Below are 576716 nucleotides of genomic sequence, written 5' to 3'. Positions count from 1 at the left end.
AATGGGAGAAGATATTTGCAAATGACAGTACAGATAAAAGGTTGATATCCAGGATCTATAAAGAACTCCTCAAACTCAACACACACAAAACAGATAATCATATTAAAAAATGGGCAGAAGATATGAACAGACACTTCTCCAAGGAAGACATACAAATGGCTACCAGACACATGAAAAAATGTTCATCATCACTAGCCATCAGGGAGATTCAAATCAAAACCACATTGAGATACCACCTTACACCAGTTAGAATGGCCAAAATTAGCAAGACAGGAAACAACGTGTGTTGGAGAGGATGTGGAGAAAGGGGAACCCTCTTACACTGTTGGTGGGAATGCAAACTGGTGCAGCCACTTTGGAGAACAGTGTGGAGATTCCTCAGGAAATTAAAAATAGAGCTTCCCTATGACCCTGCAATTGCACTGCTGGGTATTTACCCCAAAGATACAGATGTAGTGAAAAGAAGGGCCATCTGTACCCCAATGTTTATAGCAGCAATGGCCACGGTCGCCAAACTGTGGAAAGAACCAAGATGCCCTTCAACAGATGAATGGATAAGGAAGATGTGGTCCATATACACTATGGAGTATTATGCCTCCATCAGAAAGGACGAATACCCAACTTTTGTAGCAACATGGACAGGACTGGAAGAGATTATGCTGAGTGAAATAAGTCAAACAGAGAAAGTCAAGTATCATATGGTTTCACTTATTGGTGGAGCATAACAAATAATATAGAGGACAAGGGTAGATGGAGAGGAGAAGGGAGTTGAGGGAAATTGGAAGGGGAGGTGAACCATGAGAGACTATGGACTCTGAAAAACAACCTGAGGGTTTTGAAGGGGCGGGGTGGGAGGGTGGGGGAACCAGGTGGTGGGTATTAGGGAGGGCACAGATTGCATGGAGCACTGGGTGTGGTGAAAAAACAATGAATACTGTTACGCTGAAAATAAATAAAAAATTTAAAAAAAAAAAAAAAGAGTGTTTCAGCATTGAACCTTAAGTTGTCTCAACATATAAGAGGGAAGAGATGTCGATGGCACAGAAGTGAAGAATGAATGTTAAATTGGGAATGGTCATGGTTTATATTAGTTGACCATGCTATAACATGTTTTTCTTTTCTTTTTTTTTCCCCCGATAGCATGCTTTTCTTTCATCCAATACCTTGGCAAAACACTGGGAAAAAAATACCCTTGTCAGGCACAAAGTCATCTTTGCCATAATTTGTCAGTGTTCTAATATGTAGGAAATGCCTGATTAAACCATCTGCCAGTTGATCTTTTCTGGCTTCAATTTTATACAATTTTTCAAACTTTTCTTGATAGTCTTAGAGAAAATTTCCAGATTATGAGTATAGATATTTCACTGGGACGGTGGTTTGAATATTTATAACAGCATTTGTAAAGTAGAAATACATTAATATCAATAAGTCAATTCTTTTTAATAAGAATTAATTGGCCAAAGAAGTTAACCTATTCCAAGAGTGCCCTGGGGTTTTTAGGTCCAAATCAAAAACTTAATCTGACTTGATTGCATGTTACTTTTATAGATTTCATTCTTATACTAACAACAACAAAAATTCAGTAATCATGTATTCATTCACTTTTGAAAGCATTTGTTTATCCAACAAAATAGTGGCTGGTGGTCAACTCTGTTCTAATCTCAGTGCTAGACATTACAAGTAAAACTTTGACTAACACATCATTCTTTCCACTCATGATGTTTACATTCTAATGGGTTAGACAGAAGATAAGATTATATTATTACCTTAGATTGGGGCATCAGAGAATATATCTAAAAGCAATTCAAGTAGTCTTTAGGAAAAAATTAAAAACTTGAAATATCGATATAATGATTATAAGGTAAAAAATTAAGAGTTGAAGAGATAGGAATGCAAATCCTTTATTGGTGTGGCAAGAGCACAGAGACTAGTAGTTTTGGGCAGTATTATAACATGCTAGAAACAACAGATGTTTTATTTTGTTCTTTATGTTACCATTAAATACCTGAACTATATATGGGAAAAGTCTAACAACATTTTGGTAGATAAAATTAGAACCAGATAGAGAGCTAATTTAATAGTCAAGGTAGAAGTTAATTGAAGAATGGAAAAAAAACCTGAGAAACTAAAATGACTCTTAGTCTGGCTCCTGTCACCAAAATGAAATCCTCTCTTTGCTGAATGAAAAAAATCTTAGCACATCTATTTTTCTCGCTTATTTGCTCCCTGGGACACCTGACATCTACAATAATTACTACTTTCTACAAACCCTTAGATTTGGAACGGTAGGATATCAATCAAAAAACCTACTGTTACAAGAATTCTGGTTGATATTTTTGGTGTTCCCCCCTTTTCAGAAATCAGGGGACCCAACTGTGCAAATCAACTATGAAAAAGAAGAAATGAGAGACAGTGTATCTACTTGGCTAACACAGGAGCTGAATTACAATTTTACTACTCATTCTGCTCTGTTTCAGTTAGCTTTAAAATTTTCAGTAGCATTTCACAAGATTGTTAAGGATTTGCCTTGATTTCAGAAAGAGCCATTGGTGTGGAACATTGACTGTACATTGAGATTGTCTAGTTCAACAAAGGTTAATGTGCTCAAGTAATAATATTATTACTTCAGGGACTTTATTTTAAATCTGAGTCATTTATTTAAGTTGGCAAATCAGAATTACCTCTGAAATTCTGAATTGGTTTATGTTCGATACATTCAACCTAAGAGCAGAGCTCTGACCATGATATGATTTCCTTTTGCTTTTGACTATTGAGTGCCTATATGTGTCAGGTGTTGAGGATATAGCAGTTAAATTACAGACATGGTAAATGCACCCTTATAGAACTTTCAGTTTAGTAGTAAAGTTAGTAGTTAAAAACACATCCAATGATAACTGACTTCAATTGTGCTATTGTAAAGAAACTTAAGATGCTCCAAGAGCATGTGTTTATTCAAATTAGTCTATGTGTCCAAGAAGGGTTTTCCTATGGAAGCGATATTTAAAGGAAAAGATGGACAGCTAGGGACTGTCTAGGAGAACGTGGGAGGGAGAGAAACTCAGGTGGACAAAATAACACCTGTCTTAAGGGCCTGAGGTGAAAGGGTGAGGAATGTTCAAATAGGATAAAGGCAAATGTGAATTAGCAAGAGCGAGAGTAACAGAAGCAGAAGTTAAGGCTAAAGATGTAGGTAGGCCTATGATTGTTCAGGGTGTTATTTAAACTACTTTTATTTAAAGTGTAGAAAAAAACCCATCCAGTGTTGGGGGGAAAAGATGAAAAAATTAAGTAAGAGTCCAGGTGCGGTGTTAACTTTACATATGAGTGATCCAGTGACTCAACTAACAGTATTAAAATTCTGGGTTTCTCTCACAAGAGTTCTCTTTTCTGGAATGCCTGAGTGGGTCAGTTGGTTGAGCATCTGCTTTTGGCTCAGGTCATGATCTTGGGGTCCTGGGATCGAGCCCCACATTGGGCTCCCTGCTGAGCAGGGAACCTGCTTCTCCCCTTCCCTCTGCACCTCCCCCACTCATGCACGCACTCTCTCTCTCTCTAATAAGATCTTTAAAAAAAGATTTCTCTTTTCCTAGAAGGCATAATACCCTTTTGATAAAACATGCTACATAATGTCCCCCCATAAACTGCCACCCCCTACCTTTCTGTCTGTGGAAACATTACCTTATATCATAAAGCAGACTTTGATATTTTAAAATTTATTAAAAATATTTTTATTTGAGAGAGAGAGAGAGGAGAGCAGACATGAAGGGGATCAGGCAGAAGGAGAAGATGACTCCCTGTTGAACAGGGAGCCTGATGTGGGACTAGATCCTGGGACCCTGGAATCATGACCTGAGCTGAATGCAGTCACTTAACTGACTGAGCCCCTCAGGTAAACCACACTTTGTAGATGTAATTGAGTTAAGGATCCTGAGATGGAGAGGTTATTGAGGTTTATCTGGATAAGCCAGATATAATCGCAAGGGTACTACTAAGAGAGAGACTGGAGGATCAGAGTCAGAGAAGGAAATGTGATAACAGAAACAAAAGTGTGGAGGGACAGGAGGCAAGAAATACAGGTGACCTTTAGCAGCTGCAAAAAGCAAGGAAAATGTCTCCCCTGAAACCTCCATAAGGAACACAACCTCATTGATTTTAGATTTCTAAACTCAAAACCGTGGGATGACAAATTCATGCTGTTTTAAGCCCCTGAATTGATGAGGGAATTTGTTTCAACAGCTGTAGGAACCTAATACATGTCATTTCCCATTTAATCACCCTAGTTAAAGGGTCAATCTTTTTCTATAGGTTTGGCAGAAATTTTTAGAACAAACTCAAGTCCTACTTGAAGCGTGTGGATATCCTCGAAACAAACCATATGGTCAGGAGGATGAAGTATTCTTATTGGCCTACTTGTGTCATGTTCTTCCACAAAGGAAAAATTGTGAGAGAAGATAATCTTTCTGATTCACATGGTTAGGAATATTGATTTGTTATTTTAAAAATGTGAACAAAGAATATTGTGTGAATAACATCAGATGGAGAGGGAGAGAAAAGGAATAGAAAAAAGAAAAAGAGAAAAAAAATGAATGAATATAAGGATAAAGACACTCTGGCAACCAAAAGCAAAATCACACTTAAGAACAACACCAAACAGATACCTGGGGGGCTCAGTTCGTTAAGCATCTGACTCTTAAATTCTGCTCAGGTCATGATCTCAGGGTTATGAGATTGAACCCTGCATTGTGCTCTGTACTTGAGGGGAGTCTGCTTGAAATTCTCTCTCTCCCTTTCCCTCTGTCCCCTACCCCCACTAAAATAAATAAATAAATCTTAAAAAAAAAAAAAAAAAAAAGGATAGCTCCAGACATTGTTTTCACACTCAGGAATTGTATTAGTATACTCATATGAAAAGTGAACTGATTTATTGGTAAATATGTGTATGTTTTATGAACTGACCTAAAACAGAAATAAAGTAAATATAAAGCATTATTATTACTTTTTCATTATTCAATCTGAAACTTCAATATCAATTTCTCTAATATTTAGCTAAAACCAATAACAAGAATTTTCAAGTTTGTAGATAATTCTCTAGTACACATATGTTTCTGTGTTTTCATTTGTCAAATACAAAAAATTCAAAAGTAATATGAACTGAAGAGTATATGAAGTACATGCTATGTATGCTTATTATGTATACATGCATACATATATAGATAAATAAATCAACAGTAACTTGAAGTTTTGCTCACTTTTATTATATTTTATTTGGTCTTATAAGATTTATTTTTAAAGATTTTATTTGACAGAGAGAGAGAAAGCATAAGCTGGGGGAGCAGCAGAGGGAGAGGGAGAAGCAGGCTCCCTGCTGAGGAGGGAGTCCAATGTGGGGCTCCATCATAAGACCCTGTGTCATGACCTGAGCCAAAGGCAGATGTTTAACAGACTGAACCACCCAGGCGCCCCACAGTGGGTCTATATGTAAAATAACCAGTTCTGTAAATTGAGTCATTGTTTTATCAAATGTTTTATCAAGTGTCCTATCAAGTGTTTGCTTTAATCATAAATAAGAGGCAATAAGCAAGACTGTGGATGAGGATACTAGCCCTTTATCTGTAAGAGACTTGTAAATATCTTCTCCCATTCTGTAGGTAGTCTTTTGGTTTTGTAACTGTTTTCCTTTGCTGTGCAAAAACATTTTATCTTAGAGTCCCCAAAATTCATTTTTGCTTTTGTTTCCCTTGCCTTTAGAGATGTGGGTGATGGACATTAAGGAGGGCATGTGTTGTAATGCACTGGCTGTCATAGGCAATTGATGAATCACTGAACTCTACCTTTGAAACTAATAATATGCTATATTTTAATTAATTGAATTTAAATAAAATTAAATTTAAAAAAAGAAAAAAAAAGATTGTGGATGAGGAAAGTTCAAAGAATCCAAGCCAAAATCTATGAAAGAATAGGAACATAAAATATGACATAGAATATTTCAACATGTTTACATGTGTTCGGAAGGTCACTTCATAATCAGTTTATCAGCAGTGATGTAGTAAAGAAGTGAGGTATATAACTATCGACATTAATTTTTTTAAAGATTTATTTCTTTATTTGACAGAGAGATCACAAGTAGGCAGAGAGGCAGGCAAAGAGAGAAGGGGAAGCAGGCTCCCTGCTGAGCAGAGAGCCCCATGCGGGGCTCGATCCCAGGACCCTGAGATCATGGCCTGAGCTGAAGGCAGAGGCTTAACCCACAGAACCACCCAGGCGCCCCTATCCACATTAATTAATTTAAGTTTCTTCAGCCTTCTCATTCAGGATCCCTTACAACCTAATAGCCATGATGACAAATAGAATTTTATTAGATCAAGAGATCGTGATCAGTCAATATTGTCTTTTCTATAAGTAATTGTATATTTTATTCCCTAAAAAAAAACTATTGAGCAATCATCAGATATCTATTATCAGCCCATCTTGCATACCTTCTTCTGACCAATTCTTCTCTTTGAATGTAACAGTAATTGTCATTGCCTCAAGAGAGAATGAAGAATACAGTAGGGTAATTGCTTCAATAGTGGGAGAGGGAAAGATTGTTTTATCCCATCCCTTCAGACAGAAATGATAGTGTTCAAGTCCAAAGCATAAATAGTCAGTTATTTTTTATCTCTATTTTCTTTTTTTTTAAAGACTTTATTTATTTAATTGAGAGGGAGAGAGAGAGAGAGAGAGAGCATTAGCATGAGCATGGATGGGGGAGGGGCAGAGGGAAGAAGCAGACTCTCCGCAGAGCAGGGAACACGATGCGGGAAGGACTTGATCCCAGGAAAATCATGACCTGAGTTGAAGGCAGACGCTTAATCAACTGAGCCACCCAGGTGCCCCTATCTACATTTTCAAAATAAAAGCATTAGTAAGGCATATATTTCCTTTATAGACAATACTTTCCTGTTTTTCTCTACTATACTGTTGTCGATTCCCCCTCAACTTTCTTTTCCCATCTTACCAATAAATGTCTAAATGTTTATAAAGAAGATATTTTCTCCTTTCTATCCATACTCATTCACTTGGTAATATAATCAAATAACATCTTTATTAGTTTTCTAGGGCTGTCATAACAATTCTACAGTTTGGGTGGCTTAAATAACAGTTAAAGTAGTCCCTTCCCTTATCTGTGTGTAATCCATTCCAAGATCCCCAGTGGGTGCCTGAAGCTATGGATAGTACTGAATCCTATAAATACTTTTTTTCTATACATACATAACTGTGATTAAGTTTAATTTATAAATTGGACATAATAGGAGATTAACAACAATAATAAAATTGAATAATTTTGAAAATATGCTGTAATAAAAGTTATATGAATGTGGTCTTTCTCTCAAAATATCTTATTGTACTGTACTCACCATTCTTGTGATGGTGTGAGATGATAAAGTGCCTATGCAATGACATGAGTCAGATGAATAAGTAGGTGAGGTGAAATAGTGTTAGACTATTACTGACCTTCTGATATGTCAGAATAAGGATCCTCTGCTTCTGGACCATAGTTGAGTACGAGTAACTGAAACCATGGAAGGCAAAACCATAGATAAGGGGGACTGTTGTATTTTTTCACAGTTTTGGAAGCTAGAAGCCCAAGATCAAGGGGTTGACAAAGTCTTTTTTTCTCCTAAAGTCTCTATCAGTCATTGGCTTGCAGAAGGCTGCCAACTTGCTGTGTCTCAAAATGACCTTTTTTCCCCCCTGTGATTGAGCATCTTGGTATCTCTACCTCTCTTCCTAAAAGAACACAAGTCATATTGGATTAAGACCGACTGATAGGACCTCACTTTTGACAAATAAACACACATGTATATAGATATATATATTAAATTATAGAAAATGTAGATGGTTTTGCTTTGTTTTATAATTGTTTTGTTATGTCGTTGGTTAATCCTGTTAAATGTCCTGCATCAGCATTTTTCACATATCTTCTTTTGTTAGCAATTTTTTCTCAATTCCTCTTATGTGTTAGAAATATGCCCAAGACTCTTCAACCTTAACTTTGTAAACATGATCCCAGTTTTAAATCTCAGTTTGGCTTAACAAAAATCTTTTTAGCTTTACTATGTGCCAGGCTCTGCAATAATAACTCAATCATTATAACAATCATTAATAATAATCAATCATTATAACAGCATGTAAGTACTTCTTTTTATCTCTGTATATAGGTAAGAAAACTGAGACCTAAAACTGAGACCTAAAAAGATAAAGATAAAGATAAAGTACTTTTCCCCAAGTACCCACAGCTAGAAAGTGGTAGAAATAGGGTTTGGAGTGAGATTCTGGAGTCTCTGCTCTTAACTTCTGTATGCTTCCTCAGTTCCAGCTAGAATATTTTATTGACTGGCACTTCAACCCCAATTTTTAACATTTAATTATCCCTTTAATTGTACCAGAGTATAAAGTAAACATATATTCTTAAACTAAGATTCAGTATTGTTTTACAAATCAATTTATGTGTATTTATATTATGGTATAAAGACTTGAAGGCCATAAACTGCATAGTTAACTCTGTTGATGAGGTGAGTTAATTCTATTGATAGGCAGCAATTGGTATCAGCATTTGTAATTCAACACTGAACATTCAGGGAGTCTTGGTATTCACTAAGTTCAAGTGATACCTGATTTCAGAGTCAATATGGAAAAAGTAGCCAAATGGCATTATTTATATCATATGACAGTGTTCCTTATAAGAAAGCATCTCAGCTAGGTAACAGGGAGATGCAAGTGTTGTATTATACATAGGTTTATGGTGTTTAAGGCAAATTCTGTATACATTTATGACCTGTGAGTAGAATATGAACCAAAGCTAATATATAAGTTTATTAATAATTCAATATTAAAATAATATTTGATATAAAGTGTGATCAAAGGAAGTCCGGGAGCAATTAACCTCAGAAATTATAGATTTCTAATGATTTGCTGCAAAAAAAGTCTTAGTAATCATCTAAGAACACCTGCATAATTAAGAACAGACCTAATTATTAGATTGGTTGACACTTTCATGATATTCCTTCATAAGATCACTGCACTGTTAAAGCATGTGACATTTATTTCTAATTATGAAACTCAATTGTATTTATTGTTTTTATTTTAAAACATCTGTGCAGCTCGTAAAGTCTGTTGAAGATGCTTAAATAAAACTTCTAACAGTTATGATATGCACTATTCTACTGGCTTGTTATGAAATGCAATTTTTTGTGACATTTTAGCTTGAGTTAGTACACAGAAATTGCTGTTTCCATCCCTTGGAAACAAAGACAACTGAAACTATTACATTGTGCAATATCCCAAGACTTGGCTTATTTTCTTTCTTTTATTTATTTATAAACAAATTCACACACCCATGAAGTAAAATAGTTATTTTGTTATGCCCCTTTCCAGCCAAATATATTGCCTATTAATTCTAATTTCAACAGTGTATAAGTGGCAATTGTGAAAGAATGTTTTAAGTAAGGACAATTCTCTTTCAAAAAAATAGGTTTCGATTGTTCTTCAACCCTACATATTGAGGATTTATCAAAATCTCCAGACTAATTAAACAATGTACCTACCATAGGAATTCTGATTTTCTGTCTCATGCACTCATACACACGGTTTTAAGTTGAAAGCTGACTTGCTTCGGCAGGAGATTCAATTTACATTGCAGAAAACACTCGACTGCAAATGAACAGTGGTTTTGCAAAAGATACATGATTAAAATGGGAAATAGCTTTGGTCGAAAATAAATACAGCCTGCACCATATATCATTATTTATTCACAAGAAGTTAAAAGGTCCACTATAATAAACTAAAGTTTTTATTCCCTCTTGTGTTTATTTCAACTGAAATGAGTTGGAAAAAATAGGTAAACTAATGTATTCGAATTGATCAATATTTATCACTACTTTTCAATAGTAAATTGAAATTGTCTGTTAATAAAACATCTGATTGTTTTCCTAACAATTTTTAGGAGAAATCAACATTATCCTCACATGAACAGTGAAACACAGAATAAATGAATAACTGAAATGTCAATATTGTTCTTGTAGAAATGGAGAAAAGGTTGAAACTATCCTTTTTGATTTTTGATAAGTATTATTCTTTTAGTTTCTACATTTACTTAGTTACCCAAAATGTATTTTTTAAAATCTTTTTAAATTATATTTTTATTTGTGGTTGGAAGTGATAGCATAGGTGAGTGCTTTGGGGGGGACATAAACAGGAAAGGAGGACTTAGAGAAATTTTTGTGAATTTTAGATTAGCTTATGCTTAGAACAGTATTCTCTTAGGAATATTAGCAATGTGGATAACATCCTTCATTAATGCTACCAATAAATTTTTCATAAATATTATACTTTTAAAAGTTGTCTTATCTCTCAGGCAGAGTCCAAATAGATAATTATTAGGTTTTATAGAAAGATAGGTAGATTGATTGGTAAGTAGATAAAGTAAATAGATGGATAGGTTGATTTTAAATTAAAACATTAATTGGATATAAAATGATTTTAGAGAACATATGAATGTTTTATGTCCATAATATGTTGTTTTATAGATTATATTTATAAAGAAATGGATGTATACAGCACAGAAGTTAAATTCTGAAATTAATATTATAGGCAATTATATATTAATATAGCTCCTTTGGAAAGTGAAATTTCAAAATGTAATTCATTTCTTGACTAAAGCCATAAAAAATAATGAAACTAATTACTTCGATAATGGAATCTTTTTGCCCTTCCTATTCTGTTTATTTTTGATGAAAAATATGAAAATGTAGCACATTAGATATCAGAATAATCCCAGAATATTATGTATTTGTTACTAAGGTCTTAAAATTTTTCCTAACTATTTATTAGTTTACTTTTAGGCTAGTACTATGTACTCAAAATAAATAATCAATGCTATTATATGTATTTTTTTAAGAACTGATTTCAAAGAAAACCATATTACGTCACAATTTTACTTTTAATTTTTCATAAATCACCCATGGTAACTTTGTTCATAATCTTTATATTATTATGAACCTTATTTAATTACTTAAGGATAATTCAGATATAAATTTAATGCCATTTCATTGAATTCATAAAATTATATGTAGAATGCCCCTGATAACATCCAGAACCTGCATCTGTAAAATTTGTTTTCATGCAGGTATAAATGCATTTCTGGAGACTTCATACAATTATAGATCTTGAATCTATCGGTAACAATTTCATCAACCTTTAAAAGAAGTCTCATAAAATAAGCATTTCAGTAGATTCCCTTGGTTGTAGCTGAGTAGAATAAACTTCAAGTAAACAATCTCCGTATCTTAAGTAAAATCAAACCAGGAAAATACAATTGACCTCTGGAATAAAATTGTTACTTTTGACTCTTGTAGTTGCTGAGTAAATTACTGTTGATTTAATTTGGTAAATATAATTTTAAAACAAACCCCTAATAAAATACCTTTGATCTCTTCTGCTCTCACATGGAAATCATGGTTTCTATAAAGTGAAAGCAAGAAAGAAAAAGTTCTTGACTCTTGCAGTGTGGCACAGAATTTGGCAACTCTTGCAAATTTATCCCTCAGTTTAAAGACAGAAAAATTAAAATTATAAAATTCATTTACATTTACATTTAAATAATTTTCATTTATATAGGCTGACATAGTAAGTAGAGATAGAATGTTTGAGTTAGAAATACAAGAGTAGTAATTGTATTCTGGATAAGGATTCTTTCCTTTTTTTCCTGGTCATTTGAGCACACAGTGACACTCCCCTGCCTGTTCACTGAATTGCCAAAATCCCTGATTTATACTTAAGAGCATAAAGAATTTTAATTTTTTTTTTTTTACATTCCTATTTTTGGTTAAATGTACAGGTGGCTTAGGGAAGAATTGGCCAAGCTACTATAAAATTCCAGTTTTTAAAACATAACTATGCTCTACAATATGTAAGATTGAGATAAAAACTAATGTGGTCTTTTAAATGTGAAATATAATTGTTATTTTGTAGTCACATAAACTATTATTTTTGTTATATTCACAAAGTATGATCATTTTGGTGTATATATATGTAAATGACACTCAAAACCAGGAGCTGCATACTCCACAAATAGATATCTGGAGATCAGAGAAGTTTTTTGTTTTTGTTTTCTTTTTTTCCCTTAAAATTCATCTTAGCTATTTATAAAAATTAGTAATGGGTTAAATGGATAATAATTAGGTCCCCAAATGAAATCAGCCTATTGGAACTTTCCGCACAAAATGACAATTCCTTTAAAGTAGAAGAAGTGAGAAATTCCAAAGATGAATCTTTTGAAAATGGGAATTCTGATAGTGCCTACATCATAAATTTGTCCACAGGTAAAGCACCTAGAATTATGTCTGGCACATATTAACAATATATAATTACTCAACATATTTTTTATGTTAAATACTTTGGAAATTAAATAAATGATAGCAGATAGACCAGGGAGTTATATATAATTTTTGTCAAATTAAACTGCAACTCTAGAATGTTACTGTTGTCAAGTCTGGAATATTTCCCATCTCATTCAGAGCTGGCTTAGGTCCTATATCATGTCCGACATCATTGATTACTCATTAACTTGTTCAATAATTCTTGTGCCATTGATTTCTTAGTAACCCACATCAATCTATATAGGAACTGACCTTATCAAATCTAGTCATTTTACATTTGAGCTAAGACACAGCTCAAGTGACTTGATTATTCCTATATTACATAATCAAAGAGTATCTTTATTCACTGCCCTTTTTTTTTTAAGACTCAATAAGGTCTAGCAATTTGGTTTAGTAGTGCAGTGAAGATCTGTCATTATCTGTGTGGTAGCACATTAAATGAACATCACTAAAACAGCTATTTGGAAATCATTCACCTAATAAGCTTTGTTCCTCACATTAGTGAACACAGTTCTCATCCTTTACTGGCCAGGGACCTCACTGAAAAAATATGATGAAAACTGAGAAAGTGCTCAACCCCCAAAATGCACAAATATTCATAGTATAAGTTTTGTGTAAAATAAACTACAAATCTTAAAAATCCTGAGATGGATATTTGATTTTGCATTAATTCTCCTTACAGTTTGAACACACCTGTTAAATGAAATAAGGGATTTTAGTGAACGCTTTTTCACGTTAACTAAAATACAATACGTGTCATATGTATAATTGAGAAGGATAACGGAAAAAACAAATTTGCAAATTCTGTTTTAATACTTTCTGAGTACTTAGCACCATTTCATTATATACCCTGGCATTTTCTCCTGTATCTATATAGATATAGGTATGAATTTATATTTTATATCCATTTTTTCTCTCCTAAAAGAATAAAGAATTGTGTTGGGCAAATTTTTTAAAGTAAAATCTAAAATGCCATTAAACAGTTGTTTTTCTATGTTAAATTTACTTACATAGTGGAAAATTTTTCTGATCTCTGTATTCTGTAGTGAAATGGGCAGTGTGGTGACTAAACATAGGTTCTCAGGAGGCAGAGCCCTACATTAACCACATTCCATACTAATTGTCTAAACTTGGTAACAATTTTTTCCAAAATTCACTTTTCATTTATAACTTATTAAGTAACTTAAATTTTCCACATAAACTTGAAATAATAGTAGGGAGAAGAAGAACAAGAAGGAGAGGAAGAGGAATGGGAGGAAGAGGAAGTATACCATTGGGTTGTTTTAAGAAATAACTAAAACATGTAAAACTCTTAAAATAATACTGATATGGGGAAATAAATCATTCAATGTGAGCTACAATTTTTTTTCCACTGTGGAAATTAAAGTTATTATCATGATTAAGCAACAACAAAAAATGCCTGTACTCCTAGATTACCAGTGTCATACTAGACTAATTTTCAGTGTTTGTTTTGTTTTGTTTTGTTTTATTATTGTTAGTCACCATACAGTATATCATTAGTTTTTGATGTAGGTTTTAACAATCTATCCAAGACTGATTTTGTTTTTAATATTTGAGTTAAGATGATGAGTTTGATCAAAGTGTTGCCATCACAAAATAAAACCTCTGAGATAGGTTCTGTAAACATCGCATTTTATAACTAGGGAAATAAAAAAAAAACTACAGAGAAGATATTAAATAATTTGTATTCTTTTAAAGTATCTGCATTTTACTTTGCAACTCATTAGGGAAAAATTTGTCTCAACTAAATTCAATTTTGTATTTCTTCTCTAAGGAAAATTCATAATTAATGATTAAGCAATTTTTGCTCCCTAATTGGTATACCTTGTCAGTTTAAAATATGTCACCCCCATATAATGGTATCAGTGATTTTTAGGTTTTGAACATCTTAAATATTCCTTAACTGGTATTTCAAAAAGCTACAATATAACTATCTAACTCTGCCATATATGAAAATTAAGTTATAGAGACATTAACATTTGAAAATTACAGGAATAAACTTGTTCTGGGAATTAAAGTAACTAAGTTTCTTCCTATCTACTAAGGTAATTGGTTTGGTTCATTTCAGATCTTCTGAAAAATGTTCCAAAAAGATCTATGAACTTACTTTTAGGATTGCTAATCATCATTGTACTTACAGCTATTTTATTTAATATGACAATGTGAAATAATTTTAGTATTTTTATGTGCAGAGGATTGAGGTAGCCATATTTCTCAGTTCTCAGTTCTTTTTAGCCCCTTCTCTTGAGTTATGAGTGCATACATACATATGTTCTTTTTTATTCTCATTTAGTATTCACATTCAATTATTAATGTATGTAACATATATTTTATTTAAATATAGTTCTTTTTTGTTGCATTTTTTAATTTTTTCAGATGCTAGTTTTATTCAAGAGTATAAAACATATTGTTACAATCCATAGTGGAAAGGATAGTACACTGATGACATTTGCATTCATATTCTTTACTTTCACATTTTAAGTCTCATTAAATGCTATCTATATTAATGTGGCAACACATAAACCAAGAGAGTACAGTGTTTCCGAGAGGAGTGGTTGGCCAATTGCACTCAAGTCTTCTAAAAATGAACTAATGGAAGGCCAAATTTTATTCACTGGACTTAGAAACATATAAGACTTTTATGATTGGATACAAATCAGAGTTTTAAAGCTATATTGTCATATGATTAACAGTAGGAGATGAAGAAGAGAAAAAGTGAACACCTATTTCTGGATATGTGGAGGACAGGATGCTTTTGTAGAGCTTTTATTGGTTGGTTGGTTTGATCTGAATGGAAAACTGCACTGATATGAATACTAATGGCCAAAAACTCCTTTGAGAGAGAGAAAAGGAAAGGGAAACAAAGGAGGAAAGATGATTATAAGAAGATCATTCATATTATACTCTCTCTGAGAAACCTGCTGGGAATGATTTTCAGAAAACAGGTGGAGTATTTAGCTAATCTAATATGATTTAAGTTGGAGATGGTAGGTCCAAAGCAGATAGTTTAAAGTTGATGGAAATTTGAGAGTCTGTGTCATATGACTACTTCCCCTCCCCCCCCACCCCAAGGGCCTTGCGTTGATTAGAGATGAGGGAAGAGGAAAGGTTTAAATGCTCTTTGGCAACAATGAGAAGCTGGTCTCATTCAGTAAATATGGGATACTTCCTGTGAGTTTTGAGAACTCACTTGCAGATAATAAATTTATAATGGCTATACCACTTATAGCTTGTATTATTTTGACTAGTATAATGGCTTATTTGTGTGTTCATATATGGATGATAATACATGTATCCATTAGTGCTAGGCTTTTGTTATTAGGTGGAACTTAAGGGACCAGTGTTGAGGAATCTTAGTATATCTTAAACAAGAGTAAATAACATAATGTGTCGTGGATCTAAAGAATTCATAAAGTGAAAGGAAGGAAAAAGAGGATTGATGAATAGAGAGAAAATCAAGAAAAAAAAAATGTATGATTAGAGTATCGGAATACACATGTTGACATAAATGCTTAGGGTGCCTGGGTGACTCAGTTAGTTAGGCATCTGCCTTCAGCTTAGGTCATGATCCCAGGGTCCTGGGATAAAGTCCTACATTGGGCTCTCTGCTCAGCGGGGAGTCTGTTTCTCCTTCTGCCCCTCCCCACCACTCATGGGAGTGGTCTGCGTGTGTGCGCTGGCTCTCTCTCTCTTTCTCTCCCTCTTGTGAAGATAAATAAATTGAAAAAAATCTTTAAAAGAAATAAGTCCTTAAAAAGTAATTTAGGAGGGGAAACCATTTCTTGTGATAGCAAGTTAAAAATGTGTGACTGTAGAAACTGTTGGTGAGATCAAATAAAGAATGAAATTTATGAGAAAGTCAAGAAACAGCATGAAAAGAGGGCTGGATATACTGTCCATAGAATAATAAAGTCACTCAGAATTTTGGCAGCATTTGATTTGGGTAGGAAAACCCTATGCAAGAGAGAAAATATTCGGTGAATAAGTGAATTCAGAGTTTCTTAGAGGGCAGTGGTTTTATATACTAAATCATAAGAAGTGAATGGGGAGCTGTGTGGAATGAGGCTTAAAGAAGCAGATAACAAGAATGTAGAAGAATAATAAAGAACTAGCATTGGAATTTAAGTAAAACACATAACCCTCTTTCCTGACACTGAAGTAGATGCCACATAGCTGCAGGGAAAGCGATAGTCTTAGTTGTTACACAAATTTTGGTTAGGGACAGGAATAATATAAGGTATAAGAAATACTCAAAGAAGCATTCTGGGTTGGTGGATGTGGGGAGAGGGATTATTATTTTTTTGAAGATTTTATTTATTTATTTGAGAGAGGGAGAGTGTGAGAGGGGAGGGGTCAGAGGGAAAAGCAGACTCCCTGCCCAGCAGGGAGCCTGACGTGGGACTCCATCTCAGGACTCCAGGATCAGGCCCCCAGCCGAAGGCAGCATTTCCCCAATTAACACTCAACTAACTGAGCCACCCAGGTGCCCCGAGAGGGATTATTTTTTAAAAAGAATATTGGTCAAGCCTCAGATGTTAGTGGAAAAGTTTCTGACATAGGAGAAGAGTGATAATTTAGATCAGGGAATAGAAGGCAGAACTCTGGGAGGCAGAGAGATCATCCAAGTGGTTTGTATTTTATTGACTGTCAAGAAAAGCTTGAACATAAAAGAAGACTAATTTAGATTTGAAGGACTGTTGAAGGAGGCTGGGCAAATGTGCTAACAGACAAGAAACTGACCCAGACATTTTATTTTCTGTTGGTAGAGTTTTTTATACTATTTGAAGAGACATAATTCTTATTGCTCATAGAATGGAGAAAAAGGATGAAAATTGAGATAATTTATCTTATGAAGCTTCACTAAACTTGTTAACAGAAACTGACAAATATAATGAAAACTGAAAGTTTCAGTCATAAGTACATTAGACACCCAAATCCAAAATAGAACACTAACAAATACAATTTAACATTTTGAATGTATAAGGTGTTATTATGAAGCAGATATTTCACAGGACTCTGAGAATTGATAAATATTAGGAAATGTACTTATATAGTATATTGTATCAGCAGTTAAATAAAAGAAAGATCCTGATAGTCCCAGTAGATATGAAAAATATCTTTGATGATATCCAGTGTGCATTAATCCTAAACTCTGAGTCAACTAGAAATAAAATAATAGTCTTCTTTTCTTTTCTTTTCTTTTTAAATATTTTATTTATTTACTTGTCAGAGAGAGAGAAAGAGCGAGCAAGCACAAATAGGGGGAGCAGCAGGCAGAGGGAAAAGCAGGCTCCCTGCAGAGCTGAGAGTCTGATGTGGGATTCGATCCCAGGACCTTGGGATCATGACCTGAGTTGAAGGCAGCCGTTTAACCTATTGAGCCACCCAGGCATCCCAAAAGAATAGTTTCTTAAAATGATAAAAAATATTATAGGGGCGCCTGGGTGGATCAGTGGGTTAAAGCCTCTCTCTGCCTTCGGCTCAGGTCATGATCTCAGGGTCCTGGGATCAAGCCCCGAATCGGGCTCTCTGCTCAGCAGGGATCTTGCTTCCCTTCCTCTCTCTCTGCCTGCCTCTCTGCCTACTTGTGATCTCTGTCTGTCAAATAAATAAATAAAATCTTAAAAATAATTATAAAATGAGTCAACATAAAGTATTATGTTTTCATGTAACCTTTCTCTTTAAACATTTCAGTTGCTTTCCATTATACCATTGTATAAATGATAAAATCCATATTGCAGCCTTCAGGGTCTTTGATTGGGTTTTACAGTATCCTCAGTGTCATTCCAGACACCCTTTCCATTGCATTCTTTACTCAGCCCCAGGGGACCACTTGTGTTTTGATCTCTCTCCCTGTAATGCTGGGCTTTCCTGTTGATAAAATCTAACACTTTCAGCTCCCAGAGAAATTGGCTATGGCCACATACATTAGTAGGATCCTCTAATTATTTGTATGTCACCAATCCATCTCCTTCTAACATGATTACTTACTTCTACTTATAACTTCTCTATTCCTTTTTAACTAATATGTCTATAGGAAGATAGAAGTTGTCAGGTCTGTTCCATGATGTAGGTTTTAGAGCTTAATATTTATACATATTAATTGGGAATTCTCCACAGTACAATTATTCAACCTTCCACCACAGAACATACGAATGGATTTGAATCTATAATACAAGCTATAGAAACTATAATATAGATAGGCATGTGATTTAGGCATGAGCATTTAGGCATTCCTAAGGAGATTCTGAATCAAGAGAATGACAAAGAATGGGTAGTGGCAGTAAGGCAAACCTTGACTCCTTTTTCTAGCAGTTGTGGTTGTGACTGTGACAATGCCAAAGGCAGTTGCAGTGAGGGCATTGTCATTAATTGACTTTCTGTGACAAGATATTGGCTAAGGTTTTTAGCCACCCCGATTTCAATGATTCATCCCAGGGAGTCATTGGCTTTACTATAGATTATATGAGCTATAAACTTTACTTCCTTGAATTCTATTGGTCAAAAGCCCTTTTTTAATGTAAAATATAACACAGACAAAGCTTCACATACAGTGACCTTCATGAATATTTACAAGTTGAATAAGTAACCAGCACTTATATCAATAAATAGACTTTCTAGTCATTAGAGAGTCCTCCAGATAGCGTATCTCAAAGCTCCCAAACCCTGATACGACCACTATCTTCATGTAATGGTAATTATGTCCTTGCTTCACTTTATAGTTTTATAAATTCAATGGGCATTTTAAAATACTGTAATTTGTTTTTATCTTTTTTTAGAGGGTGCTTATATTTTTTAGATCTTCTTTATTAAATGTTCCCTCCGCAAGTATTTTTTTTTTTTTTTTTTTTTTTTTTTTACAATTTCATTTTGCAAGAAAATAGCTAGGGCTTTTTTCTTTTTTCACTTGACAATTGAAAATGGAACTACAGCATACCAAAAGTTATGATACAGCAATAGCAATTCTAGGAGAGAACTTTATAGCAATAAACACCTACAAGGGTGGAACACTTCCAAATTCACTTCAAGAGACCAGCATTTCTCCAATTAACAACAACAAAAACAGACAAAAGCACTACAACAAAAGAAAATTACAGGGCAATATCTCTGATGAACATAAATGCCAAAATCCTCAACAAAATATTAACAAACCAAATTCAACAGTAGATTGAAAGAATCAATTTTCCATGATCTAGCAGGTTTTATTTCGTAGATCCAAGGATGTGTCCATGTCTGTAAACTGGCAAATGTGATATACCACATTAACAAAAAGAAAGATAAAAATCTTATTAACTAGTGGAGATAAAGCATTTGAACAATTCATAATTGTTCCGTTCATAATAAAAACTCTCAACATACTGGGTATAGAGGGAACACCTTCCTCTGCCCTTTTAGCTTCCTGTGAATTGATTACTTAATCTAGGAATGTTATCAGTTTCAACAGACATATACATAGATGATATTTGTAAATATTTCTTTTTATTATTCTAAATAAATAAAAATATATTTATATAGAAGTAGAAAGATATATACATGTAAAAGATAAATCTATATTTGTATATACATAGCCAAATACACATACGTAGGTGGTGTGTGTGTGTGTGTGTGTGTGTGTTTATTTTTAATTTCCTTTTGGTAAGACTTCTTTGTACTTGACATTACATTCTCCCAGTAAGAAAAAGAGCATGTCTGTTTTTCTTTTCTTTTCGGGCTATGTTATCAACCAATTGTCCTTATATCTTAGAGATATAATTCATTAATGATATTTAATTATATGCCTTCTTCATTTATTGGCTGGAAAATGTATATGAATAAAAATATTTACTTATCTAATATTTTATATCTCAGAACATCTTTTACTGAAAACATAGGCTAAATGATTGAATGTTAACCTTAATTTATGTATTTAAAAAACTCTGAATTACTTCTTTATGACCCTCTAAATTTGACAGCCTTGTTAAAGCTTTTTGGTTTACCTTTATTCTAGTATATGAATTCAAAATATACACCTTTAAGTTCTAGTGTATGAACTCAGAATTACACATCTTAATACACCTTAAGATTTAGGTCTTACAAATAGGTCTGTTAGGCATTTTGAATTAATTTTGATTATTTATTTTATATGTTATAAAAGGTAAGGATCAAAGTTCAATTTTTCTTTGTATCCAAGTATCCAGATGTCTAGCATCATTGGTCCAATATCAAGGCTGTCATTTCTCCCCTGAATTTCTTTGAACTTTAAAATTTGTGAGTCTATTTCTATAGTTTTTATTATGTTCTATAAATCTACTTTTCTATCTTTATAGGTATACCACATTATATTGATAAATGTATCTTTACATTAGTTCTTCAAATCCATTAGAATGAGTCCTTGAACATGATTCCATTTATGTAAAGTTGTTTTGCTGTTCTACTTAAAAAGGAGAGCATTGTCTAATCTCAATATATTTTATTTTTATAATTCATATTTTGAAAAAAGAACTTTAGACTTACAGAAATGTGGAAAAAAGATTACTGTCCTCATACATTCTCATATTTTCTTCCTGCTAACATCTTAAATAATATCATAGGTTAAAATATTTTTTAAGTAACATTGGTTAAATACTACGAATTGTCAACTTTATTCATACTTCATGAGTTTTTCCACTAATAAAATTTTCACTCTATTATTTATGAATACTGATAGTAAATTTTATTGATTGATTCATCAACTTCAAGCACAGTGATAGGTTCTAGGTAAATGGATATAATTAAGACATTCCCATCTTTAAGATCACAGTTTATTCAACATAGAGTTTATAATACAATAAGCAAATGCCACTTCAATTTAGTGTCTAGGAAGACCTTAAAAGACATTAACATTCAAAATTCTGTTTATCATTAAATGAGGCAAATAAAGGCCTAATAAAAGGTTGTCTTTAAAAAGAATTTTCTAGTTGAAAAATATAAACTTCAGCTTTTCCTGAGAATTTATTTTCTTAAAATTCATCTTTACTTTTCATTTCTAAAGCAACAGGAGGCCATTGCAATGTGGCAAGGATCTTTTTGAGTCCTATTATTTCTTTAACAACCAGATGTCATTTTAATAATAATTCCAAAGGTATTTTTTTTTCTAATGTTGACTTATCATTTGAAAAAGTTATTTTAATAAGCAATTTCTAAACAATTTATTTTAGATAAAGGGATACATACAGAGATTAAATATTTTGTATATAGCTAAGAATGCATCTATACATATTTCAGAGGTACCAAAAAGAGATTTTTTGGGAGAGATAATGCTTTAAAATGGCATCTTAATAGTAATTACAATAAAGAAAACTTGTTTCTAGTTTTTATTGCTTAAATTTTTAACTGTATTTGGTGAAATTCATAACATCAACTCACTTCGGAATTTAACCAGTAAACTTTTATATACAATTTAACAAATATTATAATGTAAGTAATTCAGCTTTTATTCACCATTTGAGAAATTCCATAAGTAATTTAGTTTGTTACCAATTTGGAAACTTAGCAAAATATTTTCAAAGAAATAATATTCTGTGACAGGGATATAAAGTTCTTTTCTAGGTATCTGTATTTATTTGGATGATGGGGAATTATAAAAGAAAAATTCACTTCTCAAAATGATATAAAGCAAAATTCGGTCAACGAAATGTGTGAATTGTTGGTTATTTCTAAGGTCTGTCTTCACTTTCCCATGGTCTATCCTGCCCATTTCCTGCTAGCACATACTCTTCTCATGCAAATTACCTAGAAAGAGTATGAAATAATTCAAATTCTGGAGGCACCAATCAATAACTTCAGCAGTCTTTGGTAAAAGGAGGTATGGAGAAGTTTATATTTTCAAAATTATTCTGTATTTGTTTAAAGATTTTATTTATTTGACAGAGAGAGAGAGAGAGAGCACAAGCAGGGAGAGCTGGAGAGGAAGAAGCAGCCTCCTTGCCGAGCAGGGAGCCAGATGCAGGACTCGATCCCAGGACCCTGAGATCCTGACCAGAGCCAAACGCAGATGCTTAACTGACTGAGCCACTCAGGCATCCCAAGCTTATTCTGTAATTTATTTCACTTTATTAATTTAGTATAAGCTAAGTCTTCCATTGGACAGATACAGTAATAAAAAATATTAAGAGGTTATGTAACCCATCAAGCCTTTTCAACTTTATTAAACCTATAATTAAAAAGCATATGAATTTGAGATTTTCTCCAAAAATAGAATATACAGAATAATTTACATGCCAGACTTTTTGTGACATTCCCCAATAAATTCAAACAATATCAGTGCCTCAGTAATATGGTCAACAAAGGCACAGAATGAATCAGTGAGACAAAATGGCCACTAAAAATGTGAAAGAAACTGTAAAATTATGTTAGATCATATAAGCAAATAAGCAAAATTATCTGTATTCCATTTTCAGCCATTATCTTACTATAAGTTTCTATCGTGAATTAAATCCACTTTCTATTATTCTAATTATGCTGTTTTAAAAGTTATTTTGGCTAAGTTCTTATATGCAAAAGCAAGATTGAGAAAATAGTGGCTTAAAAAAAATGGTCCTGTTTTAAACATGTAAAAGAATTTTACAGGTTGTCAGTGCATGACTAATGTTTTTGAGAACAGAAACGTCGTCTGGATTGTTCTGGATTGTTATGCTATTATCTGTTGCTTTCATTTTCAAGGTTATTTCAAAGAAAATTATGGTTTTTGCAGTTCCGGCCATTGCATTTGCATTCCAGGCAGGAAGCATGAAAGAAGGCAGAAAGAGCATGTGCCCTCAATTTAAGGAATCTTCCTGAAATCACCCACTAATCTTCTGTTCATAGTTCATTAGTTAGAAATTGCTACATGGCCAGAACTAGCTACAAAGAGCATTTAAAATATGTCTTTAAACCACAGTGGCAAGTTGCTACAATAAAATTAGGGGTTATGTGCTTTAAGAAGAAGAGGGAAAAAACAATTAAGGAAATTAGAAGTTTCCGCAAAATTGGTATTTTAAAAAATATTAATTTTTTCTTGATCTTGCATCTAACCAGGTTTCACAAAATTCTCATTAATTCAAATAGCTTGGATTTTTTTTTTTTTTGAGATTGCCAGGTAGGCAATAACTATGTTTGTAAATAATAAATGATTTATCCCTTCCTTGTGATCTTTTTACATTTATAATTTTTCCTTATCTTAATGAATTGAGTGCTGCTGCCAGTAAAATGTTAAACAATAACTTTCATCTTTGAATCTAGTCTTTAATGGTAATGTTTAGAATAGTTTACTATTTGGCATCTGACTTAAAGGTAATTTATTCAGATCTTTTTCATATGGTCTCAGGTAGTATATATAAAATGGAAATACTCTTTGAAGCTTCCCTAAAACTAAAAACTGTGTAAATCATACGAGATTTTAGAAAAAGCTCTTCCACAGCAGAATGCTTGTGAAACTTTGTTAGTAGGGTCGATAGAGAATAGGATGAAAATAATAAAAAAAAACAACAGGCTCAGACAACACACTTCAGATACATCTCTGTAAAAACTATCAGAGAAATGGGGCAGAAGTTGCAGCAGGATTTTGGATATTGTCTAATAAATACCAAGAATAACACGACCCAAGACAGGTTATCTGACGAATTTATCTCTGAGGGAACCCTCCGTCCCAAGATCAAATTTCTGCAAATACTGACTTTTTAATTGTTTGCCTTGTTAAATACAATTAGACAGTCAAAACTCACCAGGTGTTTTTGGTAAAGTCTATGTCTATAAGGTATCAGAGACCAAATTAACAAATGAATGAAAAGATCTTTTCATAAGTTTTATAATACATTAAGGAAAATATTTTTAAAAGATACATTATTTTAGATGTAATATATTAAATTCGTGCAATAGGATATCAATATTGTCCAGATTACCTGAGTTCCTGTGTAAGCACATGGTGAAGTAGTGCTTGGTGGAGAGGTCAAAGGAAGGCTTATGGTTAAAACACAAATCTTAAAGAAAAAAAAATAGTCATGAAATCTGAGAAGATAATCCTTTTATAGGATCAGTCCACCTAGAATAATCAACATCATAAGAAAATAGTACATCCAGAATGATAAAGAGAAGAAATTGAGATGAGGAAACTAACAAATAATACAAATTCATTTCATGTGAGTGAAAGATGGCTCTTCAGTAGAAGACTCTTTGAGTAATAAACACAATGACTAAAGAAAGAACCAATGAAAGTTATGTGACTGAGTAGTTAAGGAACACTAAGAATAAAGGTTGCTTGTTTGTTGGCATTCAAAGATGGAAATGGGAAAAATACATTAAAGATGACATTTTAAAAATTTGGAGTAACAAAGATGCCAGATTCAAGAATAAGAGTAACACTCAAAAGCAAATAGAGTAAAGCATCTTTAGAGTCTCAACTTGGAATTCTAAATGAAGGTAAATACCATTAAATTGCAATTGATTAAAGATATTTTAAGCCTCTAAAGTCTCAAAAATATAGTCTATACACTAAGTTATAGGATGCAATTGAAGAATGTGACATTCTTAAAGAAGTGAAAGTACAAATAAAGAGGAAGATACAGCATCCAGGAAAAGTTCAACACAGCAAAAAGACAAAATAGTGAGCATAACAGTGAAGGAAATTCCCCAAACAGTTGTGCAGCAGATGTATGGGGAAATCTATCCAGCAGCATTGTAGAGCACACCTGCAGAGATGCCTCCAAAGGAAAACATGCTATCTAAAGGGGCAATGAAACTGAGACAGAAAGATAAATTCCAAATTTATGGGTGAAGTAATATGGGTGAGGATATCTGTATAATCACCTCACTGGTCAAGATGTAAGGAATAACCAGAAACCCCAAATGCCCCATTGTATGCCAATACAGTGACTATCACAACCATCCATCTTTTCTTTTTCCCCCCTTCTTCTTCTTTTTGGTCCTCTGACTGGCTAATTTCAAATGACTTGTCTCCAAATTTGCTGATTCTTTACTTTGCATGATTGTGTCAGCTGCTCAAGCTCTCTATTGAATTTGTCAGTTCTGTCATTGTGTTACTCAGCTTCTGGATTTCTGTTTGTTTGTTTGTTTTTAATGTTTTTTATTTCTGTATTAATATTTTTCGTTTTGTTCATGTATTGTTTTCCTGATTTTGTTAGTTATCTATGTTCTCTTGCATTTTATTGAGTTTCTTTAAGATGACTATTTTGAAATCTTTGTCAAACAGTTCATAGATCTCCATTTCTTTGGTCAGTTACTGGGACATTATTAGTTTCATTTGATGGTGTCTTACTTGCCTGATTCTTCCTGATCTATGTGGCTTACATTGGTGTCTGTGCATTTGAATGAGCACATCCTTTTCCCAGTTTTTACAGACTGGTTTAAATAAGCAAAGAAAGTCCTTCTCCTGCCAAATGGGACTACCTCCAGAATTATAGTTATATTGAATTAGAGTTGGGTCACTGGAGCCAGGTCACAGTAACACTGAAGGCTGTTGCTGAGTCCACAGTGGGGTCTGTGGATGGCAGGCTTGTTTTCAGGGACTTTTGTAGGTGTAGATCCTTTCTGGTCTCTGCGTGGAAAGGACTGCCTCCAGGACCTTATTCAGTTGAGGCTCTGAGACATTTTAGAGTCTGCAGTTGTGGGTGCACAGAAATGTATGGCTTCTGTCAGGTCCTTGAAGAGCTTATGCCAGTTCACCGGATATGTGCCTGGGAGGGGCAGACCATGGCTAAGAGGAGCTGGAACCAAGTTCCAGGGCTGCTTCAGAGTCTATAGCCAGGATGTAGTTCTGCACATCTGGTTCTAGAGGCACCAATGGGTGTGTCTTATGCCACATTGCTGGGCATGCAAGAGTGATCCTTGACTTAGCTGGGAAGAGCTGGAAATAAATTTTAGGACCATTTGAGGATCTTTAATGGGAATGAGGTTGGTGGGCTTACCTCTGGAGACCCAGACAGACATGTTTTCTGGGGTCTGTGAGCAGGCAGAACAGCTCTCATACTGTGGCCAAGAGTAGTCAGAGCCAAGTCAGGATCTATTATGAGAATTGGGTTGCCTGGCTTCTCTCTGGGTGCATTAACAGTTGTATTTCCTGATGGGACCCTAGGCCAGCAGGACTGCTTATGGAAGATAGCTATATTGGCTGAAATACAGATACAGGGCCATTTCAGAATCTCTAGTCAGACCAAGTTCTGTAGACTTGCCTCTGGAGACTCTAAGACTGCATCTCAGAGGGATGGAAGCCAGGTCATGGACCACTTCAGCCCATAGCCAAGACTATGGGCCTATTACCTGAAGCATGGCATTATAAATTCTACCAACTCCCTTGGCAAGTGCTTCTGGTGGTAGGACCAAGGCTGGAGGGATGTAGACAAATCGACAGATATGTGGAGCTATTTTCAGGTCTATAACTGGGACCGTGGTTGGTGAGTCAGCTATGTTAGTGCAGCTTCTCAAAGTAGCCCTCCTTGATCTTAAACTCCACCATCATTTCACTATCTACTTCCTGGGTCCCAAAGTTCCCACAAAGGTCCTTGTTTGTCAAGAATGGTTGTCAAAGTATTGCTGCTAAGGGGAAACATAAACAAGAGATCTCTTATTCCACTGTATTGATGACATTCTCACATTTATTTTTTAAGTCCATATCTGTGTCCTAAGTCTGTTAAGTGGATCCTTCTGTATCCACTTACAGTATCTGTTTAAATTTTGTTTTGCTTTTTTCTCTTTTTGGTTATTTCATGCCTAGTTATTTTTTATGGACTACCAAATATTATGTATGAAAAGGTAAAAAGATAACTTGAAATTCTAGATGACATTTTTAAATCAAGAAGATTTACTTTTCTTCTAGAAAGCAATTATGATAAGAAGCCATTCCTGTTACAATTAGGGCTTAGTGATTTAAAAGTGAGTTTTGGTCTTTATGTTTGTTGATCTATTTTATTCTATTTTGATATACCTCTAAGATAGAGCCCTTTGAGGACCTCACTGAAAGCCTTAGCTATTTAATAGGGTCCCTCCTACTTGGCAGGCCTAAGCTTGAGTATTTAACCAAGGGTGTAGTTGAGGAAAGCTCCAGCCAGCTTTTTATCTTCCTATCTGCCACTCTCTCCTGCTTCTTTCCTTCTTTTTTCTTAAAGATTTATTTATTTATTTGAGAACGAGAGTGCATGTGTGAGCAGGGGGAAGAGTAGAGGGGGGGGGAAAGGAAAGAATCTCAAGCAGACTCCCTGCAGAATGCATGGAGCCCAATGCAGGGCTTGATCTCATGACCCTGTGACCATGACCTGAGCCAAAATAAAGAGTCGGAACCTTAACCAACTGAGCCACCCCAGATGCCCCACTTTCCTGCTCTTTCAAATCACAAAATTTGTAAATGAGAGAAGGGATCTTATATGTCACACTTGATTCTCCAGGCTCCCCTTCACTTTAGTAATTTAAACTGACAAATATTTCTGTTGTGGTAGTTCTGTGATGTTTTCAAATGTATTATTCTTTCTTGTTATTTTCTGCTGAGTGTTAATTTTAAAGAAGCTATTTCAGCATTGTTGGAAACAGAATCCCTTATAATGATGTTATATGTCCTTTTAAGATAACCTGGTCTTCACATTTTACTTCAATCATCTAGAATATATCACTTTATTTTGATATTTCAATGAATATACATATCTAAACAATTAAGTTGGACTTAACTGTTTAGCATAGATTCAACAAATGTTCAGACTTCTCAACAATTTAGAGAATTTAACACGTTTTAAAAGTTATTTTAAAAACAATGTCAATATATATACATAAAATAAATTTCTACTTATTATTTTATATTGTGATGGGGTAATTAAATAGTTGAAATGGTCTTGCTATGTAGAAGATAGGAGCATCTAACTTCTTCTGCCTCTCACTTTGCCACCACGGATCCCCTCTCTTCTGCTTAAGAAAAGCTAAAGGAGGGGCACTTGGGTGGCTCAGTGGGTTAAAGCCTCTGCCTTCGGCTCAGGTCATGATCCCAGGGTTCTGGGATCGAGCCCCACATTGGGCTTTCTGCTCCGCAGGGAGCCTGCTTCCTCCTCTCTCTCTGCCTGCCTCTCTGCCTACTTGTGATCTCTGTCTGTCAAATAAATAAATAAAGTCTTAAAAAAAAAGAAATAAAAGCTAAAGGAAAGCAATTAAAGAAGATTTTGAGGTTGTGCAAGAGTGTATTTCCCAAGGCATCACAGAACTACCATGATAGAAATATTTGTAAGACTAAATTACTGAAGTGGCGGAAGTCTACAGAATTGAGCGTGACATATAACATCTCTCTTTTTTTTTTACATTACTTTTTTTAAATTTAATAAACATATAATGTATTTTTATCCCCAGGGGTACAGGTCTGTGAATCGCCAGGTTTACACATTTCACAGCACTCATCATAGCACATACCCTCCCCAATGTCCATATCCCCATCACCATCTCCCGTCCCCCCTCCCCCCAGCAACCCTCAGTCTGTTTTTTGAGATTGAGTCTTTTATGGTTTGTCTCCCTCCCGATCCCATCTTCTTTCATTTTTTTCTTTTCCTAGATCCCCCCAAACCCCCCACATTGCATCTCCACTTCCTCATATCAAAGAGATCATATGATAGTTGTCTTTCTCTGATTGACTTATTTCGCTAAGCATAATACCCTCTAGTTCCATCCACGTCGTCGCAAATGGCAAGATTTCATTTCTTTTGATGGCTGCATAGTATTCCATTGTGTATATATACCACTTCTTCTTTATCCATTCATCTGTTGATGGACATCTAGGTTCTTTCCACAGTTTGGCTATTGTGGACATTGCTGCTATAAACATTCGGGTGCACGTGCCCCTTCGGAGCACCACGTTTGTATCTTTAGGATATATACCAAGTAGTGCAATCACTGGGTCATAGGGTAGCTCTATTTTCAGTTTTTTGAGGAACCTCCACACTGTTTTCCAGAGTGGTTGCACCTGCTTGCATTCCCACCAACAGTGTAGGAGGGTTCCCCTCCCTCCGCATCCTCGCCAGCATCTGTCATTTCTTGACTTGTTAATTTTAGCCATTCTGACTGGTGTGAGGTGGTATCTCATTGTGGTTTTGATTTGTATTTCCCTGATGCCGAGTGATGTGGAGCATTTTTTCATGTGTCTGTTGGCCATCTGGATGTCTTCTTTGCAGAAATGTCTGTTCATGTCCTCTGCCCATTTCTTGATTGGATTATTTGTTCTCTGGGTGTTGAGTTTGATAAGCTCTTTATAGAATTTGGATACTAGCCCTTTATCTGATATGTCGCTTACAAATATCTTCTCCCATTCTGTCAGTTGTCTTTTGGTTTTGTTAACTGTTTCCTTTGCTGTGAAAAAGCTTTTGATCTTGATGAAATCCCAAGAGTTCATTTTTGCCCTTGCTTCTGTTGCCTTTGGCGATGTTCCTAGGAAGAAGTTGCTGCGGTTGAGGTCAAGGAGGTTGCTGCCTGCATTCTCCTCAAGGATTTTGATGGATTCATTTCTCACATTGAGGTCCTTCATCCATTTTGAGTCTATTTTCGTGAGTGGTGTAAGGAAATAGTCCAATTTCATTTTTCTGCATGTGGCTGTCCAATTTTCCCAGCACCATTTGTTGAAGAGGCTGTCTTTTTTCCATTGGACATTCCTTCCTTCCTTTGTCGAAAATTAGTTGACCATAGAGTTGAGGGTCTATTTTTGGGCTCTCTGTTCTGTTCCATTGATCTATATGTCTGTTTTTATGCCAGTACCATACTGTCTTGATGCTGACAGCTTTGTAATAGAGCTTGAAGTCTGGAATTGTGATGCCACTGACTTTGGCTTTTCTTTTTCAATAGCCAAAGGATTCAATAGCCAAAGGATTGGCTATTCGAGGTCTTTTCTGGTTCCATATAAATTTTAGGATATTTGTTCTATTTCTTTGAAAAAAAATGGATGGGATTTTGATAGGGATTGCATTAAATGCATAGATTGCTTTAGGTAGAATAGACATTTTCACAATATTTTTTCTTCCAATCCATGAGCATGGAACATTTTTCCATTTCTTTGTGTCTTCCTCAATTTCTTTCATGAGTACTTTATAATTTTCTGAGTATAGATTCTTTGCCTCTTTGGTTAGATTTATTCCTAAGTATCTTATGATTTTGGGTGCAATTGTAAATGGGACTGACTCCTCAATTTCTCTTTCTTCTGTCTTGTTGTTAGTGTAAACAAAAGCAACTGATTTCTGTGCATTGATTTTATATCCTGACACTTTACTGAATTCCTGTACAAGTTCTAGCAGTTTTGGAGTGGAGCCTTTTGGGTTTTCCACATATAGTATCATATCGGCTGCAAAGAGTGATAGTTTGACATCTTCTTTGCCGATTTGGATGCCTTTAATTTCTTTTTGTTGTCTGATTGCTGAGGCTAGGACTTCTAGTACTATGTTGAATAGCAGTGGTGATAACAGACATCCTTGCCATGTTCCTGACCTTAGCGGAAAAGCTTTCAGTTTTTCTCCATTGAGAATGATATTTGCAGTGGGTTTTTCATAGATGGCTTTGATAATATTGAGGTATGTGCCCTCTGTCCCTACACTTTGAAGAGTTTTAATCAGGAAGGGATGCTGCACTTTGTCAAATGCTTTTTCAGCATCTATTGAGAGTATCATATGGTTCTTACTCTTTCTTTTATTAATGTATTGTATCACATTGATGGATTTGCAGATGTTGAACCAACCTTGCAGCCCTGGAATAAATCCCACTTGGTTGTGGTGAATAATCCTTTTAATGTACTGTTGGATCCTATTGGCCAGTATTTTGGTGAGAATTTTCGCATCTGTGTTCATCAAGGATATTGGTCTGTAATTCTCTTTTTTGGTGGGATCCTTGTCTGGTTTTGGGATCAAGGTGATGCTGGCCTCATAGAATGAGTTTGGAAGTTTTCCTTCCATTTATATTTTTGGGAACAGTTTCAGAGAATAGGAATTAATTCTTCTTTAAATGTTTGGTAGAATTCCCCTGGGAAGCTGTCTGGTCCTGGACTTTTGTTTGTTTGGAGATTTTTGATGACTCTTTCAATCTCCTTACTGGTTATGGGTCTGTTCAGGTTTTCTATTTCTTCCTGGTTCAGTTGTGGTAGTTTATATGTCTCTAGAAATGTATCCATTTCTTCCAGATTGTCAAATTTGTTGGCATAGAGTTGCTCGTAGTATGTTCTTGTAGTTGTTTGTATTTCTTTGGTGTTGGTTGTGATCTCTCCTCTTTCATTCATGATTTTATTTATTTGCATCCTTTCTCTTTTCTTTTGGATAAGTCTGGCCAGGGGTTTGTCAATCTTATTAATTCTTTCAAAGAACCAGCTCCTAGTTTCGTTGATTTGTTCTATTGTTTTTTTTAGTTTCTGTTTCATTGATTTCTGCTCTGATCTTTATGATTTCTCTTCTCCTGCTGGGTTTAGGCTTTCTTTGTTGATCTTTCTCCAGCTCCTTTAGGTGTAGAGTTAGGTTGTGTATTTGAGACCTTTCTTGTTTCTTGAGAAAGGCTTGTACCGCTATATATTTTCCTGTCAGGACTGCCTTTGTTGTTTCCCACAGATTTTGAACTGTTGTGTTTTCATTATCATTTGTTTCCATGAATTTTTTCAATTCTTCTGTAATTTCCTGGTTGACCCATTCATGTTTTAGAAGGATGCTGTTTAGTCTCCATGTATTTGCGTTCTTTCCTATTTCCTCTTGTGATTGAGTTCTAGCTTCAGACCATTGTGGTCTGAAAATATGCAGGGAATTATCTCAATCTTTTGATACCCGTTGAGACCTGATTTATGACCCAGGATGTGGTCTATTCTGGAGAATGTTCCATGTGCACTAGAGAAGAATGTATATTCTGTTGCTTTGGGATGGAATGTTCTGAATATATCTGCGATGTCCATCTGGTCCAGTGTGTCATTTAAAACCTTTATTTCCTTGTTGATCTTTTGCTTAGATGATCTGTCCATTTCAGTGAGGGGAGTGTTAATATCCCCTGATATTCTTGTATTACTGTCGATGTATTTCTTTGATTTTGTTATTAATTGGTTTATATAGTTGGCTGCTCCCATGTTAGGGGCATAGATATTTAAGATTGTTACGTCTTCTTGTTGGACAGACCCTTTGAGTATGACATAGTGTCCTTCCTCATCTCTTATTATAGTCTTTGGCTTAAAATCTAATTGATCTGATATAAGGATTGCTACCCCAGCTTTCTTTTGATGTCCATTAGCATGGTACATTGTTTTCCACCCCTCACTTTAAATATGGCGGTGTCTTTGGGTCTAAAATGAGTTTCTTATAGGCAGCATATTGATGGGTTTTGTTTTTTTATCCATTCTGATACCCTGTGTCTTTTGATTAGGGCATTTAGCCCATTAACATTCAGGGTAACTATTGAGAGATATGAATTTATTGTCATTGTATTGCCTGTAAGGTGACTGTTAGTGTATGTTGTCTCCGTTTCTTTCTGATCTACTCCTTTTAGGGTCTCTCTTTGCTTAGAGGACCCCTTTCAATATTTCCTGTAGAGCTGGTTTGGTGTTTGCAAATCCTTTCAGCTTTTGTTTGTCCTGGAAGCTCTTTATCTCTCCTTCTATTTTCAATGATAGCCTAGCTGGATATAGTATTCTTGGCTGCATGTTTTTCTCATTTAGTGCTCTGAATATATCATGCCAGTTCTTTCTGGCCTGCCAGGTCTCTGTGGATAGGTCTGCTGCCAGTCTAATGTTTTTGCCCTTGTATGTTACAGACTTCTTTTCCCGGGCTGCCTTCAGGATTTTCTCTTTGTCGCTCAGACCTGTAAATTTTACTATCAGGTGACGAAGTGTGGACCTATTTTTATTGATTTTGAGGGGTGTTCTTAGCATCTCCTGGATTTTGATGTTTGTTCCCTTTGCCATATTAGGGAAATTCTCTCCAATAATTGTCTCCAATATACCTTCTGACTCCCTCTCTCTTTCTTCTTCTTCTGGAATCCCAATTATTCTAATGTTGTGTCGTCTTATGGTGTCGCTTATCTCTCGAATTCTCTCCTCGTGGTCCAGTATTTGTTTGTCTCTCTTTTGCTCAGCTTCTTTATTCTCTGTCATTTGGTCTTCTATGTCACTAATTCTTTCTTCTGCCTCATTTATCCTAGCAGTAAGAGCTTCCATTTTTGATTGCACCTCATTAATAGCTTTTTTGATTTCAACTTGGTTAGATTTTAGTTCTTTTATTTCTCCAGAAAGGGCTTTTATCTCTCCGGAGAGGGTTTCTCTAATATCTTCTATGCCTTTTTTGAGCCCGGATAGAACCTTGTGAATCGTCATTCTGAACTCTACATCTGTCATATTAACAATGTCCGTATTGATTAGGTCCCCAGCCTTCAGTACTGCCTCTTGTTCTTTTTTCTGTGGTGAGTTTTTCCACCTTGTCATTTTGTCCAGATAAGATTTGCTTTCTCCTCCTATAGAATTCTGCTGTTCTTGGTGAGTGAAATTGGTCTTGGCTGGGTTTCTTGTTGCTCTTCTGGGGGAGGGGCCTGTTGTAGTGATTCTCAAGTGTCTTTGCCCCAGGTGGAATTGCACCACCCTTACCTGGGGCCGGACTAAATAATCTGCTCGGGTTTGCTTTCGGGAGCTTTTGTTCCCTGAGCACTTTCCGTAGAGTTTTGGAGGACAGGAATGAAGATGGCGGCCTCCCAATCTCCGGCCCAGAGGAGCTAAGTGCTTGGGGTCCCACTCCTCAGTGCACCCTCAGAGAAAAGCACCCAACCGCCCTGCCTCCCTGGCCTGCAGTCGCCCCTGGAGGATAGCAGTCAATTGCTGGCACTTGGAGAAAAGCACCCGGTCGCTTCCGTCTCCATGGCCTCTGGCAGCGCTCCGAGCCCACCCAGCCTGCGACCGGCACAAGGTAACCCCAGGCTGAGAACTCACTCCTCAGCTTTGTCACTGTAGCTGGTTTACCCGCTCTAATACCTGCGAGTTCTGCGGCACTCAGACACCCCCGGTCCTTCTGTGACCCCGCGGGACCTGGGGTTACACTGACCCCGCCTGGGCTTCCTCCTGGTTTAGCCTCTGGAGCAATGTCCCTCCGTGGAGCAGACTTTTAAAAGTCCTGATTTTGTGCTCCATTGCTCCACCGCTTGTGGGCAGCCAGCCCCTCCCCCCTTGGTCTGTCTTCCCGTGTCTTTGGATTCAATTCTCCGCAGGTCCTACCTTTCTGAAGGTGATCGATTTTCTGTTTCTAGAATTGTTGCTCTTCTTTTCTTCGATTTCCTGTTAGATTTGTAGGTGTTCACAATGGTTAGATAAGCTATCTAGCTGATCTCCTGCTACCCGATGTCATCTCAGCCTGCTACTTCTCCACCATCTTGACTCCTCTCCAACATCTCTTGTTAAAAATTGGGTGATTAGTAAGAAGTTTGAGAGAATAGGGGCAGGATATGTGTCACCTGTCTGGTTTCTATGTCATTATAGGGGGAAGAAATGCAATATATTTTTTCTACTTTCATTTCTTCATTTTCAAGAAATATAATCAGTAATAGGGTATAGGGAATGCAATTAAATGTTATAATATCAACAAGAATAAATGAAAACATGACCTAGAGGAAAGGCAGCAGACATCAAGATGCTGAGGCCTAATTTTAGCAACTCTTAAAAACAGTTATGTAGTGGTGACTCCAAATGTTGTGTAGCTAAAAGGACATCGCCAAGATGTAGAGAATAACTGCTTATTGATGGAAGTATTTCCCTTAAGAAAATAAACATTGCTGTATAATATCACTATTATCAAAGAGCAAAACACAATAAAATTGCATCAATGTAAAATTTATGTAGGTAACATTGATCATATTTATTACAACTATTGTTGAAATCATTACAACAAATATATAGATATATTATCATTTCTGTGCTGAGGTAAATTGTGATAAAGAATTTTATAACTGAAGGGATATGCAGAAGTGATCTTTTAACCACACTGACTTCTAAGTTTACCAACTTAGGATCACAATTTATGTCAAATTTGGGGAATACAGGTGAGCTGATTAGTTAAAAAACTGGTTTTTAGGGGTGCCTGGGTGGCTCAGTGGGTTAAGCCTCTGCCTTCAGCTCAGGTCATGATCTCAGGGTCCTGGGATGAGCCCCGCATATCACTCTCTGCTTAGCAGGGAGCCTGCTTCCCACTGTCTCTCTGCCTGCTTGTGATCTCTCTCTCTCTGTCAAATAAATAAACTCTTTTAAAAAATTGATTTTTAAATGAAATTTGAATATAATAAGTTTCTAATAATTGTTTCCCTGGAGAGTTTTGGAGAGCAAACTTCTTGCCCATTAGAAAGTAGTTCTATATTAATTAATTTGATGCTATTTAAGTACACCTAAACATTTAAAAAATAAATTTAGTTCCTAATATGTAATCTGTAGTCAATGTGTAATTCAATATCTATGAATTACTTCTTATGTTAGAATTGAAAAGCATTTCTTGAAAGGCCTAAATATAAATGTCAAAGATCTATTTTTAGATACAGTAAGTTTTGCTTTGACCTGGAAAAATAAGGATATTTATGAGTAAGATCTGCATTGATCAAGGGAAATAATCCTGCTACTTGTCAAATTGTTTTAATAAATTATCAAGCCTTATGTTAAACACAGCTTTAAGTTAAGAGAATTTGGCCCAAGCAGTTGTGAATAGTTGTCGTGATATAATCATTGTCTGTATGTTCTTTAAATATTTGCAGACTACATAAGGATAAGTCAATCTTTATTAAAAGTTTATAAAATTGAATTTCTTTCCACTTATCTCAGATAACTTTTTGAGAGTCAAAACTTTGTCAAAATAGTACTTTGACCACAAAAAGGAAAATAATTTTCAACGTGTTTCAGTTATCTCCTCCTTTTAGACATGACTCATTTTTCATTTAATTTATTGTACAGAGTATACTTTCTTTTATTTCCTTCTCATATATGGTGATGGTTACTCGTCATATTTTTAAAGACTTTGTTGTTCTAGGTTTATAACAAGATTGAGAGGAAAGTATATAGATGGCCCATGTACCGCCTGCTCCCAAGCATGCATAGCTTTCCCCATTATTATCAGAATGGTACATATTTTTACCAAGAATGAACCTACATTGACACATCAGAATCACCAAAGCCCATAGATTATATTATAGTTCACTCTTGGTTTTGTACACTCTGTGGGTTTAGACCAATTTATAATGGCATGTATTCATCATTATGGTACCTTCTAGAATATTTTCACTGCTCTCAAAATCCTCTGTGCTCTGCCTACTCATCTTCTTCTCCCTTCCACACTGATAACTACTGAAACTTTGTCACTATAATTTTGTGTTTTCCAGAATGTCACATAATTGGAAACCTACGTATGTCTGTGGCCTTCTAAGGGTTCTGTACCCAAATTCAAATGTGCGGCAAGCAACTTGCCAATACCAGCTGAGTGTCTTACAATTCAACTCAATTATGTCACTGTCTACCCAGAGATAGTATCAGATTCCACAAGTTAAGGGCTAAGTCCCACAAGATTACCCTCCATTTCATATGTCAGTCAAAAGTCCAGGTTGTCATGTGTGCTTCTAACTGACCCAGATACAAATCAGAAGTTCCAATCACCCAGTCCTTAAGTTTGATTATTTTGCTAGAGTGGTTCATAGAATTCAGGAAACTTAATTTACTCACTAGATTACCGATTTATTAAAAAAGGCATTAAAGGGTATGAATCAATAACCAGATGAAAAGATACATAGGATGAGGTCCCAAACAAAGGAGCTTCTGTCACCATGGAACTTGGACCTGGCATGGTGGCACTGGAAGCATGTTTCACCAACCTGGAAGCTCCCTGAACCACCTTCCTTCCTTGGGGTTCTTACGGAGGCTTTATTACATAGGCACGATGGATTAAATTATTATCCATCGGTGGTTGATTCAACCTCCAGCCCCTATTCCCTCCTTGGAAATCAGGGGATAGAACTGAAAATTCCAACATTCTATTCCCACTCCAGTTCCCCTGGCAACTGGTCCCCTCCTAAGGTACAATCCAACTGTCAACTCATTAACATAACAAAAGGTAACTTTTATTGCTCCTGTCACTTAGGAAATTCCAAGAGTTTTAGGATCTCTGGGCCAGAAATGGGGACTAAGACCAAATATATATTTCTTATTATAAGTCACAATAGCGTACTTTTCAGATTGGCTTCTTTGACTTAATAATATGCATTTAAGGATTCTCCATGTCTTTTCATGGCTTGATAGTTCACTTCTTTTTAGTGCTGAATAATATTCCATTGTCTAGATGTACCACAGTTTATTCTTCTGCTAAAGGACATCTTGGTTGCTTCCAAGTTTGGGCAATTAAGAATAAAGTTGTTATAGATATCCATGGATTGTTGTGTAAATAAAAGTTTACAGTTCCTTTTGGTAAATACCTTGAGTTTGATTGCTGGATTATGTGTGTCATGAGCACACCATGAGGGCACCTGCACAAGTTGTGTCTTTCCACAACGTCAGCTTTATTCAATCATAAAGTAAAGTTAAATCACAATTATAAAGCAGGTTCAGGATCCAAACTCAATGACGGTTCACCATGTGATTAAACTTGGTTTGTTACACAGCACACAGAGCAGGATAGAAGACAAGCCACACAACAAACAAGATAACAGAATAGTATAGGAAGTTAACAAACCAAATGTGAAGTCCATCTATGGTCCTGCAGTTGAGACAAGGCCTTGGTTGGTCTGGTCCAGGTCAGTTCTTGGCACTTATTGCTTCTGATGTTCAAGTAGTGAAGGATCTCCATTCAGTTGGGAGATGAATTGGGCAGAGCCTTCAGTAGCCATTGTCTGTTTTAAGTGGCTAGACATGAGGGGTCAGGTCTGAAGAATCTGACAGCTTGCTGTCAAAATCCTTCCCTTTTTAAAGGGATTTAATCAGTTTTGAGTCTCTGCAGACCTCCTCTGGTTCTGCTCATTTTCAGTTCTGCAGTGTCAGCTGACATTTTGTCTGGGCGGTATCTCCTAGCTACAGTACCTTACTTGCTTGCATCATTGCTTGATGCAGGCTCCTGCTTGACATGAGAGACTCCATTTTGCTCTACGATGTTTTAAGAGTATGTTTAGTTTTTTAATAAGCCAGAAAACTGTCTTCCAAAGTGTCTGTAACATTTTGCATTCTCACTAGCAATGTGTGAGAGTTTCTGTTGTTCCACATCCTTGCCTGTATTTGATGTGAGTATTTCAGATTTTGACTAGTCCAACAAAGTCTGGTGTGGTATCTCATAGTTACTTTAATTTGCATTTCCATGAAGCATGTTGTCATGTGCTTATTTGCCACCTGCATATCTTCTTTGGTGAAATGACTATTAAGATCTTTAGCCCATTTTTAAGTTGGGTTGTTTTCTTATTGTTGAGTTTTAAGTGTTCTTTGTCATTTTGGATGACAATCCTTTATCAGATGTGTCTTCTGCAAACTTTTCTTCTCTTTTGTGTCTTGTCTTCTTCCTTTCTTGCAGACAGAAATTTTTAATTTTAATGAAGTCTATCTTATCAATTATTTCTTCTATGGTGCTGTATCTAAGAAGGCATACCCAAGGTAATATATGGAAAATCATGTTATCTTCTAGGAGTTTTATAGTTTTACATTTTATAAATCCACGATCCATTTTGAGTTAAATTTTACAAAGTGTATAAGGTCTGTGTCTGGATTCTTTTTGTTGTTTCTTTTTAACATGTCTGTGTCTAATTTTTCTAGCACCACTTGGAGATCATCTTTGCTCCATTCTATTGCCTTTGTTCCTTTATCAAAGATAAGTTAACTATATTTATATTTGGTTTGTACTGAATCAATAGGTAAAGTTGGGAAGAACTGACACCTTGACATTATTGAGTCTTCCTATCCATGCACATGTAATATCTCTCTATTTATTTAGTTCTTCCTGATTTAATTTATCAGTTTTATAGTTCTCCTTATACAGATATTACACATATTTTGTGAGACTTTTATCTAAGTCTTCCATTTTTGGAGGTTTTTATGTTAATGGTATTGTGAATTTAATTTGAAGTGTTACTTGTTCATTGTTGATATATAGGAAAACAATTGACCTTTTATTTATTTTTATATAATTTTCCCATTTCCAATATTATGTGAAAAAGTCAACATGTTAACCTAACTTGAAAGACCATCTATAACTATCTTTTACATTTTGTTATTTGCCACGAGATAAATTATTTATTGCTTTATCACTAACCCTTCAAAACTTAGTGGTTTAAATCAGTAAAGAATTATAATCTGTGTGTTTGCAATTGGGATTGGACGATGTTAGGGGGATCTTCTACTGATCTTGGCTAAATTCACTTACATAAACATTTGTATACAATATGCTGACAGAAAATGACAGACAATTTAAGTGTGTGGCAGTTAGCTGGCCCTTGGTTGGTGAATTTGGATTACTGGACCATTATTTTTAAGCAGAATGGACCTAGCTTATCACATGTTAGTAGCTGTAGGATCCCTAGGAAATGAGAAGAAACAACTGCTGGCCTCACAATGGTTACTGTATTAGCCAAAGCGAATCACATAACTGATCTATCCCCCCAAAAGTTTGAGGTTATTCAAAGGTATAAAGCAAGTATTTTAGGAGAATTTCTAACCATATTTGCTATCTACCACCACCATATTCTATTTCTTTGTATCTATGTTTCCTTATATGCAAAATGAAAATATTAATAATAACTTCTGTATAAGGTTCTTATGAGATTCAATTAATCAGTATGTTAAAGTACTAAGAATAAAGCCTAGCAAATATTAAGTCCTGTGTATTTGATGTTATAATTGTTGACATTGTTGCTAAATAAATAATGTCAAAGGGGGAATTTATATCTTATGATAATAAATACTGTTGGACTTACACAAATTTGAATAAAATTAGGGTCTGCTAGCACCTACATGGAACATAATGAGTAATCTATTACTTCTATGACTAAATTAATTTCTTAAAGTGACATCACTTCATTCTGCTATCACTTCAAATACTTCTTGAAGAGTCTGGCTTCTGTTTAAAAACACATGTGTGGGGTGCCTGGGTGGCTCAGTGGGTTAAGCTTCTGCCTTTGGCTCAGGTCATGGTCTCAGGGTCCTGGGATCGAGTCCCGCATTGGGGTCTCTGCTCAGCAGGGAGTCTGCTCCCTGCCTCCCCGACTCTGCTTGCCTCTCTGCCTACTTGTGGTCTCACTCTCTCTGTCAAATAAATAAATAAAATTAAAAAAAACAAAAACAAAAAACACGTGTGTGATTTTTCAGGCCTGACCACAGGCAATTATGAAAGCTTTCTCTGACAGTCCTCATAGAGGAAGCTGATTTCTCCATACCAGACTTTGTGCATAGCCACTGCCTTGTAGTCTCCAAAGGGAGTGGCAGTCAAGGACTCTGCCCCTTTTGGTCAGTCATACTTTTATACTTTATTTACATTCCTAGTCCCAGTGCATTTGGAGGTCTCTTGATTGAGGCCTAAAGGAGAAGATAGGTGCCTTTGCTGACATCACCTTATTGGAAGGAAGGGGCAAACCTAAAAATGCTCTACTCTGATTCAGTACTCAGCATTTTTCCTACTCTTTCCTCCCCTTACTTCTCCTCTGCTAAGGCCTGTAAAACTGCAGCTGTAGGAGTCTTTTACACAGGGCTCCTTGATAGTGGAACAACCTGTACATCTGTGCTCAACCACCTGACCCAGTGTCTGGGGGTAGGGGTGGAGGTGGGTAGGGTTATTGTATTCAGTCTAGCCTCTTGTTTATATTTTCACTATAAGTGATTAAGAACTTTATTGTTACTGTCATTTTCGGCCTGTTGTTTTTGCAACTCGTGAGAGAGACCTGAGCTGCCAGGTATCAGATTAACCAATTAAAACAATAAATTGGTATATTATGTATAACTAGACACTGTTATAAGTAAAAAGCAATGTAAGGTCATTGTGAATTACAACTCTTTCTTGAGTTTGATCTGTAAAAAGGTCCTTTATGGAGGTAGTATTAGAAATTTATAATATATGTATTTTTTAAAGATTTTATTTATTTATTTGACAGAGAGAGAGAGAGATCACAAGTAGGCAGAGAGGTAGGCAGAGAGAGAGGAGGAAGCAGGCTCCCCGCTGAACAGAGAGCCCGATGCAGGGCTCGATCCTAGGACCCTGGAATCGTGACCTGAGCCGAAGGCAGAGGCTTTAACCCACTGAGCCACCCAGGCGCCCCAGAAATTTATTATATATTATAAACAAATTTGTTTGTTTACTTTCTGTGTCGCCATTTTAATATAAGCAGCATGTAGACGGATAATTTATCTTATTCTTTGTTGTGTCCCCAGCATCTATGACTGTCAGGCATCACATATGTCCTCTATGAATGTTTACCCACTATATTAATGAATGATATTTTGTATAGTCAGTAATGGAATTATGTTTATATCAGAATTACTATGAAGAAGGAGAATGTATGCAGTTCAATGTGATGGTTTGGTTATTGTGCCATAATGTCTTATTGTATTTGTGCCATGTGTATCTCTTCTTTGGAAAAAAATGTCTGTTCAGATTCTCTCATTTTTTAACTGGATTTATTATTATTATTATTATTATTATTATTATTATTATTTTTGCTATTGGGTTGTATGAATTCTTTATATATTTTGGATATTAGCCCCTTAAGAGGTATATGATTTGCAAATATCTTCTCCCACTTAGTAAGCTGTCTTTTTATTTTGTTGATCATTTTCTTTGCTATGCACAAGCTTTTTAGTATTATAAAGTCCCATTTGTTTGTTTTTGCTTTTGTTACTTTTAGTGTCAGACTCAAAAAATCATTAAGATCTATCCATGCTAAGGAGCTTATTGCCTAGGTTTTTCTTCTAGGAGTTTTATGGTTTCAAGTCTTGTTCAAGTCCTTTAGGCAAATTTTAAATAAATTAAAAAAAACACAAACTTTACTAATGGTGCTATTTATCATTGGAATAATGGACAAAAAATCCATCTGTCTTAAACAAACAAATGTAAACAGTTGATTTCTAGCAGCGTGTGTATCTGTGTGTGTGCATGCACACACGTGTGTGTCTATGTATGCTTTGAAAAATATTGGAGGGAGGGTCAGAGGATTTGGGACAGAAAAGACCAAAAGAAGTATTTCAATGTTAGCATTCTAAGACCTTTGTGAAAGTCTCTCTGTTTTAATACAATCCAATGTTTACTTGAAGTGTGTTGACCTCAAGGGTTTAAAAGGATCGTAAAGATTCATTTCTTTCTGCTTTTTCTTATTTAATTATAAACTCTGAGGTAATACTTGTCATATATATATATATATATATATGATATCCACATACACACATATAATATATTAATAAACATATTTGTATTATACATATATACTATATTCTCTATTCACACACATTCCACATTGTTTGTTCATACATTTTTTCCTATCCATTTAATCTCTATCTTCTGGTACATCAACAGCAGGGAGCTTTCATTTGTTATTTGTTTAAATCTCAAATCTTCTGAAACATCATGTTTAATGGCATTAATTTCAGCTTCAGTTAGCAAGTTTCCTTTCATGATGGCTTGTCTCCAACCTGTTATATTTTTTTCATTTATTTAATCTAGTTGTCAAGTCAGGATATTTGTTGATAAATTGCTAGAATATTTTCTGTCTCTGCATGATTGTAATATTTTCTGATTGAATACCTCCTCTAAAACAGCACTTACTATAATCTTATGCTTAAAAATTCCAATTACTAGGACATTTTAGGTATAAAATTCTGATGATTGGGCTTCTTGCATCTGCCAAAATAATTTAACCACTTGTATTAGAATGTCCTCAGTGTTTAAAATGTTTGCAATACATTTATTTTTGAAACTTTGAGTAATTGGGTAAATAATGACTCCCATTCTTAGATTTATTTGACTCTTCTGAAAGCTACATCAACCTAGCCTATGGCTTTCTCTATTTTTTATTGTTATTTGAATTACTCTTGTATAGAATTCTCAGATCACCTGCCTACATAGGCAAGATAGGATGTAATAATGTATAGTTTTGGAAAGTTTATTAACATGTAGTACCTGAGAACTATATATACTTAAAATGCACTAATCAATTTTATTTAGTCACAGGCTTCTAGGTAATTTCAATATGCATGTTACTTTAAAACACATTTACCGGGGCACCTGGGTGGCTCAGTGGGTTAAGCCTCTGTCTTCAGCTCAGGTCCTGATCTCAGGGTCATGGGATCTATCCCCACATCCCCACATTGGACTCTGCTCAGCAGGGAGCCTGCTTCCTCCTTTCTCTCTCTCTCCCTGCCTACTTGTAATATCTCTCTCTGTCAAATAAATAAATAAAATCTTTAAAAAAATAAAACATATACACTACCAAAAATTAGACTCATATTCCTAATACATATATTAAATAAGATGCATGTATGCATATATCTGTAAATATACAAATATATAAATCAGCATACATTTATGCCAAATGCAAGATGATAGACACAGAATTGTGCATTCTACTTATATCTCTATAAAACACAAACTAAACTACACTGACAACATTAGATCTATTTATCTGAGATCAGAGATTGAAGGAGGAAAGGATTGCCAACAAGTGCAAAGAAGTTTTAAAAGGGATGAACATGATCTGTAACATCATTGCAGTAAAATTCATGAATGTGGATAACCATTTAAATTCAAGTTATACATTTTAAATTATTATTGTGCTTTATTCTCATTGTAGGTATACTATTCCTCAATATATTTCATAATGATACAGCTTGATGAATACAACTTGATTTATTTTAGAAAAAATGTACATTCTAAATAAACCTTAAATTTCTATTTTATCAATTCCACTAACTTCTAGTATAAGCAGCAATCATATCTTTGGATAATAGTCTCCTTACTGTTCTCACTCCTTCCCCTTATTAAATATTTTTCAGACAAAGCCAGAATAATCTTATGAATTGATGATACCTATTTTATTTTTAAAATATGGAAAGTCTCTTCTGTGCATTCAGGTTAAGTTCCAAAGTCCTTACTGTGGCCTGAAGGACCATGAATTTTCTGGCAAGCACAGACCTTACCAGCTACAATTGTGTAATCCATTCCAAGCCACATAGTCATCATTTAATGTTATTCAAACATACCAAATTCTTCTCCATGCAGTAACTATGTGTAAATGTCATAGTTTGAATTGTGATTCTGTCTCTACTCAGAAATTATTTTAATGGTTCATTAGATATCACCCTGGATTGGTTTGAACCACATTCTCTAGTTATACAATCTCATGAATCTGTGGACTTTTTGACTATTTAGTATTTACCATACTGGATAATTATTGAACCTTTGAAGTATCATCTGTTTTCTTTAATTGCATATATCTTTATTTTTTATTTATTGAGATATAATTGACATATAATACTGTATAAGTTTAAGATGTATAATGTGATTTGACACACGCATATATATTACAGAATTATTACCACAATGTTAGTTGACATTTCTATCCCCTCATGTAATTGCCATTTGTGTGTGTGTGTGTGTGTGTGTGTGGTGAGAATATTTAAGATAAACTCTCTTAGAAACTTTCAGTATTGTTAACTGGAGTACCATGCTGTATATTTAAATTCCCAGAACATACTCATTTTTATAACTAGTAGTATGTACCCTTTGACTAACATTTCCCATTTCTCCCACCCTTAGTCTCTGACAACCCCCATTCTACTCTCTGTTTCCGTGAGTTAAGCTTTTTCAGGTTTCACATGTAAGTGAGACCATACAATATTTTTCTTTGACTTATTTCACTTGTCATAATGCCCTCATGGTCCATCCATGTTGGTGCAAATGGCAAGATTTTCTTCTTTCTATGGCTAAATAATATTTATGTGTGTGTGTGTGTGTGTGAGAGAGAGAGAGAGAGAGAGAGAGGGAGTTTTGTTATCTATTATCCATAAGGGACACTGAGGTTGTTTCCATGTCTTTGTTATTGTGACTAATGGAACAATAAACAAGGAAGTGAAGACATCGATTTGAGATGATGATTTTGTTTCTTTCAGATGTATACTCAGAAGTGGGATTGCTGAGTAATATGGTATTCTATTTTTAATTTTTTCAGGAACCTTAATACTTGTTCCCATAGTGGTTGTATCAATTTACACACCTGTCAAAAATATGTAAGTGTTGCCTTTGTCACATTCTTACCAACATTTGTTATATCTTGTCTTTTTTATAATAGCCATTCTAATAGATGTGAGGTAGTGTCTCATGGTTTTGGTTTGCATTTTCCTGTCATTTATAAAGTTATTTATGCAATTAAAATGTACAATGACTTGGACAACCAAACATATATTTGGACATCATTGGGAGGTCTTGCTCAACCTTATTCTAAGTGGCTCTTTAAGTAATAAGAAAAGTAATAGTTGAAACAGACTATAGAGGGAATATTTATGGACTTTTTTCTTCCCTTAGTAAGCGAGAATAAAATAAGGACTGGGAGTGGAAAGAAGAAGCTAATACAGAACACAATTATTCTTAATCACAGTTTTACTCTACCTATTGCATGTTTTCATTCTTGGGGAAAGAAATCTGACTGTCAGAAGCCCTGTTCACTAGGGAGGTACAAGATCACATTAATAGATCAGTATTCTGTTTCAGTATACTAAATCAAAAAATACGATTCTGAAATCAAGACTACCTGATAGGTGATTACTTCTTCATAAAAGTTTATTTTACATGAGTCGATAATTTGGGTTATAAAGAAGTTCTGCCGGTCTGAATATTCACATATTAAATCATAGCTCAGTATAAAATTTTATTACAAATGTTTTTCTCAGTAACAAGTTTGGTGGGTTTTTTAACTTCCACCTTTATAAAATATTCACTGGTTAAGGGAAACTTGACTAATCACCCTCAAAACCAATGGTGCATATTTAATATGTCATCTTACCATGTAATATTTTAGACTTTTAAAGTGAAGTCAATGTTATTCAATGTACATGTGTGTTTGTGAGAAGCAGGAAAAATTTCATGTTTCTTTAATAATTATTTAAATTATTGTATTATGTGGAAACATTATTTAATGTTATAATTAAACATATTTTACATTGGATGATATATATTTTTCAGGTATAATGATGTTATTCACCAAAAAAATTCACCAATGTTAATTACCAAATACATACTTTTGGAAGGAAAGAACTCATTTACACTTTTCTTAATTAAGTCGTGATGTAGAATGCATCTGACTTAATATTCTCTTTGTTTCAGTATATCAGACTTTATTAGGAGCATCTTACTAATAAAGCTTCACAGTAAGTATTTTAGGGATGAAGCAATAACCCAAACAAATATAATTAGAAGACGTTAATGGAGAATACAGTGAACAAAAAGAACATATTAGGAAATAGGTAAGATTTTCAAAAGAAAGTGACAGTTGAGCTGAGTTTTTAAATATTTAAGATTTGGCAGGCAGAAATGAGTAGAGAACATTGTAAGTGATATGATATGAAAAAAGTAAATTGGAAAAATTTGGAGTACAGAAAAAAATATCAAGATGATTTAATTTGTAATATGCCTTAACTGCAAAACTACGTGGTATAAGATATATAAATATATCTATATATTACCATGTTAGATATGCCAAATATTTATGTATAAAGTACTACAGTGATATAAATAAGATATAATTATGCCAAAAATTTATATACGCCAAAAAATTTTGGCATAATTATATCTTATTTATATCACTGTAGTATACTTTATACATAAATATTCGACATATCTAACATGGTAATATATAGATATACTTTATAGTTAAATCCATTTTTAACTATTTTATATTAATTTATTTGTAAACTAAAATTTATAAATATGGTAGTAGATGTGACTATAGGTTGTGGGCAGATCTAAGTATAAATGATATGGCCAACACTTACCCTGCCCTCATTAGGTTGAATGCAATGTACTCTAGACTCAGGAGCACTAATACTCTGCGCCTTTGCTTCTCCCAATTTTATTGCAAAATGTTGAATATTTACTTTTACTTAAGCTAATAGATGTAAGCCCTCATGTTCTCGCATTTTCCTTATCCCCAATTAAAAAAAAATCTGAAATACAGTTATTTTTTTTAAACATGGCAAGTACATGATTATAAAGCTCCTAGTAAGAGAAATTATTGTCAGGATAACAAGAGAAGTTTGAATGATATTCAGTAAGTCCTTCACTTCCACTTAACAAAAGTGGGGGGACAGTCATTACCAGATAAACTGACAGGTTACTATGTAAAAGATAGTAACATTCTACCTTACCAGTCAGTAGGTATGCTGAAATTCATGCAAAAGTATACTTAGGAAAAAGAACAATTCCTATTCATGATTACTTTTCTAGTTACCTGCTGAGTATAAAATGAGGGTTAATTTTCTGTACATTAGAGCATGAGAATATGTATGTCTTTGGTCAATTCCTAAAAGTCCTCTGATCATAATGTAACTCAAATTTAAAACATTGGTCCATGTTATATTTAATATAAAAATATATGTGCAATAAAAGTAATTTACTACATTAAATAATTTATGTAGGCAGAGAAGTGGACTTCTTCATTAGTTTCTTAAACTTGAATAGGAGTGTATGAGTCTAGATTTAATTCCCAATTAAAATAAAATTGAACTTTCAATTTTGGTAATTTCAGAAATAAGGAAAGGATCTAATAACATCACCCAATGAGTTGTTAATATGACACTGAAAAAAAATATTTTACCTTATGGGTTTGTTGTTGTTGTTGTTCATGGTACTTATTTCGAATAGTTTTTATAGAAAAACATGGAATGTGTTTTTATGAAGTTTTTATTTTAAAACTTCAAGAAAGAGTCAAAGTTTAAGTGAATAAAATTGTGTAGCATGTCCTTTCCTTGAACGTCTTAAAAAATGAAAACCTGAAGTAGCCTCGTAACATGTGATCTAAACATGGCTCTGTGGGGGAGCAGTTTATTAGCATCCTATTGCTGCTGCAAAGAAATTTGGAGCTTTCAAACAATGCAAATTGTTTGGAAAAAAAAAAAAAAAGACCTGAGATCAGAAATCTGAAACTGGGTCTGATGGACTAATAAGTTACTGGCAGGGCTATATTCATTCTGGAGACTCTAAGGGAGAATCTATTTTCTTATTTTTTCCAGCTTCTAGAAGTTGCTTACACCCTTTGATTCATGGCCCTTCTTGATTCCACACCAACTATGGGCAGTCTAGTCTTAAGATGCATCACTCTAACACTAAATCTCCTTTCTCCCTGTCTCACTTAGGAGAGACCTTGTGATTACACTAGGCCCATCCAGACAACCCAGGATATTCTCCCATTTCCGATCAATTTAATCATAGCTGCAGAGTGGCTTTTCCCAGGTCTTGTAACTTATTCACAGGTTCCATAAAGACTAAGGTGTGGACATTTGATGGTGGCGAGGGGGATGTAATTTATCTATTGTAGTAGCCCTGAACACCTAGTATATAGTATAAGAAAGAGAACAGTAAACATCCTTAGAGTATTCCCAGTTAAACATCTGATATTCCTAGACCATATTCTCAATATTTACTTTTTTTAATCAGTTCCATGACTTTTCTTTATAATTTGCCACATATGTATATATCTATGAATACCATTTAATTTTGAATATTGTTAAAAAATAACATCAATATGCATATTTTAGTTTATTAAAGCTTATTATTTTCATTTACTCAACATCTAAAACAGACCCCTAATATTTAATGCTTTTCCTTTTTCTTAATGAAAATAATGCAGTATTCTGAAACCATTTTAATGTACATACAAATGTATTTCTGTTTTGAAATGTCATAGGAACAGATTGTCCTTAGTTGAGAAAAAAAATCTTTAGCTGTTCCTCTAAGATTTCAATTCAAATTTTTTCCTACATGTCTATATCATAGGAGTCTAGATCACTCATCCATACAGAAATTTATTCCCAATTCTGTGTATTTATATGGTCAAAATGGTAAAGTGAAACAACAGTTATGGTGAATAGGTTAAATTTTATGACTAAATATTTTATGTATTATATAGTTATTAAATAGTGTATAAAATGGAAGAATATCATCAAAGTGGTATTTTTGAGCAGTTCATATTGCTCATATGGGGTATACACATATACACACTTCTTTGTCCTTTAAAGAAATGAAGAATGCAGAGTATCCGGGCTGACTTTGTTGGGGTTTTATCAAAATTAGTTTGTAAGAACTGGTCATAATGGAAGGGTAATTTTTCATATGGACTCTTCTCTTCAGAATATGAATCACTTTGAAATAGTATATTGATAACTTGCTATTTTTAACACAAAATTTTTCAGAAATATTTTTATTTTCATTTTACTTTAATTCCAGCATAGTTAATATACAGTGTTATATTAGGATTTGGTGCTCTCAGGATTATTTTTATTAAGATCAATTATTAAATTATTATTAAGACCAATTATTAAACAGAGCCAGATTTCTACAGAAATTTATTCATAAAAGATAAACTCAGAAAGGGCGTTATTTCTTCTGTTGTCTGCATTTCAGATTTTTCAATGTTGAACATTTTACAGAATTTTCTAAATGCGTGGCTAATTTGAAAACACTTTCAGAAATTAGACAGCAGTGTTTGAAATGTAGTCTTATTATTTTTTACAATACTTGAATATGTTGCATATTTAAATTAAAGTGACACTGCATAGATTAATTGTTGGGGAATTATCTCCTAACAGGGATCTTGTACAGATTGCTTTTATTTTTTCATAGCTTATCTTTATTCAGAGAGTGGAAGTTACTGCTCTGATGCAGCAGGGTGAGCAGCTCCCTTTGGTCAATTATCAGACATCTGCTTTTTAATTATGGACCCCATAAATTGTTAACAGTGAAATCTAAGAAACTTATTCATGGTTTGGTTTAATCATGTGTGCTGAGAAGTTCCCAGTGATTTTTAAATACATGTAAAGGATCATATACCTTAAAAATGGATCATCTGAAATAGGATTGCCATACATATGCAAACAATAGATACTTCACTGACAAACACTGAACAAAATTAATAATCAGTTCAAACATGTCATCTTACTTCTCATTGTAAGTAAAATTTTAAGAAGTCTTTTAATTATCTAATAAAATATATGCATATATTTATGTATGTCATTCTATGTAAGTAGGGTAAATCATTATTACACACATTGCTTCATTTTGACACCATGACACCAGAGATCCATAGTAAAATAAAATAAAATCCATCGTATTTTTCCAAAAAGTATGTACAGTTGAATAACTAAATGGAAATGCTCCAAAGAAGAAACTTTGGTTTCTTAAGCAGTGTTTAAGGATTATTGCTATCATTATTATTATTATTATACCTCTTGTTTCCCTTTATGCCTTCTCTTAAATCATTGCTACATATCACTTACACCACCTAATAAAGAGACAGAAAATTTGTAACTAGGCATATTGAACACTGGTAATACATGTCTCTGGCCACTGTTTGGATTCTGTAGGTCTACTGTATAAACTTTACCTTTTAATGTGGGAACAAGATGATTTCCATATAAATCTCTGATCTCTCCCAAGATTTGAAATGTCTTTCTATACTGACTAAAATTTATATATTCAGATAACAGCATTTCTGTTTCACAGACATTCATAAAAATATCATAATGTGAATTGATCACCTTCCTCCCACTTCCCTACAGAAGAAAACTTAAATGGCTTTGACTGGCTAGGATATTCTTTCTGATTCCATCATCTGTTTTCAAACTTCATACTTTTATTCATTTTAGTCCACTGTTGTTCTTCATCATTCCCTCATAAACTAGAAACTTGAACCCATCCTGTGGTTTAGCTTCACCATTGTAGTTTCATTTTCAATATACAGCATAGACTCTCATTCCATCGTCATCTTGTAGATAGTGTTCCAAAAATATATATATTCTTCCCTTCTTACCATCCCATCTCTACAACTTATTCTTTAAATTCCATCTTATTCCGTCTGTTATTGAAAATGTCCCTTCAAGTAAATTAAGATTTAATAGCTTCCTCCTTTATTCTTCAGGACTTATGTTTGTGAGTTTATATAACTTAATACAATGTATATCTAATAATTTACAATTATTATTTCTAGTTATTACTGGCCAGAAATAGTGACAACATGATCTTGCCTAGTTGTAGGGGGATAAGAAACGCATTCTTCCACTTTTCCGAGAAGTAGAGAATAACCAGATATTGGTGAAGTCTCTGCTGTAACTGTAGTACCATATACTGGTTTGAAACAAATGAGAACATTCAATGGGTTGGGATTTTATACCAAATAAAAATGACTGTGTGAAAATTCTTTATAACTTGAGACAATGAGCTTCTTTATATGAAGATTTCAAGCCTTGGCAGAATGTCTGTCAATGATATATACTATAGAAATCTAAGTAAAAGACCTTACATATTTCTTTCAAACTAGTGATAATTACTAATTAATTCTAAGACAAAGTAGAATATAAAGGGCAATTCCACATATTAACCTAACCAATTATATTCAGCAATCACTATTAAGAGAGGAAATTTTACTTTCTCATCAAAAATTTTGCAATTGGTTTTCCTGTAGGAGTCTCCCTTTGGATCCCTGTTTTGTCAGAGAAAAACTATGCCCAAGTTCAGTGTTTTCCTGGGCCACTATTTTATTTATCTTATTTAACCAATACTTTTAAATTGATTTGTATTTTATTATGTGAAAAAATATAATCCTTTGGATATAGTATAGAATCTAAGTCATGTTTTTATCCTGATTAGAATTTTAAACTCACTAATACATACAGGATATGAGGAAAAGTTTTGTTCCAGTAGAGTTGAATGAAGTAGTGAAGTGGAGTGAACACTTACCGATGAACATGTTTTATATTGAACAATATTCGTTTTAAAATTCTTTGGTGATGATATTATTGATGCTGCTGGAATTTGAGAGGGCAGGGGATTAGGTCACATGGATGGACCATATTTAACTCTTGGATATGGTGAAAGGACTTCCTGGAACCAGTTTCAGGAGAGGTGAGTTATAGGAAGGACGACTCATAGATTTGTACCAGGAGTCCCATCCTAACTTCAAACCAGAGAAAAAGAAGGCATGTTTGATATATGTGGTTCAGGAGTGGAGGATTTGAAAACCTATGAGATAAAAGATAAGAACTCTGTAGCCATATTTGCTCAATTGCCAGTACAATCCAGCAAACATGGAAGTGCAATTTTCAATAACTGACCCTGAATGTAGTGGTTTATACATTCGTGTTACAATTTTTATAAGTGTATTTTCTTCCAAGGGCACATTCCATTTTAATAGAAATAGACCCATTTTTACTTGTTAAGTGTGCATTTCTATAGAGAAACTGCAGAAGTAGAAATTGTTTTCTTGTTCTCTGGCAGAATTAACAAAGAAAACAATTTCTAATTAGTGTATTTATTACCAGGCTTTTTTTTTTTCCAAAAGAGGAATTCATAGATGAATTAAACTTACCTTAAATTAGACATTACCAGCTAAAAATGTACCCTAAAAATATGTAAACTGTTTTAAAATCCATATGTTTTTTTAGATAATGTATAATCGAAGTACTCTCCTATATTATCAAGTTTTCTTAACCTGTAACATAACAATATACTCTAGATATTAATATATCTGTGTCAACATAGAAAATAAGTACACAGTGATCTTACTTCTCTTTTCCATCCCATCTCCATGCTAAATCTCTCACACTATGCACTATCTACCTACATGTTCATTGATCTGCACCTCTTGTTTGCTGTCAACAAACTGTCCAAGAATAACATTAAAATAGTCCATCTTTTTTACCTACAAACCCCACACCAGCAGAAAACCAAAGGATTAAAAATATTAAAATAAGTATGTATTAAAAAGTTAAGGTTAAAGAAAAAGTATAATTTATTAAAATGTACATAGTTATGTTGCTTCTCCATTTATATTTTTTAAAAAAATGAACTATATATTTTATGTGAAGATAGTTCTTATGCTTAGGTATAAATCATTCCCAAATATTGATTATCTTTGATTGTACTGCTTGATTGATTATCTTTGACTGTACTGCTAGATTGCAATAGGGGAATTTTAATACAGAATACATTAATGAATTTAATGTATTTATACTTTTCAGAATATTTTGGTTTCCATGATATTTTGCTTTTCAACATTACCATTAAACAAAATAATCATCATGTGTAGGTTGCATTGCATGTAAGAAAATTGGCATACATAAAATAAAAAATTACTCAAATTTAATCTGCTCCTTATAACTTATGACTGCTGATGCCCCATCACCATTTATTCCACTAGACAATACTGGCTTATCTATAGTTGTATGGCTATTTTAAATAAAGACATGGTTTCAATGCCAGAAGAAAAAATTGCTGACTATGTTGAAAGGGTTTTAATTCTTTCCTATATGCTCAGAAGTGTACAATGGATTTTTTTTTAAAGATTTTATTTATTTATTTGACAGACAGAGATCACAAGTAGGCAGAGAGGCAGGAAGAGACAGAGAGAGGAGGAAGCAGGTGCCCCGCTGAACGGAGAGCCCGATGTGGGACTCGATCCCAGGACCCTGGGATCATGACCTGAGCTGAAGGCAGAGGCTTTAACCCACTGAGCAACCCAGTCACCCCTGTATAATGGATTATTAAATACATGGTTTAGATCTGAGAAATTACCTGATATATTATGTTGGTTTACACATTTTATAAATTAGTAAACCGATTCTTAAGAAAACTAACAGTTCCGTAGTACACAGAAAATTAGGAATCTGCAATTTCAATCCAGAGACCTCTAAGAAATCCCTAGTGCTATTTTTTTTTTTTTTAGTACTGTACTAATTGCAGATCAGGAATAACCAGATTTCATTTTATAAGGGTAAAAGTATATACCTCAAAACACAAATATACTGGATGTTTAGGAGTCCATGTTTATGTAATTATAGTTAGTAATTTTCAGTGAGAAAAAACTGCCCCAACCTGATGGAAGTTGTCTCCTTCCAAATACTGTTGTTCTAATCCCATCACCTTAGTTTGAGTGTATTTCTTATTCATAAAAGGACTTTTTTCTGGCTTTATTGAGATCTAATTGACACTTTACTGATATATGATGTAACACTGTATAAGTTAAAGATATCCAGTGTTTTAACTTTATATAGATATAAGTTGCAAAGTGTTTCCCACAATGAGGTTAGTTAACAGTCCTCCTCTTCACATAATTACTATTTAATTACTGTTGTTAAGTCAAGAACATTTAAGATCTATTCTCATAGCAACTTCTAAGTGTGAAATACGGTTTTGTTAATTATGGTGTACCTGCTATACATTTGACCCCCCAGAACTTAACTCATAATTGGAAGTTTATATACTTTGACCATTTCTCCATCTTCTCCACTCCCAGACCCTGACCACCAATCTACTCTCTTATTTTTAGTTTGCTGTTTATGAAAAGGACTTTAGATATGATACCATAAAATGGGCTCAGAATATAGTGACAAGTCCCTTATATTGAAAAACTCATTCAATATAAGCCATTTTTTTTTAATGAATGGGGAACTGTGGGCTTAGATTTTTCTGTTTTCGGAATGTATTCAGTATATAACTTCTACCAGATGAAAACGGACTATACTGTGTAGCTGGTTATTCTTTCACTGCTTTACACATCAGAATTCTTTGTTGACTATTTTCTTTGCTGTGCAGAAGTTTTTTATCTTGATGCAGTCCCAATAGTTCATTTTTGCTTTTTCTTTCTGGAGACGTGTCTAGCAAGCAATTTTTGCAGACAAGGTCAAAGAGGTTGCTGTCTGTATTCTCCTCTAGGATTTTGATGGATTCCCATCTCACATCTAGGTCTTTCATCCATTTTGAGTTTTTCTTTGTGTATGTTGTTAAAAATTGTCTAGTTTAATTCTCCTACATGTGGCTGTCCAATTTTTCCAGCAACATTTTTGAAGGAACCGTCCTTTTTTCCATTGGATAGTCTTTCCTGCTTTGTCCAAGATTAGTTGACCATAGAGTTGAGGGTCCATTTCTGAGTTCTCTATTATGTTCCATTGATCTATGTTTCTGTTTTTGTGCCAGTACCATATTGTCTTGATGATTACAGCTTTGTAATAGAACTTGAAGTCTGGAATTGTGATGCCACTAGCTTTGGTTTCTTTTCCAACATTTCTCTGGTGATTTGGGGCTTTTTCTGGTTTCATACAAATTTTAGGATTGTTTGTTCGTGGATGGAACTGGAGGGTATTATGCTGAGTGAAATAAGTCGATCAACGAAAGATAATTATCATATGGTTATCATATGGTTTCACTATCTTTGGAATCGAAGAAACAAGACAGAGGATCATAGGGGAAGAGCGGGAAAACTGAATGGGAAGTCACCAGAGAGGGAGAAAAACCATGAGAGACTCTTAACTATAGGAAACAAACTGAAGGTTGCTGAAGAGGGCAGGTGGGGAGGGGAATAGTCTAATTGGGTGATGGGCATTGAGGATGGTGCATGTTGTAATTAGCACTGTGTATTATACACAAATGATGAATGATTGAACACTACATCTGAAACTAATGATGTGTACTCTATGTTGGCTAATTGAATTTAAATTAAAAAAAAAATTCTTTGTAAAAGGATTCTCAAGAAGTATCCAGTACACTTTATTGTAACTTCAACCCATGATCATCAATTTTCTTTTCTTTTTATTATGTTATGTTAGTCACCATACAGTGCATCATTAGTTTTTGATGTAGTGTTCCATGACTCATTGTTTGTGTGTAACACCCTGTGCTCGATGCAATCTGTGCCCTCCTTAATACCTATCACCAGGCTCACCCATCTCCTCACCCCCACCCCTCCTTTGTTTCCTGGAGTCCATAATCTCTCATGGTTCATCTCCCACTCCGATTTCTCCCTCTTCATTTTTGCCTTCTCCTAATGTCCTCCGTGCTATCCTTTATGTTCCACAAATAAGTGAAACCATATGATAATTGACTTTCTCTATTTGACTGCTTTCACTTAGCATAATCTCCTCCATATTGATGCAAAAGTTGGGTATTCATCCTTTCTGATGGCTGAGTAATGCTCCATTGTGTATATGGCCCACATCTTCTTTATCCATTCATCTGTTGAAGGTCATCTTGGCTCTTTCTACCTTTTGGCTATTGTGGACATTGCTGCTATGAACATTTGGGTGCATATGGCCCTTCTTTTCACTGTCTCTATATCTTTGGGGTAAATACCCAGTAGTGTAGTTGTTGGGTCATGGGTTTCTTTCCCAAAGTTAGATGGACTCCAACAATGTAGTGACAGAAGCTAAATGTCTTTCTGTATTAGTTTGTTAGTGGAAATTCAGCCATATTTTCAGAGAGCATGTGGAAAATCATAGGAGACAACATGTAGATGTTACATTAGATAATTTGCAGTCAGTGTTTAGTTTACCTTTCATTTACCTTCTTCCATTGATGGATTTCCAAACATTTATCTTCTACAAACAATACTGTAACAACCCACCTCATATATGTCTTGCGTCCATGTGCAAAGTTTTATAATGTACATAGGTAAAAGAAGTATCACAGTGTATATGACTATATATGGAATTTTGTTTTATATTCTGTAATATTCTAGAGACTTGAAATAAAGTAATACAAGGAGAAGTGACACATAGGAGCTCTGGAGTGATGGAGCCCAGTCAATTCTTCCTGAGATGTTACTCATGCTTTCAAGTAGCACAGTGTTTGTCATATTTCCTCTTCATTACATAGGACCCGTTTATAGTTGACAGCATCTCATTCATTGCTGTTCACCGTTTGGTGACAGATATTAGTTGTCAATTGTGAAAGAAACTTGGGTTTCTTATAAAACCTTCAGCATCATACAGATAGGGGAATGGTAAGATAGGTCAATAAATAAATGGTGCAAGATAACAAATGATAGTACAGGACTTTGGCTTTATTATGTGTAAAAATAATTTGATTATAGAATTCTGTGTTAGATTAAATGTGGCCACAGAATGTTTAGTACTCTTGCCTTTAAGAGTGAAGCCCATTTCTCTGTACTCTCACCTGACCCTGCAGCTTGGGGTGCATCGGCAATGATAATGTAGTGAGACTTCTGAGACTCATTCTTAGGAGACCTTGCAGCTTTGCTTTCACATTCTTGGAACCTGTGACTGCCAGGTGATGGAGAAGACTGTGTTGAAAGACCGTGTGGAGGAAGCCCACCCCAGCCTAGCCCAGCCTGGCCACTAGATAGTCTCAAGTACATCAGAAAGCTCAGGCAAGACTAGCTGTAGAATTGTTCAGGCACCCCACAGAATTAGAAGAAATAATAAATCATCATTTGAAGCCACTAAATTGTGGGGTGCTTTGCTACGTAGCCAGGAATAATAAAATTTTTTCCCTTAGTATTATAGAAATCAAAAGCAATGTTTATCTGGTAATTTCAGATAAACAAAAGAGACTTTACCAGTCTCTTTACTAACAATTAACTCTGTTTTTTTTTTTTTTTTCTCTGTAACCCAGCCTCCTTTCCATAGCCTCCTTCCCACAATTAATGGCCAGTTTTCTTTCTTCTCCCCCCCTTTTTTTTAATGGCCAGTTTTCAAAGAATTTTATTACTTGTATTGCTAGTAAGCATTGATGGCTATTATTGTATAAATGATATTTATGAATAATAGCAATTTCCTTCATTTTACCTTTTAAACCATAAATCATAAATATTATTTTGAAAATTATTAATTTGTATTACTTAACATATATTCAGATAATCCAAATGTCTTAATGCATTTGCTTTTTAAAATCAGAATTTAGTTCCACTTTGGAGCAATTAAACCACATGCAGCTGTCACGTTGAAACGTTGTCACTACAAACAATCCCTGCCTTTGTCCTGCTGGCCTTCGATATGATTTACCCTATGTGATGCTTTTCTAACAGACATCAAAATACCAGTGGAACTACTACATATTTAAGTCTTTTTGATGCAGCCACTCTGTTAAACTTGGTATATTCAGCAAATGGCATCCACAGCAGCTGACATTTAAGCACACTGTAATATGCATAAATGAACAGGGCCCTCCTGGGTTGATGATAGCAGACATTCCACTTGTGGCTCAGTTTTGGAAATCAGAATTATAAAGTAATTGTAGCCCAGCTCAGGCATTTTTACATAGTCTCTTCAGACCAGAGGTTGGTCTATTCAAGAGGCACTATACAAAAGGTCTATCACTTCTCTGCTAATGAAATGGGAAGACTGTTCTCTTTTTTTTTTTTTTTTTTTTTTTTTTTGATCCAATGAGTAAAAATCCATTGCTCCCTGGGAAAATTGTTTGGTTATTAAAAGTTTCTTGTTTTTGTAATTCATCCAAGTGGTTTAAGTCTTGCAGCAGTAGAATAGTTCTGTGGCTTGAAACAAGAGCTATCCCCACCTGGGATTCTCAGGCTAAATGAAAGTCCAGATTTGGCACAGTGATTTGTAGCCGTAAGATTAGAAATGTTACCTAAGCCTGTCATTGGCCACTGCTTAAGTGAGGTATCAAACACTGGAGTTAATCATGATTATAATAATTAGAAGAACAACTGCATTTGAATTACTCTTTCCTATTTCATAGGGATAGTAAGATTTACATATTTTATCAAATGTTACATGGCTTAAAAACACAGAATTTAAGTACATTTTGATACTCAGGTAGGATTTAAGTTAATGACATTGACCCTGACATTTAATGTAGGAGAGATTGTTGTGTGTTGCATTTATGGTTTATTTATAGTTGAAAAACATTAACTTTTGGAATAATTTTCTTCTTACAGATCAGGTTAGCTTGCCACACTACCTCCTCAGTTTCTTGGCCAAAATGGAAATGATGTTTACTCCTAGAGGTAAAGTCTCAAAATCTTTACCTAAGAGTTCATTCCCTCATTCCTTCTGCCAATATGATTCTTATCATTAGAAGGGTATTTAAGGAATTCACTTTCTTGTTTTGCTGACCTAAACTTAAACTTATAGCCTTCTGTTTTAACCCCAAACTAAGTATACACTAAGTATACCCTAATAGTGGAACTCGAGGTCAGTTCCCAATAGGATATTTTTTCCCAATTTTATTCTATTCTAAAGTTCATGACCTGGAAACCTCTCTGGTAATCCATTCTCTTCGACTATGCCTTGGCTTGGCTTGCCTATTTCCAACCAGGAATTGGAGTTCTATCCTTGGAGCTCATTCTCATAGAAATTTCAGCAAACTGATGGATATTCTTAAGCTCAATCACTGAAACTATTCTGTTCATTGTTTTCTGGTCCTATATTATTCTACTGTACTCTGGTAATTTCTATAAACATAGATTTTTCCTAGTAGGTTATAATAAACTTTCTTACACTCTCATCAACTGTTTATCTCATTTATTTACCCAGTATTATCCTGTATGTGTGTGTATATATTTATACACAATGATAGTACATATACATACACACATGTATATGTATATTACTATATGTAATGCAGTACATGTGTTTATAGCAGTAAGTAACAATAATATAAAGAGTTTTTACTATAAGTCATGCAACATACTGAACAATTTCATGTTGTTTCATAATGTAATTATTTCACACATTTCATATATGAAGAAACTAAAGCACAAAAGCATGTGGCATTTAAATCACCTTATTAATTTCATGCAGCTAGTAAATGACAAAATAGGAACCCAACTCATAAAAAGTGAACTTCCCAAAGGAAAGATTTTATTATATATACATACATTCTAAGAAAAATTTAGAATCCTTAAAACCATGCATTGGAAGATGGTGCTCTCTGGGCTTGTCCTAGGAGATAAGATTTTGCCTTTGTTAACAAGTTTCCCTGACAGTGCCTCAAGGGAATGCAGTTGCTCTCTCTCATCACACTACATTTTTCCTTCAGTCAGGCCTTAGCCAGCAAGTTGGAAGAGAAGATTGCTATCGGCAGCACTGAGGATTGCCTCTAGCCTAACTACCAGACTTCTCGGAAATGGGAATACATTAAAACACTTCACATATCCTCTACCTTTCAGGGAAGTTTTCAGAGTAGGTGCTAATTCAGGAAAGTTTGAGGCTAAACTCCCAGTGTCCACTGACATTGATCAGTCTCCATGGTCTACAACACTACGATATTAAGAACATGCAGAGTAATTGTGGCTTCTGAAATAATTTTTCTCTAATACAATTCTATTTTGAAAATGACCTAAGCAAATTTTATCTTAAAATTTATAGTTCCATAAGTTTGTATAATTATTCTACTTTTAACTATCTTTATATATTACCATAATTTTTCTAATATCAGCCCCAAACTCCTTTCAATATCTTATTCTCAAATTCTACTCTATCTTCCACTTTGAGTAATAATTATTTTTCTTTTTTTTCTCATGCAAGACAAAAGAATATACTTTTAATTCTGAGACAATTGTGCTATTTCATATTTCCTTTTTGTTTTTCCCATGTTTTCCTTTGGTGAGGTGCTGATGAGTCATTAACTAATATGAACACTGATAACCATTCAGTGTTACTCCACCAAAAGTAAAACTCCTATATACCATGTTGATGTCCGTCTACTGGGTATTCTTATAAAATTTGATTTTATGGTTCTTATTTTCATGCAAATTAATTTTATAAAGGTGGCTAAACTTCAGATGCAGTTGTAACAAACCTTAGTTTATATGTCCCTATAAATACTATATATTTAGAATATTATAGTCAAATTATCACTTAAATCTGAATTTCTCAAAAGCCTTTTATTTGTTGAAATAATATATAGCATTTTGGGCAGAAAATTCTATGAACTAATACCCAAAATGTTTCAATTTGATTTTTTTTCTCCAAATAACTCCAAGATCATTTACTTTTTTGATGTAATATGATGCAAAATCTGATCTCTTAGTGTTATACAATAATACTAGAAGAAACACAAGGGATAATAGTTTGATTAGTTTGATTAGTCAGATTCCATCCTTTGAAATGAATACCTATACAAACACACACACACACACACACATTTTAAGGGGCAGGATAGCCCACAAGGAGAGGTATAAATGCCACTGGACTAACAGATGATAATATAACATAGAAGTGTACCTGAGGGGCAATAAAAAATGTTACAAAGTATGTATAAGACTTCATTTTATAATCAATATTAAGCTAAGGAAAGGAGATTTCTTACTAAGAAGTTGAACACAGAAAGGCAGTTTTGTTTGTGGAAATATAAAGAATATGTGTTGGTAAATGTGGAAAGAGAGTAAATTCTCAGGAGATGATCTAAGGGAGGTATCAAGGGCCAATGATTATACTTTATCTTGACGCAAACTAGATACCTGGTCAGAAAGTTCTGTTCAAGGAACCAACATAACTCATCTGTCAGATTTATATCTTAAAAGAACACAGTGACACATATATGAAGGGTTGAGTAAGGTTAAGTAGGGGAGTGGGAAAAAGAAATTATAGTAGGAAATCCCATTAAAATTACTGTCGTAATTTTTATAAGTAATGGAAAATGATGCAAGTATTTAGTAGTTGATATCAATAGATACTAAAGTCTTATTTAATATGTGTGTGTGCATATCTGTGCATGAGATAGGGGGGACAGACGCCAGGGAAGATTTGAATCCTGGCACCCTTTAAAGGTGAGAGGACTGTAAGCCTGAAATATGTAATTTGGTTACAGAAAACCTAGACAAAACCTATGTCCAATATTGTTCTTATCTCAGCACATCTTTTGAAGCTGCTGGGAAGAAGGCATGATCAGTAATTGCAGTAAGACTCTTAGTGCAATTTTCTAAGTCTGTTTTGTATTCTCTTGAGTTATTGATTTTAATTGACATTGTAAAAGAAACACTTAAACCAGCTTTAGTATTTCCTTGGCCTAAGTTTCTAGTTTCAGACTGATAAACTGTTATTTCTTATGGATTCTTAGGTAATTAATACAAATAATTTAGCTTTATAACATATATGTATATTTAAACATATATGTTTTATAACATATATGCTTAACATGAAGGAAATTACTATTGCTTAATAAGGGTGATCTTTTTCCCTGCATTTAATCAATAAACATATGATATAATTTTTAAAATTTTTCTGTTACATTTACCACAAAAATATATTTAATTATTTTGGAAATTTTACCTACAATTTCAGAAATTCAATGTGGAATTCTGGGAGTGATGAAGGTCAGTTTCAGTCTTTGATTTGATAAAGTAATTTCACATATAAAAAGAGATTGTCAGGACCACATACCATTTATTACTTAATTTTAGTTATCATTCTTTAATACTCCAGTGAGATTTTTTTATTATCCACATATGTTCATTCAATCTATGTTGAATTATCAAATGACTCTACATCATTACATTCTGGGACAATGTACTGTACTTTGAAGAATTTATTCTTTGTTGGAAAAAAAAAATCATCTCTTTGATAGGTACAAGTCTTGTTCCCAATTCAGTCTCTTAGAATGTACCTTTAAAATTGCACTTTCTAAAAATCTTTCAAGCACTACGTGATCTATTATATGTCCTCTTGATATTTTCTGTAACTGTTCCTTTTATTCATAACATATATCTCAAATATAGTAATTTAATTTTTTTTTCAAATTGGTTGTCTATCTGCCTCTGATAAGCTCAGTTGAGGTCAAGACCATATATTGTTTTCTTCCATATTATATTCTCAGCACCTAACACAAAACATAGTAGGCAAACAAAACAAAACAAAACAAAAACACCCACAAAAACTTGTTGAATAAGTGCTAAGCAAGGCCCCTTCCAAGTAACTTCTTCACATACCTGGAAACTATTTTATTTCATGATATATATATTTTTTCCCTTCTCCAAGCTAGTCATCCCCGAACTTCCTTATATGACAGTTTTGTCACCCATCTCCATCCTAATTGCTTCCTGAACATGTTCCGGGGTGTCTAAATGCTTTTTAAGTTGTGATCCCCATAAGTGAATGCAGTCAATTTCATCAGTCTGTGTTTTTGTTATGTGTTTTATGTTTAAAATAGTATTAATTTGACATTATTAAACAAACACCTCAAGCTCATTTCAAATATTTTGAGCCTGTTAAGTCACACCTCCCTGTGTTTCTCTCTCTCTTACCTGGTTTCTGTACAAACCAATAGTCAAATAGTATTCTGGGACATTCATTCAAGTTTTCTGCTAATTTTTAAAAAAGGGATAGTTTTGGGCGCCTGGGTGGCTCAGTTGGTTAACCAACTGCCTTCAGCCCAGGTCACGATCCTTGAGTCCCGGGATCAAGTCCCACGTCAGGCTCCCAGCTCCATGGGGAGTCTGCTTCTCCCTCTGACCTTCTCCCCTCTCATGCTCTCTCTCACTCTCTCTCTCTCAAATAAATAAAGAAAATCTTAAAAAAAAAAAAAGAGGGATAGTTTTAATTATTTTCTAAAGAACTCTAAGAGAACACATCATAGAGTGATGGTTAAGGTACATGATGGATACTTTAGAAACTACATCTACAAATCAACTAGAACCTAACTTAAAACACACACACACACACACACACACCCTAAAAAACTCCATATAAGTTTTTATCTGGAGAAATAAAAATCATACCACTGTTAACAAAGGGAATTAGTAAATTGACAAATTCTTCCTCTTCTGTTTGACTTTATTTTGCTTTGATGTAAGTGGTAATAAGAGGGTGGTGGGGGAGGGTTTGGACTCAATGAGCTCTCTATAGAGCTTCATGCGTAATTTGGTATTTGAACTGTGTAAGATATCTTCCTTTTACTTTCTTTGTAATCAATTGGCAGTTGCCATCATGCAATGGAAACATTTGCAATGAGCTGTTTATTTCCATTGTTGAGAAAGTACCTAAGACAGAATACCTGAAGGTTCTGGTTGCTATTGTTTATTCCAGTTTCAATGTTTCCCCTCTGCCATTTACTGATATTTTCCCAAAGTTCTTTAACAATAAGATAATGTGGGCAGTGTTAGCACTAGTGATACATTTTAAAACTGACAGTGTATTCAAACTGCATTTAGATCAATTCTTCCTAAAGCAGAGCTCTTACTTCACAATGCTCAAGAGCCACTTCAACCCATAGCCACTAAATTCTTTCTTACTTTCAATATTGTCCTGTAAAACCACTCAAGGATAAGAAATGAAAGGCTATGGAGCAATTAAGCATATTAGACAATGTAAGTGTTTTGAAGACTCATTTTGTAATGTGTTTTCATTATAATGCGCCTCTTGTAGTTTTCCTTCTTTTTTGGTTTAAACTGAAAAATAATAACAAAATAATAACAAAATGTCAGGTACGGACAAAACCACCAGAAAACACTAGATTCATATATTGGTGTTCAATGACTCCTAACAATATCACTGAGTGAACTTTAGTTCACTTTTTAAACTCCATATTCTAGTTGCTGTAAGGCCTTAGTGATAGAATAAATGCGTTCTCTGTTGATTATAATATCAGAAATTGTTAGAACAGTTTCAAGAAGAGACCAGAATGTTATGTAATTGTTTCATAGGGAAATGTAAGTAAAGATAAAAACCCACAGGTCAATTTAAATAACTACTTCTTCTTCTTCTTCTTCTTTTTTTTTTTTTTAGATTTTATTTATTTATTTGACAGAGATCACAAATAGGCAGAGAGGCAGGCAGAGAGAGAGGGGAAAGCAGGCTCCCTGCTGAGCAGAGAGCCTGATGCGGGGCTCGATCCCAGGACCCTGAGATTATGACCTGAGCCGAAGGCAGAGGCTTAACCCACTGAGCCACCCAGGCGCCCCTAAATAACTACTTCTTATTACTCCTTCATCCATAAAAACTCATATTTGTTTATGGGTCATTTTGGCTTCTTATACAAATATTCCAGTTCACAAAATTTTGCTTATTTTTGTTACTTTCAGGATAAGAAAATTTAAACCAAACAATATTCATCTGTGAAAAAACAGATTTACAATTGTATTAATCATTCATACCAGTAAAAGTCTAGCTCCACCATGAATCAGTATACAGAAATTTGATGCTCTTCTAATTTCTTCCAGTGATGTTAACAGTGTCCTCAGAATTTGTTTCATTGTGTTTCATGAATGGTGTTTTAAGTTCAATTTGACATCTGCCATTTTATTTTTCTCCTGCTTTGTACATATATATTTCTATGCTGATATCCTGCGCTCTGCTTAATATGCTTCTATTGCTGCAAAGTCATCAAGGCACTAAGCAAATGCCAAGGAAGTCTATATTTTAGTTTTTTACAGTCTTCTAGAGGGTGTTTTTCTGGTTGACTGCCCATTACTTTGTGAGCTCGATGAATTTGTGTATTCTACAAGTCATCCCCAGTGAAGAAATTGTCATTTACTCTTTCCTACACTCAAGCAAATAGGAAACAAGGTATTGTTTCTTAATCTTCCATATAGTTTTCTGAGAGATCATTGAAACAGTTTTAACTTTTACTCGTTCTTTGTAATAGCTCCTTCTTCATTGGATTCTGAAATGAGGACAGTCTGAATAACTATTTCCCATTTTTAGGTAATTTCTCTGCTCTGATCCTTCTAAGCTACTTTTGCTCAAACTTGGGCATTTCAACTTCCTCTATGCTTGGGATGATTTGTTTTTCACGAAGTTCCTAATATAAGATACTTCCATATACTGTCCAAATATAATCAGACATATCTGTATATTAAAGGTGATTATTTCTTAGTTGCCTACTTTGGTTCTTCAGGCCAATGGTATTATAGCATCGTGTCTATATTACTTTATATCTAGATAGTTACTAGCACATAATAAAAAGTTAAACTTCTAAAAAATTATTTTCGAAATTAATTTTGGATTTGGAGGAATTTTTCAAAGGTGGTACCAGAGGTTCCTATGTGCCCTCAAATTAGGTTTTCTGTAATGCTAGCCTCTTACATAGTAATGTTACATTTATCAAAATTTTTAAAAAGTAGCATCAGTACAATTAAATAATTAAAAAAATAGCATCGGTACAATTAAATAATTAAAAAAATCAGTACCATTAAATAAACTATAGACTTCATTCAAATTTCATCAGTTTTACTTCTAATTTCCTTTTATTTTCTTCCAAAATCCAATTCAGGATATCATATAACATTTAGGAGCCATCCAATCTGTGACAGGTTCACAAAATTTTCTGATCTTTAAGGACCTTGAAATTTGAAGAGTAGAGGCGAGGTAGACTGGCTGGTCAAAAATTTTTCTTGATAGTTGATATTCTTGAATTTAAGTGTGACATGCTTTAGTGGTAGTTTCTTCATGTTTCTTGTACTTGACGTTAGTTGAGATTCTTGACTCTGTTACGTTAGTATTTTAATTGAGATAATAATATTTGCATTTGTAGTATTTTCAGCCATTACTTATTCAAATATTTTTGTGCCCTCCCTTTCCCTTTTGGGATATTAATGATATCTATCTATCTATATCTATCTATATATATATTTATTAGGGTACTTGAATTTGTTCCACAGTTCATTAGGTTTTCTGTTGATTTTTGTTAGTTCTCATTACTCTCAGTGTTTCATTTGTTGTTCATTTTATTTCTAGGATTTCAGTTAATTATTTCTTCAGCATTGCTAATGTGACTAATGCCCCCATTTGGGGTATGCTCACCTCATAGTTTTATTACAATAAGTTTTATTTGGATCTTCTTCATATCTTTTATGTCTCTACTTAATTTTTGAACATACAAAATATAATTATTATATCTATGTCAATTCTCTGTCAATTTCCATTGATTGATTCTCCCCCCCCCCCCGCCTCCTGCCACCCAGCCCACACACACTTTGGGAACCTTATTTTATTGCTTTTATGTATGCCCAGTAAATTTTTATTGGAAGACAGACATTGTAATTTAAACTTATTGAGTATATATTTTTTGTTTTTCCATAAAAATTATTGAATTTTGTCTGTGATATTGTTAATTTACTTAGGATGAGTTTGATATGTTACAGTCTTGCTTTTCAGATTTATTAGGCAAGATCGGAGAACTATTTATGGTAGGAAAAACTGTTTACTATGTCTGAAATATGACTTTTTTGTACTCAGCCCAGTGCTTCATGAATGTTGTTTTCCATTCTGACTAATGACAACATGTGTTAATCCCATTCTGTCAGGCATTAACTAATCCTTTGTTCTTCTCAGCACTGTAGTTTCCTATATCCTTCTGTTGATCAATACTTATTTGAGTACTTAGGAATCTTCTACAAATGCCTAGTGTGATCTCTGTGTCCAACAACCTCCTCTCAGGTCCTCTGTTCTGTGAGCTCAATTTGCCTTTAATTCTCCTGACTCTGTTCACTGTTATCTCTTCAACTCAGGTAGTAATCCAGTCCAAATGGGTCTCTGCTCCCTATACCAGAGCTTGGATACTTCTTCAAAACAGTTTATGGAAATAAAGAAACAAACAGTTCATGGGTACAAAGATAAGACTCACCTTTATTGTCTTCCATCTCTCAGAATTATTGCCATTATTTGCCTGACGTTCATTGTTTTGCAAACCATTTTCTCATTTATTATGTCTGTTTTTGTTGTGTCTGGCAGGAGATTAAATTTGGTCCATGCTACTTCAACCTGACTGGAGTATAAGCCTAAAACTACTTTTGAGTTAACAAGTCCTGAACTCTAAATTATTCATATGTAGAATAATATTACTTTATAAAATTATATATTAAGGGCTACCTGGGTGTCTTAGTCATTAAGGGTCTGCCTCTGGCTCAGGTCATGATCCCAGGGTTCTGGGATCCAGCCCCACATTGGGCTCCCTGCTCAGCGAGAGGCCTGCTTTTCCCTCTCCCACTGCCCCTGCTTGTGCTCCCTCTCTCACTTCATTTCTCTGTCTAATAAATAAATAAAATCTTTAAAAAATAAAATAAAAAATTTATATGTTAATATGTGGAATAAGTAATGAAATATCATATATGTATATTTTCTAGTAGTATATGATAAATAATATATTATATTTTAATAAAAACTTCCAATATATGGCCATATTCAATTTAACAAAATGTCTGTGTTTTTCTTTTTTTTCTGTCTGTGTTTTCTAATTAATAGGTTTTGTATACCATTTATAACATATATTATAGCATAAGACCAGAAATATATTTACTTGCATTTTCTACTACAATTTTAGTTTTATTTTTGACATTTCATCCTATAATGATACAATAATTTTGATAATTTTATTGAAACTTTTCAATGTCATTTAAAATATAATTCCCATTTTTCTTGAGTATAATTTAAGATCTGTCATTTATTTAAAGTAAAAATAATTGAAATTGAAAATCGAATGTATTTATTGTTGCATGAATGTTCTAGTTCATAAATTTATATAATCTTCAAACTGAAATTTTCTCCAAGAGAGTAGAAAAGGCATAGAATGGAGATGGAAATGAAAAATCATATATTCCAATTTCTTTTTCTTGTGAGGGACCTGAGACCTGTTGATTATAAATGACTTGGCAAAATTCATGCTCAGGGCCATTGGTAGAACTCAAAAGTACATCTCTTTCTTCAAGTTACTACTTCTTCTAATGCATATCATCTACTCAAGTTCTGAAAATTGTTCTTGGATTTTTATTCCCTAATATCAGGGTAAGAGTTCTATCAAAATAGAGCCTGGTAGTAATCCTTCTATGACTTTATATTAGCAGCAAAATGGCAAAGCAGAAAAGAATTAAATGTTATTTCATTCTTACTTAGACAAGATGTAGGCCTTTGGTTAAGTTTATTTCTTAATTTTCTTTTACAAACACAAAACATGACTGCATGCAAAGGCAGACATTTTCTTTATTGAGAGGAGAAAGACTGTTTTTTTTTAAAGATTTTATTTACTTATTTGACAGAGATCACAAGTAGGCAGAGAGGCAGACAGAAAGAGAGGAAGGGAAGCAGGCTCTCTGCTGAGCGGAGAGCCAATTGTGGGGCTGGATCCCAGCACCCTGGGATCCAGACCTGAGCCAAAGGCAGAGGCTTTAACCCACTGAGCCACTCAGGCACCCCAGAAAGACAATTCTTATCAGGGTAGCTAAATGGATGATAGATATTGCAAACACTAATATTAAAATTGTATGACCCTTGAATATATTTGATTCTTCTACATTATACCAGTTTTAAGAAACCCTGGAAAATGATACATTTTAACTTTACATAAGAGATTAATTCAGAGATACCATCTTAGAAATCTCAGAGGATTTATAAAGTAATAAATGTAAATGTTGATGAAAATTACTAGTTTGCTGAACTTAATAGGAGCTAATTTTAGTGGTAAAAGAATCACAATGCTCTATAAAATGTTGTAAGTCAAGGGCTAATTGAAAACAGCACAAAACCAAACCCAGTGATTAAATTCAATTATCAAATCCACACCTTTATACATATATATAATGGCAGCTGATATAATAATTGTAATAATTACTACTTTGAATACTGTCTCCAAAGTGCCATGATACATCTTAATAACCTTTGCTCTATAACTGTATAGAGGAAGTAATTTAAAATCAATAAAGTTGGCTACACATCTACATAAAAAGATAGGAAACTAAAATTGCAATAGCCAGTGACCATTCATCTATCACTAATTTATTCATATATATATATATATGTGTTTATGTAGTTTCATGTGATATATATGTATAGGCTTCATGTGAGACATGTTTCTTCAAACAGAGTTAATAATAATTGCTAAAGTTAACAATGTCTTTAAATGTAAGAAATATTAATAAAGATAAAAAATTTAGGGGCACAAGGGTGGCTCAGTTGTTTAGGGTTAAGGGTCTGCCTTTAGCTCAAGTCAGCCTGCATGGGGGGGGGGTCCCTGCTCAGCGGGGAGTCTGCTTCTCCTTTTGCCTTTGGCACTCCCCCTGCTCCAGCATGTGCTTTCTCTTTCTTTCAAGTAAATAAATCTTTAAAATAATTATAGAAGTGATTGCAATTAAAAGATGCAGAAATAAAGAAATAATATAGTCAAATATGATATTATTACAGAAATAAGACTACATTAAAAAGTATAGAATGCGTTTAAAAGACAAAATTTTAAAATTCCTTTTAAAATAGTTTAATATTAAATTAATTGTTTATTTAACACTAAATTAAAAAGTTAAAGGGAAAAACTTAATATGGATAATATATCAGTATTCAACCCTTCTTAGAGATAATATATCAAGTTTTATTATGATAAGAAGTTTTCAGAACACTACTGTTCCTATATCCTGGGGAAAATCTTTCCCCTTTTTTTTTTTTTTAAACAATATGAGTTTTATAGTAGTATAAACAGACTTGAACTATAACCCTCACTTTAAAATTGTGGGTATAACTCTCTGAGCTGGTTTCTTAATATAAAAAGGTGATGAGACTAGAGAGATACCATACACATGCTAGTTGTTTTGTGCCCCAAACACAATAGGTTCTCAATAGATGACATCTATGCACTTTTCAGTAAGTACTTATTGAATACCTATGTCAAAAACTATTTTAGATGCATGAAATGTACACACACACGAACTTGAATAAAATGCATGAACTAGTGCTTGATATAATTATGGTCTGTTGTCCGAGACAGACTAAAGCAAAACCTATGTTAGGTCATGAACATTGTTTATAGAAAATACACTGATTGATTATTTCACCTAGTGTCTGTTATAGTATCTTGGTATCTGCTTTTGAGCCTGGTCATATAGTGCAATTTTGTCTCTGTGACCACAAGTATATGAAAGATGCCTCATGGAATAAGACTGATTGTCTCCTAAGACTTAGGAATCTTGCCCATGTATTTGCTGCTCACAAATCATAGATTAATCCCAGTCTATGCTGAGAAAGGACTCAGAGTGATTCTCTTTAGGCTTGGTCCTCTCTGACGTTTGCCTGGGCACTCTTTTCCTGCTGTATCATACCTCTTATTCTTATTAAAGCCTTATGTGAGTATACATTTTAGAGCTTCATTAATCCTTTAAATTTTCTGACCCTGTGTATCTGCTGTATTTTTTTATTTGAATGTGACTTCCTGTATGCTAATACATACTCTTAATTACCAATTAATTATTTAAAATTTTATTAGGATAGGGCATAGTACCCACTTTACTCTTAGCTATTTGCTGATGCATATAAAGCTTAAAATAGGTCCATTAAATTGCCCATGCCCCCCCAAATTTACTGAGACTTTGATTGTGTTTACTTTGAATCTGTAGATCAATTTGGAGAGATTTAATAATTTTATGATATTTTTTCTGGTCCATAAATATTCTATATCTTTCTATTTATGCATTTTAAAGTATCATTAAATGTTATTTATTTTCTCCATAAATGTCTTGGACATGTTTCCTTTTATTTATTTTTACTAATTTTTTTGCCTTTAGAAGTGTTATCATTTAAATTTTATTTCCTGATTATTTTTCTTTTGGAATATAGAAATGTAATAGATTTCCACTTATTGATTTTTTTAAATCTAACACATTTGATATATTCAATTAAATTTCAATTAATTTCAATTCTGTATTACTATATTATAACATAGATGGAATATTTTATGTATGCTTTAATATTGGCTATAAATAATTGATTTCAACTTTTTTCATAAACTATTTTTTTATTTGTTTCTTTTTTTCTTCCCTCACTGCATTGAACAGAATCTCTAATGTAATGTTGTAAAGATGAACTTTAACAATGGCAATCATACTCAATTTTTTTATACCGAAGGGTAGTTTTTTCATTGCCTTGATAACTATGTTTATATATTTATTAAGGTTATCCCTTTTCAACTTAGCAAAATTTCTTACTCTTTCTAGCAGTGCTGAAAATTACATCATGATTATCTTAATTTTTTAAATCTAGTACACTCTGCAATTGTGTAATTTAAGATAATTCTTCAAAGAAATATTTTTATATTTATAACTTACATGTTCTTATTATATCACTTATTTGTAAGAGTTGTATGGTTTTTCACATTTTAGTTTTTATTTTTCTATTTTAATTTGTTCTTATGTTAACTTTATTTAGTTAAATATAATACATTAATCATTTTCCATTTGCATCTTTTAATTCTCTTACTAATATTACTAATGATACAATTCTGTTAATTTCTTTTTTTTTAAGATTTTATTTACTTATCTGACAGAAAGAGAGGTCACCAGTAGGCAGATAGGCAGGCAGAGAGAGAGGGGGAAGCAGGCTCCCCGCTGAGCAGAAAGCCCAATGCGGGACTTGATTCCAGGACCCTGAGATCATGACCTGAGCCGAAGGCAGAGGCTTAACCTACTGAGCCACCCAGACACCCCTGTTAATTTCTTTTTTTTTTAAATAGTACCTTATTTCTTTGCACATAATTTTGTATTTGTTTTTTGTACCATGGGTTTATATTCACCATCTGCTTGTGTCATTACCAGTCCAGAATCACTCTACTTTAACATCTTGATTGAGGTGTCTTTGTGTGACCAATGTAGTATGAGCTTGTTGCACAAATTTACATGACTGCTGTCTTGACCTTCCAAAATCTCAAGGATGATTCCAACCCACAAGTTAAAATCTAGGGAACTATTTCTTGGTACTATCATACACTAAATTTGTAGCCCTTCATGAACCCAACTATATGGGAGAAAGCTCCAATTAGATTGTCTTGTGTGTTTCTTGGTTTTGTTCTTTTATTATTTCTGGCACCTGCTGCTGAGGAATGAAAACTGAAGTTTATATCCAAACTCAATATCAGCACATGAATTTCGTTTTAAATCTAGATATACCTTACATCGAACTAAACTGTACTTGAATACCCTTTATTTAGTCTTTTCGTTCTGAGAAATCCTTATTTCCAGCTAGTTTATTGTTTCATTTAAGACTTCCAGAAAAACATACTGAATTTGTCACTTTTTTCAAATTATAAAGTCAATCAAGATATCAAATCAAATATATGGCACAGTTCTAGAGAGCACCTGCTACATTGTGCAATAAATGAATAGAGATCCCTGAGAATACAAATGATACAGCCTGTGCAATCAGGTTTGACTGTCTAACTAGGCTTTCAGTATTACCAAACAATGAAGTCTTGTAAGATTTTTTTTTTAAACTGATGCTTTTAAAATAATTTGAATCTATAAGCCTAAGGGATATTAACAAAATCAATACCTTTTAGAAAGTTCTTCTCCCACACCGTGTATCCTAAGGATGCCACTGAATGTGTATTAAGGGAGCTTGAAAAAAATAGCATGTATTTTCTTCTTTCAGTTAAATACTTCCAGTTATATGATGGTAAGTGCTGCATTTTATTAAGTGCTGTGGGTAAATAAGCCAATATGTATCTTACATAGACTATAGAAATAAAACAATAGAGGCTAGTCAAGTTAAAAATGAGAAATAATGGGGTGCCTGGGTAAAACAATTATTTGAAAAATAATTCAAAATTATTAAACTGAGAAAATTAAGTAAAACATATAAGAAAGTAGTAAAATTCTCATCATGATTGAAGACAGAAAAGCAATGGCTAATTGCAATAGGAAAAATTAAGCATTCAAAGAGGTTGCAGAAATAGCAAGCACAAAAAAATGGGGAAAATGCAATATTGAAGATGTTCAGATTGAGATTTTAACATCAGAAACTTGTTCATTTAAGAACTTATTCTGGGAAATGAGTGCATAATTACAGGGTCAATCACAAGTCAAAATAGATGTGTCATTCTCTAAATCCATTGCATCAAATGAAACCAAACCAAAACAACAACCAAAAAAAAAGATGTTGAATTGCTAAATGAGAAGGATATGAATATAAAAGGGAAAAGTAAATGATCCAATGTTATGAAAACCACTCAAAGGACTTGTACAGTTTTAACATCCAGAAAACAAGCTACCTTTTACAAAGTGAGATAACAAACATTTTATGTCCTTCAAAATGTTAAAGTAGGCAGCTCTCTGTGAAATTATTCATAATAATACTAGATTAAAATGTTCTCTGGCTTGCAATTACGAGTGTAGGTATATCTAACATACTTCAAAATGTCTATGAAAATAAATGAAAAGATAAAAGGAACTGTTGCCAATAAAAATTAGGACTGACTACTCACATGTTCTCCCAGAATGTAGGAAGGAACTTATCTAAAGGTAGGGTAATAAAGTGCATTGAAAAATCCTGTTAGTAAAATATGGTCATGGAAATAAAATTAATGTGCTACCTCAAGGTAGTTAGAAATTCCATGTAACCTTACTTTACAATATGCCTCCAAAATATTCATTTACCATTAGTCTTCTTCTTTAAGAATATTAGCCAAATGATTACCTTCTAGTATCAGTATTATCTATTTTCACACATTCATTTTAAAACCGAAAACCCAGGAAAGAACCTATATGACACATTGGTAATATAAGTTGTAAATTCTGTCATCAGCATTAACACAGAAAAGAAAAACCACTCTATATAGTTTAGGAGAAAAAAAAATAATAACCCAGCATATCAAATACATAGAAAATTGGTGGAATGGTTAGAGGATCTAACTTGTAACTGGCCTCTAGAAATATCACCTAGAACATTACTCAAAACTAGTGAACCAGGAGACCTGTTAAACTTCCAAGAAAAATGGAGTCAGAAAATTCATAAACTGCCATTCAAATAATTCAGTTCAAGAACTTATTTCCTTAGATGATATTCAGGGATAAGAAAACTGAGATCAGAAAGGTAGATGTAATGTAATGTAATAAAACTTTGTGTTTTGGTTTTTTTCCTCCCTATTGTTAAAAAAAAAAAAAAGTAAGGCACAGACACTACTACTGTCCTCACTTTCAGTTAATCTTAAAGTGATAAATCACTACACTTCTATTGCAAAAGATATTTCCAAATATCAACACTCTTTTTGACAGCATAAAATAAGTAAATGCCGTCATAATAGGACCTACCATCCCATCGGACTTTGTATCTACTTTTGTGTGCTATTTATTCTTTAACTTAATCTTAATCAAATATTCGAGTCTTAAGTCTAAAAAATACATTAAAAGTTATCTACAATCACCTTCTAATTTTGACCAAAGTTTCAGAATAGTAAGGACAGTATTTACTTTTCTTCTTGAAATAATAAAAACAAAATAAAACTAAAAACAGTATAAGAAACAATTTTCAAACTAGGTAGCAGGCAAAAAGAGACAGTAATTCCTTGCGGGGGGGGGGAGAAAGGAAGAAAAAAGATTGTAAATGAAAAAGTTGAAGCCTAGTTCTAGGTTACTGTCTTGAAAGAGTTTTTAGGCTATTGGGAATGAGATGAACTTCCTGAATTGAGGAGTCTGAACTAAGAATCCTGGAAGAGTGAAGAAACAAAAGTCCATTTAGAATAGCTTATCAGAGAGGAGGTAGCTAGACAGGACCCCAAACATATGCACAGGATCCTGGTCAAGTATTGAATTAATTCTAACATGTATGTGAAGAAGCTATTTTCTATCTAAGTGTGTTGTAAGTGGGGGAGTAACTCCTCTTTAAGTGGTCTTTAAGGATCAATCTTACGTGATCAGGGAAATTACACTCAGAGAAATATGAAATTAAAGGATTTATTGTACTCACTGGTCCTAAAGAAGGAGGCATGACATGCCCAGAGAGCCACACAAAGTTACCCAGAAGCATGGATAAAGTTTGGCTATGGCAAGTAGGGAAAGCACAGAACAAGGACCTGGGCAAGTGCCTTTAATAAGGACCATGAATGGGGTAGGTTGGTTTCATAGGAAGCATAATTTCTCATCCATATGAGTTACAAGTAACAATTTTTGGCACTTGACCAGTCTGGACACATTGCCCATTCCCATGAGCTGGAACAACAACAAAAAACACTAATTTAGGGAGACAAGATGGCGGGGAAGTAGGAGGAGGCGCCTTTTCAACCTGCACCCTAAAGTGAGCTGATTACCTACCAAAGAACTCCGATCACCCATGAAATCAGCCTGAGATCAGAATTATACACGTCTGGATCTCTACGGGGGCCAGAAGACGCCAGTGGGCAGGTAAAATGGAGTGGGAACGTCGGACTGATATCGGAAGATAAACAAAAGGGGGAGGGAGCCACCAGAGGCGACCGATTGGAATATAATACCCCAATACGAGAGTGCCCTGCATCTGGGGACCAGCATTAACTTGGAGTCTTGTTGAAAGCACTCAAAAGAGCAAACGATCGCGCGGGGAAATTGTGGGAATCGGGGAGGCTAGGGATAGGGGCTTAAGTCCCCAGACCCAGGGCAGCCTCCCCTGGCGCTGAGCCAGAGAGTGCGGCGGAGAAACCTGGTCTTTGTCCCGGAGCCGCCAGTGCGCCTGAGAACGGGTGGAGTCCGGCTCCCGTGAGGGGCTGGGAGCCACACCAGACGGCAGAACGCGCACCTTACTGAAGATGGGCGCGTGCCTCACCCTCCCCTGAGAGAGGTGCACGAACGCCCAGCCTGGTGTTCTCGGACCCACGCGGTGATAGACCCACGCGGCGATAGAGCCGATAGAGCTGGAGGCGCCGCGCCCCAAACCCTCCCCTGGGAGAGGTGCGCGCAAGCCCGGCGCTCTTAGCCCCAGCCAGCGGGAAAATCTCAGTGTGCGATCACTGCTTGGAACCTCTCTGGCACTCTGGAGCTGCCCAGACAGCCACAGCTGCCTTGGTTTTGCGTACAAGCAGGAGATCCTGCATCCCCAGGGACCGCGACTCAGAACCTGCTCTGCCAGCGGCCCAGCGGCTGCAGCACCTGCAGGGGAGCAGACTGAGGCTTCTCTCTGAGAGGGAGGTTGGGGTACAGTTTTCTTTCCTCTAAACCTCCAAAAACCATCAAAAGCTGTCAAGGCGAGAGAAAAGAAGTGAACAAACATAAAAACCTCCAGAGAACAAAAACCTGAAAAAACTGTTTTTCTCAGAGCCCACCCCCTTGAGGGGGTCGGGAGGACTTAACTCAGGGAACATCATTGACTGAAAACCCACGTGGCAGCCCCCTCCCCCAGAAAACAAATCAGGAAAGAAAAAAAAAAAAAAGACTACAAGAGAACAACCACCACTACTTCATAGATACAACTTTTATTTTTAATTCTTTCCCACTATTCTGGTTCATTTTTTTTCTTTTTTTATATAGATAATTTTTTAACCTATTTACCATCACAGTGAGATGTCCAGTACATCAAATTCCATGATAAACTTCTAACCTGAATTTTTTGATACATACACATGTGTTTTTCTTTTGCTTTTCCATTTTCTTAATTTTTAAAAAAAATTTTAATTTAGTTTAGTCCAGTTTATTCCTTTTTTATTTTTATTTTCTAATATTCATATAGAGTTAAACTTCAAGGTAACCCCCTTTCTCCAAGCAATGCTACCCCTATAGGTGAACCAATTTTTAATCCCCCTTTTTCTTAGGAAAGTTGAGTCCTTTAACAAAGATATCAAGATACATCCAGGAAGAATCAAAATATCCTTCCTCGCCCACACCGAGAATCTATAACCATGCTCCCATCTTTTTCTTCTGCCAGTGTCTCTGTGTATTTATGTTTGTCCTGATAGTATATAAATCTTATACTTGGGGTTCTTCTTGACGAGGCTCCTCCTTTTTTTTGCTTATATATATATATATTTTCTCTCGTCATATACTTTTATCAGTCTTTTTGTTTGTCTGTTTTTGTTTGTATACGTCATAAATCTTACCCTGGGGCCCATTTGGGCTGAACCTTCTCTTTTATCTTCCCTTTTTTCCTGTCTCTCTCTCTCCCTCTCTTTTCTTTTTCTTTTCTTTTTTCTCTGATTTGGGTGGGGAATCCTGAGTGCTCAGAAGTGTTCCAGGGTGCACCTTGACTGCACCACGGTCAATACATCCAGCTACATCTGTCCAGTCATCTCTCACCAAAATGACTAGGAGGAGGAATCCCCAACAGAAGAAAAATACAGAGGATGGGCCTTCTGCAACAGAGCTAACGGCTATCAACATAGACAATATGTCAGAAAGAGAATTCAGGCTAACAATTATCCAGGCAATAGCTAGGTTGGAGAAAGCCATGGATGACCAAACGGAATTGATTAGGGCAGAATTGAAAGCGACCAGAGAGGAGGTTCATAATGTTAGGGCAGAGCTGAAGGCCACCAGGGATGAGGTTCACAACGCTCTCAATGAGTTCCAATCTAATCTAAATTCTCTAAAAGCTAGGGTAACTGAGACAGAAGATAGAATTAGTGATCTGGAGGACAAACAAATAGAGAGAAAGGATCAGGAGGAAGCCTGGAACAAACAGCTTAGAAGCCACGAAAACAGAATCAGGGAAATAAATGATGCCATGAAACGTTCCAACGTCAGAATTATTGGAATCCCTGAAGGGGAGGAGAAAGAAAGAAGTCTAGAAGATATAGTGGAACAAGATTTTCATGAAAATTTTCCCAATCTTGCGAATGGAACAAGTGTTCATGTACTAGAAGTAGAAAGGTCCCCCCCCAAGATTATAAATTCAAAAAAAAAACATCCAGGCACCTCATAGTAAAATTGAGGAATCATAATTGTAGACACAATCTCTTGAAAGCCGCTAGGACAAAGAAGCTCCTTACATACAGAGGAAAGCCCATCAGAATAACGTCAGACCTGTCCACAGAGACCTGGCAAGCCAGAAAGGGCTGGCAAGATATATTCAGGGCACTAAATGAGAAGAACATGCAGCCAAGAATACTTTATCCAGCAAGACTGACATTCAAAATGGATGGAGAGATAAAGAGTTTCCAAGACCGGCAAGGCTTGAAAGACTATGCAACCACCAAGCCGACACTGCAGGAAATATTAAGGGGGGTTCTATAAAAGAGGAAAAATCCTAAGAATAGCATTGAACAGAAATATAGAGAAAATCGACAGAAAGAAAGACTTCAAAGATAACACAATGTCAATAACAACGTATCTCTCAATAATCACTCTCAATGTGAATGGCCTAAATGCACCCATAAAACGACACAGGGTTGCAGATTGGATAAAACGACAGGACCCATCCATATGTTGTCTACAAGAGACCCATTTTGAACCTAAAGATACACCCAGACTGAAAGTGAAGGGATGGAGAAGCATCTTCCACGCCAATGGGCCTCAAAAGAAGGCCGGGGTAGCGATTCTCATATCAGATAAATTAGATTTTAAACTAAAGACGGTAGTCAGAGATACAGAAGGACACTACATCATTCTTAAAGGGACTATCCACCAAGATGATCTAACAATTGTAAATATCTATGCCCCCAATATGGGAGCAGCCAATTACATAAGAAAACTATTAATCAAGATAAAGAGTCATATTGATATGAATACATTAATAGTAGGAGATCTTAACACGCCTCTCTCAGAAATAGACAGATCATCGAAGCAGAAAATCAATAAAGAAATAAGAGCATTGAATGACACATTGGACCAGATGGACCTCATAGATATATACAGAACATTCCACCCTAAAACAACAGAATACTCATTCTTCTCAAGTGCACATGGAACCTTCTCCAGAATAGACCACATACTGGGTCACAAATCAGGGCTCAACCGATACCAAAAGACTGAGATTATTCCCTGCATATTCTCAGATCACAATGCTTTGAAACTGGAGCTCAATCACAAGGAAAAGTTCAGAAGGAACTCAAATACCTGGAAGCTAAAGACCACCTTGCTTAAGAATGCTTGGATCAACCAGGAGATCAAAGAAGAACTTAAACAATTTATGGAAACCAATGAGAATGAAGACACTTCACTCCAAAACCTATGGGATACAGCAAAGGCGGTCCTAAGGGGGAAATTCATAGCCATCCAAGCCTCCCTCAAAAAAATTGAAAAATCCAGAATACACCAGCTGTCTCTACACCTTAAAGAACTGGAGAACCAACAACAAATCAAACCAACTCCACACGTAAGAAGGGAAGTAATCAAGATTAGAGCAGAGATCAACGAGGTAGAAACCAGAGATACAGTAGAACGTATCAACGAAACTAGAAGCTGGTTTTTTGAAAGAATCAATAAGATCGATAAACCATTGGCCACACTAATCCAAAAGAAAAGAGAGAAATCCCAAATTAATAAAATTATGAATGAAAAGGGAGAGATCACAACTAACACCAAGGAAGTAGAAACAATCATCAGAAGCTATTATCAACAGTTATATGCCAATAAGCTAAGCAACCTAGATGAAATGGATGCATTCCTGGAAAACTATAAACTCCCAAAATTGAACCAGGAAGAAATTGACAACCTGAATAGACCAATATCCAGTAACGAGATTGAAGCAGTGATCAAAAACCTCCCAAAAAACAAGAGCCCAGGACCTGACGGATTCCCTGGGGAATTCTATCAAACTTTCAAAGAAGAAATAATACCTATTCTCCTGAAGCTGTTTCAAAAAATTGAAGCAGAAGGAAAACTTCCAGACTCTTTTTATGAAGCCAGCATTACCCTGATCCCCAAACCAGGCAAAGACCCTACCAAAAAGGAGAATTTCAGACCGATATCACTGATGAATATGGATGCTAAGATTCTCAACAAGATCCTAGCAAACAGGATCCAACAGCACATTAAAAAGATTATCCACCATGACCAGGTGGGATTCATCCCTGGGTTACAAGGATGGTTCAACATTCGCAAATCAATCAATGTGATAGAACAAATCAATAAGAGAAGAGAGAAGAACCACATGATCCTCTCCATTGATGCAGAAAAAGCTTTTGACAAAATCCAGCATCCGTTCCTGATTAAAACGCTTCAAAGTATAGGGATAGAGGGAACATTCCTGAACTTCATAAAATCTATCTATGAAAAACCCACAGCAAATATCATCCTCAATGGGAAAAAGCTTGCAGCCTTCCCATTGAGATCAGGAACACGACAAGGATGCCCACTCTCACCACTCTTGTTCAAACAGCAATCAGACAACAAAGAGAAATAAAAGGTATCCAAATTGGCAAGGAAGAAGTCAAACTCTCTCTCTTCGCAGATGACATGATTCTTTATATGGAAAACCCGAAAGACTCCACCCCCAAACTACTAGAACTCATACAGCAATTCAGTAATGTAGCAGGATACAAAGTCAATGTCCAGAAATCAGTGGCTTTCTTATACACTAACAATGAAAATACAGAAAGGCAAATTAGAGAATCGATTCCATTTACTATAGCACCAAAAACCATAAGATACCTCGGAATAAACCTAACCAAAGAGGTTAAAGATCTGTACTCGAGGAACTACAGAACACTCCTAAAAGAAATTGAAGAAGACACAAAAAGATGGAAGACCATTCCATGCTCTTGGATGGGAAGAATAAACATCGTTAAAATGTCTATACTGCCCAGAGCAATCTATACTTTTAATGCCATTCCAATCAAAATTCCACCAGTATTTTTCAAAGAGCTGGAGCAAATAATACTAAAATTTGTATGGAATCAGAAGAGACCCCGAATTGCTAAGGAAATGTTGAAAAACAAAAATAAAACTGGTGGCATCACGTTACCTGATTTCAAGCTTTACTACAAATCTGTGATCACCAAGACAGCATGGTACTGGCATAAAAACAGACACATGGACCAGTGGAACAGAGTAGTGAGCCCAGATATGGACCCTCAACTCTATGGTCAAATAATCTTTGACAAAACAGGAAAAATTATCCAGTGGAAAAAAGACAGTCTCTTCAATAAATGGTGCTGGGAAAACTGGACAGCTATATGTAGAAGAATGAAACTTGACCATTCTCTTACACCGTACACAAAGATAAACTCGAAATGGATAAAAGACCTCAACGTGAGACAGGAATCCATCAGAATCCTCGAGGAGAACATAGGCAGTAACCTCTTTGATATCAGCCACAGCAACTTCTTTCAAGATATGTCTCCAAAGGCGAAGGAAACAAAGGCAAAGATGAACTTCTGGGACTTCATCAAGATAAAAAGCTTCTGCATAGCAAAAGAAACAGTCATCAAAACAAAGAGGCAACCCACGGAATGGGAGAAGATATTTGCAAATGACAGTACAGATAAAAGGTTGATATCCAGGATCTATAAAGAACTCCTCAAACTCAACACACACAAAACAGATAATCATATTAAAAAATGGGCAGAAGATATGAACAGACACTTCTCCAAGGAAGACATACAAATGGCTACCAGACACATGAAAAAATGTTCATCATCACTAGCCATCAGGGAGATTCAAATCAAAACCACATTGAGATACCACCTTACACCAGTTAGAATGGCCAAAATTAGCAAGACAGGAAACAACGTGTGTTGGAGAGGATGTGGAGAAAGGGGAACCCTCTTACACTGTTGGTGGGAATGCAAACTGGTGCAGCCACTTTGGAGAACATTGTGGAGATTCCTCAGGAAATTAAAAATAGAGCTTCCCTATGACCCTGCAATTGCACTGCTGGGTATTTACCCCAAAGATACAGATGTAGTGAAAAGAAGGGCCATCTGTACCCCAATGTTTATAGCAGCAATGGCCACGGTCGCCAAACTGTGGAAAGAACCAAGATGCCCTTCAACAGATGAATGGATAAGGAAGATGTGGTCCATATACACTATGGAGTATTATGCCTCCATCAGAAAGGACGAATACCCAACTTTTGTAGCAACATGGACGGGACTGGAAGAGATTATGCTGAGTGAAATAAGTCAAACAGAGAAAGTCAAGTATCATATGGTTTCACTTATTGGTGGAGCATAACAAATAATATAGAGGACAAGGGTAGATGGAGAGGAGAAGGGAGTTGAGGGAAATTGGAAGGGGAGGTGAACCATGAGAGACTATGGACTCTGAAAAACAACCTGAGGGTTTTGAAGGGGCGGGGTGGGAGGGTGGGGGAACCAGGTGGTGGGTATTAGGGAGGGCACAGATTGCATGGAGCACTGGGTGTGGTGAAAAAACAATGAATACTGTTATGCTGAAAATAAAAAAAATAATTTAATAAAAAAAAAACACACTAATTTATATGACAATGGGTACTTTGGAAAGTTTTGCTTCAGTAGCGTAGAATAATTTACCCAACACTGAGCATTCATTAGACTTAGCTAATCATAAAAGCAAAACATGAAGGCATCATATTCTTTTCAATAATTTATTTTAGCATTTAAGAAAAAAGTTAAACTTACCTGAAATATAAAGTACCCAGCACTCAACTTGGTAAAATATAAAATGTGTGGCATCTAATTAAAGATTACTGGGATTGGATGGAAAAAAAAAATGACCCATAACAAGGAGAGTAAGTAATCAATAGTAATAGATGTATGAGAGATACATATATTGGAATTAATAGATAATGATATTAAAATATTTATTATAAACACATTCAGCATGTTCAAAAGTTAAATAGGGATCTAGAAGATATAAAGAAGATCAGAAACAGCCTTCTAGTGATAACTCTATAATACTGAGATGGAAAATACAGCAGATTAGATATTGCAGAAGAAAAGATTAATAGGCTGACATTAGAAGGCAATGAAACTATCTAAAATGAAACACAAAGATAAAGAATTGAATAAATGAAAAGACCTTCAGTGAGATTTGGGACTGCTTGATGTGGCCTAATTCATAGACAGTTAGAATCTCTGAGGGACAAAAGAGAAAAGGGAAACAAATACTTAAACATGTAACAGCCAAAAATGTGCCAGTCTTGATGAAAATTGTAAATCCACACATCCAGAAAATCACAACCAACTCAAACACAAGCAACAAAAGGATAATGACAACTCATATCAAAATTAGATTGCTCAAAATTCAGTTGTAAAAATGAAATTAAAAAAAAATCCAGTCAGGAGGAAATAAAAAAAGACATGTTAGAGAGGAATAAATGTAAAAGTGACATTAAATTTCTTCCTGGAGACAGTGTGAACAATGACGATACAGAACATCGTTAAAATAGTGAAAGGCATTAAAAAATAGTAAATTAAAGGATCCAGTATCCTATACCCAGCAAACATATCTTTCTTTCTTTTTTTATTTTTTTTTAAAGATTCTATCTATTCATTTGACAGACAGAGACCACAAGTAGGCAGAGAGGCAGGCAGAGAGGAGGGGGGGAGAAGCAGGCTCCATGCTGAGCAGAGAGCCCGACGTGGGGCTCGATCCCAGAACCCCAAGATCATGACCTGAGCCAAAGGCAGAGGCCCAACCCACTGAGCCACCCAGGCGCCCCAAACATATCTTTCAAAAGCAGAGCTGATAAAGATATTTTTAGAGCTACAAAAGCTGAACATAATTACCACCAGCTGACTGTATAAGAAATGCTAAAAGAATTTTTTCAGGCAGAAGAAAAATGGTACCATATGAATGTCTGTCCCTGTATAATGGAATGAAGAGTACCAGAAATGTCAACTATGTGAGTAAATATAGAGTTTTCCTTATTTTTAAGTGATAAATGACTCTTTAAAGAAAATAATGCAGTCTGAGGCTTATCCCATATGTAAAAGCAAAGCATCATGACAAAATAAAGGTTAGGAGGAATGAAATGAAGGTAAAACCTCACAAATTGCTTACCCTATAAATGAAGTAAGCTAATATAACTTCAGGATAGAATGGAATAAGTTAAAGATTAATCTTTTAAACCTTGAGGGTAAAAAAGGTCTAAAATTAGGGGAAAAAAAAAAAAGCACTAGATTCATCCAAAATAGGAAATATAATGTCAGGCAAAGTTTTAGTGATGGCAGCCGTCCCCCTGCCCTTGCTATAGGGCTTTCCACCAATGAACTCAGGCTACACAGTTTTTTGACCTTCCTCTTGCAGATTAAAGCTTTTGTCTAGCAGGAAAGATAAGGGACATGTGTATCTGAGAAAAATTGGAGGAAATGGGTCTGAAAGGAGACTTGTGTAATGGCTGCTCTTCCCCCTCGGCCAGCACCAGGGAGGAGTTTCTTAGGATTCTCCCTGTTTCCTGTGACTACCTGGTAAATTTGGAGGAAAAGCCTGCCAGAGGGTGCAAATTTCCCTATATCTATGGTGACTAGATTCTTCACACTATTGTGCCTGTCCATATTTGGTCTGAAGCAATTTGTTAACAATTTCTGACTCTTCTCAAAGATTGATAATGCCTTCTAGCAGTATCTGCTTCAAATAAGCTAATTCTCAGGTCTTGTTTCTCACTGCAGATGATGGTGTCTCTCAAGGTAGTGTGCCCATGATCTTAGTTATTTGATGCATTCAAGAATATCAAAAACAGCCAGTTTCTTCAGCTATTTTATTAAGAGTTTGAACAATGTTCTTTCTAGTTCTCTACATCTCTGAGCTATCAGAATTTGCTTCGTGGGCTTTGAAGCACTGCTTTCAGGACATACATATTAGGATTGTTATACTTTCTTATAGAATGATGTCCTTTATCATTATCAATCCTTTTTGTTATAATTTTAAGTCTAATTTGCCTGATATTAATATAGTTAATCTGGACTTTTGAATAGGGTTTACAATATATAACTCTCACCATCTTTTACATTTAAACTGTATATTTAAAGTGATTTTTTTTTTATAGACAACACATAGCTGAGTCTTGCTTCTGTTATCCAAACTTGACAATCTCTGTCTTAATTGGTGTCTTCAGACTTCTTTCATTTAATATGATCATTGACATTGTTGGTGAAATCCACCATTTTTCTAGCTGTTTTCTATTTGTTCTTGATTTTTTTCTCTGTTGTACTATCTGCTAGTATATTTATAATTTGTATAATTTTATTTCTATATTGGTCCATTTTTAATGCCTTGGGCTTAATTATATATTATAGTTAATAATATACTTTCAAATGATTTTCTATGGCTTCATATGTGCTTTAAGGATCTGACTCAATTTCTAGTCTTGATTCAATTTCTCTGTCATGTACTTTGTGCTTTTGCTATTATAAATTGTAACTTAACATATGCTCAAACCACAGTACATCACTATTGTTTTGCTTTAGACAGTGAGTTTTCTTTTAGAGCAATTAAAATATGGATTAAAAAGCTCACTTTTATTTTTTCTATTTCTAGTGCTCCTCATTTCTTTGTATAGATCCCAATTTTTCTCTATTATATTTATTCCTTTGTCCTTTACATTTCTTACAGTGCTATGATTTGCTGGCAATGAATTCTTTTGGTATATGCTGTCTCTTTTTGTTTGTTTTGTCTTAATTGGTCTGAGACATTGTTTGTTCATTTTTGAAAGATATTTTTGTGAGAATTCTGAGACGACAGCTTTCTTCTTTAGCACTTTACATATGTCACTCATTTTCTTTTGACATGCATGGTTTATGATGAGAAGCCTACTTTTATCTAACCTTTATTCCTCTGTATATAGTATGCCACACTTCACTCCACTCTGGCTATTAGGTGTCTCACCTGCACTTTGCTTTCTGTCATTTATTTTGGAATATTGTTTTACCTTTTTATCTTTTCTTTCTGATTCAAGGTATATTAAACATTTATATGTCATTTCACAACTTTCAATTTTTTTAAAAAAATTTTTAACTATATTTTTTCTCTTGTGTTTCAGCTTGGGTAATTTCTGTGGACTTATGTTCAAGATTCCTGATCCTTTCCTCAGCTATATTGATTCTAGTGATAAGCTTACTTTATGTCTGTCATTGTGTTTTTCATTTTGAGCACTTCCATTGACTTGTTATCATGGTTTTGATAACTTTGGTTCAGTTATCTGTCTGATCTTGCATACTATCAACATTTTTTCATTTGTCTTTAACATATCTACTTCAACATTTTAAATTCTCTCTCTGGTGATTCCAGCATCTGTCATGTCTGAGTGCCATGTTTCTGTTGGCTTTACTGCTTCTTGGCATTGAGTTATCTTTTTCTTTTTCTCTTTCTTCTTTTTCTTTTTTGTTCTTTTTTAACCACTCCATAATTGTTTGTTTACAACCAGAAACACTGTAAAATAAAATATTTTGTGTAGGTAAAAGCTATTTTTAAGTGTTTGGAAATGAATAAATCCTTGCCTTTAATAACAATGTTTTTAGTCAATCTAATTGGAAGGTGAGCTGTGTGTATGTTACTATGGCTAATCTTATTGGACCAAAGTTTTAAATTTTTATAACACTGTATGTTTTGTATAGAGGCTTGTTGAAAAAAGATTTTCCTGTAGCTTTGGGTCTCTCATTTACACTATACCTTATAGAGGGATGTTCTCCCAACAGTATTCCACTGTATATGGCTACTCAAAGCTTATCAGCTGATGGTGAGACAGGAATTGGGATTGGGAATGTTTTCTGTAGTTTTGATTAAACCTCAGTTTTAGGCAGCACTTGTCAGTAGGTCTCTGGAAACTGGCCTTCTCAGTGTCACACTGTTCTTGCCGTCCCCCAACAGTAGTGATGGGTCTAACGCAATTTTTGAACCCCCTCATTAGACTTTTCTTTTTATTCCTTTTACATAGCTGCAGTAAGATTTCCCCTGTACTCTAAGGATGACTGTATTCATTGCTTTTTTTTTTTTTTTAATAAGGGAAAGAATCTGGATGAGTTCCATGTCTTTTCTGCAGTGGTAGTTGTTCTCATCCGTAAGATCTATACAATTATAGATGCTTTCTGAGGACCCTTGTTAATGAGTGTGTGTGTGCATGTGTGTGCTCATGTGTGAGCACAAGTGCATGAGCACATACACATCATTTGACCTTAACTTATTCATTAACAATTTTAGGTAAATTTTTCTCACTGATGTCTGATTTTTGTCCAGTTAAGCAAGTGTGGCTTGTCTCTCCTCAAGGTTTAATCTTTCCTCAGTTTCAGAATAGGTTATTTTTCTCTGTTCTTTATCGGGTTCAACAAAATCATTACTTTCTAACTTTTATTGTGGTGGTTGTAAAGGTGGGAATGATGGTATTTCCACCTTTTCACAGTTTGGGAAGTAATCAGAGTGCTGTCCTTGGTTTAAAATGTATCTGCAAATTCTTTGCTTCTCTCCCCTAAAAAGATGGAGTCTAAATTTCGTTTTCTTAAATATAAGCCTGCTTTCATGATTTACTTCAACAAAATAAAATGTAGGAAAAGTGCTACTACATGCTTTTTCCAGGCTGGGTCGAAATAAAAGGTAGTTTCTCCCTGTGAAATTTCTCATATTTTGTGCCTTAAAAGCCCTAAACCTCCTTATAAGGACACTAGCTCATTTAAAGCTGCCACACTGTAGGGAGACCATGTAGAGAGAGCACACAGAGTCGGGGGTGGGGGGGAGGGTGCCAAAGGAGCTTCTCCAGCAACAGTTCCAGCACCCAGCTATTTGAATCTTCCCAGATCAGACATTGTCCATCCAAGTAAAGAAGCAGCAATCAAGGTGACTGCAGTCCTTGCTATCATCTGACAGAACCCTCATGAAACACTAAGCCATTCACTCAAGCTGTTTCCAAAATTCTGACACAAAAACCATGAGAGATATTAAATCAATATTTTAAGCCACAAACTTCTATGGTGATTTGGTATGCAATGATAGAAGACATAGAATCTTATTTATGAATTTCAATTTATTTAGAAATTCCACTCTAAGTCTATGTTGATTGCTTCTCTGAAGTATTCTTATTGGGTTTTTCTCATTAAATCTGAATTAAAATGAACAGAATGAACATGATCACTAGAATTATAACAACATTCCAGAGGCTGTTAAAAAAACCCAAAAATCAATTGCATTTTTCCCAATTCCTTACAATTATGACAGAAGTTCCTAACTTTGGACAATGATCCTGTTACTTTGCATAAACAGAAATAAAATTATGCAATATTTGGGCTAAAAATCTTTAATTAAATATTGGGTATTATTTAAAGTAGCACTAGAAGAATGATAGACATCTCCTTACACACAAATTTACTTAGTGTTTGGCCAGATCATTCTCCCTTGCCCTGAATATTTATCAAATCATTTTAGAGAAAGTGTTCCCTGATTCCCAGATCTGTTTTAGAGCTCCTTTTATTTCTTTTGTAGGCTCATGAATTTCACTATTTCACACATCCTCTATTTACCCGATTATAATATTGAATAAGCTATTTGAAAATAGGAACTATATCTCATTCATTTGATATCAGAAATTGATAAACAGTAGCCAGTTGATATTTGCTAAATATTGAATACATTATTGTATGAATTTATTAGATAAAATGTTAACTTCTGTAGACAAATTATATAGAGTGGGTCCTTATGTTTTTCCTTTTCCTTAAATTCTTGTTACTCATACCATGGGATTGCAAGGAAGAGAAACGTATCAAAGTATTTATCATTTTTCTATATATTATTTTTGGTGTCCAGAGCAGCAGAAGGAGACATGAAATTTGATATCTTGGGAGAGACCAAGCTTTCCTAGGCAAGGGACTGAAATGTGATGAGTTTTGGTAAGGAATAACATAAGCAACAGCATTTGATGCTCACACTGTAGGTACTATGAGTTTTTGCCTGTAGTAAATGAAACCAGAGATGAACAGAAGTTTATAATCCTTGAATATGTTTTCTTAGTTGTAGAAGAAACATCCCCAACCTACACCCAGCTAGGTATATATAAAAGAAGGAAGGATAGGAATTAAGAATGATATTTATATTAAAAACTGTTAAAAATGGTATGGTCTTAATATTTTTTTAAGAATATTTATTTATGTATTTGACAGAGATCACAAGAAGGCAGAAAGGCAGGCAGAGAAAGAGGGGGAAGCAGGCTCCCTGGTGATCAGAGAGCCCGATGTGGGGCTCAATCCCAGGACCCTGGGATCATGACCTGAGCCAAAGGCAGAGACTTTAACCCACTGAGCCACCCAGGTACCCCCCCCCCTTTTTTTTTCCTTTGTAAGATTTTGTTTATTTATTTGACAGACAGAGATCACAAGTCGCCAGAGAGGCAGGCAGAGAGAGAGAGAGGGGGAAGCAGGCTCCTCGCCGAACAGAGAGCCTGATGCGGTGCTCGATCCCAGGACCCTGAGATCATGACCTGAGCCGAAGGCAGAGGCTTAACCCACTGAGCCACCCAGGTGCCCCTGTATGGTCTTAAATTTCTTATAGTAATCCTATTCTTATTAAATTTCCATATCTTTGGGTTTGAGTTTATAGTTTAGTCAACACCTATATCCCACCAGAAAAATGAGAAAATGGACAATTGTTGTAAGGTGTTTATCTGTTTGTTTGTTTGTTTTTTGCTGATCTAGGAAAGTTATATCAACTCCAGGATAGATGCATATTAAAAAGCAGATCCACAACAATTTTTTTGTACAATTCTTCTTTGTTCTAGAAATAACATCATGAAATAATTAACAGAGGGGGTCTCAAAAGATGCCAAATATATTTATCATCCCGTACAACATATATTTTTTAGTTCACATCAGAAAAATAATTTTTATAGATTGCTATAGATGCTTATTTAAAGTAATTTCTCAATTCTTCATTTTGCTTTGTTTTGTTTCAGTCTAAAGAAAGATTAATTTCTCTATTTTTGCTTTCTTTGTGTATTGACATATATCATTTTTGCAGGTTCATAAATCATTTTTTACTCACCTTATTATTGTTTTAGGTTTTTGTTGACCTAAGGTCATTGGATTCATCTCTTCTATTTTACCTCTGTCTACTTTCAAGTATCCCTAATCAATTTGATCAATGAAAAGCATCAATTAAAAACCAATATATTTAATTTATGGCTTAGTCCCTTGCTAGTTCTCTGATCTTGAGTAAAACACTGAATTCTTCTGAGGCCATTTCTTTGTTTGTAAAAAAGGGAAACTCTTTAATGTGATTGTGTAGGCAAAAAACTTAAATAATACATCCAAAATACTCGGTACTGTGGTAAGACATACAGGAGATGATTAATACATTGGATTTGCATTACTGTTCTATACTGTAGAAACAGGGTGATACATTAGGGTGGCTAAGTTTAGGAATTGAAATCAAACATTTTAGATTCTAATCCAATTATTTTAAATAAATGGGATGTTTTGTGACTTTGGACAATTTTTTACTGTTTTTTTTTTAATCTTAAAGATTATACAGTGAGCGTAATAGTATGGGAATAATAGTAACATATACATATGGACTTGGGAGAATTGATTAAATTAGTACATGTTCTTTGCTCAGAACAAAATCTGGAAGATAGTAAGCACTCAAATCAATCAGTTGTAATTATTTTATTTATTAATAATATGTGATTTAGTCTTATTTCAGATAGCCCCAGAAATGTAGCCATGAAATTCGATTGAATTTCTTAATGCAAATATTGTGTTTAAGATGGAACATAGACTCTACACATAAAGAAGCTATTATTTAATATTATTATCATAAAGTTTTATCTGTAAAATAATTTATAATGATTCATTTTTATTTTGCATGTCATATTCAACACTGAGAGCATATTAATGTCTCAGAACTATCAATTTAATTCTCCGTTAAATAACTTACACTCTGTCAGGGGCCTCTCTGATCCCCCCCCAGATTCGATGATTTGCTAGGAGGATAGAAGACTAAAAACTCTTATTCTTGTAAGTATGGTTAATTATAGTGAAAGGCTACATGAGAAAAAAGTAGAGTAGAATTAAGTCCAAGAGAAAACACCTACATGTCCATATCTAGGGGAGTCTCACAGGGATGCATTGATTCATTAATTTTCCCATCATCAGTGTATTACATTGGCCAAGTCTTCAGGCACACAAGAAAGTCATTTGTCATAAATGCAGTGTGCCCCAAGGCCTCAGGCATATGAAAACACATTTAGAAAAATATTCCAAAAACTCAGAGATTTTCTGCCAGTAGCTGGCCAAGGGCCAGTTCTTAAAATAGGTCTTTTTTTGGAATATGTAGAATTTGAGCAATTGAGGTCTGCTGAGTTAGTGTTTTATTCACAGTTGTCCATTTTCTGTATTTCTTTCTCATGTTTTCCCCATTTAGCCATCCCTTCTCAGATTTTCTCAATATCCTTAATAAACTTGTTCCATATTAGATCTTTATATCAGTAATTTTTCCCACAGTTTATTATTTCTACCCACTTCCCATCAATTAAAATATTTTATGCATATATATTTTTCCTGGTTTCTATATGTATATTCAATATATACTTCTTTTTGTAGGTTTTGTAGGTTTTGTTGTCTTTTCATTCTGACCAGCAGTTCTGCAAGGTGATCAGTCTATTTTGTTAAAATTATTTGACCATATTATCTTGATTTACTTTGATAAAGCATAAACTTAGAGAGCTTATGTTATTTTTTAGAATTTTTGAGGCATAATTGAAATATAAAATGATAACATATTTAAGTGGAAATCATGATGATTTAATATATGTATACAGTATACAAATATTCCCCCATCTAGTTAGTTAACACATCCATCACCTCATATATTTCTCTTTTTTGTGAGAATATTTAAGTTCTACTCTATTAGTAAATTTCAATTATGAAATTGAATGCAATTTTCTCAACTATTGTCATGATGTTTTACAACAGATCCTCAGAACTTACCCATCTTAGACCTGAAAGTTAGTATTCTTTCATCAGTGTCTTCCTATTTTCCCTAGCCCCTGGCAATCACTTTTTTAATCTACGTGCTTTATGAGTTTGACCTTTGTTTTTAAGATAGCACATCCAAGTGATAATACACAGTATTTGTCTTTCTCTGTCTAGCTTATTTCACTTTGTATAATGTCCTCAAGGTCCATCAATGTCATCACCAATGGCAGGTTTTCTTTCTCTCTTTCTTTCTTTCTCTCTCCTTCTCTCTTTCCTTCCTTCCTTCTATATATAATATATATCAAAATATGTATTTTATATATTTATATATATTAATATGTATGAAATATATATTATGCATACTATATAATACATATATGTAATATATATTATGTATATTCTAATATATAGATTATAATCCAATTATTTATATATTATATATACATTATATATTTTATATATGTATTATATATTATATATTATATATTATACATAATATATATTTCATACATATTATATACACACACACACACAAACACACTTAAAATCTCACATTTTCTTTAGCAGTTCATCTGCTGAAGGAAACTTAGGTGTTTGCCATATCTTGTGTATTATAAAAAATGCTACAATGAGTATTGGAGTACAGATATATCTTGATACCCTGTTTTCATAGCTTATGAATATATACCCAGAAGTGACATTGCTGGATCAAATGGTACTACTGTTTTTAATTTTTTAAGGAACCTCCATATTGATTTTTGTAGTGGCTGCAACTATTTACATTCCCATCAACATTGCACAAGGATTTTCTTTTCCTTGCATCTTTGCCAACACTTGTCTTTTTTTATGTTAGTCATTCTAAAAAGGATGCATAGGCTTACCACTATTTTCTTTAGAAGTACTACTAAGCTGTATTAAATTAAAAATGACCAAACATTTTAAAAGGTAGAGGCACTTACTAAGTAAAGAGAGCCAAAATATAGAAATTTGGGGGGAAAAATATTTTTGTTGCAGACTTTCAAAAAGTTTAGGAAACTGGCATCACCACTTATATTGAAAATTAGAAAAATGGTGGGACTTGCTAAGAGGAAGATTTTTCTGAAAGTTCATACAAGTAGCACATATTTCTTCTATACATCTGCCCCCAAGGCATTAAGCACAATGAAGTCAAGTTCCCAACTCTGACAAGAGGAAAGTTACTCTTCCCAGAATATGAACAAACTACAATCTAGTGTTGAGGATCTTAAGCACAGCAGAGTGCTAGCATGAGGCTCTTTACTGAAAAAGAAAGTCTTGTATATAGAATGAATGATAGGAACAACTGGCCTTCCCTCTTTAGCTTCCAGAAATCTGGTATTGTGTTTAATCTTATCAATAAAAATAAAAATGTATAGAGATTGTCAGACAAAGCAAAAACAACAACAGGAACAACAACAACAAAAACTTGTTGCAAGAGATGGAAAATGATGTCAAGTCCCAAATCATCACAGTAATATACACTTGTTAATACCAACATAGTGTAAAGTTACTCTGATGTAATATTTTATGATTGACATCATAAATTTGGAGTTACATTCCAAAGGAAATATTAGTGTTGGAAGTGTTGACCTCTGAGCTATAATAATCAAGGGGAAGATAACATGGGGAAAGGACATGCCTTTGCCATTATAATTCCAGTAGTGTAATATAACTTTTGTGTGAGAACATTCAAATTTTCATATGTAAAAATGATGACTTTTATAAAATTTATGTCATGTTTACAAAATGAATAACTTTTGTAAAGTGACTCCTGTATTTTGTGTTCAACATAAAGGAATGATGACTTGGCTCCAAGAAGAGAAAAAGCTGATTGGAATTTTAAAGAGTTATTTTGCTATACTCTATTTATTGGTCATTTAAAATAGTTATTTTGACAATGCCAAATGCTGTTGAAGATGCAGAGCAAAAGGAACTCTCATTCATTACTGGTGGGATTGTAAAATGGTAGAACAATTTTGGGAGAGAGTTTGGCAGTTTCTTACAAAATTACATATATTCTCACCATAAGATTCACTCATCATGTTCCTTGGTATTTATCCAAAGGAGTTAAAAATATGTCCACACAAAAACATGCACATGGATGTTTATAGCAATTTTGTTCATAGTGTAACCTGGAAAGCAACCAAGATGTCCTTTAAGAGGCAAATGGATAAAATGTGGCACATCCAGACAATAGAATATTATTCAGTGGTTAAAAAAAAATGATCTATCAAGCAATGAAACAGCATAGAGGGAACTTAAATGCATATTACTAAGTGAATGAAGTGGGTCAGAAAAGGCTACGTACTCTGTGATTCCAATTATAGGACATAGGAAAAGGCAAAACTATGGAGCAAGTAAAATGGTCAATGATTGCCAGAAATTTGGGGGGGATGGGGATGAATGAGTAGGCAAAAAACAGAGGAGGATGTTTAGGACAGTAAAAATATTATATGATAACCATATTGATAGATTTTTGTCATTATACATTTGTCTGAATGCACAGAATGTATATTACCAAAAGTGAGCTCTAATGGGTGATTTATAATGTGTCAATGTAGAGTCAACAAATTGACAAATATACCACGCTGATGGAAGATATTGATGATAGGGGAGATCATGCATACGTGGGGGCGGGACGTAAATGGGAATTCTTAGTACCTTTGCTCTCAAATCTCCTGCTTTCATGGAACCTAACAGTCAGTCAGAGGTAAAAGTTTAGTCTTCCCAAGTATTTTCTGAGCATGCCCCCAGTCTAGGGCATACATATGGCCTTCTATATTCCTCTGCCCAAGTGAATTTTTTAGAACACTTATTCCCTCACATATCTCTATCCCCCTCTTCCTTTTCCAGACTTTTTGTCTTTGTCTTTGCCCCAGACAGTTGCAGCTTATATATTTTCCTTTAAATGCTTTCAACATACACCATATGGGAGGATGCTTCAGCCCTGAGAATGTTCTGAAGTTGGGGAAACAAAGGCAAGCAAACCCCAAAGCTATGTATGTCTCAGGAAGCCATTGGGCAAATCAAAATCCACAACTACAATTTTTTGAGTAAAATGTCAATGTTGTGTTAAAATGAATAATGTTCTCTTACTGAAATTAGCAGCTTCTTTCTTTATTGAGCACTCCTCAGGTTATTGTAAGATGTTGATTCAATTACAGAGTTCAGTAGAAGTTTATTCTGATAAATTTTTCCAGCCTAATTGCTGCATTCATAGAAGGATGGAGATTTGGAGTTCTATACTCTGCCGATTTAGGGCCATTGCCAGCAAAGTATTTTCTATCCTCCAAATATAGCTTGATTAATAGTCACCATATTTTATTGCAACAAAAATAATACTGGATTCTAGCTGGACTATATTCCTTCAGATGTTGAAGTTTTTGATGTTTTTAAAAAGTTTTTTTTAAAAAGTTTTTGATGTTTTAACATAGATAATAAAATTACAGTGAGCGATACTCTGACCATCTTAAATCTGACAATAATCATACAAAGAGTGAATCATGGTGCTGTCGTGGCCTGGGTATTTAGAATGACTACCAAACAATCCATGCCTTTAAAAGAAGGATGCTTTTAGGGGTAAAAAATATATATTGTGAACATAGAGCTTTGTGCCTACAAGTGGAATGCCGACTTGGTTAATCTGAAATATAGCTAGAATAAAATTTCACAATAGAAATAAAAATGATTTTATATTTGTATGTCTAATGTCACAGAGTAGTAGGAAATAGCACAGTATCTAGCATGTCAGCACATAATTTTCTTTTGGTTATTTCCTGTCTCATTCTATTGCTAATGAAGACAGCATGCTGTTACTACACAATTGGAGACTGATTGGAAGTCTCGTAAGTATTCTGGGATATTTTGATTGCATTAATTGCATGCTTATACTAGGTAGGCTTGTTTATTTTTTTTCATTCATAAATTTTCCTTTAATTACATATATAATCTGTGCCTGTGTTTGCTCAAGTATTTTGATTTTATACTGAATGCAATCCTTATATTTTGAGGAAATAGAGGTAAACGGTTCATCTACTCAGACTCATGGCAGGAAATGTTTCTTTGTGTTTGTAGTATTTTTGTCTTAATTCTAGCTATACAATTTGAACAAAAGACTGGAGGTTGGGTGGGATAGTGACTAAAGCCATTTTCTATTTCTTTTTACATGTTGTATCCATCCCTCTTGTATTCTGGACATTTAAGAGTTCTTTCCTCATGTTGCCTTGTCCTGGAGCAGAAAAAAAGAAGCCAAAGATGACACATCATGTGTTTGATCCTTTTAATATTTCATGCTCTTCCTGGAAAATTCTTTGGAAGCAGCTACAGATATGCAGCATATCTGTGAAAAGTAGCTCCTTTTATTTTGTTCCAGAGGAGGTTATTAAGTTCTTGACTTAGAATTCCTCTAGTTTCCAGTACTCCCTACAGTTCCACTGGTTCCAGAAGCAAGATGTTTCAGTGATTCTATACCCCTACCTTTGTATTAAAGGTGGAAAAATGTCATTTAAAAGAGAGTGGGAAGGACTAAAGAGGGAATATTGAGAGCTTTCTACCAATGCATTTTTTCACCTTGCCCTTTCATAAACTTTTTCTCCATTTATTATGTATGAGAGAGGTAATCACTAGTGAGAAATTAAAGTACTAAACTTTAATTGTATTTTTTAATTTTAGAAAATATTTTTGAAATGATGCTTTGAATATAATAAGATGTATTTTCTATTTATCTAAGTGTCTAAAAATGCACTTCTCATAATTAACCATTCTTACTCCATTAGCAGTTTATCTTGGTAGTTGAAATTTAACTGCAGATTTAAAAATAACATTTATATTACAATATATAGATATTTTCAGTTTTATATCTTGATACAATGGAAGGTATGAATGCAATTCTATCTCAACCAAATCTTGCTTCATTTATAACAATTTTTGCTTAAACCAGTTTTTAGAGTTTGCATCTTTATGACAAAGTATTTTTCACAATATATTTATGTACCATTCCCTGACTTATTTTTATTCCTTTACAACTTTCTTTCTTTTTCTAATAATTGCCTAATTTTTATTTTCTTAATTTTACTATTCACTAAATGACCACCAAGCTTCCTGTCCAGAGACTGTATCTTCTTACAATAATTTTGAGGTTCACTATTTAGTCTGAATTGTGTGTTTTCCAGACCTATTGCAGCACACACATCTGAGGACTGCTCTCAACATTGCCTTCAGCATCTTCTCTGCCCCTCCCTCCAGGGCTGGAAACCCTAAGTCCTAGACCTACAGCTCCCTCCTTCTGGCTTTACTTTCCTTTTGTAAGATATCTTTCTTTGTAAGATGACTTTCTGAGAATGTTGAGAGTGTTTGGTTATCTAGGAATGTATTTATTTTACACTCACACTGCTCTGATTATATGACTGGTGTAGAATTCCAGCATAGAATATAATTTCATACAGGATTCGGAATTCCTTGGTTCTTAAAATGTGGATTCCAGGAGTGTTTTAAGTGTTTTGAAACTGTAATTCTCAATCATTTAAGTATGTGTGTGTGTTAAGTATGTGTGCATGCATACATGTGTGTGTGTTAATGTGTCTGTCTATGTGACTTCTCTCTGGATGTTTTAAAAATATTATGTTTTATTTCTGGCATTTTTAATTTCACAATTTTGCAGTGATAAGTCTTGGTATGGAATTTTAAGTCTGATTGTCCTTCAGTTTGTAGAAATTTTATTATGTAGTTGATAATTTCTTCCCCTTAATTTTCTCTATATTCAGTTTTAGGGCTTCTTTTTCTTAGTTGTTGGACTTCTTGGCTTAATATTCTAATATTTCCACTAGTTTATACCTTTTTTTGTTTTCATGTGTGATTTTAGAAGAATTCAACAATTCTAATGCTTGTTTAATTTGCATAGCTTATTTTTAACCCCTAATAGATCCTTTTTATTTTCTGAGATTTACTCTATGTATTCTCATGTAAAAAAAAAAATATATATCCTTTTTTTTCCTTATGAAGTATCTTAGATTTTTGTTTTATTTTTCTGTTTACCTGTTTTATTCTTTATTTTATTTTAGAGGCTTTCCTCAAATAAGTATTGGACCTAATGATTTCTTTACACTTAAGCTATGCCTTTATAGAGATTAATGAAAACTTTGTCTTTGATGAGTATCACTATCAGTTGCTCAAATCGGGACCAAGTATTTCTATTTAAGGGAAATTAACTTCCATTAACATTTGACACATTATTTGGGGCTAGCATTTTTCTAAGAGAATTATCCAACCTTCCCTCATTATCAGAAATGTGGCATGTGTGGGAAATGCCTTACCATCCAGTATATATACTATCTCATTTAACCCCCCTTATTTTTATATATTCCCTTGCCCTCATTTGTGCTTCATTCCCAGATTCTCTGAAAAGACCTTCTGAGAGAGAACAAACTTTCATTCCTTTACTAGATTGATGGCTGGTGTTTAGTTTTCTGTGGCTGCAATTACAAGTTAGTCATACTTGGTGTCTTAAAACAACAAAAGCTTATTTTCCCACAGTTCAGGAAGCCAAACATCTTAAGTTAAGGTAATGGAGGGATTGTGCTTCTACCTCCACCCCCACCCCCTGCCCCTGAAGGCTCTAGGAGAGAAGCTGTTCCTTGTTCCTCTCAGCTTCTGGTGGCTGTTGTCATTCCTTACATGGTGACTACATCACTCTTCTGCCTCTATCTTCATATCACCTTCCTCTCTGGTGACTGTGTCTTCTCTTTTTCTGTATCGTATGTCCCTCCATTTTTTTCTTATAAGGATGCTTATCATTAGATTTAAAGCCAATGCTGGTATTCCAGAATGAGCTCATCTCGAGTTCCTTAACTTACAATTGCGGTGACCCTTGTTCTGAATAAGGACACATTCACAAGTTCCAGGGGTTTGGATGTGGACCTGTCTTTTAGAGGGCCACTATTCTATGCACTACAGGTGAGTAATTCTGTGACTACACAGGTCAGTGGATAGGCTCTGGGATTTCTTTTTCTTATATAGGCTTCATCCCAGTCTTTTCATTTTTGGCATTGCACCAAACGTTTTGGAGGCATTTTATTACAGATGTTGTTACGTGGTTCTAGGCCATAAACTAATGTTATTTTTTGTCACTATAGGCATGGTTCTCCTGCACTTCTGCTATGATAGTTATCCTCTCGTACCTGCTTTCCAGCTTCCAGAATGTACTCAGCTGCTCTTAGCTATTGTAACCTTTTCTGATCTCTCTGTCATTATATTCAATGACTCTTATAAATGTCCTTGTATGAGTATTTTAAGAAAGGTTTAACAGGGAGTTAGACAAGTAGAGAGTCACATACACCATATTTTCTAGGCTTAACTAGAAGTATTATAACTTAGTTTACAAAATCATAAACGTCTTTGATAGTATTGTCTTTTTTTTTTTTACATTTCAAAGATACAAGAAGAATATTTATAATTTAAGGCTACATTTGGAACATAGGAGTAATGATATACAACTTTTTAATCTCTATGTATTAGTAAAGTGCAACAAGGTGGATTTTGTTTGCTAATTACTATCAACAGACTAAATTCTCCATAGCATATAAATGTCTTATAAAGATTTTGAGTACCCTTCTACTAAAGCTGTTTTTCATTCTCTGAAAACATTTGGCAAATTTACTGTTTCATGAATCAGCAAGCTTTGACCCTGCAAATAAAATCATTAAAGGAGGGATTGTGTAAATTACCATTCATAATTAATGTTTTCAAGAAAAGCCAAGTAGATCTGAAAATATTTGTCAGTCCAAATCCACCTAATGCATTTATATGAGTATCTTAGGTTATGTATACTGCCTCCTGATTCATCATGCTGATATTTGTTTTCACGAATACTTTAAAGGTTGAAAAATGATCCATCAGTCCACGATCAGGTGCTCATGTATGGTCAGCTTATTGACCAAAATGAACAGTCTGCAGTTCCATTAAGCTAACTAACCAAATAATAGCAAAAAATTAACAAAATATGGTAAAGCAAAAATTTAAAGAAGTTGAAAGATTGCAATAAGTTCTAGAATTCATAATAGACTAGTGATCAGGAGAAATATATATCAATCTCTGCCCATGTGTTATTAAGTCAATTTGCCTTCTGAATTTCAGTCTCTTCATTTCTAAGAGAAGAACATTTGCTTGCAATTTGGTATCAGAGTCCTGCATATGGTGCATATTCAGAGTTTTTGAATGAACGCATTGCTGGCTGGAAGGATTAAATTGTGGATGAATGAAAGAATAAAATATACATTTTAAAGGTTTACTGAAATGCCAAAAGCCATGAGGAGAATTTTTGCTAGTAGTTTGGACTTCTAAAATACCAATAATTTTGTGAAAGCTGGCAAAACAGTCGTTAAATATAAACATATAAAATCCATTTATCCTTGAAAAGGAGGAATGGTAGGGGACAGCTACCTTTTCTCTGCTGTATCTGCTGATTTATTTACCAACAAACTACAGCAGACAATCAGAAAAGGACTCAGGAAAGAATTTAGGACTCAACCTTTTATTTAACTTTAAAACTGGGTCATCTCTCTTGCATGTCTTCTTGTTATCTATTTTATGATCTCAGAACTCATAATACCCTGGGTAAATGGCATACTAGTTGCAATAGTATACTTAAAGAAGTTGTCTGGGGAATTAGATCATACCCTTTGAATTTCCAATTCTCTATTACAAATTGTACTTTAACTTGTGCTGTGGAAAAAACATTTACTGGCGGCATCCTTTGTACACAAATAGTAACAAAACCTATTTAAAAATGTAACACATTGTTTCACAAACAGCTCTGGCCTAGTATCGTTTCATCTGACGGCTTGTTTGTTTCTTTTTTTTTTTTTCTTTTATTAGGGTTTGTTTATTTTTTAAAATTATTACTCCATATTATTTCAAGGTGAATAAGGGCAAGACACAAAATTTCATAGTGGCACGCATTTTTTATAATAAAAAGACAAACAGGTAATAAATAAGTAATAAACATATAAAACCTAGTAATTGAATAAACCAATATAGTGAATGAAAATGATATATAAATAAATGCCTAATATGCAAAACTTCCAAAGAGCAATGTACATTAACTGTTTTTATGGAGTATATAATTACAGCAACCTACTTTTAAAAATATGAATAAAGCCTAAAATAAATTTACATATTATGATTATAATTGTTTGGTTCAAATAAATATAAATATTAGAAATTAAATAATAGTTTATTTTCAAATATTTATATTTCAAATATTTTCCCATATCAGTGATGCTTTATTTATTTACTTTTGGATGGTTTCTGATTATTGCTGTCATCCATTTCTATCTCTCACAATATTCTTATTTATTCATATAAACTTTAACTTAAAAACTATTCATTTGATGCCTGTGTAGTGCCTGTATTTTAAGCACTTTCATAAACCACCAACACCTAATTTAGCTTTAGAATAAGTTACTATAAGGTAATAACAACTAATATCCTCAATTTGTATCTGATATAATTTTTTGCCAGGAGGTAATATAACTGGCTTAAGTTTACACAGCAAAAATTGAACAAAATTAGGTCTTGATTCCAACCATGACTGAATTTAAAGCCCAATTTTTTAACTTTATTATTATCCTTTATATACATTACACAGTATAATTAGTGACATAATTGTGATAATCCAAGTTGCTATGGATGCAGAAAGTAAGAGAGAACTGCTTAGTAGGTTAGGCAAACATTGCATGAAATAAATGCCGACTGCCCTAAGACTTGCATATAAAGAGCATTTTATCAAGGAGAGAAGAGGAAAGGGGTATGGAGAAATAAAAACCACCATCAGAAGTTCTGTACCCTGGGTATATATCTGGAGGAATTAAAATCCGTATCTCAAAGAGATATGTGTACCCCCATGTTTATGGCAGCATTATTCACAATATCCAATATAAGGAAACAACCTAAGTGTTCCCTAATGGATGAATTGATAAAGAAAATGTGACATACATATATAGAAGAATAGATATTGGTTGTAGTTCTCTATTCTCTTATTCTTACCCAAACCTCTTCTATACCATCTTAGTTAACGATCATTATTAGAGGTATCCATGCCAAAGAGCTATGATAAATATTTAAATTATTATCTCTCTCAGAGTGTATATATTCAAATGTGCAGTTTTAAATGATGTAATTGAGGTCCTATGACAAAAGAAAATATTATGTGTGAAAGGGATTAGTCCCATTTTCTTTAAATTATATGGAAATGGAACTTGTTAAATTATCAAAGCAAAATTTTCATCCTAATCATGGTCCCTACTAAGGAAAGACTATGCATTCTAAATTGGACATTGTGTTTTGAACATTTAGTCATATAACGGTCTGAAAGTTCCTAATGACTATTTGTTAATCACATTTTTAAAAACCCTTTGGTAAAATTCTTTGAGAATGACCAACCTATATCATAAACTATGAACTATCATTGATATAGAGACATCATACTTCCTACCTCAAATATCATATTTTAAAAATATGCAAAATAATATATAAGTGGGGAGGTAGAGAGATAATTATTGTTTTGGTTTCTTATTTATTTTCTTTTTTGTTTTAGTTTCTTATTTCTTTTGATAAATATCCCTTAGACTCAGTAGTAAAGAAAACATGCATTACTTGAAAATAATACAGAATTCAAGTAATTTAAAATTGGAACTTTTTTTATAAAGATTTTTATTTATTTATTTGACAGAGAGAGAGAGAGAGTGAGAGAGATCACAAATAGGCAGAGAGGCAGGCAGAGAGAGGGGGGGAAGCAGGCTCCCTGCTGAGTAGAAAGCCTGATGCGGGGCTCGATCCCAGGACCCTGAGATCATGACCTGAGCCGAAGGCAGAAGCCTTAACTCACTGAGCCACCCAGGCGCCCCCAAAATTGGAATCTTTTAAATACCCAAATAAATTCAACAATGAACACAGATTAAACAAATGCCAAAAACTCTCAATGAACTTCACAGATATCTGGTGGGTTTCCCAATTGTTGACAGGTTTCTTCCTGACCGCTGTGAAATCTATTCTGTCAAAAAAATCACCTTTGGAAGCTTAATTTCCTTATTCCATGAAATTCCTAATTATTAAGTGTTCTTCAGTGATTTCACTAATACTGTGTTTGGCATTCATTATGTCACCAATCTGTAACAAAGCTGTGTGTTTTATACTGTTTGCTACTGCCATATGGTACTACATCATGTTCTCTTAGATGGTGGACATGCCCAGATATGGCACATCCTCTCTCTCTTCATCTTTCCTCAGTCAACATTTTATAATCCCCACACAATTTATTCAGGAATAAGGGGGAAATCTCACAGTTTTGGGATTCCTAGTAGGCCAGTGCATTAATTTAATAGGCAAGAATAACGATCTCATTTTAAATTAATGAAACTTGAAAGTAAAATATTCCGTGTGTGGACAGTGATATTTACTGACTCATCTAATATTTCCTTTATATCCCTATGTTTTGAATTTCTGATTTAATGGTTTAGATTTTATAGTTCCTCTTGGTGACAGAAAACAATGTAATTAGGCCTTTAACAAAACCCCTAATAGACTATAATACTTTTAACTGGCAATGAAAAACTGAGAAACTTAAAAAATAATAAAGAACAGGTAAGGAGACAAAGGCCTCTTCATCATCACAATATAGTACTTCGTCATATAGATGAAAAATTTTTTCCTGAAATTTACAGAAAATAAATATATAGAAACTTCTATTATTCCAAAATTTCTACTAATACTCTGAGAGCTAATTATTGTTGAGGGAAATTCTATCTACTGTTAATGTGTTCTTCCTATCAGAGGGAGATGAATAGAAATAACTCCCAGTCCATTCACTTCTTTACTGACTCTATCCCAATGGGTGGAATGTTTGGTCATTAGGCAATGGGCCAGATCCTTCTTTTGTCTTTTCGAGAGCAATAGTGGTCATAAAAAGTAAAGAGTTGCCTTGGCTTTTCCATAATATAATAATTATCAGGTTTGTCTGCCACTGATGCCTATGTTCAAGCGGCTAAGTCAGCCACATTTAGGTACATGAATAGCAATCACACTTAGTCACCATACTAAGCCACACCTGGCCAAAATTCTTCTATTTATATTACTTAGATATTTCCATTTCATCAGGTACGTCAGTTCTCACTCTTTTCTACTTCATTTTAAAAAAAATCTCTATTAGATTTTTGTCATCAGCAATCAAATGTGCTGTTATCTCTGTATGACACACATGAAAATTTCCATTTTTACCTCACTCTAGCCCTGTTTTTCTTCTTATTTTTATAGGAAAAGTGGTTTATATTTGTGATCTCCAGTTCTTCACATTATTTATTGAATTCACTCCAATTAGTCTTGTGCAGAATGCCATTCTGACAGCATGTCAAATTCAACTGAGATCACAATTTTGATAAATTCTACTGCCATTTTCCAGCCTTCCTAGATCACTTGATCTGCTTGAAGGACTTTCTTGTAGAACACTCCACTTTACTAGCTTTTCCTCTCCCTCACTGTTCACCCCCAGACACATACTCTGTTTTACTTGAAATAAAGAAAAAACACATGTAACTGGAACATTCCATTCCAGGCTCAGTCTCATTAAATTTAGTCTTCTGTATCTATACTCACTGCCTTGAGGATTTCATCTAGTTTTATTACTTTAAATGCCAGGTATATATGGAAGACTACAACTTGCACAATTCTTGGCCAGGACTTGTCATAAACTTTAGTCTTATAAATCTGACTGCCCACTCTATATCAACTTGGATGGTTGAAAAAGCAAAGTCTCAGATTTATTATGTGAAAAACAGGATTTTTATTTTCTCTTTTCCCTAAACTTACTCATTGAACAGACTTCCTGAGTTCAGTAAATGGCAACTTTCTTCTTCGAAATATTCTGTAAGAAAACTTGGATTCATAATCTCCTTATTCTATGACATACTACATCTTGTGTATCATTAATTGTGTATGTGTATGGCTTTACATATAAAATATATTTGTTTTCCATTGTTTTCACCAATGTGATGCCACTACCTTGGTACAAGCTATCAACATCTATCAACTAGATTACTACAATAGCCTCCTAAATTATCTCCTTCTTCATACCTTCATCTTTAACAGGGTATTGAGAAGACAGCATCCAAATTGAACTTGTTAAATATCAGTCAAGTCATGTCAGGTCTTTCTTCAAAATTCTCCATGAGTTTCTCATCAAATTTAGAGTCAATATCAAAGACATTTTAGTAGTCTATATGCCCTGCATTGATTGACTCTTCTCATGTTATAGATCTTATATCTTGCATCCCAACACTCTCCACTAGACACACCAGCAAGGTGGATAACCTTGGATCACACCAGCAGTACTTTTTCTGTTCCCTGAGCCTACACTCCCTTTTTTTCCACCAGATATTCCCACAACCATTCCCTTTGCTTTCTTTTAATCAGATGTCCTTTGAAATCAATCCCATGCTCTCACCCAACTCTCCATCTTTGCTCTATTTATAACTGGAGCACTTATTCTTATACAATATGCATATCTATCATATACTTATGTGTTTATTGTACTTCTCTAAACAGACTGTAAGTTCCACATGGACAAGGATTTTATTTGCTTTTATTCATTGTTCTGGTCCCAAAAGCTATTCAGTGTCTCTCATGGAGTATCTCTTTAATAAACATTTGTACATAAGTCATTTCCATTATTATTACTTTTTCTTGCTATTTCAGTTGACTTCACGTTGAATTTTGAATGCCCTTTACTATACAAGCTAAATCCTGCTTCTCAGAATGCTTATTTCCAACAGTTTAATATTTTTACCTCTACTTAGTTATAATTTTTTCAATTATCAAAATATATGAACAACATAAAATTAAAGGGAAATTTATTTTCAAACATTTGGGACATTTAAATTTTAAGGAGTTAAAACTAATTTTTATAAAGCATTTCAATATGAACATCTAAGCTGATGAAGAGAGCACGAAAATATTACAAATGGCAATAATGAATATTGATGTTAAGAATCCTGATATCGGGACAGTTTGCAATTATAGAGTGTTAATTCCTTTTTGTCAGTCTGTGACATTTTTTTTGTGACACTTTGAATTATATATTTGGAGTTGTTGTTGCTGCTGATTTGTTGGTGATAATTCCTGATATTTGATATGTAGATCTCTTTTATTTTTTATACTTTAATCATTCTTTAAATTTTGGACACTGTGTGCAAGTACATTTATGTTTTGGCTCACTAATGCACATTTTGTCTAATATGAATTTTAATATATTGAGCAAGGATTTCATTAACAATGCAATTAGTGTATTTTTTCATTTCTTAGTTATTCATGTAAGCATATTTTTAGTATTTTTCTTCCACTCAATCAATATTTTTAGGTTTTCTGGCATCCAATCCTGCTACTTATTAATTCTATTATGATATTCTGTCTTTTTCTTTCTTGACTTTGTAATATTTTGTAGTTTGTTTTCCTTTTCTTTTTTGTCTATTATAAATTTAAATTCTGAGAGCATTTTTGAAGGGCTTTATAGTTTAGAATCCTGGAAGGCCAAGGTTAGGTTTCTGATTAATATGTAATTTGCATTATTTTTTTCCTAACTTCTTGACTATTTCAACCTAAGACCATTTGATGTTGATTCTTAAGCACAGGGTTCACAAGGTCATACAGATTGTGAAATTAGCCAATCCACAGGGAGCCCTTGAGAAACCTGGCTAACTCTAACCTACATGCCATACATGGGCTGTCCCCTATAACTCTGGCACTGTTATCCTGTCCCTATATGCGTGCCCTTTATGGACTTGCCTGGAGTCCTTTTTCATTTCTGCCTTTCATCTGAGTGTCAGTCTATTGGGTCTTGCCATCAAAAGAATCTTTAAATCCTATAAAACAATTGGCTTCACACATAATGGGGTGGCCATGACTGTTGACTCTTGGTTGGGTTCCTGGAGGGAGAAGGTACTCTTGGCTTGCTACCTGGTTCCAGAACATCTTCAGAGCTGTGTCTTCTTGGCAAGTTTATGCTTAACTTTGTTGCTTGCTGCTTTATCTTCAGGTGGTTCCCAAGTCTCTCCTTACCCAAATTTCCTCAGAGGGTAGATACTATCCCAGGTGGGGATTCACCTGGGGTGATAGAAGTGAGAGGCCACTTGAGCTGTGCTTTCCTAGGTTGGGGCATCCAGGTGTTCCTGTTACAGTTTATGTTTGACAGAGACCTTTTCCAGAGTCCCATTTCTTCTTCAGCATTGGTGTTTTTAAAATTATTATTTCGGAGTATGCCGGGGTAGCTCAGTTGGTTAATCGGCTGCCTTCAGCTCAGGTCATGATTCCAGCATCCTGGGATCGAGTCCCACATCAGGCTCCTTGCTCGGCAGGGAGCCTGCTTCTCCCTCTGCCTCTGCCTGCCACTTTGTCTACCTGTGCTCGCTCTCTCACTCTCTCTCTGACAAATAAATAAACAAAATCTTTAAAAATAAATAATAAATAAAATTATTATTTCAGGTTAGAACCCAGGTGACCCTTGTGTAATCAGATGTTCCACATTACCTGATCTCTTTTATGATCTCACATTGTTGATGTAGTCTTACTATTAGGAAATTTCATACATACGTGTCTTGAATCTTTTGGTGTTAATATTCACAGACTTTGGTTCAGTTTCCCATGTGTATAACTCTTCTCATTATTACCTTTTGGTGAGGAGATAGAAGGTGTCTTCTTTCCAGAATTAAAATAATTCAGAAAACTAGGATTAAAGGAGTAAAGAACGAATGTTAGAGATAATTTATAAGAATATTTAATCCTATTATTTTTACAGTCAATGTTTCAGTTTTTTTTAAAATAAATTTTAATGAGTTCTTTGCTCATTATTGCTTCTCACATCCCACACTTCCTTTCTGATTTCACTTCTCTTTTGGCTGGTGCATATCTTTTAATAGTTCTTTCAGTAAAGGTCTGTGGGATATAAACATTCTGAAAGTGTTCATGTCTGAAATTCTATGTACGCCTCCCCAAATCTCAAATAACAACATAGCTGTTAGATGGCTTCTGTATTTGTTGCCCTTCCTTGGAATTTTATTATATGTCACCATAATTTTCTCAAGTTTAATATTATTGCAGGTGAAACATTACAACATTGCAGCATTACTTGTTAAGACAGTATTCACATTTTAGGTATTTAATGACTGTAATTCCATACAATTCTATCTGTATTTTCCATTCTAGAGTCTCTCACAACTGCATTCAAAAAAACATTTTATTTTGTTTTTAATTTTTGAGCATGGGAATTATTTATATAATCTGTTGTAGTTTTCTGAAGCTTTTTGAGGGACATAGATTCAATATGTGCTCCCTTATGATCTAAAAATATAAAACATCCATTTATTTTGTGTACTTCATAGTTGGTCAGTGTCAGATGCAAAGACCTTTTAATTTTCATTGAATCTAATATTTCCTAGGTATTACTGGAGTTTCCTATCTTCCTCTTCATTCCACACCACTGATTTCATGCAAAACTGTCTGGAATCTTCTTATTGCATGCATATAGTAGCTCTACTTGTCTCTTTCTTGGGTTATTTTATTTATTTATTTATTTATTTTTTTGCAGAGTCTTTTTTTGCAGAGTGTATATATACATATATACATAAATATATATTTATATATATACCTATATATAGGTATATATATTTATATATATACCTATACATATGGGTTCTTTGTAAGTTCTTTACAAGATTATCTTTCTGAATCTACACATACCTTATTTGACCTCTAATCCCATTACCCCTTATATATTGGCATTTAAAAGCATTCTGAGATATTTTGTTTTATAATTAAAAGTAATAAAGTTCAGTTCAGTTTGTACAGCTCATACTACTCAAAGACATATATGCCTTATTTTAAATACTTTTATTTAGTAAACCATAACTCCCTATATAAAGAATGAATATAATTCTAATAATGATAATATCTGCCATATTCTATTCTATTTTTTTGCCAGCATACTAGTTTTATCACATACATCACCACTTGAAAAACTGACCAGTTTTAGAGATATAAAGTACTAGATATTAAAAGATAGAGTTTTGAACTCATATCTGTTTGGAGCAAAAGTTCATCTACCTCTTACCACTCTATACTGCCATATGCCACATAGTATGTTCAATTTTTAAGTTAAGTATGCTTATAAAAATAACATAAATCTATAATCTGCATTAGAAATTCAGGAAATGAAATTACAGGGAAGGTCCATTTTATAGTTTTAAGGTTTTGTTGAAATATTTATAATAATAGCAAATTAATTTATCATGCACTACTATTTTTATTTTGTGGTATATTGAATTTACAGAACAATTAACTATAATATGTTTGTTTTTTACTCTTGGCATGAAATTATGTTTAGTATTATGAAGAAACAAAAAATGTTATGATGCAGTTCTTCTTCCTAGGTCTCTAAAATCCAGTGGAAAATTTCTTATTATAGGGTAGGATAAATGGGATATAGACACCTAAAAAATACTTGTTAACCTTAACCAAAACAATTTAATAGTATTTTCATATTATGCAATAACAGAATTATAACAAAAATTTACTTCTCTTTTGAAGTCTTGTTATGCTTTTGATTTACAAAACCAGAAACCCCCATCTATGCTTAACTCTAAACAATTTAACAGCCAGAGACTGCGCCATTTCATAGTTGGGAATATCCACTGACCTGTATGTTTATGAATTTAGGCTATTGTCCCTTGTTCCAAAAAGAGGTACAAACTTCCTTTCTGAAGTCCTAGGAGCTCTGTTTCTGGATGACTTTCAGTCTGCCGTGAATTGTTCCCAGGGGAAATATCTATGCACAGGATGATGTATCCAAAGCTCTAATGAGCTGATTAAAACATGAAAATATTGAATGTTTATAGAGTTTGGTTTGATGAGTCTTCAATATATGGAAGATAAAACTACAGAATATTTTTCATATTTGTCAGTATAGTTCCTTTTATACTCTTCCCTCAAGGCTAAGTTTGAGGCTCGATAAATATTACAAATATTCCTTTGCATATGTAGTCTTCTGAATTTCTGCAAAAAATTGAAAATATTCTAAGAAAATAACATAATTTGGAGGCACTGAAAATCAAAAGTACAAATTTAGAGAGAGAAAAAAGGACAAACAAAGCGACAAAACTGCAAACTCTTCATGAACCCAGTTTGACTAGTAGGTGCAGTAAGTTTTATCAAAATACAAAAATAAAAATATCCTTTTTTTATATACTTCACAACATAAGTAAAAGACTCATCAAAATGTTTTAAAACATTCATTTATGCATACATGCATACATAAATAAATGCCTGTGTGTATAAATATACATGAATAAGTACTTATCTCTTTAGACTGATCTTAGCTCTACCCCCATGGAATATAGAAACCTTTTACAAGGCTCAAATAATACTCCAGATGCAATAACTTTAAAAACACATTCCCAACTAGACAACCATCATGTAATTTGATATTTTAATGATTTATAGTGAAATGAAAATTATCTCATTAGAGAAATGACACTGGGAAATAAAAGAAAGATTAATAAAACTTTACTCATGAAGAAATAACTAATCAGTCTGTGGAAAGAGATTTAGATGTTAAACTTAAAGATTTGAAGTCTGAATTCTTCCTATAAAAATTATATTATCTCTGATATGAAAAGCAGAAAGAATGTCATCTTGTATAAATGATGTCAAATATTATGTTAAATTTGAGGACCCTCACAAATCATGTAACAGTGAGTAATCAGAAGTAGAAATCAATAATTGAGAGTTTGCATTAGGGTTCTCCAAAGAAATAGAACCAATAATATATATATATAATTTATATTTAATATAATTATAATTTAGTTAATATATTTCATGTAGTTAGGTATAGTAATAATATAAATAATATGTAATATATAACACTATAAATAAAATAATTGACACATGATTCACATGATTAAAGGGGCTGAGAAGTCCTATGATCTGCCATCTGCAAGTCAGAGACCCAAGAAAGCTAGTTGTATAATCTCAGTTTTAGTCTACAGGCCTAAAAATTGAGGGAGACAATGGTATAAATCCCAGTCCAAGGGCAGGAAAAGACCAATGTTCAGCTGAAGCAGCGAGTCAGGAAGGAAAAGGGATTTCCTGTCTCTTGCCTTTTGAAGGATTCAGGGCCTTGAGGGATGGAATGATGCCCACCTACACTGGGGAGGGCAATCAACTGAATAGACCAATTAAAATATTAAACCATCTAAAAAAACCCTCACAGACACATCCAGAAATAGTTTCTGAGCAGCCTATGACACAGTCAAGTTGACATATAAAATTAATCATATAGAGTTGTATTCATCCAGGTTAAGAAATGAAAATGAATGGTTATACCATTCTTGAGGATCTGAGGTGAAGAGAAGATTGATTACCTAAAATTAGGAAACTTTTACCTTTGTAGGATATGAGAACAAAGGAATCAAAAAGGAAAAGGCAGAGTGGTTTAAAAGATCAAAATTAAAATCCTTCAAAAAATAGTACAAATTCTATAGAAATTTGTAATTTAACTTTCTTTAAATGTACCCATGCGGAGTTTGCACAAAACCAGGAGAATTACCAACTCCTTTTGAATTCAGATGATGTCTTGGAAATTCTCAGATTTCAACATATATCCTTATGTACTCATTACACAGGAGCTGAGAATATTCTTATACAAATCTGTGCCTTTCTTCACTTTGGCTTATGCAATTTACCATGTTATTCCCACCAACACTCAGCTGTCAAGAATGTGATGGACGTTAAACTATTGAAGTGGCAAAAAGGATGCATTTGCTTCTGTAGTCTCTTTGCTGCAAATAAACTTCTGATGTCCTTTTTAATCCTCTCTTATTTCATTCAGCAGTTCTGGGTCACCCTCGGTCCTGATCCTGTCTGATTACTAAGCAGATACAGTGTTCAGCACTCACTGTCAGATGTGGCTGCTATTTTCCCAGTGGGTGCATCCTGTGACCCTGACAAAGATTCATCATACCACTGATCCCTTTGATTGCTGTGCTGATTTCTGTGATTGTTGCCATCTGCTATACATGTCAACAACACCCACAACAACAAAAAAGAAAACTAGAGAAAAAACAACTAATGAAATCACTCTAAACGGAAGTAGCCTAAATTATATATCTTACTGCAACTCACAGACTGGAAATGAATTAAACAGTCTAAATATCTAAGAGTTTATGAAAGTTAAGGTACGTTTTAAATATGTTAAACTTAAATGAATAACAACATACAACATAAATGTAATCAATGTTAAAGCTTATAAGACAGATAGTTATCTTTACTTACCTCTATGCAATTCACAAAAGCAACACAGAAGAAATTGAAATTCTAAAGAATGGCATCTCCAGGAAAAGTTACAACATAGTACTATCTGAATTCCCTGCCATATCGAATTAGGCAATGGCTTTACAATTTATACATTTTATATTTATATATATGTATATTATATTTGTTTTATTATATATAATTATATATAAAATTTCATTTAAAATGTAAACATTTGGGGCGCCTGTTTGCTCACTCAGTAAAATTCGCGACTCTTAATCTCAGGGTCAAGAGCGTTAAGACCCACATGGGTATATAATCTACTAAAAACCAACCAACCAAACCAAACCAAACCAAACCAAACAAAACCCCAAAACAGAGCATTACCACTCCACAAATAGTTAATTTGTGGAATTTCTAGTATTCCAAATAACCCCAATGTCACATATATAAAATATCAAGACTAGTATATTATTCTGCTTACTACTTGGAACTAACTAAACTTTATTTGCACCGAAAGACAATGATACATACCCCTATACATTTCTTTTATTTTTATTCTATGGAATTTAGGGTTTTTCTAGTTCCTAGTTTGTTTTGAGACTGAAAGCACAACATGTACAGCAGAATTCTTTTAACTGAACTACCAACATCTTGTGATATGAAACCTGAGGAAAAATTAGTTTGTTTGCATGATGAAGGGGATGACAATGCATTTTTCTCAAAGTGCAGGAAGTATCTTTGACATGAAGTGTTACTTAACTTCCATGTGTATTAAAATATGCTTTTTAAAAATAACATGAAGATTTTACAAAATTTAGTTTCTAGAAATGTGAGAAATAGTGAGCCCTTTATGTTCTTTTATTCTCTGCATAAGATAAATACAAGGAACTACTTATTTCTGTCATCCATACTTCTGTTGTCACTAAAAGTGAATAAAATTTACAGGGATAAGTTAGTCGGAAAATATTAGATTTTTATAAGTGATGTTATTTGACCAACAATAATTATGGAATTGTGATTTGGCCAAAATGTATATAATTTCTTTATATCCATGGATATATTTCTGTGGTCGCTCTTCTTTTAATGTATATTCATTATTTGCAGAGGATAAAATAGTTTGTCTAGTAAATTAACAAGAAAACCGTTAGAAACAATAATAGAATTTAATAAGGTAGCTAGTCGCAAAAGTAACATATCAAAATAAAAGATCCTATATCCAAAAATGTCACATTTACAAGTTTAAAAATACAATACATTTCTTAAAAACTAGGAATAAACATAATAAAAATTCTAGTGAGGGCCTTAAAAAGAATGTTAAAAAGCTGTAAAATGCAAACATGATTTCTTAAAACTTTTTCTCCCTCACTATCTAAAACAATTGGAATTAAAGTAAAATAACAGAATGTTTTTACAGATTGGTAAAACTATTTGAAAAATTAATATTTGAATATTTAATTGTACAAAAATAACCAACATATTTGGAAAGTAAAGGCAATTAGTGGGAGAGCCCAACATGATATAAATCACATTATGTTTCACTCGATAATTAAAATTGATCAACGTTGGAGATGATTTAAGTAAATGCTTCTGCTTATTAGAAATATCAAGTAGGTTTTTAAAATATTAAGATCGAGCAACACCATAGGTTAACTAAATGAGAAACACTTGGGGTTAAGCCCAGGCAACATTATTACATTTTTCCAAAATTCCCAAGCAAGCATAACTGTTGTAAATAAATTCACCCATAAAAGCATCTAAGCACACCTTTGGAAATCTTGGTCTCTGCCTTCCTCTCCACATCCACGTTGGTCAGTATACTTGGCAACCACTCTCTTCACCTCTCTTCACACTAGCTTTCAATTTCTTGACCTCCTGAGACTGAAAATTATTTTGATTTTTTACTTTATTTTTATTATTATTTTCAGCTAGCCAACATACAATACAAAAAGTTATTTTTATTTTTTACTTCCCACTTCAAACTCCCATTGTTATAATCATTTCATCTTCATTATCAAAAGTAATTCTACAACCCCAAAATTTCCATTTGAAGTATTTTACATTTGAATTGCTATTATCTTTGGAGATCACTTACACTCACATCATTACTCTAAGCAACTCAACCCAGTTGGTATACCCAATTCCTGATCCTACAGACAAACTTCACTCTCTCATTTCTTGTCTCTTCACTCAATTTATATTCCATTTCAAATAAATTTATGCCCTTGTTAAAACCATTTTCTCCATTGACTCCCTCATCTTCTATAATAATTTCTGGAAAAAGACTAGTACTTCTTAAGCTCTCCTGTTTGTTTACAGTACTGCTGAAGAAATTAAAAAAAAATGTGCTGAATGATGTCACTCAAATATTATGATCATGAATCTCTGACAGGCAATCATCATCATCATATAATCTTGTAAATTTTTAAAATATACTTCTTCCTGTTTTATAGACTAAATTGTGTTCCCCACCATCTCTAATTCATATATTGAAGCCCTAATTCCTAGAATGACTGTATTTGGAGACAGGGCCTATAAGAAGGAAATAGAGGTTAGGTCATAAGAGTGAGTCCTTATAAGGACACAAGTCCTTACAAGAAGAGGAAGAGACAAGAAAGTGGTCTCTTTCCATATTCACACATAGAAAAGGCCATGTTGAAGGCACAGCAAGAAGCTGAATGCCTATAAACCAGGAAGAGAGATCTTACCAGAAACCTACCCTGAGCGCACTTTGATTTGAACTTTTAGCCCCTGGAACTGTAAGAAAGTGAATTTCTGTTTTGTAAGTGTGAAAAAATAAGAAAAGAAAAAAAGATATCTTTCTATATATCTATCTACCCTTGGTTCCTGGCCCAGAGCTCCAAAAATCCTTTGTAAATAGGGGTGTTAGGAGAATCTTTTGTTCTAGAATTTAGTTTTTGACTCCAGTTCCTGACACAGAGCTCCTAAATCCTTTGGAACTTCTTGGGTGATTGCAGTGTCTCTGTTCTAAAGAGGTAGTTCTTGGTGGGTTCCTAGATGGGGCCGGTCACCATAAAGACCAAGCTTATAATTTTCAGCTCTACACCCCATTCTTCAGAGATGGGAGAGGGATTGGAAGTAGATTTAATAATTGTTCATTCCTGTGTGATGAAGCCTCCATAAAAATAACAATATCTTTCATTCTTACCAGCCAATAAAATTGCTTTTATCAATGTAACCAGTTACCTTCATCTTTTTAGATGTTATGGTCAATTTGCTGCCTTTTTCTAAATGGAACTCTTATAGGATCTGAGATATTACTCTCTTCTTTAAAAAAAAAAAATTAAAAAAAAAAACTTATCTATTTATTTGTCAGAGAGAGAGCCAGCACAAGCAGGGGTAGCGGCAGGCAGAGGGAGATGCAGGCTCCCTGTAAATCTAGTTTTGATGTGGGACTCCATCCCAGGACCTGCGGCTCATGACCTGAGCTGAAGGCTGGCAATTAATCAACTGAGCAACCCAGGCATCTTTAAAAAAAAAATCTTTATTAAAATATAATATACATTTCAAAACTTCAGCCATTTAAAACACACAATTCAACTGTTTTTACCATATTCACAGTGTTATATAACCATCACAACAGTCGTTATAATATTTTCATTATTCACAAAAGAACCCCCCCCCCACCTATTTGTTATACCCCTCCTCACCACCAGGGCCTAGGTAAGCACTAATCTCCTTTTTATTACATAAATTTGTTTATTCTTAACATTTAATAAATAGAGAATAATACAATATGGGAAATTGCAACTTGCTTTTTGAACTTAGTATAAAATTCTCGGGGCACCTGGATGGCTCAGTCAGTTGAACACCTGCCTTCAGCTTGGGTCATGATCCTAAGGTTCTGGACTCAAGTCCCACATCTGGCTCTCTGCTCAGTGGGGTGCCTGCATCTCTCTCTACCTCTGCCTGGTGCTCTACCTACTTGTGCTCTCTCTCTGTGGCAAATAAATAAATAGAGTCTTTAAAAAATATAAAATTCTCAAGATTAATGGATGTTGTAGCATGTATCAATATCTCATTCCTTTCTTGGTCTGGTAATATCCCATTGAACAAGTATACCACCATTTGTTTAGACATTTATAAGTGAAAAGACATTTAGAGTGTTCCACTTTTAGGATATTATGAATAATGTGATAATGAACATTTTTGTACAAGTTTTTGTGTGGATATAGTTTTTCATTTCTCTTGGATATACACCTACAAGTGGAATTGTGTCATATAACTTTATGTTCAGCATGTGAGAGAATGTCAAACTGTTTTTCAAAATGGCTGCACCATTCACATACCCAATAGTGAGGTAGGAAGGTTCCCAATTTTCCACATCCTTACCAATGTTTAATATCATCTGCCCTTTTGGTTATAGCCATTCTAGTGTGTGTGAGGTGATATCTATTTAGTTTTGATTTGTATTTTCCTAAATAGCTAATGTAGTTGAGAATCATCTCATATTCTTACTAACAATTTTTTATATTCTTCTTTGGAGAAATGTCTATTTAAATTCTTTACTTACCTTTAATTCGTTTATTGTCTTTTTATTATTAAGCATTTAGAATTGTTTACACATTCTGAATAAAAGTTTCTTTACAGATAGATGATTTACAAATGCTTTCTTCCATTCTGTGAACTGTCATGACACTTTAATGATATGATATACAGCATGAAAATTTTTACTTTGGTATAGTCTAATATATGCATTTCTTAGAAATTTGTGCATTCAGAGTCATCTAATAAAACTTCACCTACCTCAAGGTCATAAATATTTGTTTCTGTTTTTTTTTTTTTTTGGGAGTTTTATAGTTTAGGTCTTATATTTAGGCCTATGGTAAAGTTTGACTTAATATGTGTGTGTGGTATGAGTGGGGATCCAATTCCACTTCTTTGCAAGTGGAGGTCCAGTTGTCCCAGGACTATCCAGTTATCCCAGCACCACTTGTTGAATAGACTATTGAAAAGACTATTGTTGAAAAGACTGTTATTTCCTTCACTGAATTATATGGACATCCTAATTAAAAATAATTGATTGTAAAACTATGGATATTTTTGTGGACTTTCAATTGTATCTCACTATTCCATATCTTAATCCTTATATTAGTAGCATAGTGCTTTGATTAGTGTAGCTGTGTAGTAAGTTTTCAAACCGTGTATGCCTCCTCTGTCTTCGATACTATTTTTAAAGATTGTTTTAGCTATACTGCTTTTCTTTTATTTCCATATGAATTTTAAAATCAACTCATCAATTTCTCCCCAAAAAGGCAACATGAGTTTGTCAGAGATTGTGCTGAATCTGATGATCAATTTGAGGAGTATTGTTATCTTGATAATTAAGTCTTCTGACTCACAAACATGGGATATCTGTTCATTTTTTATATTTTTTAAAATTGTTTCAAAATTTTTTGTTGTTTTTATGTATAAATATCTCACTTCTGTTAAATTTATTCTTAATTATTTTATTCTTTTTATGTTATATGGAATATTTTTATCATATATGGAATTATTTTTAATTTTAGTTTTGTAATTATATGTTGATTCTTAATTATAGGTTGATTCTTACAAACTCACTGGTTATCTTTATTCTTTTAGGGTTTTTTTGGTAGATTCTGTAGTAACTTCTATATATAAAGAATTATATTATATACTGATAGAAAGTTTAATTCTTTCTTTCCAGTCTTGATACCTTTAATTTATTTTTCTTCTTATTATTAACTTTGGCTTATTGTCCAGTCAGAAACTCCAGTACTGTGTTGAAGAGAAATAGAAAAAATGAACATCTTTATCTTGATCTTGATTTTAAGGAATTTCTTTCTTCTTGAAGGATTCAGTTCTGTGGAAATAGCTAACTCCACCCTTTCCTGATTCTCTTCTTTTATCGTAGTCTATTTTATATAAACCTGGTTTTCAAATTTTTCTTTCTTTCTTCGATTCTAAATTTTGAAATTTCCTAAGATTATCTCCCAGCCTTTTAATATTATTTCTATTTCCACTCTTATTTCTCACTTGAACTCATGGACTATCATTGCCTTAAATATCATCTCCATGAAGATTAATCCCTAATTTATGTTTCTCTAGTTTCTTACCTGCTTCACTCTTGAATGTTTCAGCTGATAATTCCCCCAAAAGTCCAAAAGTCACATGAAACTTATTATAACTAAACAGAACTCTTACATTCATCTTACTAGACTGTTCTGTCAATTCTCTCATTTAATCATACATCTGCCCATGTTCTCAGGCCAAAGCTTAGTTAATCATTCTTTCCTTACTTGGCATAACCAAACAAAATTATGAGCAATTTTTGCTGTATCTACTTCCATAATGTTACTTTAAAAAAGTGCTTTGCATCATCCCCAGTTCTTCAGTCAAGTCTACGTGTCTTTTTCTTAGGCTACTACAATAACCTTGTGCTTGGTCTTTTGACCCATCATTCTCCACATCGTATATTCTCCACAGTACTAAGAGATCTTTTAAAATCAGAAAATCAGATTATGTCATTCCCTTTCTAAAACCTTCCAAAACACTATGTAATTATGTTATAATCAAACTTTCCCTCCTTCCACAACAAATAACTTGCCCAATCATTTTTGTTTGTTAGTTTTTTTTTATCCCTTCAACTTATTTTGAGAGAAAATAAAATACTATAAAAGTGCTGCAAGACTAGTAAAACCAACTCTTATATATTATTTACCTAGATTGGAAAATCATTAACATTTGCCACTTTCTCTTTTATCTCTGCACGCACACACACACACATGCTCACACAGTTTTCAGAAAATTTGAAAAATTATGTGCAGACAACATGTCACTTCATCCCAAAACATTTCAAATATTTTATAAAAACTAAACCATTATTTCACATTAATCCAATATAATAATCACATTGAGAAAGTAAAATGTTGACTTAAAATTGATATAGGCTAAAATCTAATGTATTATCGACATGTAGATTTCCTCAGTTGTCTCAGTAATGTCCATTAGTGAACTCTGTGCCAAACTGGAGAGAACAATTTCTGCAATTGTAGTTGTTCTTGCTTCTTTTCCACTGTATTTCTACAGTGGAACATATTTTCATTTTTTGCCTAGAACTGAGGTAATAGGTATTACTATCTCCTCTCTGATTTTTTCCGGTTTCCATTCAGCAGCTAACATAATTCTTTCTAAGCACCATCTAAGTATCATTCATGAGAAGTCTTCAGGATGTTATAGTTTATTTTATATCCACTTACTGTATTTTAGTGATGTGAGGGAGGAAGAGGAATTAGCCTTATGGAGATTTTCTGTTATCTTCCATTACATTTCCTGGATGTCATTTTTCTAAAATTATTGATGATAAAAATTTATATTTGATGCTATCTTAAGCTTTTGCTAGTGATTATGTTTTTGAGTTTAAAGAAGTTGTTTATTTACATTATTTTAGATATTAAAAGCTTGCGATTTTGATTTGGATTATTTTCCAGAAATGTTTTACTAACTCTTTTAAATTTAAAGATTATATAACCTATTATGACAGAAAACACCATTAAGTTCTGTGCATATGTAGGGTAGTAGGAAATATGTAAAAGATTTGCAATAAGAATAAAATAAGAAACAGGGATTCTTGAAATATTATTTAAAAATAATACTTAAAAATATCTAATTATTAGTTATGCATATGAGAGAATTTATTTACTACATTTTCTTTACTCTTTGATTATAAAAATATATGATTTGCACTTTCCTTTTGCAACAGTTACATGTTCAATACAAGAAAAATAAGTACTTATAAAAAAATGGGAAATTACCTTCAGCACCTATATCAGATGATATGATATCAGAAATCCTGCTAAGGCCAGGTCTGTAGAAATTCCAGTTAAGTCCAAAAGTTGCTTGATGACACAATCCTATATCCGAAGTCTAGACAACTTACAAACTTTCAGGAAAGAGAAAAAAAAAAAGATGATGAACTGCTGTTATAAGGTACTCAAAATCTATTATTCCTTACTTCATATCACAGTACATGGGCTATCTCTTCTGTCACCTACCTCCAGGCAAAATCACACCTAATCTGTCAGAGAGATGAGTCTCTTCAATTCTTAAAATCCTGGGAAGCAGATATCATAGTTGCCTTAATGTTAAAAAAAATAAAAAAGCTTTTAATGAGGAAGTTCCTCTCCCTGCACCTAACCTTTCATGCTATATATTTACTTCATTTTCTTTTGTATAACTCAGAAATATTTTCAATTAATAAAATATATGCATTTTATTAATTGCATTAATGAAACAGCAAACTGTTTTCCATCCACTTAGGTTTTCCAAAGTAAAATTAATCAGGAATAAACTTCTTTTTTAGAAAAATATTTATTTATTAGAGAGAAAGAGAGAGGACAAGCAGGAAGAGGGGCAGATAGAGAGGGAGATAAGCAGACTACCCACTAACCGGGGAGCCAGGATACTGGACTTGATCTGAAGACCCTGAAATCATGATCTGAGTCAAAATCAAAAGTCGGACAGTTAACCAACTGAGCCACACAGGTGCCCCTGGGAATAAACTTTTAAGCAAAGGGATGACTGGCATGGAAGTTATAGCTTAGAAAATTGCTATAATTGTAGAAAACAGCAAAGGGCGGGAAATTACCCAGAAAAGAGTTAGAAAATTGGATTCTTTGTTATAGTAATGGGAAGGGAAGTGAGAATATGAAAAATGATAAAAAGGTGAGGACTGACAGAATAGTCTGGAGTCAAAAATATATAACTTAAATATGGGAAATGATATAGAAAAAGAGAAGAGTATTTTGAGATCATTTAAAGGTTATCCTAGAAAAGAAAACAAAGACATATATGTATATATGTGTGTAAACGTGTGTGTGCATACACCCCTATGTGTCAGTAATGAATATATATATATATATATATTATTTTGTTATAAAAATAACAATGATTTTATCATTTAAAAAAATGTCTACCTATTTAAAATTATATACATATCTGATTAGCTATAGATTATTTGGTTTTTACACTTCTTCCAATTTCAATTATTTGATTAGGGAATTTCTGAATGCACAAATAAATCAATTCAAAAGAAATAAAAAATTTTAAAAAAGTAACAAAATATTTTTTCTAAGTTTGCACCTTTTTTAAGCATCTGGACTTTCTGGATGCATTGTGATTCACTTTTCATTAACTACAATATCATAGATAGCAATATTAATATATGTCATAATTCTGCATTTAAATATTTCTTAAAAGCAAATTTGGTGCTTTTTTGGTAAAATTTTTCCTTGCTGATATTAAAAACAATCAAGTAATCTATTTCCTATAGTTCTTTCAGATATCGAGCTGCTTCAAATACTAGCTTTATTGTGCATTGTCAAATTATAAATAGCCCCTAATTAACAGGACTCTTTTTCAGTCTCCTTCCTTACAATGCAAAATCAATAATTCTAATGATAATATTCATGGATGAAATAGATGAAAGGAGACATTAAAGTTATGTAATAGATCAAAGTAACAAATAATAAATTGTAATTAAAGCAAATCCTTTTAAAAACCACATCCCTATAGATACTTCTTTTGGTTCATGGTAAAATATCAGCAATATCATGCAAATTATCCTGGATTAATACAATCATATTTATCTTGATGAAAACAAATTAGAAAACTCTCCTTTCTAAGTAAAGCTGCCTAAGCCAGATATCATTAAATGTTTATATTATGTAATGCATTTTAATCTAATATTAAGGAGAAAACATATGCATACATGTACATTATCTATATTTACTAAATATTTTAAAATTCAGACATTATCTAGAATACAAAGTATTCATTTTAATCATACATTCCTTTTTTATATGTAAATATTATCCAGTTAAAGTCTGCATAGTATGTACCAGTATTATACTTTTAGGCAAATTACTTAATGTAACTTTTGTCCTTAAGAACTTGATCATTTCTGGAAATATAGGCAGATAGGAAATATACTTTTCAGAATTCCATGAAAATTAAAGCCATATTTGAAACATTGTAGGTTTTAAATACCTTTTAAATGATTTTGATTTTTAAATTATTACTTAGTTATTAAAAATTTCAGTAAATAAGTGCTAAATAAACTTCCTTCAAAAGCATTTGATGCAATTAGTAGAGATTTCATCAAAAAGAGAAATATTTCTCAATAAGAAAAATATGCATATATATGTGCATATATTGAAAACAAAATTCAGGAAAGTGTCACCAATAATGAATTATTTTTTTCCAAACATATTCATTTGTACATCTGTTCCCATAACCATAGCATTACCAGGGATCCCATGGGAAGATTGAAGACAGCATCAGCTATTTGTTTCAGAGTATAAATGTGTATAGAATATCATTCATCAGATACTTATTGGATTTATAGTGTTCCAAAACGTATGAATAATGTGAAGAATACAACCTATCCCTTCCAAAATTATGTGCTCAAAATTTGGGGCTGAAAGGACAAAAAAAAATCAGAAATAATTCAGTACAACAAATATCAATTTAGATGTAGCCATAGTGATGTAAATAAAAGAGCTTGAACTCAATCCCATTACGTAAGAACCTGTAGAAGAAACACCATCTACTTTGACTTCTAGAAGACAAAAGGAACGTAGGCAACTGATAAAAGCAAGGGCAGTACTTTTTGAAAGAGACACTAAGGCCAATTTTTTTGTTTAGTTTAAAAACATAAAGAAGGAGAGAGGGAGAAAAATAGAAAAACGAAAAAAGAGGGGAGGAAAAAGGGATGCAAGGAAGAAAACAGAGCAGTTACAAAATAGAAATATTTTGGTTTTAGAGCAAGAATTATTTTCTTCTTTTGAACTGAATGTGCCACAAACACTACTACAAATGTCCTTGTTTTGCAAATGTAGTTATAAACACTATTGGGCTGTTTTGAAGATCAGAATGACCAGTTACAGCTAAAACTAACCAAATACCTAGAAATGAAAACTTCTGTATCTTTTGCCAAGTCATGGCTTATTCAAATGTCAGTTATTCAGGAACTAATAACTGTAGCACAAAATGTTCTGTCAAATCAAATATGAAATTGGCCAAAAAATGTTCAACTTTGAGCAAGTCAGTGTCAAAGAGCACAGTTAATTTAAATAATGATTTGTTCTTTTACAAAATAAACTGTCCTTACTTTTCAAATATTTCACACCATGGGAACACTAATCTCACCTAATTTTTTATTCTTAAAGTCCATTTTAAATATTTTATTCACAATAAAATTCTATTCCAAAGTAGGTATGAAGAATGTAATTATTAACAATTCATAGAAATTGAAATCCGGTTTTGAAGATGTTGCCTTCCAGCTAAGCGGTATGATTCTCAATAGCTCAGGTTGTAGTGGCATGTGCAAATTGAAGGGATAACCCCCCAAATCAACTCTATTATATAGGCTTACTTGGAAATATAAAAATATTAGTTTGGGAAAATGCACAGATTATCAACCAAATAAGCAAATAAAGTTCCCATTACCTACAGACCATTCCTTCTGGCCAAATAAGTTTTTTAATCAGACTGTCAAGTACATAATGAATCCACTTTTGATATCATTCAAGAAATTTTTAGAATATCCAAATATCCTAAGTCAAAATATTGAGATTACCTGTTCAATAAAATAGCATCATGAGGAAAATATTACATTTTGAAGTCCACATTTTTTTATTACACAAATTTTTCCTAGGTTAATATGTATTATCTATGACTGACTTTTTCTTATGTAAAATCTAAGCATTAAAAATCATGGTAAGTTTACTAGGGAAATACATGAGCCTAATTAATCATTCAGATCCGAATGTAGATCTTAGGAAAAACAGTTAACAAACTGGCTATGGAAATGTAGTTATTTTATAAATTTTAAAGTCTGTGTGCACTAAGTACTTCTCTCTTTTTTTTATTTCTATTTTTTGCTTTTTTATTATTTTTTTAATTTTTAAATTAACATAATAATGTAAAAAAATTAACATATAATGTATTATTAGCCCCAGGGGTACAGGTCTGTGAATCGCCAGGTTTACACACTTACAGCACTCACCATAGCACATACCTTCCCCAATGTCTCTAACCCAGCCACACTCTCCCTACCCGCCCCCCCAGCAATGCTCAGTTTGTTTTGTGAGATTAACAGTCTCTTATGGTTTGTCTCCCTCCCGATCCTGTCTTGTTTCATTTAGTCCTTTCCAACCTCCCAACCCCCCCACATTGCCTCTCGACTTCCTCATATCAGGGAGATCATATGATAATTGTCTTTCTCTGACTGACTTATTTCTTTAAGCATAATACCCTCTAGTTCCATCCACATCATCACAAATGGCAAGATTCCATTTCTTTTGATGGCTGCATAGTATCGCATTGTATATATATACTACATCTCCTTTATCCATTCATCTGTTGATGGACATCTAGGTTCTTTCCATAGTTTGGCTATTGTGGACATTGCTGCTATAAACATTTGGGTACATGTGTCTATTCTGTTCCATTGATCTATGTGTCTGTTTTTGTGCCAGTACCATACTGTCTTGATGATGACAGCTTTGTAATAGAGCTTGAAGTCTGGAATTGTGATGCCACAGACTTTGGCTTTCTTTTTCAACATTCCTCTGGCTATTCGAGGTCTTTTCTGGTTCCATATAAATTTTAGGATTATTTGTTCCATTTCTTTGAAAAAAATGGATGGTATTTTTTTTTTTTAAAGATTTTATTTATTTGACAGACAGAGATCACAAGCAGGCAGAGGCAGGCAGAGAGAGAGGAGGAAGCAGGCTCCCTGCCGAGCAGAGAGCCCGATGCGGGGCTCGATCCCAGGACCCTGGGATCATGACCTGAGCCGAAGGCAGAGGCTTTAACCCGCTGAGCCACCCAGGCGCCCCTGGATGGTATTTTGATAAGAATTTCATTAAACATGTAGATTGCTTTAGGTAGCATAAACATTTTCACAATATTTGTTCTTCCAATCCATGAGCATGGAACATTTTTCCATTTCTTTGTGTCTTCCTCAATTTCTTTCATGAGTACTATATAGTTTTCTGAATATAGATTCTTTGCCTCTTTGGTTAGGTTTATTCCTAGGTATCTTATGATTTTGGGTGCAATTGTAAATGGGATTGACTCCTTAATTTCTCTTTCTTCTGTCTTGTTGTTGGTGTATAGAAATGCAACTGATTTCTGTGCATTGATATTATATCCTGACACTTTACTGAATTCCTATACAAGTTCTAACAGATTTGGAGTGTAGACTTTTGGGTTTTCCACATATAGTATCATATCATCGGCAAAGAGTGATAGTTTGACTTCTTTTTTGCTGATTTGGATGCCTTTAATTTCTTTTTGTTTTCTGATTGCTGAGGCTAGGACTTCTAGTACTATGTTGAATAGCAGTGGTGAAAATGGACATCCCTGCCGTGTTCTTGAACTTAGCAGAAAAGCTCTCAGTTTTTCTCCATTGAGAATGATATTTGCAGTAGGTTTTTCATAGATGGCTCTGATGATATTGAGGTACTACCCTCTATCCCTAGACTTTGAAGAGTTTTGATCAAGAAAGGATGCTGTACTTTTGTCAAATGCTTTTTCAGCATCTATTGAGAGTATCTTGTTTTCTTGTTCTTTCTATTAATGTATTGTATCACATTGATTTGTGGGTATTGAACCAACCTTGCAGCCCTAGAATAAATCCCATTTGGTCGAGGTGAATAATCCTTTCAATATACTGTTGGATCCTGTTGGCTAGTATTTTGGTGAGAATTTTTGCATCTTTGTTCATCAAGGATATTGGTCTATAGTTCTCTTTTTTGATGGGATCTTTAACTGGTTTTGGGATCAAGGTAATGCTGCCCTCATGAAATGAGTTTGGAAGTTTTTCTTCCATTTCTATTTTTTAGAACAGTTTCAGGAGAATAGGAATTAATTCTTCTTTAAATGTTTGGTAGAGTTCCCCTGGGAAGCTGTCTGGCCCTGGGTTCTTGTTTTTGGGGAGATTTTTGATGAATGCTTCAATCTCCTTACTGGTTATGGGTCTGTTCAGGTTTTCTATTTCTTCCTGTTGTGGTAGTTTATAACTCTTTAGGAATGCATCCATTTCTTCCAGATTGTCAAATTTGCTGGATGTGCACTAAGTACTTCTAAAAGCAACTTATCTCAGAATAGAGTCACTGTGTGCTTCCGTACATTCAAATATCACTTTTCGGTTCAAAACAAACATAAGTATAAGTGAAAATAGGTTTTTGGGTTTTTCATAAGTATATTTTATCTTCCAATTCAATGTATTTCTATTGCCTAGAAATTGGTACAAGATTATCTTAAGAATATACTTATAAACAAGATGCACTGCTCAGATACTTAATTATGAGTGATACTATTGCAGTGACCTAGATGATATTCAGTTGAAGGCATAAGTAATAGAAATGTTCTTGAATTAGCTAAGATAACATTCACTTCTAAACTGATGAACTTAAGTCACAGTCAGAATGGGTCTTCCTAATAAATAATCCACATTGTTATTCAGGAACATTGGATGATTAAAATTCTACTATCTATGACTTCCAACCTATGGCTTTCATAACTGATAATGATGTTGGTGTCAAGATCTTTAAAAAATCTGGGGATGATAATGAGAAATGCCTAAAGATTCTCCATATGTAAAAAGCATAAAAGAAATGAATAGTATCTTCTCCCATATGGCATTGTCAAGAACTCAGCTATATGGCTACCTCAAAATGTAGAAAGAATAAGGAAGAAAATCTAACTGTATGCCCTGTGAGTAAAGGAAATGGAATTATAGATATACTGACAATCTTTATCAAATTTTGTTCTTCTGCTTATTCTTCCTTCTCAAACAAAAAACATTTTTATCCAATGGTAACACTTAAAATTGGCTTCTGTCTCACCCATGCTTGTGCAGTGTTTCCTCATAAAATGAAGTCATTTCCATCAGTTTTATACGTGATTCACATACTCCACTGTTCTAAAGCTGGGGTCTTAAAAATATGACCTATGGTCCAGCTGCCTATTTTATTAAAATAATGTTTTATTGGAACACAGCCATTTTCATTTGTTTACATGTTGACTATAATGACTTGATACAACAGTGATAGATCTGAGCAGGACTGAGAAATTTTGACTTAGCCTAAAATAGGAGTTCTTGGATAGCTCAGTCATTAAGCATCTAACTCTTGGTTTTGGCTCAGGTCATGATCTCAAGGTCCTGAGATCAAGCCCCACATTGGACTCAATGCTCAGCAGAGAATCTTTTTGAGATTCTCTCCCTCTCCCTCTGTTGCCCCTCAAATGAATGAATAAATCTTTAAAAACATATAGACTAAAATATTATTAAGCCCTCTAAGAAAAAGTTTGCTAATGCGAATTCTAAAGAAAAATTTATTTTTCTACCCAATATACAATGGTAGAGAAGAGATAAAATAACCATTCCTCCATATTCCCCATATCTCCCCCCGCCACACACAAGATAAATAAAACTCATTAAAACCAAAGAAAAATGGAATATTTGTCACTGGCAGGAAGTTTGACAACCATTTGCCTTGGCAGTTAGGAGAATTCATGGATTTGACTTTGAGTTTATTCTTTGAGAAGAATGTTCTTACCCATTGTTCTCTTACTGAGCTGCACTCTTGCAGGTCCTTTCTTGTGTGTTAAGCTACTTGGCTCTGTTAGTTTTATGTGTCAGTTGTATTGGATTAAGGGATGCCCAGCTAGCTGTTGAAACACATTTCTATAGGACTATGAGAGCACTTCCAGAAGTGATTAACATTTGAATGGGTAGATTGAGTAAGGGAGTTAGCCCTCATCAGTGTTAGTGGGCATTATCTACTCCCTTTAAAGCCTGAATAGAATAAAAAGAGGAAGGGTGAATTTGCTCTTTGCTTGTGTTGGAATATCTATCTTCTCTGCTCTTGGACATGAGCTGTCCTAGTTCTCAGGCCTTCAGACTCTGTACAGGATTTACAATACTGGCCCCACAATTCTTAGGCTTTTGCATTTAAACTGGGATTTGACTTGCGCCAACAGTTCCACACGTACTCAGGCTTTTGAACTTGGGCTGTATTACACCACTCACTGTCCTGGTTCTCTGACTTGCTGGGGCAAGTTGTGAGACTTCTTAGCCTCCATTATTGTATAAATCAATTTCTTTAATAAATCCCCCATGGTTCTATTTCTCTGAAGAACCCTGATGAATACATTGGCCATAAATGATGAGGGTGATTGGAAGTTACTGTCTTTTGGGGCTCTACACTTTTTCCATGTAACTTATCACCATGCTAGTGGAAGGGTCATCTTTTGTTTTAGTGCTCAGAAAGACAAAAAGGATTATTTCTTTGACCTAAATTTCTTTCCTAAAATTTAGAAGCTGTGTTACTTGTAAAGTTTTATAGGCGAGATAAACACACCACCAGGCGAAGTGGGTGCAAGGCAAGATTTATTAAAGGCACTCTCCAGCGAAGTTTCAGGGCTTGGGAGAAGGGGAGCCAGGAAAGTTGCACCAGGAGGAGGTGGGCACTCTTGGGCGAGGTTCCTCGACTCTGGAAAGGGGAGTGGGGGAAGTCGTGCTGGGAGGGAGTTGGCAGGGGTCTTTTATCTGTTTCCTGCATATGTATTGGGTTACCTGTGGAGACGTGACCTGGGCATACATCCTTTTGGCGGGAGAGTCAAGGGTGAAGGAAAGGGAGGGAGGAGGCTGGAAGACGGGGGACCCGGCGGTCATTTCTGTTGTTCCTCCTGCATTCCCGGAGCCACCGACCCAACATTACTCATTTTTGCTTGATTTTTCTGTGATGCAAAACAGCCTCTAAAATATCAATGACTTTTAACATCAACAGAGGTTTATATCCTTATCATATTTCACTTTGGGCATGAGTCAGCAGCATCTTTGATTTTCTTTCAGGTTACAAATAGGCTTCATGTCAGCTTCACTTTTCTTCATTCTCCATCCACTTTTCTTCATTCGGGATCTGGATTACTGTAGTAGCCCCAATTTTGGACATGACATCCTCATGGCAGAAGAGCAAGAGAGTTGAATGGAATGTGCAATAGTTTTTAAAGCTTTTGCTCCAATGTGACATATTCCTTATCCACTCACATTCCACTGGGCAAGCACACCCAATGTTGTTGGAGTAGAGAAATGTACACAATACAACAAGGCACTGAAAGACAAAGGACAATGGGTTAGAATCCATAATAAGCTTATACGAAGGTGGAATTAATATACAGCATAAAAATAAATATATTTTGATTCCATAAGCCTCAGGTCTAGTTTACTTCCAATCATTTCTTAACAAAACATAATTCTTAAACCTCACTTATTTCTTTGCTTATATATTAAAATCCATCTTTGTCTCAAATTTTAGAAAAACTACCTTGAAGCCATTAGGGTTGGGTTTTAAGAACACATCCTTAATTTAATCTTTCCTGAAAAGATGAGTCTTAGTAGACTCCCCATGTGTATTTGGTGCTGTAGTAATGGGTTTTTCCTTATTTCTGCTAGAAAACCAGCCATTTCTTGCCTGAGATAATCGTCTTCTATTTAATAACTTCCTTAACAGTCTGATAACAGTCTACACTCACTACTAACAGTCTGTTTTCCAGTTACTTTCCAAAAAGCTACAGTATCAATAGACACATTGTCTGCCTTTCAAATTATCATAAGAAGCAGTTGTCCCAAATGTTTTGGCAGTGCATTTGTAGGATCTTCTAGCTGATATCAGTATTCTTGCCTTATAATTCCTAACTTGAATACCACACGTTTTAATTTACTGTTTGAAAGCATCTCATTTCAAAGTAAAAATTCTATATATATTCATTCCATCTAGTATAACAGATTAACTATGGAATTTTACCCATCTGAATTTAAATTTAATTCTCACATAAAGTATTAATAGTGTTGTGTAGATGTTCAGTATGTAGATCTAAGGTCAGTTCTGCTACATCAGTTTGGAAGAACAAAGGTAAGAAGTAAATCTTAATGTTCTAGAAAGGAGTACTTATCTCTTTGTTTCAGCATCCATTGGTCAAAACCCATTCAGATGGACATAACCTAATTAAAAGGGAAGCTGGGAAGTATGGTCTTGGTCTGTGCCTCAGATAAATCGATCAATCAATCAATCTCTTTTGTTGTCCCTGAACCAACTGCTGAGAAGTTTATCTCTAAATGACAAGAATCTATTTATTCTAAATTTGGAGGTTTTGTTTTGATTTGTTCCACTTAGTACTTCAGGCAGCATTAATTTGATAGTGAACTCTAGGGAGTTCATTTAACTTTTATATAATCATCAGTAGATTTCCTAGTGGGAAAAGGTTAAGGTTTTTTTTTTTTTTCCCTAATACAATTAATACATGTAATATATATGAGAGAATATATATAGTAATTTTTGAAAATGGCCAAAACTCCACAAATGCTGATTATCTCACTATCATAACTTTCTAGGATATCACACAAAATATTTAGTAAATTATTTTAAGGTCATATATTACAAAAAGTAAGATTTAATTATAGTTTCAAAGGTATATTATTAATCAAATTTATGAAACCCTATTAAAATTTAAGGGCCTTTAAATGAAAACTGCTAACATATTCTCAATTTCACATGACATTTTCCACAGATAAATAAATAATAATGGACTAAGACATTAGATAATTTAAAAATTCTTGAAACTTACAAAGTAGTTTTCTTCACATCACTAAAATAAGTATGTGTTTTAATAGTAAATGTGTGATGAAAATAGAATACTTATAATAATAGTATTACCTTCATAGAAAAGGACCTCAATTTTTCATACAACTATTTAGAAATACAACTGAGAAAACATCCTTATTTTTTTATATTCCATCCTGTTCTCTCTTTTTTTTAAGTTTTTAAATTCCAGTTAGCATATAGTATAATATTAGTTTCAGGTGTACAACATAGTAATTCAACAATTCTATACAACACCCAGTGTTCATCGCAGCAGGTGCATGCCACATGTTTTTGATGCATGTATTTTTTTTTTTATACAACTTGAAATTTAGGAAATGTATTTGGGAAAATGAATAAAAACATTACTAAGCTTATAAAAGATGAAACCCATTTGTATTATAGTAGTTGGTACATTAAGCTGCCATTGTCTTGAATGAAAACTTGGCTCCTATAATAAAGTCGTTAGTATTTAGATGGCTTTTATTTGCTTGGGCATCCAGATAATATTAAACCCCATGATAATACCAACATCCTTTTTGTTTTATACAGACATCTTGCTCACCTTAGCCTGAGAGATATGATTTTCTTATGAGGCAGTGTGATAAGTCCTTATGCTGATATTGCTAAGTTGAAAAATAATGTTGATGCCAAAGAAGTTGGTGGAAAGGGTAAAAGTATTAATTTCAGTGTAGCATTGTTGACAAGTAGGCAAAAACAGTTTATACAATGAGTTTCCTAAAGTTGTTATCCTTGATATTTTCCTTTATTGGTTTTAGGGAGAGAGACTATATAACTGCATGTAGACATGTAAAAGTCAGATGAAGGTAAAGGAATTTCAATTTCAGTCATCATGCCTTCTATTTTGTATTGTTCTTAAAATAATTTAAATGGTAGTCATCCATAGAAATATCCCCTCTGCCTACAGGATAATTTCCAGATTCCAAAGTGTGAATTTTCATAATTTTGCTCCAGCCTAATGTATCAGAAATGTTTCTCACCACAACAGTTTATTTTCCAAACATTTTGAGTTGGAGTGCCATCTTTCAGTTAGGTAACTTACTTGGTCAATAGGGACTTGTGCTTCATGTTTAGTTTTTAATGATTTCATTCAGACAAAACTTATACACACTAAAAGGCATATATTTTAATTATATATAGTTCCATGGATTTTTGCACAGGCACACACACATGCACATACACACACTGAAAATCTGTTTATTAAAAAAAAAATTGAAGATATTTATATACTCCTAAAACCTTCAATTGACCTCTCCATCCTGGTGAATACATACTCAAAACTTAACCACTATTCATTTTGTTTTCTCTTATTTAGATAAACTAATTGTTGGTAATCTAAACTTAAATATTTGGTGTTTGCATTTGCATTTACTATTGGAATTTTATAAAATTTCACTTGATAAGAAAAACTGAATTTGCTTCATTTATTCCAAAGTGTCTTTCATATTTTATGTCTTAATATCATTTATGATTAGCTGCATTGTCTCTGCTGTTTATTCTTTTTTGTAAATTTACATGCCCATCTTACAGCGTTTCCTTTCTGTCTGAAGGACTTTCTATAATATTTCATGTAATGCGTCTGCTGATGGTGAATTATTTCAGTTTCCATATGTCTGCAGGAAAAAAAATCTACATTTTACTTTATTTTTTAAATAGAGAACATTTCATCTCATTTTTTTATTAGTATTTCTGCTTGGTATAGAATTCTGAGTTGTAGTGTTTTTTGTTTTATTTTGCTTTCCTTTTATTACTTTAAATATGTTGATCCACATCTTCTTGCACACATTATTTGAAAGAAATATGCTCTCTTCCTTTTCTTTGTTCCTCAGTAAATAATGCACTGCCCATCTAACCACAGAATTCTGGGTGCTTTTAAGATTTTCCCTTTATTACTGGCCTTGAGAAATTTGATTATGCTATGCCTTGGTATGATTTCCTTCACATTATTGTCTCAGGATATCATTGAATTTCTTATATTTGTGAGTTTATAATTTTCATTGTATGGAAAGATTTTAGACATTATTTCTTGAGTCATCTTTGTACGATCCTTCCTCTATTTTCCCTTTTTAGGATTTCATTTACCTGGATTTCAAGCCACATAAAATTGTCTTACTGTTCACTGATTATTGTTTTTGATTTTCTTATCTTTCTATATTTTATTTTGTGTAGTTTCTATTGCTATGTCTATTTCTAATTCTATAGAAGAAATACATAAGAAGCTAAAATATAAAGTATTATTTCTTTGGATAGGGTTCAATCTTTGGTTCCAAATAATAATGATTTGACCTTAAAGTCAATAAATTAAGGATATTCATTTCACCTCATATCACCAATAAACACAGGATTCATAAAATTTGTGCATGAATCTGGTGTCCAGTGTCTTTCATGGCTAATCATTTGTTCTGAACATCTTTCAAAAACCATTCTGTATGAGTCTACACATACTTCTGAAAGTGCAAATGTGTAAACATGTAATTATAGTTGTTCATGATGTCTAATGTATGGGAAGGGATGAGACATGCAAATATTTTAGTTTTTACAACATAATATGTAAGTTCTGTAAGAAGTGTATGAGTAAAATATTTTTCACTCAAAATATTTTTTAGAAAAATAAAAGAATCACAATTTCATTGCATAAGTATTTAGTGTGTTTAAGAAAGATTTCAAAGAGGAAGTAATAATTATGGTAAGTCTTGAAAACTATAGCAGTGTCTTCTATGAAAGGAAGGAATAGTCCATGACTGATTATTGCTTTCTTGCTGTCTCTTGGTTCTGGTAAACTAGCTTTTTACCTTTGGATTGAGTAAAGACTACAGAAAGGTGATTAGATTGATTAAATTGATTAAAATAAAATAAAATAAAATAAAAATAAAAATAAATTGATTAAAATGATTTATACTAGCTAACTTATTATATCCCTAAAGTGGTTTAGGTATTAGCATGCATTACATTCACAAACTAGTGCATATTTATTGCTGCCAATAAGCCTGAGCAAGTGTGTGTATGTGTGTGTATATATATATATATATATGTTTAAATTAATTTTATTATGAATGTTAGATCCATTTATTACTGTCTATATTATTATACTACAGTGTAAAAATTATCTGCAAAAATAAAAATAACAGATTTTTAAAGTACATTTTTGCACATATAAAATATGTACTAAAGAAACAACTTGAATGCTCTAGTAAAAATATTTACATTTACTTAAACTCATCTCTAAAGTTGTATATAAACATGCACAATGTAACATGTTTATTTCCTTTTTATATTTTATCCATTATATTTCTTCTATTAGAAAATCAAAAAAGGCACTTATTTTTTAAATTTTACTCTGTAAATTATGTTGTCAAATAATGAATAAACTTGTGCATGTATACATTTAACCCACTGAGCCACCCAGGCGCCCCCAGCATGTATACATTTAAATATAAGTCATTCAGAGGCTTTACATCATGGACCTCAGTACTGAACTGATCTGGGTTTGAATCCTGACACTGAAGACTTGAGATCAAATAATGACAGTGGTGTATAGAAGGAAGAGTTCCAGAACATATGTAGATTTGGACACCACTGTACACAAGAGGTCTTAATATAAATTCTGGGGTACCTGGGTGGATCAGTGGGTTAAGTCTTTGCCTTCAGCTCAGGTCCTGGGACTCAGGGTCCCGGGATCAAGCCCTCTGTTAGGCTCTCTGCTCAGCAGGAAGCCTGCTTTCCCCTCTCTCTCTGCCTGCCTCTCTGCCTACTTGTGATCTCTCTCTCTCTCTGTAAAATAATTAAATAAAATCTTTAAAAGAAAAATGGAAGTCAGTATTAAAAAAATTATATATATACACATATATACATATATATGTACGTATATATGTATATATACACACACAGTACCAAAGAGAAAATTCAAAAGGAAATGCTTTCAAGAATATGCTAAAAATTTGAAATATGTCATAATATAAAAGAAAAAATATTTGGCTTATGTACATATTGATACTAATAACATTTTAGATGACAACCAGAGCATTTCTTGTTTCTATTACTTACAGTACTGAGTAGGATGAACTCTCAACAACAGTTAAATATATTCTTTAAATGAAACCACTGTGTAGTTTTTAATATGTGCTTTCTTCATTGCTGGGGAAAAAAGTATTAATTATAAGTAAGTATTAATTATAAGTATTAATTTTAATTAGTTATAATTAATTAATCATAATTGTTAATAATTAAAAGTATTAATTATAAGTAAGATTATTACTTTTATGATTAACCAATCATTTCCCAAAAATCTAAGCTGCCCTTTAGTTGTAATTTAGACACTCTACTAAGGGGTTAATTTTTGTATAGTTTAGGAGTATTTGATAATTACCTAAGGTCAACTGAATATTAATAAAGATTTTACAAAAGACTAAATTAAAATAAAATAAAGTATGGCTCAGACACTAAACTAATTTGGCTCTCACATCAGGGATTTTTAAATATGGTTCTACCTTTAAAATCAATAATACTTAATTTTATAAGAAATTTTAAGTATACCATTTTATACCAAGGGAGTTATTTGTTTCAAAATGTTCATTATTATTTAAATAAAATTACTCAAAACTCATCTTCATTTATTGAAGTATAACTTAATATAATATTTTAAAATATTAACATTTAAGGGTCTAATAACTATATTCAAAACATAGTTTTATTGATGTTGAATGAGAAAATATCTATACTCAGAATATTGACCTAATTATTTAATTTTCCTTATTACCTAGTCTTTGATAAGTTTTTCTTGTTTTAATGTCTTTACTGCTTTAAAAATCTAAGCTGTAGAGGTCATTTTCTATGACAGAATCTCTGAACATTCATTATCAGCAGACACTGAAAAGATTTAAACTGTCATATCTAGAAGTATACATTGACAGAAAACTGCTACTTTGGTGCCTAATTTTGTTTTGAGAAAGTATTTAATATTAGATTGTCCATCATGTTAGTATGGAAGATCTAAATATGGTAGATAATTTTAAAGCACTCAATGTCAATGTTATGTCATCTACCAATTACAGCATATTGAAAGAAAAATGAATGACATACACTGTTCTAAAAAGTATTCAATATAGAGATTCTTTTTTGATGGTAACTTTATATTGCTTGCATTTTTCTTTTCTTACAGTTGATAATATGGCAGGAAATAATTGTGGTTTATGTAATAGGCTATAAAAATTACATCCTAAATTTCTCACCAAATAACAGAACCATATATGAATGCCTCAATTATTTTTCATAATTAAAAAATAACATTTTGATAAATAAGGTTTTAGATTTCTTGTGAATTTATTTAGATTCCATTAGTATTATAAATATTGAAAAATAATTTATTTTAAGAATGACTGCAAATACTGCCTTGGTAATTTGTATTCATCTTTTCCTAGTAGATAATTAAAAGATAAATATGTGTTTCAACATGAATGTTTGTTTTACCTCCCTTGGTCAATAAATACATCCTGAAACAAACAGAATAACTGACTCATGTGAATCTAATGTCAAATGGGAAACTTTAGAAAAATAATTCAGAGTCTCGAAATTAATTTTGACTAGAATGTCCCAGAATGTCTATTTTAGTATGTTTGGGGATCTCAGAGCCTTTGAATGTGTCTTTTTTTTTTTTTTTGGTCTTTCAATAATTTTAAAACATTCCTATCTATTTTTTAATGAAATAAAAATTTTTCCCTCTCTTCTCTATCTTTTATCCTTCTCAATTTTCTATTACATGTGTACTATATCATTTGGTATCATTCAATAACTCTTGTATGGTATGCATCAAAATTTTCTCACTCTTTTTTCTTTTGAGTAATTGTCATGGGCCTGTTTTTCAGCTCACTTATCTTTTTAAGCTGTGTCCACTCTGCTATTACATCCAAAGAAATAATTTATAATGTTCAATATTGTGTATTTTAAAAATTCTAGCATTTGACATTTTAAAAAAATTCCTTTATTCCGCTAAAGTTTTTCAGTTGTTTTTGTATATTATCTACTTCATCCACAAGTTTCTTAAACATACTACAATAATTAAAGTTTCTACCTGATAACTCTAACTTTGGGGAAAGTTCTGATTTTGATTCTACTAATTACTTTACCTTTTGATAAGGGTTTGAGAGTTTTTTCTTACCTTCTGTGTTTCTCATAATTGAGGCATAGTAAACAGGTGAAGCAATGATCCTATGGAAAAAGATGTCTGATGCATTCAGGAGCATCAAAAAGACCTGAATGTATGGAAGTAAATGAGTAAGGAGAGAGAAAAGCATATAAGTTAGAGATACCGCAGGAGTCGGGTCATTTGGGGTTTTATAGGTCATTTTCAGGACCTTGGCTTTTATTAGCCAAGAAATGATGGGAGACTGGAGTTTTGAGCTTGAGCTGAATATTGGCCATCCAAGTGCAGATACAAAACACTCAGTTGAATAAATAAGCCTCATGAATGGGGGAGAGGTCTGACATGATGATTTCAATTTGAGGTAATATTGTTTTTAGATAGTACAAAGGTAGATTCTGTCCTTTGCTTCAAGACTTAGAGGATAATGATTTAGCCCTTGTCTGACTGTTCAACTCTCGTTAGTGCATATAGTTGTACAGTAAAGGCACATACCCACCTGGAATCCCCACAACCCCTCTAAATCTTGTTTTAAATATTGAAGATATCAGAATATTCTACCAAAATGTTCCAAGAATACTTACAGTACCTGTTTAAGACATTTCTTGAGTCTAGTCTCCAGAGGATAAACAAACAATGACTCTGCCTGGGTATAGATAGAGTTGATACTTTCATCCAGGAATATTTTATCACATGTATGTGGCACAGGAGAGTGTATTGTGGAAAGACACAGTGGGTTAGGGCCATGCCCCAAATTCCCATATTACTATAGTGAATCACTCCAAGAATTTTAAACTCAAATTTGGTCATTCATGTTTTTGATATATACATCAAAGTATGCTAGTATAATGAACTTTATTTGAGTTTATTATATTAATAAGCTTCATAATACCGTAACAAACAAATGTTATGTGAGCTTTCCTGGGAACTTTTATACTATGCTACCTAAATGTTAGAAGGTCTATTTTGGAATTGTGGATATTAAAAGTTACTTAAAGCCAGAAATATAGAAGACACTACAATGGCAGTAATAAAAACAGAATAAAAAGTAACAAGATAAAAACTCTAAAGATGCTCCTAGTGTAAGAAATTTATGAGAAGAAAAATAACATGCAACAGGTCCCGAGAATAAGTTATTAGTGAGGTAGAACTTAAAGTAGGAGATTGAGTTCAAGTATAGAAAATGTATCAAAAATGAGGAAGTGGCCAACTATGTCACATGCTGCTGATATATCAAAGAAGGTAAACACTGCAAATTGACCTTTGGGATGTATGAACCTGGAAATCATTGGGAAACTAGATCAGAGTGTTCTTCATGGTGTAATAGTAGTAAAAACTTGATTGGAAATTCAAAGTTTATTTTCTTAAATATAATGAAATATGAGTATTGATAAAAATTAGAAAAATATTCATGAATCTTTGTGTCTAATAGAAGACATTAAAATGTATTAATTAAAAATAATTATACATGCAAAGAAACCTGACAAGTAACTACTTGCAGAGGAGACTTTAAGAAAATACTTTTGGGGCACCTGGGTGGCTCAGTGGGTTAAAGCCTCTGCCTTCGGCTCAGGTCATGATCTCAGGGTGCTGGGATCGAGCCCCGCATCGCATCGGGTTGTCTGCTCAGCAGGGAGCCTGCTTCCTCCTCTCCCTCTCTCTGCCTGCCTCTCTGCCTACTTGTGATCTCTACCTGTCAAATAAATAAATAAAATCTTAAAAAAAAAGAAAAGAAAATACTCTTACTTTTTCCTAGATAAAGTAAGAATTATATAAAATGTCAGAGAACAATCTCAATTCTACAAATTATAAATTCTGGCTTTATAGATAATATAGTTAAAAACTTGTAGATTGCAAATTATATTTTGTGACTTTATAGCACCATTTGGTTTGTATTCCCGTCTTTATATATTGAGAAAATTAAACATTAATGATATTTAGGCCTGGAGTTCTTTTATGGAAAGGTTTTTTTTTTTTTTTTTTTTAAAGATTTTATTTATTTATTTGTCAGAGGGATAGAGTACAGGCAGGCAGAAGCAGAGGGAGAAACATGCCCCCCCCGGAACAAGAAGCCCAATGTGGGACTCGAGCCCAGGACGCTGGGATCATGACCTGAGCAGCAGGCAGCCGCTTAACCAACTGAGCCACCCAGGCGCCCTGGAAAGTTTTTATTTAAACATTCATTCAGTTTCTAAAATAGATATGTAATTATTAGGCTTTTCTGTTTCTTCTTGTGTTAGTTTTTAGTAGTATTTTTCAAAGAATTTTTTCCATTATATTTAGATTTTTTTCTTTTTATTTTCTGTTATTTTTACAGTCTTACTGAGGAATAATTGATATACCCCCCAAAAAATAACCCTAAGCATATTTAGTGTATAATTTGATGAGTTTTGACATATGTGTACCAACGTGTACATCATTAAAATCAAAACAATAATCATATTCATGATCTCCAAAAGTTTCTCTGTGTCTCTTTGGTTTTATTTTATGTGTATGTGTGGAAAAATACTTAACATGAAATCTCTTAACAAATTTTTAGTAGATAATACCATACTATTAACCTTAGATACTGTGTTGTATTGAAGATATCTTTAACATCGTTTTGTATAACTGTAACCTTAGATTTTATTACTTTATTTTTTTCACATAAAACTTGTTATGGCTCTTTTTTATCTTTTTTAGTATGATCTTTTTTGAGTTCTTTTTTTTTTTTCTTCTGTGACATTGGTGGCTGTTAATTTAATCAGTCTGACCTAAGTTTATAAATACAATTATTCTTCTTGAAGAACCAATGTTTCTATTTATTGTAAAGGAATTTTATTATTTCATTAATTTTGGCTCTAAGTATGTGCCCCATTATTATGACTTAATCTAATATTTTATTTAGGTGTAGTACATGCATATAGATTGTCAGCTAGACATAGGAGGGTGTTCTCAATGCCCCCCATAACTGTCTTATTGCCCAGATCTTTGTGTTATATTTCTGCCTATTCCATTAGTCTTTTGCCTCTTCTTACTAGTTAGAACTGCATCTTTAGCCTCTTTGAGGCTCTGACCTTCTTTGTCATTACCTACCCCAAATTACCATTGTTACTGGAAGATGCTACAGGGTATAGAGTTCCTGAGCTCCACTTTAAATCAAGTAAGCACCTTCAGGCAGCAAAACTTCTGGTTTTCATAGCTTGTCTGGCCCTCAGTCAGTATCGAATAACCCACTGGCAGAAGTGGGGGATGGACAGTCTCATATAATAAATTCAGTGACTCCCACTGTTTTTATCTAGAGGGCAGCTATTTATTATGAATAAATTCTTAGTTTTCTGCCTTCTTTGTTTGATTTTCATAGCCCCATAATAGCTGTTTTTGAAAATTTTATCCAGTTGAAATTCTTTTTAGTAATAGGATTTGTCAAGGTCCTCCTCTACTGTAATGAACTCCTCGTCCTCAAAAGCTCACTTTTTAAAGTATAGGCTACAAATGAGTGTGTCAGCAAGCAGAAAGAGCAATCAAAGGGTACATAAATATCCCCTGGTTTACATAACTTCAGGACTCACTAGAAGTACCGTGAAGAAAATTGTATTTCTTACAGTCACATGGGAATTAAGTAAATTCAAGAATTTACTTAAGTCTTAAAGGAAAGGGTAATTCAGTTCCAGAGTCCTAGAAATCCTGGAAATGTTCAGGATACGCAGAGGTGTTAATTAACTCAAGTTAGGTATATTACTCAAAGTCTTCAAAACGAAGACTTAGTATTTAAATTAGTGTTTATGTGACTCCAGAATCCTTTTTCTTAATTGCTAAAACTGAAAATCAAATAAATACAGTGGTGTAATCATCCTTATTTTAAATACATTTTTTGAGACAGCCAACATCTCCTTGATAATAATATTTATTCTGTATTAGGATGTGCAAAACAATTTTTTTTTTCTTTTAGGTCATCTAAAATTTGTGGTCCTTCTCCCCTATTATATATTTATACTTATCTACATTGTAGAACAAGATCAAAGGGGATTGCTCACTTATATAATCACATTAGTAGAATAAATTGTTTTTTTTTTCTTTACCTATGAGCATAATAGCAAGTAATTTCATTGGAAAGTCATCCTCAATCATCTTTTTTTGCTTTTACTTAGTAAGTTTTGATTGCAAACATCAGTTTATTTTGGTAAATGAATATGCACTTCTTAGATAGCTATTATACTCTAAATGTGGGTTGTGAAAGTTTACACACATATACACACACACGAACATACCCATACTCAAAATGTCAGTCACCCTAAATTCTGGGAAATGTGAATTTCTGTGAGGTACAATGATGATGATGAAATATATTTCCAAGGTAATGATTAATGATTTCTGAGGGAAATTTCTTACTTCAGAGTACTAAAGTTCTCTCTGTTGACTTATTCTCAGAGTCATAACCATTTCCCAAAGGTCAGGAGTATAGTCAAAGAAACAGAGGGAAATGATTCAAAGAGGGTGGAATGGAATGACAATTCCCAAGTTCCAACTGGAGGATGGAAAGAGTAATCTTAGACACATAGGCAGTGATACTCAGGAGAGTTGTTTCATTTGAATCACAAAAAAATAAGAATATAAAAACTATCTAAAATATAAATTATCATATAACTTATGGTCTATGTGAGATTAACTCTTGAGACTCCTAGTCTTCTAGTAGTTCTATATTATCTTCTTCATTATGTTCTTCCTTAAATAATTCTCTGTTGGAGGGAGAAAAATGACATAGGCTATTTTTACTTTGCTCACTAGAGAAGATTTGCATTATTTCTTGTACTGAGTACTTTTAGTTGTTGCTTTAATGTTTCTTTGGTGTTTGTCTTTCACTTCTCCCTTCTCCCCCATTCAATTAACATTTAATATGCTTTGATTGATTTTTTCATCTACAATCCATTTTCAACTATGATTCAATTATCCATCATTATTGTGAGAAATAAATTGTTAAAAATCCATTTAAAGACAGAAAATGAGTTAAATCAAGTTGTACTTAAATAGAAAACTCTTAAAGCAACATGCCAAATATATTGGGTGGCTGATCAGAGCTTGAACGAAAAAAAGACCCAAGGGATTATGATAGTGCATGTTCTTTTACAAATAAAATCATCCCTTTAGTGTATATGTGGAGATAATAAAAAGAGAGAAAGATGCTGTTTCCAGTAAAATGTTTATTATCTGGAACTGCAGTCAATTTTAAAGTCAAGTTGATCACAAGCAATGAATAGAGAGTAAGTATGAGACAGAGCTTCTCAGTAATCCATAGAAAATCAATTATAGTTGTAATTATTTTTGATACAATGTTGTCCATGTTTCTATTTTTAAACCTATTTTTCTTGGTTTAAAATAAAATTAAAAAGCCCATTTTTAACCCAAAGGATCCTTCTATTTTTATTTCATAGATTATTTTTCAATACAGTTTGGAATTCTATGATATTCTATTTTTTACTAACAAGCTTAAACAGAAAGGAAGTTTGGTTACTAAGGTAACTTTTAAATGCATACCATTAGTTTCATATATATGACATCGTATAAATAAACATAAATAAAAAGGTTCAAAGAAATAATTTATATCTTATTTTAAATTATGAAAATTATATTAAAATATAATCTTTTACTTGTGGTTTCTAGGATTGAAAATACTTACTGTTACCATAGTATTTTTATTTACTTAGCCTATGCCAAGGTATAGAGTTTTTGCCAATCTTTTGCTAAGATGTAACACACATGAAAAGGAGTGAGACTCCAAAAATGTTTTTCAAATTGTTCTAAGACAGAGATGGGCTGCCCTGACTCTCCTTCAAGCAAAGGCTTGCTGCCCTCTTACAGAGAGTGTGGTTAGCCGACAGCCAACACCTGTCAATCGCTTTAGGATTTGCCTTAGCTGCCTGTGGTCCTATCCTTACAGAAAGACCCTATATTCCATGACAGAGCAAGGTGGGAATATAAAAGCCCAGCCATCTGGCTCAATGTGGGACAACTTTGATGGACAATATTTGCTCCAGAATTTCTTACGGAGATGGCTGAAGTTTTGTTGGTCTGAATCTCAGTTCAGCTTATCCATCTGCCTAATTTTACCTCTTCCTCCTTCCCATCATACAACTCATTCCCTAACCAACATCATGCCGTTCAAACTTCACCTCAGTGAGTACTTTTGGAAAACCTAACCCACAATTAGAATAAAGTAGATAGCTTATTTGTTGCAAGGGCCCTTTAATGTTAAGTCTAAGCTACTTTCTAGCTTTGTGTTGTTTCTAATGGTCAGTCCCAATAGAACCTCTGTGCTGTCCTTTATGTTCTATGTCCTATATCAGTAAACTGTTACACCCAAAAAAGTGTGACTCCTCCATACAAGTGCACAGATAGATGGATAGATACAGATATGCAAAGTGCTTCCTCCCTTTTCAAAAAGTTAAGGGTAAATCAGTATCTTCATGTACTATAATCTTATATGATATATAGCCAAAGTATTCTTAAGAAATGGTTTTATTTCCAGTAACATGTCTTTCTTAGGTTTCCAAATGAATACTTTTATATATTGTCCTATAAATAAGCAGTTACATAAGCAAAACAATTGCACTGGATTTAGAAAATATTAGTTCATTTAGCCGTGATAAACGTGATTGTGCATGTTATTTTGCTATATCATTCTGAATAATTTCCCCTATAATCAATGCCCAGCATTTTAACTTTAATGACCAGGTCTAAATAAATAGGTAGAGTGATATTTCTTTTCGTCCCAAGGATTTTTGTTTTATTTTATCAAAGTAGACTATGTCTCTGTGCTAGGCATTAGTAGAAGCCCTTGTATCATTTTCTCTTATAATAATTTTAATTTGTTTTGGTCATTACAGTTCTGTAAAATGTCTGATTGTTTAAAATATTAATAGACTAGCTAAAGATTTTTCCTAAAATGCAAGCAGATTCATCTTAAGTTTAAATGATTATATGTTGAATGGTTGCTTAAATTCAGGAAACTATAAAATTATGCACTTTTTGTAAATTGTATATAAATTTTCTTTCTAACTCCAGTTATACTTCCTTCCCCACATGAATTTTCTGTTGTTCCACTTAGTGTTAAATGTTTTTAAATACATGTTCAACAAATACATAATATATCAATTTTTGTTCCTCCTGATTAGTGGCACAGCATTTTTCAAATGTGCTTTTTGGAAAGAGAATAGATATTCAGTTCTATAAGAAGGAGAATAAAGACATTGATTTGAGAGAACGATAACACGTTTAAAGCTATAAATATGTGTTCCACATTTACTAGAGAGAAAACATTCAGAAGATTATTTGTAACATAGGGCAAATTCTATCTTAGTGAATTCTATCAGAATTCCAAGTGTTTTTGTCACGAAGAATCTTGTAATAACAAGCCTTTGTGACAAATAGGGATAATTCTCACAACGAGGCATCTTTTCTCCAAGTTTCTGTGTCCTGGCCCTTCAAAGAAAATAGAACATTAAGAAATTTAGAAATGAAAAAGTATTTCATGCAGCAATGGCATACCCATTTGAGGGAGTAGTGAGGCATAGATCCACCCCAGTGAGGAGGGGTATTTTATCTTTGACATTGTTTAGAATTCCTGTTACACATAGGTGATAAAAAACAGACTGATGTTCAGTCTATGATTACTTTTCAATTGTGTACACATAGGGCACCTCCTGTTGCCTGCACACAGATGGTCTGCTCATACCCACTCTCCCTTCGTACAGATGGCAGCCATGGAAGAGCCCTGCTCACATTACCTAACAAAGAAAAAATGCTGCAGAGAGCACCAGGGAGTGTACATACCTACCTGATGCGCCTTCATATCCAAGACAGCATTCCTGATGGGACCACTCTGTCTTGAGCATTTCTCAGACAATAACTGTGATGATGGTGGTCCCAGAACCAGGCTATTGCTATCCTATGAGGCACTCTACTAACCATCTACATTTCTGTCAGGACTTATTATGAGCTTTGCCAAGCTTTCTCAAAGCTAAATGGCAGTCTAAACTTTTTTACATCATCTCTTTTCTTCCCATTTTCTGTCACCAGTGTGACACTTGCTTGCAGTCTTAAGAGTCTTCCTATCTCCTTTTGTCCTCTCGCCCTTTAACTTCTACAAGTGTTTCTCCCATAATTCTCTCACACATTATATTCCATCATGGTGTCTGTTTCTCAAATGACCAGAATTGACAAGGTTGGCAAATAGGAGTAGTCAACAAAAGCATACAGTAAAGTGGGACTTAATAACTAGATCACCCACAACACTGTAAGAAAGAACTCCTCCCATGTGGAATGTAAGACACAGCTGGTGAAGATTTCACCAGTGATAACCTGCCAAAATATTCTGATTGCCAGTGTAATTGTTTAGGTATTACAGACATATGGGTTTAACAGTGCCTGCAAGGTCAGCCAGGTTGGTTGGTTACTATAAAGTTGTACCAAGACCTGTGGAGATTGATAAGACATCAAGGGCAATAAACAGATAGATAAAGTCTAAATGTGAGAGCTAGTGGGCTCTTTTTTTTCCCCCCCTTTTTTGGTAGATTACAAAAAGGTGTTTCTAACTTTTAGTGGAAAAGCAGACAAGCTAAAAATCTGACTCACTTGGATATATTGGACTATTTCCAAGAGAGTCCAATAAAGTCTCAATTCTAGAGAGGCTAAATGTTCAGTCAAGGCAGATTTATTATATTAAGATCAAAGTTTTTACTGGGAAAATCTCTGAAACACTGCGTGGAGACATCTGGGTTGGTTCCCACAAAGATCTTGCATCTACCCTCTTCCCTATTAGGAAGTAGCACTTGGTCCATGAGGAAAGATATTTCAGAGACCACTACTTTCAAGGCAACAAATGCCTTCTCTCTTGGACAACAGTCGGATAACTAAGGTTAATTCTAAGCATAGTCTGGGTCTTGACCAGGGAGTAAAGAGATTCTACCCTGAATGAGCTAAAAGGATTATCTAGAATACACTATCAGGAGAACAGAGATGACCCCTGAGATTGGATTTGAAGGTGCTTAATCAAGGAATCCATTAGAAATATGCCAGTGAATGGGCCTCCGGCATCTCTAAGAAGTTTGTGATGGCTCTTTTCTCTAGGTCAGGGCATATAGCTGAGGTATTAGTTCAGTTAGTCTTGTTAATAACCTTGCAGATGATGAGATCCCAAAGTAATAGAGGCTAGGTAGGGGAACTTACCTGACAGAAGACAGCAGGCCCTAATTACAGAGACAACTAGAAGAGCAGAAGGCCCACCAAGGTTTTGACCAATTTAAGTTGTAGAGATTGTTAATGGAGTGTGATATCAGGGGGTCCCAAATTAACAGACAGATAATGAGGGTGTGCCTTAATATGTGCAATCAAAAAAGAAGATTCCTGTTGGTTCATATCATCACTCTGCTTAATTAGTTAATTTGATCTCTGCAAAAACCAGAGAGAATGACTGTCTGTTACCACAAGCTTAAGCAATTAGTATCCATGATTGTAGCTGCTGTGCTGCATGTGTATGCATTATTAGAGCATAAGCCTTCAGGTACAAGCTGTGTAGCTATAGATTTGATGAATGCTTTTCTATTCCTCTCAGGAAAAACGGTTAGAGATAGTTTACATTTCCATGAACAGTCAAAAATATTTATAATTTTGTCCCATGTTAATTCTCTAACTTTTGTCATAATATAGTCAGAAGAGATTTAGACCATTATATCATCTCACAGATCAAAACATTGATCTATGTTATTGATAGTGTCATGCTGATCCAGCAGGATGAACAAGATATGGCTAGTATTTCTCTATACTTGCAATGTTATCAGGAAATACATGTTTTAGAAATACTATGTGTAAAAACACCAGAAATAGGAAATACATAGGTAAAAATTTGTCATGAACATTACTCATATTAGCAGAATGGGTTTGATAAATCTAAAACACACTCTTTTTACTTGAATTTATGTTTTGAAATATGGAACATCTGCAGCATGACACAATTAGCCATGTTTTCACATCTTTCCATTTCTGAATTCAGGATGAATCTTACACCTGATGATATCTTACGATGGTATTGGTCATCCCCCCCCCCCATTTTAGCACATCTAAAATCAGAGTATATCTAATGATCACTGAAATCTTTGACTTAATGACGACAGCAGTTTGTTTGATTATACTCTCTTGTATATTCTGGTACATTTTCTTCATTTATATAAATGAATGAATTGATATATACAACTTTGTGTTGTTCTGGTCATATACAGAATTATTTGAGTTCTAGCTGTTTTGTGTGTTAAAGATTTTATTTATTCATGAGAGAGAGAGAGAGAGCACGAGCAGTGGGGGAAAGTCAGAGGGAGAGAGAGAAGCAGACTCCCCAGTGAGCAGGGAGCCTGCTACTGGACTCGATAGCAGAACCCTGGGATCATTACCTGAGCTAAAGGCAGATGCTTAACAGACTGAGCCACCCAGGTGCCCTAGGTGTTTATTTTTAGGAGTTACTGCAACAAACTGGAACTATTACATAAGAGATCAATGAGTGTTAGTCTGAAAGAAAAAGATGATACATACTATAAGGAATGCTGGAGTAGCCTGGGATTCTTGAACTGGATAAGAAAAAATTGAGAGATATTCTTCAAATATCCAAGAAGCTGTCATATGAGAAGTAGGAAAATTGGGACTAGAGGAAGGAAGGAAGGAAGGAATTGATACTTCTAGCAAACAAATGATTTAACATTCCTCATCTCATTTAGTTATTTCAGCAAAAGCTTTGAGACTGTATTTTCAGATGAAGTAAATAAGGTGATATAGTGCAATATGTAGGCTCTTTAAATCAGTGTATGACCTGCAAGAGTAATGGATATAAGCCAAATAGGTCAGATTCCAATTTGACAGGAAGAAATAATTTACATATATATTAAAAAAAGTTAACAGGCAAAATACATGCTTAGATCTAACAAAGACTGGAAATAACAAAGTCTTTGCTAGGAACCATGTTCAAGATGATAATTATATAATACATGGATATTAAGATCCATTGAAACCCTGAAATTTTGAGGTCTGATGGAAAAATATTTATTGGCCGAATGCCATTTGGTATTTAATAGAGATCTTCCTTATAAACTTTTTTATAAGCAGTGTATTGGTCAGAGAACAACCAAGCAATTGGAAATACATGTAAGTATTTAAGCATAAGGAACTTGATGCAGGGAATTAGTTACATCATTGATGAAGGAGTTGAAGATTCAGACTGGATGTGATGAACAAGCCTAGAAAGCAGAAGGAGGAAGAAAAAACTAATTCTTCTAGGCCAGAGGAAGCAATGTTGAGATTGGGGACAAGGTTCCCTGGCAGAAGATTCATTTTATCACTGAAGATTCTGCCCAGGACTAAGAGAGAGAATGAAAGAGCTAGCCTACTCCCTTCTCCCTGCCACACTCCAGCAGGCTGCAGTGACTCTATTTACTTAACTGATGTGAAAGCCTTGATTATTTACCTGCAGTGAGCAGCACCCCACTTCCAGAACAAACAGAAAAAGGTGAAGAACAATCCTAAAGGGAAGAATACCCCAAACTGGAGCAGTTAGATGGATGTAGTGTTGCTTTTGGAATATCAGCAAAGAACAATCTTGGATGAGTAACTTACCTAAGACCCTATGTCTTTCTTTTTGACAAAAGAAGCTTTACTATCAGAGAGGTAAGAACCTGTCCAGTTACACAATTTTTATGTGTATTTCTTTGTGTTTAGATGGGAGAGAAAAGCAGAGAAAAGGTCTTAGTAGCCTACTTTTTCAAATGCTGTTTGCCTCATAGTGATTTCATTACAATGAAATATGGTTTTGATATATCATCACTTTAAAATGAAATTGGTTCAGGAGGCGAGTAAAGGTTGCATTTATCCAGGTTACTAGGGGAATGGTGGTTTTCTTAAAGACAGTTTATTAAGAAGTAATGAGTACATAACTGGTGTGCTACACTGATGCTTTCTTTTCCAGTTTGTCCTTCACCTGTCTTCCTCACTTGACTTGATGTGAGTTCTCTGTCTCATAATGTGCAAAAACCTTAGAGCAAAGTAAGAATAAGCCTGTTGTGCAAAGTGGGGAAGCAAAAGAGAAAAGCAACATAGAAGAGAATGATTTCTCAAAAGTGATATTGCAATCTATTTTTTTTCTTTTATAAATAGGGTTTTTAAATGTGAAAGAATGCAATGCTAAGTTTAGGAAACTATGAATGTAAGAGCATTTTAAATCTCATTATTCAGCTGTCAAAACTTTTATGGTGTCCCAACCTGAGGGAAAAGGAAATTCTCTTTGAGACAAATCGTAAAATGTAGCTATCAAAAAGTAACATATGCCTTTGGAGGTAGAGCTTTAGAAGAAAACTATTTAATAATAAAGAAAGGGGGGGATATAGACTACTATATTGGTTAGAAATGGAACGATTGACACTAAATACAATATACATACTGCATGAACATCACAATGCCTCTTAAAGTAGTAAGAGAGGCAAAGTGCTACACATTGAAATATGTGGATCTCAGAAAATCTGATTTTTATATTTTGGAGTCATAGAGAAAGTACTAGTAAGTGACAATTAGGTAAATTTTTATGGAAGATAAGAAATAAGTACCTCTTTGACATCTTACTGATATTGAAGTTGATTTATCTCATTGAAAGTGAGGAAAAAAGAATAAAAAGTAAAAATAAAGAGTAAAAAAGTAAAGTATGTGTTTTGAGGTACTTTTCATGAGTTTATACTTTTATTCATCTGAAGATTTTTTTTCCTGTTTAATTCAATTACAATGGTGTTAGTATGGAAACACAATTGATTCTATATTCTATGTATGACATAGGAGGGAAGATGTCAACTCACAGATCAATGTTTATGCTGTTGGGTGCTGGATGAAGGAATTGATGGTAGACAGACTCTCTAAAAGTCTATGATGTCCAATTCCCTGACCTAAGTCTCATCCTAAAATCTCTTTACCCAAAATTATCTTCCTGTGATCTCTTATGTAATAATTCCAGTTTGTTGTAACAACTCTTAAATGGAAACACCTAGAACTGAGATAATGCTGTGCATGACCAGAACAGTGAAAAGTAAATTGTATTTATCAACTGATTTATATATAGAAGTGAAGAAAATGTACAAGAATATTAAAGTTTGTAGGTGTTTTGATGTATTAAAAGATGTGTTTAATAGGATACTAGGTTCAAACAAGAGGGATTTCCTGAACTGATCATTGAAAATGTGCTTCCAAAAAATGTTTTCAGTTTTACATAGCCAATGTTTAATTGAAATATGCTGTTGGATCTATACAAAAAGTTTGAATTCATACTTAATGGGTATTTTCCTGTAATGTAAAAATTCTCACCAAATTCTCATGTTAATATAATATAATATGACACAGGTTCTTTTTGCACTAATTGTAGCAGGAACAAAATATGCACATTGAGTTTAACCAGTTATGTTGCAAAGGAATCATGTGCCAACTTATTTGAAATGATTTATTGAGGAGTTATTTGTAGGATGAAGTGTGCTCTGAGAATGAATTCCCCAGCATAACAAAGCCAAAACTCCATTACCGTCATATGAGAAGTAGGAGAATCAGTAAGCAAAGATTTCCCCACCAGCAATGTTATATCCATCTTTATAAACATTTTTTAGACATCAGAATACAGGTATAATTCATTATGTAGTCCCCTGATTGCTTTAAAGTGTTTTTAAAATACTAGCAACATGGATAGGAACAATGTAAAATGTACTGAGATGTAGTGTTAACAGAACATACACATAAATTTGGTGTTTATCAGTTTGTTGATAAATGTGTGCCAGTCTACTTCAGGTAACCTATGTATATTTACAAACAAAGCAAAGCTTGCTATAGAAAATAAAAATATTATGATGAGTTTGTGGTCAAGACAGAGTTATTTGGAAACATTTTTCATTGATTCATAATTCTAAACATGACCTGCTGATTTTTAAGATTATTTATTTATTATTTATTTGAGAGAGAGAGACTGCACAAGTGGGAGTAGGAGCAGAGGCTGAGGGACAAGCAGACTCTGTGCTGAGCATGGAGCTTGATGTGGATCTTGATCTCATGACCCTGTGATCATGACCTGAGCCAAAATCAAGGGTTGGACATTCAACCAAGTCACCCTGGTGCCCCAGCATGCTGATTTTTTTTTTTTTTTAAAGAAGAATAGTAAAGATAGAAAAGAAAGGACACATACTATGAAAATGAGAGTTTATGATAACATTTATTTCTAATTTCTTTCAACTGATTATAAATAATAGGCAGATTTTTCAAGAAAAAGAAAGTATTTCCTAAAGGAGGAAATAGTCTTTGAACTTTCAGCCTTTAAAACTATTAATCTTCTAAAATGTAAATATCATGAGCACTGATGAATATAAAAAGATCTCAAAAGTGTCCCAGTTTCACCAGCCCACAGGATTGTATGAAGGATACATGGAATTCTATGCAGGATAGAATTCAGACTTTTTCGTGACTCTTAAAATAGTAATCTTAGTGTATTAGATACTGACTTAAGTGGTTTGCAAAGATTACAGTAATGTCCAACCTAGAAATTCTGTTTAGAGAAAATCGAGTACAAAATTCTGTGGAAAATTCTTCTTTGAAGGTGAGGTCAGATGAGGAGCATGAGAAGAATATTGCAGAATGATTATGGTGCCATGGAAAAGGGAGAAAAAGAATGTTTGAATTGCTAGAGAACTTAAAATTAACACTTAACATCTCCTTCCGTCAAAATGACAAAAGATATTCTCTAAAGCCAGGCAAATTTAACCACCAGTATCAGATAAAAGATGAGAAGAATATTACCCACAGTTCAGAAAAATTTTTAAGTGTCTGAATGACTCAGTGAAAATGGGATCAGATTAAGTATTGATCTTACTTTCCAACAGTACAGGAATAGGAGGTTCTTGCTCAGGAAATAAAAATGCCTAAGCACTGAATCCAATGATGAGTAACCCTGTCATGGACAATCAGTGAAGAAAATCAAATGACTTCAAGAACTGTGAACACACTCTATATCCCCAGATTGTGGCATGTATCAGAATTATATTAGATTGCCCCAACTGGCAATCTGAGCTTCTGCTTCAGTTGGTCTGTGGTAGTGTGAGAACTTGTATTCGTAGCAAATTCCCAGGTGGTGGCACTGCTATTGGTCTGGAAACCACACTTAAGGAATCATTTCTCCCTAATACACAGGAGCCAACAATGATATTTGCTTCACCTGGCAAAAACGTCACTCTGAGTCATACAGAAATGTAGTTGGCTACACACTCTGAAAAGAGTGTGAGCTAAGGACCAGACTGCTTCCTGAACTTGAATCCCTCTCTGAATTTTACTAACTGTGACATTGGGAAAATTACTTAAGTTCTCAAGCTTTTTCTGTATTCAATTATTATGTGCTGATAAAAATAGTCTCTACAACTGAGGCTACAGTTATAATTGAGATAATCTTCACAAGGCTCTTAATACAATGGCCAGACCAAAATTAATATTTAATGAATAGTATTTTCATTATTAAAGGTGCCTATATTATTATTGCTTTAGAATGGAATAACCCAACTAATCTTGAGCAAACAGAAAAGTAAACATAATATTCGGAATTTCCCAGACGATTCACAATTTCCATAGAAACTTGTTCCCATTTTCTTTGCTTGTCATTCTGCCCTCACACAGACCCCTTCTTGTCTTCAGCAGCAGGTGGGAAATATGATTTAAAGAACTTCATCTAGTGGTATCCACATTTAAAACATCACATCAGGTAAAATAGAAACGTGCAAACCAATAAAATTTCACACCATGTATTTTTTTTCCCTGCTCTCCATGAGGAACTCAAACATAAACCTTTTCATAAATAAAATTACATGGAAAAGAAACTTATCTTTTCTCTTACCTATATGCATAAAATATTTGAATACTGAAATAGAATAGTCCTCCTGACATCCCCCTGTTTTTCATCTTTAAAGATTAGCAGTAAAAAAACAAAAACAAAAACAAAAAAACAAAAAACTGTAGTTCCTTACATGTATAGCTAGGCAGCAATTCAAACAATCACCATCACCTTAAGGATACCACTCCAAAAACCAAACTTACTTTGGGGGATCATTAGTGAATGAATTAAAACTCTGACATAAAGCACTCATTTAGCCTGTTTTTATCTGTACTTACTCAACAGTGTTCAATTCTTTGCTACTTTTTTCATCCCATTTACATAGTTGAAAACTTTATACATTCTCTTGTCAATATCAGCTTTCTTGCCCTATTTTGACTGAATTTATCCTTGAACTTCTAAACACTATTTAGAAAAAAAATATGTATTACCAAAAATTGAGAACATTAGAAATTTTGTTCTGTTAATTTAGCCACCAATATTACCCAGAAATTCTATATATCCACTGATAGTCCATGCTCTAATTTAATATAGCATAGATTGCTGCATTTCTTCATTGCCCTCTAATCCTACTTCACTACCTCTGTCCTAACTTTTATCAAATAAGAAATTCCTCAATATCTTGTCACTAAACTTGCAACCCTACCTATACATTTCTTCTTCCCTTATATTACAATGAAAAGACATATCACAAACTAAGGCTAATCCTTCCCCCCCAAATGGATCCCAATTTGTCCCTCTTTCCCAGGGACATGCATCTGTTATTTTGGCTATCCTCCGTGACTCCAAATTCCCTACTGACAGTTCGATAACATTAAACACACATCTTTCCCATCCAAAAATGAATATCCTCCCTATGTGTAAACACACACACACACACACACACATACACACACACACAGAGTATCTCATGACTTCACACACTTTTGAACTAATGCCTTTTACTCGCCTTTTGAATTTCCTTTGGAAAGGAAGATTAGAGAGATTCACTATCTCTGACATTGATGGTAGTCCTTACCGATTTTTGCAGGCAGAAAAGGGTGATAGTTGATGACATTTCAGGACACAGAAGTGTCATAAGCAGAGGAGTCAGGAAGAAAAGGTAATAAAGTGCTTAGTGGTGGTATGATCTCATACTCTCTAAAATTGGTATTCTGCCAATGAGACATTATAACCATTTTCTATGTTCTGTACTGGAAAACATAATTAGTTTTTAGACTAACCTTCTCTTTATTCTGGGAAAGGTCTGAGCAGTGAGCTTTTAGTCACCGGATACAATGCAAATACCTACCCATTTCTTTAGGAAAAAATTCCAAAATGAAAGGTATTTCTGATTACATGTTAAATACTATTTTATAATTAAAATTGAATGTATACCAGGCTTTTCACCACTTCACCTAATACCAGAGATGAGTCCTCATTAACATCTGGATGGCAAGTGATCCAATTACTGTTTTAAAACTTGCTTCCCAGGACCATTTCTAAATCCAAATGTCTTAGGTGAGGTTTTTATAGAGCAGATGCCAAACCAAAGATTAAGGTATGAGTGGTACATTAAGGAAGTGTTCTCAGGAGAAACCAGTTGTGTGTGGGGTGGGGGTTAGGGGGATTGAATAAGGAAGGAGAGGAAGCCAAGCAAGCCTGTAATTTCAAGATAGTTCCTACAGTCAGCCTGATCCTGCAAGGAGCCCTGGGGAATAAATTCTCCTTATACATCAAAGCAAAGAGCTGTGCTTTGTACTCTCCTGTTCAGTGGAGGAGTGAACATAAAACTCCTAGCACTTTTCTTTCTTTTTATAAGAGATTGAACAGCATTTTAGGGCAAAATCTAACACTGGATACTAGTTGCTGGCCCAAATATTATTTCCATATAATAGAATCCCATATAGTAAAAAAATACTTCAAAATTGTATTCAGCTTTCTGGTTCAGGTAGCAGACTGACCACACATATATGTATTCTTCCTTTTAAATTTCTATTACTATGGCAGCAAAAGAGTACATGTGACAAATTTATAATGATACAAGGCTAAGAGGATGGTCCACTGGTTATGCAGAATTTTTTATAATTTTCTGGAATACAGCAAGCTGATAAATTTGTCATTAAGTATACACCTGAGTTGAATTCCAAAATATGTACTGAAGAAGACAAAAAGATGTGTGGTTTATTCTGCCTGGTAGAAGACTGAGGATTCTTCAAGCTTAGAGTTTGTGGGCAAGTTTTAGGAGAATTATTAATCAAGAACACTTCATAGGAAACCTGGTTCAATTAATTCCATTCCTACTTTGCTCATCTGCCCTTAAACGAAGGCCATTTATTAGACTATTTGCATTTAATCAAAGAAGGAAAGAAAAATAAAGAAGAAAGGTTTTTGTTTTTGCTTTTTAATAGATTACATTATTTGTCTTAGAAGGGCTACGTCTAAAAGGGGTGGAAATGTTAAAGAAAAAAGGGGGATGTGCCTATAAGTTAAATTCCAAATTTCTATATCTCTTTTCTAGAGAGTCCATACATACTGTCACAAATAGCTAAACCAAGAGTTAGAGGTGGAATCACTTCAGAAATTGATTTAACAAGGTGGAACTTACCTGTTAGTAATTAGGAGAAAGAGAGAGACAGAGAATGAGGAAGAGAATTTACTATCAATCCATAAATAGTGCATTGTGCTAAAGAGTACTTTCCCAAGTGAGTATTTAAAGCCAGACAGAAAATTGTTTCTTGCTCAATGTCAGTCCCCTTGTGACTCTCTTGTGTTTCCCTCTCCTTTGTGAGTCCAGTATTTACAAGGAGATGCAATTTTTAATTAAAATAAATGGAACCCGGATAAAACCACCTACTTAATATGTTGCTTTTTCCAGGGAAACCAATATTTTCCTAAGCAGAAGGGGACAAAAAAAGCCGTTATGAAATTTCTAAAAATTCTAATTATGGCCTGTTAAATGCTAATTACTCCAGAGAATTGCAAGAACAATTTTGACTATATGAAACTTTTATCTAGGATGGCTAAACACTATCCTCAAGATTCTAACAATACCACTGTATTAAGTATGTTGTTTGACATTCTGTGATGATGGAAATGTTTTATTTCTGGCTTTCCAGTTGGATAGCTGCTTGCCACATATGGCTAGTGAGCACTTGAAATAAGGCTATTGTGACTAAGAACTTGAATTTTAAGAAAACGAATTAGAATTGATGTGAGGTTAAATAGCTGAATGTGACCAGTGGCTACTGTGTTGGGAAGAGTGGTTTTAGAATACTAAAAACTGAATACCGATATAATGAAAATGACTACATTTGAGAATTGAAACAGTATATAGGAAGGGAAAAGAAACTTATTTTTTCCTTTAATATCATTCCTTACTTTCCAGAATTAAAATTTATTATGTTTTCTGTTATAATAATATCTTATAAATAAAGCATGCATTTTCTAAACTTCTCCATGTGAGACACTTTTCACACATTATCTCTTTGATCATCTACACAATATGTATAATTTGTATTATTACTTCTAGCTCACATATAAATGTGGTTAATAACTTTAAACTTATGCAGGCTCTTTTGGAACTGGAACAGACAATGCTACCTAATGAAATATTTGGCATATGGGAATTATTCAGAAATTGGTTTTGTGAATACTCATATCACAAATGATATATGATATAAAGTTTGTATTTGGAGGGTAAACAGGTGTAAATTTGCAATACAGTGTGTTAATGCATATTTGTCTCTTTTTGAAGGTATAGAACATACTTTTTATTTATTAATACATATCCTTCCATAGTGGAAAAAATAACAACCGGAACTTGGGTCAAGATAATGAGTCTTTCTTACAGGCGTTCTACGTGGTTATAGATGGGGACAGGAATACAGAAATGGGAATTTTGAGATGAGATTTTATAAATTTAAAAAGCCTCAAAAACTGCATAAGACACAGGGGAGGCACAGTGGATTGGAATAGGTATTACATGATAAACATTATATAAGATATACATAATATAGATATAGTATATAGAGAGTGTAAAATACATAATAGATATTGTATAATATAAATAATAGATTGTGATACATTCTTCCATTAATTCAAAGTTTGGAACACAGTAATATGGTTATTTGGAACATGGACATTTTCTGGTTAGGTGCAAGTGCATCATGAAAAAAAAAATGCCTTTATCTCTCAATATGTGATCTTGGAATTTTTATACTGATATTGTACTGACCTTTTAACCTTATATTACTGAACTGTAATTTAAATCTGATTTGTAGCTCCTTGATATTTCAGTATATTTTTCAGCTTTGTTTTTAAGATTCCCCTTTTATTAAATATATCTGTCATAGATACTCTGTCACTGGGCATAATAGCCTCTTTATTTTAAAAATGAATCACACTGTATTACTTGCTCATATCTCGTAACATATCTCATTTCCTTTCTGCTTCTCTCTGTTTTTAGTGATTTTCAAGGCTGACAATTTAGGATAATAAGTTATTTTAGTTAAAAGCCTGTTTACTATCTTTCTTGAATCAATGTGATTGAGGATGTCATGGATGACTTTTTCAATATGAAGCAAATTCAATACTAGTGATAGAGAGCTATGCGTTGGTGTCATGCTGGAACTCTGCTGTAATTCTCTGTGCAACTCTGTATGATCACTGATGCTTTTGTTCTGTTTCCTGGATATTGCTAATGTTTATGGAACTGCACTAGATGACAGTAAATTGATCTGGATTGAAATTATTTTCACTCTTTTCTCTGCTTCTGAAAATGATGCTTATTCTTCAAAGCATGACTATGTTACTACTGCTTTTTATTCTCTCAGTATTCTATTAACATAATCATTTTTCATCTCAAACATATTATTATTTTTTTTTTTTTTTTTTTTTTTTTTTTTTTAAAGATTTTATTTATTTATTTGACAGACAGATCACAAGTAGGCAGAGAGGCAGGCAGAGAGAGAAGGGAGGAAGCAGGCTCCCTGCTGAGCAGAGAGCCCGATGCGGGGCTCGATCCCAGGACGCTGGGATCATGACCTGAGCCGAAGGCAGCGGCCTTAACCACTGAGCCACCCAGGCGCCCCTCAAACATATTATTATTGAGAATAATAACAGTTATTGAAAACAATGCCTACTATATATTAACCATCTAGTGCATATCAGAATCTACGTTAAGTACTTTGTGTATGCATGTGTATATACACATATATATGCAAATAATTTGTATGTATATGGAAATATATGTAAAAGATAAGGACCCCATACTGCCTTTTTATGGACCTTTGCATCCTCCATCCATAATACCTGGAAACCATTAATCCATTCTCCATTTCTATAATTTTGGCATTCCATGAACATTTCTTATATATATATGTTAAATTCACTTATAACTCAAAGTAATATTCTGAGGTAGTTTATGTAGTCTATTTCAAGTGATAAAACTAAGGTTTAAAAGAATTAGATCCCTTGCCCCATGTACATTAGTCTACAATTTACGATTTACTTCTATAATTAGTAATAGTAAAAATATTAAAAGAAGCACTTTATGAATAACAAAATGAGAAAATTGTTTATTTACATTATTGGTAGGCTAATACTTTAGATTGTGCAGATAAAGGCATCAAGAGCCACCTGCTTCACCATACTTTCCATGCCTTACTTGGCTTTACTGCCAATGTTGCATGTAAGTCTCTAAGTCCTATGCTATTGAACACTAGACTAGTTTCCATATATCTACTAAGAAGATGAAAATCTTCACCTATGTATGTGGCAGTGCAAATATGGCTGGAATATGTTTAGACTGGAGTCCGTTATTGAAATAATCTAGGAAATGCTTTCTCAATTCTTACAGGAGGGTCTAGACACTTAATAAAATTTACTGATTAGAATTTTCTCTCATGTTGTCATTATCACCATGAAATATTAAGCTTTTTATTTTCAGATTAATTGTAGATTCATATGCAGTTGTGAGAAATACCATGGATGCCCTGTATACTTTATCTACTGTCCTCTGATGATAGTATCTTGCAAAATTGTAATTCAGTATCAAAATCTAGATATTGAAAATAATACATCAAGATGCAGAATATCCCCATAATCACAAGAATGCCTCATATTGCCCTTTTATAGACACATCCATCTCCCCCATCCTATTCTCCCAGAAGCCACTAATTTGCTCTTCATTTCTATAATTTTATCATTTCAAAATGTTATATAAATGGACACGCACAGAATGCAATATTTTGTAATTGGCTTTTTTTTCAATAGCATCATTATTTGGATATTTATCTAGATTGTTCTATGTATCAAGAAGATAAGGAAAATATATTTATTCATATTTTTGCTTTTTATCTTTACTTTCTTCCTTCCTGATATTCCAAAATTTCTTTATGTACCACATACTTTCTGTTCAGAGAAAATGCCTTTGACACTCTTTTAGAGTAGACCTGTTGATGTCAAATTCACATAGATTCCCTTCATCTGGAAACATCTAAAAGATATTTTTGTTAGATACAAAATTCTGGTTGACGGTTCTGTTTCAACTCACAGAAAATGTTACATCACTTTCTTGAACCTCGATTTTTCCCCCTTATAGGTAAAATCAGATATCTTTCTTGCTTATTTCAAGATGTTTTCTTTCTCTTTAGTTGTCAGAAGTTTGACTATAATAAAATTATCTTCCTTGGAGTCCACTCAGCTTCGTGAATCTATATATAAAATATATATAAAATTCTGTTCTTTGTCCAACTTGGGAAGTTTGACTGCTTATTTCTCTCTGTACTTTTTCAGTTTCATCCTGATCATCTCATCTTCTCCTTCCAGGACTCATGTGACGCAAGCATTAGATCTTTAGGTATAGCCCCACAGGTCCCTGATAATGTGTTTCCCTTTATTTTTCCCTTAAAGTATGCATTTTCTCTATTCACACTGTGTAATTTCTACTGTTGTCATCAAGTTCACTTATGTTTTCTTCTGTAGGAGTTTTGTCTCTCCTCTCTCTCTCTCCTCATCTGTAGAATATCTTTAATTCTGCATTTTAGCCTGAGTTGCAGGCACACATTTCCAACTGACTTCCATGTGAACGCCACACAGATACCTTAAATGTATCACAAAATAAAACAACTCATCTAATTTGAAACATGATCTTCATATTCTGTTCCCTATTGAAGATAATATCACATTCTTTATACTCTAAATTTCAATAGTTTTGTAGCATCTGTGTGTACGGGAGGAAATGAAATGTACCCTAAGACTCACTGTCACAGAGAATATTTCTGCTTAAATATTTCTAGTATATTTTTTCATAAGAATCTTGGATTTAAAATGTTATTTATATTTAATTAAAGTTTTATCTTTATTGGAGGTGAAGATAGTTTGAGATTTATCTTTTGTGATCTGTTTCTATGCATAGTAAACAAATATGGAATCTGGTATTTATATATCCCCATATTTGTAATATTTCATAAGCTTTAAAAATTATTCATTTATTACTTGTATTTATTAAAATTTTTATGTTAGAGCTATTTTGTAATGAATACTACTTAAAGCTTTGAGAAAGATACAAAATTAATTTTTTCTCCATTTCCTATTTATACTTTTAAAATTCTGATTTTAGTCATGTCAATCCAAAGTGCTAATAAAAGAAAATTTCATCCCTTATGATCAGATGGTGAAGTGGGTGATTCTGTCTAGTCCAAGAACAAAAAGACATGAAAAAGGTTGAGGGTGTCATGGAGTTGTTACATGAGCTGTTCAACTGAATGCTGTATTCTGCCTCTGGCTGGTGTGGAGGAGTATGTGTCTGTGCCTCTCAAGTTTCTGACAGAGTTCTGATATTCACAAGTTCTATAACCCAATCAAGGCAACATTCACTTTTTTCAACTGTCATCACCCTGAAATTATCAGACATATGGTCCCATTTTAGCAACTCTTCAAGATATCTGTCAATCTAAATCATTTGCTAGGACACGGGTATAAGCAGTGTGTGATTCTTGTCTCTTAATTTTCAGTCAGCATTTTACCTTTCCCTTTTTGTAAAGTCCTCCACCTGTGGGATGGTTCTGAATATTAAATCCAGAGCAGTTTGTCAAAAGATCCCTCATATATTTCAGATAACATAGCTTTTATAAATATATCCTATCATTTACTTATGGTAGCAACTTTTACAGCTACATGCTTCATTTGGCCTTAATATGGTATTTTTCACAGAAGACAATAGAACATTCAAACAGCTGCTGTGTGTAGCTTTGTTAAATCATCTCGTTGTAAACAAGCAACTACCCAAATCCCTGTAGTCATGAATGGAAGCTCAATTTTAAAACAAATTGTATATATATGTGTATAGATAGATAGATAGATAGATAGATAGCCTGAAACATCAAGGAAAAAAACATCCCTCTTCCTCTTCCTCTTGTCACCTGTTGACACACACACACACACACACACCACTCATAGGCATTTTACTCTATTATTTTTCTGGCTCCATGTCCTATAATTTGTATGACTTGCTATTGAAGAGACCTTACTTATTAATAGTTTCAAAACTATATTATGATATCTGTTATTCTAGAGAATTCATCCAATTCCTCATCTACAAAACCAGAGTAATAAATCCTCCAGTAGATTAAATATGGCCAAAAGTTTTTCTCTACTTCTTCCCGTCCAGAGTGGAACTATTTCCACCACTTGAATCTGGCTGCCTTTGTGTCTTTGACTAAAAGAATTTGGTGGAAGTGTCAGGTGAGTTATGGGGCTTGGCCTCGAGAGGTTTTTCAGCTTTCATCTTCAAAAGCTTGGAAGGATGCTTTGAATATAGAGGTCGACATTGCCTACTAACTTGAGTAAGAAAGCAACATGGAGGAGAAGCGAGGCAACTCTGTTAACCACCAGCACTCTCCACCAGACAGGAGAGAGGCCTTGTCGGACAGCTGATCCACCAGATGGAAGCAAGCACAGGAGTGAAGCCTGACAAAAGAGTAGGGAAATCATCCAGCCATAGAATCAGGGGGGAAAAAACAGACCGTTGTTGTAGTAAGTCACACCCTTTAAAGGAAGTTAACTGTGTAGCAATAGTTAGATGATACCAATGCAGACGTTAAAAAATAATATGAAAGATAATGCTTTCCTAATTTCTGAAGAATTTGTGCTTTACTGTCTAATTCTGAATGGAATCCAGGTAAAAGTTTCTTGCTTATAATATCTATTCCCAAAGGTATTTGAGGTCATTGGTGATTTGATTCAGTGTTACAAGTAAATATTTGATATAGCATTTATGACTTTATTGAAGTTATATTCTAAACTCATAAGGAGTAGAGAATTAAGAACCTGAAAACTGGATTATGGTACTAATTCTGTCACAAATATACAAAGATAATGACCCCTTCATATATTTTCACAGGAGTTTGTTAATTGCTGAGGTAATATGTGGAAATATGTTATGGAAATGTTTTAAACTGTCTCATAGAGAGTATAAAGTAAATAGATATAGATGCACATAGATGTAAATATATACAAATAGATGTGTATTTGGGGGGTGCTCAGGCAATATTATAACTGTGCAGTAATATAAAGTTCCTTTCTATTTTTCTGAAAATTAAGGAGAGTTTCACTTCATTGCCTCCTTAGAATAAAGTGTGACCATGTTATTTGTTCTAGTTAATGAAATGGGAGTATATGCTGCTTGCAGTTGAAATATTTAAGAGATAATGTAGCTTTTCATCTTTCCATTCTCCTGTGTCATTCAGAGATCTTCCAATTGTCTTATGTCTGAGTCCTTGAGCATATATATTATAAGCTAAGTTCCCTTCTGGCTAGCATTAGATATGTGGTATGAGTAAAAACTAAAGTTGTTGCTTTAGGCCACTGGACTTTAGAGGTAAGTCTGGTGACTAGGTAGGTCATCTACCTGGCTGAGAGTCACTGATACCACTGCGGGAATACATATAAATTAGCATCCTTGTATATAACTGAGTATGTTCAGAGGCACCACTTAAACGTGGTTTAGTTCCAACCTTGGTTTTATGATGAAATAGTGCCATTTATTTTAATTTAGAAGCATACCCACATGGCCAAATAAATTATTTCAAATCTGCATCTTAGTGTTGTATTACATTTCATTACAAGGAAAAGCATTTTGCTTATTTTAGTATACTTCGTAGTAGTTCCTATATAGCAAGATATTTAACTAGCATTATAAGTTATGTTTTATTTTTATCAGATAAATAGATTATGATTAGCCATATCAGCATTATAATGATCTGTAAGTTCAACTAAATTAAGAAATTTTCTGCCATTTGGACTTAAATAAATTCTTCTGGTCTTCTAAGATGTAAATTAATTTTTGTACAAAACCGCAACATTTAAAATCACTCTCAAAATAATAGACTGGTTTTGTTTATTTTATATAATCAACCTCTACAAGGTGTCAAGTATTAAAATATTAGTTTGAATATTTTTCAAGACATTTCCATTTTCAAAAAGCATCATAACATAAATTGGAATTTTTGCGGTCATAATAATTTCTTCCAATCTTTTGAACTTATTTTGAATTGCAAATATTTTATACTATTGTATTACTGCTAAAAAGAACACCTGCAAAGCAAAACAAATGCAAGGTTTCTTTCAAATAAAAGAATGGATTATGCTGAATCAACTCACCATTAGAACTTTTTATTAAATACTTTTTTGAAAAAATTTGGCTGTCATGTGAAATAAACTTTCCAAAATCTGCATCTTTTCCATGATTGGCTCCATATTATGTTAAAATCACTTTTTTATTAAAGCTAGTTTCCAGGGATGCCTGGGTGGCTCAGTGGGTTAAGCCTCTGCCTTTGGCTCAGGTCATGATTTCAGAGTCCTGGAATCGAGCCCCGCATCAGGCTTCTGCTCAGCAGCGAGCCTGCTTCTCCCTCTCTCTGCCTGCTACTCTGCCTACTTGTGATCTCTTTCTCTCTGTCAAATAAATAAATAAAATCTTAAAGAACAAATTTCCATAGAGGAGGACAATTAAAAGTATTTCAAATGGCATCTTCTTTTCTTATTGATGTTTACTAGAGGCTGAAATTTTTAGCATTATCTTTTTTTTTTTCTCTCACAACTTGAAGAATATTCATTAGTTAACTCATCAGTGTTAGAAACTCCATAATTTTCAGTGGCTATATTACTGTAGTTTTCTAGCCGAAGTTGTAACTTCTGCTATAATTATAATCCACTTCCGTGATACTTTTCTTTTTTCTCTAGATACTCTACCACTTGACTTTTTAAATGTCTTACTTTTTAAAAAGGATTCAATATATATTTAAAACATGTTTATAGTATTTAATTAGAGTAAATATAATGTATAACATATAGTTATAATAAATAGTTTATAATATTTGATTTATATAAATTGGAATGTTTACTACCAAAAAGGTGTACATAAAATTTATGTATTTATATTTTTAAGTCAGCAATACAGCATAAGGTTGTACTTCAAATTTCTGGACAAATTTGGTTTAAAAAATGAGAAATACATGATTGTGTAAAGAAGTAAATAACAGTGAACTATATTTTACATTGTTATTGTTAATGGAATACTTTCTTTAATATTTTCCATTTGGTTATTACCAATGTAGAAGAAAGGTACTAAATTTTGTAAAACCACTTTGGCATCCATGTTAAACATTCTTCTGGGTTCTAATATTTTATGATTACTGATCATATCATAGAATCATCTAAGACAAAACTTATCATGAATAATTATACTTTTCCTTTCTTTTAACTGTTTTATGGTGCTTGCCAGTGTTACCAAAACTATAGTTTTCTTCTAAGAGAAGCCTAAAACTCACTGTTTATACCACTTTGTATACAATGGAATATAAGGTAATAATTAGATGTATAACTGAAGTATTTATAGATGATTAAGTCATGTGGTTAGAATTCTAAAATGTAAGACATATTAGGCTCCTCCAATAGATATGAGCATTTAGTTCTTTCTAATATGAAAATCTAGTCGGCTATAAATGTAAACAAATTATTTGAAAATCCCAAAATGCTTGTTTTCCTGCACTTTTTGACCCCAGAGTTACCCAGAACCCTATAAAAGAGTTTCTTTCTAATGCGGAAGTAATTTTGGTAGTGGCATATTTCTGTCACAATTTTCTCTCTGATTTGTTTTCATCTCCTGGTACCTGATATGGCTGGGTTTTTTTGTCTGTTTATTTGTTTGTTTTTTTGGCTTCCCTCTTGAACCAGAATATGGAAACACTGAGCTGTGTCTGGGATAATTCAATGCCTCCACAATCATTAGGTCTTTATTCCAGGACCTTCTTCAACAGTTAGTTTATTATAAATACATGTGTTTTTCCTTGAAAAATAACTTCTACTAATGTCTTAAAAAGCCAACCTTACCACTGTTCTTGTCTTTTAAAATTATAATCTTATCCCATTTATCTAATGCTTCTTAAACAACAAAAATATCCTTTTGTAATAAATGAATCTGCAATTTGAGCAACGTTTAGTGGTGACAGATCAGCTGTGCTCCATTTGGCATCAGCTGGGTTGGCCCAAAGATGATAGGGGAGAAATGTTTTGAATTTTAGTTCATTCATATGTCTAGTGGTTCATGCTGGCCATCATTGGGAGCTTAGCCAGGAATGTCAGCTGGAACAGTTACACGTGACCTCTTCATATTTCCTCACTACATGGCAAATGGACCCAGGGTGAGCACCCCAAGGGACAGAGAGTCCTGTGGAAGTTTTATACTATTTTATAACCCAGCCTCAGTGTCATGCAACATCAATCCACCATATTCTAGTTTTCAGAAGCTGGTTATTAAAGCTGGCCCACATTCAAAGGAAAGGAAATCTTGATAAAGTGTCAAAGAATTTGTGAATATGTTTTAAAAAACGCAGAGTAGAGATCTATTTTGGATTTCATCCATTTATTATCTATGTCTCCAATATTTTCTCAGAAAGATGTTTTGTTTTTTGATCTCCCCTATCCTTGTGCCAGGTCCTTGTGTGTATATATATGTTTCAATCTGGTCCAGTTAGCTCTATCATAAATTCTTTTATATAATTTATGTGATTTTGTTACTTTATTTGCACCTCTGCTGATGACTTTCATATTTTATTCTCCTTTATGCTGATGAATTTGGGCCTAATTTGGTAGCATATAAATAATAATATGAGATAGTGTTACAACAGTGGGTTAGACAAATTGTGCTCTTATTACTTGTTTATATATTTTAGAAATGCCCTATACCTTTGGATATTCCCTTTTGGTTAATTTATCACTCCTACACAATATTGTTCTGAGTATTATTCCAAAGAAGACGTGTCACTCATTAAGAATATGGATACCTTCATGTGTAAGAACTCCCATTCTATTACCATTGCGCTGAATAATAACATAATTTGGTATAGAATTTGTTGGTTGTATATTTGTTTCTGAAAATTTTGATATTGCCTTCTGGCCCTTGATAATATGTAGGAGAATCTGAGTCCTTTCCTTCCAACTAATATACACTTGTTCTTTTTTATATTGACTTTGTTTTGTTTTTCCTACATGTTATACAATTAGCTTAAATGTATTGTTTCCTGAAATTCACTGAAGACTTTTGAATTTTATGCTTCAGTCCATCTTTAACTTTGAAAGTATTTTTATTAGGTATTTGAATATTTTCAATCTTTCATATTCCTTATTTTATTCTTCTGGATTTGCCATTAACTATTATATCGTCTACGTATGTCAGTAACTTGTGTATTTATATCATATAGCCTCTTTAAATATAGATTTTCTGGCATTTATGTCCTCTCTTTTGGTTATAACAATTTTAATCTCAGTTGTGGAACCTTAAGAACATATGGTTCTTATTTCTCATGTGAAGAGCAGCACAACATAGAGATTTATGGTAAATACTTTTTGTTTGCTTCTCTATGTCCACTCTACACCCTGGGTTTGTGTCCCCAGGGAGCTGAATTTATGGACACTGTTGGTTCCTTTGTTCTGTGGATTTTACTTGAGTACAGAGAGGCAATTTACTCAGTTCTGCTAAAACATGATATATATCTTCCTAATTAATACTGCTTTATGTAAAACTATGAGTTAAAAACCATTGTGCTAATGTCAAAAATGGTATACCACTCAAAAGCTTCTCTAGTGATAGATACATTTAAAAACCTACATTAAAAAAAGCAGAAGTCTAATTAAAATGGTAGCATAATTTCCCACATGTTAAATGGTTAAGAAATGCATAAATGTTACAATAAAGACAGCCCTTTCTATTGAAAGAGACCCAAAGTTTGCTTATGGAAGTGGGTGTGGAAGAGGTATATATTGGGTGTTATTCTAAAGTAGGAAAAAGAAAGTTATCTGAGACAGGAAAGAAAATTATAACACCAGATGTAGATGGCATGGCTTCTATTGCAGGCAATGAACTGAAGTAGCTGGTAGATATGTGAGATGTTTGTACATGTTTGTTTGCGTATCCCTATACTGCTCTGTTCAGCTAGGTACAGTTTTCTGTGCTTACATAGTGTTTCTTGCAAATAACTTCTCACATAAGACTATGCAAAGTTCTTAAGCATAAATGTTTCCTGTTATCAATTGCATTAAGATAAATTCCCATTTTTTTTAATAAGTATGGTATTTACCTGGCTCTTTCCCTGTGTGATTACAGATTGCAAGTTCTGTGTTCCTCAATTGAGTCCTCAAATCCTTTAAGGAAACATCTTCCTAACATGTAAAGCAGGTGTGCTAGCTGTTTCTGGGTTATAATCATCCCTGTCATCTTGTCCCTTCTGGACTATGATAGATAAAGTTTCATGATCATACCTTGCTAGTTCTCCCTGCCCTTTCTCACATGTCTTTGATCAGTCCCCTCATAAACTTCTACCATTAGCAAATTTGATTGCACCATCTGTTTTCAAGAGGATTTCTCATTGACACAGGTAATATACAGAATTTAGGTAGCTCTGGATTAATATTGGTTTATTCAGTAACCTGCTGTATAACTGGGCAAATTATTTAATCATTCTGGAATTCCATTTCCTCATCTGTTAGATGGAAATTATGATAGAATCTACGTTATGGGATTCTTTAAATGTGTGAAAGAGATAATATTTTAAAATACTTAATGGACTATCTGACATATAGTGTGTCTCAAGCATTGACAAAATTATATAGCATACTTTATAGAATCTAATTCAAACTAAGTTCATATAAATACAGCAACAACATTACTGTTTACAAAAACTTTTCATCTTAGTTTTGACAATGGTTTTGTTTGATGCTGGTAATGGACGCAATTTCTTCTCCTTGCATAATTACTGCCTAAGGACACCTATTTCTGATCTTATATTCTTTTTCTCAGTAATATGTGTCATCATTCACCACCTCCAGAAGTCATAAATTGAGAATCGCCCCTGAGAGTACATCCAAAACTGCAAACTCTGTCAATTCTACTTTCTTAATTATGTTTTAATTACACTTCTCTGCATTTGTTAGTATTTAGCCTAGGGCCTCATCAGGTTAGACCTACCCTGCTAAACAGTTCCTTAACTATTCTTCTCAACAGTCTTACCAACAAAATTATTGATCACATTGTGAAAAAGAAAAATTTGTACGTGAAACTGGAGTGGGTAATCATTCATTTATATATTCGTCCATTCATTCACTTGTTATTTTTATAACAATATTCATTGAGATATAACATTGTATATGATTAAGGTATACAGTGTAATGATTTGATACACACATATTGCAAAATGTTTACCAGGATGAGATTAGTTTGCTGTTATTTTTTTAAAAAGTAATTGTGTGAAGTGAAATCTTCTATAAGGAAACTTGTGATGATTTTCAGTTGCCTTCAGGATAAAATTCAAAGTTTTAATAAGCATGGACCACAAAGCTCTTTGTCATTCAGAACTGTCTCAGAAAATATGCATACAAGGTCCTGTGCTTAGGATATTCTGAGCCCTTACAACCCTCTGCCTGCCCAGCACCTGCACACATTCATTTTGTAAATATCAATTAAAAATCTCATTTTCTTAAAAAAAAATCTCATTTTCTAAAATAGAGGTCAATTATCTTATCAGTTATTGAGTATGTTCAATGAAATACCTTCAATGAATTATTTTCTGTCTCCCCCACAACTAATGGATTGGCACTAAAAAAAAAAAAAAATCATGCCTTACTTTATCTTTTTCTTCATGTAATCTCTAGAAAAGTTTTATTAACTAGATTTTGCTCCATATGTTCTCTGTATCTTATTTGTAGGGGAACACTGAAGGTGAAAATTTGTGCTGCAGAGTCTTCTAGGTAACTGGGACTTTTTGAACAGGAACAAAATAGAATATAAATATCAGTCTTCTTGTCAGGTCTGTCTTGACCAGTGTGGACTTAGCGTGAGAGTAGAGATAAGGAGAAATGTAAAAGGGATAGAGTTAGCTTACTTGATGGATTTGATTTAGGATGTGAAGAAAAGGGAATTATTAACAGTAAGTCCTGGATTTGTGATCTGATTATCTGAGAAGATGGCATTTATATTTTCTGAAAGGGAGAAAAATGGGATACAAACATATTGTAAATCATATCAATCCAGCACTTTTTTTTTTTTTTTGGCTTATCTTTCACTTAGTTTGTGTTTATGGCATCTGTCCTTTTTTTTCTTCATGACTCTGGAATATTTCTGACCTCTTATTTCTCATTCTGATCTACTAGTTTTTATGTAGAGGTCTTGCTGTTTGTCATTTACCTTTAAGATCATTTATTCTCAAACTCTAATGTGCATGCAAATCAGGTCAGATTCCAGATCAGTAAGTATGAGGCAGGACCTGAAACTCTGTGTTTCCTCAAAGATCTGAGTTGAGACTGATGCTACTGATTCAGGTGAGACAGATGTGTGGGAGTAATAAGGCATCAGACCAAAAGGAAGTAATTCAAATTATTGTAGCTGTGGATATAAATCTGTAGCATTGTGTCTAGTTACAGAATTCTTTCTTACTGATAAAAATAATTTGAAGCAACAGATAGAAGATGAGGGGCTCTAGTGGAACTCCTGAAACTGTCCGAAATTACTCCATAAAGAAATTTTGTTTGTCCGCATAGTTGTCTGCTCCCATAAGAATCGGCTGTGTTAAATGCACTTAAAGTCCTTTTACCACACTGCATAAACCTGGCCATTAATACACATTTAGTAATAAATGAGGTACATAGGTGTGTTTGCTAACAGTTTTTAACTCTATAAACAATTTATCAAAGCTCACTTTGAATGGCCATAGTCAGCCATACTGAGTGAACTGTGTACAACAAACACCCCCTGCCTATCCATCACACCAGGCTTGAGTCAGTATCTGCTGGCACAAAGGGAAAAAATAAAAAAAAAGGAGTCAAGCTAAACAATTTAGGGCAGAGAAAAATAATGGCTACTATACTCAATTAAATTAAAATTAATGATTTAATTAATTGCACATTTTATTGAAAAATATAACACTGCGAGGTAACGTTATTTTCTTTTATTAACATGTTATGTGTTTTACATGAAATATTTAATGCTTGCAATCATCTAGAGTAAATATTATTATTTTCAGCATTTTCTAATTAATTGTCTTAAGATAACACAGTTAGTAAGTGGTAGAAGCCAGAATGTAATTCAAGTATCCTTGACTCTAAATCACTTGCTTTGTAGTTCTACTCTCAGCATCCTCTTTTTTCCTCAGGTTCATATTTGTCATAATCTATAGATATGCTACATGAGAACATATAAAATAAAAAGTGATACAGAAATTAAGATATCTGGAATCTTGGTTAGCACGGCTGGGAGTCTGTAAACACTAAAACTTGTGCATTTATTTTGTCTGATTCACTACCTTCGAATCTATCTTGTCTTCCCTATACAGATGCTGTGGAGTTTAAGTAAATTATTTTTATAAAATACTTTAAATGCTATTACTAGCAAATGTATGGTTAGATTTTCTTTCCTTAGAGCATAGCTTCACAGATATTAAGACTGTGGTTATTTTATGACTGAAATCATTAGGTGCCCACAAATTTAAGTTCATATAGCCAAGTCTATAATTCATTCTATATAACACTAAATTGAGTGAGTTTAAGTAAATACCTTAAATCTTCATTAGAAAAATGGGGGAAAACAAGAAGCTCATATTTGTGTTTTAAAATAATTCATTAATCAGAAAATTTTGTTTATTTTTTGTATTTTTTACCCACTTACTATAGATCATTATTAAAAATCAGTTGATTGAGTTGACATAGATATAATTTGATTTACTTTGTCATATTTTATATTTTTGTGGTTCAAAGCTGGCTCAGAAAAGCTAAATCATTTAATATCCTATTTGAAAAAAATCATTTTTTTTATTTTATGACAGTGATTGACAAGTAATTTTGGTGATTTATTTTTATGAAAATTATTTGAGTATTTTAATTTTATATATACAAATATACAAATGTATGTATCATGTGTTTGTATAAAAGTAGAATCATAAATGTGTTCTACTTTCTGAGATATTAGGAAAGTATTTTATATTTCAAACTGATTTTTTTTTATGCTTTTGCAAGTTACGTCTGTCTGCTCTGTCCATTGAAGACATAAGCTAATTAGTCTTCTCCCTTTGAATTATATTGGAACACATCATCCTATAATTGTATACACCAAGACACTAATTATATTAGCTAGACTTCTTACTGATTATGCTTTCCCGCCCCCACCAAGATACTTATCTATATTTGTTTCTGATTTATCTTAGTGCCATTTCCTTAGATGTTCATTATTAATAGCAAGACTCTCCCAACCCCACCAAAGATTCACAAAATGCTTCCAACCACCAGGGAAATGTTATTTTAATAAAATATATCTAAACCTCAGTAAAAAGATGGAATGGATTGAAAAATATGTAAAGAAAAGATACTATGTAGAAAGAAAGTAAATTCGTATTTATGAAGTTCTTCTTCCTATTCACACTCTTTTGTTGTTTTCACTTAAAAGAGAATTCAGAGACATATATTAGCATGGCAGCTTCTTTCTTTCTGGTAGAGTGGGTATCTTAAGGTCCAGTATATCATTCATTTATTCAACCATTTCTTCCTTTCTAAATAGTATTTAAATTCCTGTTATGTGAGGCATTGTGTGAGAAACTGGTGATACACGAGTCTCTTAGTTCAGGGTACTATAACAAAAATATTGTAGGTTAGGTGACTTAAATAGCAAACATTTATTTCTCACATTTGTGGAGATTGGATGCCAGCTTCATTAGATTCTTCGTAAAGGCCCTCTTTCTGATTTATGGATGACCAACTTCTTGGATATCCTCAATGTTAGAGAGATCTCATGTCTCTTTATTCCCTTATAAGAGCACTAATTGAACCATCGAGGCTTCATCCCTTATGACTTCATCCAAATCCAATTACCTCCAAAGTCATCACATTCAAATACTATCATGTTGGGAATTATGAATGGGGGTAGAGACACAAATATTCAATCCATAACAATGGCTAAGGAAAAACCAGGCACCTACCCTTATGAGACTTACAGATTAATGAATGACATAGGCATTTGGCCAATATCCTCACATATGTAAACACATATACCTGTGAAACTACAACTGTGGTAACTACACAAAGAAGAAGAAATTTTGATGCTCTGGAAACATGTTTAGAAAGACTCTCACATTTTCAGGGGAACACAGAAAGATGTGTTAAAGAAATTGACCTGAAAATTTATATCTGAAACAAACAAAGAGGTATCTGAGAGAAGGTATACGTGGTAGAAAGGAAGGGAAAGAAAAGGATTCTTAGCAGAGACTCCACTCTGACAGAGGCCTACATGGAGGAAGCAAGGGGAGAGTTAGTATAGGAGCTGAAGGAAGATAACTGAATTTACAGCAAAAGGAAATACGGAGTGAAAGCAAATGAAAACAAATTTGTTGAAGAAGTAGTCAGGGATCAGTCTGGAGAATGTTCTGGAACATCTATGGGATTCAGAGCAAGAAGTCACTCATATGCTTTAAGCTCTTACAGATGGAGTACTTGGAGGAAAAATAAACAGATTTAAATTAAGTTATTTTAAAATTTATTTTTTTTTAATAATTAAGCTAGGTACAGGGTAGAAAACAGGCTGCAGTGAGGGAATCACTAAGAGCTCCAAAGACATGGGTGAGCCAGTTAATTGCAATAGGCAAGTTGTTGATGAAGAATTCTTGATCTTAGTGATGGACTGGATTATTCAGTCACTGAATGCCTATGTCCACCATGCTGTGCTTTTAGTATATGATAATAGGATGAGAGGAAGTACATGGAAGTAAGTCCTTCATGGAACTTACATTCTAACAAGAGAAAAAGGATAACTAACTAATAAATAAATAAATAAAATTACAGTGTAAATTAGGAAAATTACTCTTATGGAAAAGCATAAAGGAAAAGGAAAAAAAATTAATGAAAAGGGGAGAAGTAATGATTGGGGGAAGGCTATTTTAGGGGACCCCTTTCAAATGAGATAATTTTGGAGCACAATGATAAGTTAAACTGAGAGTGTGCCGTGCAAGACAGGCAGGGAAAGAGGCTCTAGAGAAATCAAGAAGGTGAAGTAGTTTAAAAGAGAATGTCTGAGGCTATATGAGGGCAAAATAGAAAAGTATGATACAGAACATAGTAAGGAACATAGAAAACATTTTAAAGGATGTATATTTGATTTATAGAAACCAAGGTTCTGTCAGTAGATTACTAGATTTACTTTGGTATCAGCTAAATGGTAAAATCTATTTTTACCACATCAGAGTTGAAATTTGTATAGCAGTTGTAATGGAGGCACACAATAATTTCTGGAAATAAAAAACAAAACAAAACAAAAAAAGCAAGCAAATAAACAATAAAAGCCAGAAGTGTTAGGAAATGAGATACTATATGATTAAGAATGTCATTTGCTCGTGACAGAGAAATTCTGTTGTCAGTCCAGACAATCCTTAGTTTGTGGTTCATTTGACAAATTACTGAAATTCTTGGTCTTAATTTTTTCACAATGGGTCAATGGGAATAGCAATAACTACTTTATACAGTTGAGGTATATTATATAATCTTGAGCAACTCAAATTTTGCCAGCCTTGTTCTCCTAATTTCCATGGAAAACAGGTAGGTAATCCTTTATCCCAAACCCTTAGGGCTACATATATTTTAGAATTCAATTTTATTTTGCATGTTCCCCATGTTAGATATATAAAATGGTCCCAGCATGATCTGTAGCAGAAAACATATTTCTATCTTTTAATGAAATGTATTTTCAGACTGGTCTATAAGTTTTCCTACATCAATTCAGGTCAGTTTTGATACCTACAGGGTTATGAGAAAAATTTAAATTTTAGGATATTTTTGTGTTTCAGTAATATGTTTAAGAAGTTATGGACCCTGGGGCACCTGGGTGGCATAGTCAGTTGGGCATTCAACTCTGGATTTCAGCTTGGATCGTGGGTTGTGTGAAAGAGGCCCCTGCCCAGCTCTGCGTTCAGCAGGGAGTCTGATTGAGATTCTCTTCCTCTCCCTCTGCCCCTCCCACTCATGCTCTCTCCCTTTCTTTTTCTTTCTTTTTCTTTCTTTCTCTCTCTCTCTCTCAAATAAATATCAAATTTTAAAAGAAAAGTTATGAAGCTATAGTAAGACTTATACAGCCTTTCTTTCTAGGAAATAGCAGTCAACTGGGATAACGTATATAAAAATACAAAGTTTTAAAGAGCCAAGCAAATCTGAATTAATTGTGCAGCTTTCAGTTAAAGCATTGTTGTCAAGAGTCTACTCTAAAATCATCATAAGGCATTTTTAATCATTTTTGCATAAATAACTGTCCTTAGTCATAAATGCAAGCTATGCTGAATAAAAGATCATTTTTTTTCTTTAGGACCTATACCCCAAATAGAGAACCAGAGACTATAGTACAATTTAATGTGATTCTAGCAATTAGTCCATACACATTGTGTTCATGTATTTCTTCCATATTGTAGAAAAGCCTTATATCATGATGCATCTAGTCCCTATTTTATCTTTATAAACAGTAACATAAGCAGTGACTAGTTCCTGTCTTTTTATATTGTATACAACAAGTGCTATTTTGCATCTTCAGATTTTTTAATATAGTATTGTGATACTGGAAACTGGTCATGATTGGCACATTATATCAGAACTTCTTTTTGCTCTTTCAGTTTAGTGTATTTTTATGCCCCAAGTACTGAAACCTATAAATAACTATTTTAGTCCTCAGGCTACAAAAAAGTTGATAGAGGAAAGTTTTCTTCATATTACAAAATTCTGTGACACATAAACATTTTACAAGGCTCTTAGGAACTACTGTACGGCTACCACACTTCGTTACTTACAGGGTTGATTAAATCTTTATCTCTACAATTTGTACGTGTTTACTCTCCTTTTTTTTTTTTTTTCCCATTTCACAACAGCCTTTGACCCATAATATACTGAACTTCATAATGGGTTTATAGAGAATCAATCAGTCTGGGACAAAACTAAAATTCAGAACTGTATTCATTATATTGGTTAAGCCCATCAGGCATGACAAGTAAAATACAGCTGATTGATTCTGCCCTTTAAAGTATTTTGTATGTAAAGTACACACATTCTACAATACCTTGTGTTTAACACTAAAACTGAATTCTAACTTTAATTATACTGGGCATAGACTGCTATTTTTGCCTTCTGTTTAAGATTATTTTTCTTTTCTCTCACTCTCCTGTGTGTGTACCTAAATGTATGCATTAGCCTTAAGTAAAGAAGAACTGAAATTTTTTTCTGCTTTTGAGGTTTTTTTACTCTTCTAACAAACTCCGAAACGAGTTTCTATGTTAAAGCAAAATGGGACTTGTACCTCACTGGCAAGATCAGTGAAGTCAATCTGATACCTTAGCCATTATTACTTTCATATCTAATCTCTCTGTCTGAATTTCCATCAAATTAATCAATGTTAACTATTTTAATTTATGGACCCTTAGTTTCTGAAGAAAACTGAATGATCCTACTATACAGAGCTGTGTTGTGTCTTTCCTATAAAATAGTAGAAAATGATGATGAAGGAATGGTACATTTTTATTTCAAAAAATTTAATATTTGATATTGTTAATAATTGACACACAGTAACATTGATGCCCTACTGATGATGATAATTCTAAAAAATAATGCTTGACAATGGAAGCATATGAGTCAACTGCTTGCATGACTGTTTCATCTTCCAAGCTGTGATACATCAGAAAACATTTGTGGATATTTTTTCTTTGGTAATTTTATGGATAGAGATAACTACAACTCAATTATATTTTAAAGCCAAGAATTAATTGCCCATAAATGTTGTCAATTTTTACCTAGTCAGTCTTAATAAAATCAAATAATTCAATTATCAATTGTTACTCTACATAGAATAATCCTTCTGATAATTTGCTGATGTTTCTTTGAAGTTCTGTAAGATATGTCAATGACCATCAAAGTTAAATACAACCCTAACTTCTTACCTTTACAAAGGTAGTCATTTAAATATAATATTTGATAGTATTTTTTAAAGGAAAGTTATAAATTCCTGCATTCAGTTTCTTCTTGTCACTCTCATGTCTTAGCTGAAATAAAATATTTTTTTTTTTAAGATTTTTATTTATTTATTTGACAGACAGAGATCACAAGTAGGCAGAGAGACAGGCAGAGAGAGGAGGAAGCAGGCTCCCCGCTGAGCAGAGAGCCCGATATGGGGCTCGATCCCAGGACGCTGGGATCATGACCCGAGCTGAAGGCAGCGGCTTTAACCCACTGAGCCACCCAGGTGCCCTTAGCTGAAATAAAATTTAAGGCATTATGCCTATTATGGGTAGAACTGTGTATCCTCCAAATTTTGTATGTTGAAGCCCTCACCTCTAGTACTTCAGAATGTGACCATATTTAAAGACAGGATCCTTGCAAGAACAATGAAGTTAAAATGAAGACATTAGGGTGGTCCTTAATCCAATATGACTGGTGGTGTTATAAGAAGAGGGCACAGACACTGATGGAGGGAGGAGGATGTAAAGATATAGGGAGAAGTTGACCATCTATAAACCAAAGAGAGAATCCTGAGATAAATCTTCCTTATGGCTTTCAAAGGGAACCAAGCCTGCTGACATTGATTTTGGATTTCTAAAAATTTCCTCCAAAACTGTGAGGAAATAAATTTCTGTTGTTTAAGCAAGCTGGTCTGTGGTACTTTGTTATGGCAGCCCTAGATAACTAAGACAATGGACTTTGCACTTGATAAGGCTATTGAATTGAATTTCTCCATTCCTAAGCATAGCAAGAGATATAGCTGGCAATAGGCAGTCAGTTAAAGCCAACAATTTCCAGAAATAATAAAGGAGATTAATATGTTAGGTAATACCATAGGTGCAGAAGGAAAATGACCAGAAGTGGAAACCATTTATTCCCCTTTAGGCAGCTAGGATGTATTGCTTTTTAATTTTTGCTGTTACATGTTTAATGAATACGCATTATTATTGAGTGCTTAAAATTGGAAAGGCAGCATGATTTAGTGGGTAGGCTGGTCACCTAAGTTTTCTAACTACATTTACTCCTGACTCACTATGGTGACCTAGTACAAGTCACTTTATCATCATTGCCATTATATTATTATCATTATATTTTTATGACTCAGATGAATCTGGTTTGAACTCATTATAATAGTATGTTCCTCAGTGGCTTAGTGCATTGCAATAACCTATTATTAGAATAGGAATATCCTGGTGATATTATATGTATTTTTAAATGCTGATGCTAAATTGAACAGTATTATAAATGTTCAGTTTCTTAAAGACAGTCATGTGTTTAGAATTATTAATATTTGCCCTTATTTTTTTGGTTTTCTGTTCTTGCTTAAATATATATTACTTACCATTTTTTTTCCCAAAGATTTTATTTATTTGACAGAGAGAGTGAGAGAGATCACAAGTAGGCAGAGGAGTAGGCAGAGAGAGTGGGGGAAGCAGGCTCCCTGCTGAGTAGAGAGCCCAATGTGGGGCCTGATCCCAGGACCCTGAAATGGTGACCTGAGCCTAAGGCAGAGGCTTAACCCACTGAGCTACCCAGGTGCCCCTATTACTTAACAGTTCTAATCATGTAATACTAATTCTAAGAAAAATTCATTTTTTTTCTATTTTGCAAAGGGGATTATTGATATAAATATATTTCAATTACATTGGTATAACATTAACTAGGTAACTAGATACTTATTTTACTATAATTGTTTCTTAACTAGTTTTAAGTTTGATGCAAACATTTTAAGAATATATACATTTTAAGAATAATGCCTTTCAGTTATCTTACCTTTGACACTAATTTTCCCCATTGTTATTTTACTATATTTATTATATTTATTAGCAATTACTTTCTTAAATATCCATATCTATCTATCTATCTATCTATCTATCTATATATATATGTAAGTTCTTTCATTTATTTATACAAACAAAATTGAGGGATGCTTGCAGTTATTTAACTGCATTTTTTTTAAAGATTTTATTTATTTATTTGACAGACAGAGATTACAAGTAGTCAGAGAGGCAGACAGAGAGGAGGAAGCAGGCTCCCTGCTGAGCAGAGAGCCTGACGCGGGGCTCGATTCCAGGACCCTGGGATCACGACCCCAGCCGAAGGCAGAGGCTTTAACCCACTGAGCCACCCAGGCATCTCTTAACTGCATTTTTAATATATGATTTTAGGCACTAAACTAGAGTTAGTTTTTTAAACTTTTTATTTTGAGATATGTATAAAGTCACATGTAGTTATAAGCCATAGAACAGAGCTGCCTAATTATCATGACATAGTTTCCCACAGTGCTCCCATCTTGCAAAACTGTGGCAGAAATATCAAAGGCAGGATATTGTCATTGATACTGTCAGGATATAGAACATTTCCATCACCAGGAGGATTCCTCATGTTTCCCTTCAATAGTCATACCCACTGCCCTACTACCCCAACTCCCCTTAACTTTCCCTTAACCACTCAGAGTCACTAATTTTTTTTGTTCTGGAGAATAGATTTAGCTCTGTAGAACATTAATCTGTTTTCCATAATTTTGTCATTGAGTAATGAATATTATAAAAATGGAAGCATACATTAGGTACCATTTGTAGGATTTTTTTCCTCAGCATAATTCTCAAAAGGTTCTTCAGACAGATTGCTGCATGTTTCAGTAGTGTGTTCTTTTTTATTGCTGGGTTGTATATCAAGATATATACATACCACAGTTTGTTTAACCATTTGCCTACTAAAGGACACATAAGCTGTTTTGATGTTTTGGTTCCTGAAAATAAAGTTGCTATAAAAATTTGCATACAGGTTTTTGAATGAACCTAAGTTGTCACTTTTCTGGGATAAATTTCCAGGAGTGCAGTTGTTGGATCATATGGTAGTTGCATGCCAAATTTTTCCAGAATGGCTTTAGTCTTTCAAGTTTCCATCAGCAATATATGAATGATTCAGTCTCTTCACGTCATTGACAGCATATGCCCTATTTTTTATTTTACCTATTATTATAAGTGTATAGTGACATCTCATTGTGATTTTACTTTGCATTTTCCTGATGGCTAATAATGTTGAACATCTTTTCCTATGCCTATATTCCATTTGTATATCTTCTTCTGTGAAATATTTCCTCATGTCATTTTTTCTTATTACAGTTAAGAAAAGACTCTTGAGATTCACCCTCGTGACAAATTTTTCAGTGTATGGTACAGTATTGTTAGTTGTAAGCAAAATGTTCTGCAGAGATTTTACCTTATATAACTGAAACTTTATACCCATTTTATTCTTTTACACTCTTTTACATGTGTGTATACAGTTTTCCCAACATCGTATGTTGAAGAGACTGTCTTTACCCTATTGTATATTCTTGGTACCCTTGTGGAAGATGAGTTGACCACATTTGCTTTGGTTTATTTCTGGGCTTTCTATTCTTTTCCATTGGTCTGTAGGTCTGTCTTTACGCCAGTAACATACTGTTTTAATTACTATAGTTTCATAATACGTTTTGAAATTATGAATGTGAAGCCTTTAGCTTTGTTCTCTCTCAAGATTAGTTTTGACTACTGAGGGTTTCCATATAAATTTTAGGATTGTTCTATTTCTGTAAGACTGCCATTGAGATTTTGATAGGGATTTCATTGGATATGTAGATCACTTTAAAATTTTTTTTTTAAAGATTTTATTTATTTATTTGACAGAGAGAGAGCACAAGCAAGGGGAGTGGCAGGCAGAGGGAGCAGTTGGCACAGAACAGGGAGAAGCAGGCTCCCCACTAAGTAGAGAGCCCCACATGGAGTTCCGTCCCAGGACCTGATCATGACCTGAGCCAAGGCAGACGCTTAATCAATTGAGCCACCCAGGTGCCCCTAGACATTTTAATAATATTAATTCTTCTGATCTGTGAACACAGGATGTCTTTATATTTATTTGTGTCTTCTTTAATTGCTTTCATCAGTGTCATGTAGTTTCACCTCCTTGATTGAATTTATTGCTAAGGATTTATTCTTTTTGTCATTATTGTAAATGGGATTCTCTTCTTAATTTCCTTTTCAAGTTCATTATTACTGTATAGAATCACAACTGATTTTTGTATGTTGATTTTGGATCCTGAAACTTTACTAAATTAGTTTACTAATCTAACCATTATTTTATGTGAAATTTTTAGGGTTTTCTACATATCAGATCAGGTCATTTGTGAACAGAGATAGTTTTACTTCTTCCTTTCTAACTTGGATTCCTTTTCTTCATGTCACTTTTAATTGGATTGTTAAATTATTATTGTTGAGTTTTGAGAGTTCTGTATATAATCTAAATACTAGTCTTTTGTTATCCATGTGGTTTGCAAATATTTTTTTCACCAGGTAGTTTTTACTTTCATTCTCTTCAAAGTGTCTTTCTTGGAGCAAACATTTTAAATTAAAATATGAGATCTTGCTATTTTTTTGTATGACAAGTAACTTTTAATTGAAACCTGGACATTTTTTTTTTTTATTATGTTACAGGTCTCTGGGTTTTACAGAAATCTCTTTTCATTGGCTTTTTCTTTCTGACACTGCTTTTGCTAGGAAAAGATTGAGTTCCCTCTCTCCTTAATACCAAATAGGAATACTACATAGTTTCCTTGGCTTCCATTGACACCCAAATTCGGGGAGTTTCCTCATTCCTATTGAGCAGAGTTGGAAATTTTCAATTCTTATTATGTCTCCATATTGCTATTGTGCTCCTAACTCTCAATTAGACTTCTGACATTAGCACTTGGGAGTGGAAGTGCCACCCCATTACTTCAGGATGGGATTGAAAGTTCAGGCTTTCCATGTCCTCTCTACTAATACTACCTAAGGAGAAGGTAATTTGATACTACCAGACAGGAATGAAAATCTTGATTTTTCTACGTGCCTCTGTGGCCTTATCTATATCACTCTGGCAATAGAGTTGGGTGCATTTTCACAGCCTCTTACGGTTGGAAGTCAGCTTCCCTAGTTTGCCTTTGCTGATGTGGGTGGGGTTGTGGTCATTCCCCCCCACCTTCCCGAGGTGTTTGCTTTGAATAGACTGTTACATCTAAGATTACTTTCTTGTCTTGTTGCATTTTTGCTGGTCTTTTTCTTGAGAGAGCAGGCTTTGGTCAGATCATTCTTGACTGTGCCTATTGGTGTTGTTTCTATCATTTTAGGCACTAAGTCTTTGATATGTGATGCAAAAAGAAGACCCAGGGTAGTAAGCACTGTATATTCTTGGGTTGCGAGTTTCCTCAATGCTACTATTCTAAGAGTCTTCTTAAATTGTTTTATATAAAATATCCAGCATTTTTAGTTGTAGTTAGCAGAAGGTATAGGAGCAGAGTAGGCCCACTTCATCCTTTCAGACTGGAATTTAAGTTATATTTTAAGACACTTTTTGAAAGACACATTATTATTTTCCATATCACATTTGTAGGAATATTACTAGCAGTTTCAACTAAAATAAAGGAAAGCATCTTTATCATTGTTTTGTATATAATTTTATATAAATTTAAGACCAAATACAAATGAATGGTATCTCTTGATTTGACATTCTGGAGAGAAAGAGAGTGATACATTCAAGATATATATTCAAGATATGTTTGCCTTGAAGCGAGAATAGAGATTAAAAAATAGAGAAATAACAGACCATGCATTAGGCTATATTTGAAAAAACAACCCATTGAGCTAAACTATTAGAAGAGCAACTTAGTACACATTTAAATGCTTGAAAGTGAAATATTCTAGAAAAGAGGTCAATCTGGAGAGTTGATTACTATTATATTTAATGTCAACTTGAAATTCATTCAAACATGTAAAAACATCAATATCTGAGAGCTTGCTCAGATATGTGAAAATGCAATTGGAATAAATTAATTACAAAATATGGAAAATGTTTTGCTAGCTGTGAAATGATATGGGATGGAAAATACCTTCAGGAGTTTTGAACTTTACAAAGATCTTCATTTGGCTATATGTCCCTTTCTTTTCTCCTCTTTCACCATTTCTTTAGTAAAAGATATATACAAGGGCATAAAAATATTAACTTCTATTTTTGGAGGATTGCCCAAACTAGGAAAAGAAGATGTACATTGCTTTTAAAATCAAGCTTTGAAATAGTCATTGAAATAGTCAAGATACAGAACATTTCTATCCGCACCTGCATTCCCCATTTATAGCCATATCTCTTTCTTCTTACCTGCCTTCTCCTTAAACTCTAGCACCCACTAATCTGTTATCCATGTCTATAGCTGTATTATTTTAAGAATATTGTATAAGTGGATTCATACTTTTCATAACATTTTAGGTTTAGTTTATACTCAGCATACTTCTCTAGAGATTTATGCAGGGTTTTTTGTCTCTTAAAAGTACTTCTGTATTTATTGCTGAATTGGATTCCATGATTTAGATGTACCAGCATTATTTATTCACATGTTAAAGAATATCTGGATGGCATCCAGGTTTTGTTATTATGAATAAAGTTGCTATACACATTCATATATAGGTTTCTGTATGCATATGTATTTTCATTTTTCATATTTTCAATTTTCAATTAATGTTTCATATTTTCAGTTAATTTTTCATATTTTCATATTTTCAATTAATTCCCAGGAAAGAAATTTGCTGGTTGTATGGACGTTTCTTTTTTTTTTTTTTCATTTTATTTTATTTTATTTCTTTTCAGTGTTCCAGCATTCATTGGGATGTATGGAAGTTTCTTGTTTACATGTTACTACTTACTTATCAGAACAGTTAAAAATAAATTAAAAAAAATAGTGACAACACCAAATGCTGATGAAGATGTAGAGAAACTGGATCACTCACACATTGGTGATGAGATCAGTAAACTTACACAAGCCACTGAAAAACAGTTTCATAGTTCTTTCAAAACCTACCAAACCTCAAATCAATTTTAAATCCCATTTTGGGGGGACAGGCCCCCAGGTTTCTGTAATTGTGGAGTTAAAGCAGTCATATAGATTAATAGTTTCTGTAATTTTCCTTATTGTTTGCCCCTACCAGTAAAGTTTTTGAGTAGACTCCAGTACACACATATGTATATATAAGTATTGTATATACCTTGTTGTACCAATATAAAATATATATTGAAATACATAGAAAACATTTTTAAAAATACATATAAATAATTGTAAAACAAAGGTTAAAAATATGATTTAATTATTTGTTTGGTTTTATGACATTCCATCGCTTCTCAGCCTTTTGGCTAAGATCAAGTGTGGTTTTATGACATTCCAGTGGTTTATCCAACATAGCTTTCAGTGCAGGTCCTAACTGTGGAGATAGCCAGCTTAGAGTCATGTACCATGAGAGCTGAAGCAGAAAATCAATGCATGATCATATTTGAAGACCAAGACTTACATATCTAGGTATTTTCTCTCTTGGTCTTTAGTCCAGTTGGCTTCTATGATGGGAGCATTAAAATTCTCAAAAGTTGGAAGTCGATTCTTTTATGGAGTTTGGAGAAATTGCAATTTTCTGTAAAAGTCTGAGTCTTCAGCTGTAGCTATAATCAACTACCATATAATTTATGGAATGTCTCCTGATATTTTATAGTAAATGAACAGAAACTTATTGTAGGTCCAGTAGAAATACAAGAAATATTACAGCTATATTTAGGTGAATTCCCTGCCCTAAGTGATGTCCTAATGTATTACTTTTTCTAAATTATTTTTTTATTTTTTATTTTTTATTAACATATAATGTATTATTAGCCCCAGGGTACAGGTCTATGAATAGCCAGGTTTAAATACTTCACAGCACTCACCATAGCACATACCCTCCCCAATGTCCATAACCCCACCACCCTCTCCCTGCCACCCTCCCCCAGGCAACCTTCAGTTTGTTTTGTAGGAGTAAGAGTCCCTTATGGTTTGTCTCCCTCCCAATCCGGCTTGTTTCGTTTATTCCTTTCCACCCCCCAAACCCCCTACATTGCATCTCCACTTCCTCATGTCAGGGAGATCATGTGATAGTTGACTCTCTCCGATTGACTTATTTTGCTAAGCATAATACCCTCTAGTTCCATCCACGCTGTCGCAAATGGCAAGATTTCATTTCTTTTGATGACTGCATAGTATTCCATTGTGTATATATATATATATATATATATATATGTATGTATGTGTGTGTGTATATATATATATATATATATATATATATATATATATATATACATACATACTACATCTTCTTTATCCATTCATCTGTTGATGGACATCTAGGTTCTTTCCATAGTTTGGCTATTGTGGACATTGCTGCTATAAACATTCAGGTGCATGTGCCCCTTCGGATCACTACATTTGTATCTTTAGGGTAAATACCCAGTAGTGCAATTGGTGGGTCATAGGGTAGCTCTATTTTCAACTTTTTGAGGAACCTCCATGCTGTTTTCCAGAGTGGTTGCACCAGATTGCAACCCCACCAAGAGTGTAGGAGGGTTCCCCTTCTCTGCATCCGCACCAGCATCTGTCATTTCCTAACTTGTTAATTTTAGCCATTCTGACTGGTGTGAGGTGGTATCTCATTGTGGTTTTGATTTGTATTTCCCTGTTGCCAAGTGATGTGGAGCACTTTTTCATGTGTCTGTTGGCCATCTGTATGTCTTCTTTGCAGAAATGTCTGTTCGTGTCCTCTGCCCATTTCTTGATTGAATTGTTTCTTCTTTGGGTGTTGATTTTGATAAGTTCTTTATAGATTTTGGATACTAGCCCTTTATCTGATATGTCATTTGCGAATATCTTCTCCCATTCTGTCAGTTGTCTTTTGATTTTGTTAACTGTTTCCCTTGCTGTGCAAAAGCTTTTGATCTTGATGAAGTCCCAGTAGTTCATTCTTGCCCTTGCTTCCCTTGCCTTTGGCGATGTTCTCAGGAAGAAGTTGCTGCAGCTGAGGTCGAAGAGGTTGCTGCCTGTGTTCTCCTCAAGGATTTTGATGGATTCCTTTCTCACATTGAGGTCCTTCATCCATTTTGAGTCTATTTTCATGTGTGGTGTAAGGGAATTGTCCACTTTCATTTTTCTGCAGGTGGCTGTCCAATTTTCCCAACACCATTTGTTGAAGAGGCTGTCTTTTTTCCATTGGATATTCTCTCCTGCTTTGTCGAAGATTAGTTGACCATAGGCTTGAAGGTCTATTTCTGGGCTCTCTGTTCTGTTCCATTGATCTATGTGTCTGTTTTTGTGCCAGTACCATACTGTCTTGATGATGACAGCTTTGTAATAGAGCTTGAAGACTGGAATTGTGATGCCACCAACTTTGGCTTTCTTTTTCAATATTCCTCTGGCTATTTGAGGTCTTTTCTGGTTCCATATAAATTTTAGGATTATTTGTTCCATTTCTTTGGAAAAAGTGGATGGGATTTTGATAGGGATTGCATTAAATGTATATATTGCTTTAGGTAGCATAGACATTTTCACAATATTTGTTCTTTCGATCCATGAGCATGAAACATTTTTCCATTTCTTGGTGTCTTCCTCAATTTCTTTCATGAGTACTTTATAGTTTTCTGAGTATAGATTCTTTGCCTCTTTGGTTAGGTTTATTCCTAGGTATCTTATGATTTTGGGTGCAATTGTAAATGGGATTGACTCCTTAATTTATCTTTCTTCTGTCTTGTTGTTGGTGTATAGAAATGCAAGTGATTTCTATGCATTGATATTATATCCTGACACTTCACTGAATTCCTATACAAGTTCTAGCAGATTTGGAGTGGAGTCTTTGGGTTTTCCACATATAGTATCATATCACCTGCAAAGAGTGATAGTTTGACTTCTTCTTTGCTGATTTGGATGCCTTTAATTTCTGAAGTATTACTTTTAGAGAAAATTAATTACCTCTTATAGAGTTTATAGAAGTTAATGACTAACTTAGTATATATTGATCTTTTCTTAAGATCTAGATTATAATTAGAGCAGGTGAGTTTTCATGCCAGAAAGAGATGCTGGGACATTTTCAAGGGGAGAACATATTCTCAGGTAAGGAAGTTTGGAGGTAGTAAACAGGTACTCATGTTACCAAAGCTGTTGGTATGAGTCCCACACAGCTCTGTGGAGTCCTTAAGAGGATATTGGGTTAAATGAAGTGTTAAGATAGGAGAATTATTATAAAGTTTATTTCTTGTGACAAGTAGGAGCTGTTGACTCAATCATTTTAAGTTAGAAACATCAGGTAACCAAAGATCAAGCAAAAGAATTGTGAACTACTGCCAGTTATGTCTGGCTTCTTCACCAAGATGGGCCTTCACTAAACTGAGCCAGTCTGAGTGAATTCAAATTTGAGATTTTTTTTAATTGATGCCATAAACACCTATAAAATCTTTAAAAGAAGCTAATTCCTTTATTTTTTGGGAAAAAAATCAAAGTGCCTTTGCCTAATAGACATGGTGAGTTGGTACTTCCATAGGACCATAATAAGCAAAAAGTTTTTGAAATGGATATGATGTTTTTTGTGATGATCTCCAAGCATATTAGAGAAATCAGAAATAAGTTTCATATTTAAGAAAGCCCAAAGGAGTGTGTCTACTATTTCTTCACATATTTGGAAAAGAACAATTCAGTACTAGAGATCCCTGCCCTGGTTAGAAAATCTCTAATCAAAATTGTCCCTGAGGCCATCCCTGGAATAGAATTGAGAGAAACATTGTTTTATTTTTCACTATGAATATAAGATCCATATCAGAATTATTAAATGGGTCACATCCTTCTGGCATGGTTAGAGATATGGGAATATTTGCTGAGTACTAAAGTTATCCAAGGAGTGCTCATAATTCAATAAGTTTACATGAGCACACATAATTAAAAAATTCCCACTTTAACAGGATATGTCAAGAGATTTATTACAAATATAGATATTTGTGCTTGTTAATATTAAATTTAGGAATTAAAAAAATGGCCTTCAAGATAATTGTTATTTATATGATGACTCAGTACTAAGACTTAAGGTTCTCTTAAATAAGAGCAATGCGTGCAAATATTATCCTGATTAAAAGATCAGCTGGATACCAGCTATACTGGGAAAAGGAACTGAACCACTAACTTACAACATATATAAGAATAAAGTTAAAATTGATTTAAAAATCTCATGTAAGACCTGAACATGTAAAAGTCCTGGAAGAAAAAAAACAGGTGGTGAGCTACTTAACATTGGTCCTAAAGATGATTTCTCAGATTTGATGCTAAAAGCAAATGCAACAGCAGCAAAAATAAAAAAGTATGATTACAGAAAAACAACAGAAAAACAAAAACAAAAACAAAATATTTTGCAAAGGAGCAAAGGAGACCATCAACAAAATAAAAGGCAGCTATGTAATGGAAGAAAATAGTTGCCAATCACTTCTGCAATAAGGGCTTGATATCCAAAATGTTTAAGGAATCCCAATAACTCAATTATAAAAACACAAATAACAATTGAAAAATGGACAACATTCTTGAGTAGATATTTTTCCAAACAAGACATATAAATTGCTAGCTGGTACATTAAAAGGTGCTCAACATGGGGCACCTGCGTGGCTCAGTCAGTTAAGCACCTGCCTTAGGCTCATGTTGTGATCCTGGGGTCCTGGGATGGAGCCCTGTGTTGGGCTCCCTGCTCAGCAGGGGGCCTGCTTCTCACTTTCTTCCCCACTTGTTCTTTCTGTCACTCTCTCTGTCTCTCTTTCTCAATTAAATAAATAAGCTCTTAAAAAAAAGTGCACAACATCACTAATCATCAGGGAAATACAAGTCAAAACCACAATGAGATATCTCTTTATACCTATTAGAATGTCTCTTATCAAAAGGACAGGAGGGGTACCTAGGTGGCTTAGTTAAGTGACCTACTCTTGATTTTCGCTCAGGTCATGATCTCAGGGTCGTGCTCTCAGGGTTGTGAGATCGAGCCTGGCATCCAGCTCTACACTTAGTGGGGAGTCTGCTTCTCTGCTTCTCCCTCTCCCTCTGACCCTCCCCATGCTCGCATGCACATGCTCTCGCTCTCTCAAATCAATCAACCAATCAATTAATCTTACAAAAAAGGATAAGAGATAATAAATGCTGATGAGGATGTGGAGAAAAGGAAACACTTGTACATTGTTGGAGATTATATGAAAGTGGTATAGTCATTATGGAAAACAATACGGAGGTTTCTCAAGAAACTAAAAATAGAATTGCCATATGATATGGAAATCCCCCTTCTGGGGGTACATCCAAAGGAACAAAATTGTTGTCTTGAAGAGATATGTGCACTCCCATGTTCAGTGAAGTTTTATTTATTTATTTACAATAGCCAAGACATGTAAACAACCTGTTTCCTTTGACAGATGAATGGGTAAAGAATATGTGGTAGATACATATACAGTGGAATATAATTCACCTATAAAAAGACAGAAATCCTGCCGTTTACAACAGTGTGGATGAAACTAGAGGGCCCTTTTCTAGGCTACATAAGCCAGACAAAGACAAATACTGCATTCTGTCACTAATAGGTGGAATCTTAAACGTATAAAAACAAACAAAAAACTCATATAAACAGAGAGTAGTAGAATGGTGGTTGCCAGCATCTGAGGGTTGGTGAAAGGATACAAATTTTAAGTTATAAAATGAATAACTTTTGAGGATCTAATGTATAACACAGTGAAGATAGTTGATAATAATGTATTGTATAATTGAAATTTGCTAATAGATTAGAACTTAAGTTCTCACCAAATCAATAAATAAGGTCATGAAATTATTAACTCAGTTTTGAAATCCCATCATAGTATATATGTAGATCAAAAAATCACATGGAACACTTTAAATATATTATAATTTTATTTTTCAATTATACCTTGATAAAGTTGAAAAAAGAAATAAAGGAGTGTACCATTTTGGCAAGTGATTCATGTGTGGGGCCAGGGAAATAAATGAAGTTTAAAAAAAATTTTAAAAATCCCTCAAACGTAATAAAACCTATATTTGTGAACTTTTTAAAAATAGACAAAGCTTAGGAGAGCACTTGTACATTTAATGTTCTTGGAAGGGAAGACAAAGAAAAACAATTAATAGAGATGTTTTTCTATAATAACTAATAACTGCTATTCAACAACATATACAGATATATATGAGATATATATATATATAATATGATATGTATATAAGTATATATATATATTATATGGATACAAATATGTGGATATTTATCTATCTCCCAGTATAATCCAAAGGGATGACAGGTTTTCATGGGTAAAGAAGTAGGATTTTGATTAGCAATCAAGAAAAAGCAGTTATGACAGAAATGGAAACACCAGACAGTATTTAGGAGACATAGTAGTTAAATTTCAGTGTATAACCCTGACAACATTTATATTTTTCATTAAGGTAGCTAATGATTCTATTATAGATGATGTGAGTGCAATCTAGTGAGAGAATTAAGAAAGTTAGCAGTAACCAGCCAAGTTCTTGATACTCATTAGTTTAGCTAAAATCTTTTTGTTATCAAATATAATGTTACTGAGAATTATATAAGTATTTGATTAAGAAAATCCAATAGTGTTATTTTGTATCTCTCTTGCCATATCATGACATTGACAGTCAGTGACCCCTTTATGCCTGGAAATAGTGTTATTAGTACCTTAAAATATAATTAGATTAAAGGAACAATTCTAGAATTCTAGAAAACCCAGAGACAATTCAGAAGGCTCATGCTTAAGAATCTATTCCTTGAGAACCACTCCTACTACCAAAATCTGCACCAGGTTTCTCCAAAGAAACAACATGCTCACATATTAGCTGCTACTCTAGTATTATTGGTAAATTATGCATATGTCAGAGGGTGGGAAATAAATCTGACAAATATTCTTGGACCTTCAGTTCCAGTGAAATTTCTAGAAGTTCAGCGGTACCCTTCCAAGGTAAAAAGTTGTAACATCTGTTTTCTAATACGGGCAATAAAGAGGCACACTGCCCAGTGAGCCTCTTGGATTTTTGTAAGCAAAGTATTCTCCTTCAGATTTACTAATCCAGGCCATTTACTAAGAGACCAAAAAGCTACTAATTTGGTATGATGTTCACAACATGTAGTCCTGAGGAAATGAACCAAGGACAGCATCATTCACAGAGGCAGAAATGTTAGGTCTCAGTAAGAGGAGGAGGAGGAACTTATTTTGTTAGGCCGGATGCAGGAACAGAGGTTTAGGGGAGATCTACATGGTGTGTATGGAAGGGTGAAGGGCAGGGATTTGAAACAGTAAAGTCCAGATGAATTAGGGGGGAAAGGTCTAGAACAGAGATATGGTTGAAGTTCAAGGGGTGAATTTCAGGGTAAAACCACTATTGACAGGGATAAGAGAGGCAGCTGACCAAAAAATACAATAAAATTTTGAAGTCTGCACTGAGATTCTAGATTATAAATTTTTGTAATTTTCAGAAAGCTTGCGTTTCCTGTGGTAGTTTCATCTAAGGGATGAAAACAATTGTTTTAGTGCCTAGAAGGACTTTTTAAAGTGGCAAAAGAATACACCATTTCTGTAAGATTGTTTTAGAAATGAAGGTGCTATCAAAAGTTTTCTCTGAATTTCAGAGTACATTAATTAATAATTATAAAAATATATGAGCGATAACATAGTAGGACCAATTTGGAATATACCGTTTTAATTGTCTGTCATAATATATTCTTGGTTGTTACACCTGTAATGAATGCCCTCCTGTTCTTGGGCTGTGTGATTACACACCTGTTTTTGAGGAACCCAGAGAGTAAAAAGATGTTATGACCTATTCTAAATTATGTCCTCGAAATTGGAAAAGGATTGTAAAAGGGAGAATCTCCACTATACTGCCCCAGCCTAGCTCAAACTTAATTTAATTCAGGGATATATAATTTCATGTCTTGATGACATAGGATGCAAACTATTTTTAAAATGTGTTATATAAACCATATTTAGAAGTATTTTCAAGTCAGAAAATACTGACCCAAGGAGTTAGTACTATATATTTTCTTTCCTTCCTAAATCCTAAAATTTTTCTTCAAGTAACAAGTAAATGATTGGGGCAGAAAAATGCATTAATTTGGTACAAAAAATAAAATTCAGAAATAAAAAATGATCTTATATAGCTATGCATTTTTACCTGAAGTGTGTTAGGTGAACTTTAGATGTGAATTTTTGTTTATTTTCCTCATGGAAAGATATTTAAGTCACTTAGTAAATTCCATTCCTCATTATTAAGTAATGACAATAAAGATTGTCCTAAGAAAATATTCACATAGCAGAAAGTTACTATTTATTATACGTAAGATCCAAAGAAACAAATGCAAATAGATTAAAGAGATAAATCCATCTGGTAAGAAACAGGAGATGTTTGAGACTTCATATTTTCAGAGGCTATTGAATTTCACTCTCATGATCAAAGAGAGATTCATCTTATGTGCACCAGAGGCAGATTCATGAAAGTGGCTGGGTGAAAAAGAAGAAATTCCTTAGACATAGGGATACTGCTTTGTTTAAAATCATATCTGCAGTAACACAGCCCTTTAGTGATTATTTGAATCTAATACTAGAATCTACCCAGGAGCATGAAATTTTTATAAATCATACTTCAGTGTTGTAGAACCTGCAAGGTCTGGTTTTTTAATGGATATTTCCTAGGGAAATGTAGCTATTTATGAAATATACCTCTATAGAAAGCCCATGGGTAGTCAATTACTCATCAACCTGTAATAAGAAATGAAAAAATATTAATTTTTAATAAGGTAAATATATACATCCTAAGAAATGTGTGTTAACAATACATATTGTGTGTTAATATATCACTTGTTCTTTCCCTTACATGCATGTAGGTGGAGCAACCTTTAATAACAAACACTACATAGAGTATTTTAAAAATTATAAATTTTATATTTACCCAACCAAAAAGAAACAGATATCTAGAATTCTCTGCAGTTTTCACATGAATCTTGTAACTCAAGACCTCTAAATATATAGGTGGTTATTTAAATTTATATCACTTGTAAAATGTCCATTTGCTAATTTCCTAACTTTATCACACTTGCTTTCTTGACACTACTCAAAACGCACTGATTAGATAAAAGTAGAAGTGAATCTAAGGGTCTACAGAGATAGCTGTAAGTCTCTACAGAGATAGCTGTAAAAATGAAATGTAGCACAGCTGATGATGGAAAATTGAAGGAACATTTTCATAAGGCTCCACACAGGACTCCTTTGAAATTAGAGATTGCCTCCTCCTAAATCTGTATCACTATGTATAATAACACATCAGTCCTAGTATAGAGTCACTTGTGATAAGGAGGTTGTCCTAGCCAAACATATAATTAAATGTACTAATTTCAAGTACACTAATTTGGATTATGACTATTTTTTAAATGCTTAAGTTGAAGATTACCTTTAAAACATACATTTCCTACATACACACTTGCTGTAGTACAGGACAAATATACCATTTTAAGGGAATTAAATACGCTTAACTCTCTCTGGTAGTATAATAGGGCACACATTACTTGTGAGTAATGGGTATATGATCACTTCCACTTTAAGAGCTATTAAAATTCTGTGTATAAAATTATTATTAAACTCTTTTGAATAATTATCTAAGCATGAAATTACTGAGTCCCTTTGAAATTTTCTATAAATCAAATAAACTAGGAAAATACCATTATAGAAATTTTTTTAAGAGACACAAGAATTTTAGCCAACTATTCTTCATGTTGGTAGGGTGCAAAACATGACTTAAATAACATTATGAATAAGGGGTTATTTTGGCAATAGGAAAAAGGAAAAACAAGATTGAAAACAATGGAGATGAGAAGGCTGGATATATTCTATTGTCAGTAACTGTGTAAATAATCCAGTTTCATTATGTCAAGAATGTGGAACATTTAAAGCCAGGAAGAAGATCTGGATAATAACACAAAGTGATTTATTTCCGTAAGTCTTAAGGATTGGCTGTAAATATGTGTTCTGAGATAGCCATAGATAATCTTTTCAAGTGGAAATATTTCCCATCGATTGTTTTTCTACTTTCTTTCCTTCAGCTCTTTCCACTTTCAGTGATTCCAGTTGTTAAAAACACTTTTGCACTTCCAAGTACTTCATGTATTTATAATTTTCTGGCTGAGAACGAGTGCGTGAAAAAGCAGGCCAAAAGTATTAAGTTAAACATTATGGAATTACCATATTGATAAGTCAAAATAGAGTAGGGTATTAGCATTTTCATTTGTTTCAATATAATATAATCGTATAAGATTTGTATACTTTGAACTGAGTCACAAAGAGATCATTATGCCTAGTTTTCAATTTCAAGTGACGAAAATGCATTCCATCCTGATGACATGACTTATCCAAGGCCACAAAATAAATGAGCATGCATAAATATAAATTCTAATAAGAAGAGAAGTTCAGTGGAACATAATGTTAATGTTAAGGAAATTAATCTTTTTAGAAATAATTTAGACAGTGTTTTTTGGTTTATGATATGGTTTCTGAGTGTAGGGTATATATGGAGTGAGAGTACATACTGAAGATATTTATGTATCTGAAAATATAATTAATGTAAGAACTTTAACTATACTAATTTGAAAAATGTGATTAGTAAAAAGCAAATATAATGCCCTTCCTAGTATACCTCAAATCACATAATATAGATGTGACACCAAATTTCTTAATTTCTTCAATTGTACTAGTTTTCATGTTGAAGAAAGTACACTTATTTATACAACTGATATTTGTTTACTGATGCCTATGAGCAAATAACTCCATTAGGGACTTTGGATAGAAAATGTATATACTCTGTCCCTAGTTCTTAAATGTCTAATAGGGTTTGGTTTTTCTCAAGATTCTGAACTAGTATAAACTGCTTACTTCCTGTGTCAGAATTATTCCAACCAAAGACAGAAATCATGGAAATAAGGATAAACTCTGAACTAAAGTCTGGGAGATAAATGGTTTCTTTGAAATGTGATCAAGAGGCAGTTTCTCCAGACAAGGTAAGTATGAATGTGAGAGAATGATACAGTAAAGAAGCTTCTCATTTTGCTCTTGTTTCTCTTCTAACTTGTTTTAGGATATTCAGAACCTGTCCTTTTAAGTGATATCTTAATTTTCTGTTTTTAGAACATAGGATTAAAATCAGGACAGCTCAGAGAAGCCTGGTTAAAATGAGAAGCTGAAAAAAAAATATTGTGAATTGACTAGTTTGCAAGGCCATTTTCTACCTCTATCCCTCTCTACACACAAGGCTGAAGAACTTATTTGGGGACTGTTGTTCTTACACTTGGATTATACATTAGACTCACTTGGATTTTCTTTTTTAATTTCATATAGAGTTACATACCAGACCAATTAAATAAGAATATCCGAAGGAGATTCAGTCATCTGTATTTTTTCAGTCTCCTCATAATTAAAAGGAAAACAAACAAAAAAACAAAACTTCCTCATATAGTTCCAATAGTCATTGAAGGTTTGAGACACACTGATAACAAGTACCTCTTCCCGATGTTGTTTCTCCTCCAAGAAGTTATTTTATGGGATGCAGAAGGATAAATATTGTTCTTTCAAGCCTGGACCTCTGGCCTCCAGGAGTTATTTTCACCAGGTTCTATTTTTGTAGCCATAGGACTAATACAGACTATAGTATATCCTTTGTTCTCTAATTCTTAACTGCAATAAACAGGACCTTATAAACAAATCAGTAAGCTCTCTCAGGAATACCTTTATTTCAAAAGGAATCAACAAGCTGGATCAAACTAACACATGTTCTGATACTTTTGAAGAACAGTATCATCATCATTAAATTTTATACATTAAACACATTAAAAATGATATATATACTATACTATGCTATATGAGCAAAAAAAAATCCCAAATACATATGATAAATAAAAGAGCTAAAATTTAAAACACACACACACACACACACACACACACACAGTAGATAGGGTAATTAGAGAATGTTTACCCATGAGAAACAAATTTGAAAACTGAAATATCCAATTGAAAAATTCTTCCAGGGGTGCCTGGGTGGCTCAGTGGGTTAAAGCCTCTGCCTTCGGCTCGGGTCATGATCCCAGGCTTCTGGGATCTAGCCCCACATCGGGCTCTCTGCTTGGCGGGGAGCCTGCTTCCCCCTCTCTCTCTGCCTGCCTCTCTGCCTACTTGAGACTTGTGTCTGTCAAATAAATAAATAAAATTTTAAAAAAAGAAAAAAAAAAGAAAAATTCGTCCAGAAGTACCAAGGGAGGATAAGTTAATAATAAGTATATAAGGAAAATGAACAGAAATAAAAAATAATGTAGAAGTGTTAATACCAGATTATAGAATGAAAGAAAACTCAAAAAACTTAGGCTCAAAAATATCTGATTGGATGATATTATTGTGTCCTAGAATAAATAATAAACAGGTAAGCCTTCAAATTAAAAAAAAAAAAGAGGAGAGAGAAGGAGCATTTCATATCTAGACACCTATAGTAAAATTTTAAAATATCAATGACAAAACTAGAATTATAAAATCTTACAGGAGAAAAGAGTGTTTTCATTAAAATAAATAAAAATCAAGATGTCATGAGTTTTTTTGTGACAATATTAACCAAATGAATGTAAAATTTATATATAGAGGGGAGATAGAAATTTTAATAGAACTGTCATTCAAATATGAGGTTATGTTAAAACTATTCTCAGGGGGCACCTGGGTGGCTCAGTGGGTTAAAGCCTCTGCCTTCAGCTCAGGTCATGATCCCAGGGTCCTGGGATCAAGCCCCACATTGGGCTCTCTGCTCAGCAGGGAGCCTGCTTCCTCTTCTCTCTGCCTGCCTCTCTGCCTACTTGCGATCTCTATCTGTCAAATAAATAAATAAAATCTTTAAAAAAAAAAAACTATTCTCAGACATATATGTTTTAGAATATCTGACATGTAGATAAATATTGAAAAACAGTTTTGGATAGAATATTTATATAACAAAAGTAATAGATGAAATAGATATTGCAAGAGACATTTGAAGTAAATTGATCAAATAGTTTTTAAACATTTGCTGTGATATTAAAAATAGCTGAGATCATAGGAAAAAGACATAATAACTCAGAAAAAATTTCAAAGTATCAACCTATGTCAGTGGTAGGGAGAGAACAAAGGATGTGAGGGTATGCTTAATTTCTTGTCAGATGTGAAGAAGGACAATAGAATTAGTAAGTTATGGAAAAACAATGGATACTACCCAGTACAGTTAAAAACGTACATACCCAGATCTAGCAATTTCTTATCTGATGTAAGCCCTAAATAAATTTGCTTATGTTAACTAGGAAGCTTGTATAAGTATGGTTTTATAAATGCTGTTCCCAAGAGCAAAACACAAGAAAGAATGCAAGTGATAGATTATATAAATACATCTCATTTCATTCATACAACTGAAAATGATAAAGTTGTGAAAATAAATGAAAAAACACTGCACTTGACAGTATAGAAGAGTCTCAATATAAAATATAGAAAATTGAAAACAAATTACAAGATAATAAGTTTAATACAATTTAACTTCAAAAACAACCAAAGCTAAATAATACATATTTTTAGAGACATAAATATAAGTGGTAATATGAGAGATAAAATCAAGGGAATGGTAAACACATTGTTGGTATAGGGTTACCACTGAGGGATGAGGAAGCCATGCTCCTTCCTACATACAGAAGGAACTTCTGGCAATAATGATGAAAGTCTATTTCTTGGAATGAGTGGTATTTATTAAATTGAATAATTATGTTGCATATATTTAAATCAATTTAACAAAATATGTGGGAAGATAGGCTTTGGAAATGCATTCAGAAGGAGAACAACAAAGGAACAAAATATATATGAGGACAAAAATTTTAAAAGTCAATACAAATCCTCAAATAAGTCCAGGCATTGGATTTATTATACAAAGACATTAAATCACCTGTCTTAAATATGTTCAAAGAAGCAAAGGAAATCAAGTCTAGAAAAATAAAAGAAGTATGAAAATATCTCTCACTAGGGGATATCAGTAAATTGATAGACACTAAAGAAAGAAACCAAACTGAAATTATGTAGCTGTAAAGTATAATAAATGACTTGAGAAATGTAATAGAGTCTCAACAACAAATGAACAGGCAGGAAATAAGATACACAAATATCAAAATAAAGGTCATTTGAGATTTTCCAATCTGAGGAAGAGGAAAAAAAAAGTGAAGTGAAAAGATCCTTGAGACCTGTGGGAAATGAAGTAACACACCAATCTAAACAAACTGAGAGTCCCAAGGGTAGGAAATAGAAAAAGAGGCAGAAAGAATATTTGAAGAAACAATGGTCAAATATTCCCAAGTTTAATGAGGTATATTAATTTATACTTCCAAATATCTCAATGAATTCTAGGATAGACTCAAAAAGATCCACACTTAGATATATCATAATCAAATTGTTAAAAGACAATCTTGAAAGCAGCAAGAAAGAAACAAATTATGTACAAGAGAGTCTAAGAAAGATTAACATATAATATCTCATCAAAAAATATGGAAGCAGAAAACGGGAGGCTTATATATTCAAAGGACTGAAAAAAAGAACCAAGAATTCTATATCTAGCAAAACTGTTCCTTAAAAATGGAATTCCTTCTTTTATATGGCTGAATAATATTCCATGTTATAAATACACCACATTTTGCTATAAATAATGTAAATGTCCCATGGACATTTAGGTGTACATTTTTGTGTAGACAAATGTTTTCCTATCTTTTGAGGGTATAACTATGAGTAGAATTGCTGGTTTATGATAATTCTATGTTTAACTTTTTGTAAAACTACAAAACTGTTTTCCAAGTAGATGAAAGATTTTACATTTCCACCATTAGTGTATGATGATTCCAATTTTCCACATACTTATTAATACTTGATGTTTTCTTTTTTATTGTAACCAACCTGATAGGTAGGAAGTGGTGTCTCATAGTTTTCACTTGAATTTTCCTAATGACTGATGATATTGAGCATTTCTTCACATAATTACTGGTCATTTGTGTCTACCTTGAACCTTGAACAGCACAGTCTTGATTCATACATCTTTGTAGTCAGTTTTGAAATAGGAATCACATGCTACAAAATGCACGAATCTTGTGAACTCTATTCTAAGTAAAAGAATTCAGAAATATAAGGCCACATATTGCATGATTTTATTCATATTAAATGTCCAGAATAGGCAACTCTATACCAATAGAAAGTATATTAGTAGTTTGCAAGAGAAGATGTGGAGAAAAGAACAGGGTGTAACTGTTAGTGATTATGTGATAATAAAATCACTCTGGAATTAGGGTGATGATTGCAAAATTTTGCAAAAATCCCCCCCAAAACACTGGTTTGCATGCTTTAAAAGGATCAGGTCAATATTGTATTATATGAATTATATCTCAATAAAAAAAAGAAAAAGAACTTGTGACTGCTTAAAGAGAATGGACTCTTTTGAAGTGCCTTTATCCAATAAGCTATTTAGATTCAATTTTCTTTAACATTTTTATTTATTTATTTGACAGAGATCACAAGTAGAGGCAGACAGAGAGAGAGGAGGAAGCAGGCTCCCTGCTGAGCAGAGAGCTCTATCCCAGGACTCCGGGATCATGACCTGAGCCAAGGCAGAAACTTTAACCCACTGAGCCACCCAGGCGCCCCCCAATAAGCTATTTAAATGGAATGTTAAGGAACACCTGAGTAGCTGTTAAGTGTCTGCCTTTGGCTCAAGTCATGACCCCAGGATCCTGGGATCGATTCCCCTGTCCCTCTCCCTCTGCTGCTCTCTCACCCACTCTCTGTGTCAAATGAGTAAATAAAATCTTAAATAAATAAATAAATAAATAAATAAATAAATAAATCAAATGTTAAATGATCTACACTCTGAGAGGCAATGGCATTCTTTGCAGTAAAATAAATTAATGGCGATAAGCATTTACATCCAATGATAATACCTGTAATTAACCATTGTTTTGCATCCTGTTAGAGTTGTGGTGGAAGGAGAAAAGGTATATATATATGCTTATACTATATACACACACACACACACGTAAAATATATATATAATATACTTATATAAGTATATGTGCAAACAATGAAACACCAATAAAATACTAAATTACCCCCAGAAAGAATACAGCTTGTCTAAATACCAAACTCTAGCATTCTTTATCAGTTTTCCTTTGATTTTGCCTTTTTAAATATCATATTTGTTAACACTCTGAAAATAATAATTAGAATTTCCAGGAGAGTATAACAAGGAGTTATATTTAAGGTAATGAAATGAGCTAATTTGAACGTATAAAAATTCTTACATATATGATCAAATTCCTTCAAATAGTGCTTAAATATTTTGTAGTCTCTATTTTTTTGTAGTCTCTAACAGTAAAATATTTAAAATTACAAAATGAACAGAGATGATAAATGATCTTTAAGCTTTTTCTTAGGGATTACTCAATGTCTTATTTGATAGATGGAAAGAGTATACAATATGATTTAGAATTAAATTAATCCTTAGATAAAAATTTCAGACATTCATTGGAACTTTTAATAAGTGAAAAAATAGCTTAAGAAATAGTATACATAGTATAAGATACAACTAAAATAAATTTCAAGAAATTCCTAATAAAAATAGTGATTTAGAATAAATGTTTTCAATATATGGGGTTTCAAGACATCTCTGTTGGTATATATTCTACTTTTTTTTTAACCATCTACAACATAGTTTCAGATTAATATTTGTCAGAAACACACCCAAAAAGTCAAAACAGTACTTAACAGTGTAATACTTTTTTATATGTAACCTTACATTCACAGGATTATGAATTTCTTTTTCTTGTAGGCCTATATATCCATTTTTAAACAAATGAAAATAGTATCATAAAGACATATATGCACCTGCCTTTGTATTCTTTAATCTGTGAATGATTCATTTTTTTAATTTACTATGAAACAAAGATTTTAATGTTAAGCTTTTATGAAATTTGTAAGTCTAACTGTATTCTCAAATCATTACCTGTCATTCTTTCTTAAATATACCAAATATAACAGTATAAGCCAGTGAAGAAATCTACATTATACCAGGAGTTTTTTATTTTATTATTTTTTTTATATTTATAGTATTTTTGTGGTTTCAGAATTTTTTTTTTCTTTAGGGAAAATCAGCATATGGTGTTGAGATGAAGCTTGGGGAATGTACTCTTCTTTTATAATTATCATGTAGAACCAATATTGGAGTCCAAGTTTTTCTGAAAGAAGATATGTTGGATATTTGATTATATGAGCATATTTTATATGACAACATGATTCAGTTTAGAAGTAAAAAGAGGAGAATATTTCTAATTGGTTTTGGAATATACTAATTTTTTTTTTCTGAAATGGTTTACCTAGTTGTATTCAGAACCTCTCCTTGGAAAGATATATTGTTTTAAAAAATATTTAATAATAAGTTCATATCAAATGTATCATCAGTGACAGAGGTTTGAATACTGGATCCAAAACGATGAAATTTAGACCTATTACATTTCCATTATCACTCAGCTCTCAATCACATTATTTCTGAGACATCCATCAATATATCCACTTCTTATTTTAATATAGCTCACCACACAAGGAAATTGTATGACTGGGGTTATGTTCTATTTAGGAGAAACAAATTAATTTTATAATGAGAAGGAACCAAGAGCTGCACTTGGGTGGCTCAGTTGGTTAGGCGTCTGCCTTAGGCTTGGGTCATGATCCCAGGGTCCTGGGGTGGAGGCCCCCATCAGGCTCCCTACTCAGCGGGGACCCTGCTTCTCCCTCTTCTGCTCCCCTTCCTTGTGCCCCCTCTCTCTCTGTCAAATAAATAAATACAATCTTTAAAAAAAGGAAAGAAGAAAAGGAACCAAGAGCTGGTATAATAGGAAAACTAAAAAGATACAAGGGATCATAGTCCTGACCTGTCTATTCATATACACTCTTACACTTCTAAGGGTCCCAACTACAAAATAAATTCCCTGAATACTCTGATTAATGAACTAGTGGGTTGCTTGGAACATAAAACAATAATTTTAATAGGCAAACAGTGACATATTAGCATTCAATGATATCTTCCTACCAGGAGAAACCTAGTAAACAAAGAAGTATGCAGAGAAAAGATAAAAGAAAGACAGCATGCATTGAAACAATGCTTTTAAATCATCTGGTGATTTTTCTCTCTAAATTTTGCTTTCTTTAATGAAGTCAAGGAATTGTTGTGGCTCACTGCAAAGTAGCAAAAGTTATATTGTCACAGAGTTGTTTCCCCAAATTTTATTTGCCTACAGAAAGGTTTTGAAAACTACTGAAATTATTTTATGGAACATAGGAAGTGGTTTTCCTTTTACTAATAAATGTCATTCTTACAGCCTCACTGATCGAATCTCATCTTCTCAGGCATAAACTAAAAGTTTATCCTACTGAAATTTATCTCACATTTTTCTGCTGTCAGAGCATAGTAACTATTTATGTATATAAAATATAATGATTTCATCATATGCATTTTTTTTAAATCCAGACTTTTTAGACAGGCATTTCAAATGGTTTTATTTTAATCATGTGTCATTTTTCAGTGATTTCAGAAAGTCATTAAATTTTGTGAATCCCTCTTTTATACACGGATTAAGCAGTTGCTCACAGAAGGCTTCGGCTTTTTTGTAAGTGGGGCTCTTCTGATGATTTTGCTAATTTGACTGTAACCAAATGGCAGTTTTGATACAATCTATTATGGTAGCTGTGTTTACATTTATATGGTATGTGGTATTTGTGGGATGGTTGTATGTATGGTATGTGTATGGTTTTATGTATTGTTGTGGTATGGCCCTTCAAAAGAAAGCAGTGATGTCTCATTCTGTGTTTTGGCAGTTCTCTGTCAAGACTTTACAGTCTGTAAGCTAAGGACACACAATTACATGCAAGTAGTCCAAATGAATGAAGCCAGTAGAAATAGAGTATAGTGAAGTGTGAGAGTGCATGCTTCACCAATAGGGAGCTCACTCTGGTTGTTGTCTTCAAAGACTGTAGTAGTAATCTTATCTTAATTTGCGTGTTTTCAAGAAAATCTATAAATTTATTTTGTTTTTGTTTTTCTAATGTTTAAAATGTTGGGGGCTGTAACAAATTTGTGGGTTTTAAAAATTTATTTAAAATAATATTTTGGCGGGGCACCTGGGTGGCTCAGTGGGTTAAAGCCTCTGCCTTCAGCTCAGGTCATGATCTCAGGGTCCTGGGATCAAGCCCTGCGTCGGGCTCTCTGCTCAGCGGGAAGCCTGCTTCCCTTCCTCTCTCTCTGCCTGCCTCTCTGCCTGCTTGTGATCTCTGTCTGTCAAATGAATAAATAAAAAATCTTTAAAATAAAATAAAATAATATTTTGGCTAAACAAAGTACACAATAGGCCAGATTTCACATATGGGCTCCCATTTGCTCTTTCTCCCCTAAACAGTTCTGAACAGCTTCTATTTTATCAAATCCTGGTAATCCTTTATGATATGGCATTGACGTGCTCCTGAATGACACTACCAGTGTGGCAAATTCATTTTCACCAAGAACTTATTAGTTAGTGACCTCGTGCAGTGCTAAATGTGTGGGTTGAAGTCTAAGATGCTCCACTGAAGAGTCAGTGTATCTTATCTGTAAATTCTCATCTTTTACTTTAATAAATTCACTCATATTATTGTTTCCATTGAATTATTTGCTTGGATTTTAATACAAAAATAATGATAATATTACTTCCATTGATGAAATTAACTCCCCAGGAACATGAACAATATTTATCCCTTGGCTTCACACAGGCTCTGGCATAGTATAAAAGAAATTGGATGGTACATGAATCCTAGTTTGAGGCATAGTTCACATCTACTAGGTAGTATTGTATTCACCAATATGTGCTCCATAAATAGTAAATTAGGTATAATTTGTAATAAAACACCAGCAGACAAAACTTTACATTTTTGGAAAATGGAAGAAGAACCTTAAATAACACCACAGGGACTGTAATTTGCCCCTTCTCTAGAGGAAACTCCTTGCTCTGAAGAGAGTCCACTGGCCAAGAATAGACTGGGAAGTGAGTCTCAGTTGCAGCCAGAAAACATTAGCAACTTTAAGTTTTTACCAGCTCGCCCCCTCTTTGTGGGGTAGTGTTACAGTGATTATTTAATTATATAAAATGCCATTTGTTTCTACAATACTTAAATCTGTGCAAGCAGTACAAAAGCAAAATCTTTGGTGTGAATTTTTCCTTGCCTTTTCCTATCCAAGTACTTTAAGAATCCTTAAAGTACTATGATGACTATGTCCCTAGCATTTTAAATGTTATCTTCAAGAAGAATAAAAATGAAGTTTTTTATTACTGTGAATTTGAACTGAACTTGTTTTGGTTACAAGTGGCTTGTTTAGAGCCAGTTATGTGAGGGGAAAAAAAGAGTAGTTTGAAGACACAGCTTCATATATACTTCAGTTCACTTGGTTAGAATTAATGATTTTGATTCTATGGTAATGATATCTTTCCTTATTCCATAGTTCTTTCTCTTCAGAACACCCATTCATGGTATCATTAATAACCTGGGAAAGAAATTTTACTAAAGTATGGTTAATTTTCTACCTATTAAATAAGTTTCACTTAACAACCCTATTCTTCACACTAGTTAATACCATTTCCATTTTTTCTATTTTGAGTGTGGAATGTAAAATTCCTCCTTTTTTGAAGCCTCTTGGATTTGTCTTTGAAGAATACATGAAGTGATTGGTTGGTTAGTCCAAAGCAAACCAAAAACAAACAAAATAAACTTAAAGTGTATGTGATGCTAATGAGCTTGCTTGAGTTTCCATTTTATCAGTGGCCGTGAGCATAGAGAATTCTCAGGAAAGAGGGTCAGAGACAACCTGACAACTAAGAAGATATCCACTAGGAAATGTATCTGATAATTTAATATAAAATGTTGCATTAAAGTATTAAGTAAACAGTATATGGAAAGAGATTCAGAATATTAGTTCTTGATCATTGTTGTTCATATTGTCTCAGTTATCACCCTTGAATTTAGCAATAGGTGTAATTTCATTCCTGAGTAAAAATTTTAGCATTGCTGCTACTTCATTGATTTGGTGTTTGTTGTTGTTGTTGTTGTTATTGTTTTACTTCAAGCATTCTCATTCTGGGGGGTATAAAAAGCTTAGATGTCAGTTTTTCATAGATGAAGCCTGAATTCTAATGACTTGAAATCCTTTGATCTGACAATTTGGCTAGTTTCATTTACTAATCAGCTTAATTTTCTTATTTCAGGAACTGTAAAATAAGTAGATTTGTGTGAACCATTTTAAGTGGTAGATATTAGATAACTAAATTAAATTATAATAATACATCTTTGAAATTAAAAATATTTGATAATGGATTTTAGCTTGAGCAATTCTACATAATCACAATTTAGCTTCTGCTTTCAATATACTTGTATGTATCCATACTTGCACAATTATAAATTAGTACATTTGCATTATGATGGATATTTTAATCAAATAGCATATTATAGTAAAACACTAGTAACATACAAAATAAGTGAAATACAATAAAATAGTTTTTGGTGTAATATTCTACACATCCATCAATTATCTATGGGAGCCATATTGGAACTGAAATGTAACATATAACAATATCAGTATAAATTCTTTTCTAAAGATTTTGTTTATTTATTTAAGAGAGAGAGAGAGCAAGAGAGAGAGCACAAATGGAGGGGGACGGGCTAAGGGAGAGAGACAAGAAGACTTCCTGCTATAGACTTCCTGGGATAGAGCCCAGGGTCTAGCTCCCTAGAGGTCTAGGTCTAGGTCTAGGGAGCTAGACCCTGGGCTCTGTCCCAGAACCCTGGGATCATGACCTAAGGTGAAGGCAGATGCTTAACTGACTGAGTCACCCAGGTGCCCCTATAACAATATTAGTATAAAATAAGTCTAGACATATTCCCTCCTGAGTATAGAAGACATTTTATATAATAATCTTAGGTAGGAACTAATACTGCATTTAAATTACATAATATGAAATAGATTCCAGTTACATTGAACCATAGATCTGAATGAGAAATACTAGGTCTTTTTCCAGAACTCATACTCTACATGGTTGATTGTGCTAGAATTCTATTTTAAATCATATTTTTTCCTCATTTACTCATAAGAGAAACAAAGTCTACATACACTTCATAATTCAGCCAAGCCACATATTTATATAAGATTAAAATCAGAGCAACTCAAATATGTGCATCCTGCTCCTTAAAAATTTGTTAGTCTAGATGTTCTGGGAATGAAGAACTATGTTGGTCTAAATTTTCTGTTATGAGGAATTAAGAAGCAACTCTTAAAATTACAAAATTTACCTTCAAACTTAAATATACCCTGAAGAATCACCAATAGTAGAGTATAACAGGAAGAAGTACAATTAATTATAGTAGGGTGTGAACACTAACACAAAATAACTTGAATGTAATCACGGAAGATATTCTTACTAGGATTCTACCACATTAATAACTTTAGTAAGTAGTCTAGTTTCAGTCTCTAGAACTATGAGAAATAAATTTCTGGTGTTTAAGACATCCACTCTGTGGTACTTTGTTGAGGAACGTAAGGTTTGAGCACTAGGAAAATTACTCTCCCTATGCCAATCTTGTTGCACATCCAATACACTGTAGTCTTCGAACACAGTTGCAGTCAGGCACTCTGATCCTTCTTACTGGTCATAATCTTATATATTATCTGCATTCCTAGTTCAGATACCTCTATCTGCAGTTTTCCTTATCTGGCACTCTTGTTTGAACACCTCTCTCAAGTGACTCTCCCAGGATTGTCATATCAGGGGGACTGGAGAAACTTTGCAGGCACTTTTCTCCTTTGGAGTTGGTATTACAGTTTCCAGTTATAGCCTTTCCCCTCTACCCCAATCCATTCCCCCAGATACACAAAATGGCAGTAGCTTGTCTTGGATTCCCTTGGCAGTGATACAATATCCCCATTCCATCCCACCCCATCTGCAGTGATAAATTTGACTTTCACTTGGCACCCTTCTGAATGCTGGTGGAGATGGCACTTTTTATTCTTGCTTATACTATTGCAGTATATGATTTAAAATCTGACACTTTCATTTTGGCTTGTTGTTTTAATCAAACATTCAATACTGGTGGCTCAGGCCTCTCTACTTAACTTAGCTATTAACAATTTGTTTCTTTAAAAGTTCCTGAAACATCTTTAAAAAGATATTGTTGAATACTGAATCTGTCATAACAAAACAGTTTGGTGACAATTTTATAGACTAAAAATGATACATGATTATTCACTTGATATTAAAGTGAACATTTTAACTCTAATTTTTATATTAAAGTTTTTCTTAGAAAATAATCAAATATAAATACCTTCTTTAGAGTTTAGGAAATGTGTATTCAATAAATAACTTATGAACATACAGATTAACAAACATACACATAGCAAAGACAGTTAATTGTTCCCCATTCTTTCTTTTTACTAACTTCAGAGAAGTCTTTGAAGAGCGAGGTCATCACTTTGTTTAAATTTTTATTTATATTATTTTTTTTTTGTCATTACCTTTTTTTGATTCTTCCCTATTACTGAGAGGAATGTAGATATGATGGCTGATGGCTGAGTTTGAGTCACCATACTGAAATATGAGTGATATTGTGGCATGCTAGGGACAGAAACATTAATAAAAGGAGTCAGATCCCCTGAATACTTAGTGAAACCACCATACCACCACTGGATTGCATATTACCCATAACTCCACTTTTTAAATTATAGAATATAATGATTTTTAAAATCATTATTTATTAAGATTTTTGGCATAAGGATGAACATAATCTCTATAATATGCCAAAATGTACATTAAATTTATACACACACCATGTACAGTTATTGCATTATATTTTGTAATTTACTTCATTTCCTATTTAAGTTTAGGAGGATAAAGATTGTCAGATTATTGATATCTGAAGAATGAGAGAACTGGACATACTGGTAACAAACTCTTCATTATATAGCTTTTTTCATTAGTAAATGGATGGGAGATGACAGTAAAGAAAAACTGATAACTTGTATATTAATAAAATGAAATGAGAAACCTATGACAATCAAATTTAAGAGATTTCTTCTAAAGTAGTACAAAATATATTTTATTGAAGGCCATTTAATTTCTTAGAAAATTAAGACTCAGGGAACCTGGGTGGCTCAGTCAGTTAAGCATCTGCCTTTAGCTTAAGTCATGATCCCAGGGTCCTGAGATTGAGCCCCATGTCAGGGTCCCTGCTCAGCATGGAGTCTGCTTCTCCTTCTGCCCCTCCCCTCACATGTGCTCTCTTTGTCTCTCTCTCAAATAAATAAAATAAAATTTTTATAAAAGAAAGAAAATTAAAACTTTCCTTGGTCACAAAATCATACAAGACCTTAAAAAGATATCACTTATAAGTAAAAACTAGTAATGTTGATTAAATATTTTATCAATCAACTCTATTGTGGTTATAGTACGTTTTTCATCTTTTCATCTTAATGGAAATAATCCAGAGAAAATTACTTTAGGAATTGTTTATGCAGACGCCCTAATCTAAATAACAAAATCTATCATTTCAAAAATGGATCTATTATTTGGTAAGCACTATTTTATCATAATTATATCGTTAAAACATTTTAATTGAGATTGTTGCTATGTCTAGACTACATCATTATAAGCATTAAGATGTAAATGAATTTATTAAATAATTGCTTTGATTTATATATGAATTAGAGATTTTGAATCTCTATACAACAAATGTTTAGGAATATATTATTTGTTTCAAATAATGATGTCAGTTTATTTTCTTGGTAGCATGATGATGTGACATAACATATAGTTTTATTCAGTGTTTAATATTTAACTGTTTCACTATTGCATAATCTATATTATAGGTATTAAATCACATAAATATACATAAGGTGAATAAGTAATCACCTTATCTTCTACTTTGGGTCACAAGTACTGAGGTAGAACGTATAGTTTTTATTTATTTATTTACTTAATTTTATTTTAATTCCACTATAGTTAATATACAGCATTAAATTAGTTTCATGTGTATAATATAGTGATTCAGAAGTTCTGTATATTATTCAGTATTCATCAAGATTAGTGTACTCTTAATCCTCTTTACCTATTTCACCCATCCTCACCACCTCCCCTCTGGTAATCGTCGGTTTATTTTCTGTAGTAAAGAGTCTGTTTATCATTTTGTTTTGTTTTGATTTGATTTGGTTTGTCTCTCTTTTTTCCTCTATTCATGTGTTTGGTTTCTTAAATTGTACATATGAGTAAAATCATACACCATTTGTCTTTCTTTGACTTATTTAGTATTATACTCTCTAGATGTTGTTGTAAATGGCAAGATTTTATTCTTTTTTATGGCTGAATAATATTCTATCATATGTGGTGTGTGTGCCTGTGTGTGCATGCAATTTTAAGAATGCTGAGTATTATGCAAATTTTGGTTATGGCTCTTGCCTTCTTTATATCAGTGTACTATGTTGTACCTTGTTGTTTGCTCATCTATTGAAAAATCTGTTCTTTTATATAAAGAGGGTATGAATTATTAACTATTGCAGTGTGATCATTTAATTCATTATTACTTAAAATATCCTGGTTGCTAAGAGTGAATTATAATATATAAAGAAATCAAGGAATATGTTTTAATTATGTAGATCACATACTGATATGAAGTATAGAAATTGAAAAGGTATAGCACTCTATATTTGGCACATCCTACTATGCAATTTATATAAAAATAAAATTTAATTTTATCTAGATTCCCAAAGAAGAATCACAATATAAGAAATGCCTGAAGAGGTTTCTGTTTGTTGCTTTATTTGGTGCGTGTTTTTTGTGGGTTTGTTTTGTTTTTCTTGCCAAAGGGTAGCCAATAATAATGAATACCTTTTGGCTTCCAAACACAAGGAAGGATGGATATGTAAAAGATATTTGGATATGTGAAAATTTGCATATGTAGAAGATATCCAACTGGTCAAGGCTACTAACAAAAGTCATACACTAATGTAGAATGTTCTATGTTGTAGAATAGAAATATATTTTCATTTAATGTAAAGAAAGTAATTGTGAATTAAAGGAAATATCAATATATTTAGAGGTGCCGAAGTGTTACAAACTTTGGGAATGGCATTTAACATTTCATTATGATTACTGAAAGTACCGATATTTCTTTCTCTACTGTATTTTGCCATACTAAACAGATTTATTGTTTCATCTTTTCATCCATAAGTTAGTTTTCAGCTAAAATTTGTATTTTCTGAAAACAGAATTTGTAACTCAAATAACTAGAGGAGTTGGTAAATAAGACATTGGATGGAGATATAAAGACTAGTTGATAATTATGTCCAGAGTTTGTTATTTTAACACAGATACTTTTTTTTTTTTAACACAAACTAAGCATGCCTGAGTATTCATCTCTCTCCAAGGTAATATTTTATCCCTTTTTATACGACATGATAACCCTCATGGTGTATATGTTCACTTCAAACTTTTGGCAGAGATTGGGCACCAAAATATTTCACTTTTCTCTAAGATTTATCAAGACAAATGTATCAACTGGAACAGTAAATAGCAACTGAATTCATCATCGTGTTGTAGAAACCAAAGAGGTACAAAGAGTATAATGCACTAGGGATCATACCCTGTTCAGCACTGAAAACAGTTAGCCCCTACCAATTGCTGCCTTTAAAAATGTTTCATCAGTGTTATCAGATATCCCAATTTTTTTTTTAATTTATTTATTTGACAGACAGAGATCACAAGTAAGGAGAGAGGCAGGCAGAGAGAGAAGAAGGGAAGCAGGCTCCCCGCTGAGCAGAGAGCCCCATGTGGGGCTCGAACCCAGGACCCTGAGATCATGACCTGAGCTGAAGGCAGAGGCTTTAACCCACTGAGCCACCCAGGCGCCCCAGATATCCCAATTTTTAAGAGAAGCTGTATATCTTGATTCTTATAAGAAAGAACTGAAATTTAAGATTGGCAGCTGCTTATGTAATCACCAAACACTAAGCTTGCCAACATTTTACCAGCCATAGAATACATGATTGACAGGATGCTCATACCTGCTGACAACAAATCTATGATCTCTGCAATGTTTTAGAAAAACCTTGTAGAAAACAACAACAACAACAACAACAACAAACCTCTTCAATGTAAGATGTTTTGTTGGTTATTCAACGCACTTCTGCCCACCCATCATGTTCATGCCTTGCGATGATATAGACACCATGAGATACTAAGTAAATTGCCTAAGATTATAAAACATGTGAACTCTGGTCCCAGAACTTAATAAAGTCAATTTTTTCTGATTTTTGACAGTCTGCTTTTCCACTGAGATAACTATTTCAACCAAATATCTTCGGCTATGCACATTCATTTGTTTAAAGGTAAAATGAACAAAAGATGTAAATTATTTCTCTTCCTAGTGATCTTCCAGTGAAGGCTTGTTAGTAGTTCAACAAATACACCATTACTAGTTCCAAAAGGTGCACATATTATTTTCACTAATCACACAGCAAAACTACTAAAAACTTAGTTTATTTCTACAACAACCACTAATAACACTATAGTTATAAAAGTTATTACAACCACAAAACCACTTCTCCATTTACATAAATAATTGCTATACTCACAAATATTTATATGTACCATGATAACATCTACTAATTTATTCATTGCTATTTAGATGGTGTTGTACATTCTAAATAAGTTACCCCTTAATAATTCTAACTCATTCCTTTTATATATACAATTACATATATTATAATCATATATGTATATAATTATACATGATCATAATTGTCAAAAAAGGGTGAGGAGAAGGAGGAGGAGAAGACCTGAGGATTAAAGAGTTGTACTGATTTTCCAGTTGTCCTACATCTAGTAGACAGTAGAACCGGTATCCTTATTTGAGTGTCTATGACAACATAAACTTGTATATTTAATGTTTTTACTGGCTCATTCATTACTGTGGGCCAAATTTTTATGGGAGGACTCAAATTACAATATATTCTCCTTGGTTAGAATGCAACTCCTGATATTCTCAAATTTAAACTCTTTCAAGATACTCTATCAAAAATTTTTAAAAAGATTTACTTTTAATAAACTGCATATATTATCTGGGTCTATTTCTCAGTCTTTGAATATTAATAAAATATGAATGTGTAATGTAGCTTAAGTATTTTCAAGGGCTTTAGGAGAAAAACTGTGGAAGAATTCTTTACTGATTATTAATGACACTCAGCTTATAGGTTCTTCTTTCTTGTGCTCACAGCCATTTAGACATTCTTTCACAAACACCAAAGTATTTTTTAATCATTTTGTTCCAGATTTTCTAGAATAACTACTTTGTGTCTCCACAATAGTATTAGGCACAGTTGGCTCTGGTATACATTTAAAATTTCAGCTGTGTTTTTATGTCATCTCTAATGTCAGCTTTAAAAGCTTTTGAGAATAAATTCTTGATCATACCCTTAGTTTTAAAAGCCCTACCATGCTATGTATCCTTTGGCAACTTCCTTTTGGGCTGAGGGGAAATTGTAGTCATTCTGTTTGTATCCACTCTTTTTTTTTTTTTTTTTTAAGATTTTATTTATTTGACAGAGATCACAAGCAGGCAGAGAGGCAGGCAGAGAGAGAGAGAGAGGAAGAGAAGTAGGCTCCCCGCTGAGCAGAGAGCCTGATGCGGGGATCCATCCCAGGACCCTGAGACCATGACCTGAGTCGAAGGCAGAGGCTTTAACTCACTGAGCCACCCAGGCGCCCCCGTTTGTATCCACTCTTAATGTAACTTCTCTCCCTGTTGTTTTGTACTTGCAAGGCTTATAAAAATTGTCCCTTTCAACATTGAGAACAAATGCCAATTCCTTTATGAAAAATGTTATTATCTTGATACAGAAGTATGTTATCGTGTCCTTAAAGTATGTCAATTATAATTTAGTTTAATATTTAAAATAATAATCATATATTTTCACATGTTTTTCTCTCCAATAAATTTTAACAAACTTGTGGTGAGAGACTCTGTATTACTCATTTAAGCAACATCTGAGGCCAACACCTAATGGGTTTTCAATAATGTTCCTTTAATTTGGGCTTTTCTTTTCAAATATCATTTTATTGGATAGGATCACACAGTTCACAATTAAATTGTTATAAAAATTGAAATTAGCTATATTTTCTCTTAATTTGAATATCATTTTGTTGAAAATAAAAGTACTGCTTATAATAATAAAGTTTATTATGAAACAGGTTTAGGTTATTTTATGGGTAATATTTTGATATGAACAACTAATGATAAAATATTCATATTTTTAGTACTCAACCATAAGTCTCTATGTGCTACTATATTCTCATTAATCAAATATTTTTCAGAATTATGTTTTTGGAAGATTATTTCCTTCTATGTAAAATTCCTATACTTTTGGGGCGCCTGGGTGGCTCAGTGGGTTAAAGCCTCCGCCTTTGGCTCAGGTCATGATCCCAGGGTCCTGGGATTGAGCCCCACATCGGGCTCTCTGCTCGGCAGAGAGCCTGCTTCTCCCTCTCTCTCTCTGCCTGCCTCTCTGCCTACTTGTGATCTCTGTCTGTCAAATAATTAAATAAAATCTTAAAAAAAAAAAATCCTATACTTTTTACAGTAAAGTTACCTAAATCAGAAATTCTAAAGCATAGGCAATATCATATTCATAGAAATCAGTAATTCCACAGATTTTAAAAATGTAAAATTTATCACAAAATTATTGTTGCCACTTTAAGTTACTAGGAATCAATTTTTTCTTAAAAAGGTAAACATTTACTACTATAAGTAAAGGACTTTATGACCTTACCTTTGATATATGTAAAATACTGATACAGACAGATATGTACAAAATGCTAATAATTAGGGCAGATTAAATCCATCACAATTATCATCCAAATAATTTTTACATATTAAAACTAAAATAATATTAAATTTGAGATATGTACAGAATATTTATTTGCTTTTATGAAAGGTTGGTAATTTTCTAAAATTGAAAACAATGCTTTATAATTAGTTAATAAATCATTATTTTTATACTATTTCTAAAAATTTATTACTGTATTTAAGTCTTGTAACCTATCTGCAGTTCCGTGTGTAAAATGCTATCTTGTAATAGTGCTAAGAATACTTATTTTTTGTGTTTTATTTTCCATTAGAATTGGAAATAGAGTGATGCCAACATGCTTAAATCTCATTACATAATCACCTGAAAATTCATTTCCTCATTATGAAAGTGAGATTTGGATGTAAAATACAGAGAGAAGGCTATACATTGAAAACAATGCCTGAATTATTATTTTACTGCACAAGAAAGGAAAAAATGTACTGTTTTGGGACTACTGATTTTTGTAAATTCTATTTTTTTGTGAAATTTTCAACAACTTATCTTGCTAATAACATCTATCATTGAAGATATGCTCCCTGTAAACAAGTTGGTTGGTATTTCTAACTTTAAGATAAAAGTGTATGCCAACCAAATAAAATATATTATGGTAAATTTACACTTATAACCATGATCATCTAGCATTCCTCTAATATTTGATTTCTATTTTATGAATATGACATAAAGCAAAGTAAAATATACAATTTCAAAGAAAATACAAATGACAGATAATCTTGCTAGAAAATAAGTTTGTATCACATAAGTTAGGTACAGATATATTATTGCCTCAACCATATTCATAGATAAAGGAAAGATATTAGAGACAAGTGACATTTTTCTGTACAGTAGAAAATTTATTTCTGTAAGAGTTATTGTAGTTTGTCCAGAACTTGTATGATCATAGTAATATTTTTTTCAATTATCATTATTGCTTGATTTGAATCCCACTAATTTTTCCCTGCTTTTCTACAGGCTGAATATAAACAATTTGATGGGTTAGTTATATTGTGACATTTTGCAAAAAGTTGTATTTTTTGAGGCAATGCAGCAAGCTGTCAAACCTAGTAAGATAAAAGACTATGCATTGGGTTTTTTTTTCCCTCAAGAAGTCAAACCATATCTATGAAAACAACTTTTCATTTCAGTTGTCCTTGGAATGTTCTTGTATTCTGTGGGGACTAAATCAGTTTTCTTAATGATCATGTTTACTGACTATAATGTTAAAATTATAATAGTAATGATTAAAGATATCTCCCTACTAATAGAAAGAAAGAAGCTATTTCTCTTTATAAATAAATGGTTTTTCCTTAACATTTGCCAGTGTGAGATCTGCTTAGCCTGAATATTGTTTAGTGTTAGAGTCTTCCAGATAGTTTAAAAAACTGTATATTTCATATTTGGATAATAAAATTTGCAACACTTTTAGCGATAGAGAAACTGTGGGAACTTAAAGGAAATGAAGGGTCAAGATTTTTAATTAGGACTTTCTGAGGATGAAGTAATTTTATTATAACAAATTCAGTTACCATTTCACTCTTTCACTCACAAATATGTCATGGGGATGATTTGGGAAGGTTGAATATCTGACAGATGTCTTAAAGGAAATACTTTTGGATTTAAGTTTTTGAAAATTATAGAACCCTACTTCCAACATAATGACATTTATTTAAAAGTATTTTTAAAATCCAGGTTGTTCAAGAACAGGAATGGACATGATGAAGTTACCTTTGGAGAGGGAGAAGAGAGAACAGGATTGGATGGTTATTAGTTGTATTTGTGACTTTTTCTTTTTTAATTTAGCATATTCTCGAAGGGAAAGTAAAATATTTGCACCAGTTAACTTGCATTGCATTACTTTTTATATAAGCTTGTGTATTTCAACATCGTATTTTAAAAAGAAAAAATTAAACATTGTAGTAAAAATTTTCAAACTATAAATACAGGGTGTACAATGCCAGAATTATCAATAGTAGGAGCATGTTTTGTTTTTTATTATTATTTTTAAAAGATTTTATTTATTTATTTGACAGAGAGAGGCAGTGAGAGAGAGAATACAAGAAGGGGGAGAGGGAAAGGGTGAAGCAGACTACCCACAGAGCAGGGAGCCTTGATGCAGGGCTCAATCCCAGGACCCTGGGATCATGACTTGAGCTGAAGGCAGACGCTTAATGCCTGAGCCACCGGGTGCCCCAGTAGGAGCATATTTTAATAAATAATTGAATACTTACTATGTAGTAACAATTCTACTAAACATTTTACTTGTATTACTTATTAAATCATCTCAATACTAATATGAAATAGACGCTATTATAGATATTTTATTGATAAGGACTTCGAGGGTTTAAGTAGAAACCTTCTCCATCATTTTAAATATGGCATTAAAATATATCCCTGGTATCGAGAAAAGCAGTCAGCTTTTCGGAAACTGATAAATATTTAAATTCAACCGCAAATATTTCATAAAACAAATAGACCAAGGCATACTTCTAGGGATGTAACAGTGAATAAAACAAAATGCTTTCTTAGATCTTCTCTTCAGATAGGAGAGACAGACAAGAAATACTGATGAAAAGTGTCATAAAGAAAAATAAAAACAAACTAAAAAGGAGAGCAAGTGAATTAATAAATGAATGAAAATGAATTATAAAATATAGTGTTTGGGAAAACAGTATTCTTTGGGTCTCTTGTACTTTCATACATGTCCTGGGTGTGCCAGACACCAAGCCCATTTCTTAGGGTTATTTCTGGAGGTTGAGAAATGAGGTAATACTTCTCCCCTCTCTCAACCAAAGATCAGGCTGGCTAACTGATACAAAAGTAATAGGTTCCCCAAACTCAGTGTTCCTCAGCTGGGATATTTGTGTAGGATCCATCTGGGTTTATCATGTTGCTAAAGTGAGAGTGAGGGGCAAGAAGAACCAGTGCAAATACACTGACACACTCCTTTCTGTGTTGTGAGTAAAGAGACCATTGTTTCTCCCTGAGAATCTCATGTCATCAGCTGACATCCATGAAATAGTAACAGGCTAAGGTTGCTTGTAAGTAGAGTAAAGTCAAATTCCAGAGCTAAAGTGCATGGTTCACGTTCTGTCACCGGGAGGATTGCTCTTTACCACTGTTCCCTAGGGCCAAACTAGAATTTATGCTCAAGGAAAGTATCTCTTAAAATACTCCTTACAACTTTCTGCAAGTTTAATTCTCTATGATTGAGGGCACTTTAACATGTTATTCTAAATTCCTAATTGGGCAGATTCCCAATTAGGGAATTGATTAATTAATTGATCATGTTCCCAATTAGGAGTTTTTATTTATTTATCTTTCTTGGAAAGAGAGATGATCAGAAATACAAACCTATCATTCATGGACTATAGCTAGTGGTTTGGCTAGATAGTTGGGGGTTTGTATAGATGGGGGTTTTGTATCCTTTCCTGGGGAAAGGCTTAGTATCTTGTAAGTGGAAATATTGATTTGTTATTATCTGTATTTGGAAATTAAGTACTATTTAAAGAGATGTATATGAGTGCTAAGTCAACAGAGTGGATATAGATGACTTGGTAGTGTGTCAAATTACTTGGCTAAGCTATGTGCTCCAGATTTCCCTTTCTAGTGTGTCTGGGTAGGATGGACTATAAAAGATATTCTCTTGAGAGAGTTTAAGAACAAAAGGGAAGCAGTAGTCATTTTGTTTTATATACAAACCTCTCAGTTACTGGAACAAACACTAGCATAGGTGCTTCTAAGAAGGGATTTTTTTTTTTAAGTGAAAATAAAATACCCAGCCAGTTGACTTTAAATTAGAAAAAATAATTTTTTAATTAATGGTATAGATGGGTATAGATGATTTTTTGAAATATGAAATGGTCTTTATTGTAAAACACACACATATGCATATACACACTCACAAACACCAAAGATACTTCAGAAAATTATTTCTTCAAAACATATTTAAAATACATCAACAGAAGTAAGAGTAGAACTGCATCTATTAATGAAGCTTAAGACATTTTTTTTCCTGATCCCATTAAATTTCAGAGATTTTTATTATCTGTGTAAGAAAATATTATAGCTGTTTAAATTATCTCTGTACATGATTGAATTAGTTGTAAGTTCTTATAAGTGAGATTAGGTCCTCCTTAGAAAGAAAGAAATAGATATCCACTTGTTTAACAGCTTTGGCCCATATTTCATTGTTCTCATCTGGTCATAACCTTTCTAACTTTGAACCTATTGAGTCAGCATCCACATTTGAACTTGTTGAGCAAACATCCACAATTGCTTTAGCATCCAGTTTGAATATAATATAATATAAGTGTAATATAATATAATTCTCCCACTGGTTCTCTTGTGGAACCCCAGCTGATAACAGTATTTTGATACCAAAAGTGATTCTAGAAGAACATAATCTTAAGGATGTGTTATTTAAAATTTTCTGGAGAGGCACCTTGGTGGTTTATATGGAGGTTTTGTGGCTGGGTTCTATTAAATAGAATAAGAGCAGAAGTCGTATATGCAATATTTGGTCCTGGCCATAAAATAACTTTTGAGATATACTAAGTTCTCTCCTGCTGTGGAGGAATAGCAAATAATAAGGTCCCCATAACACTGGGTTATCAGTTGTAGGATGACTCTTAGTAATTATTCTCAGCTACAAACTACTAGGGTTTGAAGAAGTACTAGAGTTTGGGAAAGATAATTTTAGTCATGTTAAGCCACAAAGATTTGGGACTGTTACACAACTGGCATTAATTTACCCAATCTGGTACAGTGTACACATGATTGCCTGAGGGACAATATGATACCTTATATAAGATCTGAGTTCAAAGTTTGAAAGTTGGAGTGCCTGGGTGGCTCAGTTGGTTAAGCATCTGCATTCTGCTCAGGCCCTGATCTCAGGGTTCTGGGATCCAGCCCTGAGTTGGGTTCCCTGCTCAGTGGGGAATCTGCTTCTCCCTCCACTTTGCCTCTGCCCTTCCCCTCTGCTTGTGCTCACTTTCTCTCTCTCAAGTAAATAAATAAAATCTTTTTTAAAAAAAGTTTGAAAGAATAAAATACAACTTTCCCATTAGTGAGGTATGTGACTTTTTTACTATGTGATTACAAAAATGTGTATGCTAGAACATTTTTTATCGTTCCCCTCCATTTCCTCCTCTTCACCTCTACTCTCCTTCTCTTTCTCTCCTCTCTTCTTGTTCTCTTTCTCCTTCTTCATACATGCTTTTTTTTTTTCCATTTTATTTTATTTTATTTCTTTTCAGTGTTCTAGCATTCATTGTTTATGCACCACACCCAGTGCTCCATGTAATACGTGCCCTCCATAATATCTACCACCAGGCTCACCCAACCCCCACCTTCCCTTCAAAACCCTCACCTTGTTTCTCAGAGTTCACAGTCTCTCATGGTTTGTCTCCCCCTCCAATTTCCCCCAACTCTTTTCTCTGCTCCATCTCCCAATGTCCTCCGTGTTATTCCTTATACTCCACAAGTGAGTGAAACCATATGATAATTGGCTCTCTTTGCTTGACTTATTTCACTCAGCATAATCTCCTCCAATCCGGTCCATGTAGATACAAAAGTTGGGTATTCATCCTTTCTGATGGAGGCATAATACTCCATTGTATATATGGACCATATCTTTATCCATTCGTCAATTGAAGGGCATCTTGGTTCTTTCCACAGTTTGGCAACTATGGTCATTGCTGCTATGAACATTGGGGTACAGATGACCCTTCCTTTCACGACCTCAGTATCTTTGTGGTAAATACCCAGTGGTGCAATTGCAGGGTCATAGGGAAGCTCTATTTTTAATTTCTTAAGGAATCTCCACACTGTTTTCCAAAGTGGCTATACCAACTTGCATTCTCACCAACAGCATAAGAGGGTTCCCCTTTCTCCACATCCTCCCCAACACATGTTGTTTACTGTCTTGTTAATTTTGGCCATTCTAATTGGTGTAAGGTGGTATCTCAATGTGGTTTTGATTTGAATCTCCCTGATGGATAATGATAATGAACATAAGCCATTTTGTATGACTGTTAGTCTGTTAGCCATTTGTATATCTTCTTTGGAGAAGTGTCAGTTCATTTCTTCCCATTTTTTGATGTGATTATCTGTTTTGTGTGTGTTGAATTTGAGGAGTTCTTTATAAATCTTGGATATCGGCCCTTTGTCTGTAGTGTCATTTGAAATATCTTCTCCCATTCCGTGGGTTGCCTCTTTATTTTATTGACTATTTCCTTTGCTGTGAAGAAACTTTTTATCTTGATGAAGTCCCAAAAGTTCACTTTTGCTTTTGTTTCCTTGGCTTTTGGAGACATATCTTGAAAGAAGTTGCTGTGGCCGATGTCAAAGAGATTACTGCTTATGTTCTCCTCTAGGATTTTGATAGATTCCTACCTCACATTGAGGTCTTTTACCCATTTTGAATTTACCTTTGTGCATGGTGTAAAAGAATAGTTGAGTTTCATTCTTCTATACATAGCTGTCCAATTTTCCCAGCACCATTTATTGAAGAGATGGTCATTTTTACACTGTATATTTTTTCCTGCTTTGTTGAAGATTATTTGACCATAGAGTTGAGGGTCCATACCTGGGCTCTCTACTCTGTTCCACTGGTCTATGTGTCTGTTTTTGTGCCAGTACTATGCTGTCTTGTGATTACAGCTTTGTAGTACAGCTTCAAATCAGGCAACGCGATGCCCCCAGTTTTGTTTTTCTCTTTCAACATTTCCTTAGCAATGCAGGGTCTCTACTGGTTCCATACAAATTTTAGGATTGTTTATTCCAGCTCTTTGAAAAATGCCAGTTGAATCTTGATCAGGATGGCATTGAAAGTATAGATAGCTCTAGACAGTATAAACATTTTAACAATGTTTACTCTTCTGATCCATGAGCCTGGAATGGTCTTCCATCTTTTTGTGTCTTCTTCAATTTATTTCATGAGTGTTCTGTATTTCTTTGAATACAGATCCTTTATCTCTTTGGTTAGGTTTATTCCCATGTATCTTATGGTTCTTGGTGCTATAGTAAATGGAATATATTCTCTATTTTCCCTTTCTATATTTTCATTGTTAGTGTATAAGAAAACAACTAATTTCTGTACATTGATTTTGTATCCTGCCACATTACTGAATTGCTTTATGAGTTCTAGTAGTTTGTGGGTGGAGTCTTTTGGGTTTTCCATATGAAGTATCATGTCATCTGCGAAGAGAGAGAGTTTGACTTCTTCATTGCCCATTTGAATACATTTTACTTCTTTTTGTTGTCTGATTGCTGTTGCTAGGAATTCTAGTACTATGTTGAACAAGAGTAGCGAGAGTGGGCAACTTTGTCGTGTTCCTGATCTCAAAGGGAAGGCTGTCAGCTTATCCCCATTGAGGATGATATTTGCTGTGGGTTTTTCATAGATAGGTTTTATGAAGTTGAGGAATGTTCCCTCTAACTCTATACTTTGAATCGTTTTAATCAGACATGGAATGCTGTATCTTGTCAAATGCTTTTTCTGCATCAATTGAGGGGACCATGTGGTTCTTCTCTCTTCTCTTACTGATTTGTTCTATCACATTGATTGATCTGCGAATGTTGAATCACCCTTGCTTCCCATGGATAAATCCCACCTGGTCATGGTGGATTATATTTTTAATGTATTGTTGAATCCTATTAGCTAGGATCTTGTTGAGAATCTTAGCATCCATATTCATCAGGGATATTGGCCTGAAATTCTCCTTTTTGGTGGGGTCTTTGCCTGGTTTGGGGATCAGGGTAATGCTGGCTTCAGAGAAAGAGTCTGGAAGTTTTCCTTCCGTTTCTGTTTTTCAAACAGCTTCAGGAAAATAGGTGTTATTTCTTCTTTGAATGTTTGGTAGAATTCTCCAGGGAATCCATCAGGTCCTGGGCTCTTGTTTTTTGGGAGATTTTTGATCACTGCTTCATTCTCATTACTAGATATTGGTCTATTCATGTTGTCAGTTTCTTCCTGATTCAGTTTTGGATGTTTATAGGTTTCCAGGAATGCATCCATTTCATCTAGGTTGCTTAACTTATTGGCATATAACTGTTGATAATAATTTCTGATGATTGTTTCTATTTCCTTGGTGTTAGTCATGATCTGTCTCTTTTCATTCATAATTTTATTAATTTGAACCCTCTTTTCTTTTGGATTAGTTTGGCCAATGGTTTATCAATCTTATTGATTCTTTCAAAAAACCAGCTTCTAGTTTCATTGATGCATTCTACTGTATCTCTAGTTTCTATCTCATTGATCTCTGCTCTAATCTTGGTTATTTCCCTTCTTGTGTGTGTGGGGTTGGCTTGATTTGTTGTTGATTCTCCAGTTCTTTAAAGCATAAGGAGAGCTGGTGTATTCTGGACTATTCAATTTTTTTGCGGGAGGCTTGGATGGCTATGTATTTCCCACTTAGGACCACCTTTGCTGTACCCCATAGGTTTTGGACCAAAGTGTCTTCATTCTCTTTGGTTTCCATGAATTGCTTAAGTTATTCTTTGATTTCCTGTTTGATCCAAACATTCTTAAGCAAGGTGGAATTTAGCTTCCAAGTGTTTGTATTCCTTCCAAACTTTTTCTTGTGGTTGAGTTCCCGTTTCAAAGCATTGTGGTCTGGGAATATGCAGGGAATAATCTCAATCTTTTGGTATCAGTCGAGCCCTGATTTGTGACCTAGTATGTGGTCTATTCTGCAGAAAGTTCCATGTGCATTTGAGAAGAATGACTATTCTGTTGTTTTAGGGTGGAATGTTCTGTATATATCTATGAGGTACATCTGGTCCAATGTGTCATTTGATGCTCTTATTTCTTTAAGGATTTTCTGCATGGATGATCTGTCTATTACTGAGAGTGGCATGTTAAGATCCCCTACTATTAATGTATTCATATCAATATGACTCTTTATCTTGATTAACAGTTGTCTTGTATAATTGGCTGCTCCTGTATTGGGGGCATAAATATTTACAATTGTTAGATCTTCTTGGTGGATAGACCCTTTAAGAATGATGTAGTGTCCTTCTTTATCTTTGACTACAGTCTTTAGTTTAAAATCTAATTTATCTGATATGAGAATCACTACCCCAGCTTTCTTTTGAGGCCCATTGGCATGAAAGATGCTTCAACATCCCTTCTCTTTCAGTCTGGATGTATCCTTAAGTTCAAAATGGGTCTCTTTTTTAAATTTTTTTTTTATTTTAATAAACATATAATGTATTTTTATCCCCAGGGGTACAGGTCTGTGAATCACCAGGTTTACACATTTCACAACACTCATCATAGCACATACCTTCCCCAATGTCCATATCCCCACCACCCTCACCTGTCCCCCCTCCCCCCAGCAACCCTCAGTCTGTTTTTTGAGATTGAGTCTTTTAAGTTTGTCTCCCTCCCAATCCCACCTTCTTTCATTTTTTCTTTTCCTACCCCCAACCCCCCACATTGCATTTCCACTTCCTCATATCAAAGAGATCATATGATAGTTGTCTTTCTCCGATTGACTTATTTCGCTAAACGTAATGCCCTCTAGTTCCATCCATGTCGTCGCAAATGGCAAGATTTCATGTCTTTTGATGGCTGCATAGTATTCCATTGTGTATATATACCACTTCTTCTTTATCCATACATCTGTTGATGGACAACTAGGTTCTTTCCATAGTTTGGCTATTGTGGACATTGCTGCTATAAACATTCAGGTGCATGTGCCCCTTTGGAGCACCATGTTTGTATCTTTAGGATATATACCCAGTAGTGCAATTGCTGGGTCGTAGGGTAGCTCTATTTTCAGTTTTTTGAGGAACCTCCACACTGTTTTCCAGAGCGGTTGCACCAGCTTTCATTCCCACCAACAGTGTAGGTTGTTCCCCTCTCTCCGTATCCTCGCCAGCATCTGTCATTTCTTGACTTGTTAATTTTAGCCATTCTAACTGGTGTGAGGTGGTATCTCATTGTGGTTTTGATTTGTATTTCCCTGATGCCAAGTGATGTGGAGCATTTTTTCATGTGTCTGTTGGCCATCTGGATGTCTTCTTTGCAGAAATATCTGTGCATGATCTCTGCCCATTTCTTGATTGGATTATTAGTTCTTTGGGTGTTGAGTTTGCTAAGCTCTTAATAGATTTTGGATCCTAGCCCTTTATCTGATATGTCGTTTGCAAATATCTTCTCCCATTCTGTCAGTTGTCTTTTAGTTTTGTTAACTGTTTCCTTTGCTGTGCAGAAGCAAAAGTATGTTCTTGGAATTGTTTGTATTTCTTTGGTGTTGGTTGTGATCTCTCCTCTTTCATTCATGATTTTATTTATTTGCGTCCTTTCTATTTCTTTTGGATAAGTCTGGCCAGGGGTTTGCCAATCTTATTAATTCTTTCAAAGAACCAGCTCCTAGTTTTGTTGATTTGTTCTATTGTTTTTTTAGTTTCTATTTCATTGATTTCTTCTCTGATCTTTATGATTTCTCTTCTCCTGCTGGGTTTAGGCTTTCTTTGTTGTTCTTTCTCCAGTTCCTGTAGGTGTAGGGTTAGGTTGTATATTTGAGACCTTTCTTGTTTCTTGAGAAAGGCTTGTACCGCTATATATTTTCCTCTCAGGACTGCCTTTGTTGTGTCCCACAGATTTTGAACCGTTATGTTTTCAATATCATTTGTTTCCATGATTTTTTTCAATTCTTCTTTAATTTCCTGGTTGACCCATTCATGTTTTAGAAGGATGCTGTTTAGTCTCCATGTATTTGCGTTCTTTCCAAATTTCCTCTTGTGATTGAGTTCTAGCTTCAGAGCACTGTGGTCTGAAAGTATGCAGGGAATGATCCCAATCTTTTGATACTGGTTGAGACCTGATTTATGACCCAGGATGTGGTCTATTCTGGAGAATGTTCCATGGGCACTAGAGAAGAATGTATATTCTGTTGCTTTGGGATGGAATGTTCTGAATATATCTGTGATGTCCATCTGGTCCAGTGTGTCATTTAAGGCCTTTATTTCCTTGTTGATCTTTTGCTTAGATGATCTGTCCATTTCAGTGAGGGGAGTGTTAAAGTCCCCTACTATTATTGTATTACTGTCAATGTATTTCTTTGATTTTGTTATTAATTGGTTTATATAGTTGGCTGCTCCCATGTTAGGGGCATAGATATTTAAGATTGTTAATTCTTCTTGTTGGACAAATCCTTTGAGTATGATATAGTGTCCTTCCTCATCTCTTATTATAGTCTTTGGCTTAAAATCTAATTGATCTGATATAAGGATTGCCACCCCAGCTTTCTTCTGATGTCCATTAGCATGGTACATTGTTTTCCACCCCCTCACTTTAAATCTGGAGGTGTCTTCGGGTCTAAAATGAGTTTCTTGTAGGCAGCATATTGATGGGTTTTGGTTTTTTTTTAATCCATTCTCATACCCTGTGTCTTTTGATTGGGGCATTTAGCCCATTAACATTCAGGGTAACTATTGAGAGATATGAATTTATTGCCATTGTATTGCCTGTAAAGTGACTATTACAGTAGATTATCTCTGTTTCTTTCTGATCTACTCCTTTTAGGGTCTCTCTTTGCTTAGAGGACCCCTTTCAATATTTCCTGTAGAGCTGGTTTGGTGTTTGCAAATTCTTTCAGCTTTTGTTTGTCCTGGAAGCTCTTTATCTCTCCCTCTATTTTCAATGATAGCCTAGCCGGATATAATATTCTTGGCTGCATGTTTTTCTCGTTTAGTGCTCTGAATACATCATGCCAGTTCTTTCTGGCCTGCCAGGTCTCTGTGGATAGGTCTGCTGCTAATCTAATGTTTTTACCCTTGTATGTTACAGACTTCTTTTCCTGGGCTGCTTTCAGGATTTTCTCTTTGTCGCTAAGACTTGTAAATTTTACTATCAGGAGACGAGGTGTGGACCTATTTTTATTGATTTTGAGGGGCGTTCTTAGCATCTCCTGGATTTTGATGTTTGTTCCCTTTGCCATATTAGGGAAATTCTCTCCAATAATGGTCTCCAATATACCTTCTGCTCCCCTCTCTCTTTCTTCTTCTTCTGGAATCCCAATTATTGTAATGTTGTGTCATCTTATGGTGTCGCTTATCTCTTGAATTCTCTCCTCGTGGTCCAGTATTTGTCTCTCTTTTGCTCAGCTTCTTTATTCTCTGTCATTTGGTCTTCTATGTCACTAATTCTTTCTTCTGCCTCATTTATCCTAGCAGTAAGAGCTTCCATTTTGCTTGCACCTCATTAATAGCTTTTTTGATTTCAACTTGGTTAGATTTTAGTTCTTTTATTTCTCCAGAAAGGGCTTTTATCTCTCTGGAGAGGGTTTCTCTAATATCTTCTATGCCTTTTTCAAGCCCGGCTAGAACCTTGAGAATTGTCATTCTGAACTCTAGATCTGTCATGTTACCAATGTCGTATTGATTAGGTCCCCAGCTTTCGGTACTGCCTCTTGTTCTTTTTTTGTGGTGAGTTTTTCTGCCTTGTTATTTTGTCCAGATAAGATTTGCTTTCTCCTCCTCTGGAATTCCGCTATTCTTGGTGAATGAAGTTGGTCTTGGCTGGGTTTCTTGTTGATCTTCTGGGGGAGGCACCTGTTGTAGTGATTCTCAAGTGTCTTTGCCCCAGGTGGAATTGCATCGCCCTTACCTGGGGCCGGGCTAAGTAATCTGCTGGGGTTTTCTTTTGGGAGCTTTTGTTCCCTGAGCACTTTCCGTAGAGTTCCAGAGGACAGGAATGAAGATGGCGACCTCCCAATTCCCGGCCCGGAGGAGCCGAGAGCTCGGGGTCCCACTCCTCAGTGCGCCCTCAGAGAAAAGCGCCCAATCACCCCACCTCCCTGGCCTGCGGTCGTGCCTGGAGGAAAGCACTCAATTGCTTGCACTAGGAGAAAAGTGCCCAGTCACTTCCATCTCCGTGGCATCTGGCCGCACTCCGAGCCCACGCAGCCTGCAACCGGCTCAAGGTAACCCCGAGCTGAGAGCTCACTCCTTGGCTTTGTTGCTGTAGCCGGCTTCCCCACTCTGATACCTGCGAGCTCTGTGACACTCAGACACCCCCGGTCCTTCTGTGACCCCGCGGAACCTGTGGTTACACTGACCCCCGCGTGGGCTTCCCCCCCGGTTTAGCCTCTGGAGCGATGTCCCTCTGTGGAGCAGACTTCTAAAAGTCCTGATTTTGTGCTCCATTGCTCCACTGCTTGCCGGGAGCTGGCCCCTCCCCCCACCATCTGTCTTCCCATCTCTTTGGATTCACTCCTCCGCAGGTCCTACCTTTCAGAAAGTGATCGATTTTCTGTTTCTAGAATTGTTGCTCTTCTTCTCTTCGATTTTCCATTGGATTTGTAGGTGTTTGCAATATTTAGATAAGCTATCTAGCTGATCTCCTGCTACCCGATGTCATCTCAGCCTGCTACTTCTCCGCCATCTTGACTCCTCCCCCCCAAAATGGGACTCTTGTAGACAACATATGGATGGGTCCTGTTGTTATATGCAATCTGCAACCCTGTGCTGTTTTATGGGTTCATGCTTTGTTCTATTTGTATTTAAGACTGCATAATTCTTATTGACTTAAAGTTCCCTGATTCTTTTCTGAGCCATATCAATTACAGATGAGTCGATAAAGACACTCTTTGTCTTTTTAGAGTTTTGTTATTTGTAGACTTGTTACTCAAGTCTTTCTGAAATCTGTATCTCTCCGATGAAATTTATCATCTGATCATATGTATTATCTCCTTTTTCATCAGAACTTTTAATATATTGTTATTTTTAATTCTGGGTTGGGTCAATCATCAATGTCACATCTGAGACTGATCCCAATATTACTTTTTCCTTAATATATCTGTTTCTACTTTTTTATCTGCTTTTTTTTTTTTTGGTCTTATTTTGAAAACGGCATCTTATAGTGGAGAGTAGAGAATGAAATGAAACCTTTTTTAATCAAGATAAAATTCATATACCATTAAATGTATCCATTTAAAATGTATAATTTAGTGATTTGTATTAGAATCACAGGTTGTTCAATCATTACTGCTATCTAATTCAAGAACATTTTTATTACTTCAAAAACAGAAACAAAAACAAAAACAAAAAAGTACTGCCCCATTAGCATTCATTACCATTCCCTACTTTCCCCTTAACCAAGAAATAATAATCTTTCTTGTCTTTTGCTTTGCCTATTCTGTACATTCCATGTAAATAGAAACATATAATATGTCCTTTCTTGTCTTTTTTCACTTAGCATGATGTTTTCAAGGTTAATTCATGTTGAAGCGTTTATGAGTATTTCATTTCTTTTTGTAGATGAATATCTCATTACATGGATAGGCAATATTTTCTTTATTCATTAGACTATTGTCAGCCACTTGGATTGTTTCTACTGGTTAGCTAATATGCATAATGCTTCTATGAACACATTTACACGTTTTTTGTGTATAACATGCACTTGGGTATGTGGACTTGTTTTCAGTTCTCTTGGGTGCATGCCTAGGAATGAAATTTCTAGGTAACATGATGACTTTAAATTTTTGGAGAACTACCTTCCACTAGCAGTATATAAGAATTCCAGTTTTTCCACATTCTTGCCAATACTTGCTATTATCTGAGTTTTTTAAAATTTTAACCATTGTGATAGATGATAGATATAAATTGAGATTTCATAGCAGTTTCAATTTACATACACATACACACACACACCCACACATATGTATATATAATTATATATGTATATGTAATTTTATATATATATATATATATATATATATATATATACACACACATATGTGTGGGTGTGTGTGTGTATGTATAAAATCTTTAGGTAAATTTCTGGAATCTCCATTTCATACCGTTGATGTATAAACCTAGTCTTATACCAGTTCCATACATTTGTTTTTTTCTTTTTTTCTTAAGATTTTACTTATTTGATAGAAAGAGGGAAAGAGAACATGAGAGGGGTAAAGAGGAGAGGGAGGGGGCACCTGGGTGGCTCAGTGGGTTAAGGCTCTGCCTTTGGCTCAGGTCATGATTTCAGGGTCCTGGGATCAAGCTCTGCATCAGGCTCTCTGCTTAGCAGGGAGCCTGCTTCTCCCTCTCTCTCTGCCTGCTGCTCTGCCTGCTTGTGATCTCTCTCTCTCTCTGTCAAATAAATAAGTAAAATCTTAAAAAAAAAAAAAAAAGGAGCAGAGGGAGAAGCAGACTCCTTGCTGAGCAGGGAGCCCAACACGGTGCTTGATCATGATCTGAGCCAAAGTACTGAACCACCCAGCTACCCCAGTTCCACACATTCTTGATTGCTATTACTTTGCAATAAGTTTTGAAATCAGAATGTATAAGTCCTCTAATTATGTACTTCTATCTTAATCTTGTTTTGTACATCCTGTATTGTTTGAATTTCCAAAGGAATTTTAAGAACTGGTTACCAGTTTCCGAAAATAAGCTTGTATTTTGTTAGGTCTTGTGTTGAATCTGCAAGTCACTTTGGGTAGAATTATCATCTTAATAATATTCAAAGTAGACATCCTTGTCTTGTTTCTTATCTTAGGGACAATCCCAGACTTCCACCAGTAAGTTTGATACTAGCCTTGGGTTTTACATAGATGCTCTTTATGAGATTGAGAAGGTCACTTTTTTTTTCTGTGTCAAAATTTTTTTTTATTAACATGCAATGTATTATTTGCTACAGGGGTATAGGTCTGTAATTCATCAGTCTTACATAATTTGTAGCACTCACCATAGCACATGCCCTCCTGAATGTCCATCATCCAGCCATTCCATCCATACCATCCCCCCTCCACTCTAGTAACCCTCAGTTTGTTTCCTGAAATTAAGAGTCTCTTATGGTTTGTCTCCCTCTCTGGTTTCATCTTCTTTCATTTTATACCCTCTCTTCTCTATGATCCTCTGTCTTGTTGCTCAAATTCCACGTATCCGTGAGATCATATAATTTTCTTTCTCTGATTGACTTATTTCACTTAGCAAAATACCCCCTAGTTCCATCCACACCATTGCAAATGACAAGATTTTTTTGATGGCTGCATAATTTATATATATATATAATATGTGTGTGTGTGTGTGTGTGTGTGTACATATATATGTATATATATATTTTCTTCACATGTTCTTTATCCATTAGTCTGTTGATTGACATCTGGGCTCTTTCCATAGTTTGGCTATTGTGGGCATTGCTCCTATAAACATTGGGGAAAATGTTGCCACTTCAGATCACTACATTTGTATCTTTCAGGTAAATAACCAGTAGTGTAATCACTGGGTCATAGGATAGCTCTATTTTCAACTTTTTGAGGAACCTCCATACTATTTTCCAGAGTGGCTGTCCCAGCTTGCATTCCCACCAACAGTGTAGGAGGGTTACATTTTCTCCACATCCTTGCCAGCATCTGTCATTTCCTGACTTGTTAATTTTTGCCATTCTGACTGGTGTGAGCTGGTATGTCACTATGGTTTTGATTTATATTTCCCTGATGCTGAGTGATGTTGAACACTTTTTCATGTGTCTGTTGACCATTTGGATGTCATCTTTGCAGAAATGTCTGTTCATCTCTTCTACCCACTTATCAATTGGATTATTTCTTCTTTGGGTATTGAGTTTGATAAGTTCTTTATACATTTTGGATACTGATCCTTTATCTGATATGTCATTTGCAAATATGTTCTCCAATTCTGTCAGTTGTTTTTTAGCTTTGTTGACTGTTTCCTTTGTCATGCAATAAAGCTTTTTTTTTTTTATCTTGATGAAGTCTCAATAGTTCATTTTTGCCCTTTGCTTCCCTTGCCTTGGGCAATGCGTCTAGGAAGAAATTGCTGCAGCCGAGGTCGAAGAGGTTGCTGCCTGTGTTCTCCTCAAGGATTTTGATGGATTCCTTTCTCACATTGAGGTCTTTCATCCATTTTGAGTCTATTTTTGCGTGTGGTGTAAGGAAATGGTCCAGTTTCATTCCTCTGCATGTGGCTGTCCAATTTTCCCAACACCATTTGTTGAAAAGACTGTCTTTTTTCCGTTGGACATCCTTTCCTCCTTTGTCGAAGATTAGTTGACCATAGAGTTGAGGGACCATTTCTGGGCTCTCTATTCTATTCCATTGATCTATGTGTGTTTTTGTGCCAGTACCATACTGTCTTGATGATTACAGCTTTGTAATAGAGCTTAATGTCTGGAACTGTGAGCCACCAGCTTTGGTTTTCTTTTTCAACATTCCTCTGGCTATTCAGGGTCTTTTCTGGTTCTGTATAAATTTTAGGATTATTTGTTCCATTTCTTTGAGAAAAGTTTATTGTATTTGGCAGGGATTGCATTAAATGTGTAGTGTGCTCTAGGTAGCATAGACATTTTCACAATATTTGTTCTTCCAACCTGTGAGCATGGAATGTTTTTCCATTTCTTTGTGTCTTCCTCAATTTCTTTCATGAGTACTTTATAATTTTCTGAGTATAGATTATTTGCCTCTTTGGTTAGGTTTATTCCTAGGTATCTTATGGTTTTGGGTGCAACTGTAAATGGGACCGGCTTCTTAATTTCTCTTCCTTCTGTGTTGTTGTTGGTGTGTGGAAATGCAATTGATTTCTGTGCATTGATTTTATATCCTGACACTTTACCAAATTCATGTATGAGTTCTAGCAGTTTTGGGGTAGAGTCTTTTGGGTTTTCCACATAAAGTATCATATCATCTGCAGAGTGAGAGTTTGACTTCATCTTTGCCAATTTGGATGCCTTTTATTACTTTTTCTTGTCTGATTGCTGAGGCCATAATTTCTAGTTCTATGTTGAATAGCAGTGGTGATAGTGGACATCCCTGCCATGTCCTTGATCTTAGGGGAAAAGCTTTCCATTTTTTCCCATTGAGAATGATACTCACTGTGGGTTTTTCATAGATGGCTTTTATGGTATTGAGGTATGTACTCTCTATCCCTACACTGTGAAGAGTTTTAATTAAGAAAGGATGTTGTACTTTATCAAATGCTTTTTCTGCAACTATTTAAAGTATCATATGATTCTTGTTCTTTCTTTTATTAATGTATTCTATCACATTGATTGATTTGCAGATGTTGATCCAATCTTGCAGCCCAGGAATAAATCCTACTTGGTTGTGGTGAATAATCCTTTTCACGTACTGTTGGATCCTATTGGCTAGTATTTTGGTGGGAATTTTTGCATCTGTGTTCATCAGGGTTATTGATCTGTAATTCTTCTTAATGGGGTCTTTGTCTGGTTTTGGGATCAAAGTAATCCTGACCTCATAAAATGGGTTTGAGTGTGTCAAATGTTTTTTATCATGGAAGGGTATTAGATTTTATCATATTACCTGTCTCTGTGTCTATTGGGAAAATCATATTATTTCGTATATTTTATCCCAAACTTTGATTTCTAGAGAAAACATTTTCTTATTCATAGAATCAAAAGACCCTTCCAAACTAAAACAAAACAAAACAAAACATTCCTTTCAATCTCATATGATTTACTTTTTCCCAAATTTCTAGTCATTTTGGAAGTCTTATCTTGTGTCTATTTTGTGGCAGATGCCATGCATACATTATCTTCCTAGATCTCATTTCAGTATTTAAACAATGTAATGTTAGTGCATCAGTAGCATTGTAGTTAATAGATCACTTTGCAAGTTGACAGACTAAAATCTAACATACTCTTGATGCCAAAATCCCATAGGTTGTTGCCACTCTATCAAGATTTTCTCTATTATTTGGTTTCTTTTCATCTGTATCTTTAAAAAAAAAAATCTGTTAGTGTGTTGCCACTGCATTTAATAAGTAAGTTGTATTACTTCCTTATATAAATTTATTAGTGATATGGGGAATTGGTGGACAGAGAAGCAGCATGAAATAGAAGGATGCTTCTGATAGATTTTTTTTAATTGAGCTATAACTGACATACAATATTGTATAAGTTTAAGATATATAACATGTTTATTTGATATATTTATATACTGCAATATGATTACCACCATAGTACTAATTAACATTTCTATCATATCATTATCTTTTTGTATGTAGTAAGGATAATGAAGATCTAGTCTCCTAGCAATTTTGAAGTTTATTATATAACATTGTTGACTATAATCGCTGTGCTATATATGAGGTCTCTAGAACTTATTTATCTACTAGTTGCAAGTTTGTATCCTTAAACATTGCCCTAATTCTCCCACCCCCTATACGTTGGTAACCATCATTCTACTCTGTTTTTATAAGTTTGCCTTTTTTATTTTTTATGTTTATTTTTTGTTTGGCTTCTTTAGATTCCACATACAAGTGATCTCATGCTATATTTGTCTTTGGCTTTGTCTGACTTCTCTCTTAATGCCCTCAAGACTCATCTATGTTGTCACACATGGCAGGATTTCCTTCTTTCTCACAGTTAAATAATTCTCCATTGTGTGTGTATATAGGCATACACATATATAAACGTATATATACACAAATAGCATATATACATATGTATACACATATGTACAAATATCATATATACACACAAACACATATAAACATATATATACACGTGTGTGTGTGTGTGTGTGTGTGTATCATCTTTTCCATTCATCTCTTGGTGGACACTTAAGTTGTTTCCAAATCTTGGGTATTGTGAATACTGCTTCAATAAATATGACTGTTATATGACAAATGGTGGTTTTACACTGAAACTTTATCTGACATTTATTATCATCTAAGTTGTCACATATATTTGCGACCCAATATTTTCCCACATGATTTCATCCTTGTGTTAAGTATTGCTCAATAAGAAAATGTTTCTCATAAGCCTGTGTATCTCATGTCTTCTTGAAGCAAAGCTCTATTAGATTTAGCTTAAATTCAAAGGACTTAGCTCACACTGTTAATTTCCCCATGTACTCACAGATTAGCAATTACTAATAGCTTATTTGGTGTTTTTAAAACTATGATTTTATTAATGAGTTTATTTTAAAAAGTATCAGTGTTATTACCTTATTATTTTCTTTAAATGACAGAACCATATAAACAAATGAAAAACAGCAATTAATATTTGTATTCCCACCAAAAGAAAATTCAGCTACTTTAATAATTCATGTAGAATAATTCATGTAGAAAAAGTGAAAATATGTGTAGTTATACTCTGTTAATTGAGTATCTGAGTATCTTCCGGGTTATCACAAAAAGAAAAATAGAAATTCTGGATATATCTTCAACTCTATTTTATTATTCTGCCATATGTAAGAGAGTATCTACAATTTCCCAAATGAGGTAATGAGAATGAGAAGCAATCATCCAAACATATGTGTTTTAAAATGGTATCTTTTTTTTTGCAAAATAGATGTTCTAAAGATATACATTGAAATAAGGTAAAATCTTAAGACAATCAGAGATTTAGGGGAGCTTAGTTAGAGAATACGTGTCAGAAAAATGTTGGCTCCGATGCAATGAAACACATTTTGAGTTTTAATTTTGGATTAGGATTTAGTCTAAGATCAGACTGCTATTGCAAAAATCACCCACTGAGTGAATACTACTCTGTGTGCTCCACAATCACCACCATCCCACAAAGTGCGGAAAGGCACTATGTTTTTTTAGATTATTGAACTTTCATTTTTTCACACCTCCTTCATATGCAGCTGGAGTGGCTTGAAGTCTCTGTAATAGGTTTGATTCATTGCTGCCGCTATGAAGACTCGGATTTCATATTTTTAGATTTTTCACTAACAGGGATAGACTGTGTTAAGAGTTCATATATTTTGGAAGGCATTTTTGGGTATTACTGATCCTTTTAAATATTTATTTATTTTTATTAGAAATATCTGTAGTTGGAAGTAAGAATGATCAATGAATGCATTATATTGTATATACTATTAAAGTTTGTGTATATATATTAAGTGTGTATCCCTGACCATTTCAAATTTAATTTTGCTATATAAATATAGGTATATATAATTCTATCTTGTATTTTGTATATATATCATATATAATCAATATATATACATATATATACATGTGTATGTACCAGTGTCGTGTGTGTGTGTGTGTGTGTGTCTATATATGTCTGTGTAAGCATAATGAATTTAAACTCCAGTGGTTGGAATCAACATGAATTTAGAGGTAGTAATGAATAAATATTAATTCAATATATAAATTCCTATCCCATTCAACTACACATCTACATCTAGATATACAGATAGAAACATATGAATTAACTCTGTGAAGAACAAAAATACTGTTTTTTTTCTTTTATACCACAACTTATTAACCCTGTATTCTGTAAATATTTGTCAAGGTTAAGATTGAATAGAATAATCAAGGCACAAAATTAACGATTGTATTTTTCTCTTCTGTAAATGCACTTATTAATATGCAGATTTTGTGTCTTCAGGACACATTCATTATTTATATTCTACAAATCATTGTGACTGCAGACTCTCCTTGTTAAGGATCTCATTTAAACATTAAAGTGAATTCCTGTTTTAGTACCTATATACAAATATTGAAAATAAAATTGTAATTGGAGAATGATACTTTTAACTATTTTAATCTAGGTAGTTAGTAACCTAATTTTATATCTAAGACTAAGCTAAAATGTTTTATTTAGTTAACATTTGTGAGCTAGATTGTATTAGGATGTTTTCTATAATCTGAAACTTCTATCATATGTCTTTCATATGAATTATCTTATAGATATATTCATGTAGTGTGTTACTATTCATGAAGTGTATTATAATCTTATATATTCATGAAGTGTGTTATAATCACCCTGCAATGGTGGGATGAGGCATCATCACGCAGAATTAGGTTCAAATTTTAGAGCTGATGATCCTACCCATGCATCAGGAAGGTATGAAGAGACTTATTACTCATATATGAGGTTTCCTTGGGAGAGCAGGGCAGACTCTTAAACTGGTCTGAACTGATCTGAGAGAGCAGGGAAGGACAACTGCTTTGGCTTTTATTGTAATTGGTGGGTAGAGCTGAGGAGAGTTCCCAGCTGGGCAGGGGCTTGCATATTTTTAACTTCCCATTGGTGCCATAGGAGAAAATACCAGGTCTCTCATTAGTCCTAGCTGTGGGAAAGAAGGAGAAGGAGGGGTGGTAGGGCTTGAAGTCTGTCAAACAGTCAAACATCCAAAACGGAGTCAGACTCTATAATATGATAGAAACTACCTTCAGTGAAGTATTATTTACCCAAAGCAGAAATCTCATTTTTCTTCAACTAGAAAGAACATTAGTTAAAATAGTTATTGATTCCAAATATATAACTATACTCTTTATAATGAATAATATAGGGTAATTTATGGATCCCATGCATCATATTTTAAGCAAATGTAGTTGAAGAGCTCTGTCTATCACTGTAAGACTCTGTTTTTAACATAGACAGTATGTCTGTCTTGTTCACTGCCAGTCTGCTTGGCATTTTCCAATTTTCTTAAGCATCTCTGAGTTTTGTCTTTAAGAAATAAAATTTCATTATTCCAGTTTCTTACAGGGTAGCACCATCAGATGGGTTTTCACTCTTATCTACGTGGCATTCTTTCAAAGCAGATGGTAACACCATGTACATTTTCTCTTCAACCTAAAATTATTTTTCTTGTCTTTTCATGTCTTTCATAGACCTCCTAATAGGATAAAAAATTGCTTTACCTGATGGATATTCACAGTGATGTTTCTGCTTCTTCAAGATATGCCAAACATATCTTCTGGGCAGTGCAAAAAAAGAAACAAAAAAAAAAAATCGTAAATGTTACACAGGATATCAAAGTTACTTTTCTTCATTCATGACTTTTTTCTTTTTTAACTTTCAAAATATATGCAATGTGGCTTTTTAGTTCCCCCTACCTTAACTAGGCTGACAAAATAGAGGTTGTAGAATAGATATTTTGATGAACCCATAAAAATTATAGTAATTATAATTTTGATGAACCTATATAATTTATTTATAGCAACATTAACTGTTAATTAGTTCAAATCATCAAAAGAATTATTCATAGATAATTATACCATACTCTTATTTTTGTTATATTACCATTTCTTAGACATACTAGTTTCATAACATATACACATATAATTTTCAGAAAAAAGTCATGGAGGTATTATTCTTTTGGCCCCTACATTGTTAATAATGATAATTCTATATTCCCTAACATTTTCTTTATCAACTCTTCACCTGAATTATCCTTAATTAATATAATAGAACTAATACCTAATTATTTTTGGAGTGTTAGCATGTGTCATTGAATGATCCTTTGCTCCTTTCCTCAAAGAGCTGAATAACGGAGTAGACATGGATTAGACTAAAATAAGCAAGTAAATACATAGGAGGCTTCTGGGCAATATTCTGTTTAAATGTCTGGAGAGGACTGCACTAGTGGAAGAGTCCTACATTTCCATACCAAATGTGGTAGATCGCATGGCTATTTGAGATTGGATAAGAGCAGGATACTGATTAAGAATATTAAGAAGATGGGTTCTGCCAGCCAATGTACTAGGTTAATCTATTGCAGATCAGTTATTCAGTAAGCAGAACCACAACAGGAAAGTTCTCAGTCTCATATATGCCACACTGAAGGCTCCTCAAACACCCTTTCCATTTCACTCTACTGTCCCTGAAGGGGGGCTCTAACATATGTTGGGTGAAATGGATCTGGTGTCAAACCAAACTTAAATATTTCTGTAATTTAGTAGAGTGGGTAGTTTTAAGGGCATGATAATTAGGGAAATAAATGAAGACAGAACAGATGTTTTCTTTGTAATTTTTTTTCTAGTAATAGATCACCAGTTTAATGGGAGAATTTAGAGAATTTCAGTTTTGAAACATAAAATATCCTCTGCCTGCAAAGAGACCACTGAAGTAAATATTTAGGAAATTTTTTTCTCCAAGAATACACTTTCTTCCCATTTAGTTTGTTCTTTTCATCATATATTTTCCAAGAAGTTGATGGCTTTGCATATGCTACTCATTCTGTGACTTAAGTTAATTGGTCCAGGGATTGGCAATTCACAAGCGATCTGGGACATCAGTTTGTTTTAGTTATATTTTTCAGAATACGGGTTCAATAAAATCTTTTCCGGTGTCCTTAGAGATAAAAAATTTGGGAATGATTGAAAAATTTTTTTCTGACATGTGCTCAAAGTCAGATATAAGATGAATGAAAGCAGAGATTATTCAGTAATGTGCAAGTAATATGATAATTACTGAAATAGAGATATGTATTAAGAGCGGGGGAAAACAGAAAAATCCAAATTGACTGATTCAGTGTGAAATCAATGAGCAGGCAGTATTTTGCCCGAATTTTAAAGAATACATATGCTTTTGCTGAAGGGACAAGAGAAGGCAGAGAAAAGACTATTTTTCAATATAGGAATATTTTTCAATATAGGAATGTTTGAAAAATACTGTATATTCACAAGTAGCTCAGTATTGCTGGAGTAAGAATGTGTTCAACAAAGTGACAGGAATTGAAGCTGGCAGGTAAGCAACTATGACATTATACATGGACCTATACAATAAGCCCCAAAATCATAACATTTACCTTGAAAAGAAAAATGATGTGACAATATTACATGCAAAAACTAGCATCTTTAATCATGGATTGGAAATGGTGGAACAAGGGATTGGGACACTACAAATGCAGATTTTGAGACTACCTCTAGAAAGAGGTAATATTCCTTTACATAAGGAGGTAACTTAGGGAAAGACAGTTGTATGGAATATTGGAAACACGTAGGAAGTTATAATTCAGATGCTTATTACTTGTTTTTGTTTCTGGAATTAGGGCATGAAACAAGATAGTTGGTATGATACTCATGAATTTGGTGCTTAAATTTTTGAAAGACTTGTGGTTTCTCACCATGAATTCAGTGATGGGCACATTGAAGCTTAGTGGTCTTTAGGACCTCCAGGCAGGTGTAACGTACTTGCCTCATGCTCATAGCATTTGAGATAGAAGTTTGTAATAGCTCAAACTATGTCAACTATGTTGCGCTGAGCTTTGTGGACAGAAACATCTTTGTAGTGAGGGGAATGTCCTATATATTATAGGATGTTTAGCAGCATCACTGGCCTTGACCCACTAGATCCCAGTAGCACCACCTTCTATTTGAAAAAAAAAAAAAAAATTCTGCGGACATTGCCAAATGTTTCCTGTAGGGAGGGGCAAAATCATCCTTGGTTAGGAACTGCTGAGCCAGAGTAACGGCATGATTCATAGGCATATGGGTAACTGCCATGTAGTGACTATAGAACAAGAAGAGAATAAAGCAAAGAACGGAGCTCTGAAAAGAATAGTATTGAATAAAGAGAGGTGTCTTAGTCTGTTTAGGCTTCTATAACAAAATACCATAAACTAGTTGGCTTACATATACCAGAAATGTATTGCTCACAGTTTTAGAGGCTGGACGCTCAAGATCAGAACGCCAGAATATATGGTCAGGTTCTGTTGAGGAGTCCTCTTCAGTTTGGGCAGTGCTGATTTCTCAGTGCATCCTTACAGGGTGGAAGAGTTAAGGGAACTGCCTGGGGCATCTTTTATAAGAGCTCTAATCCAATTCATGAGGGCTCCACCCTCATAAGATAATGATCTCCCAAAAGCCTCCTAACCATGACTTTGGGCCTTTGGTTTCCACACATGACTCTGGGGGGGAGGACACAAACATTCAGACTGTAGCACAGAGGAAAGGTGACTGAAAAAAGAGTATATAGTCAAGTATGAGACAGTTGAAGACAAAGGGTTAATACAAAAGCCAAAGATGAAGGGAGTCTTCCAGAGACCAAAAAAGAATTATACGTGTTAAGTTAAAGATAAGACTGTTAAGAAACCTTTTAAATAAAAATGTAACTTAGAAAGTGCTATGCTCATGTCTTTCAGTCTCTTGACATGATGATGGGATTTCATGTGAGGAGGTAACCAGTGTTGCACAGGGAGGAAGAATTTTCAAAAATATCATAATAATTTTAATAGCATTAAAAACGTTTAGCTATTCTTAGTGACATTATTAAATCCTAAAATGTATCTGCCTTAAAAGAAGAATAATGCCAGTTAATAATATACTCAGAAATTAGTGAGAGGAAATCATAAACAGCTTCAGTGAACATTTTAGGTAGTATATAAAAATAAGTCTGTTTTATTATTATTATTATTATTATTATTATCATCATCATTATTTTTGAAATGTTGAATTGACTTTTAAAGAGCAGGTAACTACAACTGAAGAACATAAGCTAGAAATATTTCAGGTATCTATTTCATGTCATAAAAGACCTGGCTTTGACTACTTATATTTCATTTAGTAGAACTGACACAAGTAGTTCTCTCAGAAATCCAGAAATATTTCTATATAACACTTAAATGTGCATTTTTATACTCTATTTTATGAAAATCAATTTTATTGTTTTAAGAGAATAACAGAAAAATACTTTTTGGATGAACTACCTGAAAAAGACAAAACTAGTTATACATCTCTGACACCTCTGTTCATAGGAGACAATGAAGCAATGGAAACATGAGAATTTGCCATAAAACAATTTCCTTTGATTTGGAGGAGCAGCACAAAGTATGACACAAACCAAAGACTTTCCCCTAGCCTCTTTAATCCTAGTTAGGGCCCTTTCTTTAGATACTGAAATATATATTCATTTCACATTTTCTAGTTCTCTTCTACACATTTGGCTTTATTCTGTGTTAGTAGTGATTGGGGAAAAATATATTGTGTACAACTGTACATTTTCTGCCATTGCAATATGTGACTATCTCATATGAAAATGCCTTTGTTTACATTTTTTATCTTATTTTTTTTCAGTGTTCTAAAATTCATTGTTTATGCACAATACCCAGTGCTCCATGCAATATGTGTCCTCCACAATACCCACCACCAGGCTCACCTCACCCCCCCAAACCCCTCAGTTGTGTTTACATCTGTGATAGATAATCTTCCATTTTAACTACACTTTGCTGTGGAAGGAAAGAAGCTATACATTTAGCTTAGTTTATAAGCATTATTTAACATTATGTAGGCTTCCAACATCATTTAAATACTGTGTAGAATAAATAAGTAGTATATAATTTGGTTTCCGTACTGAAATAATTTCACATTTTGTTGGACATCCAATGGCCTTTAAAACTAAATGAAAATTTTACTCTTTGACAGTCCACTTTCCTATTCTAATACAATACAGATGACTTTCATAACTGGGGGAATTTTTAGTATTGACTCATTATATCACATTAGATTTAGGAATTTTAAAACATGGAAAAGCACCAAGAAGCTAAAATTGGGATATTAATTAGACTGGTTGAGTTCAAGCAAATAAGGAATTATAATAGGAATGTAATTACTAAATGAAATGGAGAATATGAAAGCCAATGTATGAGAATGACTGTTTTAGTCTACCTGTGAATACTTAGGTATAATGAAATGAGTATAGGAATACTCATTTTATATTTTTAAATTTCCTTTTCTGTTATGCTTGATATGGAGCAGTTTTACATATTAATCATTTTATGATTTTTCTCTTCACATTCTTTGCCTGTTATTATTTTTTTTCTCCCTTTGGAAATGTTGGCCTTTCCATTAATTTTTCTGAAATAGTAATTTAGATGGTTAAATCAGGAAAAAAAAAAGGAGTTTTCAAGTGAGGATAATCTGCATAAGCAAAGAAATAACATAAGGAATGAGCGTTATATCCTAACTAGAGAGTGATGATGTTGGTCTGACCAGAATCAAGAATGTGCATTGATATAAAAGGAAGTTAGTTAGATGGGGGAAAGTAAGATCTAGAAGGGAAAATTTTCCAGATATGAATCAGTGGATATTAGAACTATAAAAATTTTAGAATAGAAAAATGGATCTAATGAAGGTGATCTGCTGGTTTAGAAAAATTATTTAGAAAAGAGGAAATGATAAACTGGGAATCCAATTAAAGAAACACCTATTGCAGGATTCAAGGTAAAGTTTAATGTGGTCTAGAATAGTTTGGTAATCTTAGTAATGGCCACCTAAGACATACCCATATCCTAATCTCTGGAATTTGTAAATGTTAATCTATATGAGGGAGGAAGGAAAGGAGGGAGGGAAGGAGGAAGGAAAGAGGTAAGAAAGGGAAGGAAGAAGGGTGAGAGGAAGAAAAGAGGAAAGGAAGGAAGGCAGAAGGGAGAAAGAAAAGAAAATTAAAAAAAAAAAAGCTATACATGTTAAGGATCTTGAGATACAGAGATATTTCTGTATTATCTGAGTGGCCCTAAATGCAATCTCATACCTTTTTATAAATAGAGGGAAAGCAGAGGGAGATTTGACATTCCAAAGAGGAGAAGGTTTTGTGATCATAAAGTAGAGAGTGGAGTGATATATCCACAACAAAGGAATAACAGCTTTAAGAGGCAAGAAATGATTCTCCCCTATAGCCTCTGAAGAGACCAGGGCCCCACAGGGTGCCACAAAACTTATTTTGGTCTTTTCTTGTCCAGAACTGTAAGAATAAGTCTCTGTTGATTAAGCCACCATATATGTAGCAATTTGTTAGTCATTTTAGAAAACTAATATCAATGCGATGTGATTTAATTGTTTATCAGAAACAGTGTTCACAATCTCATATGGCAACCATGGCATTAAGGTAATATTAAAGCATTTATGGGCAGATACTTTGTAATACATCAAATATTTTAAATCCCCAAACACAGTCTATCTTTTGAACATAAGACAGGCTACTAAATGTCTATAAACATGAGTTTTCTCTCCTGCAAAATAGAAATAATAATCCTTAGCTCATATAATTATCATGAAAAGTAAATAAGAAAGTATATGTAAAATACTTTACAGATGATAAATGTACCCCGGATGATAATATAATTATTCTATTTTATTTTATATCTGTTTTTGCTTCTAGATAGTTAATTTCACATAGACAAAACTTTGTTATATCTCTTTATTCCACATACTCATCACATAGCTGACATTCAATAGATTTATTTTTGAGTAGAGAGATGGAAGAATAGGTAGGATGAATAATGGAAATAATCTTTTTCAGAATTTGGTTACAAACTATAACATTTGGAAGATAAATATTTAGTTTCATTTTTCCCATTTTGTTTTACCTCAAAATGTATTTTACTAGTGGTAGTTTCAAACACAAAAAGAAAGCTTTAAATGACTACTTAGAATTACCCACAGAAAAAAAGTGAAATCGAGTCCTTGGGATTTACTTAATTTTGCAAATATTAAATTCTAAGGTGAGGGGTATAATAATAACCCAGATATAGAGCCTGACAGCAGATGGAATAAAACAATTCTGGTCATGTAAGAAATGTGGAATTAGTTATAAAAACATATACCAAAATTATGTTGTCTTTAGCACCACTTCAAAGATATTTTGCTGTGTTTATAATGATTAGATTTGTTTCTGGAAAATTACCAGATGCTCATAACATTAAGGTCAATTCAATGTTTATTCTGTGTTGAGGAGGCCATGCATCAATTCCAATTTTCTATATTCCTTCTTCAGGCTCTCACTTGCACTTGATAAATTTTCCATCTACTGCTAGATTTTTAATTAGTAAATGTTTTGCCAACAATGTGCATAGCAAGTCTTCGCAGAGTTAAGATTTCCTCCTGGTGGCTCCTAAGTGTATTCCCAACATAGAATGCTGTCCGCAGGCTTCGTGCATGCATATTCTCTTTGTTATCTTGTACTGGCTTGTTCAGGTTGTTTTATTTTAGATTAACAGATAATGTTATGAAGCACTGCCTTGTCTTTTTCTATCACCTGTCCACATAGTGATATTCAGTGAGTGCTATTTTATCATCTGGGTGAAAATGCTGTTAAGATCAAATATAACTGTTTCAAACTGTTATAAGCCGCAACCAATATCTATAACAAGCAGATGGGAAGTAAATGAAGAAGATGACAACACAACTATATTTCAAACAATTTAGTTATTTGATAACTACCTTTTTTGTTACTGTATTTCTTTGCTTCATTCCCATACCCAGTTTTTCACATTCATTGTAACATGGTTCTGCTCTTTGAAGGGACTAACATGGATAGAAATGAATATCTGAAAGTGGAATACTTTTTTTTAAATGTAGTCACATAATGTTACACTTAAATATCACACATTAGAATTATTTCTAAATTAGATCAGCCTTCCTGAAAAACGATGATTTTATGTAGTCTTATATGTAAATCTGTACAAAAGATTATAGTCCGTATAGAAATTTTATTGTAAATTATGGATTATAGAACATTTACAATGTATGGTGTCCCTAATAAAACTCATTGTAGCTTTATTGAAAGTTATTGAATTCTTATAAAATGAAATTTCAGTGAGGCATTAATATTGGTGATTATCAGAAGAAAATAGTTTGGAAACTTGATTGTCAATTATGAACTGTTTAATTCCTAAAGCCCACAGTGCATTCCATCATTTACAGTGTTTCATATTTCTATTAGAGAAATTAGTAACTACTTCTCCCAGCCAGTCAAAATAAGTAGTTCCCTAATACTAAGCTAAATTCCTTTATGTGGCTTCAGCCTCATTTTTAAATTTGCTTGAGCCATTTGTTTGAACTGAAATAAAGTCATTTCAAAAGAATGTTGTCACAAGATCAGTATCTTTGTAACTATGCTTTGACTGTGACTGAGCATTTTTGTAGAATCAGAGCCTATTATTTGGTGATGGGGTACCAAATCTGCTGACATTTATTTTTGGTTATAAGCATCACCGTATTTTTTGCTATTTTTGCTCATTAAATATTACATCCATACTTTTGATATGTGAAACATTAATATCTCTTAATTGGGTTATTTATAGACATATACACCCTCAATATTATTCCCCTGCTCAATTTCACACAGTCACATGCACCAAAGTTTCTAGGAGTTATATAATAAGAGAATCAAATAAAATGTTAATTGAGCACCAATTACATGAAAAATTCATAATCTAGGTAGAGAGTGTAGGGAAACTTGAGGTCATGATATCACTGCCTGGACACCAAGAGGATGAATCCGATATGACTCTTAACTAAAGTGTACCATCCTCAAATCTACTTTGTGACTCAGTTTTTTATCACTCTGACTCTCCTAAAAATACTCACTGGAGTGCCACTGGTATGTTTGGAAATCTCTATCTTCATGCTGAATAGATAGCCTGTGATCCTAAGCCTAACTCTGTTCTTGGAGAAAAATTGCATTATTATCGGGTTGGTGATATCAGCCATTGAAGAAAATACAGTCCCCTTAGATCTCTCTATTCTCTGCTCAGTATTTTTACTTATCTCTTTCATCATATCCTTCCAGATCAGGGTCTCACTTATATCCTCTTCCTCTATGCATCATCTAGAATTTCCATGTTGTAACAAAAATTCCATCCTCATTCTCTTCATAGAAAATTTTCTCTCCTTCCTTGCATAATTAAAACCTGCATCTCTCCCATTGATGTTTTTCTGCAGACTTGTCAATGAGAAACTATGTTTTCTCCCATATTCTGCTTCATAAAGAGTCCAGAGATAGAATTAGCTTGTTATTATTTGCAGACCACTATTTCTCAATTCATGCAGAATAAACTCTGCTCCTCTGGAATTTTATCCAGGCTCATTCCATCAGTTTCATTATGTGCTGTCCTTGACATCTTTTAACTTGCAATACCAATTCTCTACATTCATTGAGGACATAGTTAAAAAGGATTTCAGCTTTATTCCCTACCACTAAGTATGTGGTTACCCAGGACCATTTTAAAATCTATCTAGAATACTAATTAAAATCTAAAGGGAGAAATTCCTAGGCTTCATTAAATATAGTTGTTTTTCAGTTGTACTCTATAGCAGTGCTCACATTTTGTACCTTTTTAACACAACAACTATACTGCTTTGAAAACACTAAAATTCATTAGCCAAACACTTACTATAATGTCTTATCTTTTAATGGTTTTCTTTCTTCACTAATGGAAACTGTTCTTTGAACTTCTCAAGGCCTTCATTCTCTTACCTTTTTTTGGTCAATATTTAAAGCCTTTTATCCTTAAAGAGAGTCTAAGTTTTGTGTCCCTGTTATGCAAACACATTAAGTTTCACATAGGAGAATGGAAGAAACAAGGTCAAGAAAGACAAAAGACATAGAACATGTTCATGGGATCTTGAGCAGATTGAAAGAGACTATTTTCTTGAGAAGTAAATTGATAAATTATGTGGATATTTGTGTAGGGCTAGGTAAAGTAAAACAAAATAATTCAAGGATGGGTTTAATAAAAGGAAATGGTTAAAAAGTCTTTGAAGACCAAAAGCACAAAAATGGAGGTAGATATTAGAGGAATAGATAAATGAGCAGTAATAGTATCTGAACAGATGTTGCTTATACCTTTCAGCTGAGCTCACTAGTCTATACTAACCACTTCACTAGGGACATTGACCCTTATAGTGCTGGAATCACTGAAGAAGTGTTTTTGTTCCTGCTTCTATTATATCATCATCATCATCATTATTATTATTATTATTTGGGTATAACACATTTTTACTTGTTTATTTTTATTTTTTGTGTGTTTCTTCTATTTTTATTCAAATATAACATAGTGTTATATTAGTTTCAGGTGTACAATGTAATGATCCATTGTACATGATCCATGTACATGATCCATGTAATGATCCATGAATTTCTCAGTGTTTCTTTCCTAACATCTCTATCAACTTCCTGCTACCACTTCTGCTATTAGAGTTACAGTTAAGACACTTCTCTTTCCTTCCTGATCTTTTATCTTCTAACAGAGACTTAAATCAGAAGACCTGAATATGAATCTATCACACACTGTTATCTGAGACATGTAGCTGATAGATTTTTCAGCTCCAGCACTACAAAATTTAGAAGAGGGACATGGATGGGGTTTGGTAGACATTAGTTAAATTACCAGCACAAGACTTAATTGTGAAAACCTAGTAGAAGTCAGATTAAAGGCAGAAATTCATTTAAACTTACCTGTACATTTTAAAAAGTTCTTCAGGGTTTATCTAAATTTTTTCCTCCCTTTTCAAATTTCCTCACATAATTATTATTGCAGTGAGTGGCACTTGCTCTTATGGAGGCACTATTTTTCACTTGGGAATCAATGGAACCATGGTTGCCAACTGCTGCTTTTTTCAGTAGATGAAAATTTATTCTAGAAAAACATCCTATAGCATGTGAATGAACAATTTTATAACAGCACTGGTTATCCCATTGACAGATTAGAGCCTGGTGGACTTTCCTTAATCCCACATGAAAGAAAATATTTTTCTTCACATCCAGTTGTTCCACTACCAATCCCTTTTGATATCACTGATATAAGAGAGAGAGTCACAAAGCTATCTTTAAAGCAAGGGCACCTGGGTGGGCTCAGTTGGTTAAGCATCTGCTTTTGGCTCAGATCACGTTTCCAGGGTCCTGGGAATTGAGCCTCACATCCTGATCCCTGCCCAGCAGGGAGTCTGCTTCTCCCTCTCCATTTTCCTCTCTTCCAGCTCATGCTTTCTCTCTCTTTCTCTCAAATAAATAAATAAATCTTAAAAAAAAAAACTATATTTAAAGCTTCAATTAGCCTATTAATTCACTAGATCCATATAGTTTTATAGAATTAGTGGAACTAAAGTAGATATAGTATCTCCTCCTACCTCTCCATCATTATTCCCATTATATTTATTGATTTTATTCATTCTTAATGTTTACTATATATTTTCATTGAATAGGAAAATCAAAACACTGTCAGTTTCACCAAATTATATAATATAAACCACACACATATGTAATTCTATGTTTTTAAACAGACTTTAAAAAAAATCTGAGTAGAGGTGGGGGACAGAGGGAGAGGGAGAGAGAGAATCTAAGCGGTCCCCACACCCAGTGTGGAGCCTGACACAGAGCTCAATTTCACAACCCTGATATCATAACCTGAGGCAAAATCAAAAGTCAGACATTTAACCGACTGAGCCACCCAGGGACCCCTATCGTTCAAAACTGTTTGTGTTTTAATTTCTGAACTTTAGAGGCAAAAACATTAAATATCTTTTATATATGTAGTTGACATTTCTTCCAGCTAGCATATGATCTGATTGTTTTTCCAGTAGAAAAAGCAGATTTACGTAGATGAATCTAATCTCTAGCACTTCATTACCAAAGAAGGACTTTTTTCTGAAAAGATTGACCCCATTTCTGGGGAAAAGGAAGAAATCACACAAATCAATTAAGTGTTATGAAAAAGCACCATAAATAGCTTTATTCCAAACTTTCTCTATAACAGAGTAATTGAGGTCCCATGATTTTTACTTATTCATGGATTCTTCCTCATTTATTCTTATTCCTGGAATTCTACTGGGAGAACCAGACCTGAAACTGCATAACAAACTCTTGGTTTGCAGGAAATATTTTTTAAACTCCACTTAAAGTCTAGAATTGCTCCAGTATGTTCACCACTAGGCACACATGATTGTTTAAGTCATTCAAAATTAAATAAAACTAAGAATTCAGTTGCACAAGCCGCATGTCATGTGCTCCATAGTCATATGTGACTAATGGTGACTATATAGGATAGTACAAATTATGAACATTACATCATTATTAATAATCCTATTTTATACTGCTGGTCTAGAGCAAGATAAAGAAAACATGGTAGTTTTGTAGTTGTCATTACTGGTACTCATTAGAGATTTTTTTTTTTTTTAGATTTTTATTTATTTATTTGACAGAGATCACAAGTAGGCAGAGAGACAGGCAGAGAGAGAGGAGAAAGCAGGCTCCCCGCTGAGCAGAGCCCGATGCGGGGCTTGATCCCAGGACCCTGGGATCATGACCTGAGCCGAAGGCAGAGGCTTTAGCCCACTGAGCCACCCAGGCGCCCCAAGATTTCTTTTTCTTCATGACAGGTAATAAATGTGTTCTAAAATAAAACAGAATATACATCCAATACCTACCAGGTAAGCTTATCCTGGTACAGACAGGTGTAGAAATTAAGAGATATTAAGGTCAGAATTTAATTTGAAAACCTAATGCCTATTTAATAAAAATAAAAACTTCCACATACTTTTTGAGGCATATTCTACTTCTTAAAAATAGCCATGAGTTGACATTCAAATGCCTTATGGATGGAATCAAAATAGAATAAATGCATTAAAGGACTACTAATCATATGTATTCTCCTCTACAGTCTTTTTTTTCTTTAAACATAAAATAGTCTTACTGAAATATACACCATTATATCATCTTAGCATGGCAAAGCAGAAACAAAAACAGTCAGTTCCATCACAATAACTTACTGGAACCCCTAAGTGAAGACTGATTATTTAGTTGAAAAGCAATCAGCACTCTAAGTTAACCAGGTTTCTAAAACCTTATTATAAATGCTAATATTTAAGAAGTTTTCTGTTTTGACCACCAGTTTAAGGCAATTGTTTGCCCCTTTCTTCAGTTCCCTTTTTCAATAGGGAAGTATGAAAAATTAATCCATGACTCATACAGATGCCTAAAAATCTTTGGATATGATTGTTTTCTGTTAATTAGACATTCTAGAGGAATACTTCCTGAGAACTTTAATATTCAACAATGTGGTTATCACTACTGCGAGCTCATTTCCTTAGTTTTGAAATATGAAAAAGGGCCATAATATCTTCTCCATGTGATTATTTGGGGTTATTAAATTAATACTCCATCAATTGCAAACAAAGTGAAGCAAATGATAGTATCTCTCACTTGGTAATTATCTTATTTTAGCCTAGGAGACTGGAAATATGAATTATGTATCATAGATCTTCAAGAATATTTTTAATAACTAAAAAAATTAATTTGAATGATACCAATGTTACAAAAATGATATAGTGACTATCATATCATATTAACACTTATAAGAAGTGTGGTACAAAGTTTATCATGCAAGTAAATGCCAGGTAGAGTCAGTGAATGTGATATATAGACTGAAGTTGTCAGTAATATATACTTGGGAACTGGAGAATTTATGGCATATTTCCATGTGAAGGAAAGATTACAAGATTATCTACCCATGTAGCATTTAGGAGTAGAAGCTACAGTGTATATCTTTTATATTGTAAAATACAGGTTGAGTATGGTTGTAGACATGCAAGTTCTTTAATGTTCAATAGAAATCCTATTGTCTTTCTTCCCACTATGTGGAAAAAATTAGTTTTGCTTTCATTTACATATTTATTTCGGTATTCCTGATCTATAAATGTATGCATCCTTTCAATTATCCTTTGAAATAATTTCAAAATCTGTCTGGTTCTTCCATAAGGTAAAATCTTTAACACAGGTTTACTTTTATATCTGTATGATAGGCATTTTTTTCCTTAAAATTATCTTTATAGTAATCACTCTTATAATCAGTATCTTTCTACTGAGATTCCTTTTCTGTGTGTAATGGGTAGTAGAGAATTCTCAGTGCCTTGTAGTACCCAAGATGAAATCTGCTTCTTTCTTTCCTTTGGTGTCATAAACAAAGAGTTAGTCAGAAAACTGCTTTATCTCTTCACACGCCGCCTCCTCATCTGCTGGTGGAAATCAACACAATTTTTCAGTAACTATATATTATAAATAAGAGTGTGTGGTCTGCATTCATTAAGTATACAAGAAGAAATGAATAAAGATGAATGGTTCTTTATTTGGGAGTCCCAGATGCTTTCTGGGGAGTATTAGAAGTTGGAATTGGTTGTCAAGATCACTAATTCCTTTATCAATAACGGTTGTTGCCTAAAAAACCTAGAAAGGCTTTCCATTTCTTATTACTTGATGAGACTTCTTAGAATAATGAGAAAGTCTCCAGCTATGTCATCACCAGTAAATACAGTAGTCTCCCCACTTATCCATGAGGGGTAAGTTCCAAAACCTCTAGTGGATGCCTAAAACCATGGATAGCACCAAACCCTATATATACTCTGTTTTTTTTTTTTTCCCCTGTACATGTATACTTATGAAAAAGTTTAATTTGTGAATTAGGCAGCTAGGGATTTGTAATAATAATAAAATAGGATAATTATAAATATGTGCTATAATACAAGTTACATAAATGTGGTCTTAACATATTTTACTGTACTCAACCTTCTTCTTGTGGTGATGTGAGATGATGAAATGCCTGTATGATGAGAAAGTGAGGGGAATGTCATAGGCATTGTGACATAGCATTGGGCCATTACTGACTTTCTGATACATCAGGAGAAGAATCATCTGCTTCTGAACCATGGTTTACTGCAGGTAATTGAAATTGTGGAAAAGAAAGCCAAGTATAACTGTTATACTTCAAATGTAATATTGAACAACTTTATCAAAATATCTGACTTCTTGTAGATATTAGGTACATTTAAATAAATTAGAGACTTCAGAAAAAATAAAAATAAATTAGAGACTTCTATATACTAAGTACTTGCATTATAGTAAATGTTCTAAATACAGGGGTTGTAACCATAAGAAAACAAAAGAAAACAAATTCCCAAAATATAAATAAATATATTGTAATATAAAATCAAGTAATGCTAAATGTTATAAAGGAAAAAATAGGGTTATGTGTGTAGGAGAGATATTAAAATCAGATAATTAAGGAAGTCAATGAAAACATGAAATTTATATATGAATTCAAATGAAAAGACCTGAATTACTTAATAAGAAGATTCAGTGCAACTGCTGACTAAGTGTTTCCTGACTTTATTAGCTCACAAGGGGAGAAAACATATTAAAAATGACACAAAGGACCAATTTTAGTCATGCATGATGGCACTGAACTAGACCAACTGCCAGCCTCCCATTGATTTCAAAGGATCTGTATGCTCAGATCAGCTCTGCAGAGATACAAAGCAAAGTGAGAAACTGACTCAGAGATACTTGACATCCAATATGCTTGATTCAGTTTTTCTAACACAGAGGAACATAGCATTCTCTGAGGTTAAAAAATAAAGGGGGGGGGGAATTTTCTGTAGGGCTCTATTGAACTTGAAGTTATTTTTACAAGTATTCCCTCTGATGATATTTCTTATAAATAATTAAATAATTCTTATTTTTCTTCTAATAAAGTGTTACTAAAAACTTTCATGGAAAATAAAAGAACTCAGTATCACATATTTTGAAAAAAGTATTTCCATCTGCTAAGAAAAGAAACCATTGATTTATGAGCCTAAGGGATATAATCGGAGACATTTTTTATTATTGGGCAGTGTAAAAAAAAATCCATGTGGGTAGTTAGCTATAATTCAGGAATTCTTTATTTGTGTATGTGTGTTTTTTTAGTAAATCTGACTGTGACGGATAGCTGACTGAAGAAATGTTATCCCACTAGATGACACAAATATTGTATGAAAATTCAACTTAATCCTCAAAGTCTATAAAAAATCTCAACATAAGTCTTTCATTAAAAAAAAAAAGTTAAATTTTAGTCTCCATCCTTAGGTATTCTTCACATTACTGCAGAGCCCTTACTTAAAGAAACATAGTAGGGATTAAATAAATACATAGATGTATATATATATATATAAATGTCATGTTTCCATATCTCCTAAGAAAGGGATAGAATCTTCTTAGATGGTAGATTTCAAAAGATGCTGAAACGTGTTTTATTTTGTCCTCAGCCCACAGTTATCATATATACAGGCATACCTCATTTTATTGTACTTTGCTTTATTGTGTTTCACAGATATTTCAGGTTTCTTTATAAACAATGTGGCAACCTTGCACCTCTCAATGTGCAATTCTTTCAGTGCTATTTTTCAACATTTGCTCACTTTGTATCTCTGTGTCACATCCTGGTAATTCTTGCAATATATCAAATTTCTCCATTATTATTATATTTATTATGATGATCTGTGATGAGTTATCTTTGATGTTACTGTTGTAATTATTTTGAGGCCCTACAAACCACACCCACATAAGATGGTATGCTTAATCAATGAATGTCATTCATTCTGACTGTTCTGACTGTTCCACCAATTGGCTCTTCCCCAGTCTTTCTCTCTCTCCACAGGTCTTCCTATTCCCTAAGAAACAACAGTATTGAAATTGAGCCAATTATTATCCCTACAATGGCCTCTAAGTGTTCAAGTGAAAGGGTGAGTCACATAACTTACACTTAAAGTCAAAAGCTAGAAATGATTAAGTTTAGTGAGTCAGGCATGTCAAAAGCCAAGATAGTGCCAAATCTAGACCTCTTATACCAAACAGTTGCCCAAGTTGTGACTATCAAAGGAATATTGAAGGAAACTAAAAATGTTACTCCCCTGAATGCATAAATAATATGAAAGGAAAACAGCCTTATCGCTGATATGGAGAAAGCTTTAGAGGTTTGGATAGAAGATCAAGTCAACTACAACTTTCCCTTAAACTATAACCTACTCCAGAGCAAGGACCTAACTCTCTTCAATTCTATGAAGGCTGAAAAAAGTGAGGAAGCTGAACTGAAGAAAAGTTAGAAGCTAGCAGAGGGTGGTTCATAAGGTTTAAGGAAAGAAGCAATCTTTATACCATAAAAGTACAAGATGAAGTTGCTGTAGAAGCTGCAGCATGTTACCTAGAACATCTAGCTAAGATTATTAATGAAGGTGGTTACAGTAAACAGATTTTCATTGGACACAAAATAATATTTTTTAAAGATTTATTTCTTTATTTTAGAGAGAGAGAACATGTGTACACGCACAAGGGATGGGAGGGGCAGAGGCAGAAGGAGAGAAGCAGGCTCCCCCTGCTGAACACAGAGCCAAAAGCAGGGCTCAATCCCATGACCTTGAGATCGAGACCTGAGCTGAAATCAAGAGTTGGACACTTAATGGATTGAACTACCCAGATGCCCCCAAAATAAACCTTTTGGAAGAAGATACCATGCGGGACTTTGATAGCTAGAGAGGAGAAGCCAATGCCTGGTTTCAAAGGATTGGCTGACTCTCTTGTTAGGGGTTATTGTAGCTGATGACTTTAAGTTGAAGTCAATGCTCATTGACCATTCTGAAAACTGCAAAGGTCCTTAAGAATTATGTTAAATCTGCTTTCTCTCTGCTCAACAAATGAAACAACAAATCCTGGGTGACAGCATGTCTGCTTATACCATGGCTTTACTGGCTGTTTTAAGAGCAATGTTGAGATCCTACTGCAGAAAGAGATTCCTTTCAAAATATTACTGCTCACTGGCAATGCACCTGATCACCTAAGAGCTCTGATGAAAATGTCCAACAAGACTAATGTTTTCACAACTGCTAACACAATATCCATTCTGTACCTCATGGATCAAGAAGTAATTTTGGCTTTCAAACCTTATTATGTAAGAAAAACATTTTATAAGGCTATAGTTGCCATAGATAGTGATTCCTCTGATGGCAAAATAAGTTGAAAACTCTGGAAAGGATTCACCATTACAGATACCAATAAGAACATTCAAAATATCATCACCCACAGGAGTTTGGAAGAAATTCATTCCAACACTCATGGATGACTTTGAGGGGCTTTGAGGGGTTCAAGACTTCAGGGGAGGAAGTAATTGCAATTGTGGTAGAAATAGCAAGATAACTAGAAATAGAAGTGGAACCTGAAGATGTGACTACATTTGCTGTAATCTCTTAATACAATTTTAATGGATAAGAAGCTGCTTCTTATGAAAGAGCAAAGGAAGTGGTTTCTTGAGATGGAATCTGCTCCTGGTGAAGATATTGTGAAGATTATTGAAATGTCAACAAAGGATATAGAATATGACATAAACTTAGTTGATAAAGTAGTGGGAGGTTTTGAGAAGATCAACTCCAATTTGAAAAGAAGTTCTATCATGGATAAATGGTATCAAACAACAGCACATGCTACAGAGAAATCATTTGTGAAAGGCAGAGTCAATCAGTATGGCAAAATTTATTGCTGTCTTATATTAAGAATTTGCCACAGCCACCCCGGTCCTCATCAACCACTACCCTGATTTGTCAGCAACCATCAACATTGATGGAAGACTCTCTACTAACAAAACGTAGTATAACTCACTGAAAGCTCAAATGATGGTTGGCATTTTTTAGCTATAAAGTATTTTTTTAAGTAAGGTATGCACATTGTTTTTTTTTTAAAGATATGTGCTCCTGCATACTTAATGATTATAATATAATGTAAGCACAATTTTTATATATGTTAGGAAGCCAAAAAAATATTTGTCTCACTTTGTCTTGACAAAAACATTTGTCTTGCTGTGGTTTGGAACCAACCCATAATATTTCTTTCCAAGGTATGCCTGTACAATATTTGTTGCTATAAATCCTTCTGGTTTTAAGCTTAATTTATGTCTTCATATGCTGTTGTCTAATCTGTTTGTAAATGGGCCTGGAGAGGACTTACTACAAATAAAGATTCTTATTGTTTGGGACCTAGGATATCAGAAACATGCTATCAGACATCTTTTTTAAAAATCAGACATCTTTTATTCAATGCATGAATAGAGGAATTAAACTTAATTTCTAATAAATCATAATTAATGCATAGATATATAATTAGTAATTAAAACAATAAAAATACTAAAAATTAGAATGGTAAATATTTTGCAATTACAAATATTATAAGATTTAACAGATAACTTTAGTGCCACTGATGTACACCCATATATGTCCATCTGATATAGATGTATTGTCAAACATTCTTTCAGTCATATTTTTTATCTTATCTATTATGATCTGTTCTTTCAGTGTTCAGTATACTTTCCTAAAATAATAGTTTGTATTTTTAAAAACTGACAGGTTTTTTACCAGAAGAATTTTATTCTTCTCAAAAATGAAGGGAATATTTTCTGTCTTGATCTATCTTTAAACAGAAAAATCCTACTGATTTTGTGATGAGCTTCAAGGACCATAGAGCAAGATGAAACAAGCCTAGTGCTACTGAGATCTGCAAGGCTGCAGGCATGATTTGGTATATCACTGTGGTGTCTTAAAAGAGATCATTAATATATAGTGTTTGGGAAATTAATACTATGCATTACCCTGTGCTATCCTCATAGTAATATTTTTCATCAGTGACTTTCTGACACAAAATTATGATCACTTGCCCCTTTTTTTTAATGATAAAACTCACTTTTGTGAACTCATGTAAGGAATTAACAGAAATCAAGACAACAGTTATGTCTGTTGATTAATTCATTGCATTATTTGGAATTCTCTTATTAACTTGGAAGTGTAGTTGTATTCATTTAGAAATCTATTTATTCAAGGTGCCTGGATTTTTCAGTTGGTTAAGCATCCATCTCTTGATCTCAGGGTCATGAGTTCAAACCCCACATTGGACTCCATGCTGAGCATAGATCCTACTTAAAAAAAAATAAGTATCTATTTATTCAACCAAATTTTCTGTAAAATGAACAAGGCTCCTTTATATTGGACTCATCATCGAAGATAGGATAATTTAGACATGGTTTATTCTCTATGGAAGTTCAAAACTTGACAAGGAGGGGAAAAAAATAAAACCTGAGATTATGCTGAGTGAAATAAGTCAAGCAGAGAGAGTCAAGTATCATATGGTTTCACTTATTTGTGGAGCATAACAAATAATATGGAGGACAAGGTTAGATGGAGAGGAGAAGGGAGTTGAGGGAAATTGGAAGGGGAGGTGAACCATGAGAGACTATGGACTCTGAAAAACAACCTGAGGGTTTTGAAGGGGTGGGAGGTGAGAGGTTGGGGGAACCAGGTGGTGGGTATTAGGGAGGGCACGGATTGCATGGAGCACTGGGTGTGGTGAAAAAACAATGAATACTGTTACGCTGAAAAGAAATAAAAAATAAAAATAAAAAAAAAACACCTGGTAACTATATAAAGTAAGGTTGACCAATAGAGCTTTGTGCAACAATAGAGTCATTTGGTATCTGTGATATTATAGTAGCCACTGGCCATATATGGCTATTGACCACATGAAATATGGCTAGATGGCTGATAAACTGATACTTAAAATGTATTTAATTTTAACTAATTTAAAATAAATAGCCACAGATGTCTAGATGATATCATATTGGAAAGTGCAGATATATGATAAGACATTTTATATATTACATATCAGGGAATAAATACACATTATGTATTTTAAAAATCCTGATTTTTGCATATCTTCCTTCTTTGGACTTAGTACTTTTTGATTTTTTTTAAAATTTTTTTAAGATTTTATTTATTTATTTGACAGAGAGAGATCACAAGTAGGCAGAGAGGCAGGCAGAGAGAGTGAGAGGGAAGCAGGCTCCCTACTGAGCAGAGAGCCCAATGCGGGACTCGATCCCAGGACCCTGAGATCATGACTTGAACCGAAGGCAGCGGCTTAAACCACTGAGCCACCCAGGCGCCCCGGACTTAGTACTTTTTGAAAAGATGGAAGTATATCTGAGAATGAGACAGAAAATAAAGAAGTTTTCATCTAGAAGAGTGAAACAAAATATATACTATCTCTTGTGGTGATAATTGCTATGAATAAAAAGGCAAAAGCAAGGTAAGGTAATAAAACCTGTCTGCAAATACCCTTCATAGAAGTGGAGACATTAATGCTTTTATAATAGAGTGGCATGTGAGTGCAGATTTCAGCAAAATGAGAGGAAGGAGCCAGTTAATATTCAAAGAAAAATATTTCAGAGAAGCTGTCATAATGACAGATACAAAGACCCTGTGGCAGACACACTCTAAGGAGGGTCCCAGGATTCAAAGCTCTTGATATCTATGCCTGCATAATTTTGAATGTGGGCAGAAACAGTGACTTGCTTTTAATCGATGGAATAATGCAATGGTGATTAGATGTCACTTCTCCAAATACATTGCAAAAGATTGCAATATCTCTCTTGCTAGAAGACTGTGTCTCTAGCTGGCAGATAAAACAAGTAGCCATTTTAAGAGGCCAATGTGGCCAGAAACTGAGGACAACCTCCTGACAACAATTAGCTATGAAATGAGGGTGAGGGCAGCCTCTGGCTACAGCTAGCAAGAAATGGGTCCTTGGGCCAATGGGCCTCAAAAAGTAATTCCTACCAACATCTGAGTTTGGGCTCAGATCCTCCCAAATCAAGCCTTAGATAAGACTGCCACCCCAAGTGATATATTGATTACACCCTTGTGGATCTTGCAAAAGACCACCCAATTAGGTTATGCCTGAACTTCTGACCTATGGAGACTGAGATGTTCAATGAGTGCTTTATACTGCTGTACCTATGGTGATGTTGTTATGTTAACATAGACCTTAAGGAAGAAGCACATTTTGCATGTTCTAAAATGCAAAGTGGTATAGTGAATGGGGTCAAAGAGGAAGGAAAATATCATTTAGAGTCTGGAAATTAATTTGGTATTTTTAAAAATTTGACTAAGAATAAAATTATAGCCAGAGTTTCTGGGTGGCATAGTTGGTTAAGCATCAGCCTCTTGGTTTTGGCTCAGGTTGTGATCTTGGGGTCATGGGATTAAAAGCCCCACACTGGGGTCTCTATGCTCAGTGCAGAGTCTGCTTGAAATTCTCTCTTTCTTTCCCTCTGCCCCTTATCCTCTCTCTCTCTCTTAAATAAATCTAAAGAAAAATAAAATCATAGCCATTGGGAGTGTTTCATTTAGAATCTTATCATACTGTGCATTGAGAAATATCTATGCAGATACTAGGTGAAGGAAAACCATAGGGGGCAAGACAAAGTAATAAGTAGAACTATTAGTTGGCTATTGGGATAATTTGGATGAGAAATGAAGACGGGCTGACCTGGGGTGATAGCAGTGAAAGTGCTAGAAAGTGAAAGAATTCCAGATATGTTTGAAAATGTGGCACAAAGGATTTGCTATTACTAGTGATTTGAAAGGAAGATTATGAATAAAAGAAAGAGATTATAATGACACTAAGATTTTTCGCTTTCTAGGTTTGTATATGCATTTTCATGGAATACATTTATTTGTGATTTTTATAAAGCAATCATCCAAAAGTTGTACTTGGATTATTTTAATTCAATTGCACGAATATCTAACTGCCTTACTGTATGTCAGAGTAAGGTAAATGGCTCATTACATATACAAATAAGTATTACATATACAAATAAGTATAAAGTGGGCAAGCCTACTAAAATCTACCAACCTCAGGCATTAACTTTTTTTTTTTTGCTTTTTTGTTGTTTTAGTGGGGTTTACTAATATGAACTCAATGGATTTAAACCACAGTAAAAGGAATAAATAATAGGAAAATGACTATGTATTAAGGGCTTATCACTGAGGAGGAAAACAACTTTAACAAAACATTAGGTTTTTATTTACTCATATATTTATTAAATTTTTTCAAATAAATGATAAAATGCATTCCATTGTCTGTTAAAAATACCTAAATAGCCATTTTAGCTTTATATTTTAAAATAAATCAAGTAACAAAATTTAAAGAGGTCATAACTGACTTCATTATTCACTTCTTTCCTTTTTTGAGTGTAGTTGACCCATGAAATCACATTAGTTTCTGGTATAAACATAGTAATTCAACAACTCCATACATTATGCTATGCTCACCACATCTGTAGCTACCATTTGTCACCATGCAGTAACAGGATATCATTGGCTCTATTCCCTATGCTGTACATTTTATTCCCATGACTTACTCATTAAATAAGTAGAATCCTGTACCTTCCTCTCCTCCTCACCAATTGTACCTATCCTCCATCCCCCTTCCCCTGGCAACCGGCAGTTTGTTTTATGTATTTATAGGCCTATTTCTGCATTTTGTCTGTTTATTCATTTGTTGTGTTTTTTAGATTCAATATAAGTGAAACCATACAGTATTTGTTTTTCTGTATCTGACTTATTTTACTTAGCATAATTTCCCCTAGATTCATCCATGTTGTCCAAAATGACAAGATCATATCCTTTCTATTGATGAATAATATTTCATTATATCATATCAATATATCATATATCAATAATATTTCATTATTATTGCTCTTTATCCATTCATCTATCAGTGGGAACTTCAGCTATTTCCATAGCTTGGCAATTGTAAATAATGCTACAGTAAATGTAAGGATGCATATATCTATTCTACTTTTATTTTCTTCGGATAAATACCCAGTAGTAGAATTATTCAATTATAAGGTATTTATGTTTTTAATTTTTTGAGGAACCACCATAACTGTTTTCCACAAGATATAGTAAAACAAAACAAAACAAAAACTAGAAATTAAGACAGTCTGCTACTGACACAAAAATAGACAGTTAGATCTATGGGATAGAATAGAGAGCCCAGGAATAAACCCAATGATTATGTGGTCAGTTAGTCAATGACAAAGGAGACAAGAATATAGAAAAGGGAAAGGACAGTCTCATGATGCACTTTTTGTAAAAACAACAAAATACAGATCATCTAAAAACACTCATATCTACAAATAATATAAACACAAAAAATATTTTTAAAGTGTTTGATCCCAGATATATAATGGGCTTATATTTTTTGGTCTATTTATACAATATTGTGTTATTTTTGTTCATCTTTCTATTTTCCTCCAAACATAGAGTATGTGCAAAATTTTCAGCAATAGAAAACTAGATAATTAGAACAATTACATAATTAGAACATTAGATAAAATTATCTTTATAAAATAAATGAAATCATATCCTTCTAAACAGGCATATTTGAAACCACTCTTCTTTGGGTCATTTTAGCCCTTTGATCTCAAAAAAGGAGATAAAGTATAACACTAACCTAATAAAACTTATGAATACCATACATATGACAAGCCTTTCATCATCCAAAGTAACTTGTTTTATGAACTCCTCCTTAGATCACTTTGGCTCAGTACATCTTCAGAAATCCTAAGCACATTACAATAGAACAAAATACAATAATATCTATAAAATAATTATATGTGTGTATAACAAATTTTCCATAAATTTATTTCTTGAATGAATATGTAACATTTTCCTCTTTGATTCATTTAGCACAGTAACAGCTTCAACTCATACATGATTTTTGTAGAATCGTTATTATTTAATAAAGGTTAAGTATACTGGAAGTGAAGCATAAAATTGTTTGTAGTACTGACCTTTGAAGACTAGTAGCTCTTAAATATGGTCACATCTTCAGAGAATCATATTAACATTTCTACCTACAGTATCTCAGCGACAAGGGTATTCTTTGGCCTGGAAATGTTGTGATGGTTAGATCCCTAAATCACCTGACTGTGGATATAAACACATTACTGATTAGTGTAGTATGTTGTATGAGGTTGCAATGGAGGGATGAATTAGACAAAATCAGAAATATACATGTGTCCTTTCTAGATTTAAAAAAAATGTAATAGACTAAATTACTTGTAAAGCATATTTCATGGTATTTTGAAAGGCGTTACAAGTTTTACAGAAATAATTCAAATAACGTCTTTCTAAGAATAATTTTTAAAAAGGGTAATGAGCTGTGTTCCATTCTACATTTCAGGATCTTTTGAATACAATGTTGCAGTGAAAATTACATTTCATTTCTCTACCAATATATGATATATTTTCAAACAATTACTTGTATAAAATATTTTTCTTTATATCTATTTCCTTTTTATTTTTAAATATGATTGTATATGATATGCTAATAGAAAATCAAGAATTATAGTTACTAAATCTGGAACACTAGCATCACTTTTATTTCTCCTTTAAACATGAACCTACAGGGAAGGAATATGGTCATAGCCACTTGCAATGTAGTTCCATGTAAGTATATTTCATATGTAATTATGCCCCTAGGTTATAAGGGAAAGTGTGAATAGGAATGAAAGCGTTGATAGAAACTGTGGCAATGAAGAAGTGATGATGTCTTTAATCTGCCTTTCCCCAAATATGGTCGATGAAAATCCTGATGGGCATCTACTGAATTATTATCTCAGGGCATTAAGTTTGGACATCTGTATTTGGAAGAAAACTACACCCTTGTTATACACAGTAACATTTAAAATGCCCTGAGTTGTATTATTTAAGAACACAGAATATTTGTAAACTGAATTTTATAGTTTCATAATATTACTTTCTTAGACTTCTTTGTTGCACTTTGTTTTATGATTAGCTTATCAAATGTTTATCTAGGAATTAAAATCTTTCAGTAAACTTATTTTTTTAAAAGCCTACTATAAAATGCAGATGAAAGCCATGCCATTGTCCTCATTCTCTGCAGCCTCTCCTAACTCACTTTGTGCAACTCTCCATTGCTTCACAGAACTGCTTGAATGTTTATCTAGGAATTAAAATCTTTCAGTAAACTTATTTTTTTAAAGCCTACTATAAAATGCAGATGAAAGCCATGCCATTGTCCTCATTCTCTGCAGCCTCTCCTAACTCACTTTGTGCAACTCTCCATTGCTTCACAGAACTGCTTGAATGTTTATCTAGGAATTAAAATCTTTCAGTAAACTTATTTTTTTAAAGCCTACTATAAAATGCAGATGAAAGCCATGCCATTGTCCTCATTCTCTGCAGCCTCTCCTAACTCACTTTGTGCAACTCTCCATTGCTTCACAGAACTGCTTGAAAACTATCTGTTTAAGTTCATTAGTGAATTAAAATTTCTTCAGTATATATACAGTTAATAAAAATATGTGATAAGGGATAAGTGTAAGACAAATCCTGTGATACTGCTTATATGGCAATAAAGTATTAAAATGCCTGGATACACTGCCTTTACGACACTGTATCAGAAGTCAAAAAATACACATCTTGGGGCAATTCATTGCTTTTGCTAGCAATTTTCCCTTTATGTTCTAGGACAATGTATCATGTCTGAACTTTCAAAAAGCTCAACTATAATATAATAATAATTGCTATTGTTAAGTTTCCTACAAATGTTTCATCTGAAAAGTATATTAATTTTGCTTCTCTAGAATAGCACAATCTGGTGATGTTATTCATTTATTCACACTCAGTTACAAGCGACTTGATTTACCTGCAGAAGAATAGTCTTCCAGGGTGAAATTAAAGTATAAAAATCAGCTAAGTATGTAATTCCAAAAATTAATTGCAGATCTTTCTGTGATATTACTATTATTTAGTGACTGAACTATCATTATTGAATCTTTTCCATTTGCAGAGTGTATCTCTCAATTCTTTTGGCTACTCCCTCAGGAGAGCTGGGATACTCAGTAGCACTTTGTGATACTTGTTTGGCAACTTTTTCTGACAAGTGCATTTCCTCACAGAATCAAAGTGAAATTCCAGTCTTCTATGAGGCAGATTTTGTCCTTGTAATCAGATGCATTGCTTCAGGAGAAAGTAAGGATGTAGGTATTTTTTCCTAAGTCAGCCTTAAAAGTTTGTCAACTGGATTTAAAACTGATTTTTATACATCAGACACTGTGGCCTGATGTATAAATGCCTGATGTATAAAGGCCTTATGACTCTCCTATTTGTGTGTATACACACACATACATATATATACACACACATATACATGTATACATATGTATATAGTCAACTATTCCCCCCCCAAAAGAACTAGCACTAAAAATTAGAATGGATATATGCATCCCTACATTTACTGCAGCATTATTGTACTATATCTTCAATTTATGACAGAGTTCAGTGTTTTTTTTTCTTTTTTTAAGATCTTATTTATTCATTTGACAGACAGTGATCACAAGTAGGCAGAGAAGCAAGCAGAGAGAGGAGGAAGCAGGCTCCCTGCTGAGCAGAGAGCCCAGTGAAGCTGGATCATAGAACCCTGGGATCATGACCTGAGCGGAAGGCAGAGGCTTTAACCCTCTGGGCCACCCAGGTGCCACAAGTTCATTGTTTTTAATACATATATTTTTTGCTCAGTCTACCAGGACAGTCCTTTTCCAGTTGATGTACTAGGACTACACTTATACCTTTCTTTCTCCAAATGAGATTATATGGCCACCCCGTAATGGGTGAAAGAGAGCTAATCTTGCCACTTCAGTTGTTTGATTTTTTTCAGCCATTTTTAAGGTCCTGAAAGGAGATAAAAAACCAAGTTTTATTTGATAGTTTAAGTTGTTATTACAGATACAGGAGGGAGATAACTTTGAACTCGATCTCCACCACAAAGCAACACGGTGTCTCTACAGTGGAGTTACAGAAAGCAGAGAACCACATTTTACTGCAAAAGCAGAACAACCCTTTTGAGCAACTGCACCAGACAGAATGAATCTAGAAATTAGAATGGCACAGTGCTAAATATTAAACTTGCAATTATATTTATAAAGGCTTATTTTATCATTGTGAATTGCAAACAAAATTTTTTCTAACTTGATCAGCTAGTTATAAAAAAAAACAGGTGATAGTATTATATAGTGAAGTTGATTCTCAACCCAGAAAATGGTGAAAAAAAGGATGTGATAAGGCAGAAACCATGTATCTGTAATAGAAGAACTAGATTAGATGTAAATTTTCCAGATGTTTGAATATTTTATACTTTAAACTTATTCTTTAAAAATATTTCAGGGAAAAAACTTCAGAAAATGAGGCTAAAATACATTATTTTCCTTTTATATACACAATATTTAACAGTCAGGAAATTTGTTTCATGTTACATTCAATAAAATATTTATGTAGTTATATGTTGAAGGCAGAATATTTTAATATGCTTTGTGTTTTTTTCCAAAAGAAGAATAAATAACACATTTATGTTCCTTAATGAATATTTTTGTTTTGTGTTAAGACAGCTCTGATGGATTGCTTATATTTGTTCAATTTCCATCTGGGCAATGAAGTTCACTGTCTTCACTTTCTCTATCAATTTGAATTAATTTCATTCCAGTTAAAAGTAAATTAATGTTAAAACAAAAGAAAAATCCAGCATAATCTTTTATTTCAAAGCATTCTGCATGATTTAACACTACATAAAACATGTTTTAAAGAATAAAATTTTTCTGCTTCTCTAACTAGCTATTTTGAATCACTACAGAATGTCAAATCCACTGACAGCCAGGAAAGGTAAACATTGGAATTAAGAGATTTCATTGTTACATGTAGCAATGTAATGTAACAGACAAGACAATGCTTGTCTGTTATTGTCTGTATTGAGGTATTTAATTACAGAAAAACCAGGTCATTGACCAAAAGCCAGTGCACTAAACTCGTGTATCGAATGTTCAGTCTTGATTATACCCGACTCCCTTCTGTGATGACTACATTCAAGTATTAATGTTCCAAATATGTTTTCTTTCTTTTTTTTTGGGGAGGGGGGGAGTTGTTTTTACTTTTTAAAAAGTTTAAATTAACTAGAAATTGCAAATATATAATAGAGATTTCCAGGTACCCTTCCCCTAATGATTTTATGTAACTAGAATCTAATATTAAAACCAGGAAATTGACATTGGCAAATGTGTGTGTATAGTTCTATGCAAGTTATCCCGTGTATAGTTTCATGTAAGCACTACTACCAGAAAGATGCATAATGATTCCATCACCGCAAAGATCTCATGCTACCACTTGAGATACTTCTCCTCCACTATCCTAATCCCTGTTAACCACTAATTTATTCCCCATCTCTATAATTGTGTCATTTTGAGAATGTTATATAAATGGAATCATATAGTATATGACATTTCTGGATTTGCTTTTTGCAGTGAACATGATACCCTTGAGATGTATCCAAGTTGCTACATGTAATAATAGCTCACACTATTTTTTTTTTTTTTCCTGAGTATCCCATGGAGTGGCTATACCACCACAGACTGGATAAACATTTACCTATTGAAGGACATTGGTTGTTTCCTGTGTTTGGTTTTGAATATGAATAAGGCTAGTAGTGTACAGGATTTTATGTGGTTATATATATTTCATTTCTCAAGATAAGTGCCAAGGAGTGTGACTGTTGAATTTTATGTAAATGTATGTTTTCCAGACTGCCAAACTGTTTTCATCAGAGTGCTGTACCCATGCAAACCCACTAGCAATGTATGAGAGATCGAGTTTCTCTGTATTCCTGCCAGAATTTGAAATTGGTACTTGTTTTGGTTGTTCTGATATGTGTGTAGGGATAACTCATGCTCTTCATATGCATTTCACCAAGGGCTACTGATAGTCAACATTTTTTCTTGTGTGTTTCCACATACTCTTTGGGTGAATCAGTACAATGTTCCTCCTTTTACCAATTTATTAATAGAATTTTCTTAATCATCAACTTTTTACAATTCTTTACATTTTTAGGTATTAGTCCTTCAATCCATGAAATAGATCCCGGTGGCCATAACATGCAATTCTATTTTATATTTCTAAAATCTATAGTTTAAGAATTTTTATATCTGTATTTGTGAGTGTTTTTGTTTTGTTGTTGTTATTGTTGTTGTGCTTTTGCCTGATTTTGGTAAGAAGGTAATAATACTAGCTTCATAAAATCATTTCAAATAATTCTCAGAGATTAAAATTTTTGAGTAGAATATTTTTCAAAATGATCCAAAATTTCCAAATATAATTTTTCCTTTTTTTTTATTTCTGTGACTTTGTATACATTAAATATTTTTAAAGACTTTATATTTTTATAGCAATTTGAGGTTCAGAGCATGAAACTAAGGGCAATTACAGATATTTCTTATATCCTCTGACTCCTACACATGTATAGACACAACCATTATGAACATTCCCCAGCAGAATGATCCACATGTTACTACTGTTGGACCTACGCTAACACATCCTAATCAGCCAGAATCAATGATTTACATTATAGTTTACTCTTGGTGTTGTACATTTTATAAGTGTGGACAAATGTCTAATGACATGTATCCAACATTATAGTATTGTACAGAGTATTTTCACTGCTCTGAAATTTCCTCTGTGCTTTGCCTATTGATCCCTCTTCCACCAGCTCCTGGAAACCACTGATTTTTCACCCTTTCCATACTTTTGCCTCTTCCAGAATGTCACATGTTGAGAATCATACAGTATGTAGTCTTTTTAGGTTACCTTCTTTCACTTACTAAAATGCATTTAAGATTCCTCCATCCTTGTGTTTTCATGGCTTATTTCATGGCTTATTTCTTCTTCATAGCTTATTTCTTTTTTAGCAATGAATAATATTCCATTGTCTGGATATACCATAGTTTATTTGTCCTTTTACTTACTGGAGGATATCTTGGTTGCTTTCAGGTTTTGATAATTATGAATAAAGCTACCACATACATCTGCATATAGGATTTTGTGTGGATATAAGTTTTCAGTTCCTTTAGGTGAATACCAAGGAGTGCGATTACTGGATCAGATGATAAGAGTATGTTTAGTTTTGTAGGAAACTCAGTCTTTCAAAGTGACTTTATCATTTCGCATTCACCACCAATGAATGAATGTTCCTGTTGCTCCTCCTCATTCTCACCAGTATTTAGTACTATCAGTATTCTGGATTTTGGCCATCCTAATAAGTATGTAGTGGTATCTGCTATTGTTTCAACTCACATTTCCCTGATGACATATAATGTGGAAAATTTTTTCATATACTTATGTGCTATCTGTATATTTTCTTTTAATGTGTTGAGGTTTTTGGCCCATTTTTTAAAAAAGATTTCATTTGTTTATTTGACAGACAGAGATCACAAGTAGGCAGAGAGGCAGGCAGAGAGAGAGGAGGAAGCAGGCTCCCTGCTGAGCAGAGAGCCCAATATGGAGCTCGATATGGAGCTTGATCCCAGGACCCTGAGATCATGACCTGAGCTGAAGACAGAGGCTTTAACCTACTGAGCCACCCAGGCGCTCTTTTGACCCATTTTTAATTGGGTTATTTGTTTTCTTACTATTGATCTTTAAGGTTTCTTTGTGTATCTTGGATAGCAGTCCTTTACCAGACATATCTTCTGCAAATATTTTATCCCAGACTGTGACTTGTTTTCTCATTATTCTGACATTGGTTTTAATAGAACAGAAATTTTCAATTTTAATGACTTTCAGCTTATCAATTATTTCTTACATGGGCTATTTGTTTAGTGTTATATCTAAAAAGCATCAGCACACCTAAGGTCATATAGGTTTTCTTCTAAGTTATCTTCTGAGAGTTTTATAGTTTTGTGTTTTGAAGGTGATTATATGGTCCATTTTGAGTTACATGAAGGTTATAATGTCTGTGTCTAGATTTGTATTTTTATGTAAATGTCTATTTATATTCAATGTTTTTCATACTTAACTTCAGTGTAACCATCCAAATAGGTCAAAAATACTTAGCATAACAAGAATATATAACATTTACAACTGATATATAATACACACTTAAAAATTATTTGCATTAATGTATTTCATTATGTAGCATAAATTTATATACAAACAAAATATCTGCCTTGGATGTTACCCAGAATATATAAACATGGGAAAGAGTAATTGGCACGCATTTATTAATACACACATTGTAGGTATTTGTTAAGTACTTCAAGTTGAAGCATACCTATTTTATTATAAATTACATCAATGAAGAAAACTCTAGTGCTTTAAGATGAAGTGGATGTTTCTGGCTTATAGCCAGAAAATTTAAAAAAAAAAGTTTTATTTAGCATTTGCACACGATGATATCTAAAATTAGATCACTGTGTTTACTTAGATAACACCTTCGATTCTGAAATTAGTTCCACTTTCTTATGACATCAAATTTTTCCAGTCATGAGTTATTTCTAATACTATAAAGTTAGGCTCCAAAGTTCCTATCTTTTTTTTTTTTTTTTGGTTTATGTATTCATTTGAGAGAGAGAGAGAGAGAGAGAGATGGGTGGAGGGGCCGAGGGAGAGGAAGAGCCTCAAGCAGTCTCCCCGCTGAGCACAGAACCTGAAATGGGTAGATCCCAGGACCCTAAGATATGGCCTGAGCTGAAATCCAGACTCAGCTGCTTAACCCACTGAGCTACCCAGGCGCCCGGAAACTTTCTATCTTAAAGTAAAACAAAATTCCCTGAAAAAAAAAAAAAAATCTCCCTTGATCCCACATTTTACTCTATAATAGCTTTGTGTTACAGAGTAATACCTTTTTACTCTATTCTTCAGAGCAAAACTTAAGAGACAGTAGTCCATAGTTTTTGTCTTGATTCTTCAACCTTTAATTTTTTTTTTTATCAAGTACTCTATTTGCATTTAGCTTCCACTATTTCACTGACTTGTATTTATCAGATTACGAATGGCATCCCTATTGCCCAGGAAAATATCTGTTTCTGTTTTCTTATCTATTTCTCTCTCATTTTCCAAGTGGGTATGATACATTTTCCTGTATGCACCTTTGTGAAACATTTTTTTTTTCTTAGCTTTCTTGATACTATACTTTCCTTGCCTTTCTTTTTATTTCATTCACTATTCATTATTTAATATTATTTCATAACTTTTTTGATAATATTCTTTTTTTTTTAAGATTTTTATTTATTTATTTGACAGTCAGAAATCACAAGTAGGCAGAGAAGCAGGCAGAGAGAGAGAGAGGAGGAAGCAGGCTCCCTGCCGAGCAGAGAGCCCGACATGGGGCTCGATCCCAAGACCCTGGGATCATGACCCGAGCCGAAGGCTGAGGCTTTAACCCGCCGAGCCACCCAGGCGCCCCTTTTTTTTGATAATATTCTAATAGTTGGATGTCCAACTATTCATCCTTGGACTAATTTTCTTCTCCATAAGAATGAAGAAAAGTAAAAACCTTAGGATTTTTTTGAGTAGTATAAAAAGTTAACTCTAAAACTTACATGTAAATGCCAACACTTGGCTAATTGAACATAATAATAATAATAATAATAATAAACTTATATGTAACTGCAAGAAGACAAAGATATCCAAATAATCTGGAAGAAGTGACAACACATTGCATGTAGATGGCATTGAATCAGTAGTGACCCATTGTCCAGAGTGGTGAGTTTAGTGAGTTTATGGTTTTGTGTTTGTCTTGTATTATTTTTGTAACACAGAAGGTAAAATTTGATTCTGGAAAGCAAGAAAGCAATTGACTATATTATATGAAGAAGCATATGTTTAGACAGCAATGTAGTTAAACATTCATGTAAAAACTGATTCCTGATAGGAGGGAGAATGCAGTGATATTTCTCAGATCATGTTTGTAATCAGTGATCATATATATATATATGAGATCATATCATATCTCATATATATGTGATATATATATATCATATATATTTATCACATTTAAAAAATAGGTGCTGACTATCAGTCAAATAATGATGAAAAAGAAAGTAATAACACTGTCTGTAATTAGCTACATCAACCCACAAGAGAGTGGATTTCTGATTTATAAGAGTATTCTACTCTTATAGACAAGATGTGAGAGGATAAAATAACTGATGTTTGATTATAAATTTTCAATTCCTACTTCAACCTTATATTTAAAATGATGCTTTTCTTTCTCTCTTTTTTTTTGTTTATTTTTTTAATACAGTGGTTTAAGGTTGAAAATTTAAGTGACTCATACAGGTGTGAAATATGGGGAGATTAGTAAAAGGGTACAAATTTTCAGCTATAAGATGAATAAGATCGGGGCACCTGGGTGGCTCAGTGGGTTAAGCCTCTGCCTTCAGTTCAGGTCATGATCTCGGGGTCCTGGAATTGAGCCCCGCATCAGGCTCTCTGCTCAGCAGGGAGCCTGCTTCACCCTCTCTCTCTGCCTGCCTCTCTGTCTACTTGTGATCTCGCTCACTGTCAAATAAGTAAAATAAAAAAAATCTAAAACAGAAAAAAAAGATGAATAAGATCTAAAGATCTAATGTAAAACAAAGCAACTATAGTTGATAGCATTGTATTGTATAATTGAAATTTGCTAAGAGTAGAAATTAAATTTTCTCACCAAAAAATAGACAAGTATATGAGGTGATGGATGTGTTGATGAGACGGCAAACCTTTCCACAATGTATATGTGTATCAAATCACTACCATGTACACTTCAAATATTTTATAGTCTTGTCACTTATACCTCAATAAAGCTGAAAAAAACAAAAGAAGAAACAAAAAAAGAATTGACAAATGCCTAAATTTAAATTATAACTAACACCATTTTTTAATTAACATATAATGTATTATTTGCCCCAGGAGTACAGGTCTGTGAATCATCAGGCTTACACAATTCACAGCACTTACCATAGTACATACCCTCCCCAATGTCCATAGCCCAGCCACCCTATCCCTCCCTGCTCACCCCCTAGCAACCCTCAGTTTGTTTCATGAGATTAAGAGTCTGCTATGGTTTGTCTCTACCCTGATCCCATCTTGTTTCATTTTTTCCATCCTTACCCCCTATGATCCCCAGGCTGGTCTCTCAAATTCCTTATATCAGAGAGATTGTATGATAATTGTCTATCTCTGATTGACTTATTTCACTTACTGTAATACTCTCTAGCTTCATCCTTGTCATTGCAAATGGCAAGATTTCATTTCTTTTGATGGCTGCATAGTATTCCATTGTATATATATCTATATATACCACCTCTTCTTTATCCATTCATCTCTTGATGGTAATCTAGGTTCTTTCCATAGTTTGGATATTGTGGACATTGCTGCTATAAACATTCAGGGGCACGTGCCCCTTTGGATCACTCATTTGTATCTTTAGGGTAAATACCCAGTAGTGTGATTGCTGGGTCATAGAGTAGGTCTATTTTCAACTTTTTGAGGAAGCTCTGTGCTGTTTTCCAGAGTGGCTGCACCAGCTTGCATTCCCACCAACAGTGTAGGAGGGTTCCCCTTTCTCCGCATCCTCGCCAACATCTGTTGTTTCCTGACTTATTAATGACTTACTAATTTTAGCCATTCTGACTGGTATGAGGTGGTATCTTACTGTGGTTTTTATTTGTATTTTCCTGATGCTGAGTGATGTTGAGCACTTTTTCATGTGGCTAACACCATATTTAATGGTTAAAATTTTGACTCATTTACTCTAAGTAGGAACAAGACAAAGATTTCCCCTCTTACTACTCCTGATCAATATTGTATGGGAAGTCTTAGCTAGTGAAGAAAGAAAGTAAATACATTAGTAAGAAGAAATTAATTATAATTCTCTATGTAGGAAACCCCTGGAATATAGCTAGGTCCCAGAACATAACCTTAATATACAGTGTCAGTTGCTCTTCTATAGAGAGAAATGAACAACTGGAATTTGAAACTTAAAAAAAAAAATACTTATCACTTGAAATAGCACCTCAAAATGAAATACATAGGTATACATCCAAGAAAATATGTATGTATCTATATTTGAGAACCTATACAACTTTGAGGAGAGAAATCAAAGAAAATCTAAGTGGAGAGATATTCCATGTAAATACATAAAAGACTCAATACTATTCAAGTATCAGATATTCCCAACTTCATCTACAGAGTCAATATATATCTAATTAAAATCATAGAACACATAATCTGCTGACATATAATACATATATTTGTTTATATACTCAATGTCTATCAATCCTCACAAAAATATAAGCTCTAACAGGAAAGGAACTTTAGTCGCTACATTCTCAACTTTAAATAGCACTTGACATGTAGGAACTCATTAAATATTTGTTGGGTGAATGAATTACTTTCTTCATCTACATTAGGAATTTAAGAATTCTAAATTATTCGTTGTCAGTGAAGTTTAAATTATACCCTTGTTACATGATGGATGATCAGTGCATATTAGTTTCTTTCTTTCACTCTTTGAATTACTTTACATTCATATTTTATGGATAATGTTTTTCAAATGTGTATCTATAACAATATTTACTGCTATTGCAAATTCATTAGTTCAGGAATTTAGACAATGTTAAATTACAAGGTAGTTTTCTCTCCTACTACATGTTCTGGAAAACATATGTAGCAATTGCCTATGTCTTGGGATTGGCTTCTTTCTGTCTCCTCTATGCAACAGACATGGAGAAATTTTACTTTCATGAATTCAGTTTTAGCAGAAGAAAAATAATTAAGTCTTATAATTATTAAATATTTATTCATTTCTCCATGTTTTATTTTAGCAGTGGTGGTGGTTTATTTTTAATGATCAATTTACAAGAAATTCTATGACCACTGAAGACTTTTTTTTTTAAATTGTTACATGTACCATAGTATGACTTTAAATTATAGCAGTTTTAAACTCTCAGATGAAACCACTGTACATAAACTGGGGCAGCATGTCTGCATGGAGAAATCTGTTGTTTTAAACATCCGTATATTGCCTACTCTTCCTTTTGTTGTATATGGTGGGCCCAGCCCTTCCCTTCCATTTCTGTATCCTCAATTAATTTAGCTATTTGAAATGAAAAAAAAAAAAAAAATGTGTTCTTCATTTTTAAATCACCACCATTGAGGGACATTATGGAATTTTTTGGTAACTAGTCCTGCTCTTAGGAATAAAGGCCGTATTTGTCACCTTATCCTTAGCTAAAGAATTTAATTCTGTTTAATACTGAAGGAAATTGGGGTGCCTGGGTGGCTCAGTGGGTTAAGCCTCTGCCTTCAGCTCAGGTCATGATCTCAGGGTCCTGGGATCGAGTCCTGCGTCGGGCTTTCTGCTCGGCAGGGAGCCTGCTTCCTCCTCTCTCTCTCTGCCTGCCTCTCTGCCTACTTGTGATTTCTCTCTGTCAAATAAATAAATAAAATCTTAAAAAAAAAATACTGAAGGGAATTTTAAGATTCATGATATGGTAACTTTTTTAACGTGTAGTTTTATAAGCAAATATAGGGATTTGAATATAAATTATAATTCTTTACTTGTACTAAGAAAGGAAGGAAGGAAGAGAGGAAGGGAAGAAGGAAAAATGGAGAGAAGGGAAGCAGGCTGGTTGGGTCAGAATTTTTTTTAAATAACAAGCAATTAATCAATTTAATTAATCTGATGAGCACTTTTATTTGAATTGGCCGATTCTTGTTGGCAGATCCTAGGCAAATTGGTAACATAGGTCTATTGTACTTTAACTCAATTATTGCAATTTTCACTTCTGAATTACATTACTAGAGAAGGAGTCTATTAAATAAAGCATGACATGATTGTATTTATCCATTCTGTTAACATTTCTTGAGCACTGGCAATGTATCAGACATTTTTTTGTAAGTTACAGTGAGTAAAACAGATTACATTTTTTTTTTTTAAGATTTTATTTATTGGACAGAGAGACAGCAAGAGAGGGAGCACAAGCAGGGGGAGTGTGAGAGGAAGAAGCAGGCTTTCCACCAAGCAGGGAGCCCGACACGGGGCTCCATTCCAGGACCCTGGGATCATGACCTGAGTGGAAGGCAGATGCTTAACAATTCAGCCACCCAGGCACCCCAAAACAGACTACATTTTTAAGTATTAATTTTAAACTTAAACATTTTTAAGACTCAAAGAGAGACATCTCTCTAATGGGGCATCTGTACATTCTGAGACAAGGATGGAGGAACTTTGGGGAATGGTCTTTTTCTCCTTTATCTTCCAATAATTTTGTGTAGGTAGAGTGGCAGCTACCACTCTATTAGACATAATTAATTTAAAGTCTAAATAAATATCAGTTTTTATTTATATTTATTTATAATATCAGCTAGTTAATTAACAGGTGATATCATGGCTCAGTTCTTATTTTCAAAAAAAAATCTGCCCCTGTTTTATTACCATAGTACCTATCTCTGTGAAGAAAAAAAAAATTATAGGTATAGACACTATTAAAGAAAAATCAAAATTAGTATAACTCGTAAAAATGGTTGAAGTGACTGGGGCGCCTGGGTGGCTCAGTCCTTAAGCTTCTGCGTTCAGCTCGGGTCATGATCCCAGGGTCCTGGGATAGAGCCCTGCTGCTTCAGGCTCCCTGTTCAGCGGGAAGCCTGCTTCCCCTTCTCCCACTCCCCCTGCTTATTATGTTCCCTCTCTCTGTCTCTTCCTCTCTTTTTCTCTCAATTAAATAAATGAAATCTTTTTAAAAAATGGTTGAAGTGGCAAATAATGCAATAAAATGAGTTCTAATGGCTACAATTTATTTATCTCAATAAATAAAATGCATCTCTGTTCATCATAATGAGTGAAATGACCATAGCTCACTAAAATTTTAATTTTTACTTAATTGAAAACTTGTGAAAAATGAAATGACTCCCCTCTGTGCACTATTGCTCTTTATAAGATGTCTATATTTCACACACAAATCCCTTTGATTCCTTTTGTCATTATGCCTTCTGTAATTGTTTCCTAGGCAGTTACAAATCTTGAATATCAGGTTCAATATTTTAAAAATTACAAAAGTAACTGAGTTGAAAAAAAATTTAAAACATTGCTTCTAAGATTAATATTGCTGAATCGTCAAATATATTATCAAGTTACTGTTTAATGACTTTAGAGACAGTATTGGATTCTCCCTAACATAGAATTTCAGGTTACAAGAGTTGTGAAAACAAACTCTCTTTTTCTAGAGTCCCCAGAGAGTCAAGCATAAGAAATTAAAAAAAAAAAAAAAAAGGCATAGGATATTAAATCCCCTGTTCCCTACAATTTGATTGTCTGATATGCCCCCTCAAGGACCATTAGAACTATGATGCAATAAAAATGCTAGGGAAATATTTGATTTATTTTGCATTTGTGAACTTCTGTTCATTAGTTCTATTTAATATATCTTTCTAATTGCTGTAGCTGGCTACTAAATTAAAAATGTTATTATTTAATTAAGCACTGGCAACATTTTGGTAGACAAACACACCTAATTCTCCTTAACATATGGGAGTAGACTGTTGCTTCTTGTAAGTTTTGTGTAATATGTATTGTTAGTTGTATAAGAAAGGATTTTCTCTGGGTGCCTGGGTAGCTCAATCAGTTAAGTGTCTGCCTTCGCCTCTGGTCATGATCTCAAGTCCTGGGATCAAGCTCCTGCATTAGGCTCCCTGCTCAGCGGGGAACCTGCTTCTCCCTCTCAGTCTTCTCTGTGTCTCTCTCTCTCTCAAATAAATAAATAAAATCTTAAAAAAAAAAAAAAAAGGTATTTTCTCTTCTGTGTTTGTCTGCTCTGTTAGCTTAACCCTTCCTATGGTTTTAGGCACCATCTCTCTAAGTTAAAACTTTTTCATTCTATGTCCAGGTGAAATGTCTCCTCAGATTCCATGTCTCATTTCCAACTTGGTATTTGCACTTAAATGTTGAACTTCTACTTCAAATTCAGTGAGTCTAAAACTGATGGTTTCAAAGGCAGATTTAGTAGGTGGTTAAGAGTGCAGTCTCTGCAGACAGGAAGCCATTTTTCAGTTCTACCATATACTAAAATCAGGATAATGAGCATATTTTCCTCATAAGACTATTTGAAGATAAATGAGTTAATATGTATAAAGTATTTAGAATGGTGCTCCTACAGAATAAGTACTAAATTATTTCAGGCAGAACAGTAATACAAAATTTAGAATTTAGGATCTTATCTGCCAGTCTGAATTAATATCTGTTTATAGCTTTGTGACAATGGGTAAATTACTGAAACTTATTCTGACCCAGTCTCCTCATTGTTAAAATCAAAATAATTATAGTTCATATCCTGTATTTTATTGTGAAGATCAAGACAGTATATATAAAGCACTTAGAATTTCTCATATATACTATGTCTTTAGAATCTATAATTATTATCCTAATACCTAGAATGCCTCTTCTTAAATTCCCTGTTTTCTCTCAATGACCCAGATATTTGCTTACCTTTATTTACCCACATTTGACATCAAAGATTTATCTTTATTCTGTTCCCTCTCATTAAACCACATCAGTTGTCATTCCTCTTTCTTTTGTTTTTCTTAATTGCTTCATTTTATTCTCACTCTATCCAAGGCAATTTAGATTATTTTTATCCTTCTTATAAAAGTAGTTTCTTGATGTCTTCAATATTACTCCTCTGTAATCAAATCTGCCTGTAACTGTGAGACTATCCTCTGAAGAGCCTAGCACTAAGTTTGGCTCTTACCTCTTCATGACCTAAGAATGGTTCCCTAGTGCCCAACTGACCCTCATCTAAAATCATAATGTTGTAACCAAAAGTGGAAGGTTCTCTTCTATGTAACCCCATTGCCCACTCCTCTTAAGAGGGGAGGCTTTCCTAAATAGTACCTCCTACTCTCTTTAGAGTGTTTTGTTTTTCTTAAGCATTAGAAGAGATTGCCTCATTGTTGTGTACTGTTTAAGCCTCAGTATCAGTTTCTTCCAAGAAACTTTTCATCATGCTCCCACGTATAAATTGTATTTCCCTCTTCTATATTTTGTTAAACTCTCTTCATACTCATTCTACATGAAAACTTATTGGCATGTGCTCTGTTTTCCTGAAGTATTGCCTGTCCTAATATGTTTCTCATGTTGTGGATGCCCAATAAATCATAATTAAGGGAACAAATGGGTGAAATAAATAAATTCATTCAGATTTATCATTTAAGAATTTTCAACTTTTGGATTGTAGTAAATTATCACTATTTTCAGCTCTTATTTTCTTTAGGTTAGCTGTACCTACAGGGAATGACATTAAAAATACATTAAAATTAAAGTAAACTTTAAAAAAGTCAATAGTAGATATATAGCTTTGCTAGCTTCCCTGGTAAAAGCCTACTGTTTTTATGCCAGGTTTTATCAGCTATAACAACCAAAAGTTAAGATACTATGACCACTAAACAGGACAGCTTGCTGTGGCACACCATGCTGTAACTATATTTTATCCTAGCAAAGTGGAAGTCATGGTATTTCTAGTATTACAAGACTGGAACAAACTTATAAACTTGCTAAATGAAGTTTCCAAGAAGAGAGATTACTCATGCTGAAGGTATAGGTATATGTAGGCTATAGCATTTTTTTAAATTGAAGTATAATTAACATGCAGTGCTCTATTCATTTCAGGTGTACTACATATTGATTCAACAGTTCTCTATTACTCAGTGCTCTCAGTAAGTATAGTCACCATCTGTCATCATATTGTAGTATTATTGACTGAATTCCCTATGTTGTACTTTTCATCTCCATGACCTATTTATGTATAGCTTAAGTTATAACTTAATCCTCTTTATGTATTTTACCCATCCCCCCACCCATGTGTAACATTTTTGAACTTGTTATGCAAAATATTTACAAGTAGCCAGTCATTTGCCATAGTCATTTTTTATCTATCTGATTTTAGAAACATGCCAATTTTATCATGATTGAAGCTTTTACAGACACTTATCCATTTCATCATTTTCAATTTTATTCAGGTCCTTATTTAAATGAACCTTGCTATTTTTCCTTAGTACCCTAATCTGAATAGTGATTTATTGTCCTAATGCAACTCAATATACAGAGTTATTGAAATAAAATCTATAAGTTAAAGAATTAAAAATATATCTGCAAATAAATTGAAATGTGAGGTTGCCTTGTAACTATTTCTGAATGACTGGAAGCAGCATTGAACATGTTTAGGGGGTCCCAGTTTGGTTTCCCATTTTGGTTTCTTTCATCTCTGTGTCTATGTTTTTGTAGGAAAGTTGTGTTGCTTAGGTTCATTATTTTAACATTTATGTGGCATCCTTCTTCTCAAGAAGTCCTAGTTAATACCAGAAAAGACATGTAAATTTATATTTTACATATAATACATCTGGAAAACAATTTTGGATAAGATTGCCCAAGAAGGAAGACTTAAATAGTGTGCCTTGGGGTTGGAATTGGTGCTAAAGGAGGCTTCGCAAAGGAGGAAATAGAATATGAACTAGGTGTATGAAAATGTCAATTGCTTCAGAGTAAGAATGAAAATAATTTAGGAGGATAGAGTATATAGGCTCAGAAATCTCCTTAAAATTGTTTATCACCTCACATATTTCTAGCATATTTCTGAACTGGTGAGGGAAAGTGAAAAATCATATTAAGATAATCAGATAGGGGGCACCTGGGTGGCTCAGTGGGTTGAGCCCCTGCCTTCAGCTCGGGTCGTGATCTCGGGGTCCTGGGATCGAGCCCTGCGTCGGGCTCTCTGCTCAGCGGGGAGCCTGCTTCTGCCTCTCTCTCTCTCTGCCTGCCTCCGCCTACTTGTGATCTCTGTCTTTCAAATAAATAAATAAAATCCTTAAAAAAAAAAAAAAGATAATCAGATAGAGTACATGATCTATTATTATTACGTTTTCCAGAGAACTTGAAATAACAAGAAGACTTACAGAATACCCTTAAATATCTCACTTCCCACATCTCAATATACCATGACCTCACACAACAAAATTGTCATAGTTTCTGAGAGTTTAAAACATACCTCCTCAAATATGCCACTTTGGTATATTGACTATTTTGAATTAAAGGCATTTGAAAAATAACAGATACAAGAAAAATGCTCTGACTTTCCTACTTTTTCTCAAAGCAGGAGGTAAAATTCCTATGTGAAAGATGGTCTCCCTATGCCAGAAGGAAGGTACCATTCTTATCATCAAGGATGGGAAGTTGAGACCAAGAGAACTCAGCATAAACAGACCTTGTCAAAATATTTCTTATATTCCTTAGCTTCCCCAGATAGTTTAGTTACTTTTCCATAATTGCCTCTCTTTGTTCAGCCTCATATAAAGCACAAAGGTTTTGCCACTTCTTTGGGTCCTCATTTCCTAATGAAGTCTCCCATATCATGTACAACTTGCATTAAATAAATCCTTAATTTTTTTCCTGTTGATCTCTTATGTCAACTATTCACTTAAGAGGGCACAGATAAAAATATAAATATGAGTTTTCTTTGTTTTTTTAAACTGTTTTTGAGTATGAGTTTTTGAATCAGTTTATCTCTGGCTCCTATATCGAATATTTTTGTAAATTCAGGTGAATTGCTTAACAAAATGTAATCCCCAGTTTCTTCATCAGTGAAGCATAGCTAATCACATTGGGCTTTTGTGAATATTGGAAGGGATAATGAATGCATCTATTAACATAATGAGGAGTCCGGCTCCTGGCTAAAAATCCATGTTTGACTTTCCCGGCCTGGACGCAGGAAATTACAAAGGTTTTACCTAGAAGGTCTCATTCCAGAAAGCTGTTTTCCTCCACAAGACTTGTTGTACAGCCAATACATTACAGCGTCTAAGTCGAGTTACAGTCAAGGACTCAGGCTCCCTTGGCTGGTCATACATGTTTGCATTCCTTGCTCTTAGCCCTTGTGCTTGAATTCCAGGGTTTCTTTATCTGAGGCTCCTCTTTGTGTGCCTCGGTGGCAGCCTTCTTTGTTGTGGAGGAGGGAAACATCTTAAATGAAATTTTCCCCACTCTAAGTACCCACTACTTTTCTGCTCTGCGCCTTCAGTCTTCACGCTGCCTCCGACGCCAGGGGCCCTAAAACTGCTACAGCCTTTTGTTCTGGGCTTCCTCAGCAAGTATATGACCTCCATTCTGTTTGGATCCACCTGATCATGTGTGCCATTACATGGGGAAAAAGGAAAAAACGAAGAGTTGTCATTTGCTCTGGTTTTAACGTCTTGCTTATTCCATCTCAGTAAGTTATTACAGACTTAACTCTCATTTTTGGCATTTTGCTTTAATAGGCTACTCAGACACATGGTAGCTCAGGTCTCTCCCAGCTCAGGTGACTCCTGACCATAGTTGATATCCCTCAGTGATAAAAATTAAACCCAGAAAAAATACAGAAGGTAAGACCCATGTCTCATCAATAAATTGGAAGCATAAGAAAAGCAGGTATCTATTACCTGGTCATTATATTTACTGTGGAAATATGTTGAAAACTAATTGTGCATCTGAGTAGAAACTCAGTAGGAGGTCCAGTAAAGAACAGGATTTGAAATTCCTTCTGTGAGGTTGAGCACTCCTGCTCAGTTACTTTTGGAGCCTTTTATAATCTTTCTTGTCAGCTCTTCTTTTTGCAATGACCTAATTGCCAAGATCTCTTCCAGGTAATCTGGTATTTAATCAAAAGCTAGTGTATGTTCCTTTAAATCAATGTCTAATGCTAAAGTAGATATTGCATGTTACATTACTGTTAGAAATAGAATTCTGCTATCTCACAGGTTGATTAGAATTTTGTGTTTTTCCTGGGAACACACACTTCTGTCTTCTATGATTAAAATGTTTTATTTTGTGGGTTTTTTTTGAAGATTTTTATTTTATTTATTTGACAGAGAGAGAGAGAGATCACAAGCAGGCAGAGAGACAGGCAGAGAGAGAGGGGGAAGCAGGCCTCCGCTGAGCAGAGAGCCCGATGTAGGGCTCGATCCCAGGACCCTGAGACCATGACCTGAGCCGAAAGCAGAGGATTAACCCACTGAGCCACCCAGGTGCCCCTACTTTGTTTTTTTTATCAGAGTAATATTTCTCCTAAAATTATTCAGAAATGGTGCTGTACCATTTATGCATAAAAATAAGAAAACAAACAGCAACATGATGAGCATTTGTGAATAAATAATATATATAGCATATAAACACAGACGCATATACAACTATACATACAAGTATGTATATAGTCAGATATGTGGTGCATTAATTTGTGTGTGTGCATGTGTGTGTGCACATGTGTAAAGACATCCACACTCACAGACACACCTATGATATTTTTACTGTAAGATATATCTTTTGTTATATGGACTAGTTCATATTGTAATACATTCTTTTTCTGGTTGTATATTTGGCAACACATTCCTTCATGTTGGCGTAACACAACTGCGCTGTATTTGCAAATAACAAGTGTAATAAAACTACAACGTACCATGTTGAAGACACAATACAGTTAAGAAGTACAAACTCAAGTTTAGAAAAGGAACCAGTTCTTGGAATATTTCAGATCAAATCTTAAGGGAAACGAAAACAATCAGAAGAAAGCAAACTATTTTGCCCCATTAGAAATGTAAGCACAGTATACCTATACAGAGATACCACAGGAACATATTCCCTTAACCTAGTGAATAGTAAATATTTTTCATATACTGTGAATATCACACTGTATTTATTTTAAGCCACAAATCACAACATATATTACTGTCATCTAATCTTACTAAATACGATATTCAGATAGAATACCCAATTTTTGCCATTTGTGAACCATTATCATAAGAAACATGTTCAATTTTATAAATCAACTAAAGAAAGTGACCTACTCTCTGGAATTTAGTAAAGCTGCTTATTTACAACTGCAGGCACTCCTATCAATGAAAACCTTTCATGCAAAGAAAAAAAGAGATGAAATTTTCAGGTTACTTTGTACTCAAAGAAATATGATCATATGATAGTGGTCATAATAACCTGACATGCTATTATAGTCAGAAAAGTGTCTCTCAATTCAAGCTGAGTAATCAACTTGAAAAGGAAAAAAAAAAAATGAGTGAACTCAACATTGAAAGTTCAAATACTAAGAATAAGTCTTCAACAATCAGGAAAAATTCAATAAAGATAGCATTTTTCTTCCATTGTTACAGCTATTGATACCATTTCAATGCCCCAAGTAAAAATTAAAATTGTGACATGATACTCTTTTACACAAAATCTGTACAGATTTATACTCAAGAATGGACTTAATAGTTCTTGGTACCTTCAAGGAAAGTCTGAAATAAGAGGAGGGGCCCACTTTATAGCAATCAGTTGACAATGTTTTAAGGCTGGAGCATAGAAGAGAACTCCAGCTGTTAGAATTATTGTTTTCTAGGGCAGCTTATATCATGATACTACAGCTATTCATTCTTTGAGGAAATTTCCAAAAATCACATAGTATGTTATCCATTAATCATTTTAATGGATGCCTCTTGAATTTAATGAATGCCTGCATTACTGGGTGCCTGGTTGGCCCAGTCCTTAAGTATCTGCCTTTGGCTCAGGTCATGATCCAAGAGTCCTGGGATGGAGAAGCCCCATTTCCTAGAGCTCCCTGCTCGGTGGGGAGCCTGCTTCTCTCTCTCCCACCCCCCTTGCTTGTGTTCCCTCTCCCGTCTCTCTTTCTCTCTATTAAATAAATAAATAAAATCTTTAAAAAATTATGCTGCATTGCAAAAGAAAGCATACACACCATAGTAAAGACTATTTTCAGTACACATATTTTTTTATCAAATTCAAATCAGCATTTGACTATGCAAAGATTTTATGAATTTAAAAATTTTACATTTTCTTCTAACATGAATGTAACAAGGATAAAATTTTCCAAATGTTTCAAATGCACATACACAAAAATACACATGCATATATTTGTAAAATATCAATAATTACATATCCTATGACAAAATATAACCTATACATATTATATATGTAATAGTTCAATCCTTTAATAAAAACTTGCTTCTCCTTTCCTTTTTTTTTTTTTTAAAGATTTTATTTATTTATTTGACAGAGAGAGATCACAAGTAGGCAGAGAGGCAGGCAGAGAGAGAGGAGGAAGCAGGCTTCCCGCTGAGCAGAGAGCCCGATGTGGGGCTCAATCCCAGGACCCTGGGATCATGACCTGAGCCGAAGGCAGAGGCTTTAACCTACTGAGCCACCCAGGCGCCCCTTGCTTCTCCTTTCAATGGCATAAAATATTATGACATTTTTTTTTCTGATTTCTAGTAATAGTTTGACTTTAATACCTTGAGAAAATATAAACTTGATTAAGAAATGAAAGTATAGTAAATTACTAGGTAACCAGTTAGTAAGAGCTTGCTGAGTGCCTTCAATTTACTTAATGTTTTAAAATTTCCATACTAGGAGCTGCAAGATATAACAAAAATAAAACCTGCATTATCTGCCTGGAAATTTCAAACTTTTGAAATGGAAAAAAGCTTTAAAAATTTGAATACTTATCCACTGTAAGCATTATATAATTAGGTATTAAAATTTAGGGCAAAAAAGAATGGAAGCTCAGACAGAAATTACTTTGTATGTAACAACTGAGGAAGAGCCAATATAATAGGTCCTTAATTGATAAATGCTGTTCAATACAAGAATGAAAAATTAGAAGAAATATGGAAGAGGAAGAAAGTAGGGGGGAAGAGGGTGAAGAATACAGACTACTTTAGCTATATTTTAAATGATTTAAATCAATTTACAATGGAAATGGAAGTATAAAAATGGTATTTTTGAAAGGTTTAACTAAAACATTAGAAGAAACAGAAGTCAGTACAATATGCACCTAAAATATGTGGAGATTGATTTCTCTGAAGGCTTGGGTGAAAAATAGTAAAAAAGTTAGATATACAAAATGATGGCAAAAATCATAACAGCAATTGTTTAATACAAATAGTCTAGAAGACTGAAATGTGCTCTCTTGATTGGTGTAAATTACAATGATAGAGGAAAGTTAAATAAATACTAAGAGATTATAAGCCTGTTTTAATATGAAGATCATGACCATATAAATTTAGTGACATTCTTAGCCAGGACTGAAAAATAATAGTGTATAGTATAATAGGGAAAAAATTCAACTAAATTCAGAAAACTTGCCTATGCTCTTCCCTTGGTTCCTCATTTAGTAACTCTTTACATCTAAAATCTACTCAAGGGCACCTGGGTGGTTCAGTGGGTTAAGCCTCTGCCTTCCGGTCAGGTCATGATCTCAGGGTCCTGGGATCGAGCCCTGCATTGGGCTCTCTGCTCGGCGGGGAGCCTGTTTCCCCTCTCTCTCTCTGCCTGCCTCTCTGCCTACTTGTGATCTCTGTCTGTCAAATAAATAAATAAAATCTTAAAAAAAAAAACAAAACAAAACTACTCAAAAGGTGTTTACCTTATCTAGTAAATTAACGTTTCTGATTCAGAGCCTTCATCTACAAAAGAGGATATATACTACCTACTCCTAGAGATCGTTTTGTGGATTAAATTAGATAATTAATGTAAAGCATTTAAATTTAGAACATGACGCATATCTGGCATACTTAATAACTGGTGAGCTAAATTCATGCTATTCCCATCTACTCCACCACCAGTTTCCTTCATTTTGATTAGATCTGTAACGTTGTCTCTGAACTATTGTCCATCCCATCCTTTCCCTCTCTTCACAGTGGTCCTTCCTCCACATTTCTATGAGCAACTTTCAAAGAAAAACAAACTTGCACTGATAGACAAAGCTGTGGGGAAATCAGGCTGTGAAAACTGGTAAAAATTTTAGGGAAAAAAATCAGCAGTAGCATATATCACATGGCAAAAGAGAGTTCGTATTGACCTGGTGTCACAATTTTGGAATTCTAATAAAAATGTGTGGGAGTTCTATGCAAAACAGAATATAAGTATTACTTATAATGTAGTACTATTGAAAGCAACTGAAATGTTCATGGAGAAGAATGGTTAATTAAGTTGTAAATTATGGTACATCTTACTAATGAAAAACTATATGCCTATTAGAAATGGTAATTAGAAAAATTATGAAGCACTATTGAGAAAAATGAATATGATATGTTAAGGGAAAAAAGCATTATAATATAATATGAATGTCCATTATGATGGTAATTTTGCAAAGAATGTATATGCATAATAAAAATATTGAAATGAGATTCATACAAAATAAAATATTAGCTAAGTTAGCCTGGTGGAACTAATGATTTTTCCTATTTTCTAACATTCTGTAATGTCCAAATATTTTTCAAATAAAAATTATAACTCCATTTTTCCCTTGGTGCTTAAAGACTCTGTACTAATTCCGTATAACCCTAAAAGAAATATATCAAATTCATCGTCTTGTCAGGCAAGGTATACCACCAGTTTAACATAAGCTACTTTCTAGGCTCAGATACCTTCAGTTCAGTTTGTGTGCATGATTTTTCTGTTACGTGAAATTTCTCATTGTTTCCCTAAATGTCATGCGTAGAAAGTTCTGTTGAAGTCAATGAATTATGGATTAACATAATTGTGATAATAATATGAATCACACTTTGGGATTCCAAACATGACATTATTTAATGCCTATGCTTCATTTTCTTCAGGTGTAAAATAGGGAAGAGGAATGATAAAAGTAGGTACAACATAGACTTGTTAGGATTGAAAGCATTAATACAAACAAAGCGCTTAGAACTGTGACTGCCATTTAATCAGCACCATATGGACTTAGGTTTCAACAACAACCCAAAATGGTTAAACTCATCGAGTACTTACTCTATTGAAAGCTTTGTTTTGTTTTGTTTTGTTTTGTTTTTCCTTGTTAAGCAATTCCATGTATTGGAATTCCATGTATGGTACCATGGAATCCCATGTACCCAATTCTATATATGTTTTTATTTAACCCTACACTATAGATGCTATTGCTATATTGCTGTATATACAAGGAAGTCAAGGCACAGACAAGTTGAATAACTTATCTGTGGTAAAAGAGCTAAGGAGTATGAAAAGTAAGTGATTTTTTTTGCTAAATGCTGGACATATTTTGTCTTTATTTTTGTCATTATTAAATTCAGGGCCAAAGGAAGAGCATAGCCAAATTTTCTAACTTTCAATCCAATTGTTTTCCATTAAATCATACTGCATTATTTGCACTACAATGTATTTGTTCTATGATATACTTGGAAATGGTATTCACAGTAAACAGAGTTATAATCTGTCAACTCTTATTAAATTATTTTCTAAAAAAGTATAGTTAATTGTTGTTTTCAGAGGAATTTTTAGGTTAGTGGAAGCTTTAAACGCCTTGGTAATGCATGCATTTCTGTTTCTCAAAACTGTGACTTTTTTCTGCAGATATAGATAGGAAGAAGTATAGTGCTCTGTGCTATATTAACCATTTTAAGTATAAAGTTCAGTGATGTTAAGTACATTCATATTGTTGTGGAACCATCAATACCATTCACCTCCAGAACTCTTTTCAAATTGCAAAACAAACTCTATAACCATCAAACAATAACTCCCCCTTCTCCCCACTCTTTCCAGCACCTGTCAACCACTGTTCTACTTTTTATCTCTAGGAATTTGACTACTCTAACTGTCTTACATAAATGAAATCATATATATTTGTCTTTTTGTGACTGTCTTATTTCATTTATCATAATGTCCTAAAGTTTCATCCATGTTATAGAGTGTATTAGAATTTCCTTCCTTTTTAAGGCTGAATAATATACCATTGTGTGTCTATACAACATTCTATTTATCCATTCATCCACAGTGGACACTTGGGTTGCTTCCATATTTTGGCTATTAGGAACAATGCCTCTATGAACATTGGTGTACATATATCTCTTTGAGACCTTGCTTTCAAATCTTTTAGGTATATACCAGGAGCAGAATTGCTGGATCATGTAGTAATTCTACTTTCAATTTATCGAAGAAACTATACTGGTTTCCACAGTGCTGTACCATTTTACATTTCAACCAACAATGCACAAGGGATCCAATTTCTCCATATCCTTGATCCTTTCCTGTGTTTTTGAAAGTAGCCATCCTAACAGGTGTGGGGTATTTCATTGTGGCTTTCATTTACATTTCCCTACTGATTAATGATGTTGAGCATCTTTTCATAATCCGTTGGCCATTTGTAATTCTTCCTTGGAGAAATGTATTTTCAAACATTTTGCCCATTTTTGAATCTGGTCATTTGTTTTCCTGTTGTATTTTAAGAGTTCCCTATATCTTCTGGATATGTATCCCTTAACAGAGACATGACTTGCAAATACTTTCTCCATTCTGTGGCTTGTCTTTTGATGCATAAAAGTTTTTAATTTTCATGAAGTCAATTTATTTTTCTTTTGTTATCTATGTCTTTAGTATTCTATCCAAGAAATTTTCTATCCTTTCATTTCTAACTTATTTATATCTTTAGATACAAAGTCTTATGTAGACTGCTATATTTGGATCATGTTTTTAATCCATTATATCCAGTTATACTTCTTATCCACTAAATAAAAACTTACACAAATTCTTCATTTTCTCAGTTTTATTGAGGTATGGTTGACAATTGAAAATTGTAAATACTTGGGATGCCTGAGTGGCTCAATTGGTTAAGCTGCTGATTCTTTGTCTCAGCTCAGGTTTTGATATCAGGGTCATGAATTCAAGCTCTGTATTGGGCTCTACACTGGGCATGGAGCCTACTTTTAAAAAAAAGAAGAAGAAAGAAAAGAAAATTGTTAATACTTAAGATGTACAAGTTAATCATTAACTTGTACATCTTAAGTATTAACTATATATATATATATATATAATGAAATATTCACAACAATCAAGGTATTTAAAATATCTATTGCCTCACATAGCTACTATTTTTCCTCTTTTTCATAGTGAGAACACTAAAAATATATCCTCTTTGCAAGTTTCAAGTATAAAACACAGTATTAATTATAGTCACTCTATTTGTATTAGCTCTCCAGAACTTACTTATCTAGGATAACTGAAACTTTATAACTCTTGACAACCATCTCCCCATTTTTCCTCCCCAACCCCTTGTAAATACCATTCTTCTGTCTCTTCCTATGACGATTTTAGATTCCACATTACAAGTGAGATCAAGAAGTATTTGTCTTTCTGTATGCTTATTTCACTTAGCATAATGTTCTCCAAATTCTGTTGGTGAGAATGTAAGTTAGTATAAATATAATGGAAAACAGCCTGGAGTTTCCTCAAAAATTTCAAGGAGAGCTACCTTATGATACAGTAATCCCATTTCAGGTATATATCCAGTGGAAATGAAATCAGTGTCTTGAAGAGATATCTTCACTCCCACATTCATTTTAGCATTGTTCACAATAGCTAAGGAAGGGAAACAACCTGAATGCTCATTGACAGATGAATGGTTAAAGAAAATGTGTCTGCATCCTCAGGGGTGCCTGAGTGGCTCAGTCGGTTATGCATTTGCCTTTGGCTCAGATCATGATCCCAGGGTCATGGAATCAACTAAAAAAAAAGAAAGAAAGAAAGAGTGTCTGTCTGTTTGCATATGTGTTTGTGAGTGTGTGTGTCTACATATAGACACACACACGTGTACTATATATGTATATATGCACAAATATGTATACTATGTGTGCATATACATATATACATTATATATATGTATACTCCATATATATATACATTATATATATAATGGGATATATTGCCTTAAAAAAGGAGAAAACCCTGCCATTTGTGATAACATGGATGACTATGGAGGACATTATTTTAAGTGAAGCACAAATTCTTTATTATTCTAATTAATATTTACTATTCTATATGTATAAAAGTGAAGGATTCAGCACATCATTTTTTTAGGATGTGCATAGTTTTTCTTCAACTGCAATCCATTTCTTCAGTTTCCTGGAAACATTCAAGGAAGTCCCTATGCTGAATCAGCACCATGGCTGGGCTAGAAGTTTTCAGCAGTCTTCTTCACTGCTGAAATTCTCTAAATTAATAAGCTGAGTAGTGAAGATGTTTACAAAATTTGTTGTTCTAAAAGCGCATATTGATGATGGCTATTGTCGAAGTTCAAAGAAAAATATGCTAGATAAAGACATTCACTTAGTTAGGTCCTCTCAGGATAACAAGGAATTTTCCATAGTCAAGATGATTAATTACAGTAACAATACAAATGCAAGTAAATTAGCAAATAAAAGAAAAACATCATATAACATTCCAAAGAGACCTACTAGGGTCTTCACCCTGACCAGATCAATCTATTCCTGTTCATAAGCTACATGGAAAGCCAAATACTTATGACTTGGTTTGGTAATAATGAAATTTGGAAAAAAAAATATATAGTTACTAATCCAATTCAAATGTATAATGTCAGGGTTTGAAAGTCCAATGCACATATTTCTGCCATAGGATTATATTTGGCAGGCAAACCAGATGATGGCATCAATCTGTCAGGCCACTCTCCCTACACAGGGCTTGGATGGATAAAGCCCTTCTGACTAATATTTCTGCATAGACTCTGTCCTTGAACATTATATTAACTTAAAATTTTATTTGCACTCTATTCTTGATTTGGTTGACAGATTTGTGTTCTTAAAGGACAGTCCTTAATACACCTTATACTTCAAAAAAATGAACTTAAACTTTCCAACCTACTTGAATATTTTTATATTCTGATGTGATGTGGTGATTTGTGTCATTTAGCCTGTCTGCACTTTTATGATGTATTTCTAAAACAATCTGCACCCTGGGATGCTGTCATAAGTTACACATGTCATTTCCTTCACTTACGTGAGGAGACAACATCAGTATTGATCATCACTCAGTTTAAATAAATATTTGAAATGTAAACCCTCCCCTGTGTGACAGTATGCAATGTGGGTTCTTTAAAGGTGGGACAAAAAGTACAATTTATAGAAGGATAATTACTGAAATATAGGAGGAGTCAATTGGAAGATCACAGGGACACCCACATCTTGGCTGATGAGGACGCTTGAAGCTTTGAGACTATCACAGTTCTACACAGTAGAAGGAACTATATTATTTCAGGTCACTCAGTTTAATACGATAGACCAAATTGAGCACTTTCAATTTCAGACTTATTTATACTGACAAAATGTTCTAAAATAGGGGATTACCAGTGTTTGAAGCTATGAAAAGTGGTCCCCATTTTAAACCAGAGTGCTTGTCCTAGCTGTTATAGGCTGCCTCCTCAAGTTGGTTTTATTTAAGCAGGTTAACATTAATAAACTTATTTGAGCAAAGGGCATATTTGATGTTGATAGCTCAGAAGAAGTCATTTCGATATCACATGTTCATGCTTACTTTAAGCATTTGTTTTAAATAGCTCAGAAAAGAAAGAGCTGTAAATCTACAGCTAATCAAAAGCTATTGAGAAGCTATAGATTAAGGCTCAGTCATGCATATCTAACTAGTTAAAAGAGAAATATATGAAAGCAAGAAAACTAGCTAACTAACTGGAAGATGGATAGATAGATGATAGATAGACACGTATTTCTGAAATGTGTTTCTTACATCTGTTTAGTTAGATAATACTTTTTTACATTGCTCTCTAATTTTTGAAATAATTCACACTTACAGAGTGATAGTAAGTTTGGGAATTGGTTGCTGTCAAAATTTTTGATGGGTGTTTGTGGACTGGCTAGCAATTTGGCTTCCTACAGAAAGAGCATAGCTACTAAAATCAGTATCCAAAAATGAAAAGTTATGAATATAATAGCATCCAATTTCACTGATATGAATTTTAGACTTAATCAGGTTTTCTATTTTAAGAAAACATTTCTTCTCTTACAGCATTTTATAAGGCATTATTTTATTTCATTATAGAATTCTCCATTATGTTTCACAATCATTCCTGAGGTTTTGTTGTAAAAGCACAGTTTTCCACAGTCCTGTTACTTACTTGTTCTTACAGAGTAAAAAATTAATAAAGTGTTGGTGAAATGATTATGAAGAATTCTTACCTAAGCCCTCATATGATTCAATTTATTATTTATGCTTTGAATATTGAAGTAGTTGAAAGTTATTCTGGAACTATGAAGCTCTACAACCAGAATATTATTAATTGCTTCTCCTATGCTAAACCTCCAGAAATTTTTTGATTATCCATAAAACATGATAATAAATGCTGTTTCTGATTATTCATTATTTCCCCAGAACCTTAAGTACATTGTGCCTTATATTTTTCATATTAACCTCATGAACTTGGTACATTGTACTGTTTTTACAGACAAGGAAACTGAGACTCAAATTGACTTTCCCAAAATTGCAGTTTGTAGGAGAGAGTATCAAGAATCAAATCCTTAATTCTTCGTTTCAAAAAACTGTATTCTCACCGCCCCCCTGAGATTCTCCCAAATCCTGCATTATTTAGTCTGAGCACAAATTACAGAATTTCAAATATTGGAAATGTCAGTTACAGAACAAAGTCCTTATAATACACAACTATATTATTTTTGCTGACACACAGCATGTACTTGTTCCATATATGCTGATTCCTTGTTCCTTACACAGGGTCTGTCCGTGCTTTCCCCCAGCTCTGTCACCGAGACTAGTTGTCTCTGATTGTCAGCAAACAGGTCAAGAGATGGTGTAGTGCACTCATTAAGAACATATTTGTTGGAGTCCCATTAGAGCAGACAAGCAGTTCTCAAGTGCAGCAGTTGTGTGTCCCAGGAGATGTTAGACAATGTCTGAGGACGTTTTTGATTGTTACAGCTTGGGGAAGTGTATAGTTACTACTTGCCTCTGGTGGATAGAGGTCAGGGATGCTGTTAAACATCCTACATTTCTCATGAGTGTCCCCACCACAAAAAATTATCAGGTCTATGGGACACCTGCGTGGCTCAGTTGGCTAAGCATGGGACTCTTCATTTCAGCTCAGGTCATGATCTCAAGGCCATGAGATTGAGCCCTCCTTTGGGCTCCACCCAGAATTTAAGATTATAATATAAGCTTATATTTATATATGTAATGATTTTTGTATTTATTCATTAATATACATAAGCAATAGGTTACATATCTCTATTAATCCATCTCTCTATCTGAATTCCCCACCCTGTTAACACAAAAATGAATTTGATATGATCTTCATGAATTTGATGATTTCTCTTCATGTGCCTCCTACTCTACCCCAGAAGATGTGGATATTTTCTTGTAAAGGAGAAACAAGTTAAAATCTGAAGTTGAAAATAGCCATTGTTTCCATATATGTAGTGTGTATGTTTGTACATATATACACATATATGCAACATATATATTATGTATGCACTTATGTATGTAGATGGGATGATAATACTGATGATAGCAAAATTAAATCTGTAAATATACTATTTTTATGTGTGTAAATGTTTCAACATTTTAAAAGTCTGATATTTTAACCCAAATGCCCTAAAGACTTTGAATTTTCATTTGCTCCTTCTTTCCTGCCTTTGTATCAATTCCACAAATATGTATTGCTGCCTTAAAAAAAAAGGGTTAGTTCTCTGATGGCACAAAGACACAGAGCTTATAATCTGTGCTCTCAAAGAGTGTACAATCTAATACGTACTCTGACAGATGAGGCAACTCTAGCATATAAGCTGATAAAAATAACCATTATGAGATATAAATGATATACAAATTCTACTGAAGTTCTAAGAAATTATCAATTCTGAATGTGAGCATAGGGAAATTTTTTCTACAAGGCTTGAAAGCTGAGGAGTGAAACCTAGAAGTATTAATTAGTTTAATCTTACTGATTTGCTGGAAAAGACTAATCTTATTGTTTTCTAAATTATAAAAAATCTGGCTTCCACAGAAACAGGTTTTGTATTATCAATAGGGAAGACGCCATACCAAAAAAAAAAAAAAAAAAAAAAGAATTTGTCAAATACATAGACTCTCCTAATATTAAAAAACAAACAACCCCTGGAACAAAAACCCAAGACTACACAAAGCAAACTCTCTCCTGCTTTAGATTTTCTATGCAATAATTAAAATTGGTGGGGGCACAAAGGATAATGTTGAATACAGGGATATTCAGACAGTTAAGAATGCAGTCAGAGGAAACTAAAGCTCAGAAAACATTTTATAGCAGTGTCTAACTTCAGAAACTCAATAGAGGTGGGCACCTTAAGGTCATTGCCAGGCTCCTAAGGCAGGTCAGAGCTGGCTGACCAGGCTCATATCTATTGTTACAAAGAAAAGAAAGTGAAAGGAAAAAAAAAAAAAAGTCAGAAAACACTCTATCATTGTCGTATTCTTTTTATGCAATCAAATATTTCTCCTAATTTGTAGCAGGTCCTAGCTCTTAAAGGTTCTAGACTATGCTTTTTGCCTCTGCATCACTTTCCAATGAAATCCTCGAATTTAATTTCCTTTCAGGATATTCCAACTAGGCTGGGGTCTATCATGAAAGACATAAAGTAGAAATATTTGTTATGTGACTTGTTCTCTTTTTCTGTTAAACCTGCTCAAATGGGCTAACTGAAACTAATGTCTATACAAGCATCCCTTGGGCACCACTGCACCTTTTCTTTCTTCAAACTGTCTGTTCTCTCGTTTGCTGCATGCATTTCTTTGTCTAGGTTCTCCTTTCATTTTTCTGTAACTTACTCATTTTTATGGACTTTTTTTTTTCCTCATCTCTGTTTACTTTCTTCTATGTCCATCTCGGTTTGCTCTTCATGTCCATTGTTTTCTCCACTAAAAACAAAACGAAACCTTCTTTATCTTTGCTTAACTCATGTCTTTATTCATTCTTGCTTTTCTTTTTCCCTTCTGATCCATTTTGTCTTTTTTTCCCCCCTGTAACTTCCCCTTTCCCATGATGCCTTCTTGTCCTCTTTTCCTATTCTGTGATCTACTCTTTTTTTTTTTTTTTTAATCTCTCCAACTTTCCTTTATAAAAATACTTTCTAGGGGCACCTGGGTGGCTTAGTGGGTTAAGCACCTACTACTGTTTTTAGCTGAGGTCATGAACTCCTGGGTTCCGAGATCCAGCCCTGCTTAGGACTGGAGGCTCAACAGGAAGCATGCTTGATTCTCTCTCCCTTTCTCTCTGCCCCTCCCCACACTCAGACATGGGTGCTAGCATGCTCTCTCTAAGAAATAAATAATAAAGAAAATAAAGAAATAAAGATGATTTCTAATATTCTCCACCTTTGATAGTTTCCTTACTCTTGTATCTTTGTTCTTATATTGCTTTCCCAACACTATTATCTTCTTGTTAACCTTGTGTATTGCTCATTGCCATCAGGACAAAATGAACTATTAATATTCTCTTGCTTCATAGCTCTTCATCTGTATCATCCTGTCATCATGGCCACCATTACTCAGTATTTTGAACAGAATGGTCATGAGCTGGAAGGTTTCCTGGACTCAAATAAGTGATGGTTTAATCCAGCAATTATAAATGATAAATAGATTGTCCTCTTTACTAAAACAAGAAGTTTTTCCATAAGATTAGGTAAATGATACAATTAATCATGTTAATACTCACAAATGGATCAGAACATGCTATTTAAAGTATAGATACAAAATAAATTTGGATTGAGTCTATTAAAATCTATGTTACTACATGTTGTAATTTGGACTTTCTGTACAAGTCATCAGATTACTTAGTTCTTGTCCCAGATGCACCAAAGAATTAAAGACCTGAGACCAGAATGGGGAGGTATATTTTATTGAGTGTATCAATATAGTATACTTTCAAGAGTGAAAGTAGGTGACACCTGGGTGACAGAGTCAGTTAGGGGACGCACTCTTAGTTTTGGTTCAGGTCATGATTTCAGGGTCATAAGGTAGAGGCCTGCTTTGGGCTCTGTAGTCAGTTTGGAGTCTGCTTGAGCTTGTCGCCCTCTCTGCCCTTATCCCCACTCTTGTGCACTCTCTCTCTCTCTCTCTCAAATATATAAATATATTTTTTTAAGATTTTATTTATGGGGCACCTAGGTGGCTCAGTGCCTTAAGCCTCTGCCTTCAGCTGGGGTCATGATCTCGGGGTCCTGGGATGGAGCCTCACATCAGGCTCTTTGCTCAGCAGGGAGCCTGCTTCCCCCTCTCTTTCTCTGCCTGCCTCTCTGCCTACTGTGATCTCTGTCAAATAAATAAATAAAATCTTTTTTTTTTTTTTTAAGATTTATTTATTTATTTATTTGACAGAGAGAGAGAGAGAGAGACAATGAAAGCAGGAACATAAGCAGGAGGAATGGGAGAAGGAACACAGGGTTCCCGCCAGCAGGGAGCCTGACGCGGGGCTCGATCCCAGGATACTGGGATCATGACCTGAACCAAAGACGGATGTTTGAAAACTGAGCCACACAGGTGCCCCTAAATAAATATTAGGAAAAAAAAAAAAAAAAAGATTGAAAGCAGGTCAGTGCCAATGGCCCTGAGAAGCTCTAGCTACATCCTTTTAAGCCTGATTTGTGTACATATAAAGGTGTCCTTAACTGACAGTTTTGATTGACAGCTGGTGGTTATATAACATTTTGGCCTCTCCTTACGCACCTACTCATGATGCATTCTGTTGTAATTGCATTTATTTATGTATTGCCTCTTTATGGACTTTTAATAAGCTTTGTTGTGACCTTAAGTGTATTTAAGGTCAAGTTGCACCCCTTGTGTGCATGTTCAGCTCTTATAAGAAGCGTTGTGGCTTTTGAGCCAGCTCTGTGGCTAGGCCTTTCCTGCTCCCTTAACCTTTAGAAGTGGCTCTGAACGTGTGTGGCTGTTAACCCTCAGGGTTGCCCAGAGGGTGTGGCCAGCAACTGCTTTATCCCTTCTCTCTGATGTCTAACTAACTGCCTAACAATTACTATTTTTATTTTAACCGATTGTTTGAACATGTTTAAGACTTCATTTGGTCCCATGCTATTGTGATGTCACATTTACAAGTGCATATGGAAAAACAGATATTAAAGAGAAAACCAGTTACCTTTATATAGCTTTTTGATGTGGAACTCTTCCATGAGAACTGAGTGAGCAATAATACATTAGAAAGAATATGGGAGGGGCGCCTGGGTGGCTCAGTGGGTTAAAGCCTCTGCCTTCAGCTCAGGTCATGATCTCAGGGTCCTGGGATGAAACCCCACATCAGGCTTTCTTCTGCTCAGCAGGGAACCTGCTTCCTCCCCTCTCTCTCTCTGCCTGCCTCTTTGCCTACTTGTGATCTGTCTGTCAAATAAGTAAATACAATCTTAAAAAAAAAAAAATTAAAATACTGTTTAAAAAAAAAGTAAGAATATGGGATATGGAAAACAAAGATGTGTTTGATACACATAATGAAGTTATTATTCATTAATTACCAGGACAGGTTTTCAAAGATGAAGTTTATAAAAATTGTATGATATCTGAAAATATTAAATGGAAAACATATAATGTAAACCATTGTACTTTGTAAAATATAATGCATGAAGTAAATGCTTATTAGCAGTGTGAGAAGGAAAAAGGAAAACAATTGAAAATGTTTGTTTAAGGTCCAATTAGACATTATAAACTCCAGAATTAGAGACCGACATTCATTCTTTGTGTTTTTACAATGGAATGATTTAGAAGATTATTATAAAGCCATATCTACTTTGGAGATGTATGTATTTACTTTATATGTATTATATAAATAATATTCTTCTGATAAAGAAAATGTCCTAGAAATCAAATAGCTTAAAGGACTTTAGCCAGATTGGTGAAAAATTCCAGATTATTGTATCTCATGACAACAAGAAAACATTACACAAATATGGCCCAAATTATAAAAGCATTTTTTTAAATATCAAGGTTACTTTTATATTTTTTAACAGGAGTCAAGCTCTCATATTATGTTAACAAAAAGTTTCTTGTCAGATTGTTTAGAAACTTGATCTTCAAATTCCTGTTACATTTTGGCAGTTTTTGAACCATATATGAGGGGCTCCAAAGAATGCAAATCCACTTTTTTACTTGCCTTCCTGTTGTTTTATTGGATGTAATATAGATTGTCTTCTGAGATAATAAAGGTCATTATCATCTATTCATGGGAAAAATATTCATTAGGTCCTGCATGTTGCTTTGGAGTAAACAAAAAATTAGACTACGTAATATTGTCAGTCACTGAATCTTGACCTTTTCCTCAGGTGTACAAGAAATATCAACTCTCCTTATTTTTCACAAGTTAGGTGTATTTTTATAGTGAATTCTCATGTGGTTGGCTTTGAGAGAAATTTTGAGTCATTGCTTACTGAAGCAGTGCAAAGGCTTTGAATCTATATGTTGCCAAGATACTAGACAGGATCTTTAATGTTTTCATCAGTTTACACTGGTTTATTTCCAAAATTACTACTATTCTAGTCTACAGAGTGACTTCATTTCTCTGATTCTGTTCCTGTCATATCATTCTTAGCACACATTACTCTTTTTAAGTTTTTGTTTTCATTCCAGTTAGTATACATACAGTGGTATATTCTTTTCAGGTATACAATAGCATGGCACGCATTATTCTCTAATGAGACTTGGAATCCCACTTTATGAATTGACTTCTTAGTTGCATCACACAAACCCAGTGGCTATGTCTTTTCACTGTCCTAACTGAATGGTGCTCACCTGACACAGCTTACAGACCCCACATGTTTACATTCCTCCACACTTAAGTCCCTAGGGTGGGCTGCTATTCTTTTTGTTTGTTTGTTCTATTTCCACTTAAGAGGAGTTACTGTCTTGCCATTAATTTTTTTGTGATTTTTTTACTCCAGGATATCTTGCACAGTGGTTAGGGGGCTTGATTTGAATCTCTTACACAGACCTCTTCTGAGGGAAGGGAGGACAAGAGGTCATGGCGAACATCACACACAAATTTCGTCCCTTCATACATGCTTTCATTTTGGAAGCAGAAAACATAGCATGCTGCACTGGATATTAACATACCATCACAAAGAGACCTGTATCTCTGCTCTAGTCACTCCTCATAGACATTGTGGCAAGTTAGAACTTCTGACATAATACTTGTGAGGATATCTGGGAACAGAAACAGATGAAATAGAGTATGCTGGGCCCTGTTTGATTTATCTTTTCCATAGTTTTATGGAATAAGCTATTTTAAAGGTAATCTTGAATCTGTCTAGAGAAACTTAAATTGATCTTTTCACCCATCTTTATGATATATTGTCATGGAAAAATGATTTCTAAATATTCACAAGATTGGATTTTTTTTTTTTTTTTTAAATTTGGGGCTCCAGAAGATTTGCAAGCCTTGGTGTCTGCAAGTGGTTCTATTTAAGGATGACATTAATATATTATTATTTCCAGAAAACATATGTTCTCACATGAGATATTCTCAATCATTAGTCAGCTAGTTGGATCAAAAGACAACCTGGAACATCAACTAATAGTTGATGTTGGTCTATCTGAGTTTGTCAAAATTCTCTACTTTTTAATGACAACATTTCATTCTTTAAGTAAATACTTATGGAGTATCTGTTATACATAGGTTCCTATGAAGATACCATAAAGGACACAAAATGGCATAAACACCTGCCCTTTTAGGCTTGTGATGTCAAAGGGAAATGAGGCATACCAGAATTATAATGTCAGAAAATAGGTGGTATGGCATAGTAGGGGAGAAAGAATAGACTTGTAGAGTTCAGAGATTATTAACTTCTAATTTTTAGGACACTATGATTGTTTGCAACATAATTGAACTTTCATTTTGGGTTTGAAATGAGTTAATTTCAAAAGACAGTAATGGAAATAAGCTAGTCCAAGTATTGAAGACAACATAATGAGAAGTAATGGTTATGAACGAATAAACAAGTCAATGTAGCTATTGTACCTGACATGGGGAATATGAGCAGGAACAATATGATGATAATCCCTTAAATAATGAAAACTTGTTTACCTCTGAAACTGAAACATTCAATTTATGTTGTTGTTTTATTTTGTTTTGCTTCAATGAGTGTGTGGGTGTCTGTGTTTAGGAGAGAGGCGCATAGCATAAGGAAAGCACCAGCCACCTCCCCAGATGCCCAAATGACTACATATAGATGGATGCTAATTGTGCAACTGAGGAAAAGACAATCATCACACAAAGATATCTCCATCAAAGTCTACTTTTAAATCTCTGACAGGTCCAAATACTCACCTAAATAAGGGCTGGTTTTGAGGAGAATATTTAAGGGATTAAAGAGTTTATGTAGATACAAGAGAGAAATTAGAAGGCATCTGTGGTTGTCCATGTAAAAGATAATATGGGATTGAAATACATTGTAAATAACAATGTTAAAAATAAAAGGGGTGTTGGACTTGACAGGTATGTGGAAAAATAAAAGAACAAATTATGAACAGCAGGCTTTGGTGACTAATTTAATATGGGAATAAAAGAGATAGGGTTATAACAGTTGATTCAGAGTTTATGAATTAATTGGAGATTAATGGTGATTTAACTAATAGCTGGTAATCACAAATGCTACCATATGTTAAATTCTCATAATATTTTGGTTATTCATGTAAATATGAGCTATAACTTTAGGCACATGTAATAAATATAATAAAATATTCCCCAGTTTTTTTCTAAAAAGAAAACTTTAGCTGCTAAGTCCATGAGAATCTTGAACAATCTTCTTTGTATTTTCCTTTTTGTTTTGTTTTAGCTCTTGTGCTAAGTTATATTTTGGTCATTCTGACTTTATTCACTGTATTGTGAAGGCAGCCATCTTGGAAGGGTGGTGTGGAACTCGCCACTTAGGAGAGTCTGACATTTGCAAACTGCTTTTTCCCTAACAGACCACTTTGTTTGGTTAGGTACATAATGATACACTTTTATTTTATTTTTTTTTAATTTTATTTATTTATTTGACAGACAGAGATCACAAGTAGGCAGAGGCAGGCAGAGAGAGGAAGGGAAGCAGGCTCCCTGCTGAGCAGAGAGCCAGATGTGGGGCTCGATTCCAGGACCCTACGATCATGACCTGAGCCAAAGGCAGAGGCCTTACCCCACTGAGCCACCCAGGCGCCCCCATGATGATGCACTTTAAAAAAAATGTTTTCCTTACTGTTCCCAAAGGAGAGCCCCTTTTTCCCCCCATATTCTCAGGAACTCCTATATTTCCCAGCATTAAAGACCTATAAGCATGAAGAATTAGTAAATATAGGGAAATTATTGGCAAAAAATAAAATTTCAGCATTTTTTTCAATAGGACTTGAAGATAATTTTAAAGTGATTTGTTATAAAAACATTTTGTTGATGTAAATATAGGATAATATACAATGGAATTCTACAGTAAAGTTTAAGTTTTATATAAGCATTAATATTATACTAGCACTGAAAAATAATTTAAGGTTATGTAGTCAGAAATAATGCATGTATTTGTGTACTGGTAAATACTAGGCTACAAAGCCCTGTATAAGCTGATATTGTAATATATTTGAGTAATGATGGTAACCGGAAAGCAAGACATAATATACAATAAATTTGAATGAATTTCTATAGAGCACATGCAGACAAGGTAAATATGAGTAAAAATTCATACAAAGCAAGCAGCAAAATATAATAAATTTTAATGAATTCCTATATAGTTAGCCTCAGTACAAGTAGACAAACAAATATTTCAGTATAGAGTTTTCAGTGCATAAAAAATAATGTATTTGAGGGAATTCTAATGGCATGCCTGTACATTCAGGAAAAGTAAATAGTACTAAATAGTAGTATACTACAGCAGTAGGAAGTATTTAAATTAATGTTTCTTAGTAACAGGTGTTAAGGAATGCCATATCTTTACTATAATCAGTAATAAGATTCATTAAAAGCTATCTCAAAGATTTTAATCTTCATTTTTTTTTCAGTTTTCATTTTTAAAAATCTAAGAAATCATGTCAGCAAAGCCAAGTTACCATACCATTAAAGCCTGAAACCAGAGTTGTAAACTAGCCTTCCAAGTCAAAGAACTTTATAGCAGGAGGGGATTCTGGCCTACACTTAGAAAGGTGTCAGAGTATTTACAGACCTTTGTCAGAAGCCCCCTCTCCCTCAAACTCCTTCAATCAGCATCCAGAAGTGGAACACTAGGGAGTGGGAAGTATGCATGATTAACCAGACTCAGCATAGCAATCTGTATTTGCAATGAGTAGCCATAAACTAACATTCATGATTTCATTTTTTTGACACTTAAATTTAGAAACTTTTCAAATGCCTGGATCAAATGTGGAATGACTCTGGAGCACATAGAGGGACTTAAACCTTTTCTTCATGTGTAGTAGCAAACTCAGTATATCTTTAAGCTTGCAACTCTATATTACTTCAATTCAAATAGAATAGAGTATTTAGAGCTTTACACAGGACTGTAGCTTCTGTTCTATTCCTTTTGGAGACACAGAAAATAATTCTAAGGAGTCACTAACCCAGGGAATCTATAAGAGATCAAAGGAACATTCATTCCATGAACTTGGATGAGCTTGTCGTCCCATCTTTCTTCGTTTTTGTATAATACTTGCCTAAGATAGAAGATCCTTGAGCAACAGTCACTTCATCACTAACATTATCTTTCAATTTGCATAAGCATGTCTTAATTTTGTTCCCTTTTTCACAGTTCTCTGCTTGCTATACAATAAATATCTCTAACTGGTTTCTGCACCTTCATTACTCCTTCATTACTCAGACTGTCATGGTTAGAAGAAATCCTAACACTGCTCTAAACCTACAGCCTCTACTAAATAAATTGAATGCCCTCTTCATTCTCTGTGATTGTTAATAATGATACTAAGTACATATTTTTAAAATAAATACAATAAGCTTTTCTATTTTGAAACTGTCTCCATGTTGAGCATTCTTGCTTGGTGGAGACAGCCCGTCTGTCACTGTGTGTCACAAGTAACGGACTGTCACCTATGTTCATAGAGGCTTAGCACTGCCCAGTTCTTGTATCAGGCAGACCCCTGTGGGTATACCCTTAAGAAGTAGCTGAGTAAATATTTATGTTGAGAAAATTTTCACTCTTCGGCTTTCCCAAGATCCAACATGGAAAACAGAGTCACAATTAGGTATCTTTCTCATGGTGTGGCTCAGTCTTTCACTAGGAGTGTCTTAAAGGACTGAAAAGGCCTTAGAATATTCATATTATCATTAATTTCAAAATGATAATATGAAACTACTCATTGTTTATTTCAAGTGTTATTTATTAAGTTTATTTCACGAACCACACCGGATAGCAGATTATTAATAGAATACACAAACACACACACACACAAAAGTCTACACCTTACACTGTAAATATACAACCTTATGTATGATTCATCTTAATTGACTCCTGTGCAGAACTGAGTAGTTTGTTACTGCTGATTCATAGGTGGTAGGGATGGGGTAAGCAGAAACTGCCAAATTATTCTGACAGAACGGGTTCTTTCTTTTCATAGAATAATATTCAACAAGTTTTTCATGAGAATCTGCTGTATGCAGCACACTGGATTAAATATTGTAGGGATCTAGGAGGAAATGGCACTCATATTGAAGTCATTATAATTAAGCTAGGGTTGTAAAGATTAAACATCTGTGAATAGATAAGAAAGAATTAGATGAATAGGCTAGTTAGAGAACCTTCATAGGAAAGCAAGTTTTGAATTAGTTTCTACTGGAAAAGATGGAAAGGGATTGTCAGAAATGTGGAATAATATATTTTATTTAGAGCAATAGCATGAAGAAGGGCATTTCAGGACATAGTAAATTGTAGAAGACAGATTTATATAGAAGCATAGTTTCTAGTAGGTATGCTTTGATAAAATATTCACTAAAGATGATATTTTTCCTAAATTTAGCCTTCTCTTACTTTACAGTAAAATCTATGTTAATATGTCTTGTTCTATTCTTACTAAACTACATTAATATTTTATTGATCACTTCAAAAGAAATGAAAGTAGCACCTTCTTTATAAGGAATAAGACTAAATTTTACCCATTAAATAGCATAATGCTGGCCATGAGAACCAATGAATCATGTGGGGACATTTATATCTGAAAAAATACAATTGACTCTGGGAGGGGATGGGAGAAATCTATATCCTATATTTGGGTGGGTAGAAGATAATGAACAATACAGCTTTTAAGCACCTTAGAACTGCTATTTGGATGTCTTGTGAAATAAATTTAATCAGTAGATAATATCTGAAACAATATTTGAAACAACAGCCAGCATTTTAATACTTTTAGCATTTAAAACAAATTTTTCAATTAATGATAATATGAATAGTCTAAGATATAAACACATAAAAATTACACTCCAAAAATTAAAAAAGAAGGCTAATCAGTATATAAGACATTTTCAAATTTAATAGTAATCAAATAAAGCTGAGTAAAATTAAAATGAGACCAGTTATTAAAAACCTGAATATTTAAAAAATGATAATATTCAGTTTTGATGGAGCAGTGAAAGGAATGCTTTTATGAAGCTGATGGGAAGACTTATTTGCAGAATTTTTCAGCTGAGACTAACAGAAAAGTCAGCCACCAGAGGCTAGCACCTAGGGCATCTGGTCTCATGCAAGAAAAAGACTGGTTAGGCTGTTGAGGACAGTATGACAGCTTGAAGATGCCACTCACTAGGAACCTCAGCTTCTCATTTCCCTCTCCTGCACTATCAACTGTTTTTTGTCATGCTTTTCATGGTTTCAAGACCATAAGACAGTTGCAGCAGAATTTTACTACCGCATTTTTTTAATCCATAAATACTACATGTATTAGTTTTTATATGTTCAATTGTAAAACATGGAATTCTATTTTGTGTCTGCTAAATCTCCTAAGTCTTGTAATTTTAACTCAATATTATCCCAACTTTTACTTTAGGGGTAACTAGATGTTGAGTGTAGCTCTTAATTCATTCATTTCCTGGATGTTTCACTACAGACCTTCTCCATTTCACTTCCAGGTCTCACCTCCCTTTAATATATATTTTTTAATATATTTTTATCTCTTTAGATATCTATAATTTCTTCTCAGAATCATTAGATCTTTCTTCTAAATTAGTAATTCTGTATCTTAGTCCAAATATGCTACTGAATTTATCGCATTTGACTTTAATTTCAATGATTTTATTTTTATTTCTAGACATTTTATTTTCCAATATTGCCAAATAGTTACATTTCAGGTCTACTTTATAATTTTCAGCATATTAAACATGTTTAACTTACATTCTGGGACTGATAATTATAGTATCTAAAGTTTTGCTCTGCTGATCTGTTCTTTGTCATTGATAATTTGTGTGTCTTTCCTTACATGTTTTATGATTTTTGATGATGAAATCCTTATCTTGAAATTTCGCTTGTTAGGTTTCTTTGAGTCTTAGAACAGAAGTAGTATCTTCACACAGGGTTTGAATGTGTTTATATCAGCTGCTGAGTTGACCACTCCTGGACCCAAATGAAATAAATTCTGATCTTGAGAATTTTAGAACATAATAGCAGTGTTTATTTATGCTACAAACCCATATCAGATCTAGATTGTGGATATAAATTTTCAGGGAAGATGATTTGATTTATTTTCACCCATTTCTCCATTTTGAGAATAGTAATTTTCATTCCAGTCCTCTAGAAGCATTTCGTAGGACATTTTATTCCTCATACGCTGTGTTGTTGTTGTTGTTGATTTAAGATTTTATTTATTTGAAAGAGAGAGGGTGTGTGAGCATGGAGGGGCAGAGGGAGAGAGAGAATCTGAAGCAGACCCCGCACTGAGCACACTGAGCACAGAGCCTGGGGGGCTTGATCCCCCATCCACAAGATCATAAGCCTAGAAGAAACCAAGAATTGGGCATTTAACAGACTGAGCCACTGAGGTGCTTTCCTCATTCGCTCTTGTGGGAGGCTCAGTCATCGGAAGAGCTTAAGGAGGATTCTTAAGTAACTGACACACCTTAATCAACATTTCTTGGGTTTGTTGCCTAACCCTTGAGTCTTGTGAGATGGACCCTGCCCTAATGAGGTTTGTGGCTGAGTATTCCTTCTCTTCTTTTCACAATTTCTTTAAGACCTTTTGTTTTGTTTGTGTTTATCCAAGATTTTTAATGGACTTTAGCAAGAGGATCATCCAGGTATTTAGTCTGAAATACAATAGGATATAAAAGTGTGTGCAGTGCCTTAATAGAATGTAGGCATAATTAGTATTGCCTTGAAACTTAATGGAAGGTAGTAATTCTAGTCTATTATTTAAAGTTTCAAATTGAGGCACTATTTTAACAATGTTTTCTAGACATACTTAATAGTTCTAAAATTTCTTAATTATTTTGATTTTTATATTAACTAATTTAAACCTAAAATTCTTACAGAAAGATAACATTGGTTGTTTCAAGTAATAACCAGCTTTAATTTTCAAATACATATAATGTTGATATTGATTTGCCTGAGCTATAGCAATCAATAACAATCACAGTCACTTCATATGAATGTTTATATTCAAATTAATTGGGAGATAGGATTTATAAAAATGTTTATCAAGTCCAATCTTAAATTGATAGGATTTGTTTTAACTTGCTTGGTGACGTTTCTAGTTTTGATCCAAGTGTAGTTAACTAAAATCTTGTGAAATTAATTGGTCTAATCACATTAATTAAAACATATTTAAAACATTTTAAATTAAAAATAAATTCCATATATGTGTAAAAGACTCAATAAACAGTTGTTTTGTAATGCTAACAAACATATTTCATAAGAAAACACAAATATCAATATATTTTTTTATACTCAGTTTCAGTTTGTGTAATTAACTAGTAATTTGTTATACAGCATGCATATAAATATCACAAAGAAAGAAGGACCCTTTTGTGTTAGTTGTGTTTCAGTAAAATTTGGAGTAGATATCCATTTTTCTTTTTAATCTATTCAGAATTTATTTAGGGAGCAGTAGATGAAAGGCTATGTAAAGAAATTATCCAGTTCTATATGGCATCTCAGAGTTGTTCAGATGGAAGACATCTGTGTATGAATGAATAAGTGTTTACTCAGTGCTCTAAAGCCATTTGTTTACTACATTTTGCTTATGGTGTCTTTCCTTTATTAGATTTGTGCTCTAGAATTCTAGAAATATGCCATAAATAGGACTCCCTACCTCTTTCTTTTTCAGGAGGAAGAACTCTTCCAAAATTAATACTTTTGGCCCCACTCCATCCACCTCACTCACACTTCCTCCTTCTTACTACAATTCTGCATAAATCTTTCATTTGGTTAATTCTATAAAAGCATATTCTGTCCTTGTTGAATGAAAGGTTATATTTGTCTCGTAAAGTCTGTGCTTGTGTTCAAAGACTAATAATTCTGTTCAGCATATAGGAAACCTACATACCTAACCATGTCCTCGAGCCTATGATTCAGCAATAATGACATTCATATTTTTATATCTGCTACCTTATCTTCTGTTTGTTTTTGATTGGTTCTGAATTTTGGTAGGAAATGTGGTCAATATTTATTTATTCCCTCTCAAACTTCAATATGCTATTAACATACTGAATTCTAGGGTTTAATGTGACTTCAGAAATATACTAAATCTCTTATTGAAACAACATTAATTTAATAAGAAGAGAAACAGATAAGTTTGCATAATTCTCTGCACCTAATTTATATATTAGAGGTACCTGAAAATAAGAAATTTTATAAAATGACTTTTCCCTGTTTTTTCCGTATTCTATGTTTTGAAAATTATAGGGGATAGAGTCTGCTTTAGGGAAATGCCTAATTTTGTGGAAACTGCAAAAAAGCTTAAAAACTATACCCTTTCTTGGGGCGCCTGGGTGGCTCAGTGGGTTAAGGCCTCTGCTTTCAGCTCAGGTCATGGTCCCAGGGTCCTGGGATCGAGCCCTGCATCTGGCTGTGCTCAGCAGGGAGCCTGCTACCTCCTCTCTCTCTGCCTACTTGCGATCTCTGTCTGTCAGATAAATAAATAAAATCTTAAAAAAAAAAAAAAAAAAAACTATACCCCCTCTTAATATTCATGAAAGGAAAGGGGACAGTTGGAAAGTATCAGAAGTGAAATATATAATAGATGACTAAAGATAAGACATTTAACACTAGTTTGATTTCTTCATTTAATCATCTAATATTGTTGAGGGATTATTGTTTTTAGTAATTTAAACTTTGAAAAAATCCAAATTAGTCTTCCATATTTTTGTTTTCAGTTACAAAGCCTGTGTATTTATATTACTGTTTTTAAAATCTTCATTGAGGAAGAGCAGGACCGTATTGTCCACCAATATGCAAACCTTTAGGGAAATTTATCCCATAGCCAGGATGTCAAGGTCTAGGAATCAATGGGTGTAAATATAAATGCTCAAAGTTATTTTCAGTGATCCTCTAGCAAAGTCTCTGCTTCTTGTTCTCACAATCTTATGCTCTGCTGGGTCTAGATGTCTTAGTTCCAAAAGGAGGTGTGCTTCCACTGGAAGACACAACAGTGATTTCATCAAATTAGAAGTTAAAATTGCCATCTGGCCCCTCAAAGAAGGGAATTACTTTACTAGTGGGAGTGATTGAGTCCAACAACCACTGGGATATAGTGATAATAGTGGAGGTAAACTTAACCATGTCTGGAAAATAGGTGATTCCTTAAGGTTTCTGTCTTAGTTCAGCCAGCGATAACAAAAAACCATATCCCGAGTGGCTTGAACATCCACTACTTATTTCTCACAGTTCTGGACTCAATGATGTACAAGATTAAGGTGCTAACAGATTTGGTTCCTGGTGAAAGCCCTCTTCCTGGCTTACAGATAACCTCCTTCTTTCTATGTCTTCACAAAGGAAAAAAGAGAAAGCTAGGAGTTCTGGTCTCTCCTTATAAGGACACTAATCCTATCATGGGTAATCTTACACTTATGACCTCATCTAAAATTAATTATCTCTCCAAACACCCAACTCCAAATATAATCACATTCAGTTAGAGCTTCATGTCTGCCTATGACTCAGGTCATGATCCTGGGGTCCTGGGACTGAGCCCCACATTGGGCTACCTGCTTAGTCGGGAGTTTGCTTCACCCTCTCCTTATGCCTCCCCCCCAACCCTGATCATGCTCAGTCTTACTCACTCTCTCTACCTCTCTCAAATGTACAAATATATTCTTTAAAAAAAAAAAAAGAGGTCTTAGGGGTTCAAATCATATGAATTTGGGAAAGGGGAGGCCACAAACATTCAGCCATCTCTTAGTATTACGTGCCTTATGATTAATGTCAATATAAACTACAGTAACCAAACAGAACTGCTAATGGCCCAGACTCATCAAGAATGAAGGCTTGAATCACCCCACCAGATAGAGGACAAAGAGAATATAGAATAGGTAGCAGAAGAAGGAAGTTGTAAATAATAGGTGCAACCATGTAACTAATTGCAAGAAGGAAGGCTATTAAGTATTATGAGTATTTCTTCTTTATTTTATTATGACTATTTGCAGGTATACATGGATATATAGAAAATATCTGTGTTTTCTTCCCTCTCATCACTTTATCACATAACGTGTGTTAACTTTTCATCATAATGTTTAAGTTATAGGACATCAAGGAAAAGCACTTTGTACCTGCTTCTGAGGAAAGGGCTAGTACATTTCTAAGCAAGACAGTTGTACCACTTCTTTCCTAAAGGAAGAAATATGACCACATTATCTTTATGTGGTGATTAACTATGGAGTAAGGAGGTGTATATGTTTGGCAACTTAACAAGAGTAGAATTTAACGATTAAATTAATTGTCAAATTATCCAAGCTACAGTGCCCTTCATTTGGTCCAATACCACTCTAGTTGTTGCTGTGAGGTATTTTTTAGATGTGACTAACATTTCTTTTTTTTTAATTTCTTTTTTATTTAAATTCAATTAATTAACATATAGTGTATTATTAGTTTCAGAGGTAAAGCTCAGTGATTCATCAGTCTTATATAATCCAGTGCTCATTACACCCTGTGGCCTCCTTAATGTCCATTACCCAGTTATCTCATCCTCCCCACCCCAGGAACCCTCAGTTTGTTTCCTATGATTAAGAGTCTCTCTTTTTTTTTTTTTTTTTAAAGATTTTATTTATTTATTTAACAAAGAGAGAGAGAGAGATCACAAGTAGGCAGAGAGATAGGGAGAGAGAGAGGGTGAAGCAGGCTCCCTGCTGAGCAGAGAGCCCGATGTGGGGCTCGATCCCACGACCACTGGGATCATGACCTGAGCTGAAGGCAGAGGCTTAACCCACTGAGCCACCCAGGCGCCCCTGATTAAGAGTCTCTTATGGTTTGTCTCCCTCTCTGATTTTGTTTTGTTTTATTTTCTCCTCCCTTCCCCATGTGCCTCTGTTTTGTTTCTTAAATTCTACATATGAATGAAATCATAGGATAATTATTTTTCTCCAATTGACTTATTTTGCATAGCACAATACCCTCTAGTTCCAACCATGTCATTCCGAATGGCAAGATTTCATTTTTTGATGGCTGAGTAATATTCCATTGTGTATATATACCACCTCTTCTTTATCCATTCATCTGTAAAAAGACATCTGGACTCTTTCCATAGTTTGGCTATTGTGGACATTGCCACTATTGGGGTGCACGTGCCCCTTTGGATCACTACATTTTATCTTCAGAGTAAATACCTGGTAGTGCAATTACTGGGTCTTGGGTAGCTCTATTTTCAACTTTTTGAGGAACCTCCATACTGTTTTCCAGAGTGGCTGCACCAGCTTGCATTCCAACCAACAGTGTAGGAGGGTCTCCCTTTCTACACATCCTCCCAACATCTGTCATTTCCTGACTTGTTCATTTTAGCCATTCTGACTGGTGTGAAGTGGTATCTCATTGTGGTTTTGATTCCTATTTCCCTGATGCCAAGTGATGTTGTGCATTTTTTCATGTGTAGCTGTGACTAACATTTATATCAATAGACTTTTTTTTTTTTTTTGTATCAATAGACTTTGAGTATAGCAGATTATTCTCCATAATGTGGGTAGGCCTCATCCAATCAGCTGACTATCTTAAGAGAAAGGCTGAGGTTTCTGAAAAGAAGAAATTCTGTGTCTAAACTGAGCATTTAAGAATATAGCATCAACTCTTACTGGAATCTCCAGCCCACTGACCTGCCTGGAGAATTTAAGACTTGCCAGCCCTCCCAATCACTTGAGCCAATTCCTTAAAGTCAATCTCTCCCTCTTTCTCTACTTCTCCCTTTCTTTCTCCAGATAAATAGAACCCATAGAATGTGTATATATATATATATATATATATATATATATATATATATATTCATTCATTCATTTCTCTTTCCCTGGAGAACTCTAACATATAAGATCATATTTAAATAGTATATTTTAAGTTATGCTTTATTTGATAATTGAATTTGAGTGCTTGACACTGTAAGCCATGTATTTTTTCAGGTTACCAGTTTTTATGGAAATGTAGGTTCTTAGGAAACCCTGCAATACCTGATTTAGATTCTGTAAAGTTTACAAAGGTAGGAGAAACTGGAACACAGATTAAAATGTTTTCAAGGATCCAAATGTTACCAACAGATTTGAAATAAGATTCAAAGCTGTTTTTGTTTTTTTTTTGTTTTTTTGTTTGTTTGTTTTTTGTTTTTTGGATTTTGGTGTTTTTTTTTTTTTTAATTTGTTTGTTTTGTTTTTTTTTTTTTTTTCATCTGGCCCTAGGATAAGTAACACCTTCTTAAAAGTATTAAGTTACCCATGGTCAGGCAAGCAATCTACACAAAAGCCTTCCTAAGCACTTTGTTTGAGCTTTGTAGTAATAACAAAAGCCCTAAAGCATCTCACAAAGCAGACTCAATTTTTAAAGCAAGAAGAATCTTCTGGACAGTATAGGAAACGGAAGCTTAAATTACAAAGAGGTGGTATTTTTTTCGTCATGAAAATGGAAAATAAAAAGAGTTACTGGATTAAGAGAGAAGTAGATTAATAATGATTTATTACTTAAACCTTGTTAAATAGGTATATTTTGAGGGGGCAATAAAAGCATCTTAAAGTAGTTTTTATTAGGTGTCACCTGCATATACAGCATATGTGATTGATATGAGGAGTGTTTTCTTGAAAATATTGTGTACTTACTCTTTCATTTTGTTTAGCATCTATATAAGAATCTACAATTCTCCGAGATGAAATGCTAGCCATTTTTCCTTCTTACCTCCAAATCTGAGAGTTCTGTGTGTTGGTTTTGATGAGGAACAGAAGACTACCTGAAGACAAAGGAGAAGCTGACACCCTGCAACCTCCCCCTACCCTCCACTCCTGGGTGGGACTTGTGTGACATTCTTCCAGGGATCTTCCAATGATCTTAATGTTAATACCTTGCTAGAGGGGAAAAACAACCTTAACCTGACAATGGCAAGGCCTCTGTCATCTTATAGGTCCTCTTCAGCATATGAAAGTTCTTTTGAAACCTCCCTTTTCTTACCTCCCCCAGCCCCATAGTATATAATCAACCACCCTTCACAACCCCGGTACAGCAGCTCTTTGTGCCCATGGGTCCTGTCACCATGCTTTAATAAATCACTATTTTGCACCAAAGAATTCTTAAGAATTCTTTCTTGGTTGTCTGCTCGGGACCTCACTCCACCAATCCTCACTTCTATTCTAAAACTTCATGAGTTTTATAGATACAATTGATGAAGAAGGATAGTTGGAAGAATGCAGGTAGGCAGGGAGCAGGCTCCCTGCCCTCAGATGAAACCACCCTTCAAAGGATTTTACACCACTCGAACACCTCCACTGTTTCCCTTGTGGTAGATAGATGACAAAAATCTGATGGGATGACAGGCTCATGGAAGGCTAATCAGATTAAAACAACCTTCCAACAAGTCCATAAAACCCCCTAGATTTAGAAACTCCAGTGGCAATGCTCTCATGTCCCCTTCCTCTTTGGGAGCTTCGTACTATCACTTTGCTATTGCTCAGTAAACCTTGCTTTGCTGCCCACCACTCTGTCTGGTCTACTTCTTCATCCTTCCAAGTGGCATGACCAAGCACTGTGGGCACTGACAGAAAAAAATCCTGTAACACATCGTCCAGGGCTCCTGACTGTATTTAGTGGGAGGATAAGGGAAAATTATCTACTCTGTTTTGCCAGAAACAAATCCTATTATGCTATTTTAAATTTGCATAATTTATTTTGTATATAGAGCAAAGAGACCATTTCACCCCTTCTTGTTTTCTCAGTGTTTCCTTGGGTACATGGTAAATCTAGATCCTTACTATAACCTTTGGGAAATAGATCTCTAGGGATTAAAAACAGCATCATATTTTTATGGTGCAGAGGTATCTCCAAAGTCATGGTTCTCATAATCTTTACATATGTAAACTCATACCTCAAGAGTTAACTCGGGTCTTTCTCCAGAGATGTACAGGAGACTAGCACATGGTGTAGCCTTTGTGTCCTGAGGAGATAAGTGAAATTAATGTTCTGTCTTCTACTACTCCTGTATAAATGATGTGACATTTTGTCCTGATTTCATGGTCACTTTCATGCATTCACTTTCTCCCTCAACAGTGAGAAATCCTGAATTATAACATAAAAATAGCCCTTTGAGCTTTCTGTTCCTGAGGAAATATTATCCAGATATCTGCATGGGCAGTCTTCTCCAAACTCTAAATTTTATTATTAAGTATGTATGTTAATCCTTGCTCATCAGAATCACCATTAGTTTTAAGGGGGGGGGGTATGGAAATGTTGCCTGCAGGTCTTTCTGTTCAGTGGCTGATATTTCTCTGTTATATTAGGAACAGATATATATATATTGCAAAAATGTGGAGAAGGAAGTACAAAAATTAAAAAATCTTCTTTGTCTGAAGGCTGGAACCTTATTCCTTTCTCTACTATCTCTACCCTTCTGTTCTCTAGGCTCTTTATCTCTCTCTGCCTGAGGATGATAGGAGGGAATCAGGAGAGCCCAGAGAGTCAGAACCACGCAGTTGGGAGTAACTGGAAAATAGCTCAAAACTGACGGTTTGAGAAGGTGTTAGAGGTAGGGACTGCTGAACTGTATGTTTCTCTAACTTCTCAGGTTAGACTTTCTTTGCCTTTTCTGGTAGGTACTTCCACATTTCCACTGAAATTTCTCTTTTTTGCATCTGAGGACAGATTAATACAGGTTGTTCTTACTTCTGGTGAGCCTTCTCTCTGTTCCTTTTTTTGGGGTCCCTGTAAAATAGGTGGAGCTACTGAAAAAGGGACATGTTTTCTTAATTTCTCCTGATTCTCCTGTAAATCTATTGAGGAATGACCTGTGCAAATTAGAAGCTACCATAGTCAGTACGCAGAACACAAGCTTTGATTTGGTTACTATATGCTTTCATAATGAAGGGGGGATTAGTGGACAGTAACAGTCTCACTCCAATCTGGGATGCACCCTGAGCCAAAACATCACTTTGGGTCCTAGGGAATGATGATAAAGGTTTAATCAGAAATACTGAGGCAGTAAAATAGCTTATCAAAAGGATAAGCTACAGCCTTATGTAAACAATATTCTGTGTCAAGAGCTCAGTTGGAGGGAAAGTGGTTATAAAAGAATGAAAAGTACAAGGATACAAGATCTTAGAGAAGTAAATAAATGTGTAATTCATCTCAATAGGTCCTTTAACCCATATAACTTTTGAATAGCTTATAATATCTGTGGATTCATTCACATCGCATGAATAAAATACAGTCTTTAACACTTGTTCATTCTCCTATTTCTATTCTTTTCTGAAAGTTATCTTTTAAGAGCTTTAGAGGTCTTCCATTGAGATGCCCAATTGATTCACCTACCAGAAGGCAAGCAGGCCTTGTGGGCATTACAAAGCCAGGTGTGACTTGTTTTTATTTTCTTGGACCTGAATCCAAAGGAGCAATAGGATTTTTTTTTTTTTTTAAAGATTTCACCTATTTATTTGACAGAGAGAGACCACAAGTAGGCAGAGAGGCAGTCAGAGAGAGAGAGGAGGAAGCAGGCTCCCTGCCGAGCAGAGAGCCCGATGCAGGGCTCGATCCCAGGACCCCCGGATCATGACCCGAGCCGAAGGCAGAGGCTTTAACCCACTGAGCCACCCAGGCGCCCCCAGATTTTAATTTTCTATCTCGCTAGTTTTGTTTTTTGTTTTGTTAAGATCCAATAAATCCAATAAATTATTCTTCATTTAGAATCTGGTTATAAGTTCTGTTTCTTGATGATCTCTGTAATTTGATGGTTTTTAGAGGTCTTTTTTCTGTTGGGTGAGAAATGACAGAATCTTTTTGTTTGTTTGTTTTCTAAGTTTTCTGTTCGATTACTTGCCTCTTTTGATTTCAGATCAATTAAGAATTACATGCCCATCAAGAAGTAGATATCTGGATTCACTCTACTAATTCATTGGTGTGTTTTGTATTTCTGTGTCTATACTAGATTCATGGCTGAAATTTTAGAATTAAAGCAGTGGGTTTTGTCTCTTTGTGTCCATAGTTTGGAAAGTTATTAACCATTGTGTATGTGTACTACATTTTTCTATTTCCTTTTCGTATTTATAAATTAGATTATAAAATATCTTAAAGAAGTTGTGTTCAGATTGTTTATTGAGGTACATATGTGCTTATATAAATTGAATATTACTGAATCTCCCAGAATATACAAAATTAAATTTACAATACTGCAGTGTTCTAGGAAAGTACTGATACAACAATAACTTATAAATATTTTAAGAATCTAAATTCACATAATTTAAGTAAAATTTTGGCCACTGAGACTTGTTTAATAAAAACAGCTACACCATCTCTGGTTATCAATGTGATTTATAGCCCTAACATACATTTGTATTCTATTAAGATATGTTCATTTTACTAATCAACAACTCCTGTGTAAAGTTTACATTTAGTGTTTAAAATTATAAGAAAAACTATATTTGTGTTTAGCCATATCAAAATGTTATTCTGATTAACATTAATCCAACTTTAGTTGTATTTTTAAGGGTGTCAACTTAAATTTCCAAGAGTTTCAGGTGACTTAAAATTATGGTATAATATTAAGTTGACTTAACGGTGCTCATTAATGCCTAGGTCATTTCTAAGTAAGATAGAATATTGAGACATTAATCACTAAGCACAATTTTTTAAGCTGTTACTATATATTTTTACACGAAGCTATGCCTTTGAGTCTATAAATAAGTGTATTTTTGTCACTCTGAGAATTTATATTATAAAGGATATATGTATATGGCAATAGAAAGTCTGAGATGTGTATCCATGAGTTGTACTAATCTGCAAAATGCTGGTGAATGACAGCTAGTCCAAAATTACCCACTCTCTAGATTTCTTTTGAAACATTTTTTTTTTAATAGTGATATTTTTGGTTAAGAATTATGATGTAGGCTGGCTGGGTCCCACAGGACCAGCCAAGAGGGTCCTTGGCTTCATGAAGAATAAAAATCAAATGTGAGCCAAGAGGAGGTGAAAGCAGAGTTTAGTGAAGGTATAGATAGAATGCAGGTACAGACAGAGTATCTGGAAGACTCAGAAAGACAAGGAGGTCTGGTTGGGGTCTAGGATTTTTGTTGAGGATTGTGGTCTGGAATATGTGTCTTTTTGGGTATATAGAAACTGGTTAAAACAAAGATGGGTGTTTAGGTGTCCTCTATCAGTCTTTTATACCCTTGAACCGGTGGTAATGGTGAGTCATTGGTCTAGAAAATGTAGGACTACCTCACCTGGTCATTCCTTACATGTTACCTATTGTGTTGGAAGACTCCAAAGAAATCATTAAGTCTTTGACCTTTACAAGGAGGACATGCATTATCAGTACTTAAGGCATGTATAAGGTGGTGGTACAGGGCCTAGTAAGAATTGAAACAGCACAAAAGCAGTTCTTGGTGGGATCCCTGTAGTTTTCCTGTCTCAGTCATAATCAATATACATGAATGAGACTGCTAGGAGTAATACTGACTTAGAAAAATAACTGTGTAAAAAGTATGCAAGATGTGTTTTAAGAGGAAAAAAAGAAAGAAAGAGAGAGAGAGAGAGAGAGAGCAGTTTTATAGTAAAGTGAAATGGATAGTTATTCCAGAATGAGAAAGAGGAATGGGAAAAAGAAAACCTGAGTAGGTATATAACGTTGCAGAAAACTTGAAGAAAGAGAATTTTACTTGCCAACCACAATGTTAGATAAAATTTAATGAGTTTATTTATAAGATTTTCTATAAAAACCTTTGATTCCTTTGTTATCAATTATTATATTGATGCAAAGATAGAATTTTTCTCCTTGTTAAATTGACATTTTTTCTTGAAGTATTGATCTAGTTTTAATAAGAAATTCTAAAAGGTTTTCTTTACCCTCTGTATAATCTGTCTAGATATCAAAGATTCTGTTTTACCAGAAAAATGTCTTATACTTTATGTTAATTTCATCTGCTCATTAGGAGAACAAAGTCTTCTCATTTTTGAAAGAGCTAATTCTTTATAAATATGTGATCTCCTCTACTTAACTTTTGAAAATTTTTATTGTTACTTTAATTAAGTAGATAACCAAGTATTGTTTCTAAATAACCTATGATCCTATTTAATCAAGTTTCACATCTTCTCAGAAAGCTTTTTGATTTTGCCTTTCTAAAATTGAACTGTAAATTTAGAAGAAATTTAAGTAAAAATATCAGGACATCTTTTATATCTAAATTTCTCTGTGTGGTTTCTTAGAGGGCATCTGAAAAAAAATCATAAAAATTAGTCCACTCACATTAGTAAAAGAGATAACTAGGCTTATTTGATACATTACTACTGATGAATGTTGAGGAATAGTTATCAATTCTCCAAGGATACTTAGCCTTCCATAGGTGTTAAACTGGCAGAAGTATAATGTTATTAATATAAAGCCATCATATGCTGTACAGAAAATTCCTGGGGAGTTTTTAAAAAATGTTTCTATTTAACAGACTCCTGGTGGTGCTTTGCCTGGTGATATTAGGCAACAACAATGTAGTGTAGTATATTAATCATATTTTCAGCTATTTCTTCTAAAACATCAACTTGATTTCAACCTTAACCTTTAACTTGAATCTGGTATCTTCTTCTAAAGCAGTAGTTTTCAACTGGAGATGGACTTACAGAGTTTTATTAAAATACATATATAAAATTATTCAAAACATATTAAAGTGATGTGTTATTTGTCAACAAAATTCTTCTCTGAAATTTTTCCTGCTCAAGTCTTGCAGTCTTACAGACTGAATGTGTCCTCCCAAAATTCATATATTAAAAACCTGCTCTCTGATGTGATGGTATTAGAAAGTAGAGCCTTGGGGATGTCATTAGGATTAGATTAAGGTCAGAAGAGTGGAAGCTTCGTGAATGGGGTCACTGCCCCTATGATAGGAGAGCACTTGCTTCCTCTCTCTGCTCTCAGCCTTGTGAGGATACAAGAACAAGTTGGCAGTCTGCAGCCCAGAAAGCTCTCACCTGAGCCTGACCATGCTGTCACCATGATCTTAGACTTTCAGTCTCTAGAACTATAGGAATAAATTTCTGTTGTTGTAAACCATCAGTTTATGATGTGTTGTTATAGTAGGGTCAAACTAGATATCAACTTTATTCAAAACCTGGTGGCAGAAGACTTTAGCAGGACAGAAGCTGAGAGTTTCTATTTACTATTTGGGATGACTGGATAGTCTCCCCTATTCAAAGGCAGATTCCTAAGGAATGGTAAAGGCTCTTTTGACAGTTAAATTTCTTACTTAGGGAAGAAAAGAGTATATTGAATCAGGGAAAATAATTCCTTTTGTTTCCACCGTTACTCAAGAATTATACAAATATTTGCAGAGTCTTAGGATCAGTCACATTCCATATCATCCTTATTCCTCAGAATAAGTACAGTAAATACATAAAGCTCTTAAAAACTCATTGACTAAGATTCAGAAATCTTCTGGGTTAAAATTTTCTTATCATTAGCCTTAAGGAAAAATAAGAAGGAGAAGGAGAAGAAAAAGGAAGAGTAGGAGGAGGAAAAGGAACTGGAGGACTAGGAGGAGGAGGAAGAATTCCTTCAAGTAAGCATGGCATGATTATTTTTTAATATATGTTGGGTAAAGCTGTAAGGTTGAGCATTACCCCATATCCCAAACTCAACTTAATTGAATCCCTTGTAATTATTTACACTATTTAAAAGGGATTCTTTCCTCCCTAAAAAACCCTCTTGCACCTGAAGTTTCTAGCCCTACAGGGGCTAGAAATAATTCACTGAAAAAAGTTGACTCCCATAAAGTGCTTGAAACAGGTTTTCTAGACCTTAAAATTCACTAAACTGAAAAGGAGACATTTTAACAGCCTTTCCTGTTATATTTATATTATTTATTTTTTTCCTCTTATCCTCTCTCAGCCATTTTGCCTCCCCCCGCCCACCAATTTCTATCAATTACCACTCTGTTGTCTGTTTCTATGAACTTGTTTTTTGTTTTTATTTTGTTTCAGGTTCCATGTAATGAATGAGGTAATATGGTATTTGTCTTTCTCTGTCTTAGCATAATACCCTCTAGGTCCATTCATGTTGTTACAAATGGTAATATTTCACTGTACATATTTATATGCCCCATTTTCTTTTTCTAGCCATCCATTAGTGGACACTTAGCTTGTTTTCATATCTTGGCTGTTGTAAATAATGCTGCAGTGAACATGGTAGTTCTATTTTTAATGTTTTGAGGATTTCCTGTAGTAGTTGCATCAATTTACAATAGGCACAAGGGTTCCCTTTTCTCTGCATCCTTTCCAACACTTGCTATTTCTTATCTTTTTGATTATAGCCATTCTAACAGATATGGGGTGATATTTCATTGTAACTTTAGTTTACATGTCTCTGATGATGGGTGATGTTGAGTATCTTTTCAAATACCTAATGGTCATCTGTATGTTTTCTTTGGAAAAATGTTTATTAAGATAGTCTGCCCAATTTTGAGACTACTTTGATGTTATATTCTTTTTCCTTAATTTCTTATTGCTTTGTATTTTGCTATGAACTTGATAGATATTACTATGGCTACATAATACACAGAGAAAATAAACATGACAGTGGAAACCTTTAAAAAATTATGATGTTACCATGAAAGAGTAATGGAAGAAGAGTTAATTGTAAGTGTGAATGAAAATTATCATCTTTGTTTATAAAGGGCAAAGAGACTATTCTCCCTGCCTTTTCTTGTTTCCTTGGAGACAGTCCTTGATCTAACCATTGGAAAATAAATAAATCTCTCTACAGATTAAGGCCAGTCTCTCTCTCTGTCTCTCTCTCTTTTTTATTACTTTAGAGATATTTCCAAAGTCATAATCTAACTAACCTTTAGATGTGTAAACAAGTACTCTAAAATTAACTCAGCATTTTCTCTCCTGAGTTAAATAGGAGACTGTAATAAGATATAGCTTCTCTCTTTTCAGTAGTTACAAGAAGTTACTGTTCTATTTCCTACTTTAAGGTGTAAATTATGAGAGTTTTTTTTCTAATTCATAGTCATTTTTTTCACTACCTTACATATACCAGATAGATTAATGCCAATAATAAATTGTGTTTGTTCCCTTTTCTGTATTGGAAGGATCTTCTTGTTGCCAGGATTATTTTATTTTCCAAATCTATCCAATATAGTGTATTTGGAAATATGCTGTCTATATACTTGATAATGGTTATGAAGAAGTAATCTTACCTCCCTATGAAAATTTATACACACATAGACTTTTTTCTTAAAAAAATTATGACATATACTATACTTTCCAAATTGCTCCTCATATAACCAAATAAATTTAAGTACTACTTTACTTATTTTCAATTAGATTACAAATACTATGATACTTCACTCATACATAATCCTACATACATATTTGAAATATAAGGCTATCCCTTTATATTACTCCAACACTATTGTCTTACATTCCAACATTATCCATAAACCTATGATATCATCTAGTACTATGCCCATATGCAAGTTTTCTTTTCAGTTTTCTCAGTTGTACTGTTTAACATAATTATATCCCTTTCTCCCTCAACCTAAATATTTTATTTTCATGTTCTAGGATCTTTAATCTTCTCATTAGATGACATCTTTAGAATGTTGTTACTTCTTCACCAAAATTCCTGTTCTAGTAACACAATCACTGCCACAACACAATATTATAATAAATTTATAATTGTCTATTTAATTTTATCTTTAAATACAACAATATATTCTAAGTACAATCATAATTTAAAAAATTAAGTCAGACTTATTGAAGTAAAATTTACATGTGGTTACTTAAATTTTTTAAGCACTTTACTCTCCCTGTCTTGAAATTTATAATCTGAATTAATTTTCATTACACCAAGATACATACAGCACAAACTAATTTGCTCAGAAAGCCTACATTATAGGTTTACTCTCTGTTTTTATGTACCTCATTAGATATATTTATTATAATGTCATAAAGGAATGAAGTATGCTGAATGATGGGTAGAAATGCCTTGAGTTACAGAAATTTTGTTTAATTATGTCTCATCATCATCTTCCTGATCAAAAAGTATAATTAAAATACAAAGCTATTTTCTGGTTTCTTTAACCATTTATATGTTCCTTCCACATAAAACATTATAAGGTTTATTTATTTAATATTTGGATTTGTGTCATCTGCCAGATCATATTTAAGTTTATGTCCTCTATTTATATATGCTTATAATATATTCATTCATTGAGAAAGAAAAAACTAAGAAAATGCTTTAAATCTGAAGATGTACATTGTTCCTCAGAGTAATAAAAAACCCATCCTTTATTTATTTTTCTTTTTATGTAATCATCACTTCTCCACACATTCTGGATTTGCTTTTGGCATCTACTGTTATATTATTACTATATTATTATACCTTCTGGATTTTTCTTTTTTTTTAACTTTCACTTATTTCTTTTTATTTCTTCTGTATTATAAAATATTCCCTCCCTTTGAAGCCTTCAAAACATTAATCTTTGTTTAATTTTTATGATAGTATAGTTTACACACTAAATTATTAGAGCATAAATATTTAGTTGATTGACTTACTTTTAATAACTGTATATACTCATGTAAGTATCTGAAACAAGATATAAAAACATACATCACATGAGATGAACCATGGGTGAAACTTGGCAAGTGGAACTACTTTTGATTTAATCCTTCATGCTAGACAATGTGAAGTGGTCAACAGTGCACTAAAGTTATCCTAGTTGCTTTATTCCAGCTAGTCAGATACCTCTTGATGATATCGTTCTAACAGGAAAGAAAACAAAAATGGGTTTCTTCTATCTTATGAAAAGTTCATTACTTTCTTGAATTTGTTTAATTGAGATTTCTTTATATCCACAATTCTCTCATTGGTTTTAAATCTGAAATTAGTAGCTTTTTGTTGCTAGTCTGAAAGCGATGATCTAGAGACTGTCTACCTCCTAACCAGAAGCTAAAGTCCTAATTAGAGCTAAAATTATTTAAAACCCAAGTTTAATATTCATTGTGTTTCTCATATCTATCATGCTGCATCATGTTTATCTCTGCGTTCTTTTCTAAAATATCTGGGGACAAGTTTTCAGGATTGCTCTTCACAAAGTTAATTCAGCTTACCAAGTGAAAATTCTTATCCTTTCTGTGTCCAAAGAGTATTTTATTTCTTCTATTTTACTTTTTATTTTCTTGCAGTTTTCCTTGAGCCATTAATATATTTTTAATTTTTTTGCCTATTTAATCTTCTTTTCATGTGGATTTCTGATTCTATTTAAAAGATACATTCTTGATTAAATCTACTGGGATGTTCAACATTTAGTATCTATTTTTAAGAATGACTTCAAAAGCATGTTATTAGAGTCAGTCAAAAGAAGAGATAGGAAGAATACAATCATATGTTTTTCAAATAACCAAAAGAATTTGAGGCTCACGTGATAGAAAAATATGAAAATATTGCAAGACAGAATGAAGTGGTAAATAGTTTGGTTAGATCCAATAGTTTGATTAGATCCAGTCAATCCTGAATTGAGAGGAAATAATTTTATATACCCTAATTAGAGCAGTTGGTAAAACTGAAAAAACAAAAACAAAACCAAAAAACTTCGTATGTTTTACTGGCCAGGGCTGTTATAACAAAATACTGGGTGACTCAAAAACAAACATTTATTTTCTCAGTTCTGGAGGTTTGAAGTCTGAGACAAGGGTGCCATCATGGTTGTTTTCTCTTCCTGGCTTGTAGGCAACCACCATCTTTTATGCTTTATACTTTCCAGGTTGCCATGGAGCAGGAACGATTTCCATGCCTACCTCTCCCCCACATGATTTCTATTAGGCATTTGAACCTTATCTAATAGCATTTCTCAAATCCAATTAGATTTCTCAAATCTAAATTGAATGATGTGTTCCTGAACCAGCAAAATAAAACATGATGCCAGGCATTTTGGTAAGATTAATATGGGATATATAGGAAGGGGGCAAAGGAGAGTGGCATTTAAGGATCCACAAATTATATCATGCATGTTGCTATCTCCCATGTTAAGTCTAGCATTAACTCTGACATGAAATAGGGTGGAAACTGCCAGAGAAAGTCCAAAATCTGAAGAATTTTATCTTGGACTAATTCTCTTGGAAGACTGTTCTCCTATAGTATTTAGCCTAGAGTCATTTGATTGGCCAAGGTCTAAAAAAATGTGTAGGATATTTCCAAGAATGAGAATAGTCTAATTTATTTGCTTTCTGATTAGGAACAGACACTTTGAAGAAAACAGCATTTGGCTTCAGTTCTCATCCTCTCTACATAATAGATGAATTTGGTTAACTAAATTAATGCTTCTGAACTTGAATTTTTGATACATAAAACAGGTATACTTCATATTTTAAGAATTTAAGTGATTATGTATATACACACTCATAATTATGTAAGTATACACATTGAGCACAGTTGCTGCACATAATAAGGACTATATGAATTGTAAGCATTATTATCTGCCATTATGCCAAATTCCCATAGGTTTGTTTGGACCTTTCATATGTTACTTGTCATTTAATACTGAGTTTTACCTGAATTTGCATATTCTGATAGACTTTCAACTATTTAAGGGCATGACTCAATTTTATTTGGGTGTACCAACATCACATATGGAGTATAAAAATATAAATAATCCACATCTTTTATGCATTTCCTATGAATATAGGAGTTGTAAATATTCACCATAAAATAAAAAAACAAACAAGCAAATTTGGTTCTTGAGAGGAATGAAATTAGATCTAATTATTTTAATTTGCCAATAACTTTAATTATTTAATTGTGAACTCTATGTTAATATTAAATTTTAGAATATGGTTTATATTTTAAAAACTATTAATAAGCTATCATAGAAAACTCAATAGTCACTTCACCCAGTTTATAAATGTTTTTATCCAATTTCTTTTTTTTTTAAAGATTTTATTTACTTATTTGACAGAGATCACAAGTAGGCAGAGAAGCAGGCAGATAGGAGAAAGCAGGCTCTCCACGGAGCAGAGAGCCCGATGCAGGGCTTGATCCCAGGACCCTGGGATCATGACCTGAGCCAAAGGCAGAGGCTTTAACCCACTGAGCCACCCAGGCGCCCCTTTTATCCCATTTCTAAGAATTCATGCTCCTATAATTTTGTAATTAAGTCTGCCATAATTAAATGCTAATCTCTTTATATTAAAAAAAAAACAAACCAACTATGATCCTAACATGGATCTGTGCATTAAACAATGAGAAGCCTCTGTGTTCAATGATAGAATCCAGGGCTCTACTTCCCAGAGATGAAAATTCAACAGTAAATATTGGATTAGCCTTGACAATTTGAATTTATAACAATAACAATAAACAGGAACTTCTGATAAAGAAGGTAGTTGGCTTCTTTAGAAAAATATTCTTCCTCTCATTTTATATAAACATGTAAATTTTTAACGTCAGATACATTATTTGCATAGAATCATTTTTATCAGTGTTGGCAGTTAATTTAGAAAGTCAGACGAGGCGTTTGACTGTCATCCAGCATGCCAAGGGGGTTATCCATTGCCCTTGTCCATGTGGTACTTTCACATTTGGACCATAGTGTTGTCCCCTGCTATCAGTGGGACAGGAAGATCTATGGGTCTGTCTTCATAGAAGCGCTCTGCAGGCATTCCTCACTTGGGTTTGGTTGTGTCCTAATATGGTGCCTGAAACCTGAGTCTCATTCTCTTATATTGATCCCACAGAAATCTCCCTTTGTCTCATCCTATCCAAAGAAACTTCATTTTAGGGAACATCCTTGCTTTTCACCTTGTATTTTCAATACATTCTACCTCTTCCTGAAATACCTTTTTTTTTTCTCCTTTCAACTGTTCTGTAAAGTGCATATGTTTCAATATATTTAGTTTCACAGATGATATAGCATTTTTAAATTAAAAAAATATATATATATATCTTTCTCTCTTTTTGTAACTTTTGTTTTCTGTCCTATTAATGTCTGTCTTTTGAACAATGAAACATTTCTTTCACCGTTTTTGGCTATACAGTCTTGAGCAGACAGGTTAATCCTTTTTTGTACCTCCATACTATACTGCAAATGTTTCTACTTCATAGGGCTTTTAGATGGATTAATAAATCAATGTAAAATTATTAGAATAAGCACCATATGGCACAGTAAGTACTATATGATATTGTTATTGGTGCTATTATGATAATAATCATTATATTTATGGGAGTATGGTGAATATATTTAGTAAATATTGCCAACATGTAAAAATTTATATGTAAAATATATAACCACATTTTGATACAGTTGATATGTGTAGGGGAGAATAGAGTTGAACAATTATATTGTGAATTGACAAAAATAGAAATGCAGGCAACAAATTTTATATCAAATAAAGCTTTACAACTGAATTATCCAATTAATTGTCTCAATTCTCCAGGTTATTTTATCAATTAAGTTCTTACCCCAGATAATAATTGCACTGGTTCAATACATTGATTTAAGAATATAAAAACAAAAGCATTACCAGGATTTAGCAAACATAGTTGCCTTTACAATGCTTTAGAAACCTGTTTGTTCCCCAATGAATACTAAACACAATGTCATGTTATATCTAAATCTATCTCTGAAAAAAATTCATATGGAAACTACTTTTGGTTATTAGATTTTGAATTAGGTAGAGTACATCATTTATACCACCCATGCATGTAATCATTCATTGATTTAATATGCATTGCAGGAGAGCCATCAAGGGAAATAGAGGGTTGATATTAGAATGTGAAATTGCATAAAAGAAGATGAATGATAAGGAATTAACCATAACTGTATCTGCTTTTCCACATAGGGGCTTGGCTCAAATAGGAAATTCTATAAACAGAATTTGAATACTCTGTATTATAAAAGGGTTATATGACATATTTTTAATTTAAAATGTTTAGTTGTGAGAGAAACAAACCATTTAAAAACACTTAAGTGTTTTAAAGTGCTTTTCAAATATGAAGAATCTATGTATTTTAAAACTGGATTGCTGAGCATAAATGCATTTATTCGATGATAATGGAGTTTATAATATTTTGTAGATATTTGTATTTCAATTCCCCCTCCTACCTCATGCACACAACTTACAAACAAATAGAATCACTGGAGAAGTAGAAGAGAAAGGTCGTCTTTTCCCACATTGAAGTTGACATTTAAAACTCATCCAGACACTTTATGGTTTTGACAATAGTTTAGTCCCTTTTATGCTTTTTGTATTGGAGGGTTCATATGGGGAGTATTAGACTAGCCAGTAAACAACGTTGAGATGGAACAAAGTTAGAAATGAGAAAGAAGAGAGGATCTGTAGTTGACCCAGAGAAATTTGGATTCAGAGAGCCAGAATAGAGGCTTCCTTGGGAGAGAGGAGTAACAGTACGATTCAAACAAAGATTTGAAAGGAGAACGTAATTCACACTGCCAAGTGTTTATAATAGAGATTAGAAGATATAGAGCCCACTTTCTTATGAAATAGTTGAGACCAGCGAGATTGAAATTTTCCTTAAAATCACACAGCTAATAAGTGGCAGAGAAAGATCTTGAACTTCATCTCTCTGACTCTAAAATATGTGCTCATTTCCACCTGAAGGCCAGTGAGTAGGGAGGATTGGGAGTAATTAAAATTTAATATATATATATATTTGTTACCAGGAGAAATTTACTTCAGCATGGGTATGGGCCAGAAGGTGAATTAAAAATAGTAAGAATTTGAGACGAAGGGTAAGAAAACAAGAAGCACACTCATCCCCAAGCCAGCAGATAGACTCACTAATACCACTCCTGCTTGTCTTCAGGATGCAGTAGGAGAACAAATACTTGAAAGATAAACGAAAGATCAACCTATTAATACTTGCACCATGCTCTGGAAGCTATAATGGTTAGATAGATGACAGATAGATGGTAGGTGGATAGGCAGATATATAATTGCACTATGCCTTTTTTCATGCTATTAACTGAGACATCTCCTTCCTACTTTCCTCATTCCAACTACTCCTTCAAAATAAATGTCACTAAACAGCCTCTTTCTATAAGTGCTTTCTCTTCATCCCAATTTAAGAAATCAGGCCTCTCTCTTTTGTCCTACCCATGTATCTAACTTCATCTTCTGATAGTATATTACTTGTGACTTACTGCATTTTGGATTTTCTCTGTAAGTCTGTACTATTCTGCCCAAAGACTGTGCTTTGTTTACCACTGGGTGAAGAACAGAAATTATCTAGAACTCGAATAATTTTTTAAAGTAACATTAGTTGCTCTTAATAAAAACTATAATAACTGATGCATTCTTTTTAAAATCAAAGTTTATTACTCATTTAAGTGAAGTAAAATAATAGATGGTGGGTGTTCTCTACTGTATATTATCCTTTAGAACTTTGGTGCTCAAGAAAATGTCATAATCACTATGTATCTTAGAATTGACATCGAGCCACCAGAGGGGGAAAGAGTATGGTGACAATTTATGTGCTAGTGTTTGTATGGGCAGTGTACACTACTGAAGTAGTATACATTATATCTGCTAAGATTTCACAGACCATAACTTAGTTACCTGGCTACAACTAACTTAAGGAAGGTTCTGAAGTTGATTCTAGTTGTATACCCAAGGAGAAAGGGAAAAGAAAAAGAGAAAAGGTTTGGTGAACTTCTAGGGAGGCTTTAATGTAATACCAGAATTATTATATAAATTTTGGTTGAATGGATTAATGAGTCAAATGATAAATTGCTGAATGAATATCTGAATAAATATTTAATCAACATGGTCAAACTCCTCTGGAATTCCCACACCTTCCCACTATAAAGCTTTGAGCTGTTTGGTTTGTGCTGTTTGCTGCAATAAGATGACATTGATAAGCTTGGACTGGATAGAGATAAAAGGATTTTCTAGTCTTCAGATTTATAATCTTTAAAAATGTAATTGTTAAATGAGACATTGGGCACTTCACATAAATCCTCAATTTTTAGGGGAAAAAGTACTAAAAGTTAAAAAAAAAAAGTGCTATATTGTTATGTTACTTTTCAGACAATAGTACAGTATTGATGTTATTTTCTAGTGCCACTCAGCTAAAACTGGGGGATGGTCTTACCCCAAAGCCTGTCTGTTGCTGTTGCGTGTGCTACCTAACCAATATGCTCCTCATTAGGATTTCATCTCCTGCCAACTCACATTGCCAAGAGCACACTGGCCAATTTTAGGTTGTCTGTTCCATATAATAATCATAGAGGAGTAAAGTTATTCTGATACTTGAAAGAAACCCTTGTGGAAATAACAATAGATAATAAAATAGGTAATCCTAAGGAGCGTTGTCCAAGATCAGAAAATAAGCAAGAGAATCGTACCTTGGGGCGCCTGGATGGCTCAGTGGGTTAAAGCCTCTGCCTTCAGCTCAGGTCATGATCCCAGAGTCCTGGGATCGAGCCCTGCATTGGGCTCTCTGCTCAGCAGGGAGCCTGCTTCCTCCTCTCTGTCTGCCTGCCTCTCTGCCTACTTGTGATCTCTGTCTCTGACATATAAATAAATAAAATCTTTAAAAAAAACAGAGAGAGAATCGTATCTTCACAATTCCTATTTTGTAGTGTTTCTAGAAATTATGATAATATTTAGCATGTTGATATTTCACACCTGACACACACACACACACACACTCACACACATATTTGGTTCAACATTAATCCTTATTTATTTATTGTTTGTTTGCTCTTTTAAAATTTTAATTCCAATATTATTAACATAGTGTTACATTAGCTTCAGATGTAATTACAGTGATACATCTACTATTTTAACAAGAACCAGGGGCGCCTGGGTGGCTCAGTTGGTTGAACGACTGCCTTCGGCTCAGGTCATGATCCCAGACTTCCAGGATCGAGTCCCGCATCGGGCTCCCAGCTCCTTGGGAGTCTGCTTCTCCCTCTGACCTTCTCCTCTCTCATGCTCTCTCTCACTCATTCTCTCTCAAATAAATAAATAAAATCTTAAAAAAAAAAAAAAGAACCAAGGAAGCAGATGTCCTGTGATATCTCTGTTTCTTTTGTAGTTTCACACAGATTAGGGCTTTCTTTGGGGAAATATTACATCAAGAGTTTGCTGTTTTACCCTCTTAATCCACTATCTTTTGTATCTGTCACTATCTGATATAGAAACTAACATTTTGTCAGCTGCATTGTGTCAATTTTCAGAGAAATTTTACCTCTGTTTACACACATGGCTTTAGAAAGGATAAAGTAGAACATAATCAAAGGGATCATTAAGCTACTTATATCTTGATGTGATATTACAAATTCATCATTACTTTGAATAAAGAGCAATATAGCAGGAAAGAAAAGATTGCATTCCATGTGGAAGGTGTTAAACATTGAAGTGTCCATAGAAGATGTATTGGATTAAAAGTATGGGGGCACCTGGGTGGCTCAGTAGGTTAAGCCTCTGCCTTTGACTCAGGTCATGATCTCGGGGTCCTGGGATTGAGCCCCGCATCGGGCTCTCTGCTCAGCGGGAATCCTGCTTCCCCTTCTCTCTCTGCCTGCTGCTCTGCCTACTTGTGATCTCTCTCTCTGTCAAATAAATAAATGAAGTCTTTAAAAAAAAAAAAGTATGATGACATCAGATGGACTTTCTGAATTGCTAATGCAAAAATTGCAAATAATTCTGAGAGTATTAAAGCATTTGGAGAAATAAGTCAACAAATAATCATAATTATTATTCAAGCATTTTCAAATCCTAGCAGCTCATACATTCCGTTAAATATCCATCAGGAAACTCACATTTATCTTAGATGATAACTACCTTTATGAGTATTAGAAAAATATAATTTATTTTAAAATTATTTTGTTTAATAATTTTATTTTAAAAATAATTGAATTGTTTTATATACAATATTTTATTTAAAATAAGTGCTACACAAAAAAATAGATAAATAATTGAATAAAATAATTGAGACAGTTCCTCTCCAGATATGAATGGGTTCTATTAACTATGATAACTGAAAAAGAAAGTCTTCATGGACAATTTGGACAGTAGTTCATTTCTTCTTTAATGTTCAGTGTGTGCCTATGATGTGCAAATGTGTTTTAGATATCTAGATGCTGGGGATATATTAGTGTAGTTTAGTGCCACTGCATTTATATTTATTTAGTCATCAAGAGTTAGACCTGTCACTATTTTGCAGCATGACTGGAAATATCAGCACAGAAAAAAAGGCAATTAGCATCTTAATATTGGTGTGAAAGTACTTTTGACCCTCATGGACCATCTGAAATAATGTATGGTTCCCACAGAGGTTAACAAACTGCCCTTAGAAAATTGCTGACGTAAAGCAACCTGTAAAGGCAGTGATATATATTTTTCATTTGTTCAATTGTTTAATGGGTAGCCTTATCCATATTAGCCAATTTAAAATATTAAATTTAGATGTGAATTACAGATTAAATAAGGGCACTTTATAGTATTTTCTAAATGGTTGAGAAACTTCTTTAAGAATAAGAGAAATTGAAAGATTGGTTTCACATCATTTTCTTTTTTGATTCCAGATCAGCAAAAAATTCTATTACATTTCTGGAGCAAAGTTGTTTCATGGTTAAACTTCTAATTTACCTGAGATTCAGCATACCAAACAACAAATTCCGAGTTTCAATTTCACTCCTATTATATGTGTTCAATTGTGTGTCTTGAAATACAACAAATATTGCATTTATTTCTTTTTTCTTTCTTCTAAGAAAATAGAACAATGTAAAATACACTTTTCATAAAATGGAAGGTCAATACAAATGAAACATACTTCTGGACATAACCAAAATTAGTTTACATAAATTCAGTATTACTTTACTACAAAATAAAAGCCTCAACATATGTTACACATAGTTGATATGTTAAATATAAATATACTTATAGTCTTCTCTATTGCTTCCCTGGAGTTGAAAATTCTAGCATGCACAGTACATTCTTTAGTATAATTGAAAATGATGGTTTACAATATGAATTTGATAATCAATTACCAGATACAACTCCATAAGCCATATTATGTAATCAATCATCAAAAGAAAATTACTTTGAAGGATATGTTTTAAATTTCAGTTTCTAATTATGTAGTATATTGATCTTAAACTTTATGCACGTTTAAGAGCTGTCACAGATTTGCCTTTAAAAAGATGATTCTCTAAAATGATTTAGAAGAATATTTGCAAGTGAAATTTTTTTATTTATTTTTATCTACAATAGTACCAATTAAAGCAGTATTTTCTTTTAAATATTCATAAGTGGTGCATCTCTGAGTAATATTGAGAAATAGGTAAATGACAGGCTGATTTTATGCAACTATGCAATTAAAATAATTTGTTCTAGCTGTTTTCATAAGATAGAAAACCCATAACCTTACTTCTTTATAATTTCAATTAGACCTCCAATTAATTGATGACAAATTCCTTTGCTCTCTCATATGGAATAAAAAGAAAATAATAAAGAAACCTTTTTACATGGAATTATAAAATATAACAGTAGTCAATTCAATATACATGGAATTTTAAGTACCAATAATAAATATGAAAAATAGCATATTTTCATATTCTTACAACTTTACCTTTCCAATTTAGGTATTCCTTTGCTCTGTTTTCCTGGGGTGGCAGGAGGAATCCAGAATTCAGTAACAGTGGGTTGCAAGAAATTATTACCAGTAATAAATTATGTTATTATTATTTTTGTTTTGTCTCAGAACCCTTGAAAATTGATATATTGTCAAATTTTGATTCATTGGTCACTGTTCTCTCTACCCTTTCCCTCCTTTAATTATTGATTCACAATTAGTAAGAAAAACCTCGTGCTCTGTCTAAATTTTTCTATTTGAATACCAAATTACATAGAATTCTTATATCAAATATATGACTAATTCATTTTATTTATTATAATTTTTATGAATGAGGAGTGTGATGTATGAGGAAATATAAAGGCTCTGGTCAATGGACCTCATGTTTATTTTTTAGCTTTATTTATAAATGAAATTGTATGTATTTAAGGCATACAACATGGTGTTTTATTTATTAAATGTTTACTGACCATCTACTTAGTTGAGGTTTGGGGGATGTATTGGATGATGAAAAATCAGACTAGAACCCTGCATTCACAATAATTAAAGCCAATTGGAAAAGACAGGCATTTATCAAATATTCATGGCATCAACAAAAAGGTAAAGTCAGAATATGTACTTTTACTCAGTGGTACATACTTCCATTAGAACATTTCATAGGAGATTTATCTTATTAGAGAAGTCAATTATGTTTCCTTTAGAAAGATACATTTGAACTGATATTGGAAATCTAAAAATAAGTTTATTACTTAATAAATCATTATCTAAGAGAAAGGGAAACAGCACTACATTCAGATAGAACAATGGCAAGGACACTCTGGCTTGAGAGAGTTAAAGAGAGGCAGTGTACCTGGGATGGCAATGTGAGATGACATCTTGTGAAGGAGGCAGTGGTGAAGAGAGATTAAAAAAAAAAAAAAAATCAGAACTTAGTGATGAATTTGGTGAATGTCTTATGTAGAAAGAAAGGTCAAATAAGATTCCGAGGTTTCTGGCTCATATGATTAAGTAAATTCACTGAGATAAATAATATTGGAAGAGTCATCTTCCAATCGAGGTTTATCTTTTGGAGTAGACAGGTGGAGAGTTCTTTGGGAAAGGAAATGAAGAAAGTCAACAATTTGGTGTTGTACATTTGATGTTTTATTTCCCCTTAAAATATCTAAAAAGAAATGTGAAATTAAACAATGAGTAAGAGTCCAAAGTTCAGTGGAGAACTTTTCGATAAATTTGTGAATCATCTTTACAAAGATAATATTGAAACTCTGGGCCTCAAAAATATGTGGAGAAAGGAGAAATAATCCTAATGCCAAGACTTAAGGGAACACTATGGGGAGGAGGATGAAAGGAAGAGAGAGAGGCCAAGAGGGCAAGAGCAGGCCAGTAGAGTTTTGTGGTACAGAAGCCAAAGGAATACAATATTTCAAGAAGGAATGGAGTCAATAGTGTTTGTTTCACAGATAGATAAATTAAATGAGAATTATGTCTTATAACGTGTACCTAAAATAGACAAACTTATGGGATCAAATAATAGAATCATGGTTGCTAGGACTAGGTAGGAGGGGGTTAATAGGGAGTTGTTATCCAGTGGTTATAGTTTTCAGTTATGCAAGATGAATACATTCTAGAGTTCTGTTCTACAATATTGCACTTATAGTTAATAATATCGTACACTTAAAGGTTTATTGAGGGGGTTGATAACACATCCAGTGTTCTAACCACAATAAATAAATAAATGGAGAGGAAAAATATCTATTGGCTTTAGAGACATGACAGTCAACTAAAACATTTATATGAGGCTTTTTGAGAAGGTGGCAGAGGGAAAGCCATTTCAGAGTAGACGGATGAGTGAATGGAAGATGATGAAATAGAGAGAACTATCCTGGAAGGGTTGAATGGAAGAACAGTATTAAAGAAAGTTTAAATCCAAGAAAATACTATAGATTAGACATTTTCTAATAATGTTTTCTTATTTTAGAAATAATAAATAAATAGAAATTTCTTATTTTAGAAATAACTTTCTAAAATTAAGATAGTAATTTTCAAAGATTAAACATTAGAATAGATGTTGTAGATCACATATGAGAAGTGCTGGGAAAAAAGTTTTAGGGAGTTGGAAAATCAAATCAGTAACTCTGACTTGTCAGGTTTTACTTAAAACCACATTATTTTTTTTTTCCTACCAGTAAAATATGCATTTAACTATTAGCTTTAGCAACTCATATTAAACAAGTCAATGTAACATGACTTGTACTATTCTTAATACAATTTATATTATAAGTAGCATATCCAGGAGGAGATGTTATTTCTTGGAAAAACTTAGCATTTTATGGAAAATTGATAAGATATCAGAACACTGAATGATCCATTAGGTACTCTCAGTACCTAACTAGTCTTTGTTTAGAATTTTGGTTTTTTAATCACATGTTTATTGGCTATGTTCCTATAATATGAAGTTTTAGGTGGCATTTCCCCAAAGCTGATATACACATTTATATAAGTAAATATAAATGTGAATATGTGTGTATGTATGTGTGTGTGTGTATTCATGCACACAAATGCACATACATATACCTGCACACAAATTAAATTTTTAATTTTTGAAGTAGCTCTTAAATCTAATAATATCTTGTATTATGTATTTATTTGTGAAGTACATAACAGGCATTGATTTTTTTTTTAAATCATTTGTGGACAAGTTTAATTTCTAATATTCTTTGATATCAGTTGTGTGTAATTTTTCCTTAGTATTGAATATCACTCCATCTTTACCTTAGTATTGAATATCACTCCATTTTTACCTAGATTGTATCCTACTATTTTCTCCTTTCAAATAAAAATTAGGAATTAATTTTCCTGGGGGAAAATCAAGGCAGATTCTGCATAATAAAATATACTATCAGAATGTTAAGAATGTATTTCTATTCCTGATTGTGTCAAGGAACAGAAGAGTTGACCTAGATAGGATACAGGGGAAGGAGATATGGTGAGGGACATGCTGTTTGGATAAGCTAGTCTGGGCTTGCTGTCACACTGCATATATGCCAACTGACCATTTAATTTGATAGAATTTTTTTTAACTACAAAAATGTCTAACCAGATAATAGAATATAATATCTGAAGCTTATAAATCCAGATTAAAAGTGGTTTACCTGTGAAAATGTGTGGCATATAGAAAATCCAATAGAGTAATGGGGATGAATTGGACCATGGCAGAATTGTGACAAAGGCTGGGAGAAGAGTTGCTACCTCACAGCAAATAGTAGAGACCTTGCCACCAACCTAAATTTCAAAACAAGATTCAAGTTTCTGAGCTTAGGGGATATTCAGATTTATGAGGAGCTCCAACCTTGGAATAATATAAATTGTTAATATAATATGAGCCATTGGCTCAGGTGTATAGGGATATAGGATCATAACTGGAACAAAAAGTCCCAAAAGTTGGGGAAATAAATAGACCTAGATACAAATCTGGACTGTCAAAGTTAAAATTATTATTTACTATTTATAGGGAAATAAAATAAGAACTTCCAGAAGCTTGTGTCTTGTTAGTCTTACTGGTCCATGAGAACTTTACATAGGTCTTTCTTAAGAGGAGGTAGAGATTATAAAGAATTTGGATAGCATGGACTCAGGAACTGAAAGTCCTTACTCGTGTTTCTGAGGTTAAAACCTGCTTGACATTTTATACTTTTGGTTCCGGTGGAGACTTAGTATAATGAATGAATCCTATTTATATCTGATGGTGAAGATTAATGAAATGGTGTCTTGGAAACAGAAGGTCAGTGAATATCTTTTACAACTCTGCACATTCTCCCTCTCTTATATCTATAGAAATACTTAACATCTAGCTTAACATCTAGCTTAGTTCATTGTACTGAAGGAAGAGAAGTTACCTTAAACAAAAATAGATAAAAAAGCTATCTAAAGAGATACAAAATAATATTCTAGCCTATTAATATGATGTATGAAAACTATACGTTTTATTTAATAATTTTAGTACATGCAAGGATGGTAGCTATCAGAAGTAGAGGTCTTTGCGGCACCCCCTTGCTCAGTGGGTTAAGGGTTTGACTCTTGATTTCAGGCCAGGTCCTGATCTCAGGGTTGTGAGATTGAGCCTTGCATTGAGCTAGCTAGGGAGCCCACTTAAGATTCTTTCTCTCCCTCTCTCTCTCCTTCTGCCCTAAAACCTGCACCCCAACACGTGTACATGTGCATGCATGCTCTCTCACTCTCTTTCTTTAAAAAAAAAAAAAAAAAAAAAGTGGAGATCTGGCTATTCTATTGAAGGCAATCTTGGATGTTTCTTAAAGGAGAAAAAAAGTAACAACTTGGCTTGTGGTATGACTCTTTACCCTCATTTATTGTATGTAAAAGAAGAGGCAAGTGTCATTCATGTCTATTCAGTTTCCAGATTAGAGATGAATTGCAAATTGGCACATTTTCACAAAAGTAGCATAGTATTTTATTGATTACTATTGCTGTTGTAACAAATTGCAACAAATTTAGTTACTTTAAGCAAAGAAATTTTATTGTGTTCTTTAAGTAAGAAGTACAAAATGGATTTCACTGGACTAAAATCAAGGTGATGGCATGACTACATTCCTTCTAGAGACTCTGGGAGAAAATCCATTCCCTTGCCTTGACAGATTCTAGAGGCTGCCTGAATTTCTTGAACTGTGTCCTCTTCCATCTTCAAAGTCAGAAAAAGTGTTTTCAAATTTCTCTCTGACTTTGCTTTAGTTTTCACATCTCTTTTTATAACACTTTTAAGGACACTGGTGATAAATTGGGCCAACCCCCAGAATAATTCAGAATAATCTCCTACCTGGAGATCCTTAACTTAATCACATCTACAACATCCTTTTTGCTATTCAAAGAAAAATATTCACAAATTCCAGAGATTAGGATGTGGACACCTCAGGTTAAGCATTATTGTGCCCATCACAAGTATTATATTCCTTTCCATTCAAAAAATACACATTTCCCTATCTTATTAAAATGAAAGGAAAAAAGATCTTATGAATTCTAACACCTATTTAATGAAGCCTCATTAACAAGATCCTCATTATCACTTTTTCCTTGAATACCTGAATACTCATTTTGCCTGAGTTACTTGTTAGCACTCCATTGGCACCTCCTTAGCATATTTCTATTAGCACTTTACAGCTGTATGTATATATATATATATATATATATATATATATATAAAATCAATATTTTAGCTAATTTCAGATCAAAATGAGTATTAGTTACTTGAGCTTTGAAAGAAGAATATTTCAAAAATGAAAATGTGTAGCCCAATAGGCAAACAACATATTTTTCTCCTCATTAATATCTTATTCTAATTTGCTCTTCATTTTCTTTCAAACTATGACAGGTGCTGAATGCTAATAATAACATGTTATATCAGCAGATATTTGAGGTCATTAATTTTGGAATTCAAGTCCAGAATCAAATGCCAGATGAATAGGGTTACTCCAGAATATTTGGGTATATCACTGCACATTAAGTATCGTAACTACACCATCTGTTACATTTAAAATTATTTATAAGCAAAAAATGGGTTATGCAACTTCGCAGTGACAACTAATTTAAAAAAAAATCACAAATAAAACAAGTTTCAATAAAGAGAAAGTAAATTAATTTGTGGACAAATGTGGACTTTGTCTCTTTAGTTATTCTAATTACAATAAACTTTGTGTTGTAAATGCAATCATTCAGTCAGTCATTCAATATAGTTTTGTGTTTTAAAACCTTCTGATACCAGTATGACATCTGAAGTCAGGTAATTTTTATGGAATTAAAATAGAAAAAAATACTTTGGATACATCATCTGTTATGTTGTCACTCTATAGATTTGGACATATATGCTCTGCTTCTGAATTGACATGCAAAATAATTTATTGTGCTCTAATTTTTTAAATAATGTCTTTATTTCCAAAAGTCCAGGAAAACACAGTTTGGTTTTTATCCCATACACATAACTTCATAGACAAATGCACCTGTATTTGGAGGTCTGGAAAGTAACCAAAATCAATAGGAGATGGCTGAATAACAAGGGATGCAGTGGACCAAACAAAAATAATAATTTAAAAAAAATCATTTGGGCAAAAACCTAAAAGTCTAAATACCATTAGGCTAAAAGTGCCATTAATGAGGATAAAATCCTGTCTATTACAAAATCTGAGATTCCAAGGAAGGGATGTTTGTTTTGTTCATGGGTGTTTACTATCCAGAATTTTATCCAGTTCTCTCTTAACTGATCCACTCATTTACTATCCCCTGTTTTTTTTTTTTTTTAATTTTTGTTTTATTTTTTTTAATTTTTTATTTATTTTCAGCATAACAGTATTTATTGTTTTTTCACTACACCCAGTGCTCCATGCAATCTGTGCCCTCCCTAATACTCACCACCTGGTTCCCCCAACCTCCCAACCCCCGCCCCTTCAAAACCCTCAGGTTGTTTTTCAGAGTCCATAGTCTCTCATGGTTCACCTCCCCTGTTTTTACTAACCTCAAGCTTCTTAGGATTTCTGCTGTACAACTCAGCTTCTCAGATACCTCTTCACTATGTCCAAGTACATTTTCTCATCTGTGTTTTACTGATTACCTCTCCTTCACCATCGTTTAAAAACTATGCTGAAATTTTTCATTTTCAAATGGAATCCTCCTATAATTGTCATTGATGTAATTTTAGCGAGAAAATGAAAGGAGAGAAAGTAAAGTTCTAACATGTTCTTGAATTATAGATACTCCTATGTTTTTGAATATATAAATCTTTCTGCAGCTCAGAAAAATGTTAAACATTTATCACCTTTAATACTGCTTTTTGTTCTAATTCTAGTCTATGCATGAAAAAATGCCATTTGTTATTTTATTTTCATTCTCTCTTCCATATTTATTATTGTCTCACACAATCATTTATCTCCTCCATTTTTTGAGAACTCCATAAATTAATTTTCCAGATCATTGAATAAATTACCTAGAATATTAAATTGTTAGAGCACAATCTACAGAAGCCAGAAGCTGAATTTTAATTTTTTTTTTTTTTTTTTTTTTTGCTCAGGAATTTCTGTCCAGCACCTGGAAGAGTGCACTGCTCTATAAAACATTTGCTGACTACATAAATTTGTAAGTGATTGGTCAACATTTTGGAGTTCTCTTCATCCTTTAATTCATTTTTTGTTTATTTTTGAAAAATTTATTCTCTCCTTTTATTTACTGAGTCTTTTTAGATGTTATTTTTCTTTGCCTCTTAACTTACTAAGTAATTCTGAATATTTTCAGTTGCAATTTATCTCTCCTGGGGAAATATCCAGAAGTGGCACTACTGGTCATTTGATAAATGTAGGTGTAAATTGAGAAACTACTGAAGCCTTTTCCAGAGGTGCTACACCATTCTCTCCAGGAATATAAGAGAGTTAAAATTCTCTCTCATTTTCACCAGCATTTGGATTTTTTTTCATCTTTCATTTTTAAAATGTTTTTACAGTTTTAATATATGTGGGTATTACTAACTTATTATGGCTTTATTTGCTTTCTTTAGTTACTAGTAATATTCATGATTTCCTAGTTTACCATCCAAAAGTCTTCTGTGGTTAAGTGTGTATAGAAATTGTCTCCATTAATTATCAGGTTGGTTGTCTTCTTATTGTTGAATTATTTTTAAATTAAGATATAACTCATATATCATAAACACTTATAAAACATATGATTTAGTGATTTATAGTACATAAGACTATGCCACCATCACTACTATCTAACTAGAATACTTTATTACTACAAAAAGAAAGCCCACATGCTATAACTATCATCCCTCAATACCCCTGGGATTACTAGGCAATCACTAATAAAGTTTCTGTACTCTATAGATTTGCATATTCTGGGCATTTCAACTAAATGGAATCACACAACATATGGCCTTTTATATCTGTCTTATTTCACTTAGGATGATGTTTTCAAGGTTCATCCGTGCTGTATATAAAGCATGTACCATGCCCCATTTATTTTGCAGCCAACTGATATCAAGTGTATATCCATTTGTACCACATTTTGAAGTAGTATCTCGCTATGATTTTGATACATTATAATTATCTAGTAGATAATTATCTAGTAATTAATAATATTGAGCATCTTTTCATGTGCTTATTGGCTATTTGTATATCTTCTTTGAAGAAATATCAATTCAAAATTCTCCCACTTTTTATGGTTCACTTATAAGACCTCTTTATATGTTCTGGATTCTATACCCATATAAATTATATGATTGCAAATATATTTCCCATTCTTTAGATATCTTTTCATTTTATTGATAGTATTCTATTGGAATACAAATGTTTTGGTTTTAATTTTGATGAAGTATGATTTATTTTGTTTGTTTCATACGGTTTGTCAGATCTTGAAAAAAAAATTCCAAAATCATGAAGAATTATTCTTATGTAAATGTCAAAAATTCTATAGTTTTCACTCTTGCTTTTAGATCGCTGGTACATTTTGAGTTAATTTTTTAAGGTTTTATTTGTTTATTAGAGAGAAAGCATGAGTGAGAGAGAACAAGCAGGGAGAGCAACAGGCAGAAGGAGAGGGAGAAGCAACTCCCTGCTAAGCAGGGATCCTGATGTAGGGCTTGGTCCCAGGACTCTGGGATCATGACTGGAGTTAAAGGCAAATGCTTAACTGACTGAGCCACCCATGCAACCCTCATTAATTTTTGTGTATAGTGTGAGGTAGACTCTAATTTCAGGCCTTTGCATGCATATATCCATTTGTTCCAGACCATTTGTTGAAAGATATTTTTTCCCCACTGAATTTTCTTGGCACCCTTGTCAAAAATCATTGACCATAAACTTACAGGTTTACTTCTGGACTCCTAATCTGTTCCATTGAGCTATATGTCTATAGTTGTTATAGTACTACATAGTCCTAGGGCTATGGGAACCAGTGTTTTGTTTTGTTTTCATTTGTTTGTTTATTTTTTTCCAATTAGAATCTTGAACTTACCACAAAAAAAAAAAAAAAGCTTCTTTCTTTAGACATTTAACCATAAATAATGTTCAGCCACTCAGCCTTCATCCTGGGCTTAGTCTTATACTTGTTATTAGGCTCTACCATCAAGATGTAAAGATGAAAACTTTAATAAAATCTTCTAAGATTCATGTGTGAAAGAGACAGGAATGGTTACTCTACCATCTAGGCTTTACAAAACTTTGACCAAATTATTAAGGTCCTTTGGACCAAATAGGTTTCTGTGTTGAGCTGAGAAGTTCAGGCAGTTAGCCTCAGGAAATAACCTCAGGTGAGTCCATTAGTTTCTAAAGATGAGTTAGACCATGAAAGGGCTGAAAATGGAATTTAAGTTCTGATCATATTCCCTGTAGTTGGGCATCAACTCTCCGTTTAAAGGGGATGTGGTCAGAGTATCCCTCTATCTACCACACTGGGAAAAGAAATTGCAATGTGAGGAGGGTTTAACTAAAATATGCTTCTAGAAACTAGGCTTAAAATATTTTCTGGCTTATATTCCCTATGTTTACACCATCATGAATTAATAAAATCTTTTAAAATTCATGAAGTAAATTTCCACAGATTATGATGTCCAAAGAAGGTTGGGTGTTATGAAATGTAGAGAAAGAGCACATAAAAAAATTGGAGAAAAGTGAACTCAAATACTAATTAACTGGAGTGATTGTTTTCTGTTTGAATTTTGCAGGGTACTATTATTATTATTATTATTTTAAAATTGGTTAGAATGGAAAAGTCACTCAAGTAAGATGAACTGGGCTGGCAAAGTAAAAATCTATAATATACAATTGACAGAGACTGTGCACACTGGTAATAGAATGTGTGCTTTACATATAGGTTTTAAGCTAGTAGCCAATTTAGCTTCTTGATAGAAGACCAAGTGAAAATTTCCAAGAAATGTACCAGGCAATACTCAAGAAGTTATGCATGTTGAATCTTCAAGGAATTTGTTCAGGAACATTTTAAATACTAAGAAGAAGAGTTCCAAATCAGTTGAATAATTTATATTTTATTGCTTTTGGTAACATTGAGAATTAACACTACATAGTGGCTTTAGAGATAAATAATCAAGCCTGATGCTGCTGGCTGTTTATGTTTTAGATTTTCAGGAAAAAAAAGTGACATAAAAAGTATGATTGCTAACAGGTATTCTGACCATAAAATGTGACTTGGAGAAATAAATTTTTTCATCTTGAATTAAATTTGAGTTATAGAGCTTACACAAGTTGTACATTTAAATATTTCAAATATTACAAAACTATGTAGGGAAGTAAACATATTAGGAAGTGCAAAAATCGATGCTTTTTAAAAATGCAGAAATTTACTAATGAAAAGAGTGTAATGGACCTTTCTACACAAGATCTTACTCATTTTGCTGTTTCTATGCACATTTGTCTGTGTGAACTTTGAAAATTAATATAGCCATACATAAGGAAAAACATCAATGCTACATATCAGCATGCATGTATTATAGCTGAGCTTAGAGAAAAAGAAAAGATAGCCTGTATTTCTGTGCTATTTTCAAGTCTTTAGCTGTTGAGATATTATATAATTTAAGCTGTCTTTCTAATGGGAAATATTTATTCTTTATTTAAACATCATGTAAGATTTGAAACCAACTAACTATGACAATGCCCTTTTAAGATCTAATAATCACATTACATTTTATAATTTTACTTTGTTACGTGTAAAGACTGTAAAGTCTTTGTTTATATTTATTTTACCATGTTTAATTGTGGCAAAATACACATAAAATTGACCATCTAAACCATTTTAAGTACAGTGCTAACTATATTCACACTTGTATGCAGCTGACCTCCCAAACTTTCTCATCCTGTAAAACTGAAACTCTGTTCCCATTAAACATCTCTCCATTATTCCCTCCCTCCAGGCACTGGCAACCACCATTCTATTTTCTGTCTCTGGGATTTTGACTACTCTGGGGACACCCTGGAAGAGGACCATACAATATTTGTCCTTTTGCAGCTGGCCCCTTTTCACTGAGCATAATGTCCTCAAGGTTCATCCATGTTGTAGCATGTGTCAGCCTTTTTAAGGCTGAATAACATGCCGTTGTATGGATACAACACATTGTGCTTGTCCATTCTTCTGTTGATGGACATTTGGGTTGTTTCTATCTTTTTTTTTTTTTAATGTTCAGTTAGCCAACATATATCATTAATATTTGATGTAGTGTTCAAAGATTCATTATTTGCATACAACGCTGCTATTCACAGGGGCATACTGCATCATGACAACTGGGGACAGCTCTCAAGGGTTGTTTAAACTCCAGAGCTCCCTATAGGTTTATCTGAGTCCTTTGTTGGGCTGTATGGGTCTATAGTCTAACTGTGCGGACCTAGAGGGTTGGAACATAATTTAGATAATCAAGAACTTATCATATATACACCTATTTCCTTATAATCATGCTGTAGCAAGGAAAACTATATAACTATGCCACAGGATAAAGTAAAGAATCATGGAAGAAACAAGGCACAATTGAGGTAAACATTAAAAATGACTGTGGAAGATATTAGAAGGGATCGAAAGTCTTAGAGAAATGGGCATGCTGACTGGATTCTGTAAAACCAGCAAACCCACCAGATGACCTTATTCCTGAGGTGATATACCTATAACTTAACAAATCAACAGCAATGTGTTGCTGAAGAGGCCCCAGCAGTGAGAAGTTCTCATGGTGCCTCAGCTCTGTGGGCTAGGTTGGTGGTAGGAGGTATCATTAAGAGTTTGGACTCAATGTGGTCATTGCAATGGTTATAGTATAGTAGTAATAGTATTAGTAATAGAAATAGAGACTACATACTATAGAGACTATACATACTATACATACTATACATACTATAGAGACTAGGATGTGTCACTTAAATCAGAAACAAAGTGGGCCTACGTAGTAATTAGCATAGTAGAGCTTTTTATAATCACTTAGCCTCTCTTCTGTATTTTCTTTTATTTTCTCTTGTATTTCAAACTGGATATTCTCTATTGGCCATTGTCTAGGTTTGTTATCTTCTCTTCCTCTATTTCAAATAGTCTTTCAAACTTAAGTCCTAATTTATGGATTTCAATTATTGTATTTTTTTCAGTTTCATAATTTCCCCTTGATTCTGCTTTTCTGAAAATTCTTCTCTAATACTGATTTTATTCAGTATTTTAATACTAGCTATTTTTAAATCTGTGTCTTAAAATTACAACATATGAATGCTTCTAGGTCTATTTCTATTGTATCTTTTCTTCTACTAGATTTTAGTCATATGACCTTGGCATGACTGAACTAATTCTATGTTAGTATGATGTATGAAAACTTAGAGTTTTGGAAGATGATATTTTTCTCCTTTAATTTTTCTTTGTCAGGTAGGTTAAAGTACAGACAAATAAGTTTGATCCAATCAACTCTGGATTTCAGAGCTTGGAAAGTCACATTATATCTGGTTTGCCTTAATTCTTTTGACATGGAACTCTTTTTTTTTTTTTTAAGATTTTATTTATTTAAGAGAGAGAAAGATAGCAAGAGAGAGCTTGAGCAGGAAGCAGGGAGAGGGAGAGGTAGAAGCAGACTCCCCACTGACCCGGGTCTCCATCCCAGGACCCTGAGATCATGAACTAAAAGCAGACTTTTGACCGACTGAGCCATCCAGGTGTCCCAGACATGGAACTATAGCAGTAACATTGCAAAGTCTGTATTTTCACTAAAACCTCACTCTTTGGCATGCCTGTATTTCTGTTTTGACTTCTGTGACTATGGGACTTCCAAAATTTTAACTTACTTTTTTAGTACCTTAACAATTGCTTTTGATATTGTGTTTCTGACTCTAACTTGATAGCTGGCAGCTTAGATCTCAGCAAAAACTTTGAAAACCAATTGCATTGATGTCTAATGCATATTTCTGAGGCCTCTTTTCTCAAGAACCTAATCTCTTAAATTTTGGCTAACTCAGTAGCCTTGACATAAGCATTTTCCCATCCTTGTCTAGTGAGATGACTATAATTTTTAGATTGGTGTTTTTTGTCAGACCTCCATATCCACACTGTGAATCAAATGCCTTCATTGGGAGAAGGTGGGGCTGGGGGGAAGGCAAAAGTGAAAGTGGGACTCCCTTCAACAGATTTTTATTCAAGATCTTTGTGCCTAAAGCCATGAGCATCTTGGTATATTTGCAGTGCCTTTCCAGTTTTTATAGTTCTCCATTGTGGAAGAATTCCGTAACAGTCAGAAGAGATTTATCAAAATTCAGATGTTTCCCAAAATCTCAATCTTTCTTTAGAGTTCCTCCATTTCCAGGAATATTTCATTTCACACTTCCCTCAACTCTTTATACTGTTTCCCACATTTCTTCAACATGGTAATGTCTTTCCTCACTTTTCCTCTTCCTGCCAAATCCTTATTTACTGTAGCATTTTTGTGGAACGCTGATATTGAACATACCTCTTGCCTCATACTTGAATGAATCATTGCTGCTGTTTTTGAAAAAGGGTTTTTCTGTTTTAGGAAGTATATTTATTCCCCTGATAAGTTTTTTTCAGCTATATTGTAGATGAAAAATTAAACTTTCATCAACTGTTTAATTTTTCCTGCCTAGTTATTCTCTAGAATAATTTGAGTATTTATTTATTCTTGATGTTATACTTATAAAAAGATCTAATTCAATTCATTAAGCATAAAAGACAATGAAACAGCACTTTGAAATTTCATATTTTAAGAAAAAAAGATTCATGTTATATATTACATGAAGGGTTGATTACTTTCATTATTGGAAATCATGTCAGTGAATCAGAGACTTAAAAATTTCTTCACAAATAATTCCTTTAACATTATCAAGTTAGGATCTTAAAAATACATGAATGCACATTAAAGAATGAATATTTGCATCTTTACTGTTTAAATGACTGACAGAAAGGCACTTCTTTAAGAATAAGTACAGTTTATTCTCTCATACATATGCCACATAATAAACGTGTTAAGAAAAGTGAGACATTTCTCTTCCCTGTTCTTGTTAATTTTTCCTTAACGGTAGACACATGGATTATTTTTATTTCTTTTGAAAAAGAAGATAAGGGGCACCTGGGTGGCTCAGTTCGTTGGGCAGCTGCCTTCAGCTTGGGTCATGATTCCAGGGTCCTGGGATTGAGCCCCTCATCAGGCTCCCTGATCAGCGGAGAGCCTGCTTCTCTCTCTCTTGCTCTGCCTGCTGCTCTGCTTACTTGTGCTCTCTCTCTATCTCTCTGTCAAATAAAGAAATAAAATATATATTTTTTAAAAAAGGGTAAGTGATTGTCATTCCTGTTTCTTAGGGATGGAGGTTATCTCTGATAGGGAGAATTCACAAATCTCCAGACCTCAGTAACTTCAGTCTATGCTTCAGGTTTATGAAATGGCATTCCATATGATTTTTGGCTAACATAACCTTAAAAGTCTCAGCAAAACTTCCTAAATGAGGCCAAATGTAAGATAAGATCTGAAGAATGAACAGAGTATCTGAAGAAAGGAGTTAGTCATCTTTCAGGAATATTTATCAAGTTCCAAAGGGCAGAAAGTTAAAGGAAGCATTCTGCTAATTGTGCTTATATTTGATTCATTACTTGATTCTTCCGCAGACACTCCTGTAAGTACTTCAGCCATTCCAATACACAGATAAGAAAAACATCTTATATATTGCCAGCATTACTCTGTAAATGGTTGTTGAGAGTTCATGTGCTTTTGTCTGTTGCCATAAGTTTGATTTTTGACCATTTCTATTTCATTATTCCACTTAGAATTAAATGTGGATTGAAAAACATGTTGATTACAGCACTAAATATTATGACAAACCTCTTTAAGGTAAAGATGATTTCTTCCACACTACAGATTGCTATGTTTTATATTATGCAATGTCTTCCTTGATTCCAAAACTAACTAATATGGAATACTTAAGCCAGGGACAACATGCTTTGTGTTGAACAGTATCTTGAAAAAAAAAAAAATGAATTGGGTCAATCACTCCATCTTCCTGAAGAGTTATATAAAGAAACTACTGAAGTAAGGCAACTGTTAATATCAAAAGCAAAAATGGATTGGCTATTAGAAGAGTCATGAAAGTAGTGTGGGTCAGAGGGAATTGGTGTAGAGTTGTAATTATGAGGTCTCTTGGAAACTCTAAATTATAAGAGAGTAGAAATTATGAGTTAAAAGAAGATATAGTACAGAGAAAATTTACATAGAATATAAAAAGTAGAGATGGCAAATTGGGCACACTCCCAAAATGAGGCAGAAATATCATGAGAGAGAGAGAAAATGAGTTTCATAAGAAAAAAAATCAATTCCTGAATCTTCTTCATCTTCCATAAACTTCCCTTTTATTAAAGTTGTCCTCAAATAATCTATGTAACATGTTATGTTTTAAAATATGACATTAATTTACTGATTCTGTTTAAATAAATGTGAGGATTTTTGTGTTGGGATGCAGAAGAAGTTTAAGTTAAGTGTCTTTTTCCAACTCTTTCCATCAAGAGAGATGATTACATATACAAATGTCATAGTAACTCATGACTGGACTTCTATTGCCCTTAGAGTCCATGATATATTTTCTGAAATAAGGAATCACATTGCTTTAAAGAGTTTGTATGAAAGCATTCTGACTTTAATAATACTTCTCAGTAGGACATAATATAACTGTTCCTTTACAGAGGATTTAAAACTTAGTAGGTACTACAGGACCATCTTTGAAATTCAAAAACAATTTTAAATACTAAGAAACTTTAACATAGTAATGTCTAGGAGCATTTCCTATAGTTTACAAGAAATTCTGTAGAATCTAGTATTTATTGATTACTGGTTCATAATAGTATTTAAGTCCTGTGTTAGTGTAGAAGGCATCACACTTAGTCCAAACCAAAGAATAAAGGCTTTTATAAAAGGAAAGAATTGGCAAATACAACTTCTTATGAAAGAAATGCTCTAAAAATAACCTCAGCTTTAGTTATAAAAAACAGATTATTTAAGAAATAATAGATGAGCCATAAAAAAAAAAGTCTGTGGAAAACACAAAGGACACAAAGACATATATATAAACACCCATAACATGAATCAAAAAAAAAAAAAATCAATCGTAACCACTGTGCCAAACTTTTTCACTAGTCTAATACTTTTTTATTTTATTTTATTTTAAGATTTTATTTCTTTGAGAGATAGAGAGAGAGAGCGAGTGTAAGCAGGGGGAGCAGCAGAAGGCGAGAAGGAAGCAGGTTCCCCACCAAGCAGGGAACCCCATGTGAGGCTTGATCCCAGGACCCTGAGATCATGACCTGAGCCAAAGGCAGAGGCTTAACCCACTGAGCCACCCAGATGCCCCCTGAAACTAATTTTAAAGTAAAGTGTTCCCTCTCTGTCTCTGTCAAATAAATAAAATCTTTTAAAAATAAATAAAAAATAAAATAAAGATCTAACCCATTTTATATTCTCCCAAGGCATTCTTAGAAACGTCTAAAATTTCAGATCTTTTTTCTTGGCTAATGACATATAAATGGGAAACTTAGTTATGGACTAGACTGTAAACACTCTAAAATGTTTTCTGTGTTCTTTAAGGCAACTTACACCCTACTTTCCAAAAAACTCCACTATCAGCACCCTAAACTTTCCTTAATATAATATCAAAATATCAGAAATTTTATTTCTTTATTTGAGAGAGAAAAAGAGAGAATGCACAAGTAGGGGAGGGGCAGAGGCAGAAAGAGAAGCAAGCACCCCGCTAAGCAGGGAGCCCAATGCAGGACTTAATCCCAGAACCCTGAGATTATGACCTGAGAGGAAGGCAGACACTTAACCATCTGAGCCACCCAGGTACAGTCCAATCAGTTTTTAAAAATTATTTTCCTACTTTATCTCAGATCAACTGATCATCTAATATTTCTTCTTTGATACACTTTATTCATTCATACATTATTTTATCCCTGGAAAATATTCTTCTAAGTCTACTTATACTTATTTCACTATTAAAATAGAGGTTTTGACTTTTTCTAATGTTCTTTTTTTAACTGTGAAATTCATGTAAATTTATATTACCATACTAGTCAGAAGTAGCTTGAATATGTTAAACCTGAAAAAAAATGGATCAAATCAATTTTCCTTTTACGAAATGACACTTTGCAGTATGAGTGGCTATACATATTTTCACTTGTGTTTGTGATCTCTAGCAAAACCTAGAGAAGAGATATTATGTGTTTTAAAATATTTCATTATGTCTATAAAAATACATACAAAATGAGTTGTTATGAAAATGATAAATTATTTTTGCTCTTTGCAATTTTTAAGTCTAAGAAATAATGAAAATCAATAGTTGTATTTACATCTTTAGAATGTGGAGAACTGTATAATCAATACTCAGCCATTAAACTAAAATAAAATTAAGTAATAAAATAAAAATCCATGGATTATTACAAAATGCTTAGTTATTTTTCTGTAATTTTAGAAAATTTTTCTAAAATCTTAGATACTTATGAATTACAGTAACGTATATGGTTGAAACCTTCTCTTTGAGTACTAATGAATATCACCTGCTTGTATTCTTGAAAAGTCTTGTGGCTTGCTTTGCAAAACATACAAGTTTAAATTTTAATGCATTGACTGAAATGCTATTATATCCTTCTCAACAAACTAGATTTGCAGCTTTCACAGCTTCCTACAGATATCAACTCTTGACCCTAGTAAGAACTTCGCACTAACATTATCGGTTATATTTGATGAGTAATGTAAAAGCTAATAAACAATATTTTTTCAAGATTGAATACCTTTTTTATACAGCCACTTCCTTATTTCTGCTACTTGTCAATGGAGGAATTATTACAAATATCTCAGTATATCAAATATTATAATAATACAAACATTTATTTCCTAATAAAATAATCACTAGTATATTTCATAGATATAGAAATGTACTAGGAAAAAATAAACAAAAAGAAATTGTCTGAAAAACACTGCTTGAAAGGGTATAAAGTTTTGAATATTTTGATAGGAAAACTTGAAGTATATAATTGCCTATTTCAAAGTGTGTGAAAGTTCTTAGTTATTTATGAATATTTGAAGTTATTTTCTTCATTCCTTGTTAATTGCTTGTGACAGCCAAGAGTTAAAATATGGGTATCCTCTTATATAATGTAGGAGAACAGCTGCCACAGAGTCGGCTTCTGCTGATGCTCTTGACAATGTGTCTCCTAATGCCCTAAAAACAGCTTCTCCCTGCGTGGCTGTTACTTCACACTTTCAGGCTCCAACAATTGGCATAGTGAAATATTCAAGTGCCACACTGAGGAAAATCCGTTTCCACCCATCACAAAGAGGTAGCAAGACAAATTTGCAGTGAGGACAGAAAAACAAAACTAGATTATTGGCAACCATGATTGTCCTGGTTTCTTAAGAGCACACAAACAAACATTTAACTTGGTGAAGACATTTTTACGGTTGTGTACTGACTTGTTACAATTTAAAATCCATGTTTTGAAAACTTGTTTTGGACCAAGTTGTTTGCAAGTTAAACCTGTTTTGATGAAATTGCATTGAAGTTGGGTATGAGGGCTCTCTTACTGAACTCTTGCACCTGGAGTAGAGAAGTACCTTGTGTCATCGACATCATAGTAACATCATTGGCAGACCTTCAAATTATATAAAGCCAAAACCTTAACCAGCAAATCAAGGGGTCAGTCTATGCAAGGCTACTCTTTTTTTTTTTTTTTTTTTTTTTTTAATCTTTTCTCCAGCGATACTGGGACACTTGCTCCGACTGTGGCCAGGCTACTCTTGGTTAACAGAGGTAATTAAACTGCATGGCAGTCTAGGAAGAGAAGGAGCATCTGTTTCTGCCTTGACAAGGTTACTCCCTATAGACTGTGGTGCAAGCCATGTAATTGTCCATGGAGTAATAACCTTCAGGGCAGCCCACTTTGCTTGCTAATACCAGAGCTGTCACCTACCAGCGACATGCCCCACCAGTGAGGGACCTAAGCCCCCAGCTAATAACCTAGCTTTTAATTGAAAGGACCGAGTCCACCAAGAACCAATTCATAGAAAGGTATACCTCAACTAAATTTAGACTATCTTTTTTTCATCTACCTTTTGCCTAGAATAATTTAATTAATATATCATTGGTTTGAAGTATGTTATTTCTTTATTGGCCTAGTAAGAGGCATTATCCAGTGTGTTAATGGCTTATGAAATGTATTATAATTCTCACAGTGAACCTGTGTTAAATAGATTATTGGCAAAATCTCAGTCTTTGGACATAATTTGCCCAAAATGAAACATTTATCATCTCTGTTTATATGTAAAATGGTTCTCGGAAAATTACTCAAGGTATTCAAAGAAAGGTTTACAGAAAAATCAAGTTTGCAAAGATAAAACAGGTAAAAAGTAAATTTAACTCTAGCATAGGTGGTAATTCTCCTGCTAAAGTTATGGACACCAGAGACAGAAAAGCTTCTGAAGATATTTTATTTGTTCTTTGAGAACTTTTGGATTGGCCCCTAAAATAGATTAAAATTTTTTTTCTAGAGAGCTTTCACATGACTTAAGCCAAGGATCTTTCCTTACTTCACCAAGATAAATTCTTCTACAGATTAATATCAGAATCATTCTTTGCCGTGTGCCTCCTGCTAGTGAGACCTGCTAGTTCATGAAATAATTTCCCTGGGGAATTGCTTGTACCCACTGTCTCATTTAAAGCTGGTCTAGACAAGACTCTTCGTCTAACATAGGAAAATACACTGCCTGATAAAGTATGAGCTCTGTGACCTCAAGTATTTGTCCTCTTAAAAGGCCCTATAGTGCATGTAAATAAATCTTGATAAAGGATTCTTGGATCTTCAATGGAAGTAGATAAAAACAAAGGATTAATGGAAGGAAACTTTTAAATATATCTTATCTCTACACATCTGTCTATATTTTCTATCATATAAACAATAGAAAAACAAATTGAAATGTTTTTAAAGTATATAGAACTCTTCCATGCAAGTACTTTCGATCATAATTAGGAAATGGGTTAAAATCTGTTATCAACATATCCAATCAATATGCTTACATAAATGAGCCTCAGAACATAATGAAAATTTGCTCAATTACTAGGAGAAGATACTTAAGCACAAAAAAACGGAAGTAGAGAGCACTCTACATCTAAATAAAATTTAGGAAATGTAAAATGTAAAACTAGAGAAATTAAATAAGCCCAGAAAGCTGTGAGCAAAAATGTTCATTCTCAACAGAGACTGCCAAAGGCACAAATATGCAGAGGACAGTACTAGAGTTTTAATACTTAAATATTTATTAAACTTCTTAATTTTAGGAGAAAGCAAAGTATCTATAACTAAGCAGTTTATGATTCAGTAGAGAAACTTCATTACACAAATAAAATGGCCAATGAATCTTAAAAGGTTATCTGGCAGAATATGTGAAAAGAGAAATGTTTACTCACTAATGAGAAAATGAATTGATGAGAGAAACCTGATGCATATTAAAACATGACCTGGCTTTGCTTAAGTCGGCTCTTCCCTTCCAGCAGTACCTATTTTAATAAGAACTGCACTGACTTCCAGGTTATAGACTCTCAAAATCAAAAGATACTCAAACAATAGGACCTTGATTTATTTTTATAAGTGGTGAACATGGCAGTAAAGACAAAAATACACTGGCAAAAATCTATATGGGGTAGACATCAATAAAACATTTCAAGTTTGCTCTTCTATAAAAGTAGTGTTTATTTTTTCATGTTAACTAGTGAGTATTTCATGCTTTTAAAAAATGAGCAATGAAAGGGTAGTTTGCACAAAAAACAAACCACAAAATAGAAATTTTCCATCCCCTCAAGTAATTATTGCTAATATTTTATGTCTTCTATTTTTTCTGACATGGATAGATTGTTTGAACATGCTATATTTGTACTGCATATGTTGTATTGCTACATGTATTGCATATGTTGCTGAATATAAAACTTTCCCAAATCATTTTTTCACTTAAAATATATCATGTAAATTACCAGAAAAAAATATATATCCAGAAAAATATTTTAATGATTATATATTTCAACCACCATTTGCTATGTTCACTATGTTACATACCAACATAATTATATGTTGCTATGAATTTCAATAGACATACAATTTTTACATATATCACTGAGTCAGGAAACTGACTCAAAGGATCAGATTACAGGTAAAAAGATATCAATAGTGGTTGGCTTTTGATGATTTATGTGAATCTAAATTTTTTTTCACAATTTATACTCTTAAAATATTAAACATGAGCTCTTCTTCCTATTTTGTCTAAACAAATACATCAGTGTTTCTTAAACATAAATGGAATCTACCATTGGCTACTATTGAAATCCACTGTTTTGTCAATGTTTTTATTGCTATCTGTTTTCTTTCTTTCTTTCTTCCTTTCCTTTTTTTCCTTTTTTTTTTTTTTTTTTTTGGAGGGAGGGGAAGAAATTAACCTACACATTGCCTCATTTGATAATAGGTGTTACATTTACTTTTTTCATTGCTCGAGGTTTCAAATTATCAAGTAAGCCACTCTTCCTTTTGCTTATTTTAACTGAACAACCCAATCCGTGTAAAGTTGAAAATGAAAGTTCTCTTTCACTTGATCTCCCATTCTCTAACTCATAAAACACTGAATAGAGTATGTTGCATAATATTCAAGCATTTTAAAAATTGCATCTTCTTTCATATATATAAATAGGTTTATATAGATATGATATATATTTTAAATTTTATATACATACAATGCATAATTATCTATAATCCATAAGTGAAAGTATATGCATATGCTTATTTTTAAAGAAAAGTTATCAAATGATACATAATGATCTATGAATTCTTTCTTTCTAAATTAGGAATATATTAGTGACATTGTTCCATTTTAGCATATGTTGGCTTTGGCTCATACTTTATTAGTTGTATAATATTCCACTTATAGATATATCAAATATATGTAAGTGATGGTGTTATGGGTTAAGCTGTGTTCCCCCCCCAAGATAAAGAAGTCCTAATCCCCACTACCTCAGAATATGAACTTGTTTAAATAGGGTCATTGCAGATATTAAGATGAATTCATACTGGCATAGGGTGGGCTTTTACTCCAATATGATTGGTGTCCTTACAGGAAAAAGAAAGATGAGGTGAAGAGAAACACATGGGGAAACATTTGACAACAGAGGCAGAGATTAAAGTGATGTATGTCAAGAATGCCAAAGAATGGCAGACATCATGAGAAGCTGGGATGAGGAAATGATATTCCTATATAGGCTTGAGAGGGATCATAGCTGTGCTGGTGCCCTAATTTTGGACTTCTAACCTTCAAAACTGTGAAATTATGGATTTCTGTTGCTTTAAATCATGCAGTCTTGTGGTACTTTGTTATGGAAGCCCTAGAAAACTAATATAGATAAACATTATAGGTATTGGGGGTTTTTGTTGTCATGTTGTTAGTGTGATGTTATGTGTGTATGCTGCCATATATGAGTAATTTTTTTCTTGGGATGAGATTCTTAAGTAGACTTGTATTATTTTAGCAATGCCATCTAAACAAGTTATTTCAATTTCATATAATACAGTAAGTATATGATAATCCTTTTTGTCCAATATTATACAATTTGGGGAGCAGAGCTGATCTTTAAATTTAGTGAAAAGAAAAAAATAAATTTAGTGAAAAGAGCTACGTCAGTGTTACTTTAATTTGAATTTGTATTTTTCTGATTATTAGTAAAGTTGAATATTATATTACATGACTATTAGCTTTTTGTGTGTTTCCTATTATGGACCTTCTATCCATATATTTTCTCCCTTCTCTGATGGATTTACTTGCTCTACCATGTTCTGTTAATTCACATATGCTATATATTATATACTTGTTAATTATTTGCTAATATATTACTGATAATTTACTGATTATTACTAATAATTGCCTCACTAGAAATAACACTACTGAGAATATCTATGGGTGCTTTCACTTTGAAATGACAGAGTTGAGTAGTGGAAACAAAGATGAAATGGCTCAAAGAAGCCCAAGATGTGGAGGATATAGCACTTTACAAAACAAGTCTGCTGACCTCTGCTCTTGTTGGTATCAGAATATTTATAAGACTAGTCAAAACACTATGGTATCAGCACACACAAAAATACATCCTTTATCAAAGCTGTAGAGCACATAATACACAACAAATCCCCAGCCATGCTAATACCATTTTATATCATGTCATAATTAAAAAAAAAAATCCTAAACATGAAGTAAATACTAATGTAGGTCTTGCCATCTCTGAGAACATCTAGAGATGAGATGGAAGTTTGTGGTCTTAAAGTTAAGAACTTTACTATAAAGCTGGGGGGGCGGGGGGGCAGGAATCATGCTTTAGTTAAAAAAAGAATTTTCTTAAGTTTGAATTCTCAAGAGATGTTTTGGATTTGCTTCTGCTGGTCTATATCTTCTGCTCTGTGATCATGCCTGAATGTCATATTAAATGCTGCTCTATAGTCTTTATTGTCCTATCTGCTTATACCCCTATATATATGGATATTTGGTCATCATTTGCATGGGATATATCTATCTATCTATCTGTCTATATATATATATAGAGAGAGAGAGAGGATATATATCTATTTATCTATATGTATCTATAGATATATATTGATATATATAATGTATAATATATAATATATATAATATATATCGATATATATAGATATAGATATATCTAGATGTGTGTGTGTGTGTGTGTGTGTGTGTGTGTATATATCCTCTAGATATCCAGTAGAGGATATAACATAGAATATAATATATATATATTATATTATACATTATATATGTTATTATACATAACATATAATATATTTTATATATATGCTTTTGTGTGTGTGTGTGTGTGTATGTATGTGTGTGTGTATGTGTGTATATATATATATATATCCCATGCAAATGGTAACCAAAACAAAGCAGGGGTGGCTATAATTAAATTAGAAGAATAGACTTTAGGTCAAAAAACTGTTGAAAGATGCAAAAGGACATTATATAATGATAAAGTTCAGATCACCAGGAAGATATAACAATTCTAAATATATATGCATGAAACATCGGGACAACCAGAGATGTAAAGTGAACATTGACAGAACTGAAAGTGGAAAGAGACAACAATTCAATAATAATAAGATAATTTAGTATCATACTTTCAATAATGGAACATTCAGAGAGAAAATTGATAAGGAAAAAGTGGATTTGAACAACACTGTAGAACAAATGGACCTAACATACATATATGATATTCCATTAAAAAACAACAAAATATACATCTTCTAAAAGACACACAGAATCTTCTTCAGGATAGATCACATGTTAGGACACAAAACAATTCTTAATAAATTTAAGAAAGTTGAAGTCATACCAAATATATGTTTTTAAATACAATGGAATGAAACTAAAAATTAATAACAGAAAGAAACTGGAAAATTTACAAATACAGGCAACTTAACAGACTCTTGTAAAAGAAATGAGTCACCCAATTCTACATAATGCTGATTCTTATTAAATGAATTTTTAAAAATTATTTTTATTATGTTATTATGTTACTTTCTAAGACGTGGGATTTTTCTTTTTCATTGACCTATACCTTCATTTTGTCTTTCTACTTCTATGGTAACATCCCAGTGTTTTCCATTTATGCTACATCTAGCCAAAGACTAAAGACACCTAATTTACTTTTTTTGATTTATGGTTTTTGCAATATTATTAAACCCCATTGATCATTTCAGTTTAGTTACATAGGTCAGTAGTAAAGTGTGCTTATTCACATGATTATTATTTTTTTTTTAAGATTTTTTTTATTTATTTGACAGAGAGAAATCAGAGCTAGGCAGAGAGGCAGACAGAGAGAGGGGGAAGCAGGCTCCTGCTGAGCAGAGAGCCTGATGCGGGGCTCGATCCCAGGACCCTGAGATCATGACCTGAGCTGAAGGCAGAGGCTTAAACCACTGAGCCACCCAGGCGCCCCTCACATGATTATTTTTAATAAATCATATTACATGAAATTATTGCACTTACCAAAGGAAAATTTGACTTCTTTAAATGCACTTGACTTACTTTTGTAGTGAAGCCTAATTTTTATGGATTTTGGTGTTATTTCTAGATTTGTGTTATTGCCGTATTTTCATATCTGGCTGTAAATGCTAAGACTATCTATTTGGAGTCAAATTCTAATACTTAGTTAACTTACACCAGTGCCTTCTTTACACAATATGAATCCTTTTCTACCATAAAATGGAAAATTTCCTAGCAGTACTTTTGAAGAAAGGTAGACGCGCGTGTATTTCTTTTTCACTCAACAGAAAGCCCATTTATTATTTAACATAGATCTGATATGAACAATATTTAAAGTCACTAAGGTTTAGTTTAAAGAATGTCCACTTTTTGTATGCTCCAATTGTTAGTACCAATCTATGGGGTTTTGTTTATGTTTAAATTTAAGCTTCAACTTTTTCTCAGTTTTGTAGTGTTAGTCAATGTTGAGAATTTAGTAATAGCAATGTTGAAAAATTATCATTATTATGTTTCATACATAAAACAAATATCCTCCAGATAGTAGATATAAGAAGCTATCATTGACAGCTCATTAAAGAATCAGAGATAACTAGCTATTTGTTCTCTGTTCCTTTATTTGTTTTACTGTTTCGTTTTTATTATTGTATTAGCATTTTGACCTCTTTTCTTTTCCCTGCTCCCACTTTGTTATCGTTTGTTCCATATATTTATTGAATTAGAAATGATACTTTAAATTAGCTTTAAGTGATCAGTTCTCACTATGTTCATCTCATGGAGGCAGAGTCCTACTTCATCCCTTCCTTATTTGAGAATCAGCACCTTATCCAATATTTAACTGATAAACTCTGATTAGAGACAAAATATATCTTGTCAACTTTAATTTTCATGTGCCTAACAAATGCTTTTGAATTTCTCAAAAATAAAACTTTGAAACTCTGGCAATCCATGTGATTTTGCTTCAGACTTACATAGTTTAGAGGAGGAAATGCTAAATCTTTAATTTATTTTAAATGCTTTTAACTTCAATCAAACGCATAGTTAAAAATCTAAGCATCAAAAGATAAAAAAGACAAGATTTAACAAAAAAAATTTCCTTTTTTCTTAGGATAGAAATTTTGTTTATAGTTTTATAATATTGACTGTTTACAATTATGAATACTAAGTAAATAGCATTTTGTGGATGATGTGATAAAAAAATTTCCATTCCTCAAATATGTTCTTGTTCTAAAAAACATGTAGATAGTTCTGCATTATCCCAAACAGCTGTGAATTGGCATATCAGTGACACTTAACGTATACTGTATACCATAAAGACCTCATTTTTAAAAATATTTTATTTTTATTATTTGTTAGAGAGAGAGTGCATGCACAAGCAGGGGGAGCTGCAGGCGAGGGAGAAGCAGGCTCTCCACCAAGCCCAGTGCAGTACCTGATCCCAGGAGTGGGGGATCATGACCGGAGCTGAAGGCAGATGCTTAACCAACTGAGCCACGCAGGTGTCCTCATAAAGACCTCATTTTAACCATTTCTTTCAACTACTGGCCTGAGAAAGTTCTTTCTACTATCAATTAGTGAGGTCAGTAAGAGATTTGTAAAAAGTCTCCCTTCTTTCCCATGGAGCTACACTAATACAAGTAGAATGTGGCTTCATGAAAATTTTATAGTGTTATTTGGGAAATCTAACAAACACAAAATTTCTAATTTTTGAAGAAGAGAAAATTAAAACCTAAAAAGACATTATTTCTATGCAGGATCTCTGGAGAAAGTAAAATTTCTAGCTGCTCAGATTCTAGTATGCTGCTCAGCTATGGTGGGGCCAGATCTGGTGAGTGAATCATAGATACGTAGCTTCTAAAACCAGAAGATGATACCTCTGATTAGTATAATAGGAATATGAATATAGTGTCAGTTTCTAGACCAGAAGGCGGCCAGAAGAAGATCTGGCAACGCATTCCCTGTAGGAAAATTAACTGTCACCGTTTCTGTTTCTGCTATTATTATTTTGTGTGTGTGTATATGTGTGTGTGGTTTTATTTATTTGGAGACAATACTATTTTAAAATATACGCAAATGAAGAGTTATTTACAATTGATTTTACCTATACCAATTAGCAGTGGCATATGCTGACGAATTATTTTTACATCTTCCTGCATTGGCAATGTGAACATTGAACAGAAGAACTGAAAATAATTCCCAGAGGGCTTTTTTATCACTTATATATTTGAAAAAAAAGAAGAAGAAGAAGAAGAAGACTTGGTGTTTAATGTTTAAACAGTTTGTTTAAATATTAAGTAGGAATTTTTTCTCTGATTAATTAAACGGAAGCAAAAGCTTAAAAAATTAATTTCTAATGCCTACAATGTCGAACAAGACAGTATCACAAATAACACTTTTCTGCAATATGATCTCCAGGATTTTTTTCAAATAGTACACTTCTATTTTTTTATTTCTCTTAAAATATATTCAGATCACATGTGAAAAAAACTTGTTTATCATTCAGGAAACTAACTGCACTGTGGCAGGCAAAAGAAAAGGGAGGGATTTGGCTTTTAACAAAGCAGTTGGTAATATGCTCTGGTTTTTATTTGTCCTTGGTCAGGACCAGAATACTAAAGAACTGAAAGAGGAATATTTGTACTTTAGTGTTTCTGAAGGGTTCTTTAAGGAATTCTTTTATTGTAGTTACTGTTTAAGCAGGATGAGATTTTCTTTTCTATTCTATTGTTTGTATCTGAAGAATTTTACTGGCATTTTCATTCTTCAAGGTTATTGGAGTCAACGGTTTTGTTATTTCTCTTCTGAATTGGGGTGTATGATCCCCATAGTTTGGCTGAGGAATCTAAGAAGAGGACCTATAAACTGGGCAATTATATTCATTATTTAGATTATATAGTTCCTCAATATTATATACATCATTAAAATTATTTTTGAAATAATACATTTCTTAGATCATAAATTCCTGAAGTTGATGATGGGTAATTTATTATGACTCTAGTTTTCCCATTCATTACATAATCAATAATGATTATTAATTGCCTATAGTGTATTTTATCCTTGAATGTTCAGTAGAGGATATAACATATATTTTAATAATAATGAATTAACCTCTTGCTAAGGGCAAGGCACTGTAATCTTTATTATGTGTATGTGAGTACCTTAGAGAATACTACTTGGGAGGGTATTATACATTGGCCTGAGGGAATTGCTATCCATTTCCTCTTTGGTAAAAGACCACAAACAGACACTGTAATTCAAGGAAAATCTACACTGTAACTGAACATCATCAGTATATTTTTCTTATCTAATCTTGCTAAAACAAAGATTACTCACAATGGAAATTGTGAGATATTGGGGGGTTGGAGTTCAATTTTGCAAGACTTAAAAGAATTGCTGAGAATTTAATCCAAGAATTTCTTTTTAAAAATTTTTTATTATTATTTTTATTAACATATCAGGTATTTGTTTCAGTGGTACAGGTCTGTGAATCATCAGTCTTACACAGTTCAAAACACTCACCATAGCACATACCCTCCTAATCCAAGAATTTCTAGTCAATCTCCAATTCCACAAAGTCTTCTTTTCCCTGCTAGGCAATTTTTCTTATTAAACATTTTTATCAACACTGAAAAGATTAAGCATAACTATGTATTTTGAATAGAAATTATACATTAGTAACACATTAGCCTTATAGATGAAAAATATATAGTTTCCAAACATGGATAGACTCAAAGTCATAGTTCCCAGCCTTAATGTCTGAGCATAATACAATCTGGCACACTGTGTTGATCTTGTATCATCCTTCTTTATCTCCTATTAGAGATTCTTCACTCTAACCAATGTAACCAAAACAAAATATTGAATCTTGCCATTAGACGTAGGCTGTGGGTACCTCAGTGGCTCAGTTAAGCATCTGGTTAAGCATCTGACTCTTGATTTCAGCTCAGGTCATGAGGGTTGTGAGATGGAGCCCAACCTTAGGCTCTGTGCTGGCCGGAGTCTCCTTAAGATTTCTGCTCTCCCTCTCCCACCACCCTTTCTCTCATACCTCACCCCACCCTGTGCACTCAGGGTGTGTGCTCTCTCGGAAAAAAAAAAAAAAAAAAACATTATTATTTTTTTTTAAACCTGGATTATCACTGCCAAATTTTCTGACTAATTTTTTTTAAAATGAATTGTTCTTCATATTTTATTAAATATTGAATAGTTACTAAATATATATCTAATATTTAATATTGTATTATATGCATTTATTTGCTGAATCAGATATTAGAGTAAAAAGATACAAAACATAGTAGTGTTTCCATGACCTAGCCTAAGAAAATTTATATTTTAATCATATTGGAAACCCTATGTACTATACTGGATTTGGCCCATTCTCTGCCTTCTCAGAGCAAACCATTCTTTTGTGTTTGCCATTGTATTATTCTTTATGATTTTGCCACATATACTTATATCCTTAACAACAGAATATTTAATTTTTCATTCCTTTGAAATTTAGATAAATAGAATTAGAGTGTATATGCTCTCTGAGACTTTCTTCTTAGTTAATAGTATGTTCCTGTGATTTATCAATAATGTCTCATGAAGCAATAATTCATTCTATATGGTATCCCATATATGACTGTATTGCAAGCTATTTTCTATATGGCTGTTGATGGATGCTTTGGTTAATACTTTCTTTGTTTCTTTTTTCTTTTTTTCTGGTGCATATGTAGAAGTCATTCTCTGGAATAAATGTGGTTACATAATTAAATACATTTATATAAAGTATTTAATTTTTAAAATAACTAGACAATGCAAGAATGGTTTCCAAAGTGGATTTATGAAATTTCAGCACTTTATACAGTGAATATTTACTGTTTCTCCATATTGTCACCAACACTTAAAATTACTGAATTTCTAAAATGCCAGGCTGGTGTATTTCTAGTGGGGTTTGCTTTGTATTTCCTTAATAAATAATGTCGAGCAGTTTCAGGTTTACAGTACATACAGGCTTCTTCTTTTGGGATATTCCTTTCAAAATATCTTCCCACTTTATATTAGGAGGCTTGTGTTTTTTCTTTATTGGTTTAGGAGTTCTTTATCCTTTATTATCTGTATGTATTGAAATGTCTTCTGTATAGCCAGATATACTTAATTTCAATGTAGTGAATCTTGTCACATATTTTTCACTCTGATCTGCTGCTTTGTCATAAGTCAGGAATTTAATTACATGGGTCTATCTTTGATGCATTCATCAAATCATTTATCCCTACACCCATAAGATGTTGTCTAACTCAATGTAGTTTTATGATAATGTCTGATATCTGGTAAACTATTTTTCTTACTGCAACTTGTTCTTTATCTTTTAAAATGTCTTGATTATTCCCAGCCAATGTTCTGCCATATAAACTGAGAATCATTTTTTAAGATTTTCATAAACCTGTGCTATTTTCATTAGATTTTCAGAACCTATTGATAAATGTTGAGAGAACTGATATGTTTATGATATTGGATCCTATAACTAGGGTATGGCATAGTTCTCCATTCACTTAGGTAATTTTAGTTAATTTTAATAAAATATAATCAAATTATTTTTGAAAGATAATTTTATTCATTTAGGGTTCTTCTGTCTCTTAATGATCTTTGTTAGCTTAATATACTAGCTAGAACCTCAAGGAAAGTATTGAAGTGATATTATGCATCCTTAATTTCTCAACCACGTAAAAGTAACTCAATCTTTTATTAATAGACCTTCACTGATATGTTATCAGAATTAAAAAAATTCTTTCTATTCCTAGTTTGTTGAGATTTATTTTAGCCATGCATGAATGTTGACTTTTTTTTTCAATGTATATTCTGCATCTGTTGAGATGATTGTGTGTTCTTTTCTCTTTTGTTAACAGAGTGAATTACATTGATCCACCGGTTATAGATTTTCACTCAGTTTATAATATTTTCTAACATATGTTATAGCTTCTTCTTTGACCTATTTATTTATATTTACACAAATGTATTTATATTTCTTTGACTGCATTTGTCTTCTTATTTTTCTACCATCTTATTTGTACTTCCCCACCCTCTGGTTTTCCATATATATTTTCCCTTTTTTTTCTTTTTTATTTTTTTTGCATTAAATTTTTGTACCTATTTTTTCCAAGTCCCCTGAAAGTTGAACACTATAATCCCATTTAAAAATATTTACTGTAGAGGGGCACCTGGGTGTCTCAGTGGTTGAACGACTGCCTTTGGCTCAGGTCATGATCCCGGACTTCCAGGATCGAGTCCCGCATCGGGCTCCCAGCTCCTTGGGGAGTCTGCTTCTCTCTCTGCCCTTCTCCTCTCTCATGCGCTCTCTCACTCATTCTCTCTCAAATAAATAAATAAAATCTTAAAAAAAAAATTACTGTAGAAATTTTTAAATGCCCATCTTTGTTCTCAATATTTGAAGTTAATCAGTATCTATTTTCTCATTTCCAAGTAATACAGAGGTTTTAACAAATTGACTCTCATCATCTCCCTCCTATGTATTATTTGTTTTAGTTTGAAAACTTTTGAAACTCAAAATAAATTATTTTTTATAATCACCATTTATGCTTTATATTTATCATTTTGTTTGCTTATTCCTTCTTGCAATCTAGTCTTCTAGATGATTAAAAGCAGAATTTTCTTCTGCTTTTAATCATCTTTTTACTATCTATTAATGAGATATTAATAGACAATATTAGTAGATGAATAGATATTAATAGATTAATGAGAGTCAGTATAGTTTTTGTTTGAAATGATTTTTGTCAAGTTGTCTTAAAATTTTATGCAAAAAAGAAAAAAATGTGGTTAGTAAAACAACATCCTGCATCATGCTTTTATTATCTTTGTAGCCTGAGGGAAGAAGAAAACAACTCCAAGATTCAAGGAAAATAAATGTTCTGGTGAAAGAGAATTAGAAATGATATAAAAACCGTTCTCTTTCCACCTCCAATCTATGAGAAAGGTGGGCATTATAATATGTTTACATTAAGAAAGCTTCCCTCAGAGCCCAAAAGATAAGGTGGGGATGCAACAAAGGTTTTTCTGGCATTTTTGATATAGAAAAGTTAGAAAAAATTGAGATTGTGAGTGTCTGCTGAGTGCCAAGATGCATATTACCAGAATGATACGATAAACTTCATCTGAGGGAAAAAATGGCTGAATCTCATTGGATCAACAGAACTGGGGAGAGTAAATCAGGGAGATTATGTATTATTTGGCCTACTAGTATTTAACTCAGAGACTTAACTCAATTATCTATTGCTGAAGGGGTTTGCCTATCAGTACAGATAGACTCATAGAAATATCTATTCCCACCGCATCAATGTAAAGATGGGCAATATTAGCGAAAAACTTAAATTTATGTTGAAATAATGGAGCCAAATTTGCTGAGAAATTAATGGATTTGGGTAGGAAACTAGTTTTGAATTAATAAAAAACCCTTGCCATCAGCAAACCTAAGGTTTAGATTCAGAAATTACCTTGTTCAAAAAAAAAAAAAAAGATTTCTGAACAGTTGAGTTATATTAATTGTTATAACTATAAAATCAAACCTTGTACATCTTCAACTTTTTTGTTCGTTTGTCACATTAGTTATCTGTACTGATATCACTACATGAGGTCAAGAAGTTAACTGCAACTTGTTCTACATGTCACTAAGTCGAAAAAAATCTCTGCTTTCATATGACATTGCAGCACAAAGTGTGTGTTCTGAGGAGCGCAGAGACAGATCTTTTCAAATTAAATTTATTCTACGCAAAGTAAAAGTTACTTGCTAGAGAGAAAACTTCCACAAATCGTTTGTTGTTTAGTGAAAATAATATTTTTAAAAAGGAAGTTTATTTAAAAACCAGAAATAATAAAAAAAAGAATACCTGCACCCTAATTATCCAAAAACATATATCATTAATTACTTATTTATCACTAACCATGCAGTGATATTGAGGGTGGTAAAAATACCAAATGTCTCAATACATTGCTAAAAGTCACAGAGTTGGGTGTGATTGAACTATGTCATACAATGTGAAAATGAGATGGTACAAACATCTGTTGGTTTTTTCCAACCGATTTTTAAGAGAAACTATTCAAATACTTTGTAATTTAGTTAAAAAAAAAAAAAAGTAGATATGGGTTTAACCAAAAAGGAAAAGAAGATGAAGCCAGAATACTTTTATAAACGTTTGTTCTAAGGATAATAAAAATTTATACCATCTGGACAGTTATAATGAAGCACTATATGTCCATGTGATGTATCAAATCACTGGTGGTTAAATTCGATTCAGAACAATTAAAAAAAAAAACTAATTTTATTTTTTAGAGTAGTCCTAGGTCACAGCAAAACCAAGCCAAAAGTAGTCTTCCCACATACCCCAGGGGTCCCAAGCATATACAGCTTCCCCTACTGACACCCAAAATTAAGGTGGTACATTTGTTACAATCAATGAACCTACATTGACACATTTTCACCCAAATCCACAGTTTGGTTAGGGTTCACTCTTGGTGTTGTACATTCCAAAAAATGTTTAGAAACATTTTTGTTTCCAAAAAATGTTTGGTGAACATGTATCTACCATAGTAATATCATACTGAATAGTTTTACTTCTCTGTATTCCATCCCTACCTCCAACTAACCTCTAGCAACCATTGATATTTTTATTGTACTCATACTTTTGCTTTTTCCAGAATGCCATATTTGGAATCATAAGTATTGAAGCTTTCTCCATGTCTTTTCATGACTTGATAGCTCCCACTTTTTCAGTACTGAGTAGTATTTCGTTGTCTGGATGTACCAAACTTTATCCAGCTACCTAATGAAGGACATCTTGGTTGCTTCTAAGTTTTGGCAATTATGAATAAAATTTCTGTAAGCACTCATGTTCAGGTTTTTGGATGGACATCAATTTCACACAGGATCTTAGCCAAAAGGCCGAGAAGCGATTGGATGGACATCAATTTCAGTTCACTTGGGTAAAATCCAACAGTATAATTGCTAGATCATATGGTAAGCACATTTTTACTTGCGTAAAAACTGCCAAATTGTCTTATAAGGTGATTGTGCCAATTTACATACCTACCAGAAATCCAGCAATGAATGAGACTTCCTGTTGCTCCACATCCTTGCTAGCATTTGGTATCATTAGTTGCAGATTTTGACTATTCTGATTGGTGTGTAGTAGTAGTTTTTTATTTTGTGTATTTATTTAGTTACTTACTTATTTCTTAAATTTGGAAGTGCCTAATGAGATAAGATGTTGAGCACATTTTTATATGATTATTTGTCATTTGTATATCCTTTTTGGTGAGATGTCTGTTAAGGTTTTTACCCTTTTTTTCATTAAGTTCATTTTCTTATAGAGTTTTAAGAGTTCTTTGTGTATTTTATAGTAGTGTTTTATTAGACATGTCTTTTGCAGATATTTTCTTCAATTCTGACACTTATCTTTTCATTCTCTTGACATTGTCTTTTACTGAACAGTTTAATTTTATTGAAGTTGAGCTTTTTATTTATTTATTTATTTATTTATTATTTGTTTATTTATTTTTGTGGATGGAATCTTTTACATTGTGTCTAAGAGGACATCACCATATCTGTGGTCATTTAGGTTTTCTCCTATGTTATCTTATAGGAGTTTTATAATTATGTATTATACATTTAAGTCTATGATTCATTTTGAGTTAATTTTTGTGAGGTGTGAAGTCTGTGTCTAGATTCACTTTTTTGTATGTTGATGTCCAGTTGTTCAGCACCATTTGTGGAAGAGTCTATCCTTGCTCCATTTTATTGTCTTTACCCTTTTGTCAAAGATCACTGGTTTGTATTTGTGGGAGTCTATTTCTGGGATCTTTATTACATCCCATTGATTTGTTCTTTTGCTAATATCATGCTGTCTTGATTACTGTAACTCTATAGTAATTCCTGAAATAATGTCAGTCCTCTTACTTTGTTCTTCTCCTTCACAACAGAGTTGGCTAAACTGGGTCTTTTTCTTCTCCATTTCAACTTCAGAATTGGTGATACGCAGCAAATACTCAGAAACTGGGAAGATAATTATAGATCACTCCAAGGTTGGGTCCACTATGAAGCAAAGTTTGATCAAAATACCTTGTAATTAGCTAGTCTCCTGTAGCTAATTATTAAAACATCATGGATGTTTTAATCATCATTAACAGCTTAGACCTAGAAATGAAATTTCTGGACTCATATCTATGCTGTGTTACTAGATATATAATTTTCAATGGTAAACTCTGTGCAATAATGTTCTAATGTATAAAATGAGAAAAAGAGTATCTATACAATAAGAATATAGTGGATTAGATGAATTGTAAAGTATAGCATTTATGATTGTTTTTGGGTCTGTTAGCACTTGCTATTACTTGTCTCAAGGGGCTTACATACTATTGTGGTAAGTTCCTGTTGTTCCTGTCATATTTATGTATTGTGGTAAGTCAGGAATGTATGCCTATCCCTCTGATTTGTGTTTCCTACTCAACTAGTGAAGATGCCTTCTACTCACTCTCCATCTTTTTCCTATTGGGCCCAAAAATCTATTTCCAACTCATGGGTAAAATGTATTTAAAAATATAAAGCAATTAAGACTACATGTATTACCTCTTCAGAAAGTCCTTCTTTAACTTCTATAAGTTAACCCACCACATTCTACCATTACTGTCACTGAAATTAGTAACTGACCTCCTTGTTCATCCATCAAGTTTAATACAAAGCCTGAAACATGGTATATAACCTATAAATATTCATTAAATAAAATAATATAAATAAGAACAATTCCCTGTGGGCTGCCTAATAAATTTATCCTAAGAAATTCTATATAAGAATATCTTTTTTTTTCAGTTAAATTGTCATGATCTAGGATTGCCATTTCACTCTACGTAATCAAACATGGACAGATTTTTAACTTTCAGATATTTCCCTAGTGGGGAACAAGAAGTAGATGGAGGAAAAAATAGAAATGAGCCAAACAATATAAAATTATTTTTTCCCAAATTTTTATTCCTACCTTACTTCTATGACCCTCATTGAGAATATAGGTTATAATTAATTACCTAAGAATTTTTAGTTTTCAGCACGCCTTGGTGGTTCAGTGGGTTAAACCTCTGCCTATAGCTCAGGTCATGATCTCTGGGTCCTGTCATGGAGCCCTGCATCTCTGCTCAGCGGGGAGCCTGCTTCCTCCTCTCTCTTTCTGCCTGCCTCTCTGCCTACTTGTGATCTCTCTCTCTGTTGAATGAATAAATAAAATCTTTAAAAAAAAAAGTTTTAGTTTTCTTTTAAATTTGATGTGTATATCCATACCTATAAAATCACAATTTTCATAAGTGTAGCCTATTACCTATGTTTTCATAGTGTTCTACAGATTATCCTGCTTTACATTCTGCTGGTAAATAGGGCAGCATTGGGTCCAAATAATAGTCGGCCTTTAGAACAAGATGTAAAACCACAGCCTGCTATTTATGTTAATCCACTGAATATGAAATATCTGTTGAGACTTCCCAAAGCAATCAATTCAGAATGATCTATACTTCCCAATGGAAGTATCAAATCAGACTGAATTAGATAAGTTAGAAGTGCTGTGCAAAAGCCATTATTTATCTCCAAAGGAGTGAAGCAAGGCAGCAAATAGTGCGTGCCTTATCCCATCTATCACATACACTATTTTGAAGAGGTTGTAAGAAAACTGTGGATTAATAATAGATTTCTCTCTCAGAATTTTGGGAAACTTTTTAACTTATCAAACTAAAAATACCCAAAAAGTTTAATTATGTTTGAACCTGGAAACAGATACATATAAAAGAACTTTTTACACCACTGTTTTTTATCAACTGTATACCCACTCAGGAATATAAAAATTGTTTCCAAAATGATGTTCAAGGACTTATAGTAAGAATAACATCATTATGATAAACCCATAGAAAAAATACTTGATTGTCTGCTGCCCAAAACCACTGTAAGCATTGACACTGATAACTCCATGGTCAGACTCATGAATCTTATGTATCATCCATTTGGTAAAACTAATTAATACGATATCATTGTGATATCTGATGACCCAGTTGTTCCATATGGAGACATGGTTGAAAGGAATGGTCCAAGGTCTAGGAAATTAAGGGATATATTTAAGTGAATTCATTTATTTGATCAATTAAGTGCCTATATGCCAGACACTATCTGAGGATATATCAGGAACAACACAATACCAGCAAAACCAAAGATATCTCTTCTCAATTGGAGGGAGACAGACTAAACCAAATAAATAAGTAAATCATGCAGTAAGTTACAAAGTTATAAAGTGCTTTGAGTAAAAACAAAAAGCAAAACAAAATTAAAAAAAAAGTAGAAAGGAAGGGTAGTATAGAGTGTGCTGGAGAAAGTAGTTACAATTCTAAGTATGACAGTCAAACAGGGTCTCAGTGAAAGGGTTACATTTACAATTTTGTAAAATTGAAGAATTTGAGGAAGTGAGCCAGGCTGATTTCATAAGAAAACTCCAGAGAAAGGAAATAAGGTAAAGCCCTTGAGGTCTTTGGAGTGTTCAGAGAGAGCAAGGAGGCTGAGTAGAATCAGCAAAGGCTAAGGAGTAGGGGGTAAAGTTAGAGAATTAAGAAAGGACTAAATTTTATAGGACCTTTATGACATGTGGTGCCATGGAGGGAGCTGAGGTTGAAACTAAAGTGACATTGTATGAGTAAACATGAACAGGATCACTGTCGCTGCTATGATGAAAACACAGAATAAGACTGCAAGAGTAGAGGGGCACCTGGGTGGCTCAGTGGGTCAGGTGTCTGCCTTCAGCTCATGTCATTATCTCAGGGTTATGGAATCGAGCCCTGCACTGGGCTCCCCACTCAGTGGGGAGTCAGCTTCTCCCTCTCTCCCTCCCCACCCCCATCGCTTGTGCTCACTCTCTCTTGTGCACACTCTCTTTCTTCAAATAAATACATAAAATCTTAAGAAAAAAAAAAAAGATTCCAAGAATAGAAGCAGGGAAAATGGATAGGAGGCCCTTATAATCTATTGGGTAACAGAAAATGATGTCTTGAACTAGGGTGATAGTGATAAAGAAGCTGATGGTGATAGATTTGAGATTTAATTGGAAGGATTTCCTGAATTATTGAATACACTTAAATATATAAATATAAACATAAAGAATAAAAGTTCCTCAACCTTGAGGACATTAACTGAGATTAGGAAACTGTGTTAGGAACAGGTTTGAATGAAAAGAATGAGGTTTGGACTGTTATTTTGAGATGCCTTTTAGCCAATCAATTTGATTCACAAAGATAAAAGGGGACATTGGTAGAATTCTGTTGGACAAGGTATGGAGAATGGAATAATGAAACACTAAATAATTAATTTGGAAGATGTGAGAGGTGATATAATAGAAATTTATATAATTGCTATGGAAAGACAAAAAGGGTGTTTTTCTTTTTTCTTTCCTGGATGGTGTGAAATATTTTAGATAGTGCATACTCAATCTGATCATGAAAAAGACATTTCACGTATTCACAAATAAAACAATAGCAATGCAGTTATATCATCAAATTGTGTTTCTTTCTTGTTGGGTTTGTGAAACCAACCACATTAGTAAAATTTTATCTAAAAATCATGTACTACTGGTAAAGTACTATGCACAGGTCTTCTTTATCCTAACAGAATTCTGATTGTGGGGTTGCATCTTTTTTTTAAATCATAATAGGTTTACCATTTGGAAATATTAATGTTTTTGTATGCTCATGCTTCTCTTCTGTCATGTCTCAAGCCAACTTATAGTAATTATTGTGTTTCTATAGAGAGTGTGTGTATGTGTGTGTATATACATGTATATATATAGAGTGTGTGTATATACATGTATGTATATATATACATGCATGTATATATGTGTATATACATGTATATATATAGAGTGTGTGTATGTGTGTGTATATACACACACATACACACACATATATATATATCCAAAGAGCCAGTCTTTGCAAATAATTAAACAAAGCATGCTCTGTATTTTCTTTATGTTAAAGTACAGATAGTCTGTCTTAAAAGAACACTCTATTTCTAATTTTGAATATAAACACACTTGTGAGTAATTTGAACCTATCATTTGTTATTTAATAGGATGTATTTGTATTCTGCTTGTAACTTTGTATGTAATGATTTCTTTTACTTTGAGGGTAAAACAAACATCACTAGAGAAGTTATCACAGCAATACTTCCTATCTTATTCAAATCTTATTCATAAGCTATATTCACCTAGTAGAGGTGGCTTAATGATTATTAATGTATTTTTAGCAAAATAATGGTGCAAGCATAGTGAAAGCACTTCCTTAATGTACGCCTTTTTTCTCATAGTACAAAGGTATAAAGAAAGATGTGATTAATACCATAAGTTGGATCTATGCTTTTCTGTTAAAATAATATCATTAATATGAGGATTGGTTTAATTCTCATGTAAATAATGACCTAAAATGATTTATCTATATTTTTAGATTAATAAATCCACTTTATTCATGTAAATTTTATAAATATGCCAAGAGTTATATAAATAGACATATGTAGCTTCATTTTTAAAAAGTATTGCTTTTTCTTTTGGGCCTTTAAATTTTGTTTAATTGGGGCGCCTGGATGGCTCAGTGGGTTAAGCCTCTGCCTTCTGCTCAGGTCATGGCCTCAGGGTCCTGGGGTCGAGCCCCGAATTGGGGTTTCTGCTCTGCAGGGAGCCTGCTTCCCCCCTCTCTCTACCTGTCTCTCTGCCTACTTGTGATCTCTCTCTCTCTCTGTCAAATAAATAAATAAATAAATAATTTTAATAAATAAATAAATTCTGTTTAATTTAGCGAACACCTTGAGTGCTAATTTCAAATATATATGTACATCAATTTAGCTGTGCCTAATTAATGATAATGCATACTAATGATTAATACATTAATATGCATTAATTAGATAATGCATATTAATGATTAACTCCTTTACTTCTTTTATTAGTGATGCGGCACAATGTAATTTAATTTAAATTTCCATTAGCAAAAGAATACCTTTATAACCCTTTAATTTTTGGCCAAGTCAGCCACTCTACTGCAAGCTCAATGATTACATATTTGGTATATTCTCATCTCTTTTATTTATTTTTTTTAACAATTTGGAAAGAAAGCTTTAAACTTAAAACTTAAAGGAAACGAAGGAAGAGATGTTTTAAGCATCTAACTTGGACTTGGTACATAGTAGATGGTCATTAAATACTTGCTAAATAAATGTCTTGGCACTTATATATATATTTTTTTCTTTTAAAGACATTCCTCTGGGTGGGGCGCCAGGGTGGCTCAGTGGGTTAAAGCCTCTGCCTTCAGCTCAGGTCATGATCTCAGGGTCCTGAGATCAAGCCCTGCATCCGGCTCTCTGCTCAGCAGCGAGCCTGCTCCCTCCTCTCTCTCTGCCTGCCTCTCTGCCTGTTGTGATCTCTGTCTGTCAAATAAATAAATAAAATCTTAAAAAAAAGAGAGAGAGAGAGAGGGAAAGAGAATGTACTTTAAAAAAAAGTATCTGGGTATCACCAGCAGAGTTCAGATCAAAGTACTGCATTAAGGAGACTAAGTCCTCAAAAATTAAACTTGTCAAAATATACTATGTGATCGAGCTGAAGCTAAGTCCTAGAAAAACATTGTGCCATTCCTTCTATAGCATTGTGTTCTTATGAAACATGGCAGCCACATCGTGACAGCCAAATTAAATTAGACCTTTAACATCTAACTGAAGAAAGGATAAGGTAAATATCCACTCCACAACAGCTTCCTACACAAAATTTTTATTAAATTAGTTATCCATTTCTATATCAGCAGCACCTGCACACATCTTTTCAGGCCAAGATTATTATACTCACAATGGTTAACTATCCTAGTACTATTACTGTGATTGACAAGAAATTCTCACAATTCCCACATAATGTTGTATTTCTATCAGTTTGTGGGGGGGAATCTTTAATGCGTATGGGATCAGTAATTTTATAAATAAAAGAGATGTTTTCAATCATAACAGGAATTGAGAGACATTCTTAATAGATTAATTAATTTAATGTAAAATGAATTAAATTATTCACTACTATGATGAGTAAGACACAATTTTAGGAGTCATGACTGTTTTTTAGAACAAGAAATTTGAGTTCACTGTTTTCCTAATTCCAAATACTAGCATTATCCGTGCAGATATATGTCCTTTTATTAAAACTCTTATTAGGCTCATATATTCTTATCAAGACTCACAGTGTCAGATAGTCTTGGTTTCTTATACATACAGGTCAATCACAATTAAGTGTTTCAATTTCACTCCAGTTGAACTATGACAGAATTACTGTACAATTCATTATTCAGATAACCATCAACTTTTTGCTATTGTAGTTAGCACAATAAAAATTTCTAGCTAAATGAAAATGACTCATATATTCATTAATGTGAAAATTATTATTAATTGCAGTCCACATCACACCAGTCCAGCTGATGATCAGACTTGTTCTACTTTTAGCCAAGCCTGACAACTGCTGAATTGTATAATTTCTTTAAAACAGTACTTATTGAGTAACTGCCAAGTTGTTTGATAGATTTTGGGCATCCATAGACATACAATCATGGACCCTAACATTATGAGTGTAAACTGTTAAGGGAAAAGGAACATCTATCAGCTAATCTCACTACAATCTATATATTAATTGTTTAAAAAGTTGCAGGGGATTGATCTATAAGTGCATATAGGGATTGCTTAAATCACAGGGGAGTTTGCTGTATTCTGCAATAGAATGCAGTGGAGGTTGTTGTATTCTGTTTTGTAGTAGTGGAAAAATTATTGACTCTGAAGTTCACAGTTCACAGTTGTATTTTTTATATCAATTCTATATATGTATATCATTTTTGAATAAAATAGTAATATATAAGAGTTAATTCTGCAAAGTTGTTTTGAAAATTAAGGAATTATTATAAGTGACAAGAACCTTGTGAGACAGCATGGGGTTATAAGTGGGATTTGAAATTTGCTGCCAAATGTATTTGTTTGACAGCTGTGTGTAATTTGGCAAAGTCATGAAGTTACTCAAAGCCTCCACATTTCCATTGAAATATTTGAATATTTGTGTGTATACACATGTGTATTATACACATATATGCATACATATACATGTATAAATTATTTGTGCAAAGTGCCCATCACATAGAAGACACTAAAAAGAAAATATGAACGGTCCTCTTTTTATAAACTGTGAAATTTGTCCATAATTTCTTTCTGCTTTTACCACATCTATGATGTGCCTAACTGCTGTTTTGTGTTACTTCTATCCATTTAATTGCTCTCTTAATTCACTTATCACTTCTGTTTTTTTGAACTGTTAAAAGAAACAGATATAAAGAAAAGGCATATAATGCACACATTCCAGAAAAAATTCCAAGGAAAACTACTTCTATTTTTTTTTCTTTTTAAGATTTTATTTACTTATTTGAGAGAGAGAGCACAGGTGGGTGGGAGGGGCAGAGGTAGACTCTCTGCTGAGCAGGGAACCCGACACAGAGCTCTATCCCAGGACTCTGGGATCACGACCTAAGTCAAGGGCAGATGCTTAACCCACTAAGCCACCCAGGCACCCTAAGGAAACTACTTTTTCTAACCCCCTTGTCAAATAATTTCCTATAAGGAACTAAATCCCTAAGAACAATTTCTTGATTTATACATATCATTGTAGCATATAAAGATATTTCCCCAGCTAAGTGTTTTAGGTATGTAAAATGGTTTATATGTGAAGGTATAATTGTAAATCATTAAGAGTCAGACTAGAGAGATGTTAATAGATTCTCCCTCTACATAAATTTAGTCCTAGATTAATGTCAGGAGATTTTGTGTTTTTTGCCCTTGTTTTTATTAATCAGCATATCAAAGTTAATGTTTTGATAAATTTTTCAACGTAAAACAAGATAAAATAATTCTTGTAACGGAATATCATTTAAATGTAGTGATCCATAATCAACTGTTATGCAAAATTGTGTGAATATAATAGATATTTTCCCTAGCCATAAAGCTTTATTTAGTTTTGGGGTTGTTATATATCTCTCTTTTTTGATACTAACACTTAACAACCTATCATGGATTATATATATATTTATGATGTATAATATATACAGTTATATGCATGATACCATATAAGTGTATATAAATTTGTTATATATATTCTCTCATGTAATATTCTCTTTTCATGATGGAATTCCATAGGTACTCTTAATGCCTTCGCTAAAGTTATCTCTATGACTTTGGTGAGGAAAAGTGGGAACAATATCTACACTGTATCCAAACCTGGTTTTAATAAAAAGAGACAACTCACAATTCAATTCTCCATATAACGCAGCTGTTAGCTTTTTTTTTTTTTTTTTAAAGATTTTATTTACTTGACAGAGAGAGATACAGCAAGAGAGGGAACACAAGCAATGGGAGAGGGAGAGGGAGAAGCAGGCTCAATGTGGGGCTCAATCCTGGGATTTCGGGATCATGACCTGAGCCAAAGGCAGACACTTAAGGACTGAGCCACCCAGGGGCCCATCTGTTAGCTTTCTGGGTGTTCTTGTAGCATAAATCAGAAAGAACTCAAATACTCTTAAGCTATAATGTGAATATATTGAATGCAATTGATGAGTGGCTGACTGAGTATATACATCTCTAAAAGCAATTTAAGTGTTGAAACAGATTTCTTGGGGCACCTGGGTGGCTCAGTCCTTAAGCATCTGCCTTCTGCTCAGGTCATGATCCCAGGGTCCTGGGATTGACCCCCACATCGGGCTCCCTGCTCAGTGGGAAGCTTGCTTCTCCCTCTCCCCCTCCCCCTGCTTGTGTTCCCTCTCTTGCTGTGTCTTTCTCTGTCAAATAAATAAAGAAAATCTTTAAAAAAAAATAAAGAAAGAAACAGATTTCTAGGTCTCCCTTTGAGCACATAATTATTTTCTGGATATTTTGAAAATTACCTTTGAAGCAAATGATGTAATAGAAAACAACAGCAAAAATAAATCAGCTTATAAATGAACTTCCTCAGTAGAGGTATTTGGACAATATTTTTGAAATGCATAAAGTCATATTTTAAATCCTCTGCTCATTTAATCTTTATAGGCTCACAGTATGAGAATGAATATGCATGCCAGTTCATCTACCTATTATCTATATCTGTCTATATGTAATCTCTCTGTATTTATGTATATGTAAATAAATACATATAAATATATGTGTTAAAAGAGAAAAATTACATATCTATAAATGGCCTATATATAGACATGTAGGCACATGTGCACATGCACACACACACACAGACACACACAGCAAGAACAAGAACAAGAGAGAAGGAGCTTAGGGTATCATATTAGAGAATGAATATAAATATAAGAAACTGAAATATGCCCAGTGGCACAGTGTCATCAAAGCCAGTGAATATGGAGACCTATAAACAAACAGTTGCAACAAATATTATAGATGATAAACATAGTGAGAATATATGTACTTCCATATTTTTCTATAATTTTCTTAAATATTTTATAATTAAAATGTAAATATTATTTAATTGTTTTTAACTAAGATAGTTTCAAATTTTATGTAATAAAATGTAGATAGCAAAACTTTATATGCTTACTTTTCGCCTTTTGACAGTACCTGCACTTCATTTATATTTCGCATCCATTTCTCTCAGGATTTGTATTTTGGCTTAACTATGAACACTTTCCCTACTTTCTAAATTCTGTCTTTTTATGTAGTTTCAAAATTTTGATGTAGATTTAAAGTTATAAAATTAGACAATGCTATTAATATACTGAAATATGAATTTCTAAAACAATGATTTTTCATTGGCACAATTAGTGGATATGAGCTAAATATATCACAAGACTGATGAGTATCTATCTTTGGAGTTTTGGGGTATCATTAACATAGGATCAGTATCTCATATCAACTGGCTTGATTTGTCTCACTTTCAATAGCTCATTGATAGCCTGATGTCAATGTATTATAGTAGTCATTGTGATGTTCATATGTATTATATATTAAGATAAAAGATTAAATTTGTGAAATACCCATATGCTCTTAGATATGTTAGACTAACATTTGTTTATAAGGGTAGTTTTAGAGAGAAGTAAAATCATTGTTGATTAGAAATTCTGCAGTAAGTATCCTTAGAATAATTATTTATTTAGGTTTAATTAAATTTCATCAAGTGATGCTTATTGATAATTTATTTCAATGATGAGACTACTAATATATTTTTCTGTCACAATTATAAGATGTTATCAAGAGAAAACTAATAATATAAAATGTTGATTTACATATTATCTAAAACTATATGACACTGTAATAAGAAGGCTCTCTCTCCAGAAAGAAGTAGGAAATATCTCTAAGAGTGCATAAACATAAACATGTAACATTGGAAATGCCTTTAGTTAAAAACAAATAAACAATATTTTGCAAAGTAAAGGGCAGTGAAACAACCAACTTTCTCAATCTATGCATTTTATTTTAATAAATACAGCTGAAGATTGAGTTGCTTCATCTGCCAACTACATGTTCACATTGCTAATCTTTCACTGTATACTATGATGCAAAGTCATACTTTCCTATCAAGTGCTTCTTGTAGAACTTAAGGTTTTCTTATTAAAATTTATCTTATTAGTGTTGATTTATTAGTTCAAGCTCTAAAAATTCGAGGCTCAAATTCTGCCATCCAATTTTCCTGACATTTTATTTCAAACTTTGGGCCTTATTAAATTGGATTTTGCTTGGGGCTCTAGGGTGGCTCAGTTGAGAAGCATCTGCCTTCAGTTCAGGTCATGATCCCATTGTCCTGGGATGGAGCCCTATATCGGGCTCCCTCAGCAGGAAACCTGCTTCTCCCTCTGCCTGCTGCTACCCTACTTGTGTTCCCTCTCTCCCTTTCTCTCTCTCTGTCATAAATAAATAAAATCTTTTAAAAAAATTTGATTTTTCCCAAATAAAGTAATGAAATTTGGGGAGGGGGGCATTTTAGGATATGAGAGTACCACATCCATGAATGGGCAGAAGTGTGATTATATTAGATGTATACCTTATTGAGTGCAAGCCAGACGGATAGATGTGTGTGGTGATGGTAGTGGTGATTATCATTGAAGCCAATTCTCTATGGGTCTCTTGTATTTCCACCTGTCTCGTGACAGCCTTTTTTTTTTTAAAGATTTATTTATTTATTTATTTGACAGAAAGATCACAAGCAGGCAGAGAGACAGGCAGAGAGAGAGGGGGAAGCAGGCTCCCCGCCAAGCAGAAAGTCCGATGCGGGGCTCGATCCCAGCACGCCGGGATTGTGACCTAAGCCAAAGGCAGAGGCTTTAACCCGCTGAGCCACCCAGGCACCACGTGACAGCTTTTTTTTTCCAGATTATTTTTTCACGAATTTTTGTATGTAAGCAGCCCTGAAAGATGGAGATTGTGTCTCTCTCCAGGGCAAATGTAGATTTATTAGCAGTCCAGAATAAGGATAATAATGTTCCATTAATGGGGCAAATGTTGAGCAGATTTGCTAGTAGCTTCCTTAGACATTTGCAGCTTTCTTAAATTAGGGGTTTTCAGCCGTAATACAAACTTAATTACTTTACAGCATCCATCTCACACACCTCTGCATCACCAGGGGAATTAGTGAAAACATGAAGTTCTGTCTGCCTGCTTGCCTGAGTTGAGTCTTTTGCCTTTGACACAGGAGTGTTATGTCTTGTGGCAACATCTTTGAAGTTTTGGCAAGCACACTCGTTAGTTTTAAGTAGGATAAACTACTAGACAATTCAGTTATTGACAGTGGTCATTATGGACCTAATCTAGCATACTATCCCTCTTCATGCCACAAAGGAAATCAACTTCAAAAATGCAGTGTTGGGCATTTCCACCTAGACTAAGCTTATTTTTGAAGAGTTATTTGGCTATATTTATGTTTAAAATTTTCCCCCATTGAAAAAATGCTATTGAAAAAAATTGAAAGTTTTTTTTTTTTTTCCATTGAGTATTCCATTGAATAACACTTCAGTAGATCCTTAATGCTCGGTGAGACAATTAACACCTTGTCAACACATTATCTGACTATAGTAGAGAACATTCTCTAATGTCTTCTTGTATATTTTAATAGGAATGTGACCACTAAGTGGAGAAGTTAAGAGAATGATGTCATGTAAAGTAGATATTACCAAGAGGTGTACTTTTTGAGTTCCAAAGAAATGCTCTGAAACTTGTATTTTTTTTCCCAGCAACTTTCTATAATATATTCCATGCTTTCATTCAAGTTTGTCCAAATGATTTTGCAAATAGCAACTCAGAAAAACTTTATAAAACATAGAAACTGATATTCAGGCTTTGTGGGGGGAAATTGGCAGAGGATTCCTTTCTGCATCTTTTATATTGATCATTCAAGCCAACACAGCTAGGTAGTAGCTCTTATTAGGTTCTTTTTTTTTTTTTTTTTTAAAGATTTTATTTATTTATTTGACAGAGATCACAAGTAGGCAGAGAGGCAGACAGAGAGAGAGAGGAGGAAGCAGGCTTCCCGCTGAGCAGAGAGCCTGATGTGGGGCTCGATCCCAGGACCCCGGGATCATGACCTGAGCCGAAGGCAGAGGCTTTAACCCACTGAGCCACCCAGGCACAGTGGCTTATTAGGTTCTTAAGAAAAAAAAAGAATTGAGATATAGAAATATGAAACACATTATTACTATTTGATTGTTTCCAACTAATTTTTGTATAATATTGTGTGTTGATCTATTGTTGATTTTTCTTATGTATTCAGGACTGTGTTGACTGAAAAGTATAGGCTAAAGGATTATTTGCTCTGATAAAGCAACAATCTCAGCTGTGTTTTTGGATTTGGGATTGCTATTCACTAAATTATTAGATTAATATATTTGAAATACATTTTTACCATTTGGAAAGTACAAATAATTGCACATGACAATAGTTTAGGTGATTCTATGGGAAATATTCAATTCTATTAAAAATACAAAAAGATATAGAAGGATGGCAGAAAATGTGAAATAGGAGGAAAAGAAGAAGAGGCAAAAAAAGAGGTATAGGAAGGGGGGGAGGGAAATGCAAGATAAGGAAAAGGAGGAGACAGAAAGTTAATGATTTTGTAAAAAAACAGATATGAATATACTTGTAGTTTAAGATATTACTAGTTAAAACAAAAAAAAGCAACAAAAACATTGAAATAGTAAGAGTGAATCTAGGAGATCTTTGTAGACTTGTATTATCAATATGTACATGCTCAAATATATATTCATATATATGACTATTCAGCATATATTCTGTATGTTCATATATACATGTATACATACAGACACATATATACACACAAAGATATGTTCCACAAGGTCACATCAAGAAAAAAAAAATATATATGTATTTAGTCATTTTAGAATCAGCACAGATTTTACCTATTTTATCACAATTTCCTTAAAATTCTGTCATATGTAGGGTTATCTCCTCTTTTATGTTTTTTGTGCCTTACATATGTTGCTGTCATTGAGTATCTGTCTCCTTGTGTAAAGGGTAAGCAAGATGGAGTCTTTTTCAGTTTGAATCATCAGCATGTAAGCATCATGCCTAGGTTATAGTAGTGACTCAACAAATATCTGTGGAATTAATCACATAAATGCCTTCACAAATAATTTTGAGTATCTTCTGTCTGCTTACTAATGTGTTAGATATTGAGCAGTTAATGGTAAAAAGGATAGAATACCTTTACTTCTGTTGTTCCCTGTCTAAAAAGAATACAGGCAAATAATAACCATGCAATGTGTTGAGGAGCACAATAGGGTAAGTTGTGAGTTGCTTTGGGAGCACATAACAAGGTGCTTTATTCTGTGGTTATCTTGATTAAATGACAATAAGTTAAAGCTTGAAAAATAAGGAAGAGCTAGGCATGAATTGGGTTAAATAGCATTCCAAAAATCGACTTCAATTTCCCTCCAAAATCTTGCCTTTAAATTCTGTAAGTGTACACAGGAAATAATATTATAAAACTTGTACTAAAGGACCCTAGTATAATTTGATTTTTACCTCAAGAAATTAAAATTATACCTTCCCTTTAATGTCACCTCTATGTTACACTTTTGATGTTTACTTGAAGTACAGCACATAGGCATTAATTAAATGTATCTTCAAAACCTTGGATTTCAATATTGTTGGATTAGTGCTATGGTATTTACAGTCCCTCTTGATGACTTTTCTTTTTGTTTTGTTTTGTTTTGTTTAAAGATTTTATTTATTTACTTGACAGGTGGAGATCACAAGTAGGCAGGGAAGCAGACAGAGAGAGAGAGAGAGAGAGGAGGAAGCAGGCTCCCTGCTGAGCAGAGAGCCCGATGTGGGGCTCGATCCCAGGACTCTGGGATCATGACCTGAGCCAAAGGCAGAGGCTTTAACCCACTGAGCCACCCAGACGCCCCTACTCTTGATGACTTTCTATTTCATTATTCAAATTCAACTCATTTATAATTCTTGCTGGCTTTATCTTCAAAATATTCCCAGAAGCTGGTCACTTGTCACCAAATATACTGGCACGACCTCAGTCCATCAACTGTTGTCACTCTATGGATTAATGAAGGCTGTTTCCAAATGGTTTCTAGGTTTCTGGCCCTATCCCTTTACAGTCATTACTCAACAAAGCAATGAGAGGAGTCTTTAAAAAATGGAGATCATATCACTTCAATTCTTAGATCTTCAGCTTCCAAAGTTTTCCTATCTCACTCAAAGCAGAAGACAAAGCATTTTTATTGTGTACTAAATCCTACATTGCATCTTCTAGTACTTCCAGGGTCCTACTACTCTTAAACTATTCCTACAACTCCACTATATCTTCTATTTTATTTCCAGTTTGCTCTATTTTAGCCACAGTAAACTGCTTGCTGTTATCCAAACATATGAAACATGTTTGCACCACAGAATCTATTTTTTCTGATACCCTGTTTTTAATGCTTTTAATGCAAATTTCCGTAAGTTTCTCTCAATCAATGCCTTAAAATTTGGACTCCATTGAACTTCAAAGAGGTCTTAACAGACATTTTTTTTTTTTCTTTAAGATTTTTTATTTACTTATTAGAGAGAGAGAGCACTAGCAGAAGGAAGAGGCAGAGGCAGAAAGAGAAGCAGGCTCCCCGCTGAGCAGAGAGCCTAATGGAGGGCTCTCTCCTAGGACCCTGGGATCATGACCTGAGTGGAGGGCAGATACCCAACCAACTGAGTCACCCAGGTGCCCTACATATACCTTATTTTTACACACACACATACACACGTGTCCTTCCTCTAGCTCAAAAGTTATGAGCTGTCAAGGCAACAGATTAATTCAAATTTTTCTGCACTGTATCAGCACTATCAACAATATCTGGCATGTAATAAGAAATGAAAAAAAGACTGTTGATTGAGTGAGTATTCATTGAGAACTTGAAATGTAAATGATATCATTTTCCACGTAACTTTTTCAAACTAGATGATAGTATATATGCCCTTAAGTTGAAAACATTCAGCCATGTTCTGAAACCAAAACCAAAAACAAACAGATATAGTTAAAAATAAGGTAATAGGGGGCACCTGGGTGGCTCAGTCATTAAGCCTCTGCCTTCAGCTCAGGTCATGAGTCCTGGGGTTGACCCCCACATTAGGCTCCCTGCTCAGCGGGGAGCCAGCTTCTCCATCTCCCATTCCCCCTACTTGTGTTCCCTCTCTTGCTGTGTCTCTCTCTGTCAAATAAATAAATAAAATCTTCAAAAAATAAAGTAATAGGAGGTTTCTATATATTTTCTATCTATATATTAATTTATTCATTCATCACATACTCTTGGTAAACAACTTGTTTTAGGAACATGTGATAGACATTAAACAAATATAAATAGGAAATAATATGTCCTTCGAAAGAATTTATATCTCAATTTTAGATATAAATCATTAAATTAAGAATTAGAAATACAGTACAGTCTACTATAATTATTTTGGAGGGCATAGATGGAACACAAAATGAAAATATAGACAATATTATTAACCAAATCTTGAAGGATAAGTAGAAGTTTCCCACATCAACAAGAAAGACAGGTAGAGAAGGATACAAGTTCTGAAAAATAAAGAAAGGAGGAAAACTATTTTGATATGATATAATATATGTGGGATCAGAAAATGCAGTGTGCTAAATATGAAACATAGTACAAAATGAAATATATCAAGGAGTGTTTTAAACTCATTTAATGGGGGTCTTTTCATTTTTGTCTCATGTCTCAAGATTCACCTTATAAAGTTATAATTTTAAAACTTTGGATAAGAAACTTATATTGGGATCTCCTCAATTTTTAGCTTGTTAAATGTTTTTCTGGGGAAAATAGCATTAGAAATTATAAGGCATGAAAGATCCTTGTTTGGTTTAGCTTAGACTGTGTCTGTTGTACATGGTTCACATGCAAGAGTTTTTGTCCATTCATTCATTTAATCCATTTTTTTAGTTTATTATGAACATTGTATTAAGAACTAGTATAGGTAAGAGAATCTGTACTTTTAATACAAATAGCATTTTATAGAAGAATTAGACAACATAACCAATATTGCCCATTTATAATATATAAAAGGAAAAAGAATTAAGACATTTTGAGATTTTTTTATATATGCTAGTAACTGATTTTGTATTTTGCTTTTTTTTTTTTTTAATTGCATAGACTATACTGGGTAACTCCTTGGCAAAGCCATTACCTTCATTTCCATTTGTCACAAGGAAAACAATGTCATGGAAGTTTTGTAGTCTATCTCTTTGTTTTTATATATCTAATTTGCTTTCTACTAAATTATTTTGTTCTTCATCAGGGATTTAAAATGGTAGGAGTTATTAGCAAGATCTTAGTATATAAAATCAGTACAATACAGAGGTAGTTAATGTCCTTTACAACATTAAAGTTTAGTGGGAAAATATATGTAAGTTTTATAAAATACAAAGAGTAAATTTTTAAAATAGCAAAGAGAAGAACCACCTATCTCTGCCCTTAGGTCATGGAAAGACACCCACAGAGGACCAACCAGTCTTGTGCTGATCTCTAAAAGATGAATAGATGTTGCAATTCCAAACAAGGACCAGAGAAAGCAGAGGAAACAGAGGTTCAAGAACATGAACCCTTGGAAACACAGGGCATAATATAAAAAGAAAATGCATTTAGAAGTTGAAGGGTGATAAGGTGCAATTGAGAGCATGGTGGGAGTAAAGCAGAAAAGATGGCTGGGACCATACCTGCAGTTCCATGACTAATAAAATGAGTACTATTTCAGAAGAAAGGAGCAGTTATTACTGAAATATGTCAGTGGGGGGCAGGGAGGTGAACTGGTTAATATTGCCAGAAGTTATTAGAGCAGGAATATTGAAGTGGTCTAGAGGAGAATTTCAATTTTTTGATCCCTGGTAATTCCTTATATACTGTGAGGGGTGAAAAGGGGAGTACTTCCATGTTTGCTGAGTCTTCCTGCTGGAAGGAAATGAAATTGAATGGAAAGGATGGGAAAAGATGTGCTGTTAAAAATATCTTATTAGGGGTACCTGAGTGCCTCAGTCAGTTAAGCATCCAACTCTTGACTTCAGCTCAGGTCATAATCTCAGGGTGGTGAGATCGAGCCTATGTTAGGCTCCACTGGGCATGGAGCCTACTTAAAATCCTCTCTCTCCCTCTCTCTAAAACAACAACAACAACAAAACAAACAAACAAACAAAAAAAACCTTACAATTTTTATAATATTTTAGTTATTGATCTCCTTTATTGATTGGAAAATATATTAAAATCAATGGAGAGGGCTTAAGTATATTAATTTCCTCTACTATACTCAAATTCCCCCAAGTCATATTAATGCATATTTGAGACTGGTTGCCAAATACATTCTACCACATTTTGAATTATGGAGTGTAAATTTTTATAAAAACATGTTAAAACATTCTCATTTTTACTTCATTAAAACACTTGTAAAAAAAAAACAAAAACACTTGTGAAGAGGTTATTAGGCCGGTCCATTTTAACATTAATTTCCATGCCTATGTTTTTTATTGGATAAAACATATTTTGATTTTGTGTTAGTTGGAATCATTTTTGAATATTGCATATTCTAGATGAGTAAATGTACTTCTGTTGATTCTTTTTATTATCAAAGAAAATAAAAACACATTATATATTTTAGCATATTTGATTCAATAAAATATTCATAAAATATAATTTAAATACAAGTTTCTATAACCTTAACTAAAATAATCAAATTATATTTTAAACTATTTAATGCTCTCAATTTCCTAATAGAAAATGTATTAGTTCATGCAATGGCAAGAAAATTTCACAAGGAATGCTTTTCCTGCAATTTTTTAAACATTTCTTTTTTCCATTTATAGGGATATTGTAGGGAGTATTTGAACACCTTCAATATACTTCTTTTTCCTATGTTTTCTACAATGGCTTCATACAAAATTAAATATGACTTAGAAATACATCCTAGAACTGAATGATCCCATCCACCCTGTCAAAAAATAATTTGAAAACCAAAAGTCATTGTTATATTGTAAATATAAAAGAAAATTAAAAAAATGGTACTAAGATTTGTAGGCAAGAAGAGAAGAAAAATATTAAGTCATGTGCACTCTTATGAAATGAAGCAAACAAACCATCAAGGAAAATAAAGATGATTGGAGCTTTTTTTTTTCTTTTGTTTTAGTTAGGGAGCTTTAAAATATACCTGGATATGGGTCAGTATGCATTTTTTATTGTTTTGTAGTTGAAATGGGAATTATATAAAAACTATAGTAATCTATAAGACAACTTAATTTCTGCCAAACATCCCACTGAATTGTTAAGGTTATTGACTTCCTTAACACAGGAGATTAAAAAATTTTCCATCCTTTCAGACTGTCCAGAAAGAAAGGATGCTATTAACATTATAGTACATGATCAGAGAATCTCATATACCTAGCATTTCATGGCTTGAATGAATAGTATTTTTAAAAAAAGTATTTCTTAATCCATGTATTATGATGAGATTGGAGACTAGATTTAATTAAATTTAATAGCTCCTTTGGCCTATTGGTATACAAAATAATTTCTAGTAACATCAATATATTAATAATCATAATCTATTTATCTTACCAGAAGGAGTATATCCACAGTCGATAAACCCTATGCTACTCCTCTTACCTACTGCATAGGACTCATGTCTGCATAATTTCCTCCATTTGAGGGTTTACAGTACCTGTGATGTGCTTGTCACCAATACAATATGGCAAAGGTAATGAACTATGTCACCCCACAATTATATTACCTAAGCTTCTGTCCTTCTGACAGACTCACTCAAGATAACTTCCTCTGTCCTTGAAGAAGTAAGTGACCACGTGGGGAGGCTCATAGAGCAAGTGACAGTTGTCTCTAGGAACTGACAGTTGCCTCCAGCTGAGAGTCAGTAGAAAGTTGGTACCCTCAGCTCTATAATCACAAGGTAATGAATTCGGCCCACGAAACTAAGTAAACTTGAAAGTGGATTCTTCAGATGAGAGTAGAATCCAGTTGACACACTGATTAATTGCCATAATCACAGAATTCACCCTAGCTGAGCCTGGCTTCTAATCTATAAAAATTATAATAAATATTTGTTCTTTCAAGATACTAAAGTTTTATAATTTGTTGCATGGTTATAGAAGACTAATACAACCCCAAATCTTTTTGAAAAGAAGGGCACACAGTGACAATTGCATGCACAATTTAATGGTAAATGTGAATATTGCAACAGAGAAAAGAGCAAGAAATCAGAATTTGGGAGGCTTCAATCTTTACCATTACTTATCTTTCGAAATATGAGAGTCATTTAATCTCTGAATTTCAATTATCTGTTTTTTTTAATTGAGATATAATTGACATGTAACATATTAGTTTCAGGTTTACAACATAATGACCCGATATATGTAAATATTGCAAGATGACCACCACAGTAAGTCTAGTCAACATCCATCTCCACATATAGTTATATTTCTTTCCTTGTGATGGAAACTTTTAAGATTTACTTTTGGTAGCTTTCAAATACATATTTTTGAATACACAACTACAGTTGTCATGCTGTATATTACATCCCCATGACATTAATTTTGTAATGAGTAAGTTTGTACATTTTGTCTAACTTCACCTACGCCACCCACCCTCTGCTACCCACCTCTGGAAAGCACCAACCTGTTTTCTGTAACTATAATTTTTCTTTCTTTCTTTTTTTTTTTAAGGTGACACATAAAAGTGAGATGATGTGGTATTTGTCTTTGTGTGACTAATTTCACATAGCATAATGCCCTGAAGTTCGACTCAAGTTGTCACAAATGTCAAGATTTCCTTCTTGTTGTTGTTGTTTTTATGGCTAAATGATATTCAGTGTGTGTGTGTGTGTGTGTGTGTGTGTGTGTGTGTGTATACATATATATGTATCTGTATATATACAAACACACTACATTTTCTTTATTCACTTATTTGTCCATGGATACTTAGGTTGTTTCCATGTCTCAGCTTTTGTAAATAATGCTGCAATAAATTAAAAAAAATATCTGGTGCAGATATCTTTTTGAAGTAATGCTTTCATTTCCTTCAGATAAATACCGAGGAATGGAATTGCTGGATCATACAGTAGTACAGTTTTTAATTTTTGAGGAATCTCCACACATTTTGCATAGTGGTTGTGCCAATTTATATCCCCACCCACAGTGCTTAAGGGTTCCCTTTTCTTTGTATCCTTGCCAACACTTATCTTTTTGATAATAGCCATTCTAATAGGTCTGAGGTGATAATCTTATTATGATTTTAACTTGCATTTCCCTAATGATTAGTAGTGTTGAACATTTTTGCACATGCCTATTGTTCAACTGTGTATTCTTTGCATAAATATCTATTCAGCTCCCCTGACTGCTTTTTTTTTTAAAGATTTTATTTATTTGAGAGACAGAGATCACAAGTAGGCAGAGAGGCAGGCCGAGAGAGAGGAGGAAGCAGGCTCCCCACTGAGCAGAGAGCCCGATGCGGGGCTCGATCCCAGGACGCTGGGATCATGACTTGAGCCGAAGGCAGAGGCTTTAACCCACTGAGCCACCCAGGCGCCCCCCTCCCAACTGCTTTTTAATTGGATTGTTTGTTTTTTTGTTACTGAATTATGAGTTCTTCATATATATGAAATATTAATTCCTTATCAGATATATTTCTTCATTTATTATATTTTAATAAATAAGTTTTATTATGTTTTTATTTTATTATATTTATTGTAATTTTTCTCCCATTCTATAGGTTGCCTTTCCCATTACTGAATGTTTCCTTTGCCATGTGGATGCTTTTTAGTTTGATGTCATCCCATTTGTTTATTTTGGCTTTTGTTTCCTTTGCTGTTGGTGGCAGATCCAAAAAAATAAAAAATCATTGCCAAAACTTATGTCAAAGACCTTACTGCTTATTTTCTTCTAGGAGTTTTGTGGTTTCATGTCTTATGGTTAAGCATTTAATCAATTCTAAGTTAATTTTTGTGTATGGTATAAGATAATGGTCCAGTTTCACCCTTTTGCATGTGGTCATCCTGATTTCCCAGCACCATTTATTGATGAGACTGTCCTTTTTCCATTGTATATTGTTGGCTCCTATGTTATAAATTAATTGACCATCTATATATGGGTTTATTTCTGGTTCTCTATTCTGTTCCATTGACCTATGTTTTTGTGTCAATACCATATTGTTTTTACTACTATAGCTCTGTAATATAGATTGAAATCAGGAAATGTGTTGCCTCCGCCTTTGTTTGTTTTTCCCAAGATTGCTTTGGCTCCTTGAGTCTTGTGTATCTCCATACAAATTTTAGAACTGCTTGTTCTGTTTCTGTGAAAAAATGCTCTTAGAACTTTCATAGTTGTGAAGCACCTGGGTAGTTCAGTCATTAAGCACCTGCCTTCAGCTCAGGTCATAATACCAGGGTCCTGGAACTTCAGAAGAGTCTAGCCTTTCTGTGTCTATGCTATAAACCTCTATTATAATGCTCTTTTATATCATGCATTCCTATTTTACCTGTGGGAGGTAAGAACTTAATTATATTTAATAACTCAAACTTTTAAAAAACTTTCTTTAGTGTACTCTGAATGCCATTTCCTCACTTAAGAATGACAATAGCAATTATATAGTGCCTGTATGATGCATCCATGTTAGCATTTTTTATAAACTTTATTTCCTTTATTATGCTATTACGTATTAAACCACGAGACCCAAAGTTAATTTAATCCCTTAGGTGTGAACAAAATATTCACTGAATAATCTATGTATGTCTTTTTATGCGTTGATGCATGAATAATCTCTGTGATAATAGATATAAAAACAATTTTCCATTGCAAACTCTCAAAGATTGTCCTTTGGATTGAAGCACTATCTGAGGACAGTTTAGTGTGCTACTGAAATGGTTCTATTGAAAGAGTGTCACAAAGATACTATATACCGTTCTGCTTTCTGTCATCTCAAAGTAGTTTAAAGAAATATTATTCTCCTCTGATAATCCAAATTTAATTAACATGAACAGATTATAGTAAATTACAGAGTTGTCTCCTTTCAGTTACTCAGTTACTCTTGCCGTTTCAAAAATAGCTCAACCTCTAAGGTAGAGAAATGTATCCGTTGGCAAAGAAAGTTCAAGTGTTATGCCCTATAACTAAAAACATGAATGAAAGTTGATAACTGATCTAAAGAAATTAGAGAAGTCCTACATGAGAAGAAAAATAATTAAACTTTATTTGAAATGTATAATAGAGAATAAGTAAACAGAAGTGAGTTTATTCAATAATAAGAAAGAAAAAGCTTGGAAAGAAAAAGCTTAGTTTTAGGTTATATGAAAAACATCTTGTACAGTCACAGTGAGTAGTTTTTCTCTCTATTCATTGAATAGAGGACAAGAAAGAATAAGATTAATTGCAGGAAAAAGTAAGCACTTCCTGACTAAGTGTCCTAAGCCACTAGAATGTGTTATAAGGGTGGTTACAATGCTTCCCTCACTAAAGTGTATGAAAAAAAAAAATCTATAAGGTCATCCTGCTATAATTAACATTCTATCCAAGTTAAAGTCAGGGAAAGAAATTTGTGGTAACATATGCCCCCTTTCAATCCAGTCTTAAGAGTGAATTTATAAATTAAAAAAATTATATTTCAATCATGTTCCCATGCCAACATTCAGTTTACAGAAAAATTTTACTATCTTTGAGCTCATATTTGTTTGAATTTGACTTTTAAAGATTCTTGGAGGTTTCAGTTCAAGGTCTGATTTTTTTTTAATCCTTCCCAATAAATTTTATATTTTCCCATAAAAACTTAATTTTTTTCAAAGTAAAAAGGTATATAAACATTTTTATTCAAAAAAGTTTAAATCTTTGAAAATTCTAAAAAGAAATAATTTCACTTGATTTTCTTTACCCAGGTGAAGTAGAGATTTTAGGAAGGATTAAAAAAAAAACAAAAAAACAACTATAGAGTATCTTGCCATGCAGTTGACTGCTGTGAAAGGCTATATAGTGAAAAGCTATTTAAAAAATAGAATTCAGGGACACCCAGGTGGCTTAGTTAAGTGTCTGCTTTCGGCTCAGGTCATGGTCCCCGGGTCCTAGGATCAAGTCCCACATCGGGCTCCTTGCTTGAGGTGGGAGGCTGCTTCTCCCTCTGCCTGCCACTCCCCCTGCTTCTGTACTCTCTCTCTCTTTAAAAAGTCTTTAAGAAATATATAATTCAATGCATTTATAGCCACTAATATCATTATAACTTTTAATATGGGGATAGTCCTAGCTCATGCTTTAGGGCTTAAAGTAATTGCTATAGGAATGAGAGGGGACATTTTTATTTTAGATACAAACATTCTAACATCTGTTATTTGACATTTGTGGATTTTACTCCTTATTTGTTTATGTTATTTATTCTTTATAGTACCACACTCTGGCCTGTGACACTGATTGTATCTCACAGAGACTATGCAAACAATCTAATGAGGCAACATTTATTTACTCATGTTAAAATAGAATAAGAGGTCATAAAATCATAACTATTTTGCCTTTAAGAAAGATGAACTAAACATTATGCTTTGATAAAAAATATTTAAAAACATAATAACACATTGACTCTTATGCAAAATAAAATGTCATTAAGTCAGCTTATTTTAGGAGACAATAAAATTCTGTTGGCATATGGAGTGTTGCAGTTATTAAATTAACCTGTTCATGTTGTGAATTAGAATAATGAAAGTCTTTTTCTAGTTTGAAAGAGTAAGTGTTCCTAGTACAGAGGACATAAAAGAAAAGAGTTTTAGGAGAACATCATTACTGGAGGGAGTCAAACAATGTTCCAAAGTCTTTTGTTTTAGCCTTGAGAGATATGAATCAGAAAATTAAACCAAGATATCAGTTAAATAAAAAAAGATATGTGTAAAAGGAATAATTGCATGCATTATTTTTACCTTCAGAAGACTTCAGAGCTATAATAGAGTAAAAATCAATTGTTCTAAGTCCCTGTCAGTCAGAGGCTTAAACAAAATTATTTCTTAATATTCCTCCCCTGGTTCTGTCATTTTTCTTTGCTTTTTTCCTTTTTAAAAATTTCCCCAGTTTTATTTAGTTATAATTGACAAAGATTTCATACATTCATGACGTACAACATGATGTTTTGATATACATATATTCTGTAAAATGGTTATCACATCAAGCTACTTAACATGTCCATCACCTTACATAGTTACCTTTTGTGCATATGTTGAAAGAATATCTGAGATCTACTCTTTTAGTTAATTTCAGGTATGCAATACAGTAATAATATGAACCCCAGAATTTGTTAAAGCTGCATAGCTGAGACATTGTATCCTTTGACCAATATTTTTTTTTAAGATTTTATTTATTTATTTGACAGACAGAGATCACAAGTAGGCAGAGAGGCAGGCAGAGAGAGAGGAGGAAATAGACTCCCTGCAGAGCAGAGAGCCTGATGTGGGGCTCGATCCCAGGACCCTGGAATCATGACCTGAGCCGAAGGCAAAGGCTTTAACCCACTGAGCCACCCAGGCACCCTTCCTTTGACCAATATTTTCCTATTTCCTCCACCTCTCAGTCCCTAGCAACCACCATTCTACTCTCTACTTACATGAGTTATAATTTTTTAGATTCCATATAAAATCATGCAGTCTCTGTCTTTCTGTGTCTGGCTTATTTCACTGAAGATAATGTCCTCCAAGTTCATTCATGTTTCAGAAACGATAGCATTTTCTCTATTTAAAGGATGAATAGTATCCTTATATAGATATATTCAGTTTTCTCAGTGTTTTATTGAAGACACTATCCTTTCCTCATCATGTATTCCTGGCAACTGTGTTGAAGATTAGTTGACTGTAAATGTGTGCATTCATTTCTGGGCTCTCTCTATTCTAATCTATTGGTCTATATGCCCATTTTTATGCCAGTACCATGCTGTTTGAATTACCATAGCTTTGTAGTATTTTGAAGCCAGGTAGTGTGTTGCCTCCATCTTTTTTCTTAAGGCACAGGATTGCTTTGGCTTTTCTTCCTTGGTCTTTTGTCATGACAGACAAAGTTAAGATTATTTTTTCCTATTTCTGTGAAATAGAATATTGGGTTTTTGATAGGGACTGCTTCATATCTGTAGAATATTTTGAACAGTATGGACATTTTATTTTATTTTAAAGCTTTTATTTATTTATTTGACTGAGAGAGAGAGCACAAGCTGGGGGAGAGGTATGCAGAAGGAAAAGGAAAGTAGGCTCTGCACTGAGCAGAGCCCCATGCAGGGCTTGATCCCAGGACCCTGAAGTCATGACCTGAGCTGAAGGCAGACACCTTTTTTTTTTTTTTTTTTTAATATTTTCTTTACTTGACAGAGAGAAAGAGACATCAAGAGAGATCAGGCAGGGGGAGTGGGAGGGAGGAGAAGCAGGCTTCCCACAGAGCAGGGAGCCAGATGCAGGGCTCAGTCCCAGGACGCTGGGATCATGACCTGAGTTGAAGGCAGATGCTTAATGACTGAACCCCCTAGGTGCCCCTGAAGGCAGACACTTAACCAACTGAGCCACCTAGGCACCCCAGTATGGACATTTTAATATTAATTCTTCCAATCCTTGAATATAGGATTTCTTTCCTTTTATTTGTGTCTCCTTAATTCCATTAATGTTTTATAGTTTCTAATATGTGGATTTGTTCCTCCCTGTTTAAATTTATCCCTATCTTTTTTATTTTTTTTTTCCTAATGCTATTGTAAAAGAAATGTCTTAATTTTGTTTTGGGATAGTTCATTGTTACTGTGTAGAAATGCAACTGATTTTTATATGTTGATTTTGTATCCTACACCTTCACTGGGCTCAGCTTTTGGTGGGATCTTTACAATCATGTTATCTGCAAAAAGAGATAATTTTCTGTCATCCTTTCTGATTTGGATGCCTTTTACTTATTTTTCCTGCCAAACTGCTCCATCAATATGGGACTTTTAGTACTATATTGAATAGAGGTGACAAGAGTGGTATTGTCTTGTTCCTGATATTAGAAGAAAAGTTTTCAGTTTTTCACCATTGAGTATGATATTAGCTGTGGGTTTGTCACATACGACCTTTATTATGTTGTGACACATTCTATCTATACCTTATTTTTTCTTAAGATTTTATTTTATTTATTTGACAGAGATCACAAATAGGCAGAGAGGGGTGGGAAGCAGGCTCCCCGACGAGCAGAGAGCCTGATGCAGGGCTCGATCCGAGGATCCTAGGATCATGACCTGAGCCGAAGGCAGAGGCTTTAACCCACTGAACCACCCAGGCACCCCTATCTATACCTTATTGATCAAGTTTTTACCTTGAAAATGTGTTGAATTTTGTCAAATGATTTTTCTGTGCCTATTGATATGATCATATGATTTCTTTCATTGTTATAAAATGGTGTACTACAGTAATTGATTTATGTATGCTTATCCAACCTTGCATCCCAGGGATAGATCCTACTTGATTATGGTGTATAATCCTTTTAGTTAAAACTTCTAAATTCAGTTTGCTATTGTTTTGTTAAGGTTCTGTCATTTTTAAAGGTACCAATTCATGTATTTTCTTGACATCAAATATTACCTGGTTTGTAGCAGAGTAAATTCTTCCCATTTCATTCAGATAAGATTGCTTAGAGATGAGTGCCTGTAGTTCCAGTGTCTGCTGACCTTAAAATCTATGTTTACATTTCTGGTTTTTCAATAATTGACTTCAATCTCTGTACTGGTCCTATTCCTTCATTTGTACTTCTTGCCCGATTTGAGGCTGCAGCAATGCATATAACAATAGATTGGCAGGATCTAGAAGAGAAAGACAATAGGTAGTGTGGGGTTTTTGTTTTGTTTTGTTTTGTTTGTCTAAACCAACAGCATGCCTGTAAACCATTAATGTCCTATATACTTCCAGTCCTCATACTCTATTTCATTTTTTTGTTGTGTATGTGTATCATTCCTACTAGACTCTAAACTGCCTGGAGGAAGATCACATCTCAAAGACTTAAGTGTTCCCAGGCAAATTGAACATTGCAAACACTGAATAATATGCTTGTGGAGTAAACATGAATTAATGAACATGTTTGGATGAATTTCATACTTAGATCTATCTCCAAAATATCAGTACTCTCCCCTGAGAACAAATCTCTTTCCTAGGCCAGTGAAACATTATAATAATTAAAGCTATGGAATCATTTCCACCTGATTGATAGCTACCTTGATTTTTGGCTTTGCATTAAAAAAAATTGAAATGCACTATCAACATGTAAAATTTGTTTTGAGTTTTCAAAAGAAAGAAAATCAAGCTTTAAAGCAGACAAGGAGTTTTGGGAGTCTTTGAGACACCAAGTGTCTAGGGGTGTTTGAACATTTGTATCAAAACTAGAGTAAGAAAAATATTTTCAGGGGGAATCCTCATATTTAGAAAAATGGACTCAATTACTATCATGTGGTGGATTCAGAGAGGAATGAGCATGGAGAGTTACTCAAAAAGAGCAGCAAAAGGGGTGCTTAGGTGGTTCAGTCTGTTAGGTGTCTGCCTTCGGTGAGGGTCATGATCCCAGGGTCCTAGGTTCCTGCCCAAATCCAGCTCCCTGCTCGGCAGGGAACCTGCTTCTCCCTCTTCCTCTGCAGATCCCTCTACTCTGCTCATTCTCTCTTTCTCTCTCTGAAATAAATAAATAAAGTCTTTTTTAAAAAGAGAGAAGCAAAAGCAAACAATGTTAGGATTCTAGCACTTAGGAAATTCAGTCAACCAAGTAAGATTTTTTTTTATTTTTAAATCATTTTAATTTAATTCAGTATTAAGTATTTAATTATTTAATTTATTATTTATTAATTAATTATTTTAATTCAATTAATTAACATATTAATGTTTATTGATTTCAGAGGTATAGGTCTGTGATTCATCAGTCTTATATAATACCCAGTTCTCATTATATTGTCCTCTTTAATGTCCATCCCTGTTACCCATCCTCCCACCCCCTTCCCCTCCAGCAACCCTCAGTTCATTTCCTACGATTAGGAATCTCGGGGCGCCTGGGTGGCTCAGTGGGTTAAAGCCTCTGCTTTCGGCTCAGGTCATGATCTCAGGGTCCTGAGATTGAGCCCTGCATCGAGCCCCGCATCGAGCCCCGCATCAGGCTCTGTGCTCAGCAGGGAGCCTGCTTCCTCCCCTCTCTCTCTCTGCCTGCCTCTCTGCCTACTTGTGATCTGTCTGTCAAATAAATAAATAAAATTAAAAAAAAAAAAAAAAAGAATCTCTTATGGTCTGTCTCCCCCTCTAGTTTCATCTTGTTTTATTTTATTTTATTTTATTTTTCAACCCAGTAAGTTTAAATCAATATTTTACCAAATAATTTCTCATGTTACATAATACAAATTAATACTCTTACATATGATGTTATATTGTTTTGAGTAGTTTATCATCAATAACATGCTCACTGACTTATATTTAGAACCGTATTTAACCATTAGAGGTATTTATTTTAAGATTTTATTTATTTATTTGACAGAAAGAGAAAGCACAAGCAGGGGGAGCAGCAGGCAGAGGGAGAGGGAGAAGCATGCTCCTTACTTAGCAAGGAGCCTGATGTGGGACTTGGTCCCAGGACCCCAGGATCATGACCAGAGCCAAAGGCAGATGCTTAACCAACTAAGCCACCCAGGCACCACTCATTAGAGTTGTTTAAAGTTTTCACCTGGGTGCCTCAGTGGGTTAAGCCTCTGCCTTCGGCTCAGGTCATGATCTCGGGGTCCTGGGATCGAGCCCCACATCAGGCTCTCTGCTCAGCAGGGAACTTGCTTCCCCCTCTCTCTCTGCCTGCTTCTCTGCCTACTTGTGATCTCTCTCTCTCTCTGTCAAATAAATAAATAAAATCTTAAAAGTTTTATCTTAGCAGTTAATATAGTGGTATTTCTAAAATTTCTAATATTACAAACAAATAATTTTTTAACTTCAACTTTATTGATACATAATTGACAAAGTTGTGAGATATTTAAAATGTACATTATGGTGATTTGAATATTAAAATGTACATTATGGTGATTTGAATATAAAGATATTATGAAAGAATTCCCCTCATCTAGTAAATTAACACATCTGCACGTCCATCACCTTTATTTATTTTATTTATTTGTTTATTTATTCATGTGAGAATATCTAAGTTCTGTTCTCTTAGATAATTTCAATTGTACATGCATACTGTTATCAACTCTACTCACCATGCTTTACATTAGATCCTTAGACCTTATTCATCTTATAGTTGTAAGTTTGTACCCTTTCCCAGCCTCTCCCTATTTCTCCCACCCACTAGACCCTAGACCCAGCAGCCATTTTCCTATCTCTGTTTCTATGAGTTTGACTTTTTTTTTTTAAGATTCTCAGCTGTAGCATACGGTATTTGTCTTTCTCTGTATGGCTTATTTCACTTTATATAATGCTCTCAAGGTCCATCAGTGTTGTCATAAAAAGTAGATTTTCCTTCCTTTTCGTATCTGAATAATATTCCTTTATATATATTAATGTCATATCTTCTTTATCTATTCATCCATCGATTGACATTTAGATTATTTCCATATCTAGCTATTGTGAGTAGTGCTGCAATGAACATGGGAGTAAAGCTATCTCTTCAATAACCTGTTTTCATTCCCTTTGGATATATACAGAAGTGGGATTACTGGAACATATGGAACATATGGTAGTTGTATTTTTAATTTTTTCAGGAGCCACCATGCTGTTTTCCATACTGGCTGAATCATTTGCATTCCCAGCAACAATGCTCAGGGGTTCCCTTTTCTTTACATCCTCACCCATATTTGCTAATATTTGTGTTTTTGATAATAGATATTCTAACAGATGTGAAGTAATGCTTTGCTGTAGTTGTAATTTTAATTTGCCTCAGGAGTAGTGATATAAAGCACCTTTTCATGTACTTGTTGACCATCTGTATGTCTACTTTGGAAAAATGTCTATTCAGTTCCCATGCCAATTTAGATTTCTTCCTTACTGCCTGCCTTTCTACCTCCTTCCTTCTCTCCATCTCTACTCCCTCTTCTTTTTCTCCTTCTCCTCATTCTTCTTCTTGCTGTTGAGTTATAAGTTTCTTGGATACCTTAGATATTAACCCCTTATCAGATGTACACTTTGAAAATATATTCACCCATTCAGTAAACTGTCCTTTCATTTTATTGATAGTTTTCTTTACTGTGCAAAAGATTTTAGTTTTATTTAGTCCCACTTGTTGATTTTTTGTTGTTTTTGTTGCCTTTGCTTTTGGGTCAATTTAAAATAAAAAAATCATTGCTAAGACAGTGTCAAAGAATTTATTGCCTATGTTTTCTTCTAGGAGTTTTATGGTTTCAGGTCTTACATTCAAGTCCATTGTAAGTTGAGTCTCCCATATAGTGTAATAGAGGGGTCCAGTTTCATTATTGTACATGTAGCTGTCCAGTTTTCCCAACAGCATTTTTGAAAAAACTTTCCCCATTGTATATTCTTGACTCTTTTGTTGTAAATTAACTGGTTATATATGCATGGATTTATTTCTGGGCTTTCTGTTTTGTTCCATTTATGTAGTCATCTCTTTTTATGCCAATATAATACTGTGTGCTTACTATAGCTTTGTAACATAGTTTGAAATCAGAAACTGATACCTCCAGCTTTGTTTTCCTTTCTTAAGGTTGGTTTGGCAACTTTGGATCTTTTGTGGTTCCACACAAATTTTATGATTGTTTGTTCTATTTATGCAGAAAATGTCATTTGAATTCAGATAAGGATTGCCTTCAATATATAGATTTCTTTGGGAAGTAGGGACATTTTAACAATATCCTTTTAATAATCCTTAATGAATCTTTTATCTCTTTATCATAAGTGACTTTGACTATCAAGGAAAAAAGTGCCATAATATGTTTTCAGATGTGAAATGTGCATGACATGCTCCTAATAAATCATTACTTTTATGCTAATAAAAATGGAAACAATTTGTAGGTGTGATTATATGATTAAATTTTTTAAAAATATATTTTATAATATATACAAAAAAGTTCTCTCTTTGGAGCAATGATATTAAATTTAAATGTATGTAAATCCAGTCATGAATGATTGGTGAAAATTTTGTAAGGGACAATTTGGCAATAACACGGGATATACACCTCTTCTTATTTGACCTACCTGGCTATCTGCCTTATAATAACTAGCATTACTTTTCTTTCACTTGAATAAATGATGCACACATAGGAACATGTCCCACAATATGTTGTAAAAACAATTTTAACAGTTTTCTGTTATCCCATCAGACTCCTAATTTACCTATTTGTATTTTGAATTCATTCTGTAACGTCTATGGAATAAAATGTTAATTGTGAAAACAGAGTGTAATTCCAATAAAAAAAAGTACAGATATTTTAGCTTAGGATAGGGAAAAAATGGTTTTAGACAATGCAGAAAATGTAAATTTTAATTTTAATCAGAGCCCTTGTTTTCATTATTAAGTGGTTTTATACCAAGCAGGGAATCTAAATTATTTCTGTAGGACCTCAAGATTTGATTAGTACAACATAAGCTCAAATCAGACTATTTTAATATCCTATTTTCCCTTAAAACCAAAAATTTAGGCTGTGGTCATCAAAAGCCTAGTGTGTGTTAATAAAGTATTGTAAAAGGCATGTGTCAGATGAAATGTCTGGCATAGTGCAGATAAGCTTTGATGTAAAGGGAATTACCAAGGACAAACCAGTTAACATTTAAAATGTATAAAGTCCATTTTGAATAAAGAAAGTGAGAAGAGGTAATAAAAGTATCAGAAAGAAGCAAAATTAATTCATACAGTAAAATCAAGCAAAGGAAGAATGATATGTAACACATATTTGAAAGGCTGTTTAACCAAAGGAACACTATTTTGTGTCTTTGAGTATTGCATAAAAGAAAGTGAGAATAGATTAAAAAGTGCACACACTATATATCAACGTGGCAGAAATCTTCAAACACTTTGCATTATTTTTCTTCAAATGAAAAATTATACATTATTATATTTTAACTACCCTGTTGCAACATATTTAGCAATGATGTTGATTATACCATTGAAAAAGCTTCCTGTAATGCAGAGATAAGAGAGATCCTGTCAATAACTAATAGTACTAGAATATCCAGTCAAGGTCCAACAATGCAAAATGGATGCTGTTTTCCGCATGTCACACTTTTTATATTACTGTGCTTCTGATTCCCTTCAAGCCAGTTCATCTCACTGGTAATGTCAGTAGCCACTTGAATGGCCTATCTAGCTTAATGAAGTTTTGATAAGTGATAGTTCACTTATTTGAAAGAATCTACTAAAGTATCCAGCAAGGCATTTCATTTGCTCAAATCTCTGTGAAATAGACACAAGTCTTCAAGGTAGAATGATTAGTACACAGAAGCTTACATTGCCAAAGTCATAGAAACTTTAGGAACTGCCATAAATATATACTAGTTCACAGTCTTTACTTCTTAGATTCAGAGGAAGATGACAGTTAGAGGTAAAATTATTTGACAAGTTTCTATACCTACTTAGGGACAAAGTAAAAATAAGTCCAAGGATTTCTTACCACAAACCTTGGTCATTTCCCACCATACCATACTGCCATGATGTGTATATTAACTAATTTTAGCTTTACATATGTCTTTCTTATTCCTTTCCAGTATTACAAATGGAACGGTTTCATATTTTATTTTCTTTGTATCTTTATTTGAAAAGAAAATGTTCAATTTCTACAAAATCGTATACAAAATTTGTCCATTTCAGAATTGTCTTAATGTTGGCTGATCAGAATAAGTAATTTTATAATGAAGAGAATGACCCTTACACTCACGCCAAATTTTACTTGTGCAGGGGGTTTTATTGAGTTTTCTGAACATTTACAAAAAGAAATTGAGAAAAACAATATTTAAGAGGGAAGAAAATATACTTTTATTAATAGATTGCCAAATAAAACATTTTTTAGATAGCATTTAGTGGATGCTCTCAAGTTGAATACAAATAAGGAAAAAAGATGCATAAAAGGATATATATTTGACAAACAAATATAAATGGACTAGACATATTAAAGAGGAAAATACGTATAGACTTATATTACTGCAGCAGAAATGAAACAAAATAACCATAAGAAAGAACCAAATTAATACAGTAAAAAGTAAAATAAATGTACAGGCTGAAAAAATGTAAAAGGTGATGATAATAGAGTCTTCAATAGTATGTTGTAATTATAACAACTTTAATGAACATTTTTGTTACTTAGTAAATATTACTTCCATTATATCTTCAAAGTGAATTCATACTTTTTAAAAAAATAACTAAGATAATGTGATCTTCCCATTTAATTCTTTTTCTCTTGTTTATTTCATTTTATGCTAATAATATATTTCTGAAGACTTTGCTTGGTATTACCCATTTTTTTTTAATTTTTTTATTTTAATAAACATATAATGTATTTTTATCCCCAGGGGTACAGGTCTGTGAATCGTCTGGTTTACACATTTCACAGCACTCATCATAGCACATACCCTCCCCAATGTCCATTTCCCCACCACCCTCTCCCATCCCCCTTCCCCCCCGCAACCCTCAGTCTGTTTCTTGAGATTGAGTCTTTTATGGTTTGTCTCCCTCCCAATCCCATCTTTTCATTTTTTCTTTTCCTACCTTCCCCCAACCCCCCCCACCTTGCATCTCCACTTCCTCATATCAAAGAGATCATATGATAGTTATATTTCTCCGATTGACTTATTTCGCTAAGCATGATACCCTCTAGTTCCATCCACGTCGTCGCAAATGGCAAGATTTCATGTCTTTTGATGGCTGCATAGTATTCCATTGTGTATATATACCACATCTTCTTTATCCATTCATCTGTTGATGGACATCTAGGCGCTTTCCACAGTTTGGCTATTGTGGACATTGCTGCTATAAACATTCGGGTGCACGTGCCCCTTCGGAGCACCACGTTTGTATCTTTAGGATATATACCCAGGAGTGCAATTGCTGGGTCGTAGGATAGCTCTATTTTCAGTTTTTTGAGGAACCTCCACACTGTTTTCCAGAGTGGTTGCACCAGCTTGCATTCCCACCAACAGTGTAGGAGGGTTCCCCTCTCTCCGCATCCTCGCCAGCATCTGTCATTTCTTGACTTGTTAATTTTAGCCATTCTGACTGGTGTGAGGTGGTATCTCATTGTGGTTTTGATTTGTATTTCCCTGATGCCGAGTGATGTGGAGCATTTTTTCATGTGTCTGTTGGCCATCTGGATGTCTTCCTTGCAGAAATGTCTGTTCATGTCCTCTGCCCATTTCTTGACTGGATTATTTGTTCTTTGGGTATTGAGATTGATAAGCTCTTTATAGATTTTGGATACGAGCCCTTTATCTGATATGTCGTTTGCAAATATCTTCTCCCATTCTGTCAGTTGTCTTTTGGTTTTGTTAACTGTTTCCTTTGCTGTGCAAAAGCTTTTGATCTTGATGAAATCCCAATAGTTCATTTTTGCCCTTGCTTCTGTTGCCTTTGGCGATGTTCCTAGGAAGAAGTTGCTGCGGTGGAGGTCAAAGAAGTTGCTGCCTGCATTCTCCTCAAGGATTTTGATAGATTCCTTTCGCACATTGAGGTCCTTCATCCACTTTGAGTCTATTTTCGTGTGTGGTGTAAGGAAATAGTCCAATTTCATTTTTCTGCATGTGGCTGTCCAATTTTCCCAGCACCATTTGTTGAAGAGGCTGTCTTTTTTCCATTGGATATTCTTTCCTGCTTTGTCGAAGATTAGTTGACCATAGAGTTGAGGGTCTATTTCTGGGCTCTCTATTCTGTTCCATTGGTCTATATGTCTGTTTTTGTGCCAGTACCATACTGTCTTGATGATGACAGCTTTGTAATAGAGCTTGAAGTCTGGAATTGTGATACCACCGACTTTGGCTTTCTTTTTCAATATTCCTTTGGCTATTCGAGGTCTTTTCTGGTTCCATATAAATTTTAGGATTATTTGTTCTATTTCTTTAAAAAAAATGGATGGGATTTTGATAGGGATTGCATTAAATGTGTAGATTGCTTTAGGTAAAATAGACATTTTCACAATATTTGTTCTTCCAATCCATGAGCATGGAATATTTTTCCATTTCTTTGTGTCTTCCTCAATTTCTTTCATGAGTACTTTATAGTTTTCTGAGTATAGATTCTTTGCCTCTTTGGTTAGATTTATTCCTAGGTATCTTATGGTTTTGGGTATGATTGTAAATGGGACTGACTCCTCAATTTCTCTTTCTTCTGTCTTGTTGTTAGTGTAAAGAAATGCGACTGATTTCTGTGCATTGACTTTATATCCTGACACTTTACTGAATTCCTGTATAAGTTCTATCAGTTTTGGAGTGGAGCCTTTTGGGTTTTCCACATATAGTATCATATCATCTGCAAAGAGTGATAGTTTGACTTCTTCTTTGCCGATTTGGATGCCTTTAATTTCTTTTTGTTGTCTGATTGCTGAGGCTAGGACTTCTAGTACTATGTTGAACAGCAGTGGTGATAACGGACATCCCTGCCGTGTTCCTGACCTTAGCGGAAAAGCTTTCAGTTTTTCTCCATTGAGAATGATATTTGCGGTGGGTTTTTCATAGATGGCTTTGATAATATTGAGGTATGTGCCTTCTATCCCTACACCTTGAAGAGTTTTAATCAGGAAGGGATGCTGCACTTTGTCAAATGCTTTTTCAGCATCTATTGAGAGTATCATATGGTTCTTACTCTTTCTTTTATTAATGTATTGTATCACATTGATGGATTTGCAGATGTTGAACCAACCTTGCAGCCCTGGAATAAATCCCACTTGGTCGTGGTGAATAATCCTTTTAATGTACTGTTGGATCCTATTGGCCAGTATTTTGGTGAGAATTTTCGCATCTGTGTTCATCAAGGATATTAGTCTGTAATTCTCTTTTTTGGTGGGATCCTTGTCTGGTTTTGGGATCAAGGTGATGCTGGCCTCATAGAATGAGTTTGGAAGTTTTCCTTCCATTTCTATTTTTTGGAACAGTTTCAGGAGAATAGGAATTAATTCTTCTTTAAATGTTTGGTAGAATTCCCCTGGGAAGCCGTCTGGTCCTGGACTTTTGTTTGTTTGGAGATTTTTGATGACTGTTTCAATCTCCTTACTGGTTATGGGTCTGTTCAGGTTATCTATTTCTTCCTGGTTCAGTTGTGGTAGTTTATACATCTCTAGAAATGTATCCATTTCTTCCAGGTTGTCAAATTTGTTGCCATAGAGTTGCTCGTAGTATGTTCTTATAATTGTTTGTATTTCTTTGGTGTTGGTTGTGATCTCTCCTCTTTCATTCATGATTTTATTTATTTGCGTCCTTTCTCTTTTCTTTTTGATAAGTCTAGCCAGGGGCTTATCAATCTTATTAATTCTTTCAAAGAACCAGCTCCTAGTTTTGTTGATTTGTTCTATTGTTTTTTTAGTTTCTATTTCATTGATTTCTGCTCTGATCTTTATGATTTCTCTTCTCCTGCTGGGTTTAGGCTTTCTTTGTTGTTCTCTCTCCAGCTCCTTTAGGTGTAGGGTTAGGTTGTGTATTTGAGACCTTTCTTGTTTCTTGAGAAAGGCTTGCACTGCTATATATTTTCCTCTCAGGACTGCCTTTGTTGTGTCCCACAGATTTTGAACTGTTGTGTTTTCATTATCATTTGTTTCCATGAATTTTTTCAATTCTTCTTTAATTTCCTGGTTGACCCATTCATTTTTTAGAAGGATGCTGTTTAGTCTCCATGTATTTGCGTTCTTTCCAAATTTCCTCTTGTGATTGAGTTCGAGCTTCAGAGCATTGTGGTCTGAAAATATGCAGGGAATGATCTCGATCTTTTGGTACCGATTGAGACCTGATTTATGACCCAGGATGTGGTCTATTCTGGAGAATGTTCCATGTGCACTAGAGAAGAATGTATATTCTGTTGCTTTGGGATGGAATGTTCTGAATATATCTGTGATGTCCATCTGGTCCAGTGTGTCATTTAAGGCCTTTATTTCCTTGTTGATCTTTTGCTTAGATGATCTGTCCATTTCAGTGAGGGGAGTGTTAAAGTCCCCTGCTATTATTGTATTACTGTCGATGTATTTCTTTGATTTTGTTATTAATTGGTTTATATAGTTGGCTGCTCCCATGTTAGGGGCATAGATATTTAAGATTGTTAGATCTTCTTGTTGGACAGACCCTTTGAGTATGATATAGTGTCCTTCCTCATCTCTTATTATAGTCTTTGGCTTAAAATCTAATTGATCTGATATAAGGATTGCCACCCCAGCTTTCTTCTGATGTCCATTAGCATGGTACATTGTTTTCCACCCCCTCACTTTAAATCTGGAGGTGTCTTCGGGTCTAAAATGAGTTTCTTGTAGGCAGCATATGGATGGGTTTTGTTTTTTTATCCATTCTGATACCCTGTGTCTTTTGATTGTGGCATTTAGCCCATTAACATTCAGGGTAACTATTGAGAGATATGAATTTAGTGCCATTGTATTGCCTGTAAGATGATTGTTACTGTATATTGTTTCTGTTTCTTTCTGATCTACTACTTTTAGGGTCTCTCTTTGCTTAGAGGACCCCTTTCAATATTTCCTGTAGAGCTGGTTTGGTGTTTGCAAATTCTTTCAGCTTTTGTTTGTCCTGGAAGCTCTTTATCTCTCCTTCTATTTTCAATGATAGCCTAGCCGGATATAGTATTCTTGGCTGCATGTTTTTCTCGTTTAGTGCTCTGAATATATCATGCCAGTTTTTTCTGGCCTGCCAGGTCTCTATGGATAGGTCCGCTGCCAATCTAATATTTTTACCCTTGTATGTTACAGACTTCTTTTCCCGGGCTGCTTTCAGGATTTTCTCTTTGTCGCTAAGACTTGTAAATTTTACTATCAGGTGACGAGGTGTGGACCTATTTTTATTGATTTTGAGGGGCGTTCTTAGCATCTCCTGGATTTTGATGTTTGTTCCCTTTGCCATATTAGGGAAATTCTCTCCAATAATTGTCTCCAATATACCTTCTGCTCCCCTCTCTCTTTCTTCTTCTTCTGGAATCCCAATTATTCTAATGTTGTGTCGTCTTATGGTGTCGCTTATCTCTCGAATCCTCTCCTCGTGTTCCAGTAGTTGTTTGTCTCTCTTTTGCTCAGCTTCTTTATTCTCTGTCATTTGGTCTTCTATGTCACTAATTCTTTCTTCTGCCTCATTTATCCTGGCAGTGAGAGCTTCCATTTTTGATTGCACCTCATGAATAGCTTTTTTGATTTCAACTTGGTTAGATTTTAGTTCTTTTATTTCTCCAGAAAGGGCTTTTATCTCTCCGGAGAGGGTTTCTCTAATATCTTCTATGCCTTTTTCGAGCCCGGCTAGAACCTTGAGAATTGTCATTCTGAACTCTAGATCTGTCATGCTACCTATGTCTGTATTGATTAGGTCTCCAGCCTTCGGTACGGCCTCTTGTTCTTTTTTTTGAGGTGAGTTTTTCCGCCTTGTCATTTTGTCCAGGTAGGATTTGCTTTCTCCTGCTGTGGAATTCCGCTGTTCTTGGTGACTGAAGTTGGTTTTGGATGGTTTCTTGTTGATCTTCTGGGGGAGGGGCCTGTTGTAGTGATTCTCAAGTGTCTTTGCCGCAGGCGGAATTGCACCGCCCTTGCCAGGGGCCGGGCTAAGGAATCCGCTCGGGTTTGCTTTCGGGAGCTTTTGTTCCCTGAGCGCTTTCCGTAGAGTTCCGGAGGACGGGAATGAAGATGGCGGCCTCCCAATCTCTCGGCCCGGAGGAGCCGAGAGCTTGGGGTTCCGCTCCTCAGTGCACTCTCAGAGCAAAGCGCCCAATAGCCCCGCCTCCCTGGCTTGCGGTCGCGCCTCGAGGAAAGCAGTCAATTGTTGGAGCTGGAGAAAAGCGCCGGGTCGCTTTTGTCTCCGTGGCCTCCGGCCGTGCTCCGAGCCCACCCAGCCTGCGACCGGCACAAGGTAACCCCGGGCTTAGAGCTCACTCCTCGGCTTTGTCGCTATAGCCGGCTTCCCCACTCTAATACCTGCGAGCTCTGCGGCACTCAGACATCCCCAGTCCTTCTGTGACCCCGCGGGTCCTGGGGTTATGCTGACCCCGCCTGGGTTTCCCCCCAGTTTAGCCTCTGGAGCGATGTCTCCCAGTGGAGCCGACTTTTAAAAGTCCCGATTTTGTGCTCCGTCGCTCCGCCGCTTGCCGGGTGCCGGCCCCTCCCCCCGGGGTCTATCTTCCCGTCGCTTTGGATTCACTTCTCCGCAGGTCCTACCTTTCAGAAAGTGATCGATTTTCTGTTTCTGGGATTGTTGCTCTTCTTCTCTTCGATTTCCCGTTGGATTTATAGGTGTTCACAATGGTTAGATAAGCTATCTAGCTGATCTCCTGCTACCCGATGTCGTCTCAGCCTGCTACTTCTCCGCCATCTTGACTCGGTATTACCCATTTTTTTACTTTTGACTCATGTACTCATTCTGGCACACAATTCCAAAAGATTAACCTTCAGGAATGAAAATGTACAAAAATAAGATGTATGATAATGTTAAAATCATAAACATCCAAAAAAACTATTCATATCATATTTAAATAAATGTGTGAAAGATGTTCACTGTACACTAAGTTTATGAAACACATTGCAAAGGAGTAAGGATAATGCAATTGCACTTTTTTCACACACACACACACACACATTCACACTGATACCACTTGTTATTTCTGGATAGAGGAATCAATTTTTTTATATTATTCCTACTATTCCCCCAAATAATATAATCTTTATTATCATAATATAAGTAAGTGCTATAAAATGTGAGGATGGGGAAAGAAACTAAAAATAATAGCAGAATGAAAATTTGAAAATACACAATTATGTGAAAATTTAAAAACAGACTCCTAAATGACTAGTAGGTCAAAGAAGAAATTGAAAGGGAAATTATAAATTACATTTATACAAGTGAAAATGAATCACAGTATATCAAAACCTATGGGATACAGTGAAAAACAATACTAAGAGGATAGGTTATAGTAATGCATGCCTGCATTAAAAATATATATATATCTAAAATAAACAATCTAATTTCACACCTCAAGGAAATAGAAAAAAATAAACTAATACTAAAGATAGTAGTAGGAAGGAATTGACAAAGATTAAGCAAAAATAAAACAGAATTAAAAATAGAAGAAAGTAAAATTAAAAGATGGTTTTCTTAAAAGAGAAACAAAATTGACAAAACTATAGCTCAACTAAGAATATAGGAGAGAGAGAAAACTCAAATAAAATCAGAAAGAAAGAAGAGGTTTTATATTTGATGCTACAAAAGTAAATATAAGAGACTACTTTGAACATTTATATTCAAACAAACAGGATCACCTAGAAAATGTGGATAAACTACCAAACCGGATCATAAAAATATAGAAAATCTGAACACCCCTAAAACCAGGAAGGTAACTGTATCAGTAATAAAAACGTCTCATAAAGAAAATCCCAGGACAAAATGGCTTCATTGGTGAATTCTATCAAACATTTAAGAAATAACACCAATCCTCCTCAAATTCTTCCAAAAACTGAAGAAGAGGAAACACTTCCAAACTCATTTTTTGAAGGACATTAAAATATTTCACAAAACAGTAGTTTATAAGTTCAAAACATTAAGCAGGAAAAAAAAAAAAAAAAGACCCAATCTGAGTTTAAGAGATGCAAATTATGAACCACATTCTCTTTATCCGTTCATCTGTTGAAGGGCATCTCGGCTCCTTCCACCGTTTGGCTATTGTGAACATTGCTGCTATGAACATTGGGGTGCATATGCCCCTTCTTTTCACTACTTCTGTATCTTTGGAGTAAATATCTAATAATGCAATTGCTGAATCGTAGGGTAGCTCTATTTTTAGCATCTCGAAGAACCTCCACATTGTTTTCCAGAGTGGCTATATCTATATCTAGTCTATATCTATATCTATATCTATATCTATATCTATCTATATCTATTTATCTAACTATCCATCTACTGCCTATTCTCTGTCCATTCATCTATTGATGGGCACTTGAGTTGTTTTCATAATTTGGCTATTATAAATAATTCTGTAATAAACTATAGGGGTACATATATCTTTTTGAATTAGCATTTTTGTATTCTTTGGGTAAATACCCAATAGCATGATTACTGGATCATATAGTAATCCTGTTTTTGGTTCCTTGAGGAACCCATACTATTTTCTACAATGTCTGCATCTGTTTGCATTCCCACCACCAGTGTACAAGGACTCCTTTTACTCCACATCCTCACCAACATTTGTTTCTTGGGTTTTTGTTTTAGCCATTCTGAGAGGTGTGAGGTGGTATCTCATTATGGTTTTGAATTGGTTTTCCCTGGTGATTAATTGTTGAGCTTCTTTGTGTCTACTGTCCATCTTTATGTCTTCTTTGGAGAAATATCTGTTCATTGCTTCTGCACATTTTTAATTGGATTATTTGGCAGGTTTTGTTTTCTGTACTGGGTTTTTGGTTTTGTTTTGTTTGTTTTGGTGTTAAATTGTGCAAGTTCTTTATTTAAGTTTATATATATGTGTGTGTGTGTGTGAGTTCTTTATATAGTTTGGGTACTAACTCCTTATCAGATATATCATTTACAAATATTTTCTCCCATTCTATGGGCTGTCTTTTTCATTTGTTGATTGTTTTCTTTGCTGTGCAGAAGATTTTTATTTTGCTGTAATCCCAAAAGTTTATTTTTGCTTTTATTTCCCTTGCTTTGAAAATCTAGGAAAATGTTGTTATGGCCAACCTCAGAGAAATCACTGCTTGTGTTCTCTTCTAATTCTTATAGTTTCAGGTCTCACATTTAGATCCTTAATCCATTTTGAGTTTGCATTTGCATATAGTGTAAGAAAATGATCCAGTCTATTCTTTTGTGTGTAGCTGTCCAGTTTTGCCAATTTGTTAAAGAGACTGACTTTTTTCATTGCATATTCTTGGCTCTTTTGTCATAGATTAACTGGCCATAAAATCATGGGTTTTTTTCTGGCCTCTCTGAACTCTTTCATTTGATCTGTGTCTTTTTTGTTGGTGGTATTGTTGCCAATATCTTACTATTTTGATTACTACAGCTTTGTAGTCTATCTTAAAATCTGGGATTGTGATACCTCTAGTTTTGTTCTTTTCAAGATTGCTTTGGCAATTTGGGATCTTTTGTAGGTCCATAAAAATTTTAAGGTTATTTGTTCAGTTCTGTGAAAAATGTTGTTGGTATTTTCATAGGAATTGCCTCATATCTGTAGATTGGTTTGAGTAGTATGGACATTTAAAAAAAATATATGTTCTCCCAATCCTTGAGCATCCAGTATCATTCCATTTTCTGTGCCATCTTCAATTTCTTCCATCAGTGTTTTATAGTTTTCAGAGTACAGTTCTTTCACTTCCATGGTTAGGTTTAATCCTAGGAATTTATGATTTTTGGTGTAATTATAAATTGAATTTTGTCTTAATTTCTCTTTCTGCTACTTCATTGTTAGTGGATAGAAATGCAATAGATTTCTGTATATTCATTGCATATCCTGTGACCTTACTGAATTCATTTATCAGTTCTAGTAGTTTTTTGATGGCATCTTTAAGCTTTTCTACATATATGATATTCTGTCATCTACAAATAGTGAAAGCTTCATTTCTTCCTTACCAATTAAATACATTTTATTTCTTTTTCTTGTCTGATCATTGTGGATTTCAACTTTTGTATTACATTGAATAAAAGTGGTGAACATGGACATTCTTGTTTTGCTCCTGCTCTTAGGGGAAAACTGTCAGTTTTTCCCCATTGAGTATTATGTTAGCTGTGGGTTTTTCATATATATCCTTTCTTAATGCTAAGGTATGTTCCTTCTAACTCTATTTTTTTGAGGGTTTTTATCATGAATGGATGCTGTACTTAGCCAAGTACTTTTTCTTTATTAAAATTATCATATGGTTTTTAAAGTTCCTCTTGTAGAAGTGATGTATCATATTAATTGATTGACAAATATCGGGTCATTCCTTATGCCAAGAATAAGTCCTACTTGATCATGGTGAGTGATTTTTTAAAAATGTATTATTGGATTTGGTTTACTAATAATTTGTTGAGGATTTTTACATTATTTGCATCAGGAATATTAGCCTATAGTTCTCTTTCTTTTTTTCTAATGTCTTCACCTGATTTTGATATTGGGATAGGCTGGTCTCATATAATGAATTGGGAAATTTCCCTCCTCTTCTATTTTTTGGAATAGTCTGAGAAGAATAGGTATTAAGTCTTCTCTAAATATTTGACAGAATTCATCTCTTTAGTAGAAGCTATCTGATCCTGGACTTTTGTTTTCTGGGAATTTTTTTAAATTAATGATTCAGTTTCATTACTGGTAATTGTTCTGTTCAAATGACTTTCTTCCTGATTCAGTTCTGGGAGGTATATGTTTCTAGAAATTTATCCTTTTTTTTCTAGGTTGTCCAATTCATTGGCATGTATTTCTTTATAATATTCTCTTACAATCCTTTGTATATTTGTGGTGTCAGTTGGTATTTCTCCTCTTTCATTTCTGATTTTGATTATTTGAGTCCTCTTCTTTTTTTGATGAGCTCGACTAAACGTTTATCAATTTTGTTGATCTTTAAAAAAAAGTCCTTGTTTCATTGATCTGTTCTATTGGGTTTTTTTAGTTTCTATTTCAGTTATTTCTGCTCTAATCTTTATTATTTTTTCCTGTGTTCTCTCTTCTCTTGCTCTCTTTCATGGTTTAATTTACTTGCTTCCCTTTCCCTTTATTTTTTGCATATTTATATTCTTGGATATACTTGGATCCCTTCCCCTTTATTTTTTGCATATCCATAACAGATTTTTGATTTATGGTTACCATTAACCATTACGTTTAACATTACGTTTATATATAACATCTTATGCATATCCCTACCTGTATTCAGTTGATGGTCTCTTAAATTTGAACATATTCTAAAAGCACTAAACTTTTATTCTTCTCCTGACCACATTTTAGGTGTATGATGTCATACTTTATGTCCTTTTGTGAATTCCTTGTCTAATTTTTTTAAGATTTTATTTATTTATTTGGCAGAAAGAAAGCAAGCACAAGCAAGAGGAATGGCAGAGGGAGAGGGAGAAGCAGATTCTCCACTGAGCAGGGAGCCCAGTGCTGGCTCTATCCCAGGACCCTGGGGTCAGACCTGAGCCGAAGGCAGATGCTTAACTGACTGAGCACCCAGGGGCCCCTTCTTGACATTTTTTAATAATATACTTAATTTTCCCTACATTTTCTCTGGAGAGTCTGTTCTACCAGTCTTTGGGTTGTTTTCTGGGTTATTTATTCTGATGTATGTTTTGCATAGATGTATCCGTGGGGTGAGGTGTTCTTAGGATCCTTATACCCCACCATCTTCCCCAGAAGTCTCCAAACTCATTTTTTTCTAAAGTCAGCATTACCCTGATCAAAAGCCAGACAAAGACACTACTAAAAACAAAACAGAAAATAAAGTCCAATAACCTGGATGAACATAGATGCAAATATAGTCAACAAAATACTAGTACACCAAATCGAATACTATAATAAAAGCATCATAAACATGCCCAGTGGCATTTATTCCTACAAAATAAGAATGGTTCAACTTATAAAAATAATGTTATGCTTCATTTTAACAAAATAAAGGAAAAAAATATGATCACCTCAATAGATACAGCAAAAACAATTAACAAAATTCAACACCCTTTTGTGAAAAAACATTTCAACAGACTACCAATAGAAGAAAATCACCACAACATAATAAAAGCCATAAATGAAAAGCCCACAGACAACAAATTTCTCATCAATGAACAACTGAAAGTTTTTCCTCAAAGATCAGGGAAAAAGTAAGAATAACCATTCTTGCTACTTCTATTCAACACAGTAGTAAAAGTCATACTCGAAACTATTAGAAAAAAGTCAAGAACTATAAAGACTATAAAGAAAAAAGAAAAAAGTCAAATTTGCATTCAAATCAGAATAGAAATAAATTTATTTTCAATTTTAGATGTCATTAATTATATATGAAAAATCCAAAGACTCCATATTTAAAAAAATTATAGCTAATAAATTATTAAAATTTCAGGATAAAAAGTTGTCATACAAAAATCAACCAGGGGCCTTTGGTGGCTTAGTTGGTTAAGTGTCTGCCTTTAGCTCCGATCATGATCCTGGGGTCCTGGGATCAAGTCCTGTGTCAGGCTCCCTGATCAGAAGGAAGCCTGCTTCCCCCTCTCCCTCTGCAGCTCCCCCTACATGCACTCTCCCTCTCTCTTGCTCTCTTCTAAAATAAGTAAAATCTTAAAAAAAAAAAAATCAACTGTGCTACTAAGCACTAAAAATTAACTATCTAGAAAGAAAGTTTAAAAATCAATTTCCTTTACAATAACATCAAAAGTAGTAACATACTTCAGGAATGCCTGGGTGGCTCAGTTGGTTAAGCCACTGCCTTCAGCTCAGGTCATGATCCCAGGGTCCCGGGATCAAGTCCCACATCAGGCTCCTTGCTCAGTGGGGAGCCTCTGCTTCTCTCTCTGCCTCTGCCTGCTTGTGCTCTCTCTGTCTCTGACAAATACATAAACAAATAAAATCCTTAAAAAAAAAATAACATACTTCAGAATAAACTAAGGTGAAAGACTTACACACTGAAAACCACAAAACTATTTTAAAGGAAATTAAGCAAGGCACAAGTAAATGGAAGATCATTCCATATTCACTGATTAGAAGAGTTAATATTGTTAAAATGTCCACACTTCATAGGGCAATCTATGACTCAATAGAATCTCTATCAAAATTTCAATAGCATGTTTTATACAAAAAGAAAAAGGAATTCTAAAATTCATGTAAAACTACAAAAGACCCCAAATAGCCAAATCATGGAAGAAGAAAAAAAAATTTAAAAAGCTGGAGGTAATATATGCTTCTGATTTGGAAATATTTTGCAAAGTTATAGCAATTAGTAATTAAACCAGTATTGTAGTAGTATAAAGACAGATATATAAACCAATTCAACAGACTAGAGAGCCCGGGAATAAACCTATACAGATAGAGTTAGCTGATCTTTGACAAGGGTACTAAGAAGATAGTCTCTTCAACAAAAGATGTTGGAAAAAACTGGGTCTTCTCAGGCAAAATAATGAAATTGGACCTTTATTTTACACCAAAGACACAAAAGACAACTCAACATGGATTAAGGACTTAAACATTAGGTATGAAACTATAAAACTTTTAGGTAAAAACCTAGGAAGAAATATTTATGACATTGGCCTTAGCAATTAATTCTTATACTTAACACCAATAGCATGCAGACAAGAAAAGCAAAAATAAACAAATGGAATTACGTCAACTAAAAACTTTCTGCACAGCAACAGACAGACAAGTGAAAGACAGTCCATGGAATGCAAGAAAATATTGCAAACTTTGTATCTGATAAGGCATTAATATCCAAATTTATAAGAAATTGCTTCACTTCAATACAAAAACAGATAACCCAATTTTAAAAAAAAGGCAAAGGACTTGAATAGATATTTCTTAAAAGAAGACTCAGAAGTGTCCAGCAAGTATATGAAAAGATGCTCCCTATCATGGACATTCAAATCAAAACCATAAGATATTACTTCACATCTGTTAGGATGATTATTATTTAAATAACAAAAAATAACAAGTGTTGGCCAAAATGTGAAGAAATTGGAACTCTTGTACACTCTTGGTAAGAATGTAAAATAGTACAGCCCCAAGGAAAACAGTACAAGGGTGCCTCAAAAAATTAAAAATAGAACCATGATAGGGAATGCATACTGATGCAGCTACTCTGGAAAACAGTATGGAGGTTCCTCAAAAAGTTAAAAATAGAACTACCCTAACACCCAGCAATTGTACTAGTAGGTATTTACTCAAAGTTACCCAAAGGATACAAAAATAATGATTTAAAAGGGAACATACACACCAATGTTTATAGTAGCAACATCGCTAAAATATGAAAAGAGCCCAGATGACCACTGACAGATGGATGGGTAAAGAAGATGTGGTGTGGGGCACCTGGGTGGCTCAGTGGGTTAAGCCTCTGCCTTCGGCTCAGGTCATGATCTCAGGGTCCTGGGATCGAGCCCCACATTGGGCTCTCTGCTCAGTGGGGAGCCTACTTCTCTCTCTCTCTCTGCCTGCCTCTCTGCCTACTTGTGATCTCTCTCTGTCAAATAAATAAATAAAATTAAAAAATAATAATAATTTCAAAAAAAGAAGATGTGGTGCATATATATATTCATTCAATGGATATTGAATTCAATGGATTCAGCCATCAAAAAGAAGGAAATTGCCATTTGCAGTGATGTGGATGGAACTAGAGTGCATTATGCTAAGACAAAGAAGTCTGAAAGGCAAATACCATATGATTTCACACATACGTGGGATTTAGGAAACAAAACAGAGGAAGGGAATGAAAAATAAAATAAAATAAAAACAGCAAGGCAAACTGTAAGAGATTCTTAAGTATAGGGAATAAACTGAAGGTTGCTAGAGGGGAGGTGGGTGAGAAGGATGGGGTAATTTGATGATGGGCCTTAAGGAGGGCATTTGATGTAGTGAGCACTGGATGTTATATGGGTTTGTTGTAAACTCTACCCTGAAACAAATAATACACTATATATTAACTAACTTGAATTTAAGTTAAAAAAAAAAAATAGAGCCAGCATAGGATCTAGTGGGATTTCTAGATCCTATGCTGGCTCTATTTTTTTTTTTTTTTTTTTATCCAAAATCTTGGAAATCAAGATCTCAAGGAGATATATGTGCTTCCAGGTTCATTGCAACATTATTCACAAAAGCTAAGATTTGAAAATAACTTATATGTCCATCAAAAGATGAATGGAAAATAAAAATGTAGCATAAACATAGAATGCAACATTATTCAGCTTCAGAAAGAAGTAAATCCTGTTGGGGCACCTGGGTTGCTCAGTGGGTTAAGCCTCTGCTTTCGGCTCAGGTCATGATCTCAGGGTCCTGGAATCAAGCCCCGCATTGGGCTCTCTGCTCAGCAGGGAGCCTGCTTCCCCCTCTCTCTCTGCCTGCCTCTCTGCCTACTTGTGATCTTTCTCTCTGTCAAATAAATAAATAAAATCTTAAAAAAAAAAAAAGAAGTAAATCCTGTGATATATGGCAACATGTATGAACCTGGAGCACAATATGGGAAGTGAAACAAACCTGTCACAGAAGGACAAATACTGTATCATTCCACTTACATGAATTATCTCAAATAGCCAGACTCATAGAAGCAGAGATTAAGACGTTGGTTGCCAGGGCTGGGGGTGGGGGTGGACAGAGGAATGGACAGTTGTTGTTCAATAGATACAAAATTTCATTTAGGCAAGATGAAAAAGTTCTAGTGATCTGTTCAACATTGTGGCTATAATTAGTAATACTGCATTATGCACTTGAAAAAATGTGAAAAGGGTAGACTGCATGTTAAATGTTCTTATTAATTATATATATAATTATATATAATTAATATATATAAATTATATATAATTATATACATAATATTAAATATATAATTAATATTTATATATATAATTAATAATTATATATATACATATATATATATATAAAGGACAAATATAGCATATATTGCCTCAGTTAGTAAGCATCTGCCTTCAGCTCAGGTCATAATTCGAGGCTCCTGAGATTGAGCCCTGCGTCACACTTCCTGCTCAGCGGGAAGCTTGCTTCTTCCTCTCCCACTCCCCCTGCTTGTGTCCTCTCTCTTTCTCTCTCTCTGTGTCAAATAAATGAATAAAATCTTAAAAAAAAATATATATATATATATATATAGAAACTACTGAATTAGTTGAGGCACTTACTTTTTTACAGACTAGACTTTTAGATGGCTTACGAACTAATGATATGATTGTACTAGCATTTAATTAAGGAATTCGGATATTCTTTGGTCAGTAGAACAAAGTGAAATACGTGTAGCAGAAGTTCAGGTCTTTTTTAGAAGATTAAAATAGCTGCAGAAGCGTAAAATTTTAGTGGGGAGAGACTAATAAGAATGAGGTTAACCTGTGAGAATGGCTGCAGTCTAGCTGGGAGCTAATGAACCACACAGGAGCAACAGTGCTCAAAGGAAGTAATCAATTTGGCAGAATTTGTGAAAGGAAAATCATAGTAATAATCATAGTAGAGAGCTTTTGAGCATCTACTTTCTGCAAGGTATTATACTAAGCATTTTACAAAAATTTAATCATCTCAATTCAATGAAGTACATTTTATTATTCATCCCATTTGGTTAATGAAAATAAACCAAATATTCTATGGTAAGTGGCAGACATAGAATGGGAGAACTGATATCAAGTAATATTCTTAAATGCTATCCTCTCCTGGCTCCCTAGTTATCCCTAATGCTCTCACATTTCAGTATCCCTCAGTTTATCAGTTCTTATTCTGCAATACTATTGTCTAATTCTCTAGATCAAAATTATACTGAAACCAAACTGCTAATCTCTTACACCGCTCTCCTTTCACCATGCTCACCAGAGATTATGTCAGTCTTTTGTCTGTGCTATTTCACTTTGGTTTCTTTTAAACACATGCATTGAGTACTGTGAGAAAATAATATAAATATTCAGATTAGGGCTCTATAAACTGATTTTAAATCTTGGCTACTTTTATAAACTTTTTCAAATAGAAAATGATCCAGTGCCACAAACCTTTGCCCACTTTTTCTCATTTTGCCCCCTAGTTTGGAAGCCTGCTTAATTGCAGAATAGAGCTTATTTTACTTGGTTTCCTAAAACTTCCTGACACCCTTCTCACTACCTAGATATCTATCTTAATTTCTTCTGCCTAGTTTCAGAGGAAAAGATATCTCTTATTTAACATGTCTGTATTTTCTGGCTGTGTCAGCCACTCATTTTTATCTTTTCTTGGATCTTGCTTTATGAGCCATCTTCTTCCTCTAATGACTTTTCACCTTTAACCAGTACATTTTTGTCTCCGCAACAATAATAGACTTTCTTCTGATATTGTCTTTATCCTTTGTCAGCATCTGCTGTTTCTCCTTCCCTTCCTATTCACTCTTATTTTTTATTCACTCATGAATTTACAGAAATTGAGTCTTTATCTAATATCTTTATGTTATTATAGTTGCTTTTACTAAGGTCATCAAGAGTTACTGTCTTAAAAAAAAAAGGAATTACTTCATTTTATGAAACAGTACAGGTACATCAAGTCTTGTTTACTTATTTTTCAAATTTTATTTAAATTCTAGTTAGTTAACATAGTGCAATATCAGTTTCAGGAGTAGAATTTAGTGATTCATCACTTACATATAACACCCAGTACTCAACACAACAAATGCCCTCCTTAATCCCCACTACCCATTTACCCTTTCCCTGCCCACCCCCTCCCCCTCCAGCAACCCTCAGTTTGTTCTCTATAGGTCAGAGTCTTGTATGGTTAGTTTCTCGATCTGTCTCTTCTTCTTTTTTTTTTTTTTTCTTTTTTTTCCTTCCCTTCCTCTATGTTCATCTGTTTTGTTTCTTAAACTCCACATATGAGTGAAATCATATGGTATTTTTCTTTCTCTGACTGATTTATTTCACTTACCATAATACTCTCTAGCTCCATCCACACTGTTGCAAATGGCAAGATTTTAGCCTTTCTGATGCCTGAGTAATATTCCATTTTATATGTATACCACATCTTCTTTAGCCATTTATCAGTCCATGAACATTTGAGTTTTTTCCATAATTTTGTTATTCCTGATAATGTTGCTATGAACATCAGAGTTCATGTGCCCCTTAGAATATGTATTTTTGTAGCCTTTGGATAACTACCTGGTAGTACAATTGCTGGGTTTTAGGGTGGTTCTATTTTTAAGTTTTTGAGGAACGTCCATACTGTTTTCCAGAATGTCTGCTCCAGTTTGCATTCCCACCAACAGTGTGAAAGGGTTCCCCTTTCTCCACATCCTTGTCAACATCTCTTGTTTCCTGTATTGTTAATTTTAGCCATTCTGACAGGTGTGAGGTGATATCTCATTGTGGTTTTGATTTGTATTTCCCTGATGATGAATGATGTTGAGCATCTTCATGTGTCTGTTAACCATCTGGATGTCCTCTTTGGAAAAATGTCAATTCATGTCTTCTGTCCATTTCTTAACTGGATTATTTGGTTTGGGGGTATTGAATTTGAGAATTATTTATAGGTTTTGTATACTAACCCTTTATCAGATATGTCATTTACAAATATCATTTCCCTTTCCATAGGCTGAACTTTAATTTTGTTGATTGTTTCCTTTGCTCTGCAGAAACTTTTTATCTTGATGAAGTCCCAGTAGTTCACTTTGCTTTTCTTTCCCTTGCCTCCAGAGATATATCTTTAAGTTTTTACATAACTTCTGAGTCTGGCATTATGATTCCCAACTTCATTATTACCAAACTCTTTTTCCTTGGCTTCTGTAATACCATACCTTCTTGATTCTCCATAAAATCTGTGATTTTTTTTTTTCGAGTCCTATGTCTAGACCACTCTTTATTTCTTTGATTCTTAAAAAATTGGTGTTCCCTCACATATCTCAAATGTTTATATACAACTCATTATTTTTACAAAATCATCTTAACTGATTTTATACACTCTCATAGTTGGTCAGTTCCATAGATTAAGCAGGCTCAGATCTGTATCTACTCTCCTAATTATTATTCAAATTATTCCCATAAACTAATATATTGATATCCCACAAGAATTTCAGTGCCAGTATTTCAAAATTTACTATCTATCCTTTAGGACTTTTTCTTCCTGCAGTATTCTCTGCCTCAGTTGATATCACTACGATCCATTTAGTTACCAACCTTAGAAAATTGGGAGCTACTGGTTATGACCATATGTCTTTCAAACTAATGACCTACTTATTAAATATTCTAATATTGGTGTGTTCTTCATCCTAAATATATGAAAATTAGGCTAGTGTTTATTATATCAGCGCTAAGGTGACTGATGAGAATTCCCATTGTTGTATAATGGCTTTACTTAAAAAGCATTTTGATACTGTACACATTTTTATTACATACTAAAAGAAACTATTAATTGTTTTTATATATTTTCATAACAAAAATATTTGTACTGATGGAGAATCTTAGGGTCTACAAGTATGGTTACAGAACTTTATGAACTGACATAAATTTTTCTGCTGCAAATAATATAATTTTATGGGGTACCTGGGTGGTTCAGTCATTAAGCATCTGCCTTCAGCTCAGGTCATGATCCCAATACCCTGCGATCGAGCCCCACATCAGGCTCCCTGCTTGGCAGGAAGTCTGCTTCTCCCTCTCCCTCTCCCACTCCCCCTGCTTGTGTTCCCTCTCTCTCTGCCAAATAAATAAAATCTTTTAAAAACATAATTTAATTTTATGAAGTATGAATATTATAAAGACAAAACCTAAAAACTCGTATAGAGTATTTTCTAAGTATAAACAGTACACTTATAAAAGAACTGGAGACAAGAAGATACTCTAGAAAGAACTGAAGTGAACTGGTGCTAGAGTAAGCAGTAACTGCAAAATGGTGTCTGTATAGCTGTGTCATTCGATCTGATCTTAATCTCTGGATACTGAGCCCTGTGTGCACATACGGAATACCTGCCATAATTGTCCTGTTATCTAAGTTTCCAGGTATCAGTTCCCACTGTCCTGCTTTGAAATTTTAACCTTCTCATTTCCTTCAGTTTGGCCTGGCATCCAGGGTTCTAAACATCCTGTAGAAGCATGGTGACCTTTCTCTATTTCTTGACTTACTAACGAAAATCATTTACCTGCATCATCAGGATCCACTAATAATAGACTCCATTAATTAAACTACATCATTACAATGTTATGCTAGAGGTAAAATAATATACAATTTACAAATAAAATTTCCCAATAACTTTTTACAAATGCTTCTTGGATCTGTTACTCCTGATTAGAAAAAAAGAGTGGTTTCCTGGGGCTCCAATATAAGAATGATGATAATATGAAATTTTTCTGAGGATATGTCTTCTGAATGTACTCGGTGTGAATATTTCCCTTTCTTAAAGCATATATTTCCCAAGGAACATTGGAAATATTGATCAACTTTTAATCTAAAAGTTATTATTATTTATTGTAAGACAAAGGCATGAAATTTGGCATTTTATCCTATATTAGTGGTTTGATAAAATATTTTTACATGATTTCTTGTTTGTAAGGAAAGAGAGAAACTCGGTCTGATTGAAAGTATGAAGGGGCACCTGGGTGGCTCAGTTGGTTAAGTGCCTGCCTTCAGCTCAGGTCACGATCCCCAAGTCCTGGGATCGAGTTCTGCATCAGGCTCCCTGTTCAGGGGGAGCCTGTTTCACCCTCTCCCTCTGCTGCTCCCCCTGCTTGTGCCCTCTCTCTATCTCTCTGTCAAGTAAATCAATAAAAATATTAAAAAAAATAAAATAAAAGTATGAAGGACGACTACTAAGTTATTAGAACTGAAAATGAAGAATTTTTCTATGACTATTTCATGCCATATGTTGTGGAGATCCAATGTGTTAAGACACTCCTTCCTGCCCAATTAATTCTGACTTTTCCAAGCCAGAGGAAAAATTGACCAATGGATTTCAACCAAAAGTGACCTTGCCACTTAGGAACAAAAGGAGTGTATAAAAAAACCCGAAAATCTTATTTCTCCTAATAACAACTAGATCTTGCATGTTCTTAGTTACTATAAGGAGTCCCACCTGCAGTTTCTCAGACCGAAACAAATATTCAGCTTAGGTGTCAATGGAACATAAAGCCACACATTTTTCAAGACAAATTACATTCATAAATAGAGTACCACTGTTGATTTTGGATAGGACGTTAATAAGATCATGATTTTGGATGTTGATTATTTTTCTTTATGTGAAGGAATAACTGATCTCATTCCAGAGATTACTGTTTTTATACCAGTTATTATACATTCATGTAAACTTTTGGGGAAAATAAGACAGTGCTGTCTGGTGAGTAAGAAAATGCCAAATGCAGGGGAATGTCTTAAAGTCAATATGATTCATAAAGTACACTAAAGTAAAAAACAAAAAATGCCATGAAAATATTGGGAAAAAATAACAGAACAACTAAAATTATTGAAACTAAAATTCTGGAATAAACTTGATAAAGCTTCTATAAGCATATAATATAGCCATCAATTTATAACAAAGCTATATTAAGCAATAAGAAAGAAAATCTAATTAAGTCTAGAAAAAACTGAGATCCAACTTACATGTATGTTTAAAAACGAAATATTTGGTGGATGTGGGTGGTGTGTGTTTCTGTGTGTGTGTGTGTGTGTGTGTGTGGTGAGTTTTCTTTTGGGAATATTGATTTGCTTTCTTGTCAATGACTTGTTTGCTTGCCAAATACCCACTGTTAGAAATTATTGAATATTTTTAAATTATTTGGAATTTTAAGTTTATTTTACAAATCTGGATAATTTTGAATAATGGCTAAAAAGTTATCAATGACAAATGAAAATAGATCTAGGAAGACTGTTCAATCTCTTGCCTAATACCCCAGGTTCTCATGAGCAAAGTTTTTTATTAAAATCTAGAAACTTAGTTGGGCTGTTAATCAAAACCCTTGAGCTGAAAGATGGGCAAAATTGTTGAGGTTAAGCATATTTTCTAAGCAGCACAAGCAAGCAGTCCATTCTGATTTAATTATACTCCAAAGACTAAGTGAAAGGCTTGATTAATTAAACTGAGAAGATAGTGCTTGTTTAAGTAATTCTTTCCTGTTGGCATATACTCTTTAGAAAACATCAGTGTTTTTGTTTTGTTTTTTTTTTAAGTTGCAAATTGATCATATGATAAATCCAGTGACACAGTTTAGTTAGAAAAATTTGGAATAATAACAATGTAACCATAAGGACACATAGATATAGAAAAGAATGATTCCCCAGCAATTGTGAAGGTTATAAGACATTTTTTCTCTCTATACTACAGTTGTTTGCATCATCTTCTAAGTCCTCAGTTTTTTCAACCACTTTATTCAAGGTTTTTTTAAATTGATCTTTAATAAATTGAATACACCTGTAACAAATATAATCTTCCCTTATTTTATTGGTAGTCTTCTAATGGTTTAAAAAAACCACTATATTAACTTTTTAATAAGGTGAAGGGCATCCATCATATATTGTAGTTCAAGAATATCTTCCCTAATGAAGTTCTCCTAGAAACCCTCATTTGCAGTTATGAGTTTTTCCTTTTGTGTAGTCTGTAATTTAAATGTTTATAAAATTCTGCATTATTATGTAATATAAAATGATTCTTCTACAAGAAAGACTGAATTCTTAATGAAAGGCATCTTGTTAAAAACAATGAGTGCTAAACATAATGCATACCAGTTAGAAAGTATAAAATAAATACATTAAATTCATATTTAACTCATAGTAAAACATAATTTATGTTTAGTAACACAAAATACATTATGTAAAATATCCCATTTGATCCCCACCTGACATAAAATAGCCTGAAATTATTACCATTTTTCAGATAAAATTTCTGAAACAACATTTAAGGATACATAATGTCACTGTTCTGTGGAACTTCATAGGTGCAAGCAGAAAATGGCTTTTTTTTTTTAACCCATTTTATATATAAAATCTCAGGCATCTTTAATGACTTCTAGTTACTTTCAGTATAAAGTTGTCTGGTCACTTCAAGGATATTAGTCTCTTAATGCTCCTATAGCAAATGATTATAAGCTTAGGAGCTTAAAACAACACAAACTTACTATCTTTCAGTCTCGAGGTCAGATATCCGAGATGAGTCTCACAAAAATGTTCATCCAAGTACTTCCATAGTAACACGAAATGAAAACAATCTAAGTATCTGTCATTAAATAGCTATGTAAATTATGAGATGCTCATGTAATCAGATATTATATTGCAAAGAAAAAAAATCTACAACTCTGCAAATCAATATGATGACTTTCACACATACACAAAATGTAACACAGAGGCGACCAGACATAAAAAATTACATACTGTGTGATTCTAATTATGTAATGTTCTGAAAAAGCAAACTATGTGCAATAATGACAGTCTAAGTCATAAGGATAGTGACTCTTGGGAGTGTGGAAAGACTGGAAGGGGATACAGGGTTGCTTCTGTATTTTTGTTAATGTTGATTTTTCTTCATCTATGTGCTAGTAAAATTGATCTGTAAACCCTATGATTTGTGGGTATTTCAATCTAAAATGTATAGCTCATTTTAGTCACTATATAGTTTATAGTCTCAACTTCAGCATTTACTTTCCTCTCTGGATTTTTTTTTCTCTCTCTTCTTCTTACCATTCTCTTTCTGTCACCAGAGGACTCCCTCCAACCAGCACTTGTTTCTATAATCTAATTATGAAGTAGAAGGCGTTTCAGTAGAATTACAAATTTGCATGCATTTTTTTTTTCTGATGTAGAGACAGTTTAAATACCATCTTGAGTATCATTGATTAGATGAATGTTTAAACAGGATGTTCCAATCTATGCGAATAGCAAGTATTAATGTTTAGAGGCAAAAGGAAGTGCAGAGATTTTTGAAAATTCTTGAAAGTTCACTGTCATTGGAATACAGATATCAAAGGTAAAGAAAGGAGTGGGAAGAGCATATTTTCATAGTATCACCAGGAAAAAAAATATCATACTGGAGATGGAACACATACTAAGCCATTTCTGTGTATTCTAAGATTTAAAAAGTGCTATGAAATACCAAAAAGAACTAAAAATTCCAATTTTCATCTGTTGCTAATTATTTGTATTTACATACATTTTAATACGTCTTCATGTGTTTCTCCTACTATCTTAGTTTCAGTTTCTGTTTTATTTTGTTAATGAGATACGAGTAAAATGTCATTTCTCAGTGGAAGTTGTGAGAGCCATTGCTTTGTCACAGTTTCTCTTCTGGATAGTGACTGCTGAGTCAGTCTGGCTGTCAGAATAAGGGTAACAATTTGGTTGCAGAGCCCCCAGCAGACTTGAACAAGTCCTAACACTGCCAAAGCATTTTAGCACTTTCAAGATGCCTATTGAACATATACATAAAGACGGGCATTCACAATCCGTATACCACTTGGACAAATACGTGCTTTTCTTTAATGAGTTAGGCCCCTGGGATTTAGTAAACCCAGACATAAGCAATGGGATTAGCATGACCAAAGTTCATTGTAGAGCAAAGGGAGATCTGCTTCAAATGAGCAAAGGCTCTGGGTGCCTGGGTGGCTCAGTGGGTTAAAGCCCCTGCCTTCTGCTCAGGTCATGATCCCAGAGTCCTGGGATTGAGTCCCGCATTGGGCTCTCTGCTCAGCGGGGAGCCCTGCTTCCTCTTCTCTCTCTACCTACTTCTGATCTCTGTCAAATGAATAAATAAAATCTTTAAAAAAAAACACACACACACACACACAAGCAAAGGCTCATTACATATAGTTGTCAGACATTAGCAGCTGTAAATTTTTTTTTAATCATAGTTTCTCCCCCTTCCTCATATCCTACCTCTAAGCTAGTATTGTAAACCATAAATTTACATAGCAAAACTTGACTAAACTCCAAATTTAGTACAGAGCAATATTATGTGAGATTTGTCTTTGTCTTTTCTTTTGGTTGCCTGAATATTCTTGGATCAGTGCTGATCCAGAATCCCTCACTTCTTTCCCTACCCCTCAAATTCAGTCTCTGTCTCAGGACAAGCTGATCCAGGTAAATTTAGAGTGGAAATGAGCAAGTAATTCTTGGTGCTTGTAGATAATTTGAATCTACAAGCTCTACCATCTCTCTAAAATAAAACTGGTGTTGGTTGTAACAATCTCTGTATGAGGGTTCTCCATAGAAACAGAACCCGTAGGATAAATAGATATATACATGAGGAGTTATTATAAGAATTGGCTCACATAGTTACATAGGCAAATAAATCACACAATCTGCTACCTGAAAGCTAGAGAACCAGGGAAGCTGGAGATATAATTCAGTCCAAGCCCAAAAGCCTGATAATCAAGGGTCCCATGGTGTAAGCCCCAGATTCTTAAGACCTGAGAACTGGGAGTTCTGATATTCAGAGGCAGGAGAAAATGATGTCCAAGTTTAGAAAGAGAGAGAGAAAAAAGGAATTTGCCCTTCTGCTCTATTTTTGTTCTTCTCAGGTCTTCCATAGATTAGATAATGCCTCCTCACACTGCTGAGGGCAGATTTTACTAAGTCTGCTAATTCAAAGGTCAACCTCTTCTGGAAACACTCTCACAGACAGACCTAGAAATCATGTTTCATCAGTTCTCTGATAGGCTCTAGAAGTAGTTTTTATCTATAAATATAGGAGGAGTGGTTTAAAAAACAAAACAAAACAAAACAAAAACAAACAAACAAAAAAATCCAATGAGAAGGATGTGAAATTTGATCCTGGAGAAAAAATTGCAACATGATAGGACTTCACATATCAAAGTGTTAAAAAGTTAAGAAAGAACTCAGCTACCTGCCTTAGCCCATCCAGGCTGCTTTAACAAAATAACAAAATGACTAGGTGGCTTATAAACAACAGAAATTTATTTCTCAGTTCTTGAGGCTGAGAAGCACAAGATCCAAACACTGGTAGATTTAGTACCTGGTGAGAGCCTACTTCCTGGTTGATAGAAAGCACCTTTGTGCTGTGTCCTCATATGACCAAGAAATGAGGGCTTTCTCTGGAGCTCCTTTATAAGGGCACTAATCTCATTAATGAAGGCTCTACTCTCATGACCTAATCATTTCTCAAAGGCCCCCACCTTCAAATATGATCATCCTATACATTGGAATTTCAGCATATGAATTTGGAGGAGACACAAAGGTTCAGATCTTAGCAGCTACCAATGAAGAACATAATCAGAACGAGACAACTTTGAGAAGATAATGTTAGATGTCTTACCTACAGTGACACTGGAGAAAAACAATGAAAGACTGAACTTTAAATCTGTGATAGAGAAGGGATGGAATGTCACACTTGGGAAGGAGTGTTGAGAGAATATGCTTATCTCTTAGGATGCTGATTAAGTGAGAGGAAAGGCCCAGAAAAGCCTCACGTTTCTTACTTCATTAATTCAAAGAATTGGTGGAACCATCTTCACTGATGGAGAAGAGCAACAAATGACACAGTGAAAGAGAAGAGAGTGATGTCTCCCAATTTGAGCATATTAAGCTCCTTCTTTTCATTTTCTTCCATTCACTAAATTTGCAAAATGAGCCTGTTACTTTTTAATTGGAAAAAAAAAGTCTCATATTTCAGTTTATTTTAAGATATCTAAATTGGGAACATATGATTTTTTAAATGGGGGGAAAAAAAAGAACTATTTTAAAGCTGGAAAAGACTTTGACATTAAAATGGAGACTAACATTACATGGCATTTCCATGTCCAGAAGTCCAGTCTAGAAATCGAACTTTAGGCATCAGGTTGCAGGTGGTAAGTGAAGCTAGGTGAGCGTGCTATCACTCATTCATTCTCTTCTCTTCGTTTATTCATTCATGCCATGAATATATTATGCCATTCATTGCATCATACATTTCAAGTCCTGTGACAGATACCAGAGAAGGCACTGTGGAGAAAGAGAGAAAACATAGAATACACAGAATAAGAAACAAAAGTAGATAAGCGTGTTACTTGAAGGTGAACTGGCCTTTGAATACCAAATAGGAAAAAAAAAAAAAAAACTGAAATAGATACAAAGGAGAGGCTAAAGGCATAAGCATAAAAACTAGGAGGAAATTATATCCCATAAGCCAAGAAAAAATCAAGAAAAGGAAGGATACTATTATCTGACTTTGTATTGCTTGAAATAAAAACTCGTTTCTTCTTCATTCTCTAAATCACTGGTGTTTATATTTGCATTAGATATGGAAAAAATTCCCTAATAATTACTTAAATCAGAAGCTAAGGAAAGACAGCTCAGTGAACCCTTTCCTACAGCCGAGCCCTAGTCACTCCCTTATCCCATATTCCCTCAGGCAATCTGAAGGGGGCTTGAAGAATGGCTAGAAAGAACACTACTCAAACATGATGTCTTAGATAATGCAAATTAATATCCAATGTGTTATTAATAAAATGGTAAGATTTAAAAAGACAGGAAATTACCAGGTACTGGCAGGGGCATGGAACAACTGACTCTGATACAATACAGGTGCCGGCGTAAATCACTGTTAACTATATTAGGAGAACTGACAGTATCTACTGAAGCTACATCCATCCATAACATGGACAGCAAATCCTCCTTAGGTATAAACTTATGAGAAATTTGTTAATATGCTCATCCAGGATGTGTGCTAGAATGATTTTAGTGGTATCCTTTGCAGTATCTCAAACTGGGAATAACACAAATGTCAAAAAATAGATGAGAAACATAAGTTTGGGTGTAGTCATTGCAAGGGAACACTATACAACACTGAGACTGAAAAATCTAGATCTGAATGAAATGATATATCTAATCTCATAAACTGTGTGTTGAAGTAATGACTCCAGGTATAAAAGAATATATGGTGCATAATTCTATTTACATAACATATTCAGGCAAATAATAGACAGTGATAAATGACATTTAATGTCTTCAGGAATTAATGAATGGAAAGGGACATGAAGATGACTCCTGGGGGGCGGTAACTCTTCATACACATGCTGATGATCTGAGTGTCTTCAGTTGGTGATAATTAATGTAATTACATACTTACAATAGGTGTACTTTTTTGTATGGTTATTTGACATCAGTAAAAAGTTTTAAAAATTAAATTTTTAAATTAAATTAAATTTAAATAAAAATTAGGCATGAACGTATTTTTTGATACTTACCCTAGATTAGATGTTTACTGAAACAAAAGATACATCATTTTCTATTCCATGTCTATCTCCAAATTGTCAGTGGGAACTCTTAAACTTAGTTCTCAGTGAATGTTTATTTAGTACATTTTACTATTGCATATGAATGGGGTCTTGAAAATCACAGGTTTGTTGCTTTTTAAGCAAATAATTGTAAATTATTGTGATAAACTTAGAAAATAAACACTTATAATATAATTGCCAGTTTCTGCTTGGAAAAAGAATACTGGCCTACATCTCTTTTGGTTACTCTTTTTTTTTTTTAAAGATTTTATTTATTTATTTGACAGACAGATCACAAGTAGGCAGAGAGGCAGGCAGAGGAGAAGGGAGGAAGCAGGCTCCCTGCTGAGCAGAGAGCCCGATGCGGGGCTCGATCCCAGGACGCTGGGATCATGACCTGAGCCGAAGGCAGCGGCCTTAACCCACTGAGCCACCCAGGCGCCCTTTTGGTTACTCTTTTGATTTAAATTCTCAACAAATGCCTCTTAAGTATTGCAAATGGATGAAATTGGAGACTACAAATCCTTGTTTTGCACATGCATCTTGTATTTCTTCTAAGAGAGATTTCCATTCTTGTCAAAAGAGGATGTAATGTAAAATAACCTTGAAATAAGTTCATCTGCCTCTAAAATTGCTTCTCATCTGTGAATTAATACAAATGAAATTGCATGTTTATCATTTCAAGGAGCTAGCATGAGCTATCTTGATTCCAGTGACTTACTCAGAAACATACTGCAACAACATTTTGAAAATATTTGTTTTGTCATGGTAATGTCGCAGAATGATATTTTCAACCTAAGCAGCTTCCCCCTATTTAGGCCTTTGTATGGGATCCATAATTATGCTTGGATTATTTTATTCCTATAGCCTTTAAGTAGCATATTAAAGTGTCATTATTATTAAATAAAATCAGTGAAAATTCTTTATATTTCATATCTTAAAGGGATTTTAAAAGAAAACAGGGACTTCACTGTCAGCTCTAAGTTTATAACATTTCCCCCTTATGTTCACACTTCCTGTCCTTTCTCTGTTTATTATTCCTCGGCATTTATCACAATTTATGATTCTCCACATTTTATTTATCTTATTTCTTGTCTTCTTTATCATGTAGACATCAGATCATTTAAAGCAATGATTGTTATCTATTTTGTTCTCTGCTCTATACCTGGCATTTTGGAAAAATACGTGATACATAATAAGTGCTCAACAAATACTTTCGAATGAATAGATGGACTGCATGTAATTTAAGTGTTTCAAGATTAAATATTAGAGTAGGCTGAATTCTCAGAAGATGCTAGAGCTTTCAGCAGACTCTGGTTTTTGCTGATGGCTTCTCAAAGAATATGGAAAAGAAGTTATGTTTTAACTCTGAAGCTGTCCTTAGGTGGTTATGAAAGCAGCACAACTCCTTAGATCTCAGCTTTTTAATTCATACGTTCATGGTAGAATTAAGAATAACCCTAGCAGGAGGGACCAGAGCTCTTCCAGGCCTCTAGCCAGGGTTCTTGGATTTACTTTTGCTGATCATTAGACAAAATCCTTTTTGTTAACTGCTTTGAAATTCTCCATGTAATTGCTGTGTCTTCAAGGATATACAACTGTCTGTTGATCTGCCCATCTTCTTCTGACTAGTCTTAGACCCATGCACAAGATTTACTTTATCGAAGATGCTCCATAATATTTCTAGAATCAGTAAACATGGTATCTCTGACTAAGTTTTAGAATAAAAGTGAGGTTCGGTGGGGTGAGGTCCGGAGCCCACGACCAAGAAAGAATTCTTGAGACATCTTTTGGTGCAAAATGGTGGTTTATTAAAGCATGGGGACAGGCCCCATGGGCAGAAAAAACTGCTGCACTGGGGTTGTGAGGGGTGCCAGGTTATATAGGATGGGTTTGGGGAGGGAGGGAAAAAGGGAGGTTTCAAAAGAACTTTCATATGCTAAAGAGGACCTACAAGATACCAAAGCCCCTTGAGGCCTTGTCAGTTGTCAAGGTTTTTCCCTCCAGCAAGGTGTTAACATTAAGATAGTTAGGAGAGTCCTAAAGAATGTCACATATGTCCCTCCCAGGAGCAGGGGTGGGGGAAAGGTACAGGGTGTCAGCTTTTGCTTTGTCCTCAGCCAGCCTTCTGTTCCCTCATCATGTCTGTCTTAGAAAAGGTTTAAATGGTACATGTAACCATTGTTAAGCTCTTGTTCCATGATTGAATGTCCACGAATGTCCAGGCTTGAGGGGGTACACAATGCATACTAGAGGTTTTGTCATTCTGTTATGAATATACAGATCTGCTGAAGCTGTGGAAAAGCTGGGGGAAGGAAGAAACTTGATACGAAGAATAGATTTTTATTGAGATTTAGTATGCTTGCATTTTGAAACCTAGCTCTAAAATATGTTTTCTGAATATGTATTAATATATATTTTATTCTAGGAACTTGGATTTTATCTTCTTTATACACAGTATAAACAAAGATTATTGACTTAGGTGGTTTATATGCTATCAAGGAAAAACAAACAATAATCAATAAATCTAACAAGTATGAGTTTTAATAAAAAGTAATAAGTGATTTGATAATAGAAAAGACAAGGTAAGTATAGTGAGTTGAATAGTGGCCCCAAAATGTTATATCCCAATCCAAATGCAGGAACCCGTGACCTTGACCTTCTTTGCAAAAAGAGTCTTTTAGATGTAATTAAGTTAAGGATCTCAGGATAAAATTGTCCGGGACTTAGGATGGCCCTAACAATAACAGGTGTCCTTATATGAGAAATGAAGAGGGAGATTTGAGACCAAGAGATACAGAGAGAAGAAAACCATGTGAAGATAGACACAGGGATTGGTGCTATGTGCTATGCATAAGCCAGTACCTCCCTGGAGTCCCTATAAAGGAAGAGCCAGAGAAGGGTATTTCCTGCAACCTCCAAAAGGACCATACCCCCCATACACTTTTTTTTTTTTTTTTAAGAACTTTCATATGCTAAATGACTATTTACTGACTCCTCTGACTATTTAAATTTCTGGGGTTTTTTGGGTTATTTTGTTTTGTTTTCTTTAAAGATTTTATTTACCTGACAGAGATCAAAAGTAGGCAGAGAGGCAGGGGGGGAGAGAGGAAGAAGCAGGCTCCCTGATGAGCAGAGAGCCCTGATGAAGTTCTAGAATATAGGTGAGGTTCAGTGGGGTGAGGTCTGGAGCCAATGACCAAGAAAGAATTCTTGAGACATCTTTGGTGCAAAATGGTGGTTTATTAAAGCACGGGGACAGGACCTGTGGGCAGGAAGAGCTGCTGCCCGGGTTGTGAGGGGTGGCAGGTTATGTACCATGGGGTGGGGGAAGGAAAAGGGAGGTTTCAATAGAACTTTCATATGCTAAGGAGGACCTACAAGATACCAGATACCAGAGGCCTTGCCATTGCCAAGGTCCTTTTGCCCTTTAGCAAGGTATTAACATTAAGATGGGTGGGAGATTCCTAAAGAAAGTCACATATGTCCCATCCAGGAGTGGGGGTGGGGGAGGTTGCAAAGTGTCAGCCTTTTGCTTTGTCCTCAGCCATCCTTCAGTTCCCTCATCAGCTCTATGCGGGGCTAGATCCTAGGACCCTGGGATCATGACCCCAGCAGAAGGCAGAGGCTTTAACCCACCGAGCCACCCAGGACCCCAGTTTCTGTTATTTTTAAGCCACCACATCTGTGGTAATTTGTTATGGCAGCTCTCAAAATAAATACACTGATTAAAGGGGAATACTGGATTGCCAGAATTGGGAAGTGCTGGTGGCCACATTGAGGAGGGGATATCCAGGCATGACTTAATAGTAACTCACAGGATTAATTATAGACCAACTTCTTAAGCACAACCTGGGTATAAATTTAAATTTTGGAGAGGACTATAAAATCGGTTATCTCTTTGGAATCAATTTAACATACATAGCATGGGCAGGGCAAGCATGAGGGGAATAACGAAGAGCCTTTTAGCACTGACAAAACCTGTACAAACTCTCAAAGACAAACATACAGTTGGCATGATACAGGGATTAAGATAACGTACTTTAGATTCCAAAGGGCCTGACTTTGAGTCAGAGTCCCTCGTTTACTCTCTATGTCATTTCAGGCATGCTACTCTGGCCCTCAGATTTCTCACCTGTAATCCAGGAGTCATAAGGTCCTTGTGGAGATGACATGAGTTAAAATACAATTTAAAACAACATGTAACAAACTCCAAACGTTAACTGTTTTTTATAGGGAAGAGAAATTCCTCAAAAAGTTGTAGCAATTACTGCTTCACTCTCTCTCTCTCTCTCTTTTTTTTTTTTTTAAAGATTTTATTTATTTATTTGACAGACAGAGATCACAGGTAGGCAGAGAGGCAGGCAGAGAGAGAGAGGAGGAAGCAGGCTCCCCGCTGAGCAAAGAGCCCGATGCGGGACTCGATCCCAGGACCCTGGGATCATGACCTGAGCCGAAAGCAGAGGCTTTAACCCACTGAACCACCCAGGTTCCCTCTCTCTCTCTTTCTCTTTCTCTCTCTCGCTCCCCCCTCTGCCTCTCCCTATTGCTCCTTCTCTCTCTCTCTCTCTTTCAAATAAATAAATAACATCTGCTTTTAAAAAAGCTGTAGCAATTGGTAATTATCTGAGTAATCACCTAAGGGAATTAGATCGTTTTGGGGACATGGTCAGAGAAAGGAGAGCTATTTTATACACCATGACTCTTTGGACATAGTTCTGGATATTTGTCTTATTAGGGGGAAAAAAAAATTGTGCCCTGAGGTAGAAGGAAAATTTTCATTTTAGGATAAATCAGCATCATTCTGATGATATTTAATAAGGCAGACAATAGAGATTCGATTTTGTTTATTAATTGAGCATGGCACCTCCTTTAGCCGCAGTTTCTTCCACTGTGTCAGTGATAATATGAATACCTCATAAGAAAAGGTGGAGAATGGAGTGAAGTGGTAAGGCAAAGTCTCCCACAGGCTAGTTGTAAATTAGGTATTTCGGAAACTAGATTATGTCTCCTAATACTGGTGTATTAATTTCTGTGGACTGCACAGGATGCTGAGGGAGAATGAAGAGGGAGTGATTAACACATCTCTGGTAATTGTTCTAAGCCAGGCTGTTCTAATCTGCTTATCTACACTGCCTGCTGCTTTCTCTGCCAGCTCTCATCAGTGTCCCATCAGGGCACAGCTCTGTCGAACAACCTGCTGCTGACTAGGCTTCTGAGCCACAAGTTCTGTCTGTCTGCTACTCTTCAAGAATGACAAGGCTTCCTTCGAATTCTGTTAGAGGCCAGGAGAGGGGCTAAATGCTGACGCAGCCCACCCATCCTTTGTAGTTGCTTCGTGATTCTTTAATGCAGTCTTTATGTCCCTCTTTTCCTACCCTGTGGAAATATATTGCATTCTAAGCAACTCTCTACCAATGTGAACTATCAGAATTACCTTTGACAGATTCTTAATCTTTTTGAAGTAAAGATCTCAGTGTTCCCATTCATTTCAATTGACATTGTTTCTGTCTTTAGGTGGAGATTTTAAATAGGCTTCTCAAGTGTTTGCATATGAGGTAGAGAAAAATGGGATAATTTTCTGGTCTATCCCATTGTTCGTCTGCCAGTCTTTGTCAAATCACTTGCGAATGTAAAGGAGGAAATTATTCTCACTCTAAGGAAAATAGGCTTCACTGTCAAATTAATTATCCAGATACAAACTTTTTACTTACAAATGATTTCTAGGGGCAATTAATTAATTATGCTCACTTTATTTTACAATGTGTTTAGAGAGAAAAAGATTAGAAAACAATGACCAAGACCATATTCTTTTTCTTGAACAGAGGTCACATGTCAGGAGTGTTATTAGATTTCCCTGTGGCAAGATATTGATTATGATTTATTTATATAAATAAGTTGCCACTAATTATATAAAGGTAATTGATTTAAATATTCAAATATATAATTCTATACACCATTATCATCATGCTGTTGTCTTATTGCCTATTATTTATTATGTGAAGTCAGATACAATCAAGATGAAGAATATAGTACAATTAGGACTTCTGTTCACCAAAGAACTTTATCATAATAATCATCACATGCTATAAAATAAAATTACAGTAAGAGTAATTCCTAATATCTTTGTAAGAAACATATAGTTTATGAAGTGACATATATACATAAATGTACATTCATAGCCCTGATCCATATATGTGTGTATATACATGCACATTATATATATGTGAATTATTTTAGAGCTATCACCTTCAAAAAAATGTCATGGGGGCTTCCTGTTAGGTATCACAGTGACTCACTAAGCAGTGTCGTAAAAAAGGGATTCAATGAACTTTGAATTCAGATAGTTCTAAACTGTCTCCTCCATTTAGTTGCTCTTTGACTTGGAATAAGACATTTAGCTTCATTTAGCCACAGTTTTCTTACAAAAAAGTATGATTAATATGTACCTTTGGGATTACTCATGGGATTAAATATGATAATTAAATGCAAAATATGTACAGAGCCTACTCCATATGTGCTTGATGAATAAGTTAACCCTTGTTTACCTAATTACTTAAGCCTTGCCCATTATAAAATGGTATATTTTTTTCAACGAGCATATATATATTTGCAACTTTGACAGTTATATAATATTTTATAGTATACATTGTCATTTATTCCTATTATAAGAAAAAAGCTAATATGAGATATTTTTCTTTTTCTTTTTTAAAGGTTGGAGGAAGTGAGTTCATAGAAAGAATGGAAAGATCAGTTTCTTTTTCATTTTTTGGGTTTTTTTTCTGTTGTTTTGTTTTGTTTTTTTTGAGAGAGTACATGAGCAGGGGTCAGGGCAGAGGGAGAGACAGAATCTCAAGCAGACTCCCCAATAAGCATGGAGGCTGATGTGGGGCTTGATCTCAGGACCCCGAGATCATAACCTGAGTGGAAACTGAGAGTCCCACACTCAACCAACTTTGCCACCCAGGCACTCCTGAGATATTTTTAATATTTTAATTAAATATACTAATTGCTGTTCAAGTTATTACCCAGTACCTACATTATCTCCCAAGAAGGATACAACCACAAAAAAAATCTCAGCATAATTACTAAAGCATTCTCAAATAGTTTCTGATATAATGACAGTGCATGGGAGAAATTGATGTGCTTCTAAAAGTCCTGACTTACTCTAGGAAATTAACTGAAACAATGGAAAAAAATCTGACTAACAAACAACTAAAATGGTGGATTTCCTCTACTCAAACTGAATCTATTGCTTCTCTATATTTGTATTCAGTGAATCTCTCTTTTCACCTTTGAAAACTCTACACTAAACCGTGGTTCAAGCTCTCCATCCATTCTTTTCCTCACAGGGTGAAGCTGTCCTTTCCCAGCATGAAAGTGTTGGACCATATGTTGCTCTGTTCCTCTTCTACTGTGAAGTTAAGCTCCTACTGTCTCATGGAAAATTGTATCACTAGGAGACCAAACATGCAGCATAACAATTTTCTATATTGAATGTATAGAAATAAAAATAAAAGTAGAATGACAGAGAAAAATAAAAATAGCATATTGTAAAATCATTTGGTATAGTTTGTGTATGCAGGTTTCCATAGAAACAGTAATATATATGAAGGGTAGTTTTGTAAATGAAGTTATTATACACCTAAAATAGATATTTGTGTTTTTTAATATAGTAAATTAAACTATTAAAATATAGTTGTTGCAAGAAGTGGTATTGATTATTTACCTTCAGTTATTTCTAGAGCAAGCATAATTTACTGAATTAAAGCAGAAATAGATTATTAATATATCCTGAGTGTTAATGTTTGAGTAAAAAAAGAGATTTGTAAGAAAAGGGAGTGGATGGATGTTTTAGAAAATATTCTCAAAAAAGGCTTTAAACTAACAAAAATTTTATAGATTGATTATTATGTTCAATTTTACTTGATAATCTGTGAGTCTTCTTCTTTCTGAGTATACTGCTTTTGTTCATACTACTCTTATACTTATCAGACATAATTAAGTAAGTTTTTGGCTCACTATTATCCTGAGGGCAAGATAGAGAAATAATGGGAAGGTTAAAAGGACAACAAAGTGAGTACCTCAGGTAAATTTATTCAATGAATAAAATCATATTGCAGACAGTGTTCCTTCAGGAAGTTTGTAACAGAAGCAGATGAGCAAGGAATGTGTAGTTGTCTGTCTTTGTCCAACTGGTCCTGAGTAACATCTATCAGAATGCTTTTGCTGTTGTTCAAAGCTAATGTTGGGGCTGGATGGGCAGGATAGCGTTGAATGTGGTTGAGGGAAAAGTAATCTTTTACATTTAGCTAGATATTACCAGATATGTGTTTAAAATTCATCACTTCATGTATTCAAAACACAATGAAGACTTTGTATTTTATTTTATATTGTTTTGTTTTACAATATTTTTATTGATGATGACCTACCAGTAGCTTATCATCTTTGGTTTGAGGGAAGTTTCGCCTCTCAGTTGTGTGACCTCCAGTTTCTCCTCAGGAAACCTGCCAATGAGGAGCCATCATAGTCTTGTATCCACAGAGCACAGTATCTCTCATGTCAAGTGAATATTCTACTCTGCTCCTTCCTTGATAATTCACAGGGGAAATAAAACCTGTCTGATTTCTCTATTTTATATTTCTATCACTTCTTCTTCACATTCTTCACTTCTTTAGTATATATAACCAGTTTTTCACTTCCTCTTATTTTTTAAAGGGTTTTCTCCTTTGTCCTGGCATCATTTATCCTGGGCACTGTGATTTTTCCTGAGAGCTCTGCCTTAATATCAAGGGGGCATTCACTCCACACTCTTAAGGAAACTTGACGTCGTTGATCCAAACCATTGCTATCTCTCCATTGAGAGACAGAATACCCTCTTAACTAATTTTTGTGCTTGTTTGTGTCAGTTGTCCACACTCTGTGCGGAAGTTGGACTGCTCTTTTTGAACTGTCAGTCACATCATGTTACTCCCCGTGTTCAAATCCATCCCTTGGAACTTAGACCTGCTAACCAGTAAGGTTAGGGTAAACAGTGTTCTCGGAATTTGGACCTTCATTATCTCACAACCCTCATCTCATAATCCTCAACCCCATGCTCGCTATGCTCCAGCCATATAGGAAAAGATTTTTCCCACTGTAGTGCCTTTGTTGGCAGATGGTTCCTCTGCAATTTTTAAACCTACATTATGTGACTCTGTATAACTTAAATGCAATACTTGTTTATTCATCACTACTTCAAATTATTTTAAACTTTGTTGACAGGAAAATATTTCTTTAACCACGATTTAAATGGAAATCTGATAAACTGTAATGAGAACAGAAGCCCTTTTCAAGACCACATCCCTCCAATCACTGTCTTATCCCATATTCCCATATTCCCTCAGATGGTCTGAACTGGGCTTGTACAACTACTAGAAAAATGCCTTTTTAAACATCATTCCATAATGTATATTATATTATGTCATAATTTTACCACGTGTTTGTGATACTTTCATATTATAAGCTAATATTTTGTGTTTAACTCTTCCTCCACTGTCAAGAAATGAGTTCATAGTACTAACATATCATTGACCTATGATTAAAATTAGCTTGCTGTTGGGGCACCTGGGTGGCTCAGTAGGTTAAGTGACTGCCTTTAGCTCAGGTCATGATCCCAGGGTCCTGGAATCGAGCTCCTCATAAGGCTCCCTGCTCGGGCGAAAAGCCTGCTTCTCCTTCTCCCTCTGCCTGCTGCTCTGCCTAGTTGTGCTCTCTATATCTCTCTGTCAAATAAATAAATAAAATCTTAAAAAAAAAAAAAAGTTAGCTTGCTGAAGTTGAGAGAAGAATGGTTCCCAAGTGGCTGGAGTTTACTTTGAGCCATTAACTTTTTTCAGTTCCTTTTCTTGGAGTGACACAAGCTGCATCATTAGAGACTTTAAATACTAATTTTTGCTTTGTTCTCCTCAAACAGTATAAGCTCAGTCCCTGAGAAATGTGTTTCTCTCTCTTGTACATATATGCTTATCTAGAATTATAGCAAAATGATCACACAAAATTGTTGAGTAGATCATTTTTTTATCCTATGTAAAATAGTGTCTAACATTGAATTTGCTTCCTATTGGTCCAAACAATTGACTTGTTTTTGCAAAAATATCATAAATCCCACTACTGATTTTCAATTTTTATAAGCAACCCATAAGCAAACTTGAAAAATTAAAATTAAAGATAAGAATGGCAATATTTGAACATGCATATTTAAAAATAATAATTAGGGAGTACCTGGGTGGTTCAATCCTTTGAGCCACCAGACTCTTGATTTCCCCTTAGATCATGATTTCAGGGTTGTAAGATTGAGCCCCATGTCGGACTCCATGCTGGGCATGGAGCCTACTTGGGATTTTCTCTCTTCCTATCCCTCTGTATACGCCCCCCCCCAAGCATGTGCACTTTCTCTATCTCTCTCAGAAATAATAATAATGATAATAAGAATTAGATTTTTTTAAAAGCTAAAAATGGAATAGAATCACAGTCCAGCTAATAAGGCTTTTAAGGGAAAAAGCATGAAATTACACTAAAGTTTCTATGAAGGTGGTAATTTCCTCATCATACATAATAGATGAATACAAAACTTTTATTTCTTTTCTATGGTGGCTTATGTAACAAGGTGAAATTCTTAAATATGATTACAATTAGAGGCAGCAAAGTAGAAAATATCTAATTATATATATCTTTATATTTAATTTTAATCATATTATAATTCTATAATTGAAAATATTGTAACTACCATTTCTAGAATGGCATTTAATAAAATGCTAATTAACAGATTACCATTAGATGATGGAACTACAGATAAAATTTCTTCTTTATACTTTTTTCATTTTTTAATTAGATTTTTTCCATTAGATGGTATTATTTTGAAATCATAATAATTAGTAAGATTATTTCAAAAATAAAGGTGATCTTAATTATATTTTGTTTTCCTCATGTTTCATGTCAGTTCTCCAAAGAAAAATAATTTGAAAATAACTAAGCCCAAGATAGCAACTTCCTTCTTTGTTTTTGCACCTGCTCAGTAGTAGGAATTCTTGTAACAGGGTAACCTGTAATTCCTCCCAATTCTGTAAACGCATGTCACCACTTACATCAAGTGGCAGAGTCTGAGCCAGCCTTATGTTCAATAAAATGAAACAAAAGTGATGTTTTGGAATAGCTGAGTTCAAGTTTTAAGAGAATTGTTAGCTTCTGTTCCTCTGCCTTGGAAGCTAGGCATCATGCAATGAGAAAGCCCCTGCCAGGACTAAACTGTTAGAGGTCACATGGAGCAAGGTGGACATTCCAGTCTCAGCTGGAAATCTAGCTAAGTCAATCAAAGTGATCTCACCTTTCACAAAGTGCAGCAGAAAATCAGCCAGCCTGAGCTCAGTCAGCTCACAGAATCATAAAAAATAGTCACTGCCAATTTAAGTCACTAAGTTTAGGCATGATTTATTATGTAGCCATAGATAACAGATATACTCACTAAATTATATGTTGTGTTCAAAATATTCAATTGACTTCCCTTCTCATAATAAACCTTGAAAGTTAGTAAAATAAGATAGTGTTGGGGAGATCATCAAGACAGTGTGACTACAGGTTGACCCAGGAGCTAGACCCCATCATTGAAAATGAATTCTACTTGCCTTCCCTGCTCCAAGGCTGCTCCAAGGACATGGCCTTCAGATAATGATGTGGTATTGCATCACTTGAGACCTTGAGACCAACCAGACGATATACATGACTGAACCCAGTTAAAGCCACAGTATAAACTTTTAAGATTACGTAGATGAGCAGGAGACCTAATCATCTTGTGGCCACCCTAGCAAACCTCGTATATATGTTTTGTTGGTTATTATATCTGCCACCTAACAATCTCCTTCTTGTCTCCCCACCTACAGGGGCTGATTTCAAATTATACCTGGGAGGCTCCTAAAGAACTTGCAAACCAACAGATAGATTTTGTTCTGCCTAGAATTCTTTAGGTAATATGTTTATTTTAAACCAAGGAATAAGCTTCATGACCTCTTAAAAAACACTGACTTAACACACTGTCAATTTATTACAAAACGCACTAGAGCAAATAGTGGTGGTCTAACAGTAACTCAAATTCAAGAAATTTTAAATTTTCTAACTGCTGCAGACAATGCATATGCAGTAGAACAGCGTCTATGAACACAGATTTAAATTCTTTCCTGGCCTATTAGGGTATCATTTAGTATTCTCCCAGATAGAAACCATTCTGGAGAATTGTGTTCTGCTTTTCAAAATGGCCCACTTCAGCAATGCCTTTGCAATATATCTCCAGGGCATGCACTACTTGGGGAAGGTAGAGGAATGTTTTGATTTTGTAATGGCTTAAAGTCATTTGAAGATATCATATAATTTTTTCATCACCTTTATACATAAAAAATTAGATTGACCTAAGTTTAGCTCTTTGGAGAATTGGCTTTTCAGATTTAACCTTGACCACTTATACATTCAAATGATTTTATCTTTTTCACTCCATGCAAAATGTTTTGCCCCTCAGTTCTGAAGGCAGATTTCACCTTTTCTCCCTGACAGTGTCATATGTCATTCAAGGAAAAAGTTTTCTAAAGCATCTGTTCTGCCATTTAAAGGCAATAACATATCATAACAAATTGTCAACATATTTCACCAGTATATTTTGAAATCCTTAATAACTAATTGTTGTAAAGGTTATATTATATTTATTTTGACTCTCACCATGACCTTCAGATAGTTTTTATTTATATAATCAATCAATAAGTATAATGTATATGTAAGTGATTTTAATTGATTATTTTTATTATGTTAAGGTAGAAGTATTTTAATGTATAGTAACTTAAAGGTATAATTTGCTCCTGGTTTGCATTATATGTAAGAATAAGAAAAGTCTACCAATCTAATATTCTAAAAGCTAACAGTTTATTCTTATTCATTATCTGATTCACTTCTAAATAAAAACATGAAAAATAAACACATACCATACTTACCCTTTAGTATTTTAGTGTACAATGTTCTAGCCTATATTTAAAGCTTTTTTATGCTACTTACTGATAAATTAAGAATTAATTTTTAAATATGTATTCTAGTTGTCCTAATGAAATTCATAATATCATAAACTTGTTAACTACTAACTTAATTGTCACAATACATTATGAAGTAGCAATTATTATTATTTTGGAGATGAGAAAAATAAAAACCAGAAAGACTATGCACTAAAATATCTGAAGGCCATTTGTTTGGTATGTAAACATGTTGAAGGTATTTTGGTTTACTATAATGTTAGAATTATACTTAACACTTAACTCGCTTTATAATTTTGAGCATTAATCTTTAAAGCATTCTAAAAATAAAGCAATTGGCACAACTTTGATTGTGAACACAATTTTCTTCATACAAAAAATTGGCTTTTCATTTTTTTTTTTAAGATTTATTTATTTATTTGATGCACAGAGAGAGATAGTGAGAGACAGCACAAGCAGGGGGAGCTGCAGGCAGGCAGAGGGAGAGGGAGAAGCAGGCTCCCTACCCAGCAAGGAGGCCAATGAGGACTGGATCCCACCACCTTGGGATCATGACCTGAACTGAAGGCAGCCACTTGACCAACTGAGCCTCCCAGGTGTCCCGCTTTTCATGGTTTTAATTTAAACTATTCTACATTGGTTTTTCCTTTAAGCATTTATTTTAAAATTTTAAATCACCATGAATATTGAAGTGTTAATTTTAAAATATCAAAACCCAATGCCTTGGTAACATTTTGTTCAATTCCATGAATTCTGGTCAAAGAAAATTATTTATCACCTTACATTTTCATTTAAATACATAATACCAGTATTTTCATTTAAATATATAATAGTAAAGATAATAATAAAAGTAATAATGACCAACTTTTTAAAAGTTAGAAATAAAATTCTAATTTAAACATTATATAAATGCTAATATGATTATCTTGAAAAAACGAAGAAAATATTTCACTTTGTATTCGCCATTTTTGTTCAAAATAATCTATAAAATCACTTTTACTGAGAAACTTCATGAGATATAAAGAAAGAATAAAGACAAGGTTATGTTTTATGAATCTGAACTTTTTCCTTAAGCTGGCTAAGAGATCTTGACCAAGTCACTTTAACTTTCCGAGCCATAGTTCCCCTGTCTGTAAATTATGAAGAAAATACTTTTCCACTCTTATTAGCATTAAATATAATTATCCATGAATGCTTTTTATAGTTCTTGATTAAATGGGGCTATATCATAAAAATATTTAACAGAATAAAAATTAGATTGTATAATCACTTTGAAAATCTTTTGACATTATAATGCCATATCATAATAGATTCTAATGTTTTGTATAATTGTAAGAAAGGTGGCTGGTTGTCCTTGTATACAATGAACATTTTACTAAAGTCTCAAAGAGGTAGATCTATGGAATTTATTTGCTATAGAAAATGGAATAAAAGATTAGCAAGAGTATTTCACAGTCTCTATAAAAAGAAGAAAATTGAGTTCCAAGAATGAATACTAGAAAAACAGAGAGAAATGAAAAGAAAATTGAATCAGAAAAGTATAAAGTCTAAAGAAATTTAAGTGGTTAAATAGAAGGGAAATTGGTGTTTTCATTAGAGAAGAGTAGAACCAGTAAAAGAGAAAATCAAATAATTGTTATGATGGTTTAACTTGAGTTACTCTCCCAGAGAAGAAAGAAAGCAAAACACAAACAGAAGTAATTACAATGGATTAGTAGATGTAAGACATATATGGATGATAAAAATTTTAAAATCTAAGCCAGAAAAATAAGATCCTTTTGTAGTTGAAATTAAGACATTAGAGCAGAGAAAATAATCCAGATCAAAATCTATTAAATTGTACCTGAGCTGGAAAACATCCTGAATTTGTGCATTAAAAGAATTGATGTTTTCAGGTAAAAGTGATTAAATAAGCACCATATTCCTTTAAATGAAGAGATAAAAATACATGTACTTTATGTAGAAAAAAATAAGACCCTACACAGGGACAAAAATAATATCAGCACATTTTTTTTTCTCTGACAATCTGAACACCAGAAAGTTAATGTTGCAGTAGCTAAAGAATTGTGAAATTAAAAAAATATATATATCTGATTCCAAGCTACTCTGAGAGTACAGTTTTCATTTATGTATGAAGAATATTTATAAAAACATAGATGTCAGAATTGTTTAACATTCTGAGTTAAATGCATCCAACCACAGTTCAAAGGTCAAAATAAAAGCAGTTGAATTACAACATCAATAAAAACCCAAGGGTTTGTGCACAAACTATATTTGAATATTAAAAAATGAGAATATAAGAAAGAACATGAAAAATTATAATGATAATAAGGATATACCACTGATAGAGATGAAGTTAAAAAAAATAAAAAAAATTAAAAAAAATACTTTACTAAGTTTCTTTCAACTAGGGAGAAGAAAATGTGAATAATTCAAAAACCATAAAAGAAATTAAAAATAATCAACCTAGTTGTTTTTGTTTTTGTTTTTGTTATTGTTTTTTAAGTCAAGAGGTCCAGAGTGTTTAAGGGCATATGGCAAATCTCTAAGCGACTCAGACTCAATGTTATATTAAAAAAAAGTTTCAGAGGAAAGGCATAACAGAAACTTTAAAACTCATGAGGTTCATGAGGTTAAAATAACTCAGAACAAAACCAGACAAAGATTTATTTAGAGGATGTGCAACCCAGCATTGCTTTGTTTATAATGTTAAAAATAAAAGCTCCTTAAATCTCATCAATATGACAGTGGTTAAATAAAATATGGTATGTCCAAACTATGGAAAACTATGACAAGGTTTAACAGAATGATAGAGACCTATAAATAATAACATGAAACAACTTCAGGCATATTTTTAAGAGATAATAGAAAGTCCAAGAACAGCGCAGGCAGAATGACAGCATTTATATAAGGAAGAATAATAGTAAGCACCTTTAATATGTGCGTGTGTGTGTGTGTGTATACACAGAGGACTAGAAGGAAGAAGAGGAGTAGAAAGGAAATCAAGGAGGAACTTCATTTTTTGCTTTGAATTATTATGTATAGCTTGATGACAATATATGTGTTATCTGTACATAAGAGTTGCTGAAAATCAAAGCAAAAGTACAAGTTCTACATAGAACTGTATTTATATCAACTTTTCTCAATTGCAATATCTTGGTTTGTCTAATCAGTTTTGAAGTTTGTCACAATATGTTGGTATTATTAAAGAATAACAATTTTGAATAATCTATTTCTAAAAAAAAATGAGATTAGGGTCTGGATTTCCTCTGTTGGAATATTCCTCTTCCTCACATGGATTCAGAATTTGTTTTTGAACATGAAAGGAAGTGGTAGAATTGTAGCTAGTACTTTTAAATGTATGGAATTGGATGTGTAAATGGGCTGTGTTTCTAATATCAAAATAGACTACAGGAAAAAAACCTAAAAAATATTAGTAGCTTATAATAAGATTTTTTTCTAACTCACACTAATGCCTTATGAGGTTTAGAGAAGTTTCTTTTCCATTGCAGTCCCTATGAAACATGGGCTGATGAAGAAAGTACCATCTTGAATATTGTCAGTCTTGTCTGCAAAGAGTAGCTTACAATGGCACTTAAATACTGTAGCCTGGAAAGGACTGGTTTTCACAACTACTGGGACATGACTCCATTCACCCACTAAGAGACCAGGAAGTGCAATTTTATTATATGACCCAAGGAAAATTAAGGGTACTTGGCAAATAGCAATAATGACTGCCCCAATGTTGTACTTGGATATTGTAATTGAAAGTTGATAACTGCTGATCTCTGCAATCCATAGATATTCAACAAAATATTTATTGTACATATTTATAGATAAATATTCAATTTCATTATCATATTATGGAATTAGACATCACAGATATGGAGATGTCATATTAAATATTAAATGTCATATTAATTTTGTGATCATGGACATTTTAATTCAACACTATAAATTTAACTATTTCTTCTTTAAAGAGAGGTGATAGTAAAACAACCACTTTGTGCTATATGAATTTGATACGATTATCTTTATGAGGCGCTTGTCTGAAGTTGAGCCTTTACTATTAGTGCTAATAGTGACAATGGCATTATTATGAGCACAAGTTTTATGACAATCTAATGGTCATATATATTTTATATTTATAATGTTCTTCCAATATTTTAATTCAGTACTTATCATCATGTGAGGTTTAACACAGATTAGATTATCCACTTTTTATATATAAGATGATTGAATCTCTGACAAATGTGCTCCAGGTCACTTACAGTGACTTCTTCAATGTCTCAAGTTAAGGAAACTGAAGAGCCCAGAATCAAAACCTGACCAACAGACCCTACTACGGATTTAAAAAGGGAGAAGAAAAGGAAAAGGAACCTGTACACAGCATATATAGCACTTAGCTGAATCTTAAAAAAGGTTAAAAACATATTTTATTAATCAATATTGAATCAAACAACATTCTTATTCTGTATCAGTAATGCTGTGAAGCCAGCCAATTGTTTTAAGATATGAATTGTGAGGATTCAATGTTAAACTTGATTTACAAGCAATGCCAAGTGCAGTGTCAAGGAAACTGTCAAAAATAACTAGAAATATCTTAATAGGCAGGCAATATTCATAACCTCATAGTTTGCTTATTTTTCTGATTTTCCACATTATAAAAGTATTTTTTCAGTATATCAATTCAACTCCAGTTGAATGGCTAATTACATCTCTTCCCAAATTGATAATGATAGTTCTTTTTTCAATCCTGTTCCTGGACTAGATAACCTTTCCTACAAGTTGCCTACAGAAATTGCTCTCCACTATGATTTTCTTGGACCTAATGGGTCCCAGTGGACACCACTGCTTGTCTCACTGGCTTCCAGAGACACCCAGAATACTTGTGCCTTCCTTTCTTTGAGGACCAAATGTTCTTGACATGTCACAGTCAGTACTCTCATTTAGATCTCCTGTTACTGCTTCCTTGCCATCTCATAAGAACATCTTATTAAAGAGATAGTACTCAAAGTTGTATGTAGGATGTTGATCCAAAACCACCACTGTGTGGTACTTCTAGCCTGAGGCAAACATTCAATGTTTTTGGATAGCTACCATGTAACTGCAGGTAGGTAAGTGGATTCTCTATCTATGCATCCCAAACTGAAACTATAATAAATGAATATTTTAAACAGGTAGGAGTTTGAAGCATATTTAATTAGATCATGATAAGAAAGACTTCTTTTAATAAAATGTCCTGAAGACAATTGTTAAAAAATGTTATGATAAGAATCAAGACCACAGGATGTCCATGCAGATTTGCAGTTCAATATAAATCCTGGGTTCATGGCAGCTTCACCACAATCAATACTTACAACCTACTTCAGGTAAAACATTCTTACCTCAAACTATGAGAGAGATTCTGCTCTGGTATCCCACTTTATAAGGAAGGAAAAAGAAGCTTATAACATTTAGATCATTTCTCCAAAGTGTGACAAGATGTAGTAAGTTTTCTAACCAAAGCACTATTGACATTTTAGATCAAACATTTTGTTCAGGGTTGGGGATCTGCATCATAGGATGTTTAGCAGCATATTTAGCAACTACCCACTAGATGCCAGGAGCACCCTACCCCCAGTTGTGACAACCAACAATATCTACAGACAAAATTGTACTTGGTTGAGAACCACTGGTATTGGTTTAATAAAATCTATTATATCTATTATATTTATATTATTTACATTTGTATTAATATAAATATGTATATTATTTATATATTAAAATCTATTATAATTCAATTCAGAATAGAAATAGTCTATTTCAAATAGTCTTTTTCTTTAAAAAACAATACTATTGTTTAAGGATGCAATATAACAAAACGCTAACAAACGAACCCATGTACATCCTTTCTGTATGTATTTAAGAAGAAAATATAAAGAGAAGAAACTGTGACTTATATTTATTATACACACAAAATAATTTATCAGTTTGTTGCTCCTTTTATTTATTTATTAGAGAAAGAGAGATCGAGCAGGCTGGGGAGGGGCCAAGGGAGAGGGAGAGATGGTCTCAACCAGATTCCGTGCTGAGCATGGAGCTGGTCTCGGGATTCCGTCCCTAACCTGAGACCAGGGCCCTGAGACCGCTGCCCAAGTGGAAACCTAGAATCAGACGTCAACCAACTGCACCACTCAGGCACCCCTCTTCCTTTTACTATTATAGGCAGTGCTAGTGAGTAACCAACTCTTTGACATCTTTTTATTATGAATCATTTTCCTGTGTGTTAAGATAGGTGATTTTTGTCAGATTATTTAGGACCCAGAATCCCTTGGACTTTTGCACATATTATGTGTAAATATAGACCTAGATAAGAAAAATAATTATGTTGTACTTACATGTGGTTTATTGAATTAGATAAAAACTTACAATTTTTCTGCTGTAATTTTTGGTTTCTGAAGATTTTGGTATTTTTTTTAACACACAGACAAGTCTTTTAGGAAAGCAACTTTTTAATCCAAGTTTAACAATGAAGAGCACTATATTACTAGACGTAAAAATTGAAAACTATTTTTTACCCTCTGCCACCTGGCAAGTCAACACATTAACATATTTTTGTTTTATGCAGATTCTTATATCTATTTAGTAGTTATTTTAGGTCTTTTCTGAATAGGGATAGAAATATATATAGACATGTGAATGTTAAACATATACAGTAGTAAATGAGACTCTGTAAAATTATTGTTGTGTGGTTTAAATAAACTAGAAATGTGGACAAAATAAGAATGAGAAAATAGAGATTGTCTGAATTCAAACTCCAAACTCTGTCTTTTAATTGCTAGCAGCTGAAATTTCTGTATAACTCTTACATAATTCTTAAGACCCACAGCTGGGCTGCTTAGAGTCTACTGTCCACACAGGAGGGTCCAGATTCAGCCAGATATTTGGGTCTATACACAGTTTATATTCTGTCTTTACACAGATATTCAACTCCCTTTCTTAGCTCATTTCTTTGATGTTTTTCCTCCCACTGTCTAGAGTCTGGGAGCCCTGAACTCTGCGTTCTGCTTCGACAGTAAGACTGTAAGTTTCTTCCTACATTTTAGTGCTCATGGTATCAACTGACACCTCCAGTCAGGGAAAAGCCATTTAAAAAAAAAAATAAATAAAACAAACAAACAAAAAACCTCACTCAGTGCCTTCACTTTGGCCATTTTCTACTGATTTGGATTGCCTTCCATTGCCTTTAAGTACCTCTTGTTTCTGAGTTTTCTTTTTAATTTTTTTTTTTTTTTTTTTTTTTTTTTTTTTTTTGGTTTCTAGTTGCTATCTGAGTGAACTAGTCAAGTAAAAGCGGTTTCTTTAGAATCAGGAGCCTGTTTGCCAACACCTTCAGGATTCAAGGTGAAGCACAGGCTCCGAATCTGAAGTTCTGTAGTTTCCTCCTTTTTTAAAAATCTTGACTGATTTAAGAGCATATTTAACTCTCTTAAATGTACCTACTTTGGCTAATGGAATTGCATGCTTTACTGATCATAAGTTGTAGAATGTATTTTATTTGTGCTAATTTACATAATTTGCTGATTAAACTACATATTTAGTCTATTGACCTTTACACATATCTTACTTACACAGGCATATCATCAGAGCATATACTTAGCTGGATGGTGTTTATATCTTATAAACTTACTTATCCCTTATCAACCTCTGAAGTACTACAGACAAGGGCCACATGGTCTCAGCTAAGCAGTAGTCTAATATTTTCTTTCAAAAATGCATACTTTTTGTTGGATTTGGTTTATTCCTCCATTATTTTCCTTAAGTTCTATTGCATTAATTTGTCTTTTTATGTTACTATTTTTTTCTTCTTTCTATTTTCATTGGCTTTATTTCTTTATGGCTGTCTCTCTTTATGCCACATCCTGATCAATCATAAATATATCCCTTATAAGTTCTAAGATATATGGGGCTAAAATTTTCCCCCTGGAAATTTTAATGAAAACATGATCTTGCATAGGTTGGTTGGCTTGATTTGTCCAGTCATTCCTCTGATTGAGAACAGCCTTTTAAAATATATTTTTTATATTCAGTAAATATTCTTTTTTTTTAAAACTTTTATTTATTTATTTGCCAGAAAGAGAGAGATAACAAGTAGGCAGGAGGGCAGGCAGAGGGAGAGGGAGAAGTAGGCTCCCTGCTCTGCAGGGCTGATGCAGGGCTCAATCCCAGGATCCTGGGATCATGACCTGAGCTGAAGGCAGATGCTTAATCGACCAAGTCACCCAGGTGTCCTTTCAGTAAATATTCTTGAATTTGGTATACATTCTAGTAGGGGAAGAGAGGAAAGGAAAGAAACAATTGTAATATGGTAAACTAAATGTTTTGTGCTTAATGTGCTGTGGTTTGCACATAGGAGAAACAATTAACCCCTAGTTGCATGGGAAAAATATATTTTAAAAAACCTGAAAGGTGACTTAATAGCTGACTCTTGAAAGGTATCTGGTTGTCTTAATAATATAACTTTATTGACATAGTATTTTGGTATTTGACATTTTCTACTGTGGGATATTCGTTTAAAAAATAATTGATGACAAGTAAAACATAAACTGATGTCAAGAGCCTCAGCCATTAGCACATTTTCTTAAAAGATTAAATATGTGAACCAAAGAAGTTAATTGATTGCCCAATGTCAAGTGCTAGGTATTGGCAGATTTGGACTTGGTTTTGAGAATGCATTATTAGACTTTGATGTGACTACACAGTGTTTGTTGCCTAAGAATAAAAATAAAAAACAAATTTCAGGAGTACCTGGCTGGTTCAGCTGGCTAAGAAGACTCTTGCTTTCACCTTAGGTCATGATCTCAGGGAGATGAGATCAAGCCCCATTCCTGGCTTTTTGCTCAGTGGGGAGTTTGCTTGAGATTCTTTCCCTCTGCCCCTACCCCTGCTGGTGTATACACATGCTCTCTCTCTTTCTAAAATAAATAAATTTTTTAAAAAATAAATAAGTAAATAAATTTCCAAGAGAGATGATGGGTTATTAGATGAAATAGCTCAAAAAAGAAAGGAAGACCATTTACAAATGAGAGTTGCAAAGTTCTAAATGGACAAATAGGATTCAAACACGGGACCTCTGACTGAATTATTTATAAATTCATGTCAGTGTGCCATGCTGTCAAGCCTATTTTGAAAATCTATTTCTTAACTTCATAAACCACAAATCCCCATAACAGTACACCATTTGATGTTTATATTGTATATTTATTTTTAATAAATTTAGTTTAGCATATTAATTTACAGAACAATTTTGAAGATAGTACATAGTTCCTCAAGCAATGTACACCTAATTTCCACTAACATTAACATTGTACATTAGTATGGTACATTTTTATAATAATGAACCTATAATTATACATGTATATGCGTATATACACATATAAATATATACATATATTTTTAAAGAATTTATTTATTTATTTGACAGAGTCAGAGAGAGAGGGAACACAAGCGGGGGAGTTGGGAGAGGGAAAAGCAGGCTCTCCGCTGAGCATTGAGCCTGATGTGGGGCTTGATCCCAGGACCCTGAGATCATGACCTGAGCCAAAGGCAGACACTTAACAACTGAGCCACCCAGGCACCCCAATTATATATTATTATTAACCAAACTCCTTACTTTGCTCAGGTTTTCTTAGTTTTTACTTGTTATCTTTTTCTCTTCTGGAATCCCATCTGGAATACTGCATTACATTTAATCAGCGTATTTCCTTATGCTCCTATATCTGTGACAGTTTCTCAGATCCTCCTTGTTTCTGATGAGTTTTATAGTTCTCTTTTTTAGACTGTTTATAGTTATCTTTTTTAGACTATTCCTTAATTAAGATCTATCTGATGTATTTCTCATGATTCGACAGGTAGTCTGTGTTCTGGGCAGTAATATGCCATTATTATTACATCACATCAAGTGTACATACTATCAGCATAACTCACCACTGTTCATGTTGACCTTGATGACCTGGCTGAGGTGGTGTTTACAAGACTTTTCCACTGTAACATTACTCCTTTTTCACCCTTCCAGTATTGCACTTTTTTAAAGGAAGTTATTATGTGCATTCTATACTCAAACAGTGGGGAGTTATATTTCCCCTCCTTGAGGAATGAATATTTGCATAAATTATTTGAAATTCTTCTGCACAGGAGATTTTTCTAGAATCCTCATTTTGTGTATTAATTCACTTGTTTCTATCAATATAGACTCATGGATGTTTATTTTATATTTTAGAAAATAAAGCAATACTTCTTTGTTTATTTGGTTGCTCAAATTATTCCAACGTTGGCTATCTTGAACTCTTCCATTGGCTCCTGTATCCCATTTAAAATATCCCTATCATTTGTGTGTGTGGGTGGGTGTGCATTGAGTACCTCCTTATTTTAGGACACCACAAAATGTTCCAGGGTCATCGTGTTTATTCCTTGCTTTCTATCCTAGAATAAACCATTTTTCCAGGGAGCCCCAGTTTCTTCTACTCAAGAATGATATTATAAACCAATACCTGGGTACTATGGTAGTAGGTATGCTTGTTCCTACCAGAATGTTTTTGCTTTAGCATAGTCAGCTGATTTACCAAGGAAATATATGTGAGCATACTAACCCATATGTATATACATATCTATGAATATTTCTATCTGTAACAGTCTGTATCAGCATTAAGCAAAATCCGAATTAACCTGGTGTCTTCACTCTGACCCTTTAATTTGTGGATCATTCTAGCCTATTCCTCTTATTATTGAGCTCCCTCCTCTTATTATTTATATACACCAACTGTAATAGTGAGAAACTTGGCTCCCACCATCTGTCATCCATTTAATAAATTGTTTAATTCCAGTACACATGTATAGTAGTATCAAAATTGTTAACCAAAAACCATACCCCTGTGGAAACAACTTTATCAACTACGGTTCAGTGCTTATGTTCAGCATAATGTTCACTACTGAAGATATTCCGATGACAAATTGCACTCGATCTATCCAACTCTGCTCTCACAGAAAGATTATTTGCAAAATACATATCTGATACAGAGAAAGCAGAAACTGACCCACATAGTCATCTGATCTTTTAAAGATGCAAAAGCATCGGGATGCCTGGGTGGCTCAGTTGTTTAAGAGACTGCCTTCGGCTCAGGTCATGATCCTGGAGTCCTGGGATCGAGTCCCGCATCAGGCTCCCAGCTCCATGGGGAGTCTGCTTCTCCCTCTGACCTTCTCCTCGCTCATGCTCTCTCTCACTGTCTCTCTCTCAAATAAATAAATAAAATATTTTTTAAAAAAAGAGGCAAAAGCATCTTTAAGTTAAGTGGGGAAAGGCCAGCATTTTCAACAAATGGTGCTATAACACTTGGCCATCCTCGTGTAAAAAAGTAAACTTAGACATAGAAATTTCATAAGACATCCTTTATTATGTTTCATAAGTTTATTCTATCTGCAGCAAATTATTTCAGCCTTTTTTTTAAAATATGAAAATGTATTTATTTTACTTTCTTTTGAAAGGCACTTTTGTTGAATATAAGATTATTGATTGATAGTTTTTTGTTTATTTGTTTGTTTGGGAGTTTGTTTCACTTTTTGCTTTCAACACTGAGTATTCTGCCCCACTGCTTCATGATTCTGTTGTTTTCAGAGAAGTCAGCTGTTGATTTTATTGTGATTCTTTTTGTACCTAAGTCATTTTTTCTTTTGCTTCTTTTAAGGTTTTGTGTTTGGTTTTCAGTTTGTTGACCATGATGTGTCTGAGTATGGGTCTGTCTGCATCTATCCTACTTGGACTTTGTGGTGGCTTCTTGGATGTATAGATTAATGCTTTTAACTGTTTGGGAAAGTGCTCAGTAATTGTAGCTTCAAATAATTTTCTTCTGCTTTCTCTCCTCCTGAACTTCCATTATGTATATATTGGAGTACTTAGGGGGTCCCACATTTTTCTGAAAGTTCTGTTCATTTTTCCTCATTCATTTATTTCTCTGTTCTTCTGATTGCATAGCATGTTTTGATATATTTTCAGGCTTGCTGTATCTCTCTTCTATGATCCTAAAAGTACTGTTGTGAATTTTTCATTTCTGGAATTGTATTTTTCAACTCCAGAATATCTATTTGATTATTTTAATAATTTATATTTCTTTATAGATTATTTGTTTAATGAAACATTGTCATAATACCTTTCTTTAATATTTTAGGGATAGTTGTTACCTTCAGTTCTTTGAACATATTTACAAAATCTGCCTTACAGCCTGTTGGCTAAGTTCACCATCTGGGCTTCTTCAAAGATAGTTTCTAATGTCTGTTTTCTTCTTGTATAAGAATCACACTTTTCAGGGCACCTGGATGGCTCAGTGGGTTAAGCCTCTGCCATGGACTCAGCTCATGATCTCAGGGTCCTGGAATGGAGACCCACATCAGGCTCTCTGCTCAGCAGGGAGCCTCCTTTCCCCCTCTCTCTGCCTGCTGCTCTGCCTACTTGTGATCTCTCTCTGTCAAATAAATAAAACCTTAAAAAAAAAAAAAAAAGAATCACACTTTTCCTTACCTATACATATCTTATAGTCTTATAACTTTAATTAAACACTGGGCATTTTGATAATAATTATAGTAACTGTGTATAATAGTTTTACCTGGTCATTTTGTTACCTGTGGGAGAGTCTGCCTTGTGCAGATGGAGATGTCAGTGCTTGGATTCCCCAGGAGAAGTTTTAGGTGAGGGTGGGCATTGGAATAAAGGCAGAAGGAAAGTAGCAAGCACAAAGCAGTTTAGGAAAGCAAAAGCACACTCTCCAGGTGGTAGAGGGGCAGGTTCCAGGAGGAAGAATGGCCCCTATGTTGTTTGGGGATTGGATATTTGTTGCATCACTCTGAGCTGGGAGGAGCTGTGACAGTTCAGTGGGGTGCCCTCTAATGAAAGCTACTTCCAATCATTTGGGGAACTCTTCCCACCAGTTGGGAGGGGTAGTTTTTGACCCTAGAAGGTTTGTACCAGAATTATCATGGCAGCCTTTTTCTGTGGGGGTGGGTTGTGGTTGGGGCATGGGTGGGAGGCTATACCTGCAATGCAAATGCATTATAATGAGCCTACCTCTTACCCTGGGACAGAAGTAGAAGAGGAGAATAGCATGTTCCACACTGGTGGTTCTTGATCTGTCAGCCCCAAGGTCTTGGAAGCCACAGGGTCAGGATGTTGTGCTCCCAGGATTCTAATATGTAACCCATTTATCACCCATCCTTGCCTCCAGCTCACATCTCTGTCATTTTCCTTCAAGGATGTGGGGCTCTACCCAATATTTTCTTTATTTGTTTAGTTATTTGGATAATCTAATTCTGTGAAATCTATTTCCCTCTGCATCGTATAGCCTTTAATATTCTACTAAAGTTATTTTCTCCTTTCTTCCTTGCTTTCTTTTTCATTTATTTATTTATTTATTTATTTATTTATTTATTTAAAATTATTTGTTAGACTGAATTTCTTCAGGTTGTCCCTCAACCAACACAAGACACTTACTGTCAGAAGTTTTGATAAGGTCTCTTCATCAGTCTTATTTTTCCCTTTACCATTTGATTTTTGTAGCTTGGAGGCTATTATGTCAGTTTATGACCATAACTGGCAAAAGTAAACACCTTCTTTTCTGAAAATATTCTGTCCGTATTGTTAATGAGTGTAACCTATTTGTGATTAGGGAACTACTATTCTTAAGTTATAGACAATAATTTGTTTCTTTAGTCCAAGTATTCCTGATCTTTATCTATTTCCTATCATTGGATTATAAATTTATAGAGAAATGACATTTTTTTCACTATTGTGTTCTCAGAAACTGGGAAATTGTTAGATTCATAACCGATGCTTAATTGTTATTGAATGAATGGATTAGCATTCATTATCCTTTTCTACACTGCTTTAATATTTGGTGTCTGTTTCCTTTTCTGAAGCCACTTAGTGAAAATTATTTTAAAAATTCAAATATTAGTGTGAAATTCTAAATATTAGACTTCAAAACAATGTCTTTACTATGTGTAGTTGAAGCATATTTCTGTGACTGCAACATTTTTTTTTAACTTCTAAAGAAAAGTAACTTGTTTTCAAAGGAATCACTTTTTTAATACTTTTTAAGGTTCTATAAACATGTGAATGTCTTAGCTCTTGCATGGTTGCCTTTTATGTCTTGGAGCTACTGCCACTTAGACTAATATGGAGTAAATGTGACAAGGGGTATAAACTGGTGTAAACTGTGATTTGCCACCTATATTACCCTCTAGAAATGACTGTCTTTAACCTTTATAGAGATTTATTGGACTAAAGAAAATTATCCCAAAGTCACCCCTCCTTTCAAGGGGCAACCTACATTCAATAACTGATAAATGTGGCAGTTAAAGTCCTGCTCTCTAACTCCAGGTCAGGACTATTCAAAGTGCCATTCAATCTCCAAGTCTCTGTGGGTTTAGGTGAGAACTTCATTTAAAGTGCTCAGGACTAAGCGTCTCCCTCCCCTAGTTCTGCCCCATCCTCTTACATTCTGTAGGTACTGACTGAAAAAGTCTAAACCTATAAACATTGTGCATATGCATCTGGACCTCAGAGTGTTCAGGGTAACCCAATGTGTAACAATGCCCATTTTTTTAGTTAAAATATGTTAAATAAATTTTTGTACTATTTCACAATGGAATATTGTGGAAATTTTTAATTATCTATCTGTCTCCCATCTCTATTATTATATTTATCTATATATCTATGTATAATATCTATAGCTATATATGTGGTGAGTATCATTTATATCTATATATCAATATTTACTATCTAGAAAAGATAATTCTGGTAAAAAATGAAACATTTATAACAAATCAAATTATGGAACCATTAATTTAAAGAGAAGGATATGTGAGAGTAAATATCAAATAGGTACTGCTGACTTTGAGGAATGATATAACATGGAGGTTGTTCTTTTTACATATCTTTTAACATTTCGTAATGATTATATGCTATTTTAGAATAAGAAAAAAGACATTCACAAGACCGTAATTTTTTTTGTTGATGATTGTTATGCACTAAAATGTTGCCCCCTGCCACCCTCCCCCCCAGCATTGATAAATTGAAGCCCTAAGCCCCAATTTGACTGTATTTGGAGATAGATCATTTAAGGCAGTGTAAGGCTAAATGACATCGTATAAGGGTAGAACTTGAATCCAAAAGATTCAGACACCATAAGAACTGGTGTCCTTACAAGAAGAGGAAGAGATGCCAGGAGAGTGCATAGACTGAGTAAAAGGCCTATGAGGGCACAGTAAGAAAGCATTGGTAGGCCAGTCAGGGAGAGTGGCCTTACCAGAAACCAAGTGTGCCAGGATCCTGATCTTAGATTTCCGGTCTCCACAAAATGTAAGAAAAGATTTTCTGTTGTTCAATCCATCTCACCTGTGGTATTCTGTTATGGCAGCCTTGGCAGATTAATACAATGAAGATGCCCTCTAGGTTAAAAAAAATACAATGATGATGATGATAATGCTATGATGAACAATATTTTATTTAAATTTTGCAAGTGTTCTTAAGTTCTGTGAATGTAACTTCTAAAGAGGCATTTAAAGTTTAAATGCAATTAATGTTTTATTCAGATGATAAATTATCATCTTGACAAATATGGTTCTTCATTTAGGAACATATCTCAGTATTTCAGTATGTCTTTTTTATTTCTTTTACCCTTTACATACTTGTAATTCTTCAAAACTGTTTTTTGGTTTATTCTTATATATCTGATTTTTTAGAAACCAAAATGAATTTGCTACAAACAACATATTTTGTTTTTCATTTTTTATTATTAATCAATTCTTGCATTGATTATGTGTGAGTCAAACAATAAAAGAATATTAAAGTCATAGTACATCATGAAATTAACTAACTTAAATTTTATGTATTTGTACAACATTGCTGATAAAATCTTGTCATGTTAGTCACCATTATTGTTGTTGTTTTGTTTTTGTTATGGTTGGAATGTGTCTAGTGTTAGTACTGTCCATTGCAAGAGCCCTGCTATTATTAACGCTTACATAAGTTGACAGTGTTCATTGAATACTTTAAGATTCTCCTCAAAACACTGGAATAAGATATTTCAGTGTTATGACTATGATGGCAATATTACTAAAAGTCTGCTAGTTACATCAATGTTTTTGTGGATATCATGAATTATAGTACTTTCCTATAAAACTGTCCTCTAACATTGCAGTAATATATTATTTTTTTAAATTATATTTATTTATTTTAGAGAGAGAGTGTGTGTGTGCAGTGGGAGGAGCAGAAAGAAAGGGAGAGAAAGAATCTCACTGGATGTGGGGCGATCTCACAACCCCAAGGTCATCACCTGAGCTGAAATCAAAAGTTGGACATTTCATCAACTGAGCCACCTAGGCACCTGGTTTGTAGTAATATTTTACAGGCAGCAAAAGGTGCTTCAGTTTAGAATTAAATATGCAACTGCCAAGAACATGAGTTCTGCACTGAAAAGTTACATTCAGTCGGTTATTTCTAATCAATTGTTAATGCATCACCAAAAATGGTTGAGTTATCAAAACAGATCCAGTAAGTCAGGGGTTTTCCCCAACACTGATATTTGCTAATGATTAATAAAGAATGAAAACAAACAAGAAGTAGCCACAAGCTTATCATTATCCTTTAGAAGTTTTAGATTTCCAAAAGTCTCTTTTGGGACTCTGAGATATCGTTTTATTTCAAAGTGACAGATGCCAAGTGCATGTAGTACAGCTGAATATGAGGAAACCACTTAGTTTAGGGTTCTTTTCAGACTGTCATGTAGCTAAAGGGCCTATGTGACTCACCTATACCAATCATTTGATTAATTTTCATTGTTAATCCAGATGCATCCCATAAATTCAAACCATGGCTTCATATGTAGTAAACAATCAAGTTCTATAAAAACTTAGAGAAGAACTTAAAATCTCCTTAGCATGTTTGCAAAGGGCTCTGGTTGGGAGTCAAAAGGTAGGGGACTACTGTGCAGGCAGGTGTTCTACGAACAGGGATGAGCTCCAAATGGGCTCCTAGGGGATGGAGCTGAAAGGAAGACAAGGCCCAAAGCCAGCTGTGGTTCCTTGTCACCACAGGCCCAGACAACCAGGTTTTGTTTGTGTTCTCCTATCACAAATGCTGCATTATTGGTTCTGAATTTTTTATCTCCAGATTCTAATTTATACCTATGCAAAAAAAAAAAAAAAAAAAAAAAAAAAAAAAAAAAAAAGCCCAGGAAAAATAAAAACAGAAAACAAAACAAAACAAAAACACAGATTCAGATGGCAATGCCCGCACAGAAGCAGGCAGTCTTTCTGATCAGGTGCTGGGATGATTATGTACTTCCTCCCAAAGGATGAAGGAAGGAATTTAGAGATCCAATGTTAGCTATTTTCTTCCAAGTTGCCATAGAGGAAGTTATTCAGTGAAACTGGAGCTCATTTTTTAAAAGAAGAGAGAAATTCAGCTTTTTATGTGAAATTTCCTATGGATAATACTGGCTGAAATTTTGTGTAGGATTTAGCCCATAAGCTGTCAGATTGTTTCTTCTACTGTAGATACAGTGAAGCCTTTTTTCCCTCTCTCACTGTTTTCTTGAAGCCAACACAATGATCAAGAAACAAATTATACACTGAAAAGCATCATGGCGCCATTACTTAACAATTCAATTACTGTATTTGCCTAACATAAGAGAAAGCAAGCAGATTGAATAAAATAATGAGATATATTATTACATATAATAGTAAGTCCAAAGTCCTAGTTTCAGTTGAACTTGTCTCCTGCCTTTTCCTCTATTTCATGATGTTCCCAGGGGTCCTTCCTTATAGGATGGGGAAAAAGTAGCAAAAAGGATCATCACTGGTTTATGTGAAATGAGAGTGAAAGAAAACTTCTAGGAAGCATCCAAAAGCCTTTCTCTCAAATCTCAATGGCCAGAATTGTAGTGTATGTCTCTGACTGAATCAATCACTTGATGAGAGAGTTAAGCCTACCCCCAACTGACTTAGATCAATAGAGATAAAATGGTGAGCTTTTGAGACCTTCAAGGGATCCTGCCTCTACTAAAGGGCATGGCCCCTCACCAGGTGCAGTGAGTTGGGAATAAAAAAAAAAAAATAGCAAAAAGCACTATCTATTCCATATCCTTCTTACATCAGTTTCAATGCATAAACATATATTAAGTTACTTTCTTGTCCAGTACCACCAAACTTCCAGCTGATATACTCGTTTTTTTTAAAACCTGTGGATTTCTTCTTTCAAGTTGTCATCATGCTACAATGTGTCATCAAATAATTGTCTCGAATAAATTAGAAGAAATTTCCTGTCTCTATCTTCATATGTCACAGCAATATTTTTGGAATATAATAGATGCCTTGACATTTACCAACATTATGTTTGCCAATGTACTTTTAAATTATATGAGGGTACAGAATGTGATGTTATCCTCTGTAGCCTTTGGCACAGTATTACAAATAGAAGGGGCCTGACATATATTAATTGATTGATTCAAATATCAGATTGTTCATGGTCTGGAAGAAATAGGTTTGCTGTTACATTTGATATGTGTCCCTTCAAAATATAAAGCCAGATATAATAAATCCTTTTATTTCTGCCTCCTATTGGATATTTACATCTTTTCAGAATACTTCATTTTTAGAACATATCCTCCATGGTTGCTATTTTCCCATATTTTACTCTTTAGTAATGTATTTGAAAAAATATATAAGAATTGGTTCCTATGATTGTGGAGGCTGGCCAGCCCCAAGGTCTGCAATCCCTGCAGTCAACAAGCAAAAGACCCAGGACATCCAATGGTGTAACTCCCTGAATAATGTTTGACCAAATATCTAGGTAGTTCATGATCCAGTCACATTGACATATAAAGTTAACCACCACAATAAGAATATTCCATTATGGGTATGCTCCGAGAAAACATTACAAATTCATTAGGAAAATAACAGTTGAATCTCTAGCCAAGAGTTAATCAGACCAACATAAATTTAATTGTTAATAAAATTATGAACATAATCTGAAAATAAAGGCAGTGAGTGCTACAGCAGAAGACATGTGTCTGAATCAATATTTTAAAATATTTTGCTTAGCTTATAACCCATACCATTCTAAGCATGTCTAATGCAAGTTTGCCTATGTGTGTGACTTATTTTTCTTTCAAAAATATTGTCAGGGAAAAAGCTTTGGAAGACTCTCAGGATATAGTTAGATCTTACAAAATAGAGCAAATGATTTATATTACAAATGTCATGACTCATAAATTCAAATATACTATATCTTCTGCCCATTTTCAAGTACCAGATTATCTTTTTAGTCCTTTGAGCATATTTAACTCTATGTGAGTGGAAGAGGGTAAAGAATGGATAAATTATCCACTGTGTTATTATTCTGTATTGTTATTAAACTGAAAAAAATAATACAACTAACATAGATTTACTAAATAAAAATATACATTTTGGAAGGACTTCTTAGAAGACCTAAAATATATTTTACTTGAAAAAGATACACAAGCATGCATTCCCTCAGAAAAAAATTATATATACAATATAGTACTTTATATAAAACATGTATTTATGGAAATATTGCTTGTGTCTATTCTCACAGAGAGAAAATTTGAGTGAAAAACAAAATCAATTTAAAATTATCTTCTTTATTTTCAATGTATTTGATCCCTGGAACAATAATCACACTACATCACAAGTAGGACTAATGAGGGAGAAAAAAACAAGTAGAAATGCAATAATGACAGTAACGTTGCTCAATAATTAAGTCACAGTTTACTACCAGAAGTAGGGATAAGAAGGCTCTAAGATATTATCTACAGTGTTCATGACCAACAACTTTTTTATTGAGAGTAAAGAAGCTATATAAAAATATTTCTTCTGTTGATACTGAGCACTACTATTTCTCTGCCTTTGTTCTTCCCCCTCTTTCTACATGAACATAATTATTATTTTCCTGTTGCCAAATCATATGAAAGTGCCAGGAAGATGTTCATCATATTTGGAATATGATTTAGATACAGTGTAGGTCCAAAGACATAAATACAATCCACTTTGGGGAAGGACACAGGAAGCTTCTCCAAAACAGCTGAAAGTATGTTACTTTCAAAGATGCCTGTTGTCGATTTAAAAATGTGGAAAAGTATGTCACATTCAGTTGTATTCCAGAAAAAGAAGAAACAAATTAATTGTTAAAATAATCAACAAATGGGGGTGTAAGTTGTAAAGGCTCAGCATTTATTTCTAACTGAGCTTCTTCTCTTTTAAGAAATTCCATGTAGGGAACCAAATATTGAGAAGAACCAAGAATTGACTGGCTTGATGATAGATAACTATTATTCAGAGCAGGAAGGCCACGTAGTCAAAATGTGCTTGTCCTGATGAATGCAACAATCAAATCAGTTATCCTATTCTAATACTTTGTATTTTCCCTGACTTTCTGTGTTATTATCTCTTCTGCAAAACTTTGGTTTAGAACATGTTGACATAGGAGAAAAAGTCAGGATAAATTATTTTTTGCTTTTTTTTTTTTTTGCTTTTTTAAAAAAGATTTTATTTATTTATTTGACAGAGAGAGAGAGAGTAAGTACACAAGCAGGGGGAGCAGCAGAGGGAGAGGGAGAAGCAGACTCTAGGCTGATGTGGAGCTTGATCCCAGGATCCTGGGATCATGACCTGAGCAGAAGGCAGACATTTAAGGGACTGAGCAATCCAGGAACCCCTAAATTATTTTTTTCAGGAGAAAAAGTTAAAGATGGGGCGCCTGGGTGGCTCAGTGGGTTAAAGCCTCTGCCTTCGGCTCAGGTCATGATCCCAGGATCCTGGGATCGAGCCCCGCGTCAGGCTCTCTGCTCAGCAGGGAGCCTGCTTCCCTTCCTCTTTCTCTGCCTGCCTCTCTGCCTGCTTGTGATCTCTGTCTGTCAAATAAATAAATAAATCTTAAAAAAAAAAAAAAAGAAAAAGTTAAAGATGGACAAAAAGAATTAGTATTATTACATTATTAAGTATTTCCCTAAATATAATTCTCTAATGAAAAGTAGAGGGTACTTTTTATAGCAGGATTCCATCTCTTGATGCTTTCTTAGTTCTATACCCTTTAAACTGAAACACAAAAATCAGGAATGGGGATTCCTAAACAGTGGCATATAAATTTAGGAAGAATGATACTAGCTGTAAAACTTAAATTTTAAGATCATGACATTGTCAAAATATTTCAAATAATTATATGAATGACATTAAATTGATCATAAATCTGTTTCAAATCTATGAAACACAGAAAAATGTAGACAGCAGCATTTAAATGTACATAATAAGAAAACCCTCTTCTTGCCTAGAAATAAGTTCAAAATTCCAAAACACTGAGATACTTCTCTCTTTTGGCTTTAGGAGTTTGCAAATTAAATTCAAGAACTATTTAGGCATTGTATAAACACATAGGGTATAAGAAAGAAAGATCCCTTGTTTCTGATTTCTTTGAAGAACATACACAACTTGTTTAGTCATAATGACATCTTTGTTCTCCCAGGTAACTGAATGTATTTGACAAATTAGACATAAAGTATAACATTATTTTAACTTGCCTACAAGATGGAGTAATTTGTCAAATTTGGTATCACACAATGCACTCCTTGTAAAATATAGACTTTGAAATGTATAGTACAAAGTAAGAGAGAATGATAGTATTTTTGTGTGTATGAAAGAAAAGAAAGTTTAAAAATATTAAAGCAGCATGCAACTCATGCCCATTGAGACAATTTAGACTTTCAACACAGGCACAAAATATGTATAGAAAAGTAACAATGAAACTTTGTCTTGTCCTTTATTTTCTTGTTCATTTTACGTAAAGGATACAAAATATCAAACTATGCAGTCAATTATCTCTTAGGTTTTGCACAATTTGTTCTGAATATGTAGCTTTATATGCCTTTCAATATCTCTATTATTTAGTTTACATTATCAACTGACAGAAGTAGAATTTCTGTTTAGTTCCTTTAGCCAGGTACGGACAAAACATATAATGTGGATACTTAGTATATAGCACTTGATAAGGAAGGTAATGTTCCAATTTAAAATAGAATATAATGCATCCCATTCAGAAGTTCCTATTTGCTTTCCCTTTCAAAAAATGACAGTATGACAGTATTCTCTCATTCATTTTATGTGTATATACTCAGTATATCTAAAAACTGTAACATATTCTGAATGATGATACAGAAAATCAAAATTCTCTGCATAGCATACAGAATGTTATCAAAGTTAAAAAAAAAAAAATCACTGCTGTCCTGTGCTCTACTCTCTATAAACAGAGACACCACATTTTTCCCCCCCTGAGGCAACTCAAAATGACACGGATTCAAAGCAAAGAAATAAGATTTCCTTCAAGTATTTTAAAAAGGTTCTGTCCTTCAAGTTGCCAGCTTCTATGGCTAAGAAAGAAGACAGAGAGAGCACCCAGCAATCTTTCAAATTACACCACCATTAAAAAAAAAAAAAAATGTCCAATTTTAAATTAGGTATATCTGATTTTTAGGTGATTGCATTCCCTGCATCTTTTTCATTATAGATGGAATAGAGGACACACGAAAATAAGCTGATATTAAATGAGGAGCTATATACTTTGTCTTTGGTTATTTTCTATGGTCCTGTGACACCATGTTGAAAATAATGCAAATGTAGGCAAAGGAAGGAGACCCTTGTAACAGTTATTCATTAACTATCCTATGGCTAATCAGCGTATATCAATTTAGATAGCAATGCATACTCTAGTATTTTCATAGAAAAAGGACCTAAAGTGCCTGTGCTTTAATTTTTCAGATAAATTACTTCAAGTATTTTGCATATTTTTTAGATGCATACAATTGTAAGATCTTAGTGAATAGATGAATTATTGTGTGTGTTTAATTTTTTTATTTTTAATAAAATATCTAGTAGATATTGAAATGACATTTCAAATGCAGTTAAATTTATTTTTGTGTTTAAAAAATCATGTTAAATTTAATTCAAAATATATGTGTCTAAAATTTATAGATAATAAATTATTGATGTACTTTTTTATTACACCCAAATGGCAACTTCTTATAAATGATAGCACTCTTCAAAAGTCTAATAGTTTTTCTTTTATGGGAGATTTAATTAGTAGACTCTCAATTCAGTGATATATAGCCACCAAATCTGTTCTCTCACTGAATCTCTGTAGGCCTCCTGTGTTCTACAGATGCCCAGATTAATCTAGATCCTTCAGGGGAAATTGTGTTACAGATTTCCTCATTTCTGATTGAAGAATACTGTGAAAACCACTGCAGCTTATGTCTTTTGACCTGATTATTGTTGAAGTCACATGGTTAGTATTCTTGATGTAGACTCTAAAGGATTATACGTAAAAGACATCTGGTGATTATTCAAATAGCAGGCAAGATCCAGCTTGACTGTGGTGAAAGCTACAGAGCTGAAGAGGGGAAGGGACCTGTCCATCACTTATGTGTTTCTCACTTGGCTATTTTCATGGGAAAGTACAACTTAACTTCTATAACTTTAGCTACTAAAATGAGATTAACTTGATCATCAAAGAAAAGTAGTTGAATGGCCAGAGAAGAAATTACCCACATAATGTTTTATCATGTATATTTGACTTTTGTAAAGATGTAAAATATTATATATTATACACATGTATGTATGTATGTATGTATGTATGTATACATATTTTTTTCCTGAAACAAACTAGTAAAATTGGTTGGGCATCATCACTAAAAATATCCACGCAGCTCTTCCTATCCATTTATCTTCTCTGACCTCCTATCCCATAAATTTTGGTTGAATTTCATGATGTTTCAGAGCCATCAAGGCCCTGATGACTTTATGAAAAGGCTTCTATACACTTGACATGGAGGCTGGCTTTCAAGGACAAATCTTCATTTTTTTAGCTTCAGGTTTTAACTTCTTTTAGAAAGCAAGGGTTCAGGGGGCCCAAGAAATTAAAGTTTACTCAAGCTCTTACATCTTATTGTAAGAAAACAGGAGACACTCTATGCTAAATCATTGAGGAAAAAGGATGCAGAATAGAGAGGGTGAGGTTGGTTGTTGGGGTTTACATAGAACATGAACTCAGCCATAATAACTGGCTTGCTAAAATGTAACACAGAGGCCGCCGGGGGTGAGGGAAAGTTTTGGAGAAGGGCGTGGCCCTTGGAATGCCAAGACCTGCATGACCACTCTGCTCTAGGAATGCCATGGGAGTTGCCTTCCCTGAAGCTTTCTTAGCCCAAACAGCCACCCTGTGATCTAAGAAGTATAAGCATTGTCCCTTAGGCTATGTTTAGTAGACCAGGCAGACTAGGATATCATATCTTTCCCATAAACAGATCCTCCTAGTTTCAGTAAGACACCTTGCCACACATCACGTGCTTGAGAAACAGTGATAAGGATTTGTAATTATCCTGAAGGACCAATAAAAGCAGAAGCAAAGAAGGGCAAAGGGTCTTCACCTCTGACCATTGACCCTGTTGCTTTCTCTCTTTCACAGTGAAGTTTGGAGTAATCTTTCATTGGTCAGTAAAGGGACTGCTGGCCATTCCCGGCAGCTGGTATTGGGCATAGGGAAATACAGGGGTAATTTTATCAATATATAATGTTTTGACCAGGGCTGGCTGGAATTTTAGGTAGCATCAAGTTTTACAAAATTGGAATCACAGATAAAAGATAGGTTAAAACTCTAAAATGACCAAATAGACTTATTTTGTTCTGAAACCAAATCTTCTCCCTTCATTTAACAATGTGTCTTACATATACTTTTATGTCAAAGGTTAAGCCCAGTGCTGAAAGTCACCCCAAATGCATCAGACAGCCAAATGTTTATTTATAATATTTCTATAGGCCCACATGCTGTACCAGCTACTAAATATTTCTAGTATCAACTTTATATACAGATATAATTGATCTTTTGTTAATAGCTTCACAAAACTCCATTTTGTAGGTCTTCTTTATTAATTTAATCAATACAAAATTGTTGGCTCCATAGTTTTCCAATATGGGAAATACTATATTAAACATCTTTATATCTTAGCATACTTGATTATTATTTTCATGGGATAAATTTCACAAGTGGAGCTAGTGACTCAAATTTTGATCCCTATTGTCAGAATGTACTCCAAAAAAAGTAGTTTTAATTTACATGTCTTCTAAGATTGTATGGGACCACCTCTTTTCCCTAATCCCTGGGAGGACTGGAAGTAATACATATTTTGGTTTCACATTTCTTTCTTCTCTTTCTTTTTATTTTTTTCAAGCTGTCAGTTGTTTACTTTTGTTTACTTTTCTTAAAATAAGATGGTACTACTTTGAAAACCATACATGCACAAATTATTAAGAGTTTTGGATTTTTTTTTTAAGATTTTGTTTATTTATTTGAGACAAAAAGAGAAAGAGAGTGAGCAAGAACAAGCAGGGAAGTGTGGGGGAAGGGAGAGGGATGAGGGGCTCCATCCTAGGACCCAGGGGATCATGACCTGAGCCAAAAGCAGATGCCCAACCAACTGAGCCACGCAGATGCCCCTGATTCAGAGTTTTTATAAAGAATAACTCCAATGTAGAACTCCTTACTATCCATTCTGAATCATAATAGACTACAGAGGTGATTAAAAAAAACCCAAGCCATTGGCATTGATAGTCAAATGGACAGACATCCAAGATGTACAGTGTGAACTGCCAATCAGACCAGGCACATGCTAGAGCTGACCACAGAGCCAAATCTCTAGAAATCTCAATCTCAAGAAATTAATATACCAGACTCCTCACCAATTCTATCCCCAATAGAGCCATCTAGCCAATCATTGACAGCTTCCTCTAATGGCAGCATTTACTTTCTTTACCGATGAGGATTGAAGAAAGAAAAGACAATCTCAAAGGCCAGCAGGAAATTAGGCTAAAAGGCAAGCTTGGATTTAATGAAAATGTACATTATAGGGAATCACTTTGGTTCTTCTGGAAACTTGCTGCTAATGACGCATAGTATTATTGTAAAAATACAAGGAATTGGGGAAAGAGGCAAAAGTTGGTAACGAATTATCAAAATTCTTTCCAAGATCAATATCATATAACTTTTGTTTTGCACTTCTGGACTTAAAATATTTTTCTCCTTTGGTACAATTTTATGTACATTTTTACATAAGCTTGTTCATTGTTTTCTTATTTCTTTGGTTTTTAGAAGATGTTTGCATATTGGGGTGTGTGTGTGTGTGTGTGTGTGTGTGTGTGTAGATCATTATTAAGCTTATTATTTTTCTTTTCTTACTTTAATTGTGTTTTTTAGAGTTTTTTGGGGTTTTTTTTAGAACAGTTTTAGGTTCACAGCAAAATTGTGAGGAAAGTACAGGGAGTTCCCATACACCATCTGTCCCCACATATATCCGTTCTCCCTACTATTGAAACTCCACACCAGAGTAGTTCATTTATTACAATCAATGAATCTACACTGACACTTCATTATTATCCCAAATCCAGAGTTTACAGTAGGGTTTACTCTTGGGGTTACACATTCTGTGGATCTGGACAAATGTATAATGACATGTATTCACCACTGTAATGTTATACGGTATAATGTCAGTGTCCTAAGAATACTCTATGCTTTGCTTATTTTTACCTCCTTCCATCTAACCCCTGCAACCACTCCATGGTTTTGCTTTTGTCAGAGTGTGATGTAGTTGGAATCATACAATGTGTAGTCTTTTTAGCATGGCTTCTTTGATTCAGTAATAATCATTCAAGGTTACTTCCACATCTTTTCATGAATTGATGGCTGATTTATTATTTTTTAAGTGCTATTATTTATTTATTTTTGTAAGACAGAGAGACACGAGTGGGGGTGGGGGTGGTGGTGCAGAGAGAGAACATAGTAGGCAGGGAGCCTGAGGCAGAATTTGATCCTAGGATGCTAGAATCATGACCTGAGTTGAAGGCAGATAATTAACAGACAGAGCTATCCAGGTGCCTGATAGCTCATTTATTTTTAATGTTGAATAATATTATATTTTCCCAGATATACCATTGTTTGCTTACCAGTTCGCCTACTGAAGGAAAATTTGGATTCCAAGTTTTGGGGATTATGAAAAAAGCTACTATAAACATTAATGTTCAGGTTTTTGTGTGGACGTGTTGTTAACTTCTTTGGGTAAATCCCAAAGAGCATGATTCCTGGATCATGTGGCAACAATATGTTTAGTTTTGGTTATGGACATTGGGGAAGTATGTGCTATGGTGAGTGCTGTGATATGTTAATAAAAAAATTAAAAACTTTAAAAAAAAGGAATATGTTTAGTTTTGCAAGAAACTACTAAACTGTCTTCCAAAGTAGCTGTTACCATTTTTGCATTTCTACCAACAACAGATGAGAGTTTTTGTTTCATATCCTCACCAGAACTTCATGTTGTCAGTGTTTTTGTTTTGGGCCATTCTAGTGGGTATATAGTAGTATTTTACTGTTGTTTTAATTTATAATCCCCTAATGACCTAGGATGTTGAGCATCTTCTTGTAAGCTGTATATCTTTTTTGATGAGGTGTCCAGGTCTTTTGCCCATTTTTTAAAAATTGAACTGTTCCTTTTCTTATCACTCAGTTTTAGGAGTTCTTTGTATATTTCAGACAACAGTCCTTTGTCAGATGTGTCTTTTGCAAATATTTGTCTCTCAATCTGTGGCTAGTCTTCTCATTCTCTTGACAATATCTTTTGCAGGGAAGAACTTTTAGATATCATTAATGAAGTAAAGTTTATCTATTATTTCTTTCATGGACCATGACTTTGGTATTGTGGTTTTTATTTATAAATATTTAAAGTATTTAAGTAGTCAAATCTATCATTTTGAAGAAAGATAATCAGATCTATCTCATTCTTTAATATGCCTTCTCTACCCAAACTCTATAAAAAATATGCACACATATTTTCTGTTAGCATGTTACAAATACCAAACCATTAAACAAGTCATCAAAAAAAGTTATGAAATTTTAGAATAAGGATCAAAATGTATCTTTAAGGAAATTCATGCAATATCTACTTCTTTTAATTCACTAAAAATATTTATGGGTGCCTAATATATCTGGGCATTAATTTTGGTACTAAAGATAGAACTACCAATAAAATAAATCCCTCTTATTCACACAATTTACAATTAAAAGAATAAAAATAAGAGTGCCTGGGTGGCTCAGTCAATTAAGCTTCTGGCTCTGATTTCAGCTCAGGTCATGATCTCAGGGTTGTGAGATCAAGCCCCACATCAGGTTCTGTGCTGTGCATGGAACCTACTTAAAACTCTCTTTCTCCATCCCCTTCTGCCCCTCTTGCCTCACTCACTAGCTCCCTCTCAAAAAAAAAAAAAAAAAAAAAAAAAAAAGTATGGTATGGTAAATGGAGAGTACATGGTAGGGTGGGTTTGTGAGAAGCCACTATTAAGATGAGAATGAAACAGAGATATGAAGACAGTGGCCATAAACATATGTGGAAGAAGAGTCTCCTCTGCAGAGGCATATAAAACTCATAGTCTATAGGAAAGAAGTGTACTTGCTATATTCAATGAAAAAATAAGGAGGCTAACGTAAGGACAGTGGAAATTTAGTCAGAGGTAAAGGAGGGTTGGAGAAGATCCATTATGACCTTATTGGTCTTTGTAAGGATTTCAGATTTTACTTTAAGTTAGACAATAAAATACTGGAAGATTTTTTGAGTGGAGGAGAGGCATGGTTTAAGTTATATCTTTAAGTATGCACCCAGCCAATCATGTTGAAAGGATTATGTATGTATATGGTAGTGGGGGAAAAGATGTCCTAAAAACTAGAAGGAGTATGGTATACATCCTAAATCATATCTCAATAATACAGAGTTGTTAGGACAAAAAAAAAAAAAAAAGAAAAATAAAAAGAAAAAGAAAAAAAAAGAATTGATCTCAAGATGCCAGTCAAACATTAATTTGTAAAAGCATTTATGTTGATTAAATTTAATATCTTTTATCTTTAGTAATTATTTTTTCTTTTATGTATATCACTTGTGTAAAATAGAGTCGCTTTGCCTTTTCTTTTTCTTTTTGCTTTTTACCATCTCAAATGGATTGAAGTGGTAGAGAACTTCCATAAAATTGATTCAAGTCTTCATTCAGATTGTTATATATTCACATCAGAAGCTTTTAGGAGTATATTTATATAGAGTTCTTGGGTTTTTTCCATAAATCACATACCTTTGCTGTACCATGTATATGACCTATATAGGACTGATGAAAAGTTCATGGTGAGAAAGAAGGAGTGGGATGGCTGGGAAGGGTGGGACACATGACATGGGGGATCCTGATGAATTCTCCAGTACCAATTGCTTTCTTTTCATTTTTTTCTCTCAATGACTGTCCCACCCATTACTCTGGATGTGCAGACCCAGAGCCAGGACCATGTCTTAATTGTCCTCAGAGAAAGATTATATTTCATGTATTTTGAATGACAACTTTTACTATTCTCTTCATAAATTTAATTCCCTTGTTTCTTCCTGTAATATCCATGGTGAATTTAATTCTACAATATTATGGTTTCTTTCATAAAAAAGTTTCATAAAACTTTCTTTCATATTTCTTTTAATTTCAATAATAACCTGAAATAGAGGAGTGATAGATGTATATACTCAGTCTACTTGATGCAAGTAGAAACCTAGTTCTTATTCAAACCATGTTTTTACTGTGCCTATGTGCAAATGAACAGGCTTCCACAAACAGAATGTGGAGCAAAGCTTATGACATACATACATGGTTCAAGGGATAGAAAAATAATGGGTTGAAAATACAATGTTAATAGCATTAAATTATCATTTTTCAAGGTTGGAATCATCTGATGAAAAGGCTGCTATTGAAATAATTAAATTATAAGAGGTGAATGTCTCTTTTGACAGCATTTAAACCTACTGGTCTAGCTCATGAAATCAGGAAGAATATTGAATCATTTTTGTTAACTTAAATTTTTCAGTATATTAAGTCAAATGTACTTCATGGCATTTTACTAACCAAAGCATGTGTTAAAATAGTCAATATGTAAATAGTCATGCACATAAAAGTAAAGCAAATGTTAATGTTTTCAGACAAGCAAAGGGAAAAGAGAAATTAATAGCAAAATGGCTATATTTAAGATTACCAGTTAAGTAAGTATAATTAATTAATTAAGTAAGTATAATTGTCAAATTTAAAAGCTCAATAATCAATCCTAAAAAATTACTTCAAAATCTTACTATTAAATCTCTCTAGCTTTTCCTAAGTTCTTTTTTTAATCCATACAGTTCCCTTTTTTCCTCTCTCTCTTCTTAAAAATGTGGTATTAAAGTGGAAACACTACTTCATTGACACAGAAGTCAAAAACCTGAAAATAATATGAAGTTGAATTGATAATTATGATAATAAGCAGCAAATTTTTTCAAATAAACACCAGCAGACTCACATAATACTATAGTTCAGACAGTTCATGTATCAAAATTTCTGCATTGTGCTTTGAAAAATTATATTACTATTTCTTCTAGCAGACCTCAATGGGATGGATATAAAAATGCCTTTTTTTTTTTTTGCAAAACAATCAGTGTGTGATTGATTATGCCTGTCCATACACATGTCTGATGGATTTAAAAGTGATAGTATCTCTAATTGCAAATCCAATACCTGATTAATGTTGTTCTGAAGTTTAGTGACCTTTTAAAATAGAAAAGTATTTCACATCAATCACTGTATTGTTACTCATCAGAATATCCATTTTCACTCATTTGGATATGTGCTGCTATTGGGCAATGTGCCATTACTCCTTAACAACTGAGGCTTAAACTACTAAATTGCTTTCATATAGGCAAAAAGAAATGCAGATGTAAGCCACGTAGACTCCTCTGATTCACAATATTCATTACAAGGAGAATGTTCCTTTGGAAAAGAGAAATCTGAGCAGAACAGTCTATATGGGTTTTGGTTCACAGAGAGCTACAAAAAGCCCTAGACCTTAGCAACATCTCTGGATAAAATTAAAAAAAAAAATTCAAAGGTGTATTAATGATGTGCATACAATAGGAATTCAGTAACAATTGTGTATGAACAACTATAAAACTGACATTTTATGCAACCATGCAAATTTATGCGGTAGTGTCAGAATAACAAACCTAAATTATACAGGTAGACTACTTAACTACAATGATTAATAAGCAATTTCAGGCATTTAGGTTGTTTTTAAGTAAATGTTATGCAAATATGCTTGAATCAAGAATTAAAAGCTAAACAAACATGCTAAACTTTCAAGTAACTGCTAACATAAATGTTAATCTGACATAAATACTCGTTTGTTATTTATTTCACTTGTCAGACACTCTGTGACCTATGTTAAGTAGAAATCACTTGTGTGTTCACATATTACAAAGAGAATAAATCTACATAATTTTAGTTCTCATTTTTAAAATAAAGAAGCAAAATAGAATATAACTAAATAACCCACATGTTGAAACCATATTTTTTATTTTTTATTTTTACTTTAAATTTTTATTTTTATGTCTTTTGAGTTATAACTGACATACAGTAAGTTAAATAAAGTTTATGATTTGATATTTTGATATCTGTATACAACCATAAATCCAACATCATAATGGTAAAGAACATATTCATGAGTTTCAAAAGTTTCCTTATACCCTTTTTTAGTCCAGCTTGTCTGCCTCTCTCTACTTTCCTCCAACCCTTCATCTTTCCCTGGTAACCAGTCCTTAATCTACTTAATGTTCCTATAGATTGATTTGCATTATATAGAATTTCAGATAAATTCTAGACATTACACAGGATGTACTTTGCTTTTTGGTTCCTAAAATCCCTTTTCCCCAGTTTTACTGATGAATAATTTATATATGTCATTGTATAAGTTTAAGGCATACAGCGTGATGATTTGAATTATACATATTATGAAATAATTACCACAATAGGTTCAGATAATACCCATATTTACATATAAATACAATAAAATAATTTTTTCTTGTGATGAGAATGCTTAAGAACTTTCCTATTATCATACAGCAGTGTTAGCTATAGTTGTCATGTTGCACATCACAAACCCCCTATCTAATAACTGGAATTTTGTACCTTTTGACCACTTTCCTCAAATTCCTCCTTTTATCCAACCCTCTACCTCTGGAACTGCAAACCTGGTCTCTTTTTCTATGAGGTGTTTGTTTTTTAAATTCCACATATAAGTGAGATCATACAGTATTTGTTTTTCTCTGTCTCACTTACTTTTCTTATTTCATTCTGATTTCCAATATCCCATCCTCCAGGGTGCTGATTCCTTCTTCTGCATGGTTGAGTCTACTATTGGAACATCCCTGAATTCTTCAGTTTAGTTATCATATTTTTCATCTCTAGGATTTCTGGTTGGTTTTTTGTTTTGTTTTGTTTTGTTTTTGTTTGTTTGTTTTTCTTTCTTTCTCTCTCTCTCTCTCTCTCTCTTTTTTCTTGTGATTGGTATTTCTTTGTTGAACTTCTTCTTTTGTTCATGTATTGACAGAATATTCCTTATAGTACCTAAGGAAATTTTACCAGAATTGATGAAAGGTGGGCTCTAAGGAAAGTCTTACCAGTTCCAAAGGAATAACTCATGAAACTAGAAAAATTATTAAATCTGTTTAGTTCGGATAATAACCTCTGCCAATTCAAAAATGAGAATTATAAAATGTTTTTAATTACATAAAAATGAATTGTAACATACCAAAAGTGCGGAAGACAGTGAAAACTGTGTTTACAAAGAAATCTTTAGATTTAACTTCAAGTATTAGGAAAGAAGAAAGGCTGAAAATTTAATAATATAAGCACACTTCACAACTAGTTAGGAAAAAAATCACAGAAAGATTTACCCAAAAAAGTGAATAAAGAAAATGAAAATTTCTATAAACAGAAAACTATATTATTCCAACTAATTAAATATCTAAATATGTAGCTTCTAAAAGCCATAGATTTGTGGAAGGTATTTACAACTGCATCCATCTGCAAACGATTTCTATCCAGAATAGATTAGAGTGAACCTATGAAAATTATTTCCATTCATTTCTAAAATAAAATTATTTTCTAATCTCCAACCTAATATTAAGTGATCAAAAAATCAACAATAAATGTGTAAACAATACAAAATAAAAATTGACAAAATAAATTTAAAGGAACATCACAAAAAATGATACGGACAAAATACATGAAAGGAGCACAACCTTTAGTCATTAGGAAGATCCAGGATTGTTGTTGGAAGTTTAATTGATACTACAATGGAAAACTCTTTCCACAGTGTGTGTGTGTGAGAAAGAGAGAGAGAAAGAGAGATGTTTAAAAATATTCATTTATAACAGCCCCAAACCAAATGCAACTCAAAGCTACTGCAACTGTGTGTGGATAAGAATGTGTGTTGGGGCGCCTGGGTGGCTCAATGGGTTAAAGCCTCTGCCTTCGGCTCGGGTCATGGTCTCAGGGTCCTGGGATCGAGCCCCACGTCGGGCTCTCTGCTCAGCAGGGAGCCTGCTTCCCTCTCTCTCTCTGCCTGCCTCTTTGCCTACTTGTGATCTCTCTCTCTCTGTCAAATAAATAAATAAAATCTTAAAAAAATAATAATGTGTGTTGTTTTTAAAACTGAATATTATAATGCAACTGTTACATGCAACAGAATAGATGAACTTACATATACTAAGCAAAATAAGCCAAATACAAAGGGAAACGTACTTCATGATTCCATTATTGTAAAGTTAAAACAGGCAAAACTAATGAATAGTGGCATAAGTCCAGCTAAGAGCTAACTTGGGGAAGTGAGAAGAGGAGAGGCTGGGGGGATGGGGATTGAGGGATTGAGGGCTGGTTGATATCTCACTTCTGGTTCTGTGTGGTGTTCATACAGATGCTGATTTTGAAATAAAATAATTGAACCGTACAATGTTTTCACTTTTTATAATTACATTTCCATAAAATAGACCTAAAAAAGATATTAGTTCCTTTGTTCCCTTCTCTGTCTTCTTCGATCACTGATACACATGCTACCCTGCCCTCTAATTACTCTTACCTCTGTGAAAAGTATGGTGCTTTAATGCTATAGGAAAGAAGTTCAAATGCATAGAAGAGAGAGGTGAAATCTTTTCCACTGAAAAGGAAAAAATCTCCAAAAAAAAAAAAAAATTTCCATTTGCTTCTGTTATTCTTTTAAACTCAGTATAAGAAGTGATGAATGGAAAGGAGACAAAAAGAAAGACCAAACAGGTGGGATACAAGAAAGAAATGGAATGAAGGGAATGTGAAAGAGAATGGCTGTGAACTGAGAGTGGGACAATTAATGGAACTGAGAGAGAACCAAAGGATAAAGGAAATGAGAAAGGAAAACAAAACAAAAAAAGTTTTCTTTTCAGTCTTTTCACTAATATTAAATATGATTTATAATTTTGATAGTTATACACATAGCTAAAAATTCTGTCATGGTTGCTGTTTTTCATTTCACAGGCTGCCATGTGAAAATGGCTTGCAATTATATCTATTAAGTACATTTCTTTCTGAATTTCATAGTCCTTCCAATGTCTCATTTTCAAGGTAAATCTCTCAGCCCACATTTTAAATTAAAATTCTCCTTTTGGGGGCACCTGGGTGGCTCAGTCGGTTAAATGTTTGCCTTTAGCTCAGGTCATTATTTCAGGGTCCTGGGATCCTGGGATCCAGCCCGGCATCAGGCTCCTTGCTCAGTGAGGAGCCTGCTTCTCCCTCTCTCTCTGTTCCTCCTGCTTGTGTCACTCACTTACTCTCATAAATAAATAAATAAATAAATAAAAATAAAATTCTCCTTTTGGGGCATCTGGTTGGCTCAGTCAGTTGAGTGTCTAACTCGTGGCCTCCGCTCAAGTCTTGACCTCATGTTCGTGAGTTCAAGCCCCATGATGGGTGTCAAGCCTACTTAAAATTTTTTTCCTTTCATTGGGTTTTATTGGATACAAAGTTTTAATAAATAGTACAAAAACTTCTTATATCTAGATGAGTATAGACGTATCTGTCCTTATATTTCAAAGGCTTTTTATCAGTGGATTAATAGGTTTAGTTCTGAGTATGTTTTATGGGGAGTATGTTTTATGAAGAGTTGGTACTTTGGTGACTCAGTTAGTTAGGCATCTGCCTTCAGCTCAGGTCATGATCTCAGGGTCCTAGGATAGAGCCCCGCATTGGGCTCCCTGCTCAATGGGGAGTCTTCTTCTTCCTCTGTCCCTTCTGTTGCTCATGCTCACTTCCTCTCTCAAATAAATGCAATCTTTTAAAAAAAAGTTGGTATTTCTCCAAAATCACAAAAAAAACCCTAGCTTGTATTTAAATTATTTATTAAATATATCCAAAGAGAAGTTTTAGGCTCTAAAATATACATGAGATTCGTTGGGACAAATATGGAAGTATAAATGTGTATATATATCTATATATGTATATATATATGCATATATATCTCAAAAACATAATACTTAGTAGCAACTGTATTCTCAACAAAAAGTACCATGATTTAGTAGAAAAAATTAAGAGTAGAAGCAATTATATCTGTATTCTAGGATAAAACCTTTACCTAAAATATGTAAAAACTTATTTCATTGATTCTAAGTAAATATTTCATTGACACTAAGAAATGTATTTTTGCACATTTTAGTCTTAGTAATGTGGGATGCATCTGACAATTGTTGTCACAATTGTTATAGTCTTATAATCACCATAAGACTGTTAGCAGTTATGACAGAGCTGTCATTACCTGCCATGTATGACCTTGGTCTCAGCTATTCATATTGTAATTACTTCAATTGAATCATGTGCATTATTGGAACTACACATGTCAAGTTTGATTACCATTTTAAATGTCTTTTAAAATGTTCAACTATGTCTCAGCATTGAAACACAAAATGTTATTGTGTATGCAGAGGCACAGAAGCAGAACCGCAGGGCATAAATAAGACATTAGTGAAGCAAATATTCATCGTTGGAGGAATGTGGCTGCAATTTCAAATTTTCATGAAAGCAACAAGCAAATACTTTCTGGGACTTAGAAAGGAAGATGCTCCCAAGTAGGAAAGCTATCTTCTTACTCTGAAATATGCAAAAGAATTTCCAGTGTCTGGCTGTGGGAAAAATTGAAATAGGAAATTGTCAAATTTCTAGTAATATCTGAATAAAAGAGAGAGACAGAGATTACTGTGAAAAATTATATATTCTTTAGGTTATCAGTTTGTTAAAATATCCCACTGGTTTTATACCAGTGGCTTAAATTTCAGCAATAAGTAATTTTCTCAGGAAAAAAAAATTATGAGTATAGTAAAAATAAAACATACTTATATAATGCCAACATCTAAGTTTAAAAATGGGTTTCAGTGGCTCAGAAATAAATTCTGTAGACAAAAATTAAGTACTTGTCTGAAAAAGCTGGATAACCAATGTTCTTGAGGGCAAAGACTAATGCATTGTGTGGAAACAAATGAAATTGTTGACTATGAATAGAAACATTAATATAGAACATTTAGGCTATGAATGAGAGAGAATATTTAGCAATTTCTTAATCATTTTCATGTACGCATTTTTTATTTATATGTGTCCTAATTGGTATATGAAAAAATCTTTGAAATTTAAAGTTGTTCATTCAATAATTATAATATTTCTATCCAAAACTAAGGTAAAAATTTATAAAACACATGTACTACCCTCCTAAAGAAGCATTTATTTGTGAAGATTTGCAGAAACAGGAACAGTGCAAGAAACATGGACTTCTCTTGACCCACTGTATTTTAGGGCAGAACACAGTGATTTAGAGAAACTAGATGTCAGAGTGTAGAAGAAAGACAGATTTTGGTGATTTTGGCTGTATAGATAAAGAAGAACAGCCCTACTCCTAAAAGAAGCAGATTATGGGATTTGGTAAGAGATGACATACAATAACACAGGTCCTGTTCTTTCGTTTTGTTTTTGCTTTCCAATATTTGTTTTTTAAATTATATTTTATTCCAGTATAATTAATATACAGTGTCATGCAATTTTCAGATGTACAGTATAGTAATTTGACAGTTCTGCATGATACTCAGTGCTCTTTGTGATTAGTATAGTCTTAAACCCCTTCACCTATTTCACCAATCCCTCTCCCAGCCCCAACACCATGTCCCCTCTGGTAACCAAAAGTTCTCTATATTTCAATTTGTTTTTGTTTCTCTCATTATTTTCTTTATTCATTTGTTTTGTTTCTTAAATTCCACATATAAGTGAAATTATATGGTATTTGTCTTTCTCTGACCGACTTATTTCACTCAGTATTATACCCTCTATATCCATACATGTTATTGCAAATGATAAATTTTTTTTTCTTTTGGCTGAGTAATATTCCTGTATGTGTGTGGGGGGGGTCCGCACATACACACATTTGTGTATATGTTTATTCATTCATCTATAATGGACGTTTGAGTTGCTTCCATATTTTGACTATTTTAAACAATGCTGCATTGAACATAGGCATATAAATAATGTTGCAAATTAGTGTTTTCCTATTCTTTGGGTAAATATCCAATAGTAGAATTTATAGATCATGTGACAATTCTATTTTTAATTTTTCAAGGAACCTTCATACTGTTTTCCACAGTGGCTACACCAGTTTGCATTCCCACCAATTGTGCACAAGGGTTGCTTTTCCTTCACATCTTTGCTAGCATTTGCTGTTTCTTGTCTTTCTGATTTTAGCCATTCTGACAGGTATAAGGTGATATTTTATTGTGCTTTTGATTTGCATTTGCATGATGATTAGTGATGTTGAGCATCTTTTCATGTGTCTGTTGGCCATCTGAATGTCTCGGAAAAAATGTCTATGTCTTCTCCTCATGTTTAAATTGTAATTTTTGTTTTTTGGTAATGAGTTGTATAAGTTCTTTATATATTGTAGATATTAACCCTTTATCAGATCTGTCATTTGCAAATATCTTCTCCTATTCAGTAGACTCTTTTTTTTTTTTAGGATTTTTTTTTTTTTTTTTTTTGACAGAGAGATAGAGTCAGTGAGAGAAGTAACACAAGCAGGGGGAGTGGGAGAGGAAGAAACAAGCTTCCCAAGCAGGGAGCCTGATGTGGGGCTCAATCCCAGAACCCTGGGATATGACATGAGCCAAAGGCAGATGCTTAATGACTGAGCCATCCAGGAGCCCCAGTAAGTGGTCTTTTTGTTTTGTCAATTGCTTTCTTTGCTGTGCAGAAGATTTCTATTTTTATGTAGTCCAAAAGTATATTTTTGCCTTTATTTCCCTTGCCTTAGGAGACATATCTAGAAAAATGCTGCTACTGCCGATGTCAGAGAAATTACTGCCTGCGTTCTCTCTAGGATTTTTCTTGTGTCCAGTTTCATATGTAGGTCCTTAAATCCATTTTGAGTTTATATTTGTGTATGATGTAATAAAGTCATCCAGTTTTATTGTTTTGCATACAGCTGCCCAGTTTTCCCCACACCATTTGCTGAAAAGACTGTCTTTTTTTCCCATTGCATATTCTTGCCTCCTTTGTTGAAGGTTAATTAAGCATATAGTTGTGGATTTATTTCTGGACTTTCTGCTCTGTTCTACCAATCTGTGTGTCTATTTTTGTGTCAGTACCATACTGTTTTGATTACTACAGTTTTGTAATATAACTTGAAGTCTGGAATTGTGAAACTCCCAGCTTTGTTTTTCTTTTTCAAGATTGCTTCTACTATCATGGTCTTTAATGTTTCCATACAAATTTTAGGATTGTTTGTTCTAGTTCTATGAAAAATGCTATTGGTATTTTTATAGGGATTGCATTAAATGTGTTGATTTCTTTGGGTAGTATGGAAATTTTAACAATATTTGTTATTCCAATCCATAAACATGCAAGATTTTTCCATTTGTCGTCTTTGATATCTTTCCTTGATGTTTTATACTTTTCAGAGTACAGGCATTTCACCTTTTTCATTAACTTTATTCCAAGGTATTTTATGATTTTGAATGCAATTACAAGTGGGACTATTTTCTTAATTTCTCTTTCTGCTATTTCATTATTAGTGTATAGAAATGCAACAAATTTCTGTATATTGAATTTATGTCCTGCAATATTACTGAATGCATTTATCAGTTCTAGTAGTGTTTGATGGGGTCCTTAGGGTTTTCTCTATATACAGTCATGTCATCTGCAAATAGTGAAAGTTTTACTTTTTCCTTACCAGCATCGATGCTTTTTATTCCTTTTTGTAGTTTGATTGCTGTGGCTAGGATTTCCAGGCTTTGATGAATAAAAATGGTGAGAGTGGGCACCCTTATCTTGCTCCTGGCCTTAGGGGAAAAGCTATCAGTTTTTCCCCATTGAGAGTGATGTTAGTTTAGTTTTGGGTTTTTCATATATAGCCTTTATTATACTGAGGTATGTTCACTCTAAACCTACTTTGCTGAGGGTTTTTATCATGAATGGAAGTTGTACTTTGTCAAATGCTTTTTCTGCATCTATTAAAATGATCATATGGTTTTTATCCTTTCTCTTTTGCTGTGATGTATCACATTTGATTGTTTTGTGAATATTGAGCCACTCTTGCAACCCAGGAATAAATTCCACTTGATTGGGGTGAATGATGTTTTTAATATGTTTTTGGATTCAGTTTACTAATATTTTGTTGAGGACTTTTGCATCAATGTTCTTTAGAGATGTTGGCCTGTAATTCTCTCTCTTTTTCTTTTCTTTTTTTTAATTGTTTTCAACTGTTTTTGGTGTCAGGGTAATGCTGGCCTCATAGAATGAATTGGGTTGTTTTCCTTCCTCTTCTGCTTGTTGGAATAGTTTGAGAAGAATAGATACTAGGTCTTCTTTAAATGTTTGGTAGAATTCACTTGTGAAGCCATTTGGTCTTGGACTATTGTTTGCTGGGAATTTATTGATTACTGATTAAAATTAGTTACTGGTAATCAATATGTTCAAATAACCTATTTCTCCTGATTCAGTTTTTGAAGGCTTTATGTTTCTAGAAATTTATCCATTTCTTCTAGGTTGTCTAAATTTGTTAGCATATAAATTTTTCATAGTATTCTCTTAAATCCTTTCTTTTCTGTGCTGTCAATGGTTATTTCTACTCTTTCATTTCTGATTTTGAGTCCTCTCTCTCTGTCTCTCCCTCTTTCTGTTTTCTTTTCCTCTTTTTTATGAATCGAACTAAAGCTTTATCAATTTTGTTGATCTTTTAAAGAATCCGTTCCTGGTTTTGCTGATCTGTTCTAGTATTTTTTTAAGTTTCTATTTCATTTATTTCTGCTCTAATCTTTATTATTTCCTTCTTTCTACTGGTTTGGGGGTGTTTTTTCAGTTCTTGTTTTTCCAGCTTCCATAGCTATAAGGTTAGGTTTTTTGAGATTTTTCTTGCTTCTTGCATTAACCCTGTATTGCTATAAACTTCCCTCTTCGAATAGCTTTTGCTGCCATTGTGTTTTCATTTTCATTTGTACCATGTATTTTTTTTTAGTTTCCTCTTTGATTTCTTGGTTGATCCATTCATTGTTTAGGAGCAGGTTATTTAACCTCCATGTATTTGTGTTCTTTTCAGATTTTCTTGTGGTTGATTTCTAGTTTCATAGTGTTTTGGTGAGAAAAGAAGCATGGTAGGACTTGGATCCTTTGGAATTTGTTGAGATTCATTTTGTGGCCTAACATGTGCTCTGTTCTGAAAAATGTTCCACGTGCACTTGAAAAGAATGTGTTTTCCACTGTTTGGGGATGGAATTTCCTGAACATATCTAATAGAAACATCTGGTCCAATGTGTCATTGAAAGAGACAGTTTTCTTGTTGATTTTCTGTTTGGATGACCTATCCATTGAAATAAGTGGGATGCTGAAGTCCCCTACTATTATTGTATTACTATTGATTACTTCCTTTGTGTTTGTTAATAGCTAATTTATGTATTTGGGTGCTCCTATGTTGTGTGCATAAATATTTACAACTGTTATATCTTATTGTTGGATTATTCTTCTTAAGATTTTATATTGTCCTTTTTTTGTCTCTTGCTACAGTCTTTAATATCTATTTTGTCCAATACAAGTATTGCTACCCCAGCTTTTTTTCATTTATACTTGCATGATAAGTGTATGTCCATCCCCTCACTTTCAATCTGCATGTGTCTTAGGTCTGAGATGAGTCTCTTGTAGGTAGCATATAAATGGGTCTTGCATTTTTTTTCCATTCCTTTACCCTATGTCTTTTGATTGGAAAATTAAGTCCATTTACATTCAAAGTAATTATGGATAGATATGTTCTTACTGTCATTTTGTTATTTGTTTCACAGTGGTTTTTGTACTTTTTTTGTTTTTTTTTCCTCTTTTCTTTCATAGTTTGCTGGCTTTCTTTAACGATATACTTAGATTCCTTTTTTTTTTTTTTTTGCGTGTATTTTACCAGTTTTTGATATGTGGTTACCATTGATTTTATATATAATATCATATGCATAGATCAGTCTGTGTTAATTTGATGGTTACTTAAGTTCAAACCCATTCTAAAAGCGCTAAATTTTTATTCCTCTGTCCTTCTCCCCACCCCCACATTTTAGGTATATGGTATCATACTTCACATCTCTATTTTGTGAATCCCTTGTATATTTTTGTAGAGATACTTAATGTTACTCTTTTTGTGCTTCCTACTTTTCTTACTCCTACTTATTGTCTTTCCTTTCCATTCAAAGAGTCCCATTTAAGATTTCTTGCTATGAATGGCCAGCAATCCCTGTACCAATGCATGAAGGATTACTCCAGATTTTGCAGTGAAAGAGAGGAGAACACAAGGGGGTTAATACTCAGACACAAAGACCCTTTGCTCTTCTTTCTCTCACCTTTATTTATGCTTCCAGATAATCATAAACCTTTATGACTCTGTTTCTCAAGCAAGTGAGATGTGGCAAGGAACCTTACAGAAAATAGAAGTCTGATTACTGAAAAGATACAGTGTGCTGATCAGCTTGTTCTATTAGTTCTGCTAAACATGGTTTTAGGGACGATGCATATATCTCTTAGATCACCGGGGCAGCTATTTGGGCTAAGGAAGCTTTGGAGAATTGGACCTATCACATTCTTACAGCAGAGTGAGGTCACACAAGCCTCGGCACTCCAAAGGCCTATGCCCTTCTCTGAAACCTTACATCACCCGCAGCAGCCTCCATGTTACATTTTAGCAAGCCACGTATGGATGGTTTCATACTCTACATTAACCCCAACATCTTCTTGTATGGCTGACTTGGTAGTGATGGACTCCTTTAACTTTTATTTGGGAAACTTTTTATCTCTCCTTGCATTCTGAATGATAGCCTTGCTGAATAAAGTAGTTTTGGTTGCAGGTGGGTTTTTTGGTTTGTTTGTTTTTCTTTCAACACTTTGAATATATCATGGCACTCTCTTTCAGCCTACAAAATTTCTGCAGAAAATCAGCCAATAGGCTTTGGAGGTTTCCCTTTTATGTAACCATTTGTTGTTGTTGTTGTCTTTGTTTTTTTAGCTTCTCTTAAAATTTTTGTTTTATTAGTTCTTCATTCCATTTTATTTTTTTTTTATTTTTTTTTAAAGATTTTATTTATTTATTTGACAGAGAGAGATCACAAGTAGGCAGAGAGGCAGGCAGAGAGAGAGGGAAGCAGGCTCCCTGCTGAGCAGAGAGCCCGATGTGGGACTCGATCCCAGGACCCTGAGATCACGACCCGAGCCGAAGGCAGTGGCCCAACCCACTGAGCCACCCAGGCGCCCCTCTTCATTCCATTTTAATTACTATGCATCTTGGTGTGGACCTCCTTGGATAGATTTTATTGGGGGATCTCTTTGCATCTTGGATCTGGATTTATTCCAGATTCAGAAAGTTTTCAACTATTGTTTTTTCAAATAAATTGTCTACACACTTTTCTCTTCCTACTCCTACTGAGTTGCCTATAATGCAAATGTTACTGCAATTTGTGGTGTCATTGAGTTCCTCTAAACTATTCTCATATTTTGTTATTCTTTTTTCTTTATCCTTTTTATTGCTTGATTGCTTTCCATTACTCTGTTGTCCAGGTCACTGATTGGTTCTTCTCCTTCCTCTAGTCTACTATCCATTCCCTCTAATGAATTTTTAATTTCAGTTACTGAGTTATTCATCTCTTATTGGTTCTTCTTTATGTTTTATATCTCTTTTTTGAGGGTCTCAATGAGATCTTCCACTCTTTTGTCAAGTCCAGTGAGTATCTTTATGAACATTACTTTAAATTCTCTATCAGGGTGGTACCTATCTCTGTCTAACCTAGTTCTCTTGCTGTGATTTATATCTCGTTTTTTCCTTTGGGACATTTTCCTGTGTCTCATTTTGTCTCTGTGTCTGTTTCTATGTGTTAGGAAAGTCAGCTACATCTCTTGCTCTTGAAAGTAGTGGCTTAATGAAGAAAAAGTCCTGTAGTGTCCTCTAGTGCAGTGTCTCCTGTTCACTAGAACCAAACCTGGTGCTTCAGGGGTGTCTCTTATGTGTATTACGCATGCCCTACTGTGTTGACTGAGCTATGCTTGCCTCAGTCCAGTCACCTGCCATGGCTCTTTTTGCCTATTGTGGTAGGTTTTGTCTGATTCAACTCAAGCCCAAGGTGGCCCTGTGTTTTTAGTGAACCAGTCTGGGGCTGTGTTGGGCTTGAGTTGAGTCAGAACAGGCATTTTCCAGAGCCATGGTCACATAGAGCAGGATGCTTTCCCTTAGTTCTTTCCTATGTGTTTTTTTTTGTTTGTTTGTTTGTTTTTTTGGTTGGTGAGGACTGCAGTCAGACCTGATATCTGCTCCCAGCCCACTGCTGGGGCTACAGCTGGACTGTGTGTGTGGTTATCTTTCCTTTCCCATGGGCAGGAGTCACTTTTTAGTGGTTCTGGCCTTTGTGGTGGCTTTTTGCACAATGGCAAGTATGTGGTACTGCTTTACATGGACTCCTGTCAAAGGCAGTTTGGATTGAGTAGCTCTATAGGAAAGCATGGGGGCAGGTCACATTGTGTTAATGTTGCATGGATCTGCTGTAGGAGCAGACCTGGAGCTGTTTTGGAAAACTACTGAGATGGCATGTTAGCAGGAAAATGCTAGGGTATGGAGCACTATTAGCAAGATGGTTGGAGAGTATTCACACTAGTTCCAGCAATTGTATCTAGGCTGGGGATTGGGAGAGGGAAAGAACTCTTTTATTCTCAGAGAAATCTAAAGATCCCTGCCTCACCTGCACATGTTCTGACATTAGCAAATGAATCTCCTTGCCATATACCCCAGGTGTCTTTCAAACTGCTATTTCTATGTTGTATCACAGTGGGGTTGTTTGTTATGTTGTCTTTTTAAGGTCAGATACTCAGTTTCCTATTGCCCTCTGTCTATCCCAGAACCAAGTCTGCTGATTTTTACATTTCTAGGTGGTAAGCCCCACAAATTATATGAACTCAAAAAGTTAAAACTTTTGGATTTTATAGCCAATGTTACAGGGATTGCTCTTCCCAGTGCAGGTCCCCCATGCCTGTGGTGCTTAATATGAGGTCTGCTCTTCACTCTTCTCTGTGTTTGCATTGGCCCTTCCTCCTGGGGACAGACTCCTGAGTCAGCAGGTTACTGACATCTCTGTCCTTCTTACTGTTTTCAATGTGGCCTCCTCTTTATGTTTGGTTGTGGAGTCTGTTCTGCCAGTGTTCGGGTGGGTCATTTTCTGGGTTAATTATACAGACGTAGGTATTAAGTACATCTATGGGTTAAGGTGAGCTTGGGATGCTTCTACTCTGCTATCTTCCCTGGAGGTCCAGCACAGGTCCCGTTATATATTGAAATCTCAATACCCTTGGTTTGAGGAATATCAAACCATGCTCAACAGCCTGGGGTCTATGCCTTGGAATTACAGCAGGAAAAAAAAAAAAAAAAAAAAGACAAACTTGTAATCAGCATTCATGAAGAAAAAGAAAGAATTGGGTTATAGTTTCATTTGCATTATCCTCATACACTGCGGTAAATTTATAGAAAGGAACATTTATGATTAAATGTGTCTTAGAGTTAATAAAATGTGGTAGATGAAGCAATTATCCATTTTGTTTCTCCATTGAAGAAAATTGATAGTCGTATGGCTTCTGTTTCTAATACTGATTTATATTCATAGATAGATATTATAACTATAGTATTCTAAACTTGTTCCAAAAAATAGTGAGAGTTGTAAAGGAGAATATGTAACACTCTTTTCCCCTTTATATATTGCTGCATATATACAATAAAGGATAAAATTTGAGAAATCCTTGGCTATCTTTTGGCTATCTTGGCTTATAAACTTTTAAATAAAACAGGGCATGACTGGAAACTTACCACTAATAACATTAAATATAACATTTATTAAATCATTGCATACGTTATTTATCTCTAGTGCTTCCCTCTTATGCTCTTCATGAGCTTTCTAGTAAAATGTTTCATTCCTTTTATCATTTTAAAGGTGATTTTATTACGTTATATTGACATCCTTAAATCTGGTAATAAGGTCCTTACAGTAATGTAATGTGATTCTGTAATGTTTTCTTTCTGATAATAAATATGTTTAATAAGGTATGCCTAAATAAAATCACAAATATTACACTTTTATCAGTGAAACAGTGTCATTTTAGGAGCCAGAATCAAAGATGTTCTGGAAATATAAGTGATGTAATTTCTGGGTTTTCACCTAAACTGAAATACTGCACAAAAGAATATATTCTCTTTGAAATTACCATTATTGCTTCAAATAAATGGTGACTGAGAATGTCTGAATACTTTTCTCGAAATTATTGCTTTAGCTCTGATATGATACTCTGTTGGTCAGATGAGAGGGCTGTAGAACTTTTTAAGCATCCAGTAGTCTATTGCATTTGGATATTGTTATGCCCGAGTTTTCACATCCGAGAGACCACCAAGGAGCCAAGCACCAATGCAATCACACGAGGGTTTATTTGACAAGCTGAAGCTTGGGCCCAAGTATACCCGACACAGCGGAGTAGGGACTTGGACCCCGAACCAGATTACAGCCAGAGTTTTTAAAGGCAGAGTAGGGGTGGACTCGGCGGTGGGTGAGGACAAAGGGGATTATGGATGATGTAAGTCTCCAAGGATTTTTGGAAGTAAGGTCTCCAGGACCTTGAGGGGATAGCTGTTGTTGGGAGAAAGGTTATTTATTACCAATAATAAAAATCTTCTCGTGAGACCCTTTAGATGTGTATCAGTGAGTCATATACTTGGAATGATTCTTGACACTATCTTGGAGGTTTAGAGATAAAGGAATTGTTAAAGTAGACATACAGGATCCTGGTCGGACCTGTTGGGTTATGAGGTTGGTCAGGCTAGGATTGTCCAAATCTCAAGGTGAGGGCAGTTAAGTCCCCAGGGGAGAGCCATTCTGTCTGTTTCAAGGGCTTGTCAGTAGGTAAGGAATTTTAATGATTTTCTTCTGCCTCTGTTTCCCATATCAGCTAAACTTGAGGTGGGATGGCCCTAATTTTCTCGGCCTCCACATTCCCCCCTGAACAATTTTGACCCTTAAATCTTTAAGGTTGTTGAAGGTGGAAGGTCTCATCTTCTGTAACTTCTTCCTGCTGAAGAGGGGAGTAGAGTTGTCCCTACCTACTCGGGTCAACACTGGTCAGTTGGGGAATGTGTAGGGGAGTTATGAAAGACAGAGGCAGCTGAGTCCAGGGGTTTAAATCAATCATAAAGGAGAGAGGGACTGTTTAAAGTGCTAACCTGAGTAGGTCAGAACCCAAGAAATACTTTGTGATAATCTGGAACATCAAGATGGCTGCACTTATGTTAGGGCTAGACTCGAGGTGGGTACAGCCTTGTTTTTCTTGGCCTCCACAGATATAATCTAATTCTTTTAATTTAGTACATTCTGGGTGCCTGGGTGACTCAGTTGGATGAGTAAACTGCCTTCAGCTCAGGTAATGATCCTGAAGTCCTGGGATAGAGTCCCGCATCGGGCTTCCTGGTCAAGGGTCAGTTTGCTTCTCTCTCTGACCTTCCCCATCTCATGCTTTCTCTTTCTCTCATCCTCAAATAAATAAATAAAATCTTTTAAAAAAGTTAAGTACATCTTTAAAAATTCAGAGGAAGTCTTTTCATACTGTTCAGCCTTATGCATTACTAATATTTCTGTGCACTGCTGCTAATTTATCAGACCCAATTTGATCATTACTGTTGTGTTCTTTTGGTAGATCAATAATCTCATATAATTAAAGGTAGGTTTGGGCATGGTTCCTTTTCCTCACAACTTAGATACCAGGTGTTCTATTATTATAAAAGCAAATCTAATATTAAATTCTATCACAAAAATAAAAACAGACTTTGACAGTTTGATACAAAAAATGATCATGTAACTTTATCTTGGAGGTTTGATGCAACACAATTATCTACTCTGACAAATATTTTTAGAGTTGACTGTAGACAAATGTGATAATACTGTATTTTAGGATGCAAGTAATATTCTTGTCAAGCCATGTGATAGAATCCCTGTCCTAGTAGAATGTGGATTTGCCCAGTGTTCTGGGACTGTTATACAACACCAAATGGTGTGAATAGTTCAGTATTTATATATTTTCTACCATGTTCAGTTTTTAAAACTTCGTGAATTACATCAACTGTTCGAGAGAAGACCTCACGTTGGATATCAGTAATCAGTTTCATAATTTTACAGAGCAATGATCTTTGTCAAACCTTACTGACACCATTAACAGGTTTATATTGGGAAAATCAGTGTGTCAATCTAAATTTATGTGATGAAATATTCCTGATTCCTTATCCACATTAGGTTAGACCAGCACTTCCAGTATGCTAGGTTAGGAAAACTGTCTCCTTTAGATACAAAAGCACTTGAGTTAGTAGATCTCTCATTTAGTAGGTTGTCTTTTTCTTTTGTTGATTATTTTCTTTGCTGTGCAGCAACTTTTTATTTTGATGCAGTCCCGAAAGTTGATTTTTGCTTTTGTTTCCCTTGCCTTAAGAGACATGTGGTGCTTGTATTCTCTCCTAGGATTTTTATAGTTTCTTACAGGTCTCACATTTAGGTCTTCAATCTCATAGGTCTCATAGGTCTCACATTTAGGTCTTTAATCTGTTTTGAGCTTATTTTTATGTATGGTGTTTATAAGTGGTACAGTTTCATTCTTTTATTTATAGTTGTCCAGTTTTTCCAGTACCATATATTGAAAAGACTGTCTTTTCCCCATTGGATATTCTTTCCTCCTTTGTCATAAATTAATTTACCATATAATCATGGATCTATTTATGAGCTCTCTGTTCTGTTCTAATGATCTGTCTAGTTTTGTGCCAGTATGATACTGTTTTGATTACTACAGCTTTATAGTATATCTTGTAACCTGGAATTGTAATACCTACAGTTTTGTTTTTCTTTCTCCAGATTGCTTTGGCTATGTGGGATCCTTAGCTGTTCCATATAGATTTTAGGAATATTTGTTCTAGTTTTGTGAAAAATTCTGTTGGTATTTTGATAGGGATTGCATTGAATCTATAGATATTTGGGGGAATATGGACATTTTAACAATTAAAATAATTTTGAGAGCAGTCTAAATTGTCTATCACAAAGCAGAAATAAAGAAGATATGTTAAAAAATTATGATTACTAGGTAACAGTTTTGGGGGAACTCTAAGTAAGGAACTGATCATTATCATTCCTATTTGGTACAAAGTGCATCCCCATATAAATGAATAGTTCTGCACAGCCAGTGAAGTCTACTTTAGAGATAAAAGTTAATCACTATAGATTAAGTTATAGATTTCTTTTAAAAATCACTATGTTGGGAGCCCTGGGTGGCTCAGTGGGTTAAGCTTCTGCCTTCGGGCCAAGGTCATGATCTCAGGGTCCTGGGATCAAGCCCCACATCAGGCTTTCTGCTCAGTGGGGAGCCTGCTTCCCTCTTTCTCTCTGCCTGCCTCTCTGTCTACTTGTGATATCTTTCTGTCAAATAAATAAATACAATCTTTTAAAATAAATAAATAAATAAATAAATAAATAAATAAATATCACTATGTCTCGGGGTATTTGGGTGGCTCAGTTGGTTAAGTAGGTTGCCTTGCCCTACAGGGTCCTGGAATTGAGCCGGGCCTAGGGCTCCCTGCTCAGCGGGGGTTCTGCTTCTCTCTCTCCTCACCACTCCTGCTATTTCTCACTATCTCTCTCTCTCTCAAATAAATAAATAAAATCTTTTTTTTTAAAACCACTTTATCTCAACTCCTGAAATGATCATTAACTTAGGCAAGTGCCATCAAGTGGCACTGGCAATTGTTGAGTAGGGAGAGAAAAGGGTGTTGGATATTCATGTGATGCTAAGGTATGTTTTGATAACAAAAGGAAAAACAATACATGAAGAAGGAATCAAACTGTCATCATTGCATCAATTGCCCAATCTCAGCATCACTCATATTGGGGTGACCAAATATAATTTAACATTTAATGCAAAGTTATGCATTAAATATCATACATATGCAATTAAATAATACAATTTTAGGAAAAGTTAATTTGAATCTAATGAAGTCCATTGTTTTGGCTTCCCAATTTATAAGAATTATAGAGAATTGGGTAATTCTATCTTCACTAAAATAGGACAGTAGGATGCATCTGCTCCCTTCAACAACTAATATTAAAAATGTAAAGAGTCTGGAAATATCTAACAATCAAATGTGATTGATCCTAAATTAGATCTTAATACAGAAAATGAGCTATAAAGATAATTTTGGGAGAAAACTATAGTTGGAATATGTAATGAATTATTACTAAATCACCATTAAGTTTGTGAGAATGTAAACTTCACCATATAAGAGGATGTTTAAATTTTCTAGAGAATCATACTGAAATATTTAGGTGGTTAAAACTATATTGTTTGAAATTTTCTTTTTGAAATGTTAGTATTAACTATAGTTATATATGGAACTAAATTAGTTTCCATGTACAAACTTTAGTTGAGTAGTTCATATCTGAAGTAAACTGAAGAAAAAAATATATATTCTAGGCATTTTTATTTGGGATTCAAAGACCTGAGTAAGTCACAGCTCAACTGTATCTCTGACCAGCAGTCTAGAATTTCTTAATTAACATAATTCATCTTATACGTTTTTTCTCAATTTAAATAGTGTTCAAGGTATGTGGTTTGAATGCAAATATTGTTCAAGCACTATTATCTTCCATGGATAATATTTAAAGACTCTAAGAATCAGAAGCTGGCCCTTCAGAATAATACCCTGGGCCTAGATCCCCCATCCAGTCTTGTATGGTTATCCAGTAAGAAGATTTTCACAAAAATTAAAATGTTAGCTTAAGTTGGCATCTATAATATTGCCCTAATAATCTCAAATATATCTTCCAAACAAGGTGCTTTTCAGTGTGATAACATGACAGAGTTGGGGTTTTGTCAAAATTACAGGTTATACGGTAGTTTTTGTTTGTTTTTGCCTTCTTGCTAAATACATGTTATTGTGTGTCAAAAGCTCATTCTCGATATGCTTCTAGTTGATAGAAGATTTAGGTAGGGGGAGGGAAGATAATTTTATCTTTCACTTGTCGTTATTTAATTTGACACTTGACAAAAGAAAGTGGTAAATGTAATTACCAAAGTTGGTTTACCTCAGTTTGTAATATCCTCAAACTATAAATGTGATTTATTTCCTTTTACTCCCTTCATATTTTAGTGCTCTAAAGTTTCCAGTTATTTGTTAGGCAAACTTCCTGCAGTCTTGCCTTACTATTATAACAATATATTTTTGTTAGAGAAACTTTCTTAAAATGATCCAATCACAGCTTATTACTTTTTCTACCATAACGAAGACTTGCTTCCCTAATTGTTTCACAGCTATATACCCGGAAATAAAGCCTAAAAGTAAACACTAGTGAAAATACTAATTCTGTGTATTACCAATGCAGCACAAAGTAGGGTTATATTATTTATTTATTAAATTCAATGGAAGACACGGAAAGTAGATTTCTTAATTACTTAAAACTATCACAGGGATTACATGTATTAGATGGGCAATCTGTAGGTAGAAAAATATGAAGGACATCTATGAAATTTCTATTTCTAAAATCTAGTCTATTACATTTTAAAGATCTTACTTATTTTTATTTGTTCATTTATTTATTTATCTATTTATTGAAGAAAGAGAGAGAGAGAGCATGTCAGGGGAGGAGGCGGGACAAGCAGACTCTGCTCTGAGCACAGAGCCCAATGTGAGGCTTGGTGACAAGACCCTGAGATCATGACCTGAGCCAAAATCAAGCCAAAATCTTACGCTTAGCACATACTCCTAGCCTGTTAACTTTTAAAGCAGATAAAATATTCAACCCTAATAAGAGACAGGTATATATTAGTATTCTTTTCTTAGAAAAAGTTTATTCCATCTGTTCACTTACATAAGGGTGTCAGTAAATCAGTTTCAATGTTGAATTGAATGTTGTTCTTTAAGTAAATCCGGTTCTTATAAGCCAATGTCACAACTACACTGGGGATGTCTTGCCAGTGCAATAAAGTCAGCTCAGTCAGCTGAAGTCTAAGCATGATAGTAATTCCTTCATTTCCGGGGAAACAAATCATACTTCTGGGAATCACATCTCATTTTCAGCCAATGTTGAATGGGTGCTGCAGTTGTGCATCACTTTTTTCAGACTGAATACAATTTTTCTTCCTAATTAATCATCTAAATGAATGTCCAGGTTTCTTCACCTTCAGTTCTGAGTATGAATCAATTTTAAATAAAAGTATAATGAGAAAGAGGGCAAGTAGAGTTTTGCCTTGGAAAAATGTGATGTACAAAGGGTCAAAATACTCAATCAGCACTGTCCTCATTAGGAGCATTTGCATAAATGAAGACTAAATACTTTTTTACACTAAAAAGAGAAGTTTATTATCTACCCATTAGCTTGTTTTGCTTTGTGAATTCTAATTAATAAAAATTATTAATACCTTACTTATTCATATACAGAGATAACTACTACTAGTCTTCTAGATTACTTTTAGATTTGTGACAATTGCAAGAGTACTACTATTTGTGGTATAATTTATGGTCATATTTCTATTTCTATTTGTGTAAAAATTTGTGTACTAATCAGACTCATCACTCACAGGATTTGATCCAGAGACATGTCTAGTCATCTTCCCTACTTCCACCCAAAAAACTAGAACAGTGTCTATTAGAAATAATTTATATCCCAAGTAGTGTTACCTCGATATTGGATTTCAGTTTATATTTTTATTAGCATAATACTTTCCACCATTCTCGGAGGTAAGTAGGGAAGTTTCTACTTACATATATAAAGATCTTGATGAAAATGAGGTTCAGACTGGTTACAGCTTTAACAAATGATCCTGTAACTTGTTAGTGGTAATGCTAAGACCTCAACTTAGAATTTTTTGACGCCTATCTAGTGCTTTTTAAATTATACTATACTGGTTTAAACTTGGTGAATTTTGGCTTGAAAATGAACTTAAATTCAAATCTAAAAGAACTTAGTAAAAACTGTCATTATTTAACACCTGTTGAGGCCAAATACTCTTTAAGAGTTATTCTTCAGGGTGCCTCAGTGGCTCAGTGGGTTAAGCCTCTGCCTTTGGCTCAGGTCATGATCTCAGGGTCCTGGGATCAAGCCCCGCATCGGGCTCTCTGCTCAGTGGAGAGCCTGCTTTCCCCTCTCTCTCTGCCTGCCTCTCTGCCTACTTGTGATTTCTCTCTCTGTGTGTCAAATAAATAAAATCTTTAAAAAAAAAAAAAAAAGAGTTATTCTTCATCCTATTGATAATCAAATTTTTACTGCTAATCACATTTTACAATAACCATATATATTTATTCCTCCAAATAGTCACTCAAATATTTTAAGTTAAACTTAACAGTGACACTGTGATGAAGGTAAAAATAACACTTCCTATTTGAAAATGAGAAAAATGATATTTAGAAAAGTTGTAATTTGCCGAAGTTAACGAGGCTAGGAGGTTGTAGAACTATATAATGAATGGTGTTCTACATTTTGAGAATTTATGTTTACAATGATGACAACAGTGATAATTGCATGATAATTTAATGAATCCAATGACTATGAGAAAATGATACCAATGACATTAAAATGGTAATTAGGATGTCGATGAACAGATAAGTAAGGTGATATTAGAAGGGATAATACTTGTTTAGATATATTTTGGGTTTGGGGGTCACCTTGTCTACATTTAAACATGAGTGTGGCCACCTGTCTCCTTTCTGACCATTAAAAAATTGCTCAAGTTTTAATCTCCTTAATTTAAAAGTGGGTAAAGTAACAGTAACTTATAGGATATTGCAGTCAGGGTTTGCATAGGTTAACTCATGTAATCTTACCACCACCCAATGAGTCAATTTTACAAATGGTTAGAAAAGTAAATCTTGAGAAATTTAGTTAATAAATTTGTCCATACTTTCATAGCAAGCGTGTGAACAAATTTGGATTCATATCTGATAAAAAGTTCATGTTCTTTCCACTGGGCCACCTAGTTTTCCTAACAGCGTATTTAATAAAACACAGTATCACGAAGGATACATTTGTAGAATCTTTGAATGAAATTTCAATGCTGATCATTTTTAGCCAACTATATAAATACAGAAATTACTCTGCCAGAAAGCAATGTGTAACCAATTCAAGTGATACTGATGGTTTTTAGAAATTGTGCACAAAAGCCTTTTCACAAAATGGTTGATTTTCCCCAATACACACATCTGGCTATCTCACAGCCTTTTTAAATAAAGAAACATAATTTTCAGAAATGTAGGTTTACAAAGCATGGTGGTCATGAACTCTTCTCTGTATTTCAAAACTGGGCAGTCAGACACAGAGCTTCTTTGGGCGATTGGCCCAGTAAATCATGTCACAAATATAGAACTGGCCGAAAGTACTGAGTGCCAAACTAAACTCCTAATGTTCTATTTCAATCCAGCAGATTCTATTGTGGCTGATTTTGGAAGAAGGACAGTTTGGCTTACTGCCATATTTCTCACTCAACCCTGCATTGAAGGCAAAGAGCCAGACTTTGAGAGAAATCTGTGAGCATTTTTCTTTTTATTCCTTTCTCCTATGTAATTACATATATTAATTGAACCCCACTGATCATTGGGAAAACAATTCAACAAAGGGATCCTGGTGTGTCTTGACTATATGCAGTTAATATGGAAACTGGTTCACATTTTGAATAATTACCTTATGACCAGTTGATTTTAATAATCTATGGGGAAAAGAGTGGGGAGGCAACTGACTCCCTAAATTTAAGTGGGAAGCAATACAACTGAAAAGACTATTGTCTTTCAAAATATTTATAATGGGACCAGAAATTCCAAGAGCAATTAGTTACCTATGTACAGCCCCTAGGTCTAAACCTAAGAATAGAGCCTAAGCTGAAGTAGGTAAATTGGTAGTTGGTGGCATTATCAAATAAAAATGTGATGAGAAAATGCGGGTACCTCCACTGTTAAAATAGGAATAATAATTCGTTTGGAGTCTCTGCATAGAATTACTGTACTGGATGTAGTTGACTTAGGTCACATCTTCCTCTAATTTACTATTGTCTCTAAATTTTTAAAAATTTTTATTTAAATTCAATTTAGTTAATGTATAGTGTATTATTAGTTTCAGGGGTAGAATTTAATGATTCATAAGTTGCAAATAATGTGCAGTGCTCATTATATCTAGTGCCCTCCTTAACGCCCATCACCCAGTTACCCTATCCCCCCACTCACCTCCCCTCCAGCAACCTGTTTGTTTTCTAGAGTTAATGGCTGGCCTCCCTTTCTGTTTTTATCGGTTTTTCCTTCCCTTCTTCTATGTTCATCTGTTTTGTCTAAATTTAATAATCACAACACACCAAAATAAAAAGTGGAGCCAACCCAAAAGCAAAAGTTTAAGTATTCTCATGTCCTATCACTCATTTTTTAATCTCCCTCAATTTATGTCTCAAATTACATAATTGAGAAGTATCTTTCAGCTTTTACAAATGGAATAATGTTATAAACAGTGCTATTTTTCTGATTACCAAAGCTCTATTTTCCTGAAAAATCGGTTATTTCAAAGATGATGAGGGACAGATGAACTGGAAAAAATAGAATGTTTCATCAGATAGATGACTGTAGGACAGCATCACTGCATAGATCTTGTATTGTTAATAAAGGCCAAGATGTCCTCAGGAATTTCCAGAAATACACCTAAATCTAGAAATTAGCACCATCGTCTTTAGATCTTTTGATATATTTAATAATTTCAAAATACAAAAATATTGTTGGATCAAAGGCATTTGAATTTACTTCCATTTGTTATCAAAATAAGTGATACCATTTTAGCCTCCATTATAAAAATATGCCCAGTAAGAAAATATTAAAAATATAGGTCCTATCATCTGTGGCCACCAGGGATTGTTCTCTCATATCAGTCTGTTGTGTGAATCTGTATATATATATATATATATATATATATATATATATATATATGTGTGTGTGTGTGTGTGTGTGTGTGTGTGTGTGTGTATACACACATATATATATAGATAGATAGATATTTTTAAGATTTTATTTATTTATTTGACAGAGATCACAAGCAGGCAGAGAGAGGGGTGGGGGGAGCAGGACCCTGCTGAGCAGGACCCTGCTGATGCGGAGCTCCATCACAGGACCCCAAGATCACGACCAGAGCCGAAGGCAGAGGATCAACCCATTGAGACACCCAGGTACCCCGAATCTATATGTATATTTGCTGACTTTGTTCCTCTTAAGGTTAAAGGTGTCTTAATTTAAATTGAAAATCAGAATCTCAAGCACTTCTGCTATAAAGAACTATTTTACCTTGTCTATTTTATCTTATTTCTCTACATAATTACTTATCATTTTCTATTTATTCATAAATTAGTTTTCAACTTGAGCCAGACTGATAAAATTCAGGCAATTTATTTTTTCTCCAAAAAATCTTTTTATTATTTTGAATTTAAAAAATTCAAGACTTCTCTATTCAATTAAATCTCATGTATTATGTAAGACTGCTTTACAAATATATTTTGTTAGAATTTTATCCAGGATTGATAACTGAGGAAAAAAAAAATCAAGGTGTTCCAAAAACCCAAGTAGGACTCAGGACTGATTTACAGCAGAGGTCAGCCATGAGTTCTTTTCAGTTAAACAATGAATATACGGTAACACTGCCTTTTTTTTTTTTTAAGTAATCAAGGCTATTGAAGTATATTTTACTTCTTTCCTGTGAGTCACCCAGAAAGGGAATAAGAATATCCTATTTGGAATAAGGGATTTTTATATAATCTGAATTAAGCAGCCATTTAGTTGTTACGAGCAAGTAGAAGGAGACTAACAGCAAAAGTTTGAATTGCCAAAAGAACTTGAGAAAACAAGGTGGTTTCCAAAGAACACTTTGGAGAAGACTAAGAGAGTTTATAGAAATAATAAATATATTAGGGAAGCATTAAATTTAGCAGCAAAGGGATCAAAGTTCTTAAAAGCCAATCAGGGAGAAATAGCCAAATATGTTTCTTATGAACAAGTGGTTTTGAGGATTGGGGAAGTTATGATTTATGCTGGAGAGAAACAGGAGTGATAGATGACTAGAAATGCTATATCACTGGATAAATTGTTCATATTTAAAGATCACTATTATATGATATGTGATTATGATGCTACTTTTGTATCATGATACACCAGATGAAGCATGACCAAATAGATAATTTTTTATAAACCTTCACCTAATATTAATGAGCTACAATTTTATAAATTCCCAGCTCCAGCTTGAGATTGTAAGAAAAAAGAGTTACAAAGGTTAAGTAGGTGTTTAAAATACAAATAAGGAGAATTTCCTACTAGCAAATAATTTATGTTATAATAATTTCTTCAAGAAATAATAAAAACATTACATAAAAATTTTCAGAGTAACAACAGCTATGCTAGCAGTCAGCACACTGAACAAAATATACAACTGAGGGAGAAAAAAGAACAACGTAATAATCTTTAATCTTATTCCTCATTTTACTTTATTTCTAAGGACTTAATAACTCAAATATTTAAATGTTAACATGAATATTACAATACAGATCTAAAATATTTTTAAAGCTTTCATTTAAAAGGATGAACCCATTTTTAAAATATAAAGGATGAGAGGAGATTCTATATTCATTTAAAATTATATGTCTGAAACATCACACAATACTGCATTTATTTTCATCCGTGTTATCATTATTCTCTCAGAATCTTTCATTTTCTATATATTTTGGTTTCTGTTAATTGGCAGTTTACCAACTGTCTGCATCTTACTTTCTTATCATTTCTATAAAAACCCATATTTGGAGATAGCACCATATAATGTTCACTTACAAATGTCATAAAATAAATGTGCATTGCACATTGTGCATTGCATTGAGCATACGTGAGGTTTAGTGGTTTTAAAACCAAAGTTATTTGTGTTCCCCATGCTGTGCAAAGGAATGTTTCAAATCTGAGAAGAGAGCCTACTCAAAATAAATAAATAAATAATAAAATTCTTAAATGATGGTGCTGCTTTTTATGGAGTTTTGAAAGGAATGGTACATGGTTGTAAATGTTACTGAGGCAAAAACATGAGGTGGTCTGTACCTAAAAATTGAGGAATGTGCTTTTTGTAGCCCATCAAACCCAAGATTCTAAGAAATATATAAATCTCATGTGTGGGGCGCCTGGGTGGCTCAGTGGGTTAAGCCTCTGCCTTCGGATCAGGTCACAATCTCAGGGTCCTGGGATCAAGCCCCGCATCAGGCTCTCAGCTCAGCAGGGAGCCTGCTTCCCCCTCTCTCTCTGCCTGCCTACTTGTAATCTCTCTCTCTGTGTCAAATAAATAAAATCTAAAAACAAAAAAAAATCTCATGTGTAATATATAACCTGCTTTTCATCCAAGTAAAGTAAGCCCCTGCTCCTGTGTGGTTTAAATGCCATTTATATCTGCTATACTTATAGTTAGATAGGAAGAGGGGTACAGAAGAGAATCTTAAGGATCTAGTATATGGACAAAATAGATTGAGTTATATATTCTGATGACCAAAAAAATTACCTCCTGCATGTTTATTTCTTTATAAAATTAATAGCTTTTAATAGCATATTCTTGTTTTGTAACCATCTTATGTGGTGATCAGTGTCAAATACATTTCTTTTGAATATTATTGGACTAGCTATAAGTCAAGAAAATAAAATAGCTTACTATGCTATTGGCAATAAATACATAAATAAATATCTATTTTAAATACATAATGTCAGACAATCTATAAAAGAATAACTTAGCTAAAAGTGAGCTATCATTTTATATTTTGTAGCATCTCAGACTTGCTGTAGTTTGAGTATTCTCTCCACACTCTCTAGATTAGTGGCTTTATTTTCCATACTATAGAGATAGTTAAAAGACCAACTACATTTATCTGTCTCTCTTCTATCTACTCATCATTTATATACTTTACCTATACTTACTGTTATCTACTTACTATTATCCCTAAGGCACAGAGAGGGCAGAAATAGTACAAGAAAATTTCTTATTTCTGTAATTTGTGTGAGTATTTTAATATACAAAGAGTAGGTCACTGTTTAGTGGTATCAGGGATTGAATTTTTTTTCTCAGAGAATATTATTTGGGACAGGGGTCTATCATGGTCTAAACACTTTTGCTGCTAGTTTTATTATACAAATATGTTATTTAATATGTGTTTGTGTGTGTATACATATACATACACTCAGGTTTGTGTGCACGATGTGTAGTTAGTGTATGTTTTATTTTCTTCAAGTTTATAGTATCAACAACAACAAAAAATAGAGAAACATCCTATTTTAAAGGGAAGATAAATTGAACAACAGTCATATAGAGTCATACCTCAATTTATTAAGCCTTTACAGATACTCCATTATTTACATAGGTTTTTGGCAACTGTGCATTGAACAAGTCTATCAGTGCCATTTTTCCAATAGCATTTGCTCACTTCATTTTCCATGTCACGACCTGGTAATTCTCACAATATTTCAAACTTTTTCATTATTATATTTGTTATGGTGATCTGTGATTATGACTTGCTGAAAGATCAGAAAATGGTTGTTAGTTTTACAAAAGAATATTTTTAAATTAAGGTACCTACATTGTGTTTTCTTTTTACATAATACTGTTGCACACTTAACAGACTGCAGTATAGTATAAATATAACTTTTCTATGCACTGGAAAGCCAAAAACTCATTTGACCCACATTACTGTAGAAGTCTAGAACCAAACCCACAGTATCTCCAAAGTATGCCTGTTTTATATAATGAATACAGTACCAGTTTTAGAGAAGCTGTATCTTCCTAGAGGAGTTGGGAAAGGAAAAGAAGGAAAAATTGATCAGTTGTTGAGAATCTACAGAGTTAGTTGTCTTATAATGCCCAATTACTGCTATCAATATTATACAAGTGAAAGTGACAAAAATTACTATATTGGTTCATTTAACATTCAATTTTTTAAAACACTTTATTTCAAAACTGTCCTTTTTAGGAGAATTCCAGGGAAGATGCCTAAGTAGGAGGAACTTAAGCTTACCATGTCCCATGGAAACACCAAAGTAATAGCCACATCAGTGTAAATAACCCATAAAATGACCCACCCAAGACTAGCAGAACTGACTTTTCAACAGTTTTAATGTAGAGAAGAGGCCACATTGAAAAGGCTAGGAAGGCTAGAAACCTGGTCAAGAACAAATCTGACCTGCAAGTTTGTCTATGAGAGGGAGACACTGCAGGCACAGAGAAGGGAAAGGAACAGAACTTACCATACACACCCCTTCCCCCCAGGTATGGGGCACTCACAATGGGAAACACCAGCTTTGAAAATCAGAGGGGTTTAACTTTGTGAGTTTTTACAATTATTGGGGCCTAAGGCCTAAATTTAAAAAATCAGCAGGCTAGGCTTAAGAAGAACCTAAGGGTGATAGGATATAGAGTTTCTGCCCTTAAAGAGATAGCAAAACAAATGGCTTCTTTGAGATATAGCCTAGAAGCAGCAGTTTGACAAATGCCTGGTATATACACTCCTTGGGATGGAGCTTTACTTACTAATCTCAGAACTTATGCTGGATATGATGATGAAGAGAAAAAATTAAAACTACCAAGAAAAAGGAAGATAGTTATATATAAGGGAAACCCAATAAAATGATTTGATGATTTTTCAGCAGAAATTTTGCAGGACAGAGGGGTAAGATACATTCAGTATTGAAAGAAAAAAATCTCCTGCCAGGGGCAGGGATCTTCTAGAGACGTCTCCAAGAACAAAAGAGTGGGCAAGCGCCATTGCCTTCCCACACCCCCCAGCCTACATACATGACCACCTGTGGGAACCAGTATGAACAGTTTCCACCTAGCTTGCTACCAGTGTACCCTGTCCATCTGCTCTTCTGTGGACCCTCCCTCTCCAACATGTCCTTAGTAGAAATTCTCCAAAGTTGCTACAGGTCCCCTCCTACAAGCAGGATAACACAAACCTTGCTAACACTATGTACCCTAAACCTGCCATCTCCTGCTGACTTCTCCATACAACCTGCCTTTGTCAGAAATCCATTCAAAGTAGTTCCATAAGCATAGCAGTGTTCAAGCAGCCCCATAAGAGCCAGAACCATTCTGAAGTGACACCAACCCCAGGGAGAAAGGAAGATAATGATATGGAGTATCTGACAGTGGCCCATCAGCAGCTGGGGGCAGACATCTATATGACTGCAGGCCCTGCTCTCCAATGAAAGTTTCCCAGGAGACAACACAGGGAAAACACCTTGTAGTTCTGTAAGACCACAGCTATAGTAATCACCTGGTCTGTCCCACCTCAAGCTCAACATGGCTCTAGATTTGCCCATTTACAACATAGGGATAAAACCTTGCCCACAACAGGCAGAGACTTATTACACACTGACTGGACTTAAGGCACAGTTCAGCCACAATAGTCAGGGGCACACAACACACCTTATAGATACCCCTGAAGTGCCAGGTTCTGGTGAACAGGGGAACTCTTCTTCATAAGGCCACTACTTTCAAGAGCAGAAGATGTAGCTGACTTTCTTAACACATGGAAACATATGCAAAGAGTAAGACAAAATGAGGATACAATAGGAATATATCCCAAATGAGAGAAAAAGACAAAATCACAAAAAGAGAGATAAAATAAGTAATATGCCTGATAGAGAATTTAAAGTAATGGTTGTAAAGATACTCACTGGACTTGAACAAAAGAGGGGAGGATCTCAGCAAGACCCTCAACAAAAAGACAGAAAACATAAAAAGAAACAAGCATAAGCAAAGAACTCAATAACTGAAATTAAAAATACACTGAAGGGAATACATAGTAGATTAGAGGAAGCAGAAGGATGGATCAGGACCTAGAGGACAGAGGAATAGAAAAAAATCAAGGAAATCAGGAAAAAGAAAAAATAATATGAGTATCAATTAAGGGAAGTCATGAACACAGTCAAGTGTAATAACATTAATATTACAGGGATCCCAGAAGAAGAGAGAGAAAAAGGGGAAGAAAATTTAAAGAAATAATAGCTGAAAACTTCCCGAACTTAAAAAGGAAACAGAAGTTCAGACCCAAGTAGCGATGAGCACCCAACAAAATCAACCCAAGCAAGTTCACATCAAGATATATAGTAATTAAAATGGCATGATATGATGATGAAGAGAAAAATTTAAAACTACCAAGAAACAGGAAGATAGTTATTTATAAGGGAAACCCCAAATCATAAAATGATTTGCTGATTTTTCAGCAGAAATTTTGCAGGACAGAGGAGTAGGATACATTAAAAGTATTGAAAGAAAAAAATCTGCAGTCAAGAAAACAATGTTAAGTATGACACCATATACCTAAAGTGTGGGGAAGAAAGGAGTAAAAATTCAATGCATTTAGAATGGGCTCAAATTAAGCAACCATCAAATTAATATACAGTTATTTGCATAATATGTTAAATATAGAGCTAATGGTAACCACAAATCAAAAACCAGTAATAGAAACACCTGGATTTCTTTCTCTTTGTCTTTTGCACATCATTAAAGAAAGCCAGTAAACTGTGAGGACAAAAAATAAAAGAACAGAGAAGAACTACAAAAAGAACCATAAAACAAGTAACAGAATGTCAATAAATACATACCAATCCATACTTACTTTCAATGTAAATGGACTAAGGTTCCACTTGAAAGACAAAAGGTGATAGAATGGATAAAAAAGCAACATGCATCTCTGTGTCATCCACAAGAGATTCATTACAGGCCTAATAACACATGCATATTGAAACTGAAGGCATAGAGAAGGATTTACCATGCAAATGGAAGTACAAAGAAAGCTGTGATAACAATACAAATATCAGAAAAAACAGACTTTAAAACAAAAACTGTAATAAGAGCACACTACAAAATCATGAGCGGAACAATCCAGCAAGAATATCCAACAACTATAAATATTTATATACCAAACATGGGAGCACGCAAATACACAAAGCATTAACAAACAGAAAGGCAGTAATCAATAGTAATATGATATTAGTAGGGGACATCAACACCCCACTTATATCAATGAATAAGTCCTTCAAAGAGAAAATAAACTAGCAAATAAGGGCTTTGAATGACCCATTGGACCAAATGGATTTAACAGATATATTCAGAACATTCCATCCTAAAACAGCAGAGTACACATGGAAGTCATATCATGGAAGTATGGAAGTCATACCATGCATCTTTTCTGACCCTAACACTATGAAACCAGAAATCAACCATAGGAATAAATCTAAAAAGAACACAAATAGATGGAGGTTAAATAACAAGATACTAAATAATGAATGGGTCAAGTAGGAAATCAAAATGAAAAAAAAAATACATGGAGAAAAATGAAAATGCAAACACAATGACCTCAAAATCTTTGGAGTACAGGAAAAGCAGTTTTAAGAAGTAAGTTTATAGCAACATAGGCCTACCTCATGAAGCAACAAACAAACAAACAAACCAAAAACAACCAAAACCAAAAACGAACAACCTAACCTTATAGCTGAAGTAGCTAAAGAAAGAACAAAACCTCAAATCAGGGAGGGGAGAAAGATGGCAGAGAGGTAGCAGGCTGAGACGACATCAGGTAGCAGGAGATCAGCTAGATAGCTTATCTAACCATTGTGAACACCTACAAATCCAACGGGAAATCGAAGAGAAGAAGAGCAACAACACTAGAAACAGAAAATCGATCACTTTCTGAAAGGTAGGACCTGCGGAGAAGTGAATCCAAAGCGACGGGAAGATAGACCCCGGGGGGAGGGGCCGGCTCCCGGCAAGTGGCAGAGCAACGGAGCACAAAATCGGGACTTTTAAAAGTCTGCTCCACTGGGAGACATCACTCTAGGAGCTAAACCGGGGGGAAACCCAGGCGGGGTCAGCATAACCCCAGATCCCGCGGGGTCACAGAAGGACCGGGGGTGTCTGAGGGCCACGGAGCTCGCAGGTATTGGAGCGGGGAAGCCAGCTACAGCGACAGAGCTGAGGCCTGAGCTCTCAGCCCAGGGTTACCTTGTGCCAGTTGCAGGCTGGGTGGGCTCAGAACGTGGCTGGAGGCCACGGAGACGGAAGCGACCGGGCGCTTTTCTCCAGACTCCAGCAATTGACTGCTTTCCTCAAGGCACGACTGCAAGCCAGGGAGGTGGGGCGGTTGGGCGCTTTTCTCTAAGGGCGCACTGAGGAGCGGAACCCCAAGCTTTCGGCTCCTCTGGGCTGAGATATTGGGAGGCGCCATCTTCATTCCTGTCCTCCGGAACTCTACGGAAAGCGCTCAGGGAACAAAAGCTCCCGAAAGCAAACCCGAGCGGATTACTTAGCCCGGCCCCTGGCAAGGGCGGTGCAATTCCGCCTGCAGCAAAGACACTTGAGAATCACTACAACAGGCCCCTCCCCCAGAAGATCAACAAGAAATCCATCCAAAACCAACTTCAGTCACCAAGAACAGCAGAATTCCACAGCAGGAGAAAGCAAATCTTATCTGGACAAAATGAAAAGGCGGAAAAACTCACCTCAAAAAAAAGAACAAGAGGCTGTACCGAAGGCTGGAGACCTAATCAATACGGACATTGGTAACATGACAGATCTAGAGTTCAGAATGACAATTCTCAAGGTTCTAGCCGGGCTCGAAAAAGGCATAGAAGATATTAGAGAAACCCTGTCCAGAGAGATAAAAGCCCTTTCTGGAGAAATAAAAGAACTAAAATCTAACCAAGTTGAAATCAAAAAAGCTATTAATGAGGTGCAATAAAAAATGGAAGCTCTCACTGCTAGGATAAATGAGGCAGAAGAAAGAATTAGTGACATAGAAGACCAAATGACAGAGAATAAAGAAGCTGAGCAAAAGAGAGACAAACAAATACTGGACCACGAGGAGAGAATTCGAGAGATAAGCGACACCATAAGACGACACAACATTAGAATAATTGGGATTCCAGAAGAAGAAGAGAGAGAGAGGGGAGCAGAAGGTATATTGGAGACAATTATTGGAGAGAATTTCCCTAATATGGCAAAGGGAACAAACATCAAAATCCAGGAGATGCTAAGAACGCCCCTCAAAATCAATAAAAATAGGTCCACACCTTGTCACCTGATAGTAAAATTTACAAGTCTGAGCGACAAAGAGAAAATCCTGAAAGCAGCCCGGGAAAAGAAGTCTGTAACATACAAGGGTAAAAACATTAGATTGGCAGCAGACCTATCCACAGAGACCTGGCAGGCCAGAAAGAAGTGGCATGATATATTCAGAGCACTAAATGAGAAAAACATGCAGCCAAGAATACTATATCCGGCTAGGCTATCATTGAAAATAGAAGGAGAGATAAAGAGCTTCCAGGACAAACAAAAGCTGAAAGAATTTGCAAACACCAAACCAGCTCTACAGGAAATATTGAAAGGGGTCCTCTAAGCAAATAGAGACCCTAAAAGGAGTAGATCAGAAAGAAACAGAGACAATATACAGTAACAGTCACCTTACAGGCAATACAATGGCAATAAATTTATATCTCTCAATAGTTACCCTGAATGTTAATGGGCTAAATGCCCCAATCAAAAGACACAGGGTATCAGAATGGATTAAAAACAAAACAAAACAAAACAAAACCCATCAATATGCTGCCTACAAGAAAGTCATTTTAGACCCGAAGACACCTCCAGATTTAAAGTGAGGGGGTGGAAAACAATGTACCATGCTAATGGACAACAGAAGAAAGCTGGGGTGGCAATCCTTATATCAGATCAATTAGATTTTAAGCCAAAGACTATAATAAGTGATGAGGAAGGACACTATATCATACTCAAAGAGTCTGTCCAACAAGAAGACCTAACAATATTAAATATCTATGCCCCTAACATGGGAGCAGCCAACTATATAAACCAATTAATAACAAAATCAAAGAAATACATCGACAGTAATACAATAATAGCAGGGGATTTTAACACTCCCCTCACTGAAATGGACAGATCATCTAAGCAAAAGATCAACAAGGAAATAAAGGCCTTAAATGACACACTGGACCAGATGGACATCACAGATATATTCAGAACATTCCATCCCAAAGCAACAGAATATACATTCTTCTCTAGTGCACATGGAACATTCTCCAGAATAGACCACATCCTGGGTCATAAATCAGGTCTCAATCGGTACCAAAAGATTGAGGTCATTCCCTGCATATTTTCAGACGACAATGCTCTGAAGCTAAAACTCAATCACAAGAGGAAATTTGGAAAGAACTGAAATACATGGAGACTAAACAGCATCCTTCTAAAAAATGAATGGGTCAACCAGGAAATTAAAGAAGAATTGAAAAAATTCATGGAAACAAATGATAATGAAAGCACAACGGCTCAAAATGTGTGGGACACAGCAAAGGCAGTCCTGAGAGGAAAGTATATAGCGGTGCAAGCCTTTCTCAAGAAACAAGAAAGGTCTCAAATACACAACCTAACCCTACACCTAAAGGAGCTGGAGAGAGAACAACAAAGAAAGCCTAAACCCAGCAGGAGAAGAGAAATCATAAAGATCAGAGCAGAAATCAATGAAATAGAAACTAAAAAAAACAATAGAACAAATCAACAAAACTAGGAGCTGGTTCTTTGTAAGAATTAATAAGATTGATAAGCCCCTGGCCAGACTTACCAAAAAGAAAAGAGAAAGGACCCAAATAAATAAAATCATGAGTGAAAGAGGAGAGATCACAACCAACACCAAAGAAATACAAACAATTATAAGAACATACTACGAGCAACTCTACGCCAACAAATTTGACAATCTGGAAGAAATGGATACATTTCTAGAGATGTATAAACTCCCACAACTGAACCAGGAAGAAATAGATAACCTGAACAGACCATAACCAGTAAGGAGATTGAAACAGTCATCAAAAATCTCCAAACAAACAAAAGTCCAGGACCAGACGGCTTCCCAGGGGAATTCTACCAAACATTTAAAGAAGAGTTAATTCCTATTCTCCTGAAACTGTTCCAAAAAATAGAAATGGAAGGAAAACTTCCAAACTCATTCTATGAGGCCAGCATCACCTTGATCCCAAAACCAGACAAGGATCCCACCAAAAAAGAGAATTATGGACCAATATCTTTGATGAACACAGATGCGAAAATTCTCACCAAAATACTGGCCAATAGGATCCAACAGTACATTAAAAGGATTATGCACCACAACCAAGTGGGATTTATTCCAGGGCTGCAAGGTTGGTTCAACATCTGCAAATCCATCAGTGTGATACAATACATTAATAAAAGAAAGAATAAGAACCATATGATACTCTCAATAGATGCTGAAAAAGCGTTTGACAAAGTACAGCATCCCTTCCTGATTAAAACTCTTCAAAGTGTAGGTATAGAAGGCACATACCTCAATATTATCAAAGCCATCTATGAAAAACCCACCGCAAATATCATTCTCAATGGAGAAAAACTGAAAGCTTTTCCGCTAACAGACATCCCTAACGGCAAGGATGTCCGTTATCACCACTGCTGTTCAACATAGTACTAGAAGTCCTAGCCTCAGCAATCAACAACAGAAAGAAATTAAAGGCATCCAAATTGGCAAAGAAGAAGTCAAACTATCACTCTTTGCAGATGATATGATACTATATTTGGAAAACCCAAAAGGCTCCACTCCAAAACTGCTAGAACTTATACAGGAATTCAGTAAAGTGTCAGGATATTAAGTCAATGCACAGAAATCAGTTGCATTTCTTTACACTAACAACAAGACAGAAGAAATAGAAATTGAGGAGTCAGTCCCATTTACATTCATACCCAAAACCATAAGATACCTAGGAATAAATCTAACCAAAGAGGCAAAGAATCTATACTCAGAAAACTATAAAGTACTCATGAAAGAAATTGAGGAAGACACAAAGAAATGGAAAAATATTCCATGCTCATGGATTGGAAGAACAAATATTGTGAAAATGTCTATTCTACCTAAAGCAATATACACATTTAATGCAATCCCTATCAAAATCCCATCCACTTTTTTTAAAGAAATAGAACAAATAATCCTAAAATTTATATGGAACCAGAAAAGACCTCAAATAGCCAGAGGAATATTGAAAAAGAAAGCCAAAGTCGGTGGCATCACAATTCCAGACTTCAAGATGTATTACAAAGCTGTCATCATCAAGACAGTATGGTACTGGCACAAAAACAGACATATAGACCAATGGAACAGAATAGAGAGCCCAGAAATAGACCCTCAACTCTATGGTCAACTAATCTTCGACAAAGCAGGAAAGAATATCCAATGGAAAAAAGACAGCCTCTTCAACAAATGGTGCTGGGAAAATTGGGCAGCCACATGCAGAAAAATGAAATTGGACTATTTCCTTACACCACACACGAAAATAGACTCAAATGGGTGAAGGACCTCAATGTGCGAAAGGAATCTATCAAAATCCTTGAGGACAATGCAGGCAGCCACCTCTTTGACCTCACCGCAGCAACTTCTTCCTAGGAACATCGCCAAAGGCAACAGAAGCAAGGGCAAAAATGAACTATTGGGATTTCATCAAGATCAAAAGCTTTTGCACAGCAAAGGAAACAGTTAACAAAACCAAAAGACAACTGACAGAATGGGAGAAGATATTTGCAAACGACATATCAGATAAAGGGCTAGTATCCAAAATCTATAAAGAGCTTATCAAACTCAATACCCAAAGAACAAATAATCCAGTCAAGAAATGGGCAGAGGACATGAACAGACATTTCTGCAAAGAAGACATCCAGAAGGCCAACAGACACATGAAAAAAAATGCTCCACATCACTCGGCATCAGGGAAATACAAATCAAAACCACAATGAGATACCACCTCACACCAGTCAGAATGGCTAAAATTAACAAGTCAAGAAATGACACATGCTGGCGAGGATGCAGAGAGAGGGGAACCCTCCTACACTGCTGGTGGGAATGCAAGCTGGTGCAACCACTCTGGAAAACAGTGTGGAGGTTCCTCAAAAAACTGAAAGTAGAGCTACCCTACGACCCAGCAATTGCACTACTGGGTATATATCCTAAAGATACAAACGTGGTGCTCCGAAGGGGCATGTGCACCCTAATGTTTATAGCAGCAATGTCCACAATAGCCAAACTGTGGAAAGAGCCTAGATGTCCATCAACAGATGAATGGATAAAGAAGAAGTGGTATATATACACAATGGAATACTATGCAGCCATCAAAAGACATGAAATCTTGCCATTTGCGACGACGTGGATGGAACTAGAGGGTATCATGCTTAGCAAAATAAGTCAATAGGAGAAAGACAACTATCATATGATCTCTTTGATATGAGGAAGTGGAGATGCAAGGCGGGGGGGGGGCTTGGGGGTAGATAGGAAAGAAAAAATGAAAAGATGGGATTGGGAGGGAGACAAACCATAAAAGACTCAATCTCAAAAAACAGACTGAGGGTTGCTGGGGGGAAGGGGGATGGGAGAGGGTGGTGGGGAAATGGACACTGGGGAGGGTATGTGTTACGATGAGTGCTGTGAAATGTGTAAACCTGGCGATTCACAGACCTGTACCCCTGGGGATAAAAATACATTATATGTGTATTAAAATAAAAAAATTAAAAAAAAAAACCTCAAATCAGCGAAGGAAGGAAATAATAAAGATTAGAGCAGACACACACAAGATAGAAACTTAAAAAAAAAAAAAAAGAAAGAAAAAAAAAGAAAAGAACAAATCAATGAAACCAGGAGTTATTTCTTTGAAGAGATCAACAAAATTAATAAACCTCTAGCTGGACTCATGAGAGAGAGAGAGGACCCAAATAAAATCAGAGGAGAAATAATACCACAAAAATATTAAGGATTGTAAGAGAATATTGTGAAAAATTACATGCAAAAAAATGGACAACCTAGAAGAAATGGATAAATTCCTAGAAACATATAGCCTACCAAAACTGAACCAGGCAGAAACAGACAATTTTTTTTTAAAGATTTTATTTATTTATTTGACAGACATCACAAGTAGGCAGAGAGGCAGGGAGAGAGAGAGAAGGGAAGAAGCAGGCTCCCTGCTGAGCAGAGAACCCAATGCAGGGCTCGATCCCTGGACCCTGGGATCATGACCTGAGCCGAAGGCAGAGGCTTTAACCCACTGAGCCACCCAGGCGCCCCAGAAACAGACAATTTGAACAGACCATTAATTAAATTGAATCAGTAGGGAAAAAACTCCAAACAAAAAAATCCAGGACAGGATGGCTTCACAGGTCTATTCTACCTAAAACCAATTCTTCTCTAACTATTAAAAAAAAAAAAAAAAAAAAAAAAAAAAGAAGAAGAAGAGGAAGGAAGACTTCCCTATTCATTCTGAGGCCAGCATTGATACCAAAACCAGATTAAGATACCACAAAGTGAAAACTACAGGCCAATATCTCTGCTAAACATAAGTGCACAAATCCTCAACAAAATATTAACAAATTGAATCCAACAATTAAAAACATATATATATATATCATTCACCACAAACATGTGGGATTTCTTCCTGGGATGCAAGAGTAGTTCAATATTCTCAAATCATTTATCATAATACATCAAATCAGTAAGAGAAAGGATAAAAATACTATAATCATTTCAATAGTTACAGAAAGAATATTTGATTAAGTACAACATCCATTCATGATAAAAACCCTCAACTAAGTAGGTTTAGAGGTATACCTCAACATAATAAAGGCCATATATGAAAAACTCACTGCTAATCATACCCAATGGGTTAAAACTGAGCTTTTCCCCTAAGGTCAGGAACAAGACAAGGATGTCCACCCTTCTCACTTTTATTCAACATAAAAGCAGAAGTCCTACTCACAGCAATTAGATAAGAAAAAGGTATTAAATGCATCCAAATTAGGAAGTAGTAAAACTGTCACTTTGCAGATGATATGATGTGGCATACAGAAAACTCCAGACTCCAAAAACTACTAGAACTGATAAGTGAATTCACTAAGATCACAGGATGTAAAATCAATGTACAGTGCATTTCTATGCACTAATAATGAAGCAGAAGAAAGAGAAATTAAGAAAACAATACCATTTGTAATTGTACCAAAAATGATAAAAAATGCAGGAATAAACTTAATGAAGGAGGTGAAAGACCTCTACTCTGAAAAGAATAAGATATGAATAAAAGAAACCGAAGGTAACACAAACAGAAAGACATTCCATGCTTATTGATTAGAAGAAGTAATACTGATAAAAATGTCCATATTACTGAACACAATCTATAGATTTAATGCAATGCCTATCAAAAATACCAAAAGCATTTTTCAGAGAACTAAAACAAATAAGCCTAAAACTTGTATGGAACCAGGAAAGACCCTGAATAGCTAAAGCACTCTTGAACAAGGAAAATTAAATTGGATGTATCACAGTTCTAGACTTCCAGTTATATTTCAAAACTGTAGCAGTATGATACTGGAACAAAAATAGACACAGTGGAACAGAATAGAAAGCCCAGAAATAAACTCATAATATAATTCATTTAACCTTCTACAGCGGAAGAAAGAATATACAATGCAAAATACAGCTTCTTCAACAAATTTGGTTGGCAAAACTGGACAGCTTTGTGCAAAAGAATGAAACTGGACCACTTTCTTACAGCCTACATAAATATAAACTCAAAATGGATTAAAGACCTAAATATGAGACCTGACACCAGAAAAATCCTAGAACACAGGCAGTGATTTCTCTGACATTACCTATAACAATGTCTTTATAAATATGTCCCCTGAGGCAAGTGAAACAAAAGCAAACATAAACTTTTGGGACGATATCAAAATAAAGTTTCTGCACAGGAAAGGAGACAATCCAGAAAACTAAAGACAACCTATGGGAGAAGATACTTGCAAGTGGCATATCTGATAAAGCTTAGTATCCAAAAAATAAAAAGAATGTGCACAACTCAACACCCAAAAAACAAATAATCCAATTAAAACATGGGCAGAAGACATAACCAGACATTTCTTCAAAGACATACAGATGGACAGCAGGCACATTAAAAGATGCTCAACATCATTCATCATCAGGGAAATGAAAATCAAAACCACAATGAGGTAACACCTCATACTCACAATTGTTAGTGAGGATATGGAGAAAAAGGAACCCTCGTGCACTGTTGATGGAAATGCAAACTGGTGTAGCCACTGTGAAAGCCAGTATGTATATTCCTCAAAAAAATAAAAAATTAAAAAAAAAAAAAAAAGAACTACTACATGATCCAGTGAACACACTACTGGGTATTTACCCAAAGAATACAAAAACACTAATTCAAAGGGATATATACATCCCTGAGTTTATTATAGCATTATTTATAAAAGTCAAATTATGGAAGCAGTCTGTGTCCATCAATAGATGAATAAAGAAATATATACATACACACATATGTGTATATATAATGGAATACTATTCAGCTATAAAAAAGAATGAAATCTTTCCAATTGCAATAACATGGAAGGATTTAAAGTATAATGGTAACCGAAGTAAGCCAGTCAGAGAAAGACAATACCATATAATTCCACTCATATGTGAAATTTAAGAAACAAAGGAAAAAAAAGAAAAAGAAAAAGACCAAAATATAGACTTCTAACCATAGAAAACAAAAATGGTTACCAGAGGGGAGGTGGGTCAGGTGGATGGATGAAATACACAAAGGGGACTGAGAGTAGACTTATCTTGATGAGCACTTGATGGAATTGTTGAATCATTATATTATACACCTGAAACTAATATAACATCATATGTTAACTACACTGGAATTAAAATAAAATATAAATAAAAATGAAGACAAAGTAAAAATAAGTAAAAAGTAAAATGAAATCCAGAACTATTCTAATAGCAAAAATGCATTCATATTTATATTAACTTATAATTCAGTTTTTATTCCAGTGACCTGTACAAATGGAAAAAAATCAAGCTTTTTGAATAGTGAAACATTTTTTTAAAAAATTCTTTTACAAATACACTTTATAGGGACAATGAGGTTTTAGCAATTTCTGGAAAGGAGATACGAATGAGCAATTTTATATTGTGAGTCTAATTATAATTTGGGGAGATCCCATTAGCTAGTGTTTACAATGGACAGTGTTTATATGTTTATAGTGGACACAGCTCCACTTTTTTGCTTCTAAAGTAGTCTCTCTTTAACATGTGCACAAGAAATATAATAATGCTTGCACGAGTATCAGGGAATATTCCTTTCGCTCAGTGATAGTTGGGCTCTTCACAGAAAGATTGAAAGATAGAGTGTAAGTGTGAGTGCCTTCTCATTGATTGGGTTTTATGCAGTTAAATAATTTTACTCTCTACATCTAGTTTTAAGCATGATCATAACACATTTATCTTTAAAATGCCTACCTGTTTCAAGTTATTTTATGAAACCAGAGAGATCTTTGCTCGGGCAGATGGTTTTTCAGGGTAAATCAACTACAGCCCACTGGTGTGATTTGTTAGGAAATCATTTAGTGACTTTAACAATGCTAACACAAAAACAAAACACTAAAAACTCAATTGGCTGTTAGAAAAATTTCACCTTTGGCAATTTTGGCAGCCATAGTCTGTTAAGGATATCAAAGCAATGCCAATCAAATGATAATTTATAAAGAGAGAGAGAGAAGAAAAAATTCTGACAAAATATTGAGGAAAATAAAACCAGTAACAGAGGTGTTCTATTCTTTGTCCTCTCTTGCTTCTAGTCCCCTTTTTAGTCCTGTGAAACGAGTCCATTTGAAAGTCATTCACTTTCAATGAATTGAATTCATTATACTATTCATGAGAAAAGTAGACATAGATCCAAATATACTTTGTGTGAATTTTCTGTACATGGAGACAGTGGTATTTTTTTTTCCTACAATTAAGCTAACATGTTCTCTGATGCCAAATACACTTTTATATTCACTTTTGTAAATAGCTTAAAGAACATTTGGATACTACATATTTCTATAATGTCATAATAATTAGATTTAATGTATTATCAGAGTGTTAGTGTTTGAAGTTAATGGCATTTTAATGTTCTTTATATTCTCAGTGTGAATCTCAATTACAGCAATTTTTACCCCCTGGGGCCACAAAGAACCCCTAATTTCAATTTTTTTTTAAAGATTTTATTTATTTATTTGACAGACAGAAATCACAAGTAGGCAGAGAGGCAGGCAGAGAGAGAGGGGGAGGCAGGCTCCCTGCTGAGCAGAGAGCCTGATGCGGGTCTCAATCCCAGGACCCTGAGATCATGACCTGAGCCAAATGCAGAGGCTTAACCCACTGAGCCACCCAGGCACCCCCCTAATTTCAAATTCTGTATATCCCTCTAAACTCTGGCAGTAGGATACAGAGCTTTTAGAAATTGTACCCCTAAAAAATGCTCACCTTTCTGCTCACATGGAGAGAACATTATGGAAAGAACATTATTGTGCCCATCAATTTTGAATATATGGTCTTATATTGTTTTGAAAAATGACCGAATTGCCCAGAGCATCAGACTCTGGTTGCTTTCTCTTTTCTTTTTTTCTTTGTGTTCAATATTGAAAGGTAAGTAGAAATGGTAATAACAGTAACAGAATTAGGCAGAGATTGATCCTATGGCTGATTTATGCTTTCAGTTTAACTTACAAATATCTCCTATGCATATGTATTTCAACAACACCATGAAAATAGAGAGGGTATTAAGATGGTTGGTAGTCAGTCCTGTTTTCAAAGACCTCATACTCTAATGGGAAAGGAAAATTTAAAGCACATATATGATTGATTATATTATTATTCCCAATGATACATTCTTTCCCTGTTAGCAGATGAGGCATTCCCTCCTGCTGTCATGTGCCGGCAGAGAATACTTCCCCACCTCAGTTTCAGGTCTGATCATGTGATATTCATGAATCAATGTGTGTAGAAGTGACAATGTACCAGTTCTGAGCTGAGACTTTAAAAGGAAACCCTGTTTCTTAATTTTGATCTTTTCATATGGTGTCAAGAACAACATCATCCAAAAAACAGCTTTGTCTTCAGTGTCTGTTATCAGAAGGGAAAGAAAATATGCAGCAAATTCAACTCATCTTTAACTACTGGCAAGTAATGTAATCTGGTAATAAGTGTTCTTTTGTTATACACTGAGATGTTGATTTGTTGATGAAAGAAAGGTGGTTAATACAATATTGTTATAATACAAAAACTCAGTGTTCAATTCTATTTACATTGGTATATCCCGAAAGACACAGAATGCCTGTGGTTTTCTTTTTTTTTTTTTGGTCAGTAGGTTGAGGGAACTTAAAGTGGTATTAATATATATATGGAGACAAAATAACTGATCACTTAGCCACCAAATATCACTGAGAAAATTAAAATAATCCATGTAATTGTATCTGATAAGATTATCAATAATTTTCTATACTTGATCATGATGTGATCTCTGCTGCACAGAATGATAGAGAGTTTAAGTTACATATTTATCTCATCAATTTACACATGTTATTAATTTCAACATTAGATTCTGACAGATTTGATACTGACCTTTTTTTTTGCCAATTTACAATATTGGGGTATCATAATTTCTTCATTATAAATCACATAATATAGTTGAATAACATCAATGGACAGTAATGATATCAATAGAATAGCACACCAAATATTACCTGTCATATTTCCTGAAAACAGTTGTAGTTCTATAATTGGAATTTTCTTATTGTGATTTGAGAAGAAATGTAGTTGCCTGTGCTTTTGGCGTCATAGTCAAGAAATCATTGTCAAAGCCAATGTCATAAAGATTTTTCCCTATGTTTTCTTCTAGGATATTTACATTTTCTGGTAATACATTTAAGTATTTAATCTACTTTGAGTTGATTTTTGTACATGGTATAAAAAAAGGTCCAACCTCATTCTTTGATATGTAAATATCTAATGTTCAGAACACCACTGAAGAAACTATCCTTCAGCCCCAAGGGTATATTTTTGAGACGGGTATCAAATATCAGTTAACTATGTATGTGAAGCTTTATTTCTGGACTCTATTCTATTCCATTGGTCTATATGCCTATCTTCATGCCTAATAACATACTGTTTAAGTCATGTTAGGATTGTAATATGTTTTGAAATTGGGAAGTGTGGTGCCTTAGCTTTTTTATTTTTTTATTTTTTAACTATTTGGGGTGTCCTCTGTGACTCCATATAAATTTTCATTATTTTTTTTCTATTTCTGTAAAGAATGCATTTAGGATTTTGATAGCAATTGCATTGAATTTGTAGATCACAATAGCAAAAATAATTAAGTGTAAAAACATCAAACTAAAAGTCTTACACACATAAAAGGAAATAACTAATAGAGTAAAAAGGCAACATACAGAATGGGAGAACATATTTGTAATCCTTGTATCTGATGAAGGATTAATATCTAAAATATATAAGCAACTCCAACAATTCAGTGTCAAAATAACAACTTGATTAAAAATGGACAGAGGACCTGAAAACACATTTCAAGTGGTTAAGATACCTGAGAAGACTCTGAGCATCACTAATCATCAGAAAAATGCAAATCAAAACCACAATGATATATCACATCATACCTGTCAGGATGGAAATCATCAAAATAAATGTAGCAACTGTTGGTAAGGATGTGGAGAAATTGGAACTTCTATACGCTATTGGTGAGAATGTAGAATGGTGTAGACACTATGGAAAACAGGATGAAGGTTCCTCAAAAAATTAAAAATAGGGCACTTGGGTGGCTCAGACAGTTAAACATCTGTCTTCAGCTCAGGTCAGGATCCCAGGATCCTGGAATCAAGCCCCACATCAGTCTCCCTGCTCAGTGGGGAGTCTGCTTCTCCCTCTTACTCTGCCCCTCTCTCACCTCTTCTGTGTTCTCTCCCTCTCTCACATAAAAAAATCTTTAAAAATTTAAAAATATAACTATGATATGATATAGCAGTTCCATTTCTGGGTATTTATCCAAAAGAATTAAAATCAGTATCTTCATTCCCAAGTACAATGCCGCATTATTCTCAATAACCAGGTGGTAGAAACAACCTCTGTCATTGAAAAGTTATTCATTAGATGTCCATCAATGGAAGGATGGGTGAAGAAAATGTAGTATATACATAAGAGAGAATAATAATGCAGGTTTAAAAAAGAAATTCTGTAATATACAATGACATACATAAATATGGAGGACATTATGAAATGTGAAATAAGAATGACAAATACTCTGTTATTCCACTTATATGGGGTATCTAAAGTAGTCTTAGTCATAGAAACAGAGAGTAGAATGGTGGTTACCAGGGGATGCAGTAGAGGGAATGAGGAGTTACTAGTCAATAGATATAAAGTACTAATTATGCAACACCAATAAATTCTAGTGATCTGCTGTACAATATTGTGCCTATAGTTAATATTATATTGAACATTTGAAATTTTATTAAGATAAATATGGTAATTGTTCTTACTATAAAAAATAAAATTTTAAAGTAAGAAATGCAGTAAGTTTCTTGTTATTTAAAGTTTCACTCCTTTCTGGCATAACTGAGAGTATGGCTCCACTATGGAGTTTCTCTCTACTCTCAAAGTTGAGTTCCTGGGGCAATATGTTTTGGGCAGTTTAAAGAGTGATTTGTTATTCTTTGTTTGTTTCTTTGGGTTTTTATTGTTTATTTGCTTTTTTTTTTTTCCTTCTTAAAGTATGATATTGGCTCAGTCAGCGTTTTGATATCCAATGAAAAGTCTTTTTAAGACACTCATTGCATTCATCTTGGATGTCACTTTTATTTTTACTACAACTTTATGTCCTTCCAGGTCTCATTATTACTATAAATTAGTAGTACTGAATGTTGCTAGCATTTTAATATCAGTCATATTCTTATAGTACATTTTCATATTCTATGTTGGAGACATTGTTAGTTATTTGTATTTTAAAATTTTCAAAACAAGTTACAACCATTTAAATGCATTTAAATGAGTATATCTATTATCTGATGCCTGGTTCAAGCAAATATAAAACACTAAAACGTATGTAATCATATTTATTCATTTATTTTATCAGTCCTATATTTTCAAAAAATTACCTGCCTTTTACTTCATAAATTTTCTATTCTGACAGTTTTAATTCCTCTAAATTAATGCTTCCCTAAGTAGAACACTGTTTCCAGATTGTAAACACAATGTGAAATAGAATAGTACCTGTTTTGCTTAATGCTATATACCTAGAACCTAGACAGTGCACATAATCATCAAATGAACACTAGTGGGGTGGGGGGGAAAGGATGGAAAGAATGTAAGGAAGAGCCAAGGTAGACATTGGGTTGTTAGCCAATGAACGCAATACGTCTACTTCTAATTATTTACTCAAGTATATCTAAAAACAGAGAGATAATTTATAGTCTTCAATATTAGTTTCTAGAGCTAGATTTGTTCCTGACCTGCATAACATTAAGAACTTCTTTTTACACTAGAGATCATAATTCAGACGCAAAATGTATAGATTAGTAGTCAAACAGAAATACAGTAAGTCTTCTATTTCCTATTTTTCTCCCCTTACCTCATCTAATCAATCCCCTACTTCCCACCTCTTTGCCCTATGTCCTTGCCTCCTCTACATAAAGAACTTACTATGAAAGGAGATTCAAAAGATAGCAGATCCCCTCAAGTAAGGAAGCAGTGGATATTTCATGAGAAGTACTTCTTGGCCGTGGTCCAGGGGATAGAAGGAAGGATGGATTAGAAGTTGGGGAGTATATTATAAGTGACATTTTTTATAACTGCCAGCACATGGTAATTATTTAAAGCATATGGATTTTAGAGTCTCTACTGCTTCCACACTCTCCTGCTACACATGTTAAGATATTCTCTTTTATCAGAGGGACATGTTTTCCTTCATTTATGAAAAATAAATATGTAGGTTACATATTTTATTCCAGTTTTTAATCATGAAAAGATGCCTGCTTATGCCCATCATTCAATTGTGACTTATTTAGGGGAGATATTAAAGGACATCAAGTCATATTCAGGCACTAGCAACACAATGAACCCACATACCTCGTTCAGTGGGTCTAGTGTGGTTCTCATGCTTTCTATGTTAGCTAGACATTTTCAGGAGTTTTTAGAGCAGATCTTTCTATCTTTCCCTCTTCCCCTTTACTTCAAGTTTGTGATATTCTCTTCTTATATCCACCTAACCAAAACTCTTTAGTCAAAATTTAAACTGAATGATCAGAGAAACTTGGGATTTATTTAATAATAAATATATACAAAATTACATATAAGATCATGTTTTAATGTACAAACTAATATTGCTCACTTCATACTTGTATCTGTGACTTAACATCTGATATACCCCAAATTGCTCCAAAACAAGACAAAATGAAACTAGTGTTCATATATACCAGGAAGACAAACATATGCTAAGATCATTTTATTCTACCACAGATTGACATCTTGTCATTTATCTAAAACAGAGAGATGAGCTAGTTCTTTACCTCACTTTGTAATAAGCTTTAACATTTTCTGTTTATTTTTCAGATGAAAAGTGCAGAATGTTGCATATCACAGTATCTATTATCTAGTGAGCTAAGTAAGTAATTGGAATAGCTACCATTACATAAAAGGTTATAAGATTTAAAATGTTAGATATATAAAGGCATATATATCATCAAAATTAAAAACGAGGAAAAAATTTGCTGACATACAGGAGCTTTAGCTTTAGAAACACATTTAACTAAATTTAAAAATAAAAATAGCAGTGAATCCAAACAGAGAAGTAGGATTGATTGAAACCATAAGAATATAGCTATTTTCCATGATCTGTTATTTAGCATCAACTAAAAAAGTAGTTGAGTTTAATTCAGAGTTGATCTAAATCCAGCAGGGGATTATTATCATGGAGTATAAAGTCACATACTGTGACATGAAGCTCATAAAGAGGAGGAGGATCCCACACAAGCAATACTGGTATCAGTAGAATCAGAAAGTGGCTTGGATTGTATACAGGGTTGATTAGAGTCCTCCAAAATTCATGGCCACCCAAAAATAAAAATGTGACCTTATTTGTAAATAGGGTCTTTGCAGAGGTAACTGGTTAAAATGAGGTAGCAAATGAATTCAGTAGCACATTAAAATAATCATATAACAAGATCAAATGGGACTTATCCCAGGGATGAAAGGATGGTTCAACATACATAAATCAATGTACTAAAACACATTAACAAAATGAAATTTTAAAACCACATGATCATAAATGAACTGAAAGTATCTGACATAGTCTAATATCCATTCATAATTAAAACTCTCAACAAAATAGGATAGAAGAAACTTGGCTCAAGACAATAAAGCTTTGAATGCATGAAAAACTCATAGGTAACATCATGATCAATGTGGGGAAAAAACCTGAAACCTTTACTTTTCAGATGTGCTACAGCAAAGAATCCCACTCTGACAACTTCTTGTCAACATAGTACTAGAAGTCCTAGCCAGAGTAATTGGACAAGAAAAAGAAATGAAGCATTCTAATCAGAAAGGAAGAACGAAAATGCTGTTTGTAGATGACATGATCAAATATGTAGAAAATCCTAGACTCGACAAAAAATTTGTTGCAATAAATACAGTAAAGTTGTACAATATCAAATTAACATACAAAAATCTATTATACTTTTTACACAAAGAATGAATTATCCAAAAAAGAAATTAAGAGATGAATAGCATTGAAAAGGATAAGATATTTAAGAATAAACATAATCAAAGAAGTAAAAGATTTGTACACTGAAATTTTAAATTGTTGAAGAAAGAAATTAACAAAAAAAACAATAAATGAGAAGATATCTTGTGTTCATGGATTGAAAGACAGTATTTCAAAAATGTTCAAACTATAGATTCAGAAAAATTCCTATCAAAACCTCAATGGTATTCTTTGAAGAAATAGAAAACACAATTTTGAAATTTGTGTGAAACCACAGAAGATCCCAATAGTCAAAGCCATATTGAACAAGGAGAACAAATGTAGAGACATTGTACTTCCTGATTTTAATGTATATTCCACAACTATACTAATCAAAACAGTGAGCTACTGGCATAAAACAGACAAATAGACTAATTAAAAGAAAAAAAATAAGTCAGTTCTGACACTTCAAATTAAACTCTATCTAATTTGTTTTGCGTCCTTCTACTATTGTTACCAAGACAATTTTATGTTCATTATGATTTAACTGGATCATCTCTGTGCTGCTTAATAAGAAGAGATGTTTAAAGGTATTACACAGGACATGTTATGACAACCAAACTGCACCAGTGAATGGGACATTTTGTGTTCAGATCTCTAGAAACAACAATAACAACAAAACCAAACAAATAGATTAATACTACAGAATAAAGAGTCCAGAAATTAATGTACACATATTTGGTCAACTGATATTCAACAAAGGGGCTAAAAATACACTATGAGGATATGATAATCTCTTCAATAAATAGGTGTAGAAAAACTGGATATCTGTATTTAGAAGAATGAAGTTGGACTCACATCTATCACCAAAAAATAAAAATCAATTCTAAATCAATTAAAGACTCAAACATAAGATTGAAAACTATAAAGACCAGAAGAAAACTAAAGGAAAAACTATGACATTGGTTTTGACAATGATTTCATAGATATGACATTGAAAAAAAAAGCTAATGAATGGAAAAATAAACAAATCAGATTTTATCAATCTAAAAAGCTCTGCATATCAAAGGAAAAAATCAACAGAATAAAAAAAAAAACAGTATATGGAATGGAAAAAACGTGCCTGCAAATCATATAACTGATAAGAGGTAAATATCCAAAATATATAAATAACTCCTATAATTTAATAGAAAAATAAGAACCTGATTAAAAAGTGGGCAAATGACCTGAATAGACATATCTCCAAGAAGACCTGAAAATGGGCAGTGGGTATATTAGAGATACTTGGCTCATCTAAATGCAAATCATCACCATGATGAGATATCACCTCACACTTTTTAGAATGTTATTCCCAAAAAGCCAAAAGATAACAAGTGTTGATGAGAGTTTGGAGAAAAATAACCCTTGTACACCACTGGTGGAAATGTAAGTTGGTAGAGCCATTATGGAAAACAGTACAGCAGCTCCTCAAAAAATTAAAAATAGAACTACCTTATGTTTCAGGAATTTCACTTCTAGGAAGATATCCAAAGGAAATTAAATCAGAATTTCAAAGAAATATCTGTACTCTCATATTTGTTTCAGCATTATTCACAATAATCAACATATGAAACAAACTAAGAGTATGTTGACAGATGAGTAGATAAAGAAAATGTGGTATACTGGCACAGAAATGGACACATAGATCAATGGAACAGAATAGAAAACCCAGAAGTGAACCTACAGCTATACGGTCAACTAATCTTCAATAAAGCAGTAAAGACTATCCAATGGAAAAAAGACAGTCTCTTCAACAAATGATGCTGGGAAAACTGGATAACAACATGCAGAACAATGAAATTAGATCACTTTCTTACATCATACACAAAAATAAATTCAAAATGGATGAAAGATTTAAATGTGAGACAGGAAACCATGAAAATCCTAGAGGACAACAAAAGCAGTACACTCTTTGATATAGGCCATAGCAACTTCTTGCTAGGTATGTCTCCTGAGACAAGGGAAACAAAAGCAAAAATAAACCACTGGGACTACATCAAAGTAAAAAGTTTTTGAACAATGAAGGAAAGAATCAACAAAACTAAAAGGTAACCTATAGAATGGGAAAAGATGTTTGCAAATGGCATATCTGATAAAGGCTTAATATCCAAAATCTATAAAGAACTTATCAAACTCAACACCCAAAAAACAAATAATTCAGTTAAGAAATTGGCAGAAGACATGAATTGACACTTTCCTAAAGACATCCAGATGGCTAACAGACACATAAAAAGATGCTCAACATTCCTCATCATCAGAGAAATACAAAATCAAAACTACAATAAGATACCACATCATACCTGTCAGAATGGCTAAAATTAATAACACAGGAAACCAACAGATGTTGACATGGATGTGGAGAAAGGGGAACACTTTCACACTGTTAGTGGGAATGCAAACTGGTGCCACCACACTAGAAAACAGGGTGGAGGCTTCTCGAAAAGTTAAAAATAGAATGACCCTATGATCCAGCAATTGCACAGCTAGGTATTTACCCAAAGGATACAAAAACACTGATTCAAAGGGATACATGAATCCCAATGTTTATAGCAGCATTATCAACAATAGAAAATTTTTGGAAAGAACCCAAATGTCCATTGATTAACGAATGTCTAAAGAAGATGTGGTATATATATACAATGGAATATTACTCAGCCATCAAGAAGAATGAAATCTTGCCATTTGCAACAACATGGATGGAGCTAGAGAGTATTATGGTAAGTGAAATAAGTCAGAGAAAGACAAATACCATTTGATTTCACTCATATGTGGAGTTTATGAAACAAAACAGATGAACATAATGGGAAAAAGGAAGACAAACCAGGAAACAGACTCTTAATTATAGAAAATAAACTGAGGGTTATAGGAGGGGAGGTGGGCAGGAAGTTGGGTTAAATAGGTGATAGAGATTAGAAGGGCACTTGTGATGACCACTGCATGTTGTATGGATGTGATGAATCACTAAATTCTACTCCTGAAATTAATATTATACTATATGTTAAATAACTGGAGTTTAAATAAAACTTGGAAAAAATAAAATGTGGTATATATGTACAATGGAATATTATTCAACCATGCATAAGAAATAAGGAAATTCTGCCATTTGTGACAACTTAGATAAATCTGGTGGACATAAAATAGGTCTGGCACCAAAAAAACCACAAATAATATATAATATCACTTATATGTGGAATCTAAAATAGTCAAACTCTTAGATACAGATAGTAATGGAGGTTGTCAGAGGCTAGGGAAGTTGGAAATAGGGAGATATTGATCAAGGCGTACAAAGTATCAACTATGTAAGATGAATAACTTCCAGAGATTTAATGTCTAACAATGTGACTATAGTTAGTTATAGTTAAAAGTACAGTATCCCATACTTGCAGCTTGCTTAGAGGGTAGATCTTAAGTATTCTTGCACAAAAATAAAAACAGAGAGAGAGAGAAGAAAGCAAAGGTGGTGATGGATATATTAATTGGCTTGCTTGACTGTCATGATTGCTTCACAATGCTTATATATATCAAATCATCAAATTGTACTCCTTAAATACATAGTTTTGATTGTCAATTATACCTCCAATAAGTCAGAATAAACGTATCACATGTTTAATTATATAATTAAACTTTTAATATGGTACTTATATGTATGTATATATAATAACATTCAAATAATTTCATCAAGTAAAAACTAGTTCTTTATCACAAAAGACAAAATTTGAACAGGTTTTGAGAACTCACTGCTAAATCTGAATTGTTTCATAAATTGTTTCTTATGGAATTTTATTACATAATGACATGTACAGTTCAAAGGGGGGGCAAAGTGGCTTTTGAAGTTTAAATTTAAATGAATAATGAAAGGTGAAAAGAACACACGTATAGAATAGGATAGATTAGAAACTTTACAAATGTTTATTCAAAGGTTAGTAGGAAAAAATCAAGGCTCTAGGAAGGAATAAAACAAACAAAATCTTAATGAGATACCGCTTTCAAATATTGAATTTCCAAATTAGTAGCATTCAAAAATTACAAAGAAGTTTGAGGAAAGAAGAAATGGTTAAATAAGATCTTGTGTAAAGTAATGTAGATGATACAACCAGTCCACAACTGAAAAACAGGAAAAAAAGACAAACTGATGCCTTTGAGATTGGATTTCCATTAGGACATGTAGGGTAATACTGTGTTCCTGTAGCTATAGGTACATAGGTAGCTATGCAAAATTTAAAGTTCTGTAGAAAGTCAAAGAAAAAATATAAATAGAGATCAATTTTATAATTGCAAAATATAGGGAAAAGAATTTCATTTGTACTAGATTTTTATCTTCAAATCCCGGGGTTTGGGAGGGGATGCCCCTTTTAAATTTGACAAATATCTTTCTAGGATGAGCTTCCTTAACTCAAAATGTTCATTCACAGAATGATTGTATTAAACATGTTCTGTTGGATGACCAAACAATATTCCAAATTCATTTAGAATTACAACGAGAATTTGTTTGTTGAGAGTGCAATCATACAAACCATTATTTAGAGGATACACTTATAATAGAGAAAGAGACATAACTCAGCAAAAGACTGACAAAGTCTTTATAATACAGTATCGTGTGTGAATATAGTTTATATAGATTACAATTTCCTATTCATAAATATGGAATATGAAAATAAATTACAAATCACAAATACAACAAAATAAGCAGAGCACGAAAGAAAGCAAATATGAATGTTTGATTTGTGCATACCACAGATTTTATACAATTTCATTATCATATAAATAGCTCACATATATAATCTTTCATGCGTTAATTCTGATAAATGTAACAGTAAAAATTAAGATTAATAGAGTCTGCTTTGAAAGGTTTGCTACAAGTTATATCCACAACCTTTTTCAGCATAGTTACATTGTGCTCTGAGAAAGTTTGTGCATTCTATTAGTGATTTACAATAACTGCTAGCTTGTGTTTTTATATAAACTATGTAAAATTGCTTTTTTTATTCTTAACTTTTGATGCCTAGATTTTTGTGAGTTATGAATCTCCACAAATATGCTGAGCACTGAAAGATAAATTAAAAAGTATTTTGCATATTTAAAAATAATAATTAAAGAATACCTGACTATTCATAAACACTATACTGAAGTCTATAGCTGGCCAGTCATATTTTCTTTGTTATTATTAATATTATTATTTTATTTTATTAAATAAGTCATTTATTAATTTGGTGAACATTTATCCAGCATCTGTCATGCACTAATCTTTGAACTACACAGAGAAATACAAGAAAACCATAAGGTATTCACCAAACTCGGGAGATTTACTGCCTACTCAGAAAAACATATATAAGGAAAAAATTTCAATAGATTATTATAAATGCTGTGGTAAAAGCAAGCTGGTGGTAAAATGGGAACTTATTAACATAACCTGGAAGTCAGGGAAGACCTCAAGTAAAAACAACCTTCAATTTGATCTTTGAGATATGAGTTAAGGTCAGTTTGACTTGGGTATGGACAGAGATTCTGAGAATAGGGAACCCACATGTTCAAGTACAGATGTTGCAAGAGAACATGGTATAGATCTGGAACTTAAGACTTCTTAGCCTTCATAATCAAGTGAGCCAATTCCTTATAATAAATCTCTTTATATAAGTTGTTTTTATGTAAATATTAGGATATATTTATATGTAATATATAGGATATATTATAACCAATATACCTATTGGTTCTGTTTTTCTAGAAAACCCAGACTAAAGTCCACTATAGTCATACATATTGTATACCTTTCTCACATTTTAATATTTTTATCATAGTTATTTTAAAGTGTTCTGTATGATAGTTTCAATATCTAAGTCATTTACAAATCTGGTTCTGTTTATTGCTTTATCTCTTTACAATAGGTTGACTTCTCTTGCTTGTGTGTATATTCTTAAAATTTTAATAGAATGCTAGTTGTTTTGTGTAGTCAAGCAATAAAGACTGAGGTATACAAGTGTTGGCTATCACAGACTGACAAGTTAAGCTTGTCTTTTTGCATTCTTTGTAATTCAGCTGATTATGTTTTGTTGAGGCCACACAGAGATTGTTTTTCTATCCTCCATCACAGTTGAGGTAATTCTCATGTTCCATCTTTCTCCAGAGGACATGTCTTCCCTTTCTTGAATTTTAGGTTGCATATTTGCTTTGGGATCTCAGATTTCTGATAGAGCCAAAGAAACTTATGATATTTTAATCAAATTTTACTCATTGTTTTGTGTGATAAAGATGTTATTTGCAGCTTTATACAACCTAAGGGAAATGGGAAGTTTTCATAACATTTTATAAAAAAGTCTCCAATATCACAGACTCGTTCCACAAGTTTTTTTCTTGTTTTGTGGTAAATTAAGGTTCCCAAAACACCTGTGATTTTGACCTCCTTGATTCAATGTTCTAATTCTGCAGCAAAGTTTTATCTACTGATACAGACCTTACCTACTTAAGTACAGGATGTGATTCTGTCCTATTTTTAATCCAGAGAGATGCTTACTTTGTTTTGGTATGACTTTAATTTTAAAACGTGTGCAAAAATATTTTTATTTAAATTGATATGTAATTCTTGGGAAGGAAGGGTTACCTTGTTTTCTAACACTCTCTTCTCGATATTTGGGCATTTTTAATAACATTTTACTTGGTCTCTAAGCAGAATTCAGCACATTTTTCCACTCTTCTTCCCTTCCAGAAAAAAATCTCTCTTGCCTTAGTTTCCCCTGCCCTCTCCTACATTTTCTCTCTCTCATCCTTTCTCTCACTCTCTCTCCCTTCTCCTTTCTACCCCCCATGCCCGTTTCTCTCATTCTCCTTCTTTCATTCTATCTTTTCTCTGGGTTACATTGTCTTTTGAATACATTCAATATAAACTATGACTACCAACTAATATATCTGGAGTCCAAAACTCCCTTCTAACTCTATTTCCAGTAAGTACTAGAAATTTCCACCTCAGATGTCTCAGTGGACTTTAGACAAAATGTATCCTAAATGTAATTTTTGTTAGTTACCATAAATCTTCTCTATCTTCAATTTATCCAGTATATAAATGGTGATGCTACTCAGCTGCTTGTTGAAAACAGAGTGTATGCTCCTTTAGCTCCTCTCTTTCCATCAACCACCTGTCAATTACCAGGTTGTGTTGGCTTAACTTCAAAATGTATTTGAAATCTATCCAATTTTATCTATTGCAACTGCAACTTCTCTAATTCAAGCTAGAATTGTTTTGTGCTGGCAGTACCTCCTAACTCTCTCTTCACTTTTCTTCCTACCCTATCCCCATTCCAGGCTCCTAAAGCTAAATTTTATTCTCAAAATGGAAATAAAAGTATATAATTTTCCTACTAAAATTCTTCATGGGTCCCCCAATAAGCATATTACAAAATTCAAATTCCTAAATATTTGCCAACAAGTCCCTTCATGATCAGAGGATTCCTTAGTCTTCCCTTGCATCAGTTTTACCTCCCTTGCTAATTTCTAGCCATATTGCCTTTCAAATAATTGAATCCCATTGGCATTTTTAACATTTATGGATATGGAAGCACATGACGCTTGCTCTAACTACCTATGTCCTTCACTGACTCTTTGTTGATACTTTCTGTTTAGGTTTCAGGTCTTATATATACTTTTTTGGGGATAGGCTTTCCATGAACCACAATGCAAATCTAGTAACCCTGGTATAATTTCTCATATTGTGCTATATTTTCCATAGATAAATGATTACAGTCCATCATTTTTTGTGTTTGTATTTGATTATTTGTTCAATGCCTTTTCCTCCTTCTATTGTAAGCTTTACCAGATCAAGACTCAAATCTATTTCATCACTTCTGGATCCTCAGTACTTACAAGAAGCATGGAATGCAACTGACTTTTAATAAATGTTTTGACTGAGTAAATTAATTTCTAAAGGTGTACTATTATGTTTTGGCCTAAAGGAACAAATTCAAAAGCATTAATTAAATTATTCAAAAGCATAAATTAAATTAAATTTGAAATTTTCTGCCATGTTACAAAAACAGGGAAACAGCTTGGTAATTTATGATAAATTATATGGCTTTAAATAAAAAATATTTTATTATTATATAATCACTTTAAAACAGTAATATAAATTTTACACACTTGGCCAAATATTACATCCAATAATTTTGCATTATTAGCATACTCTTCCATATAACAGGGAACAGAATCTACCCAAATTATCCTTTAGTGAAAAGAAAATCTGATAAGTATATTGTTTAGTTTCCCAAAGAAAAAAAGCATATCATTGTAACTTTCCCTTGTCTTGCCCTTTTCCCAGTGTTTGTTATTTTACTTAATATTCTCTCATTTTGTTGTTATTGCTGTTTCTATATGTCAAATTTTATGTTATGTGACGCTAGATCACTAGGAACACATCCGTTAAGTTCTATCTTCTCTTGACAAGCTAAATAGTCAATAAGTAAATTCATTGATATTTCAGTGAGTATAACAACATCAATTCAAATTTTTAAGGGTTGAATCCTTTAAAATTGGATAATGAAAAGTGTTCACTTCCAAATGAAAGCTGCTATGATGCAAAAGTAAAGGCTAAGCCTATTTACACAATAGCACTTTCAGGGACATATCTCCACCTTAACTTCTCTGTTAGTCTAGTGTTTTAAAATGGATCTCATATAAACAGTCCTCTAAGGGGAAATGGCAATAAATCTTTAATAAATTCCTAGCTGAATTTCCAGTTGCAGTGACAAATATTTTGCTACAAATGTATCACTGATAAATTATATTAAAAATAAATAAACTTATTATTAAAAGGTTTGCCTCTTTTTCTAGAACATAGTGTTCATATTTGAGTTTGTCAGGAATTAAATAGCCATGCATTTTTAATGAAGAATGGATGAATATAATGATCATTTGAGAGTTATTGACACATCCATATCCATAGGATAGTGTCTTATTAAACTACCCCTGCTCTTTTCTTAATAGGGTTTATACATTCGGTATTAATAATAGATGAGCATTTTAAATTCATTTCTATTGTTAAATCCTATTTGTACTCCTGCAGGAACATTATTAAAACTGGTTTTATAAAACTTATTTCTCAAGATGCATATGTATAAGAGTTACTGTTCTTTAAAAAAAATTCTATGTGACTAAAATTTCCAAATCATTATAAATAAATTATTCATTTGTTAACTGCCAGAAATAACTGTTTTTCTTGCGCTGGTCTCCTTGAAAGTGGCCTCAGAAATGATATACTTATCATTATCCAAGAAGTACATATTGTTTACTAATCTGTTAGAGACATTACTCACCTTGCATGCTGATCTTTACTCAAATGCTAATCTAATTTAACTTTCAGGTCTGAGGAAATCTTTATTTTGCATAAGTGAGCTGAAAAATTTACAGTTTGCCAATAGAGTGCAAGCGATTTAAAGCTTCAACATCCACTTGTGCATTTTGATTCCCAGACAGAGACAATAAAGGAGTAACCCTGAATGAGTTTGTCCATGAAGTTAAGGTAAAATATCGTAAATTGTTGAATGATACATGTGTCTGTCATATCACAATTTTGAAAATAGTAAGTCTTTTTTTAAACAGTACTTTGACAGTGAAATAAAATACAAATAAGAGAAGTTATTTTTCTGATTTAAATGTCTAATTAAATAGGCTTGAAATTCTTTCTGTTTATTCTGTCAATATCAAAAGATATTTTCTGTAGCAGTGATTTCCAGATATTTGGCTTCATGAACCAGAAACAATGGCAATAACTGGGAACTGGGGGTTGTCCTAACACTGGCAAAATTTACTTTTGCTAAGATAGGACATAAAATAAAATCAAGTCCCCAACAAAACAAAAGCAGTAAAATCAAATACAAATTCACCATCTACCGTTCACTAAAGAGATACCTACTGAGCACCGATTTTCATGCTGTGCAGCCCTCTACCAGGACAACAGAGAGAAAACAAACAAAATCATCATGCACCCTGAGCTTATGGACCTTATAGCCAAATATGTAAATGAATATATATCATAAAACACAATATGCTCTATGTTGGAAAATACAGACAGTATTAAAGAAGGATGCATCTTAGGTTGAAGATCCAGACAACATCTCTGAAAAAGACAGCATTTAAGTTGAAGCTTTAAGAATATGAGTCCCTTGAGTATATTCTAGGTAAAGGATTTTCCATGAAGAAGGAATAATATGTGTCCAGGGAGGGGATACCTGTTACTAAAAATTTACTATTTTAAAAAATTCATCTATTATTCAAAAACTTTACAGTTGGCTTGGAGGTTCAAAAGCAAACACAGCAGATATGGTCTCTGCCAAAATGAAATTTATAAGCTAGTGAGGGAAAGACAATTAGAAACACTATTAAAGAGAACAGATCAATGATAGTGAATGTTTGAGGTCTAAACCCCATCTAATCTATAGGCTGAAACATAGAAGAATCCTCAGAGGAAGTGGCATGTCCAAACGAATTACAGATTGAATTAGTCAGGAGAAATGGGGAGAGGTGCAAGTAGTACTTGTGGTGAGGCTGGAGAAATAAATAGCAGTTTACCTCTTCAAGGGTCTTTTCAGTCAAGTTTGTGATTTAATACTTGTAGGGTTTCAGCAGGAGAGTGACATGACTTGATTTATGTCTTTACATAAATAAAATTTGTTTTACATAAAGACTCTGACTACATGTAGAGACTAAATATTTTGAAAAGAAAAAAAATCTAAATATAGGGAAAGCAGTTAAAATACTGTAGTGGTTTTCTAGGTATTCAGTGATAGTTGTCTGCAATAAAAGGTGACAGAGAAAACTAAAAGAAATTAAAAGATTCAAAGGAAGTTTAGCAGATAGCATTGACAAGAATTAGGGATTTATTCAGTGGAGGTAAGGATAAATTAAGACAAAAACCCCCTTAATTTTTTTCTGCATTTTATATATATATATATATATATATATATATATATATGTGTGTGTGTGTGTGTGTGTGTGTGTGTGTGTGTGTGTGTTTATAATAAAATAGCAATAGCATCAACACTTTCTGAAGCTACAACTATTCAATTATTTGGGTTTTTATGTTTTGAAATTTATTTACAATGAGTATGTTAATTTTTATACTACATAATCTAGGGAAATTTGTTTAAAATGTCAGCTATTCAATTGATTACATTTTCTCAATAAAGAACCCCAAGCAGCAATTTGCAGGACTTATCCTTTATACTTCTTCGTTAAAGGCCAAAGTATATAAAATTCCAAGTTATTAATTTATTCATTCTCCATGTGTGCCAAAGTGTTTAGAAAATAAATAATAAGTTATATTGCTTTTGACTTTCTACCTTGCATTTTGCCCATAGTATATACATTCTACTTGAAGTGTCCACGTGGTTAATTATTAACTTTGTGGATAGTAGCAAAGTACAATTAAAAAGTTAATGTCGGGGTGCCTGGGTGGCTCAGTGGGTTAAAGCCTCTGCTTTCGGCTCAGGTCATGATCCCAGGGTCCTGGGATCGAGCCCCACATCGGGCTCTCTGCTCAGCAGGGAGCCTGCTTCTCCCTCTCTCTGTCTCTGCCTGCCTCTCTGCCTACTTGTGATCTCTCTCTCTCTGTCAAATAAATAAATAAAAATATTAAAAAAAAAAAAAGTTAATGTCAAGGAAAGAACATGGGCTTTGAAGATCCCTCATATTCAGATTATAGCTTTAAGAGGGAGATCTAGTCAACTAGCCTCATTGTACTGTGGTGGTTCTCAGAAACAAACTGAGCCCCCAAATGCATGCAGGGATATAATCTGATTCACACAGAATATAATCTCTCCCTCTCCCTGGTTTCTGTTTGAGTCTTGGTTTGTCTCTCCATTTCCCACACTTGGACTAGTCCTCAGATCTGAATTCTAGGGCAGTAGAGTGGATACAGATTGTTCAAGTTAATCTCTGCTTGCATTAGGTGTGTCAGTGTTCATTCATGCTCCCATTCCCAAGAAGTTTCTCTGGAAATAAGATTCTAGTATCTGTCACTACACATTCAAATAGTGCTATACTACTTCACTCAGAGTATTGGGTACCTTATAACCACCTAGTTCTAATTTCCCCTTTCCCTCTCTTGTATCATTATTGTCATTCATTTCATTTATATATAACATATGTAAGCTTGTACATAAGATACATACATATGCATATATAATACCTTGGTGCTATTACTATTTTGGACAAGCTATTATCTGTTAGATCATTTAAGAAAAGAAATATAAAAGGTTTTTTGTTGGGAGGAGGGGCAAGATGGCAGAGAAGGAGATCCTGTTTCAACCGGTCCCCTAAAGTGAGCTAATTACCTACCAGAACACTCTGAACACCTATTAAATCAGCCCGAGATATAGGATTATACACTTCTGGATCTCTATGGGGGCAGAAGACTCCAGTGGAGAGCTAGGTTAACTGAGCCAGAAGATAGATTTAGTGATCTAGAGGACAAACTGATAGGAAAAAAAAAAAAAAAAAAGGATCAGGAAGAGGCCTGGAACAAACAGCTTAGAAGCCATGAAAACAGAATTAGGGAAATAAATGATGACATGAAATGTTCCAATGTCAGAATTATTGGAATTCCTGAGGGAGAGGAGAAAGAAAGAAGACTAGAAGATATATTTGAATAAATTCTCCAAGGAAAATTTTCCCAATCTGGGGAATGGAACCAGCATTCATGCCCTAGAGGCTGAAAGATCAACCCCCAAAATCAATGAATCTAGAAAGACCTTGAGACACTTAATTGTGAGATTGATGAATCATAATTTTAGACAAGAGCTCTTGAGAGCAGCTAGGGGGAAGAGATTCCTTACCTACAGAGGAAGATCCATCAGAATAACATCAGACCTGTCCACAGAAACCTGGTAAGCCAGAAAGGGCTGGCAAGACATATCCAGGGCAATAATAAGAAGAACATGCAGCCAACAATACTTTATCCAGGAAGACTGACATTAAAATGGATGGAGAGATGAATAGCTTCCAAGACCAGCAAGGTTTAAGAGAGTATGTGACCACCAAGCCTGCACTACAAGAAATATTAAGGGAGGTTCTATAAAAGAAGAAATAACCCAAGGGTGTCATAGAACAGGAATTTACTGAGACAATCTATAGAAACAAGGACCACAGGAAGCATGATGTCAAAAAAATGTATCTTTCAATAATCACTCTCAACATGAATGGCCTAAACACTTCAATAAAATGGCACAGGGTTGCAGATTGGATAAAACAACAGGACCCATCCATATCTTGTCTATAAGAGACCCATTTGGAACCTAAGGATACATCAATACTGAAAGTGAAGGGCTGGAGAAGCATCTTTCATGCCAATGGGCCTCAAAAGAAAGCTGGGGTAGCAATTCTCATATCAGATAAATTAGATTTTAAACTAAAGACTGTAGTCAGAGATAAAGGACACTACATCATTCTTAAAGGGTCTATCCATCAAGAAGATCTAACAATTGTAAATATTTATGTCCCCAATATGGGAGCAGCCAACTACATAAGCCAACTGTTAATCAAAATAAAGTGTCATATTGATATGAATACATTAACAGTAGGGGATCTTAACACATCACTCTCAGTAATAGATCATCCAAGCAAAAAATCAATAAAGAAGCAAGAGCATTGAATGACACATTGGACCAGATGAATCTCATAGACATATATAGAACATTCTACCCTAAAACAACAGAATACTCATTCTACTCGAACACATATGGAACTTTCTCCAGAATAGACCACATACTGGGCCACAAAGCAGGACTCAACTGATACCAAAAGATTGAGATTTTTCCCTGAATATTCTTAGACTACCATGTTTGAAAATGGAACTCAACCACAAGAAAAAGTTTGGAAGGAATTCAAACACTTGGAATCTAAAGACCACCCTGCTTAAGAATGTTTGCATCAACCAGGAAATCAAAGAACAACTTAAGCAATTCATGGAAACAAATGAGAATGAAGACACTTCAGTCCAAAACCTATGAGATACGGTAAAGGCGATCCTAAGGGGGAAATACATAGCCATCCAAGCCTCCCTCAAAAAAATTGAAAAATCCAGAATACACCAGCTGTCTTTACACTTTAAATAACTGGAGAATCAACAACAAATTAAGCCAACACCACACACAAGAAGGGAAATAATCAAGATTAAAATTATGAATTAAAAGAGCGAGATCACGACTAACACCAAGGAAATAACTAACACCAAGGAAATAGAAACAATCATCAGAAATTATTTTCAAAGGTATATGCCAGTAAGTTAAGCAACATATATGAAATGGATTCATACCTGGAAAGCTATAAACTTCCACAACTGAATCAGGAAGAAATTGAAAACCTGAATAGACCAATAACTAATACTGAGATTGAGGCAGTGATCAAAAACCTACCAAAAAAAGAGCCCAGGACCTGACAGATTCCCTGGAGAATTCTACCAAACATTCAAAGAAGAAATAATACTTAATCTCCTGAAGCTGTTTCATAAAAAATAGAAGCAGAAGGAAAATTTCCAGACTCTTTTTATGAAGCCAGCATTATCCTGATGCCCAAACCAGGCAAAGACCCCACCAAAAAAGGAGAATTTCAGACCAATATCCCTGATGAATATGGATGCTAAGACTCTCAACAAGATCATAGCTAATAGCATTCAACAGTACATTGAAAAGATTATCCACCATGACCAGGTGGGATTTATCCATGGGATGCAAATCAATCAGTGTGATAGAACCAATCAATAAGAGAAGAGAGAAGAACCACATGGTCCTCTCAATTGATGCAGGAAAACCATTTGACAAGATACAGCATCCATTCCTGATTAAAATGATTCAAAGTATAGGGATAGAGGTAACATTCCTCAACTTTATAAAATCTATCTATGAAAAACCCACAGCGAATATAATCCTCAATGGGGAAAAACTGACAGTATTCCCTTTGAGATCAGGAACACAAGGAAGTGTACTCTCGCCACTGTTGTTCAACATAGTATTAGAAGTTCTAGCAACAGCAGTCAGATGACAAAAAGAAATAAAAGTTATTCAAATTGACAGTGAAGAAGTCAAACTCTCTCTCTTCTCAGATAACATGACACTTTATATGGAAAACCAAAAGATTCCACCTCCAAACTACTAGAATTCATACAGCAATTCAGTAATGTGGCAGGACACAAAATCAATGTACAGAAATCAGTTGCTTTCTTATACACTAGCAATGAAAATATAAAAAGGAAATTAGAGAATTGATTCCATTTACTATAGCACCAAGAACCATAAGATACCTGGGAATAAACCTAACCAAAGAGGTAAAGAATCTGTATTCAAGGAACTACAGAACACTCATGAGAGAAATTGAAGAAGACACAAAGAGATGGAAGAGCATTCTATGCTCATAGAGCACAAGAATAAATGTTGTCAAAATGTCTATACTTCCTAGAGCCATTTATACTTTCAATGCCATCCCAATCAAAATTCCACTGGCATTTTTCAAAGAACTAGAACAAACAATCCTAAAATTTGTATGGAACCAGAAGAGACCCCAAATTGCTAAGGAAATGTTGAAAAAGAAAAACAAAACTGGGGCCATCATGTTGCCTGATTTCAAGCTTTACTACAAAGCTGTGATCACCAAGACAGCATGGTACTGGCATAAAAACAGACACATAGACCAGTGGAACAGAGTAGAGAGCCCAGATATAGACCCTCAACTCTACAGTCAAATAATCTTCGACAAAGCAGGAAAAAATATACAGTGGAAAAAAGACCATCTCTTCAATAAATGGTGCTGGGAAAATTGGACAGCTATGTGTAGAAGAATGAAACTCGACCATTCTCTTACACCATACACAAAGATAAACTCAAAATGGATAAAAGATCTCAATGTGGTCTATCCTAGAGGAGAACATCGGCAGTAATCTCTTTGACATCAGCCACAGCAACTTCTTTCAAGATATGTCTCCAAAGGCAAAGGAAACAAAAGTGAAAATGAACTTTCGGGACTTCATCAAGATCAAAAGCTTCTGCACAACAAAGGAAACAGTCAATAAAACAAAGAGGCAACCCACAGAATGGGAGAAGATATTCGCAAATGACACTACAGACAAAGGGCAGATATCCAAGATCTATAAAGAATTACTCAAACTCAACACACACAAAACAGACAATCACGTCAAAAAATGGGCAGAAGACATGAACAGACACTTCTCTAAAGAAGACATACAAATGGCTAACAGACACATGAAAAAATGCTCATCATCATTAGCCATCAGGGAGATTCAAAACCAAAACCACATTGAGATACCACCTTACACCAGTTAGAATGGCCAAAATTAACAAGACGGTAAACAACAAGTGTTGGAGAGGATGTGGAGAAAGGGGAACCCTCTTACACTGTTGGTGGGAATGCAAGTTGGTGTAGCCACTTTGGAAAACAGTGTGGAGATTCCTTAAGAAATTAAAAATAGAGCTACCTTATGACCCTGCAATGGCACTACTGGGTATTTACCCCAGAGATACAGATGTAGTGAAAAGAAGAGCCATCTGTACCCCAATGTTCATAGCAGCAATGGCCATAGTTGTCAAACTGTGGAAAGAACCAAGATGCCCTTTAATGGATGAATGGATAAAGAAGATATGGTCCATATATACAATGGAGTATTGTGCCTCCATCAGAAAGGATGAATACCCAACTTCCATATCAACATGGAAGGAACTGGAGGAGATTATGCTGAGTGAAGTAAATCAAGCAGAGAGTGTCAATTATCATATGGTTTCATTTACTTGTGGAGCATAGGGAATAACATGGAGGACATTGGAAGATGGAGAGGAGAAGTCAGTTGGGGGGGAATTAGAGGGGGAGACAAACCATGAGAGACTGTGGACTCTGAGAAACAAACTGAGGGTTTTGGAGAGGATAGGAGTGGGGAGTTGAGTGAGCCTGGTTGTGGGTATTATGGAGGGCACATATTGCATGCAGCACTGGCTGTGGTGCATAAACAATGAATTTTGGAACACTGAAAATAAATAAAATAAAATAATAAAATAAAATAAAACTTTTTGGTTTACCTTCCCTTATTTCTTCTTTGGTGCTCTTGCTTTCTTTATGTAGTTCTGAGTTTCTGACCTATATCATTTTCCTTCTTTCTACAGAACTTCTTCTAACATTTTATGACATCCAGCTCTACTGGCAACAATTCACTCAATTTTTGTTTGTCTGAGAATGTCTATTTCTTTTTCACTTTGGAGGGATGATTTTACAGGGTACAGAATTCTAAGTTTGGTGGCTTTTTTTCTCTTAACACCTGAAATATTTCACTCCCTTCTCTTCTTGTTTACTTGGTTTCTGGAAAGAAGTTGGATGTAATTTTTATCTTTGTTCTTCCATAAGTAAGATGTTTCTTTATCTCTGGATTCTTTTAGGAGTTTTCCCTATCTTTGATTTTCTGTATTCTGAAAATGATATGCTGAGGTATAGCTTTGTTGGCATTTTCTCTTTCTTTATTCTAAGCTTTCTGCATCTGCAGTTTGGTTATCTGACAATTTAAATAAATTCTTAGTCATTATTGTTTCAAGTATTTCTTCTGTTTCTTTCTTTTTCTTCTGGTATTCCCACTACAATTCTGTTACATCTTTTGTGGTTGTCCTATCATCCTTGGATATTCTTTTCTTTTCCTTTTTTTTTTCTTTTTTCTTTCAGTCTTTGTTCTTTTTGTTTTTTGGTTTTCTAGGATTCTATTGAAATATCATCTAGTTCAGAAATTCTTTCCTCAGCTGTATCCTGTCTACTAATAAGCCCATGAAAGTCATTCTTCATTTCTGTCACAGTTCTTTTTTTTTTCTTTTTGTTTTTTTCATTTGTTTTGTTTTGTTTTGTTTTACCTCTAGTACTTCTTTTGGTTTCTTTCTTAGGATTTCCACCTCTCTGCTTATTTCACCTTCTGTTACTTCATGCTGCTTACTTTATACAGTAGAGCCCTTCACATATTAACCATAATTGTTTTAAATTTTTTCTCTGATAAATTCCAATATTTCCTGCCATGTTTGGTTCTGATGCTTGCTTTGTTTCTTCAAATTGTGGGTTTTTTTGTTGTTGCTGTTGTTGTTTTGCCTTTTGGTATGCCTTGTAAGTTTTTTCTTGATAGTCAGACATGATATAATAAGAGCAAATAACCCTTTAGTAATGTGGTGGTAAGGTGTGGGGGGAGAGGCAGAGTTCTATATAACCCTGTGATTAGGTCTCAGTCTTTTAGTTAGCCTGTGCCTCTAGACTGAACTTTACAGGTATTCTGAAGATTTTTCCTACCATCACCTTAGTGGGGCTGGATGGTTAGAGTGGGCTGGATTTGGGTATTTCCATCCCGTGTATCAGTTAGTCTTTCATAATACTTCAGTAGGTTAGGTTCTAGGTATCTATTTTTCCTTGAGAGCAGGCCTTGTTAAGAACAGAATGCTCTAATATAGTTCATAATGTTTCCTTTTCCCCTTTCCTTATAGAAGCACAAGAGTAGGGCACCTGGGTGGCTCAGTGGGTTAAGCCTCTGCCTTCAGCTCAGGTCATGATCTCAGGGTCCTGGGATCGAGCCCTGCAATGGGCTTTCTGCTCAGCAGGGAGCCTGCTTGCCCCCACTCCTATCTGCCTGCCTCTCTGCCTACTTGTGATCTCTCTCTGTCAAATAAATAAATAAAATCTAAAACAAAACAAAACAAAACAAAACACACAAGAGGATTTTGCTCTGATATTTACAATGGGAACCTGGTCAAACTCCTGGTGGCAAATCTCACATTATGGTATCCCACCTATGACTGGATGTCCCTGGAGTTTTAAACTTTCAGACTTGTCCACACTGAGTGTCCAGCAATTTCTCAATTTGTTCTTGCCCTGCCACTGGTTCCCAAGGTGGTTACATTTATGAGTTTCTGTTCTGGTAAATCATAACTCCATTTGCCTGCCTCCTTCTCCAATGAGAGCAGTTGCCCTGTGTTCTCTCCTCTCCTTTAGATCTAAGAAGAATATTTAATTTTTCAGTCTGTTCAGCTTTTTTTTGTTAGGTTGAACTGGCAACTGCAAATTCCTTACCTGTGGATTCAGAACCTGTCATATCTACCATACAGAAAAGTATTCTTCAACAGGACTCCTTGTCTATGCCATCATCATCTTAACTTTGAAGTTAAATTCCTTGAATATTGATGATATCCATGATTAATTTTCAGTTCCCAATGTCCCAAGTTTATTGTGAGAACTTGTTTTATGAAAGAATTGAAATTTGATCTTGGTAAGACATGATGTATGTCTAATTTCAGATTCAAAGGGCATTTATTTAAATTCATGCATTATAGCCTTCATTCAGTTTCTAAATGAATAGCTATTTATATCTAACTTCTAGGTTACATGCACCTGGAAATCAGAGTATAAATAACTATACCTTAAATTGAATTAAGTGAAGAACTTCTTTTGTTTGATTGGTAAATAATGCAAATGAAAGAATTTCAAAGTTATATCAACATTTTCTTAAAGGCACATTTTCCTATTTGGTAGGGAGTTGGAAGTGTTCATTCTTGTACAATTTGATATATTCCCTATAAAACAGCTACCCAAAAGGGGGGAAAAAGATAATAGTGTTTGCCATTGATAATTTTACTCTTATGTTTCTGACTGTCTAAAATAAATCGCTATTATGTCAATGTTTTAAAATATCTACTTGCATCATTTTTTTTTGATTCCTTAATGTTTCCAACTATATTACCTTGTACCTTTCTTTTTCCTTTTCCAGATGAAAGGAAAAGAGCTCATCAGTTCTCAATAAATCCAAGGTCACAAATTTATTGAGTGAGGGTAACAGGTGTAGGGTTTCTGATTTATGCTGCCTTTTGCAAGTTCTATGTAGCCTACTTGGTTTCTGCAGACCTCTCCCACATACTCACTAGCTAATGGTCTCCTATCACTTCTTATTCTAGACATGTCATTCAGAGAACTCCATTAACACCAGTGTAGTTCTTAATTACCTCTTTGTTAGCATGGGTGATTTGCTTTACAGATTCTTTCTTCAGCTGATAAAACATTCCTATGCCCAATTTAAAAAGATTTTGTTTAATCAGATCCCTGAGCTAATGAAGACCATGTTTAAAGCTATTTAAAGGTCTTTTTTAAATATTTGATAGTAGTATGGAAGAAGTTAAAAATTTGCTGAATTTTTGTTTTTGTTTAAAAAATATTAATAGCTCTTCATGTAATGAGTTTAACCACATTTACTCTGCAAACAAATTACTTTAGGCTACAAATTCAAAACCATTTTTTAAATAGAATAAGTCCTTCCTTAAATAAGAGTCTAGGCAAATTGGTACTATAGAAAATGTTGCTGCTAATTAAGAATCAAAGTCAAAAAGAAAAAATTCCCCATCAACACCAAAAGACTTCCAAAGTATAAATCTGGATATTTCTCTTCTTTCCCACTTCTATTTTATCTCAAGGGCAAAATCCGCCTAATGGTAACCAGGAAAAAAAAAAAGCCAAAAAACAAAAAACCTCCCACTGAATTTAAAAATGAGAAAGTAATGTAAAATTATTCATATTTATCCTTCATATTGAATTGTTTCTATATTTGTAGCAGAAACCTTGTATTCCTTATGTTAAGTCATACTTATTCACGTGAAAGAATTAATGTTTAACTTTCCAAAAAATAAATTCCACTACTATATTTCCAGGCTATAAGGTAATAGGTTTCTGAGGCACTATAAAGAATGTCTTCAGTGACTCCTAAATCACAAATATCCTCACTCTCTACATGGGAATATAGAACTTGGAATAACCTCATAATAAGGGGAAGAGGAGGAAGAGACTATAATAATTGAAGACTGCTCCTTTCATTTTACTTTTGAGGCATTTCACTCAGTAATATATGTCCATTATATTTCTTAAGCACAGTATTCCTCTGTCCCTGCACTAAAAGCATTATTGATTCAGTTTTCATGTGTGTGTCATGTGCATAGTGCCACCTATTTTGCAACAGCATAGCTCCAACACCTGGCATTTCTCCATTTTGTATTATTCATCAAGCACACGTGTAGGAGTTTTATGTTTGCAATCTGTTCCTCATGTGAATCTTCAGTTCTTTGTGAAGTTATGATGAATAAGGGATGGAGACGAGAACCAGAGATATCAGCTGGCTTTACATATAGCCTGCCTTGGTCTCTGCCTATATGGTGTGATCTGAAAGGTTCCTGCAGAGTAGCATATCCTGAAATACACTTCAATCAATCCAAAATGATATCTGAAATGTAACAGTATAGCAAAAATCCACTTCTTTTTTCTGTACATTTTCTTTTCCCAAACAGTAGAGGACAAAAATTACTTAATTCAGAAGGTGAAAAGAGTAACATATAAGTCAATGATCATAGTAGTTACAAAATAAAGTCACTGTGATTTTACTTATAATTATACAAAATTCCAGAAAATAACAAATAAGTATTAACATTCATAATAGAAAAAAATAATATGTAACTACAATTAATCTTTTGGTTTTCTTGATTCTAGTCATAACTCTGTATGTGCATACATTTGCAACAAATATATATACATAAATGAATATATATACACATATGTGTGCATTATATATATGATTTGAGATTTTTTGGTTAAAACATAAATAAGGACATACATAAATCAGTGATGGATTTGTTATTTTCATAAGGAAGCAGTTTTTACCTTTCTTGTTCGTCTTTTTGTCCCCAGGGCATAATTAAGTATCTAGCACAAAACATATAACATAATTATATATATGTATATATATACTTACATATTCTTATATAAAACATATTTTTATATAGTATATATTTTAAGTACTTTTATATTTTATATATTTGTATACTACATCTATAACATAATTATATAGATATAATTAAGTAGCACATAACATATAACACATAACACAAAACAACATGAAGTTGCTATCTTGAGCAAACTATGAAACTTATTTTTATATATGTAATATGTGTGTGTGTGTATTAAATTCTATAGAGGCCAAATTATAAAGAGGCCAAATTCTGGGGTTCAAATACCTTTCATTAGGGATAGTTTTAGAATTATGACTGTGGGTCTGCGGGAACTACACTACACACAAGCTATGTTTTATAGAGGGAGGCTATTTCCATTTTCACAAAATGGGGATGTGGAGGCATTTTAGGCTTTTAGTGGATGGGGCTAGAAATGCTTGTTTTACTGTTATGCATGGGACTAACACATACACAAAGTAATTATTTTGTATTTTCCATTGCTCTCATATACCCTAATGTCTATTCATATAAATGAAAAACTTATTTGTTACTATCTGAGCATAGAAATCAGCTTTGTTTTATATACAAACACAAAATCTTTTCACATGTTTTACTATAAATTTAATTCCAAAATCCAAGTGTCTTGTGAATTGGGGCGGGGTTGTTTTCATTTTGATCAGGTCTTTACCACAGTGATTCATTATTTATGAAAATCAGCCTACAAATAGTAATGTTGCTTTGGTACTGGATCACCAATATTAAAATATTTTTTTTTTGTTTTTCCTTCTCACATGGTGATTCTATCTGCAAGTATAAGTATTTGACTAGTTCATTGTATATTTTAGTTTAGTAGTACCTAACCATACCAAAACATATGTTTACTATAAAGTATTTATTTGGAGTCCTTTTTATTGTTAAGATGTTATATATATTTGGTAAATTACATGTATAATAGGCTATGCCATACTTAAATTCATTTTAGGAGAAATGTGGGTTGAATTGTGTCCCCTAAAAAGATATGCTGAAGTTCTAATCCCAGGTAGCTGTGAATGTTTACCTGGAAATAGGATCTTTGCCAATGTAATCAAGTTAAGATAGAGTCATAGTAGATTAGAGTGGGTCCCAAATCCAATGACTGATGCTTTAATAACAGAAAGAAGGAAGAAATTCACGTACACAGATACATGGGGAAGAAGGCCACATGAAGACAAAAGAGGAAACTGGAATTATGCTACCACCAACTAAGGAACACTGAGGATAGTCATCAACCTCCAGAAGACAGGAAGAGAAGAAAAAAAATTTTCCCTAGACCCTTCACAGTGAGTATGGCCCTGCTGATACCTTGATTTTAGACTTCTAGCCTACAGAACTGTAAAATAATAAATTTTTTTTTGTTCTCAGCCACAGGCTGTGGTACTTCATCATGGCAGTTCTGGGAGTTCTAGTAGAGAGTAAAGGGGTCTTACAAAGTATGTTCAAAGGAAAAGGATGAAGATTGAGTTCACAGCAGTTAAAAACACTGAAATATGTTGACCATTTTATTCACAATCCCATTGATGTTCATGGCCCTTCAGGGTGTTTTTGGAACCTGCCTTTCCCAACCAATCCTTTCACTACTACCCCTCCTGCAATTCACCATTATCTGAACACACACAACACCTTTATTTGTATTCATAATTCTGCTGGAACTGATGATTCCTCTACATCTTCCTGATTAAATAATTAACTATTATGCACAGCCCATCTCAAAGGCAAACTCCTTCTACCTGTATGCCACCAACCAGATGAGTTGTTAATGTGCCACTTTGTCTTCAGTTTTTTATAACAATTAAACAAGTATATCCTAACTTGTATTATGGTTGTCAGTATACAAATCTATTTGTCCATAATTTACTGAAAACAGAAACTATGTTCTATTGATCTTTGCATTTTCAACTGTACTGACAAAAGCACATTGAATACTATTTGTAATCAAATAAATAGATAAATAATATTTTGTGATACAGAGAAAATGTTTTTAAAAGAAGAGCTCTGGGAGATTAACCACTTTTCTGGGAGAGTATAAAAAATGGAATCATAATAATTTAAAGAATAAGACTAAAATTTGGCAGCTCACTTTGACAGCACATACACTAAAAGTGGAAAGAATTTAAAGAATAAAACCCCAATGTTTATAGCAGCAATGGCCACGGTCGCCAAACTGTGGAAAGAACCAAGATGCCCTTCAACGGATGAATGGATGAGGAAGATGTGGTCCATATACACTATGGACTATTTGCCTCCATCAGAAAGGACAAATTGTTGATGACCATCAAAGAATAAGGCAAAGAAAGAATTTGCTTAAAAAATATGAGAAACAGTGAAAAAAAAAAGATGCATTTGGCTAGAACAAAAGCATATTTTTTCTCAGGCAAAACAGAAAGTAAAATTTACATTTTCCATTTGCATCCATCATGTATATGTATAGATTGATGGCCAAGGCCTGGAAGCAACCTTCACGATGTCCTAAGATAATGGATCTTGGAGGTTTAATATTTTTAACAAGTTATATAATCCACACCCTCCAAAAAGGCATTTATTTATCTCCTTTCCTCTTTTATTCTCACTGCTTCAGAATTAGGCCATTTCAATAGGCAAGGCAATTTTATTATAGATATCAACTACAACACATATTTGGTAAATCTTAAAAACATCTTCTCACAGCTACACAGTAAATTACTAGTAAAAACTGCTTTAGCTGTGACATTTTCACTATTTACATTATCATCAACTCTAATATACACATATATTCCAATTTTGAAAAGAGATCAGCTTACACAAACATTATGACATTTGATTGAATTGAGTAACTTAGAAACCATGACTTATTAAAACATTTTCTAAAGTCAGATTTCTCTCCAAAAATCAGTATTAAGCAGATCTGTAATTATAACTAGCACCCTTCCCTCAAGATGGATAATCTGATATTTCTGTAAATTTATTTTCCGTAACTTTCTCTCTGTCCTCCACAATTAGTGACTTAAAATTTTAAGTTAGACCTTAATTCCTTCATGCTCAGCATTCCTCGGTGTACTAGTCATAGCCTATAAACAGATGAACATGACATTTGGCAGTCAAACTTGAATAGATTTTTATAAAACAATATTTAAAAATAATTCATGTATTCTTATTCACATAGCTATTTGTACTCTGGAAAAGATTCCCTGGATATCTTTAAACCAAAGATGTAAGTATATATAAAGCAAATACACCAGAATCATTGGAATTTCACACAGCATAGAAACTAAATAGGTAGACATCTCCGTGAGAGCTTTTCAATAACCCATGCTACCTGGGGCTGGTCAAACTCTACTCCACTTCTCTCTCAGGTGTTTTCTGGTGTTTGTTTGTTTGTTTTTCTTTTCACAGTTTTGGAGCTTATATCCTTTTTTTCAGTGTCTTAGTAAACAAATAATCGAAAACTATACATAATATCATAAAAATAATATTATGTAGCTATACAAGTACATAGTACAGAGAATTGTACAGCTATATGGTACAACTTCATGTGTAATAAATAATTTAAACCAGTGTTTCTCAACTGGAGATGATTTTGCCTTCCAGGAGATACTTGGGAGTGTCTAGAGACATTTCTGTCACTACAAGGGTTGTGCTCCTGGTATCTAATGGGTAGAATTCTGCTAGGGATGCTCCATTCTATGCATTGCAGGATATTTAGTATTTGAATCTTTCATCTCCTTAGTTAAATTTACTAAAACCTGTCAGGATAACTATTATATAAAGATAAGTATTAACAAATATATAGAACAATTAGAATCCTTGAACACTACTGGGAATGCAAAATGGTACAGTTACTATGGAAACAGAATGGATATTCCTCAAGAAATTAAAACCAGAACAACCATATAATACAGTCAATCCATGTCTGTGTAATTATCCGAAGTAACTGAAATCAGAATTTCAGAGATTATTACCACTCATGTCCATTACAGCGCTATTTACAATAGCCAAGTTATAGAAACTACCTACTGTCCCTCAATGGATAAATGGGTAAAGAAAATGTGGCTTATATACACAACGAAATATTATTTGGCCTTTAAAAAAAAAAGAAGGAAATTCTGCAATATGCCATAACATGGATGACCCTTGAAGACCTTAATCTAAGTTTAATAAATCTACCACAGAGAGACAATACTGTATGGCTCCACTTATGTGATGTGTCTAAAATAGTCAAATTCATAGAATCAAAGAGTGGAATGTGGTTACTAGGGACTGGGTGGAGGAGGAAATGGAAAGTTACTAAACAACTGGCATGAAATTTCAGTTGAGCAAGGTGAGGACGCTTTAGAGATCTGTTGTACAGCACTGCACCTAGCATCAGCTTAAATGCACTATACACTTAAAAAATTGTTAAGAGGCTAGACCTCATGTTAAGTGTTCTTACCACAGTAAAATGATTTTTCTTATTTAAAAAATAAATGTGATCAACATGGGGGGTTTGGGGGTCAGGAAAAGAATAAATGAAACAAGATGGGATCAGGAGAGAGACAAACCATAAGGACTCTTAATCTCACAAAACAAACTGAGGGTTGCTGGTGGGAGGGGAGGGAGAGGGTGGAGGGGTTATGGACATTGGGGAGGGTATGTGCTATGGTGAGTGCTGCGAAGTGTGTAAACTTGGCGATTCACAGACCTGTACCCCTGGGGCTAATAATACATTACATGTTTATAAAAAAATAAAATAATAAAATAAAAATAAAAAATAAATGTGATATAATTTTAGCTGGTACATACTATCTTCAGCTTCTCTTGCTTGCTTCTTTTAATGAAGCAAGTTGCCATGTTGTGAGCTGCCCTACAGAATGACCTATGTGGGCAAAGATCAAAGAGCGATCTATGGCCAACAGTCCTTGATGAAGTGAATCCTGCCATGGGCCATGTGAATGAGCCTGGAAAGTGATCCTTTCCTGCCTGCATTTAAAACTATAACCCTAGCTTGTCCCTTGACTGAATCTTGTGAAAGACCCAAAGTAACTAGCTAACCTATACTCTGATTCCTTATGTACAGAAAATGTGAGATCATAAATAGTGCTGATTTAGACATCAAATTATGGAGTAATTTGTTATACTAAACTATAGTTTAGTATACCTATACCTATACCTATACTAAAATAGGTATATAATTTGGAGTTCCCTTTAAATATATATTTGAAAAATGTTCACAAGGCTTTTATATCTTTCTTAGAGAAAGAAAATACAAGAAATACAAGAAAATACACTACAAGCTCTGTCTATAGACTCTCTTTGACTGCTTTCAGCAAAATGATTAGTACAAATAAACTAATGAAGTAAGAGAATTTGGTGGAGGTTTTAATGCTTTATCATTGATAATGTAATGTCATAGCTACTATAACATTAATATATATACAAGTCATCATTTCAATGTAATATGTCAATCACAATGATTAATTATAGGTAAAAAAAAGTTTTACTGATATTTTGTTACTGTCGTAAGTGCTGATATAAGTTAAATAATAGCTAATAAATATAATTGCTCAATTCAAACAATATGTGACCTGACTTTAAAGCCTAAAGAACACCAGTTAACAAAATTGGTAGAAGTTGGTAAGTAACTTAATCACTCTTTTCATAAAATTACACATCTTTAAATGAATATTCTTGATCAAGATGGTAACGGTACATGACTTACTAGCTTGATTTATTTCTGCCATCATATGAAACGTTAGGTTCCTGTTGTATCAATATTCTGCAAATATAAAGATATTGTAATGACAAACTCTTCTCATATGACCTACAGATATGATACAGGATTTATTATGATAATACCATTCTTAAATATTTCTCAATTATAAATCAGTCAAATTAGAGCAGTAACACTACTGTGTCTTGAGTTCTTCTAAAAGTACCTGACACACAATAAGGCCCGTCTATATGTGTTGTCATATTAAAACTGTAAAACTATATTAAACTGTATTAACCATATTAAATTTTCTCATCACGATAAAAATTCACAACAGTTTTTAAAATGTCAATTATCAAAAATATGTAAAAACAAAAAATTATGACCTGGTAACATAGCAATAATGTAATTCCTTTCAGTATGTTTCTGTGTGTATGAATTCAATTGTGAATTCACAGAAATACGTATGCAATGCCTCCTGTCTGGTCAAGCACGAGATCAGACCCTGAGGACTTAGTACTGAAAAAGATAGGGAGGGGAAAAAAAAAAAAAAATCAGACCTATTCTTATGCTAATGGACCCAAATGGAAGAGCTGGGAAGAGAGAAATAAAACCAACAAATATAAGTTAAATACTGAAATAAGAAAGTGAGGTTCTCTGAGGCAGAATGGCAGGAATTTTTTTTTTTTTTTAAGAGACTAGGCTGTCAAGGAAAACCTCCCAGAGAAGACTTTTTAATGATTACTGAGTAGTGACTAGCTGATACTAAAAAGGCAGACAGAGAACCACTCCAAGTAGCAACTGCAAAAAGTACAGGCTCCAATGTGTATGAAGAAAGCCATAATCTTGCTAGAATCTTGGACCAATATCTACCAGCTATTCTGTCCAACCATATTTTAAAAAATGATGTCTAAAAACATTCAAGCAGTTAACACACAAAATTGAAAGACATTGAGGACACCTTGTCCTAACACTACTTTATGTTCCTGAGCTTGGAATCTAATCCTAGAAAAAGTGATACACTGTATTACTGTACTCTTTCTTTTTTTTTTTTTAATTATGAAAGTATATTCTTTATAACCTCCGATACTACTGCCAATTTATATTCTGTGGGACTGCCCCTTGACCTCTTTGTGCCACAGTGTTCTACAACCACTTGTCTCAAAGCAATGTGATTATGTTAATGAAAAAGCTGCCAGGCACAGGAGTCCTTTAAAAATTGCTATCCAAGGGGTGCCTGGGTGGCTCAGTGGGCTAAAACCTCTGCCTTCAGCTCAGGTCATGATCCCAGGGTCCTGGGATGGAACCCCACATCAGGCTCTCTGCTCAGCGGGGAGCCTGCTTGCCCCTCTCTCTCTCTCTGCCTGCCTCTCTGCCTACTTGTGATCTCTGTCTGTCAAGTAAATAAATAAAATCTTTAAAAAAAAAATTGCTACCCAAAGGCCTTCCATATATACATAATACATATAATTATGTATATAATTATAAAATATTAAATATATAAAACTATGCAAAATATATAGTTTTAGCATGATCCTGGTACCTACAAGTACAATAAAACTCTAATATGCTTATAAACATTCCCCATAGCCTTCCCAGGTCTGATATCATATTTTCTTTCCAGTTTACAAAATTTTTCCATCTTTACTTGAATCTTTCAAATGGCACATTCATTATTACATTTTGGTGACTTTGGATTTGGTTCCATTTTTAAAATACACCTATTCTTTGGTAAAATCTTTGGAATTCAATCATAACAAAACATATAGTCCTCTAATAGAATTTGGGCAAATAGAAAGATAATTAAGATAGGTAATTATACTAAAATGTGATAAGCATTGTGATAGAAGAAATACTGAATGAGACAAAAGCCAAAAAAAAAAGAAAAAAGAAAAAAGAAAAAGAAAAGAAGAAGAAAAGAAAAAAAGAAATAAGTAGAATGAACTTGGTCTCAGGGCCAGAAAGGTGTTCCAGAGAAACACTGTTTACGGAAGAGAGTTAGAAGATAAATAAGAGTTGCTCAGAGGAAGTGAAAAATGTGGAGAAGGACAGATAGTAGGGGAATAAAGTGAGAGACTCATTTTTGAACAAAATCAAAAGTCTTAAAGGAGGACAAGGCGAGTCATTTTGGTGAGCAAAAATAGTTCAATATATCTGAGGTTTAGAGTTTATGGGCATTGATTGTATGATTGAGAGAAGTGAAGAGATGTGGTTGGGGAGAAAGACAAAGACCCATTATGTAAGACCCAGCAAAGCAGGTTGCTTTATTCCAGGACAATGGGAATCCAATGAAAGAACTAAAGCAGTGTAGACATGATTTAAGAGATGATCCTAGTACAGCATGCAAAATGAATAAGCCATTTAACAGTCTGTTGTACTAGTTCAAGCAAGAGATGATCTGATCATTGCCTTTACTAGAAGGATGACTACAGAGGAATTTGTTAGATGCTTAGGAAATAGAAATGTCAGTACTTGGTATCTGAATAGTGTCAGTGAGGGCAGAAAGAGAAATAACCAATGATTTCCATGTTATTAGCACTTTGAAAATAGGTTTAACAGTGGAGTCATTTATTGTGAAGAGAGAAGTCAATTGAGAACTAAATATAATATATTCAGTTTTGACTGTATACATTGATACACCAAGCAGAAATGACCAATGAGCAAGAAGCTATACAATTTCACTATTTCTTTAGCATTTTTTGGAGTAAAATGAAATGTATTACTCTTCTGAAAATGTTAATGTACTCTCTTCAGTAATATTTCTGCAATGTTGATCCAAAACGTACAAAGGCTTAAAGATTGTTTCATAACTGCTGTTAGAAGATAAAGTGAAATATTAAAAGAGCCAAGGAAAATCTTGAAATACAAATTGGTGAGTTAGACAATGAATTATTTGAAAGAACTCTGAATTATGGCACTATGTGAATATTTTAATGGCAATTATATTCATGTGTTTTTTTGTGTGTGTATGGCAAAACTCAAAGCCACCCATGTGTTCTTCTGGAAATCTGCTATAATGAGAATGAGACGTTATATGTTTTAGATGTTTGCAACAATTCTGGGACACATCCGCATTCTCACAACTAGTCAAGTAGAGAGTGGAAGGAAAATTTGGAGGAGAGAGTAGAAATAAAAGGAGAGATAAAGGAACGTTCTCTTTTGTGAGGGAACCTCTACAGCTGTATTTTTCAATCTGGCTCTATGTGGAATCACCTTTGGAAACTTTAAAATATAACACCCAATAAGTGCAAAATCAATAGCTAGGGGTTTAGGTGATAGGCATGGTACCCTTTAAAAAGTTTCATTAGTTAACCTGAGACCTACCATTTATTGATAGTAGCTAATTTATAATCTCTATTGAAAGGAAAAGATTCACATATTTACATATATTTTTTATTTTACAAATGTAATTTCCAAGTGTGAAATGTAATATGAATATTTGTACTTAATAGTTCAATATATCATATCAATAAGAAAAAGGATAAAAACCATATGATGATTTCAATAGACAGAAAAATCATTTGACAAAGTACAACATACATTCATGATAAAAACTCTCAATAAAATAGGTTTAGGGAGGAATATACTTCAACATAATAAAAGCTATCTATGAAAAACCCACAGCTAACTTCATACTCAATGGGGAAAAACAGAGCTTTTCCCCTAAGGTCAGGAATAAGACAGGGATGTCCACTCTTTATTCAACATAGTACTGGAAGTCCTAGCTATGGCAATCAGACAACAAAAAGAAACAGAAGGCATCCAAATTGATACGGAAGAAGTAAAAGTTTCACTATTTGCAGGTGACATGATACTATGTTTAGAAAAGCCTAACAATGCTACCAAAAAGCTAGAACAGATAAACAAATTCAGTAAAGCCACAGGATACAAACATCGATGCAGAAATCTGTTGCACTTCTACACACTAATAATGAAGCAGTGGAAAAAGAAATTAAGAAAAAAATCCTACTACAGCTGCACCAAAAACAATAAAATACCTAGAAACAAACTTAATCAAAGAGATGAAAGACCTATACTGTAAAAACTAGAAAATATTGAGGAAAGAAATTAAAGATGGAAGACACAAAGAAATGGAAAATTATTTCATGCTCATGAATTGGAAGAACAAATACTGTTAAAACATCCATACTATCCAAAGCAATCTATATGTTTAGTGCATTCCCAATTACATTTTTTATAGAACTAGAACAAACAATCCTAAAATTTGTATAGAACCACAAAAGACCCTGATTAGCCAAAGCGATCTTGAAAAGGAAAAAAAAACTGGAGGTGTCACAATTCTACACACAATTCTAAACATCAAGTTACATTGCAAAGCTGTGGTAATCTAAACAGTATACAAAATAGATGTATAAATCAATAGAACAGAAAACCCAGAAAAAAACCCACAAATATATGCTCAATTATTCTTCAACAAAGGAGACAACGTGTGACGGGAAAAAAGATTGTATCTCCAAGAAATGTTGTTGGGAAAACTGCCAGATAGCTACATGCAAAAAAAAAAAAAAAAAAAAGGAAAGAAAAAGAAAAAAAGAAACTGGACCACTTTCTTACACCAGACATAAATATAAACTCAAAATGGATTAAGAACCTAAATGTGAGACCTGAAATCATAGAAATCCTAGAAGAGAGCACAGGTAATAATTTCATTGAGATCAGCCATAGCATCATTATTTCTAGATATGTCTTCTGAGGCAAGAGAAACAAAAGCAAAAATATACTATTGGTACTACATCAAAATAAAAAGCTTCGTACAGCAAAAGAAATAATAATGAAAACCAGAAAATAACCTACTAAATGGGAGATATTTGCAAATGATGTATCTGATAAAGTGTTACTATCTAAAATATATGAAAAAACTGATATAATTCAACACCCAAAAAACACATAATCCAATTTAAAAACAGGAAGAAGATATGAACAGACACTTCTCCAAAAAAGACACAGATGGACAACAGATACATGAAAAGATGTTCAACATCACTTATCATTGGAGAAATGCAAATCAAAACCACAATAAGGTATCACCTAATGCTGGTTAGAATGGCTAAAATCAAAAACACAAGAAACAGGAAGTGTTGGTAAGGATGTGGTGAAAAAGGAAAACTTTTGCACTGTTGGTAAGAATGAGAGCTGGTGTAGCTACTGTGAAAAACAATATGAAGTTCCCTCAAAAAGTTAAAGAGAACTACCATTTGATCCACTAATTGTACAAATAGACATTTATCCAAAGAACACAAAAACACTAATTCAAAAGGTACATGCAATCCTATGTTTATCACAGATTCCAATATATGGAAGCAGCCCAGGTACCCGCTGACAGATAAATGGATAAAGAAGATGTGGTACATATACAAAGGAATATTACTCAGCCATAAAAAAGAACAAAATCTTGCTATTTGCAGTAACATGGATGGATCTGGAGAGTATAATTCTAAGTGAAATAAGTCAGTCAGAGAAAGACAAATGCCATATGATTTCACTCATATGAGGAATTTAAGAAATAAAACAAATGAAAAGAAAAAAGCAACAAACCAAGAAACAGATTCTTAACTATAGAAAGCAAACCAATGGTCACCAGATAATGAGGTGGGGGGGATGGGTGAAATAAGTGATAGGGATTAAAGAGTACACTTATGATGAGCAGTAAGTAATGCACAGAATTGGTGTGGGGGGGGAGTTTATGGTCTTCTTAAGGACCAAGGGTTTTTTGGGGGGAAACACAACTTAAGAAAGCACAACAGTAATATGTTGTCTACTTGGCATATAACACTCATTTCTCAGAAAATATTTGTCTTTTAATAAAACCTGTTAAGGGGATTAGTTTTCTTTCTTGAAGTGATATTATGAGCCACTGAATTGTAATAATGCAGTTTTATCAGAATAATCTTGGGTTAGTATTTTTTTCATTTTTTCAAGTTTTTATTTAAATTCCAGTTAGTTAACCAGATAATATAATGTAATATTAGTTTCTGGTATAGAATTTAGTTATTTGGCTTTGTATTCCTAACAGATTCTTTTTTTTTCAATAAGACAAAGAGAAAAGATGTTTCACATATAAAAACATAAAAATAAATCAGAATATTTTGAAAAACACCTTTTAATCAACTAGTTACTAGATAACCAACTACAACGAGAATATATACTGTATTTAGAAAAGACCAACCCCAGTCCCCACAATGTCTAGCTTTTTTTTTTCTTCCTGGGTGGAGCCAATCACTGACCTTAACTTGTTAGGTGTTCCAGACCAAACCAGAGATACACTAAAGCAGAAAGAATGAGTAAAAGTACAGCAGAACATTGCTGAGCTTCTTTCTGTACCTTAGTTTCCTTATTTTTAAAATGAAGAATCTTTTCAACCACATTTTATTAAGCTAAGTAAGCCATGAGTTGCTAAAATAATTTAATATTACCCTCTGATCTTCTAGACAGATCCCTTACCTAAATAAATTTCACACTTCGATATCTGAATGGATGCTTTAATTTCATTAAAATTAATAGGTTTGTCTATAATTTTTTTATCTATTAGGATGAAAGCTGAACTCTGCAACCTCATAGAGCTCAACAGCTTCCCATCTATTCAGATCCCCTCACAAAGTAACTTCTTTAAATATATGTGTGTTGTTAGATACATAAAATACACCCTCTGTCCAGATACAAGTTCACAATATTCTGAAACATATATGACATTTTTTAATATCTATCCTTGTATAGATATAAAACATTGTTTTATTTTAACATCAAATCAAATAGACATCTTTTAAAATAGGATTTTAATGTGTAAATGATCTTTTGAAAATACTTAGATGGCTTATTCTAACAAATGTTTATCAGCAAAACAGTGTTTTTATAAACTACCAAGTAAGAATAGAAATTGATTTGTTATAAGAAAATAAACTCAAAAATGTGTGTTTAATGAGCTTTCATCAGATTAAAATAAAGCTAAAATCAATTCTCTCATATAGTGCTAAGTATGAAATTCCAGAAACTTCATTTCTCTTTATTTTTGTCATGTGCTAAAATAAATTAAAAGAAAATATAATAAAAGAACTTGGAAGAATATGTTCAAGCTAGGTAACAAAAAGTAGCGCCATAATCTCAAATGAAATAAATGTATTCATATGAGAAAACACCTTTGAAAATGAAGGATATAGTTGATAGTAGCTTTAATTTGTCACTAATATTTTATTTACCCAAAAAATATTTATTGAAATTCTATATGCTAGGAAGAAGAGACAGAACAGTGATAATGTGAGACAAAGCAGAAAGCATAGAGCCTAGTGAGAAAACTATTAAAACTATATGCTTGTTTTATTATTTAAAAAACCCTTCTATTTCAAGCATCTTTAAGCAGTGTAAAACTTTACTATTATTTGTAATTTTAACTATGAAGCATATGTGAAATTCCACATAATAAGAAAACTGTCTGCAAACCCAAATACATATTTTTTCCCATAGTCCCTTTGGACAGTGGCAAAACAATTATTTAAAATGGCAAATAATATTTACATGCTCTGGAAAGTAAGGAAAATCTTATACTCCTGACTTTATCAGGGTGAAAATTATAAAATTTAAGTTCCTAATATGAATTTATGTCCTAGTTTTAGAGAACTATCATACTTTTAATTTTTAAAAAAATCAGTATTTAGGAAAATACATTTGAGTAGCCTGCTCCATAAGTATCAGCCTTGTGTTATATATCTTATACTCAGCCCCATGAACCTTCTCCATGATCTGTCATGATTTCTATCTGCTATGCCAAAGTCTACTTTTGGTTAACTCAATGTCTGTGCTTTCAGTGATTCTGATCCAAGAGCATTATGAATAACTTCATGACATTTAAAATTCATATAGGTTGTCTAAAATCTATGTTATGGGTTTTCAAATAGAGTGTAGCAGCAAAGAAAGGAGAGTTTCCCTGGAACATTCAAAGAGATCAAAGAAATTTCAAGCATTTGTGGTCTTCCATGGAAAGAAAAGGTAATCCAGGAACAATTCTTCCCTATAGGATGACATATTAGCATTGGCTGATGACTCTGCTCACAACTCAATTAGGAAATATAATAGACCAGGTTAACCACAAAGGCAAAAATAATTAAGACTTGATAATTTGATTGTGTGTATGTGTGAGTGTGTGTCTGGTGGTAGTGGTAGATGGAAAGGTGTGGTTGGTGTAAAGAAACACAGAAAGCAAGAGAGGTGTGATTTTTCTTGTTTTTGTTGTTGTTGTTGTTTCTTAAGATTTTATTTATTTATTTGTCAGAGAGAGAGAGAGAGAGAGAGAGCACAGGCAAGCAGAGTGGCCCGCAGAGGCAGAGGGAGAAGCAGGCTCCCTGCTAAGCAAGGAGCCCAATGTGGGACTCCATTCCAGGACTCTGGGATCATGACCTGAGCTGAAGGCAGCTGCTTAACCGACTGAGCCACCCAAGCATCTCATTTTTTGTTGTTTTCAAAATTTTATTTATTTGTCAGAGAGAGAGCACAAGCAAGGAGGAACAGTAGGCAGAGGGAGAAGCAGGTTCCCCACTGAGCAAGGAGCCAGACATGGGACTTGATCCCAGGACCCTTGGATCATGATCTGAGCCAAAGGCAGATAGATGCACAACCAACTGAACCACCCAGGAATCCCAGCAAGAGAGTTTCTAACAGTGCACTTTCCTATCCCTAGCTTTGCCCACCTCATCAGTTTAGAGTAGGAAAATATAAATCCCCAAATCAGGAGGGATAAACAAACAGGATGAACCCAGGAAGAGGGCAGAGCAGATAATGAAAGGGGAAAACTAGCTAACTAGGCCCTAATATAATTTTATTCCAGAAACCAAAGGACTACACAACAGCAAGTTATCTTTTCGTCAGTGAGGGGCAGGGGGGAAGTACTCACAATCAGTGTAACTTCCCAAAGTTTTGCTTGGCTCAAAACACTCCTATAAGTATGTAGAGAGGAGGGAGTGTGGCAAATAGGGTGTGGTTGAGCCTAAGTTGGAAAAGGTAGTCTTCTTCTGTAGGCACTAAGTAATATGGCCAATTCACTCAAAGTTTTCTACAGACAGAGTATAAGATTGGTCCTAGGCTTTCACCCATCCTACTATATACTCATGTGTCTAGGTTTAAAACTGGCCCAACAAGTTGGTGCAGCCACTTTGGAAAACAGTGTGGAGATTCCTCAAAAAATTAAAAATAGAGCTACCCTATGACCCTGCAATTGCACTACTGGGTATTTACCCCAAAGATACAGATAGTAGTGAAAAGAAGGGCCGTATGTACCCCAGTGTTCAGAGCAGCAATGTCCACAATCACCAAACTGTGGAAAGAGCCAAGATGCCTTTCAATGGACGAATGGATAAAGAACATATGGTCCATATATACAATGGAATATTACACACCCATCAGAAAGGATGAATACCCAACTTTTGTATCAACATGGACATGGCTTGAGAAGATTATGTTGAGTGAAATAAGTCAAGCAGAGAAAGTCAATTATCACATGGTTTCACTTACTTATGGAGCATAAGGAATAACATGGAGGACATTAGGAGAAGGAAAGGAAAAGTAAAATGGGGTAAATTAGAGGGGGAGATGAAGCTTGAGAGACCGGACTCTGAGAAACAAACTGAGGGTTTTGGAAGGTAGCGGGGTGAGCTTGGTAATGGGTATTAAGGAGGGTATGTATTTCATGGAGCACTGGGTGTGGTGCATAAACGATGAAACTTGGAACACTGAAAAAATTTAAAAAAAATAAAAATACAAAAATAAAACTGGCCCAATGAACACGGAGCTTAGAAAAAAATAATAATTTGCTACCAGTGCATGGATAGAAAAAAAAAAATCAAAAGCCGATTAGTGTATTTTATAGTTTATTAATTGAATGGGGCAAACCGATTCAGAATTTTTAAAAATTCCAAGATACCCTAATAAGACATTTCTGAATATTACCTCAGATGTAGTAAGCTAGAAAAAATGTTGCTCTCATCCTTACAATAAAGAGAAAGATGGACAAATTGCAAATTAATGATTTTTTTTCTAACCTACCAGAGAACTGAGGTTTCAAGCAAACCGCATAACTTGAAAACCTGGGAGAGATAGGCACATTCAGGGAGAAGCAGAACATACATTTGCTTATCTACGATACATATGGCCATGTGCCATATAAACCAGTTAAAAGACACAGTTGAAAAATTTTAATGAATTGCTGATGCCCTTTGTGAATTAGTGTGAGAACTTGAACCCACTGGAGGCTGCCCATATGGGGGATTCACTCCCACTTTGCAAGTGTTTCCTCAATTAACCCCATCAGCATTGACAGGAATAGTAAAAACAATCTTAAGAACATTATTATGGTGATCCTGGCTAGGGCAGGGAAATAGTGGATATTGCTGAAATTCTGCACAGATCAGCCCTTTCCTTTCTTCCCCAAACAAAATGTTTAATCTGCAGAGGCAAAGAAAACAGGGGGAAAAGAAACAAATATAGGAACTAACCATGAAAGAAAGCAATAACGCATGCCTGGTCCAGAGCTATAGTTTTAGAAGGAGCAAGAAAACTTTCACAGGTTATACCTTCAAGACCCAAGGAAGTAGTATCTGGTAAGACTGAGGCTTAATCAGAACTACAGAGAATGTCCGACTCCTTTGCCCCTGCTACCACATTAACAAGCATCGAGTAAAAATGACAGTGGAATAAAGTTGAGAAAGCTGCAGACAGAATTTCTCCTGGTTACAATATAAAGACTCAACACCAAGAGGCGAACAGACATTGAGCAAATAACCTTTGGTACTGAGAGCATGCTCATCAAATGAATGTTATCTTAGGTATATTGTACTGGAGAATCCATGACAACTAAAAATAATCATAGAGGTAAAAAGGAGCTTAATTGGCATCACAGTTTGATATGGCCATCCAAAACTTTTATACAATTCTAAGCTGCTTTAGTAGGAAAAGGACCCCTAGGATACCAAATTGTTTCATTTTAAATATACTCCACACTAGTTGAAACATATTTTGATTATTGTTGTACACCTGAAGGGCAATGTAGAGGGCTACACCAAGCAGACAAACATTCAAAAGAATATAACCTAATGTGTCAGTACTAAAAAACACTCAAAATGTAATTGTTAAAAAGATCAAGATATTTTTAACCTTGAGAAAGAAAATCCTATTGAATATATACTAGTTATTCAAAAACACTTAAAGGATTTTCAAATGGAAAAATCACATTTTACATACAGTATTGATATATAGAAATAATTAGAATCAATATCAATTGATCATTGAGATATATGTTTTCAATCACAGGAAAAACAAGTTCTCATTCATTAAAGTAGCCAAAGATAAATATACTACTTCTGAGGTGCATCATTAAAGGTACTCATATATACATTAAATAATCAATATTGGAAAATACCTTAAAGTAATTGACTATTATAAGATCAAATTATATTTAATACCCACAGATTATATTATTGTATCAAAGGTGAAACACATACCAATTTAGAAAGCTTATGATCATATTTAGGCTAAAAATTTTATATGATATTAAATGCTGTAAATCTTCTTAACCAAGTCATTTGGCAGGAGATACTACTAACTTTTTATTTTGACGGAAAACAAAGCTAAGGAGAGAGTCAATGTAAACAATTCAGAAAAAAAAAGTCTTTTTTTCAAAATGGGCAAGAGATTTATATTTGTTTATTGAATGTACTAAAAACACTGAAGCTGCTTTGTATTATGTATTGCTTACACTTTAAGAATGCACTCTTCTAAAGGAAAGCAACCTCAATATATTCCATGAATCATCTTTCAGACAGGAAACATTGGGATTTGCCAGTATCAGTGAAGGTGACCCTTTTCTTTTGTAAGAGTTTTCTTTCCTTTTGTCCCCATCTTCTACCAGGTTATTAGGTAAATTTAAAAATAGCATTGGCACTTAAAAACATATCTTAACTTATATTTAAATATTAAGAACTCTATAATTTAAAAGAAAAGCTTGACAATGCTTTGTAGCTTTTGTTTATAGGGAAGATTTTATGAAAAAAATACAGAGAACTAAAAATGGCTTTTGGGTTTGCATCTTACAAAAAAAAGGAATTTGCTGCCAGGAATAACAGAATGTGAAACAAGACTTGCAATTCATCAATACATTTTTTTTAACCTGGAGCAGAGTTGGTCGAACAGATGTGGAGGGATTTGTGTTCAGGAAGGGAAAAGTGTTCTGGATCCACACAAAAGGGCATTTTTTTTTTTTTTTTTCCAATGCAGGATCTTGTGGGATATCTAGGGTGGGGAGGCAATTCCTATACCCCTGGCTTATTCTCTTGAGTCAAAAGAGCACAAAGACATTATCCATCTATGTTTCCCCATAAGAGATAGTCTGGCATTAAATTTAAGAGTAAATACTATGGAAAACAAAGTAGCAAGTATATTTTTTCTAATAAAATAAGATTAATTATTAAAGATTAGTTCAGGTCTTAACTCTATATTAAAATAAAATCTAATAAAAAGGCAACTGAATTTATTTAATCAATGAATAAAATACTTGCTTTTAATATTTTCATAATTTTTCCAGACACAATTGTCTTAAATAATTCATACATTGCAAAATGCATTTAAATCATACAAATGCCAACACTTCCAAACCTAACAGTTTTTTTTTTTTTTAAAGATTTTATTTATTTGGGATGCCTGGGTGGCTCAGTTGGTTAAGCAGCTGCCTTCGGCTCAGGTCATGATCCCAGCGTCCTGGGATCGAGTCCCACATCGGGCTCCTTGCTCGGCAGGGAGCCTGCTTCTCCCTCTGCCTGCCACTCTGTCTGCTTGTGCTCACTCTCACTCCTCTCTCTCTCTCTCTGACAAATAAATAAATAAATAAATCTTTAAAAAAAAAAAAAAAAGATTTTATTTATTTAATTGACAGAGAGAGAGATCACAAGTAGGCAGAGAGGCAGGCAGAGAGAGAGGGGAGGAAGCAGGCTCCCTGCCGAGCAGAGAGCCCGATGCGGGGCTCGATCCCAGGACCCCGAGATCATGACCTGAGCCGAAGGCAGAGGCTTTAACCCACTGAGCCACCCAGGCGCCCCTAAACCTAACAGTTTTAAGCAATTTGGGGGAAAATGAACAACCAAACTATACACAAACCGTATAATTAAATTTGCCTTTGGCAATGTTTCCATTTTCTTTAGGATTTTATTTATTTATTTCAGAGAGAGAGAGAGCAGAAGCAGAGGGAGGGGTGAGCGGGAGGGGCAGAGCCAGAAGCAGACTCCCTGCTGAGCCAGGAGCCAGACTGTGGGACTTTATCCCAAGACCCTGGGATCATGACCTGAGCTAAAAGGCAGACACTTAACTGACTGAGGCATGCAGGAACCCCAATGTCTCCATTTTCTATAAATTTTTACGTTCATCAATAATTGATATAATTTAATCAGCCTAAAACATAGAATAAGTAGCTCCATTCTTGATCAAGCATGTGAGTCTTGCATGTGAAAACAGAACCAAAAAAACCCAGCAAGCAAACAAAACCCTGGTCACATGACATAATGTGCCTGGAAATGGCACACACATTCCAATTAACAAAGCAAGTTGTACTGTCAAACCTTTTATCAGTGGGGCAGGAAGTAAAATCCTACTGTACCAGAGGGACCAGGAGAAAAGGGAAACAAATATTTTTGACCAATAATACAATCTAGAACATATATGGATAAAGATATAATTATATTTTAACACTCATGTAGAAATCTTAATTAATTCAATCCTCATCCTCAATTTCAGATGAGCTTGTTGGAACTTGATAGGGTAATTTAATAGAATCTAATGGGATAGACAAGGTAGCTCTTCACAATTATTCATAGCTAATGTATATGGATGATATCTGATAATTAAAAACATAGGAAATATTGTCCTAAAAATCCTAGTTAAAATTGTACTGAATTATAAGTATTTATTCATCTTAAATACTGATATAAGAAAACACATTTAATTATGAACATGGGGGCTGCACATAGAAAGATTTGAGATTATCTCAATGAGATCTCTAAAATTCACTAATGTCTTTAGAAACTGATTACATTGATTTATACCAGCAGTAATTTCACAGCAATACCTATGACCTAAATCCCACAATCAGTGCATCACAATTTATCTTAAGCTTATTTTTAAGTTATCAATCAAGACTGTGGTATACTTAACTCCTAAGGTAAGCAAGTGCTAAAAAAGGGAAAAAAATTAACGTAAAAGGAAGAAGGGAAATATCGCATGTAGAACATCCAAAGAACTAGGTAAGAAAAACTAAAGAAAGAAAAATTATTTAATCAATGGAATAACCTGATTTAAAAACCACAAAAGATAGAACAAAATGAGAGTAATATGATACACAATTAATACCTTGAGAAAAATAAATAACATAGAAAAACTAGTAGAGATAATTTATGTATCAGAGCACTTCCATCTTTGGTCAAGAAAACCTGATTTGCAACCTAAACTGTGAGTGATAAGGATTAAGAAAATACAGGGTCTTTGTAAAACTATAGTAAAACAAGAAAAAAATTTAATAAACTGTATATTCTTATATACAACCTATGTACAAATTCTTTCCAGCTAAAATGAGATATATTTTAACTGAGCAGTAAGATAGAATTCAAAGAAATTTTTGTTGAATAAATTTGACAGGCAACACTGTGTAAGTACGATGTGCTACTTTGATACCTTTATATACTGTAATATGACTGCCAATGTGGTAATATTTATCAGGTTGCATAATTATAGTATACTATTGTAGTCTATATTCACTATACTGTGCATTAGAGCTCTATGGCTTATTTACTACTCATTACAAGTATTTACCCTTAAATACCATCACTCTTATTCTCTTCCTCCCTCCATCCCTTGGCATCCACCACTCAATCCATTTGTTACAGGTTTAACTTTTTTTTTTTTTTAAGATTTTATTTATTTGACACAGAGAGAGAGATCACAACCAGGCAGAGAGGCAGGCAGAGAGAGAGAGAGGGAGGCAGGCTCCCTGCCAAGCAGAGAGCCGGATGCGGGGCTCGATCCCAGGACCCTGGAATCATGACCTGAGCCGAAGGCAGAGGCTTTAACCCACTGAGCCACCCAGGTGCCCCAGGTTTAACTTTTTTATATTCCACATTTAATGAGAACAGAGAACAGTACTTGTTCTCTGTCCTACTTATCTTGCTTAACATAATGTGCTTAAGGTCCACCCATGTTGTTGCAAATGGGAGGATATCTTCCTTTCACATGGCTGAATGACTTGCCATTGTGTATATGAACCATGTGTTTTTTATTCCTTCATCTACTGATGGGCATTTGAACTGTTCCATTTACCTGGCTGTTGTGAGTAACACTCCAATAAATATGGGTGTGCATATGTCTTGTTGTTTTCATTTCCTTTGGGTATATATCCAGAGTTGGACTTACTGGATCATATTAGTTTTCTTTTTTCTTAGTTCAGTTAAAGGTTTGTCAAATATATCTTTTTGAAGGATCTTATTGTTTGCCGATCCTTTTTATTTTTTTCTGGTATTTCATTTACTTCCATTTTAATTCTTATTATGCCTTTGTTTCTGATAACTTTGGACTTAGTTTGTTCTTTTTTGAGTAATCTGAAGTATAAAATTAAAGTTTTTAGATTTTTTTCTAATGTCTTAATATATGTGTTTATTGCTACAAACGTTCCTCTCAGAACTGCTTTTGTTGCATCCCACAATATATGGCATGTTGTATTTCCATTTTCATTTGAGTTTTTTATTTCCCTTTTGACTTTTTGACCCAATGATTGTTTAGAAGTGTGTTGTTTAGTTCCCACATATTTATAAATCTTCTCACTTTGAAGTCCTCTTATTGTTGATTACTAAGTTTCATAACACTGTAGTCAGAGAAGATAGTTGCTATCATTCCAATCATCTTAAATTTGCTGAGATTTTGCTTTGTGGCCTATTATATGATCTATCCTGGAGAATGTTCCATGTGTACTTGAGAAGAACGTGTATTCTGCTGCTGTTGGATGCAGAGTTCTGTATTTGTATATTAAGTCTATTTGTTCTAAAGTGTGCTTCAATTACAATGTTTCCTTTTTGATTATGTCTGTATGATCTATCTATTGCTAAAGGTAAAGTATTGAAGTCCCCTACAATGATTGTATTGTTGTCTATTTTTCTCTTAAGTTCTGTTATTAATTGCTTAATATACTTCAGTGCTTGGGTGTTGAGAGCATATTTGGATTGTTTTATCTTCTTGATGTACTGATCCCTTTATCATATAATGACCTCCTTTGTCTCTTGTTACCTTTTTTGGCTTGATAAAAGTCTTTGATACAAGTATGGCTATACCTGCCTTTTTTTTTTTTTTTTCATTTTTGTTTGCTTGGAATATCACCTTCCATCCTCTCACTTTGACCTATGAGTGTCTTTGGACCCGAAATGAGTCTCTTATAGGCAACAATAGTTGGGTTTCATTTTTTTATCCATCCAGCCACTCTGTGCCTTTGATTGGTGAGTTCAATTAGTTTATATTTAGGGTGATTATTAATATGTCATGATTTATACTGCTATTTTAACTTTTGACCTCTGGTTATTTTGTCTCTCCGTTGTTCCTTTCTTCTTCTGTTTGTCTAGCTTTGTAGTTAGTAGTTGTCCAGTGACTTATTCAGTCTCCCCTTTTTTATGTTTTGTGTCCATACTCTAGATTTTTGCTTATGGATACCATGAGGTTTACATGAAACATTTCATAGATAAAATAGTCTTTTTTCTGCTGATAGCAATTTATCTGTATGTAAAAGTCCTGTCCTTATATGCTTCCTCTTTTATATTTTTGATGTCACAAATTATCTCATTTTATGCTATGCTTTCATTACCAAGTTGTGATAGCTGGTTATTTTCAATGTTCATTTATTTTAACCTTTATACTATGGTTAAAAGCTTAATATATTCTTTTTAAAAAGACTTATTCTAATTCTGACTGATTCTCATATTAATCCAAATTTTGTGTACCTTTGTCTTTTTTGTTTCAGCTGAAAGTTGTCCTTTCAACATTCTTATAAACCAGGTCTAGTGGTGGTGAACTGCCTTAGCTTTTGTTTGGCTGGAAAAGCCTTTATTTCTTCTGCATATCTGAAAGATAACTTTGCAAATAGAGTACTCTTCTTGGCTGGCTTTTTAAATCTTTCAATATTTTGAATATGTCATTCTACTTTAAGCTGGTTTGTAGAGTTTCTGCTGAGAAGTCTGCTGATAGCCTAATGAGGGTACCTTTGTAGGTTACTATCTTCTTTTCTCTGACTGCCTTTAAAATTCTTTATCACTGATTTTTGACAGTTTTAATATAAAACTGGAGAAGGTCTTTGTGCATTGAGATAATGAGGTGTTCTGTTGGCTTTTTGGTCTTATATATCCAGTTCCTTTCCAAGGCTTGGGAAAGTTTCAGCTATTATTTCTTTAAATACACTCTCTTCTCCCTCCTCCCTCATTTCTCTTTCTGGGGTGCCCATTATTTTTATGTTGGATTCTCTAATGGAGTCAGATAGTTCTTGTAGGATTTCTTCACCTTTTAAAATTTTTAGTTATCTCTCCTCTTCTACCTGAATCTTTTTTTTTTTTTGATCTTCAAGCTCACTAATTCTCTCTTTCATATAATCTGCTCTATTTCCAATGCATTCTAGTTCATTCTTCATCTCATTACTGAGTTCTTTAACTACAGAATTTGTTTGGTTCCTTTACAGAAATTCAATCTTTATGGTAAAGTACTTTTTATGTTTGTCAATTTATGTTTGTTAATTTTATTCCCAATATCATTGATTGCCTTTCTGAATTTTCTTGTAGCTTATTGATTTTCTTCCTAAGAGCTACTTAAAATTCTTTATCAGCTATATTGTAATATTCCATATCTTTAGGTTCATTTGCTGGAAAATTGTCATTTTTCTTTTTGTAATACCATATTACCATGATTTTTCATCGTGTTAGATGTAAAGTGCCTCTGCCACTGCATTTGAAGTAGTGAATATCTTTATTAGGCAAGGCTTGTTTATTTTGACTCTAACAGTTCAGTAAGTTGATAGTAAAGAATCTTCCCTTTATTTTCCAGAAAGGATTGTTACAGCCCAAGTTTCGTTTTCTCTTCAAGGAGCTTACTCACCACTAAGGTTGGGAGCATGCATATAGGAAAAAAAAAAAAAAAAAAAAAGAATGAAAGAAAAGAAAAAAGAACAGAACAGAAAAGAAAAAGGCAAAGGGTGGCAACAGACCGGGGAAGGTATACACTTAGCACTTGTGTGCTCACAGTTCAATAGGGGGATCCTCAAGTCTAGGGGAGTACCAAAAGTATGTGGGCTGTCCTCTTGCCTCTCAGGGAAGACAGCAGGAGATGCTTTCCTTTGCTCCTCTTTGTCTGCCTTATTCCCTTTCCTTACTTCCCTCCCTAAGCCTTTCCCCTAGCCTCAGAGATATCAATGGATCCCTTCAGGTATAGTCCATGTAGCTGAGCAGGCCCCTACTCATTGTCTTCATTCCCCACCTCCTCTGCCATAAAAGTCAGTGCTGACTCACAGCCAGACTGCTCACTGCCTTCTCTGCCATCACTTCTTCTGTTACCACTTCCCTCACTCTAATGCCTCCTGCACAATCCAATCCACCTACTTTCTGGTGCACAAATGGATGAATTTCTTACATGTTCTAGGACACTGTGCAGATGTGTGTTTTTTTTTTTTTTTTAATATCCAATTAGTTGTAAATCAAAGAGGAGAGAAAAAAGTAATGACTCCTGCCACCATGATGTTGATATCATCTGTCAATACAATAGTATTTCTTTAAAAGGTATTCACATTTTGACTTCCTGGGGGAAAAATAGACAAGAAGTTCCAAATTACAAAATGTGAAACATTAGAGAATATGCAAGTAGGAAGTCTTCCAAGATATCAGGAAAAAGAAAAGCATGATTTAAACAAATGAATAAGTGAATAAGAAAAAATAGAATACTTATGGCTTCTTTGGTTTGTTCTAGTATTGAAAGACTTTAACTTTCATTACCTATACTGAGCTAAAAAGGTTCTATGTTTCTAATTCATTGCATTTATTTTGGCCATTATATCAAAATAAGTGGATCTATATGTGAAATTTAAAGAATAGTAAATGGGCAACTAATTATGTGGTAATAACTTCTTCAGTTTAGGAAAAGTAACTTCTGAGATAGAAGGTATTTTGCAGAGATAATGATGCGATCTAGTTAGGTTTTTCTATTATTTGTTGGTTTTTTTACCTTTATTTTGTTTCTTACCTTCAAGTGTGGATGTTGTTTTTAAAGTATCATGTTAGAAGTTTTGCAGGGAGCTGTGGGGTGGTTTATATTACAGTGATCACCAAGTGATGAATAACCCTAGTAACAAGAGAATAGTTACTACTCTTCCTTCACTTTGTAAACACATAGTTGAAGTTTGTGATGCTCCTCTGAAACACTCAGTAATATTATTGAAAATAGGATTTAACATGACACACAAAGGAGTACTGAAGCTTTATACAAAGTTGAAGCTATGCTTAATGTTATCCCTTCCCCTCCAAAAAAAACAAAAAGTGAATGCAACATCAAATTATGAGAAAATAAAAAATATTTAAGATTATAAGATTAGAATAATCTTATATGTCATACTGTTAAAGTTCTTCAAACCTTATCCCATTTTTATGCTTGTCTTATTTAATATTTGAAAAAATAGAGATAGAAACTTTGAAAGAATCCCTAGGTAGTATTTGTCCATAACTCTCGTTTTGAAGAGAATAAATGGAGAGGTTTATTATGTCTGGGTGAGTTGTCTCATGCCACATAATTAATTAGTAAAAGATTTGAAATTTTATTGTTAATGTTCTTTTTTTTCTTTAAAACTGTGGTAGATTTCATCACATATATATAATCTATTTTGGTAGATTTCATCATATGTATATAATCTATATAATCTATTTTACATTTACTTATACACACACCAGGAAGTTTTCAATTTTTGTAGTCTGCACTGAATGAAACACTACATACCACATCTGTTTGTCAAATTATCTGTATCTAGTTCTGCATTTTCATAGGTATCAAGAGGCCAAAGAATAAACTCTAGGAATGGTGCATCTTGCTAGGTATATCTTGCTCTTTTCTTGCTGCATATTTCCAACTTTATAAGTAGGTGGTAGAATAGACAATCATCTGTTATAAAGGCACAGAGATGGGCCGTTATGTACAAGAACATATACCTTACTTGCTTATTATGGGTTGCCCCAAAATCCATGTGTTTATATGTTCATTCATATATCCTAAAAACCTTTGCCTCAGAGTGTGTACATATTTAGAGACAGGATCTTTGAAAATGTGATTAAGTTAAAATCAAGTCTTTGGGGGTAGTCCCTAGTCCAATGTGACTGATATCCTTGTAAGAATAGGAAATGTGGACATAGATAGAAACACCAGTCATGTGCATGCAGGATCACCAGGTGAAGACACAGTAAAAATGAGGCCATCTGTAAGCCAAGGAGAGAGACTTGAAAAGAAACCAGTTTTGCTAACACCTTCATCTCAGACATCCAACCTCAAGAACTGCGAGAAAATAAATCTCTATTATTTAAGCCAGCCAGTCTGTAGTAATTTGTTATGGCTTCCTCAGCAAATTAACACACTGCCTATTTGTATTTATGAATACACATCATGAGTAATCCACTGCCTTGAACCTTTTGGTTTCTGTTATTTCTTTACTGTTACAAATACAATTTTCCTTGCCATCATTTCATCTTTACTGGAATAATCCATTCAGCATCAAGAGACATTAAGAAGTTATCATTGTGTATCAGCGCCATGTGTAAACATGAAGTCTTCAAAAATCTGTACTTTTTGTGCTGCTATAGCTATGAGGATGTATTTGGATATATACAAATAAGTCTAGTTACCCTGTCTCACTCAGACTGTTAGAATGAATCCATCTTGCCTTGGAGTTCTGCTGATCCCAGTCACTGACAGAAGTCTCATCCTTCCAATCAATCTGAGAGATCATTTCTGTATATTTCCTAACATAATCCAATCCACCATCCCTTCTTTTTCTCTCCATACTTTTCACCAATTTATAATCAATAAACTTGCCTATATTTGTATGATTTTACATTGTTCTTACTATCTTTGCTTTTATGGAAAACCAGCTGTTAATTGAACAATAGCTTCTCCTATTTCACAAATCTGGAAGAATTTTTGTTATTTCATATACCTGTTCTAGGAGGGTAAACTGATACCTCTTTGCTTGTGATTGCCACTTTTAGGTCTCTACTGTCCAAAAATATACCACCACCACCAAAAACATAACAGCAAAACTTTCTTTCACTGTGCGTTACTCAAGGCTCAAACATTATCATCCCTCTTCACCTGTCTCTTGTCCACTCCCCTGCAGTCACTGAAGAAGTTAAATACTTATCTTTCTTCTCTTCTCTTCTTATCATTTTCCAGTAATATTAAAATCCACATGGATACCATTTTATCAATTAGAATTCTCATTTCTCTTCTAATCTTTTAGTTTCTTGGGCTAGCCAAATTTGTTTCTACATCAGAACCTTTTGTAGTTATTTTCTGAAATGCTCTTAGTCTTAGTCATCTTTCCATGTACAATTTTTTCAATGCTAATTACAGCTTAAGAAATATAGTCTACATCATGCTTTTTCACGGTTTAAAAGAAAAAGTGCCTTTCAGGGGTGCCTGGGTGGTTCAGTTGGTTGCATGTCCAACTCTTAACTTCCAGTCAGGTTACGATCTCAGGGTGATGAGATCAACCCCTGCATGGGGATCTGTGCTGGGCATGGGATCTGCTTGAAATTCATTCCCTCTGCCCCTCCCCAACTTGCTCTCTCTCTATATATTTCTCTGTATAAATAAATAAATAAAATCTTAAAAAAAAAAAAAACTAAATTCTATATCATACTTCTTCATGGTTAAAAAAAACAACAACAAGAAAACAAAAAACTGCCTTTCAGGAAAGAGAGAAGAGAAGAAAGGAGGAAGAACAGGATAGGATAGGGGAATTAAGAACAAAGAAAGATTAATATAGAAATGAAGTCACTAAACTTTTTGAAGTATAGAACAGGAAAAAATATATATAAACCATATTTCCCATCCTACTCTTAATAAACACACCTAGACATGTTATTTTGAATTCCTATGTCTTTACTATCTGCTTTTTAAAAAGTAAACCACTTTGGCCATGGCCTAGATAAAATTCATTTTCTAAAAGACTTTAACCAACTATGGCCTCAGGAAGAGAAAAATATTAGCTACTGAAATATATAAATTTGAGAACTTGCAAAACGTGCATAATGGAAAACAGAATGAAAGTGATGTCACCAAAAATTGGTGTCTGCCACTTTTTAGTCAGACGACAAAGTTTAAGGGGAAGAGTATATCTAAAATTCATTGAAGTAACAGGGCAAGGATAACATCATGAACCATTTCCAAAGAATTAAAAGACCAATTTTCATTTTTTTGTTATGAAAATATTGGCATGTTATGCTTCATAATTAGGTCACATGTGAGGCCATACCAGGAGTCAAAGATAATTCAGGAAGTTGATTAGAAAATGTACCTTTCAGCCATCTTGCTTTCAGCTTATCTGAACCTGACACTTGCAGCTGTTTGCCATGCATATTGAGGCAGTGAAATGATTTTTATTAAAACGCAGTTAGTGTTGTCAGTTTGTTTCCAAAACTTGGTCTTGGCTAAAAGGGACATTTCTTCCTGAATATCCAACACCCAATACCACAGGGTTTATATTTTCTTTGTTTGAATATTCAGTTTCCGGTTTTCTATTGGAAAATTCTGTGGAAGAGATTTTTTACTACTGTAGGTAATGAAAATACCACACAAACAAAAGAGATGAATAAAATCTGACCCACTTAAACAGCACCATTATTTTTTCCCAATAAAATATCTTTTTCAAAAATCTCAGATATTACTTGGTAGACTTTTCAGTCATAACTATTCCTGTTTAGAATGGCATTTACAAATCATGACTGTATACCACAACATATTTTTCTGGAATTTCCCCTATTCTTTCAACTCTTTTTGCTCACCTGAAAATTAATGTGATCTTTTCTGGTTTGCAAAAATTTTGAAGAAAACCTTTTGCCTATGTGTATACCAATAACATATAATTAACAGAAAAAAGAATCTGTTTTGAGGTCTAATAATTTGCCAGTTTTCTTCTCATTATATTATCACTGTCATAAACCGTTCATCTAACTTTAACTTCTAAGCTCCATCTGTTTAAAAAGAAGGCTTTATAATTATGTTACAGTGTTTGGGGAGAAACAAAAATGGAAAAGGAGAAAGCATTATTGTCCTGAGTGGGTACATTTTATAAGATTATTAGAGAGGAATTTTTATTAATGGAATTTATATTTATTGTATTTCACATCATGAAATATAATGACCTTTAATATAGAAAGACAACACAGATAAGTCATAACAATATAAAAACTCAAAAATATTAATTGCCTGGCACAAAATAAAAGTAATAAGATGTCACAAATATACAGATACACATTCACACACATTGATTGGTAGAGCTTGATAGCAAGTGAAAATAAGTGAGAGCATAAAATAAAAGCTACAGGCAACAAATGTAGCAGAAGGGAATGAGACAGGAAAGATAATAGCTTGCTATAAATTAAGAAAGAAATAAAATTAATGATGAGTTTTTAGTAGCCAAGATACTGAACTAATATTTTAAACTTGTCTTGAAGGGAAAAAATGGGAGAAGAAAATCTAGACATTTGGAAAGTAATGGAGACTAGACTAATTGCACTTTTAAAAATCTAATAAGAAAATAGAGTACACCTAGAATTAAATATGTAAAGTGATAGAATTCAGGTGCAAGTTGTAATAAAGTAATAAAATAATTATAAGGCCCTAAGAATGTCTTAGACAATCATATAGCAGAGAGAGAAATATAGCTCTAGCTTCAGAGAAGCTAAGAAACTGCACCCAGGAAATTATTGTTCATCTAAATCTAGTCCCAATATAACTCAATTTTAAAATTTTGTTTAAGGGGAAAAAAATACAAACACTTTTGTTTAGTTGGCAATAATTACTTGGGTGATTTTCCTTTGTAGGAAAATATACTTACTTTGCTTGTGAAGCATATCTTCCTATTGTATGCAAATAATAAAACAAACTAACAAACATAATGAACACTTCCAACATAAACGTGATATTGACAATCTAAAAAGGAAAAACTTATTTTACATAAACAATCTTCTGTGCAGCATAAGAAAGCTGAAGTGGTTCAATTAATATCAGAAAAAAGTGAATTAAAAAATAGTACAAGATTGTAAATTAAGGTCATTTGATATTGACAAAAGGGTCTTGTTATAGAAAATACCTACAGTATAATATTTGTATGCATGCAATAGTATAGATGCAGATAAAGGAAAAAAAGACAGAATTAAAGGAAGAAATAAACACATCCACAAATATAGCTTCAGACTTTAACATTACACTGTTAGTAACTGAAAGAAAAAAGCATACAAATCTAAAATGATGTAAATAATTTGAACAACACAAGTGAACAAAGTGATGTCATATATATGTATGGAAAACCCCACTCCATAAAAGCAAAATATATTATTCTCAAGTTAATATAAAACATTAATTCAGAATCATCAAAACAATTAGTCTCCATAAATTTCAAAGGATCAAAATCATTCAGAGAATGGTTTCTGAACCACAAAGATGTACTATTAGAAATCATTAACATTAATATATTCAGAAAATCTTCAAATACTTGAAAATTAGACAAAACCCATCTCTATAACCCAAGAATCAAAGAAAAAATCAAAAGGAAAAAAATTAAAATATACTTTAACTGAATAACAATGACAACATAACATTCTGATATTTGTAGCTATCGGAATCTTCAGAGGCAACTGTATGATTTTTAATGGCTAAAATAGACAAGATATATGACTTTAAAAAACCTGATAATAACAAATATTGTTGAGAGTATGGAGCCACCTGAACTTTCTTACTGATGGGGATAAAAAGTTCTGACTTTTTTTTTTTTTTTCTTAAATTGCTGGGCAATTCTTAAAAATGTTCACTTACTCTAGAATTCAGAAATTCTATTTCTAGACATTATTTTTAAAAGTGAAATATGAAGGGGTGGGGGGTGGGAGGTTGGGGGAACCAGGTGGTGGGTATTAGGGAGGGCACGGATTGCATGGAGCACTGGGTGTGGTGAAAAAACAATGAATACTGTTACACTGAAAAGAAATAAAAATTTTTTTAAAAATGAAATATGTCCACACTAAGACTTTTACTAAGATATTCTTTATATATCTATATATCTATATATAGATATATATATCTTTACAAAGATACAATGAGTAACTTCACTCATTCTAGTCCAAACCGAAAACATCCCACGTTTTCATCAACAGAAAGCCAAATGAACTGATCTATTCATACAAAGACATACTACTCAGCAATAATAAGAAGAGACTATTGGTGCAAGCAACTACATGGATAATGTCAAAAATATTCAACTGAGTGAAAGAAACCAGACAGATAAGAACAAAAAAACTGTATAATTTCCTTTGTATGAAGTTTGAGTAGGCAAAGCCATTGTAAGAGAAATCCATGTTAATAGAAATCACAAATCAGAAATTCATTATCTAAACTGAGTAAGTTCATGACATTAAAGTAAACAGAAATGTCTAGAAATCAAAAATATATACACAGACAACCAATGAGAAGAACTGGCAAACATGTGAATAGCCAGTTCAGAGAAGATGAAACCCCAAACTCCATCAAATGAAAAGAGATATTCAAATTTATTAGTTATAGAACTGCAACTTAAAAACAACTTATTAACATATTGCCAGCATTCCATCAGGAAAACCTGGAATATGCTGAGTTTTGTTTTCAACTGTGTAAATGAAAGAATGATGAAGGACTGCAGCTGAAAATGTACAAGAATGAAGCCATTCTAGTTATAAGTATCTGACCTTGTTCAAGGTAAGTATAGGTAACAATCCTGCTTAAATATGTCAACTTAAAAAACAATTACATTGAGGATGTTTATCACAGAATTGTTAATAGTAGTGGAATGCTGGAACCCTCTCAGAAAGCCACACTGGGGAAATAGGAAGACTGTGGTGGATATACAACACTGTATACAACATAACAGTTAGAAGCAACAGGTATCAGACATATACACTTCTGCAGATACATACACACACAGTCGAACATGGATATTCCCTGAAGACACATAGGTTCTATTGAATAGCATTTACATAAATTAAAAATAGGGGCCGATAGATGTAGAACTGAAGACTTGGTGGCAGGAATTTGAGGTGGTTGCTTGTGATAGACTTTATTTTTTCTACCAAGTAGGAGGCAAGGTCATCTGCTGAGAGCCCCTAAGGTAGAGGAGTGTGGAAGATAGAAAAGTTTGACTGCAGAAACTAGACAAAACAAATGTAATAATAAAATTCTCAGACAGTATTGAGGTCCAGCTGAGGTTAGTGACTATGCAATTACATTGCTAACAATCTCCTTGGTGTGTGATTTTTCTCTGACTACTTTTAGCTACCCAGTGGGAGGCTTAGACAAGGCTGATAGTGAATCAGTCATTTTTTTAAAAAATGGTCTATTTACCCGAATAAATGAATTGATTTCTTTTCTTTTCTTTTCTTTTCTTTTCTTTCTTTTCTTTTTTTTTTTTTTTTTAAACTCTCTGGGCAGAACTTACTTCCTATTTACTTGATACTCTTGGAGAAGAACATAGAATGAGCTCTGATTAAAAATGGCAGAATTTGGAATAGATGAATTTAAATGCTAAGATATATTTAGTAATCTAATCAAAAGTATGATTTCAGGTAGTTACCCTTGGAAAACCAACCTACCTTTCTTTCTTTCTTGATTTTATTTATTTATTTGAGAGAGAGGAAGCATGAACAGGGGGAAGATGGAGAGGGAAAAGCAGACTCCCTGCTGAGTCTGACATGGGACTTGATCACAGGACCCTGGGATCATGACCTGAGGTGAAGCCACCCAGGTGCCCAGCACCCCCTTCTTTTAAAAGATGGAAAACAATACTCTAAAATGAAAGAGATACTGTATAAATCAGGAAGGATGGATTATAATCCTGGCATCATTACCACTGAACTTTGTGAGTTGAGACCCCTTCCCAAGTCTTTTGAACATCAGTTCCATCATCCATGAAATGAAATGATCAGATTTTTGGTCTTTGCATCTCTCCCACTGCAGACTTAGTAAGGCAAGTCATTCTAGCTTATATCTCCCAAATTACCACCAAATTCTTGAACAAATATATACTCTACTAAAATTACTTAGATTTACATTCTTATATGAGAACAGCATAATGGAATATGAACAATGTTTTATTTTTGAATAGTTATCTCAAGAGATATTAATCTAGACATTTTAGGATGTATTCTCTTTATCTCCATTTCCTGCACTAAGAAGACTTGGAAATTAGGTTCTAGTAGTCACTAAAGACTATCGCTGCACCCATTATTGTAAATAGAATGAAGACAGACCGTTAACATTTGTTTTCTGATTTGTTTATCTGAAATAGGACTATTATGGAAGTCATGCAGTTAAGAATATATTCATTATGTATTACCTGAATCTTATGGTTGCCTGAAGTCTTTCCTGTGGATCCATTTTATCCAAAACACCTGTCTGTGTAAACAACAATAACATTATTTTAGGAGCTCACTTTCCTCAAGAGAAAAGTAAAAATTAAACCATTATTCTTTGTGGAAAAAATTCAGAAAGATATACAACGAAATAAATAAATGCTTCATGCT

This window comes from Martes martes, assembly GCF_963455335.1.
Source record: "Martes martes genome assembly, chromosome: 3".
NCBI lineage: Eukaryota > Metazoa > Chordata > Mammalia > Carnivora > Mustelidae > Martes > Martes martes.
This window is presented reverse-complemented; position numbering follows the sequence as displayed.